Raw genomic sequence first — 576716 nt, 5'->3', positions numbered from 1 at the left:
GCATCAAAATTATTGGACTGTAAACTACAGATGCAGCAGAGATTAGGTTGAACCCCACTGGAGTATTCCTTTTAGAATCATCTGCCTGTAAAGTCGGTACATTTATGAAGCCGCAGAGGGGACCGCCAGAGAAAGATAAAAGATTCCAACACCGTCTTTCATGGCGTAGAAGTAGAAACAGCATTGCAGAGGCTGGTATGCTGAGGTTATACTGCTGCAATGCTGTAATACATTACATTATTTCACAATAACAAAATTATTTTTAACAATATGATTTCCCAGAATTACTTCAATAAATTATACTAATGTTATTTTACTAATAACATTGTTCAGACATTGGGACTAAACTACATGTTTATTAAAACCCACACATACAAACATAGATGTAATAATAAAACCAATGTTTAAACAAAGTTGACATACTGGCTCATTCATGATAATGTAGTGTTGCCAACTCCTCAGTAAGGAAAGTAGCTATTGGCTGTCCTAAAACTAATTGACGTCATCTCCTAATTTGCATAATGCGTGTTTTTGAAGCTTAACGTTTTTAAAGGATTAACGTTGTGGGAGAGAAAAAATAGTAAAAAACACCCTAAATATGTTAGAAATGTTACAAATAAACTCTAACAAATGAACAACTTCTGTTGCTTTTTTAAATAGGAAGTCACTTCATTTTTAAGTAAATTACATAAATCAGTTTTTTGCCTTGGTGTTAAATGTTATTATAAGAGCAGCAGTTAGCCGGAACTTTTATTCTACGTTTTTTTTTACGAAAAAAAACAGATTAACACACTTCCTCTCTTGTGTTTCCAGCCATGTGCTCTTTTAAGCATATGGCCTTGTTTTGCTATTGTCCTGTCTCTGCCTGTATCTTGTTTGTAACCACGCCCCCTCGTTACTGGCCCCAGGTGTTCCTCACCGTTCTCGTGTACTTAAGCCCCTTTGTTTCTGTGTTTTGTGTGGAGTATTTTGTGTTCCTTACGTGCTGTGGATTGTTTAGTATACTTTGTGTTCCCTTGGTGAGGTTTATGTCGTTTTTGTGGTCAATCTGGTCTCAGTTCTTTTGTTTCTTGTTTTCACACCTAAAAGTCTGGACCGTGGTCCGAACCAAGGTTCATGTGTTTGCTACATTGTATATATTTGATTCGCTTATTTTTGTTTTCACACTGCAGTTTAAGGAGCGCACCAAAGACCTTTGTGTGATATTCCTACATCCTTTCATCATCACTTACGTATCGATGCGTTTTCCTTAACTTGACGCTGATTGGTTTTAGAAGGACATGCGTCTGACGTTGGTGTGTTGATAATTCAGCGGGTGGTTTATTCGGTGGGAAGCCTTTCCAGGATAAGGATAAAATGAATGAACAGATTCATTTCGTCTCCATAGTTGTGCTGCTGCTATTGTGGTTTTTAAACCAGCAGCAGCAACTTCAGGCACAGTATGCTAGGTTAGTTCAAATTCACCAAACGAATGTGCTTGTCCTGAAGCAACTGTATCCACGGCTCATTTTTCCTGCTTTTCTGGTTATTTTTCTTTATCTGCTGCCGTTGTTGAGTAATGCCTGCTCAGCTTCCTGTAATTGGTCCGAAAGTTTGAACCATCCAGAAAAGCGCTTTCACACTGCAGGAGAACCGGACCATGGTTCAGAAGATACGGACCGAGACCACCTCTCTTGGTCGGACCAAAATCTGGCCCTTTGGTCCAGACCGTGGTTTGTGGTCCCTTTCACACCTGCTACTTCGGTTGGACCAAACGAGGCAAGGTGTAAAAGCACCCTTAGTTTTGTTATACTATTCTATTTTTGTTATCTTTAGTCCTGCCAGTTTAGTTTGATTAGCAAAATACATTTGATTAGAGATACAGAGAGAGAGAGAGAGAGACCAATGACGGAGTGAGAGAAAGAGCTGCAATTAAATGGCTAGTGATGGCACAGAGACAAACACCGATTCTCCTTATGAAATTTTTCATCACCTGGTAAGAAACCCACAATTGCAGTGTCATGAGCAAATGTCTACACTGAGCAGTTTCAAAGAATGTATAGTGATTTCTAGCTTGTAGTGTGAAAAAAAGTATTTATTTGAATATCTCACGAAAAAAGTAAAATGAACTGAACTTTGAACTAGTTCAGAATTAAAATTGTGAACTTTGAACGTGAACTGTTCATTTTGAGCATGTATGAACTGAACTTGAACTAGTTCAGAAAAGCTGTGAACTGGCACAACACTGTCCACTGCAATCACTGAATTGATTAGAGCACGCAAATCGTCACAATTGTGCCTCACTTCACCACGCCAAACCACGTAAACCTACAGGCACAGCGGCCAGAAACTTAAGTTCACAGGAAAGAGGAGGGGTTAACCAGGGCAAAGCGAAGTTAAAACAAAAAAAAAGTTAATTGAGGGGCTAAAGTAACGCGCAGTAAGGGAGGTGTCGGAAATGGTAACGGTGTTATAGTTACAGTCAGAGTAATTAGTTAGATTTCTGTTATAATTAGTAATTAGTTAGTTATGATCCCTCAGTCAGTATATTCCTATTTGAAGTTCATCCTAATTTGCCCACCTCCAATCCCCTAGTCCCATTTTCACACCCCAGGTAACCATATGGTTATGGTTACCTGGGGTGTGAAAATGGGACTAGGGGATTGGAGGTGGGCAAATTAGGATGAACTTCAAATAGGAATATACTGACTGAGGGATCATATTAGATTAAATAGTCTGCATTACTCATATCAGATCATATTGTGAAGCAAAATAACCTGATAAATAACTCATCGCTTATGAATAGTTGTATCCGTAGCATGTTTATTGTGTATCAGCTTATTACATCTAATAAACTGTCTAATAAGCTTAATTTATTGTGTGGTGACAGCTAGTTTTTTATAGCCCAGACCTTTCCGCAATAATGGGACTGTGAGCGTGTTTACGTGCGTTTAAGTGTTCTAAATAATGGCTAATATTAGTTCCCTCCACTCGCTGAAGTATTGTTTAATCATGCTGCAAATTGCCAGGGAAGCTGGCGAGGATTATGCTGTGTACTGGCTGGCATATTAAAACAGAAGTGGAAATGAAATTGAGGTGTCGTGCTGTTCCCCAAGATGTCATTCTGGCCTCTCTCATCCTGCACACAGCAGAACTGCTGAGTGAGGGTTATAAGTGAGCGGCATCCTTGCGATTAACAACCTCTATATAGACCGTTCTCTCTGTGGTGCGTGCTTTTGTGTGTTTGTGTGTGTGTGTGTGTGTGTGTGTGTTTGAGAGAAGCTCCAGAGAAAGAGAAAAAGATTGCAAAAAGTTTTTTTTTTTTTATTGTGTAGCAGAAACAGTAGCAGAGGCTTAAGCTATAGTATGGCTATGGTCAGGGCTGGACTGGGACAAAAAATCGGCCCTGACATTTTTGGTTTAGACCGGCCCCTCATAATTAGCGCAGCACAACCGACTTGTAATTTATGTGCAGTATGTGGGGTTACAGAGAAGCATAATGTATCATCAACATATTAAATATAGGAAGTTTAGTGTATATTGTTAACTCCACCATTTTTGTCTGCTCTGTGTAGTTCAAATGATTTTATATCCTTTTTATTAAAATCATCTCTAATATGTATTTTCTGAATTTCTCTAATATAAAAGCTCAATTCTAATTCTTCAGGTTAAAGGTGCTTCCTCCTTTAAACAGCTATAACATGTATTTGTATCAGGGTACAAACAGGGCTGCTTTATGAATTCATGCAACGCAACTATGTCTTAAAAGCACTTTTTTTTTACACGTACTTACCTTTTTTTTAGTTATGCTTAAATTGCAAAGCTTTTACTTATTAATTATCAGTTTTAAAATCTGTTATTTCACTTGTTTGAGTGTTTTTTTAACCACAGCATTAAGGCTACAAATTCAAACTACTATGCAGCCTTTCAACGAATCTTTAACCTAATTATCTAAAATACTGATGGTATAGCCTAAAATAGATACTTTCTGCTCATCCAACGCTTCTCAGTCTTGACTGAGAATAAGGGGAGTGGCTGCCAGATTTTGGGACGTATGCAATTACCAATTTATAAAACCTTCATCACCTCAAAGTCCCTGTGTTATTCTTACGTGGGCCAGTGTCTTAGAAAAGAAAGGAAGAAAAAAAAATCCAACAGCATCGGCACCTGAGGACTGTATGCCCACCGCGCAAATGCCTGGTATGCCAGATTACCAGTCCAGCCTTGGCTATGCTTTAATACTGTACAGTATCTTACTGTAGGTAGTTAGAATGTCCCGATCCAATCAGGTGGGTTTGGATCGGGACAGATCTAGGCCTGTTTGGTTGGATTGAGTATCGGCTATTTTAATCCCAATTCAGTTCAGAGTCTTTAAATATTTTAACCATATCGTCCATCTAGTGGCCTCAAAGCACCATTACTGCCCAGCCTGAAGCACCGAGGAGAGTTCTCAGAAGGTAAATCAAAGACATTTTCAGATTTTGCTTTTTTTGTTTTCCTGTTGCTTTTTTCCATTGTCGATGACAGTAGAAAGAAGAGTCTATGAGGCCTTCAGTACAGGAAGATACAGCTTTATTCAGAAGTTTGATCAAAGCTCAGACACTGACGATCCGACAAGGTTTCAACCAAGTCCCAACTGCATGGCCTGACACCATGGCACCAGCCCAGGTCTGGTTGCATCTGGACCCATGCAGATCCTGCAGTAAGTGGATGGCAGGGGTGGCGGATGATGGGGAAGGAAGGAAGGAGATGAAAATGCCAGAAAGTGGCTTTAAAAGCAAATGGAATCTAATGATTGATTGAGAGATTAAATAACATAGCCTGGAGTCTCCTGGTAGAACTTTCTCAAGCTTTTACTGACAGGACAACCGCACACCTATCTTTGTTATAACCAGTGTTAAAGTTAGTAAATAAGTAATAATAGTACTTGCAAAGCAAAGCAGAATAAATCCTATTTTTCTTTCCTCTATTTTTCTTCTTCTTCCAGAATTAATAACTAACAAATAAATAAAAAATACTTTTATACTAGTGTATGAATTTTGTTTAAACACTGTTTGTTAGGCCTTTTCAGTGGCATGGCATTTCTACATGTCATGCATTTTAAGATATTAACAAAAAATGTTCCATAGACTTAAACTGGGCCACTGTACTAGTCTCAGTATTGGGTTTAAACTGGGTTTAAGTGGCCTAAACTGATTCTTCACAGCCACTGTTCTAATGTTCAGTCTCCCTTTTACAAATTCAAATTTAAGTAGATAGAATGTTTTTTTTTCTTGCTGTCCAAATGTAGACTCCTCCAGAGTTTTGGTGCTGCAACAGTAAAGCGAATGGAGGGAACAAATGGTGCCACAGAACTAAATGGTGGCTAAAGCTAGTTTCTTCTATACCAATACTATAGAAACCCAAATAACAGTGCATTCACCTCACTACAAAATATTTATTTAAGATAAAACAATCCTTTATTCATGCTTTAGTGAAGAAATTGAGGTGTTGTTTTATTTTTTTTGCCCAATATGTCATTCTGGCCTCTCTCTTCCTGCACACAGCAGGACTGCTGAGTGAGGGTTATAAGTAAGTGGCATCCTTGCGATTAACAGCCTCTATATAGACCGTTGCGTTCTCTGTGGTGCGTGCTCGTGGGTGTGTGTGTGTGTGTGTGTGAGTGTTTGGCAGCTCTCCTGGCTACCAGAGCGTTCTGTTATTTATAAGTTTTGTAAGAACAGATGTGGCTTTGAGGCTCAGCTCTGTGGAGGTAAATCAGTTTTACAGCAGCAGCAGCAGCAACAGCAGCAGCCGCGCACACTCCAGCACCTCTCAGCTCATTTACTGAAGAGATTATGTCGCGCAAAATCAGACGACGCTGTCAGTTTGCAAATGGAGAAGTTTGGATTTAACGAGCGGAGTAACTGAAAGCGCTGGCTGATACTGCAGTCTAATCTCTGTTAGCTTTCTGTGCGATGCAGATTTAAAGTTTTCGTTTTGTGCCTAATTCCTTTTCTCACAGTCTTTAAAGGTGTCCTTTATGATGTGTGAAACAATAAAAGATGTTTTCAGAAGTTCACGATTGAAAAATTTTAATGAATACCACACATTTCAGAATTCCTGGAAAGTCATTGCAGGAAATGTTTTTTACATTTACTTTGATGAACTTTTAATTTATTGTAGTTCAACCTAAGATATTTCATCATGTTTTGTCTGGACAGGTTAATTTCATTTGAAAATATACAGTAATTTCTGCATTTCTGGCCTGCAGCACATTTAACCCTTGTGTGGTGTTCATATTTTTGTTACTCGTTTACTTTGTTACTTGTATTTAATTCAGCAATTTTACATTAAAATGCTTTACACATGCTTACTTCACCTAAATTGCAAGCAATATAAACAGCTTACATGGTTAATATTTGCCCTTTACCTTTCTTATGTTACATTTCTTTCAAAAAGTGCTACACTTTTTTTTTATTAGTTTTTTAATAAAATGTAAAAGAAAATGAATTTAACTCAAGATGTGAGTAAAAAATTTGTTTAGTTTCAAATTTACAAATGAATGGGGGATGGGGGGGTTTGTACAGTGTGTTTATCGAAAATGTGTTTTGATATATGTTTTTCACAAAAAATGAGCCAATGCCAATGAGTTTGAGTTAGAAAAAATATTTTTTTTGTATCATTTGATGAAAAATGAAAACGGGTCCCACAGACCCGAACACCACACAAGGGTTAAAATAAAGTTTTGAATTAAAACGAAGCGCTAATAATTAGGTTAATATACATACAAAAAAAATGATATAGTAATGAATTTCAAAGATTTGTCAATATCAATAGGTGATTGCGATCAAGACTTGGTACAAAACCAGTGCCTCAAAAATATTAAGGCTTTGATGAGCCAAGATGGACATCTTCAGTTTGTTACAAATGTTTGAGAAAATTGTTAAAATGTTTACAAGTAATATTCCTTAAAGATACAGAAAATACACTGAGAGCTTAGAGTGCAACATACAGTATGCTGCCTTCCAGACAATAACTTATCCAGGGATGTCCATGTATTGTTCAAGAAGACAATGCTAAACCACATGTTGCACACATTGCTAAGGTGTTTCACATAAAAGATGAGGCATTATTTTTACCATTTTAAGAACATATTTTAACACAGAGTATTGTGTTTTGTGTAGTTTTGGTGTTTTAAAGGAAAGAAGCTCTATGCAAATGTTTGGCACCCCGAGAGATTTAAGCTCTCACACAACCTTAAGTCTCTGTCCTTAATTAGCTTAGTAGTCTATGGCTTGTTCATCATCATTGTCCAGAAAGGCCAAGTGATGCAAATTTCAAAGGTTTCTCAAGCCTTGTCACTACGCTAAGCAAGCATGGACTTCCAATTAGCTGCTAGCACTCTGACAATTAAAATAATTAAAGCCCACAAAGGAGGAGAAGGTGTTTTGAGATAGCTGTTTCCTTATTTCCCAGTGCAATTAAGAAATGACAGTTAACAGGAACAACGGAAGTCCTTTTAAGTGATAAGGTTAAAAATGTGTTGCAGCCAGTGGCACAAAGAGCATTTTATTAGTAGATAGATTTAGTTAAATACAGAAGATTTTGACAGCAAATATCACACTGTGCACAATAAACAACCCAAGAGGCACAAGCTAAACAATTTGTTGTTTCCTTAGAGCTCTCAGTTTACACATCAATAAAAAAATACTCACAGAAAATATCTGGATACAAAAAAAAAAACAAATAACTTTTTTGTTTGGCCAAATAAGTGAAAAGACAGAATAATGACTCATTTGTTTTAAGTAATTTAGCAGTGTTTAAGATAACTAGGATTAAATTCAACAGTGGCGACAGGCACATTTTTACACACACATAAATACTATATTTTGCCTCCTATAAGGCGCACTTAAAATTAAAATGATTTTTTTTTGTTCTCAAAAATCATCAGTCTGCCTTATAATCTGGTGTGGCATATGTAAAAATTCTACCAGTCAGGTTGTAAGGAGCAGTAAAGCCACTCTGCTGAAGTACAGCATTATACAGGAGTTTCAGTGAAGTATCTCCAGCATTGATACTTAACCCCTTCGGACCCAACGTCCATTGAAATGGACATGACATATTTCTGTCTCTAAACCAATAAATACCCTGCAACTGAATGATGTCAATAATGCTGGTTACTGATTGGATCCTGCTTATCCAATCACAATCATGTCATGACTTTGAGCATGCTCAGGGACAGTGACAAACATCGGACAAGACAAGCATGGCGGAGCAGCTGCAGAGAGGGAGGAGTAAGTATTCATTTTCAATCAAAAATATAAATTTATCTGCATGGTGGCCAAACAAAAATGCTGTCAGCATAATTTTAACTGTTGCAAGTGATAATATTTGAAGTTATTTTGCACATATAGCATATCACTGATTTACAGGATTTTTTCAAAATCCGATGTCCACTGCAATGGACATCAGGAGTTGGGCGAGTTTAGCTAACACTCACATGTTTAGTATCAGTATATAAAGAAACACAATACATGTAAGCTTTGCATAAGTAAGGTATGGTGCCACAGTTTATTTATTCATGATTATACATTTGTAAAAATATATTTTTTTGTACAAAATGTTCTTGTAGAGTATCAAGTTGAAGACTTTCTCGAACGGCTTGTAAATGGAGAGTTATCTGAGCTTGACTCTTTGAATTCAGGAGATGAGGGGGATGGGACCAGGATTGAGATAGGTGGTAAGTTGCAATTAAGAGTGTTTTAATTCTTTGTATATGGTTTTTAATATTTTGTATGTAAGAGCTAAGTGGAATGCATAGCAGTTCAAGAGTGAGAATACATAAAATTAGTAATGAGTTTTTTATTACATTTAGAGAGAGACAGTGGAGATGTTACATGCATGCCAGAAGAACTTCGATGTGTCAGATGAGATTGAGATAGAGGAGACAGAGAGTGCAGGGACAGATGAGAAAAGCAGGGCAGAGGAGGACAGAGGAGGACAGGGGATGACAGTAACCAGGAAGGAAGAAATCAAGTGGCGTCACAGGCCGTTCACTACACTCATTGACACTTCCTTTGAGAATCCTCCAATTCATGAGGATCATCCCATGAGACCCTATGAATACTTCAAACGGTATATACCAGATGAGATCTTCAGTTTGATGGCTGACAACACAAATGTTTATGCCTTGCAAAGTGCTACACAATGTTTCAAACCAACAAGTTCAGGAGAGATCAAAACCCTAATCGGCCTCCACCTTGCCATGGGAGTGATGAAAATGCCAAGAGTCTCCATGTACTGGGAAGCTGGAATGGACATTGGTATTTTTCAAAACACCATGCCCCGTGACAGATTCTTCCAGCTCCGGTCACATTTGCATTTGGTCAACAATTTGGAGAAGCCAGCTGAGAACACTGATGTGTTTTTCAAGGTACGTCCTCTCTATGATGTCATACGCAGTAGATGCTTAGAGCTTCCACTAGAGGAGAACCTTTGTGTTGATGAACAAATGGTGCCATTTCGTGGAACTCTGTCTGTCAAGCAATTCATCAAAGGCAAGCCACATCCATGGGGAGTGAAAATATACTTCATGTGTGGGAAAAGTGGCATGGCCTATGACTTCCTGCTGCACCAAGGCACTACAATGGAGCTATCCCAACAGCACAGGAAGCAGCTGGGACTTGGGGCTGGAGTGGTGTACCATCTTAGCCAGCGAATCACTGAGGCCAACCACAAGCTGTATTTCGACAATTATTTCACATCGTACAATCTTCTGGAGCTGCTGGCTGAGAGGAAAATTCATGCTGCTGGGACAGCAAGAGTCTCTCGCTTTGCAAGGCCTCCTCTACAGTCTGACAAAGAGATGGCCAAAAAGCCTCGAGGAAGCTGTGATGAAGTTGTAAGCCGTGATGGTAAGGTGGCACTCGTCAAATGGTATGACAACAGACCAGTTCTCATGGCCTCCAACTTCATTGGTGTTGGCAGAATGGATGAAGTGCAGCGGTGGGACAAAAAGAAGGCTCAATTTGTGATGGTGTCCCGTCCAGCGGTGGTTAAGCTGTACAATGAAGCAATGGGTGGCGTTGACCTGCTTGATCAACTTGTCAGTCTGTATCGCACAGACATTCGTTAAAAAAAGTGGACCCTGAGAATGATAACGCATGCCTTTGACATTGCTGTGGTCAACAGTTGGTTGGAGAACAGACTGGAGGCCAAGAGGGCCAACATCCAGACCAAAGACATCCTGGATCTCCTCCATTTCAAGATGAATGTGGCCCAGTGTCTGGTGAGAGTCCATAAAACAGTTGCAGCAAAACGTGGAAGACCCAGTATGTCTCCAGAACCACAGCATGTGCCCGAGAGACCAATTCGCAGACCATTTCAGGACGAAAGGCCTTTACCTGAAGTGCAGTATGACATGGTTGACCACATGCCAAATTATGATGAAAAAAAGGAGGCTACCAGATGCAAGATGCCAAACTGTACTGGAAAAACACATGTCTTTTGTGACAAATGCAAAATCCACTTGTGCTTTGTGACACAACGAAACTGCTTCAAGGCTGCTCATTGAAAATAAGAAAACATCCACAAGCTGATGTCTTCTCAAATTCAGGTTCCATTCCAAGTTAACATGTTATAAGTTCATTATCCTAAAATTAAAAGTATGGTTATGTGTTGGAAGTTCTGTGATAGTTAACTTAAGGCTAAACTGATTTCAGGTAATGATATGTACAATCATACATCTTGTGGTTATGTGCATGTTCAGATTGCGTTTTTTCCCTCTCTTCTTGCAGTTTCTGGGATTTCCTGGTGATGACCTCACTTCTGTTCCCTACCTATGCTGTGATATCCTTATCAAGTTCATGTGCATGTTCAGAACTGTACACAGACTCAAGCACCTGCAAACATCCTGTTCCAGATGTTTAGTTCATACCTGATTGAATACTTTGTGTAAAAACTCAGCCTTATCTTTCTTAAGATTGTATGACATTTTACGCCCATTGTGTCATGGCGTCCATTTGAATGGACATGAAAAAATACTATTAAAAACATGAGTTAGCAAAAATGTGTTTTTTCCACTTTGTTTATATGTTAGAGAGGAGTCACTATCAGTTAAAAAAAAATTTTTTGGCTCAGCAGAACAAATGCGGGTCTGAAGGGGTTAAGACTGGAGCAGCATTAGCATTAGCCGCTAAGCGTTAGCTCTTTTGCTGTTCAGAGGTGAGTATTATTGGACTGTAGTCTGCGTGTTACCATGTTAAAACAAGCTACATGTGATGAACCACTAGCTAATATTGCCCCGGTTTATGGGAACACTCAGGGTTCCTCAGTGTAGCGCTGTTGGGCGGCATTAGCCGTTAACCGCGGTTAGCACTAGTGGAAATCTGAAAATCTAAGCTTAAGTGAATAAATGGAAGAGCTTTACTCACACAAATAAACAGTTTTCAGGAGAAAAATCTGTGTAGGTTAAGATCCAAATACTCGTTTGGCTTATTTATTTATTTTTTTTAAGAATTACAGTTTGGTTCACTTAACTTTACTTACTTAATGCCTTACTAGGTCACCTAGGGAACTTTAAGAACTTTACCAGCCTTAAGCTAGATACAACATTGCACTACTGTTATACGGGTTCTATTTATATTGTCACTTGATCTTAATCACCATTAATATTGCACTATTATCTTCTGTCTCACAAATGTCTATTGTGTTTTTGTTGTATTGTACATATAGTGTCTCCCACTCATTTAGATTTAGATTATATATTTATCTCTTTTTATTTCTATTTATATATCTATTTCACCCCCACCACTACTGCACCTTTTCACCAATTCATTTTATATTATTATATAATAAATTATATAAAGCAAATAAAGCATCCAGGACCACTTGGTATTAGTTTTGTCTCCTCAAAAATGAGCTGTTTTCCAGCTAAACACATTGTAAAAGTTTAGACCAATGGTGGTATCTGAGCTCTCTTAGGCTTAGCATTTGTTTGTTTACTAAAATATTTTCTCTGTGTAAATTTTAAGTTAACTAGCTATAGCTACATAATCTGAGGTAAGTAGTGTCTAAAATTGTGCTGCTGAAGTACATTTATGATTCGAATAGAGCTGCTTACGTTTCTGACTAAAATTATTACTAAAACCGCCCTGCTAAGGTAGCTAGCTTGTTGGCTAAATGTTTTAGTAGAGTTACACTGCTAAGGTAAATGTATTGTGCTTTGTTGAAACTTTTCATTTTACGTATTAAAGGTTTTAAATGTTTGGTATTTTGAATTATGTAGTTATGTAATTGCATCTTGTATAAAACGTAGGACAACCATACATTTAGACAAAAACATTTGTTACTGTGTATTTGACCATTGGCTAAATGGCTAATTTTCTTTGGTTTTAGTTTTAACCAAAAAAATATATATATTTTTGGTGCATCTATTTTACCATGGTGATGATTAATGGTGGTCAAGTTCTATAAAACAGACACTTATAAACCCATAATTCCTGGTTTTTGCTTTTTTAGGAGTATTTTGTCCTCTTCAATAACACATTATAGAGAATTGTCTTATTATATATCGAATATCACAGAATCACAGTATGGTGATATAATCAGTATTGTGGGCAATATATCGTAATAATATTGTATTGTGTTATGCCCTTTAATTCTTACTCCTATTACATAGGTGAGTTTTACATTTTGAACTCAATTACTGACAAAGTAACTTTTTAATTCTATATTTTTTTTTAGATGCACCTGTACTACATTAACAGTTATCTCATTAGTGCATATTTGACAGGTTAGTACACACAATGCTATCATACTAACTTTTTTTATGAACAGGAAGTGATTTGTGGAGCATTTCATTTGGTCTATTTGGCAAGAAATTTGACACAATGTTAAGAACCACAGTCAGATTCTTATTTTGATAAAAAGAACAAAACAATAGCAAAAACTTTTTCTTGCGTGACAAGGTTGATGTGTGTTATTATTCAGTGAAATCATTTTTAATTGTTTCGCCTTTTAAAACAGTTCTCAATGACTCCATGAATTGGCAAGATAATTGCTAGATTACCCGATTGCTAATATAATTGATAGTGACAGTCCTGCTGAAGTACACACATTCTCACAGACACACACTCCCTCCGCACATCTTCATTTTCCGTCATCATCATTACCACTCGTTAGCTCCTCCACGTCTGTACACGTGCCAAGCTCAAGCCCTCGGGGAAGAGGCTGGTGTCTGTGAAAGTGAATTTGGTTTTCACATGAAACGTTTTAGTCGTAATTAGCGCCTCAGCCACTTCAGGTGCTAATTTCACGCCTCTGCAGGTTTGCATATCCGAGACCCCGGTCGTAGTAATTATAAAATTTCCTTAATAAATGTCACAACAGTGGGCATTCAGCACCAGGCACTGTTAGAACAATTATCTTAGAACTTTTTCACCAAACACCAGATCAGATAAAATGGCTTAGGTACAGTCATTGATTTTTAATCTTTTTTTTTTTTTTTTTCAAATTTGCTGCATTCTGTTATTTCAGAAGTTAAATAAAGTGTGGATGAAAAGTGTTCTAACAATGCATTTAGCAACAGTTATGTTAACAGTTAGTTATGTCATATTGAATGCTGTCAAAAAGAAAACTTAACATTTCTTATAAGGTAAGTAAATTTTTTCTCTCAGGCTATTTTACAAAGCTTCTTTGTCTGATATTGTTTAATTCTCTTCTTGTTTTGTAATGAAGCTCTTTGATTAACCACATTTTTATTGTGTTCATAATACACACATTGACAACAAAGAGCTGTGATAACAATAACAATGACTAAACGCCAAGTTTAGGAAAAAAACAAATTATATGTAACTTTATTCTGTTTCACATCGATATTTGGATATCCAAGAGCGATCACACAACATACTTTTGTCTGTGTCATGCACTCCTAATTCTTAAAAGTAATTCCTTCACTTTCTTTTTTTTCCACCTTCTTCACTTCTTCTAGATTATTATAACTGTAGTTTTCACAGGCCTTCTGAGCAAAATGTTAAAAAAAAAAAGTTGCACTCAGATTTCACAACCAATTTTGTCACTAGATTTAGATTTCGCCTTTTCAGACCCCTGTAACAATTTATTTCCAAAAAAGTGTTAAGCAATAAATGTAGCACAGTTTTATACAAACCTACAGCTGTGTCCCACAGAGGAGAATATCCCAAATTGCCTGGAAGCAAGAGACACAGCTCTTTCTCTCTTTCTCTTCTGTTTCAGGTTTGTCAGCACTTAGACGGCCTGAGCAGCTCAAAAAATATTATTATTATTATATTATTAATATTAATTTGCCTCTGAACAGCAAAAGGGCTAGCTCTGTGGTTAGCGACTAATGCTAATGCTGCTCCAGCAGTGCTAGCTGGGGTTAGCGGCAGGGTACAGGCTGATAATACCTCTGAACGGCCAAAGAGCTAGCACTTGGCGCAATTAGCTTCAGCATAGTGGTTTTACCTCTCCTTATAACCTGACTGATAAAATTCATACATCTTTTTTGGGGAAAATTAAAGGATGTTAAGTGCTCTTTTTGCTCTTTTCAAGTGCACTGAACACTCAAATTTGGAAAGACTTACATTTACCATAGAAGATAATATCTTTCAAAATACCTGCTCAATGCTTAATATAACAATCACACCCCCTGTCTGTTGTCTTGACTTATTATATGTTGCTTGTCTGTTTTGTAACTACTTCTTTCTCTCTATACTGTTACGAATTTGTAAATCTGTATATGTGCATATATAAAAACAAATTGAAAAATGTTTTTTTTGTGTGCAAAAAAAATTTTTTTTAAAGGGTAATCATTAATCAGATTACTTTTTCAAAGTAACTGTGCCATAAATTCACACGATATGCGTTCTTAGGAACTCTGAATCGCACAAGCATACTAAGTGGACAAAATGCGTACACATTGGCAGGTCTGAAATGATTTTTGGACTTTGTGAATGATTCAGAATCGTCCACGACTGAATCGATAAAGTTCCGCACCTCTATTGCTTTAGTTACTAAAATGTAATTTAAATGAATAATGAATAAAAGCATAAACACTCTCTGGCCTATTTTATTGTTGAGAGTTTAATGTTAATGTGGCCCTTTATGTGCATGAAATTGACACCCCTGGTATATAGAAGAACATGGAAGACTTCTTGGAAAATTTTAAAGAACCTTCCATTAGGATATGTTATGGATGCAACCATGGTTCTCCTATGGCATTGCTACCAGGACCTCCATTGACACCTGAGAGGTAAGATTTTAGCACATTACACAAACTGAGTCGTGTAGCCACTGCTCATCTCCAGGTGTGCTGAGCAGCTCGACACTGTTGTGTATGTGCCAGATGAAAAGACTTGGTGACAGGCCTGCGTTGGAGGAGTACTTGTGTCAGCTTTTGTGGAACTGTCATAGCACACTGTCATATTGTCTCTATAGCAGTGTCAATTGGCTAAGGCTATGCTGGAACAAGAGAGAGCAGAACAGAACAGAACTGCCAGAACAGAAGAGAAAAGATACAGAAAAAAGAAAAAAAAGGGCTTAATCGTGTCTCAGAGATCTTTTAAAATATGCTGATTCTGACCACAGGCCTTATTATTAGGAACACGGGTTTAACTGGAGTATATTTGAGCTGGAAAATTAGCATAATTGAAATGTTAATGTGAATGGAAGCATAACTAATATTACACTTTAGGGCTGTATCTTCAAGCCTGTTCCACCTTCCTTTATCTTAAAATAATTGTTCTTTTGCACCACTGTCTGTCTCCAGGGATGAGGGAGGCTTTTTCAGTCAGTTTTATTATCCCCACCTCTTGAGGCAGAGTGAGGTTTTATTGGCTGGTGGATGAGTGTGTAGATATATGATGGAGTGTATGTTGTACAAGATTAGACTGTTTTTTAGCAGCATGGTCTCAAGAGCAATTAGTACATATGTGACTAAAATACTTTTATTAATATTTTGGATTTCATACAATTTCTATTAAATATAGTTTAACTATCACTCATATACACCACTTACTGATGCAAACCAAAGGCAAGCAAAGATTTTATTTCAACAGAAATTGTTACAAATCAACCAGTTTAATTTTATTACCTGAAACAAATCTGCTAAACTTTAATCTAAACCTGAACTTCATTTACACTTCAACCTAAACATGAAATAAATCAAGCCCTTAACCTAAACTTAACCAACTACTCCTGAACCTTAACCCAAATTTAACCAAATACACTTCAGCCTAAACTCAAACTTAACCAAATACACCTTAACCTCAACTTAACTTTAGCCTGAACTTACGGTAAGCCTATCCTTCACTTCATTCTAGTGCTGGGCGGTATGACTAAAAATGCATATCACAGTATTTTGCAAGATTCTGATGGTTTCACTGTACATCACAGTATTTTTATTTTTTTACTTATATTGTTTGCATGACTGGGCTTAAATAAGAGTACATAAAATATAAAACACTTTAAATGAAGGCTTTGATTTCTATTGGGTTTACTTTGTCCTGCAAAATTACACAACATATGAAGGAATCAGATGTTATTAGCAGAAAAAACGTAAACTAGAATGTAAACAATAGATTAAAAAGAGCCAACAGCTTTAACACTACTTCCTTTTCAAAACTAGCTACATATTTTATTTCTATAAGCACTATAAATTGACCTAAAATACTCAATGTTTATGCAAAAGAGATATTTTCCCAAATTATATTGCACAAGTAAGAAGAAGTTTAATATCAAATTACAGTATATTATTACTGAAGCCATTAGAGGCATTACAGTATTTAGGCAGCTGTTTATCAGTTTATCAAAATACTCTTGGTTCTCCAATTAACAAATACATTTAGTTCAGTGTGCATTAATATTATCCTTCAGGCTACACTATTAATATTGTGGCGTGGAAGAGGAAGGAGGACTTGTGAGACTCATTGCAAGTACTCAACAGCTCTTTATTAACAGGCTTGCCACTCACTTATAGCCTTTAACAAGGCTAGGAGAGCGAAACCCAACTGCCACCACAGCACAGACAGCCCTGAGGCCACCAACCCAGCTATCCAACACAAAGATGGTAGGTCCCCTTAACCCACCCAAAACATACCCCCATAATGCCCCGCTGGCCCCGGATTACCATACCCCGCCCCCACAGGCACACTAAAAGCTGGCACACACACACACACACACACAGACGCCACATAGCCCCCCCCTTAAGGGTCAGCCGTCCCGGCGACCCCACAAACCCAACAAGAACCCCATGAACAACAAAACTTTTTTCGGGATCAGGTCCGATAGGCCCCGCCCCGCCGCCCACCGTGTCCAACAGTTTAGGACGGTAAGGGGCCAACCGATCGCGGTGCACAATCATTCTGCGTCTGCCCCACCGGATCCTGTACACCACCTCCCCAAGCCTGGACAGCACCAAGCACGGACCCACCCATGCCGACTGAAGCTTCACAGTCCCTTTTTACGCTGAGGGTTGTACAGCCAAACCCTCGCCCCCACAGATAAAGGCTCCCCAAAGCGTTTCTGCTTCCGTCCGGCAGCAGACTGGTTCGAGCGCGCGAGCCCATGCGCTAAATCCAGTGAGGACAGAAGATGTGAAACGAAAGTGGGCGCGTCCGTAGCGTGCTCGCCCCCATCAGGAGGCACCCCGAAAGCCAGAGCCACCGGCGTCCTCAGCTCGCGACCAAACATAAGCAGGGCCGGCGTGAATCCTGTCGTCTCCTGCACGGCCGAGCGGCAGGCCAGCAGCACGACCAGTAGATGTTTGTCCCAGTCCCGCTGGCCTTTGCTCGACACCATGGCCAACTGCGCTGCCAGCGTGCGGTTAAACCGCTCCACCAGCCCGTCACTCTGCGGATGAAGGGGCATCGTCCTGGTCTTATGTATGCCCAAGATACGGCAGACCTCCGCCATGACCTCCGACTCGAAGTTCCTCCCCTGGTCGCTATGCAGCTCCTCCGGAACCCCGAATCTGCAGAAGAACTCCCGCACCAGGACATCCGCAGTAGTGACCGCCCCTTGGTCCGGCACCGCGTAGGCCTCCGGCCACTTCGTAAAATAGTCCATCGCCACTAAGACATAGCGGTTCCCAGAGTCCGTCACCGGGAAGGGGCCCAACACATCCACGGCCACCCGCTCCATCGGGCCGCCGCACTGATAGGGGTGAAGTGGGGCGCGGGGCGCCCTCGCGGGGCCTTTCTTGCCGGCGCACACGTCACAGCAGTGCACGAAGAGCTCCACATCAGCCCTGCACCCAGGCCAATAGAAGCGTTGTCTCAGGCGCTTCAGGGTTTTGGTAACACCAAAGTGCCCAGCCCCAGGCGACCCATGGACTCCCCGTAGGACCGAATCCCTAAGCGCCCGCGGTATCACCACCTGAAACACGCGCCGCCCATTCGCCGGATCCTCCCAGGTATGGCACAGCACGCCATCAGATAAACTAAAGCTAGCCCAGTTGGAGCGCAGCACTTTAGCGACCGGACCCAACGGCACCACCTCCTCCCACGACGGCGCGACATTCGCCTTGAGCGCGTGTACTGCCCACATTAAGTCGCGATCCGCCCGTTGCACATCTCGGATCTGTTCTACGGACACCTGGGCCACCGCTACACTGCCGGCCACATCCGCTGAGACTGCAGCGCAACGAGCTGTCTCAGCAGATTTCTCCTCCGCACGAGCGCAATGCGTACAGTCAATGGCTGCACACGGCCGGCGAGACAAAGCGTCCGCGTTACCATGGCTACGGCCCGGTCGGTGCACAACCTCGAAGCTAAACTCCTGGAGTCTAGATATCCAGCGCGCAATCTGGCCCTCGGGCTCGCGGAAACGCATGAGCCACTGTAGCGAGGCGTGGTCGGTGCGCAGCAGAAATGGGACCCCATACACATACGGTCGGAAATGCTTAAGGCTCTCGACCACCGCGAGTAGCTCCCGGCGCGTTACGCAATAGTTACGCTCCGCCTTGTCCAGGCGGCGGCTATAGTACGCTATCACGCGCTCTGAGCCATCCTGAACCTGTGACAGGACCGCTCCGAGGCCACGGTCGCTCGCATCAGTATCCACAATGAAACTCTCCGACATATTCGGATCGTTGATGTGCCCAACCCAGAATTCCTGCTGAAAGGGGCCCTTGCCAACATCAATTGTCAGCTCCGTTAATCCCAGGAGAGCGATAGGATCTCCGGTGACCGAAGAGAGAGTGATGCGCCGGCTGTAGTCCATCACAAACTCGCCTGCCACATCCCTCGCGAGCTCAGGCTTTATCAGCGAGACTGACGAGCCCGTGTCCACCAGCGCGTCCACCGTCACTCCATTCAGCGTGCACTTCAGAAAATAGCCGCCGGGCCCGACAGCTCCGTGATCAGGTTCCGAGGGTAAGCCTAGAATCCCTGGGGCCACCGTAACCCTCACTTGGTGGTCCCGGCTCCGTTTCCCGGCTGGCCGCACTGCGCTCGTTTGTGGCCACGCCCCCCGCAATGCCAGCACTCCAGTTGCGCATCAGGCCGGCTCCGCCTCCATCTCGGTGGATCATGGGCTCCGGGCGACGCCCCCCACGGTTCCGGATGGCTGGACAGGATGAGTTCGGACCGCTCAGCCACCTCCACCGCGGCCTCCAGGGTCTGTGGGTCGGCCAGTCTCACATGTTTGCGCAGCTCGTCTGGCTCTAGAGCGCGCAGGAAATTATCCAGCGCGAGGCTTCTCTGAGCCGCTCGCGGAAATGCCGGATAAGCTTGGCGGGTTAGCAGAGCCATCTCAGATGCCAGCACGCCCAAAGTCTCTCCCCGCTGCCGGCGCCGGTCCGCCACTAGCATTTTGGCGGCCGCCTCGGAAGGTTGACGGCTGAAATGGGTTCTCAGCGCCCGCGTCAAGTCAGACAGCTCGCAGCGGCACTCCGCGGGGAGCTCGATCAGCACCCTCAGTGCGTCTCCCTGCAGCGCCAGACAGAGGTTGGCCGCCGTCTCAGCATCCGTCCAGCCCGCACGGCCCGCCACGATCTCCAGCTGGGCTTCGAAGGCCGTCCAGTCAGCGCTGCCGTCATAGAATGACAGGCGGGGATGAGCCGTCAAGCTCGCCGTCAGCGCGCCGTCCACTCTGGGAGCCGGCGCCGCCGTCCTCGCGCCATCCGTTCCGCGGGCTCGACCTTCGGACAGCCTGCTGGCGCCGTCCGGTCTGGGTCCACTCCGCTGGTGAGTCTTGCCCCTCGTCCGCTGTTCCGCCGTTATCCTCTCCAGCCGTTCGATTTCCCCTGCCAGCAGCTCCAAATCATCCAGCAGGGCCACTTCTGACACCAAATGTGGCGTGGAAGAGGAAGGAGGACTCGTGAGACTCATTGCAAGTACTCAACAGCTCTTTATTAACAGGCTTGCCACTCACTTATAGCCTTTAACAAGGCTAGGAGAGCGAAACCCAACTGCCACCACAGCGCAAACAGCCCTGAGGCCACCAACCCAGCTATCCAACACAAAGATGGTAGGTCCCCTTAACCCACCCAAAACATACCCCCATAATGCCCCGCTGGCCCCGGATTACCATACCCCGCCCCCACAGGCACACTAAAAGCTGGCACACACACACACACACACAGACGCCACAATATGTTTAAACAGGGCTATAGTTACTCATATTGTAAGAAGCAGCAGCAGCAGCTCCACATGTGCTGTTCTCATGTTTCTCCAGGCCGGACAGCATGAGGCTCCATCAAGTTGAGTGTTAGCTTCTTATGCTAACTGGCTAGCTTTAGCTTGCAAGCTCTGCTACTGTGCTTTTCTGGCGATGCTGTTCTACACAGCGCTTTGCAGCTTCTCTAGTGGTATGACGAGATGTGAAAAATGCATACCGGTTCATACAGCACTACTTTATCCTAAACTCATTAACCTATCCTTCCCCTCATCCTAAACCTAAACTACACCTCAACTTAAACCTAAGCCTAACCGAATACACCTTAACCTCAACTTAAACATAACCCACTACACCCCAATCTAAAACTAAACCTAACCTACACTTCACCTACACCTCAACCTAAACCTAATATTCACTTCAACCTAAACCTAACCTACAGCTCAGCCTAAACCTAAACTTAACCTACAGCTCAGCCTAAACCTAAACTTAACCTACAGCTCAGCCTAAACCTAAACTTAACTGAATACACTGTAACCATAACCTAAATATAACCTACTAAAACTCAACCCGAACCACATTTTAAACTTCACCTATACCTCAACCTAAACCTAAACTTCCCTTCCCTTAATTTTAACCATAGTAGAGTGTAAAATTATTATTGTTTCTGCATGCATTTTACTTATTCATTTCTTTTTTAGAAGCTTCATAACTGATTAAAGCAGCATTGATGTAAATGTATCGTCTCTTTTTTCTCAATTCTTCTTTGAGTACATGGTAGACAGGTGTATTTGGCAAAAGCTTGCAACCATATGTATAAAAAATATTTGTGCGCAAGATATTTAAGAGAATAATTAATGTCCAGCATTGGGCCCAGCATTAACAATGGCATTACATGTTATAGCAACCACATTATACCACAGTGCAGTTGTTGTACCACTGACTGTTGGATTTATTCCCCTTGCTATTGAGCCCTAGTTTCAGCAGATACATTGAGATGATAAGTCTACAGGACACTAAAGACACAGGTCAGTGATTCTGTAGAGCAACATCTTATCCGGAGATGCCATGTATGGCACAGTGTTTGAGTGACAGAATGCACATTGCACGTCTAATTATTTTGTTGTTCTGTCCCAGTGGTGTGTTGCATTCAGCACTGCAAAGAGAAATATCCCCCAAAAGACAAGGAATATTTTTGGGATATCTTTTCTGGGACTGTGAGAGATGTTTTTGACATCATTAGTCATGCCTCCTGACATCAGACATGCTGTGTGACTGTTGATATGTCAAAAGATTTTTTTTCCCATTCAGTTTTACAGTTATTTTTAGAGTTACAATAAAAAAAACACACTGTATGAATAAAAGCCAATTTTAATTGGGTGTAAATCCAAAAAGATCTTTCATCTTACTGTCATGTGCCAGCTGCTGTTTTATGTGGAAATATCTTACCATGTTTATGCTGTCAAGTATCATACTAAATTAATGTGGTATATTAATAGCCTAAATAAAAGAAAGGGGTATCAACAGCCCAAGGGCCCTATTTTAGCAACCTATAGGTAAAATATTAACCGCTCGCTTGATTTAGGGCGTGTCAGTGTGTCTGACTTGTCAACTGCTTTATCCGTTAAGGGTCGCGGGGGAGGGGGCTGGAGCCTATCCCAGCCGGCATCGGGCGGAAGGCAGGATACACCCTGGACAGGCCGCCAGTCCATTGCTATTATAATGATGGGAGAAGTACACCTTGCCTGGCTCAAAACATACAAAAGACATGTACGTAACTTGTGCATAACTTGAAATAAACCAATCAGCGTGTCACATACCTCACATTCCGTTAAAGAGACAGATATGCTCTGACTTTGGCGCATTGCTATTTTAGGGGCGCAGCTACCTGGACATGTCCAACGCTTCTTAGCAGAGGAAATTTACCTGTTCATTCACGCTTATTCATTCTTTTTATTGTTGGTTTAATTTTTTGCATAGCTTCTAAGAAACACATGCTTTGGGTTTCTGCACTGCTGCGTGTTCATATGTGTGTAATAAGCAGGGGTGTAGCAATACATCAGAAATTTACCTGAACACACTAATTTCCAGACCACCACACCCATCGCTGTAGATATATTGAGAAGCACTTTCGCTATTTAAATGACGCAGGCACAAATCGTGAAAATGGGGTGTTGACAGGGTGTAACATAGCAATGAGCATCACAACTCCTCTTGCATAGGGTGTAACTTTAGGATAAATTTTAACTAGTCCAAAAAATGATTGAAAATTAGTGGTTAGTGGGTAGTGATTGTAAAACTCAGTAGCTAAAGTAGTAGGTAGAAAAGATCTATGATTGAGGCCTTATTAACATACATTTTTGAGTTTTTTTCAGGTTTTCAAGTATTGATCTTTATGCTTAAACATGTTATCCATTTAAGATTTTAGTAGTACTAAAAACATTGCATAGTGCAGCTATGATTGTGTGATTAAAAAAAAAAGGATATCACATGGGCAGCAGTAGTGTTAATAATGTACAGCATATTAAGCCATAGATTACCCTGTCTGACTGTTGGCCGTACTGTCATTGTTCCACAAAATGGGATAGAAAATGAACACAGAGGGAGACCATTAATATCTATTTTTATTAAATATATTTTCCTTTCTTGAGATGCAAGGGTTTTAAGACAGGTTTTTGTCGACATTTTATGTTAAAGATGTTTAAAGACACAGAGACCTGCAATTTTCCATTCACTTCTGTGAAATGTTTACTCCAATGGGCGTCTTCAAGCAATGGCCATCTTCAAGCAAGCTCTATAGGTATATGGATGAGCATTGTCCTGTTAAAATAATTCATTGGAAAACTGCTCAAATATTTGGCATCACATGTGCTTTAGACATGTGTTGCATACTTCGGTAACACTTTATAATGACTTTCATTAATATATTTTTAACTAATGATCAGTAGATCAAAGCAGTAGTTCATCAGAATTTGAATATTAACAAATGCTCACACATGACTCTTATTTATCTGCATGGATATTCATATTAAATATGTTAGCAAATCATTAGCTCATCTGAATTTGAACATTAATAAATCACTAGTTAATACAAATTTTAAACAAGGCAAATGTTTATCAATTGCAGTACATGTTGCCAATGTGTTCTTTAGTGCTTACAAATGTGATAGCATTTTTTTAATTACTAAAAATGTGAAAAATAACAGTTATTAATTATTAGTTAATGGTATATTAATAAACGTTATTATAAAGTGTTACCCACACTTCTTTACATGTATATGTAACTCAAAAATAAAAATCCCCACATAAGTTAAATAATTAACAGAGTTTCTTGTTCCTGGTAATGTTGATCTTAATTCAGAATAGCATTGCTGTCTCACACTTCCTTTTTGGTGCAACAGTTTTTGTAGATGATGAGGTTTTTTTTAATATTTTACTGGACTGTAATTTCTGCCTGTAAAATAATCTTGTGCCCATGATGGTGCTGTGCATTTTCCGCAGATGAATAGAACAAGGGCTAAGCTAAGACCTTTGATTATAAACCTGACCTACATACAGAGAGAGAGAAAGAAAGCGAGAGAGAGAGAGAGAGAGAGAGAGAACGTTTAGTTGAGTCGAGTCAGAGGCATTAATGGAGGATGCTGTAGGATTGGCTCCTGGCTGCTGTTTTCATAAGCCCTCTGCTCGATGGGATTTCCGACTGATTCTCAGCATGGATTTATTTCGGAGAGTTGAGCAGGAGCAGCTAATTTCCCTCCTGTTCTCCCTCGGTGTTCCTCTCGCCCCAATACACCCAAATACATCTCATCTGACTAGAGGCACACACAGCCGACACACAGCACCGGTTGTTGTGCGCCTCTGCCCCGCTACGAGCTCAGAGTACGTGCCTAAAGGTAGCTGACGAAGACTTTTTTCCAGTTTATAGTGACGCTCTTTGTTGTGTTTATAGAGCTGTACATTACCCCAACTTAAGTTGAGTTTCTTTCTGCAGAGGGAGACAGGAAGTTGCCGCATAGATTTATACATGCAGCTTCTTTATATTATCAGCTCTCGAGTTGGTCTTGCTTGTGTTGTATATTAGGAATTTTCAGTGCCTTGAAAAAGTAATCATACCCCTTGGAACTTTTTCACATATCTTTCACGTTACACTCACAAACTTAAAAAGATGTATGTAGGACAAGTATCGTAGTCGGGGTGCTAATGCCGCAGTAGCAATGTCAGAGAGGATTGGAAATAATATAGGACAAGACCCGTAGCCAGTGTGCTAATACCACAGTAGCAATGTTGGATGTGCACATTGGCCGACCTGCTAACTCTGTGGTAGAGATGTTGGAGGCTGGTAGTGATGTAAGACAGGGCCTGTAGCCAGTGTGCTAATTCCACAGTAGCAATGTTGGATGAGCATAGCGAACAGCATTAGCACTGCAAAGATTAGTTGATATAATCGACAATGACTGTTATTTAAATGTGTCGACTGCAAATTTCTTTGTCGATTACACAAAGTGCTGATGACAGAAGCTCAGTGGGAGACACTAAACTTATTCTGTGGCTCCAAAAGTGCTCAAACCGAACAGATTACATACTTAATTACTAAATATTAGTACTTTCCATGTTTAAACCACATCTAGACTTTTAAATGCCTTTTAAATTTCATGTTCAGCTGTTTCAATCATTTTTAGAGATGGAGGACATGGCAGAAAAATCGTTGACTAATCGACTAATCTAAAATATAATCATCAGATTAGTTGACTACCAAAATAATCATTAGTTGCAGCCCTAGACAGCATGCTAACTCTGTGGTAGCAATTCGGACAAGGCTGGTAGTAATGTAGGATGAGGCCCGTAGCCAGTGTGCTAATGCTGGGGTAACAATGTTGGAAGAGTCTGGTGGCTAGTATGCTAATGCCTCTTCGGTATCAATGTTGGACAAAGGCTTTGAGTATTGTTGGATGAGGCCTGTAGCTGTAATGTTAATGCAGCAGTAGTAATGTTGAATAACGATGGTAGCTTGCATGCTAACGCTGTGGTACAGATGTTAGACTGAAAGGAATAAATCTGTCGGCAACCATTGATGAGACACTGTGCACAATTTGGTCCTGATTTAGCAACACAACTATGGGAAAAGAAACTGTTACATGGCCTTATGGGTCCACGCTGGTGCCCTTAGTAACCATTTGGGCTATAATTCTCTCTCTCTTCAGAGTTGTTATCTGAAGTCTAAATAAAGCTCCTGAGTGATGACATGATCAGGACTCCGGTTACATCATCAATCCTTGCAAGAGCTGCTTTTTCACTCACTGTAACTCATACTCTCAGCCTGTACAGTTATTATACAGTGCAATTAGGCTCAACAAGTTAAACATGGCAGTTAGTGGCTGTTACTGCTGTGCATTATGGGTGAGAACAGCTCAGTTTGTTCCGCTGTGTGGGAGAATACAGAGTTTAGGCTCCCCGCAGGCCCATTACTGTAAAAAGTTCTCAGACATAAATCATGATTCTGACAGCCTTCTGTTGTTAAATTCCCATTTACTTCATAAGCGGAAAAAACAAAACATACCAGAGGAAATATAGGAACAAAATTCATATTAACCACTGCAAACTTTAGCCGTATTACTGCCCCCACAGGATATATGATTCAGCGGTAGCCATAGCAACTATAGCAACACCACCGCACGTACTGGGGGGGGGGGGGTTATGCAAGTGAGAGTTATCTCTTATCATTTGTTTTTATGAACATTTGTATTAATTGTTTACGCATTCTGTGTTGTTTTTCTAAAATTGTGAGCCATGTTGAACCTCTGATTGGTTTAGGAGAACATTTGCATCTAGAGAGTTTACAAAAAGTATTTACTCACTTGCACGTTTCCGCTTTTATTGGCTTTAGAAATGGAATCATGCTCAATACAATTCGTTTTTTTTAAATAAATAAAAACAAATTACCCAAATTATTGGCCTGTTCAATTTAGACCTTTTGCCACAATATACCACTAAAGTCGTGCGTCATTCTCTGTTGAAACATGCCACTGTAATTGTAACAGGCTTGTATGGCCTAGACACTTCGGTTTTACTCCACTCCTCTTTGCAAAACTGTTTAAATTCTGTCAGGTTTCACCAGTGGACTCAGAGACATGAACAGCCCACAAATTCTCCGTCTGTCCAGAACTTTAATTGTATCCTTTGGCATTCATATTACTCTTTACCTTCCCATGTCCTCCAGGACATGCTGCTGCCGAGAAGCATCCCTACATCATGATACTGCCACCACCATGCTTTACAGTGGGTGGGAATGGTATGTTAGTAGTAATGTGCAGTGTTCTGTGTCCACCAAACATAGCATCCAATCTGATGTCAAAAAAGCTTAATTTTGGTTTCATCAGACCAAAGAAACCTCTTCCTCTTCCTCTTGGCACTGGAGTCTACCACATGCCTTTGGTTGATCTGCAGTGGAGATTTAGTTCTCTTAGGTTCTCCCACTTGAACATCAAGCACTGACTGGTGTCTATATGTATGTGTCTATACTCCATATAATAAATGTTGTTCTGAAGATCATTGAGGATTTATCTGAGATTAACAGTATAGGTCTTCCTTGGCCTAAATGTCATTTTTTGAAGAATAAGCTCACTGGTGTGTCCTTTTTTTTAATAATATTCCACAATGTGAATCTTGGTAATCCCAAGATTTCACTAATGTCTCTACTTGTCTTGACTTGAATTGGCACAGCTCTTGTCTCACAGAAGGTGTTTAAATGCTTAGAAGAAGTCTAAGTATTTTGAACCCTCACAAATGAAGCAATGGAATACACACCTGAATAATAATCATACATCTATGAATATCCCAGATGTTCCAAACATTATGATGCTGGATTGATGAAACATTTTAAAGTCTAGAACATACAGTATAGACACACATTATGAAGGGCACAGTATACTTAAAGTGGTAGTCTGTATTATTTTGTCTCTAAACTGAAAACAGAAGCATTTCTGAGTGGAAAATGGACAAACATTTGTGCTTAATAGTTCCAGTGTGCTGAAACGACATCCTGGCCTGGTTCTTCTGGCCACGTCAGGCATCTTTATGTACTTACATCACACGTACAGCCTCTAAAAGAGGATCCGGCTCAGTTTTACTTAACATCAGCGGCTGGTAGAGCAATGGAGACTTCAGAAGGGGAAGCTCAGAGCTCAGTAGCTTATTTACTCATACTCATTCACTAGTTCATGCATCTACTGTTTAAGTATATTTTGCACTGCTGAATTTAAATCTCTATAAAACTGTTTATTTGCACTTTCTGTATGGCTGACATCAGTTATCCTCACTTTATGCACATCAGCTGGTATTCACTGTCTATTGTTCAACTGCACTACCTCCATTCTACATTACACACACACTAAAGACTGTATTTTTACATTGTACATTCTATTTTTTATTTTATTGTATTTATATGTATCTTTATCTTTATATTTTATATATTTTATTTAGTAACTTTGTGTATTCAATTTGTAACTTTGTGTATTATACCTGCTGCTGGATGTCTGGAATTTCCCCTCAGGGATCAATAAAGTATCTATCTATCTCTCTATCTAAAAAAAAGAAACAAAGGAGTTTCTGACCTAGCACTCTCTCTCTCTCTCTCTCTCTCTAAATGAACATAACCTGGATTCGGATTCATCTGCTCTGAAAGGAGACCGCATCATACCCGCCCAGTTTAAAATGATTCTTCCGCATGCTTTGTGCAATTACCCATTCTCACCAGAGAGGGCCCTAAATCTCGAAACTTATAGACATCAGTTTTAAATTGACAGCAAATGATTGCATTCTGTGGAACACATAGACCACATTTATACCAGCACGACCAGAATGCTTGCAGGGTGTTCTGTAGAAGCATTACACCAATTCCCAGGATTCCTATAGGCGCCCATTTGTTTTTGCTGAATGTTTGTTATCCACAATCTATATTGCTAAATAAAATACATTAACTGTGGTCAGGAAACTGTTTCAGTCAATGCACTGTTAATTGTGTGAATCTGATACACATTGATACTCTCACACATGCACACACAAACACACACACACACACATACACACACACACACACACACACACAGCTTGAGTAGAGCCATAACACGCTTCTTGGTACAGCGTAACCAGCAGTGGGCTAAAGACGTTCACACTATCTACAGCACCCAGACAAACACATACAACACACACATCCTCTCCCCTAAAGACTCCCTTTGAACTGCCAACCTTGGCAGCTTTTATCCTTGTCCTAAATATTCACTGTCTTGAGGAGAAACTGAGAGAGAGAGAGAGAGAAAGAGGGAGAACAGGACGAGTAAGAGAGAGCTTCAGCCATCTACAGATGAATGGGACTGGTTTTTCTTTTTGGCAGATGTGCGTTTGACCTATTTTCTTTATCCAGAGTCAGTGAAGTGTGAGTTGTATGTTGTGGATGACAGACGAGAGGAGCGAATAGAACACTGAGAGACGGCGGTGTAACAGCGGAGTCAGTCCCTGTCACAGCAGGACTCTTAGTTATGAGTGAATGAATAAATGGTGAATGAATTCTTTGTATGCAGCCTGTGGGCTGTGAATCACTGACTTCACACTTTTTGATTTGATTCTGATACTTTAAGAAATGATTTGCTGTGAAATATACTAAAATTTCATCATGATTTAAATGGATTTTTGTGGTAAGATTCCAATTTCACTTTGAAAGTAGAAAAGTGCTTTTTATTGTTGCTGTAGTGTTCCTAAGGGTGTGTTTTAATTGATTGCTAAGTGGTTCCTATAGTTCCTCAGCTGGTTTTGTTTTATTTTTTATTTTTTTCAAACTGATATAGTCATGCATTGGCCACTGGGCAATGAGCTAAAATATTAGTTAGGATTTACTGAAAAAAAAACATTCTTGGTCTAATGTAAAAACCTTGTATCTCCATTTTTTACACTTTTTGACATAATGTTCATCTGGCTGTCGTCCTTTACAATGTTCCTACTTATTATGATAAATTGACCAATAGAAATGCTCCAAAATGATTTGAAATTAGATATGTTTTAGAAAGATTCCTTGCTGTTGCTACTCATTCAAATATATAAACTAACAAATAACTTTTAAATGAAGATACTTGTGCTTATATTTATAGATCCACTATTTGAATATATATACAGGTGCATCTCAAACAATTAGAATATCATTGAAAAGTTACTTTATTTCAGTAATTCAGTTCATAGTGTGAAACTCATATATTATACAGATGTATTACAGACAGAGTGATCTATCGATCTATCTTTTGTTGTTGATGGTTATGGTTTACAGCCAATGAAAATCCAAAAATTTTAATATTGAGTAAAACCAATTGGTACTTTTGGCAGTGTGGGCAGTGTGTCAAGACCTGCTGGAAAATTAAATCCACATTTCCATAAAAGTGCTGTAAGATTTTCCAGGAAAACACTGCATTGACTTTGGACTTGATAGAACACAGTGGATCAACACCAGCAGATGACATGTCTCTCCAAACCATCACTGACCATCAGTAAAATTTGCATTTCATTTGTAAATCAAGGGACCAGAGTCTGGAGGTAGAGTGGAGAGACACAGTCCAAGCTGCTTGAGGTCTAGTGTGAAGTTTCCACAATCAGTGATATTTAAAATAATCGTATTTTTTATTTCAATTTTCTTTTTTTTTCTTTTTTATCAATTTATCTCAATCCAAGATTTCCCTGCTGAAACAGTAGTGGCTGTGGAGCAGTAAGTAATTAGCTGATGCAGCCTTTGTATTTTCGAGATGTTTACAAACTGCAGATGAATTATAATTATCACCAAGGTTACTGGGCATGCAGAAATCCCACGGTGCAGCAAAAAAAAACCACACTTTTACCTCTGTAAACAGAATGATTCGCTAATTAATGAGGAAACTCATGCACACTTACACACACACTCACCTCTAAAACACTCTGCGTGTTGCGTTGTGTTAGCTGTCACTGGAATTGACACAACATGCCTTAACATACTTTATTTAGTGTACAAACAGCATGCACCAATTAAGCATAATATTATGACCACATCCTTGTTTCTACACCTATTATCCATCGTCAGTTCCAATGAGCATATAGCAGCACTTCTTGGTTCTATAATTACCGTATTTGTCGCACTATAAAGCAGATTATAAAGGGCATTATCAATAAACGTCTACTTTCTGGTTTATTTTTATATGTAAGGCGCACCGAATAAGGCGCATTTTATGTGACACTAGTAACTAGTAGTAGGTACACGGGTGTTGCCATGCCTACTAAATTTAGCAGAAAAATAAGTTAAGTAAACAAAACTGTAATTCTTAAAAAATTTTAAAAAATTTAAACGAGTCAGACGAGTTAAACGAGTGCTGGATGTTAATCTACACAAATTGCCCTCCTAAAAACTGTTAATATGGGGGAGAAAAGCCCTTCCGTTTATTTACAGTAAGCTTAGTTATACAGATTTCCACTAAAGCTAGAGCATTAGCATTAGCATTAGCGACATCACCCTTTGGAGTGATGAAAGAAAGTGGTGAAAGAGCGCCATCTACCCACCCAGAAAGAGCAAAACCAATTGTGCTCTCTCAGGGCTCCGGCAGCTGATGGCAAGCTACATGAACGGGATTCAAACCAGCGATCTCCCGATCATAGTGGCAGTGCCTTAGTCCACTAAACCTAAAATATTCTATTTTAAAAGCATCAACTACTCTAAGATATTATAATACAGTAAAACAAAAGTCTAGACTAAATCTACACAATTATTACTGTGTCCCTCCCAAAAAAAACCTGAAATATCAGCATTAAAATGAATTATGATTAATCAAAGAATTGTTGTTGTGTGACATTTTTAATGTGTTTATTAAAATTTTAATGGAAATTATTTATATGACTATTTAGTACTTGTTCATAATAATTAAAAAGTAATAAAAAACTGAATGTCATGATAGAGCAGATCTCAGACACATGCAGATCCAAATCAAAATATATACTTTATTGATTCAAATATTAGACAAATGATAGTCAGACAGAGCAAGGTTAACACCGGTAAACAGCAGCAACAAGGAGATAACATACCAGGAATGATAAACAGTCCCGGGTCAAACATGGCAAGGCAGTATCAGAGGGCAGGTAAAATCAATGGCGGTAAAATAAGAGAGATGGGCACTCTGAGCGGTCCAGCGGGCTAAGCGCTGCCACTGTGGTCAGGAGATTGCCGGTTCAAATCCTGTTCATTCAGCTTGCCATCGGCTACCGGAGCCCTGAGGAAGCAACAATTGGCCTTGCTCTCTCGGTGGGTGGGTAGATGGCGCTCTCTCTCCCCACATCACTCCAAAGGGTGATGTCGATCAGCACAAGGCATCTGTGAGCTGATGTATGTATCAGATACGAGTCGCTGCGCTTTCCTCCGAGCGCGCTGTGATGCTACTCGGCAAAGTTTGAAAAGAGGCAGTGGCTGACTTCGCATGTATCGGAGGAGGCATGTGCTAGTCTTCACCCTCCTGGTGTTGGGGTCCTAATGAGTGGGTTGGGTAATTGGCCGTGTAAATTGGGGAGAAAATAGGAGAGAAATTAGTTAACACAGGCAACGGAAAAACATAGAGGATAAATCCCTCAATACTTAATAGCAAAGAATAAGATGGATTGAGTCCCTTTTTAGAATTTAGGTGATTGACTTGGATGTGTTCTTTCGTTTATTTCCTTCTTCGCCAAAATATCAGATTGGGGCTCGGTATCGACAGGTACTCAAAATCAAATGACTCGGATTCGGGTGCCAAAAAAAATTGCCTAAAATATTAGATAATGGCTAGACATTAAGGCAGTGGTCTCAATGTTATGCTTATCTCTCTGCATACTGTAACTATGTATACTTTGTTGACAGATGCTTATCCATCACAGCAAGGTTATGTCAGAAGTAAGCTTGTAAGCTTGTGTTCCACAGCAATCAGACATTGATTGTTAGCGCTCAGTATCATACCCCGCCACCCCATCATCACGACACACACAAAGACCCTCATTAGTGAATATCCAGCCTGGAGCTCACACACTGTGCACGGCCCATCATTTGTGATTGCCCTTTTCACCAACTCGCATTTGCATCTGTGCGGGAACTGTACAGGTCAAATCAAGCGCTAATGACAACATCGGAAAATATTTCTACCCGGGTCTCTTGGCTTTGATGCTGCGCTGAATCTGAATAAGTTGGCAGCTTGCATCATGTTAAATGTGCACTATACTATAAACAGTGGTGTAAAACATATTTGCCTCCCTACAGATTTGTTTTGTTTTTGCTTTTTTGTCATACTGATACACATTTTTTCAATTTTCACACAAACTTTAATATCAGACAAAGATAACCTGAGTAAATATAAAAAAACACTTTTTAATGGTTTTTTAAAAAATAAAGAAACAAAAATGATCCAAACTAATCTAGCCCTGTGTGAAAAAGTGTTTGTCCCCTAAAACTAATAACTCTCAAGCTTTATTTTGTTCCATATTTCTTTGAAGAATTGTTTTAATTCAGACACATTTGAGGGTTTTCAAGCATGAACTGCCTGTTTAAGATCATGCTACAGCATCTTAATCAGGCTTTGACAAGGCCCCTCCAAAACCACTATTTAGTTTTGTTTAAGCCATTCAGAGGTGGACTTGATTGTGTGCTTTGGGTCATTGTCCTGCTGCAGAACCCAATTACGCCTGAGCTTGAGGTCATGAACAGATGGTCAGACATTCTCGAATTCCAGGTTTCATCTATTATAGAAAGTTGTCCAGGCCCTGAAGCAGCAAAGCAGCCCTAGGCCAACACACTACCACCACCATGTTTTACGTTCACTATAATGCGCTTTTTCTGAAGTTAAAGATGTAAAAGTTCCACAATTGTCACGTCAGTCTAAAGAATGTTTACCCAAAGTCCTTGAGATCATCAAAAAGATTTTGCTTTGATAAATGTGAGATGGGCCATTGTGTTCTTTTTGTTAAGTAGTGTTTTTTTTGCCTTGAAGCTGTCCTATGTATATATATTTTTTCTTTACAGTTTTTTTCTTATTATTGGATCATTAATACTGACCTTAACTGAAGCAAGTTAGACCTGCAGTTCTTTAAATGTTGTTCTGGGTTCTTTTGTGACCTCCTGGATGAGTTGTCCATGCCCTTTTGGAATAATATTGGTTGTTGAATAATGTCTCTCACTGTGGTCTGCTGCAGTCCTGAAGCTTTAGAAATTAATTTGTAACCTTTTCCAGACTGATAGATGATCAATGACTTTGTTTTATCATTTGCTTTTGAATTTCTTCAGATTAGGGTATAATGTGTTGCTTTTTGAGATCTTTTAGCTGCTTCATGTTGTCAGACAGGTTTTTATTTAAGTGATTTCTTGATTCTACAGGTCTGGTAGTAATCAGTCTGGTAGTTTACAGTTTATTTAAGGGGCAGCAAACACTTTTTGTACAGGGCTAGATTGGTTTAAAGAAGCACTAGGTAGGATTTTCTTTATATTTGATCTTTTTAAAGAAGTAAAATTACAGCTTGAAACTCAATGCAGCACTGCACTGAGGAGTAATAGGAGGAACTGCAGTGCTCTCGTGTCTGTGCCGGAGCTCCTCTGAGCTCAAACCAGACTCTGTAAGTTTTCAGAGGCGGCCGCGACCAACGCTTGCGAGAACTGCGACCTGCTTTCCGAACATTAGTTCTAACAGTTCTACAAGGACTACTGATTCATTCTTTACAAACTAACATACATACACTCTGGCAGAAGCTGGAAAGAGACCGAATATGTCTGTGAAATCCAGAAAACCAGAAAGAGAAACTTCTGCCTGAAACATTTATTACACTCTACAACTGTAGGGGGAGCCCGCAAGCACAAAATCTCAATCCTACCTAATGGAGCTTTAAATAGTTTTTTTCTCTTAATAAAATAAATCATCGTTTAAAAAGTGTTTTATTTTTAATATATTTACTCAGGTTATACTTATACTGATACTGATATTAAAGTTGATTTGATAATTTGATAAGTATGGCAAATACTTTTTCATGTCACTGTATACAAGTGTTACATTTCTGTGGACCCCCTTTCAATTATATCTATCAATACATTTAGCTACAAATCAAATGCCATTTAAGGCCGAATATTTTTGGTTGCCAAATATTCAACCATAAGTTAAACTATGCTACTAAGTTAAACTATCAGCAAGCCAGCTATTTTCTCCCCTCTATGTCAGCTCGTGACTCCCCCAGTGTGTGACGGGTGACTTTCTACTGCTCCCCTTATTACTTCGTGGCCGGATCAGCTATTGTGAGCTTGATTTTGACAAGCACATATAGAGGAGGTGGAAAACATCGTGACAGTCATCAAATTGGACACCATTCCCCTCGGCATCACCTCCTCCAGGGGTTCTGGATCTAACTCAAAGACAAACCTTATTTAGAGAAATAGCACCCCCCCCCCCCCCCCACCACTAGTGACAGTCTGATAGAACATACGAAGCAGTTTTTGACGCTCACATTGAAGCACCTGCGCATCCTCAGAAAGCAGAGTCAGCAGCATCACAGCGCCATACAGAGCAATAAAAATGCACTCTTCATATACATGACATATTAGAAATACAGTTTTTAGACGCCAACCTATCAAAAATCCAGTTAAAGCAATAGCCCTTAGTGAGTTTTCCTCCTGAGTCAACACAAATACTAAGCAGATGCCTCAATTATGATTTATACTTCCGTCCGCATTAGTGAAAATGCAACTCATGGAGCCCATTTATAAACTTGTGTTCCTCACCCAGCGCTGACCCTTCCTGGATTTAGTGTTGTTGCCTGTTATTGTCCATGACAAGTAATTATATGAAGTAACACTCCGCTCATCACTGCTGGAGATGCTGACAGTTCACCACTTAAATTGCAGGTGGGCTTTTCCCCACATCACTCAACAAAACTGCCAAATTGGCACCAGGATATAACTGGAATCTGTCAGCTGGACCTGCCATCTAGTTTGTTGGTTCTTGCACCTTATTTACACATGACATACATTACATTTGTACATACAAATGAACATATAGTACCAGCCAAAGTTTGGACGCACCTTAAATCCAGTGTTTTTTCATTATTTTAAAATTATATGCATTGTAGATTAATACTAACTCGTCCAAACTATGAATAAAACCATATGTAATTATTTAAAAAACAACAAAAAATATTTTAAACAAACCAGAATATGTTTTTCTATATTTTAGATTCTTCTTGCGTAGAGGTCAGCTTTACACATCTTTTCTCAGATTATCTCAGTCAGATTTATGAGGTAGAGTCACCTGGAATGATCTGCTTTTAGTTAACTTGTCAAGAGTTAATTACTTGAATTTTTTACAAGAGTTAATTACTTGTTTAAGAGCATCAGTTGTAAAGTTGTAACGTATACTGTGAATACCCATATTCTATATCATGGCAAGAACCTTCTCAACTAACTAAAAATATATATTTTAAGTTATGAAGGTCAGTCAACCCTTAAGAGCAGTTGCAAAGACCATCATTATTCATTATGCTGATGAAACTGGCACGCATCAGGTCAGCCCCGAGAAAATCGATCGGAGTAACCAGCCTCAGAAGCCACAAGGTAACAGCACCTCACATAGAGCAATATATATATATATATATTTATTTTGGGTTGTGTAACAGTTTTAATTCACTACATGATTCCTTATGGAAAAAATATATAAAAAAGAAACACTGAATAAGGACGAATTTGTTTTGTTTTGACCTGACCTGTAAAAAGACCTTAATGCAGGATAAGATATATGTGAAATGCATTTACTGTGTCTGTTGTGACTAAAATATCACAAATATTTCTGTAATTAGCCTCATCGTAGCTAAGTGTCTCACAAGGCCACTGCTTAAAAAGCTTGCCTTTACTGACTGCAGCTATGAGTTAGTTTATAGTATCTGTGATTTTATATTTTCTGTAATTGCAAGTTTATAATGACTTTGTTTAAAAACTGTGTATTTATTTAAATTTAGTTTTATTAATTTAGGATATTGAAACCTGTAATATTCTAATTACAATATCTGAATATATTAATTCTCTGCTCTTAAAAATGGTAATGTGTGATTGGCATAGCGTGGTCTAAAAATGAATATAATATAGTTTATCATACTTATTTTTGCCAGTTTCTTTGATTCTACCTAATTAAACCTCTGGAATATAATCAAGAGGAAGATGGATGATCACAAACCATCAAACCAAGCTGAACTGCTTGCATTGTTGCCCCAGGAGTGGCATCAAAAAGTTATCCAAAAGCAGTGTGTAAGACTGGTGGAGAACATGATGCCAAGTTGCATGAAAACTGTGATTAAAAACCAGGATTATTCCACCAAATATTGATTTTATTATTTGAGGTCTGAAAGCTCTGCATCTTTTTTGTAATTTCAGCCATTTCACATTTTCTGCAAATAAATGCTCTAAATGACAATATTTTTATTTGGAATTTGGGAGAAATGTTGTTTGTAGAATAAAACAACAATGTTCATTTTACACTTCTTATTTTTTATAACCTGTCAGAGCTGTATATTTTGCATTAGTGGGCTTGTGATTCGTGTAGGTTAAGCTGCCTAATTAAATCAGTTTAGCAGTTTACACTTTTGTATCACTCTAAAATAATAAATAAATAAACAAATAAATAGTTAATAAATGATAACAGTAAGCTTAGAATGTATACTGGAAGCAAGTAAATTATAATTATCAATAAAACAAACTTTGAAATTCTGAGTCTGCACATGCACAGTGTTAAGATCCCTCGCTGCAATATGGCTTATATGAATGAGTAATTTTTCTGCATAAATTGCATAAATGATTCAGTCTTTTTACGCATTCTCGTTGCATCCCACATTTCTAATGTGTTTTATGACCTCTTGGCTCCACAGCTTGTGGAGAAATGACACTAAAGAGAGTTCCTGCGTTAGTTAAAACATCCCCGTCACGTGTGTGTCAATGTGTGACACTTTCCCTTTTACTGCTAAACTCAGTCACGGCATTCCTGGACTGGAAAAAATATATTTCCACACGGTGCAAAACGCTCCCCCCCAACTGCTGCGCTACTGTCAGGACTATGCTAATGAGGTGCAGAAATGCAGTGTGGAAGTCCTTGGAGAGTGCGGCGAGAGGGACGGCAGAACACGGAGCGCAGAACGCGGAACAGCTTGGCTCTGACAGAACAGAGCCGAGCTGCTCTTTTTTTCCTGTCATGAACATCCAGACTGCTCGCCCGAGAGAGGGAGAAGTAGAGAGAGAGAGAGAGAGACACGGGGAGAGACAGTGATAGATAGTGAGTTTGGGTTGGGGGGGAGAGGGGGGTCACCTTCATTCCTACTCTTATCTGCTTGTACTACAGTGCTCTGTGTAATCCTTACTGTTTTCCTACAGTGAGATTGCGACCTCTGAAGCCTTAAAGAAGAACTCGGGTGTAAAATGGACTTTTGTTGTAGTAAAACATGATAAAAAGTAATTACATTTGATGAATAGCACACCTCCACTCTCCCACAGCATTCCGAGATCCAGAAATCTTAACAGTTTGTCCAAACACCCTTCAGATTGGGTGACACAGGGCACAATTTCCCTCAATAAATCACTTTTTCCACTGTTATACAGCTCAAAGTAGCTCCACACCTCTTTTCTAGAATCCGTAGAGCCCTGACATTTAAAAAAATGCATAAATAACTTAAAAAGTGCATAAGAAGCTTATTAAAAACCACTGTTTACATCCTATAATGCTAGCTTTAGCTCAGAGCGCCACCATCACTGAACTGAAAATAACAGCTATGTGGTCTATGTTTATATATGTCTATGTTTTACTACACCAAAAGTCCATTTTACACTGGAGTTCACCTTTAAAACACCCCCCCCCCCCACACACACACACTCATTCCTAATTGACACACACACCAAATCCTTCATTAAAAGCACAGTACTAAAGGCTCTTCACACAAATTATGTTTTTCAGGCAAAAAAAAAATAATGTGGTTATTTACATCGTGGAACCTTTGCACCAAGTTTAATGTATTGCCAAATCAGATAAATGACCAAAAAAACTCATTTGGGGCACCGAGTGGTCCTGTGTGCCAAGATGTGCCATTTATGGGAACAGCAATGCTATAGATAAGATAGCAATACACCTCACTTCAAGACCACCACGCCCATCAGCGTAGATATATTTACAAGCACCGTTGCTATTTTTATGGTGCATGGTGTTAAAATAGACTGTTGGTGGGGTGTGAGATAGCAATGAGAATCACAATAAACCTTGTGCAGGGTGTAATATAGGGCCCATGACCTTCAATCGCTCATACAACACTGTATCAAGAATCATCATTCAACTATAGCTAATAAAAGAACCACATGACCAACGGATTACTTTTGTCAAACACTACAATACAGAGTTACAGTCACATTTTCTACTTAAATCTTTACTGTGGCAAACAGAAGCCTCATGTTAACCATCTCCAGAACTGCCTGGAAGCCAGGGTGCGTCATGTATGAGTAAAAATGCCCTCACTTTCAAGACTCCACTAATAAAAATGTAAGCTCTGCTGATTATGCCGTGATAATTGTGCCCATGTTGAAAGTAATAATGTTCCAAAATGACTTCTCTGACCCCTCGTGGCTGTAAACAGAGTGATTCAGCTCTCGCACCCTGCCAAGGTGTTGTCTGCCGTCAGGCGATGAAAAGACTAATTAGCTTGTTTATTGCTCCGGTGTGTGTCTTCCCTTCAATACTATTGACTGTCGCACTGTAAACATAGCACAATGGATAGACCTAATACAGCAAACACCATCAGGAGCTTTGCTGGCTTCACAGTTCCACGTGAGATATCACCAGCTTTCCTCTTCCTATAAACCCCCCCACACCACCACCACCACCAGCATTCTATTATTGATGATATTCATTATGCGAAAAGGCTCTCTACGGTGATGTGACCTACTGGCTTCCTCTAAAACGCGCCGGAGAGATAGTGATCAACATCCTTCACTTATACACTGCACTCCACTGATACACTCTCCCTGTGCAAAGCGTGGGTTTGTGTTCTTTTGCACAAGTTCAGGTTTTCTGTGTGGGAAGCAGCACTGAAGCTGTCAAACACGACTCTCTGATCTGGCTGATAACCTCACAGCGAATCTGATAATCGAGGGTGTTTTTTTTAACTGATGATTTTAGTTATTTTAGTTATTTTTTTGAATGAGAGACTGTATATCTGACATGTTAAATGTTTATATAACAGCGAAACACTTCATAATCTCATTAGTTATTATACACATACACTAACCGGCCACTTTATTAGGTACACCCATCCAACTGCTCGTTAACGCAAATGTTGAATCAGCCAATCATCAGACATTGGGGCGGTAGGGTAAGAATTTGGCGTCAACAACATGAAAGCATGGATCCATCCTGCCTTGTGTCAATGGTTCAGGCTGGTGGTGGTGGTGCAATGGTGTGAGGGGTATTTTCCTGCCACACTTTGGACCCATTAGTACCAATTGAGCACTAGTGTTGGGAATTCTGGCTCTTTCTAGGGGGCAGGTTCTTCTGGCTCAGCTCACTAAGGGCGCTTTTCCACCGGCAAGGTGTCGGTGCCGGTGCCAGGTTCCTGAACAGTTCTTTGCGTTTCCACCGCTAAATCACAGGTGCTCGGCCAGAAAAGCCGGTTCCGTTCTGGCCCCACAATTTTGCTGGTCTGGAACCAACGAACATGTGACGCGAGCGGCCAAAGGGCGGGACATTGAAGCGTCTCCAAGGCAAAATTGTTTACAAACCTCACCTCCATTCACAGCTAAGAGCAGCAGAAGCAACTAAATGAATGAAAATGAATCAACAGTGGTCCACCGAGGACAGCAGCACAAGTTTTAAAAGGAGTTCGGGTTCTGCCATGTTGTTTTCAAATCGCCCCCCGATTTCTCATGACGCCCACATTCACATACGTAGTGAGTGACTCCTTAGAAACAGTGGAAACACGGACCGGTTTACTAAAAGGTTCGCAGGAACCAGCACCAGCACTTTTTTGGTGGAAAAGCTCAATAGCTCAATATAGACACACAATTTACGTGCAGCAAAAAAAAAAGAATCAGCTCACTCTCAGGAGCTGGTTCCCGTTGTTCGTTTCAAAGTTCACGGCTGACCTATCACTATTGAGCATCGTGTCAACGCCACAGCCTACCTGAGGATTGTTGCCAACCATGTCTGTCCCTTTATGACCACAGTGGACCATCTTCTGATGGCTACTTCCAGCAGGATAATGTGCCATGTCAAAAAACGCTTATCATCTCAGACTAGTTTCTTGAACACGACAATGAGTTCACTGTATTGGAATGGAGGCCTGGAATAAAGGAATGGATGTATGGATGTCAATAAAATTATTAAATAAAAGTAAGCAGACAAAACATGAAATATGTTGGGTTCCAATTCTCTGCAATAGAATACATTTTAGTAAACGTTTTTTTTATTGGAGGTTATAAATGCAAATACGAAAAAATCTATTTTTTTTTTATTGTTTTGTTGCAAGAGCAAAAATAAGGTATTCATTGCCCAACATGCAATATTTCCATATTGTTGCACCATTATTTTACGTGATTTTACCAGTTGTTTAGATAGTTGTACATTATGTCCACTAAAATATTGTGGGGCTCCAAGTGGAGTAAGGCACCATCACTATAATCTGAGGAAGTGGTTTGATTCACCACTTGAATCAAAAACACAGTATCGATTGTTAATCCTGGATCATGCTGCTTGCCATCAGCAGCCGGAGTCAGAGAGAGCACAATTGACCATGCTCTATCTGGATGGGTATAAGGTAATACTGTAGGTCTTTCCCCCTATTACTCCTAGGGTCAGGCTGGTCAGCACAGGTGTCTGATAGCTGATGTATCAGATCTGGGTTACTGCACTTTCCTCTAAGTGCACTCTGAGTGCTACCCATTGATGCTATATCAGCGACAGTTTCTTATTTTACATGTATCAGAAAAGGAAGGCATGTTCTGTTTTCAACTCTTTGTTGCAGAGTTCGTACGATGATAAAAAACCTGGAAAAGTAATTGAATTTGAAAATAGCAGTTTCCAGGCCTGGACAAGTTTTGGAAAAAAATAAATACCCAGAGGGTTTTGGAAAGTCATGGAAATTTGCAACATTTATTTAATTTATTTATTTATTCCATTTATTGAATGAGAAAAGCTAATTTGAGCTAACAAATTCATCAGCTCAGAGTTGGTTCAGTAATATAACACTAGCCCTACACAATGGAGCTCTTAGGATCTGACACACATTTTATTATTATCATTGAAGGTTGTGTCAAGGTTGATTTTTTTTATATATATATATGTATATATATATAATTATAGTTTTAGTTGATTTTTGGTTTTATTGTCCAGGTCTGCACTGATGTTGTAAAGATCGTATGTATGGTAATTAAAATTTGCCTTGAAGACATGGAAAAGTCATGAAAATGGACTTGGAAATCTATTTGTTAAAAGGTGTATGAACCCTGTAGTTAGCATTGGGAGCATTACTAGTGATAGTGAATTGTGTACTTGGCCTTTCAAAATGGGGAAAAAATTGGGTACAATTACAAAAAAATTACAAAGGAAAGACACAAAACATTGCGGTACATATCAATAGAATTTCATCCTAATTCAACATGTTTTTTTGTCTTTTTTGTTTTTTTAACAGCTTCAATCTTCCCTTATCTCAGCCAGTCTCCATAGCTACCATGGCCGTGGTGGTGGGGGGCGTGTGGAGTGAGTGAGCAGGGCTGTAGTTTTGGAGGTCAGAGGTGAGTTTTTTTCTGTGTGTGTGTGTGTGTGTGTGTGTGTGTGTGTGTGTGTGTGTGTGTATTAAGCTAAAGGCAGAGAACCTAGTGCTGGTCTAATACACTGATGCTGAGCGAGGTTCAGTATTTTCACTGCTGCAGGTGGCAGAGACTGGATGACTCAAACTATTCGAGAAGAAAAGTTCACATCTGAGTCCTCTCGCTGGGATACACACACGCACACACACACACACACACACACACACTCCTCCCTCCAGTCAGGTCTGTGGGAGTAGGTTAAGGACATTAGTGTTTGGAACTGCTGTGAGTGAAATGCAGCCCCGCATTAGCATGAACATTAGCATTAGTGCTCTTATGTAATTATGTATTATGATGCAGAGCAGCTAAATTTACACGCTTTGCTTAACTTGATGCACAGTAGCGGAACATTAAGATCCAGTGAATATACAATACATTCATAGACTCAATCTGTGTCTCAATCTCTCTCTCTCTTTCTCTCTTTTTGTGTCTCAATGTCTCTTTCTCTCTTTTTCGTGGGTGCTCTGTTGAATATGAAATAAAAAAAAAAGACTGTTAAAAAAAAAAAAAGCATTTCCCGAGGCCGTGTGTGTTTCTCTAAATCATGTTCACGTCCCTGTTCTGCTGCGCATTCTGGAACGCCGAACCTCGCATTAGCATTCCTGCGAGGACGTGAAGGGACAGGACTAAACTGGATTTAGCTGTGCATTACTGGGCTATTGTGGCAGCGTTTGTGAGCGCTTTATGTTGTTTTGTGAGAGCTGCCCCATGTCTCTGATGTCGTGCCGCTTTCTGTCAGCCAGAGTGAGCTGATCTGCTCTGTGCTCTCTTGCTCTCTCTCTTGCTTACTCTCTTGCGCTCTTTCGCTTGTGGCAAACAAGCGAGCAACAACTCGCTTCAACCTGTCTCCTGGGTTTATATGTATGGACTGAGCCAGTCCTTATCACACATTACTTTATAATAGTGGCAGTTAGAGACTTAGTGGCAGTTAATGATAAAAAAAAAAAAACATGTATCAGCTTAATTACTGCCACTTAATGAATGAATTATTTATAAAGTGCTGTATTTTTGTTTTGTTTAGTTTTTTAATAATATGCAGTTTTAACTGTGTAGCAGTTGAGAGTGCTATATCTCACAAAAGATCATTCTGTCTCTCACGTCCTCAGAGAGTTCTTTGCCATGAAGTGCCATGCTGAATATCCAGTGTCCAGTATGAGAGAATTGTATACAAAAAAACACCAAATTGGACAACCATGCTTCCCATTGTCACTTAGGGGTGTACTCACTTTTTGTTGGCTGTGACCTGAAATTTACCCTGTTCCCCTGACTACATCTTTAGTGTTGTCCCATGAAAAGATATAATGAAATATTTACAAAAATGTGAGGGGTGTATTCCATTTTTTTGAGACACTGTTCATTTCAATTGGGGTATAAAAAAAAGATTAAAATGGTAAAGTATTATGATATTTTGTTTTGCAATATTGTATTGATTTTCAAAAACAAAACACAGTATCAACTGTTAATTGATTATTAATTTACATGTAAATACATTGGTTCGTGTTCAGAGATGTCAAATAACTAAATACAAATACTTAATTACTATACTTAAATAGTATAGTATATTTTCCATTACCATTATCTGAACATTTTACTCCTTACATTTTAAAAATAGCCTCATTACTCCTGTTTCATTTCAGCTAGATTTCATTCCAGCTTTGCGTCCTTCCAAAAAAAAAAAACCCTTTCTAGAGAAACCTCCCTATGAATTTGAATGTGGTTGGATGAGAAGTATGAACATATACCATTCCTACAACCTATTGGTTTTTACACGATCCTGTTGCCCTGTTGTTTTGACTACTTGTAATTGACTCTTGCTATTATTTCCAGGATTTTCAGTTTAATTTGGTTCTGATAAAAAGTTAACTGTTTGAGAAGCATCTGGAAGCAATTAAAAAACTTCTTTTTTTTTTTTTTGCTATAATGGACCACGCATGTGTGATGCAGAGAGAGTGTGAACTTAGGTTAATGTTGCTTGGGACACAGTTCAGTACGGCTTGAGATAAGGTAAGGTAAGTGATGAAGATGACGGTGGTGATGGGGTGAAGGTGGTTGTGAGGTCGATAGTCGCAAGGTGAGGAGTGACAGGGAGGTATATACAGGGGTAACTGAAACACCCGTCATTTTAGTATGGGAGGTTTCATGGCTAAATTGGACCAGCCTGGTGGCCAATCTTCATTAATTGCACATTGCAGCAGTAAGAGCAGAGTGTGAAGGTTCAATTAGCAGGGTAAGAGCACAGTTTTACTCAAAATATTGCAATGCACACAACATTATGGGTGACATACCAGAGTTCAAAAGAGGACAAATTGTTGGTGCACGTCTTGCTGACGCATCTGTGACCAAGACAGCAAGTCTTTGTGATTAAGTATCAAGAGACACGGTATCCAGGGTAATGTCAGCAAACCACCAAGAAGGACAAACCACATCCAACAGGATTAACTGTGGATGCTGTAAGAGGAAGTTGGCTGAAAGGAATGTTCGTGTGCTAACCCGGATTGTATCCAAAAAAACATAAAACCACGGCTGCTCAAATCACGGCAGAATTTAATGTGCACCTCAACTCTCCTGTTTCCACCAGAACTGTCCGTCGGGACAATGAATTATTGCGGTCAGTTTCATTGTCCAACCCCTGTATAGGATGAGGAGCTCAGGTAATTGAGGCGGTTTGTTCATTCTTAACAACACTTCATTCCAACTTTGTCCAAAATCCCTCAAGATCATTTTTAATGTGAACTCAGTATCAGAAAACAAATCAATAAATTGTGGTCTGAGGGTATTGATGAACCACTACATAGTTCTATTACATAGAGGACAGTAATGTTTGCATCTCGTCAGGCTGAGTTAAACTTTTAAAATGGCTAAGAAGGTGGATAAACACACTCCTCCATGCAGAATAAGTCCAGATGCCTCAGGATTTGATACTCGCTTGTGGGCTGTCCTCTTCAGCTCAGCAGATTTTCGCTGGTGTATAGGTCAGGGATTTGCCTTTTTCAGAAGCTGGAGTTTGTGTCTGTGAGCCGTTTATGTGTGGATATGCAAGAATGCATTAGTTTATTGTCCTACTGGAAGATCCAATGACCCAGTTTTAGCTTCCCTGTAGAGAAAAGTGGGATTTTGCTCTAAAAGAATCAGGAAACTTGAAAGTCCATTTTGCTGCGAAAATAAGGGCATCGGACAGTATGAGTTAACATAACAATATCATATCACAGCATGTTTTTTGTATGTTTTACTGCCTGGAAGGTTAACCAGCTGTTATTCTTTTTTGTAAAAAGCTATTTTGCTTATAAATATATATATACATGTGCATATGTTTTATCAAGTCTAAAGGCAGTGCAGTTTTTTCCTGGAAAATCTTAAAGCACTTCATGCTTCCCTCTGCTGACAACTTTTTATTGGAGATGTGGATTTCATTTTCCAGCAGGACTTGGCATACTGCCAAAACATCTACATCAGCAGCATTAAATAAGCAAAAATATGCTGTGGCTGGCTTCACGCGTCTCCAAAAAGAGGCATGTGTTGGTCTTCATAAGGGTACTCCAATTAAGTATGTGGGCAAATTTCCATCCAAATTGGGAAGAAAATGGGATACAGTTTCTATTAAAACAACAATGACAAAAGTATATTATTTTCAGTTGTAATGTAAGAGAATTTTTTTCCAGCCCTAATTTTCAATTAAACATAAAAAAAAAATGTGTTCATAAATTATAAATACTGTTTTATTTGAAATATATAATGCGCTATGTGGATATAGAATTCATATTTTTGTGACTTGTACAGTAGACAAATTAGGGAGTAGTGTGTAATATGGAACTAAATATATTTGTTTTCTTTTTTCTTCACAGTGTATAGATGTTTCTCAATCTGAGGCACTATCACACCACATACAGGACTATAGCATGGTCAACTGCCTTTTCCAAAATCAGCGTCTTTTTTTTTTTAAACAGAAAGAGCGAAATATCATAAATAAAGGAAACACACATTCTTATACATAGGCATGCATAGGATATACAGTATGTACCAGGGTTTAGATTCACCAGTTTAAGCTTTGGTATGTCGAGTGTAATTGCCTGTTTTTTCATGACAGTATATGTTCACAATTCTGCAAATCCAGAATTTCAGCCCATGCATTTACAGAAAGCAATTAATAAACGAGATTTCTCCGCTTTTTACTGTCATTTTTCTATCTGAACCTGCTGACATTCTCATCAGATTACCAGTCATTACTTTTTCGCAGAAGTCTGAGTACTTTATGGTAATTGCATTCTTCCATAATTTCCATTCATCTGTCTAATATCACACACATTTTCTCCTGGTCTTCTCCTCACGTCTCTTCACATTTAACCACTTTCATTCCCTTGCACTGTGCCTCTTTCCTCATTCATCACACCTGCCAAAGGTTACAAGAGCCTTTCTTAGCTTGTTCTCTCTCTCTTTTTTTCTCTCTCTTTTTCTCGTTCTCCTTCACTTTCTTCCTCTTCTTATCAGTTATCCTTATCCTTACTTTATGCACATCAACTGGTGTTCGCTGTCTATTGTGTTCAACTGCACTACCTCCATTTTACATCACACACACACACACTAAAGACTGTACTTTTATAATTTCATTTTATTTTTTATTTTTTATTTTGTTGTATTTATATGTATCATTTATATTTTTTTTTATCTTTTTGTAACTTTGTGTACTATACACACCTGCTGCTGGATGTCAAGAATTTCCCCTCGGGGATCAATAAAGTATCTATCTATCTATCTATCTATCTATCTATCTATCTTTTCAGAGCTTAATGTTTTTTTTACATTTTCCATTCAATCAATCACAGATTAAATTCAATCAATCAATCAACCTATATTTTCAGTGGGTTATACATTGTGGGTAACCCTTACTTTCAGTGAAGCTGAGAATTTACAGTTTTTTAACTGAAAAATAATTTTTTATTAAAATTAAAATCAATTATTTAATCAAGTGAGTTGAATGAGGAACTTAATAAAAAAGAATAAAAATTAAATGGTAAAAGCATTAGAAAAACAAGCAAACAATATAAGATTTAATTAAGAAGAAATAACATAATTCTGATAAAAAATAAGTGCACAGACTAAAATGTTAAGTAATAAAATATAGAGATAAATATTAAGAATAACAAAATATATAAGTATAAAATAAATAAAATAAAAAGGTAAAAGGCCAAATGTAAAACAAGGAAAACAATAAATAAAAGGACAAAATGAATAAAACAAACAAAATAAATAAATAAAAAGGCTAAAAGGTCTAACTGAAAATTAGATAAATAAAAAGACAAAATAAATAAAATTAATAAAAGGTAAAAAATGTGGTTTTGCATTGTCTTGATGAAAAATGCATGGACCACCCTGGAAGAACATGCTGTCTTGAAAACATCAATGCGCTTATACTGACATAATCCTATCCCACAATTCTTAAAGAAAAAAAAAACACCAAAAAAACTGATGTGTCTGAGCACTGTACATGTCTACACTCTGTGACAGTCCAAGCCAGATGCTTCACACCACAGTATCATTTTCAGTCAAGCTAGAATCCATTGTTAAAAGTTAGTTTAGGACTGTTAGGAGAGTTTACTAATTATATAGTGTAGTATTAATTATGTTAGAAACATGAGTACATGCTGGGTTAGGAGGTCAGAATGAATATATGGTGGGTTAGGAGGTCAGAAGTTAATGAGGAGGATAATGAAACTGCAGTATGTTCATTTGAAAGAGCTTCCATAGGAGCTTGAGGAAAGCAGGTTATAATTACAGCATAAAGGAGCTGCAAATACAGTTAAACTATACAGCGGGTCAAAGAATCCAATCAGATGCAGAGTTATAGAATAGATTTTAGTTTAGTTGACTTATTAAATAATACAGTAAGTACAGATTCAAGTCAGAAAAAAAAAACGTTAGTACAGTGTGGAAACTACACAAGGAGCCCTGCTCTTTGCTATCTTGCACCTCACCAACAGTCACAACTTGCGCCCGCGCCATTAAAATAGCATCTACACTGATGGGTGTGGTGGTCTGGAAGTGAGGAGTGTTTCAGGTAAATAGTTTGGAGGTGGAAAACACAGGTGCGCCACTGACTGAAATGAACCTAGTCAATCATCAGAGTCAATTCCTATAGGTGCTCCATGCACTGCAGAGCGCATACCTGACTTTTAACTCAACAAATAAACAGAATAAAGGATTAAAAAAACATTGCTATTCCTTTAAATTACATTCAAGCATATCTTCACTGCATTAACACCCAGGTCAGTTTCCTCTGCTCAAAGGCACAAAGCGCCGCTCTGTTAAGATACCAACGTGCCAAAGCCAGAGCACAACTGGCTCTTTAAAAAAAATGGCAAGTGATACACTGTTTGGTTTGGATTGGTTTATTTCCCGTTACGCTCAAAATACACCCATGATTAATTAAGAGAATTAGTACATGCCTTTTGCAGGTTTCAAGCTGTGCAAGGCGTATCTTTTGCGACCTCACGATTCCAAAGACACATCGATACACCCTAAATTCAGCTGTGTGATTCACAATTGACCTGTGTGCTATAGATCTCTTAAATAAGGCCCTATGTCTCATGCTTTAGGTCACATGTGTCAGGCCCGTCCAACCAAGCCAAACCTAGGCACACTCTGTCCAAATAGGTACTTCCCCTAATCAGAGCACACACACACACACACACACACACACACACACACACACACACACACACACACACACACACAGCCACCCAGCCCTGATCAGGGATCATCTTTTTCCTAAGTTCTGCTTAGCATGTTTCTGTTTGCGTTTTGTAGTCTAGTGCTCCCTTTGTTTTCCCCCATTCACAGTGCTACTTCCTGGTCCTATTGTTTTGGCAGTTTCTCTTATTCTTTGTTTTCTGAGTCCCTCTTTATTTTGGCCTAGTCCAATTTATTTTGCCAGTTTTTGTAGTTGTTTACAGTTTTGCCCAACTATAGTGTGTTGCTGTATTCCCTAGTTTTTGCATTGCATTTTGCATTTAGCATTAGTTTTTTTTTTCTAGTTTTGTTTGTTTATTTCAATATATATTACTGCATGCCAGCAGTGTCAGGCATGACAAAATGAGATTGTATTTTTTATATGTAACATACAGCATGTGTCTTATGGTATGCAAGCACCTTCAAAGGCAAATTTAAGAATATATGCAAATATTTGGACCAAGCGTATTAAGCACTGAAATTCCTTCTGATACTTTGAATGGTTTAATATTGATATGATATTATCAGATGGAGAAATATGCAAATATGCAAAACCCCTCCAAGCTTTCTTTAAAGAACATTGTTTTTAAACATCATTTTCTTAAGCACCTGTTATGCACCTGAAATCACTATGTAGTGATTAGTCATTTTTAACTCATTACTAGTCCAAAATTGCTCCATTCCAATTGTTTTGAAATGTATTGCAGGTCTGAAATGCAGGAATGAATTGTATATTAGCAAATTAAATTGAATTAAAATTTACCAGAGTTTTTACTAGGCTGCAGTGAAATAAAAGTCAAAGTGAATGTCATTTTCTTTTCTTTTTTCTTCTATTTCTTCTGCTTTGGGTTTCTTACAAAACTATCAAGGGCTGTCAAGAGAAACCCTAAAAAAAAAGCAAAACCATCAAACTTCATGATGCAAAGATTTTTATACAGTATATTAAAGATTGCCTCAAGTTATGTATGTATGTTTTTATTGATGATGTAACTAAAGAAAGACATGTTGCAGTGACTATAGAACTGAACTAAGAAACACATTGCATATTCGTGGTCTTGAATGTTCCCTAGCAAGTGATGGCATTTAAGCTTGTTTTGCAGGCAGACAGTAAGCACTAAACACAGTGGCAAAGCGAATAAGCATTTCAAGGGGAAAAAAGTAGAAAGTCTTGGATTTCCTTAGTCAGTTTTGAAATATATGTCCAATTAAATGTGCATTTCATATGCAGGAAACACAGACCACGGCTCGACACAAACAAGAACTGAAAGGCTAGACAGAGCTAAAAGCATCGTGGGTAACGATTGATGTTAGTGGCTCGCAGGCTCAGTAGGCTGCAGTAGATGTGCATAGGCAGTGGATTTGCCTTAATCATTAAAAACTGCCATTATTCCAAAGCATTACAAAACACATGAATAGAAATGGCACAAATAATAAAAAAAATATACATTTATTTAATTATTTTTAACTGGTGGATATGCACTGAGTTTTTCCACCACTGAATTATTTAAATATAAACAAGAAAAAGCCATTACAAAACTATAATTTAACACTTTTTACAGAAAAAAAAAGTCTAATTTATATCCCATTTTCTCCTCAATTTACAAGGCCAACTACTCAACCCACTCATTAGGACTCCTTTAGTGATGCCCCAACACCAGGAGAGTGCAGACTAGCACATGCCTCCTCCGATACATGTGAAGTCAGCCACCGCCTCTTTCGAACTGTGCGCTCGGTTCTGATACATTAGCTCACAGACATTTTGTGCTGATGAACATCACCCTTTGGAGTGATGGAGTGGGGAGAGAGCAATATCTACCCACCCAAAGAAAGCAAGATCGGTTGTGCTCTCTCGGGGCTCCGGCAGCTGATAGCAAGCTACATGACCAGGATTCGAACCAGCGATCTCCCGATCATAGTGGCAGCGCTTAGCCAGCTGAATCCATTCAAAGCAACTAGTCACTATTTGGAAAATAATGTGCTTAAGGAGTCTAAAAAAAAAAAAACATAATCAGTAGCTAAGTTGGTAACACTAAGGATTGAAGTTGGCTAGCTCGGCTAATGTCAGTATTCTAACTCGTGTGCAACAGGCATGTGAGTAGATATGGTAAAAATGAACTTAAACCTGCAGTTTTAACAGTTTAAACTCTGGTGATATTCTCTAGAGCAGTGATCTAATGCTTAGACGAAACAATATCAACACAAATAAATAAATACGTTATTGTTCAGTATAAATGATCTTGTCTTTACACTTTTTTCTACATTAAAATTGTTATTTCTTTTAACATTTTTATTTTGGTTCCCAAATATTGTCAGACGTAACAGCTAGAAGGTGTCTCACAGCTCCCATGTCCAAAACACATTATTAGGTACCAACAAATTACAGTAAAATGCATGTGTAAACCACACTGTGTTGGCCCTTTTTTGAACTTAAGTAGAAGGTATAAAGGTGTGTTTGTGTGTGTGTGTGTGTGTGTGTGTGTGTGTGTGTGTGTGTGTGTGTGTGTGTGTGTGTGTGTGTGTATCCTTTATTGTGCCCTGATCGCTTTGCCTGCTTGTACTCAAGAAAAAATCAAATGAGGGGCGGTGGGCAGCTACCACACACATTAATACAGCACTGGCATATCGTCCCTGTCCAATGAAAAACAAGTATCTCCATTTTTGTCGATTTTTAGTTTTCTACATAATTTGAACAGACAAACTGTACCTTACACTGTGCCAAAATTTCTTGATGAAGTGACCAATAGAAATGCTCCAAAATGACCTGAAATAAACTCTTTTTACCTTGACTTCCATTGAAAGTTTAGAAGGTTTTTTCTCTCTCCTTTAAAGTTGCTGTTTTGTTCATTGGACAGTGATGATATACAATAATGCAATAATGCAACACCTATACTAACACCTGCATACAAACCTACATACACTTCATGCCCTATCTTACACCCTGCGCAAGGTGCATCGTAATGCTCATTGCTATCTTACAGCTCAAAAACTGTCTATTTTCACACCTTTCATCTGTGTTGTTTAAATAGCTACGGAGGTTCTAAATATATCTACGCTGATGGGTGTGGTGGTCTTGAAGTAAGGTGTGTTCTGGTAAATTTCTGCCGTATTGCTATCTTGGCAAGAAAAAAACACAGGTGCATCACTGACTGAATACAACCTAGGCAGACGTCAACAGTCAGATGTTCATTGCTATCTTGGTAGTGAATCGTTAACAACAATGCTTGCCTAACACACGTACACCACCCCAGCTTGTTATGCTCACATCGAGACACAGCAGTGCACAAACCCATAGCGCTTGCCTGTTGGCAGCTATGTAAACTTTTATATCAACAGTAAACAGAATAAACGTGCATGAACGAGCAGGTCAGTTTCCTCTGCTGAGAAGTGCTGAACACCTCCAGATAGTTGCACCCCTGAAATAGCAATGCGCCAAAGTTAGAGCGCACCTGGCTCTTAAAGATCACGTTAGGCCCAAAACTAACCCATGATTAATTAAGAGAATTAGTAAATCCCTTATGCATGTTTTGAGACCCTCAATGCATACTTTTCCTGTCGTTACGATAGCAAAGACACACTGACAGACCTTAAATCAAGCTGTGCAGTGCACAGTAGACAGCTCGTCTAAAGAACGCTAAGATAGGGCCCTTCAGGTGGATCTGCTTACAGACAGCTACACTGAGCACCTCTCCTCGAACAGTTAATACTGCAACTTTATGCTGTGTGATCTTTTGCCTGACTAAATGTTTACTCTGTTTTATAGAACAGCTGTCTTCAGGCTCTTTGTTTTGATGCAGAGGCATGCATAGCAGGAATTTAAACAAGTATTGATCAGACCTGCGAATCAAGCCCTGAACGCTACCTGAATTCATATTTTATATTCAGTGAACCTTTTTTGTTTGTGTTTTTTTTTGTTTGTCTGGCAGATTGTACTCTGCTATTACAAAATGCATTCAGAAAGTAAGGGGGAAAAGGAAAACAAGCAAAACAAATGCTAAAATTATGTGACTAAGTGCAACAACACAAACTGTAGAACTGAGGAAAATGAATCCATAAAAGAACTTAGACAAAGACTTGGACTTGCTCAAGGTATGAATAGTTATAACAAGCCTGGGGAAATGGTTTCCAACCACAGACTGTATAAAACAGAGGACAATAGGCTTTGTTTGCACTAACTGCAAAGTTTTGAAGCCAAAAGTTGGATGAAATTGAAGATACCATCTTAAAATCCCCGCAACTCCCTACTCTATACTTCCTATACACCATATTTATTTCCTATACTTACTCATACTCCCAATATTACTATAGAGTACCCCTATTCCATATAGTACTCTATGCTTCCTATACTTACTGTATTACATATACGCCCTATACTCCATACCTTTCACTATACTACCTCATAATCACTCCCTACACTCCCCATCCAATTTTATACTCTCTATTTTACCCTACACTTTATTTCCATACTACCCTATACTTACTGCTCTATACTCCCAAATAACTACCTCATTTTCCCTGTTGTATCCTCTTCTCCATATACTCTATATACTATTTCACATTTACTACCCTATACTCTCTAAACTTCTCTATAATACCCTACACTTCCTATATACCATTCCTTTACTGCTCTACTACCTTATACTCCCTTTAATACTATATAATACCCTCTACTCCATATACTACTCTATAATCTCTAAACTTCTCTATACTACCTTATATTTCTATACTACCTATTCTACCCTGCACTTCTTATACTACCTTATACTCCCTTTAATACCATATAGTACCATCTACTCCCTATACTACCCTATAATCTCCAAACTTCTCTATACTACCCTATACTCCCTATTTTATCCTACACTCTATCCTATACTACCTCATGCCATATAATACCCTCTACTCCCTATACCACCCTCTACTCTCTAAACTTCTCTATACTACCTTATACTTCCAATGCTCACTAATCTATTTATACTCCCTATAGTACCATATAGTACACTCTACTCCCTATACTACCATGTACACTTTAAACTTCTTTGTATTACCCTATACTTCCTATACTCCCTATTCTACCCTGTACTCCTTATAACACCCTAACTACCTCATACTTCCTATGATACCATATAGTACATATATGCTCTGAACTTCTCTATACTATCCTATGCTCCATAATTACCCTGTGCTCCGCTATACTACCTCATACTTCTAATAATACCATATAGTAGCATCTACTCTCTATATTATCCTCTACTCCCTATACTACCCTATACTTCCTATAATATCCTCTACTCCCTATACTTACTGCACTATACTCCCAATAGTACCCAAGACTACCATATGCTCCCTATACTACCATATAATATATAATGTCATTACTAACCTATACTATTTAAACTTCCCTCTACTTTCTTTACTCCCTATTGTACCCTTTACTCCCTACACTTCCTCATTCTCTCTATATTACCCTATACTTACTGCCCTTTACTCCCAATACTATCTAATACTATCTCATACTCCCTATTTAACCTACAGTAACTCACATTCCCTATAACGTATACTCTTTACTTTACACTCTCTATACTACTCTCAGTCGTCATGGGTGGTTGCTGACTGGAAACAACTAAATTGAATTGTTGATGACTCATGGCTCATAATTCCTGGCATCTCTAAACTGCGAACAACATAGCGATTAACAATTTAGAATGGCTGCAAAATACTTCTTCTGTTTTTTATTTTATTTTAATTTATTTTACAGACCAGCAACAACAGCTGTCAGGTATGCAGCAGGGAAGCATGGTGGCGGATGCAAATGCAAGTAATTTATTAAACTGACCGTTTATAAAACATACAGTCAAGCAAAATGTGAACGACATGGAAACACAGAAGTACATGGAGAAAGAAAACAAAGAAACACTAGCAACCTGACAGACGTGAACACGTACAAGGGCCGACAATCACACACTGAAACAAAGGGGCTATATAAACACACACGGAAGTGGAAAAAGAAACATCTGGGACAGGTAACGAGAGGGGCAGAACTACAGACGAAATGGGTGGACATGGAAGTTCAACACAGTGAAAACTTGAGAAGACAGAAAAGCAACGTGACAACTTCTAAAAGCAAGGGCTGACTTAATTTTCTCCAAAGAAAGTTACATGGTCAATGGTCCACGATCCAAGGGTTTTAAGAAATGTTTTCTAAAGTCGTGCTAAACATCAAAGGCAACGGCTTAGCGCTATGCCAGGGAAGCTTGTGCCAAGTTCTGGTTCGGTGATCTGAGCATAAAATCACTAAATATAAAGCTCTGCCTACATCAGTAACAGTGACTGATTCATATCTTTGCATAACCAGTACAGATAACACTGCAAACACACACACACACACACACAGTACTATCAGCTGTCTCTGGCTAATGATGGAAAGCAGTGGCGTGCAGTGAATATAGTGGGTACCCCTTCTGCAAACCACCCCGCACGCCCCAAGCGGCACATAGATATGAATTACAATAACTACATATTCTCTGTCTTGACTGAGTTATTTGAACTTAATACACATAAACAGCCCACAAATACAGCTACAAACTACAAAGAATACAATAGACCCAAAAATAAAGGCTTAATTTTCTTACAAGCCCAACCGTTCAACAAAGATCCCTCATTTGTATGACGACAGTCTGCCAGAGCAGCTAAAACATTAAGTACACAAAAAAAACCTCACCAGTCAGGCGCCCTATTAATGTGAATTAGTTTTACATTGAAGAACAGCCTTTAAAAAAGGCTTTTTAATATGATATGTCACAATATTTGTCTCATGATAGTTAGTTAACTATTGAACTAATTCAGCATGTGCTCTGTTTTACAACTAATCAACGTGTACCCCTTCAGCACGGCGCTCAGAAGGGGTTAGGCAGCCATAGCCCCGCCCCCGGAGGGAAAATCATGAATCTGATTGGTTAGACTGTCCTATGACTTTGCTAACAGACTCATTACTACACCCTTCTCAAAATCAGGAGAAGGGTCCAGGCAGACACACGTGGGCAGAAGCCATTTTAAAAAGATTTGATTGGTTAAAACAGCTGTCAGTCAGATAAGAGTCCTGTAGCAACTAAAAAACACAGACTAATGCTTTGAGTTAGTTGCTGTTTTTTATTTGAGTTAATTTATAAAATAAGTCCATACACTCACAATAGCTATAATATATATTTCCTGAGTAAAAATTATGTACATTTTTACATGCACTTATTGTCACCCCTTCTCTGAAGGGTTACAAGGGCCTGACTGCACACCACTGGTAGAAAGCGTGTGAAGATAGCATAATTCATATTTACCAACAACTAAATACTGGATTTTGAAAGAGATTCTAGTTCTGATGCAAGAGCTTGAAATCGTAAAACTTTCTCTGTCTCTTTCTCTCTCTTTTGCACTCACACACACTCACTCACATACTTTGTCCAACGCAGCAGACAGTCAAACACCCTTTCAAGAAGATCAAACATGTAGAAGCTGTTAATTAGAAAGCCCTAATTGTTGTCTTTCCTCGTCTGAGATTAAAGCTATTCAGCATGTGTTCACATGAGAGACAACACCCTGCGCAGATACTGAGCCCCCATACTGTCCATCAAACTCTGCTACGCTGCTAATCAATAAACACACACACGCTCTCGCACCATGGGCCATCCTGTCTTCAGCTTACAGCAGACTGGCTCACAACACCCCTTCCATTATTGTGTGTTCAGTGGGACACTGGAACTGGAACATCTTCAGCAAGCTCTCAATATGTGCGACATTGTGCTAAGCTAATAATATGCAAAATAACATTAGCTTCCAGAAGATTACAATATTAGAAAGATATAAAGAATACGTTTATTTAAAAAAATCTTAAGGATTGAAGGCATTAAAAGATAATAAGGGGCTCTGAGTCGTTCAGCAGTCTAAAGAGCTGCCACTATGATCAGGAGATCTCAGGTTCGAATCCTGTTCATGTAACTTGCCATCAGCTACCAGAGCTCCGTGAGAGCACAATCAGCCTTGCTCTCTCTCTGGGTGGGTAGATGGTGTTCTCTCTCCACATCTCTCCAAAAGGGTGATGTCGATCAACACAAGCTACCTGTGAGCTGATGTATCAGAACCGAGTTGCTGCGCTTTTTTTATTCCGAGTGCGCTGTGATGCTACTCTGCAATGCTGCATCAGCAGCAGTTCAAAAAGAGGCCGTGGCTGACTTCACATATGTCAGAGGAGGCATGTGCTGGTCTTCACCCTCCTGGTGTTGGCCTTGTAAATTGGGGAGAAAATGGGAAAAAAATTTAATCAAATGATATATAAAAAAGGAATCTATATGACTGTTGGCTGCCACCTCTAGCCTGAATACACAGATGCAGTTGCAGCTGGGTCTGTAGATCCTGCACACTGGTAGACTTCTGAAGCTGGAGTCTGAGCTGGCCTCATAAATGCTTAATCAATGCAATAAATAATCTGTCCAGTGTGCAAGCCAAGAATGTGTTTCAATCTAGTAGTGCTGGGCGCTATATACTGGTTCATCCATTTTGCATTTTTCAGCCACTGGGGAGCACTGTATAGAACAGCATCGCCAAAGAACCAGACTGGCAGAGCTCGCAGTTAGCATAACTCGCTAACACACTGAAGTAATGGTAGCTCAGCTCTGTGGAGTCAAATTCTCATCTCGTTTTGTCCTAACTGGAGAGAAATGAGAATGGCACTTTATCTATGGAGCTCCTGCTGCTGTTTCTTGCAATTTGAGTGTTTTTATCCACGTAAAAAATAAATTATAAAATAGAAAAAAAAAATGTTACAAAATAAAATATGCAACAAAATAAGTAATGTAGCAACAGTAACAGTACTGTGCAAATGTTTAAGGCACCTGTGGGATATTCAGTAAAGAGAGTGTTTTATCTGTGAAGTAAATGTTTATTAGCCTAGTAAAACAATAGAATCACAATAAATACAAACAGCAATTTTACAAAAAGCAGAGCTTTAACAGAACTGTTTTCCTTAAAGCATCTCCTAATCTCTCCTCATCTGAGTTTAATAGAGTTATTTTTAGTTCTTGTCATATCTTCTAACACCTGGTTTGGTAAATTGGTAAATTTGGTAAATCAGGTGAGCTGCTGACGGAACTGAACATAATATACACATGCTGGCTGAGAGCATCCAGGAGAAATCTGGAACTACACTTTGTTCTTCAGCTTGTGTTATATCACAGGATATAACATACTTAGTTAAAAAGATAATTCCTTGTTACGTTTTACTGTATGAATGTTTATTTGCATCTGTTCAAATCATATGTGGTGCTTTTTTCAGGCAAAAACACTCATATTGCCGAGATATTGGCGATATTATTGAATAAACTACATGTGTTCTGCTCCTCTGAGTGTGATTCGGTACTGAAATGTTTTGATGGATGGTATGTGTGCATGCTGGGTCAGCAAGGAGCATGAGAATGACGGCAAATATTCTTTTTTAGGATCAGCGGTTTATTCATTTGCATGGGAAACAGGCAGTTTCTCTTCATATTTTGTTTGTGTGAGTCTGTCTCCTCTCGTGTAATTAGTGTGATTTGATAGGGGAATGTTTTCAGCATCTGCAGGCTGGGCTGAGAATTACTGCTCATCTCACAGGAGTCAAATCCAGTTTATTCTCTCACAGAGGGAATCGTCTGCACATGATTTTATGACAATATGGCAACAATATAATAACGCATTTTTAATGTAGCCCAATATTTTTAATGTTTCCAGTTACAATACAATTTGCTCTAAATGTGCTCTAAATCTGTTCTGGACTGCCAGAGTAATTTTCATTCGAATACAGCACTGGAAAAAATTAAGAGACCACTTCAGTTTCTGAATCAGTGTCTCTGATGTTGCTATTTATAGGTTTATGTTTGATTAAAATGAACATTGTTGTTTTATTCTATAAACTACAGACAACATTTCTCAGAAAACCAATTGAAAATATTGTCATTTAGAGAATTTACTTGCAGAAAATGAGAAATGGCTGAAATAACAAAACAAAAAAGAGGCAGAGCTTTCAGACCTTAAATAATGCAAAGAAAACAAGTTAATATTAATAAGAGCATCTTGGCATGTTCTCCTCCACCAGTCTAACACACTGCTTTTGGATAACTTTATGCCACTCCTGGTGCAAAAATTCAAGCAGTTCAGTTTGGTTTGATGGCTTGTGGTCATCCATCTTCCTCTTGATTATTTTCCAGAGATTTTCAATTTGGTAAAATAATATTTTTTATTGAGAAATTTACAAAGTGTAATCAATAATTTAGCTTTTAATTTAGGTGTGTTAAATATAGTAAATGTTAGAAGCTGGTTTCTAATGGGAACATGGCATACTACCTTGAACCTTATATTTTATTACTGAAATAAGCTGAGTATTGCGTAAGAATAACATTGCACAAACTTTACTCCATCTAAAAATGAACATATTAAATCCAAAACACATTAAAACTTTATTTATTTATTGTTCTGTTTATTTAGTTCCTCATTTTAGTTTAACCTGAGTAAAAAGTCTGAAAGATTTAGTCAAATGAGGCTGAAATTGAAATGCAATCGCTAATGAAAAATAAAGGAAAATTATTTAAAGTTTAAATCACCAAAAAAATATACAGGTGTTGGACAATGAAACTGAAACACCTGGTTTTAAATCACAATAAATTATTGTATTGACGGACAGTTCTGGTGGAAACAGGAGAGTTGAGGTGCACATTGAATTGTGCCGTGATTTGGGCAGCCGTGGTTTTATGTTTTTCGGATACAATCCGGATTAGCACCCGAACATCCCTTTCAGACAGCTTCCTCTTACAGCGTCCACAGTTAATCCTGTTGGATGTGGTTGGTTCTTCTTGGTGGTATGCTGACATTACCCTGGATACCGTGGCTCTTGATACATCACAAAGACTTCCTGTCTTGATCACAGATGCGCCAGAAGGATGTGGACCAACAATTTGTCCTCTTTTAAACTCTGGTATGTCACCCATAATGTTGTGTGCATTGCAATATTTTGAGCAAAACTGTGCTCTTACTCTGCTAACTGAACCTTCACACTCTGCTCTTACTGGTGCAATGTGCAATTAATGAAGATTGGCCACAAGGCTGCTCCAATTTAGCCATGAAACCTCCCACACTAAAATGACAGGTGTTTCAGTTTCATTGTCCAACCCCTGTACATATCCACAAAATGCATCATGACCTAGTTTATGTTGTCTATCACTTACCGCACCTCAATCACTATTCCTAACTATCTATTTCTGTCTGTCTTCCCTTCCTTTGATGTTCAGGAGATGACAGGACAGGAAAAGTTTAAATCGAGGGAAGATACTCTCTCCTGTATCCAGAGGCTCATTGCAAAAGCAGGCGTGACAAGACAAAAGTGAGGGATCCTGAGGGAGTCGAGCACCACCATGGCCACTGTGGGCAGTTCTGGCATCAATACCGAAGCTCACAGACTGGGGTGGAATCTCAGTCCTGCAGCCATTTAAACTCCTCCCCTGGCCCCACTCCCCACCCATCCTCTGCAGGTTAAACTCCGCATATTCAGAGCCACACCAAGCAGGTGCTCTTCCCTGCACACAGAGCACCACAGCACCCCCTACAGCACAGGGCAGAACTGTGCAAACCTACGCAGAGCAGGACACGCCTCTTCCAGACACAGCTCCCAGCCCTGTTCTCTCTCAACAGCTGTCTCCTCTGTTCCAGTTCCTCCACGTTCCCATGGAAACGGATGATGTGTTAGCAGAAGGGGGGCTTGGAGACCTCTGGATGCTCCCTGCTTGCCTGCGTCCCACTTCATTCTTCATCCCTTACCTGAAAAAAACAAGAAAAAACACTACAGGAATAATATAAAGCGCTATTAAACACACAGTGGAAGAGTCTTAGCAACCATTTATCAATTACCACAGCAACTGCCTGTGACACCATAGTAGCCACATAGCAACCACTTTGCAATAACAACCACCTAGAATATCACAGCAAAAGCTTGAAATCACTTTGTGAACCTGGACTACCAAAACTACCACTTGCAGTAGCAACACCAAAGCAATACATTACAACCACCTAGGATACCATATAAAAGCACTTAGCAACACCATAACAACCACCTGGGATACCATAAAAAAGCACTTAGCAACACCATAACCACCACCTGGGATACCATAAAAAAGCACTTACCCAGTTGCCCACCAACGCCAAAAGAAGTAATACTGTTCCATGCCAGCAGGGTAGCAATACCATAACAACCACCTGGGATATCATAGCAACCAGCTTGCAATTACTTAGCAACACTGAAACAACCACGTAGAAACTACCTGGCACTAATTTTGCCACAGCTAACTAACACCCACAGCAACCACCTAGGGTACAATATCAAGCACTTAGCAATGTCATATCAACCATCTGGTATATCACAGTAACTAGCTAACAAATACTTAGCAATACCAAAACAACCAATTAGAAACTACCTAGAACTGATTTTGCTACGCCTTACTAATACCACAGCAACCACCTAAGGTACCAAGCACTTGGCAAAACCATATTAACCACCTGGGATATTAAAGCAACCATCTATGAAACACTTAAAAACACCAAAGGAACAACTTAGAAACCATCTACCACAACTGACTTTGCCACCTCTCAGCAACCATATCATAACAAACACCTAGCAATGCCATAAGAACCGCCTGGGATATCATAGCAACCAGCTATCAAACACTTAGCAACACCAAGCAAAGCATTTAGAAACCATCTAGAACTGACTTTGCCACCTCTCAGCAACACCACAACAACCACATGGCAAGTACTTAGCAATGTCATAACAACCACCTGGAATATCACAGCAAAAGCTATAATTACTCTACCATTTCCAGGAGCAACACCAAAGCGACCTAGCACTGATTTTTTTCAGCACCATAGCAACATAACATCCACCTAGGATACCAGAAAAAAAGCATTTATCAACATCATAGCAACCAGCTTGCAACTACTTAGCAATATCGAAACAACCAATTAGAAACTGCAACCACCTAGGATACCATAGCAACCAGCTATTAAACACTTAGCAACACCAAAGCAACCACTTAGAAACCATCTAGAACTGAGTTTGCCCCTTTCAGCAACACCACAGCAGCCACGTGGGATACCAAAACAAACACTTAGCAATGCCATAACAACCACCTGAAATATCTCAGCAAACACTAGAAATCAATTTGAGAGCCTAGACTACCATAGCCATCACAAGCAGCCAAAAAAACACTGATTTTCCACCACCATAGCAACCACCTGGGATATCATAGCAACCAGCTTGCAACTACTTAGCAACACCAAAACAACCACTTAGAAACTGCTTAGAACTGATTTTGCCACAACTTAGTTGCACCACAGCAACCACCTAAGGTACCATATCAACCACCAGAGATATCATGGCAACCAGTTATTAAACACTTAGCAACACCAAAGCAACCACTTAGAAACCATCTACAACTGACTTTTCTACCCTTTTCACAGCAACCATGTGGGATACCATGGCAAGTACTTTGCAATGTCATATCAACCACGTGGAACATCACAGCAAAAGCTAGACATCACTTTGTGAACCTGGACTACCATAACCACCTCTTACAGTAGCAAAAGCACCAAAAGCAACCTAGCACTGATTTTCCAACACCATAGCAACATAGCAACCAGCTTGCAACTACTTAGCAACATCAAAATAATTTACAACTAATTTTGCCTCGAATAACTAACACCACAGCAACCACATAAGGTACCATTACAAGCATTTATCAATGCCATATCAATTACCTGGGGTAACAACTAGCTTTCAAATACTTAGCAACACCAAAGCAACCACTTAGAAACCATCTACATGTGGTATATCATAACAAACACTTAGCTTTGCCATAACAACCACATGGAATATCACAGCAAAAGCTAGAAATCACTTTGTGAACCTGGACTACCATAACCACCACTTACAGTAGTAACACCAAAAGCAACCAAAAGCAACCTAGCACTGACTTTCCAACTTCCACACTATAACAGCATCTGAGACATCGTAGCACCCAGCTTGCAACTGCTTAGCAACACCAAAATTATTTACAACTGATTTTACCACGACACCACAGAAACCACCTTGGGTACCATTACAAGCACTAATCAATGCCATATCAATCACCTGGGATATCAGCAAAAGCTAGAATTACTCTACCATTTCCAGGAGCAACACCAAAGCAACCTAGCACTGATTTTTCGACACCATAGCAACATAACAACCACCTAGGATACCAGAAAAAAAACATTTATCAACAACTAATTAGAAACTACAGCAACCACCTAGGATACCATAGCAACCAGCTATTAAATACTTAGCAACACCACAGCAACCATGTGGAATATCATAAACACTTAGCAATGCCATAACAACCACCTGAAATATCAGATCTAAAGCTAGACATCACTTCGCTAACCTTAGTAACACCACAGCAACCATCTACGGTATCATATCAAGCACTCAGCAATAACATAGCAAGCATGTGTGACACCATAAAGGCCACCTTTTAGCAATTCCACAGAAATCCCCTGGGATACCATAGCAACCACCATGAGAGATATTAAATGCCACCAAAGCGAGTCAGCTTATCAGAGTTCTGTTGAGTTGTGTGTGTGTGTGTGACTGGAGCTGTATAATGTGAGTGATGATGACAGTGATGTGAAGTGTAATATAAGTGCTGTTGGTTATTGCTTTCTGAAGGTGTGTATGATATATGATATGTTTTCTGAATTGTATGATACTGCTTTTTGATTGGCATGAGGCCATTTGAAGAGCGGAGTCACATCCCTTATCCTGCACCGCTTTACCAGGAAAGTGACTCTGCTTCCCTCTGAGAACAGCACAAAGATGATATCTGCTGTAAGCTTTAAAAAAATGGCAGCTCTTTAAAGCCTGAGAAACTGACACTCGTCCGTGCCGTCAGCCCAGAATAAATAAATATGTGCTCAGACACTGAGGACTAAGGGGCAGACACTGAGACAAGACCCCTCTCATACAACTGTCACAGCGATGAGGGGTAAACACACACACTGTGATTTAGTAGAGTTCTCCATTTCCAACAGCCTCTCAGAAATCCCTTCAGAATCCGATTACTGGGACTTCCGGTTCGACCATGAAGAAGACGGACGTGAGTTCGGGGCTCTCCTGATAATTTTATTTTAAACAGCTATTCCATCGAATCTAACTTTTACTTGGAATTTAAAAATTTAGTTGCAATCAGTCAGTGAACCTCCTGGACTGTAATGAGTGGCTCGAAGCAAAAACAAACGGGCGTTCAGCCTGCAACGCGGTCCAACACCAGCCTCGCAAGCAAACTAGCCACAATGGCGGCTACCTCAGCACACGACACGAAGAGCCAGCACACAGAGAAAGACCCCGCTGAAACTCTCACCATGAGCCAGCTAGTTTCTGAACTGGCTAAACAACGACATGGACTTCTGGAAGACATGACTGTCCTCATCCATGACTCAGTGAAACCACTGCAAGCGTCAGTAGATGCATTACGGGAGACAGTCAACACCTTCCAGAGCCGACTGACTACAGCGGAGTCCATTGCGGGCGAAAACTTTGAACGGCTCACCGTCGCAGAAACTACCATCAAATCTCTCCAGGCTCAAAACGCATCCCTACTTGACCGGCTAGACGACCTTGAAAACAGATCTCGCAGAGCAAATCTACGGATTATCAACGTACCTGAAGGGAGTGAAGTTGGTCAGAATCCAGTAACTTTCATATCCAATATGCTCGTGGAGGTTATGGGCGCAAACGTGTTTGATAAACCGCCGGAGCTGGAGCGAGCGCATCGCTCTCTTGGCCCAAAGCCAACACACGGGAAACCACCGAGACCATTTATCGTGTGTTTTCACCGATTTCAAGAACGGGAGCGAGTCCTCCGTTGGGCTAGGCAACACGAGCTGACCTATAAAGGATCCGCGTTAAGGATTTACCCTGATTTGAGTGCCGCGCTGGTTCGGAAACGCGCTGCTTTTAAAGAAGTCAAGCAGGCGCTATATGAGAAAAACATCCGATTTCGCCTATTACATCCTGCTCGCCTTCAGGTCCTGTTCGGAGGTGAAACTCTGCTTTTTGAAACACCAGAAGAAGCCAGCACTTTCTACCACCAGCGTGTGATCGGACAGGATTGAAGCCACCGCCCGCACTATAGACTGCCTTTTCCAGCCTTGAGTCTGTAAGTTTTCATTTACGCGACTTTACGCACGATGGATACTCCGGCTTATAACGTCTGGACATGCCGTGGGCACGTTACCATTATGTTTACTTAATATTGACTGAGTTAATACCTTAGGCCCACTTTTTGTTTATGGATGGAGTTTTGTTATTCAGTAAGACTTTTTACAAAGTACAGACAATACGGCTGATGCTTTTGTGTTTCGCAGTTTCTTTGAATAATAATTGTGTTATAGCTGTTAAATGATAACGTACCTGAGACTTTCTCAGGAGTCCCCTATTATTAGAGTTAATAACTCAAGGAGTAGCCAGTTGGAAGTTGGGTAACTTATTGAGGAATTGCTGTTGGGCTCAGTTCACAAGCCCAACCTTTCAGTTGTTCAGGGGTTTTTCCTTTTTCTTTTTACATTTTATGTTTACTGCCTTGTGGTCCACTGTTTTTCTTTATTTTAAGAGGGAGATACTTGCTATGGATGAAAGTTTACACTGTTACATAGAAATAACTAAGTTAAATACCTTTACATATTATCCACGTTTCACGTGGATATCTAGTAGTAGCATTTACAATAATGGGTGACAATTTAGCTATGGACAAGGGCTCTCCAGTTCGCTTTGTCAGTTGGAATGTTAAAGGTCTTGGGGGTCCAATTAAAAGGGCAAAAATATTCTCACACCTTAAAAAATTAAAAACTGAGCTAATTTTCTTACAGGAAACACATCTACGAGTAATCGATCATAACAAGCTTAAAAAACCATGGGTAGGACAAGCCTTCCATTCCTGTTTTAATAGTAGAGCAAGAGGTACGGCAATATTAATTCATAAAAATATTCAGTTTTCTCCCTCTAAAGTTACCTCTGACCCCCAGGGAAGATTTGTTATTGTATCTGGATTTCTTTTCCAAACTCCTGTAGCCCTTGTTAACATCTACGCTCCTAACTGGGATGATGTGGATTTTATCAGCAAGATTATTTCTTTATTACCCAATTTAAACACTCATCGTTTGATTCTTGGCGGGGATTTGAACTGTGTGATTGATCCAATATTGGACAGATCAAATTCTAAAGTGTCCTACAGTTCTAGAATGGCTCAATCCCTGGCAGCGTTTATGAAGCAGTCTGGTTGTATAGATCCATGGAGGTTTTTTAACCCTCATAATAAGGAATTCTCCTATTTCTCGCATGTACACCATTCATATTCAAGAATTGACTACTTTTTTATTGATAAACTTTTTCTCCCCATGGTCAAGAATACAGAATATTCAGCTATAGTAGAATCAGACCATGCACCTGTTATATTGGATATGGCCTTCGCACAACATCAAACAAATCATCTGACATGGAGATTTGACACAGCTCTGCTTGCAGATGAATATTTCTGCACGTTGATATCTAGTAAAATTGACGATTTTCTGGTAACCAACAAATCGGACTCTGTGTCACCCTCTACATTATGGGAGACACCTAAGGCAGTAATTAGAGGGGAAATTATATCCTACAGTATTTCACTCAACAGAGCAAGAAGCTTTAGGCAGAAAGAACTCATTGAAGCAATAAGGCAATTGGACCTTCAATATTCTGTATCCCCTTCACCAGCACTTTACAAGGAAAGGTTGAGTCTTCAAACACAATACAACTTAATATCCACGGAAAAGACAGAACAAAACTTACTTCGGTTACGCGGTTACATGTATGAACATGGGGAAAAGTCTGGTAGACTGTTAGCTCAACAGTTAAAATGTAAATCTGCTTCCCGCATTATTCCACAGATTCGTAGCACCTCTGGGGATCTTACGGTAGATCCGTGTGAAATTAATTCCACTTTTCATAAATATTATTCAAACCTGTACTCTTCTGAATTCCCTTTGGACGAATCAAAAATGCTTACGTTTTTAAGCAATATAAATGTCCCTAAAATGAACTCAGAAGTAAAGGAAACCCTGGATAGGCCTTTGGAGCTTGAAGAAATTTTGGCATCCATAACAGCAATGCAAAGTGGCAAGTCACCGGGCCCGGATGGCTTCCCAGTCGAATTTTTTAAAAAATTCTCAGCTAAATTAGCCCCCCTTCTTTTAGAAATGTTTGAGCACTCTCAAAGCAAAGGATTCTTACCTCAAACCCTCACTGAAGCATCGATTACGCTCATTTTAAAACCAGATAAAGACCCGTTGGAGTGTAGCTCATATAGACCAATATCACTTTTAAATACAGATGTCAAAATATTTGCAAAGACTATAGCATCTAGGATGGATACCATAATGTCTGAATTGATTTCACCAGACCAGACTGGGTTCATGAGAAACCGACACTCTTTTACTAATATTCGTAGGCTGTTGGGAATTATTCATTCCCCTGCGTCCTCAGATATTCCCGAAATAATTGTGTCTTTAGACGCAGAAAAGGCCTTTGACAGAGTAGAGTGGAATTATTTGTTCACAGTTTTGGAAAGATTTAACTTCGGGCCAAACATTCTTTCATGGATCCGTCTATTATACACAGCACCAAAGGCATCAGTAATCACAAATAAATCACGCTCACAAGTCTTCCCTCTCAGGAGAGGCACTAGGCAAGGATGCCCTCTTAGCCCACTCCTTTTTGCTCTGGCTATTGAGCCCCTGTCTATTATGCTCAAAGCTTCCCAATCTATCCATGGAATTTGTAGAAGGGGCATGGAACATAAAGTAAGCCTTTATGCTGATGATCTCTTATTATTTATTTCAGACCCCGTTACTGTTATTCCCAATCTAGTCCAAGTATTAAATACATATGGAAGTTTTTCAGGATATAAACTAAATTTCTCGAAGAGTACATGCTTTCCTATAAATGGTCTAGCTTTACTAATACCAAGCTCAGACCTGCCCTTTTGCATAAACAAATCAGGTTTCAGATATCTGGGGACTAACATTACACGTACTATGGCCAGCCTTTATGCACATAATTTCCTACCTTTGCTTAATAAGCTCAAACTTGATTTTCAGAAATGGAATATTTTAGGATTAACTCTTGCAGGTAGAATCAATTGTGTCAAAATGAACGTACTGCCCAGGTTTTTATACCTGTTTCAGAGCCTCCCAATCTTTCTCTCAAAATCATTTTTTCAAAAAATAGACAAAATGATTACATCATTTTTATGGTGTGATAAGGTCCCTAGAGTACGAAAAGAGCTTCTTCAAAGACCAAGGCCTCAGGGTGGATTAGCACTCCCCAATTTTATGTTCTATTATTGGGCAGCAAACTTACAAAAAATAATACTCTGGATGCAGTCTCCACAGGCACAATGGTGTAAAATGGAATCCCGCTCTTGCTCGTCAACATCTCTTGCTGCGCTAGTTACTGCCAAGCTACCTCTTCCGATTGTACAGTACACAACTTGTCCAGTTGTTAAATCTACCCTTAAAATTTGGGCGCAATTTCGTCGAAATTTTAAACTATTACACTTATCGTTACAAGCTCCTATATGCAATAATCATCAATTCCCTCCAGCTAAATTTGACTCTACGTTTGCAAAATGGCAGGAGCGCGGTTTAACCAAATTCAGTGACTTGTTTATAGAGGACATATTTGCTAGTTTTACAGATGTCTCCACAAAATATAAGCTCTACAACACTAGTTTATTTCGCTATTTCCAATTAAGACATTTCATTCAAAAGGAATGTCCAACTTTTCCATATCTACCTCCAAGTTCTCGACTAGACACAATTTTAGAAATCTTCTCAGAATCTAGGGGCCTGATCTCACGTGTATATAATACCATTTTGTCTTTTGAAAATTCAACACAGAGGAGAGTACGCTCGGAGTGGGAGAAGGAGATTGGAATGGAAATATCCGATACAACCTGGGATGCTGCACTAGGTAGAGTCAATGGAACATCATCCTGTGCTCGTCTCAGTTTAATTCAGTTCAAAGTGCTGCACCGAGTGCATTATAGTAAAGTTAAATTGGCTAAAATTTATCCCAACACCTGTGATACATGTGACCGCTGTCATGCTGACAAGGCTGATTTGACACACATGTTCTGGGCTTGTCCCAGATTGTCAGAGTTCTGGACAGCTATTTTTAATTTTTTATCAGAAGCACTTGACGTTGATGTACAACCCAGTTTGGAAACAACTATTTTTGGGGTTCTAGAAAACGCTGGCCCAGTTAATAACAAAAAGAAAGAAGTCATTGCTTTTGCTACTCTCTTAGCAAGGAGGAAAATTCTGCAAGATTGGAAATCGGCCTACCCACCCAAATTTAGACACTGGCTAAGTGACCTTTTACTATTTCTTAAATTAGAAAAGATCAAGCATTCACTTAGAGGATCAACTAAAAACTTTTACAGAATTTGGAACCCAGTATTATCTCATTTTGAAAATATGCAAAATATCACCTTAGACTGAGTAAACTTACAACATTATTTTTATTGCACACCCTAGTGTGTGGAATTGCTAACCAAATCTCTACATGACCTCCCCTGTTTTTTTTTTTTTTTTTTTTTTTTTTTTTAATGGAACCATAAGGCAGCTTAAGTTGGGTATAGGGGATGGGTGGTGGGGTTGATAGTGTGGGGTATTCTCTGGGTTTTTTTTTTTTTTTTTTTCTTCTTCTCCTGGGAGGGGGGTGGGAATAATAATGTAAAAAATGTCATTTGATGCTTGTCTTTCGAATGCCTGTTCAGTTCAATAAAAATAATAATAATAAAAAAAAAAAAAGAATCCGATTACTGCAGCTATATGATTATTCAAGTAGTCATGTAAATAGCACACTCTGATTTCATATACTTATATGCCTTATTTCTGTGTTTCAGGCCTGAAACACATTCCAACAAAGGTTGGGATGGTAAAGCATTTACTTTATTCATTTTATAACGTTGCCATTCCTTGTTTCTACATTAAAAATATATAAAATTAAGAGACAACTTCAGTTTCTGAATCAGTTTCTCTGATTTTGCTTTTTGTAGGTATATGTTTGAGTAAAATTAAGACTATTGTTTCATTCTATAAACTACAGACAACATTTCTCCCAAATTCCATTTAAAAATATTGTAATTTAGAACATTTATTTGTAGAAAATGAGAAATGGCTGAAATAACATTAAAGATGTAAAGCTTTCAGATCTCAAATAATGCAAAGAAAACAAGTTCATATTCATAAAGTTTTAAGAGTTCAGAAATCAATATTTGGTGGAATAACCCTGGTTTTTAATCACAGTTTTCATGCATCTTGGCATGTTCTCCTCCACCAGTCTTACACACTGCTTTTGGATAACTTTATGCTATTCCTGGTGCAAAGATTTATGTAACCATTTGTCCCACCCATTCCACTGCTAGTCAGCTGTTCATCCCCCTATCACTAGTGATGTCACAACACAGGGAATATGAAGACTAGCGCGTGCATCCTCCAATACATGTGAAGTCAGCCACCGCCTCTTTTTGAACTGCTGCTAATGCATCATTGCCGAGTAGCAGCGACTCAGTTCTGATACATCAGCTCACAGACGCCTTCTGCTGGAGTGATGTCACCCAGAGAGAGCAAGGCCAATTGTCCTCTCGCAGGGCTTCGACAGCTGATGGGAAGCTGCATGATCAGTATTCAAACCAGCGAACACATATTTTGTTTATGGAAAAAATTCTCCACATATATGCCTGGCCTCACCGTCATCAGTGTCCTGTCCTGTTTGAAACCCAGCCTCCTTGTTATCTTTCCCAGGTGTTCCTTGTCTGTGTCTGTATATATATATATATATATATATATATATATATATATATATATATATATATATATATATATATATATATATATCCTATGTTTTCCTTTGTTCTCTGTCATGCTTTTGACACTGTCATTTTTTGACCGCCTCGTTGTTTTATCCACATTCCTGTCATGTTTGTGCCTTCAAAGTTTCTGGTTTGTTTTCTCGGTTTTGTTTGTTTCTTTATTTGACTTCTTGTTTGTTAGACCTTGTTAGTCTTTTAATTAGTGTTGTAATGATCTATAGCACACAGATCAACTGCGCATCATGCATCTTGATTTAGGGCGTGCCGGTGTATCTTTGGTATTGCAAAAGACTTACTAATTCTCTTAATTAATCAAGGGTTTTGTGTATTTTGGATGTAACATGAAGTACACCACTAATCAATATGCCAGTTGTCTTTCCCTTTAAGAGCCAGTTACACTCTTACTTTGGCATGTTGATATTTTAACAGTGCAGTGCAACTTTTAGGTGCGTGTGTGTGTGTGTTACGACCAGAGGTATACACCATGCACTGCATGGTTAATATAGGAGTGTACAACTGACTGTTGACTGTTTTCAGGGTTTTAATCAATCAGCGGCACACCTGTATTTCCCGCTGCCAAGAAAGAAACATGCCAGAAATTTACCTGAACAAATGCAACACTTTCATACCACCGCTCCTATTGCTGTAGATATATTGCTAAACTCTGATGCTATTTTAACGGCATGGGTGCAAAATGGAAAAATAGACTGTTGACAGGGTGTTAGATAGCAATAAGTAATGAGTACGATAGGGCCTATAGTATATTTTTTAGTCTTAGTGTTGTTTTTTTCATAGTCTTAGATTTTCAAAAAATAAAACGTTACAATTAGCAGCACACTTTACTTTGCTAATTGTTTAATTTTGGCATTGACAGTTGCTTTCTACACACATGCATGAAAGCAAATGTAAAGTAATAAAATCAAAATATGAAGAGATTTATCTAGGGAAAAAAAATTCTGTGTATTATGAATATAATGAATAGTCAATTACAAGAATGAATCTTTCCTTTCAAATTAAAAGTGAAAAGTTTCAAAATTGCCTTTTGAAAGGACCAAAAGGCGAGGTGTTCTTTTGAATACTGACTTATGATCCATGTACGGTTTCAGGAAAATTATCCTTTTTATTATTTCAACAAACTGCTCCTGGCCTTGCTTCCGTCCTCACTCTGATTGTCAGGCTTTACTTTAAAAGTCCTCAAAACTCAGTCCACGGGGCCGCATGGGGCTTTGAAATCGATTAAAAACAATGTTTGCACAGAGCGACTGTCAGACGCTGAAGGACACGATGGGACTTTTCTTTAGAGGCCGCTTTCACACGCTGAGGCAGAAGCTAAATGGGAAAAACGACACATGCTGGGAGTTGTCTGTCAGAGACGGCATTTGTGTGTGTGTCTAACTGTGTTCTGGCGGTAAATGCCTCTGTGTCCGCTAGTTTTAAAACCCTTTGTACCCAAGGCTGATGCCTGAGTGTGTTTATGTTTCTTTTCTTTCCGGTTTCCGGTGCTAAAAGCTGTGGGAATGTGATCTTGTGTAAAAAGTGAGTGATTCTGATCTCTCTGAAAAATGTCTGTATCTGTGACATATAGTCTATTAAATGATTTTCCACTGTTTAGACCTCAAGGAACAGAACAGTTACGAACCGGATGTGAACAAATCACATTTGCGACTGAAGCAAATTGCCTAAGTTACTAGAAATGGATCACATGCTGAGATATTAAGAGGCGGATTGTGTGGGTGTTTTCTTTTTTGGAGAGAGTTAGAGAGAGAGAAAGACTATCAACTCTCTACCTGCCAAAGCGTGGACTTGTGCGTCCTCACAAACACTAACAAACAGGCCTACTAGACTCAACACACCCAGATAGATTAAGGGCCCTATTTCAGTGATCTATAGGTGAGTCTTTAACTGAACACAGCTTGGTTTAGGACGTCAGTGTGTGTTTGGTATTGTGAAGACGCAAAAAAAGGCCTGTACTAATTCTCTTAATTAATCAAAAATTAGAAATAAACCAATCAGCCTGTCCTTTCCTTTTAAAAGCCAGGTGTGCTCTGACTTTTGCGAATTGCTATTGCGTTTGCACACTGCAGCTTATCTGTGTGTGTGTGTAATGAGCGGGGGTGGACAGCTGTGTAGCTAAGATAGAAGTGGACGTCTGACTGTTGAATGTTGTCAAGGTTCAAATCAGTCAGTGCCGCACCTGTGTTTTACGCCGCCAAGATATAAAAACGCCTGAAATTTACCTGAACACACCTCATTTCCAGACCACCACAGCCACCAGCATAGATATATTCCTAAACTCTGGCGCTATTTCAACAGCGTGGGTGCAAGGTGTGAAAATAGACTGTTGATGGGGTGTAAGGTAGCAATGAGCATGAAAAGTAAAAAAAATATTTAGTGGTCAAATCTGATTCCTTCACCTTCCTGTAATTTCCTCCTACAAATGACTATAACACCATCACAAAACCCATATATTAAGACCTGATGTCCACTACAATGGACATATGATAAAAATTAATTGAATGTTGGTAATTTTTTTTCACTGTAATAATTATTTTAACCAAAATACCTAAATTATAAAAAAATATATAAACCCAAATATTATACATATATTTTAAGACACACTTAAAGCTAAGACACTGTCAAGCTCACTTTTGATAATATAAATCTTACATTCCTCCAATCTGGCATCATAAAGAACCAAGAATTATGCACCTAACTTTTGTGTTTGGTGTGTCTCTAAGTCAGAATTTAAAGTGATTTAAACTGGATTGACACTAAGATTCAGATCAGATTTCTGGTACAACAGAACTGACACAGCATCATAATTGTGTACAAGAAAGAACTGCATTTTTGAAGCTCCATCAGCCTCTAGGCATCTTAATTCAAGTTGTTTACACTGGAAGAAGAACATTCTGCTAAACTGACATTTGTCTGGTGACTTATAGCAAACTATTACCACATAATTACACAGGATCTCTCTCTCTCTAAGAAACAAAAAGCTGCTCAAAGGCGTTTAGAAAGCATAATGACTTGGACTTCAGCACGCTGTCTATTAGCAGCTCTCTCTAACTGTGCTAATTGTTTAATCCTGGCATTGACAGTTGCTTTCTACACCCAACTGATCGTCAGCAAAATTGGCTGCATATGTTCCATCCATCTGCACAGAATACTAGTGTAAACTCTGCTTCACACCTCAGTGTGAACGCAGCCTCTCTCTCTGAGCCAACTGCAGGACACACACACACACATGCTGACAGAGATATCACTTCACACAGCTCTCTCGCCGTCACTTGCGTACTTGCTTGCAATCTGCTGCCTGTACATGATGTACAAGTTGTAAGAGACTCTGATTCAAGAGATTTACAAGGATCTACAAATGGACGATAGACTAAATTAAGGCAGTTAAGGGCACTTTTTTGCACGTTAACTGGTTCGTGATGAACACAAATACAATGAATGACTGCATTTCTAAAGCTCCGTCAGCCTCTATGCATCCTAATTATCATTTATACTGGAAGAAGAACAACTGCTTAATTTGATATCTGTCCTGTTGGTTCAGAGGCTCACACTGGTGGCTTGTAGCAAACTATTACCATATAATTACACAGGGTCTCTCTCTCTCTAAGAAACAACCAAGATTCTTGGTTCTTGATGAACTCTGGAGTGGTTTGTTTATGATAAGAACAAGATTTGACCTTAAGGGACATTTTAATGCATTTAGGGGCTGTTTCGAGGCAAAATGGACCACATCCACCACATATTCATATTTTGCCGGCTGCGGGAATTACAAACCTGGCTGGCTGGCTACTGACAGCAACTAGTGGCAGGGGCAGGTTTATTTTTTTCTGTCATTTCCTGCACTGACAAAAAAAAAAACCTAAAAGAGGTATTTATTTAAAGGGACGCTCACACAGTTTTTCTTTGCGTTCAAATTCATAACCAATCATTGTTCTATGCAATTGATTGGTTTGCCTACCTTGTTAAAACACAACTATCAGGCATATTCCTCAAGTTTATGTGGAAACACTAAGTTAACTTAAGCTCTTTCCTGATGGGATTAGTTTCTCATAGGGTCCTAGGGTAATTTTCTGTATTAAGGGGGGGTCCTTTGTGATTTTATTCCCATCCAGAACGACCATGTATGTGTTTTTTCAGACGTCCTCTGAGAAAATTACAGGATGAATTACTTTTTTTTGCTAAACTCTGTGGTCCTCCGGTAATTTTAGTCCCGTCCGGACGCACATCTCTGAGTTTCGTCACCTCACATTTAATGAAATAGCTATTTGTCCACTGCCACGCAGCGTAATTACACTTTGGGCGCACATTTCCACAAATATCCACGTAAACAGCTACTGAACACAATGTCGTGACCAAGAAATCTAAAAAACTCACTGGTCCTGCTGTTTTTTTCAACTGCAGTCCGGATGTATGAATTTTATCACTGAGTAAAAGTGTAAAATATTTTTCACAGACGTCCCCCTCAGAAACTATTCCCGTACTGATAGGGCTTTAGAGTAGAGAACAATACTGTGGTGGTAAAGCCTGGAGGAGGGGTGGTCTGTTTTTAATTAGAGGTTTATATTGTGCTGTTGAGGTTATGTGTGTGTTTATGCATTCTAGTTTGATTATTTTTTTTGTGGTGGTTCTACTGTGGAAAAACATATTTAACAACTGCAAACTTACCAAGATATGGCTGTCCACCCAAACTGACAGGTCGAGCAAGGAGAGCACTGATCAATGAAGCAGCCAACAGGCCCATGGTCACTCTGGAGGAGCTGCAGAAATCCACAGCTCAAGTAGGAGAATGTATTAAATTGTGCACTCCACAAATCTGGCCTTTATGGAAAAGTGGCAAGAAAAAAACATTGTTGAAAGAAAGATGTAAGAAGTGCTGTTTGCATTTGCCACAAGCCAACATGTGTAAGAAGGTATGAAGTATGAATTCATTTAGAAGCAACAGTACTAATGACTAGTGTTAATAACAAAACAGCAAACAGAACTTCAAACATTTACATCCTGATCAAAAATGTGTTACATACTAAAGTCGATTATTTCTAATCCAAATGCCACACTGACAAAATCAGTGTTTAAAGGCAAACTTTCAAATTAGACACAATTCAGTTACCATAAACTGCTAAGACATGCAGCCCAACCATCTGCTAAGCTGCTTAGCTATACTTAGCAGATACCTGAGCTATTTCTCCACATGCTGAATGCAGCAAGGTGGAACATGCCACAAATATCAATACAGTACCGCTCACACCTGCAGCAGTCAGGGTTCTGTCAGGCAGGGCTGAGAGGGCTCTTAATTGCTGTACTGGAAGAAGGAAGTCGAAGCAGGAACCATATTGAACAAAATCCCAAGAGAAGGATTAGAAGCCCAAAAATAACAGCTCCAGCCGTGTGGTCTCTTTTCCTTCTCTGGCTTGTACGCGGTGAAATGTGACAAACACCTCAGCTATAGATAAGAACGTCTCATGCTCTTAGCTCTTGTTGTTCGCTGGTAGAACTGAACTCACAGGAGCTTCTGCTGTGGCCTGCTGAGAGAGAACAGCAGCAGGGAGCGGAGTTCTGGACTGTCTCTCAGACGCCCAAGAGAGTACAGTGCAGAGTCGATCACGTACCTCACTCCTAGAGAGGAGTCTACACTGTGCAGACTAACAAACACTGCACAGTCTACTGAAGCTTAAATCAAGATACTGTATAGCAGGGGTGTCAAACTCACTGGAAATGAGGCTGGACTAGTGCTGGCCGGTATGCAGGAGGGGAATTAAGAACCTGTATGCAATTTTCACATACCACCATACCACTAGAGGTGCTGCAGAGCGCTGTGTAAAACAGCACCGCAAAAAAAGCACAGTAGCAGAGATCACTAGTTCATGCTAGCCAGTTAGCATAACAAGCTAATGCACTGTAGTTCAGTTCTGTGGAGTCTCACGCTGCCTGGAGAAACAGGCTGCTGCTCCTTGCAATATGAGTAACTATAGCCCCCAATAATATTATATTTTAAACTGTGTCTCACTTGTTCATTAGATCTTTTGAGAAATATCTCTTTGAATATTTACATTTTGAGTATTTTAGGTCCATTTATAGTGTTTATGGAACTATTTGAAATATTTCGTTTTTAAAAGGAAACAGTGTTAAAGTTGTTGGTGTATCTATTTTTAAGGTCTATTGTTTAAATTCTTCAACTGTTTTTCTGCTAACAATTAAAAAAAATTCATTCATACGTTGTGTAATTTTGAGGGAAAAAGTGAACCCATCATTAATCAAAGCCTTAATCTAAAGCCTTAATGTTTGATATTAGAAGTATTCCTAACAGTCAGTAAAAGTAAGTCACAACCTATGCTAAAGCCCAGTCCTGCAAAAACTATTAATAATATTAATAATAAAAATAATAAAAATAATAACGATAATAATGCATTTTGTGTCATACCCGATTTTTTGGACCGATTTTTTAATGGAACAGTAACTGACGATTGACAACTTTCTCTAACTAAAAAAAATGAATGAATGTTATGTGTTTGTTTTAGCCCTGCTGCATACACACAGTAGTCTAAGGATAAAAGCTATCTAAAAACAGCAGGTCCTATTTTATTGATCTAGCAGAAAAATGCTGCGAATAACATTTGGTAAACTCCGAACAAGTGCATTAATATTAGTTTGTACGTCATAATAAAAACTATTACCGAATTAATAAGCTACAGCATTTTTCTCTTTTTTTCTACAAATAAGAGCATAATAGAAACAATTGAGAAACACTGGTGTAGATGTAACCGGTGGTTAGAGATGACAGACTCTGCGTCGTGTCTTTACTGGATTTTATTCTGATAAACAGATAAACAGAAACAGGCTTTAGCTCTGGCTAGATTGGCACCTCTTTTCTCCTCTCCGCTCCTCTCTCTCCATTACACATCATATACAAAAAGGGAATATTTGCAGAGATTTACAGGATTACAAGATAATAAACTTAATAACAGAGTCAAAGATATTTAGCTTAGCATTTAATAGGTTAGACCATGCTCAAACTAGCATAATTAGCTTAGCCATTTAGCCACTTAGCCTAAGCGCTCTACAAAACTTTTTAACACATAAAATAAAACTCCTCATACCTGATAAACAGATAAACAGAAACAGGCTTTAGCTCTGGCTAGATTGGCACCTCTTTTCTCCTCTCCACTCCTCTCTTAAGTATAAAAGCATATAAAAACAGGGAATAATTAGCTAGTTAGCCTGCATGCTAGCATAGACCATGTGCTGTAGCATTAGCAGTGCACAAACATGCATCTAAAAGTTTTAATATTGATTACTAGCAAGATATTTTAATGTACAATAGTTGTTAATAAACTTGGGGACATATATAGAGCAATTTGGAGTTTTACGATTATATTAAAATATAGGATTATTTTGGATTAAAATTAAAGCAGTTTCTGACACCTACCTCTCCATTACACATCATGTACAAAAAGGGAAGAGGCAGGGTGAGGAGAGGAAATATAAGAGGGGGAAAGGGGAGGAGCCATTCCAACCTAGCCACTCTATATCAGTACAGGCAAAATATAAGGAGAAGAATTTTGGGAAATTCTAACAATAAAACACTTGTATATTTGAACTCTGTTACATAGACATACAAAACAGTTCCAAGTCCTTTGTAAAGATTACTTGTGTCTTTAGTTTTATATTTGGCTTTCCATTGGCAAATCATCCAAAAATGATGGAATATTATATCCTATTCTGTCCTTAATTCAGTTGAGTATATGGCTTAAAAAAAACAAGTAATCCAAAAGTAATGCAAAGTAATTAGATTATGATACTTTTCTAATAATAATTCTTCAGATGACCGTATTTTAGGGTCTATAAGGCACAACGTATTTTAAGGCGCACTATCAATGAACATCTATTTTCTGGTCTATTTTCATACATACATTCTTCCCTGCTCATCTGTTACCTTTTAGGTCATTATAGTTTTCATGATTCATCAGGTTTTATATGGAACATGTGAGATATTCTCTCCTCTAAACCGGACTGAATGGTTTGTTTCAGTTTGCTGGTGCTGTGAAACAGAGGCTAGAATGACAGTAATGATTCCGTAGGGCTTCATCCCCCGGCTACATGTGTGCTGACTGCAGGTCAGAGCTGATCATTAGCAGTTTGTTGGCTTAAAGTATCTGTATTACATCTGTTATCCTGATAATCAGTGGGGGATTAGGAAAGTGCCATTGAAGCTGCTCTCAGAGAAATTGGCTAATATCTCATGTTAATAGGTATCTCCAGGTGGTCGTGATCCTCACAAAAACCCACTGAGACGACACAGTGCACTTGTGTACAAGAGCTTTCCCTGTGTATCGACAGGTGCAGGCAGTATATATTTTTTTTGTGTGTGTGTTTTAAATGGTTTTGTGTGTTGTTTGGGTACAACGTTGAGAGTTTTACCTTATTCAACCCCTAATCAAAAGATAAAAAGGCTTCTTTCATTACCTTTGACTTTTATTTGATTACATACAGTATATTTTATGTTTTGTATGAACAACTTCAATTCAGGCAAATTGTTTTGTAATAAATATGTATCTACAGCTCTGGAAAAAATGAAAAGACCACTTCAGTTTCTGAATCAGTTTCTCTGATCTTGCTATTTATAGGTTTATGTTTGAGTAAAATGAACATTGTTGTTTTATTCTATAAACTACGGACATCGTTTTCATTTAGATCATGAGCTTTCAGATCTCAAATAATGCAAAGAAAACAAGTTCATCTTTATGAAGGTTTAAGAGTTTGGAAATTAATATTTGCTGGAATAACCCTGTTTTTTCATGCATCTTGGCATGTTCTCCTTCACCAGTCTTACACACTGCTTTTGGATAACATTATGCCACTCCTGGTGCAAAAATTCAAGCAGCTTGTGATCATCCATCTTCACCAGCTTGATAATATTCCGAAGGTTTTCAATTTGGTTTGGTTCAACACAGAATGCAATTTTTATTTGCCCAATACAAGACAATTCCATATTCTATGGAATGGTAAAGAATTTACTCTTTTTGTATTTTTGACTTTACTTCTCTCTCCCCTAAAAAGAGGTTCTGCATTCAGTATATTAAGTGATGAAGTGTTTTGGGTTTTATTTTGTACCATTCTAATCTAAGAACTTCATTACTGAGTCATCTGAGTCACAATTATCGTGTCAACATTCTCCAACATGTTCTATTTGGGGAAAGGTCAGGACTGAAGACACGCCAGGCCAGTACCTGTACCCTCATCTTCTGCAGCCATGACTTTATAATGACTAATGTGTGCAGCATGCGGTTTTGCATTGTCTGTTTTTAAAAAAATGCAGGGATGTTCCTGTAAACAATGTTGTTTTGAAGGCAGCGTACAGTATGCTGCTCTTAGATCTTAATGTCTTTCCTGTATTAATGCTGCATCACTGCGGTGTACTGACGTCCCTCCCCCTTGGGTGCTTTACTCACGCAAATAAACTAGAGCAATATAGGCTATGCTACCAGTAGAAATGCCTCCCAAAATCTGCACACTGTATTATTTAACTGTAACACTAAAGCATTACTAAGCAGCAGGTTATAAATGTATATAACTGATGGGAATCACAGCAGCACTGTAACAGATCATGAGGGGAAAATGCTCTTTTCGCTTCAAGCTTCTTAAACTTGCAGCCCAAGTAATTCATATACTTTTCCCTTGTAATATTACGACTTTACTCTTGTGACTTTTCTTTGTAGGCTACTGTATTTTTTTTAAAACAGCCATGTCCCAGCACTGTTCTTGGTATGTAACATTATTTGTGTACATAGCCTATTTAATAAAAAGTGTGGCTTATAGTCAGGTGCAGCCTGTATATGTAATTTTTTTTTTTTTAATTAGTGGATGCGGCTTATATTCAGGTGCACTCAATAGCCCGGAAATTACGATAATTACTAATGTGTACAGCATGTGGTTTTGCGTTGTCTTGTAAAAAAAAAATGCATTAATGCAGAAAAGCATCACAAAAGTGTACTGAAACACCCACATACCATGACAGAACCTGGCTTTTTAAACTTGTTACTGATAACAGTCAGCATGGTTTCTTTTAGAACCAGAACTAGTAGTCTCAGAGTACTTGTCTCTACTGCACTGAACAGCATTCTTCAGTCCTGTCCACGTTCTGAAGCTGCTCTTAGAGAGAAGTGTAAAACTGTCTCCCAGAGGTGATTCTCCCGTGATGTACTGCTGGAAGTACATGCGGGAAGGGAGAGCAGCAGCTAGTGAGGCACTTTTAATTGCTGTTATGGATATCACACAGCAGAGCGCTCATTATCTGAGGCTTTGCTCATCCTGGGGCAGTGAAACCTGCTGCTGCTCAGCGTTCTGCTTTACTCAGAAACGCACTCACACGCTCACATGGGTTAATCAGTGTCACACTGCAGGAAATCAATGGTTAAAACCCTGAACTTGGAGGAAGCATCCCTGACATGGACTCATATGGTGGAGCAGAACTTATTTAAAATATGTTCTTCTCGACAGAAGCAGTGAAGCTTTAAGTTTGGCCGCTTTCACCAATAAAACCACAAAAAAGCTCATTTAGTTGTGAGAGCAGAGAGGTCTGGGTATTAAATTCCATAAATAAATAAATGTGAACCCTGACTCTGTCAGCCTGCTTGCTCCGGACTCTGAACTTGTCACTAAAGACTCCATATCCCAGCATGCACCCACACCGGACTTCCCTCACTCCACTGATCAGGAGACTCTCGCTACTGATTGCTTCCACCTGTTCTCCCCTGTATATATTCCCCTCAGTTTGCCTTGCCCTTTGCCCTCTATGATGCATTTTATTTGTATTTGCCTTTTTGTATCTCCAACTATCGTATTTTGCTTCGCTCAGTTTATTAATTACCTAGTTACCAACCTATTTTTAGATTTTTGACTCCTCTCGTGCCTTCCTTTGTCTTGCAGGATCTATTTTCTCTCGTATGTTGTTTATATTTGCTGAGCTTGCCTGCCCCTCACTATTCTTGTAAGTCTAGTCCCTATGGCAAAAACCTAACCTATGACCCAATCAAGAACATTTAAGCAAAAAATAAAGACCAAACATCTAACCGATTGTTGTGGCTGTTTATGATCCAATCAGCAATATTTAACCAAAACATGAAGACCAAAAACCAAAGAGAGAGGTTGTTGTGACCATTTATGAACTAATGAGCAACATTTGACCCAAACATCAAGGCCAAAAATCTAACAGATTGGTAGCATTGGCCGTTTATGAGCCAATCAGCAACATTTAACCCAAACATGAAGATCCAACACCTAACAGATAGGTTGCTGTAGCTGTTTATGATCCTATAAATAACATTTAACCCAAACATGAAGACCAAAAACCAAAGAGATAGGTTGTTGTGACCGTTTATGATCTGATGAGCAACATTTGACACAAACATGAAGACCAAACACCTAACAGGCTTTGCTTTGGCCATTTATGAGCCAATCAGCAACAGTTAACCCAAACATGAAGCCCTAACACCTAACAGATAGTTTGCTGTGAATATTTATGATCCAATAAACAACATTTACAAGTACACTAATTATTATTTTCAGGATATGGATAAGGCCAATTTTTAAATAATTAAACGATACAAAGCTGATCATTCACCCAAACACAAACCCGTAATGCACATTCAACAATAAAAAACACTTCTGGTACAATCAAAACACCCGTAATAATTGGCTAATTGCAACAAGCGAATTTGCATACTATTCCATCCCACACTGCAATCAGAGTTTAGTCTGGCTAACAGAAGCACATTTGTGCCAAGTTGTAATGCATGTGTTTAAACCTCTCTCCACTTCATAATAATTGGTTTGTAGAACATTAATTATGAGTTCGGCGAGCTGCTTTGCCAGGTGTTGCCAGGTGTTGCTAAATTCTAGCTCTCTGTCAATCTGACTACTAATCCCCGCAGCAGAATGAGTGTAAAATATTATCCTCAGATTCCTTTTATTTCTATTTATGAAAAACAGGTTAATCTACTGTTTGTAGTAAATAAATGAATTCCCAGTCCAAGCATTTGTGCTCATACTGTTGCGTGGCACACCTGCACACCAAGGGTTGGATTTTAGCACATCAATTCTTTTTCTTCTGGATAGTTTGGAGATTGAGAAGAATTCAGAAGAACTCAGCCTGCAATTGGTCAGAAAATCAGAACCATCTAGAAAAGTGCTTTCACACTGCAAACAAACCAGAACATGGTTCAGTAGATCCAGACTGAGACCACCTCTTTTGGTTGGACCAAACTTTGATCCCTTTAAGATTAGTCTGCAGACCAGGGTTGCCAGGTCCAACCAAAATATCCAGACCAAAGTTAGCCTAAAACCTGCCCTTCAGTAGCTTAAACTAGCCCAAAATATATCTGTCTCACATTTGAAGTAAATGGCAAGACAAATATGAGTGTACGACTTAGTATTTTTTTTTTTATTATCAGTATTGCTATTTATCTTAAAGTCAATAATAATATTGTAACTCTCTCTCCTGCTCTCCTTTTCACTCTGTCCTCCCTTCTGCCGTTATGTGCTCCTGGTTCTTCCAAGGAAGACTGGTTTTAGTATCGACTTGTACACATTTGCCCGCCATATTGCCATAACATCCAAAGCAACACCCACTTTTTTTTTGTTTTTTTTGGTGGCTGTGATAATCTTTAAAAGTAGTCCAAAACAGGACAACCTGCCACCCCTGAATTTTCTCCCAATTAAATCACTCCCAATTTGGTGGAAAAAAAACAACGAACCTGGCAACTCTGCTGCAGACTTAACATAGCCTTAGATGGGCTTTTCAGGAAGATAACTGCTGCAATTAGCTGGAATTCATGTGATCTCGGTGTGTTTTTGCTCGCCATTAGCAGCCAGAGTCCGAGCGAGCACAATTGGCCTTGCTCTCTCTGGTGGACAGAGGTTAGATGGCGCTCTCTCACCATATCACTCCTAATGTAATGTGCAATGTTGGTCAGCACAGGTTGAACTGTTGGCTGAACTAACTAAGCTGGAAATCCGGCGCTTTCCTCTGAGTGCGTTGGTTACTGTTGTAATTATATTGGCAGCTATTCAGAAAGAAGAGATGGCTGATTTTAATATGATTCTTATTATTTTCTTGGGTAAAAATAGAGATATTGTGTAATTCAGATGCCTTTTATAACTGGATGTGTGACATTAAGGGGAAAAAACATTTTTCTGTGTGTTTCTGATTTGTCAGACAGTTGTCAGACAGTAGACAATTGGCCTTAGATGGGCTTTCCAGGAACGTAACTGCTGCAATAGGCTGGAAGTCATGTGATTACTGTGTGTTTAAAGCTTGTACTTCTGGGGAGTGATGTGAACAGTGTTTGCAAAAGGATTGAGGGTCAGGTGTGTGTTTGTGTGTGTGTGTGTGTGCATGCTGTTATGAAGCAGGTGTGGTTGGTCTCTATTCTGTTAGCCTCCAGGTCAGGTTATTGCTGTGTGCTGTTAGCCTGCATGTCAGGTGATCACTTTGTTGTGTTGTCCTGCAACCCAGACAAACTTTCTGAACGAGTGATTTACAGAAGCTGTGGCCCTCTGCTCTGTTTCTGCATGTCTGATCTCTGTTTTAGGGGGCTGTTCCTCAGAACTCGGCTTCTCCTAGACGGGGAATCATGGGAACATCTTTCTTGCATTAAAAATACATGTCTGACTGGGAAGAAGGAGGTGCCAAAAAAAGAAATCCAGAAGCTTTCCTCTCACACTGAAAGAGTAGAGAGTAGTATTGGTTGCAGCAGCTGCTTTGCCTGTAAAAGATTTGTGTGTAAGTGTGTGTCTTGTGTCTGCATCGTTTAAATTGTTGTGAATACATTTAAACCGATGGGCATGGTGGTCTGGAAGTGAGGTGTGTTCAGGTAAATTTTTGGCGCATTGCTATCTTGGCAACAGAAAACACAGATGCGCCACTAACTGATTAGAACCATTACTAAAGCCAATCGCCAGCCGCTCATTCCTATCTTCTAAATGCAGGCACGCTGCTTGTACATCCCCGCTTGTTTCACACACACGTAAGGACACACAGCAGTGCACAAACCCAACTTTTACATAAACAATTAACACTATACTAAATAAAATGACATTGCTGTTCCCGTAAATGCTGCGCCATTAAAATAGAAATGCGCTAAAGTCAGAGTGCACAATGGCAAGTGATGCGCAAAATACGTGTACAAATTCTCTTATTTAATCATTGGTGTGTTTTGGGCGTAATATGCAATAAACCAATCAGCATGTCATTTGCCTTTACTTTAAGAGCCAGGAGTGCTCTGACTTTGGCACATTTCTATTTTAATGGTGCAGCACATCTGCACATCTCTGCAGCCTCGCGTATAGATTTCTAGAAGTTATTTACCATCATTGTCCTTCTAGTCACATTAGTCCAAATCTTTATCAGTTCTATTACCTCGCTTTTTAATTTTTTTTTCATTGCTGTCCATTTTCCCTTTACCTAACATACAAACTTGCCTTCTGCTCAGGTTTTTTTTTTCTTCTGTTTGATGTAAAAAAGAAAAAAGCAAATCTGACATATCCAATTCCATCTATATGCTTCTATATGCAGTATTAATATTTGATTAATGACAAAGTGACTGTCTGAAAAAAACAGATCATAACTCATGTGACGTTTACTTCAAGAAGAAGTAAAAAAGAGCTGAGAGAAGAGGTGAAAATGGACGACAGCAGTGAGTAAGGTTTTCAGTGGTGGGATAATGATTCATACTTCATACTTTCTTTTTCATTTTGCTCTCATTTTCACTCTCATTTTGTTGCATAAAAATAGAGGTATGGATTAAGAGTGGGCAATATGGCCCTAAAATAATATCACAAAATTTTGGTATTTCTGCGATAACAATACTCTTGGCGATATGATAAACACTTTTAAAAAACTATTTCAAAAATACACTATACACTGCAAGAAAAAAAAATGTAATAAATTGTATTATTACATACAATATAATACTGCACACCCCTAAGAGAGATATTAAAAAAAATAATAAATTTATCAGGTTTGTAACAGAAGTCAATGATACAGAATGTCATAATGCTAATAGTAATGCACTCCAAATATCTCCATATATCCAGGATTAAAGTAAAATAAATGATACTGGACAGATATAATCTCTCTCTAGTAGATATATAATGGGAAATGGGAAGGGTGATACGACACAATATTTTAGGGTATAATATTGTTCATGTTATTTCAAATTTTTGACGATATTATCGTGTACAATATGATATGGAACATCCCTAGTATGGATTTTTTTTTTATTTTGAGGCTTTTTGTATCTGTGTGTATGGCTTTTTTTTTCAGTTGGATTCTTTAGCACACCATAAGAGTCTGATTTGAATTCAAACAATTAGTACACTTTTGTTTTGCAAACTTTGACAAACCGAGTTGCCTTTTATATGCAAAGAGAAGTAAAAAAAAAAAAAAAGCTAGAAGAAGATATGAAAATGCATGACAGCGGTGAGTAAGGATTTCAGTGGTGGTAAAACGATATAACAGGTCACAGACCTGACTTTCATTCTCATTTTGTTCTAAATTTAGTGTAATTTAGAGTCTTTTTGTTTCTGGCTGTGTGACAATAAGGGCCAACTATTTTTTTCATTCTGCTACTTTATGACCGATTTTTTTTTAGCCCACTCTGAACAATCAGTACGCTTATTTTGCAAGCTGTGACAAACTGGGTTGCCTTTATAGCACTGTAGAAAATGAGTGAAGAGTGAATGGGACTGATTTAAAGTGAGCAAAGCCAATAACTTTCAAATTTGATTTCTTTGTATCCAATGAAATCAAATCAGTTCAATTCAATATAAGATCGGGGAAGTGGAAGACAATGAAGGCCTTTCCTATCAAAACATGTCCTGTCTTGTAACAAATATGTTATTATAGCAGAGCGGCAACTCTAATTGACGCACAACAATGGTACTCAGTGCATGGACAAGGTCTGCTGATTGGGGATTGTATTTTTAGGCCTTTGAGAGGCCGGTACTGCAGTGTGCTTCAGAGAGACAGTATTGCATAAAGTCCTTCAGGCACAAGACAGAGCTGAGAGAGAGCCTGAAAAAAGCTGCAGCCCTGAGTTGAAGTGGGCTGTATGGGATGTGTATACGTGTGTGTGTGTGTGTGTTATTTATTAATTTATTTCAGAAAGCGCTTGCAAACATAAGCCAGAATATATATGTATGCTTATATCCAGCATCATATGGTTCATAAGAGGAAATAATGATTCATATGTTTTGTGAGGGAGAATATGTTATGCTGTTATGCAAAAGCCTCTCTTAATTGCATAATGCAAGTGATAGACTGTTGCAGCAGATTACCGCGTGCTAATGGACAGATTTTAGCACTGCTAGGTGTTAATGACGATGCATCAGTGTTGCGTTTTTTAACAACCGTTAGCCTCAGATACGGCCATTTTCGTGCCTAATTATATAGACATTACATGCTTATATAACCCGTGCTCTGATTACGTTGCTGTTCTGCACCAGCTTATATAAACCCGTTGTTTTGACCTACTGTTCTCAGGTTTTTCATTGTGGTTACTGTACTGTGTGATGTAAGGCCCAATTGGCTTTAATCAGCAGGAAATAATGAGTGTGGGGCAGTAGTTCAGAGGGTCAGGAACTCATAACAAGAACAGATGATTATAAACATCTATGCGCTGTGTTTGTTAAATGCTGTTATTAATGTTTGTGAAAAGGGCAAGTGAAGTAATATGTTATTTGTAGTGTGAAATTATTTTAGACTGTTCTTTTTGAATAAAGCTTTAAATTTTTCTATATTTCTCTATAAATATGATCTAAAACATTGTCAGTTTTTATACTCAAGTCCTAAAAGTAGATAAAGAGAACTTAAGCCCTATCTGTTTCTCAGAGGGACATATATACATTAAAAAAAATATTTCACACTTCTACTCTTGATGAGATAAAACTCTTGCATCCGGACTGCAATCGAAAAAAAAAAAAAAAAAAACAGGAGGACAAGTTAATTTTTTGGCTCTCTCAGTCACATGCCATCGCGTTCAGTAGCTCCTCCATTTCCACTCGCTGTTGTGTTTTTGCGTGGATCTCCGTGAGAACGTTCAGCGAAGAACAGTAGGTAATTCAGCCTGTAATTTTCTCAGAGGACGTCTGAGAAAAACAAATACATGGTCGTTCCGGACAGGAATAAAATCACAGAGGACCCCCCGTAAAATAGAGAAAATTACCCCCGGACCCCCTGAGAAGCTAATCCTGCCCGGATTAGGCTTATGTCAACCTCAAGGGTTAGCAGTTAGTTGGAAGTTGGAAGAAGAAATCATTCAGGTCTTTTATTTAATCAATGGGATGAGAATCAGGTGTGAGATGGCACCTGTTTTATCTAAATGACAGGGACATATCAATGTCTCCTCTTTAAAACACATGTTTGTAAAAGTCTATCATGCTGAAAAAAGATTACAAAACCATCTTTAAAAAGTTTGTACTCCACCAGTCCACAGTCAGACAGATTGTGTACAAATGGAGGGAATTCAAGACCATTGTTACCCTCCCCGGAAGTGGTCAACCAACAATTAACACTCAAAAAGCAAGGAGAGTAATAGTTGGTGAACTTACTGAGAACCTTCCTGGGTAACTTCTAAGCAACTGATGGCATCTGTCCCATTACCTAATGTTAATGTGCATGAATTTACCATCGGGAGAACGCTAAACAACAATGGTGTGCATGTTCATAAAGTTGCAAGGAGACAACTGTCCACTGCTCTCCAAAAAGTACATCGCTCCTCATCTGCAGTTTGCTGAAGATCGTGTGGACAAGTCAGAAAGCTATTGATTTAAATCAAAAAAGCATTATGTTTGAAGATAGGAAAACTTTGCATTCCAGCATAACAACCATATCCCATTTGAAACATGGTAGTGGTAGTATCATGGTTTTGGCCTGCTATGCTGCATCTGGAACAGGGCCAGTACAACTTGCCTTCATTGATGGAACAATGAATTCTGAACTGAATAAAATAAGATAATTCTAAAGGACAATATCAGAACATCTCTCCATGAACTCAATATCATGAGATGGTGGGTCATGTAGCAAGACAATGACCATAGGTACACAAGTCGTTCTACCAAAGAATAAAGTTAAGGGTTTGGAATGGCCAAGTTAAAGTTTGTCTATCAATTTATCTATAAGTTGGCTAGTTGACTTGCTAATTAATTAGCTCTCCAGAGGACTCCTCTCTCTCTCTCGTTCTCTCCCAGCAAAAACTCATACATTCCAACCCTTGAATATCAGTCACAGAAAAGAGGCCACCATATTTCACGTATATACATTTAATACCCCGCTATGTTCTCACTACCCAGACAGAATGTTTATCTCTGCACTTCACTTTCCCTTCTTTTTCTTCACCACTGTCAGCACCGATCCTTGGACATGTACATTTATAAGCTAACATACAAGTGCTGTAGTGCCAAACACAAGAACACACAACTGCACACACAAAACCTGGCCAAAAACTGCTATAAACAAATACATTTAGCATCCCAACATGTTATAGCTGGATCTGTATTAATATAACATGCCTTTTGTACAGCATAATTGTTCATATTTCATATAAACACTGTGTAACAATACATCATTGGACAGTGCTGCACTGGTGCATTCCTGCTACACTCAATAGCTTTACATACAAATGCTTAAACTGCCTGGGCTTTAACTTTCACACTGAGTCTATGCCCAGCACATATTTACAAACACAACTCCTAACATGTTTCTGCAGTAGCTATAGCTCCCCGTTATCTAATGAATTTGCTATTACTGAGTCTTGCTTCCTACCAACATTTTTTTGCTCTTAATGTGAGGGAGTTTTTTCCTAGAGCAGAAGTTGGTGGCTGGGCAGAAGCCTATACATGAGCAAATACCTGTGAATAGGCAGAAATATGTGCCTGGGCAGAAGCCTCCTGCTGGATAAAAGCTTGTGAACGGTCAGAATCCTGTGAGTGGGCAGAAGCCTGTGAGTGGGCAAAAGCCTGTAAGTGGGCAAAAGCCTGTGAGTAGGCAGAAGCCTGTGAATGGGCAGAAGCCTTTGAATGGGCAGAAGCCTGTAAGTGGGCAGAATCCTGTGAATGGGCAGGATCCTGTGAATGGGCAGAAGCCTTTAAGTGGGCAAGAGCCTGTAAGTGGGCAGGAGCCTGTAAGTGGGCAGGAGCCTGTGAATGGGCAGGAGCCTGTTAACGGGCAGAAGCCTGTGAATGAGCAAAAGCTGTCTGTGAACGGGCAGAAGCCTGTGAATGGGCAAATGTCCTGTGAATGGGCAGAAGCCTGTGAATGGGCAAGAGTCTGAGAATGGGCAGGAGTCTGGGAATGGGCAGAAGCCTGTGAGTAGGCAGAAGCCTGTGAACGGGCTGAAGTCTGACAATGGGCAGAAGCCTGTGAATGGGCAGATGTCCTGTGAATGGGCAAAAGCCTGGGAATGGGCAGAAGCCTGTGAATGGGCAAGAGCCTGAGAATGAGCAGGAGTCTGGGAATGGGCAGAAGCCTGTGAGTGGGCAGAAGCCTGTGAATGGGCAGAAGCTTGTGAGTGGACAGAAGCCTGGGAATGGGCAGAAGCATGTAAATGGGAAAAAACCTGTAAATGGGCAGAAGCCTGTGAGTGGGCAGAAGCCTTTGAATGGGCAGAAGCCTGTAAGTGGGCAGGAGCCTGTGAATGGGCAGGAGCCTGTGAATGGGCAGAAGCCTGTAAGTGGGCAGGAGCCTGTGAATGGGCAGGAGCCTGTAAGTGGCCAGAAGCCTGTTAACGGGCAGAAGCCTGTGAATGAGCAAAAGCTGTCTGTGAATGTGCAGAAGCCTGTGAATGGGCAGGAGACTGTGAATGGACAGATGCCTGTGAATGGGCAAATGTCCTGTGAATGGGCAGAAGCCTGTGAATGGGCAAGAGTCTGAGAATGGGCAGGAGTCTGGGAATGGGCAGAAGCCTGTGAATGGGCTGAAGTCTGACAATGGGCAGAAGCCTGTGAATGGGCAGATGTCCTGTGAATCGGCAAAAGCCTGGGAATGGGCAGAAGCCTGTGAATGGGCAAGAGCCTGAGAATGAGCAGGAGTCTGGGAATGGGCAGAAGCCTGTGAGTGGGCAGAATCCTGTGAGTGGGCAGAAGCTTGTGAGTGGACAGAAGCCTGGGAATGGGCAGAAGCCTGTGAATGGGCAAGAGCCTGAGAATGAGCAGGAGTCTGGGAATGGGCAAAAACCTGTAAATGGGCAGAAGCCTGTGAGTGGGCAGAAGCCTGTGAATGGGCAGAGGCCTGTGAGTAGGCAGAAGCCTGGAAATGGGCAGAGGTCTAAAAATAGGCAGAAGCCTGTGAATGGGCAGAGGCCTCTAAACGGGCAGAAGCCTGTGAACAGACAGAAGCCTGGGAATGGGCAGGAGCCTGGCAATGGGCAGAAGCACGTGAATGGACAGAAGCCTGAAAGTGGGCAGGAGCCTGTGAGTGGGCAGGAGCCTGTGAGTGGGCAGGAGCCTGAGAATGGGCAGGAGCCTGTGAGTGGGCAGAAGCCTGTGAGTGGCGAGGAGCCTGTGAGTGGGCAGAAGCCTCTGAATGGGCAGGAGCCTGTGAGTGGGCAGAAGCCTGAGAATGGGCAGAAGTCTGTGAATGGGCAGAAGCCTGTAAGTTGGCAGGAGCCTGTGAATGGACAGAAGCCTGTGAAAGGGCAGAAGCCTGTGAATGAGCAAAAGCCGCCTGTAAATGGGCAGGAGCCTGTGAGTGGGCAGAAGCATGTGAATGGGCAGAAGCCTGTGAATGGGCAAGAGCCTGTGAGTGGGCAAGAGCCTGTGAGTGGGCAGAAGCCTAAGAATGGGCAGAAGTCTGTGAATGGGCAGAATCCTGTAAATGGGCAGAAGCATGTGAATGAGCAGAAGCCTGTGAATGGGCAGAAGCCTGTGAAAGGGCAGAAGCCTGTGAGTGGGCAGAAGCTTGTGAGTGGACAGAAGCCTGGGAATGGGCAGAAGCATGTAAATGGGCAAAAACCTGTAAATGGGCAGAAGCCTGTGAGTGGGCAGAAGCCTGTAAGTGGGCAGAGGCCTGTGAATGGGCAGAGGCCTGTGAGTAGGCAGAAGCCTGTGAATGGGCAGAAGCCTGAGAATAGGCAGATGCCTGTGAATGGGCAGAAGCCTGTGAAAGGGCAGAAGCCTGTGAGTGGGCAGAGGCCTGTGAATGGGCAGAGGCCTGTGAGTAGGCAGAAGCCTGTGAATGGGCAGAAGCCTGAGAATAGGCAGAAGCCTGTGAAAGGGCAGAAGCCTGTGAAAGGGCAGAAGCCTGTGAGTGGGCAGAAAACTGTGTGTGGGCAGATACATTAAAATGAAAAGAAACCTGTGCCTGAACAGATACATATGAGTTGGCAGAAGCCCATGCCTGGGCAGATACCTGTATCTAAATATATCCCTACCTGTATCTAAATATATCCAATCATGTGATAGAAAAAGGTGTATTTTTTAAATTAATGTTTACTTTATTGTATGTAGTTACTCATAGTAACCCATATAAGACCTGGAGGTATATATGTGTGTGTGTGTGTGTGTGTGTGTGTGTGTGTGTGCTTTTACAACTTTTACAAAGTTGCTGATGATGCAAGTCCTATGGTGCTGACAGTAGTAAAACATTCATTAATGTCTGTAAATATTCTTCCTTCACTTCTTCCTGTGCTTCCTTTTTGGCAGATAACTTTAAAGCTGCGAAAGTACAGCACATAAGCCTCATGGGAGATGTAGGCATTAAGGAGTTTGACAGTGAGGTGTATATAAATGCTGTGATGACCAGTGTGTGCTTTCAGCTCTCTCATCTGCTGGGGAACCCTGAATTATTAATTAATAGCTCTAAATATTCATGAGTTCTACCTGGGAATTCTCTTGATTAATAATGCAGGGTTCATTTGCATAGCAGCACCTTCCTCTGTCTGCTATTCATAAACTCAAAGCGTTTTGACACGTAGCTGAGCTGAGGAAATGAAGACGGACATTTTATTTGCAGTAGGGCCCTATTTATGAAGAACAGACGCACAGAAAAAAAGAAGAATGAGGGAAGAAAAAAAATGTTTATCTTGCAATAAATATGGCTTTTGCCTGGAAAGCATTATGCACTACAGCATTACACTGCATAATCTCTAAATTAAGCCATTACTACTAACACTATATATAGAGTTCATTACATATTCATGTGAACATGGCAATCATAGATTGAAACTGCCTTCTCTCTGTATATATAGACAATGTTACATTAATCACAGTTTGCACTTGTTTTCAAAAGTACCATATAAATAAATTTGATAATACAAAAAAACACTAAGTCACTAAGTCTTACATTAAAACATACGAACAATGTTTGTTTTTTCAGTTAATCAAAGGAGCAAATTCACTTGAAATCTGCAAGTTGAATAAAATCTGTTCTTTCATTTTTGGTGGTTACTGAAATCAGCAAAGGGTTAGGTTATAAAAAAAATAACATTTTAACAGGTGTATTAAACCTAACTAAACCAAAGCAAAAGAGTTAAACATAACTAACATAACATGGTAATATGGCAAAATTGGTATTATATTTATTTAAATTATTTAGTAAATATAGGCTTAATCGCAGAAACAATTTATTTATTTTTTTATTTTTTTTAAACTGGGCCAGCATAATCTTGTGGTAGCACCAGGCCAACACACAGTGAACCTCAGCAACACAGAGTCAAGCTAACTTGCTCTTACAGTCTACAACACTGAGGCCTGGCTGTCACACAAGACCACAAAGGATCCAAAAGCAGGTTTACTTTACAAAAATACAAAGTGCAGGCAAACAAAGCAAGCAAGGAATATAAAAAAAATCAAAGCAGAATTCAGCAAACCAGACAAAAGCAAAGACAAGAGTCAATAAACAATTTTAATTACAGGAAAAACAAACAAAACAGAGCTAATGTAATATACAGAGCTAATTACTTAAGCAGGAAACACGATTTATTTCAATCCAGTTTTGCATTAATTTTTCACCAAGATCTTGCTGCATTGGTGATGGTAGAGTCTGACCTCTGCACAAAGTCTTCTCCATCCAGCACATCCCAAAGATTCTCAATGAGGTTAAGGTCTGAACTCTGTGGTGAACTCTAAATCCATGTGTGAAAATGATGATCTCATGCTCCCTGAACCACTCTTTCACAATTCCAGCCCCATGAATCCTGACATTGTCATCTTGGAATATGACCGTGTCATCAGGGAAGAAAAAAATCCATTGATAGAATAACCTGGTTATTGGTTATGGTTCAGTATATTCAGGTAGTCAGCTGACCTCATTCTTTCAGCACATACTGTTGCTGAACCTAGACCTGCAGACCAACTGCAGCATCAACCCCACATCATTTACTTAATTAAATCCAGGTGATGACTTTTTTCTTGGCCAGGCATGTATGGCCAGGTGTATGAATTACATAAAATATTTAACCAGAGAACATAAAGCAAAAGTAAAATCGGATTACATATTAATCATGCTAAATATACTTATTTATTTAATCAAAAATAACACAATATGCTACAGGACAAAGCTCCTCCATATTCTTTCAGAGAGATGCGCCATATTATACAAAAGCTTATAGTTTTCATGGTATTTTGGGTGATGGGGAAAGGCATTAAACCTAATGACACAGGCGGCGTAATACATTTTCTCACAGTGGGAAATCCGACAGTTCTCTCATTTTCATAGTACTTTTAGGCTTTATTTGCCTGAAATTGTTTTCTAAACTCTCTCTAGTCTTTTTTCAATCTCTAATGCTCTCTCTCTCTGTGCCCTAAGTGAAAAGCCAGAGTCAAAACATTAGGACTGTTCTCATCAGGCTTGTTTCTGCACTCTCAGTTTTGTTTGTCTGCCTCTTGAGACGCTTCTAGCCATGACTTTATCAAATCTCTCTGTTTTTCTAATCGACATAATCTCTCCGTCTCTCTCTCTCTCTCTCTCTCTCTACCTGTTCTGTCTGTTTTGGGGGGGGGGGGGGGGGTGAATAATGACGCTTCAGCAAACACACTCAGTTCTGGAGCATAGAGAGCATGAGACACTTAAACACCGCTGAGAGCATTACATAAGCTCACAAATGGATGGAAATTTAAAAGAGGGTGGCGAGAGCGCGAAAGCTGTCGCACTTGATCTAGATGCAAGAGAGAAGTTTCTCTGGGCATTTTCCTGAAGCAAAAGTTCTACCAGAAGACTGTAATGCTACAGCATGTCACCTTCACCTTGACCAATCGTCAGCTTCTCTAGGCTACCTGATTTTTAAAGACCTCTATTTAAACACCTGCCTTGCTTCTTTTCAGATACTGATGTCTCACTTGATGATCGTTCCCTCCATCCTTCCTCTCCACCACTGCCAGGTTGGTCTTATCTGGTTTTTGGGGGGTTACAGTGGCTTGCAAAAGGTTGAAAAGATTTCTGCAGCTCCTCCAGAGTGACCATGGGCCTCTTGGCTGCTTCTCTGACCTGTGGTCTACTTGCTTCATCTGTCAGTTTGAGTGGACAGCCATGTCTTGGAAGGTTTGTAGAATTTTTCTGTTTTTGAATTATGGATTGAACAGTGCTATTTGGGATGCTCAAAGCACTGTTTAATCCAGGTTAGAGTATAACCTGAACCTGCTTTAAAATTCTACACAGCTTTACTGCTGACCTGACTGGTGAGTTCATTGTTCTTCAGGATGCTGTTTGTTCACAAGTTTGTTCACTATAACAAACCACTGAGTCCTTCATAATGAGACTAAATTACACACAGCTGAACTCGTAATTAACTTATTAAATGACTTTCAAAGGCAGTTAAATGTTCTAAATGATTTTATTAAAGGGTTATAGAGTAGAATACTTTTGCACGTGACATTTTTATTTGATTAAAAACTAAGTCTCTAATTCTACACACTTAAACACACACTGTCTGTAAAACTTCAAGCAGAGAAGCAGCCAGGAGGCCCATGATCACTATGGAGGGGCTGAAGAAATCCACATCTTAGGTGGGAGAATCTGTCTACACCCTCCTTGTGCACCTCATGAATCTGGCCTATAATCTGGCAAAAAGCAAATCATTGCTGAAAGAATTTTTTTTTTTTTTCAACAGCGACAGGCTTTCCAAATCTTTATTTGATTAACATTTTGAAAGCAATGTATCAGGTCTAAATAAGGATTCTAAAAATATACCAAAATATTTTAAAGATAAATGTACTGTTAGTACAAAAAGATGTCAAGCTGAAGTAATTTTGGGTAACGCAACAAGACAATAACCCAAAACATACAGGTAAAATCAACTTAAAAACAACTTAGATAGAAAGAAAACTTTGGGGGGGGAAAAAAAAAAACAGGAACCAAAACTTGTTTGCAGCTTCAATACATGTCGGATAGTGAATGTAGTCCCTAATAAAGAACACATACAATACAACCACTACACTGTATAATTTAGTGGTTTCCTGCTCTAACACACCACCTTCAATTCAGTAATTGCTTGTTAAATAGCTGATTTACCGGATCAGATTTTTATTTAATTAACTTTTTTAATGTATTGTTTTCATTCCACTTCACAATTATGTGCTACTTTGTGTTGATCTATCAATTTTAAAATCTTAATAAAATTATGTACACTAAATACACAATAGGTTTGTGGTTGTAATGTGACAAAATGTGGAAAGGTTCTTTGGAAAAGGGTTTTTGAATACTTTTGCAAGCCACTGTAGCTTTGCCCCTGCCTCCTAGGCATAGTAAGATCTATAAGGGTGCATACAATAGGGCATGGGTCTGCAACTAAGTTTGGCTGTGGGCCAGATATTTTCAAGGTCATTTCGTGGAGGGCCACGAAAAAAAAAATCCATTTTGAAAAATGAAGTGCAATGGGATGGAGTGCTAGAGACTAGTTGCTCTCCAGCCCAGAGGGTTGTTGACCCCAATTGCAGAACAGGTGATCTCAAAGCAGGTAAACCCAAGAAGAAAGGAAAAAATAAATAAATAAACAATGCTTCTCACGTGGGATTAAATCTGTGTCATCAGGGTCACGGCCCAATACACTACCGCTGCCCCAGCAAGTGAATTGGGACACGACCGAGAAAAAAGCTTATAAGGAGAGAGGGAGCCCAAAAACGGGTGGAAAAACGAGTATGGGCGGAAACTAAAGTCAAGCTGAGTTGGACAGAGAGACAGGGGAGGATAGTAAACAAAAGCTCGCCAGAGAAGCATTTTATTTATTTTTATATTTTTATTATCATTCCTTATAGTTCAAACAACCTAATAGGCCAGATGTTTCATTTATTTCTTTCTTTCTTCACAACTGGCCGGCTGGCCACCTATTGCCAACCACTGTAAAGGGGCCTACACCATGTTTCCTATCAAATTGTTAAGATTTTGTTCTAAGATCATTTGTCTTTTTTGTATTCTCAATTCTGGAGTCTTCTGGTGGAAAGAGAGTTCTATGAGAAGTGGTTATTGTAGTCCTTTCCTCAATTAGCTGCTTGTAAAGAGACTGTCTGAATTTATGCCTATGAATATGGAAGAGTGCAGTGTGTGTGTGTGTATGAGAGATCCAGTGTTCATTAGACTTCCCACCATGGGACATTCTATCCCTCACATACGGCTTCTTGGTGGAACTAATTGGTTGACAAAAAGTTCAGAAACTTAGCCTGACATTAGCATCTCCAAGTCCAGAGTTTCTGTTCCTGGCAGTGAAACTCTACCCCGGGTTGACTGGAGCTATTCCCTCCAGAGAGAGAGAGAAGAGAGAGATTACAGGAGGAAGAGAAAAGAGGAAGAGAGAGAGAGAGAGAGGAAGAAAGAAAGAGAGTTGGCTTAATCAGCAGGGTGTGCAGTCAGACTGCTGTGTGATGAGGAGATGGGGAGGAGCTCATGCTAAATGAGTTGTAAGAATAAAGGGAAAAGAGAAGTGGGTAAGGAACTTCTCTTGCTCTCGTTTTCTCCCATCATGCTTCACTTTATGCCTTCACATTTTTGCAAATCATGAACTGCTGCCAAATGAGTTTTATGTTTTTTTTTTTTTCCATCTTCTTGTTTCAGTTAGTATAAAATATAGTATTTTTGTGGTAAGACTTAGAAAAGATTTAGAAAACTTACGCAGAAAAAGATAAATAGATGTCACATTCTCAATGTATCGCTCTTAAAATGTCAATTTCCTAAAACTGCCTACTATTTTCCTATTGTGTTCTTTTTTCTATAACAAGCAAAAATGAATAAATAGGTTTTCAACGTAATATGTATAATAAAAATACTAATAGTAGTTCTTTTAAACTACATTTGAAATAGTAAGTGAACCTGTCAGTCCTGACACTTGTCAGCCCACCTGCTACAGACTCTTTTCACTTGTCACCAAGCATACACCAACACCACTGATCACGTTACACTATGGCATTCCCACTCTCCGAGCTACTGATTGTTCTCACCTGTTCTCCCCCATTTATATACCCCTCAGTTTGTCTTGCTCCTCACTGAGTATTGAATCTAGATTTCCTAGCTCTTCTACTACACGCATTTGCCTTATTTGTTACCGACCCCTTTTTTGTATCTTTGTTTTTTCCATTGATTATTTGTTGCCGACCTTTTTTTATTTTTGAATCCTCTTTTGCTTTCTCCCTTATCAATGTATTTACTCTACTCTTTGGTATGTTGTTTATATCAACTGCCATTGTGTTACTGACCGTGCCAGTCCCTCAGAACTCTTGTGGGCTTAGTCCCCATGTCTTTCATTAGTTTGGCCTGTGTGACAAAACTCTTTGGAATTACCTGAATTCCTATGCTCTTAAAAATCACTGAACTTTACAAGAGTGAATTACTTGAATTTCTTGTACCCTTATTGTGTTTGAGAGCACAATCACAGCATTCAGAAGACCCAAAAGTGTTATAGAGATGCCTAAAGCAACACAGTTTGGGGCTCTTTGCAGCCTCAAGGCCTGGATAATTTTAAAGGAATATCAAAACATTTTAAAGGAGAATGTACTATAAGTGATAGTGAAGAGATAGGAGTTGGGAAACACAACAAGACAATGACCCAAAACATACAAGTAAATCAAAGTAAAAACAACAACAACTTAAAACTCAAAAATCTGAAGAGTAACTGTTTATTACACTTTGAGTGTATTGACAAATATCTTTCAGTTATGATTACTTATCTTAGTATCTATAATTACATAATCATTGTGTGAAACCTTGTATTTTATATGCATTAACCAATACTCACCTTACATTTGATCATTTTTACTCACAGTGTATTTTACACGCATTTATATAGAAGATTAACCAATAATCACAATATATCCTTTACATATATAGTAAAACATTGTTTGATCAGGCATGTGACTAACACAGACTTTATTATGACAAATTAACCCACACGATACATAAGGCATTTACTAACACATAGGGTCTATTGTATGGCGGTCTAACTACGCGCCACTAACACATTAACATATAACACGAGATCTATTGTGAGACTTGTGTAGCTCATGCTTGAAGCATTTCGTTTACTGCATGTCTCTGACTAACGACCATCAATCATCAGCTAGTGCACTCTGGATGAACTAAATTGATACAAAGGAGGCTTCGGGACGAACAGTGCGGCCTTTCTCTCTGTGCGTGCAAAGTCCTTCACCTACCAAAGCGGGAGGACGCGCGCACATGAGGGGGGGGGGGGGGGGGGGGGGGGGGGGGCACTGTCTAATTACTGGAACAATATCACACTGTCTGACTGGACCCAGTCAATTCTTGAAACAATACCACACTGTCCGGCTGGATACAGTCAAGGCCAAACACTAGTGGTCCGGTCAGACCTGTGAAACTTGAGCACTAAAACGTGAAAATATGCATACTAACATGAGATGATTTTAGCAACGCCTCATCAGCAGGTTTCACGTCATTTGGGGTATAAACATGGAGTCAGATCAGAGGGGGGTCAGAACTTACTGGGACGGCTGTTAGATGGTCTTTCATGTGTGGGTTCTCCTGAATATTCAGTACTTTGTAATAAATACTTGGTTTGCTTTCAACTTCACTCCACCTGTCTGCGACTCTCTATCAAACGAACACGCAGGGGAGTTGTACCCTGGACGAGAGGTGGGTGTTGACCCACCTTTCATTTTCTTTTCTACAACAAACCTGAAAGCAAAACTTATTTGCTGCTACAGTATATATCTGATTATGAATGGAGTACCAAATAAAGGACACAAGCAATATGCAAACAAAACATTTATTGTATTATTAATGTATTGATTTAGGTCGTATTTGTCTTGTGTAATTGTGACTTTAGTTTGTGCTTCGCAGCTCTGGTCCTGGAGGACCACTACACTGCATAATTTAGTGGTTTCCTGCTCGAACACACCACCTTCAATTCAGTAATTGCTTGTTAAATAGCTGATTTACTGGATCAGGATGGTGGGAGCCATTTAAACACTAAATGTGGAGGTCAGGGGGTCTTAGATAATGATCAAACCACAATGTATTAGTAATCAATGCACACATACAGGTAATTCAATAGGGTTCATTTACTTTAAATGAGAGGGAAAAAAACACTGAAACATTCAAATGGTTCTGTAAGAAATCGTTCTACATACACACACAAAAAAAATGTTGTACACTGAAAGACGTTTTGGATTGCAATTCTTTTCAGATGGAAAATAAAAGTCACCAGGAACAAGAAATGTCAATATGTACCGAGTTACACATTTATCTTGTATATAGTTGTAGAGGTTCTTAATGGCGTTCTCTACATCTCCATCCAGTGTTGCATTAAATGTGCATTTCACCTGCTTTACACACTACTTATGTATGTGTAACTTAATGAATATTGTCTTTACGCAGAACATTTAAAGCATCACCTTTGGAATCTGTACTTCTTTTCTTGTTTACCTTCTGCTTCTTGTTCTACCACTATTGTTTTTTTTCTCATTCTTTTCAAATGTTTCTTGTTCTTCATTCCCTCCCCCACTTCTTTCTGTGATGTGGTGGAACTGGGGAACAGGAGTCTCTTTCACATCAAAGCAAACCTTTTAATTAATCCAATTCAGAAAGGCATCATGCTGACTGGATGTAAGTCTGAGAGAGAGAGAGAGAGAGAGAGAGAGAGAGAGAGAGAGAGAGAGACAGAGAGAGAGAGAGAGAGAGAGAGAGGTAAAGACAGGGCACAAACTGTGAAAGCAGCTATTTGTGTTAGTTGACTTGATACTACAAAGCCTGAATGGATCATAATGGTGAAGCTATTGGTATCATATTCGTTAATGGTGGATCATTCTGGCCTAAACATTTGTTTATCAGGATGGGCATGGAAATGCCCGCTCTACAGATTAATCAGACAATGACGTTAAATGCTGGGTTTAATAATAAAAAGCAAAAAAAAACATTTGAAAAAAAAAGTTTGAAAACAGACCTAAGAAACTAAAAGGCAAAACCAAATAGGGCAATAAACAGATACTAACAGATTGAAAAAACAGACAAGAGATAACATTCAGTATTCAACGAGCATGGTTGGCAATACTTCGCAAATAAACAAAAGAGGTAATCAGTCACCGTTAAAGTAAATTCATAATGAGTTATAGGAAATTAATAATAAACAGATCATAACTTTGAGTGTGGGAACAGTGGTTGGCAAAGTGTTAAGTTTAGATTTAGTAGATTAAGGAGTAGATTAAGCTTCGGTTTAGTTTTAGGTGTAGATTAAGCTTAGGTTTAGTTTAAGGTGTAAATTCAGGTAATAATATTAAACTATCTGTTTTATTTTGTAGCATTCTCTGGTCAAATATACTTCTAATCTATTTTTAGTACACACTGTTCTCATTAAAAAAAAAAATTTAGTATACAGCTCTGGAAAATAAATAAGAGACCAAATCAGTTTCTGAATCAGGTCCTCTGATTTTGCTATTTATAGGTATATATTTGAGTAAAATAAACATTGTTGTTTTTTCCTATAAACTTCGGAAAACGTTTCCAAATTCCGAAAATATTGTAATTTAGCGCATTATTTTGCAAAAAATGAGAAATGGCTGAAATAACAAAAAAAAGCAGAGTTTCAGACCTCAAATAATGCAAAGAAAACAAGTTCCTATTCATAAAGTTTTCAAAGTTCAGAAATCAGTATTTAGTGGAATAACCTTGTTTTTTAATTACAGTTTTTTATGCATCTTGGCATGTTCTCCTGCACCAGTCTTACACACTGTTTTTGTATAACTTTATGCAGGAATGGCAAAAATTAAGGCAGTTCAGCTGGGTTTGATGGCTTGTGATCATCCATCTTCCTCTTGATTATATTCTAGAGGTTTTCAATTTGGTAAAATCAAAGAAACGCATCCTTTTTAAGTGGTCTCTTTTCTCCAGAGCTGTATATTCAAGTTCCTCTTGAGACCAGGCTGATAATAGATGCTTCTACAGTATGTTTATTTACTCTAGTGGACAAGGAAGACTTTACATTGCTCTACATGTCAAACTAATACAATTTCTTAAGGCAAGGGTAATTTCACCTGAGAGTCATTCAGTGTATATATTGACAGTGAGATATTTAGAATGAGGTGAAACACTGCAAATGCACCACCTCAACCTTCTGAATTCCCACTTGATGCAAGAGAAATGAGTTTTGTCTTGAGCTTCAAAAACCTTCAAAGGATCCTAAACATAATTTTCACTCTGGTCCCCGGTGAAGAGCACGAGAGGTCACAGAGTGGAAACTGCAGTTGTTTGACATTTTTTCATCCCTGTTCAGTCACACTTTTGTTTATAAGGCTAATATTATGCACTCAGTTGACCAGCTAAACCAAATCGGCGACACTAGGTAAGAGGATGGGGACTGGTTATTTTAATTTTGTTTGGATTTCTTTACTATTTTAACTTGTTATATTAGTTCATTTTGTTTGTATTTTTGCACTGCCTCAAATCCAGGCAGGCCAGGTAATTTTTGCTTTGTTTAGGTTTTTTTTACTGACCTTTTTATTCAAAAACTCTTGCAGTTTTGTCTTTCTGGCGATCCTACATTCTACTGTGTTTTGTTTCTAATTGCTTTGACCTTACAAGTTTTTTGGAATTTGCTGCAAGCCTGAAATGAATAAATATTTTTTTCTACATTGTAAATGAATACTGAGGTCATTCAGACTATGAACAGACACATAAGGACTCGTGTAGTTACCTAAAAGTTAAAAAAAAAAAAAAATACTCTGAAGCATTTAGGTGCTCTTATCTGAGGTTAAGCTGTTAACTTTCAGTTTCTGAAGCAGGTAACTCTGATGATCCTCTGATGCAACAGAGGTAACTCTTGGTCTTCTTTTCCTGGGGTGGTCCTGATGAGTGCCAGTTTCATCTGATAGTTTTTTATGGTCTCTGCAACTGCACTTGAGGATACTTTTACTGTATTTTCGCTGACCATCATTTCTTAAAATATTTTTTAGAACATTACTTAAATAGAGCTATTCACTGTTTACCAACTCTACCTCTTCACAACTTTACAGCTGATGCTCTCAAACACAATAAGAAGACAAGAAATTCAATTAACTCTTGTGAAGTTCAGCACAGCTGCTAACTGAAAGCTGATCATTTCCGGTGACTTTACCTTACCTGCCTACCTTGAAGAATCTAAAATTTTAAACATATTTATCACTTTTATGTTTACTTAATAATTCCATACGTTTTTCTTCACAGTTTGGATGACTTTAGTATTGATCTCCAATGCTGATATGTCCAAACGTTTGACTGGTACTGTATATTAATAAAAGAAATGAAATGAAGTTGACCAGATAACATATTTAACTTGTTGAGTTTATACTAGGGCTGTACAATATATCGTTTAAGCATCGTCATCGCGATGTGAGCATGCGCAATAGTCATAATGAGGCAATTAAATCAAACATATCATGTTGCAATGTTTTGATTCTTAACACAAGAAGTAGATACACAGCGATGTCTCTGTATCTGTGTGAGTGATAGGCTGCTGCTGCCCGAGAAGTGCGAGGGGGGGCAGGAGTAAACACGAGGTAACCACATGGCCTTTGTCCACATGGTTGGGCACGTGCTTGTAAACGCATGTGTTAAAAAGCTGTGCACCTCAGTCCAACACAGTTGTGTGCCGGTATTTCTAGTTACAGTTGAATTCACACTTTTAATCCCAGAAAAACTCTTATTTAGCTTATAAAAAGCCCTGTAAATGCCTGATTAAAGGAACCATTACTGTTGTTTTGCTGTATTTCTCGGGATTGAGTGCTCAGTGCTGACTCAGCTCTTGATTGGTTTGGACGCAAGACAGTGCAGTTTTTTCTGATTTGGGGTTATAAGAATTTTTTGATGCTTTTGAAAGTGTTTGCTTTATTTTCAGCTGTACATGCTCTCACAAATCACGCTAAAACATGGTTTGTGCTTGGTTATTTGCATGTCAGTCAAATGGCTTTTCCTGTTAGAGTAGGTGGTTCTTGTCCATGTTAAGTGACAAATGCACCAGGCATTCTGACAGCCAGCAGACATCTGGATTGTGAAACCAGGTGCAACACCTAGAGCCTTCAGGCTGCAGGAGAAACAACAATGCCTGAAAGGGTATGAGCTGTGCCACAAAGTGCCACAGGTCCTACCTGGTCATTACTGACTGTAACTGATGTGCTTCTCTGAGTGATCCTTCAAGCCTTGGGTAGAATACATGAGTTTCAGGCCTTTTTCAAACCTGTAGTTTGTTTCTTTGGTCTGAATCAGTACAGGGGTTATATAGAATATAGTACAGGGGTTGAACAATGAAACTAAAACACCTGTAATTTTAGTGTGGGCGGTTTCATGGCTAAATTGGAGCAGCCTGGTGGCCAATCTTCATTAATTGCACATTGCACCAGTAAGAGCAGAGTGTGAAGGTTCCATTAGCAGGGTAAGAGCACAGTTTTGCTCAAAATATTGCAATGCACACAACATTATGTGTGACATACCAGAGTTCAAAAGAGGACAAAATGTTGGTGCACGTCTTGCTGGAGCATTTGTGATCAAGACAGCAAGTCTTTGTGATGCATCAAGAGCCACAGTATCCAGGATAATGTCAGCATACCACCAAGAAGGACAAACCACATCCAACAGGATTAACTGTGGACGCTGTAAGAGGAAGCTGTCTGAAAGGGATGTTCGGGTGCGAACCCAGATTGTATCCAAAAAACATAAAACCACTTTATTCATATTAACCAATTATTGTGGTCTAAAACCAGGTGTTTCAGTTTCATTGTCCACCCCCTGTATGTGCCTACTGGTTTGAACTGGGTTTAAAGGATCAAAATTCTGATATGTGTATGGACAAACACTTGTCGAAACTTGGGTTTTAACACAATACTAAATAAACCACTTGAATACCAATCTTTACATGTAAACTAGTAATAATATTGTTTTTGAGAATCAATAGACAATCACATATTGTTTGTTTCTTTAACTGTCGACTGAAAATGATTCGAGCCAAATAGCGCAAATTCAGCAGAAAATCGGGGGGAAAAAATCATGTAGTTTAACGATGGATTCATGAGCACCCATATGGTCTTTACTTTGGGTCAATTTTACCTTGTTTTTAAACTGTAGCTTAAACCAGATTTGATTTCTCTCTCTCTCTCTCTCTCTCTCTCTCTCTCTCTCTAATAAAGCTCTGTAATCATCCTGGGCACTTGCACATAACTAATGAGATCTCAGCACCTCGCACCCTCCAGCCAAGCATACACACACCTATGCTGATCTGAAAGGCATGGAGACATGTTCGCCCAGGAGGGTCTGTCTCACCTCATTACCTGCTCTCTCAAATCTCTCTGGAAGTGTGTGCTCTGCGATCGCATCTACAGTTTTTTCTTTTGTACGATGAAAGACCTCCAAGACCAGTCTTTCCTCTTTTCTCCCTCTTCCTGTATGTGTATGTGTGTGTGTGTGTGTGTCTACTGCCTGTCATGAGCTCAGAGTGGAGGTGTGTGTATATGTGTGTGTGTGTGTATAGTCTTTGTACTGTTTCCAGGCTTTTGGTCCTTCCTGCTTTAACCACTCACCATCCTACGTTTTTCCATGTCCTCTTTTTTCCTCTTCTCTCTAATCACTCCATCATTCTCTCTATCTCTGTTTATGTGTGTGTGTCAGAGCTGCTAGGGTGGGAGTGTTTTTGTTCTTGGACTTTAAAAGAAAGACAGGAACCGTAGGAGTGTGTATACGTACGCTTGTTCCTGGTTTTGAAAAATTGCACACTATCCAGTACAAAAGCATTGTGGTCCATACTGTTAAAATACTATACACTACCTCTCAGCCCTCGGTAAGTCTTCATTCACAAAAATATATATATATATATATATATATATATATATATATATATATATATATATATATATATATATATATATATATATATATATATATATATATATATATATTACAACCCAATGTTACAACCCAAGTTGGCTCGTTTTAAAAATGGTTGCAACAAAGGGAACAGAAGGGAAGTGAGGAGACCAGACCAGAATTAGATGTTTCACAATCAGTGATTTATTTTAAAACGGCCAAACATCAACTTTAAACAATACCAAGGCCTAAGAGTCTTAAGGCCTAAGAGGAGCCAACGGTGACGGTGCCAAAGGAAAGAAAGAAACAAAACATAAACTTAATCTAAACTATTTATCCTAAACAAAAGAACAAAATAAAAACTACTACTTAAACTAACAACATAAGTACAAAAGAAGCACCCGCCTGCTAACCTAATGTATCTATACACAAAGACAGCTACATGATGGAAATGTATAAGGCGCCTTAACCTTACCTGTTGGACTCCTCAAATTGGTATAAGTTTGTATGGCACAAACAGGACTGAAAGATATTCCCTAAGGAATGACTACAAGAGCAAACACTCAGAATAAAGCACATGGCAGTGATGGTGGTAGTGAAGGTAGTAGTGAAGGTAGCAGGGGAACTAGAAGCACACACAGTAGGCCCCACTTCCTGTGTGAGCTCTAGCCGCCATCTTGGTGGTGACTGCAGGTTTTTATAGCCCATGGCTCCTCCCATGAAGGTCAGGTGGACTGCAACCTGCAGAGAAACATGAAAAAACACACACACAGAGAGGGAGAGCACACAGAACATATCCAGCACCCTAGGGCTAGACTTGCACGTAACACCCCCCCACAAAAGATAGAACTTCCCAAAATAAGTTCTAAAAGAAAATCATGCACCATCAAGTACAGTCTGCACGAGATAGGGCGTCAGCAACAATGTTCTCAGAGCCCTTCTTATGGATGATGTCCACATTAAATTCCTGCATACATAAAGCCCAACGCATCAACCGCTGATTGGAATTACACATGCGTGACAGGAACACTAAGGGGTTATGGTCAGTGTATACCTTTACAGGTGACATACATGAACCAACGTACACCTCAAAATGTTGGAGTGCCCATAACAAAGCTAGTGCTTCTTTCTCAATAGTTGAATACTTCAACTGGTAGGAATTAAACTTACGTGAGAAGTAGCACAGAGGGTGAACAACTCCCACATAATCTGGCTGTAACAGTACAGCTCCTGCACCTACAGCACTAGCATCGACCTCCAAGCTGAATGGCTTCTTAAAATCTGGAGCAGCTAGAACAGGAGAAGAACACAACAAAGCCTTCACATGCTCAAATGCAGCTTGACATTCAGCAGACCATTTAAAAGATTGCTTGGGACTCAATAGGGTAGTAAGGGGCTCAACAACAGAAGAAAAATTCTTACAGAAACACCTATAGTATCCAGCCATTCCCAAAAATCGACGAAGAGCACGGCGTGATAAAGGTACAGGGAATTCTGCAATGGCTTGAACCTTGGCGTGAACTGGACGAACTTGCCCCTGGCCTACTTGTTTCCCCAAGTATGTAACTGTAGCGTGTGCAAACTCACATTTAGCAAGATTCAGAGTTAAAGAGGCAGTAGACAGACGTTGAAAAACTGTATCCAACAGCTCAACATGACTTTCCCAATTGACGGAATGCAAAATCAAATCATCCAAATAAGCTGTACAGTGTGGAACATCTGAAAAAACAATGCTTACCAGTCTTTGAAATGTTGCTGGTGCATTTTTTAAGCCAAACGGCATTACAGTATACTGCATTAACGCATCTGGAGTAACAAAAGCAGAGATCTCAGAAGCTCTTGTAGTCAAAGGCACTTGCCAGTAACCTTTCAAAAGGTCAAGCTTACTTACATACTTTGCTGATCCAAGACTGTCAATGCAGTCATCAATTCTGGGCAGTGGGAAAGAATCAGAGACAGAAACTGCATTTACACGCCGGTAATCTGTACAAAAACGAGATGTTCCGTCAGGTTTAGGTACAAGCACGCATGGTGAACTCCATGGGCTACAGCTGGGTTTAGCTAAACCATGCTTCAACAAATAGCTTACTCGCTGTTTCATTATGTCTCTTTTAAAGACATTAACTCTATAAGGATGTTGTTTTATAGGATTACTAGTGACTTCAATGTCATGGTGAACAACAGAAGTCTGAGTGGGGACATCTCCAAAAATACTAGGGTAACTTCTAATCAAGTGGTCTATATCAGCTTGCTGTTTCTCTGTCAAATGTGCAGTAAGAGATGATAAATTACACAACATTTCAGAGTTCGACAAACGAGCACCAACAGAACCAACCTGAGGGGGAACAAGACCATCTGTGTCCTGTACACAACTTTCCTGAGAAGTTACCTTAGATACAGCAACAGGCACTGCAGTCTCACAAAGCGAAGACACTTTAACTTGGTCCTTACTCATGACCTCCGGAACCTCTCTGTCCACATAGGACTTTAACATGTTGATATGACAGACTCGTGATTTACGATTCCGATCTGGAGTTTTTACCACATAATCAGTCTCACTTAGCTTCTGCTGAATTACATATGGGCCAGAAAATTTAGCAGACAGTGAAGACCCAAGCAATGGCAACAAAACAAGGACTTTATCCCCTGGTTGAAACTGGCGTGGGACAGTTTTCCTATCATAATGCTGTTTCATCTATTAATGTTTAAAATTTCAACCCACAGAAGATATACTGACAATTCTGATGTGAAGAAATAAACAAAAAAAACCGTAACCAACAGGTAACACGTGGCTGGCAACATAGTAACCAGTACACAACGGAATGGTTGGCAATACTTCGCAAAATGTACAGGCAAACAAGCAGGTATATATACAAAGTTTAGATGACTAGAAGATGTGTGAGCAAATTAACACTTAGGTGATAAAGATTTGTGGGAACTGTTCATGATTGGCTGAAGACAGGCACATATTCCATGATTTAAGGGTGACTCATGGGAAATGTAGTCTAATATTAGAGTTTGCAGAGGCAGTAGGGATGACAGAGTGTGACAGCTAACTGTTGATGAACGCTGATGTCTCAGGAGACTTGTGATCTAAAGTTTTAAAGATCATTCAGAAAACAACTTTGTTAGATGTTCCTTACTTAGGAAAAAAAGGAAACAGTTACAAAAATGAGACACTCAATGTCTTTATTTTCTTGATTTAACCTCTTTCAACACTCAATAATCTGTCCTCTATTTGTACTATCCATCTGTCATGCTGCTAGTCAATAACTACCTCGTTTACCTTCAACTGTTCCAAGATGAATTATTTGTTAAACAACCCGATCTCCAAACCATCACTGAAAACTGTGGAAACTTCACACTAGACCTCAAGCAGCTTGGACTGTGTGTCTCTCCACTCTTCCTCCAGACTCTGCTTCCTTGATTTCCAAATGAAATGTAAAATTTACTTATGGTATATCAGTGATGGTTTGGAGAGACATGTCATCTGCTGGTGTTGATCTACTGTGTTTTATTATCAAGTCTAAAGTCAGTGCAGTGTTTTCCCACAAAATCTTACAGCACTTCTTGCTTCCCTTTGCTGGCAACTTATATATATATGCGTATTTCATTTTCTAGCAGGACTTGGCACACTGCCAAAAGTACCAATTGGTCTTATATATATAGTTTAAAAATTTTCTGAGACACTGACTTTTGGATTTTCATTGGCTGTAAGCCAGAATTACTAACAATTAGATGTGTGTGTAATACATCTACTGTATATAATATATGAGTTTTACATTTTTCAAACGAATTACTGAAATAATGTTAACTTCACTATGATATTCAATTATTATTTTTAGAGATGCACTAGTAGTGCCTTGGTGCAGACCATTTCTTGGGACATTCATTATCAAATTGTCTTGATTTAGAGGGCTCACAATCATAATTCACTGGAAGAAAGGGCACCCACTATGGTATTTCTTTTCCATTTAAAGGTAAGGCAGTAAAACAGTAGTCTTGTCTTTGCCACTCTAAAGGGCACTTTAGTGACATTTTTTTTTTCAATCATGGAGGCAAAATAAATTACATTAATTTTTTATTATTATACGTTTTGTGTGCCTTATTAGCTGATAACTGAGTGTTGTGTGTGTGTCAGTGATGCAGCAGGTAGACTGCAGTTATTTGTATGTCATATCCAGATGGTAGGGGTGTGTTGGTAGCAGCTCCCCCACATTAGCGATGCGTTTTGGAAATGTATTTAACCTGCAGCCTGAGAGCGATCTGGCCAGCATCTCTCTGACCTGCTGTTATTGTTATAGCCCAGATGCTGCCCTCTGGCACTCATAACTTTTCTTTATAATGAGAGCGAGCCCTTGCCTCTGTGTGTGTGTGTGTGTGTGTGTGTGTGTGTGTGTGTGTGTGTGTGTGTGTGTGTGTGTGTGTGTGTGTGTGTGTGTGAGAGAGAGTTTCTCTTGCTCTCTCTCTCAGCATGGGAGTGATTGTTCTCCATCCTTCACTCTACTGCTTGTGGAAGCTTGAAAGAAATACATTCACTCTCATTTACATTCCTCACTTTTTTGTGTGGGCGAATGGATGTATGTGTATTTTGTGTATGCTTGTGTGTGTGAGTGTGTGGAGGGGGCTGTTTAGTAAAGGGAAGGGTGATGTGTTACTGACCACTATATGGTATATATTTATTCAGTATAAATATGAAATGGTATATAATTTCACAGGCATGTTCAGTATCTTCAGAGATACAGGCCTTGGGCTGCAGCCATATTTCACTGAGATGCTGCATCAAGAAGCAAGAAAGTTTGTGTCTGAATTGTTTTGCATTCGCTTAAAAATTGCCCCCTAAAAACAACGATTTGTTTTGTGCGCTGCAAATAATTCACAGCAGCAAGTGGTGCACAATGATACGGATGATAAACACTAAATGAAATATTGATGCAGCTATAAGTGCATTAGTAAACATTACTGTATTGTATTGCTGTGTGATACAGGCTATTTGTTCACTCCGTTAATAATGCCTAACCTTCCTCCTAATGATCCCAATGATACATTAGTGCTGCTATTCTCAACTATTCTTCCTCCTCCCCATGTGTGTGTGTGTGTGTGTGTGTGTGTGTGTGTAAAAGGAGATGGACGGGAAAAAATAGGCCCTGATCTGAGATAAAAACCAGTGTAATTGATAGCATTCAACCTCCATTCGTCCTTAACCAGACAATCACTACATCCACACTGTCTGAACCTGCACTCTTCTTTTATTCTCCCATCTTCTCTACTCATCTCATCTCATTTCTATTACTCATCATCTGTTTACTTCTCTTTCTCTCTTCACTTCTCTCTCCTACTCTTCTCTTTTCTCTTGTCTCTTTTGTTCTCCTCGGTTCTTTTATCTTTTCATGATTTTACTATGTTCTTCTCTTTTCTTGTCCCCCTCATCTCACTTTTTTCTTATTCTCTCTTCTCTTTGCATTTTTTTCTTCTTCTCTTCATCTGTTCTATTCCTGTTCTTTTCTCCTCTATTTTTGTCTAATCTTTTCTTTTCTGTCTTGTTTTCTGTTCTCTTCTTCTTTGTATTTTTCCCTCTTTTCTTCTTCTCCTCTTCTTAAATATGGCCACCTGCACTCTTCTTTTCTCATCTTTTTCTCTTTATTCTCCCATCTTCTCTTTTCTCTCTGTCGTATTCTGTTCTCTTTCTGTCCCATGCTGTGTCTTTTCTACTGTTCACTACGTTTTTATATTTTTCCCTCTTTTCTTCTATCCTCTTCTCCTCAGCCTTAAATATGCCACCTGCACTCTTCTCTGTTCCTCAACTCTTGTCTTCTTTTCTTTTATTCCCCCATCTTCTCTCTCTTTTTTCTCCACTCTTTTGTTCTCCTCTGTTTTGTTATCTTTTAATTTCATATTTCAATGTTCATATGTTTTCCTAATCTCCTAGAATAAAGGTCATAGGCCAGATGCAATTAACACACACACTATATGCTGCAGTTGCCAGTATTTTATAACAGTTTGATATGGATTTACTGTGATTTAAATGATCATTTAATTACTATAAAATCAAAAGATTACTACTGTAAAATGTTAAGTATGCAGTAACATTTGACTATGTATTCACGGAATTAAATGATTAAACAACTTTAGTGTTTTTCCTGTAAATACATAATTATCTTTAAAAAAAAAAAATTTACCTTCACATTCACATTCACTTACTGCAGTATTTCTTCATTTACATGTAAACAACACACAGGAGGAATGTTCCAAACCACTGCAGATCTTTAAACATGCCCCTTTGTGGAGCTAATCACTTGACACTATGTAATATATTCAGACCTTGATGAATTCTGTTAATTTAACCTGGTAAAAACACAGCTGGCAGTAATTTATTTTAAATCTTACCTTCTACATTAAATGTAATATATTTTGCAGTAATTAAGTGTTTAATAAAATCAACAATTGTAAATATGGTAAACCAGAGCTGCTAGTAGTTTCCTGGGAATGATTGTTTTAGTGTACTGCTATAGCAGCTATTTAGTTTATAAATTTATTCTGTTGCAGTTTAAATCCACATTATATCAATGAATGATTTAAATGCAGGTACATACTGTACAGACATTAAAGGCTTAAGGCTTTTATGAAAAAAACAAACGTCCGTCATTTTAAATAGGAAGGGAATTAGGAGAAGATGAAGATAAATGTTTTTATATTGATCTGCTGTAACAGTGCTTTTGCTGAATGAGGAGTGAGCAGATCAGCGTCTGTATTCATAAACACAGGAGGAGAAGAAGAAGAAGAAGAAGAAGAAGAAAGAAATGGAGGACAGTTGTAGGTTTTAATCATGTTTTCTCATGTGCTTCTGGTTGTAAGGGCTGTAATGAAAACAAATCCATCCCTGTCAGACATGCGAAGAGAATTTCTTTTAAAAATCAGATTTACTGATTTATGTACAAACTACAAAGCATTAAACTAAATGCCTTAGCATACTGTTTGTGAAGAAGGATTTCACTTGGCTTTAACAAACACTTGATGTAATTGCAGAAAAAGCACTCAGTCGTAGACATCACGCAGTAACTTTGTTCGTCATTTGCACACAACGCCTGTCTGTGATTGGTCGGAGCGTAAGTGACAGCAGAAAGCATGCCAGCTTGTAAAATTGGTAAGTCACGTTTGGCTTTATGCAACAATGAAGAAATTTGTGTTAGCAGGGTCAGACTAGAGGCTGGTTTGGGCCGAGGTTTCCCACTAATATTCTCAGACATTGTTGGGTCGCGCTCAAGAAACTGATGTGTGACATAGGCCTACGTTTTTGATATATTTTTTTTATATATATAAGTAGCAAATCAAACGAAGTAGTAAAAAAGTTAAAATGATATAAAATTGCATTACACTTGACATGCAGCACTGTGACTAGACTACTAATAAAGTATCACATTGTTTGTGTTTTAAACTTTTGGCGTTCCATTGTTAATCAACAGGTTTCTTAATTAAAAGGCATATGATTCTTCCATGCTGCACTGTTCTGAATAGATGTTGCTCATTCAATAGTTTGCGACTGTAGTTAAAATAGTCACTTTTAACGCTCTACTTACTGAACAATGGTGCTGGGCGATATGGGAAAAAATCATATCACAAAATGATTTTTTTTTTATATCATGATAAAGATGTTTCACGATATACCACATTTAAAGTAGTAGCTTAAAGACAGAATATAAAGCTTTACCAGCGCTATGAGACGCAACCCATAGAATGAAGAAGCAGCGTCAGCGTGACGTTTCTAGTGAAATAATTAAAATGTAAAAATACATAACAGAGCGCCGTGTACCACATAAAATCGATCCTCACCAAAAATAGAAAACCATGATAGAAACCGATATTTATCGTCATATCGCACAGCACTACTAAACAATATGTTGGGTTTGAATCTGGCTCATAATAAAAGTTTGAATTTTTTGGTTCATCAAACCCCAGTGGTTTATTTTCAGCATTTCCCTAACTGTATTTATTTACCTTTCTTTCAGAAATGTGTTAAATTTTGCATGCAATTTAACACATTTCTGAAAGAAAGGTAAAAATTATACCAAAGCATAAATGTATTGTTTCTTACTCGTAGCTCACTGAAAAGGATAAAGTAGAATTATGTTGAGTGCAGATTTGAAACTACAGCAATAGATAGATCATCGCTTTGCCTTGTTTGTCATCTGAATTATATTGGAAGCAACAGATACTGACTATAGACAAAATTCAGAACTGGTTTGTCTAATTCTGTTAAAAATATAATTACGTAATTACATTTGAATACAAAACAAAAAGTAATAACTTTTGACTTCTTAAGGGTCAGTATTCTATCTTCATAAGAAAGCGTCATCTCACTAATGGATCTTATATCATGTCTCTTTGGACAGTTTCTAAAGGAGCTCCCACTCCCCCACACCCACTCTCTGCCTCTATTCAAACTCTGAGCTCACATGTAATCAGTCAGCTGGTGCGCAGTCATGGCCCTATAGAAACCTGAGATACCTTAACACCTCTGTTTCTGTAATGCATTCACCTGGAGTTGAAAACATGTGAACACTGAATTGTGCATGGTGGCCATGTTCTGTTTCAAAGACAAATTTAATTAAAAAGACCTTTTAAAATGATGTTAATTACCTTGATATTTTACCATGAAAAAAGGACAGCTTACACTTTACTTCAGCTAAGTATGGAGACTTTATGAAAAGTATTAAGTGAAATTAATCATTAATTGTAGAACATGCAAAAAAACATGAAAATAAAACGGTGTAAAATTTGTTAGGTCCCTGATATCAAAGGTTACACTTTCTTAAAAAGGGACAGATTTTGTTTTTTACTAAATGTTTAAAACTGCTATACTAAATAAAACTTTAATATTTATTTAGAGATTTAGCATTAATATGTTCTTGAAATGAACAAAATATGTGTTTTGTCATAACGTCAAGTTAACATCGAGTTCTCTCAAAAATACCGCCCACCATTACTACAGATGACAGATTTCCATCTTATAGTAAACAACTCTATTCTAGCTATACTGCAGATTATTAATTAAATAAATGAAATAGAATTGAACAAAATAAGTCTACACACTATTCCCACCTGATTTGGCAATATGGCCGCCTCTCTGGAGGGGTTGCTGGGTGGCGGAAAAGTGATAAGCGGTAGAAAATTCCCCTTTCTTTCTTCCTTGAGCTACGTTGCCTCGGTACAGCACAGTTTTACCTTAGAAATGCAAATAAACTAAACTTGGTGTGGCTTCAGACAATCAAGAAAGACACGTTAAGATAATGGATCAGGGAATCATGGTGCTGCACTACACTTCAACACTTTCTACCTACCAAGCCACCAAACAACCAACACCCACAAAGAGGTAGCACCCGCATTCTCCACCAATGTGACTCGCCCCTGGGAAGAGGTATCTAACCTAGTTGCAATCCACCACACCCGAAATAAACTCAAATAAGCATGATCACTCTTTAGCGCCTTTAAAGTGACCCAATCCCAATTGCTCCATCCTCTCTAATTCTGTGAAGTCCTCTTGTCCTCTTCCAGAGTACGGGCTGAGGCGGCCTTTAAATGTGTCCAGCTGGGCTAATTAATATACTTCCCTCAGCTGGGCCGCACTTAGCAAGGCGATATCTCCGGGTAGGGTGGGCCGCGGTTCTCCCACCTCACTGCATGACATAATACAGAGAAATAAAGGATGATTCCAGAGGAATGTTCTAGACTAAATATGAGAGCAGAGTCACATTCAGGCATATTCACTCCTCTTCTTCTCCTCATGGTATAGGTTGAGAAATTTAAATTTCTCACAAATTTACTATGGAAGTCATTATTGACTATTTAAAGAGGGATTGAGCATATGTTTGCTCCCCCTCCATCCACAAAAAGTGGGGGTCCACTACTCCTCTGGATCTACTGCTCAAGCGCTTATGCACGCACTGCTTCCTTCACAATGCATACTTTCCCAACTGTACTCTTCTCCCACCACCACTACCCACACCCACCCCTCCCCCCAGCTTTCTCAGCTCTTCTGCACTGGGTTCTGCTGCTCTAGCTCTCGCTCTCTCTCTCTCACTGCCCAGACCATCTGTCTCATTCACTCACTCCCACTTCTGAAATGTACAGTATCATAAAACATCTGCGTTTACTTTCACTGTCAAATAAAACTTTACCCACCCAGAAATACGTCAGTGCTGTTTTTGCCGAAACTTTCACTTTTGGTTAAAAATGAAAATGTGACAAGACAACTTTTTGTAGAGGTTACCAGAGATTTTCTACAAGAATCCAATAATATTCCAGCAAGAGTGGAGTGTTAACAGCAGTGGTGTCAAGTAAAAACACACACATACTTTGTTACCTTGCTTAAGTAGACATTTTGGTTGTCTATACTTTACTGGAGTAATTATTTTTCACACAACTTTTTACTTATACTCCTTACATAAGGAGTATACATCACGCATTCCTTGTTTTCATCATTTAAAAAAATCCTACCCAGATAAATCACTCCATCTGGATAGAGTAAATTTGATTATGGTTTCATGAGAAGTATAAACATATACCATTCCAACACCCTATTGGTTTATGCACAATCCGTCACGCCTGCACTCCAGCAAAGAACATAGCACACTTATGCAGCCTAGTATGAAGGTGATCCGTGCAGTGACTTAAGACTCAAGCAATATATCTCTTTAATATAGGCTACTTTAATATATTTGCATTGTACATGCAGCTGAAACAGGCAGCCTAGTGAATCCTAAATTAAAAAACATTAACATTTTTACATAATATTATAATAACATGTTCTCCCCTTATATCGCTTATACTTTTACACCTAAGTTGTCTTTTAAAACTAGCACTTTTACACTTTTATTTGAGTAAAAAGTTTGAGTTGATACTTCAACTTCTACAGAAGTGTTTAACCCTAGTATCTATACTTCTACCTTTCTTATTCTTTGTAAAATAAAATAGGTCTCTCTGAGTTGTATATGCATGCCTCATATGAAACTGTTCTTTAACCTCCACTGTCTGCAGAAAATATTCTGAAATTTTTTCATGGCCTCGCCCACTATGGCTCGGGACCGCCCACAGGCAGGGCTGAATCTCGTCAGCTTAAGAGCTTACAGCTCTGTTTATACCAGCTAGTTAGCGCTAGCTATCTTGTGTAAGTAACTATAGGTTTAAATTGGATCTCCGGTGGATTCTGTGTTTTAATGAGACTAGGGAAGCACGGTTTGACAAGGTAGCGCAACCTGACAGAACACCGGTCGAAGTGGGCACCGTTTCCGTCGGATTTTATGATAAAGAGCGGACTCTGGGGCTTCGATGTGGTGAAACGGCACAAGCACTGAATTACCGAGATTAGTAGCCTTAGTTTAGCTAAAAGAAACATTATAAATGCAGCAGGGGGGTGATTAGAGAGTCACTCAGCCACGAGGCAAGCAGCCCCGTGGCTGAAAGAAATATTATCAAATGTTATTCAGAGACCAGTAATTCAGTGAAATAAAGCAGGGCTGTACAGAAAAACCGGAGCACTTTTTTCCAGAAGAAAACGGCTCAAATGACTTTCATTTATACTAGAGACCACAACTAGATATTTTAAAAGGAATAAAAAAAAAAAACGATAGAATGAGACCTTTTTTGCCTCCTGGTCCCATCACTGACATTTATATGTGGGGCCAACATGAGCACTTCCTAATTTCCAATAGTTGGTCTGCCCATACAAGCCCAACATGGGCAAGTTATCAGGTTTAATCATTGCTGTTAATATTTGCTCTTTTTGTTTTTGTGAGTTTTTTTTTTAATGATCGTGTTCAATGGGTGAAAATTGCTAAATTCTGAGAGCAAATTCAAACAAGAGAGGCTGTACACTGATACAATCTGACAGACAAAAGCTTGGCATGAACGTTACACTTTTGATAGCTTATGAAACGCTGCACCGCTGCGTCATTATGAATCAGAGTGTGATGGTGTTGGCATGAGAATAACAGCAACTAATGACCCCATAATACCTGTGGGAAAGCAACTAAGGATCATGCACGTACGTACGCACACACACACACACACGCAGATGTGCACAGACAGGCAGACACACACACTCCCTGAAAACCCTTTTAGCTCATTTTAAAAAGAGCGTCCTCACATGCCCCCAGAAGTCCGAGATCTTTAGCAGACAATTCTTGGAGACAGAGGAGAATTAGTGGTGGGCTTGTACCATTTAGCTAATTGACCGAAATTTAGCGATGTTCTTCTCTGATATGTGGGCTGTCTGAGGGCTCTGTTTGATATTCTCTGGGGGGCTGTAGAGGGGAGCTATACACACTCTTTAGACACAATTTCTGAACACTTTACAAATTCCACTCCTACATACAGTGAATTCAGTCCCTGTTCTCTTTAGTGCCTCTGAAGAATAGTTTCAGAATATGTATGTGTGTGTGTGTGTGTGTTTGTGTGTGACAATGCTTTAGGCTTACACAGGAGATGGTGGCTGCTGAGAGTTGTTTTGGCTATGTGTGAATTGAGGTTGGGGTTTATGGAAAGCACATCACTAATCTAATGCTCAGTGCATTCAGCTGCATTGCCTTTAGCCACAGGGTCTTTTTTGAGTCTCCATTCTGTATTACTTCCTGCAGGATAGATTAAACCCCCAAAATAGACTAGATAAAAAATCTCCTGTGAAGTTGTACCAGTGATTGGGAAGCTTTCTTGTCATAAAAAGCAGGTACAATCATGTATTTTCGGTATTATCTTCTGTATAGAGCTACAACAGCAGACATTACCATGATGGACTCTATGAGAGCTAGTATAGCAAGTATAGTTTCAATAGATCTATTCATGCACCACACTTAAATGCTATTCTTAAAAGAAATAAAACATTCAGTGTGAAATGGACTTGGGTTGTAGTGAAATTGAATAGCCCACCTTCGTTCACCACCAGCATTCTGAAATACGACGCTTTGAGCCGAAGTTCTCAACAGGCCTACAATACTACATACAGTATAGGGGCATAGCATTACTCATGCAAAACAAACAAAAAAAACACTATTTTACACCATTTACAAACTCAAAGTACATTAACTCTTCATTGGTAGAACTCTGAGGAGTTACAGGTAGTTAATTAAAATAAACAGGTAATAAACAGGTAGTTTATTAAAAACACTGTTTATACACACAATACCATCATGTATCATCATTCTCTGGGTGCCAGCATAATGAAATTCATAGCTCAAGTTACTGTGTGTAAAACAGTGTTTTTTTAATAAACTATCTGTACACTTTCGAAGTTCTCAGTGCTTCGTTTTTGATGTCAGGACCCTCTGAATTATCCCAATGAAGCGTGGAGCTACTTTGAGCTTTTAAATTGTGTAAAATACTGATTTCTTTGCATGATCAATGCTATGCCTATAACTAGCATTGGAAGCCGGTTGCTGTATTTCAGAATGCTGTGGGTGATTGGTGATGTGTCGTTGGAAAAGTTTGTACGCTTTATCCTGTTTCACTACATCCCAAGTCCATTTTTAATAGCAAAGCAGCACAAGTAACGTAAAATAATCCAATTAGTGTGCCACTTGTCATTCCCTTTAGGAAGTAGGTGCACTCTGAGTTTGTATTTTAACAGTGTGGTGCTTTGTGCATCTCAGCAGAGGGTACTGACCTGCGCATTCACGCTGTAAAGGTACGGCAGCAGCACCTTTAAGGTAGCACAGGTGTTATTTTATTATTTATTCAGTTTACTGTTGAGATAAAAGTTGGGTTTACACTTTGACAATTGACTGTTGTCTAGGTTCATTTCAGTCAGTGGAGCACCTGTGTTTTCCACTGCCAAAATACCAAGATGCCGGCACTATTTTAACGGCGTGGGTGCTAGGTGTTAAAAAAAATCAAATAAAATGTAGTGTAAAGGGGTGTAACGTAGCAAAGAGCATTGTGATGTGCCTTTAACTGGGTGTACAATAGGGCCCTAGGGTGTTTAAAAAGCTCCAGCAGCACTGCTGTGTCTGATGCACTTAATCAGCATAAAACACACTACTAACACCCTACCACCATGAGAATGATCCACCACCCAAATAATACCTAACATGCTCTGCTCTGGTCCTGACCATTGAAAATAATAAAATATGCAGAGAAACAGATCTAGCTTCATAACATCACTGCTTAAGACCCACTATATACAAATTGTACACATTGAGTACACCTATGACACTCTACACAATGTTTGGAACAATTTATAGATTTTATTATTTTATTTTGCCTATTGTATACCAAGTTGCTCTTGATATAGTTATGATCATAATAATATGACCTAAAGCCAGAGCACATTCCTCACTGACACTGGGGAAACAGGAAAGCATTTTTTCATCAAGTTTCATCATGTGAGGTCTTTGTGTGGGTGTGTATGTGTGTGCTTATGATTGATGCATCTCGGTCTGAAAAGTTGTCTTCTCTGAAATGTTGAAATTCTGGGGTGGCATATGGGGAAAGCTTGAAATTTGATATGAAATATATATCAATATTTCAGACAGGAGATTTGATTACAGTAATGTCTGTTCGCCTGTTATATCCTCTGTGCCCATTGGTTGAGTGTAATCTTATCTATCTATCAGCGAAGGGTTTCCCTGTTAGTCGCACAGGGTAATAATTCTACACAAAACCACACAAACACTGCTAGTGTGTTTCAGACTATCAGAGTCCCGCATTACTGTGGGATTTCAGCCTGGGGCTGATTCACACCTCCACCTCCATTCCACCAAATCTGAAATGGCTGAGCCCTTCCTACAGTCCATACCACACACATGGATGGTGCCTCTTACAATTCACTATTAGACTGATTGGACTAAAAGAGATGCACTGTGTATGTTAAAGAATCTAATGTGTATTTTTTATTTATTCATAGGCTGCTTCTATTAGATATTAAAGAATCTAATGTGTATTTTTTATTTATTCATAGGCTGCTTCTACACTAACCTTCATTTTTATTGCTAATGTTAATTTGATTCAGATGGACAGAGAAACGTACATTACTACTTGTCATTATGCCAATATAGTGTATAGAACATTAATGAATGCTATTGGGTTAATACTCTGGTGCAAAGACATTAACCAAAAACAACAGAGCAAGGCAATAGACAAAACACTAACTGCAGGTCAATAGGAATACTAAAGTTGCTTAAAGTTGGACACATCTTCTCATTAATTTTTTTTCTACATTGTAAATTAATACTTAAGTTATCCAGGCTGCAAGGGAACACAAACAATCACGTATGTAGCGCTTATAAATCAGGTTTTAGTGACTTTACCATGATTTTACGTGATGGAATTACCTATAAGAGCGCTCCGTGTTCACTAGGTTTATGTTAATGGACAAATAATATATATATAAACTAATTTTATAATTAGTGAAAGAAATATGTCTATTTTATAGATTTCAAATGTACAACAGCAGTGCCTCCAATTATTACTAGGGCTGTGTTTTCACTAGCCCCCTCTCTCTAAATAAAACACAAAGAAAATAAACACTTTAGAGACAGTATATGATGCAATTGGCTTGAATTTTAATACACTCCAGACTAAAGGATATGAATAATAATTAAAGTATGGATTTTACATATATTATATTTACGTGTAGATTTCAGGAGGAGATAATATATTTAATACATTATTTATTCACAACAAAAACGCAGGTCAGTAGGTATGCTAAAGCATAAACTGAATGAGTGTTATTTGCTTGTTGTAACTCTTCCAAATAAACTTTTATCTTTCAACTCTCATTAAATCACATAAAATCTCTCTAATACCAGATATTTAACTGTTCAAAACATATACTGGTCAATCTCAGGCAGCTTTACTTAATTTTTTTAACTTTACTTAAGTGTCTCTCATTTGACTTTTAAAAGCACGTTTAAAAGCAAATCCACTAATATGCCATATATAATAAGTCTAACTCTCCAAATACAATGTACCCAAATGCTTACAAACTTAATACTTCAACCCTTAACTGTGTAGTGGGCGCTTTCTCTCTCTCTCACACACACACACACACACACACACACACACACACACACACACACACACACACACACACACTCTCTCTCTCCCTCTCTCTCTCAAGCCGTGTGCTGTCGAAATTTGTTACCCATGGATATGTGATACTTTATGGCACTGCGCATGCGCCCACTAACTTTTTTTTTTTATATGTATTCATATTTTTCATGATAATTCCTTAGGTTAAGTTATTAGGTGCATTAAACAACATGCTTGCATGTTAAAAAAGCACTATAAATAGCTGTTAAAAATAATATTAAACTATAAAACTTAAAAAAAAAACTATAGGTTCGATATAAAAAATATAGCTAAACTAGGCTTCTGCTGAGAGTATTTTCTAATAAGGTTTCTAAAATGGTGTTTTGTTTTTTTTTTTGTTAGTTTTTTGTTTACTTTTTAACAAGTAAATACTAACTAGGGTAGCACTGTTTGACAACTTAGCACATATCGACAGAACACTTGCAATTAACTAGTTAAAGTCAGTTACTCGTTGCAGGCCTGAGCTGGTTGCTGGTGTGCGCGGTGGCCCAGAAAATAAAATATACTAGCACCTTCACCTTTTTAAACCAAGACAAAGTTTTTAATAAAATGCCAGCTTACTTTGTGGCTGAAGTTCACTCTGCTGAAAGCTCTGTCTCTGTCAGTGTCTCTCTCCCTCGCTCTCTCTCTCTGCAGCAGCGGCGGCGGCAGCAGCAGCGCGGGCGGGGCTGCTGGGGCGACGGGGGTTAGCTTGGGGTGGCTAGGCTAACAGTACAGTCTCTCACGGTGCTGGTGGAAGTTCCAAGAAAGTTCGGCTGACCGGACTGGCTAACCGGTTGTTCTGAGTGTCTGATGAACAGGTGAGGTCTTGAGCTTGGGTTGGATACGATAAAGCTTGGTTTTGCTAACCAAACATGTCCAGTTTTAGCTAATTAACGTTAGCTAATAGTTAGCCATCCCCACAACGCTCAGTGCTATCCTCGGTTAGGTTAAGGTGTTCAGGTACCTCAACGAGGTTAAAACTTTTCCCTTCAGTAAAACACAAGTGATAACAGAACATATACCGCTATACCGAGCTGATAACACAACCGCAGGACTGTATTTTCTCTCAGTTTACCACAGAGAGAACTCAGCTAATGCTACAACTTTCTCCTCAACTCTCTTTTCCCGCCCTTTCTATGTCAGACCCGCCCACTTCTCCCAGCAGACACACACAGCAGAGAGCTATAGACCACTGAAGTCGTGCGTCATTCTGTAGTCCTCGGACGGCTTTTTTATTTATTAAAACAAAACAAACAAACAAACAAAAAAGGTCTCTCCATACCAGCCCATTAAAAAAGAACTAGTGGGTTCAGCCTTCATTAACAAGTGACATGTATGCATTTAACTGTTGCAGTAAAACAATATATTAATCCTATAGTTGTATATATGTTTTATTTGTGAAGCCCATCTTAAAAAACTATGAATCACACTTCATGAATTGAATCATCATTTTACAGGAGCGCAGAAAAAGAAAAATACAGCCAGTTTTTAAAAACACTGTCTCTAGAAATCTATCATTTTTGGACAGCAAAATTCAACCTGTTTTAAATGTTTCCACTTAAAGTTAAAGATTTCCATCATAATGTGGATGTACCTGGTTTCCTAATTAAGTAGTTAAGGAAAGTAGCACCAAACAACCAGCCACCCAGTGCTAGTGCTAGTTGTGCTAGTCTTCACCCTCTTTGTGTTGGGGACATCACTAGTGATGGAGAGTTCACATGAGCAGAGGCTGGGTAATTGGCCTTCTGAATTGGGTGAAAAAAACAGGGTAAAAATAAATTAATTAAACAAAATAAAAAGGTGAAGCTGAAAAGATGGTTTCTACAGCACCATAACAGTCCTATGAACTTCACAAACGCCAAAATGAAAAAACCTTTCAGGTTTTACTACGTATCTTTCAGCTCCCAATGTAAATATACAGGTGCTGGTCAACGAATTAGAATAATTTGAAATAGTGCAATCATGAAATTCTTTGAATGCATTTTTTGTGCAGAAAGCAAATCAGGTGTTCACCGCACCTGTCCTACTCGTTAGACTAATCACAGAACTCGTTACCTGGAAAACAATTTGCTCAGCTGAGCTTTCCAAAAGGCCCATTTAGGCCAATTAACTGTGACACTGTTGTTTTATTGAATTAGAATAATGGAGAAACCGTTTCATTGAATTAGAATAATTTTTATTATAATTACAATCATCACTTTCTCAGTGTTTTGTGGCTGCCCCCTTGGCTTGTATGACTGCCTGAAGTCTCCGCGGCATCGATTTGACCAGCTTGTCGCAAGTTTCCGCACTCACAGCTTCCCAGGCAGTGGCGATGTTCTGCTTCAGTTGGTCCAGCGTAGTAGGCTTTCTGTCGCAAATTTTCCGCTTGACGATGGCCCAAAGGTTTTCAATGACATTGAGGTCAGGCGAGTTGGCCGGCCATGCCAAAACTTCAAGCTGTTTTTAGTGAACCAATCTTTGGTCGACTTTGCCGCATGAGCCGGTGCAAGATCCTGTTGAAATATGAAGTCTTCTTCGCCGAACTGTTCCTCAACAGTCGGAATCAGGAACGTTTCCAGAACATCCTGATATACGGCAGCATTGACAGTCTTCTTGAGGAAGCAGAGTTTCCCTACACCTCGAGCGGACATGCATCCCCAGACCATAACGCTCTGGGGAAACTTGACGGATCTTTTCACGCACTCGTGGTTGTAGGTTTCGCCACCACGACGCCAGACACGAGGACCTTGGTCACCGAAGGAGATGCAGAAGCGTGATTCGTCACTGAAGACCACTTTCTGCCAGTCTTCAGCAGTCCACTCGCCGTGTTCTTCAGCCGTTTCTCCATTTGTTTCTTGTTCAGCATCGGTTTTACTGCTGGAACGCGAGATTTGAAGCCGAGTTCGCGCAGAAGACAGTAAGTGGTTGATCTGGAGACGTCAGCGCCGGTCTGCTTGTTCCACAAGTCGGTGAGCTCTGAAGTGGACTTGAACCGGTTGCTGACTGCGATCTTTCTCAGCTGCTTGTTGTCGCGAGAAGTTTTTCGGACGCCGGAACAGTTGGTGCGCTTGCTGCAGTTTTTCTTGAGAGCTTTGCAGACGGAAGACTGGCTGATGCCGAGCTGCTCAGCAATTTTAGTTTGGGTCAAGCCTTTTTGGCGAAGGGCTTGAATTTGAGCCACTATTCCGGTTGAGAGGTCGTGCTGCTTACCCATGATTGATTTTACAACTTTATACTGCACAGTGAACACTCTTCACAGAAAACAAAAATTCGAGCATTTATTCTAATTCAATGAAACGGTTTCTCCATTATTCTAATTCAATAAAACAACAGTCACAGTTAAATGGCCTAAATGGGCCTTTTGGAAAGCTCAGCTGAGCAATTTTTTTTCTAGGTAACGAGTTCTGTGATTAGTCTAACGAGTAGGACAGGTGCGGTGAACACCTGATTTGCTTTCTGCACAAAAAATGCATTCAAAGAATTTCATGATTGCACTATTTCAAATTATTCTAATTCGTTGACCAGCACCTGTAGACAAAATAAAATGAAATAAAAAATAAAATTGTACAGAGACTGAACAGACCTTTATTTATTAGGAATAATTACATTAACTACTTAAAGAAATTCATTATTATTATGGAAATTGTTACTATAAATATTGCTAATTATTTAGCAGGGTTACATGTAGTAACTTAAAAGTGTTAAACAAACCAATACTTGAATACTTGTAGTTTCTGAGGCTGGTAACACTGATGAACTTATCCTGTACAATAGAGGTAACTTATGATCTTCCTTTCTTGGTGCGGTCATGATGAGAGCCAGTTTCATCATGACGTTTTTGATGGTGTTTTGGCCTGCACTTAAGGAGACTTTCAAAATTCTTGAGCTTTTTTAGGATTGACTGACCTTAATTTCTCAAAGAATTTTTTTATCTTTTCTTAGTTGAGTAGTTCTTGCTATAATTATGCAATAATACACAAGAGGAAGTACTTTAGCGTGCCAATATTACATTATAGCACAAACTTTGAGTGTATTATTGTGATTATATTACAGTTCCATTATCACTGTTTATTAAAATATTTTGAGTTAAAGAGGACAGAAAAAGTACAATGTTTGGCTATAAACACCCCGCGAGTTAAAATAGTTCTGTGACGTCTCTGTATGTAGCTGTAGTTTTTGGCTTGTCACCTCTGCATCATTGCTAGGTTACCTGTGTGTGGCGGAGTTATACACAGAGAGCTCTGGTTACAGTGCATTACCGGCTGAAAACAGAATATTTTGGTTTGTTTAACACTTTTTTGCTTATTAAATAAATAATTTCATGTATTGTTTTGCCTTATAGTTTGGATGACTTTGGTATTAATATATAATGCAGAAAACCACTGAATTTAAGGTATACAAAGTTAGTATTTCAGGCAATACAATACAGAAAACTTACTGTTCAAACCAGAAGCTTTATGTTAACCATGTTCAGCAGTGACCTTGACATCTCTGAGTTTGAATGCACTAGGATGTGCTTTAGACAAATCAGTATTCAAGATCTTTTTTTTTTTGTTGAGAAAATGGAGGCTTTGTGCTTTAAACTAACGGGCAAAAAAGGACCATCTGTTCAGCAAAAAGTATAAAAGTCTAAGTCATCTCAAAGTATGTTTGCAGGAAGAGTGACAAAGATAACACTTGAAATACTTTGCATTGCTTAGTGTGGTAATGCTTTATCATCCCAACAACTTTTTCGGAATATTTTGCAGGTCTAAAATGATAAATAGATGTTTTTGCAAGGTGCAATTTCTGATGGTTCATGCTTTAAGGAGTTAAAGAAAGACTGCTTCATTGCCAGCCAGAAGCAAAGTGTTTGTTTGTTTGTTTGTTTAGGCAAAAATTATCCTAATGAGTTAATGCTTGACTAGGATGGAGTGAAACATGTTAAAATAATTAAGATCTTTGTAGAATATTTTGAGGAAAGTGTTTAATAAGCAACGTAGCACCTCCTACACTTATTATGAAGTGCTAGAGCAGATATAATTGTCGCTCATGCTTGTATTTCATTGGTGTTCTATTAATAAACCCATCTGTTTTTCCTAAAAACACAAAATGCGCATTCTAAGAATCATGCTGAATGGTTGTGAATAATTTAAAATGAGTTAAACTGTTAAATGCTAATTAAATTGAACGCTGTTAACTGCTGAACAATTTGTGGTTCAGTGCCTAAAGTCGATGTTTGTGTCTCACAACAAATTTCATTATATAAAGCTGAGCCCAGAGCGCATAATAAAGTATGCACATGATTGACAATGATGTAGCGCACATTCTCTATCCCTCATGCACTAATTGGACAGAAATCTTAGTTTTACAGTGTATGACAGATGGTGTGTGTGTGTGGTTGAGAGAGTGCTGCTTTAAAAGTTGTCAAAGTTTTACAGAGAGAGTGTGTGCAAGTGTGTAGATTTAGAGACTTTACTATATGTTTTTGTGTGTATCTATGTGTTTTATTGATATTTTAAATGATAGACCAACATAAAGTAGCACATAATTGTGAAGTGGAACAAAAATAAAACATGTTTTTTTTAATATTTAATCAAATAAAAATCTGAAAAGTGTAACGTGAAAAGGTATTAAGTCCCCTTTACTACAAAATCCCTAAATAAAAACCAGTGCAATTAGTTGCTTTCAGAAGTCACTTAATTAGTTAAAAGAGTCCAGGTGTGTGTAATTTAGTCTCAGTATAAATATAAACACCTGTTCTGTGAAGGCTTTAGTGGTTTGTTAGAGAACACTAGTGAACAAACAGCATCATTAAGAAACTCACCAGACAGCTCAGATATAAAGTTGTGCAGAAGTTTAAAGCAAGGTTAGGTTATAAAAACATATCTGAAGATTTAAGGATCCCAAGGGGCACTATTCAATCCATCATCCAGAAATAGAAAAAGTATTCTACAACTGCAAACCTACCAAGACATGACTTTCCACTCAAACTGACAGATCGAGCAAGGAGAGCAGAACTGGTCAGGGAAGCAACCAGGAGGCCGATGGTCACTCTAGAGGAGCTGCAGAAATTCACAGCTCAGATGGGAGATCTGTCCACAGGACAACTATAACAAATTTGGCCTTTATGGAAATTTGTTCAAAAAAAGACATAAGAAGTGCCATTTAAAGTTTGCCTCAAGCCATGTTGAGGACACAGCAAACATGGTGGAAGAAGTTGTTTTGGTCAGATGAGACCCAAGTTAAACAGTTTGGCCTAAACTCAAAGCGCTATGTGTGGCAAAAAGTAACAGTGCTCATTACCCTGAACACACATTCCTCACTGTGAAACATGGTGGTGGCAGCATCATGCTGTAGAGATGCTTTTCAGCAGGGACAGGGAAGCCGATTAGAGTTGATGGGAAGATGGATGGACCTAAATACAGGACAATCCTTATAGAAAACCTGTTGAAAGCTGTAAAAGATCTGAGACTGGAAATGAGCTTCACCTTCCAGCAAGACAATGACCCTAAACGTGATCCCAGCCAGAGCTACAGTGTAATGGTTTACATACGAAAATATTCATGTATTGGATTGTCCCAGTCAAAGTCCTGAGTCCTGATCTAAATCTCATTTAGCTTCTGTGCAAAGACATGAAGATTGCTGTTCACAGACGCTCTTCATCCAACCTGGCTGAGCTTGAGCTATAGTCTCTAGATTCGCAAAGCTGGTAGAGATATACCTCAAAAGACTTGCAGCTGTAATTGTTATAGAGGGGCTGAATAATTTGCAGGTAACGCTTTTTAGATTTTGATTTAGATTTTAAAATGTTGAAATCCATGTATCATTTTTATTTCAATTCAGAAAAATTATTATGCAATACTTTGTGTTGGTGTATCACTTAAAATCTCAATAAAATATATATAATGTTTTTGGTTGTACGGTGACAAAAAAGTAAGAAAAAGTTCAAGGGGTATGAATACTTTTGCAAGCCACTGTAGATGGTGTGTTGAGACTTTACGTAAGTGTGTGTGTGTGTATATCAGAAGGTGTGTCTACAAAGACAGGATGTGTGTGTGTGTGTTCGTGACCTTTCCCGGTGGACAGGCTCTCCTGAATGTCATTGATTTCACTGGCATAATAATCTCAGCGCTTTGAGCAGCTGTCAGAGTCAAAGAGGCTGACGAACCGGAGCTTTCTGTACTGGAGAGAGGGAGGCGAAGTGAGCGATGGGTAGAAAAAAAGAATGGAGAGAGTGTGCTCGAATGGTAATGGACGGAGAGGAAATGGAGGGATCTTGGCAGACTGGAGAAAGGAAGAGGGGGACTGGTGGAAGAGAGAAAGGGAAGGGAAGTGACATTTAGCCGCCGGGAGAGGAGACATGGGTCTGCTGGCATTTCCTCTGATGGGGCATTCTTGCGCTTAGACAGTTGGACTGGCTCGTGTCATCCTGCAGTTGATGACAGCGCGGTGTCTGCAGCCGCAACCTGTGATCCTTTACATGACGCCAACATTACAGCCGGATTAGGCTGCCCTTTAGAAAGCCTAACCATAAAGAGCCACCAGCTCTCAACAGCTAGAATGAGCGGAACTGTTCGTAAGTTCATAAGAAAGGTTACGATATTGCATATGTCACAGAAAATATGCACCGTCAGTGAACTCTAAGCATAATAACTTTCTATCGTCTTTCGTCTGCGTCTTTCTACAAAGCAAATCCCATTTCCACAATGTATCAAAGATGTTCAGCCTTCAAAAATGACCTAATTTCACAGTTCAGGCATACAATTCTTATTAGTACAGTACCAGTCATACGTTTGGACTCCAGTCATAAAGACTATAAAGCAGGGGTCGGCAATTAAGTTTGGCCGCAGGCCAGATATTTTAATAATATCTGATAAGTCATTACGTGGCGGGCAACAAGCGGGGGCAGGGGGGTTGTTGGGGCGATGTGTAAAATATAGTGTAATAGAATGGAGTGCTACAGACTAGTAGCTCTCCAGCCCAGAGGGTTGTTCAACCCAACTGCAGAACAGTTGACCTCAAAGCAGGTAATCCCAAGAAGAAAGGAAAAAATAAATAAATAAACTGCTCCTCACACAGGTTCGGACCCAGGTTGTCAGGGTCGCGGTCCAATACACTACCGCTGGCCATCCTAGTGAATTGGGACGCAACCAGGAAAAAATGCACTTATAAGGAGATAGGGAGCCCGAGAACGAGTGACAAAACTAAAGTCATGTTAAGCGTGACAGGGAGAAAGGGGAGGCTTGTAAACAAAAGCTGGTCAGAGACGCATTTTATTTTATTTTATTTTATTTTTTTCATTATCGTTCATTGTAGTTCAAACAACCTCATGGGCCAGATATTTCATGCTTGCGTGCCACATCTAGACTGCAGGCCGCCTAATGCCGACCCCTGCTATAAAGGAACACATAAGGAATTCTGAAGTAAATTTAAGAGTTAAACACACACTTTAGGTGGCTTTTATCTGAGGTGCTGTTAGCTTGTGGTTTCTGAGGCTGGAAACTCTGATGAACTTATCCTGTGCAACAGAGGTAACTCTTGATCTTCCTTTCTTGGGGTGGTCCAGATAAGAGCCAGTTTCGGTATTGAGAATTTTATGTTATTTGTAAATGGTTAAATGCATGTGTTCACTTTGGTTGTGGCAGTTCCTCAGGTGGAGCATTAATATCATTTACCTTCCTGGTGTTGGGGTAGAGGGAGGATAAGAGCCATGCAAGTGGAGCTGCAAGTGGAGAACCACTGTTTGTGGTCGCCAATTTCATGCTCTTTCCCTGTTCTAAAGTCGTTAAACAGGGTTATGACTCCAGAAGATCCAAAGACTTGTTTAGCAATAGTCTCTTATAAGCAGACACAGGACTTAAATAGTCCTTTTGCCGGTTTGAGCATTTTAATTTAACTGTGTTTAAAAGTGTTTAAGTGATAGACTTCATTAAGTGAAGGAACCCAAAGGGAGCAGAGGGTTCCTCTCCCAAAGCCCCCCAGAACCCGGAGCTAATATTAATGATGCAGTTTGTATTTAGAAACTTTTCTGTAGCTTAAAGCTATGTATTTGAACTGGGACTCCCAGTGCTGTTATCCAGTCCCCGTTTCTTCACCCCATGGGAGACATTAGCGTGTCCCCGAGACGAGAGAAAAGACTCCTCAACCCAGCCCAGCATTAGGGCCGAGCCGCTCTGCGCTGAGCCCCAATCTCATTACTGACAGACACTGCGCTCTCTGAGACAGGGTAAGTCGTCCTCATCTGTGGAACAGGTATTGATCTCCGTGCTATTGCCCCGTCCCCACTCTCTGACACTAATCTTATTTGCGTCTCATGAAGTCTTGTTTGCTTCTCCAGTGAGGAGACATTGGGATTCCATTTGGAGCTAACGTGGAAATGAATGGGAAGTACAGTATAATTCCAGTGTAATCCTAACAATCCCTGTTCTAAGCCATTTTACCTTGGGTGCAGATTTTATTGCTCTGTAAAGGGCAGTGTGCACTGAACACACAGATACAGATAAACACAACTATTCAGTTGGTGTGTGGTTCCTGTATTTGTGGTAATTGTAATAAGGAGAATGTACCCAATGTGCGAATTCTGTAATTTAGAATAAACTCCCTGTGAGTTTACTCAGGTCATTTTGAGTGCAAATGTGTGACCATTAAATAAATGTTAGGGCAAATTTTATGTAAAAAAAAAAAAAAAAAAAAAACAGTATTCTGGGAGTCCTTTGTATGCATGTGTTCAGAGTTCACACTGCTCCCTTTAAAGAGCAAAACCAATTGTCACACAAAAAAAGAACAACATCTTCCATATTGGCTCCTGAAATAATGTATTTGCTTAAAGGGTGCCCACCCCCTCAACCTCACTCACCATCAGTGTGTAGTCTTACTAACCAAGGCTTCATTCTCTTGCATATGTAGTGTCACACATAAGGCAAGGAAATGTGGGCCTGCCTCCACAACCTTAGACAGTACATAGCAGGATTTGCCAGCAGACTTCGTCTGACAGAGGAACGACTGTTCGTGGCAAGTCAACAAATGAGGGAGATTTAAGTACTTTCAAATAATGAGTTTTGTGCTTCTATCGCAGTTAATTTGTGGTACAAATTCAGCATAAAATGCTGTGGACAGCAGTAATTGACAGAGCACTTAAATGGCTCGTTCTGAAAGAGAGTTAAACTGGTAAGATTAGAGCTGGTGAGATCTCTTCATGTGAGAGTGATTTTATGCATAGATGTTCATGGATGTGTCTTGTACAGTATAGGCCATACACCTATTCTAACTTGTTAAAAAATAGGTATAATTTTCCATTTTAAATGATTAGTTTCCTGGTTTAAAAGGTTCCTGTTCCATTAAGACAAACCTCTTGTATATACATCATAAAGCCAAAAGTATTAAGACGTACTTCATATTCTTTGTTTCTTCTGCAATCAAGAGTATTAAAAAGAGTTTATCTTGGTTTTATTGGAGTAACTCAGGCTCAGACCTTGTACTTTGTGCAAAGTCCATGAAATCTCTCAAATGTCTTTTGATAAAACTAGGAACATTTTCTAGTGTAGCAGAGGCTGCAGTTTCACGGCCCTGGTCGGCACACATGAGTATGATTGCATGGACGCACAGAAAAAGAGTGAAGGACCAAAAGCAATCTAACACCTGATAAACTCTACTGTCCCTGCTGAAGCTATTTTCCTGTCTCTAACTGCAGTAATTGTGTGGCTGTCTATATGCTCCATCTGTCCATCAACTGACTGGCAGAATGGTTTGTGGTGGCTATGGTTGAGTCCCTGCGGCTGTCCTCCTGTACATCCTTTCTATCTGTCTTTATTTCTTTCTGCTTCTGCAGTTCCAATCCAAATCTCAACCTAAAGGGAACAATATCTGAGTCATATCTGGCATTAAGTAGTGGCTCACATAATATATATGTATTTTTTTTCAGTTATCATTCTTATTAATATTGTTTATGTATGTATTTACTGTAGTTGTCCAAAGAAAAGTCTGTATTTCCATTTTTGACAAGCAGCTGCCCTTCACATTGTGTCAAACTTTTAAAAATAAATGGACCAATAGAAATGCTCCTGAATTACTTGGAATAAAATACCTGTAAAAAAAAAAAGGTAAACAATGATTTTGCTGTTTACTGTAAAGTTGCTATTTTGAAAGTATGTTTTTCTTTGGACAGTAATGAAGTAATGATATAAAGAAGTCTATTTTTTTGAGAAAATGAGAAAAATACAAATGTTTCCAAAAAATCCGACATAGCCCTTTATGAACCAAATCCTGTATGTGCCAAATTCTTTAATAAAACAGACTTTGATAAAAAAAAGAAAGAAAAAAAAACACTGAATAAGAACCAAAACAGAAGTATTCTAAGGCATTTAAAAATAAATATAAACATTTAAAGTGACAGTCTGTAAGTTTAGGTGATTCAGGGATTTAGAAACCCCTCTGGTGGGACTGTGTAATTGCACAAAGTATGTAGAAGCATAGTTTTATACATGTTAACATAAAATAAATTGTCTTATTTAGAAAACACATACAGTATACTGTAGATTTAAATCATTAACTTAACATCTTCAGACCTTTGTTAGACTTATTGGCTACATTCACATTACCAGGCTGAAGTAACTTCAATCTAATTTTTTTGCTCAATGTGGCTCAGATATTATATTTTTTTAATGGCTGTGTGAACGTGCCAAATCCCGTTTTTTTTTTCATATAAGATTTAAGTCACTTTCTTTTGTGGTCCTAAATCTGATATGTACTCGATTCATGAACATGCGACATTAATGTGAACAGTCAAATTAGAATTCATGCTTTGTCTTTTTGATTTTGAGGCGTTTTAGGGACAGATTCGTTCACATTACGTACAGATACAGCTCACTTACATTTGTGAATGTGAACCATCAAGATCCGATCCAAATCCGATCTGTGCAAAAAATCGTATTTGAGCAATGTGGCTTGTAATGTGAACTATGTTAGAGCTATAAGCTGCAATGTGGGCCAATACTTAGCCCTTTAAAATGAGTTCAGTCTGATCATCTACAGCCTAAGTCAAGAAAAGTTGCACCTATAAACAGGAATTTAAAGTTGTGGACACTGAAGTCAGTTTGTATTTAGCATCTGTCACTCAAACGCTTCGCAACTTGTCATATTCTGTTTCACACTTGTGTCTGAGCTTCAGAAGATGACTGCTTCATATCTTCGGTTCTGTTCTTCTGTTTTTAGAGCGCTGTATTCAGAATGTTAATGGAGTCAGAATGCTGGGGAGTGAAGGTACCAGCATGAGTGATGGCCATATCACACCAAATGACTCTGATATAATGTGATTAGGATATGACAATCTACCAGCCTCATTCTTTCCACCTGGTAAACTGTATTATATAGTATATTGTAAAATTATATTGTAAAAAAAAATCATATATTGTGTAAAAACGAGGGGGTGTTTAACAGCTTACAGCTTGTAAGTAGTAATGGAGACAAACTAGACTAACAAACTAGAAATAGATTTAAAAATGTCGACTGTAGTAAAGCAGTGCTGGAACAGATTATGTTACTGCACTCTCTACTGAAGCACACAGCACATTCACACTTTCATTATAATAACTAGAAAAAGAAATTACAGATGATGCGAGAGAGTGGTGACCTTCAAAAAGACTCTTGAAAACTGCAGAAAACTGGTACAAAAATATGTCTGGCTGACCCACATGGCAACAGCACCTTTAGCTCATCTTAACATTGGACTAAGTCTCAGTTTCAGCAGTGAAGAGAAGAATTAGAGGTCTGACCGGGCCACATGCATCTGTACTTGGTAGTCAACTGTACCTCCAGTTAATCAGACTAACATCTGGTTAGTGTGTTGGAGGGAATATGCTAATTGTATAGCTATTATTACTCATAAGATGAATACATTTACACTGCTGTAACATGTGGCTCAAATGTATTTGGGTGTGTTTACACTTGCATAATTATCTGGCTTGGGCTTATCCATATATATAATTCTGATACTCAAGACAGATGACGTTGCCAGAAATGTCAGTAATGCGTTACACAAGTCACTGTGCGTTTCTTTTTTGTCATTTTCCTTAGTAAAAAGATATTGTAGCATCTAGCTGAACACATTGAAAGGATGGACGAGAAAGACGTTTATAGTTGTCACTTTATTGCTGGAACCAAAATAACAGGCTAGCGAGCTTACAAGCTAACAGGCTAAAACTAGCATTTGGGCTATACAGTTTGTGTACATTTTAACAGTTTGATTTTTTACTTTTAAAATCAAGTAATCCATAAAGTAACTAAGTTAGTTTTTAAAGGAGTAATCAGTACCGAATTCAGATTACTTTTTCAAAATAACTGTGCCATCCCTGGACATGACCAGGTGTAAACAGGGCCTCAAATGGCCTGAAATAATATAATGTGTGGTTGGATTTTTTTTTTATTTATTTATAATGTGTATCTTGATTGTATTCACATTTGTGTTTTCATATGGATTGGTTTTATCCAGATACTATCCTGATACTTAAGATGAAAGGTGAAATTACCAGGTGTAAACAGGATTTCAAACCTCTTCCTAATTAATCAGATTTTTATTTGTTTTTAATACAGGTGTATTTACACTGGCACAGATGAAGTGACCAGGTATCAGACAAACTCCTATTTGGAAGTCATATGAAAAGTGATGGGATTTCTGACTGTTTTTTAAATGCAACTTGTGTGTGTTTACACTTGCATATTTACTTAGTTTAGTTTTATCCCAATATAATCCTGATACTCAAGACATATGACATGACCCGGTGTAAACAAGATCTCAGACCACCTCCTAAAGTGATATGAAGATTTATCAGAATTTATGTGTTTTTATTAGAGTCCTAGGTGTGTTTACACTTGCTTTTTTATGTATCTTAGTCTTGGTCCAAATAAATAAAACCCCGATACTTACATGGCGTGACGAGGTGTACGCGCTGTCTCTGATGAGCTGGCTAAAATGAGTAAGGCTCTTGGGTCTGATTGAAATGAAATGATTCAATCTGACCGTGACTGCCAGCAGCATCGGAGTGTATGTTCTGGACTACTAAACAGAACCTGAGATCTTTCTTCACCAGTTTCAACCAACAGCACATTTAGCCAGCATAAGCCTGGATGCCACACACAATCACACACACGCACTCGCTCATGCCTGGGGCGACGGGAAGTCGAGCCTTGATATTCTGATGTAACACTTACCCTGGTCTTCTGCTACAGGTGCTTTCTCTCTTTCTCTCTCTTTCTCTCTCTCTCTTTCTCTATCTGTCTCTCCATGCCGTGACTGACACACTCATGACTGCTCCCCTGAGAGGCGTATGCTGGATAATATCGGCATTCCCTGAAGGCAAGTTTCGTCCAATTAGATAATCTCTGCTGCAGGAAATCTAATCACACCTAACAACATCATAGAAATAGAGAAAGGGAAAGACAGAGAGAGAGGGAGAAAGAGAGAGAGAGAGATGAACACTGACACTGGCTCTGCTTTTATCTACACAGGCAAAGTGCAGCTATAGCTCACAGACTGCGCTGTAACTGATATCACAATCAGCTGGCCGATCATGTGACCGCATGTGAATGTCTTTGTACACATGTAGCATATAGGCTAATATGAAAACAGTATACCGATTTGTGTAAGTCAACTACTGAAGTGATCCAGACTATGAAGGAACACATAAGAAATCATGTAGTAACTTAAAAATGTTAAACAAACCAAAATAATAAATACTCTGTGAAGAATTTAGGGGATATCTGGGGATAAGCTGTTAACTTGTGGTTTCTGAGGCTGGAAACTCTGATGAACTTATCCTGTGCAACAGAGGTAACTCCTGGTCTTCCTTTCTTGGGGCATTCCTGAAGAAAGCCAGTTTCATCATAACTTTTAGATGGTCTTTTTTGGAGACTGCATTTGAGCATACTACAGTTCTTTTAAACTTATTAATTTGTGTAGGATTGACTGATCTTCATTTTTACTGACACATTTTAAAGTTTGAAGATCTAGGAATTATTTTTTTTTTTGCATTAATTAGTGTAATCAACATATAGTATGAACATGGTTCATCTCAGATATTTGCAACCATCCCATCGAAAAACAAAAACTAAATTGCAATGCTATGTTTAAATGATATATAAAATGATTGTGTTTTATATGTGTTTTATATGGTCTTTTAAAAGTAAAAAAAAAAAAAAGGTTGAATGTGTTTTTTTTAATGAAAAACAAGTGAATTATCCTTATTGACCCATTAACTTTTTAATATTAGAGGTAAGGAACACCTTTGTTCTATATATTGATAGAATAATTAGCAATGAGTTAGTAATTAAATATTCGCACTGCTTGTTCCTGACAAATTAACATAACAGAAGGGTTAACACATTTTGTTTAGTAAATAACTGTTTTTCCTTCATCGTTTGGATGACTTATTAAGTATTAATCTACATTTAAAAAAATGTTTAAGTAAGGAAAAAACACTGAATTTAAGGTGTGTTGGTTTACAGTGAATAGCTATATTTGAGTAGTGTTCAAATCCACCCTATGGCTAGACCTACTCAAATAAGTAAAGAAATAAAAGTTTAAGAAATGAGGGTCAGTCAATTTAAAAAATGTAAAGAACTTTAAAAGTAATCTTAAGTGCAGTCACAAAAGACCACCAAAAACTTTATGATGAAACCGTCTCTAATCAGGCCCGCCAGAGGGAAAGGAAAATAAAGAGTTACCTCTGTTGCACTGGATAAGTTCATCAGACTTACCAGCCTTAGCTAATTAACCAGTATCACCCAGCTTAACCATGCTGGTTATAACCAGCATTACCTAGCTTGTTGACCAGCATGACTAGCAAGACCAAGCTGGTTGGTTAACTAGCATGAAAATGCATTACCAAACTTGTCGCCAAGCATGATCAAAAAAAAAAAAAAAAAAAAGCACCATAAACTATGCAGGCTAGGAACTGGTCAAGAACCTGCTAGCTTACCAGTATAGGGTATATTTCATCTTTTCATCTGGATGACCACCTTTTTATACCCCTATTTATGGACCATTTATCAGGAAATATCTTAGAGCATCTAAATCCAGCTACCAGCAAAAGCTTGTCTTGAACAGTTTTTTTTTTTATTATTATTATTATTTTATTCAGGTAGGGATATCTTACAGTATTTTACATTGATACAAATGATCTGTCATCTTTTTATGTATTAACACTCAAAAAATACACTATAAAAAGTGTTTTCTCAGCTCACACACACACACACACAATCTGGCAGCAAACAGCGTGACTGTGCGTTTTTTTAATGTGTGTGTGTCTGTTTGACATTTCCTGTCAGTGTGTGTATGTGTGTGTGAGGCGGGGGGTGTGGTGGTTGGGGAAGGGGGCTGGAAGCTTATTAGTAGGCAGACGGTTTTTTCTCTCTCTCTCTCTCTCTCTCTCTCTCTCTGAGCTGAGGAAGCAGGAAACAAGTGAACTTCAAAAATCCTCGTAAACAAACTCATACCTATTACAGCATGTGAAGCGTTTAGCTGCAGTTAAAGCAGAGCTAGCTGGACTGCCTGAGTGACTCATCCTCTCTACATATGAAAATATCTCTCTCATCACAGCCCGTCCCCTCTGATCCCGCACTTCACTGTCATGCCATCCTCCTTTATCACTGTTTTTTGGCTGCTCTCTGCATATCTGGTTGTGGTTCCTGTGCAGTTCTATTGGAGGACGGGGCATAAAAATGCATCACGTTTGATGCAAGCGAGAAATATCACTCCAGCAATCCCTCAAGTTTGTAAAAGTCACAAGATCAGAAGTCATCTTAATATCTGCAGCAGTTGGCAAACAGGATCGTCTTGTGCTTGAAGGAGGCGTATGCCCTCCCCTGCTCGGAATGCTGGGTAAACATTACTGAAAATCCCTACTACCAGCTGCTCCTACGACAAATAAACAAGGAGACACGAGAGAAAGGCCAGAAAACAGCTTTAGAAACAAAGCTCCATTAAGAGACTGCCATATGCTGCATCCATGACTGCATCGGAACGGTTACTTTAGTTTAAAGTCTTTAACAAGTAGGAAAATCCAGTTGGACAACTTTCCAGCTTGTAATTTTTTCAGCAGAGTGGCAAAGTGCAAAGCAACGCTGTGCTTGAATGCAACCTGGGTTGCATGGGTTGCAAGATGCAAGGTTTCTCATAATGGAATCCCATTTACTGTAGCTGTTGTGTTTTTTGATGTGGTTCATGAAGGAGGTAAATAAAACACGTTCAATACGAAAAGGGTTGTTTACTGGTTGGTATGCATGAATATTCTGAATCATGTCACTTTTGGCAGATGTTTTTAAACATTTATGTGACTATGCCATAAATAGACATTTACCATTTTTTGATTCACATCCCTGCACATATGTGTATATATATACAGCTCTGGAAAAAAAAGAGACCACTTCAGTTTCTAAATCAGTTTCTCTGATTTTGCTATTTATAGGTATAAAATATTTTTTTTTTTTTGTCATTTAGAGCATTTATTTGCAGAAAATGAGAAATAACAAAAAGATAATGGAATAACAAAAAAAAACAAGACCTCAAATCATGCAAAGAAAACACGTTCATATTCATAAAGTTTTAGGAGTTCAGAAATCAATATTTGGTGGAATAACCCTGTTTTTTAATATTTGGTGGAAAAACCCTTTTTTTTTCTCCTCCACCAGTCCTACACACTGCTTTTGCATAACTTTATGCCACTCCTGGTTCAAACATTTAAGCAGTTCAGCTTGGTTTGTTGGCTAGTGATCATTCGTCTTCCTCCTGATTATATTCCAGAGGTTTTCAATTGGGTAAAATCAAAGAAACTCATCCTTTTTTTTCAAGTGGTCTTTTTTTCTGTATATGGTAAGGTGTTCTTCATCTGTGATCACAATAATCTATAATGCTGTTTTGTGCAATATTTGTTAATGTTTCACTTTCTCTGCACTCCAAAATCCAATCAGAATTAATTCCATCTCTTTATCTTTCTGAGAGTTAATGACTGCCCACCTGTCCGGCCTGACACTGATGGATGTTCAGTCGACCAGCTCCCCTGTCCGGCCAGAACTGATAGAAGTTTCACCGTCTGGCTCTCCTGTCACCCACCTCAGACCATCTGCCCACCCTCCAGCTTATGCAATTGGCTTTGGTTAGTTTTCCAGTTCTTCTCAAGTATATTGAAGTTTACATGAACTCCATTGAGGCCATTAATGCTGTTACTATCATTATTATTATTACTATAAACAATTGTAACTATACTAACTAACTTTCTTTTTGACCAGAAGATGGATTCCCCCTTTTTCTTTGCCACTGTCACTGTCAACTTGTGCTCTGGGGGTTATAAATGTTACATCTTTCTATTGTTTAATGTGTCAATTAATAAAAAAAAGCATATTAATTACAACAATAATATTCGATTAAACACCATTAATTGCAAGTTAAAATGTTCGTACTTTGTATTTTCTGGAATGAGAAAAAACTAATTAATGTGTAGTGGGGCACACATTGCAACAGGCTAGAGTAAACAAGGAGGGAGGGAGGAGAGTCGGAGATTAGTTATTGGATTTATTCCATATTTTAAAATAAATAAAATGTATTCTGCCTCTTGAACTCAACAGTTCAAGTGACACCATGTTTACACCACTGAGAAAACCACTAATACATCCCTAGGCTCTGTAAAAACAATGAGTTATTTCTTATTAAAAAAACTTATTACTAAGTTTTTCCCATTTTCTCCCTAATTTACATGGCCAATTACCCAACCCACTCATTAGGACTCCGCTATCACTAGTGATGATGCCCCAACACCAGGAGGGTGAAGACTAGCACATGCCTAGTCAAGAGGAAAGCGCAGCGACTTGTCTCCGATACATCAGCTCACAGACGCAGCCTTGTGCTGATCGACATCACCCTTTGGAGTGATGTGAGAAGAGAGTGCGCCATCTACCCACCCAGAGAGAACAAGGACAATTGTGCTCTCTCTTAGGGTTCCGGTAGCCGAATGCAAGCTGCATGAACAGGATTCGAACCAGCGACTGATCATCCTGATCATAGTGGCAGCGCCTTAGTCCGCTGGAGCACTCGGAGCCCCCCCAAAAGAAGTGTTTTTAAAAAATGTAAGCAATAATGCGTTAACACCATAGTTTGTCTTGCCAAATTTCTGTGAAGCTGTTTTGCCCCTTAGTGATAAAAAGCACCATATAAAAAAAATGTAATTTTTTTTGTCCTTAAAAACTTGAGGTTGATTAAACACACTGATGTGGGGTTTCTAAGTTACTGGCTGAAATGAATGCAACACTAATCTCTAGTATTACTGGACTTGTTGTCCTTCTTTTTTCCTCTCTCTCTCTCTCTCTCTCTCTCACTTCTTGCTCTCCCTCTCTGGGAGTGAATAATATAATCAGTGTTGATTATGTACTTCCTGTTAGGCTGGTGATACTGTGTTGTTGGAAATAATTGTGGCGTGCTGGAATTGGCGAATGCTGTGTGTCTGTGTCTTAGCGTGTGTGTGTGTGTGTGTCAGTAATGCGCTCTTCGGGCTGTATGCTCAGCTCTCAGTGGACATGAGTCATTATTGCTGATATGATTCAGAACACACATCTGGGGGGAGTTGTGATGGGAGCACATCTATTTACGGTAGAAGCTGCGGACTCCAAACCTCCACACCTTCACCTTCTGTTTGTAGGAGGGACAAACAGTAAAACCAGTATCTGCTCTACTGAGTCAGTGCTTAGTGTTTAGCACAATTGCTTATCAATATTCTAGAAATATTTTGATATATGATACCTTGTTCTGTTCAACCCTATGGACCATGTAGGGGAGAGTGGGGTGAGTTGTGCCAGTTTTTACTTAAAGTGACTTTAAAGCGAGACCATGACAGTTATGCTTCCACTAAAAAATTTACATATATTTCAGAATGTGGTGCATCCATGGAAACAGTCACTTTGGATCTGAAATATAGTATTTAAGAAATACAGATTTTTGAAAAAAGGCACAAATTGCCCCAGGGCGGGGTAAGTTGTGCCTTTGGAGAAAATACATTGGGGTAAATTGTGCCATTGATTACTGAAGTAAAACAGTATATATTGATCTCAGAAAATGTAATGCTTTATAAAAGCTAAACACATTCAATACGAAATTGCTAATTTAAGGTTTATTTAAATATATCTCTTAATTCCTTCCTGATACACCTTAATTCCTTTGGACACACCCTCTCATTCACTATTTTTTCTTTATTTATTTATTTAATTAAATTTCCACATTGTAGATTAATGTTAAAGAGATGAAAACAATTAAGAGACACATATGGAATTCCGTAGTAAACAGTAACAAGTGTTAGTCCTCCAAAAGGTCACACACATGAGCACACCAAAGGTACATTTTCTTAAACAAGGCCTAGAAAACCAATCATGTCCTAGCAAAGATTAAAAGTTTATTAACATAATTAGCATATCTCTTAATTCCTTCCTGTCGAATGGACTTCCCCTTCTCTACCTCTTTCACTGACCTGCATGTCTTCCTCTTATAACTTCATGGCATGATGGACTATTTCTGTTTTTGGTCTAAAATTAAGAATGTCACATAGTTTTAGTGATAAAGAATAGAATACAGTGTACAATTACAAAAAATATGTTTAAAATATTCATAAGTAGGGGTGAGTTGTGGCACAAATCACCCAAACCCCACCATTTTGGAAAAAATGCATCATCCAGTAGTTTTGGGCTAACATCATGCTAGCTGTATAGACTCATATTGTAGCTTACCAAAACACTAAAACATGTGTGAAATGTTGTTAAACTCGTCTATAACTGTTCAGACACAACAATCAAAACTCCTTGATCATAGAAATTTTACTTTGAAAAAGGCAAAAAAATGTTTTTTGAATCTAAATGTGCTTACCTCTTATGCAATGAGGCTCTATTTTTTGCAGCAGTAAAATGTTGGGGGAAAACAACTTCCCCACTGGCACAAACCACCCACTTTCCCTTACACTATGTGATATACTGTTACACCTTAGTTCATGTTTTTTGTGTTTCATCTTTTCTTAATCCTTTTTGTCTCTGTCTTGTGTTCTTGCTTGTCTTCCTTAGTTTGCTTTTTTTTCTAGACTACAAAGCATGTGGATCTGTTTTGTTTCTGTCTTGTCTTACAGTGAGAGCTATTATTCACAAAAGGATAAAACATGGAACACTGGTGAACCTTTCCAGGAGTGGCCGGCCGACCGAAATGATTCCAAAAGGGCATGGACAACTCATCCAGGAGGTCACAAAAGAACCCAGAACCACCTTTAAAAAATTGCAGGTCTCACTTGCCTTAGTTTAGTCGTTAATGATTTAATAATAATAAAGAGACTAGTTAAAAACTGTATCCATGGGAGAGTTTCAAGGCAAAAAACACTGCTGACCGAAAATAACACAGCAGCCCATCTCAGATTTACCAAAAAACATCTTAATGATCTCCAGAACTTTGGGTAAAGGTTCTTTGGACTGTCGTGACAAAAGTGGAAACTTTTGAAAGGTGTGTGTGTCTGGTTAAAAACTAAGATATTATTTCATTAAAGAAATTATTACACTAAACATAAAACATGGTGGTGGTAGTGGGATGATCTGGGGCTCCATTGATGCTTCAGGGTCTGGACAACTCGCTGTAATAGATGGAACCAGGAATTCTCCTGTTTACCAGACAATCCTGAAGGAGAATCTTCAAAGAATGAATGGGGGAATACTCAGTGTTGGGAAGGTTACTTTTAAAATGTAATCCCTTACAGATTACTGATTACATCACTCAAAATGTAATTTGTAACGTTATCAGTTACATTACTTCAAGTGAGTAACATAATCTGTTTACTTTGGATTACTTACAATATTGTCGTTTTTTTAAGCCTGAATGAATGTAGCAACCACATATTGCATATTATTGTTTTATTTTTCTTTCCAGTTAACAAATAGATAAACAAATAAAACAGCCTTTTCAATCACTCTATAAAAATACTTATGAAACCATTTCATCAAACAATTTTATGAAACACTTCTATAAATTGATGATAAAACCATTAAAAACCATTAAAAACCAAACATTGTAACAACAACTGTAAGCTATCTATTTGCAGGTTTGCCACTTTCTGCAGGTGGATTTTTTGCCAGGATTATCTAGGGGTGTAAATCACAAGATTCATTACGATACGATTCGATTATTTTAGCCAGCGATACGATAATGTACGATACCACAAATTATGTCACGATATGATACGATTCGGTTCAATACGATTTAATGTGATTACAATCTGTTCCTTTTCTAAAAACTCAATAATGCAAACAAAATATAATTTGAATGTTTTATTATTAAATGTCAAAAGCAGTAAACAGTAAACAATAATTCACTTCAACACTTTAATTTCCATTATTTAGGTTCCATTTGAGAACATCAAATGCAGAAAAAAAAGCGCTAACAATGTGTGTATGGATGCTGGTGATGAATAGTCAATCATTCTCTACATTTTCTGATTCAGTAGGGTCTTGACAAACAAATTACAAAATTTGTAATTTATATCACAAAGCATTGAAGAGTTACACTGCATTATATTAGGTGTCCACCAGGCGTCTCCAAAGTGTTCAAAATCTCTCCAAAGCGCACCTAATCTAATACAAAGATACACAAGTAAATCTGTTATTATACAACAACAGTTTGTAATATTTTTGTTTGTTTGTGATAAAATAAATTAATGTAAGTCTATTTCAGAGTAATATTAATATTTTTTTGATGAAATGACACATAAAATCACACGTATGCGCGCTGTGGGAGCACCTTTGTTCAGCAGAATGATTTTGGTGACAGCGGTTAGGCATGCCCCACCCCCAGCCATTAGGAAACCAATCAGGTACCAGTGTTTTCGTCTAAGGGTGGACTATTGGTTGAAATAGGTGTCAATCACTTTTGTGACCCTGGAGAAAGGCTATGACCTGATTTGATTGGATTGATCCAGCGCTCACGTTATTGGTTCAAAAGACGATCACTCAAGAAAAATAGTGGTTTGTGGACCAATAAAATCCACAGAATCTAGAAGAGGACAGCCTTAGCTTTGTATTCACGTACAACTTTACGTGAAAACATAAAATTCTTTGGTCGCTAGGAGGCTGAGAATATTACGTTCCGGTTGCGCTGAAACTAAACGCATGTTTGTGAGGATGAGTGAGCAGGTGAATAAAGGACTTTATGGATATTTTATCTGCGGTTCAGTGCTGTATTGTGGATGCTGTGATAGTAAGTGAATTTTCTATAATAAAATCTGATGTTATTTTACATACTAATAATATTTTATAAGGCTATTTTGTTGGGGAGGCGTGTTTCCCATGTAAACAATGTGAAAAAACAGGCTGTTTTCAGTTGGAGATTTCTGGCGACTGGTTTCATGTAGATGGTTGTAAATTTGCATGCAGGTAGTTAAAGTAGTACTTATGAATATGAGTCGGTTAGTTTAGAATATTTGACGCTTTTAAGCATTTTACTTTACATAGTCAGAACGGGCCCGCCGACGGGCCGCCGACAGGCCCGCTAGGGGGCGCTTCTGCAGTAAAAACATTCTGAGCAGGAGGTTGTGAATCATAGAATATTCTGATGTCGTGATTTATGTGAATGTGATTGCGTTTTGTCAGTGTTTGATTGGAAGAGCAAAAATAGGAAAGTACTTTAGCAGAGTAACGGTAATCTGATTACCACTCACTGAAGCAGTAACTGTAACGGATTACAGTCACTCATAATTTGTAATCTGATTACGTAAGGCCGTTACATGTAATCCGTTACTTCCCAACACTGGGAATACTGTATGCTAAAGGGAATCGTTTCTGTGTTAAAATGTAACCAACTGCTAGCCCAGGCCTGATTAAGTTTATGTTCAATTAAGAAATGTACACTGCTGGTCAAAAGTTTTAGAACACCCCTACTGTGTAGTAGTTCCAGACAAGCTGCTTATTTATTTTCTCATCCTAACAATGAGTTTATTACTGCATTTCACCTGTCAAAACCTATATTTCTTCTTTTTACTGTTTAATGCAGTTCTATAAATATATATGTAGAAAGTAATTCCCTCAGTTTCAATAAATTGTTCTGTTAGTTTAATAAATAATTCCCTCAGTTTTAGTAAATTGTTCTGTTAGTTTAATAAGTAATTCCCTCACTTCTTATACGTATTTTTCTATAAATAAGGGAATTCTGTAAGGATTTCTTTCTGATTAATAATATAGTGCAGCAGCTGCTGGTGTATTTTACCTCACACCTGGTATCTAATCAGCTAGCTTAGTTCTGTTCCCACGCAGAAACTTACCATTTACAGTACATTCACACTGCAGCAACACAAAGCATTTTTCGCTCCTCCTCCCTTTGTTTTTCTATGAAGAATGGTGGCAGCGTCACACAGAGACCTCTTGAAAGGGGGGCACAAGTGCTACATTTACAAAATACCTTTTTTTACTTTTTAATTCATTTATTTTCCTTAAAGACCCTGGCATGATTTTACTAACAAGATTTGTACATTGGATTTTTTCTACATGCCTCATCACTCCAGTTTAGACCTGATTTTAGGAGTGCTGGAGGAGGAGAAGGTTAACCTTGTCTGCCTCTCAGTTTGCCAGAGAACTTTTGACATGTTTGATACAGCAGCAGGAAACATGAGCGAGAAAATAAATCACTGTTAGCAGCCATGACATATGTCAACAAAGGGCCAGCAGTAACTGTGCGAGGCTGTGCTACAAAATGTGTGGCACTCCAATTCTTCAGTGTGATGGTCACCAACACACAGGCCTCTGTTTAGCACTGTGATTTATGTGTTGTTTGCTTAGAACATTGAATCAGTGGATTTAAGAGATACAAGTTCTGTTTTAGACAATTTGCATCAATTAAAGAGCAGAATAACATTTAAACAGAAATTCAGTGCTTGATGTTCGAATGTCTTGCTCAAATGAAAGCTTCCAAAAAAGGTCTAACGGGAGACTCTAATGCTAAACCATCTTTGATAAATTTGTGGTTGAGGTTAGATTTAAGCCCTATCCGGATGGGATTTGTTTCTCAGGGGGTCATGAGGTAATTTTCTCTTTTTCTGGGGGGTCCTCTGTGAATTTATACACCCGTCCGGAATGACCATGTAAGTGTTTTTCTCAGACGTCCTATGTGAAAATTACAGGCTGAATTAACTACTGAATTAACTACGTTTTTTGTTGAACTCCGTGGTCCTTTTAGTGGTAATTTTAGTTCCGTCCAGACGCAAATATCTGACTTTAGTCACCTCGCGTTTATTAAAATAGCTATTCGTCCAATATTCATGTTAACACAACAGCGTGTAAAAATGGAGGAGCTACTGAACACGATGTCATGTGACCGAGAAAGCAAAAAAAAAAAACTCACTGGTCCTCCTTTTTTTTCAATTGCAGTCCGGTTGCAAGAGTTTTATCACTGAGTAGACATGTGGAATATTTTTCACATACATCCCTCTGAGAAACGAATCCCTTCCGGATAGGGCTTTAAACTTAGGGTTAGATGTTTGTTTAGGTTCTATAGGGAATTATTTACATTCAACTTAATTTAAAGTTGCATTTAATAGATATATAACAGTTAAATGCTTGGTGAGCATCTGAGAAGCATCTGTAATGCTATCAGTTTCAAATCTATCAAGGTCTTCCAAAAAATTGTAAATATAAGATAAAAATTCCTAAGTTCAGAAGGAAACTCTGCTCAGAATTCAGCATGGACCATCATACAGAAACGGAAAATGGAAAGAATGCTAAATTGCCGCTGCTGTGCTCACATCACTCTCAAGTCTCTTTATACTTCGTTTTTTTTTTTTAAGTAGAAAGGGCACTACTTAGGGAAACTACTGTCACTCTGAATGAGTTGTTCTCATTGATCAGAAATCTCCAAAAGCATTCCACAAAGCACGGTTGAAATAAATGTGCCCTCAACTGCAAAAACAGCTCACAACAATCCTCCTCAGAGACGCTGTGTGAGAAATGTGCCAGGAAGTCTTGTGATGTTTAAAAGACTAAAGCAAAACGCCGTCGTTCTTCAGCGAAAATCAGAGCCTGAGCAGTTTTAATAGGGGAGGAACGGGCAAGCAGTGCTTCTGCTTGACATGTAAAGTTCATGGAGGGAGTATTTTTAGAAAGACGAGAGCTGTCAGGGTCGCTGAAGGCTGTACTGATCAAGGGTATGGAGATTTTATAGTGAATTTTTATTAAAGTCAATTTTTTTATGTGGCAGACTGAAAAATGAATTATGCAATTATTCTCTTACCAAAAATATACAATACAAACTTTGACATCTTTGTTTTAGTAGCCTGATCTGATATTTATTTAAATTTATATTCCAAAATGTCAATCATGGGTCAGGAACTTATAAAAGCTTCCCTCTGCTGACGACTTTTATGAAGATGCGGATTTCATTTTCCAGCAGGACTTGGCACATTGCCCACACTGCCAATTGGTCCTATATAATATTTAACACTGATTTTTGGATTTTTTTTATTGGCTGTAAGTCATAATCATCAACAAAAAAAATAATAAACGCTAAAAAATTAGATCACTCTTTGTGATCTAATACATATTATATAGTTTCAAATTTTGAACTGAATTACTGACAAAGTAACTTTTCATTTATATTCCATTTTTTTTGAGGTGCACTAATATATGGTTCTTTGCTTGCTGAAATTATTATTTTTTATATATATATATTTTTTATGTTACAGAGAGAAGTGTTGTTTTGCTAAGTATATAACAAGCAATGTATAACATAACGTAAAATATAGAACAAGTTTTTTAATAAATAACAAGAAACTGCCAAGTGTAAATATGTGCATGTGGTTAAAATCTTTTCAGGATAAAATCTAGATACGAGTCACATGAAGTGATGAGGTGTAAACATGTGAATAAAGGCCTGTTGTGTAGAATACAGTTTTTAAACACAATCATATGTACAGTACGTAGATTTTTAAAAAGCTGAGATGTAAAATTGGAGGTGGGATGCTGGAGAATGATCAGGGTTGATGAGGTAAGAGGCAGTTTAAGTACTTGAGGCAAAGTAATTGTAAGGAATGAAGTAGCTACTCATGTTTGCTGATGTTGGAGGGGAAAGGGTCTGATGTCTAAAGCCTTCAAGATGTTACCTTCAAGATCCTCCCCTGTGTTTGAGTTATACGATCCAAAATAACAAAGATGAAAGAATACAGGCACTGTATTAAAAGAATATAGTGCACACAAATTAAAATATGTCATGTGTTTTCCTCTAGCTGTAAAGGAGTATACACAAGTTTGGTCACCCTGGTAAAATATTTGGTATGATTTAAGTATGGTTCTTCAAGGATTTATTAAAGACAATGATTCTATACAGAAACATCGACACTCAAACATTTACAGCCCAAATTAAAAGCCCAAACATCACAGTCCACATAAAACTGCACCTGGATTCTTATTAGAGTTTTCGATTATTCGATTTTCAAACTTTTAGCTAAAAAAAAAAAAGCTGAACTGATTTTACACCCTGCGCAAGAGGCGTCGCAATGCTTATTGCTATCTTACACCCTGTCCACAGTCTACAGTGTAAAAAAAAATAAATTTAGTAATATATCTACACCTACTTCTGGAAGTTTTTGTTTCAGGTAAATATCTAGCATGTATTTATCTTGGTGGTGGGAAATACAGGTGCACCACTTACTGATAAAAACCCTGACAGTCAGCCGCCCAATCCTATCTTAAGCCCTATCCGGATGGGATTAGATTCTCAGAGGGACGTCTTTGAAAAATATTTCACACTTCCACTCAATTAAAAAAAGACAAATCCACATTGGCTTTCCAGTCACATGACATTGCGTTCAGTAGCTCCTCCATTTCCACTCGCTGTTGTGTTTACGTGGATCTCTGTGGAAACGCATACATAAAGTGTAATTATGGGGTGTGGAAGTGGACAAAGAGCTATTTTATTGAACGCGAGGAGACGAAACTCAGAATTCAGCGAAAACCATAGATAATTCAGCCTGTAATTTTCTCAGAGGACGTCTGAGAAAAACACATACATTTTCGTTCTGGACGGGAATAAAATCACAGAGGACCTCCATAAAAGAAAAAATGCCCCCAATTTCCTGTCTGGATAGGTGCCTTTTGCACGCAAGGTGTATTTTTTTTTGCACCCTAGATGCCCTAAATCAAGATTCGTAATTGACCGGTGCACTATACAGTATATGTCACCACAGTGTCACACCAGCAGCATTTAATGTGGAATTGTATATTAGCCTCATTTAAGGTGGAATAGTACATTTCACCATTCTAACCTAAAATAATAATGTGAGTGATTTAAGAAAGCTAGATAACTGGGCAGATGATACCTTAATGAAGACAGCAGCCACGTGACCAATGATATGAGCGAGGCAGGCAGACGATTGATGAGAAATGTTCATGATCCATTTTAGGGGTGTTTGAAATCATTCCCTCAGACATGCATACTTTGACATTTATTTATTTTTTACATTTTTACAATTATATAACATTAAAAGTTGTTTTGACAATTTTTCTACAACTGGCATTATTTCCACCAAATTTCCATATAAGAGGTAAAAAAACATGTGCCAGCTGAGAAGAACCTCACAGAAGCCATTCACAAAGAAAAATGAGTGAAAATCCATGAAACAAGAACTGAACCTCTTCACTTCTTTTTTTCACATGCAGCTTCTGCCTGGCTTCTGAAACAACTTCCATATGCCATTGACCTCCTGCTGTGGTGAGAAGCTTCTTGTCATCACATCTTTTTTGAATGTCTGTCATGATTTTCAATGAGCTCTATGACTGCTGCAGCAGTAGTAGTAGTAGTAGTAGTAGTAGTAATAGTAGTGGCAATATTAACACATTGGTTAGCACATGGTTACTAATTTTCTCTTTTATGGAGGGGGGGGGGGTCCTCTGTGATTTTATTCAGAACGACTATGTACGTGTTTTTCTCAGACATCCTCTGAGAACATCCTTTTGCTGAACTCTGTTGTCCTCCAGTAATTTTAGTCCCCTCCGGACTCACATCTCTGAGTTTTGTCTCCTTGTGTTTAATAAAATAGCTATTTGTCCACTGCCATGCAACGTAGTTACACTTTGCGCGTAAGTTTCCACTGAGATCCACATAAACACAACAGCGAGTGGAAATAGAGGAGCTACTGAACGCGATGTCACATGACCGAGAAAGCCAAAAAACTCACTGATCCTCGTGTCTTTTCAATTGCAGTCCGAATAGAAGTAGAAGAATAGAGAGAAGAAGAAGAATAGAGTTTTATCTCTGAGTAGAAGTGTGAAATATTTTTTACTGCAGACGTCCTTCTGAGAAACTAATCCTGTCCGGATTAACACATTAAGAGGACAAGAAAATCAAGTAATTAACTCTTGACAAGTTCAACACAAGATATGTAAAGCTGTCATCTAAGCAAGAGGTTCCTGCTTTGAAGAATCTAAAATATGAAAGACATTCTAGTTTGTTTAGCACTTTTTGCTTACTAAATGGTTCCATATGTTTTCTTAATAGTTTAGATGACTTTAGTATTAATCCACAATGCAGAATATTTAATGGTTTATTTAAGGTGTATCATAACTTTTGACTGGTACTGTATACATCCCTTTTTTTCCTTTGCCATGTTTTTTTTTCAATATAAATATCATCGCTGTCCAGTGAAAAACACTAATCTCCAAAACAGCAACTTCACAGGAGAAAGAAAAAAACTTGTTTTTAAGTTTTAATGGAAATCAATGTAAAAAGAGTTTATTTCAGGTCATTTTGAAGAGTTTCTTTTGGTCCAATCATCAATAAATTTTGGCACAATGTGAGGGACAGTTTGTCTGTTCAAATTATGTAGTAAACTAAAAATCGACAAAAAATGGAGATAAGTGTTTTTCATAGGACAGCGACGATATATTTTACAAATATATTTTGTTAAAAGAAGACAAAAGTTAATAACATTCCAGCTTTTAAAACACACATGATTACAAAACAACCAATGAGAACACTCCAAATACTAAAGGTCACATGATCAGCCAATGAGAGGCTGGCAGCTCAATTCCACAGAGGAACCATTTCCACCCAAAACTTCTTAAAAGTCCTTCTGAAATTCATAAACATAGTTAATCATCCATTTTAGGGAAAAATACTTTTGCTTAAGAACACACACACACAGGAAAAAACAACCAAACACATTTCCCCAAATTACCTAAAGAAACTCTTTTATTGTAAAATCCTCATTCATACCTTCAGGAAATAGACTTTTAAGATAAAAAATCCAAAAGGCTTCCCTCTTTTTTCTTTTTTGCTCTGTATTACCTCCTCTTTTTAGTCTTTTTAAATCTGAATGATCTATCTTCATAGCAGCTTTTTTCTATTGCTTTGGATTTAAAATCTTTACATTTACTACATTTATAATGAAATATTTTTGATAAAAACTTTGAAACCAGACTCTTTGTTCTTTATAATTATACAAGTTATATATTCTCTTTACTCTCAACTGAAAGGAAGGGCCGCTCACTGCTCTCCTGTAGAGAGAGAGGAAGAGAGAGATGGAAAGAACGCCTGAGAGAGAAGTAGCTGTACAGAGCCTGTGCTTCACAGTTTTCTTTTTAAATTCTTTCATATAAACCCACCAAAGTTCTATTCATCTCTCAGGAGGGTGCGAACTCGAGGTGGAGAGAGAGGTGGAGGAGGGAATTGAATCAGAAAGCTTTGCGCTCTGGAGCTTTCCTCTCCGCTGGCCTGCTCGCAGCTGGTGGGAGGGCTCGGGCTCTCTGATATTTTATAAATCAATGGGAAGGTGTGTGTTCTTCTTCAGAGAGAGGTCGGAGAACGTGTTTGTGTCAGGTTAAGGTGTGCTTCCTCTGAGCTGTGGGGAAGATGTCTCCGGGGAACTGGATGTAGAGAGACTGTAGGAGAGAGCATGGGAGAGAGAGAGAGAGAGAGAGAAAGAAATAGAATTATAGAGACTGTGAAAGAAGAACACTTTAAAATACAATTGAACTAAGGGTTATTCAACTTATTTGTTGATTATTTTTTCCAATTAGTTGATTAGTCAGTGATTATTGCTGTTATGTCATAAATCTCTCCTTTCTGTGAATGTAATTTAAGTTTCTTGCCCACAAGAAGTTTATGGGCCCTATCATACACCCTGAACTGGGCGCGTTGCGATGCTCTTTGCTATCTTACACCCCATCAACGCCTTGCGCTCGCACTGTAAAAATAGCATCAGATTTTAGGAATATATCTACACTGACAAGTGTGGTGGACTTGAAGTGAGGAGTGTTCAGGTAAATTTCTGGCGCCAGAAAACACAGGTGTTTAGAGTGGTCCAGCGAGCTAGGCGCTGCCACCACCGATTCGAATCCTGTTCAGGTAGCTTGCCTTCAGCCACCAGAGCCCTGAGAGAGCACAATTTGCCATACTCTCTCTGGGTGGGTAGATGGCGCTCTCTCCCCACATCACTCCAAAGGGTGATGTCGCTCAGCACAAGGCATCTGTGAGCTGATGTTTCAGAACCGAGTCCGAGGTGCAGCGCTTTCCTCAGAGCGCACTATGAAGCTTTATGATTGATTTCACATGTGTCGGAGGAAGCATGTGTTAGTCTTCACCCTCTGGTGTGTTGGGGCATTACTAGTGATGGGGGAGTCCTAATGAGTTCGTTGGGTAATTGGCCGTGTGAATTGGAAAGAAAATGGGGGAAAAAAAAAAAAAGAAAACAGGTGCGCCACTGACAGAAATGAACCTAGGCAACAGTCAATCGTCCAAATCCATTCCTATAGGTGCGCTCAGCATGTGCACACCCACACAAGCACAAATGCTTTTTGATTAGCCCACACACAATAACTGAATATATCAAATTCTTTTGCAAAACCAAATAAGTTTGACCTTTCATTACTCCTAAATGCTAACTAACATGATAATTGTAATAGTATAAATGCCTTTGTCAAGAAATTAAGTGATGTTTGATTTGATTTGGTTTTAATAGGGCTCCAAATTCTGGTTGATCCAAAACAAATAGCCATTTTTCCTGTTTGACCTCCAATTCCTACCAAATGCTATAGTAATATTACTTAAAACATGCTTGATTAATACTATGTATAGGGTTTTTTGAGACATTACTGGTGTCATTTGATGAAAGCACATTGATTTAGTCTTTAATAAGACTTTTTTGATGCCCTACTCACAATGCCTTATCCACATGGGCGGAGCACTACTGTAAACAAGCTCTGTAAAATTTAGAGCCTTGCAGGCGGCAATACGGGAACACACATGTAGAATTATTTTGTAAAAGAAATGTAATGGACAAACCAGAATATGTTTTATACTTTAGATTCTTCAGAGTAGCACATCCCTGCAGGCACGTAACACTATTAGACGTTATCCTGACGTAAAATATTTGTCATTTGACTCCATGACCAACATTCAACCTGAAATGAACGTCTATTGGATGTTGATGGCCAGCTGGGATTTATCTTTGAGGACAGATCTGCACACTCTTGGTATTTTCATCTCAGTGTCTCATTATGAGGGAGAATCACCTGGAATAGATTAGAAGCTCCAGCTCATCCCAAATCACCTCAAATCACACATTTCAGTTGATCAGGTTTAGATCAGGGGATTGTGGGTTTTTACTATGTACTACATCATTTCATATATGTAGAAAATAAATTAGATAATGAAATAAATAAAAGCATTGAATGAGAAGGTGTGTCCAAACTTTGACTGGTACTGTATTATAATATTTATCACAGATTTTATGTATGGTCTTATTGTCAGCATTTCAGAACATGTATTAAATACCTGAACATTTATTTTGTGGCTTCATTTTTAAACCTCGTTTCTTTGTTTATTCTACATTATTAATGCTGTATAAACTTAAGAAAACTGTAGGAATTTGTAACAGTGAAGATAATGTTTTAGTCATGACTCGGAGCGTTTGTTAGGTTCTCTCCTTCAGCTCACGCACAGCAGGGCAGAGGGGGTGCGGTTTGTGGCAGAAGGCCGTGGGGATGGGCACAGGGGGTTACAGCACACGACGGCGTGTGAATCCCAAACACTTTCTGGCTTTCTCAGGGGAGTCGCGCTCTCTCCTCTGCTTTGCTTGGCTGAACACACAGGCCGAGTGGAATGTAAGATGATTCAATCTGAAGCCGGGTTAATGGCCTTCACACTTCTGATCCAGACTGCTAATCATTCCCCATTTTCCTCACACAGATAGGGCACTCATTCTCACTCCTCATAAACTCATGTTTAACAAGGACTGGGCTCATAACCGGATTACTGCAGTTATCTGATTATTCAAGTAGTCATGTAAACAGGATACTCCAGTTTCTTTTTTTTTAGATCAGCTTGAGAAATCTGAAAAAAAGAGCTAGATTAGATTAGTAACAGTATTTCTCAGTCTTTGTATACTCTAAACTGGAGTCGTTACACTTTAGCTCATGCATGTTGTCTTGTTTTCTTTCTTTCTTTGTCCTTTCAGTTCCTGTTCCTTTACCCAGGCTGTTCTGTTGTATTTTTCATGTGCTCTTCTGTCACAATCTATTTGCATACTGGGTGTGTCCAACAGTCATACCTGTCAAGTTTTAGATTTAAAAATAAGGGATATTTTCCTCCGTCCGCTTAAAGTCGTCCCACCAGCCCAAGGAAGGTTCAGTATCTCTTACATTTTAAGGCAGGTTTACAAAAAATCTAAAATAACCACATGTGAACCACTTACACATTACAATTAGATTATCAGAATCTGAAATGTTGTGGACATTCCTACATATGTCATTCTTTTAATACAGCCAAATTAAAAACCCTTTTCTAGATATTTAAAAAAAACTTAAGATTTCATGTCTTTTTTGCCTTTAAATGCACTCTTTTATATTATATATATTTTTTATTTAGATTTAAAATAGATTTAAAATTGAACAAAGGGTGCACAAATTCTGCAAAATGACTGTAGGTGACCTAAAAATAGTATTATGAGCTTTTACTAAAAGGCAATGGACCACACATTTTCCATCAGTAAAATTACTGATCAGTTCAAGCTATCAGAAAAATCTCATCACAGTTTACATGATTAGCCTACCGTTACCTTTCTTTTAGAAAAATCGCTGTATATCCAGATCTGTTTTACCATCAGCAGCTCCGACTAGCTGCCTGAACTCACAGCGACGGGGGGCTTCCCCACGCTGACCCTCCTTTGCAAGCTGATTGGCTGTTTCTCCTGAAAGGCGGGACTTTCTCCTTGAACCGGCTCCACGATTGGTTAAGAGACACAGAGCGGTCAGTGCCCTGTCTCCTCAATAATATATATTTTTTAATCTTAATATAATACGGGAAATTTACGGGAAAATACTAATACGGGAGGACGGCGGGAAAGAGGAGTAAAATACGGTAGTTTCCCGGCCAAAACGGGAGACTTGACAGGTATGCCAACAGTTTCTGACTAACACTCACCATCAGTGTGTAGTGATTCCCCCTGGGCTACCTTAGAAATAAATCAACTTCCCCTTTAGGTGTAATAACTTGATGTTTTAATTTATGTTAACTTAAGTTTTTATTCCCCATTACTTATAAAAATTGAGCAAACCGGCTGCCATTAGAGAAGTTAAGTAAAATCAACTTATACGGTCTTACAGTATAACAAAAATAAAATTCAATCAACTTCTCCTTTAGTTGTAATAACTTGATGTTCTAAGTTATGCTAACTTAAGTTTTCATTCCCCATTACTTAACTTTTTTAGGTTTCCTAAAAATGTTTAAGTAAATTCAACTTATGTGACTCAAATCTGATTTTTTGCACAATGTGACTCAGATCTGACTTTTTCATGGCTGTGTAAATGAGACAAATCTGATTTTTCCAAATCAAATATGAAGCACTTTCATATGTGGTCTTAAATCGGATACGTCTCCGATCATGGACATGCGACATGAATGTGAACCGTCAAATCGGATTTCATTCATCTTTTTAGCTTTTAAGCATTAGCGCTACGTGCTTCTCTTTTGTACCCACAACACATCTCTTGGTGCAGCTGTGCAGCTATAGCTGCAAAAAAAACAGCAAAAGCAAACCACCTGGCCTTTTTTCACCTCATCGACCTGAGCATGAACTTCAGACCAGCTGTTTACTCTGCACTCCAGCAAAAGATGCTCCACATAAGCTTCTAACGCATCCATTTCCCTTTATAAAGCTACAAGTCTCTCGTCTTTCTAATATGAGTTTTTTTGTTGTTGGTGAAGAAGCCGACATTTATACATGTATCATTGTGTGCATGTGAGGCATTTCAGGGACAGATTTGTTCACATTACATACAAATACAGGTCACTTACATTTGTGAATGTGAACCGACAACAGAGGTGGAAAAAGTACTGAAATTGTAATTAAGTAAAATTACCTTTACTTTGCTAAAATTCTACTCAAGTAAAAGTAAAAGTATCCATCTAAAAATCTACTCGAGTAAAAGTAAAAAAGTACTCAATTTAAAATGTACTTTGAGTAAAAGTTACATAGTTACTTTTAATTATTTGATGTAAAAAAGTACAACAATCATAAATTAAATAATTATTAAATTAAATAATTTGTACCTCTCAGGCAGTATTTGTTCAGACCACCGCATGAAACATTTTCATGAACAAGTAGCATAGGTTTCTATGATCCATTTTTTTCTTTACTGTTAAAAAGTTAAGTTATGGTCATATAGGTGACTATAAACCGCATTTTTATAGTTTTACAGGTCATTATTATTTTTTAACTTGCCATTACTATGCTTTAACTGCTTTATTTACATGTTTTTTTACACATCCAAGCAGATTATTTTTTACACATCCAAACTTAATTATGAATTATTATGAAAAACATGAAAACATACAAAAAACTATTGGTCGGAGCATGCGCAGTGCCGTAAAGAAGGTGCTTCACACAGCGTCTCTCCCGCTAACCGTAATAAACACTACATGGAGAAGTTCAGCTGTGCTGCCATGGAGAACAAAACTCAATTTTTTTTTTATTCAGACAATTACTTTTACTTGAGTAAAATTACCTATTTTAAAAACTACTTTAAAAATTACAAATTACTCATAAAATCTACTCAATTACAGTAATGTGAGTAAATGTAATTAATTACTTTCCACCTCTGACCGCCAAGATAGCCAAATCTGATCTGAGCAAAAAATTGGATTTGAGCAATGTGGCTTGTAATGTGAAAGTAACCTACAGCATGTAAGCAAGTCTGGATTCACCTCTGTTCTTGGAATCTGTAGTCAATCATGATCACTAACAGGATATTAAGAGGCCTCGAGAAGCTAGAAGTCGTTTTGGAACATCAACAATTAATTAATTGTCTAATTAAGTGTATTTTAAAATAATATACAAGGTAAACATGACCCTGTGGTATTTTCTTATTTTCTGACAATCCTAAGTATTGCATAATAATCCTGTTCATAATGAGGGAGAGCAAACTTCCAATCTATATGTACGAATACTTTTAGAATTTCTTTTTTTTACGCTCTCACTCTCTCTTTCTCTGTTTTTTTCAATCTTTCTCTCTCTCTCTCTTTTTCAGCTGACAGTAGATGTGGATGAGTGATGTGGTAAATTGCAGGGCTCTGTGTGTAGATCATGTTTTGTCACTACTCAGCTCTTAATGTCCTCTGAGTTAATGCTGTTTGCTGTGATTATGTTGAAATCTGGTCCCCCTGTGGATTGCTAATGCCACCAAACACACATTATCTTAATAATGTACCGAATTAGCGAGGCCACTTACTGCCTCGTGTTTTTATCAGCTCTAATTGCACCCTGTACCTGTTCAGCTAATGGAAACAGATTGAGCGCTTGGCTGGAAAAGAGTGAACTTCTGCGTGCTGTGCTCTCACTGTCAGTCATAACTTGTGAACGGTGTAAAACTACCTAATATGGGCCAGTCATGTAAAGAAAATTCACAATAATGCATATTCAGTTCCTATAGTGCCAAAAATAATATAGGCATGTTATTTGCATGGCCAAAATGTATTCAGTAAGTGAACTAGTAGTTTATCTAGTAGTTTTAACTAGTGTTTTAGGGTCACTAATATTTTATTTTATCATATTTATCATTCGTTATCTGTTTTCTTCATTCATTTAACAATTTACCGCCTTTCTATTTTAAAACAATATTTAACTTATTATTATTTTTTTTTTTTTACATTTTTAAAGAGTCATATACAGGGGTTGGACAATGAAACTGAAACACCTGGTTTTAGACCACAATCGTTTATTGTCCCGACGGACAGTTCTGGTGGAAACAGGAGGCTTGAGGTGCACATTGAATTCTGCCGTGATTTGATCAGCCGTGGTTTTATGTTTTTTGGATACAATCCGGGTTAGCACCCGAACATCCCTTTCAGACAGCTTCCTCTTACAGCATCCACAGTTAATCCTGTTGGATGTGTTTGGTCCTTCTTTGTGGTATGCTGACGTTACCCTGAATACCGTGGCTCTTGATACTTGATCACAAAGACTTGCTGTCTTGGTCACAGATGCGCCAGCAAGACGTGCACCAACAATTTGTCCTCTTTTGAACTCTGGTATGTCCCTCATAATGTTGTGTGCATTGCAATATTTTGAGCAAAACTGTGCTCTTACCCTGCTAATTGAACCTACACACTCTGCTCTTACTGGTGCAATGTGCAATTAATAAAAAGTGGCCACCAGGCTGCTCCAATTTAGCCATGAAACCTCCCACACTAAAATGACAGGTGTTTCAGTTTCATTGTCCAACCCCTGTATATATAAACAGGTCAGCCATAATATTAACACTACCTTCTTTCCTAATTCCTTCCTTCCACTGAACATAAAGGAGCTGTCTATAATATTTCTATAATTAAAGACTGTATTCCTGTATATTTTTTATGCATGCTTTATTCCTATCCTCCTTTCAATCAGTCAACCAATCAATCAATCAACCTTTATTAATAATAATAAATAATAAACATTAGGGTAACCCTAATTTTTAATGCAGCCGAGCATTTATACAATTAAAGGGACTAAAGAATAAGTTTAAATTATAAAAACAAGCAAACAATATAAGATTTAATTAAGACGAAATAAAATAATTAAGAATAAAAGAAAATGCAGATAGGTTAAAATGTAACAAAATAAAACAGATAAAGAGATAAATAAGTAGAAAAATAAAATATAAACACAATTAAAGACATAAAGGAATAAAATGAGACCACAATTATAAAAAAGTAAATGATTGAACTAAAATAAATTATAAGAATAAGTTAAATAATAATAAGAAATAAATGAAATAAAAAGGTAATAGGCATTTTATTCTGCTTCTCAGTGGTCAAGACCCCACAAGACCACCATAGAGCATTATAGAGTTGTTATTTGGGTGTATTTAATTGAGTGTTTAAAAACTCCAGCAGCACGGCTGTATCTGATTGACACAGACCATCACAACACCCCACCATCGTGCCCAAGTAATTACTGCATTGTGGTGGTCCTGTGGGGTCCTGGTTAAAGGAGGATGATAATAAAGTATGCAGAGAAACAGATACAGGACTAGAGTCTGTAATTAAATCTTACACTACAAAGTGTCCTAAATGCTCAGTGTATCAGACAGAAGATGGACAGTGAGCGGCTTGCCCGTGTACTTGTATATTATTTCCATGCTCAGACCGTATGCAGTGGAGAGAGCAGGGTATGTATTTAAACTTTAACAATGCTTACATGCTTATTACATACTAAAAAATGGAAATAACATGATATCACAAGGCCTTTGAAGTAGTACTTCAGTCAGCAAGTCTAATTGGGAACAAGAAAGATAAGTCGTAGAATATTTAGAAGGTTTACTTCTAATGTCTTTTCATCTTTTTTTTCCTCCACTCTTTAAATCTGAAGCATCACAGTAGTTGCGTCTCTCAGAAGTTGCTTCTTTTTTTACTTTAATGCTGACGGTAACCGATTGACTCTCTCTCTCTCAAAGTTGCAACAATAAGCCATTGGTTGTCCTCAATGAAAGCATCAGTCTGATTATGTAATGCTGTTTCAGAGACAAGCACAGTAATTAGTGTGGTAAATCTGCCACGATTGTTCACATGATCTTCAAGTGTTTATCTGCAAATTGCACATTCACAAACTATACATGTTGACAACATGATGACTGATGACATGAACATATTTATCATTTGCACTTGCAGTTTTAAGTAAAATCAGAGACTGTAAAAAAAATGGACTCTGTGTTTCCGTTCCCATTCATTTAATGAAAATGAAGCCAAAATCTTCCGCCATGTTGGCGATCCTGAAACCAGAGTCTGCGCAGTAGAGACCAGAGGAGGGACAAAGACTGTGGAGAGACAGTCTATTCATTTAAATAACCCCGCCCCTGAGGGCTGCCTCCACAGAGCTCACACAGTCTATGGTCCCGCCCATACAGTCACTTTTCTTTTTGAATAGAGCTGAATAACGTTTTAAAAAGCCAATTCTGTGGGGATATAAAAATGTAATAATATAAGCAGAGGTTACACTAGCTGTTGCATTTAAATAATGGAGGTAGAATTACAGTATATTGTGAAAAGAAATGTGATTGAAAGTTGTTTGTTTTGCCATTGAAACCTATGGGGATGGGTGGGGATACACAGTCTTGACAAGTTTAGCACAGCTGTTAACTGAAAGCTAAACATTCCAGGTGACTCTACCTCATAAAACTGAGTGGGAAAATCCAGGCAAAACCGTCATCTAACCCAGAGTTGTCTACTTTACTCTTGGATCCTCATTTCCGTAAAGTTTTCCTTTTAAAATGACCAATTGAAGATGTGGAAACACAAGTCAACCTGCTGGTTGATTTGTCCAGTTAGAGTAATTGGTAACACTTTACATTAAGTGTTGACTCACTAACACGAATTAGTTACTTATTAGTTAATGCATTAGTTACCATGAATAAGACATGAGGTAATGCATTAATAATGCTTAGATAATGTTGATTAAACACAGAAAACGTAATTAATTAATGTTACTTTCACATTACCAGTGATTCATTTGTTAAGAGGAACAATAAATTATATACTTTTTTATCATATACTTTACTAATGCATTAGTTAATCTTATTGTCATTTGCATATGTACAGCAGTCATATATATGGTAATTGTTAAATAATTCTTATGTAAATATTAGTCTGGATGGTGCTTATGCTTCATTTCATCATATATAAATATATATATATATATGTGTGTGTGAGTGTTTGCTGAAATTGTCTTTGGAATTTAACTTACTTAATGTAGAAAATTTTGCAATACAAAAACCTTATTTTCCACAGATCATAACGCATCCATTCATTCTTTATATGTGTCAAAACTATCGTAGCACTGAATGGCATCACACGGTGGCAGATTCTCAGCACACAAACACAAAAATAGCCTTGGCATAAATCATGGTGTCAGAAAATGTGAAAAATGCATGTTGTGTTGTTTGGTGATTAAATATCTCTTTTATTTGGGCCAAGCGTCTGCAGTGTCGGTTTGCTGTGAAACGCTGATGTCTCGAGGCCGCTGGTGGAAGTTTTCAGTCACTGTCAACTCGACTGCATTGATGATAAAAGTCTTCATCGCTATGGTGATGTAGAACACAGTTGCATCTGTCACTGCATTGTCTCTTCCTCTTGCACGGCACGTGACCTAATTGCATCTCTTGCTGGGTCAGTTAAAAAGCGAGTGCTGTATTGACAGCGTGTGTCATCACTTGCAGATAAAAACATTGCTTCTCTATTGCTGTCATTTTTCACTTTTTGATATAATGTGAATCTGGAAGGTTTTTTCTTTTTCTTTATCAACGACTCCTAGATCTGATCTGACAATAGCCTCAACTGCTGTTGTGATGATCTGAAAGCCATGGCTTTGCACAGTTGGTCAACCCTAGTAGCAATAAAAGGGACATTAACTGCTTAATAACGTGCAAGAGACATGTGTTGCATCTCCGGGCTTTGACCTCCCCAGTCACAATCTGAAGGATTAAAATATGCAAGAAATGCATGATGAAATCATGTCAACCTAAAACAGAATCTCAATGGAATTGAGTTACAGTGTGCTGTGAAATCCATGCTACACACCAAGCACAGTATGTAAGAAACCTCATACTTTTTACTCTAATTTCCCACTTAGCAGTTGTGCTTAAGGAGGAAGTCTCTACATTTTCTACATGTTGGCAGTTGAAAATCTGCCAATTTGATCATTTTGGATCAGAACCTGAAACAATATACAGAAGGATTAGCAAGCAGACTTTGTCTGAGGGTGGAATCTGTACCTACGCTCTGCGACAAATCAGCAGATGAGTTTTGTGCTTCTAACACATTTAATTATGAACTAGCTTGTTCTTGTTTTGCCGTTTAGTACAAGCTAACACTATATATAACATGTGGTAAACACTCAATATAAACATTGCCTAGCCAACAACAGCTTATTTGTATAAAAGTGCCACAACATTTAAAATGTTTAAATGTTTTCAGGGGACAGTTGACAATGTAGCAGACAGGAAGTGATGTAAGAACTGTATTTTTCTTCTGGCCCTGCTAACAATGCTGCACAGGGAATATATATGATATCTTATTTGTTTTATATCTTTTTTTTTAAACAAATAAACTAAACCCCACCTACTAGATCAGCTGAAGATCTGCCATTTTGGTAATTTTGGGTCAGAACCTCAAACAGTATATTGTAGGATTTGCCAGCAGACTTTGTCTGAGGGAGGAATCTGTACCTACTGTCCGTGGCAAGTCAGCACATGAGTTTTGTGCTTCTGACACATTTAATTATGAACTAGCTTGTTTGTGTTTTGCCATTTAGTACAAATTGAAAACCTCTGGAATATAAGCAAGAGGAAGATGCATGATCACAAGCCATCAAACCAAGCTGAATCGCTTGAATCTTTGCTCCAGGAGTAACATAAAGTTATCCAAAAGCAGTGTGCAAGACTGGTGGAGGAGAACAAGCAATTTTTGACAGCTGCACTGCATATTAAAAGTAGCATAAACATGTTCTACACATATAATTCTAAGAGAAAGCAAACCCAGCCAAATTTCATGTACACACAGTGTGACTGCTCATGTTGCCTGTCCGTTCATGTTGGTTGCTATGAGAACGGCTGCAGAGATTCACCACCTTTACCCTCAGCCTCACCCTCAGCCTACCTCAATTCACCTCAGCTCTGCTCGCACACATCCTGCTCTGAACAGCACATGTTTATTTGTTTATCGGCTTTTGCTATTGCTTTTATTCTTGTGTTCATTCCATTCCTGTTTCACCCTTTGATGTTTTTGGGGGTGTGAAGATCTGGGAGCCATTGCTTTGCTACAAGGTGGTCAACCCATTAACTGCTTAACGATATGCATGTGATGTGTGTTGCCTCCACCTGGCATTTTTCAGCAGGATAACGCTCGCCCACACACAGCATGAGCTTTCCAGGAAGAGCTCCATCTACCCTTTATGTAGCTTGCCATCAGCTGCCAGAGCCCAGAGAGAGCACAATTGGCTTTACTCTCTCTAGGCTCTGGCAGCTGATGACAAGCTACATGAACGGGATTCGAACCAGCGATCTCCCGATCATAGTGGCATTTACAGAACCATAGAACCATCAGGTTCTTAAAGGGTTGTCCCAATTTTTAGTTAGAGAGGTTCTATCACTTCCCCCAGTAACCCAGTTCCAAGGGTAGGGGTATGCAAATGAGAAGTGGGACTGGACCTTCATCCTTCTTTCTTACTGTCAGTTTCTCTCTCTGCATTTCTTTATGTATTGTACCCTGTAGTGTAGCTCAGGTCACTTGGTATGCAGTTTCTTTTTTCTTGCCTTTATAAGCTGCTCTATTTTCTTATTGGTCCGCTCTGCCACAGCTGTCACTCTGAAGCACACCCGCAGCTCTGTGCCTGTGCTAAACCTCACTGACAGGTCTGACTGTGGCGCTTTTTGTTTGGTGTGAAGCAATGTTGCAGAGATGGTGAGCACTGTCCACCCTGTTGGTTGCTGAAACCTGTCATACAGTTCTGGAAAAAAATCAGTTTCTAAATCAATTTCTCTGATTTTGCTATTTATAGGTATATGTTTGAGTAAAATTAACATTGTTGTTTTATTCTATAAACTACAGAAAACAATTCTCCCAAGTTCCAAATAAAAATATTGTCATTTAGAGTATTTATTTGCAGAAAATGAGAAATGGCTGAAATAACAAAAAAGATGGAGAGCTTTCAGACCTCAAATAATGCAAAGAAAACAAGTTTATATTCATAAAGTTGTAAGAGTTAAGAAATCAATATTTGGTGGAATAACCCTGGTTTTTAATCACAGTTTTCATGCATCTTGGCGTGTTCTCCTCCACCAGTCTTACACACTGATTTTGGATACAGAATGATGTCCTCTCCGCTGGTGCTGAAACCTGTGCTGAGCTTATACTGAGATCTAAGCTTATATACTGAGCGCCGCCAACTCTATTAGTGCCATAACCTCTGCTATGCTTATACTAAGCAATGAGCTTATATACAGAGCGCTGTCCACTCCACTGGTTCTAAAACCTGTGCTGATCTCACTCAGTGAGTGCTGAGCTTATATACATGGAGTGCTGTCCACTGTCCTGGTGCTGTAACCTGTGCTAAGCTGTGAGCTGAGCTTATATACTGAGTGCTGTCAACTCTATTGGTGCCATAGCCTGTGCTGAGCTTATATACAGGAAGCGCTGTCCAATATGCTGGTGCTGAAACCTGTGCTGAGTTTATAGTGGGAGCTGAGCATATATGGGGAGCGCTGTCCACTGTGCTGGTCCTGAAACCTGTGTCAAGCTTATGTACAGGGAGTTCTCTCCACTCTGCTGTCCATTTAACTGATGCTGAAACCTGTGCCGAGCTTATAGTGAGAGCTGAGCTTACATAGAGGAAGCGCTGTTTATTTCACTGATGCTGAAACCTGTGTCAAGCTTATGTACAGGGAGTTCTCTCCACTCTGCTGGTGCTGAAACCTGTGCTCAGCTTATAGTGAGCCCTAAGCTCATATACAGAGAGCTTTACATAACCTGTGCTGAGCTCATAGTAAGAGCTGAGCTTATATGCAGAGCGCCGTTCACTCTGCTGGTGCTGAAACCTGTGCCGAGCTTATATAGAGGAAGTGCTGTCCATTCCACTGATGCTGAAACCTGTGCCGAGCTTACAGTGAGAGCTGAGCTTACATAGAGGAAGCGCTGTTCATTTCACTAATGCTGAAACCTGTGTCAAGCTTATGTACAGGGAGTTCTCTCCACTCTGCTGGTGCTGAAACCTGTGCTCAGCTTATAGTGAGCCCTAAGCTCATATACAGAGAGCTTTACATAACCTGTGCTGAGCTCATAGTAAGAGCTGAGCTTATATGCAGAGCGCCGTCCACTCTGCTGGTGCTGAAACCTGTGCCGAGCTTATATAGAGGAAGTGCTGTCCATTCCACTGATGCTGAAACCTGTGCCGAGCTTATAGTGAGAGCTGAGCTTAAATACAGGGGTGCTGTCCACTCTGTTGGTGCTGACACCTATGCCGATCTACAGGGAGTTCTCTCCACTGTGCTTTTGCTGTAAGTTGTGGTGAGCCTGAGGATCGAACCAACAACCTTATCATTGATAGCCTGGTAGGCTTTTAACCATGGGGGCACTGGAGGCACACAATGAGCTAAGCTAATTACTTGCATAAATAACTCTATCAACACCATACGAATATACATATAGTACCAGATTACTGTATTGTAAATTAATAATAAAAAGAGTAATAAAAACACCAGAATATGTTTAATATTTTAGATTCTTCAAAGTAGCACCTCTTACTTTGAAAAATCCAGACCAGATGTTCATCTGTCAGCTTTATAAGGTAATGTCACCTGGAATGGCTTTCAGTTAATTTCTTGGAATTTCTTACCCTCTTAATGTGTTTGAGAGCATCAGTTGTGTTGTGAAGAGCTGGAGCCCTATTTAAATAATGCTCTAATCCATATGATCAGAAATGACTTTAAGAATTGAAGGTCAGTTAAAAGTATCCTCAAGTGCAGTTCCAAAGATAATAAAAAAAAAACGTGATGACGAAACTGGCTCTCATCAGGATCGCCCCAGGAAAGGAAGACCAAACGTTACCTCTGTTGTACAGGATAAGTTCATCAGAGTTACCAGCCTTAGAAACCATAAATTAACAACAGATTTACCCCAGATAAGAGACACCTAAATGCTTCAGAGTATTTGTTTTTTTTTTTTTTTAAACACTTTTAAGTTACTACATGATGACTTCAGTATTCATTTACAATATAGAGAAAAAAATGCCAAGAAAAAGTCTCGCGAGCTAAGTAAGATTCTAGGGCGCCAAAGGTAAGCGCACTCAACTAGCGCTTCTACCACAAGCGCGGCCGCAAGCCGAGGCGCGCGCGCGGACTCACGGGTTTCTCCTGTCTCCTCCGACAGCGATTGGGCGCGAGCGCGGTGACGTCATTGCCACTCCCGCCGCTGGAAAGCCGCGGGTCGCGCAGATGCGCTTCACATCTGGAGCACTCGGCAGGTCCGCGCGCTGCAGGCTCGCTCGCTCGCTCGCTCACGCCGGAATGGCCACCACCACCGCGCTGAGGCTCCTGAGGCTCGAGCGCGCCTCTCGCATCACGTGGACCCCGAGGAGCGGCGGAGGAGAGCGCGCGGAACAGTGAAGGACTGAAAACGCTGGGATTCTGTTTCCCTCTATTTTGTTTATTCATTTACTGCGCTCTTTTCTTTCCGTCTGTCTCTCTCTCTCGCCGCGCGCGCTCGCAAAACACAAAACCATGCAACTAATGAATGTAACCAACGGCAGCGGAGCGGACAGTCTCGCGCCCTGGAACTTTACCGGTGAGTTACGACGTCTGTGTCTGTGCGTAACCACGGAGAGAAAAAGAGTGAGAGGGAGAGTGATAGAAAGCAAAAACGAAACAGAGAAAGAGTGAAATAGAGAAAGAGAGAAAGAGAAATAAAAAGAATGAAAGGGAGAGTGAGAGAGAAATAAAGAAAGAGAGAAATAGAAAGAGTGAATTGGAGACTGTTAGAGAGCAAAAAAGAAAAAGAGAAAGAGAGAGAGAAAGAGTGACAGGCAGAGAGATAGAGAGGGAAAAACAAAGAGAGAGGGGGGAAAATAGAAAGAGAGTGAAAAAAAGAGAAAAATAAAGAAAAGGGGAGCGAAAAATAGAGAGAGAGAGAGAAAAAAAAGAGAAAGAGAGGGAGAAACAGAAAAAGATAAAGAGACAGAGGTATGGTTAGTATATATAGAAAAGCCCACCTGTCTTAGATTGTATCTGAACTGGCTTTAATATGCGATTCTGCAGCAGAGATTCTATATCCAATCAATGCTTAAAAAAATGCTTAATAAAGGTTTTTAAAGCTTCATAAAGCGTAATAACCTCTCTGCTCCTGCTCTGCTCTTATCTGATAGAACTGAGCGTCTCCTTTAAAATCCAAGAAAGCAGACCCTTCTAACCCAGATCCCACCAGCTGCTGTTATTGATGAGCAATTCTGAGTAGAGAAGTTCCACTTCTGCTATTAACTGAACATGAACACAAACTGTCCCTTCAGCTTTGTGTTCAGATATAGTGAGTAAATTCAAAGGAAGAGGTTTTCACTATCAGTTAATAGTGCTCATATTACACGTATATTAATCTGAGAATATATGGCATCATTGGGGGGGTGAGGGGTTTAAAGTAGGGTGTGTGGTGAAAAAGAGAGAGAGAGCAGTGGAGATGGAGGTGTTGTTTAGTTGTATGAGATACCTTTATATGTGTACAATATATACTGTATATATTTAATATATCATAATGGAATCAGACTATAAACAGCTGGGGAAAACAGTTACTTTGTGAGTAAGACAGATTTTGTTGAGAAAATCAATTTAATTGTTATGTGTGTGTGTGTGTGTGTGTGTGTGTGTGTATGTATGTATGTATGTATGTATGTATGTGTGTGTGTGTGTGTGTGTGTGTGTGTGTGTGTGTGTGTGTGTATGTATGTATGTATGTATGTATGTATGTATGTGTTTGTGTGTGTGTGTGTGTGTCTGTGTGTGTGTCTGTGTGTGTGTCTGTGTGTGTGTGTGTGTGTGTGTGTGTGTGTGTGTGTGTGTGTGTGTGTGTGTGTGCTACATGCTGCATTCTTGAGTATTTCCCAATGCTGATCAACCAATCAGATCTTTCTCCCTGTTTTAAACTAAGCCTAGAAAACTGGCATGTTGGCTCAAATGCATGAAGGCTTGAGTTGTACAATGTTAAAATCATAACATTCGATTTCTTGTGGTTTGTCCAGCAATTAAAAACTGTATTAAACATTAATATCTCAGAATAACAACATTGTTATCTATTTAAATTCCCCAATGTACAAACTATGTAAATGTAAATGCACCCTCAAAGGTACAACTTGTTCTTTGGGTTTCAGCTGTTTGCATGGTGCCAATTTTTGCATTATTTCCTTAGAAACTTAGTGGTTCTCAAACTATGTGATCATGGGGTAGCACTACTCCACAGCTTTCACAGAGTTTATAATAGTTACTAATTAATATACTAAAATAATTACATAAATTAAATCCTGATTAAACTCACAAACTAACTAACTAATGAATCATTGCAAACACCTGCAGGGCAGTGGTACTCTTTTTTTTTTTTCTTTGCTCTCACTTCTGATATCACAATTATCACATTTTTATGCCTTTAAAATAAAAAAAACATATACAGAACAAGGAACTATTAGCACAGAGGATGCCTTAAACTATTGTGCAATAAAAATGAAGTAAACCCGATATGAAAGGAATAAAATATATGTTTTTTGGGTAGTAGTTTAGTTTAGTCTGGTTTGTGTTTCAGTGAAACCTGGTCTTTCTTTCATTCTTCATGTGAATTGTCCATTTTGACCATAGTTTTGCAAATTTTAGCAACTGCAGCCTAATATCATAGTCCAGGATTAAGAACACCACTGCCTTAGACCCTGTATTTAAGCTTCATTATGCTTTAATAAATGCATAAGTTACATTATATACATCAGTTTCACTGGCCCCAAAATGGCCCTGAGGGACTGGCCCTGAGGGACCCCACAAAAAATAAATAAATCAATAAAAAATATAGACGAACCTAATAGTCATAAAATAATGAATAATAGTATTTTTTGATGGGAGAGTTTGGTTCCGTCTGGTTTCTGAAAGTGATGGGTTTCAAATCTCGACAGATATTGACAAGCGGTGAAAAGTGTTTACCTTCTTCTTTTTTCTTTTTTTTTTTTTTACAAAAAAATGCAAAAATAATTAGATATAAATAATGACCTTTTCTCATTACTCATCTTTTATCTCATCTCATCTGTTATGCCTTTGTTGATTATAGAGGATATTTTTATATTTATATTTTATAAAAATGCATGAAATTAGAACAGAAAAATATGATTTATTCCCCGTGTTAGTCCAGCTTCATTTTTCTGACTTACTAAAATCAGGACTTCAGTACGTTCTCCAGCTGGCTCTTACTGTTCATGTCAATTTTAATCTCAAATATGAGCTCTTTTCACACTGACCTCACTCCCACACACCCACCCAGTCCCTCTCTCCTCCTGCTGCTCAGCAGTGTGTGTGTGTGTGTGTGTGTGTGTGTGTGTGTGTGTGTTTCTCAGTATCTCTCACAGAAGTATATCATTTATCAGAGGGGAACTGTGGGATGGAATTAGTGCAGGATAAGGACGGCAACATACTGTATCTCTTTTTCATGTTTCAATACTGATATCGATATTAATACTGCATTTTGAATATTTGCCAATGCAAATATGATCAACCAATCAGATCCTTTTCCCTCCTTTCCCCTGTTATTTTACAAACAGTTCACAGGGAAAATACTGTAAAACACAGTTGGAAGAAAAAGTACTGTATGTGAACCCTGTAGAACTACTTGGATTTTTGCATAAATTGGTCATTAAATGTGTTCTGATCTTCATCTAAGTCACAACAATAGACAAACACAGTCTGCTTAAACTAATACTAAGATACCACCAATATATATATATATATTTTTGCATGGTTTTATTGAACACAACATGGTAACATTCACAGTGCAGGGTGTTATTAAGTATTATTTTTAAGTCTTAGCAGACTGTGTTTGTCTTTTGTTGTGACTTGATGAATCAGACTGTATCAGTATCAGACTGATACTATTACTGAGTATTGAATCTGCACACCCCTTGCTGGGATTCAGTGCTGCAGCCCAACTAAGCAAATCTCAGTTTTACTCACTCAATCTCACCCTGCATCTCTTTTCTCATCTCATCCCTCTCTCTCTCTGTTTTACTCCCTCAATCTCACCCTGCATCTCTTTTCTCATCTCATCCCTCTCTCTCTCTGTTTTACTCACTCAATCTCACCCTGCATCTCTTTTCTCATCTCATCCCTCTCTCGTTCTCTCTCTCTCAGTTTTACTCACTCAATCTCACCCTGCATCTCTTTTCTCATCTCATCCCTCTCTCGCTCTCTCTCTCTCTCAGTTTTACTCACTTGATCTCACCCTGCATCTCTTTTCTCATCTCATCCCTCTCTCTCTCTCAGTTTTACTCACTTGATCTCACCCTGCATCTCTTTTCTCATCTCATCCCTCTCTCTCTCTCAGTTTTACTCACTTAATCTCACCCTGCATCTCTTTTTCTCATCTTCCCTCTCTCTCTCATCTCCTCTCTCTCTCTCAGTTTTACTCATTTAATCTCACCCTGAATCTCTTTTTCTCATCTCCTCGCTCTCTCTCTCTCTCATTCTCTCTCTCTCTCTCTCTCTCTCTCGTTCTTTCTCTCTCTCTCTCGTTCTTTCTCTCTCTCTCTCTGTCTATCTCTCTCTCTCTCTCTCTCTCTCTCTTTCTCTCGCAGTTCAGGAGAATGAGGCTTTATAGTGGGATGATTGCTGTGAGTAAGTGTGTGTGTGTGTGTGTGTGTGTGTGTGCAGCAGTGGGGTGTGTTCTCATTACCATGCAAAGCTTTAGTGTCTCCCCCTCCTCTGTTTAAACCCTCACACACCACACTAGAAGACTGCATCTTGCTCGAGGAACACACACACACACACACACCAGAGCATTTACTGTCAGGCCTAATCTTCAGACTCTTCAGAGAGAGTGATATGAAGGGGGACGGCAGTGTCCAGCAGATGGAGATTTAGCTCCAGCAGAACTGAACTGAACTGAACTGACCTGAACTCAACTCAACTCAACTCAACTTCTCCTTTTATCTCATCTTCTCTCTTTGTAACTTCTAACATGTCAGCCATGAACATGTACAGTGTATTAACCTGCCATATATACACAACACCTATACTGTACAGTACAGCCGCTGATCAGTTAACAACATTACAGTGCTGTAGAATTAATTAACCTGCTGCTATACAAACACAAGTGGTTTACAAGACAGAGAAAACTGCAGAAAACTGCAGAAACATAAGCAAAAACAACCGAAAAATACAACAAAAGAAGAAAGAAAGAACTGACAAAACCAGAACATATATAACAGGAGAGAAAACCAGGTAGACGGACAGGAATGGCAAGAGAAAAAACAGACAGAAAGTGAAAAGAATGACAAAAAAGATAGAAAACAAAGAAAATGAGAGAGATAAAACAAGATACTAAGAGAGAATAAATGAAAGCAATAAGGAAAAGAATGAATGAAAAGGAGAAACAGAAGAGAAAAAGAAAACTGGAATAAGATTGAGAAAGAGTGAGAGTGAGAGAAGGTATGTGAGAGGGAGAGAAAGAGAGAGGGTGAGAGAGAGAGAGAGAGTGAGGGAGAGAGAGAGAGCAAGAAGGAGACAAAGCAAAGACAAGAAGAGAAAACAGAGAGATGGTAGGGGGAAAAAGAGTGAGAGAAAAGAGTGTAAGAAAGAGAGTGTAAGTGTGAGAGACAAAAGAGAGATAATAAGGTGGAAGCAGACAAAACAGGGAGAAAGCAAGAAAACTAAGAGAGAGACAAAAGGAGAAACAGAGAGAAAGACGATAAGTTAAAACGATAAAGATGTGTCACACTGATGTTTTAAATCCGCCGCTTTGCTTTCTTCTGCTGTGCAACATCTCACAGCCCTCACTTCACTTCTCACATCTGTGTTAACTGGAGAAATTCAGCAGATTAATTACTCTCTGCTTCTTACTTTGTGTAATGCACTCTTTCATTATTCCCCCTCCTGATTATCTGTCCTTCTCTCTCTCTCTCTCTCTGTTTCTCTCTCTCTCTCTCTCTCTCTCTCCCTCCCTCCCGCTCTTTCTCTCTCTCTCTCTCTCTCTCTCTCTCTCTCTCTCTCTCTCTCTCTCTCTCTCTCTCTCTCTGTGTCTAATTGTTAACCCAGTTTTACAGAAGAAAGTGTGTCGGCCTGCTGCCGCTTCACCCTGCCAGCATGAGCCTCAGAGACGGACACACACACACACACACGCACACACACACACGCACAATTAGGTACATGCACATGCATGTGCACACGTACACACACGGTAAAAACAGTGTGCTGCAGGGCACAATCGGCACGCTTTGAGACGCTTTTTTTCCAGAGAACTTTAATTGCGTTGAATGAAATTCCCGCAAAAGCCGAGAAGGCAGGAGTGTTTAGGAGCTTAAAGAGGAGTGCTGAGCCCTCCTCCCTTACTCCTTTATCCTTTAGCTCCGTCCCTACCCATCTCACAGCTCATTACAGACACTGATTGAGAAGCTTTCATGGCCTGCAATCTTCTGACCATCTTCTTACCATCTTCTCACTATCTTCTGATTATCTAGCTGTAAAAAGAAGACAAAATCAGGGAATTGTGATGTTACACTTTTCCGCAGCTTTAAAGATGATGATTTTGATGATATGAGGTAACTCTTATTTGATGCACAGATGCTTATATAACATGACGGGTTATTAAAACCTTATATTTACATGCTTTGACCAAGAACCTATTCTTAAAATTGCTTATAACGACTTATTCCAATAAAATCCACTTTTTTTGTTATTTGTGAAATACTATAAGTCTCTCTGAGTTCTGTTCTTCAGCCTGCCTTGTCTGTAGTAGCTAAAAAAAAGCTTCAGAAATATGAGTTGATCAGAGAGATATTAGGTTTTACATCAACCAATAAGTTCATGGCCTCGCCCACCTCGGATCAGGACCGCCCACAGACACAGAGCTGAACTCGGGCTACAGCATTAGGAGCTATAGCAAAAGTGGAGCTTACAGCTTCTGTTTACAGAGCTATTTACAGTTAGCTGTCTTGTGTAAGTAACTCTAGGTTTAAATCGGATCTCTGGTTGATTATGCGTTTTAAAGAGACCTTAAATATACACTAGGGAAGCACGGTTTGACTAGACAGCACAACTCGACAGAATACCGGTCAAAGCAGGCGCCGTTCGCATCGGATTTTATGATATAGAGCAGACTCTGGGGTTTTGATGTGGTGAAACTGCCCAAACACCAAATCACTAAGTCTGAAGTAAGAGTTTAGTAGCATTAGCTTAGCTGAAACAAACGTTATCAATGGCCTGGGGAGGTGGGGGGTGGGGAACCCATATTCTAAGCACTTTTTTCATATGGCATTCACAACTTTTTCACAAATTTTAAAATGAATTTAAAAACGATGGAATGAGACCTTTAAAACCTGATATGCAATAATGTCTCATATGGCAAATATGTAAATGATTACAGGTGTGGTCTAATTAGACATTAGATTTTGCCACAAGAGGGTGTAATCACAAAAGTGCTTCACTCATTGTCCTATGAAAATGCTTCCCAGGCTCTCAGAGCTACTTTTTGGGTAGTGTACCTCTTGATGAAAGATTGTTTAGACATGCTAGACATGCTTCTACGATACATTTAAAGACATTTGACCCAGTTATCAGACTTTGATAGGAGGCACATCATTGGACCGAGGAAAACAGGATGGTAATTTTTATGACATGCCTTCCATCTAGCCCATCCTACAGCCTGGTACTATCATGTTTGTTGTAGTGGTGTTTTAAATGAGAAAATTGGATGCTATGGATTGGAAGCATACTATGTTACTGTTTAACAAAGGAATCCAGGTTCTATATGGGGTCTGATGATGGTCAGGTTTGGTAATGGAGAATTTATAGTGAGCTCTTCAATTTTGTCTTTGCTTTGTAGCGACACACTACCTCAACTGTGGAGCCATTACATATGACAGTAGTGATATACTGTGTACAATTTGAGGGATACTAACACAGAATTATGATGTTTTTCCTGGACTTTACCAAATTAAAAACCTCTGGAATATAATCAAGAGGAAGATGGATGATCACAAGCCATCAAACCAAGCTGAACTGCTTGAATTTTTGCACCAGGAGTAAAGGCATAAAGTTATCCAAAAGCATTGTGTAAGACTGGTGGAGGAGAACATGCCAAGATCCATGAAATCTGTGTTTAAAAACCAGGGTTATTCCACCAAATATTGATTTCTGAATCTTAAAACTGTATGAATGTGAACTTGTTTTCTTTGCATTATTTGAGGTCAGAAAGCTCTGCATCTTTTTCGTTATTTTCTGCAACTAAATGCTCTAAATGACTATTTTTATTTGGAATTTGGGAGAAATGTTGTCCGTAGTTTATAGAATAACACAATAATAATGTTCACTCTCATGGCCTTTCTGGTTGTCAGGTTTTTAACAAGGTTGTCAAAGCACCATTCAAGCTGTATATGGTTTGAGCTGTTCCTGATTGGCTTTTCTGTTTTCTTATTTCTATATTAATTTTGTTCCCCTATGAAATGTAATGTAGTAGCCTTCTTTAGATGAATTACCTCAAATAAGTAATAAAGAGATGACTCACTAGAGACAGAGAGCAGAGAACTGCAGGCGTAGCTTCATATCTAATGTGGGAACATATGGGATAGACTTGGGCAAACTGGAGTGTAAACTGGAATTACGCACTGAAGATTGTTCTGGCAGTAAGTAGTTCCAGGGATCACAGCCAAAAGCACATGATCTAACAGTTTGGCTCCAGGCCTGTCCAGAGCTTATTACTGATCATTACAGTGTTAAAGGGTTAGTTCTTGATCTCATGAGGCATGTGAAAAGTCCAGAACACACTGAGTAAATGAGAGAGGGAGGTATCTGTTTGGAGTGTGAATTGGCATATTAATAACTGTCCTTCAGCTGCTAGAGGGCTTTCTTAGCTTTACCTAAATCAATAAATATGAAGCTGATTGATATTTGAAATAATGCTGCTTTTCAGATCTGTTGTGTATCAAATAGCAGATTCAGTGAGCTGTCACTGTAAAAAAGATGATTTGAGACAGAGAGAGAGAGTATGGAGAAGTGGGTAAGGAAAGAGAGTGAGAGAGGTAGAGAAAGAGCAAGAGGGAGAGAGTGAGTAAGATATGAGTAAGAGAGATATAAACGGTAAAAAAGAGTGTGTGAATGAGTACGAGAGTGAGAGAGATGAACAGAGATATAGTAAAAGAGAGTGAGATAGAGAGAGTATGTGAGAGAGAGAGAGAGAGGGAGAGAGAGAGAGTTTGAGAAAGAGTGAATAAGAGTGAGAGAGGGAGTAAGTGAGAGAGAAAGAGACAGGCAGAGATAGAGAGAGAATGAGCAAGAGATTAAGAGAGAGAGAGAGAGTGAGAGAGAGCAAGAGAGAGGCAGAGAGAGTGAGAGAAAGACTGAGAGTGTGGAAGAAAGTGAGCGAGTGTGTGCTCGTGTAAGAAAAAGGGAGGAATTGAGAGTGAGTGAGTGAGTGTGTGATTGTGAGAGAGAGCGTGAGCGAATGTGTATTTGTGAGAGAGAGAGACAGTGAAAGAGGGATTGTGAGAGTGAGAAAGTGAGTGAGTGCGTGATTGTGTGAGAGAGAGAGAGAGTGAGAGAGAGTAAGGGGAAAGTGGGTAAGGAAAGAGGGAGAGAGAGGTAGAGAAAGAGCAAGAGGGAGAGAGTGAGTAAGATAATGAGTAAGAGAGATATAAACGGTAAGAAAGAGTGTGTGAATGAGTACGAGAGTGAGAGAGATGAACAGAGATATAGTAAAAGAGAGTGAGACAGAGAGAGTGTGTGAGAGAGATTGGGAGAGAGTTTGAGAAAGAGTGAATAAGAGTGAGAGAGGGAGTAAGTGAGAGAAAGAGACAGGAAGAGATAGAGAGAGAGTGAGCAAGATATTGAGAGAGAGCAAGAGAGAGGCAGAGAGAGTGTGTGTGTGTGGGAGAGAGTGAGTAAGAAAGCGAGAGATTGACAAAGAGTGAGTGTGTGTGTGTGTGAGAGAGAGGGAGAGAACATAAGAGAGGCAGTGAGAGTGAGAGAAAGACTGAGAGTGTGGAAGAAAGTGAGCGAGTGTGTGCTTGTGTAAGAGAGAGAGAAGGAGAGATTGTGAGAGTGTGAAAGACAGAGTGAGCGAGTGTGTGATTGTGAGAGAGAGCATGAGCGAGTGTGTATTTGTGAGAGAGAGACAGTGAGAGATAGATTGTAAAAGTGAGAGAGAGTGAGCGAGTGTGTGATTGTGAGAGAGAACGTGAGCGAGTATGTATTTGTGTGAAAAAGAGACAATGAGAGAGAGATTGTAAGAGTGAGAGAGAGTGAGCTAGTGTGTGATTGTGTGAGAGAGGGTGAGCGAGTGTGTGATTGTGAGAGAGAGAGATTGTAAGAGTGAGAGAGAGTGAGCGAGTGTGTGATTGTGAGAGAGAGCGTGAGCGAGTGTGTATTTGTGTGAGAGAGATTGTAAGAGTGAGAGAGAGTGAGCGAGTGTGTGATTGTGAGAGAGAGCGTGAGCGAGTGTGTATTTGTGTGAGAGAGACAGTGAGAGAGAGATTGTGAGAGTGTGAAAGAGAGAGTGAGCGAGTGTGTGATTGGGAGAGAGAGCGTGAGCGAGTGTGTATTTTTTGTGAGAGAGAGACAGTGAGAGAGAGATTGTGAGAGTGTGAAAGAGAGAGTGAAAGAGAGTGAACAAGTGTATGTGAGAGAGAGGGAGAGATTGTGAGAGTGTGAGAGAGTGAGCAGGTGTGTGTTTGTGAGAGAGAGAGACAGTGAGAGAGATTGTGAGAGTGTGAAAGAGTGAGCGAGTGTGTGTTTGTGAGAGAGAGGGGAAGAGATTGTGAGAGTGTGAAAGAGAGAGTGAAAAAGGGTGAACAAGTGTGTGTGAGAGAGAGGGAGAGATTGTGAATGTGTGAAAGAAAGAGTGAGTCAGTGTGTGTGTGAGAAAGAGAGAGAGATTGTGAGAGTGTTAAAGAGAGAGTGAGAGAGAGCATGAGAGGGAGATATTGTGAGAATGTGAAAGAGAAAGAGAGAGTGAACAAGTGTATGTTTGTGTGTGAGAGAGAGAGAGAGAGAGAGAGAGAAACTTTATACAGTTACTATCAAAGCCATGTTTTTTAAAGATTTGATTATTAGTATTACCGTATTTTTCGGACTATAAGGCGCACTTAAAAACTTTTAATTTTCACAAAAATTGACAGTGTGTCTTATAATACGGTGCGCCTTTTGTATGGATTTTACTCGTCAGGTTGTAAGGAGCAGTAAACACACACTCCGTGCAGCGTTATAGAGAGTTTCAGTGCTATACAGAGTCCAGAGCCGTGCAGCTCCGAGGCTGGAGCAGCAAATAGCATTAGCTAGCTTATTCACTGTTCAGAGATCAGTATTATCTAAATTTTACCCATCAGGTGTAAGGAGCAGTAAACACACACTCCGTGCAGAGCAGCAATAGCATTAGCTAGATGCTAACCGCTTAGCTAGCTAGCTTTTTCACTGTTCAGAGATCAGTATTTTCTAAATTTAGCACTTTTAATACTGCTGGAGCAGTATTATTAGAGTTAGATGCTAATCGCTAAGCGTTCACCGTTCAGAGGTGAGTTATCGGCCTGTAAGTCTGTGCTGCTTTGCCTGGCTAGCATTAGCTAGATGCTAAGCGCTAACTCTCTCAGAGGTGAGTTTTATCAGCCTGTAATCTGCTTGTTTACAGTGTTAAAACAAGCTACGGGGGACGAATCGCTAGCTAATATCTCACTGTCTTACCAGAACACGCAGGATTACTCAGTGTAACGCTGTCGTTTAAGTTTGGGTTAACTTTACTAGTTTAGGTGACTAGCTAGCGTGCTAGCGGATAGCTATGCTAACGCTGGTGCAGCAAGCCTTAGTGGACATCTGGAAATCTAAGCTTACTGTAAATAAACTGAAGCACGTTACTCACCCAAATAAACAGTTTTCAGGAGAGGAATCTGTGTAGATTAATATCCAGCACTCGTTTGACTTTGAAAGAGCTAGATTTATATATACTGAGACGCTCCACCGGCAAGCGACCACCCCCGGTGGGGGAAGGGAAACATGGCGCCACCCCTGTTCACTTTGATATAGGCACCCTTTCTAGTCTCACTTAACGCGCCTTATAATGCGATGCGCCCTATGTATGGAAAAATAGCAGAAAATAGGCGTTCTTTGATAGTGCGTCTTATAATACGGTGCGCCTTATAGTCCGAAAAATACGGTACTCTGTTGTTTATTCAGTTGAGTTGTTTTCAGTGATTCATCTAGCTGAGTAAATAAATAAACAAACTATATTTAATCATAGGTAGTGTTCCTACATACATGAACTTTTTATTAACCACACAACACATTCAATTTGGTTAATCTAACGTATAGTCATGATCACCTACTAAATTAATACAAAATAACGTCTGTAAATTAGACTCTCTGAACAGTAGAAAAAGCTATTATTTGCATTTATCTGACTAAACTTATATTTTCTGTACCAACTCATAAAATGATCGGGGTGAGTTTGGGGAGAGATCAATTTGGCACCATAAGTAGAAGGCTCTCTGAAGCTGTTATCACCCTGAAGTGACTGAATCAGACATTGTCTCTAGTGTAGCTTGCGAGAAACAGTGGCAGGGCCTGAGCGTAATGATGAGAAATACTGGTGTCAGATGTTTTGTTTGATTCCCAGTTTAATTTTAATATGACTCCCCCCCCCCCCTCTCATCGTGAGAATTAAACAGATTTACCTGATGCCTGAAAGACAGTGAACAGCTGACGTGCATGGATACTACTAGACATAATTGTTCCATTCTAGATATATGATGCACAGAGTTAGCATAGGTTAGCATTATTCCTACCCTCATAACAAGTCATTGTCTGGGGACCTTGGTAAATTATTAGTTTGCTTGCCTTGTTGCAACTGGCCTGACAATAGTTATATATCTTGTACTATTTGTACTTGGCCTTGGCCAGTGTTCTTGTCGGGAGTTAAACTGGACCGTAGTAGCTTTGGCTCATCTCAGTGGCAGACAGCGCAAACAGAGTTCAGCTCCGATGTTGTAATTAGTCTGGAAACGTAAATAAATGTGTTACTTTTACTGTTGAAACATCGGTACACTTACTGGACAGACTGGGTGCTCAGAGGAAAAGTCCACTTTGCTTCTGGTAAACTCAATGAGGGAAGTCTGAGACGTTTGGACTGGGAGAATAGGGGCGGCTAACAAATGAGTGAGCAAGTGTGGCTACTGGCAGAATGTGTGGCAACTGGCAGAGTGAGAGAGTAAGGAAGAGTATGAGAGAGTGAGAAAAAGAGTATATGTGAGAGGGAGTGAAAGAGAGAGAGGCTGAGGCAGAGCGAGAGAGAGCAAGAGGGACAGTGAAAGTGATAGGGTGAGGCAGTTAGATAAAGTGAAATAGAGAGAGTGAAAAAGAGTGAGAGACAAAGTGTGAGAGAGAGAGGGTGAGAGGGACTGATAGATAAAAAAGAGGAAGAGAGAGAGACTGAAATAAAGTCAGAGAGAAAGTGAGAGTAAAAGTGAGATAGAGGGTGAGACAGTGAGAGAAAGTGAAATTGAGAGTGAGCAAGATAGAGAGAGTACAAGTGAAAGGGTGAGACCGTGCAAGAGATTGAAATACAGAGAGAGTGGGAGAGGGAGTGAGACAGGGAGAGTAAGAGAGAAAAAGAGAGAGGAAGAGAGACAGTGAGGGAGAGAGAGTTAAAGTGAGAAGGTAGGAGAGTAAGAGAGAATGAAACAGAAAGAGGGGAGAGGGAGGGAGTGAAAGAGAGAGAAAGAAAGAGAGAGTGGGAAAGAGAGGAAGAGAAAGTAAGTAAGTGCATTAAAGAGAGAGAGAGAGATAGTGTGTGAGAGAAAGTGAGATAAAGGGAGTGAGTGTGAGAGAGAGACAGGGAGTGAGAGAGATAGAAAGAGAGAGCATTCATCTTTACTTATATTAACTAACTTTCTTCCATGCCAAAAAGTCCAGTAGGAACAGTAGGTTTTGTCTTCAGTTCTTTTCTTTTGTTGCTTGTTGTTATTTTTCACTTGTGAAGCTAAAAAAGAAAAGTTTGGTGTGATAGATGATGTAAAATTCTATAGCCATGGGATAAACGGCATGTGTTTAAGGCTTTTACCCTTGTTTTGTCAGTGTGTGTGTGTGTGTGTGTGTGTGTGTGTTTAAAGCACAGAGCAATGTGACGGCTGGTAACGGCTGGTTTGTGCTGGCTCCTCCGTTTGGAGAGAGCGGTAATTAAAACTTTACTTGAAACGTGCGGCTCTATAGTGTCAGGCTGTGGTAATAAGGGGAGATATTACAGTATAGTTAAAGCTGTGTTTGTCGACAGAGAGAGAGTGAGACAGCGCAAGAGAGAGAGATAGAGAGAGATAGAGGGAGAGAGAGAGAGAGAGCAAGCGCACAAGGGAGCCAGTAATGAGGACAGAGAATCAAAGGAGGAGTCGGTAAACTAGTGGGGATATGATGGTTCTTATCAACCTACACGCACACACACACATATCTATATAGCGTACTCTGTGGACGTTTTTGTGTGTGTGTGTGTGTGTGTGTGTGTGTGTGTTGCGGCCGGCTTGTTAACGGTGTACGGTTCGAGCCGGCCACAGAAGAACGCTGACTCTGACTCTGGAGATGGCGGCGAGAGAAGCTTTGTTCAGAAAAGGATTCAAACAAAACCAACATGGCGGCTTCTCTGCTGCGAGCTTATCATATGGCGGAGGCGCACTCTGCGCAACGCTGTTTCTTCAGCTGCTAATTAATTCTGCCTGGTTGCCTGTATGCAGTATGAATGCACTTGCAGTGGAATGTGCGCTCGCTGGCAGATGTTGGAGATGCCAGCTGGTAACTGGAGGGTATGAGGCGGGTCCCAGCAGGCCTGTTATAGAGAAGGAGGAAGAAATGCTGAAGGTGTTGATGGTATACTGTCCTTGCGTAGCAGGGTGACATGATTTAACACTTCTTAATCGTTATTGCGATATAAACTGTGAACAGATGAGTTAACAAACAAATCAGTTTGGTCAAATGAATGTGAGGCAGTTTTTACCCATGTTATATCATATCACATATCTCCAAAACAGTACCTTTTTAACTTTCAATGGATGTGATGTCACAACGCAGCTTTACAGAAATGTGGTGGCAGGACAGAGACTCAGACAAAACACTGGACATACAACACAGAACTCAAGGAAAAACTCCCTCAGAGCTTGAAAAGGAAGAATCCTTGGGAAGAACCATGGCTCACATGTACTATCAAGGCTAAGACATAGGGGGGTCCCATACTTCTTTGGTCAGACAATTTACAAAAACAAAGGTTAAAAAGTCATTAAACCAAGCAGTTTTACATTGCACACTTTCTAATTAGAGTTCAAGTGGACTTCTTGTAATCGCTAGTCAAGAATGAGCAACTAGTCTGAGGCAGGTGGCAAAAACTGGGTTTTGAGGAGTTGACTTCCAAACTTGACTTCCAAAGACTTCCATCAGTCTGGCCGGACAGATAACAAGTCAATAACTCTGAGAAAAGCAGAAAGATGAAATTAGTTTTGACTGGATTAATAGAAAACAGATAATATGTAACATTTTACTGTGGCTAATGACTCTGACTGATCTGGATCTGGATATAACAGCCTAACTAAAGTGAAAGGAGCCAGCAGGTAACATAGACACGAAGCCACCCAAAAAGACTGGCATCCACCCACTCAATCATCCACAAACCTAACATTTTGTGAGCTGTGGGTTGTAGTGGACAACAGCACCTACATCTCAGCTCTCAATCTTGCCCTGCCTCTAAACCCATACATCACCCATACATGCCTCTCCCAAACTACCCCTCCCACCCATTTTTTTTTAGCTTTTTTTTTTTCTTTCAAATTTGAGCAAAATCAGGCGGGTTAGTGCCAATTGTAAAAGTACTAGTACTTTTGCCCAAACCTTATAAATAAATGTAAATGACTGACTTCTGTTCTGATTGGCAGAATATTTTATTTTCTGTCACATCTGAGCACGAAAGCTGAGCAGCTCTGCTGTGTGAGGGAGCTGATGGATCTCAGTGGGATGGGTATGGACAGTGCAGATAGTGAGGAAGAAAATATACATACGGCTACAACCGGGGTAAAGCTGCTTTGAAGCCGTTTTTTTTGTTTGTTTTTTTGACACTGCCTTTTTTTTTTTTAGAAGCGTACCGTACAGCTGAAATTGAATTGAATCCATGAATGTGTGTGTATGTATGTGTGTATGTATGTGTGTTCAGTGGGGGGAATGATTTATGGAGAGTTATGGTATGGTATGAGCATATATCTCCCCTGCAGCTACTATAATCCTAACTCATAGATCACTAAATGCATTTTTTGATCCCAAATATGCTTAGTTTGTTTTTTGTGCATTGAGCTTTGCATTCATGTGTGATTGGCAGTTTTTGTATGTAAGTGTTTCACACCAGCTTGTGTGTTTGGTGTTGGAAACCAGCTGCCGTTCGCTGCGTCCCGACACTCCTTGAAAAGAAAGCGGCGTCGGAAATCGCTGACAGCTTATATAACAGGCTGAGCCTGGCAGCACCGCGAGACTCTCTGGAAGCTTCCCATCTCTCCGTGGGGAAGAGGAGATACTCCATCACAGCACAGACATCAAGAAAACCTCGCTTTGCCAGCGCACAGCGGCCGCGTGCCACACGATTCCCAACAATAGTCTCCGAGTGGTTGTTCTGAGGATTACGGGCACTGTTAGACATTGTCTAGGTGTACACCTGAATACAGTCTCTGCAGAAAACACCTTCAGTTCCACAAAGACGTCTGCTGACAGGGAAATGCTACCTTCGGAATTCAATAGAGGAACAAAGGAAGCCTCTTCTTCCAGTCAGATACTGTTTTGAAGACTGTCAGCAGAATATCTTGCCTATACAACTGTCCAGAGTGCTTCTCTCAAGATAGAATAAAGATAAAATAGAACTGAACAGAATAGAGTTCCTACATTGTAAAGGAGTAATAAAGTCATCCAGACTATAAAGGAACACATAAGGAGTCATGCAGTAACTTAAAAGTGTTAAACAAACCAAAATACAGTATTTTCTGCATTATAAAGCCCACTTAAAAGCCTTTAATTTTTCCAAAAATCGTTAGTGCGTCTTATAAACCACCAGTCAGGTTGTAAGGAGTTTCAGTTTAGTTCTCCAGCACCGGGACTGGAGCAGTATTAGCATTAGTCACTAACCATAAGCATAAACACTAGCTCTACACTATCAGACACTATCAAACACTATCAGACTGTAGTCTGCGCATTTACCGTGTTAAATCAAGCTACGTGGGACAAAATGCTAGCTAATATCGCCCTGGCTACTTAGTGTTCCACTCAGTGTTCCTCAGTGTAGCGCTATTGGGCGGCATTTACTAGCTCTAGCTGCTGCACCCAGCCCTAGTGGAAAGCTGGAAATCTAAGCTTACGGTAAATAAACGTAAGCTCTTTCGTCCGTTTTCAGGAGAGAAATCTGTGTAGATTAACAGCCAGTGCACATTTGACTTTAAAAGAAAATAATTGACTTTAAAAGTCCCCCTGTTCCTAACTAGTGAGACAAAGAGTGCCTTATTTATGAAAATACACATTTATTGATAGTGCGCCTTATAGTGCGAAAAATTCGAAACTCTATGAAGCAATCAGATAGGGTGCTGTTAACTTATTGTTTCTGAGCCTGGTAACTCCTGGAATTTTTCCTGAAGTTGGTCTTCCTGATGAGAGCCAGTTCCATCATAACGTTTTTTATGGCCTTTGTGACTGCACCTAAGGATATTTACCTACAAATTTATTAAAATGTTTCGGATGGACTGGCCTTCATGTCTTTATGTAGTATGTTTTCTTTACTTAGTCGAGTAGTTCTTGCCATAATATAGATTAGAACATAGCTATTCACTGTATACCAACTCTACCTCTACCTAACACATTAAGAGAGCAAGAGATTCAATTAAGTATCTCTTACCAAGTTCAGCACAAAAAACAAAACAAGAAATAAACTGAGACTGAGCACATAAAACAAGCATACTTTCCAACGTGAAAATGTACAAGAACCAACAAAGAAACACAGAAAAAAAGGCTATATTTATATGGAAGTAAACAGGAAACACATGGGCACAGGTAATGAGGGGGCGGAGTTACAAATAAGAACAAGTGGAAGCACTGAAGACCTGGACAGAGACAAGGAGAACACAGAGCCACATGCAAGAAAGCACAGAGATAGATCAGGAAATTATTATTAGTTTTATGAATTAAAAAAAGAAGAAGAAATAGTTAAACACACTTGATATGTTTACTTTAGTATAAATACAGTATTCAGTTTCTTTATTTAACCCAAATAATAAAATCCTGTGGGAATTACAGTGTTTAAAACTGACAGATGGTCGTTTTAAAGCATCTTTAATGATGCCACGTCTAATTAACGTTATTTAGATGCTGTAAAGTGATGCTTTAGGGGATTTTTTTTTAGAAAAAAAGGGTATTAAACCAGGTAACGACTTAAATCAGGTGAATATGAGCACAAATATCACTTTTCTGTTGTGCATTATGTTTCTGTATACTTGTGTAGATGATTCCTTATCTCTGGTAGGTCTTGGCTGAACAGTAAAGCCTCTATTTCATTGAGTTTCACCTCATGAACGTTTTCCGTCAACCCTAAATTGGTCTGCTCTCGCTAAAGTCCTTGATACTCAGGCATTATCAGACAAGGCCAGTGTGAATATTTACTCTGAACGGTGAGAGCCTGAATAAATGTCTTTGGGAACGCTGAGGGTTGGGGGGGATTAGTGAGACCTCCTTTCACAACAGAATAAAAGGCTAACCAAGGCCAGGGAGTGGAAATAAGGTTCCTGCATATTATTAGTAGTACAAACCCAATCCCAAAAAAGTTGAGACGCTGTGAAAAATGTAAATAAATGTAAATTATAACAGAATGCAATGACTGGCAAATCTCATAGAGCCATATTTTATTCATAAAACACATACTAGATCTTAAAACTTCCATCCAAGCAAATAAAAGAATCTAAGTTTATATAGTTAATATAAATCAATCAATTTTGCTTAGAAAATATTTTAAATAGTAAAGTTCAAATTAACTTTATAAGAGCAGTTTTTAAGAGTTTTTAAAGTTTTCTTTCTTGGGGCTCCGAGTGGTTCAGCAGTCTAAAGCGCTGCCACTATGATCACTGAGATCGCTGGTTCGAATCCCAGTCATGCAGCTTGCCTTCAGCTGCCAGAGAACTGAGAGAGCACAATTGTTCTTGCTGTCAAAATAGCAATGAACATCTGACTGTTCACTGTAGTCAGGGTTTAAATCAGTCAATGGCGCACCTGTGTTTTTCTTTGCCAAGATAGCAATACACCAGAAATTTACCTGAACACTTCCAGAACACCACACCCATCAGTGTAGATGTATTCACATGCACTATTGCTATTTAAACAAAAAAAAAACGCAGGTTGAAGGGGTAAAAATAGACTGCTGATGGGGGTTTCAATTCATGTTAGTTAGTCAACACTTAATTTAAAGTGTTGCCAACAGATTTTACGTGTCATGATGCAACACGTTTTCGCTAGCATGAGGACTCCTCTCCTGTGAAAAAGCCATACTTTTGTATTGGATGCAGTATGTGGATTAGCATTTTCTTGCTGAAATATGCTAAGTCTTTCCTGAATGAAATGTGGTCCGGATAGGAACATATGTTGGCCTAAATCCTTTATTATATACTCTACTGTTTAGCATTGGTAGTGCCTTACCAGAGGTGTAAGCTGCCCACACCATAGACATTAATGCAGCCCCATACCCTGAGAGATGCAGGCATTCAAAATGTGTTTTAATAAAAAGCTGGATGGTTTCTCTCCTCCTGAGTCTGCAAGACATAACTTCTGTAGTGTACAAAGAGAATTTCAGTTCAGTTTTTGATTCATCTGACCACATAATGGTTTACCATTTTGCCCCAGTACATTTTAAATGAGTTTTGGCCCAGAGAAGAAAGTTTGATTTAATTTGATTTATCTTTAAATAACAAGGGCAATACACATTAATCAACTTCATTATTTTATAATATAAATGTGCCAGATTTATCCTAATAGCTCATTTTTATCTGCAGTCCCTAGGCAGGTTGATGTCAGAAAGGCATTGCTGACTGAGGGCCCGATGCAATATTGACTGTCAGCCTTGTTATACTCTGCTGACAACTTTTATGGAGATGTAGATTTCATTTTCCAGCAGGACTTGGCACACTGCCAAAATTACCAATTGGTCTTATATTAAAATTTTCTGAGACACTGACTTTTGGGTTTTCATTGGCTGTAAGCTTATTTTTTTTATTTATAATTTTATTTCTATTTTTTTCCATTTTCTCCCCAATTTACACGGTCAATTACCCAACCCACTCACTAGGACCCCAACACACCAGGAGGGTGAAGACTAGCACATGCCCCCTCCGATAAAGCTTCTGTTCGAGCTGCTGCTGATGCAGCATTGCCGAACAGCCAGCGCGCTTGGAGGAAAGCGCACAGATGCCCTGTGCTGCAGACACCACCATAGTGGTGATGTGATGTGGGGAGAGTGCTCCATCTTCCCAACCGGAGGGAGCAAGGCCAATTGTGCTCTCTCTGAAGCTTGATGGCAAAGCTGCATGAGCCGGGGTTTGAACCTGCGACCTCCCGCTCATAGTGGCACCCCCTGGCTGTAAGTCATAATCATCAACAATAAAATAAATAAACGCTTAAAATAGAGTTTCACATTTTAAACTGTATTACTAAAATAAACTTTTTAAAATTATATTCTAATTTTTAAAATTACTGGTATATTTTGAATTTTTTTGTCCCATCTCTTTCCCTCTCTTTCTCTCTCTCTCACTCTCTCTCACACAAACAAACACACAAACAGCTGATGCTACATTTCCTCTTTTTTAAAGCTGTTGAAGGTGTGGAATATGGAGCTACACCTGCATTTATCTTCTCCATTAAAGCTAACTCATCACACTACACTAATCTATTCTATTCTAGATTAAAAAGCATGAAAACTACTTAAAGATATTATAATACAGTAAAAAAAGGATCTGGTCTGCCAGGTGTAAATATCAGAATACACCATTATTTTTGCTCCGCCTTCCAAAAATACAGTTTTTGAGGATTTGGCACCAATAATACAGATCTAAGTGTTTCTAACACTGATTCTTTTATTCACATTTAAATACCTATAATAAAAAACTTAGTCTTCAGGACGGAAAAGTGTGATTAATTGTGATTAATCACAGAATTCTATTGTGATTAATTTTAAATGAAAATCGCCCAGCCCTTCTAAGCTCTCTCTTTCTCTCAGTTCTCTTTCTCCGAATTTCTCTCGCCCTCTATTTCAGCTCTAGTCGGTCTGCATAACTTAATATAAAAGACAAGATGAGGCTTTTTATCATGTAAGAGAGAGAGAGAGAGAGAGCGGCGGATGAGATAGGCTTTATTGAGCCGCCCGCAATCAGTCCTAAAGTCCGACAGTCTGGCCGCAGACCCACTGGACTTCCCCCAGGCCTCCAATCAACAAAAAACACCAGCGTCACTAATGCTGCATGCACTTTATATTTCATCAGCCCTCCAGTACTGTCTCCACTTTCTTTCATCATCTGTTCCCAGAATAATAGACATCTGAGGAGGGAATTAGGAGCCATTCTATAGTGGGGACACAATTCACTTACTTGTCATTAATTCTCTGTAAAAGAGAGTTATTAGCAGAGACAGTCCAGTCCAGAGACTTCAGTGTATCAATCCACTGTGATTTTCTTATATAATCCTGAGCTAAACTTTATCATAAAGTTCTCTTTCTGCATTAAAAAAAGATACACAGCTGTGCAGAACCCTTCAGCATCCACCATCTGGCTTCTTCCACATCTTTGCTTGTGTATCAGTGAGGTGTAGATAGATAGCTCAGTTGGCACTGGGCTGAGCTGAAGTTGAGGCAGGTCTGGAATGAACACAAACACAAAAGCAATTTTAGATTCCAGTGTAAACATGAGAATTCAGATTGAATATTGGACATCTTGGAACGAAATGAACTCATGATTGGTAGCCACAACAGCTCGCCTATGATTTAAGGTACATGCACACATAGATCTATTTAGGCATACAAAGATATGCCATATATAATTGGACATGGTTTTAGTAGTGTGGGGGTGCGGTGCCTCCTGTAGTGAATGTGAATGTGATTTCTGCTGAGAGACTTGCTTGTCTGTTCACATAGAGACAGTTATATCCAGATGTCGCCAATCCTGATCATTATCTTACACTGCGCTGTCTACTGTGGGTTATAATGCCAATAAAAACTCCAATAATATAAATATTAACTGCTGATTAAGATTTTCCTGAAAAACTACCAATGAAAACCCAAAAATCAGTGTCTCAGAAAATTACTTCTTTTGTCAGTGTGGGCAGTGTGCCAAATCCTGCTGGACAATGAAATCCGCATCTCCATAAAAGTTGTCAGTAGCAGAGGGAAGCATGAAGTGCTGTAAGATGTTTGGGGAAAACACGGCACTGACTTTAGACTTGATATAACACAGTGGATCAACACCAGCAGATAACATGACTCTCCAAACCATCACTGATTGTGGAAACCTCAAGCAGCCTGGACTGTGTGTCTCTCCACTCTTCCTCCAGACTCTGCTCCCTTGATTAACAAATGAAATGTAAAATTTACTGATGATCAGCGATGGTTTGGAGAGACATGGCATCTGCTGCTGTTGATCCACTGTGTTTTATTATCAAGTCTAAAGTCAGTGCAGTGTTTTCCCACAAAATCTTACAGCACTTCATGCTTCCCTGTGATTATAACATTTATGAAGATGAGGATTTCATTTTCTAGCAGGACTTGGCACACTGCCCACCCTGCCTAGTGAGAAACTGTTTTTTTGGGTTTAATTGACAGTAAACCATAATCATCAACAATAAAAGAAACAAACACTTAAAATAGATCACTCTGTGTGTAATACATCTATATAACATATGTGTTTCACATTTTTAACAAAATTGCTGAAATAAAGGAACTTTTAAATGATATTCTAGCAAGGAGGTTTTGATAAGTTTCAAATGAATGGCTGATCAAAGTATGAATAAAATAAAAAACTTTTGCACATGTGCCACAATTCTTCCGTTTCTAACCAATAGATTTAGCTGAACTCCAGGCTATGTTCAGGGACTGACTTACACTCTCTTTAATAACCTTTCATTTTTTGAACCCAAGTAGTTATTTCTTATTCTGTATCTTTATTTATCGTGCTGCACTGTGATCTCTATTGTCATTAAATAGTGATTTAATAAAAAAAAAATCCTGAAAACTGCAATTATATTGATCATGATTCCAGTTAAAAAAGCAAGTAAATGGAAAAACATACAGAGTGGTGAATAGGCTCTGTGCATTGTATATATATATCACTTTTATTAGAAAAGCTCTGACACTAATTTAATAGCATGGAGTGCATTAGCAAGATTTAGATTCGCCATTTACTGACTTGCATGACATTTCTTCACACATTGAACTGGAGAACTGAGACATTAGCCTGTAATGAGTTCTACTTCTGTGTGGAGTAATGTGTCCTTCACACAATTTACAATGCTATTATAATGAAAAAAAAAATACAAATATTTCCTAGAAAACATAAATAAATGGACTGATGAATGGAGGGAGATCCAGCAGCAGACCACAGTAGCAGCTTAGATCAAATCCCCACAAACCTCCCCAACATGGCGAATACACAGAAGCTTTAATGGAGGAAATAAATGCAAGTATCAGATATTCCAAGTTGCAAAAAATATTTTCATGGACCCCCCACCCCCAATTCCCTGCCCAAAAAAATAAATAAATAAAAAATAATAACGCAGACCTTTTTTTTTTTGTTTCCCCAGACATGGATATACTTTAGAGTAGTCAGAGGTGAAATGAGTTTTGAAAGGAGCCATGATGCTCCTAAACGCATCCCATCCAGGAGGAAAAAAAAAATAACACTGCCCGCCCACACTAAAAACTGATTGGCTGACTCACAGACTCTTTGCAGAGAACAGGCTAGTCAGAAAACTCTGTTTTGCATGCACTTTATGAGACTGGTACAACCTGACTATGCACACCTGCAGCCGAACACTCCCACTTCAGCCCTGCACACAACCTCCATCCACAGCTTCCTGAACCATAAATCAATGATTTTACTGTGTATTCACAAAGTGTGTCATATGCTAATGCGTGCATATTTGAATAGAGAGGAAAAAAACGCAGGAAGAGGTGTGCAGGTTAGAAGATAGGCTTTAAATTATATAATGTGACAGAAGCGCCGCTGCTTATCACCCTCACTCTCAGCCAGCAGTCACTGTCAGAGCCGGGGCAGAGTTTGGAAAGTCTTTGATGTTTATGCTGTTTGAATTATACTAAAAACTTTGTATTTCTCATATTTATTTTATTTACGGTTTATCAAAAACACTTCTAATTCCACTTCTTTTTTCTGAAGTTATAAAATGTTGAAAAGAAGCGGTGGAAAAAATATTGCATTTGACAGACAATTAGCAGGTGGTAAATGTTTACAATAGAACTCTTATGGGTGTCAGTCTGTACACTGCAAAAAATATTTATTGGCTCAACTTAAGTTGCAAATACATATTTTTTTTTACAAGTTTATTTAACTTACCTGAGTCAAAGCTAGATGATAACTTGAGTCAGTGCAGTTTATTCAACTTAAATGAGTTTTGTTCACACAGCAACAGTTAATTAACTTAACTGCTTTTTATGTATTTATTTAACATATAAAAAAAACTGCCAATACTAAACACTAACACTAAGTCAACAAACTGTAACAACAAGAACAAAAGTAACTTGCTCTTACAGCCTACAACATTGACACCTCACAATTAACACACGTATTATTATGTTAATGCTTGCCAAGAATAAGGTAGCTTTGGGCAACAGAAAACACAAAGATGGTAAGTAAAGGCAGAGGCCACACCCAATATGCAAATATATGGTGCTAGGAGCTTATGGGAAAGCTGTATGAACCAGCACTGTAGAAACAGCACTGACATATGTAGAGTTGGTTAAAATCACATTTTGTTCGTTGTCTCAACAAGCATTTTTAAGTTTTCAGGTTGAAGTTCTATGAACTCATTTTATTGAGTTGTACTGACTGGTAATTTTACTCAACTTGATAATATTAGTTCTCCTGACTAAAACTCAAAATCATTTTTATGTTCGTCTAATGAATAATTATGATTTCTGGTTTAAACCTGTTTTTTTTCTCAGTTTGCCTAAAAGCAAATCCATTCCCTATTAAAACAACTTAAAATAAATAATTTAAGTTTTTCTGTTAGTAAGTCACACTTTTCCCATTCGGCCCCTGTCACCACTATTACACGTAAAGGCTGTGGCCTCCCTCACCATCACTGTGAAGTTATTCTCCTCAGGGTATACTCTCTTAGATACTGAGGGAAGTTTTATATAATGGTTAAATGTTTGCATTCAGTGTTGTCGGCTGTAAGAGCATAGTTGTTTAACTGCACAGTTTTATTGCTTTTACTTAAGAAATGAAAGTCTGATTAGAGACTTTGCGAGTCTGCCTAGCTTTAACTGTTACTTAATATTAGAAAATTATATGTTTTGAATTATCCTTACATAACATTTTATTCTTGTGACTAAATATATAATATAAGTAATGTTTTTTGGCTGAAAAGAAAATTACTGAAAGTTTATAAAATTAACTAACAGAATTTATATTATTTAATTAGTTTATTCAAAGGTAAAATTCTACATTGCTGTAACAGAAAAGAATCCGTTATTTCAGAAAAAAAAGGTTGGAAAAAAAGTGTGAAAAGGGATATTTATTATAAACCATCTTTTTTCTTTGTTTTAAAAAAACTTTTTGGTACTTCGGTTAAATAATATATTAATTGATTTTAAATCAAAATGTTGGATTCTAACTAAATCATAAATATAAGTTGAAAATTTAGGTGTAACAAATTAGAGCAATTTTTTTAGGTTGGTCCAAAGTATCTTTTTTTCAGTGTAGCAACTATAGCAATAGCCAGCCTCTCACTTTCTTCTGGGGGTGTGTCCCTAATATTTGCCATAAAGGAAGACTTGTGAGCCTATGGGCGCTGGCCGAGGGTCCTGAACTAGCAGGCATGTTTTTTTTTTATATACAGACCCCATAGGCAGCCGAGAGAACCTATGATTTATCTTAAACAGTTTTAAACACATTGATTAACTAAATAAAACGTGCATAGTGTGCATTAAAGAAATGCCTGGAAAATAGAGGAAATACTATTTTCTATAATCCTAAAACTGTTGCATGTAGAGATCTGTATGGGTTTCATGTCGTGTTTAAATATTTAATAAGTGTTAATATTATGAGCTACAAGTCCCACAAATAAATATAGGCCTCAGATCTCGAGTTTATTTCTATCCCAGCCACATGTAATGTTGGCACTGGTTTCATGTTATCTATGCATGTATAAAAATCTATACAAGGATTCATAGACAGCTAATGGTGGGTCAAAGCTTGTATTTCAGTATGTTTTACGCTCTGCCAGTAACTGTGTGTGTGTGTGTGTGTGAGTGTTTAGATTGGGTGTCATGCATCAGGCAGTGAAATAGGGGCATCTTTCATTAATTGGATATATAGACTCTCGCTCACTTACTGAAGCACATTTCCTCCTGTCGGCAGCTAACGACTAACTGTCCCGATAAAATCAGAACTGGAGGAGGGGCAGGGCTCAGGCCATCGATTAAACTGAAGCAGAAAGATCTACAGCGTGTGCTGAAAAAGAACATTGCACACATACTGTATGCAACACAGCAACAATTGAGATGCATCTAATGAGATGCACTTAAAGCACGGATTGATGTTGATGGATTGGATTAAATGGGTCTGAACATTTGTTATAAATTAACCATTTTAGTCTGGAGAAATGATATAATCAAGTCGAGTGAACTTACCGGCCAGGACAACTCAATAAAATGAGTTCAGAGAACTTCAACCTGAAAACTTAAAAATGCTTATTGAGCCAATGAAAACATGTGATTTCAACCAACTTTTAGTACACCACACGTGTCAATGCTATTTCCATAGTAGGGTTCATACCTTTTTTTTTGTTTTTGCATATTGGGTGTGGCCTCTTCCTTACTTACCATCTTTGTGTTGTCTGTTGCCCAAAGCTACATTATCCTGGTTGTGCATTAGTTATTGCGTGTGTTGATTGCCAGATCTCAGTGTTGTAGGCTGTAAGAGTAAGTCATCGTTATTCTGTGTCTTTAGTGCTCACAGTATGTTTGCTTGGAGCTACAGAGTTCACTCTTGTGCTAGCAGTGCTAGCCAGGATTAGCAGCAGGCAACAGACTTATAGTACTCCCCTCTGAACAGGGAAATAGCAAGTGTGGTTAGCTGGTAATGCTTTGCTACTCCAGCTGTGCTAGCTGGGGTTATTAGCAGGCTACAGGTTGATAATACTCTTCTGTAAACAGGGAAATAGAGTTTAGCGGCTAATGCTAATGCTACTCCAGTGCTGGAGAACTAAACTAAAACTCCTGTATAACGCTGTTCTTCAGCGGAGTGGCTTTACCACTCCTTACACTGACAATTTTTGGTAAAAATTAAAGGATTTTAAGTGCACCTTATAGTGTGAAAAATACTGTATGTAGAGACACAAATACAGTACGACAGTCTGTAATTATAAAAGTAAAATGTGTTCCTATGTGATCAGTACAGCTGAAAGATTGTGGTCATAATGTTATGCTTGATTGGTGTGTAAAGAGATATAACAAATCTGATTTTCTTTCTGAGCTACAGTTCCGATTGCGAGAAAAAAGGAGAAGAGAGCGTCAGAGATTTTAGCTCAACCTATCTTTTACATTATCTATCCATAATCCATCCTATATAATATATACCGATACCATCAGTTCCTTTAACACACAGGTGTAATATACCTTACTGGAAAATGATAATAACTCTTGTTAATTGCATATTCATATCTTATTTCATTGTGCCTTTAGTGATGGACAGTTAATTACAGGGTGTGCCCATATGAAAACGGTTATTAACAGCAACTGTTCATGAAGCTTATAAAATTCTCCTCTTACCTTCAATCAATCACCTAATAATGGAGATTTTCACTGCATGGTACCTACACTATAGAATAGGGTTGGGAATCACAGGGCATCTCACCATACGATATTATCACAATACATTGCCCCGATACAGATCATATCATGATACTGTGATTCTGTGAAACTTGCAATGCTCTATATATCACGCTCATACTTAACAGCATCTGTGTTACTGAAGAAGATTTTTGTTAGTTTAAATTATTAAGAACCACAGGTTTACACTATTCATTTCATTGGTGCCAACACTGTGAGAGAGTGAAAATCACATTCTATGATTTTTAAATAATTAATTTGTATTTTATTGCATGGAATAAGTATCATAAAATGTGATTTTCTGGATTTGTTTTATACCCTTTATCTAACACCCTGCATAAGGCAGGTTGCAATGCTCATTGCTACCTTGCACCCCACCAACAGTCTATTTTCATGACGTGGACATGTGTTGTTAAATAGCGAGAGTTTAGTAATACAGTATATCTACACCAATTGGTGTGGTGCTCTGGAAATTAGATCCAGTTCAAGTATATTTCTGGTGTATTGCTATCTTGGCAGCAGAAAACACAGGTTTGCCACTTACTGATTTAAAAAAAAAAAAAAAACCCTGAAAACAGTCACCCGTCAGATGTCCATTCCTAACTGATTGGTTTATTGATTGCCCAAAACACATCCATGATTAATTAAGATAATTAGTAAACCTCACCTATAGATTGCTTAAAAAGGGCCTTCTCTCTATTACAGTTGAAGTGTACATGCAATAAAATTGATAGACATTGCCTTTCTTTGTACACTGTAAACCCAAAATTCCCATTTGATTGTGATAACTTATTGTTTATTTTATTCACACAAAGTATCTCTTTTTATCATTGTTGGTTCATACACCTTTCTCATAAGCCTCCTGGCACCAGATATTTGCATATTGGGAGTGGCCTCTCCCTTTACTTAACATCTTTGTGTTGTCTGTTGCCAACCTTGTCCTGGGCATGTATTGCTGTGGTATGTGTTGAACAATTGTTGACCCTCAGTAGTCCAGTTTGTTAGTGTAAATTCTCTTTATTCTGTGCTCTTAGTGTTGTGCTGTCACTTTTGTAAATTATTTTTATACAATATATAATGTTTGCACAAAACAACTGAGTTAGTTAAACTGTTGTGCAAAGAAACTTAGTATAGATGGTTAAACCTGGCTGATTTTAGTGATCATTTAGATTTGTTAAGTTGAATAAACTTAAAATTGTATATATATATATATATTTTTTTTTTTACATCTCAACTGAGTCAAAAAATGATGATTTGACTGAGTTAAGTTGAGCCAATAAATATATATATATATATATATATATATATATATATATATATATATATATATATATATATATATATATATTTCAGTGTACAGTATGAACTTTCAGACCTGCTGACTGTTCTACTGAAATAACAGCACTTTTACCTGAGTGTGGGTGTTGGTCACTTGACCCACTTCAGTGTCTTTTTTTTTCACTTTTAGAATCCCACTTCTTCACATACTCCTACCTCCATGCTCAGTGAACACACCTGCTCTTGCTCTCCTGATCACACTTGGCCAACTCTTATGGGTAGCATGTATTTTAGGTCACCTTAAGCATTTGTGCCGATTGTCTGTTCGTGAAGGTTAAAGCTGAATATCAGTGAAATATTATCACATACTATTATTTGTGATGCAGATGTATATCATAGGAAACCGTATACTTGGGATTGTGGTTGTAGCTGTTGTCTAAAATGAAAAAAAATGCAGATAGTGTATTAAAAAACATTTTTTACATTTATTCTGCCTTCTTAAAGCACATTTTGACATTATTACACATTGTGCCAGTTGTCATTCCCTTTAAGAGTCAGGTGTGCTCTGTACCGCTGTGAAGGTATACCAGCAGCTCAGTTAAGAAAACAGCAATGTTATTTTATTCTTTATTCTGTTTATTGTCGATGTAAAAGCTGCATTTGTGCACTGCAGCTCATTTATTTGTGTGTGTAGCGAGCGGGGCTGTACGCATGCTAATCTCGCAATTGTCAGGGTTTTAATCAGTCAGCCTGTGTTTCCCTCCACCAGATATTTACCTGAACACACCTCACTTTCAAACCACCACACCCATCAGTGTAGCTTTATTCCTAAACTCTGATGCATGGTTTCATACATGCATACACCCACAATGTGTTTGAAATCAAATAAATTAAGTCTATTTCATGTAATATTTCCAAATGTTACTGAACTATTTGAGTTAGGTGAATTCAAACAGAGATCTTTGAAAACTTAGTTTTGTCTCTATTGCCATTGAAAGCTTCTTTTCTATTGGCTTTTGGCACCATCTGTTTAGCATACTGGGTGTGTCCCCCACTTACCATGAGTGTGTAGTCATTATAAACTATATTTACAAGATTCTCCCGGGCATGCATACAGTATATTCAGTGTAATGTTTAACATTATAGGCAAGAAGTATAAAACAAATGTTTTACCACCTTTTTGGGGGAGTTTAGGTCTTAATTAGGGGGTGAAGCACCAACCCTGGAAGTAAACAATGTACAGGGCAGTTAGCGGTTGTTTTTATTCCGGCTTAAATACTGTGTATACCCTACAAGCTAGCTCGCGCGCGAGAGAGAGAGAGAGAGAGTTAAGGGCGGGTTTTAGACTGACTTTGGCTGTAGAGCATGCTGGGTGCTCCTTTGTGAGCTCTTACACTCCCCATTACTCCTATGAAGTCAAAGACAATTGTATCATTTTTATGAAGTGTGATGGTATGTTATTACTTTTGCATTTGCAATTAAAATTTACAATTTAAAAAACACCAATTTACAGTTTTTCCTTTGGCAGATTATTTTCAACATATTTAAATAGTTTTGCAAACAGACTGAGTTACAATTTTCATTAGAGTTTTAATGTTTAGAGTGTAATAATGTTTTTGGCATTGAGCTACACACGCAATAAATGCGTATAATTCAAGGATATATGATATAAATGAGTTGAGACCCCAGTTGAGTGTTGTTATTAGAAAAAGATAAATGTCTTTTATTATAATGTTGTTGTTTTTTTTTTTTCCATTTTCTTACAATAATAGGCTACAAGTCAATAATCCGAGAGAGAGAGAGAGAGAGAGACTACTACTGACTGCAGCCTGCGGGAAGGCGGAGTTAGACGTCCAGCGTGTCCAACTCCGCCCTCTTTGTCAGTGTCATGTCGTCCAGTTCCGCCTACTTTGTCAGCATCGTGTCTTAGCTCCGCCTCTGAATGGAAGTAAACCTTGTACAGGGCAGTTAGCGGTTATATTTTTATTCAGATTTATTCGGATGTGTAACCAATATAAAAACATTGTGCATTTTTCTATCGATAAATAATACATTAATCTGGCATTTTGGCAAAGTGGGCAGGGCTGGACGACATGATGCTGACAAAGTGGGCGGGGCTGGACGCGCTGGACGTCCAACTCCGCCTTCCCGTAGGCTGCAGTCAGTACCCTCTCAGAGAGTCAATAATCAGAATGAATAAGCTATACAAGGTTTGGGAATTAAAGTCTATAAACTATTTATCAAAACAAATGCAACAACAATGAGACAGCAAGAGAAATCTCATCATTAAAAAAGTTACATTAAAGGTTAAAAATAATGCACATTTGCACATTTAGCTGTCTGTATCTATTATCTATGGTCATTGTGTTCAGGTGAAGGTGGAGTCCCTCCTCCAGGATCCAGAGATGAGTGGGTTCAAAGCTCCCACTCCCCCGCAGAACACAAATGTCACCGCAGCCTCAAAGAGTTTGAGCAGCATCTCTCTGCATTATCCCACACCAGCCAGACTTTTGAAGTGGGGAAAACCCCTCGAACTACAATCAGTGAGCTCAGAAACAGAGTGCCCGCTATATCTGAAGGCCGGACTGCTCTGGTAATGATGGATAATGCTGTTTTTGCTTGGAGGCCGAATAGAAGCAGGTAGAGCTCATAGCAGTGTCAGGCTGATGGACAGTAATAACGGCAGGTGGGTGAGCGGAGCGGCTCAGAGGTCATTGAGCTATTTTGGTGCACATGCAGGAGGCCTATAGAGGGCACATCTATACAACACAGCAGACGAGAGAGAGGATTAACTTGATACCATGTGCAGCCGAATGGAAAAAACAATATGTAATATGTATCTATATATTATGTAGACTGTGTAACCACTAGGTAATCACATTACTGCAATAAAACCGCACTGTATTACTGAAATTGTATCTTATATCTGATCTTTGTGCACAAAATAGGCTACATTTAGGTATATGGATTTGAACCCAATGTCACTGTGGTCTAATGCTACGTGACCAGTTGCACGTTTCTTCTTTAATGCTGTTCTTTCACAGTGCTGGATCTCTCAAAAAGGGTAATGCAGCAGGCTGGAGAGCCAGTGGGCTTAAGCACAGAGAAAAAGATATAAAGATATATCAATCATTTTCGACCAAAGCCAATCACACAACCAATTTTTGATGCCAGACATTTTTTATTAAGCCAATCAGCAGTCAGTCATCAGTTAGTTGTCTATTATTGTTAACTGTAGCCAATAAATTTTGCAATGGATTGTTAGAGGTGGCACTAAGAGTTTTGCTGAGGTTCCACTCTCACACATACAGACACAGACTTGGGCGTAAGTGCAGAATCTGTCATTGCTTTTGGCTTATAAGAGCTCAAGTTGAAGAGGTAAGGTGATAGAGATGCCACAATCTTGCATTGTGATTGGCGCTAGTTGCCTCTGTGCATCATTTTATGGTGGGCGTCTGGACCTCCCCTCTGTTGTGCAACCAGCCGTGAACCTCCATGCCTCCATGAATTGGAGAGGCAGCAGGTGCTCGACAAAGTAAAGACAGAGCATGCAAGGCTTGATTTAGCTTTAGTCTTGGCTTTCTTAGACCAGGTTCACACTACACAACTTCTTGAGTCTTCATTTGTTGTGCTGTTCACACTACATGACTGATTGTGCTGTAATCGTGAGTCTTTCAGTTATTGAGACTTTTACATTACATGACTGATCAGCGACACGGGGTCACAAATTACACCTTTTTTTTTCACTGTGGGAAATCGCAGACTCACCTGGCTGCTGTCCAGACACACATTTTATCATGAGAACACATCAGAACTAAACACACAAGAACTAGCGATGCCATGCCAGAGAATCTCTATTCAACATAGATGGGTTCATATGAAACAACTAAGCACTTTAACCTGAAAACTTAAAATGCTTGTTGAGCCAATAAAAAAACCTGATATTTTTAAACACTGATGAAAGTGCATTGGCACGTGTCGTATAGTAAAAGTTTGAGATCACATTTTTTCATTGGCTCAATAAGCATTTTTACGTTTTCAGGTTGACGTTCTCTGAACACATTTTATTGAGTTAAACTGGTCGGTAAGTTCACTCAACTTAATAATATTATTTCTTCTGACTAAAATACAAAATTACTTTTTAGTGTTTACCTGTATCTCCAGGATTAGCTCACCAACCAATCAGCTAACAGTAGCAGTAATGCTAGTGCTTTACAATGTAAAATCTGTTTTTTTGTAAAATACATTATTCTACTTTCTAAAATTAAAGAAAAGTAGTTCATTACTATTTTTAATCTAAAGTTTTTAGCTTTTAGCTCCATTTACCCCATTCAAAGAGCATTTACTCACGGGCTCCCTCTAGAGTTTAACAGTCATTTATTGATGTAACAGGGGAAACAATAAGTGGTCAGAGTCTCCATAAACGGCTATGGTAATGCAGGCGGTGTGTTTAGGACTTGTGGTTCTCTTTCTTCATAATTCCATTGACTGTATGTAGCCGCTGCTCCTGACTCCCAGTCGCCGACTGAGTCAGATATCAAGCATGCCAAATATTTACCAGGCGTCTGCGACTGGTCTGTAATCAACCGGAGACAGCTTGGCGAGCGTCTTTCAGTAGTTCACACTATGTTATTGTGCAAGTTCAGAGAGATCCCTGATTGGCCTCTATTGCCTAAAACTATCGGTGACTGAAAAACTGGGCAAAAATCGTGAAGTGTGAAACTAGCATTAAGCTTTGTGCATTAGAGCATTTTTGCCTCTCAGTGCTTGGGTCCAGGGTTCCAATCACTATCTGGGTGGAGTTCACTTGCTCTCCTTGTATCTGCATTAAAAACATGGTGGTCAGGTAAATTGGATACTCTAAATTGCTCTAGAGTATATGTGTGTAAGCATGTATCCGTGTAAATTTGTGCATCACTGTATATGAGTGTAATCCTGGCACTATGTGTGATTCCTGCAGCTGTACATCTCAGCCAGTTTGTAATTGGCTGTGAATGTATGCCTGTGAAAGCTCATACTGTGCATTTATTTTTTCTTCTTATTGACACACAGGTTTCTCCTGAGAATACAAAGGAGCCAAAGCATACTCAGGTGCTGCTTACCCAAGGGTTAGGTTAGTGTACTGTATGTATGTGAGAACCTTTCTGCTCTATAATTAAGGGCAGTAATGGGACTTTATTTCCTTTGCTTTGCTGCAGTAAATGCAGTTAGTCTTCTGGAAAGGCTTTACACTAGAGGTTAGAACACAGCTGTGAGGATTTAATTGCTACGAGGCCCAGTCTGCATGCATTTTTGCCTGTAACTTTTTTAGGCAATCAAAAATGCATAAATTCCGTTATCATTTTTCAAACATATACTTCTAGGGACATGTGGATGTGTGTAAATGTGTGTGTCAGAGAGAGGAAGAGCAGAAATGGCCCAAGTTCTATATTTGTCACTTCCAATGTCACCCCATCCTCACTGACTGAAACGAAGATGAGCTATTGCATCTAAACCACAAAAGAGCTGTCCAATCAGTGCAGCTTTTCTTCTATCATCTGTCCACTTCATTCTCAGTGCTGTAGATTTGTGTAGGGCCCTCTATTTTCTAAGATGGTTTGCACATCACTATTGTACTCATGTTGTAGTTAAAGTAATGGCAACACTACTAGAGAGTGTCCCAATGGTGCCCTACAGTATTTAGTAGAGCAACAGAAAAACAGGTAAAAAAAAACATTGTATGAGTGCTTGGGGTGCTCATCTACTTAAAAAAATGCCACTTTTGTCACTTACTAACACACAATTAAATGTATTTTGTTGAGATTTTAAGTGATAGACCAACACAAAATAGCACATAATTGTGAAGTGGAAGTTCAATCCATCATCACAAAATGAAAAGAAATCATCAGAAAATCATTCTACTTCTGCAAACCTACCAAGACATCCCAACTGACAAACTGAGCATGATGAGCACTGGTCAGAGAAGCAGGCAAGAGGCCCATGTCACTCTGGAAGAGCTGGAAAAATCCACATTTTGTCCACAGGACAACTAGAAGTCGTGCAGTCCACAACTCTTTTTGAAAGCGTTATGGAATAGTGACAAAAGAACACTGTAGCACTGCAGTTTTTATAATTCCCAGGTGGCTACTGTGTTGTAGCTGGTGCATGTGCTTGTGCTTGGTGTGGCTTGGGTATATTTATCATTGTGACATAAACATTGTGCAAAACCTTTGCACACCATTCATTCCTATAGGGAGAATCAATCAGCAATAAATTGTTGATAATAAATGTATTGTACCTGGAAAGTGAAAATCAAATCAGAAAAACAATCAGCACTTGGAATGGTACTAATATCTGAAAACTGCAGAATTGGAAATATAGCCGCAAATGACCATCATATAATAAACTGTTTAATGGTATAGATAAAAAATATATAATTCAAACCTCCCACCAAATGTTAAAAGTCAGAATGCAGGAGAACAGGTGGAGCCCAAAGCCCAGTTTGAATACAAACTGCAGCACTTTAGTTGAAAGAATTCCTACATATAGACTCGGATCGATCTAAAAAAAGCCCTGGAGTGATCTGAGTGTTCCTCGCTGTGCCCTTCTAGCTGCTCCCTTCAGCAATATCAGACAAATATTCCTGATTCATATTTAATGAGGTTCAGCGCCTATCGGCACACTCTGCTGCAAATCCGCCGCTGAGTAATGGCTGATAGAGAGCTGATAGATCGGGGAAGAAGAGCTGGCCGCTGCTCGGCACCTGAGAACAGGCTGTGAGAAGAGAATGGGCCCTAATTTACAGTCTTTTAAGAACGGGAGGAGCAGGAGGAACAAGAGTGGAAGCATTATGTTCACTCAGAGTCTGTAAAAACGGTTTTAGGCAGAATAGATTTGGAGTACGCCTGAGATATGGCTGTCCACCTAAACTGACAGATCGAGAGCAAGGAGGAGACTTGTCAGAGAAGCAGCCAAGAGGCCCATGGGCACTCTGGAGGAGCTGCAGAAATCCACAGACCTATACCCAGAAGGATGGAGCTAAATACAGGACAATCTTGGAAGAAACCTGTTGTAGGCTGCACCTTTCAGCAAACCAATGACCCTAAACATACAGACAGACAGAGCTACAATGAAATGGTTTAGATCAAAGAATATTCATAAGGCTGTGAGAAGAGAATAGGCCCTAATAATTTACAAAAGCCCATGTCTTTTAAGAACTGGAGGAGCAAAAGGAATGAGAGTGGCAAATGTCAAATCCATCATCCAAGAATGGAACAAAGTATTCCACAACTGCAAACCTACTAAGACATGTCCGTCCACCGAGAGAAGCAGAAAAGTGGCGTATGGTCACTATGGAGGAGCAGCAGAAATCCACAGACCTATATCCAGTGGATTAAGTTATTTAATAAAGATAATTTACTAGAGCCTATGTCTTTTAATAACTGGAGGAGCAGGAGGAATGAGAATGGAAGCAGTGAGTTCGTTTAGAGTCTGGGAAATCGTTTAAAACAGAATAGGTTTGGAATAGGAGACTGAGTCCTACTGAAGGCGCGTTTCCACAGACATGGTGCCGGTCTAGCCCCAAAATCTTGCTGGTCTGGAACCAGCGAACCTGTGACGCGAGCGGCCAAAGGGCGGGCCGTTGAAGCGTCTCCGGGACAAAGTTGTTTATAAAACTCACCTCCATTCACAGCTAAGAGCAGCAGAAGCAGCTAAATGAATGAAAATGAATCAACAGTGGTCCACGGAGGATAGCAACAAAAGTTTCAAGAGGAGTTCGGGTTCTGCCATGTTGTTTTCAAATCGCCACCCCGAATTCTGTTTATGCCCACATTTACATACGTAGTGAGTGAAGCAGTGGAAACACGGGCCAGTTCTTAAAAGGTTTGCAGAAACGGACTCCGGCACCAGCACTTTGTTGGTGGAAAAGAGGTATGAGGGATTTGAGAACTGATTCTGATGTGTGCTAATGGTCTGCGAGGTGGTTTAACCAAGGATGGGGATAAGGAGGAGGAGGTGGAGGAGGAGGAGTAGGTGGAGAAGGAGGAGGCTTACAGGCTCAGTATATTTAGGGTTTTGCTAATCATTCCTCAATTAGCTTTGGCTTACATGCAGACCTCCATGGGCTCCTGGTACATACAGGGTTTTGTGTATTAAAAGATACATGGATGACACGATCTGCCATTTTCTTTCTTTTTAGTCACTGAAAGGACGTCTCGTCATTTTCCTCACGTGCCACCAGAGGGCAACATTCAAAAGAAATCCAGCCAGCGCTCTCCGCTGAGCAGAGTTTGGGAGGGATACAAATGTGCTTTAAAATCCGCAAAAGGCCGCTTTCCTTTGTGTTTGCTCTGCTGTGATCCCTGCAGTGTGTTTCATGTGGTTCCAGCATGTCGACTTTCTGGCTTTTAGAGAGTCAAACACTGTCACACACACACACACACTTTGCCGGTTGTCAGCCCATCACACGGTTTGGCCAGTGCACAGTTATAGCCTGCTGTCTTCAAATCCAGACCGTGACTCTGATTTTTGGTCCCAGAGTTCATTGAAATCACTGCTAAGTGAAGATACTGATTGTTAGGAATTGTTGGCCAAAGAATAATTAGAGCAATTTAATTAGTGTTACTAATAATTACATACAAACAATACCAATTTTGTTTTGTTCTACCTTGTTTAACATATAATGTTAAATACTACAAAACAATGCAGTATCTATGCCTGAAATAATATTGTAATACGATTTCAAGCCCCCCTAAAGTGGATCATACCATTCCATTATAATAATCATTCCTCTTGTTTACCTGCTGCTGCCTCATTATTATCAGGTGGTTTGCGTCTAAGTTAAGGTGCGCGAGCTGCTCAAACTACAGCATTGCGTGTAAGTAGCTTACTGTCTACTTAACTTTCTTAAATATGTACTTTAAACACGCTTTTCCTTACATAAATAACTCCCACCTTAAATGCTGCTAATTTACCATTCCGCCTTAAATGCTGCTGCGGCGACACAGGCTTTTTAAGGTGGAACAGAACATTCAAATTGGAATCCACGTTCTGTTTTATGTGGACTGTTTGTGATTTCTGCACAACCCTGAGCAGAAATTTGTAAAACTATTAAAACATTTTATCATCTATTAACTACAGTCTAAAAAGGGAACTGTGTTTTAATGCAGGGAAACTGTTAAGATGGAATTGAAATGTGTTTTAAGGTAGAAGGGAAATGTAAACAAGAACTAAATGCTTCGTATGCTGCACTAGACCTGTCAGGAATTAGTTACTCAGATGAGCAGTTTTATTGTGTATTACAATTTTTTAAGGTAAGACTTATTTTCTTTTATGTTTTTATTAGGCTACTTAGAAAATTAACAATAGCCATAAAAAAGCAAAAGCTAAGCTATATAAATGCATTCCTACATCCATGTCACTTTAACATTTAATATTGTAGTTCCAGTGTCAAAATTGGTGAATAAGATGGGGGAAAATCCTTATTTATCTACAGGGATTTTCAGTTACATTGTTATTTTTAATTTTTTAATTTTTAATTTTTAACATAAAATTGAATGGTTAGAAAGCTGATAAGAAAGATAGCATTGTCTATAGCATTGTGTGCGTTTTTGCAGGATTAACTGTGGATTTTGCTGTAAAATTTATTATTTATGATTTGTAAAGGTTATTGTGTGGTATGTGCTACGTTAGCTACATGTGCTGTAGACATTATCATTGTATAATTTACACTCTGTTGAACAGCGACAGTATGTTCCCAGCATATTGAGTTGAGAAAAAATATTTTAGTAACACTTTTTTTGAGTGTTTCTTTCCAATAAAATAAACATTCATAAGACTTATCAGTGATGTAGCAGCATCTTCTGAACATTTAGGACGTCTTCTGAATTCAATTGTTTTTTACTTTATTTGGATTGTCCGTTTTAATGTCTGTAGAAACCTGAGAAATTACTGATCATCTAACTGATCTAATACAGACCATTTTAAACACACCCAATAAAATGTGGCTACTGACACAAATCTGTAACTGGATCTTGGCTGGACTATGGATGAGGTTACAGGGACAGGTTTAGGTCTCAGATTTAGATTAAGGTTTAGAGCAAGGTTTTGCATTGAGATTAAAATTAGAATGAGAGCCAGAGCGATGCATAGGATAGATTAGGGTTAGGTTTTGGACTGAGCTTTAGGTAAGGGTTAGGTTTTGGACTGGGCTTAAGGTTACAGTTAGGTTTTGGACTAAGCTTAATGTTTGGGTTAGGTTTTAGACTGAACTTAAGGTTACAGTTGGGATACAGGTTTTGGATTGAGCTTTCTGCAGTCATGTCTTCATAATGTGTGCAGCATATGGTTTCGCATTGTCTTTATGAAACATGACACAAATTATCACCATGGCAGACCCTGCCTTTTATAATTGTTGCTGATAGCAGTCAGGATAATCCATGTCTCTGTTTGGCAGCCAAAAAAGTTCTGCAATACTGATGTATCTGACCACAGTACATACACATGTAGACTTCTGAGAGAAGTCAATGTCTCATCTAGACTTGTTTAACATAAGTCTTCTTTTTAGCACAGCGAATATTTAAGTGGTATTTGTGATTGTAACGCATTATTATTTTATTAGAGTGTTTGATGAAGATTTGCCAAAGTAATCTCATGACATGCAGTTGTTGATGCAGTGTTCATCTTCACTGTTCATCCTTGAATCGTTAAATTATATTATGCACTGGAGAGGGGGAAATATGCAAATCCATTTAAATCTTTCTCTCTTTATTGCTCCTGAAAGACTCATGGATACTGCTTTAGTACCAAATAATGATTACAATTACCTCATTACTAGCACTAAAAAGTTTGGACAAACCTTCTCATTCAGTGTTTTTTTTCCCTACATTCTAAATTAATACTGAAGTCATCCAGACTCAAGCATTTAGGTGTTCCTATATGGTGCTGTTACCATGCAGTTACTGAGGCTGGTAACTCTTTGACAAGTTCAGCACAGCTGTTAACTGAATGCCAAGATGTGCAAATCGGCTATTTTAGTTTGTTTAACATATATGTTTTAATAGTTTACTAAATAATTCCATAGTTTGGATGACTGATACTGTATATTAATATATAAAATAAAGTTGACCAGACAAAATATTAAATATCTTTAGTTTTTGGATTTATACTGCCTGCAATTAAATAAAAGTCACGGTAAATGAAAGAAAAAATACTGCATTTTTTGTTTGTTTTTACCTTGCCCCACTTTCTCTGATTTGGGGTTGCACGTAGCACCAATTCCACTATTCCACAGTACTATATATATAAAGCACTTTTTTGCTTAGAGCATACTGTAAATAAAAGCATGTAGGTCAAAATTAGCTTTAAATGATTTATCCCTTTTTACAGAGAGCCTGGTTTCATTTTATGGCCCAGATATGCTTTATGAATGCATCAGTGGCAGCTTTATTTTACCCACGTCTGAGTAAATCATGACGAAACTGGTAGAAATGCAGCTCACGCTCGTGTGTGAAACTCTCAATATTTTACAGAGGAAGATCTGAAGGCAGACACCAGTGAGTGAAAAGATGACTTAAATATTCAGTTTCAGTTTTATTCACGTAGCTTAACTCAAGGCCAGGCAGTGCTGTGTACTGGTGTCGCTGGCTCTGTTTGTTTAGCCCTGGCTGGCGTGTTCAGTAATTAATGCATCCTGAGAGACTGCTGCAGTATTCCGGTGTTTAATTGTTCCAGAGTAACTTAAATAATTAGCAGACTCCTGGGGTCACTTCTTTTTAACGAGAGCTTGCTGTGATTGGATAATCTCTAAAGGGAAGAGGCGTCTAGCCCGAGCACAGGAGCAGATATTTCTGCATTAATCTGGAGGTTAGGCCTATTAATCCGCTCTTCACCAGAGACTATTAAACCTGACACATGTCCCCTCGTGTTAGCCCCCGGAATCTAATCCATGGAGGCATTGCTCTGTTCTGCTGCGATTTCCAACTTCAGATCATGAGCTAATGTTGCTTTGGCACTCTTTCTACAAATCCAGTACCACCTGACTGCACCAATAACACGTACAGCAGCAGCTCTGCGCAACAAGCAGAACACTGGTACAAAATGTACCTATGGCTAAATACTGAGTATTCTGACCTGAAAGAAGTTTAAAAGTAATATACTCTGAGTACATTTAGAACACATCATGATAAGATCAGCTGTAATAATTTATAATAAGGCACACTTAAAATTTTACTTTAATTTTCCCAAAAAATCGTCAGTGTGCCTTATAATTTGGTGCACCTTATGTATGAATTCTACCAGTCAGGTTGTAAGAAGCAGTAAAGCCACTCCGCTGAGGTACATAGTTATACAGGAGTTTCAGTTTAGTTCTCCAGCACTGAGGCTGGAGCAGTATTAGCATTAGCCGCTAACAGAGCTAATCACTAGCTCTTTCGCCGTTCAGAGGTGAGTATATCGGACTGTAGCCTGGCATTTACTGTGCTAAAACAAGCTATGTGGGACGAACCGCTAGCTAATATCACCCTGGCTAGCTAATATCACACTCAGGGTTTTTTTAAATGGCACCTTTTGCACATCTTTATGAGGTAGTGATCTGGAATGGCTTTCAGTTAACAGCTGTGCTGAACTTGTCAAGAGTTAATTAATTGAATTTCTTGTCCTCTTACTTTACAACTGAGAGCATCTGTTGTAAATTAGTGAAGAGGTAGAGTTGGTATACAGTAAATAGCTTTATTTGAGTAATGTTCTAATTCATATTATGGCAAGAACTACTCAACTCAGTACAGAAAACAAACACTTTGTAACACTATGACCTTCATTTGTACAGAGATGAAGGTCAGAAAATTTTAAAGTGTCCTCAAGTGCAGTCGCAGAAACCATCGGAAATTTTATAATAAAACTGGCTCTCATCAGGAACACCCCAGGAAAGAATGAGCACTTTTTTTTGCACAGGATAAGTTTATTAGAGTTACCAGCCTCAGAAACCACAAGTTAACAGTATTTTGGTTTGTTGAACACTTATAAGTTACTACATGATTCCTTATATGTTCCTTTATAGTCCAGTATTACTTTACAATTTAAATTGAATGAGAATGTGTGCCCAAACATTTGATTGGTACTGCATTTTGGTTAGTTAAATGTTACATAACCATAACTGATAACATTTTATTTTAAATCATCTTGGGGTATTTCTATTGGCCGATTCACGAAATTGTATCATTGAACTCAATGTGTAGAGCAACTGCCAAATTTACATTACATCAGTAAATCATGGCAAAAAAATGGCAAAATGGAGACACAGAAAAAGTTTACTTTGTCAAACAGCTACATACACAGTGATATACAGCATGCTGGTCATATAACGATATTCATATCTTTCTTCAGTAGCTTAATCTTGACTTTATGTTTTTATCTCTTTATCTCTTCTGCAGCTTCACTGAGTAACGTGTCCAGTGATGGGAACATCAGCTGTGAAGGAGGCAGCGGCAATGGCTCGTGTCCGGTTGCCGAAGACCCCGGGAGTCCATACAAGACGGTGGAGATGGTCTTCATCGCCTTGGTCACCGGATCCCTCAGCTTTGTCACGGTGGTGGGTAACATCCTGGTCATGCTCTCAATCAAAGTAAACCGGCACCTGCAGACAGTCAACAACTACTTTCTGTTCAGCCTGGCATGTGCAGACCTCATCATCGGCGTGTTCTCCATGAACTTGTACACTGTGTACATTATAAAGGGCTACTGGCCACTAGGACCTGTGGTGTGCGACCTTTGGTTGGCCCTGGACTATGTGGTCAGTAATGCCTCTGTGATGAACCTGCTGATCATCAGCTTTGACCGGTACTTTTGCGTGACCAAACCACTGAGTTACCCTACAAGACGCACAACCAAGATGGCCGGCCTGATGATCGCCTCGGCCTGGATTCTCTCCTTCATCCTGTGGGCTCCCGCCATCCTGTTCTGGCAGTTCATTGTGGGGGAACGCACCGTGGAACCAGGCGAGTGCTACATCCAGTTCCTCTCCAACCCGGCGGTCACTTTTGGCACAGCGATCGCTGCCTTCTATCTTCCTGTGGTCATCATGACAGTGCTGTACATCCACATCTCTCTGGCCAGCCGCAGCCGTGTGTCCAAGCAGAAACCTGAGGCCAAGAAGGAAAAGAAAGGCTTGAAATCCGCCGGGCTGCTGAAGAGCCACATCCTGAAGCAGAACAACAACAATCAGTCACCTCCCAAACCCAGCATAGACACTTGCAGCACGGCTGAAACCATGAAGAACGGAAAGTTGGATGAGTCCATGGTGTCCACCAAAGCTGACTCCAGCATTCAACCCGAGGAGAAGGAGAGCTCCAACGACTCCAGTACAGCAAGTATCGCGCCAAAAGAGCCCAAAGAGAGAGACAACAGCGAGGCTACGTCAGAGAAAGGCCTGACCCCAGCTCCAGCACCTGTGGCCAAACTCAACCCAAGTTCCAAATGGTCCAAGATCAAGATTGTCACCAAGCAAGCGGGAGACGAGTGCATCACGGCCATCGAGATTGTCCCACCAGCGAGTGGCAGCGAGGGTCGCTCCATCCCTATAAACCGTCCACGAACGGTGGCGCGCAAATTCGCCAGCATCGCTCGCAGCCAGGTGAAGAGAAAAAGGCAGATGGCGGCGCGAGAGAAGAAAGTGACCAAGACCATCTTCGCCATCCTCTTGGCCTTCATCATCACGTGGACGCCATACAACGTGATGGTCTTGATCAGCACATTCTGCCATTCCTGTGTGCCGGACACAGTGTGGGCCATCGGCTACTGGCTCTGTTACGTCAACAGCACCATCAACCCAGCCTGCTACGCGCTCTGCAACGCCACCTTCAAAAAGACCTTTAAGAACCTTCTCATGTGCCAGTACAAGAACATTGGCACCAGGTGAGCTGGAGCAGATCCACAGCCAGAGGCCCGAAGGACGACTGGGCTGTCCCAGATCCCTACGTGGATTCCAGACCGATGTCTTGCACTGGAATGTATCATTGCAGTACCTTGTGAGGCTTCATAACCCAGTGATGCTCAGTGCACTGTGCAGTATCGTTACCAAAACTGTAAGATAACATTACAAAGAAGGAAGGCTGATGCACTGATTCCGCAGTCTGCGGAAGTCTCCTCAGAGTACACTGTACGGTAAACTGAACATCAGATCGTGGATCCGTCTGCAAACTTCTGCTCTTCTGCTGCTGATAAACAGACCTGTGTTTGATATGTTCTGCTTATATGCACTGCCAAACCAATCAGCAGATCTTACGATTAGCATTAGTTGAGCGACGGGAGCCAATAAAAGCTCATTATCTTCATTGGTGCAGAAAGATAATCCAAACACAAAGCACAATGAAGGAAGGCCAAGTTGTTGTTGTTGTTGTTTTCAAACTGGCACAGCAAATAGAACAATGATTATGGTATTGCTTGTATTATTTTCCCTGTATTCCACCTTAACAAGCATCTCAGTTCAGCATAACAAGCATTTATTCTTTCACCAGTGGCACAAAAACATTGCCATTAAATTGTGTACATGAATCTCAATGACAGTCACCAAGCTTTAATGACTAACGACTAACTCGGATGTACACTCATTGACAACAACAGAAAAATAATGCACCAAAAGGTATTTATTATTGGGGAAAACTTAACAAGGGTTAGGCAAGGTTGGGATATAATGGTTGGGAAAGATGTCACATAGGTTCTGTATGGAATCCTGCAGTGGAGGACGCTTGTAGATTCTTCTCTACGAGTCAAGGTGGTTTTGCAATCTGGCCGAGACATTCCTGGAAAACCTTTGCTGAAAAATGGCAATGAAAAATTGGAAAACCATTGCAGATGCCCATGTGGCCACAGAATGTCATTGTGGTTAGAGTTGTTTAGTGATCCCTCATATAGTCATAACTAACATGATGGGCTGGATTAAACTGCTCATCACAAGGCCTCCATACTTAAACCCAAACAGAACCTGGATTTTCCATGTTGTAACAATGATACAATAGTAGAGTTACACTCCGTAGCAGTCCTTGTTTCTCAATCATGACAATGGCTAGCTGAGGCAAATGGTCAGTAATCTCTCACCAGGAGGTACACTACCCAAAAGTTGCCAAAAAGGGTAGTGTGGAAAGATCTTTCACACTCTTGTGTTGCAAGACCAAGTGTTTAATTAGATTTATTAATAAACCCATCAGTTTGGCAGCAATCTAGGATGCGTTGTTTTTTGCGGGGTCAATGAGTGTATTCTGTGCTTTATATTGCCACAATTATAAACATTCTCTGAAGTCAAGATTGAATATAGAGCAAATACCCACACAAATCTTGAGGTATAAAGGTCATACATTTTATGATTATCCTTAAATCAAGCAACTATTTTGGGCTGAGTTGCAATCAGATGCCTCTTTGTTTGACGCCTGTATGGTTTATGATGTTTACATTGAGGGTCACTGATAAGATGGGGACAGTACCCTGATTAAACTGCTTTTACCATTAACGCTTCTCACCCAAGAAAGATCCAGAAAGAGTCCACCTCTGAATGGGCTCTATAGTAAACTTTTGTAGATTTCTGACAAATTCCTGACAGATTTTAGCTTCTCATTAGTTCTCGAAATGTAAATAGTATATAAACCTGCGAAGTATATGCTCATGAAAAGTCCACTTTCCTTCCTGCACTTCATACGTGGATGTTTGTACTTTTCTTGTACTTAAATGGTGATTTACATGTGATTTTACAAACTAAGTATGGAACATATTGCTGTCTGTAAGCAAATGTATTTAACACAGATTTTAATTTGTGATGAAGTTAAGAGACTTGGGGGAAATATCGGAGGCGTTGTACATTTGTTAAGATTGTTTACGGCTCATTACGAGACACAGCGGGCACGTTGGCTTGTTTGTGATGTTGGAAAAATGGAAAAGGTTTGTCTTTGCTTTGCCCTTCGATTGAAGACTACTGTATCTTTCGCACTATAAGGCGCACTGGATTATAAGGCACACTATCAATGAACGTCTGTTTTCTGCTCTATTTTTATACATAAGGATGCATACAGGATTATAAGGCGCATTTTAAGCGACACTAGTAAGTCAAGTCAAGTGAAGTAGTGATATTGTCAATACTGCATATGTACAGAACATACAGCGAAATTAAAATTACGTTACTTTCCTTCCCAAAAATTACAGAAACTACAAAAAAATAGATGTATAATATAAAAGAATGGGAGACACTATATGTACAATACAGCAAGGACACACATAAGACACAAATAGTAAGGAACAGGAGTGTCGCCATGTTTTCCTTCTAATTCAACAGGTCTTGCGGTTGGGTGGTGGTGGTGGGGGATGAGTAAGCCTAAATAAAGTTAAGATAAGCTAAGTAAAAAAGTGAAAAGAGCACTGGATATTAATCTACACAGATTTCTCTCCTGAAAACTGTTTATTTGGGTGAGTAAAGTGCTTCTGTTTATTTACAGTGAACTTAGATTCCCGATTAGATTTCTCCAGTCATTTCTCCACTAAGTCTGGAGAATTAGCCTTAGTGGCTAACCACTAACAGTTAGCAGCTAATGCCACCCCACAGCTCTACACTGAGGAACTCTGAGTGTTCTGGTAAGCCAGGGCGATATAGGATAGCGGTTTGTCCCACGTAGCTTGTTTTAACACAGTAAACACACAGACTACAGTTCAATAATACTCACCTCTGAACGACGAAAGAGCAACTCTTAGCCCAGTTAGTGGCTAATGCTAATGCTGCTTCAGCAGTGCTAGCCAGGGTTATAAGCAGGCTACAGGCCGATAATACTCACCTCTGAATGGCAAATAAGGGCTAGCTCTTAGCGTGGTTAGAGGTTAATGCTAATCCTAATGCTACTCCAGTCTCGGTGCTGGAGAACTAAACTGGAACTCCTGTATAACTCTTTACTTTAGTGGAGTGTCTTTACTGCTCCTTATAACCTGACTGATAAAATTCACACAAAGTGCACTGGATTATAAGACACACTAATATTTTTTTGGAAAATGAAAGGATTTTAGGTGCACCATATAGTGCAGAAAATACAGTATTTGTGTTTTTTTTTTCCCTTTTCACTTAATGCTTAATGTAATCATATCGCATTTTTGATTTCACCATTAAACCAAAGAATCTATGGCCTGGCACCATTGTACTGTACATAAATATATAAGAATATAAGGTACTCCTCTGACAGGATTTGTGCCAGATTTTGTTTGTTGTCCATTAAAATCATGCATGTTATTTGGTTAATCTTTATTTATTCATTTATTTCTGTTTATTTTCTTTGGCTTGCAAAAGTATACATACCCCTTAAATGTTTTCACATTTTGTCACTTTACAACCACAAGCTTAAATGTATTTTTTTTTTTGAGATTTTAAATGATAGACCAACACAAAGTAGCGCATAAATGTGAAGTGGAATGGAAATAATACATGGTTTTCAAAATTTTAATCAAATGAAAATCTAAAAAAAAGTCTGTGGTGCAAAAGTATTCAGCCCTCCTATATCATTAGTTGTGTTCTACTATAATGTAGAGTCACCTTTTGCCCTTCTTTGTAAAACAGCTCAAGCTAAGCCAAGTTGGATGGAGATCATCTGTTAACAGCAATTTTCATGTCCTGCCTCAGAAGCTCAGTGGTATTTAGGTCAGAACTTTGTTTGGTTCATTCTAACACATGAATATTCTTCGATCTAAATCATTCCACTGTAGCTCTGGCTGTATGTTTAGGGTCATTGTCTTGCTGGAAGGTGAATCTCCATCGCAGTCTCAAGTCTTTTGCAGCCTCCATCAGGTTTTTGTCCAGGTTTCTTCCACTTATTTCACTAGTAGAATGGGTTAAGAGTAAAGGAGGATGATACCTGGTTTTTGCACGTCACACTTTTTTTTTTTTTATTTGATAAAAAGTTTGAAAAACAGGTATCATTTACATTCCACTTCACAATTATGTGCTACTTTGTGTTGGTTTATCACGTAACATTTCAATAAAATACATTTACATTTGTGGTTGTAAGGTGTGAAAATGTGACAAAAAACCTTTGTGACAAAATGTGAAAATGTTAAAGGGGTATGAATATTTTTTTGCAAGACACAGGTAGGCTATACTAGTGGAACTCAGCTTTCACACAATGCAGCAGCAGTACAGAAAGAATGTCGAAAAACAGGGGGAAAAAATATTTGTTTTCCATTTGTCCAACCTCATGCAGGCCAGGGTCGCCTGCTGTATAATACTTTATATTTAGCAAAAGCTCTATGATAAATCACGCCTGAAAAAAGTGAAGAGAAGGTTTGATTAAACATGGTCTCTGCTTTAGTGCTGCGTGTTCTGAATGTAAAAGATAAGCTCAGAAGCTCGTCAGTAAGTGGGGACTTTTCTGCAGGTTAAACATGGTGGGGAATGGAATTCATACTTGGTCATTTTGGACTATTAACATAAACAGCCCCCAAATCAGTCTGAAACGGTGTACAGATGACTGTATGTGTTCTTTTTTTCTAATGTACAAAACCTAATAAAGATCTTGTACTTACAGAGCAGCCATGGAGAGCAGGTCTCAGTACTGTGATTCACATGTAATGCTTTTCCACCGATGTGGAACCAGCACTGTACAAATGTTGAACCGCTCACCACATTTCCACCGGAAAAAGTAGGTTCCGGAACCAGGAACATTCGCGTGCAGTGGGAACCGAAGATTACTAGGTTCTTCAGTGCGAACTGTGTTCACCGGTTCAGTTTATAGAATAAAGCAACAATGTTCATTTTACTAAAACATATACCTATAAATAGCAAAATCAAGTGCTCTCTTATTTTTTTGTATACATATGCATATATTATCTACAGCTTTGGAGATAAAATATATATACAATTTATAGCATGTATTTGCAGAAAATAAGAAATGAATGAAATAACAAAAATTATGCAGAGCTTCCAGAAATAAGAGACCACTAAAAATTATGAGTTTCTTTGATTTTATCAAACTGAAAACCTCTGGAATATAATCAAAAGCAAGGTGTATGATCACAAGCCATCAAACCAAACTGAACTGCTTGATTGTTTTGCACCAGGAGTGGCGTAAAGTTATCCAAAAGCAGTGTGTAAGACTGGTGGAGGAGAATATGCCAACAGGCATGAAAACTGTGATTAAAAACCAGGTTTATTCCACCAAATATTGATTTCTGAACTCTTAAAACTTTATGAATATGAACTTGTTTTCTTTGCATTATTTGAGGTCTGAAAGCTCTGCATCTTCTTCTCATTTTCTGCTAATAAATTCTCTAAATGACAATATTTTTATTTGGAATTTGGTAGAAATGTCTGTAGTTTATAGAGTAAAACAACAATGTTCATTTTACTCAAACATATATCTGTAAATAGCAAAATTACAAATAAAACTCACAGAAATTACTTTTCAAAATATTTTATTTCAAATGTTTTTTCCATGACTTACATTTAATCCTACAAAAAGAGCAGTAAGACTTTCTCTTCTTTTTTTGTTTTGTTTTTCAAAACCGAGATTACTCATAAACTCCACTATTCAGATAATCCTCTACTGCAACATCACACAATCTTATTACAAAAGTGGATTTATACGATAAACATTAAAGTACACAGGTTGGTGTGTGTGTGTGTGTGTGTTTGTGAGAGTGTAAGCGTTTTTTTTTTATGTGTCAGATGAGAAACGGTGAGGTTTTGACAGAGAGCAGGACAGTATAATCTCTCCTTCGTCTACAAAGAGCCAAAGGGGCCGGGGGTCAGCGACATCTTCCTTCCTCCAAACATCAGCCTTTCACTCCCTCTTCTTCTGGAAGTTCTATTTTACGACAGGGTGTCGGTCGCATCACAGCGTGACGCGCTCCCGTGCTCTAGAACAACAAACACAGGAGCTGCAGCTTTACAGAATGGAGAAGAAAGCCGTGTCTGACGCACTTCACATTTCCTGTCACTGAGTGTGACAGTGGAGTTATAAAGAGGGAGAAATGAAAAGCTGGAGTTTGGAAGGCTGGTGTTCATCTGATGGTGGAGGGTGGCTCCTCACGTCTTTCTTGGATCTCTCCTTTCTAATTTCCTTTTCCCTTTCCTTTCTTCCCTGGAGAGAGAGAGAGAGAGAGAGAGAGAGAGAGAGAGAAACAACAAAACACACAGGATCAATGTTTCATTCAGATCAATGGTGAAGCTTCAGTGATAACCAAAGCATGCTGTTATCCACCACTGGCTACTGCATAATAGTAGGGTTCTCTAGAGCAGTGTTTCTCACCCAGGGTGCCGCGGCACCCTGGGGTGCCGTCAAAATATTGCGCCTCACGTGCATATTTCCTTTCCAGAGTCAGCTCGTGTCGGGGTGTGTCCCAAATCACAGGCAGCACTAATCGCGCTAATTGTGACGCGCTATTTTATTTCATATTCCGCCAGCAACACCCCCCGTTCTCACCTGAAGTACTGCGCCAGCACCCCCCCCCACCCCCCCCGTTCTCACCTGAAGTACTGCAACAGCACCCACCCCCCCCCCTCTCACCTGAAGTACTGCGCCAGCACCCCAACCCCCCCCCCGTAAACTGGGGTGCCTTGACATCTCGCATATATTTAAAGGGTGACGTGATAGAAAAAAGGTTGAGAAACACTGTGTCATGGTGGTCTTGGCCTAAAGGTTCTAACAATCAGTGTATGAACAGTATCTTGCAAAAAATATCCCTGGAACTTGTAGTTTGTCTTGTATTTTATATAAGACCATATAAAACCAGCACATAATTGTGATGAACGAAAAACGATACATGTTTTTCGAAATTCTTTCAACAATGGTTTTCTTCTTGCCACTCTTCCATAAACTCCACATTTGAAGAGTGTATGAATTCTAGTTGTCCTGTGGACGTGGACAGATTTCTGCAGCTCCTCCAGAGTGATCATGGGCCTCTTGGCTGCTTCTCTGACCAGAGCTCTGCTTGCTCGATCTGTCAGTTTGGGTGAACAGCCATGTCTTTGTTGGTCTGCAGTTGTGGAATCCTTTTTCTATTTTTTAATGATGGATATAAGAGTGTTCCTTAAGATGCTCAAAGCTTGTAATATGTTTTTTTTTTAAACCTAACCCTGCTGCTTTAAGTTTCTCCAGAACTTTATCTCTGACCTGTCTGGTGAGTCTTTGAGTCTTTGGTCTTCATGATGCTGTTTGTTCACAATTTTGAAAACCATGTATCATGTCCGTTGCACTTCACAATTATGTGCTAGTTTGTGTTGGTCTATGACTTAAAAGCTCAATAAAAAAAAGTTTGTGGTTGTAAAGTAACAAAATGTGGGTAAGGTGAAAAAGTTAAAGGGGGTTGAAAACAATTCATAATTTTTTCCAATATCAGGAGTCTGGAATATCAGGATTATATCTGGATGAAGCGAGCCACATTAAAATGCAAGTGTAAACCCCCAATACTAATTTAAATCATCTGATCACTTTAGGAGGTGGACTGAGATGCATTTGAGCCACATGTTATTGCAGTGTAAATTCATCCATCTCTCAAGACACACTCTTTGCATATTTCATCCCATAAAGCAATTAGATTTCAATCTAGAACTAAAAACACATCTATCTACCATGTGTAAACACATGGTCTAAATCTAATCAGAATAGATTCTACATATTAATATAAAGTGCCCAGGTGTAAACAGGGTCAGTAAGTTTTGTGATGGTCAAATATACAGAGTCATTTTAGCAGAAGAAGATCTTCTTGATGTCCCCAATTTCAGTTATCTGTATGAACTCATCATCTAAACCGCTTTCATACTGTCCAACAATCCAAACACTCATTTCAGTGGCTCAAGCGGAACTATTGAACAGTGCTCTGGAATTTATTCTCACAACGCTACAGTATAATTTGTAACCACACCATTTGGCACCCTGATTTAAATCAGCTGGAAGGAAGTGGAGGCTATCATTATGTCACAGCTTGAATTATCATGTTGGAGAGGAGTGAATAGCAAAAAAAATAAAGTGCCCTGCTCCAGCCTTGAACCCTGTTGCTGAAAAACAGCTGCATACAATTACACAGAACATGATATAAGTGCTTAAAACTGTAAGCTGTTGATTTCAATTTGCATCTTAAGATGTAAACAGGCAAATGTATTACAACTTTAAACCAGGAAAATGTTGGGACAGTATGGAAGATGCTAAAGAAAACGCCTATCACCGTATATATATATATATATATATATATATATATATATATATATATATATATATATATATATATATATATATATATACATACACACACACACACACACACACACAGTACAGGCGTTTTCTTTATTTTCATGACTATTTACATTGTAGATTCTCACTGAAGGCATCAGAACTATGAATGAACACATGTGGAGTTTTATGTACTTAACAAAAAATGAGCTGTCCTCCACAGTCACCGAACCTGAACCCAATCCAGATGGTTTGGGGTGAGCTGGAGCACAGAGTGAAGAAGGCAAAGGAGCAACAAGTGCTAATAAACACCTCTGGGAACTCCTTCCTTCAAGACTGTTAGAAAACCATTTCAGGTGGCCACTTCTTGAAGCTCATTAAGAAAATTATGCCAAAAGTCTGCAAAGCAGTAATCAGAGCAAAGGGTGGCTATTTTGAAGAAACTAGAATATAAAGCATGTTTTTAGTATTTTCACCATTTTTTTAAGTACATAAAACTCCACTTTTTCATTCATAGTTTTGATGCCTTCAGTGAGAATCTCCAATGTAAATAGTCATGAAAATAAAGAAAACACATTGAAAAAGAGAAGGTGTGTCCAAACTTTCACCTGTTGACATTATTGTTTGAAAATTAAAAATTTCTACTTTTTTTTTACAGTATGAAATAATTTGGGTTCTTACTGTCTGCAATGAAACAAATGAAAGTCAAACTAAACAAAAAAAAGCATTTTTTTGCATTTTTTCATTCATGCTGTTGTGAACAGATTGAATAAAACTCTTCAGATACTGATATACTGAGATAGATACACCGCCACCAAACAAGTTCGTTGGGTTCCTTCAGTTCCATCTTTTACAGCTCAGTGTTCAATATAAGCCTGTTTTCTTTTCAGGTACAAAATACAAAAAGATCTCTCTTAATATTCTGAACAAATAGATGTTCTGGAGCAAAATCAGCCTTTTTTATCCAGGCCTCTTGGAGCCTTCCGCTCTCCACTCCGGCTCTTCTGGCTCATCTTCGATTCAGCATCCTACTCAAACACCCACTGAGCGCCTTGTGATCCCACAAAGACAAAAGCTTACATTACTCATGCATAAAAATCTCCACCACAGCCCAAACTAACACACACGAACACACACACACAGTGCAAAAAAAGACATCTGGGTGTTGTGTGCTTTTTGGGAGAGGGCTTAATGTTACTTGGATCTTTGTATTTTACATTTATTTCCCATTAGATATTTAGATATTCAACCTAATGTGGCAATGTGGGCACTTCGAAAGCCTATAGAAAAGGCTATTCAGAGAAATACAAAGCAAGTGTTATGTGAAACATTAGGACACCCCATTAAAACCTTTATCTTTATTTAACTTTAACATATTTAAACATATCGACATTTGATTTACATTCCAGTAAATTTACCAACTAATGAGTTAAAAAAAATAATAATTGAGAGTTTTGGAATGGGCAAGGTAAAGCCTGGATTTTAATTCTGTTTAAGATGCTGTAGGGTGAAAGAATTCTGCATGGAGGAATGGGAAAACCTTTCTTCCACTTAATGTCTGAGACTGTTAACAGCAGAGACTGTAAAAAAGATGGACGCCGTGTCGCCATTCCCATCCATTCTATGAAAATGAAGCCAAAATCTTGCGCCATGTTGGCGATCCTGACACCCGATTCTGCGCAGTAGAGACCAGAGGAGGGAGAAATACTGTGGAGAGACAGCTACTCATTTAAATAAACCCGCCCCCGCGGGCTGCCTCCACAGAGCTATACACAGTAGGTCACAGTATGGGTCCCACCTATACAGACATTGGTCACACCCCGGCTAGGTGTAACCCAGACCTTTCACAATAACCACACCTTTTTGAATAGAGCTGAATAACGTTTTAAAAAACGAATTCTGTGGGGATATAAAATTTAATCATATAAGCAGAGGTTACACTAGCTGTTGCATTTAAATAATGGAGGTTAAAATTCAGTATATTGGAAAAAAAACGTAATTGAAAGTTGTCTGTTTTGCCATTGAAACCTATGGGGATGGGTGGGGTTACACAGCTTTCTGAAACCGAACAGCAGGGGGCGCCCGACCTGTGGTGGCTTCACTTTTGAGAGACGATGCTCTGTCCAGCTGTACACCGTCTATTGTTAACAGTTATAGGAAACTTCTACCCAATCTATTCTACCAAATATTAGGACATCAAATGTCCAAAAATGTTTAAAAAGGTTTTATGTTTTCAGTTTTCCAGGTACACACAGATTCTCTACAACAGGCTGCGTTTTCAAGGTCAGCCTCAATCAGAGCTTTCTGTACTGTATATGCTGAGACCTATATCCTAAATCTTATGTAAGAGGATTTTTACCTTTGGTCTTGGGTTTGCTCTTTGAGCAGGGTTTAGACACCGTGATGCTGGGCTGGCAGTCGACGTTGTACAGAGCCTTCTGCAGTGTACCGGTGCGACTCTTACTGCCCGTAGCTACGTCACATTCGCCCCAGTTACTAAACTTATACTTGCAGTCAGCTGCACACAAAAACACACACAGACAACCCAGATTTAGAACTGCTGTTTCTACATATGAAACAAAAAAGAGAAAACAACACTACATGCCTCCATTCACAATACTGTGATTTGTTTTTTTCACATTTGCAGTGGTATTTTCAGAACTACAAGCACTATCTGTCAAAACAGTGTATTAAAGTGAATAAGACTTAATATTTAGTTAAAAATCCTGTCATATATTTAAGCACTGCAATAATTAACAATATACCTATAAATGTATTTTGTGTGTTACAATAAAAAAGTATCACAATATGATAAAATAATCCTACCTACATGCTATAGGTCAGTGGTTTTAATCATGAGTGGTACATTGCTTTAAAAGTTTGAGAACCATTGATATAGATTTATAGAACAAAACCAACAGTATAGGAGGACATAGACATACAGCTCTGGACAAACAAAAAAAGACAAAAAGACCACCTAAAAATGATAAGTTTCTTTGATTTTACTAAATTGAAAAGCCCTGGAATATAATTAAGAGGAAGATGGATGATCACAAGCCATCAAACCAAACTGAACTGCTTAAATTTTTGCACCAGGAGTAAAGGCATAAAGTTATCCAAAAGCAGTGTGTAGGACTGGTGGAGGAGAACATGCCAAGATGCATAAAAAGTCTGTGATAAAAAAAACAGGGTTATTCCACAAAATATTGCTTTCTGTACTCTTAAAACTTGTTTTCTTTGCATTATTTGAAGTTTGAAAGCTCTGCATCTTTTTTGTTATTTTAGCCATTTCTCATTTTCTGCAAATAAATGCTCTAAATGACAATATTTTTATTTGGAATTTGGGAGAAATGTTTTCTATAGTTTATAGAATAAAACAACAATGTTAATTTTGCTTAAACATAAATCTATAAATAGCAAAATCAGATAAACTGATTCAGAAACTGAAGTGGTCTCTTAATTTTTTTCCAGAGTTGTATATTAAGATGTATATAGATTTTTTTTTAGCTTTAATTAAATCTCTCACCACCAAACTCTTTCTTCCAGTTGCAGGGCACTTTGCACTTCATCTTCTTGGTCTGATCATTGCAGGTTCCTTCCCTCATGCCAGCACCGCAGTCTCCATTATTGGGTACGCAACCACCAAAGCGGGATTCTGCACAGTCTGACGCCCCCTTCGGCCCTTTACCTCTGTCTAGAAGAACACAGGAATCAATTTATATTAGAACAAAAATAATACAGGACAATTTCTCATCATGTCACATCAAAACAATCCACCAAAATGATTTAGGATCTGTTCACCTTAACCAGATGAAATGAATCAGATCTGTTTGTGAAGTCAAACCAGTGCTGGATGTTAATCTACTCAGATTTTTCTCATTAAAACTGTTTATTTGGGTGAGTAAAGCACTTTCGTTTATATACAGTTAGCTTAGAATTCCAGTATTTTGCACAAGGGTGAGCAAGCGCTTAGCCAGCCCCAGTTAGCAGCGCTAGGCAGCCCCGGATAGCAGTGCTAACTAATCCCGGTTAGCAGCGCTAACTAGCCCCGGTTAGCAACGCTAGCCAGCCCCAGTTAGCAGCGCTAGCCAGCCCCATTTGGCAGCACTAGCCAGCACCGGTTAGCAGCGGTAGCCAGTCACTAACTGCAGCGCTAACCAGCTGCAATTGATGCTAGTAAATGCCACCTGATTGCGCTACACTGAGGAACTCTGAGTGTTCTGGTAAGGGCACTATTAGCTATCATGTAGCTAATCATGTATAAACACAGTAAATATGCAGGCGACAGTCCAATATACTCACCTCTGAATAGTGAAAATGCTAGTGCTGTGGTTAGCGGCTAATGCTAATACGGAAAATCAAACTGAAACTGATTTATAACACGGAGTGGCTTTACTACGATTTTTTGGAAAAAATAAAATAAAGGATTGTAAGTGTGAAAAAAAGGTATTTTTATACACACAAGTGACTAAAAAATATATATAGGAATTAGTAACGATGTAACAGAGCAGCACTTAACAATACAGAATGCGTGGTAAAACAACAGAAGCATGTGAAGCATCAATATAAAGAATAAGAATATAATATAAATAATATTTCTGGATTAATAGATGGCTTAATGTAATGTAAAGATAGCTTTAATGTACAGTAGGCAGCAACTGCAATGTTATATACTCTTAAGAACTGTCCGAGAATGACTAAGCTATGCTAAGCACTTTGACACTAAATCACTTCACCGGTTGATTATGGTGTATGAATTTAAGAGATGCCTTTACCTTTCTTGTTCTTTCCAGCTTCTGAAGTGACGATCATTAAGGCCACCAGCAGCAGGAAAAGGGTGGAAAACAAACCACGCATCCTGCAAAAACACACACAAGCACATACAAAAGCTATTATTAAATTTACCTTCTTAACTGCCATTTTACATTTTACATTTAACAGTCATAAGCTCGTGAGGGTAATAGGAGATTAAACCTGTAGTCTCTCACTCCAAAGCCTGATTATCTTTTTCACGCATTATGGACTTATTCCACTTAAGAAGAAGAAGAAAAAAAAAATGTACTCACGTACGGATTTAAATTTGTGTCCGTCAGTCTTTGAGACAAATCCTCTAAACACAATTGTGATTTTTTTTTTTTTTTTTTTTTTTTTTTTTTTTAGCTTATCCTTGCCTCAGCCTATCCTTCATGTCCCAGTCCCCAGCTACTGGTCTGCTTGAATTTGGCCAAGCGTTCACAAGACGTGCCAACCAACCAACCACACTGTGTGACAGTGTGTGTGTGTGTTTGGGAGGGGAGTCAGTAACATGCCCTCAAAAAAAAAAACTAAACCCCATAGCGAGCAAAATGGAGGAGCTGGAAAGGGAATATGTTTATTTAATGGTGCATCTTTTTTCTCTGTTAACACACTCTGCATTTGGTGTAATAGGGCAGAACAAAATATTATGCGAGATCACCAGACACATAAATGAGAAGGACAGTCATTGGCTGAAATACTGTACAAATGAGAGTTCTTTTAATGCTCAACATGGCATCTGTTTACAGATAAAGGTTTGTGATGCTCATTGCAGTCTTACACCCTGCAAACTGTCTATTTTCACATCTACACCTGCATTGTTTAAATAGCAAAGACACTTGTGAATATATCTACAAGTGAGGGGTGTTCAGGAAAATTTCTAATGCATTGCTATCTTGACGGTTGAAAACACATGTGCACTACTGACTGATTAGAACCCTGACAGCAGTCAACAGTCAGTCGCTCATTGCTATCTTGAAAACAGAGGTGCGCCACACACGCTCAGCTCACATACATCCACAGACATGCAGCAGTGCACAAACCTAACTTTTACATCAACCATTAACAGAATATAAAATAAAAAAAAGTAACATTGCTCTTTCCATAAATAAGAATCTTGCACACCTTTGCAGGTCAGTTTCTTCTGCACACCTGTCACTTACAGAGAATGGCAACTGAAACGCTGATTTGGTTTATTTCATGTTACGCTCTAAACACAACCATGTTTAATTAAGAGAATTAGTACATGCTTTTTGCAGATTTTGAGCCATGCAAGGTGTACTTTTCCTGTCGTTATGCAAGCAAAGACATACTCACACACCCTAAATCAATGTGGGAGACTGCGGTTCAATTCCCGGCCTGGGTGACTGAATGCTGAGCTACACCAATAAGAGACCTTGGGCAAGACTCTTTTTTTTATGTTTAATAATTTTATTTCTAATTTTTCCCATTTTCTCCCCAATTTACACGGCCAATTACCCAACCCATTCATTAGGACCCCCCCTATCACTAGTGATACCTCAACACACCAGGAGCGTGAAGACTAACACATGCTTCCTCCGATACATGTGAAGTCAGCCACCGCTTCTTTTCGAGCTGCTGCCGATGCAGCATTGCCGAGCAGCCAGCGCGCTGGGCAAGACTCTTAACACTACATTGGCCCACCTCTAATACAAATAACCTTGTAAATCGCTCTGGATAAGAGTCTCAGCTAAATCCTATTAGGTATTGCTTCAAGTACCCCTGTATAATTACCAAGAAGCTTAATTTCAATTCAAGAATAAAATATAAAAGTTATTTCGACTAGGGGTGCGATATAAAGTATTGTACGTAATATTACCAAACTTTTTGAATATTGTGAACAATATTATACCCTAAAATATAGTGCCATATCACCCACCTTTAATTTTTTAGCTTTTACCTTTTTAGCAAAAGAAAAAAAAATCACACTGTTCTTATTTCCCATTATACTTTATATCTACTAGAGACAGATTATATCTGTCTAGTATAATTGATTATACTTCAATCCTGGATATATGGAGATATTCGGAGTGCATTTTTTTTGTATCGTGCAGTAGTGTATTCTTAATTTTTTTTTTTTATTCAGTGTTTTATCATATCGCCAAGAGTAATATTATCGTGAAAATACCTTAAAATATCATGATATTTTTTTTAGATACATATCGCCCACCCCTAGTTTCCACATTATTGTTCCTCCATACTCTATAAACACTGCTGTTTTACTTTGGGACTCTGGAGTCTGGATGTGTGTTGTGTTCTGATGGAGCCCGGGTGAGGGGTGGATGTCATTAGCGCTGGAAAAACAACAAGCTCAACAGATAAATGTTCCACACTGGCAGCTAATGCTTAATGTGAGCGCACAGCAGTCGCCTGTTGGTTTCGCATTCCAGCAGTGTCTGGCTATGTTTAGTAAGTGTAAGTGAGAAAAACGAGCCTTTATAAGCCCAGAACAAGGAACACGGCCACTTTCATTCCGCTGAAATCATTAGCGCCAACGATTGTTACTGTCCAAATGACTTTTCCATTCAATCACTGTGTCGATATTACTGACATATCCTGGAAAAGACTGTTTCTCAATTTTAATTTAATTCTATACTGTTTATTCTCTAATCTTTACATTGCTCTGTATGGTATTGTGATTAAAGCAGTTATAAACACTCTCTGTCTCTCTCTGTTTAGCTGTTTAGGAGAGAATTATTCTCGCCTTCATACACACTCGGAAGCAGGCCAGATTACTCTCGCAGAATCAATACAGTATTTGACTTTGAGTCCAAGGGTGCAGTTATTTTTTCCGATGCTGTCATGACATTGGACGTATTGATTCATGGGTGCATGATGTAACCGATAAAAATGGACTACAGTACAGTTTTTTCCTCAGGATTTTATAGGAATCCAGTATTTTCTCAGGTCAAACGCTGGTTAATGTTGTTTCTTTTTACATATGAAATATTTCACGTTTTACTCCACTACCCCAGAAAAAAAGAAAAGAGTAAGACAGTCCATCTTCAGCTTATTAGGAAGCTTATTAGATTGTTGCACTGAAGCAGAATAATGAGTTTAACAATGTATTACAGCACAATTGTCCTTTACTGCTGACACAAATGGAGGACCATGCTGTGATGATTTAAGCCATTTTAAGTAATTTTACTCTTTATTACGTGCATTGAACCAGATCTTGACACATGATTGCAGCAGCTAGAAGAATAACTCTTTCTTCTAGCCAATACTAATTTGATTAGTGGTGCAAAATATACCCCACTACCAGTACTGGAATCGTTAATCAGAGATGTTAAACACATCACTGAGGGTTTGTCAGTCAAATATATATATTTTTAAGTTAATTGATTGTACAAACAAGCAATTTAATCAGGTTTACTCAACTATTTCTTTAATATACTCTTTACATGCATCATGTTATTGAAGTCTAGTCTATCCTTGTATCTCAAGCTATGTCACATTTGCAGGATTTGAGTTTTTTGGCCTCCCAATATAACAACTCACTAGGATGAGATTTTTGGCTATGTTCCACAGGTGTGCCATTTCGTATTGTACGCAATATCATCAAAAATTCTGACATTAAAATAAAAACTCCATATCATACTGTGTGTTCTTAAAAACAGTCTATTTTGTATTTGTGTTGCTAGCCTATTTTTACTGTATTTATTAACATTTTGGTTTTATGTTGTTTGCAGTTTATATGCTCACTAAACATGCTGCAATTTAGTTTTGTGCTAGATTGGGTTGTTAAATTTTGTATACACTATTATAATGTATACAAAGTCTTGGTAAGTTACTGGTTATGAAATAGACAAACATTTATAGATGTTTTGTTTCTAGTGAATGTTTGAAAGTCCTACATTTACACAAAATATTTTTTTATATTTATTTTGTTGCAGTAATATATTGTTAAAATAATAATAATAATAATAATAATAATAATAATACTTTATTTTTATATAGCGCTTTTCTAAAACCCAAAGACGCTTACAATTATTGGTACAAACATACAGATATACAATACACAGACAATACAGGTACAACATTTACAGTGGAGCTCCAACTCAGCAGTACTATAGTATGTGAGATCAAACATAATGTTAAGCAGAAGAGAGACCATAAGCAAGAGAGAATAGATGAGTTTTAAGATTTGATTTAAATATGGGAAGAGTGGGAGATAGCTTAACTGCAGTTGGAAGAGAATTCCATAGTCGGGGAGCGATCCTGGAGAAAGCCCGATCACCTACGACGATTGGATGACGGGACATTTAGAAGCCCAGCAGTAGAGGATCTGAGAGAGCGGGAAGGTTTGTAGGGATGAAGAAGGTCAGAGAGATAGGGAGGTGCCAGGTTATTTAAGGCTTTATAGGTAAGTAGGAGAATCTTAAAGTGAATCCGGTGTTTAACAGGAAGCCAGTGAAGATCTTGAAGAACAGGTGTGATGTGATCGTGAGTGCGAGTGTAGGTGAGCAACCGAGCAGCAGAGTTTTGAATCATTTGGAGTTTGTGTACAGAAGAAGAGGTAATGCCAGCCAATAGGGCGTTGCAGTAGTCTACCCTGCTGGAGATGAATGCGTGAATGAGGAGCTCAGCAGCTGATTGAGAGAGGGACCGTCTAATCTTAGCTATGTTACGCAGATGGAAGAAGGCTGTTTTTACAACAGTGCTTACATGTGCTGTGAATGAAAGAGTGGAGTCGAGGACGACACCCAAATTTCGAACCAGTGCAGATGGTGAGAGCTGTATGTCACCAATTTTGAGGGAGAGAGGGGGAGTGTGGTTAAGGACCGACTTAGTGCCAATCAGTATGAGTTCAGTCTTATTGTCATTTAGCATGAGGAAGTTTTGCTTCATCCAGCTTTTGATCTCAGTTAGACAGCTTTCTATATGTGCAGTGGGTGGATTATTGATTGAACTGGTATTGATGTAAATTTGGGTATCGTCCGCATAGCAGTGGAAATTAATGTTGAAGTGACGCAATATACGTCCAAGGGGAAGTATATATATGATGAAGAGAAGAGGTCCAAGGACTGATCCTTGAGGAACCCCTTGTGTAATCACAGAGGTAGAGGAGGAATAGCCACAGAGTGTGATGTACTGTTTTCTGTTAGTTAGGTAGGATGAAAACTAATCCAGCGCAGTGCCAACAATGCCAAGTTCATGCAGCCGTGACAAGAGGATGGAATGGTTGATTGTGTCAAATGCTGCACTTAGGTCCAAGAGCAAAAGGATGCTGAGAGACCCAGCATCAGCAGCTACCAACAGATCATTCAAGACCTTCACTAAAGCTGTTTCAGTACTGTGAAATGGTCGGAACCCAGATTGAAAAGGTTCAAAGAGACTGTTGGTTTCGAGATACTCTTTCAGTTGGCTGGCTACAGTTCTCTCAAGAATCTTAGACAGAAAGGGGAGATTGGAGATAGGACGGAAATTGTTAAGGTCCGAAGGTTCAAGACCAGGTTTTTTAAGTATGGGTTTAACTGCAGCAATTTTGTAAACAGATGGGACCTGTCCAAGGAGGAGTGACTGATTAATAAGAAGGGTGAGATGGGGAAGAAGTGAGGGTAGGCAGGCTTTAGATAGGTTGGTAGGAAGTGGATCAAAGGCACATGTTGTAGTCTTGGAGGACCTAACAATGTTAGAAATGTAAGATGAGTCGACACAGTTAAAAGCACTTAGGGAGGAAAAAGATAGGCTGGACAGAGAGGGGCGGGTGGTATAAGAGTGATGGGAAAAGGGTTCAGAGGAATCTGAGATCAGAGATCTGTGTATATTTGCTATTTTTATATTTGAATTAAATGAGTGTAAAAAAGCATTGCAGAGTGTTGTAGAGGGAACAAGGGTGTTGTCGGGGGCTTTAAAGAGTTTTGTAATTGTTGAAAAGAGGTACCGCTGATTAGTACTATGCTGATTGTTTATGAGATTGGAGAAATAGCTTGTTTTAGCATCCTGAAGAGCATCTCTATAGGCAGACAAATGCTGCTTATATGCATCTGCATGAACAGTAAGTCTGGACTTTTTATAGAGCCGCTCAAGCTGGCGTCCAGCCTGCTTCATGGTACGAAGATCAGCAGTGTACCAGGGGGAGGACGTAGCGAAGGTCACTGTTTTTGTTTTCAGAGGGGCTAATGTTTCCAGTGATTCAGAGAGAGCAGTGTTTAGCATTATTGCATGTGCTTCAGGAGATGAGGGAGCCAAGGTAACAGGAAAGATAAGAGAAAGAGATTGGTTAAGAAGAAGAGGATCAATAGATTGAGTCTTGCGGAAAGAAATATGTTTTGTGGTAGAGCGGTGGGAAAAGGCCATCGGAGCTGTAAACAGGATAAGTTTATGATCAGAAAGTGGAAACAGTAAAGAATGAAGGTTGAGAATAGGCAGGGAATTTGAACAGACTAAGTCAAGGGTGTGGCCTTTATCATGTGTGGGAAAATGTACATGTTGAGTAAAATGGAAGCACTCAAGAACAGACAGAAACTCAGCAGCAGTTTTGCAGTCATGAGTGTTGACGTGAATATTAAAGTCACCGACCAGCAACAAGTGGTGGGAGACTGTACAGGCCAATGTAAGCAGCTCAGACAACTCAAGCAGAAATGTTGGATTAGGCTTAGGTGGACGATAGAGTAAGATCACAGTGGTTGAGCCTGATAGTTTAACAGCAAGATATTCGAAAGAGGTAGGAGACATAATGCTCACTTCAAAAATGTTAATTTTGTTATTAAAGATAACCGCTAGACCACCTCCCCTGCCCGAGGAACGGGGTTTAGATATGTACTTGAAGTTAGATGGGGTAGCCTGATTCAAAGCATAGAAGTCACCGACTTGCTGCCAGGTTTCTGTTATGAAAAGGATGTCAATAGAGTGGTCTAGAATGAACTCACTGAGTACTGCTGCTTTGTTAGATATTGAACGAACATTAAGTAATGCGAGAACATTCACAGAGTTAGCAGGAGGAAAAGAAAGCAAATTATTGTGATTAGCAAAACGAGACTCAGTTGATTGTATGGGGCGGAGTGTAGTCCAAAATGAATTGGCAAAAAAAAAATCTGTTTTGTCATATTGTCAAAAAATATTAATATCGCAAAACAACCATGAAATATTGTGTTAGAGTCATATCGCCAAGCCTTAATACCCACATTACCAGAATGAAAAGATGTTTTGCCTTTTTAGGACTGTGTGCACATCAAATCTGATCTATCTGATCACTATTTTGTTTGTTGTTGTGTTTTCTGTACATGATCAATTACGCAGAAAGGCCCCTATCTTAGCAATCTAATTATTTTAATTAATCATGGTTATGTTTTATTACATATAACATGACTGTAGTCCGAGTTTTTCATTAAAACGAAGCAGGCGGAAGGCATTAAAAAAATTTTGTGGGGTGTAAGATAGCAATGCCACTTTCACTGTTAGCTCTGACAACTTTTTTTCTTTCACAATAAACAGAATTTTGATACATGGAAGCCAATTTTTTGTGGGGAATCTGGTGGGGAATTCATCAACAACAGATGCAACATTTTTAAATGTATCTATATTTCAGGCACAGGTTTGTTACATTACATACAGATACACAGATGTCACTTACATTTAGAAATAGAAACTGTCAAGAAGGCCAAATCCAATCTAAGCAAATAACCAAGCCTGATAAATGAGGCTTGTAATATGAATGTAGGTTATGAGAACCCATTTTTTTCCTGGACAAATTGGGTTTTGACTTGGAGACCAGCTGTTTGAACACAGGAGTAATTTTTGATGCCTGTTAGAAAGTGTGCTGCAGCTTCGGGCTGCCTGTTGGTTTGTTTTGCCTGTTACAATCGCTTCTTGAGGTGTTAGCAACTTCTGCTGGGCTGTATTTTTGGCCGCAAGCATATTAGAATTATTCTTGCGTCATCATGTTGACAGAGAGATTTTCAGAAACACTGCTGGATAGTTTGGGTCATGTTTGTGGACAAGTAAAACTATTTATAAAAAAATACACTCCAATGTGGGAATTTTGAACATCAGGGCCTTATGAAAATGCAGACATCATCATGGAGGCATGTTTTTATCTGCATCTCAAACACCTACTTCAGAACATGCAATAGGGTAAAGAGAAGGGGAAAGAACTTTGGGCTGGAGTTTAGGTGGCTTTTTTTTTTGTTGTATAAAGTCGGTCCCCAAAAAGTTCAAAGTAAAACAGCAACTATTCCATATAGTGCTGGGCGATATACCAGTTCATACAGTATCGTGGAGGGGAAATTAAAACCGGCATGCATTTCTCACATACCGCCATACCGCTAGAGGCGCTGCGGAGCGCTGTGTAGAACAGCATTGCCAAAGAATCAGGTGCAGCTCGCTAGCCAGTTAGCATAACAAGTTAACACACTAAAATCTCGCTCTGTCCTGACTGGAGAAAAATGAGAACAGCATTTTATCTGAGGAGCTCTTTCTGCTGTTCCTCACTGTCACAGGTAAAAAAATGCCAGGTGAAAAAAACATTAAATTAACCAGCGTTTAACATTTTGCATGTGCTAGTTAACTTCTCGCGAACGCAAATGTGAAACTCGCGAGCAAAAAAGGGAATTGTGTGCACGCTGAACAAAATATTGATTTCGAGCTTCATTTTTCTCCCTATCGGGTGTTTTGTTTTCCTCTCAAATTCACAGTTGTCTTCGTGCACAATGCGAATTACCAGAGGCAAACAGTGATTGGATCTTAGCATAGCTAGTTAGCTAACTCTCTTGCTGTCCTTCTTTTTCCGCCCTCCATTTTATGAGAGGGTGAAAAATGAAGCTCGAGATTGATATTTTAGTCAGCACGCACATGATTCCCTATTTTTGCTCGTGAGTTTCACGTTTGTGCTTGCAAAAAGTAAATTCGCACATGTAAAATGTTAAAACATGCTGGTTAATTTTTTTCACCTGGTATTTTTGCGCCCCTGACTTTTGACATTAATGTGACGCCATACAGTATTTTTATCTGAGTAAAATAGAAAAACAACAGTAAACAGCTATTATTCACTCAGAAAAGAGACAAATAGAATTGCACAATCGTTCCACAGCTCAGAGAAAAGAGCAGGAACTATAGCCCTTTTAAATACCTTAAAGGATCATTTTAATGCAAAATGATTTGAATGTATTTGTTAACTGGAGAAAGAAAGGAATTGTGGCTATTTATAGTACTGTAATGCCTCTAATGGCTTCAATAATAACATTTTGTAAATTGCTATTAAATTTGTATCTGACCTGTGCAACAGAGCTTTTGAGAAATACATTTTAAATAAAAAAAACTTAAACATTAAGTATTTTAGGTAAATTTATAGTGTTTATGGAACAATTTAAAGTATTTAGTTATGTAAAGGAAGCCGGTTTAGATTTTTTACATTCTTCAGCTGTTAGAATACACAGACAATGGCAATAGCACATACAGAGCAATATCATCTATTTACAGCATGAGTTTATGATTGCTTAAGAATTCCTCAGGAAGTGTGTTAGCTGAGTGGCTGTTTGGTAACTTTTGGAAAGTCTTGCCAAGTTGCATGAATGTGGTATTCTTAAAGAGAAGAGTGTTTTCTAAGAACACACACTCACTGTGTCTTCAATCAGATTAAAGCACAGCCGTATAGCGCTGTTGTTCATAACTGCATGGTTCTGGCAGGGTATGCACTCTTTAGAGGTGGCTACCATTTCCATGGTGATGGCCAGGCCGTGAGATGGGAGATGGTAGGAGTGTATTGTTGGAGCAGAAAAGACTCACCGCGGGACACCAGTGCTCCGGAACAGGGCAGGGGAACCACACACATACACAAACACACACACACAAAACCACACACACATACCATACAACACTGCGGTCAAACCGCAGAACTAAGTTAGTAAGACTAATTTTTTTATATGTGATTTTTACAGGATGTTTTTTTTACATCAGAAAGTTACTGGATTTAAAATGAAACAAGTTTTTTTTTTTTTTACACCAGCAAATACAGTCCAAAAATCTGAAGCAAGTGTTACATTTTGTGCATTTGGTCTATGTGGGCTTTGTCTCAATATACTCTACACTGATTGGTTTGTAGAATGTTGATAATTCTAAGAGATATTTTTCCAGATGTTTTGCTGAATTCTGCCTCCCTTTAAGAGCAAGTACATCGTGCAGCAGGATAAGTGCAACATATTGTTTTTTTCTGTTTATAAATAAGGGTAAATCTACAGTTACAGTAGATACCAAAAGCTCAAACCATCCATTTCAAAAGGCAAACAAACTGGGCCATGGTTTAGTTGATCTGAACTGAGACCTTGTTTGGTTGGACCACTTTTTGGTCAGTTGGCCTGGACCATGCTCCACAGAACTGTTTATGCCAGCTGTTTTGGTTCAGATTAAACTGAAAACCTGTTTTTACACTGAAAATAATGAACTGGACCATGGTTTAGTTGATCCAAGCCTACATCACCTTTTTTTTGGTTGGTTGGCCTGGACCAGGCTTTACAGAACTGTTTACACCAGCTACACCAGTGTTTTCACATTGAAAATGATTAACTGGACTATGGGTTAGTGGATCCAAGCCAAGACCACCTTTTTTTTTGACCACATTTTGGTCGTTTGGCCTGGACCATGGTTTATGGAACACTTCAAACCAGCTGTTTTAGTTCAGATCAAACTGAAAAAGTGTTTTAACATTAAAAATTATTAACTGGACCAGGACCATGGTTAAGTGGCTCCAAGCCAAGATCATCTTTGCCTCAGTCCCTTTTTATCCAAGCCTTTTGTATCCCTTGCTATTTTAGTTTGGACCAAACTGAACTGAAATGTCCAGAGATTCAGACCAAACAAAAGTTAGATGTAAAAGCACACATAGTCCTCTTTTTTTTAAAGTTCTCCATATGGGCTGTTTAAGCAACTGGGAGGGATATGAAAGACTTGCCAAAGTCATCATAAATGGAGCTAAACTGAGCATATCCCCTTATCCCATCCCTCTTGCTCTCTCTCTCTCCCTCTCTACGCATCACTCACTTAACAAATTCCATTTACAGCCGAGCCTGCCTTGTCCTCTAACTCACTTCCACTGCCTGGCAATGGACTTTCCTTGCCGCCGGGCACAAACGACCCTAAAGGTCATTGGTGGTGCAGGCCGGTCGCTGTTCTGTATTTGAGCGTCGGTCAGCAGGAGGCTATCTCTCTCTCTCTCTCTCTCTCTCTTTCTTTCTGCCCTTTAAATTCCTATTCAAAGTCCAATTCCCACAGAAAGCTCCAGCGTTTTCACCTGAGCCTCTCATCTCTGCGGCGCCAAAAACCTTTATAGCTGGCCCTAACTAGCAGCAATAAACCCCCTCTCTGCCAGTCAGGACAAATGCCGAGCCCTCCTTTAGAGCAGTCCATAAATATATTCTATTGACCCACTAAATCCAGCTCTTCCCTCTGAAACACTAATTAAGTGTCAGTGGCTTGCTGGAGCATGACTAAACCATCCCCCTTTCTCGGGCCCAAAAACTTCAATGCCCACCCAGCCTAACCACCCCACCCTATCCCACCCCCCACCTTAAAATTCATCCTCTTCTCTTTTGCTCTTTTAATCTTCTTCACCCTCTAAAAACCTCATCTTTACCCTCTTTTTCTAAAATCACTTCCACTGACCCCCCCCCCCTTATCCAAACCCCCAACATACACACACACACATTCTCTCTCTCTCTCTCTGTCACTTTTTCTGTGTTGCTGCTAAGAAATGCAAACCACCGTTTTTCCAAAGAAGAATACATTCTGAATTCCAGCCCAGCGGGACATGTGTGTGTGTGTGTGAGTGTGTATGAGAGAGAGAGAGTAAGAGAGTGAGTGTGTGTTTGTGTGTGTGTGTGTGTGTGTGTATGAGAGAGAGAGTAAGAGAGTGAGTGTGTGTGTGTGTGTGTGTGTGTGAGTGTGTATGAGAGAGAGAGAGTAAGAGAGTGAGTGTGTGTGTCTCCGGGCTGCACTCTGTATGTGACAGCAAAAGCTCAATGAGGCTGTTCTGACCCACTAAGTTCCACACACACACACACACACACACACACACACACAGAGGAGGCACACACAGACACACACACACTCACTTACACGCTCCAGGGTAGCTATTATCACGCACACAGAGGAATGCAGGACGGCTGAACACACACACACACACACACACACACACAGACGCACACACACATTTACTTCTCTCCACTTGTCTCCCATTTTCCTGTTTTCTTTTCACTCCATCACTCCATCAGGGCCCATCAAGTGTTTTGTGTGTGTGTAGCACTTGCTGTATGACCGGCTGGAATTAAAACTCATTTACATAGAAGAAGAAATAACACAAAGCGCTGACCCAGTTCGCTGGTTCTGGGGCATATGGCACAGTTTGCACGCTCGTCAAGTCGGCTTTGCCTCTAAAGCGCTTCATTCAGGCCCGTAAAAACCCATCTCCCTGCCAATAGATCTCAGATTCCATTACAAGTGTTCTGTCGGGGCACAAGGCTCTGCTTAAGTCAAACTCTTTCATGAATTAGTAAGAGGCAAATCTGCACACTAAGAGCAGCATTACAGCTAGACGGAGGTTTGCTCAGGCTCAAAGGAGAAGTTCCTCACCACAACACTGGCTTTTACTTATAAAAAAAAAGTAGGGGGGTTGGGGCGATACTAAAATTCCGAAAACAGTATCACAATATTTTCTATCAATATTTATTTGAGATGCATATACTTTTAATAATACCAAAAAAAAGTATAAGCAAATTTCCCCAACAGAGCACATCTTTCAGAAGCACTGACTTCTACCTATAAAAAAATGGAGAGTTGGGTAATACTGAGAAAATATCACAATATTTTCCATCAATATTAAATTGAGATGCATATACCTTTGATAATACCTAAAAAAACTATAAGCAAATTTCCCCAACAGAGCACATCCTTCAGAAACACTGGCTTTTATATGTAAAAAAGTGGGGGTTGGGCAATACTGAGAAAATTTACGATATCGCATTATTTTACAATAGTGTTTAATTGAGGTGTAATGTGTGTAACAATATGTGAACTCTGCGCTTTCCTCCAAGCATGCTGTGATGCTACTTGGCAATTGTGAATACTGAAGACTGGAAGTGTGACAAAACTAGATCTTTGGTTCTGCAAAACAAAGTGTTCTTTCAGATCTGATTTTTAGCTTAAGTATGCAATTAGCAGGCAATCCAACAATAATTTTGCTGATCCTGAGGGCAGGTCAGATTATATGATCTCTATTATATAGATGGAGGTCCTTCATGGCAATACAGACCCACTTACAACTGCAGAACCGATGATGCTTTACTACGTCTGCCCCAGTATCAGCCCCAAAAACACGACCCATAAATAAATAAATATTACTGAACTTTATTAAAGTGTTTATACTAAGGATTAGCGCTGAATGGCTTACGTCTTAATACAGAACAAACACAAGAGATTATTTTATTGTTTATAAAAGAATAGTAAGAAGAGTATAAGTGCATACTGGAGGGTTTTGGAGAATAGAAGCCCTAATATTTGCAAGTTGAAGTTTGCTTTAATATGTTTTCTTCACTTATGCTAATATTCTGCGTTAAAATGTCTTGCACACCTGACAAAACTTGTTTTGACTGGACAGTTGCTTTGTTCTGCTACATTTAATATGATTTGAACTGGAATTTTACGCAGAATTGAAAATGTGGTTTAGACGGAAAGCGGTTTTCCTGAAAGGATGCTTAATATTTATGAGTTCTGAACTGTCTTTTCAAAGCAGCCTGAAGCTCCCAAAGGATTGGTCTAGTGCAGATGGAATAAACATCACTTTGCCCTTAACTGCAATGCCAGTGTTGTTTCACCACTATTATAAGGAAGCACCAATACAGGAATTTAAGGTTGATGCTTAACATAAAACAGTATTTTAAGTATATATCTGTACTAAAGCTGACACGTTAAAATGTAGTAAATCAGTAAAACAGTTAGCACAAAACATACAATAAATATTGCTAAGAAAAAATACAAGATCTGCAGATATCTGCATATACTATTGCTTTTACCTAAAAAAATAAGTATTTTTCTTATTCTATTTATTCTTTATTCTATTGTCTTATTAATTTTAGGTTAAATCGGTGTTCTTCATTAACATTAAACCAAAAGACCTTTGCATCTGTTTACAGGTACAGCACTACTTTAATGAGTTTAAGAGCTGAGAGACAGGCGTGCAGACAGGGTGGAGCAGAGGGACAGACAAGGTGAAAGACGGGTCTGGGCAACCAGAGACAGGCAGGAAACCTTAAACCAGCTGTTACAGCAATCTCATCACTCACTTTTCCCATCACTCACTTTTCTCTTCTCCTGCCTGTGATTAACAGTCATAAATCCCAGCAGGTTGTGCTGACTCTGCACGCAAGCATGCAGACACACTCGTACCTGCACACAGGAGAGCCTCAACAAGTTCTGCACTGAAAGAAATGTACGGAATTCTCATTAGTCAGATGTGCATTTTTGATCAATTCCACATGAATAAAACAGATTTAATTCATTGTGCTGTAATTATACAAATATCTTATTTAGTTCAGTTTTAGTTTCTGGCAGAAAGTTTTATTAATTTTGCCACTTTTTCATCATTGCATTAATAAAATAGCCTGTCTGTATGCAAAAGTAAATCAGTGTGATTGCTGCACATCTGATGCATGTCTAAAATCAGGAATACTCTACAGCTGCGTTTCGGCAAGAACTTGACGATACAATATGTATCACATTACAGGGGTTGCCATTCAATATATCACAATATACTAAGATACTGAATGAACTGTCGCAATATATTGCTATTGTTTACTTTTAAGAAAACTCAATCATATTTATAAAATCTGAATAAAAGAAAAGTGTACTTTTCTGCAATGATGTATTCAATCAGATCAGTGGGATCTAAAAAACTGTAAAACACCGCTACCTAGTGGTCAGAGTTTAAGCACAACACTAAATGAATCACTGTCTGATACAAATCTTTACATGCAAACTAATAAATAATTATAAAAATATGTGTTTTTGGAAATTAATACAGAAATATTGCAATATTTCAATATATCAACATTTTCTTACAGCCCTATGTTTCACAAATGTTACAAATCAGGTAGGGATGCACCAAACAAAAATATGCAACACAAAGAAAAAAAATGCAAAACAAAGTTTTCCCAGGTCATTCATTTTTGTTATTTTTTAATTATTTCACAAAGGAAAGAAATTTTACTTATTTGGCCATACTCAAGCTGTTTATACAAGCTGCTATACTTCTGGTTGCCAAGTATTTGGTTCATCCATAACTTGAAGGTAGACAAAATGTTACAAAGCAGTATTCTTCTCTTTGTCTTCTTCACACACAAACATACACATACACACACATACACTATACAAGCAATGCCACATGAAGCTGCAGCCCTCCACTTCTTAGAAAAGCCCAAAGACCCTTAAATACACACACACACACACACACACACACACACACACACGGGCAAACAAAGATCCCTCTATTCCTCTGCAGCTCTCCTCCTTCTTCAGAGAAAACAAGCATAAGTGCTCTAAAACCATCAGAGCAGAATCACTGTCACCCCACCACTAAAGCATCTATACCCTGTGGGTTTAAACCTCTGTATAAGGAACAGCAAATCATCACTACCAATTACCAATCAGGTTCTGTCTGTTTAAAAGAAGTGAAAACCACAGGTATCACTTTATCCCTTTAAACGGCATAGGGACAGTGTAATGAATGTTAAAGAATGTACTAAGTGCTGTATGAGGTTGTAATGAGGGAGGTACAGTCTGTATAAACACGGAAAAGTACTTTGCGGTTCTTGTAGAAGCTTTAGAATAAGCCTAGGCCTTCATTAGGAGCTGGAATGCACTCTCGCATATCTAGTCATCAGCTCAGTGATTCCACACTGTCTGGGGAGGTGTACACTGACTGTACTAAAGAGAACTACTACGGAAAGATGTTACAATTGCCAAGTAGCATCACAGCATGCTTGGAGGAAAGCGCAGAGACTCATTCCGATACATCAGCTCACAGATGCCTTGTGCTGATCGACATCACCCTAGTAGTGATGAGGGAAAAAAGCGCCATCTACCCACCCAGAGAGAGTAAGGCCAGTTGTGCTGTTTTAGGGCTCCGGCAGCTGATGGAAAGCTACATGACCGGCAAGAAAACTTTAAACGTTCAAAAAACTGGACTGAAAACCAGAGTGTGTGGAGCTGTATCTAATGCTGTTGGGGTGAGTGTGTTTGCAATCCACATATAATCCAAAATCAGTAATTAGGTGAAGTCTCTAGTTCTTCTGAATGCACACAAATTCGTATAGCAATGGTACAACAACCTTAAAAGTACAGGTCAATCCTAGGGGTGTGCAAGAATATTATATCTGGTTTATAAATTCACGACCCATACAACAGATTACGGACAGAAAGTTTGATGAACAGGTGTTCCAAAACATGTGGCCATTTCATCATTCCAAATAAAGGAATGCAGGCTCTGAGTGTTCCAGTGGATCTTGGCACTGCCATTTGAATCCTGGGTCATGCTGCTTGGCATCAGCAGCCGGAGTCTGAGAGAGAGCACAATTTGCCTTGCTTTGCTTCCTATAGGAAGGTAGCTGGCACTCTTTCCCTCATCACTCTTTATGTACTGTTGGTCAGCACAGGAGTCTGTTAGCTGATGTATTAAACCTGAGGTGAAGCGCTTTCCTCAGAGCAAGGGAGAGTCGAAAAAAGGGGTGGTGGCTGATTTCAAATGTACCAGAGGAGGCATGTGCTACTCTTCACACTCCTAGTGTTGGAAGCATTGCTAGTGAAGTAGAGAGAAGTAAGAAGTGGGTGAGGTAACTAGCCTTCCAAATTAGGGAGAAAATGGAGAAAAACTGAGAAAGATAAATTCCAAAAAATAAGAGAGGCCAGATAAAAGCCCACATCTCACAAAGTGTGTGGGTATTTAGCCCTGCTCTATTCTTACAGTGTGTGAAAACATTTAGCCTACATGGTCAATAAGAACCCCTCAAACGAACACACACACACACACTCATGCACACAAACAAGTGGCTGAACAAAAGGGCCCCAAACGCTGAGATGTCTAGCTGGTGCAGTGTACCATGAATTGTAATCCCCTGAATAAGAGCGCACCTTCTGCACTCCTTCACTTCTGAGGTGAGAAAACGGCCTGTTTAGCATCAAAAGAGTGAGAAGGAGAAACTGACCAGGGGAAAAGGACACTCAAACACCGCTCAGGTGGAAAGGTCTGAGGCCGAACAAAAGGGAGGTTTCTCTCCCTCCTTCCCTCTTTCTCTCTCTACTCCCTGACCCTTTGACTCAGCTTGCCTTAATCAGCCCATTCAAGTCAAGAGGGAGGGAATGCAGCCGAGTGCATTAATTACACAAAACCCTCTTTCTGCACTCACACACACACATAATACTCTCACACGCATACTCTCACTTACACACTCTCTCCCACACAAACTCACTAAGACAGGGTTACTGCTCTGTGTATCATTGTTTGGGAAGTAGCCTGCTGTTTTATAGCTGTAGTCCTGGTTTATGAAGAGGAGAGCAGAAGAAAAGAAGCAGTAAAGAGGAACTTCAGGGCTCCCTTAGTCCAGAAACTACAATAAATCTGTCAAATACATGCATTTTATACTTTTTACTAGAATAAATGGAGGCAAATTAACGTTGTATGTGGCTTCATTTGGCCACTTTTTAAAAAAGTGAATTTAAGAAGTAAAGTAAAAAAGTCCGTCCCTGGGTTTTGTTCCAACAACTGTTGGAACAACACACAGAGATGGATTTTGGATTTCTGGACCCAGACTTTCTATCACTAGTTAATGGCAACTAATAAATATACTTCATTTCCCAGCTGATACTTCAAAATTGATGTTATGGTTGAATCAACATTGGATTTGGTGTTGATTTTGAAAAGTAAATCAACGTTAATATGGCAACGTTGTTTCAACATTGTACGTTCAACCTTTAATAAACCATAGTTCACATTCGGAATGATCAAAACTGTATGGAAGAGGAAAAAAAAACTGTATGTCATGATGTAAACAAATTCTCTCTCCTAATATACACCTCTAAATGTAGGTATTGTACAACTACAAACAAAAAGCTTTAATTACTACAAATAGCTAAAACTTAAAATTCCTATTGTTAACAGAGTGTTAACAATAAACTTGCATCACTGTAGTAAATCTGAGTATAAAGATGGTTACCAATCTGATTCAACATCTGATCTCAAAAACACAACAGTAAAACAACTAGAACATGAACATTCCCCCAAGTATGTGGAAGAATTTGCGGCAAAACCACATTTTCATCCCTCCATTCAATCGTTTTTTTGTATGGTAATGTAATGTAAAATGCTTATTCAAAAAGCAGAAGGTTGAGGACATTATGTTGATTCAGCATTAAGACCTCAACGTTTTAACCATATTTCAACTACATTTCAACGTTGGAGGTCGGTTGTGTGCCAGCTGGGTTCATTTAGAGCAGATTTTAAATCTCATATAGCCAGAATAACACCAAAAACAACAAGATTCAAACAGCCAACACATTAACGAAATAATTAGTATCACACAGTGATATATAAAGCCATTGGGAAAACCACAATTTCCCCCCATATGAAAATCAGCAGTGACTATACTGGACAACTCTAAGAACTGACAAAAAAATGTTATTTGGCTTTTATAAGGCTCCAACTAGCAGAATTTTTCACATACATCAAATGTCTTTACTACAACATACTGTAACATTCACACAACAATTAAGCAAACAAACAAAAACACTGACAAGCTAACTAGCTACATTTTGACTTTTAGCTAAAGTTAGCTAAAGTACTTTTCAGACGTAAAAGATTAAAATCATTTAATAATAATAAAGCTGGCTAGTTACATTCTTTCTGCTACCTTTAGGTTATCAGCTCTTATCATTTATCTGCTAGCTAAGCTAAGGTAATATGTAGCTAGCTAAGGTAGGAGATTTTAGATTCAGACTTTTTATAAAAGTGTTTATTTAAAAAAAGAGGTAAAAATGAACTCAAAACACATGTAAAAATGTTTTTGTTTACCTTTTAAAGCCACATAAATTAATATTTTGGCATTTTCTTATATTTCCTCTGTATAAAAAAACAGCACTGACTATGTTTTACAACTTTGAGAACTGACAGAAACTGTTATTGGCTTTTATATTCTTTAGGCAGTAAAATCGGTCACATGCATTTAAAAATAGCACATATTTGCATTAAATGTCTTTACTTTATCATACTGTGATATTTAGACCACAGACAAGCCAACACACACCATGACTGACAAGTTAACTCACATTCCTGCAGAAAGGTAACTAGTTTTATCTACATTTTATCTATTTATTGTCACAAATATGTAGTTAGTTTAGCTAAACTTGAGGACTTTTAGCTACAGACTTCTGCCTTGAGGCTGAAACATTCAAAAGTCCATAAAAAACCCACAAAAATATAAAATGAACTCAGGTAAAAGGTTAAAAAAGGTAAAAATGCCATAATGCTACTTTCCTTTCTGCTAGCTTTAGGTTAACATATCAGTTCTTATCATTTATCTGCTCTGCTATATATACAACATACTTCTGCCTTCTGTCTTTTTTAAGCACTCAAATGTGTTTAAAAAGTTTTTTAAGTGAAACAATGAGGGTAAAACCAACTCAAAACACATGTAGCTAAATTTTCTTTCAGTTCATTAGTTTGCACAAACGTTTTTATACTAATAATGTGCCATTTTCTTACAGATAAACTTCATCCAGAACACTCAGATTTAGCTGACTAGTTAATTTAAATAACACTGTTCTAGTCGGTTATTAGAAAAATAACGCAAAAAATAAAAATCCCAGTTTCTCAACTGCTTTTCCTTTTTTTTTTTTTTTTACTTTCTTTGTAACAAAGTCACAACTTTTCCTTTGTCTTGAACTTACTCGCTCACTCTTGTTCCAAGTCCACACAGAGAAACAGTGCTCAGTATCTGTCCAGCATCCGCTCCGGCTCTTCGTTTCTCCAGAAGTTTAACCAGTTTGCTCTCGACCCCTTACCGCCCCGCTTTAAACCACAGCCGATCTGACGCCCCGCGTCACGTGACCGCCCGCTGCCTCTCGTGTGGTCGGGAAAGTTTTGGGGCTGAAACGCGAAGCGGACGCTGGGTGGGATGAGTTTAGGCTGTTTGAGTTGATTGAGTTTAAAGTGGAGCTCCTAACATCTGAATAAAACTTGTTGTCAACTGTTCACAACGTTTTTGGAGGTAATGTTAGGCTGGCCACCACACAAACACACTCCCACACAGTCTCTCTCTCTCTCTCTCTCTCTCTCTCTCTCTCTCTCTCTCTCTCTCTCTCTCTCTCTTTCTGTGTGTGTGTAGGGGTCAGTATGTCCATGTTGCTGCCTGTGTGTGTGTGTGTGTGTATGAGTGGATAATAACCAGCCTACAGCTCCATCACTCTAAGAGGCCTTGATTCTCTAATGCTTGCTGTCTAAACTCACTGCAAGAAAGTGTCTGTGTTCTTGAAGGTAGAAAAACATAGCTAATTAAAGTGGCAGTTTAAGATTTTTAAAAAAGTATTATTCATGGTGGGGAGGGGACGAAATAGCTTAATAACTCCATCAGATCCCTTTTATGAACATCCCTTACAATCTAAAAACAGGTCTGGTCTGGTAGGTCTTTTTTCTGGCCATGACAGCTTATCTATTTATCTGCAACCATGGAGCTGTTTAATCTTAGATAGAGATAGATAAATAGATACTTTGTTGATCCCAGAAGGAAATTCTGAAAAAAAAAAAATCACCAGACTTATCGACTTGACATTCCCCATAACCACCAATGGTACTGAGGGTTTGTCCCTCAACCGCTTCTCTGACTTCTTAGCCTTTAGCTTAGCTTTTAGCTTAGCTTCAGCTCTGCAGCCTCAGTACTTTCACCTCAGCTTCCCCGGTATTGTGTGGACAATGCCCCTATGTCCCATGGAATAAATAAGGATAGAAAAACTCAGAAAAGCACACAAAGAGACGGAGCTACTGGAGCTACTATTAACCTGCTAATTTACATATAGCTACTTTAAACAACACAGAATTAAGGGAACAGTTACTAGTGCATTGAAAGGTTACTTTATGGAGATGCAGATTTCATTGTCCAGCAGGACTTGGCATACTGCCCACACTGCCAAAAGTACCAATTGGTCTTATATAATATTCTAATTTTATGAGACAGTGTCAACTATAAACAAATAAAAATACAAATAAAATACACAGAAATAGCTTAAAATAGATCACTCTGTGTAATACATCTATATATGAGTTTCAAATTTTGAACTGAATTACTGGAATAAAGTAACTTTTTAATGATATTATAATTTTTCTGCTCCGCCGCAGATTCTACGCCCATGCAGGTTGCCAGATTGACACGCAGTGGCAAATGATGACAAGTTTTACTCTGTTGTTATGAGTTACTACAGAAAATATAACCCTTAATGGTCCTTTAAATCTATAATACTGTCAACTATTTTTTTTGACTGAATTTTTTTTTTTTCCAATACAATATTTGGTTCCTATCCCCACCTGCACTGAGAGAATTACCCCAGCTAACAGAGAAAGTTATAAAAACATGTATCATTGTTTTAAAAGGTTCCTAAAAAAGGTATAGACTGTAACATTACAAAAATAATGTTGAAAGAAGGTTCGGAAACAGTGTGACATAATAATGTTTTGCAACACTTGACAGATTGAACATTTTAAGAAGCATACATTGTAACATTCAAAGAGATTCATAACCAACATTTTTTTTGCCTCTTTCTCCTCAGGTTTGCTCACTGGTGGCTCAGACCCGGATCTGTGCAAACCTCCTTTGTAGCAACACCCGTTATATAAGTAAACATGATTTGACCTGACCTCCAATGTCAGCAACTGACACTGAAAAGGGATGAGAGCTCCCAAACAATGTAAAAAAAGTGAAAGGTAATAAAACTTTCGGCCCAGGTGACATAAATATATGTGCTTTCTGGTGAATGGGTGTCTGAGGTGTCTACTGTGGGCAGCTGGGCGCTGAAGATTAGAACCAAGCTGACGTTTGTTTAGATTTAGGTGTACATGTTCCAGAAAGGAAAGTTTCTGTATATATTTATAGCCCTATCTTGTAAAGCGCTTAGTGTATACAGGATATTAGAACATAGGGAAGATGTACCGTTATGACTGGATATAATGTTAATGGACTGTCCTGTCCTTGCTTGTTCATGTAGATATCTAGCCTCTTACTATCTGTGTGTTTATTAAATCTGAGTGACAGGTTTACTAATGTGAAAAGCAGTTTATTCTGTTGAACATGTGGTTCTCTGACTGGACTGTCTGGAAAACAGGGCTGAAATCGTGTTGTGGTTCTTGGTTCTCAATTGCTAACTCCACCCCATCAGGTGAACTCCAGTTACCCAATAGAAGCTCTGGCTGGAGTAATTGGTGGGAGGAGCCAACCTTTTAAAAGCAAGATCCAAGATAACTGGTAGTCTTTGGTGTGCTGTGAGTTGTTTGGTGGTTAAACTGTCCTTTTAAGGAATCCTTAGTTTGAATGTTTTTACTTGCATGTTAACTGTCTTTGGTTTAAATTAATTTGTAACTGTTATTAGTGTTTTGTTTCAGGTATTTTGTGTGTTTTATACCTCAGATTTGTAAGAGGTGTTTTTGCTACTAGTGGCGTTTAGCAGGTAAGGAATGTATACCAACATTCCACTGTATTGGCACTTTTTTTTTTTTTGGTTAGGGAAGCTTAGAATAATGTTTTAGTTTAACTTATTTTGTAACTAGCTGTATTGAGAATTAGAGTAGGGAAGTGTGGTTTTGCTCTATTCTTACTTTTGGTGCTGCATAGGTTGGCTATTATAAAAAAAATGCAGTTCTAAAATGTATGTAACTATGAAAATGTGTTCTAATGGCTCTCTGTTGGAAATAAAGCTCTTGCCACTTCCTCCTGTTTTTCCCTGAGTTTAATGGTTTTCAATGAAACTACTTAATATTTATTCCCACAAACCTCTAGAGTGAAGTTGGGATTGTAAAACCTTTCCCACTTTGTCTTGTTGCCATGCATGTTTCTTGCATGTTCACTAACTTTGGTTTGGGTTAATTTATAATTGTGTTCGGAATGTGCTTTTTCAGGTATTTTACATGTTTTATACCTTAAATTTGTAAGATGTTTTTGCCACTAGAGGCTTTTAGCAGGTAAGGAACATGGACCTCTACATTTTATACTGTATGGGACTCTACTGTTAATTTCTATAGGTTAGATGGCTAGATAAATAAATTTGTGAACTGTGTGCTGCATGTGGTTTTGGAGAAGTTTTAAAGAGAACTTTGCTCATTAAAATAAGATTATTTTACCTCAAATGGTCATTTGTGAACTTTGCTTAATTGAAACAGGAAGTACAGCTCAATATTGTATATTTTCTCTCTCTCACACACACACACACACACACACACACACACTTTGAATATAATTTGAGTAAAGATAAGACTTGAGCCCAGCAACCTTTGCTCATTATTTTACCTACAATTATAACCTGGCTTCTTAAACTCCGAATATTGTGTGTATTTCCCCCACATTTCTCAAGAGACTGAAGAAAACCTCTGGAAGGAATCCTGTATGAAATTCTAAAGAAGGATTACAGGGGTATGAGTACAATGACTGTCTTAAGTGTGTGAGGTGTCTGTGTAGTTTGAGTTGGTTTTATAGACGCAGTGCTGCAGTTAATTGTTTACAGATTTAAAGCAGGCATTAACCATCACTACAGTACCTCCGTATACTGGTGGCTAACTATGCTATAGTTTTAACTAGCTAGCTATGAAAAGGTAAATAGTGAGCTAGCTAAAATTGTAGGTTGTTACAATGTCAAATGGCTCATTTGTCCTAGCTAACTAAGTTCGCTGGCTATTTGCCTGATTGCTAAATTCAGCAGCTGGCTGTTAGCTAGATGGAGCACGGAGGCTAATTGTTCTGCCTACTGGATAGCCAGGCTGGCTGGGTCAGTAATGCAGCTAGCCTGATGCTAGCTAGTGTAACGATAATGTTGCTAGCTGGATACTCTAAGCCCGGCCAGCATAGTCACACATTCTGCTAGCGTGTCGCTAATTCTGCTTTGTGCACTTGAAGTGATGGAATCGCCTCAGTCTTCCACAGCAGGTATTAGTGTTTTTTAGCAGGTGGGTCTCAGCACTGCAGTGACACTGCCATGGTTTCTCATTCTTTAAAATAGCTAAAGTTGATTTGAAATGATTATGTTGTGTTCTTAAACGTACATGATGAACTACAACCTGCTGTTAAACTCGTTTTATGTCGGTAGTAATCATTTGTAGTAGTGTCATAAATTCTTACTCTTATTCATCTTACAATGGAAACAGCTTAATTTCACTTATTGTGAAATTGCGTCAGTATTATAAGTAAAGCCATGCAGTGAAACTCAGATTTGTGTAATTGTATTATTTTTTGTAAAAAAAAAAAAAAACTAAATCTGATATGTAAGTTTAAGTTAAAAATGTAGTGCAACATATTTGCAACCTTATTATTAAGTAATCATTTTAAAATTGTAGTAAAAATTGACAAAAAAAAAAGGTTTGGTGGTTATAGTGCAAAAGCAGTGCACTATATTTACTATAAGTAAAACTTGAACATCATTTTCAAAGTGTGTGTTGCTCTAAGATCTGTGAGAAGTTTGTGCTGCTTCTAGATGTGGTTAACATGAGATTTTAAGATTTAGATGGTGTTTGTGATGTAGGTAACTCATTAGTATAGTACTTGACAAAGGTTTGCTGCCAATGTTGTTCTATTAATTATTGTTTTATGACTGTTCTTGATGCAGTGTGCAATCTCCTCCTATTGACTGATTTTGTTTTTGACCATTTGTTTTAAGATGTTTCAATAATTCTCATGCCTTTGCTGACATACTAGAGATCCTCTTCCCACCTTTTCTTCCCAAAGCCTACTGTTGGCATATTGGATTTGTGCCAAATCTTAAATTTTTCATTTTAAAACTACCTAATTTCAGCCATCCCAATTTTTTTGGAATGTGTTGCAGACCTGACATGCTTAAATGGCTGTATATTAATAAATTAAATGAGTTGACCATATAAAACAGAATATCTAGGGTTCATACTGTTGAAAGTAAGAAACACTGCATCTCTTTTTTCTGTCCTAACTGTTTCTGATTTGGGGTTGCAAAAGAGGAACTGTTCAGGAAAATGTCACAGTGTCACATTCCACAGAGAGATTGAGCATCGTTTAGGGGAGAAATGCACTTAACTCCACTGAAAGAAAACAAAAAGCACAACAAGCCAAACTATTGGTGTTTTCTTCAATCTGAAGTGCCATTGTGTGGAATCATTTATCACTCTGGAGAACAAGCATTCATTGTTGCAGAAGGTGAAGCAACAAAGGCTCTGCATTGGTGTGACAAACCCCCCTTCAATCCCCTTCAACCCCCCCCAGAAAGGCCGAATGGGCTGCGGGAAGAAAAAGGGGTACGAAGGAATGGAGGGGGAGTGAGGGTTGGAGGCAGAAAGAAAAGGGGGTTTAGAGGTTGTGAGGTTAATATGTGCTCTTTCTAGCCTGCTGGAGAGGAAAGACCTCCTCCATGTTCTCCACAGTCCTACCTCTGTTCCACATCACAGCACCGGATGGGACCATTCCAACCCCCTACACACATTGTACACACACAGAATCACACACACACGGCTGGGTTTTCTAGGAGTCATGAGAAAGCAGACTAAATAGGTGAAAGGTGAGTGTCTGTGAGTGTGTGCAGCTATAAAAAATAAGTGCTTCTGCATTAAAGTGTGAGTAAAGGAGGCTTTAAAATCTAACTGTTATACACAGTCTTTAATAAGTATCTTATTCTACCTGCACTGTTCTGTGCACATAAACCCTAAACCACCTTTTTCCATTACTAGCTGAAATGTGCTCCTTTAAATTAATGAAACATGCCAGTCCTGCTTAAATTTTTTATAAACATTTCCTAACCTTTAAGTTGCTGTAGGCGTGGAGGATGATTCCATGTACTTTGGTACGCAGACACATCACAATATGCCCCCTGCTGACATCCAATCATCTGAGTCTCAGAGGCATGCTGCTGCTGCTGCAACTCAGCCAATCAGCTCTCCCTCCTGCCCCACCTCTAAACCCATACATCACCCAGCGCCCCTCCCAAAATATCCCTCTCTTTTTTTTTTGCTATTTTCATTTGAGCTTAGAATGGGGTTTAGCGCCCCTTTAAGTGACAGTATAAGATTTGAAGATTTAGAGACCTCTGTGGCGAAAATGTGTAATTGCATGAACCATGTGGAAGAGTACTTTAGAAACACACTGGTGCAGGGTCTTTTCAGAGCAAATCAATCTGGCAATTTCAGCCAGGACTAAAAATCAATCTGTGGATTGTAGCAACCTCTCTATTTAATTATCTTATTTTAATTCTGTTTCTTTGGTTGGTATCTCCATGTTCGCAGTGGGTCTTGTATCAATGCCATTAGCAGCACTGGGGTTGCACTGAGGTAAACCAGACAAAAACCTCAATGAAAAACCCACCAGACCAGTCTGTTTCTAGTAAGAATATACTGCATTTGGCTTGGAATGCTCACGAAGCACATCGATGCAGTTTATTAGAAGATTTGGTCCTCTTCTCATCAGAGGTGGCAGGCACAGGTTCACACAGGCTCACAATATGATATTGATATCACAATATTGTGAATCTGTGATACTTAAAATACAGCTCTGGAACAAATTAAGAATCAATTTCTTTGATTTTGCTATTTATAGGTGAATGTTTGTAAAATGAACATTGTTGTTTTATTCTAGAAACTACAGACAACATTTCTCCCAAATTCCAAATAAAAATATTATGATTTATAGCATTTTTTTGCAGAAAATTAGAGATGGCTGAAATAAAAAAAAATATGCAGAGCTTTTAGACCTCATTTCATATTCATAAAGTTTTAAGAGTTCAGAAATCTGTATTTGGTGGAAAAATTCTGTTTTTTAATCACATTTTTCATGCATCTTGGCATGTTCTCCACCACCAGTCTTACACACTGGTTTTGGATAACTTTATGCCACTCCTGGTGCAAAAATTCAAGCAGTTCAGCTTGGTTTGATGGCTTGTGATCATTAATCTACCTCTTGATTATATTCCAGACGTTTTCAATGTGGTAAAATCAAAGAAACTCAACATTTTTAAGTGGTCTCTTTTTTCCCATCCAGAGCTGTATATCTGGCTTTTCCAGATGTTGTCTGGAGTTCTTCATGTTTGTAATTTTGTGATGATGCTTCCAGGCAGATGTGTTTGTGTAAGCAGTGCTGCACAACAGCCAAACCTTTCAGGCAACATACTTGCAGCTGTGTGTGAGAATTTTCTAGATGTCCCAGATGTTGCAGTGACATCAATAATTCCCATTAACTGCCATTTCCCACTGACATTTCACCCAGTGGAAATTACAAGCTTTAATATCCGTAATTGAAGGTGGGAAGGTTGCAGCCATCAATCATATTGTGTATGTAATGTGGGACAAAATGGGGTTTTATGGACATACAACCGTTTTTGTTAGGGCTGCACAATACCGGATAAAAAAATGCACAGTAAAAAGATTGCATGTATTATTTCCCACAATATGCAATATAATATTAAAAATACAGATTTGTTCAATGTCAGTGTCAATGATACAGTCCCAGTCAAACGTTTGGACACATATGCACATATATTTGGTGTTTTTTCAGTATTTAAAAATGGTTCTGCATGTAGAATAATAGTAAAATCATCCAAACTATGAAGAAAAACAATAAAAAATAATGTGGAATTATTCAGAACAAACAAAAAAGTGTTAAACAAACCAGAATCAGATTTAAAGATTAGATTCTTCCACCTTTGTATTTAATTTTACAGTCAATTTACATCCAGTGGATTTTCCATCCATGGATATCATGCATGAAAAATAGCATTGTTTAGACTGGTTTCATTGTATTCAATAAAATAATACAAAACAAAAGCAGTTAGTTGGCTTCTATTGTTCTACAGTAACAGTGTTTGATTAAGCTGTTGTTCTGTTCAGTTCACTGTGAAAAAAAAAACACATCAGACTTCAGTATTTATGATAATTGCCTGTTTTATTCTGATGCAGCACAAAGAGACGAGGATAAAACACTGGGGTATTACATTAACAGTTTCCTATTGTCCTGTACTTTAGCATATTGTGCAGTAATGTGTGTTATTTGTGATGCACCACTATTGCACTGCTTAATGCTATGATGATCAATTTAAACTGAATTAACCCTTAAAGACCTGAATAAAAAAATAAATAAAAGGATGCTGTTTTATGTCTGTAATGCACAGAAAAAAGACTCTACTAATATTCTACTATAAAATCTATAAAGCAATTGAAAAAATAAAAATAATACAAATATATAATAGCTTTTTTTTTCATTGCATTGGAAGCCTGTGTGTAGTATTTTATATTTTATGTTAACATTTTTATTTCATAAGCCATTTCTGGTAACTCTTTCATTAATATATATAATATATTTTAACTAATGATTCACAAATGTAAATACAGCATTAGTTCATCGGAATTTAAATTTTAAAAAATGTTTAAACGCGATAATCAGTCATCAGTTTGTATATTCATATTTAGTCATTTTAGCAAAACATTAGCTTATCAGAATTTCAACATTAATACATCACTAGTAATAATCATTTTAAACCTGCAGTTAATTGCGGCACATGTTGCCAATGTGTTTAGTAGTATTCACGCATATGCTAGCAACTTTTTTATTTCTTAAAATGTAAAAAAATAATAGTTATTAATCTTTAGTAAATCATATATTAATGTAAGTAATTATAAACTGTTACCCCATTTTTAACAGTAAAAAATAATACATGATTAAAACACGCTCTAGATCACATTTAATTAGTATAAATTAGCTGTTTCTCCAGTGTTTTTGCAGTGGATGGGATAAAGCTACTGTTTCATTGGTTTATAAATATGTTCATTGGCTGGTTCATGGTCTATTTTGATGGAAAACAGCTCTCAAATTGTGTAATGTGCAACAAAACTAAAGAAAAAATAAAGAAAATACATGATGTTCATTGCAATGGATGCAGGGCGTGAAAAGGTTATATTGAAATACTGAAGTCTGTCAGCACATACACACTTGTTGTTTATTTATATATTTACTCAGGAGCTCGATAAAGAGTTCAGGCCTAAGGCATGGTGAGTGTGTGTGTGTGTGTGTGTGAGTGTGTGTATGTGTGAGTGTGTGACACATTCATTAACAGTCAAGCTGCCTGCTTTGTCTATTTATAGGTGATCTATTAGAGCCTGAAGGCATGTAGGCCATGAGCAAATGAAGTCAGAGAGCCGATAGCTCTATCTACACACAGTGTAAAGGCTACAGGAGTGTTTGGTTTGCTTTAAGGGTGTGTATGTGTGTGTGTGTGTGAGCTGCTTTAGACTGCACTGAGGCAGTTAATAGGTCATGACAGCTATTAATTACCTCTCCTGGCTGTAATAGCATTGTTGACCCTATAGGTAACCTGTGTCTCACAGTAATGTGTGATATGAAGAAAGGGATGCTAGCCTGTTCTCAAATGATAATGGGTAATGGAATCGTCATGGAAACCCAATTTATTACTGTATTTTTTGCACTATAAGGCGCACTATCAATAAACGTCTATTTTCTGCTTTCTTTTCATACATAAGGAGCACTGGATTATAAGGCACATTATGTGACACTAGTAAGGAACATGGGTGTCGCCATGTTTTCCTTCTAATTCAGCAGGTCTCACCGCTGGGTGGCGAAAGCTGTAAAGCTAAGCTAAGTTAAAGAAGATCTCTGGTGTAAAATGGACTTTTGTTGTAGTAAAACATGATAGAAAGTACTTACCTTTGATAAATAGCACACCTCCGTTCTCCCACAGTGTTCCGAGATCCAGAAATTTTAACAGTTTGTCCAAACACCCTTCAGACTGGGTGACACGGGGCATAATTTGCCCCAATAAATCATTTTTTCCAGCTTAAAGTAGCTCCACACCTCCTTGCTAGAATCCAGAGAGCCCTGGTATTTAAAACGAGGCATTAATAACTTAAAAAGTGAACAAGAAGCTTATTAAAAACCTCTGTTTACATCCCATAATGCTAACCTCAGCTCAGAGCGTTTACTAGGCTAGTAAAGTTCACACTACACTGAGTAACCCTGAGTGTTACGGTGAACCAGGGTCATCTAACTAGCGGTTCGTCCCACGTAGCTTGTTTTAACACGGTAAACACACTGACTTAGGCCCAATATATACTTACCTCTGAATGGTGAAAGAGGTAAGAGAAAGAGGAGTCACGCCCATTATGCAAATAATGAGTTTATTGAGTTTACTTTGAGACTGAAAATCAACTCTCAGTTGCTTTAACTCTACAGTTTTTGCCGTGTAAGTTGTTCAAAAACTCCAGCAGCACTGCTGTATTTGATCCTCTAACACACACCACCACCATGTCAGTGTCAGTGCAGTGCTGAGGATGACCAACCACCCAAATAAATAAAAAAATAAATAAGAAACCTGCTCTGTGTTGGTCTCTCCTGTAGCATCCTGACCACTGAAGAACTGGGTGAAAGGAGGATAATAAAGTATGCAGAGAAACAGATACAGGATTACAGTCTGTACAGCCAAATCTTTCAACCTCTGAAAGTTAGAAAGCCGATAATTAAAGCAGAAGTAAAGCACATAAGTTGTCAGAAGCCACATTTTAGAGAAGCAGCAGTTTGAATAAAATAAAGTCAATGGAAACTTTTATCCCATATCGCTGCAAAAAAGTGCCTGAGACCAGAATGAGGCAAAATTCCTCCGTTTATTCTTAACTTACTGAATTACTTCTGCACATCCCCAAGCAATCTCCTCAATTATGGGCACAAAGCTTGAAAAGGGGCCACGGAATGGAAGTGCGGAGATAAAATGAAAAATGCTTGAGAAATTCCGGCGGTGCCGCCAGAGCTCCACTGACTGAAGAGAGCGAGAGTATTTGTGAAGGCTGAATGGTGGCAAACAGCATTCAAATAACCGGTAAGAGTCCCAGAGACGCCACTGCTCGAACACCTGGAGCGAGAGCCTGGTATTTGTGTTTCTCCAGAGGTACGGCTCTGAGCTAAAAGGGGGTAAAAAAAAAAGAGGAGGGCAAAAAAAGGCACAGGCAAACTGCATGCTGACGCATTATGAAGTTAGATTTACAGCATTAGCACAGCTTAGCTATTGCACCGCAGGCCACCGTGAATCCAGTTTATTAGAATGCATTCTGAGGAACAATCTCTTCAATTATTAGTTCAATTATTATTCTTTATTATGTTTGCAAGCAGATGAGAACAGATTCAGTCCTATTACACTGTAACTGCGTAACATGTATTTATCATAAAAAAAGTTTGATAGATTCTATCTACCTTTGCCTGTTAACCCAAACAAGCAGTTTTTTTTACATATACACACACACACACACACACAGGCAGTGAAAATAATTTTCCATTTTTTTTGGTGATGAAAATTTTTTCAGGTCCGAAAAATTTTGGAGACAAAGTTTTTTCAGGTTCCTAATTTTTTTGGTGACGAAAATTTTTGGAGACGAATTTTTTTTGGGTGCCGAATGTTTTTGGTGACGAAAATTTTTCCGGTCCGAAAATTTTTGGAGACAAATTTTTTTCGGGTGCCAAATTTTTGGTGACGACGTTTTTCAGGTTTAAATTCTTTTTGGTGACGAAAATTTTTTCAGGTACCAACATTTTTGGAAACGAAGTTTTTTCGGGTCCCAAATTTTTTTGGTGAAGAAAATTTTTGGGGTTTAAAATTTTTTTGGTGACGAAAATTTTTCAGGTGCTGAATTTTTTTGGTGACTAAATTTTTTCCGGTCTGAACATTTTTGGAGACAAATTTTTTTCGGGTGCCGAATTTTTGGTGACGACATTTTTTCGGGTCCGAAAAATTTTGGAGATGAATTTTTTTCGGGTGCTGAATTTTTGGTGACAACGTTTTTCAGGTTCCAAATTTTTTTGGTGACAAAATTTTTGGAGACTAATATTTTCGGGTCCCAAATATTTTTGGTGACGAAAATTTTTCAGGTACCAAAATGTTTGCTGCCGAAAATGTTTCGGCTGCCAAATTTCTTTTGTGACGAAAATTTTTTCGGGTTTGAAAATTTTTGATGAAGTTTTTTCAGGTTTTAACATTTTTTGGTGACGAAACTAAAGGTGCCGAATGTTTTTGGTGATGAAATTTTTTCCGGTCCGAAAATTTTTGGAAACAAATTTTTTTCGGGTGCCAAATTTTTGGTGATGAGGTTTTTTCGGGTCCCAAATTTTTTTGGTGACGAAAATTTTTCCGGTCTGAAAATTTTGGGAGATAAATTTTTTTCGGGTACCAACATTTTTGGAGACGAAGTTTTTTCGGGTACCAAAGTTTTTTGTGACGAACATTTTTCGGAAACAGTTTCTGGAACTGGAAACAGTTGAAAGATCATTAAGGAGCGCAAATAAAAAAAATCATAGTTTTTTTTAATGAATCATTATATCTCTGTTTTTGATTGGGACTTGAATAAGAGAAGAAGACAGCAGCTCTCCACAGGTGAGAAATTAGTGTAGATAATATTAAAGGAAAATACAACATTTCCACATTCCTTACTGGAGATTCAGTATACAGTAGATATTTAGCATTAAAAATAGAGAAATAGGATGTTAGTGTTATAGTAATCTCTAATATAAATGTCTAAAATAAGTTCTATATTAAAGATAATGAATGATTGATGCAGTTTTATTATCCAGTCACACTGAATATGAGTAAATATACAGTGCCCTCCAAAATAACTGGAACAGTGAGGCTAATTATAATCCATAATTTCTGCTGTAGACTGAAAACTTTTGGGTTTGATATTAAAATTTGACTATGAAAAGAAAAATCAACATTTTCGCTTTTATTTCCATTTCCATCGCCTCTGGAAGCTGTTGCTGATTTTCCTTGGTCTACCTGTTCATCACCTGTTGCTTAGTACACCAGTGACGACTTTCTTCTTCAGGATGTTCCAAATGGCTGTTCTGGTTATAAATATATATTTGGTGGAATAACCCTAGTTTTTAATCAGAGTTTTTATCATGCATCTTGGCATGTTCTCCTCCACCAGTCTTACACACTGCTTTTGGATAACTTTATGCTGCTCCTGGTGCAAGATTTGTTTGTTTGATGGCTTTTGATCATCCAGTCACACTGACCATCTTTCTCTTGATTATATTCCAGACATTTTCAATTTGGTAAAATCAAAGAAACTCATCATTTTTAAGTGGTCTCTTATTTTTTTTCCAGAGCTGTATGAATGCATCATTGTTCTACTGACTGGCATGATACACTACATAGGGAGTATTGTGTAATTTATGATTAAACCTCTGTATTTAATTTCTTGTTCATGGTGTGTTGATATCTCTGTGTAGAGGTATTATCACTTCTTACAGGACAAGATTTTTTTCCCAGTGTGTGGACAGAAATACAACATTTTTTAAAAGTATGTGTGGACATAGATTCCTTCCCTTTTTTTTTAGGTCTGATGTGAAAGAAACAACCTGGTCTGTGGAATCTGCACCCAAATTTTAACAAAGTTAAACAAAAAAAGTTTATCATTTACAAATAGATTACCTAAAAATAAAATTTAACCTTTACCTCACACCCTGTATATGGATTTTCCACATTTATTGTCAAGATTTGTATTTTGCATACCGGAAAATATGCAATATTAATTTTAAACCTTGTGTTAAAGTAACTTCTGCTTGTCTATGCTTTTTAAATATATATATAGATTCAGTACATAGTGCTTGGCTTCGCTTTGGAAAGCTCAAATAGTTCCCAAATTCTTTTAGTGATGTTATGAACTATCTATGCTTTAGATTTTTTGGAAGGAACCTGTCTGAAGCCTCTTCTCCCAAATGTAATGTCCTGTAAAAACAAAAACTGGTTAGAAACTGGTTTCTACCACAAAGTAGAAGCCAAAGCCCAAAAGTCCTCCCTGCTCTTGACCAATTATCATTATATACCGTACTTTACGAATTAAAAGGATCACCAGATTATAAGACACACTATCAACAAACATCTATTTTCTGGTCTATTTTCAGGATTTTAAATGCACCGTATACTGCAAAAAAAAATCTATATACAGCTCTGGAAAAAAATAAGAGACCACTTAAAAATGAGTTTCTTTGATTTTACCATATTAAAAACCTCTGGAATATAATCAAGAGGAAGATGGATGATCACAAGCCATCAAACCAAACTGAACTGCTTGAATTTGTGCACCAGGAGTAAAGCAGCATAAAGTTATCAAAAAGCAGTGTGTAAGACTGGTGGAGGAAAACATGCCAATATACATGAAGACTGTGATTAAAAAACAGGATTATTCCACCAAATATTGATTTCTGAACTCTTAAAACTTTATGAATATGAACTTGTTTTCTTTGCTATATTTGAGGTCTAAAAGCTCTGCATCTTTTTTGTTATTTCTACAAATAAATGCTTTAAGTGACAATATGTTTTGGGGAATTTGGGAGAAATGTTGTCTGTAGTTTATAGAATAAAGCAACAATGTTAATTTTACTCAAACATAAACCTATAAATAGCAAAATCAGATAAACTGATTCAGAAACTGAAGTGGTCTCTTATTTTTTTCCAGAGCTGTATAAGATGAAGGCATGGTCCAAACTAACAAAAGGCCATTTAAAGGGCAAAGATTTTAATCTTGTGTAATTCTTTGACATGTAGACCTGGTGTAGAAAGTCTTCAGATTTTATATCAATTAAATGATAAAACCCCTTTAGTGTATCTGTTGAAAAAGTGAAATATATACTATTTTTCTCTATTTCTCTATTTTTTCTATTGTTGAGTTCATGAAAATGTTTGCAAACATTCAAAATGTCTAAAAACGAGCAACAAGAAAATGTGTTTGTTTATGGATGAAGAAAACCAGAGAGTCCCACAGGACTTAAAATGGCATATCAAATTCAGAAAGGCAGCCATAATACAGTATGTATGTATAAGTATGTAAAAATATGTATAAGTAATAAAATCAGTGACTAGGACCACAAAAAAATGCACTCTGTGACAAAATCTTAACAAAATCTATTTGTTGCAAATTAAATATTTTTTTAATACTTAATTATGCCTAGTTTCAAAGCCAATGTAATTTAAACAGATGACTATTATGGAAAATAAATAGTATCCTTAGAATAATCGGTGCATTAAGACAATCCATAAATCCATAAATCAGAATGATATACACTCTTCAGAGTAAGTTTGTTTCTTTAAAATACAGAGAAATCTTCCACGACAACTCGAGAGCAGAATCATGTAGAACAACAAAACCGAACAAAAGCAATCCTGTATTATGGAAGAAAAAAAAAAATTGTACAGTCATTTATAATACAGTAAGACACATACACAATTTGGATGTTGTAGCTACAAATTATATAAACATCTATTTACTTTTAAAAAAGTCATAAGAAATAAGCTGTAACTGTAGAACGCCAATTAAAAATCGAGGGATTAAAAAAAAACGTTGAAGAGTGGAATAAAGAAGGCAATGATAGCTACAGTGCAAATGTTTCTCAAACGGAAACCTACTAAGATACGTTTACAGTACCAAAAGTTCTTATTAAAAGCGAACGTCTGCCCAACGGAGAACGAAACGATGAAAGAAGCAAAGCCCTCCTAAAAATAAAAATAGCTACCACAGTCCAATATTCCTTAAAGAACCTCCAATGGCTTCAGTGCAGGGAAAGCGCTGAGACAGCGCCCCATGTCTACTAAAACTAAAGCTTTAGCTTTTATAACACTCACACACAAAATATCATCATCATCATCATCATCATCATCATCATCATCATCAGTTCAGGTAAACAAATCAATCAGTCCATCCAGAATCTGCAAAATGTCCTTAAGGTCCTGTGGAGTCAATAGTGGCATCTTCTACCACCAGTAATAATAATAATAATATTAATAAGAATAATAACCAATATGACTGGTTGCATCATGTTTTTTTTTTAACACTAGACTTAAAAAAAAATACAATAAAATGAAATAAAAGGAATGAAATTCCGAGCTGTGTGATCATCAGTGCTGTAGAGGTTCCTCATGCTTATGTCACAAACTCTTTCAGAAGTTTTTTCTCTTTCAGTCGCCTCCAGGCACCATTCAGCAAACTCCACGTTGAAATCTGAAGTGCTTCTGCATAAAAGACAGCACTGAGAGTGTTACTAATGAACACTTTAACAAAGAGAAGCCCCGCCCACTTCCTTTCATACCTTCGGACACACCCACACACTCACTAGTGAACACACAAAACGATGGCAGTTGGCCGGGCAATGGACATACATTGGGTCAAGCCAGTTGGCGAGGCCTTAATCCAGGATCTTAAAAGCCCACATATCTCTTCATTATGTGTGTACACGTGTGTGAGTGTGTACATGTGTGTGTGTGTATGTGTGTGTGTACACGTGTGTGAGTGTGTACATGTGTGTGTGTATGTGTGTGTGTACACGTGTGTGAGTGTGTATATGTGTGTGTGTGTGTGTGTTTGTGTGTGTGTTGTCCACTCTCATGTCTCCACCAACTGGAGCTCTGTGTTGCTATGTGGTGGTTCATTTGTATTTGTATTGTAGTTGCTAGTTAGTTAGTTTGGCACAAGCAGTTCAGGGTTCCAGACGCAGTGAGGTCAAAGGTGAGAGGTAAAAGAAGATCAGACATCAGACAGCGGTCTCCTGGTCCTCGCGCTGGATCATCTGGTAATGTTGACGGTTCTCCAGATACGCTGCCAGTTCAGAGTCCTTAGCTTTCTCCGCACGGTGCTTCGGAGTGTCGCCCTGAAAAAAAGAAATAAAAAAAAACACACACATATAAAGTGAAGTGAATCATTGGAAATTGGAATGTTCTACAAGGGTTGGACACTGAAACTAAAACTCCTGGTTTTAGACCACAATCATTTATTGTCTCGATGGACAGTTCTGGTGGAAACAGGAGAGTTGAGGTGCACATTGAATTCTGCCGTGATTTGGGCAACCGTGGTTTTATGTTTTTTTGGATACAATCCAGGTTAGCACCTGAAAATCTCTTTCAGACAGCTTCCTCTTACAGCGTCCACAGTTAATCCTGTTGGATGTGGTTGGTCCTTCTTGGTGGTATGCTGACATTACCCTGGATACCGTGGCTCTTGATACTTGATCACAAAGACTTGCTGTTTTGGTCACAGATGCTCCAGCAAGACGTGCACCGACAATTTGTCCTCTTTTGAACTTTGGTATGTCACCCATAATGTTGTGTGCATTGCAATATTTTGAGCAAAACTGTGCTCTTACTCTGCTAACTGAACCTTCACACTCTGCTCTTACTGGTGCAATGTGCAATTAATGAACATTGGCCACCAGGCTGCTCCAATTTAGCCATGAAACCTCCCACACTAAAAGCATGGTGAAGGCAGCATCGCTGTTTGGGGCTTCTTTGCTGAATCATGGCCTGCTCGTCTTGTAGAGTTTAGTTTCCTCGGAGGGGTCAGGACGGGCTCAAGAAAATGGTCTGTGATGTAGGCGTCTGTTTTTTAATGCTATTTTTATTTTATATGAAGCTATGGTGTGATAATCACAATATAGCAAAAAAATAAATAGAATCAAACTGTGTTTAAAAAAAAAATTGGCACAAGTTGTTGTGAATGTTTGAGCTCCTCCACTTGTCTGCATAACACACTTGCAGACTTGCAGCGCTGTGTGTAGCTGTTCTTAATAAACATTTTTCTTAAAGCTGATGTCTGTAAGTTTCGGGATTTGGGGGATCTGTCTCTGGCCCCCTCTGGTGAGAATGGGTAATTGCACCGAGCATGTGGAAGCATCATTTTAAACTGGGCGGGTGTGATGCAGTCTCCTTTCAGAGCGGATAAATACGATTCCAGGTTATGTTCAGTCAGAGAGAGAGAGAGAGTTCACTTCTTCTTTTCTTTTTTTACTGAGTTAATGAGCTACTGAGCTCTAAGTTTCCCCTTCTGAAGTATCCAATGCTCCACCAACCAGCTTCACTCGCGTTCAGTAAAACTGAGACGGATCCTCTTTTAGAGGCTGTACGTGTGACTTATGTACGTAAAGACACGTGACGTGGCAGAAGAACTGCCGCAAAAAGCGACCGGACACCCTAGTTTTTAGAATGAATATATTAGGCTTAGCAGGGATGGTCATTCCAGCACACTGGTACCATTTAACACAACATTTTATCCCTTCTCTGCTCAGAAATGCTTCTGCTTTCAGTTTATAAACAAGATAATAAAGACTGCTACTTTAAACAATAGGTCTATGCTTCTTCTGTGTTGCAATGTTAATTAACATAATTCTGGACAGATTTCGCTCATTCAAACAGCCCAATTTTTTTTTTAAAAGCTCAGTTGTAATGGGGGTTTAAATCAGGCTATAAGTTCAGTTGTTATACTGGTTGTCCAAATTTATGACATACTGTAGATGCATGCAGTTTTCCTTTTTTAAATGGAAAAACTGGAAAATACTATAAATTCTGTAAAGCACATGTGTCAAACACAAGGCCCGCGGGCCAGATGTGGCCCGCCACGTCCTTTTATGTGGCCCGCGAGAGCTTGTAAAATCTTAGTGTCTATAATAAATAGGTCAGAAGCGTGCTTTGACCAAAAACTACATTTCCTACAATGCTTGTCGATTGTGTTACCCGCGAAGTTACGGCTTACTGCCACTACACGGCAGTGTAGTCATTAATGTGGAAACCCTGCCGGAGGGAAGGTGTAACTTCGCGGGTGGAATTGAGACATACAAATGTTTATCCCATAATGTCCAGAAAAAGAGAAGTTGATGCAGACGGACGGCTGCGAAAGACCGGTATGCCTTTTGTGTTACGAGGAGTGTTTCTGACCAAAATAAACGCTTTTTAGGAGAGAGATAAGTTATGTGTAAATATTTATAAGACCTGGCACGTTTTAATGACGTTAATAAACATCACTGTGACAGCGCTAGTCACAGTTTCACCTCAGCAAAGGACGAGCACGTGAATCACTTATCTAACCAGCCTGTACTGATTTCTGCCCCCAATAACCCTTTCAATAACCTCTAATAGACTTTAATAGTCTTCAGTAGCCTTCAACAGTCTAACCTTGCAGCCGTGGTGTGTTCACTAAACTCCGTAGTTATAAACATCCTGAGGTTAGCAGCGCGCTAACTGACCTGTTTATAATGTAATCCCAGCAGTGCCTCCGTGATGGCTGCTCTAAACTGCTGCTGTTAGCTGCTTGGGCTGAAAGATGAACTGTAGAGAGCTGTATTATCCGGTTAGTGGGGTTAAAACCTTTATTTCCTACACAGATGAACTTAAACATTTTAAAACCGCTCCAGACTGGCTCAGCTGAGCCCTGTAGCCCGCGGCTGGGCTGTAGCTCTGACTGCAGGCTTGTGCTGCTGCAGCTCCGACTAGTGGTTGGATGAAGAACTGCTAAATCTGAGGAAATGCTAAATCTGTCACATGTTCTTAACAGCTCACAATTTTTTATTTTATATTTATTAAGGCTTATTTCAATATCAAACGTTTTGATCAAAGTTAATATAACTTGTATTTAATGTCATTATATTCACTTGTATAGTTTGGTTCTTGATTGATGGAGTTTTTGGATTTCATAACATGACAAATGAAAAGGATTTATGTTAATAGAGCAACAAGCAAACATTTTTCCCATGCAACTGTAATATTTGATTGAATAAATAATATATTGAGAGTTATTTAACATTAAGGAGTAATTACATTCATTTTATATTACATCTGGTTACATTTTATTACATTTCTAAGTTACATCTGGCCCTCAGAGGACAGCCAATATGCCAATGTGGCCCTTGGCTAAAATGAGTTTGACACCCCTGCTGTAAAGTCTCAGTACTGGTTTATATCTTAGAATGAGATATAATCAGTCGAACTTTGCACTAAATGCACTTTGTCCTGTGAGATGTTTATCACTGAGACATTTTCTTCTTATTCAATTCCCAAATCCAAAAGAGTTTTTTTCTAAACTAGTCTTAGGATTATAATGTAACATTATTGACTGCAATGAAATTGAGCTGTCAAAAACTCACTTGTACAAAACACACACAGCCTTAAGCTTTCCTGCTGATCAGAATCTATATTTTCTCTGAAGGACTTCTTGATGAGAAACATGCTGTCTGGTGAATTATTTTGAGACTTCTTGAAAACGTGTGATTCACCACACTGTCTGGCACGACATCTATTGCTCTATTGCTTATCCAGTCGCGCAGCTCCCCCTCCCCTCCCCTCCACACCGCATTTAATTGGTCCCTGCAGCTAGTGAGACATTGTTTAGTAATGAGACTCTTGAACTGAAGCCTCATCCAGCAGTCCAGAGTCTGGAAGCCTTTATAGTTCTACTTCCACAAATTCGTAACTCCATGCCCAAACAAGTGATGATTACAAACAGCTGTATGATTGTACTATATGAGCTATTTCAATGTGATATTCAACTCAATCAAAGCAGATTCATGAAATGAGTTGCATATGATGGATGCAATGGACGGATATGAGCACACTTTTTTTATTGCTCCATTTGTAAAACTAGTGTCAATAGTAGATACAGATACAGTAGATTGGTGTAAACCACTGGCTGCTGCACAGGTTATTAATCCTGCTTTATCTCATTGGGAAGAATTAATACACAAGCTAAGATACCCACCCAAGATGGCGGCGCGTTAACACGCAGCGGCCGCTCCGGGTCCGTTAAATGGTGCTTTTGTGTTACTATTTGTCGTTTTTTCCATTTATTTCCTGCAAATATGTGCATCGGTACACCCGTGCACGTTCTACCACCGCCAGACCCTGCTACAGTGGAGAAATCAGCCAGAAAACACGCTACCGGACAAGGTTCTGCAGACGCTACTTGAGCTTAGCCTGCTAAGAGACCCAGGCCGCCAGCCCGCGGTGTTTCCTGACGCCGGAGCCCAGCGGAAGTGCCATCGCAAGCGGTGCGAGCGTAAGCGGAAGCGCGGAAAGAGAGCCGGGATCCGCGCGAGGCTAAAGGCTAGTCCTAGCCGGCCGGCTATACCATCGCTCTTTCTGGCAAACGTCTGTTCCCTTGACAATAAACTGGACTACATCCGACTCCAGCGAACTACCCAGCGTGAGTTCAGAGTCTGCTGTGTTTTGGTTTTTGTGGAATCGTGGCTGAACGACAACATTCCGGACAGCGCCATTCAGCTAGCCGGGCTAACCGCGTTCAGAGCGGATAGGAGCGCGGCTCTATCCGGGAAGACCCGCGGTGGAGGCGTGTGTGTTTACATCAACACGGAATGGTGTAACAACGCTGTGACTGTCGCCAAACACTGCTCTCCGCTGGTGGAGTTCCTGATAATCAAGTGCAGACCTTTTTATTTAGTACGGGAGTTCTCCGCCGTGCTAATAGCTGCTGTCTACATCCCAACCAGCGCTAGCATTGGTGCTAATGCTAAAGAGGCTCTGTGTGAACTCTATCGGACTATCAGCGATCTGCAGAACAAACACCCAGACAGACTGTTTATTATCGCCGGAGATTTCAACCACGCAAATCTCAAGTCAGTGCTCCCTAAATTCCATCAACATGTGGACTTTGCAACGAGAGGAGCGAGCGCGCTGGATCTTGTTTACACAAACATCCCCAGCGCGTACCGGGCGGAGCCCCGCCCCCACCTCGCTTTCTCGGACCACATGTGTGTTTGGCTGACTCCAACATACACACCACTCATCAGACGCTCCAGACCAGTTCAGAAGCAGGTGAAAACCTGGCCGGCAGGCTCCATCTCTGCCCTTCAGGACTGTTTTGAGTGCACTGCATGGGACATGTTTAGGGAGGCTGCTACTGAAGGCGATTCTGTTGATTTGGAGGAGTATGCAGCATCAGTCACTGGCTACATCAGCAAGTGTATTGATGATGTCACTGTCTCCAAGACCATCACCACACACCCAAACCAGAAGCCTTGGATGACTGCTGAGGTACGTGCGCTGCTGAGGACCCGTGACTCCGCCTTCAGAGTGGGTGACAAGGTGGCCCTGAGGAAAGCGAGAGACGACCTGTCACGAGCCATCAGAGAGGCAAAGCGCGCACACGCCCAGAGAATCCACAGCCACTTCAAGGACACGGGTGACGCGCGGCGCATGTGGCAGGGCATCCAGGCAATCACCAACTACAGAACAATGCCACCGTCCTGTGAACGTGATGCCTCCCTCCCTGATGCCCTGAACAACTTTTATGCACGGTTTGAGGCACAAAACAACACGATGGTGAGAAAGACCATGCCCAAGCCGGACGAGCAGGTGTTGTGCCTGACTGCAGTGGACGTGAGGAACACTCTGCGCAGAGTCAACCCACGAAAAGCTGAAGGACCAGACAACATCCCCGGCAGAGTACTCAGGGAGTGCGCAGACCAGCTGACAGATGTTCTCACGGACATCTTCAACATCTCCCTGTGCAGCGCCACTGTCCCAACGTGCCTCAAGTCCACCACCATTGTCCCCGTGCCGAAGAAGTCCACAGTGTCCTGCCTCAATGACTACCGTCCCGTTGCGCTTACACCCATCATCATGAAGTGCTTCGAAAGGCTAGTCATGAGGAATATCAAGACACAACTGCCCTCTTCACTGGACCCCCTGCAGTTTGCGTATCGTCCCAATCGCTCCACGGACGATGCCATCACCACTACTCTTCATCTCTCCCTCACCCACCTGGAGAAGAAGGACACTTCCGTCAGAATGCTGTTCATAGACTTCAGTTCAGCATTCAACACCATCATCCCACAGAACCTCATCAGGAAGCTAAGCTCGCTCGGCCTCAACACCCCCCTCTGCAACTGGATCCTGGACTTTCTGACGGGGAGACCCCAGTCAGTCCGGTTCGGGGGCAGCACCTCCAGCTCCATCACACTGAACACTGGGGCCCCCCAGGGCAGTGTCCTGAGTCCTCTGCTGTTCACCCTGCTGACTCATGACTGTGCTGCAAAACACAGTTCTAACAGCTTTATCAAGTTCGCCGATGATACAACCGTGCTGGGTCTCATCACCAAAGGCGACGAGTCAGCATACAGAGAGGAGGTGCAGGGGCTGACAGACTAGTGTACAGTCAACAACCTTCACCTGAATGTGGACAAGACAAAGGAAATGGTTGTTGACTTCAGGAGAGCACAACACACCCACTCTCCACTCAACATCGACGGGTCCTCTGTGGAGATTGTTAAGAGCACCAAGTTCCTTGGTGTCCACTTAGCAGATAACCTCACCTGGACCCTGAACACCAGCTCTACAGCCAAGAAAGCCCAGCAGCGTCTCTACTTCCTCCGGAAGCTGAGAAAGGCCCGTCTCCCTCCACCCATCCTCACACTCTTCTATAGAGGGACCATTGAGAGCATCCTGAGCAGCTGCATCACTGCCTGGTTTGGGACCTGCACCGTCTCTGACCGCAAGACCCTGCAGCGTATTGTGAGGACAGCTGAGAGGATCATCGGCGTCTCTCTCCCCTCCATCACGGACATTTACACCACCCGCAGCATCCGCAAAGCAACCAGCATTGTGAATGACCCCACCCATCCCTCACACGAACTGTTCTCCCTCCTGCCTTCGGGAAGAAGGTACCGCAGCATCCGGTCCAGCACGACCAGATTCTGCAACAGCTTCTACCCCCAAGCCATCAGACTCCTCAACTGCAGAGACTGAACTGATGGTTTTCTGTACATGCACACACACTCTTACCCCACTTACCCCAGAAAATGGAAGCACCAAAACCCTACTACCTCACTGGACTTTTTCTTTTTTGCACACTGCATAATTTGCACACTGTCTTGTTATTTATTATTCTTTGTCTGTATTGTGTTGTATTGTCTGTTTGTACTTTTGTACTGTTGCACTTATTGTTCTGTCTACACTGTGTTTATGTGCACCATGGTCCCTGGAGGAACCTTGTTTCGTTTCACTGTGTACTCTGTATATAGCTGAAATGACAATTAAAAACCACTTTGACTTTGACTTTGACATGGTAGCACTAATAATATACACATTAAAGGAGAACTCCATTGTGAAATGGATTTGAGGTGTATTGAAACATGATAACAAGTACAAATGTTTGTAGAATAGCCAATACAATACAATACAATGCTAGTGATAGGGGCATAGAGTTACCCATGCAAATATCCTTTAATAATCACAATTGTACAGCACGCTCAAAGTAACTCCATACTTTATTGGTGAGACCCCGATGACCCTGACATTTAAAACAAGGCACTGAGAACTTTTAAAGCACACCAGCATTAAATTAAGTCATGATAATTTGACTGACAAGCATGAACAAATAGGTTGGATAACAGGGAAACAGATTGCAAAATGAATTTCAGAGAAATGCATAAATATTATAGAGATATTTTCAGCAATAGATGGAAAAATGCATTTCCACTTTGAGTTTGTAAACGGTATAAAAATAGTGATTTCTTTGCATTAGTAACTCTATGCCCCTATCACTAGCATTAAAAGCCGGTTGGAAGCATTAGCTAAAAGCGCTGTATTCTGAAATGCTGGGAGTGAATGAAAGTGGGCTATTTGACAATACTTTGTGCTCATTATCATTTTACAATGGAGTTCTCCTTTAAATGTAAAAAAAATGCTGAAATATGAAACATTGCATGAATTGCCCAAACCTGGAGCCACAGAAAAAATATGTTTTTAAGCGAATCAAGATGTTCCCAAGCAGGTATATAAGATGTGATCTGCGGCAAGAAAAAAACAAACAAAAACATTACCATAGGAGCACAGTGTTCTGTATACCTATTTTATTATTGCTACTATGTTATTTCTTTATGGTGTCTTCTTTTCATTGAGGTAAAGGGGGTTGATAATCTGTACAGCTTTGTATAAAGGAGTTTCAGCGAAGTTTCTTCAGCACCAAGGCAGGAGCAATATTAGCATTAGCTGCTAAATGGAACGCTAGCTCTTTCGCCGTTCAAAGGTGAGTTTTTATCGGACTGTGGTCTGCAAGTTTACCATGTTAAAACAAGCTTTATGGGACGAACTGCTTGTGTAAGAATCTAACTAAATTAAACTAATAGCAGGTTTCTGTGAAGCATGGTGAAGGGTGCATCGCTGTTTGGGGCTGCTTTGCTGCTTTAGGATGTATTTTTAGCATGTATTGTGATCACTAAGAGAACAATGAATTTGGAGGTGTATAAGTTTAAGAATGTATAAGCACCAGGAGGGGCATTGGTAATGTGACAAGACAATGACCCAAACTACACAAGTCAACAAGTAAATGATTAATGAATAAGATTTCAAGGCAAAACACATGGTGTGTGGACATATGTCGAATGACAATGACATCAGATAAATTTAATATTTTAAATTTGATCTGTAGGTATTTTACTTTAGTTTCAAATGCTGAAAAATAGAGCAACTGTCTGCAATATTGAACTCCTACATTAACTGGCTAGGGGTGAATGAGGTCTGGGGCAGGGTTATAAACCACACTGCTCTAGAGGACTGGTTTTGAGCTGAATAGCTCAGACATAGATGTCCCCTGGACCTCTCTGCATTATTGTCTATGAAGGCAGGGCAGTGCCAGAGCCCGTGAATGGCTCTTAGTGCTAACATAGGCAGGCCTATGGGGAGGCAGAACGCTCTGGACTCTTCTGCTCAGAGCATAAACCTGCCTCACTGTCCGCACGGCACTTTCTTTGTTGGATGCTACAAATGAGGTTGGCTTTGTGTGTGAAAAAGAGTGGCTAACACAGAATTACATGCAGTTCTGCTTATCGGGTTTTCAGGTAAAACGCCTGCTCTGAAATAACAAGGATGTGAGCCAGACAAAGGAAAGTGTTCACAATGAGGAAAAGAAAAAACACACATAGAGGAGCTCCCGTTCTATTCCATTCCATTACATAAAAAAAAAGAAGACATTACAGCAAGTTCAGACGGAACACAGCTTTGCCTATTGTAGCTTTTAAAATAAAGAGAAACTGAAAAAGAAGCTGAGATTGCAGACATACCAACCAGCAGAACAGAAAGAACGCTACGCCTGAAAAAACATGTGGAATGTTGGTTCATTGTTTCCCAAACCCAAGAAGATAACCCAAGACAAAAAAGGAGGGAAGGAGAGCGCTAGCTATTTCCCCGTTCAGAGGTGAGTATTATCGGCCTTTAGCCTGCTGCTAACCCTGGCTAGCACTGCTGGAGCAGCATTACAATTAGCCACTAACTGAGCTAGCTATTTTGTCATTCAGAGGGTAGTATATTGGACTGTAGACAGTGTGTTTACCATGTTAAAACAAGCTACGTGGGACGAACCGCTAGCTTATATCGCCCTGTCTTAACAGACCACTCAGGTTTCCTCAGTGTAGTGCTGTCAGGTGGCATTAGCCGCTAACTGCTAGTGGTTAGCGGCTAATGCCAATGCTCCAGCCTTAGTGCTGTAGAAATGCGGGAATCTAAGCTTACTGTAAACAATCGGAAAGAGTTTTCTGGAGAAAAATCTGTGAAGAGTAACATCCAGCGCTCGATTGACTTTAAAAGAAAGTCTTTTATTACAGTTTTGTTTACTTAGCTTAGCTTTACTTAACTTAGTTAGCTACCCCCCCACCATTACCACCACATTCATTCATTGGTCCCAAACCCAAGAAGGTATCCCAAGACAGAGAAAAGAGAGAGAGAGAGAGAGAGAGAGAGAGAGAAAAAGAAGAAAGAGCAAGAGTGAGCCAGCAGCACCAGGAAGGAAGTAAGGAAGAGTAATGATTTGGTTTTAATGATTTAATGCACTAATAAGTACTTGTGCTCTGGCGTTTATGGTGCTTAAAGCCACTGGTGCTTAAAGGTACTGCGCTATGAAGTCAGGTCGAAGTCAGCTGCTCCACCTGAAGGAAAGCGAGGTTTGCCAGGCCAGACGATGGAAACCGATCCCATCTGTCATGAGCAAATGCTGACTCAGGTCTCAGGAGCTGACTCAAAGAGCCAAACGAAGAGTCAGAGCGGCCACCAGCTGAAGCCTGGAAGGCACATCAGTGCCCTCCCTGTCAGACAGACCTACAAGCGGCACCAAAATTACAGACCTCGCACAGGAGTTGATTTTTTTTTTCCACCAGCCGTTGTGCCAAAGCAATGACGCACGTAGGAAAGTTTAAGAGGATGATTAGAAAATCACTTCCATCCTCAGTTACAGAGCATTACATTTTGATTAGGTTCTCAGGTTAAATACTGTATAGCTGAGGATAAGTAGAGCACTGCAATTGACTGCAATTGGCTGCAATTGACACTGCGTTGACTGTGTGTCTGTTTTGTATTTGTTATAAAACAAAACAAAAAATTTAATGAAATTAATCAGAAGTTAATAGAGCACTATAATAATCAATTTCTTTGGGAATGCCAAGGGTTGATAAAACTAAAGGCAGATTAAAAGGAAAATATTGATGATTCCGGAAGTTTATAAGATGTGTTGCTGCAATTAAACCTTCACTTTTATAAATATTCACTTGAGCTTCCTCTATGGCGCCACATCAATGTCAAAAGTCAGGGTGCAAAAATAACAGGCGAAAAAAATTAACCAGTGTGTTTTAAAATTTTGTGTGTGTGAATTAACTTTCACAAATGTGAAACATGCAAGCAAAAAAAGGGAATCGTGTGCGCGCTGAACAGAATATCGCTCTCAAGCTTTATTTTTCTCCTCTCACATGTTTTTTTTCCCTCTTGAATTCACAGTTCTTTTTGTGCGCCATGCAAATTACATGTGGCTGCAGTTTGGGCTCGAGTGAGTTTTTTGCTGGCTATGCTAACATCCAAACAACCCGCTCTCCGGCTCTCCGGATCTGTCTGCCCGGGTTCAGTGCCTGGAGCGACTGGCTCTACGGAGATCTAACTCTCCCTCCTTCTTTTTCCAAGAGCTGAAGGTAGGCGGTCCTTCACAAACCTTGGAGATATCAGCCAATAGCGTTCGCTGAGGCAGGCGACCCTGACCCTGCCCCCAAACTGTCAAAACCAACTCTTTCAAAACTCAAGCGTAAAACAACTTACTCGAGCCCAAACTGCTGCCGCAGGAAATTTGCATGTCGCGTGAGGGGAGCTGTGAATTTGAGAGGAAAAAATTATTTCCTTTTCACATTTGTGCTCACGAGAAGTTAATTTACACACATAAAACTGTTTTTACACACATAAAAGTTTTTTTCACCTGTTATTTTGGCGCCCCCGACTTTTGACATCGATTTGACGCCATATTCCCCACATTTAACATAAAATATTATGTAGCCCTGCTAAATTTCCCTGTTTTATAGAAAAAAGTTAATTTTTTGAGCACAAGTTCATTTGTGCTCAAAAATTTTAATTCACTAACTAAACGACTAATATCTGTTGCCAAATCTTTTTTTAGTTGGAGCACGGTGATTGGTTGAAAAGCCAGAGTAGTGGGCAGGGCTAGGAGCTGTGTAGAGAGCAGAGCGAGAGAGACTGAGAGATTGAGCACTAGATTTGTGCCCAACACATGTCCAAAATGTGGCCAACAGACAGTTAAACCAGCTATGTGACCATTTAAAGTATCTTTTATATATATAAATATAAATATATATATAGGCTTTGTCAACGTAATAAAACTTTTTATTCTGTTGTTGGAAGCTAGCCACAATGATGTGTATTCGGTTGATAGCTAACTCAGGGCTAAAGTATGATTAAAGTTTGCTGCTTAGTTAGGCTGAATTGTGTAAATACACAGACATAATGTTTTGGGAGAGCCATTGAGCTGCATAGAGCTAGAGCTGCTGACAAGGGAGCTGTGTCTGACTCTGAAATATTGTCATTAAAATGTTATGACCACAGACAATCGATTTACATGTGTGAAGTGATGTATGGATTAGAAGTGAAAGGGCTTTCTAATAAAAGACAAAGAAATGTTTGGTATTTTGTGCAATTTATTAACGTCTTTAGTCCTAATGGCTGATTGGTAGAGATGGCTTAACCAGGTGCCCTGTCCACTGTGGGCGATAATGCCTTCTATAATGTACTTCCGGTACAAACATGACAAAAAAAAAAAAAAAAACACAGCAGAAATGCAATGCCCCATCACTCTGACTCCTGATATCACACCTCGCTCAAATCATCCGTGATCATTCACAGGGCCTTGCCATGAGCATGCTGGCCAGTATTCAGTCTCACCAGAAGACAGTGAGTAACACACTGTTATCCCAAGACCTTTGGCATGTCATAGCCTTACCCACCCATACAGGAATTAGTCATTAGTAACATACTGATCTCTCTGCATACCTGTAAGTCTGTCTTCATAAGAGATGCTCCCGCCTCTACCAAGTAGTGACAGATCGTCCTCTGACACATCGAGGCCGCCTTGTGCAATACTGTCTCGCCACTGCGAAAGAGGGAGTGACGGAGAGAGATAGATAAAAGAGAAAAGTGAGCTCTGTGCTTAGAACAGAATAATGACTAGAGAAAATATGGATGCTGTGGTTCTATTTCTTTCTGTTCTGTAGAAATAAGGAAATGAGGACAAAACTGTTTTATTTCCAGCATGTCTCAGACTGCCTTCATTGAGTTTACAGTGCAGCATGAGGAACCATTTTCACTGGATGCTCAGTTTATTCTACACAAGTTTGTCAATGACTTCATTCTTTAGTGTAACTCTACTTACTGTATTTTTTGCACTAAAAGGTCCACTTAAAACTCTTTAATTTTCCAAAAAATCATCAGTGCGCCTTTTGTATGATTTTTTTAGTCAGGTTGTAAGGAGCAGTAAAGCCACTTCACTAAACGACAGCGTTATACAGGAGTTTCAGTTTAGTGCTCCAGCACCAAGACTGGACTAGCATTAGCATTAGTCACTAACCGTGCTATGCGCTAGCTATTTCCACGTTCAGAGGTGAGTATTATCAGCCTGTAGCCTGCTGCTAACCTCGGCTAGCATTGCTGGAGCAGCATTAGCATTACCCGCTTACTGCACTAAACGCTAACTCTTTAGCAGTTCAGAGATAAGTATTATCAGCCTGTAGCCTGCTGCTAACCCCGGCTAGCATTGCTGGAGCAGCATTAGCATTACCTAACCATTATCTAAACGCTAACCATGCTATCTCTTTTGTTGTTCAGAGGGTAGTATATTGGACTGTACCATGTTAAAACAAGCTACGTGGGATGAACCGCTAGCTAATAGTGCCCTGGTTTACCAGAACACTCAGGGTTTCTCAGTGTAGTGCTGTCAGGCAGCATTAGCTGCTAACTGTTAGCGGTTAATGCTAATGCTCCAGCCTTAGTGCTGGAGAAACTTGGGAGTCTAAGCTTATTGTAAATAAACGAAAACAGTTTTCAGGAGAGAAATCTGTGTAGATTAACATCCTGCACTTGTTTGACTTAAAAACATCCTTATAGTGTCTCTTAAAATGTGCCTTATAATCCCATGCGCCTTATGTATGAAAATAGACCACAAAATAGACGTTTATTGATAGTGCACCATACAATACGGAACAGTTAAGTAGGTTACCATTAATAAAATTGATTTTTGAGTGAAATTTATAAAAATGGGCCAACAGTAGCACAGAGAAAACTTTTGAAATTTGTTTTTGAGGTTGTTCTCTCTATGTTAATTCTACAGTCACTGCTTAAAAATGACCTGTAACTCAATAGTAGTATTATGGACTATACATAAACTACACCCCAGTAATGCTTACACTAGCAAAAGTGACAGGACATATAAAAAGGTCAGATAAGAGATGGATTATATACTGTAGCAGAAATTACAGGGAAAATGACTTTGTGGTTCTTACTTTTCTTTCTCCGTCACATCCAATATATCGGTGGGTGCTGTTGGAACAGAAGAATACACAGAGAAAAACAAAAGCTGTTAACAAGTCTTGGGTGTTCTGAGGTTTAGGTTGGCGTTTTTTTATGTAGCTGATGTTTATTTACTGTACTGTATCCAGTTTGTTAGCATGAGGTTTTTAAGCTTGTTTTAAACAAGTTACAAAACACAGGGATTGTTTATGAACTGCTGGAGTCACACTGCCAACATCTGAATTGCTATGATTTATTGTAGGTGTAGATAAACAAACCTGTATTTTGAGCCATGTGCTATAGTTTATTTATTATAGATCTTTCAGTTTCACGTGTTAGTGATTTTCTTTTTTCTATCATTTCTGTTTATACAGCTCTGGAAAAAAAATAAGAGACTTCAAGACACTTTGGTTTCTGAATCAGTTTCTCTGATTTTGCTATTTATAGGTATATGTTTGAGTATATAAAAAATATTGTAATTTAGAGCATTTATTTGCAGAAAATGTCATATTCATATTCATAAAGTTTTAAGAGTTTAGAAATCAATATTTAGTGGAATAACCCTGGTTTTTATTCTTAGTTTTCATGCATCGTGGCATGTTCTCCTCCACCAGTCTTACACACTGCTTTTGGATAATTTTATGACACTCCTGGTGCAAAAATTCAAGCAGTTCAGCTTGGTTTGATGGCTTGTGATCATCCTCTTGATTATATTCCAGAGGTTTTTAATTTGGTAAAATCAAAGAAACTCATCATTTTTATGTGGTCTCTTATTTTTCCCAGAGCTGTATATACTATATAATCTGAGAACTGAACCAAAGTGGCTTAATGTAGCTGTTTTGAGTTTGCTCTCTAAATAAGAAGGATTTGTAAAAGTGAGCAATGCCTTGCCAAAAATAAAAGCTTTCAGTGGATCTACGATCAAAAAGGAGTTTATTCACATACAGTTAGATCCATAAGCATTTGGACAGTGACACAATGAAACAAATGAGATGTAACTGAAGAGTAGACTTTCAGGTTTAATTCAAGCGGCTGAACAAAAATATCCAATGAAGCGTTTAGGAATTACAATATTTATATATGCAAACATATCGCCTCTGATTGGCTTACAGCACTGCAAAGCAGTTAGAAACGTTTTAAAATAGAGAAATTTTTACACTAATAACAGTTTCTGCAATGTCATTATGTTACTTTGCAACATGTGTAATGCCATGCTAAGTGCAGTTGAGCCAATGATCTAGTCTTAGAGTCTCTGTAAAACGAGAAATCCACCGGAGATCCTATGTAAACCTATAGTTACTTACACACGGAGGTGGGTAGTCCAGGTCCAGAAAGTAAAAATCCATCCCAGTGTTTTGTTGGCTGAGCCGCAGCAGAGCCACTCGGGCAGTTGGAACAAAACCCTGGGGTGGACTTTTACCTTTAACTAGTGTAAAATGAACTTAAGACAAAACTAAAGGCAGAAAGACACACAAACCAGCAACAACTAAAGACTGAAGCTGTAATAAAGCATCATAAAGAAGGAAACCCAGTGTTTGGTGATGTTAGTGGGTTCCAGACTTCAGGTACTTATTGCCTGCAAAGAATTCTTAATAAAGTATTAAAATTAACATTTTATTCATGGTAAAGTTAATTTGTTCAATAACTTTTTAACCTCAGTAATGCTCAAAACACTTTGTAGCATATTTGTTTTTTTAACCCTTGAATTAAACTTGAGCCTAGACTTTAATTTAAGGCATCTCATTTGTTTCATTTCAAATCCAGTGTGGCAACATGCAGAGCCCAAATCACAAAGATCGTGTCACTGTCCAAATATTTATGGGCCTAACTGGAAAGCTGGAAAGGGTCACAAAGTCATTTTAAACAACTATTGATTCGCTTATTGAGGGTTCGCTTACTTTTTCCATGAACACTTTAAGTGCTGAATAAGCAAATGAGCTGAGAACTGAACCAGCATGACTCTAGAAGATCGTGGTCGCTGTGAAAGTGTGATCTCACTCTATGAATCAGTAAATCTGTCTAAGCTGAAATGGGCTACAGAGTGCTGAACTGAGACTGTTAGTATGCATACGGGACCAACTCACCATTATCTATGACGTATCTGACGATTTCTTTACTGGCTACGTCCACAGCATGGTGTAGTAGAGTGCGGCCTGCTGAATCCTGAACAAACAGGTCTGCTCCCTGCTTATGTAGGTCCATCAACTACAGAGACAAAAAACAAAAAAAATAGTTAAAAACACATACAGACCACAGATCAGATTTATTGTATTGTATTGAGTTTGTATTTGTAAATGATTTATACACTACTTATAAGCCTTTTTTCTTTGTGAGTGTTATTGGTGCTTAATTAGGGGTCTATCTTGGTCTATTAGTGACTTATTAACCCCTTATTAACTCAATAAACTCCAGCACAGCCATAACCTTACCAAACTCACATAGATCAAACTGCTGCCAATTATAATAACACTAATAACATGTAGAATTATCTAATAGTCAATGCTTAATAATCTTCTTAACAGGGTACTAACATAACTGCTTATTAGGCACCATAAGAACTAATACAGACATTATTAATCATTTCCACATAATAGACCCCTAATTAAGCACCAATAACACACAACAATAGCAGAATAAAGCCTAACAAATAGTGAATAAATCATTTACAGTGTCTAGTTAAGACTTAATTAAGCAAATAATAAGACATTACTAAGTGCCTAATTTGTGTTCCTTAAAATAAAGTAAAATAAAAATATTATTATTTAGAGCATTTATTTGCAGAAAATGAGAAATGACTGAAATAACAAAAAAAGATGCAGAGCTTTCAGACCTCAAATAATGCAAAGAAAACAAGTTCATATTCATAGTGAAGTTTTAAGAGTTCAGAAATCAGTATTTGGCGGAATCACCCTGGTTTTTAATTACTGTTTTCATGCATCTTGGCATGTTCTCCTCCACCAGTCTTACACACTGCTTTTGGATAACTTTATGCCTCTACTCCTGGTGCAAAAAAAATTCAAGCAGTTCAGCTTGGTTTGATGGCTTGTGATCATCCATCTTCCTCATTTTCCTGATTATATTCTAGAGGTTTTCAATTTGGTAAAATCAAATAAATTCATAACTTTTTAAGTGGTCTCTTATTTTTTTTTTTCAAAGCCTATTAATCTGAATCATGTCGTACAGTTAGGTAAATTTATGTAACTATAGGAGATGTGCTCCAGGACTCTTTTTTTGTATTTTGTAGTGTGTTTGCCCAGCCAGGGATTTAGACCTTAGTCTAAATGCTATGGGGGAGATGATATTTTTACCTATAGGGGTTGGATAACGAAATAATAACCACAATAATTTATTGTCCCAACGGACAGTTCTGGTGGAAACAGGAGAGTTGAGATGCACATTGAATTCTGCCGTGATTTGGGCAGTCGTGGTTTTATGTTTTTAATACAATATGGGTTAGCACCTGAACATCCTTTCAGACAGCTTCCTCTTGCATCCACAGTTAATCCTGTTGGATGTGGTTGGTCCTTCTTGGTGGATACCGTGGCTCTTGATACATCACAAAGACTTGCTGTTTTGGTCACAGATGCACTAGCAAGACGTGCTCCAACAATTTGTCCTCTTTTAAACTCTGGTATGTCACCCATAATGTTGTGTACATTGCAATATTTTGAGCAAAACTGTGCTCTTACCCTGCTAATTGAACCTTCACACTCTTACTGCTCTTACTGGTGCAATGTGCAATTAATGAAGATTGGCCACCAGGCTGCTCCAATTTAGCCATGAAACCTCCCACACTAAAATTACAGGTGTTTCAGTTTCATTGTCCAACCCCTGTACTACTCTACACCAGCCTACATCACACGCTTTTAATGTATAATGTATTTAAAGAACTGTCTCTATCCATGTTATGCACTCTTGTATATGATAATAATAGTAATCCCTGCTTATGTAGCCTATTTACTTCATACAAATCCTGCCTTCATGGCACTTTAATGCTTCTTTACGATGCTTCCTCCTACATACATCCCTCTATACATCCTATAAACACATGAACGTATGCTGTGCAGCACAGAAGCTTATGACCTGGCTCTGCTCGGCTGATTCCTGGGTAGCTGGCGCCGCCATCGCAGACGCCAGATTAAAAGGCAGAGTACTGACTGGACTGTGCGTCTGTGAGTGTGTGTGTGTGTGTGTTTGCTGCTTAAAGGCTGATGTGGACAGTGCGGCGCGTGTGTTTGGAAGCAGAGAGCGCTGGATGATGAATGCTGGGAGAGAACTGAAGAGACTGGCCTAATCCTCAGTGATGGAGGACTATTTGTATTCCTTAGTGCGCTGATTACAGACACAGGCGGTGCGCCATCAGCCTGTGTGTTCGGGTTTGAGGTGCACAGCGCACACATGCTGGTGCTGGTCCTTTATTACAGATAACAGCAGCAGTGATTTATGAGCTATTATTATGAGTCATTATTATTAGTTATGAGGTATTATCAGAATCGCTCTTTTCATCTGGAGAAAGTCTGGATTTGAGCAGCGTTTCATTTGAGCTTGGATGTCGGAATTTCCCAGTTCCAAGTATGTAAAATGAGCTGGAACGCTTCTACAGGTTGGATATCATACTAGGAAAGTTAGGAGAGTTCAGAATCCAAGATGGCTGCATTATACAGTAGTAAATGTAGTAGCAATATTATCCTACAGTATAATACAGTTTAGTATGACTTCTTTATCTTGGTGTCTCATTAAATCAGCTGAACTCCCTAAAACAGTGCAAACAGATCTAGCTTATGCTGCATTCGTTTGGTCTCTTGCATATCGAAATTTCCAAAGCAGCATGAACTGACTAATTGTCACGTAAAACCTGTAAATCCTTCCCAAAGTCACTGATCATTTAAATGTCAAATAAGAATGTGCTTTGGTGCATTATTCTAATCGGAACACTATTTTTAAATATCTATAAATATTTATATAAGAAAGTAAGAAGTAGACTCATGTTTCTAAAGAAGAGATATTAGTCTTAATTATAAGCCAATTTTAATGTTTAACGAAAAAAAAAATACAAGCTCATTTTAAATGCATATACACCAGTATATAAAAGAGACCACTTAATAATTATGTTTTTACTTGAATTTACCAAGTTTGAAATCTCTGGAATATTTTCAAGAGGAAGATGGATGATCACAAACCATCAAACCAAGCAGAACTGCTTGATTTTTTTGCACCAGGAGTAAAGGCATAAAGTTATCCAAAAGCAGTGTGTAAAACTGGTGGAGTAGAACATGCCAAGATGCATAAAAAACTGTGATTAAAAACCAGGATTATTTCACCAAATATTAATTTCTGAAGTCTTAAAACTTTATGAATATGAACTTGTTTTCTTTGCATTATTTGAGATCTGAAAGTTCTGCATCTTGTTTGTTATTTCAGCCACTTCTCATTTTCTGGAAAATAAATGTTATAAATGACAATATTTTTATTTGGAATTTGGGAGAACTGTTGTCTGTAGTTTATAGAATAAAACAAGGATGTTCATTTTTTTATTCTTGAAATTATTATTCTACAAATCCATATAAAGGTCCAGAATTATACTGTATGTCATATGCACAATTCAGATCATTAACCATATGCTGCATATTTTTTCTTTTTTAATAAGCACAAAGGTTTTCTGAATGCCAGATCAGAAATCATATATTAGTGCATCTTAACAAAAAAACAAAATCTATTATTGAAAAGTTACTTTATTTCAGTGATTCAGTTCAATATGTCAAACTCATATGTTACATAGAAAAATAATTTTTATATAAATTATAATTACATAAGATCAATTGCTTTTAAGTACTGATGGCAGTGTGGGCAGTGTTCCTAATCCTGCTGGAAAATAAAATCCACATCTCCATAAAAGCATGAAGTGCTGTAAGATATTTTTTTTTTTGGGGGGGGGGGATACTGCACTGACTTGATATAACACAGTGGACCAACACCAGCAGATGACATGTCAATTATATACACAGTTTTTTCTTTTTATATATTATATTTTACTTAAGATGCAGCAGCAGTTAGCAGTTATTTTCTACATTGTGGATTAATATTATAGGCATGAAAACAATTAAGGGACACGCGTAAAATGACATAGTAAACAAATATAAAAATAGCTCTAGGAAAAACTCTAATTTACACAGCTTAGTCATAACAGCTACCTCTACATCTGCATCATTCATTTGAAGATGAGTGGAGAGTCAGTCCAGTGTACCGGCTCTTCAGAGGCAGTTTATCTATAGCAACAAGTGAGGCATCTTGATTAGCGTTTAAAGCCCTCTCTTCACGCTCGCCACTCTGCAGCATGGCATTGTGGGTAGATGAAAAGCACTCGAGTGGGTCATTATGAGCGAGTGGATCTCATTGTGTGGAAAGCCTCCTTTATTCCCTTGGAAACCAAGAGCCAGTGTAAGGTCAAGGGTGCGGGCAAGACGCTTCTTATTTATTTGTGCGTTTTTTTTATGAATCCGCCTCCACGCCAGGAGAAACTTGACATTTCATGACAAGGTCAGCTCGAGCCCGACGAGAAGAGGATATCACTCCGCAGAGGAAGGCATTACACCTCTGGGCGGAGAACTTTTTTCACAGTAAAAGTTGCACGGCACTTCGTGCTCTCATCTTTACTCAGCTCTTTAGAACTCAGACTTCACTTCCCGAGCTCTCCACTCTTCCATCACCTGCAGGTCTCTGATGGCTCAGCCTCTCGGGGCTCAATTCACAGGTGAAATGATGAAGAGGAACTTCATTATCAATGAGAAAAAACGCTTTCATATCACAGCGGGTTTCGGCACGAGTAAAACCATTATAACACAGGTTAGGCCTACAACTATTATGGGGATTGTGGAAGAGACGAGTCCACTCAATTATAAATGAGACAAGGATAAAATGGGCTGAGATGACTCAGAGAAAAAGAGATTTCAAGAAGGAATTGCAGTGTTTTAAAGGAATAGCTCAGGGAAAAATCTAATTCACACAGTTTTTTTATTTTTATTCGAGATATAGTACCAGTCACAAGTTTGGACACACCTTCTCGTTCAATGTTTTTCTTTATTTGTTTATTAACTATGTAGTAGATTATTATTAAAGACATTAAAATAATTAAGGGTCACACGGAATTACATAGTATTGTATTTTTCACACTATAAGGCGCACCGGATTATAAGGCACACTATAAATAAACATCTATTTTCAGGTCTATTTTCATACATAAGGCGCACTGGATTATGAGGTGCATTATAAGACACTAGTAGGGAACAGGGTGTCACCATGCTTTTCTTCTAATTTACTTTAAAGTTTAGCTAAGTTAAGTAAACAAAACTGTAACTTTTTTAAATGAGCGCTAGAAGTTAATCTATACAGATTTCTCTCCTGAAAACTGTTTATTTGAGTGAGTCGGGCTAGTGCTTAGCCCGGTTAGTGGCTAATGCTGCTCCAGCAGTGCCAGCCGAGGTTAGCAGCAAGCTATATTCCGATATACTAACCTCTTAACAGTGAAAGAGCACAGTTAGCGCAGTCAGCGGAGTTAGCGGGTAATGCTAATACTGCTGGAGAAAAAAAAATATATACATATATATACAGTATATATATGTATATATTTTTTTCCCTCATTTTCTCCTAATTTGGCTAGGCCAATTGTTCCACCCATTCAGCTGCTACTCAGCTGTACATCCCCCATCACTGGTGATGCCACAACACCAGAAGTGTAAAGACTAGCACATGCTTCATCCTATACATGTGAAGCCAATCACCACCTGCTGATGTTACATTGCTGAATAGAATCACAGCGCACCCTGAGGAAAGCGCAGCGATACATCAGCTCACAGACGCCTTGTGCTGATCGACGTCACCCTTTGGAGTGATGAGGGGAAATAGAGCACCATCTACCCACTCAGAGAGAGCAAGGCCAATTGTGCTTTCTTGGGGCTCTGGCAGCTGATGGCAAGCTGCATGACCGGGATTCGAACCAGCAATCTCCCGATCATAGTGGCAGCGCTTTAGACTGCTGAAGGACTCAAAAAGACCATTTTAGGGCCTTATTAAGAGGAAAGTATAAAGAAGAAGCAAAAAATCATTATACAAAGAATGCCATGCCATCTGGGAAACTGGGCATCTGGGCAGTATGGCTAAGTGTGGGTGCCAGTCATGCTGCTTCTTTGCTTGTCTGATATATAACTGCCAACGTTAACAGCAGGATGAACTGTACAGAAGCGTCTTAACTGCTCATATCCATCCAAATGCCTCAGAATATACCCGAATGTGCTGCAGCATGTAGCAAAACGATGAGTTAAAATGCATACAGTATAATGCTGAAGCAACTATAAAGTCCTTTAGCGGTAAAAAAAAATTACGATGTTCTTCACTGCAAAAAGTCATATTTACCATATTTTTCGCACTATAAGGCACATCTAAAATCCTTTAACTTTCCCCAATAATTAACAGTGCGCCTTATAATCCAGTGCACATTATGTATGAATTTTATCAGTCAGGTTGTAAAAAGCAGTAAAGTCACTCCACTGAAGTACAGCATTATACAGAAGTTTCAGTTTAGTTTTCCAGCACAGGGGCTGGCAAAGCATTAGCCGCTAGCTAGCTCTAGCTCTACCACTCTCTACCACTATCTCTTTATCTGTTCAGAGGTCAATATTATTGGTCTGTAGCTTGCTGCTAACTCCGGGTAGCACTGAGACTGGAGCAGCATTAGCATTAGCAACTAATCGCGCTAAGCTCTTGCTCTGTAGCAGAGCAAGTTCATAATGAAGTATTATCGGCCTGTAGCCTGCTGCTAACTCTGGCTAGCACTGAGGTTGGAGCAGCATTAGCATTTGTCGCTAACCACACTAGCTCTTTCACCAATCAGAGGGGACTATATTAGACTGCAGCCTCTGCCTTTACAGTGATAAAACAAGCTACGTGGGACGAACCGCTAGATAAAATCGCCCTTGGCCTACCAGAACACTTAGGGTTCCTCAGTGTAGAGCAGGCAGCATTAGCTGCTAACGGCTAACAGTTTTTCCTTAGCTTAGCTTTTCTTAACTTAGTTAGCTACCTTCCTTCCACCACCCAGTGGGGAGAGCTGCTGAATTAGAAGGAAAATATGACGAAACCGCTGTTCCTTACTAGTGTCACTTAACATGCGCCTTATTTAAATAAAAAAAGTATTAAAATAGACCAGAAAATAAATGTTCTTTGATAGTGTGCATTATAATCCAGTGCGCTTTATAGTGCAAAAAATATAGCAGGCCTAAAATACAGGAATGGTTGTATATTAACAAACGAAAGTAAGCTGACCAGATAAAACATTAAATATCTTGATATATATACTTTTTTCTCTTATGCAGTTGTATGATTTTATCCTGCAAGTCATGGGCTTGAAAGCAATTTCTGAGGTTCGTATTACCTTCTGTTGGTCCTTGTTCTTCACACACTCGATTAGCACATCTGCAGTTACTGCAAAAAAAAAAAAAAAAAAACACCAGACAGGTGAGAAAGACTCTTCTTATTTTGTATTTCTGCCCTTATTTACCCTACGTTTAGGAATGCTAACCATTTCATTGATGCTAATTGATGTCATTTATTCCCAACATTAACCTGGAATTTACTGTTAGAATGACTGTAAGTGATGTAAGCCCTGAATATGATGAATAGAACGTTCATCCTGTTAAAGCTAGCCGTGAAGCTCAGCACCACTTTTCTTTTTTTCTGGGAGGTAAAAATTCCCCAAAAAGAGAGTCCATTGAGTCTTGAATAATGAGATAATATGTTCTGACATGAGTAATTTCTTAACTTTGTGTTACCTCATGTGACATCTCAATTATTCAAATCCTGACTTGCATGTGTGTGAGCGCATGCAGAAATGCGATAAATGCGTTTGTCAAATATTCAGTTATTCAGTTAAAAAAAAATAAAAAAAATTTGCAAGCAGACTTGCATTTTTTAAAGTTTTGGAAGCAGAAGGGCTTGGAAAACAAAGTGTTTGTGTGTATCTGTGTGTGTGTGGGGGGGGGCTAAGATTTTAATTAGCGGTCGTAATCACATTAGGGCACGCTGCCTATGTGGCTTCTGTCTCAGTGAGCTAAATCTGGGTTCAAAGCTTCAGGATGGCCTTTGTAGATTACCCTTCTTAATCCAGCAATCTCTGTGTTTGCTTGGTAAACTGGGATGAAAACAAAAAAAAAAAACAAGGAAAATCCCGCGTTGGATATCGGGGCTAACAGCTAGCTAGCTGCACGGCTTAGACCGAGTCTGTGCGTGAAGATACGCGAGCTCCAATCCTGCCTTCTACACTCTGCGTCCGCACTCTGAGTTTCTTGGTTCAGAAGAGAATGCACAGTGCCAGGTTCTGCAAATGTATTCCTTTTCTGCTTCTGCCAGGAAGTGTTTGGGAGCGCTAGCATGGAATGCTAATGCGAATCAATGAGTGATGATAACCTCGATGTGCCTGGCTGAGCCTCGGGGACGCGAGAGTTCTTTCCTTCTCCTCTCTCTACTCTTTCTCTCCTCTCTTTCCCCCAGCGGCAAAACAGCCGAGAAACACAGCAAGGCTTTGGCACCTGACTTTCTGTCAGAGGCTTGTTAAAGAGAGGGCGAGCGAGCGTTTGACACTTAACACCCACCTCACTCTTTACCGGCTTTGGAAATCGATTGGCCCGAGCCGAGCCTCTCCACACTGCCGCTTTTATACTGTCTGTGCTGCATTTCACACTCCGAGAAAGAGACTAAGAGAAGACCTGACATACACTGACTTGACATCACACACCAACTAAAACACTAAAGCACTATCAGAGCATGTAGCGCTCTGCTGTTCAGTGACTTGACTTTTCTATAAACAACTTGTTGGTTGGTTGGTCGGTTGGTTTGTTGTGTTAGTGTGTGTTGTGGAGTGTTTACCTGGGCTGCTGCCGCTGCTGCTGCTGCCGCTCAGAGCGTTCTTTTCCAGCCTGTAGAAGACACATACAAAAAGGGAAACGTCAAAAAAAAAAAAAGTTTTACACTTAAACACCTTTACATGGAAAATGATATAGCCAATTCTAAATGGTTGTTCTACTTAAAGGGACATTTACCTTCCAGTGGTTTGCATGGCCCTTTCAAATTTTTACTAATGCTTCAACAAGTGAGTAACAACAAATCGGTCAAAAATGTATCCAAAAACAAATCCAACCACTGTTTCCAATTGGAGCCAGTACAACTTAAGGTTCAAACCAAAGTCTGTTCAAATTTAAGCTGAAATCCAAGCCATATACAAACCTAAACTGACCTAAGATACAAAGCAGAACTTTTCCACATTCAACCCTACATACAAACTAAATTTAGACTAGATTAATACATTTAAAACAGGTTCAAAAACAGGTTCGAACTCAATTCTGTCTAAATTTAAATTTAGATCCAAACCAGTCTGTCCAAATTCAATCCACCAGATCCAAACCAAAGTCTGTGCAAATTCAACCCCAGATCCAAACCAGATTCTGTCTAAATTTAAATACTAAAAATCTGTTCAAATTCAAACTGAATCCAAATTGAATCCAATCCAGTTTGTGTAAATTTCACCCTCAGATCCAAACTAAAGTCTGTCCAAATTCAACCCAAATCCAAACCAATGTCTGTTTAAATTAAACTCCAGATCCAAACCAGAATCTATCCAAATTCAACCTCAGTCCAAACCAAACTCTGTCCAAATTCATACCTTAGATTCAAACAAGAGTTAGTCTAAATTCAATCCCTAGATCGAAATCAGAATCTTTCCAAAATCAACGTCAGATACAACCAGTATGTAAAAATTCAATCTACTGATCCAAACCTATCCAAAAATGTATTCCTTAGATACAAACCAGCCTATCCAAATTCAAACCTTAGACACAAACCAGTCTGTCCAATTTCAATCCTAGATCCAGCCAGGAGCATATCCAAATAGGTGTTTGATTTGTCGGTTAAATTCAATGAAGAGCATATCCGAGGTCAACACAGAGTCCAAATAACGAGTAGTTCTGAAGGATTTTAGAAAGAGGACATATTAGTAGAAACACAACAGAGACTGGTAGATTAATGAGCGTCTCTATCCTGAAGTTTCTGCCTTTGCCCTTAGACCCAAACAACAGTAACTCCTCCACCCTAACATAACTCCCTCAGCAGGCCATCCCTCTAATACACACACACACACCCACACACACACACACACCTTTAGCAGAACATTTATCCGCTCATTCCCTCACTGGGGGGTTGCTGTCTGGTCTGCTCTCCATCTGTGCTAGATATGGTGCTATCTGAGTCATGCGTGCACAAACACATGTACAAACACACACACAAACACAGCTGGAGCACAGCAGGTTCAGTCGGACGAACAGGTCATCTGCGTCTGATGATTATTTCACTATGAGAGATGAGACAATTAGTCCGCTGCTTCCTTCGTGCTACAGTGAGCATGTTGCAGATTCTGACCCTGATCTCTTTATAGCCACATCAGTGGATGGATGAGTTTTTGTTGTTGTTTGTCCCAAATTTGCCAACATTAAAAAGCAATTACTTTTGGCTTTTTTTTTTACAGTATCTTTTACAGTACAAAACAAAAACTCACACGCTGTGTTCCACACTGCCTGTCTACAAGTTTTGGGGCAGCATGTTTATCATATTGAGTTTTATTATTGATTGGCCTGTCACCATAACAACATTTATAGGACAATATATATAGTCCCAGAAATTATTGCTATAAACAATAATTTTGTCATTTTAAAGCGCCACTATAGAAAATGCTTTCTCCTGCTTCTGGGCTCCCAATAGAGCTTTAAGACAATGTGCCACACTAATAACATACTAGCATAATAACACTATTACAGCATTTTACAGTGAAACTAAATTTTTATCATTAGGAACAGACATTGGGCCAATATATTCCAATATAAAAATATTATATCCTAAATAAATAAAACAAATAAACTTCAACCCATCTAGGACACTGTAAGTTCTGAGAAAAAACGACACTAAATATTAAAAAGACCGTTATTTTTGAGAAATCCTTAAGTCCTATTAGCCTCGAATACATTCACAAGCTAACATCTCCACACACTGTGTGTGTGTGTGCATGTGCATGTGCATGTGTGTGGAGGCTCTGCGTGCACTACACTGATTTCCTAACCGATAGATGCCGCTGTCTGGCAGATTCGTCAAGACCCGGAAAGAGAGCAGCACAGCGCGACTCACTGAAATCTAGCTGCGTTTCATTCTCAAGTTAACAAACTCACAAGGAAACCCAATGGCTATTATCGACGTCGGCAAACAAAAATATTGTACGGTAAGTCGATAACGTAATTATCGCAACAGGCCTAATTATTGCTGTCAAATTTAATAAATGACAAACATAATAAATTTGATTTATTTTAAGCAGGCTACAATCTGATATACTCGTCTCTGAACGGCAAAATAACCAGTGTGGTTATTGCTAATGCTGCTCCAGCAGTGCTAGCCGGGATTAGCAGCAAGCTACAGGCCGATAATGCTCACCTCTGAATGGCGAAAGACCTAGCGCTGCACTTAGTGGCTAATGCTAATACTGCTCCAGTCTCTGTGCTGGAGAACTAACCTGAAACTCCTGCTCCTTAATACCTGACTGGTGAAATTCATACATAAGGCGCACTGCCGATCTTTGGGGAAAATAAAGGATTTTAAATGCGCCGTATAGTTCGACAAAGACATAGTTAAAACACATTTGTGAACACTGAGCTATTTTGACCAAAAGTGTTTGTTTATTCGATCAGAGGGACGATTTTAATCATTAAAAACACCAATATAAAGCACTCACTGGGAACATCTAAGTGATTGCACACACAAATATATACACACTAAAACAAATATAATGAAGTAAAAAAACAGTGCTGCTGAGGCCAGTGCTCTGATGATTAATAACAAGCCATTTATTCTGCAGCTCCAACAGACATGCTGCAGTTTTGTTTCTTTCATTTATTGCTATTCATCATCTAGATATTTCTCTGCCTGCGTTTGATCAGACAGCAGCATCTGCTGAAATAAACAAACAAAACACTTGAAACAACAGGAGTAAATCAGCAAAAATAAGAACGAAAAACACTAAGAAGAACTATAGCTCCCAGTAAGAAAGAAAAGAGAAATTCTCGCTGGTAATGAAGGATGTGTTTGTTAGGCTTCCCGCGTCAATGTGTTAATTGCGATTAAGGGGAGAAATGGCCGCCTTTGACAGTCATCTCCCTCTCTTCAACGAGGGTCTCCACCCTTCCACTCCGCACGCACACACACTGTCTCTTCTGAACATGCCGCGCTCGTCTTGATGAAAATTTGATCAAAGCAGCAGCATGCCTTGTCAAAAGCATCAATTTGAAAGGCACAGTGACAGTGATGCCAGTAATCTGCTCCCCACTGAGAGAAAGGAGTGAAGGAGAGAGAGAGAGAGAGAGAGAGAGAGGGGACACGGAGAGATTCAGGTATTTCTAAAAAACAAAAATACCCCGAGGAGAGCAGGAGAGATTGGCATTAGCAGTGATGAAGCTTTGAAACATAAATCTCCTGCTTCTCAGAACGCAGTGTTTTCCAGACCTGCTTATGAAAAACCCAAAGCACATTTTACTGCCTTTCCTCATCCATCACAGGCTTCATCACCCACCCAGAGAGAGCAAAGTCAGTAGTACTCTCTCGGACTCCGGCTGCTGATGGCGAGCATTGTGTTTGAACCAGTGAAATTCGAATCAATGATCTTTGGATCATAATAAGATCACTATAGTTTGTTTGACCAGCTCAGCGCCAAGATGTTGCAATACACACAATTCACATGCATTTCTGGACAAGCTGAGAGATATAGAACCATTGTGTCTCAATTTTATGTAAATATGTTACACAACATATGTAAATTATGTCCACTCATCAAGGAGAAATTAAGACAGACAAAGACTTGTGGTTCTTGTTTAGCTGATGACTACCACTGCCACAAGACTACCAGAAGTGTCTGACTACATCCTTATGCACAGTATATTATCATAGGAATTATTATCAAATTGTCTATAAATAAGACAAGCAGCAAAATCTGAAATTCGAACCAGTGACTTTATCCAATCAGACCTAGGTTTCAAACACAAAACAAAATTAACCACTGTCTATCATCAGTCATTCACTAACAAGCTAGTTCATGCTTTCACCTCCCTTATCTGCTGATTTGCCACGAACAGTAGGTAAAGATCCCTCCCTCCGACAAAGTCTGCTGGCTAATCCTGCTGTGTACTGTCTGAGGATCTTAACCAAAATGAACCGAGATGGCATTTTTGCATCTGATCTAGTGGGTGGGACTCTGGGGGGGTGTTGACAGGTGAGGGGTAGTGCCAGGATGATTCTACGTGATGTCATATTCGAGCCATAAAAAGCATATAATTCTTGACTCCAAACACACCTTTCAGCTGACTCAAAGAAACAGATGGATGGATGGGAGCAGTTGAGACCCAAGTGTAAGTAGAAAAGCACGCAAAATGTGAGTTTTGTATAATATGTCCCCTTTAAAGCTGCTTTATATGAGAATTAGTATTCTTGAGAGTGACTCTTGAGAGCCACTACTAAAGGACAGGCTTTTCACACGCATTTCTGGACAAGCTGAGAAATACAGAACAATTATTACTCAATCATTCCACACATATAAAAAACGATAGTCCGCTCCTGTTTCCCATCTCTTAGACAAGTCAAGCCTGCTGCTCATTTCTGAGAGACTCCTGAACTCTATTCTACCTACTTCTCAGGGGTCACCTAGGGCAGGGGAGTCGCTCTGGAGTGCAGACATGAAGGGTCAGATTGGGGTCAAGTCAAAAATAATAAACCTTAAAGCTTACACACCACCTGCCTTTAATATTTTTACCTCACTCGCTCGCTCGCTCGCTCACTCACTCACTCACAGCAATCCATCATTTTAGAGACATTTTAGAGCGAGAGAGAGAGAGAGAGACAGAAAGAGATTGAGAGAGAAGAAATGAGGAGAAAAACAGCACTTATGACTCCCTACTACTAATGGCTTGTCCCAAAGTGTGGTGTGTGTGTGTCCGTATGTTCGTGTGTGTGTGTGTGTACACTAGAAACCGCACACCACAGAGCAGGAATCTGGTGTGTGTGTCCCATAATTAGGAACAGCTCTCAGGCTCCAGACTCATAAATCTGGACTGACCCCGCCACGTCTCCGTACGTGCACACACAAAGCACACACACATATGTACACACACACACACACAAACACACACATACACACACACACACTCTCTCTCTCTACATGTTCTTCTGCCCTGAGGCTTGTTCACTGCTACAAGTCTGAACACAAAAGGAGGCTGCCGTACTCTATTCTCAATTCCAGTCTGGAAAATCTTTACACATCAATAAAATGACTGATGTTAAAAGAAGCACATACTGTAATTAAATCAGATTTAAGCATTAATTATATAACTGTTTAGATTTTCTGCCAAACTCTTTCTACCTCTCTCTTTTTCCTTTTGAGAATTCTCTCCATCTCTCCTTCCCTCTCATCCTCTGTAACCCTCGTTCCTCTCTTTCTTGTCCTCAGTCTCAGTATCTGGCACTAATTCATCTCCACTTCAGACTAAATGAACATAATCAGCATTTGAACACAGCCGAGCTCCATTCCTGTCTGATTGCATACCTGGCTAGAGCTGCAATTACTGACCTTCCCTCGACATACACACTCCAGCAAGACCCTCCGCGGCTTTACACACACACACATACACACACACACACGAACGCACACTTACTCACGGTTGTGGGTTTTGCGATAGCTATGATCACTGACAATTTTCTAAACTTTCAAAACGACTTGCAAATGGGACATTTGGCCAATTATTCCAAAAAAGCAACTTCTCATTAGCTGGAGAACAGCGTGTGGCCTGCGCCACACTATCATCAGATAATACCAGGCTGACAGAGAAGAGCTAAAATCAAATCGCAGCGCTGACAAAAAATAAAAATTAAATAAATAAAAAACTCCCGCTGAGTTAAATAGATAAATCCAAGCTAATTCGACGCCATGCCCTGTAAAACTGTGCTCAATTTAAACATCAGGACATCAGGCCATATTCTGCCCCGTATTCTATTAACAGCAATAGCTGAATAAAAGCCATGAATGTTAACAAAACGAATTAGCCAATAATTAGCCTCAAATTAGCATTATGTTAATTGTCTCATGCTAATTGGCCTGTGCATGCTCCACCTGCAGGTGCATTCTTAAGTTGGAACTGATGGCAGAAGGCTGAGACAATACAAACGCAAATTTAAAACACCCAATTTAACCTAGCAACCATTTGGCAGCACCTCAGCAGCCACCTGACACTATTGCAACTGGATTGCCTGGGATACCACAATAATCAACTTCCTAAAAACTACCTAGCAAACAAACACTAAGCAACATAACGGCAACTGCTTGAAACACCATAGCAATCATCTTTATCTTGCTACACTGTAACACCGATCAAGTGTCCAAATAGAACATCACAGCAACCACCTGGAATACCACAGAAATGGCATGTTTACTATGTAAAACTTCATAAAACTGTGCACTTTCACATGAGGCTTGTGGCCTTATACATCTATAGTAATGTCAATAGTTAAATAAAATCTAATCATTTTAACGATAAATTAAACAGTCCCTAAATAGCATAATTATAGTTTGCAGTGTTTGTAATGTAAAAACGCTATTTTCAATTGTTTGTCTTTTGGATCAATTACATGAAGAAGACAAGTGTCATCAATTAAACTATAGAAGAAGAAAAAAGACTGGTGTTGTGCCAAAATCAGACACCACTTCACATGCACATGTGTGATGCAGTAAAATTTAATCCTATATCTACTGTAACTTTAGATTGATCCTTTTTAAGAATATGAAAGAAATGAATCTGTGACGCATTTGACGGGAGTCGGATTCTGGCAGGGAGACAGAATTCTGCACAACATCAGGAAAAGCAGCAGTCCAGAACATGGCCTTCTACAAAATAACCAATCAATGTCAAGTACTGGGAGGCACATCCTGCGTAATTGATGATGGCAGAATGTTGCTAGGATCGTTAACACACTCTCTAAACTGCAGTGTAAACCCAAAACAAACCAAAACAAATGTATAAACTGTTAACATTCACATGAACTTTCTGTCTAGACTTTCAGGCATGAAAAAACAGCCTAGGTAGGTAGGAAGACCACCCCCTCCATCTCTCAGCACAATGTTAGCCAATGCATTTGTTAGCTTACATAACAGAACTGGCATTTAGCATTTCACATTCTCCACCAAGCATGTTCAGATGTTCAGTGACATTTTAATGACAATGCATTAGCTGCAGTGCACAAATACGAGCTGGTGCTTCACACATGTCTCATTTGGGAGCATTTGTTAGCCTTAACCCTCTATACTGTTTAATTATTAAAATTGGAAAATACAGGAAAAAAAATTTGACAGATCGGGCTCATCAATATATCTGGAAGTCCAAGAGAGCGCAGTTGGCTTCCTACATTCCCTCTGGATGGAAAGGATGGGCATCCCTCTCATCCCATCACTCTCACAGAGCAGTGATGGCCAACGTGGGGCATCTGTTAGCTGATGTAACAGAACTGGCAGTTAGCATTCTGCTCAAGCATGCTCAGCTGTCCGATGATGTTATGTTTGATGCAGCAGTGGCTGACTTCATATCAAAGAATGTCAAAAAAAGCATTTGCTAGACTTCACTTTCTTAACTTCTTAGCAGCACTGTGGGTCTAGCTAGTTGGGGGGAGGGAGGGTTGGGACGGTAAAGCATTTCCTATTTTGTAATGTAGCCTTTGCTTCTCTAAAAACACTGAGAATATGTTTTGGTAATGAAGATACCAAGTAATTAGGTGTTTCAAGTGTTATTTTTGTCCTATTCTTAAAGCCAACACATCTTCAGATGGGTAACAGTCCTCACTTCCAAATTCACAGCATGTTGTTTTGCATTGTCTTGTTGAAAATGCATGGGCACCCCCAAACAAGATGTGGTTTTTAAGGTTACTGTTTGGGATGTAGCCTCTGAATCTTCCCACCAACATTCCACTCAGTACCGTCTCCACACTCCATGTTGCCAGGTATAGAACACAGCAGCAGAAAAACAGTGTGCTGCAGCTATGACAATGGGCAATCAAGCTAATTTTCTGTTAAACAGGTAATCACTGATCTTCAGTAAGGTTGCTTATCACTAGCATAGCAGAAACACAGGGCATTTTGGAAACTGAAATGTACAGGTGCTGGTCAACGAATTAGAATAATTTGAAATAGTGCAATCATGAAATTCTTTGAATGCATTTTTTGTGCAGAAAGCAAATCAGGTGTTCACCGCACCTGTCCTACTCGTTAGACTAATCACAGAACTCGTTACCTGGAAAAAAATTTGCTCAGCTGAGCTTTCCAAAAGGCCCATTTAGGCCATTTAACTGTGACACTGTTGTTTTATTGAATTAGAATAATGGAGAAACGTTTCATTGAATTAGAATAATTTTTATTATAATTACAATCATCACTTTCTCAGTATTTTGTGGCTGCCCCCTTGGCTTGTATGACTGCCTGAAGTCTCCGCGGCATCGATTTGACCAGCTTGTCGCAAGTTTCCGCACTCACAGCTTCCCAGGCAGTGGCGATGTTCTGCTTCAGTTGGTCCAGCGTAGCAGGCTTTCTGTCGCAAATTTTCCGCTTGACGATGGCCCAAAGGTTTTCAATGACATTGAGGTCAGGCGAGTTGGCCGGCCATGCCAAAACTTCAAGCTGTTTTTTAGTGAACCAATCTTCGGTCAACTTTGCCGCATGAGCCGGTGCAAGATCCTGTTGAAATATGAAGTCTTCTTCGCCGAACTGTTCCTCAACAGTCGGAATCAGGAACGTTTCCAGAACATCTTGATATACGGCAGCATTGACAGTCTTCTTGAGGAAGCAGAGTTTCCCTACACCTCGAGTGGACATGCATCCCCAGACCATAACGCTCTGGGGAAACTTGACGGATCTTTTCACGCACTCGTGGTTGTAGGTTTCGCCACCACGACGCCAGACACGAGGACCTTGGTCACCGAAGGAGATGCAGAAGCGTGATTCGTCACTGAAGACCACTTTCTGCCAGTCTTCAGCAGTCCACTCGCCGTGTTCTTTGGCCCACTTCAGCCGTTTCTCCATTTGTTTCTTGTTCAGCATCGGTTTTACTGCTGGAACGTGAGATTTGAAGCCGAGTTCGCGCAGACGACGGTAAGTGGTTGATCTGGAGACGTCAGCGCCGGTCTGCTTGTTCCACAAGTCGGTGAGCTCGGAAGTAGACTTGAACCGGTTGCTGACTGCGATCTTTCTCAGCTGCTTGTTGTCGCGAGCAGAAGTTTTTCGGACGCCGGAACAGTTGGTGCGCTTGCTGCAGTTTTTCTTGAGAGCTTTGCAGACGGAAGACTGGCTGATGCCGAGCTGCTCAGCAATTTTAGTTTGGGTCAAGCCTTGTTGGCGAAGGGCTTGAATTTGAGCCACTATTCCGGTTGAGAGGTCGCGCTGCTTACCCATGATTGATTTTACAACTTAGAAATTCTACTCAACCCTGACTTTATACTGCACAGTGAACACTCTTCACAGAAAACAAAAATTCGAGCATTTATTCTAATTCAATGAAACGGTTTCTCCATTATTCTAATTCAATAAAACAACAGTGTCACAGTTAAATGGCCTAAATGGGCCTTTTGGAAAGCTCAGCTGAGCAAATTTTTTTCCAGGTAACGAGTTCTGTGATTAATCTAACGAGTAGGACAGGTGCGGTGAACACCTGATTTGCTTTCTGCACAAAAAATGCATTCAAAGAATTTCATGATTGCACTATTTCAAATTATTCTAATTCGTTGACCAGCACCTGTATATATTTACTAATTAGCTACAGAGTAAGACTTGTAGTTGCTGGACACTGTGTGTCAATTTGGCTAACCATGTGAGATTGGTGTCTGGGGTAGAAAACTCTCTCCATTGTCTTCTGTAGCCATTTCACAAACTCGCTTGCATTTATTACTCATTGTTTCTCCTTTAAAGGCAGCATAAGTTGCTCTAGGAACTCAATGTACATTTCTGCATTAATGCTGCAATACAGACGAGCACTGATACAACCCGTACCATTACAGACCCGGGATTTTGAAGGTGTTGCTGATAACAGTCTGGATGGTCTTTTTCATCCTTGATTTGATGCTCTTGGCATTAATTTCTTCAAACTCAAAAACTTTTTTTTCTATGAAGCCTTAATTAGCGCTTTTTCACCGGTGTGGAACCAGCATCAATTAGTTCTAATTTTTGAACCTTTCACTGTGTTTCCATCAACAAAAGTACGTTCCGGAACCAGGAACTAGGGCTGAACAATATTGTAAACATTTTAAGTCACAAATGTTCTTTTTTCGACGATGTCTCACGTCCAGACCGATCAAGAGCTGAGTCAGCGCAGAGCACTTAAAACCCGAGGAAAACAGCAAAACAACAGTAATCAGCCCTTTAGTCAGACATTTAAATGGCTTTTTAAAAGGTAAATAAGAGCGTTTTTTCTGAGATTAAAACATGTGCGTTTACAAGCACGTGCCCAACCATGTGGATGGAGGCCATGTGGTTACCTCATGTTTACTCCTCGTGTTTACCTTGTGGCTGATTTTAATACTGTAATGCCTCTAATGGCTTCAGGAATAACATGTAGCTTTTAAGAAATATCTCTTTGAACACTTAAACATTGAGTATTATATGTCAATTTATAGTGTTTATGGAACTTTATAATATTTAGTTTTGTAAAGGAAGCCGTGTTAAAGTTGTTGGCTTATCTATTTTTAAAGTCTATTGTTTATATTCTTCAGCTGTTTTCTGAAAATAAAGTCTGAATTCTTCATATATTGTGTAATTTTGTAGGATAAAGTAAAGCCAATAGTAATCAAAGTCTTCATTTAAAGCCTTGGTGTTTTATATTATATGTGCTCCGAACAGAACAGTAACTCACAAACCTATATTAAAGCCCAGTCATGCAAAAAAAAATATATAAAATATATAATACAAATACTGGGATATACCATGAAACGGTCAGAATCTTGAAAAATACCGTGATATGCATTTATGGCCATACCGCCCAGCACTAGTTCTTATAAGCCCAAAAGGAACTAGTTTAAAAACCTGAGTTCTTTAGGTGAAAAAGCGCTCAATGAAGCTCCTACTATAAAAAATCTTAATAAGGAACTGCCTTTGGTTTTTGGAGTTCCTTCTATGAAGCCTCCCATTCTCTCAACTTTCTCTGTAACAAACCACAGTATCTGGCCGCCACCATCCCTGGACATCATCGTATATAAGTATTCAAGTCAAGCACCCTACCAGCGCACTTTTCCAACGTTTCCACAAACATCCCTCCACAGCTGAGCCACACATCACAAACACATTATGCTATTGATTACTGACTGGAGGTTGCAATGTTTCTCTTTAATTAGCAGTCAAATGTACGAGGAGAACAGACACATAGATCACGTGCAGACCACAGCCGGACGCAAATGATTTTCAATCACCACTGACAGTGTAATTTACCCCTGAACTAAACTTCAACTACAGCTGGGAAAATGTCCTCACTGTATCTAGTAGAGACAGTTTCAACTGTGATAAAGAGTGCTGGATAGCAGCAAATGAAAGAAGGGAAGAGACAGCAGCACTGGACTCTATCTGAGCCTTAAATCTGCACAGAATAAGCCCTTTATCTGGGACACTGAGGGACAGTTCAAGTCAAAATGAATGGCTAACAATAAATGGAAGTTAGCAGGGCATGAAGCTCGGAGCTTAGGTGGAAAAGCCTTTAGATTTTTAACAAAAACTGAATAAAACCAAAGTAAAAGGCAAAAAAAACCTTCTTAACATTAATTTAACAGCAATTTAATGATGTTAACCCTTTAATCTCAACAAAATCATCTGTGGTTACTGGCTGGAAAAAATAAGAGAACACTTTCTCTGATTTGACCAAATTGAATCTGGAATATAATCAAGAGGAAGATGAATGATCACAAGACATCAAACCAAGCTGAACTGCTTGAATTTTTACACCAAGAGTGGCATAAAGTTTTCCAAAAGCAGTGTGTAAGACTGGTGGAGGAGAACATGCCAAGATACATGAAAACTGTGACTTAAAAACAGGGTTATTCCACCAAATATTGATTACTGAACTCTTAAAACTTGAATATGAATATGAACTTGTTTTCTTTGCATTATTTGAGGTCTGAAAGCTCTGCATCTTTTTTTTTGTTTTTTTTCAGCCATTTCTTATTTTTTTGCAAATAAATGCTCTAAATGACAATATTTTTATTTGGAATTTGGGAAAAATGTTGTCCGTAGTTTCTAGAATGAAACGACAATGTTCATTTTACTCAAACATACAGTACACCTAATCATTTAGAAACAACAGTACTAATGAACAGAGTTCAGAAATCAATATTTGGTTGGAAAAAAAAAAATATTTTTGATCACCAGTCATACACCACTCAAAAATCATCAAAATCAACTGGTTGTTTAATGGCCTGTTACCATCCATCTTCTGGTTGATTATATTACATTCCAGATGTTGTCAATGGGGTTCAGGTCTGGGGATTGGGTCACCCAAAAGCAGTGTGAAAGACTGGTGGAGAGCATGAAAGCTGTGATTAACAATTAGGGTTATTCCACCAAATGTTATATTATATTTATGAACTGTAAAAACATTAGTACTATTGTTTCTAAATGATTATGAACATGTTTCTTTGCAATATTTGATATTTTTTATTTTATTTTGACCATTTCTCATTTTCTGGAATTTTATCAAACTACTTAAAGTGATACTCAAATACATATACAGCATTAACAGTTGGAAAATTGATGAAGATTTTAATGACATTAAAAGGTTTAGAAGCAGAAATAAATGCAATTTTGCAGCAGAGAGCTTCTGAGACGTAATGGGATTTTCGAAAATGTACCAGAGAATATAATAAACATAACATTTATATTTTTATAAATGTGTCGTCATGCACTTTTCAAACCAAATCAACCACAAACCACTCTTCCATAAAAAACATTCAGTCTCTCCAAAGCTACCATATTTGCATGCTTCAGAAACCCAACTCCTGTTTTCATCCAACTGTCTCGACTCCGTACCCCAGAGAATATTCCGTAATATACACCAAAGCAGATATTGCTCAATTACTTCTCTCTCTCTCTCTCTTTCTGTGTCTCTCCATCTCACTCGTCCTCTTCCTCCCTGCTCTCATATCCATATTGTGAGGCGACGATAAGTTGTTTTGGGTCTCTCTGCGCCTCCGCCCCTCTCGATGGGGCTGGGCCCAATAAGCTGATTAGCGTTTAATAATCCCATTAAAAACAAAGGCGCATACGTTGCTATGAAACTCCCCATTTTTATACAACAGAGAGCCGGGCCCAAAACCCCAGCCAATTACTCCTCCATTCATAAGCACAATCAAGCAGAGGAGGACCAGAGAGAGGAAATCAATTTTACAGAGAACAGGATGAACACTTCCACATACCGGAGAGTTACAGTCACACTGATCCTGTAGCTTTAGAGCATTAATGTTTTCTGTGTATCTATGCACGCAGCAGCTTACCGTACCCCACACTGTATGAATATTAATGTTATATCAATATGCAATATCAGGAAGTAATTAGTTGTTCAAATTAACTATTTTAACTAACTGAACTAAAATGTTGATGAATAGTACAACGTATATTTTTACTACTAATACTTATTATTTGTTTAACCATATTTTATAACTTGTTAGCATGTATGAAAATTATATATAATGTTTGTACAAAATTTAGTTCTGACCACAAAATCTGATTGGTTGAGAAGTGTTCTAACCGTGCTTATATTTGTGATAACAGCACGGCCTTCTCACACTAAACTTGTATCACTCCGCAGACGCGTTGCAGAGTAACGGCATATATACACAGGACCTTTTTGAATCATTGCCTCCACCAGCAGCAGCAGTAGCATTAGCTTAGCACAGGTTCGCTCCCAGCCAGGGCTAACTTTTTGAAACTTTTCTTCAGAACTGCTTAGATGACAGTTTTGCAGATCTTTTTTTTTTAGCTTTAAAAATTACAATTTTCCAAAATTAACAATAGATAAAATATAAGATGAGGTGAGATGCTAGCTAGATGTCTTTCTGGGCTGGATTACTTGCCAAGTTGATGACAGACTGAAGTCACTGTATGAGCTGAACCTTCACACTGCCCTCTGGCACTTTTTGGCTCCGTTTTGCATCTTGGTATCGAGTAAAGTGAGGGCACTGCTACAATAAATGACTAAATACTGTAAATTAGTTGTTGTTCTGTATTAATATTTCACTGGGGAAAAACAAAATACCAAAAGAACATTTAAAAAAAGCTTTGTTCTGCCATTTTTGGTTACAAGCTGGTGAGTTAACCGATGTAAGTTCTGTAGATCTGTAGTTAATATAAACATCAATATAGTTCCGATTAGATTATTGGCTTCCTGTATGTGTTTAAACTAAATATTAGAAATCAGGAATTAGAAAACACTTCACAAAACAGTGTTTCACATACAAAGTTTTGGAGAATCAAACTAAATATGATATCAGACACATTTCCAATACATTCACCCTTTCCTCCCACATTTCTCTATGACCTGACCTCTAATGATTATGTATGAAGGGCAGAAGAGAGTGGGAGGCATGACTAAAATTTAACATCACAATCAGTGTAAAAACAACACATAATAGCTGCAGGGCTTAAACGACTCTCTGTATCTTCTAGGCTGTTGCTATGTAGTTTCCATAGTATTTCAAGTGGTTTCTATGACGCTCTCTCTAAAAATAGCAAATAGCATCCCAGAGCTATAAATAATGCAATTAAATCAGTCTAAATCTGTTAAATCAGTGAGATTGCATAAAGAGCTTGATTATTATATCTTATAAAGTAAAGATGTTTTACTTTATTAACTTACTGTCTGTGGGGTTGGACAATGAAACTGAAACACCTGGCTTTAGACCACAATAATTTACTGTCCCGATGGACAGTTCTGGTGGAAACAGGAGAGTTGAGGTGCACATTGAATTCTGCCGTGATTTGATCAGCCGTGGTTTTATGATTTTTAGATACAATCCGGGTTAGCACCCGAACATCCCTTTCAGACAGCTTCCTCTTACAGCATCCACAGTTAATCCTGTTGGATGTGGTTGGTCCTTCTTGGTGGTATGCTGACATTACCCTGGAGACCGTGGCTCTTGATACATCACAAAGACTTGCTGTCTTTGTCACAGATGCGCCAGCAAGACGTGCATCAACAATTTGTTCTTTTTTTAACTCTGGTATGTTACCTTTAATGTTGTGTGCATTGCAATGTTTTGAGCAAAACTGTGCTCTTACTCTGCTAACTGAACCTTCACACTCTGCTCTTACTGGTACAATGTGCAATTAATAAAGATTGGCCACCAGGCTGCTCAAAATTAGCTATGAAACCAGTGTGAAACCTATGTGAATGTCATATAGAGCATTACCACCTACTATGAACAGCACAGTGTGGTGGTACCAATCCATGTCCAATATGCAATATCCACAGGCTAGTGCAGTGTTCTTTAGCTTCTTTGGGACATGGCAAAAGTCATGGGACACATTACTAGATCCTATTCTGTTCATTTTGGCAAGACTGTGTGTTTTACTGCTTTGTAACAGGACAGTTACTTTAATACATTCATTATGTTTATAATAGGAGGTGTTTTTATTAAATATAAATCACAATATTTAGTTGCAACAGACCAAATTCACGATTAAACAATGATGACACATTAAAGAAAGCTGTGAAACTGTGAGACTTATTCTATAAATGAATCATCAGCACCAACAGCGTATGTACACTACTATAAATGTCATGTATTAGACTCCTGTATCAGAAATCTGGCACAGATTGTTTAGTACATCTGGCTCTCAGTACAGATTTGAAGCAGCAGCATTCAGCAGGCTATAAATGCGATCTCTCGGCTCATTTTATGCATCCAGTTTGGCAATCTAGTGTAGAATCCGCCGCTGCAATCAGCTCCAGCACACTGTGGACTTCCACTGGGGAGAGAACCGTCCCTGGAGTCCGTACAGCAGCGGCTGCAGCGTAGAGCGGGATGGCATGTGAACCTCGACACTCTCCTCATCACTCTCATCTTTAATGGCCTGCACTGGGCTGTGTGTGAGTGTGTGTGTGCGCGTGTGTGTTTGTGTGTGTGTGTATATGTGTGTGTGTGTGCGCCCGTGTGTGTGTTGTTCTCTCGGAGTTTGTGCCAGGAGAAACAGCTGGACTCTAATGAGAGACAGAACATTCCAGCAAAAAATAATAACCGCAAAAATGTCCCCCTGCTGTCTGTGTGCTGGCAGTGAAAGTTCACTTCACTTCAGAAAACGAACAGCGCTCGCCGGCCACAGTGACCTCCGGTCAGTAACAACCCACCCAGGGAATAAAGCTAAGCTCATTTGTGAGCTAAGTTTAAAGTTTAAACACTAATATCCACAATCTACACCGTGCACAGAGCAGAAACAGAAACAGAGCAACGTTACCAAAGAGAGAAAACTACAACATAGCATGTGAAAAAATGAGAGAACAAAAGAGAGAGGGAGAAAGAAAGAAAGAAAGAGTAGAGTTTGAGAAAGAAGACTGAGAAGAGAAGAAAAAGAGAAGAGAAGATCCTACAAAATAGCATGTGAGAAAATGAGAGAACAAAGAGACTGAGATTAAAAGAGAGAAAGAGAGAGAGAGATAAAGAAAGAAAGAGTAGAGTTTGAGAAATAAGACTGAAAGGAGAAGATACTGCTAGACAGCATGTGAGAGAGAGAAAAAAAGGAGAGAGAATGAGAGAATGAGAGAGAGAGAGAGAGAGAGAGAGAGAACACAAGAAAAGAGTTCAACAAATAATGAGAGGATAAGAGGCTATAAGACAACATGTGAGAGAGAAAAAACAGAAAAAGAAAGAGACGGAGAAAATGAAAAAGATAAAGCAAGAAAAAGTTGACAACAATGAGAGAAAAAAAGAAAGGAGAATTAAAGAGAGAGAAAGAGAGAGAGAGAAACAAGACTAAGATGACCCTACAAGATAGCATGTTAGAAAATAGCAGAACAAAAATTATAATAAAAAAAATATATATAAGAAACAAATGAGATTGAGGTTGAGAAAGAAAGTTAAAGCAAGAGAGAGAGAAGTGTGTGAGACATAAGACTGAGGAAACCTGACAAGTGAGAAAAAGAGACAACAGACCAAACAGAAAAAGAAAGGAGAGAGTGATGGAGGGATGAGTGATGGAGGTAAGAGTATCTGTATCTGAGAAATGAGTGGAACTGAATTCTCACCTGACTTGAGCGGGTTTGAAATCGGCTGCTGTTGTGTTTGAGCGATGAACACCCCCCGTCCTTTAAAACAACAAAACCAAAACAACAATAAACCAAAAAAACTAATCAAAAGAACGACAAACTGAATCATAAATCATAACAAACTTAAAATATAATCCTCAGTTATCCCCCCTGTGCTACTGAGATTACACTGCTCCATTCACTACAGCTGGAGAACACTGGAGACTGATCCTGAAACAGCAGTGAGTTCAGCCAGAGGTGAGATCTCTCAGAAAGGACTAATAGTAGTATTATAGGTAATAATGTATGTATAGTTACAGTGCTAAACAGTCTGTAAAAGTACACAGTACAGTTTAACACACACACACACACACCAGACGAGCACTGATTCTGTGTATATATGATATGATGTAATCAGCAGGCCTCAGTGCTGGATGAGATATGATGTGTGGGATAATAAGCTGGACGAATCTGATAAGAGCCATAATCAACACTAACCAGGCCTGCCTCAGTCTGACAACATAATACAAGCTAATTAGCACCATGCAACTACAATATACAAACTGTACTACTACTAGTACTATTATTAATAATTTAATAATGTAAGGTTTAAATACAGCTCTGGAAAAAATTAAGAGACCAGTTCAAAATAATCTTTTTTTTGTTTTGCTATTTATAGGTATATGTTTGAGTAAAATGAACTTTGGACAACACTTCTCCCAAACTCTAAATAAAAATGTTTACCTCTTTACTGTAATCAAGAGGAAAGAGGAAAACAAAGCAAAGCAGAAGTGCAAAGATGGGCACCCAAAAGCAGTGTGTACGACTGGTGGTGGAGAGCATGCCAAGACACATAAAAGTTGTGATTATTCCACCAAATATTGTTTTCTGAACTCTTCCTGAGTTACAACATCAGTACTGCTGTTTCTAAATGAATATAAACACATTTTTTGCCAATAAATGCTTTAAATGACAATATTTTGTATTTGGAGAAACGTTGTCCATAGTTCACAGAATAAAACCACACTGTTCATTTTACTCAGACATATATATTCTATAAATAGTAAAATCAGAGACACTGATCATTTTGAAGTGGTTTCTTTTTTTTTCCAGAGCTGTATATTGTATTTCTAAAAAAACCCAAAACATTTATTTTATTAGATTTTTTATGTTGATAAAGTGCTTAAAAACACAATGCCATAACATAATTGCAATATAATTAAGTGAAATATAAAGGGAAATAAACACAATAGATTAGATAATTAATAAGAGAAAAATAAAACAAACATAAATTAGGTGTAAAAATGAATAAAATAACATGGAATTCCATTATTTGGCCTAAAATAGGTTTTAAACTAAATTACTTTTATTTTTTTTAGCAGAGAGAGAGAAGCACAACTCTAAGAGGGACCCTACAAGGATAGCATGTGAGAAAATGAGAGAACAAACTGAGACTTTGAAAGACTAAGAGAGAGAGTTAAAGCAAGAAAGAGCAGAGTTTGAGAAATGAGAGAGAAGAGATTATAAGACAAAAAGTGAGAGAAACAAAAATAAGAGAGACAATAAGAAAGAGAGAAAGAGAGAGAGGGAGAGAGAGAGATAAACAAATGACACTAAGGAAAAACAAACTAGACAATAATAAGAGAAAACACACAAGATTGAGAGAGTTAATTTGTTTTTGTTTTTTTTTTACAAACTAGCACTTAAAACTATAAAAAAAAACCTACTCAATAAATGACTTTACTCAGGTAGCAAAACTATGATGTAAAAATAGATTTGATGTAATATAAAACGTTTATGGAAAAATATGTAAAGATTAATTGTGTGGTTCAATGTATTAAGATGGATGATAAACTGCACCGTAGGTGGTTGGTAAGGTGGGTAGCAACAGATGTAGCAAGTGATGGCTAAATTGTAAACATCTGGAATATAATCAAGAACAGCTTGAATTTCTGCACCAGGAGTGGCATAAAGTTATACAAAAGCAGTGTGTAAGACTGGTGGAGGAGAACATGCAAAGATGCCTGAAAACTGTGATTAAAAACAGTTATTCCACCAAATATATAAATATATATATGAAAAAAGTTCCATTATTTCCATTATATTCCATTAAGTTTCAGTGTTAAGGAGGAATAAATGATGAAAATAATATGAAATATCATCTTTCTGTGAGAATACTGCACTGATTGAACTCATCCAAGGTCTACGTACAAGATCACTTTTCTGGAGTGTAAAGCGGGAATGTGGGAATGGTGTCGTTATCTCAAAAACTGTAGGAGTAGTGCCTCCCAAAAAACTTGAGATGGTGCAGAACACAGTAATAAATCTATTTTATGATAATAGCTTTAAGTGCTCGTAGGTCTCTCACAGAGCTCCAGAATTCAGCTTCAGTAACTGAAAGCTGACTGATAATCTGATTCTGTACTGTACGTGCTGTAGACAGAGATTAGCTGTAGTATCATCCCTCATTCTGATGTGTGGGAGGATTCTACTATCTAAGCTAGACGGCAGCAGCTAATCGAGCTCTCTGGCGCAGCGAGAGCTCTCACAATAAGCGAATACGTGTCGAGCGGAGAAGTGTGCGTGGCCTTTCGGGGGCCGGACATGTGCTCGGTTACTTTTCCCCCCGTTTTCCATTTTCCCCTTTGTGTCCCGCAGGACGTCCGCCTCGCTCCGTGAGTCCCTGTATTGTATTTAGGGAGCAGGAAGCGGTGAATTGTCTGAGGCAGCCGCTTCCTCATCACTCTGCCTGCCACACTCGCCACCTCAATATCAAAGACCCTCCTAACATCTTTATATTTCATGCCTGATTCCATTTTGAGGCTGAAATTTCCTCCCCGCCGCTCCGATCCAGCGGGGAAATGAATTATCTGTTACTATCAGTGAGCCGATAACTTCTGTAGACTTCCGCCAGATTGAATTCTTCCTGTATCTCTTAAAGACGACGGTTACCGGGAAATGGAGGAGTAAGCAGAAGATACTGATATGAAGACAAACAGGCTGGAAAAATGACATTTCAATATTAAGTTCTGCATGAACGGATTCACTCATCATAATAAAGATTCTACAATACTGTGGGTTCTCTGAGAGATGCCAGAGAACATAAGAAAAATATGTTCTCTTGAAGGTTCTCTTAAAAATATATATCACCATGGCTATCCATATGAAAAGTATAAAGTCAGCTCCTGTTGTGTACATAATTACGCCCAATTAATTAGTTTAAAAAATCCTGGCTGCAGTATTTGGATACTGATCTCTATTTTAAAGCATATGATAAATCATACATAACTCATTTTTAGAGTAAAAATTGAGTGACATCAATTACGATATGATTATTTACAAAATATTTAAAAATCTTGTCGTCTTTTTTTTTGGGAACTATTGTGTCTCGTCTCGTAAGACGAGTTTCCAACCACACCACTATTTGTACCTTAAATGTAATTAAAATGACATTATTATTTTCAGGAGATCCTAGGATGCATGAATATGTCATGCAGAGTAAATACAGCCTCATTAATAGTTCAAATAAATAACATCCAAATAAAATAACGTCCAAATGTCCAAAAAAACCCTGTATGTTCTTTATTATTTGCTAATACCGTATTTTTATGTGCTATAAGAGACACTGAAAATCCTCTAATCTTCTCAAAAATCATCAGTGCGCCTTATGTATGAATTCTACCAGTCAGGTTGTAAGGAGCAGTAAAGGAACTCTGCTGAAGTACAGCGTTATACAGGAGTTTCAGTGAGGTTTCTCCAGCAAAATTAGTATTAGCATTAGCCACTAACCTCGTTAAGCGCTAGCTCTTTTGCTGTTCAGAGGTGAGTATTATCAGACTGTAGTTTGCATGTTTACCATGTTAGAACAAGCTATGTGGGACGAACCGCTAGCTAATATCCCCCTGGCTTACAGGAACACTCAGAGTTCCTCAGTGTAGCGCTGTCGGACAGCACTAGCGCTTAGCTGCTAATGCTAACGCTGCTGCACCAGACTTAGGCTGGCGGAAATCTGTAAATCTAATCTTACTGTAAACAAACGGAAGCGCTTTACTCACCCAAATAAACAGCTTTCAGGAGAGGAATCTGTGTAGATTAACATCCAGTGCTTGTTTGACTTTTAAAAGTTTTACTTAGCTTAGCTTTACAGGACTGCTAAAGTAAAAGGAAAACGAGGCAAAATTCCTTAATACATAGTGTCGCTTAATGCACCTTATAATCCAGTGTATGTATGTATGTTTTTATATGATCTGGCTTGAGGAGAGAAATAACGTATAAGCCACAATGGAGATGGCTAACGGTTATCTGGTGATGCTAACTGTTATTTTACCAAGCTGAATTAATAGCTGATTTTTGATAACAGAATGATGTCACTGTACTAGTCCAATAGGGTAAAAGTTCTGCTTTTTGATATATATGTATCATAACTATACACTATACTAGCATGGAGCAGAGGGCTCAGTGATACAAAAATACTGACAATGTGTCAAAAATAACTACAAAATATTTATTGCTAAATAAATAAATAATAAATCAATTATAAATAATAATAAATATTGCTGAAAAAAATATTGTCCTGCCCTTTTTAGACCTAAGCATACATCTATTTCACAATCATTATTCTTCTTCATTAAATCAAATGTTGGTTCCTCTACAGCATCTCTCAAAGAACCCTTTGTAGCAGCAGCCTCATTTTAAAGAATGTAGGTGTGTTAAACTCTGTCAATTTGGTAACTTTTGTAACTGAGTTTTACCATGCAAGACTCGTGCAAGAATCTCAGAGAGATTGTGCAACAGCTCCTGAGTTTTATATAAGAGCAGCCCCACATACATGCACACGTGCACACACACACACACATGCGCACACACACACACACACACACAGAAAGCATGGAGGATGAATTTACACATGGTAAATGAAACTGAATGCATTTCAAACACCGCCACTGCCTGAAAAAGCCTGCTAGCCACAAGCATAGAACACACACACACAAAAGTACAGCATCCTATCTATAAAAACATCGTCATTCACTAACCTAGGAGAGATCTTTATACTGTACACTATTTTTTAACAGTGTATGCAGGCTTGTGCTGCCTCGTATTTTGTTTAAAAGAGTGTGTGTTGTGTAAATATCTGCACCAAATACATATTAGATTAAAGAGTGTAAAGAGGCTGTGTGAAATGTGGCCATATTTATTTTTGATCACACAAAGCACAAAACTAATATTAGAGCAATAACAAATATAAATAAGACAGTAGTATATCTAAAAAAATATATATATCTTTAAAAAATTACTTTATTTTAGTTATTCAGTTCAAAATGTGAAACTCATATACATTATTATATAGATGTATTACACACAGAGTGATCTATTTTAAGCGTTTTTTTGTTGTTGTTGATGATTCTGGCTTATAGTTAATAAAAACAAAAAAAAATCAGTATCTCAGAAAATGTAAATATTATATAAGAACAAATTGATACTTTCCGCAGTGTGCCAAGTCCTGCTAGAAAATGAAATCCTCATCTCCATAAAAGTTATCAGCAGAGGGAAGCATGAGTGCTATAAGATTTTGTGGAAAAACACTGCACTGACTTTAGACTTGATATAAAACACCAGCAGATGACATGTCTCTCCAAACCATCACTGACCATCAATAAATTTAGCATTTTATTTGGAAATCAAGATGATAGAATGATGATCTCACAGGATAATTTCTCACAGGGGTTATCCCATGATGTATGGAAGGTTAGTGCAAAAAAAAAAAAACCTAAAATTATCTATAAAGCATAAAAAATAATAACAAAATGTCTACATTTTAGGTTTTTACAGCTTGTTGAGACAGAGTCTATATTTTTTGCCCTCAGAATATTTAATATGGACAAAAGTATTGGGACAGATGCGTATTCCTTGTTTATACCAAAATGAAGGGGATTAAAAAGGGAATTTATTCAATTTTTTTAGAGTAACTGTCTCTATTCTTACAAGAAGTTTTTTTAATATATTCTATCTTATGTATGAAATAGACACTGGGCCCTATTTAGTGGTCAATTGCAGATTGGTGTGCCGGTGTGTCTTTGGTATCATTAAGACTAAAAAAAAATAGCTTTGAGCAGCTCAAAACATGCAAATGGCATGTACTAATTCTCTTAAGTAATCATGAGTGTCTGTTGGGCGCAACATGAAATAAACCAATCAGTGTGCCAGATATCATTCCCTTTAAGAGCCAGGTGAGCTCTGACTTTGGTACGTTCGTTTCTTAACAGTGTGGCGCTTTGTGGGTCTCAGCAGAGGATATTGACCTTAGTGTTTATGCTGGTGCACTAGCAGCTCATTTAAGGGAACAGCAATGTTATTTTATTCTTTATTCTGGCGCATCTATATGAAGGGGCTTTGATGATTGACTGTTGTCTGGGTTCATTTCAGTCAGTGGCGTGGCGCACCTGTGCTTTTTTTCCGCTGCTAAAATACTGCAGCAACACACCAGAAGTTTACCTGAACACACCTCACTTCCAGATCACCACACTCACCAGTGTAGATTTATTCCTAAACTCTGTCGCTATTTTAACAGCGCAGGCACAAGGCCTGAAATCTATTCTGTTGATGGGGTTTAAGATAGCAAACAAACCATCACGATGCTCCGTGATTAGGATGTACGATAGGGCCTACTGTATCAGACATGCTCTGAGTGTGAGTGTGTGTGTCTAACCTGCAGAGTGCTGGTTTGGTGGTTCTGAGTGAGTCGCTGTGGGTCAGGGCTTCGGTAATTGAACTATCGCTGGACACACGTTTCCTCTGACCGGCCTGCAGATCCCCAATCCTACAGAGAGACAGAGAGAGAGAGAGAGAGAGAGAGAGAAAACACAGTGCTTTACTGCTGCTGTAAAACATGCTAACAAAGAGCTTTTCCACTTTCACGTAACTTTCCAGGCCTGACTTCTGAGCTTCTCTGCGCGGTTTGAAGTCGCTCGTCTGGCAGAAACGTCCCCAAAACGGTGAGGTTTGTTTCCGCTCTTTAGCTGACTGGTGAATTTGATACCGTTTAATGACCTGTCTCTGACAGAGGACCGACTGTTGATTCTGTCTCTCGTTTCTATCTTTTCTCTCGCTCGAGCGCTGGGATGCGGATGAAAGTGGGGGCGCATGCAAAATGCATTAGCTTTTGTTTCTCAGAGTCAGACCCTTGAATAAAGAAGTTCAGCTGCTGTGCTATTTTTTGATGCATTTCACACACATACATGCTCACACACACACACAAACTCATACATGGAACATGCAGAAGAACAGAGACTGTGCAGCAGCATCCAATGAACTGCCTGCACCCTGATTTGAATAAAATGTGCTCTGGTGGGATCTTTCCAGAGGATATGAGAAACACAGAGACAGAACGGGTTTAGAGAAACTTTCTCTCTTCAGTCCACTGAAGTCTGAGATTATTTGAAGGTTAAACTGTCAGGCAAGGGAAGTTTTTCTTTTCTCTTTTTCTTCTGCATAGTAAAGAGAAACATTCAAAGCTGTAAAAAGAAATGAAACACAGAAACAGAACAAATACAGGAAATAAAAGCATGATTAAAAATGATAGACTTTTGAATATATAAAAAAAACTCAAATAGGTGCCACTGCAGGATGAAAGTGCAGTAGATCTATATTAAAGAACAAATGATCAAATGTCAAAGAATGTTTCAACCCTGATTCAAAATATCCTCGTGTTAGAGGACACTCTTTGTTTGTTGAAGCTCAGGGTTAAATACAAAAACTAAACTAAATCTGTCCGAATCTGTCTGTATTTTTACATGTTCTTGCCTTCTGTCTGTTCTCTATGTCCATTTTGTCCATATGTGTGCATGTTTTCTTGAATCTTAAAGATAGGGACAGAGCCTTCTGTCTGTACTCTGATTATATTTTGCCTGAATTTGCATGTTATCCTAAACCTTACAGATACGGAAAGATGCTTCTGTCCATACTCTGCTTTCATTTTGTCCGTATTTGTGCATGATTTCCTAAACTTTATGGATACGGATAGGGACTTCTGTCCGTAATCTGCTTTAAATTTGTCTGTATTTGTGCATGTTCTCCTAAACCTTATAGATATGGATAGAGCCTTCCGTCTGTATTCTGCTTTTATTTTGTCTGTATCTCTGCATCTCGTATAGATATAAAAAGATGCTTCTGTCCATTCTCAGCTTTCATTTTGTCTGTATTTGCTCGTGTTACCTTATTAATATGGAAAAACACTTATGTCCATACCCTGTTTTCATTTTGTCTGTATTTGCTCATGTTATCTTACCAATATGGATAGAGATTTCTGTCCATACCCTGCTTTCATTTTGTCTGTATTTGTGCAAGTCCACCTAAACCTTCCAGATATGGATAGAGACTTCTGTCCGTACTCTGCTTTCATTTTGCCCGAATTGGTACATTATATCCCAAACCATATGGATACGGAAAGATGCTTTTGTCAATTCTCTGCTTTCATTTTGTCCGTATTTGCACGTTACCTTGTAGAAAAAGACAGAAGTTTCTGTCCGTACCCTGTTTATATTCTGCACAAATCTGTACACTATCCCAAATCTTAGGCTTGCAGATATTAGCTTCTGTCCATACTCTGCTTTCATTTTGCACATATTTGCACATTATCCAAAACCTTAAAGATACGGATAGAGGCTTCTGTATATTCTTTGCTTTCATTTTGTCCGTGTTTGCGCATGTTAACTTGTGGATTTGGAGGCTTCTCTTTATATTCTGCTTTCATTCTGCTTAAATTTGTACATTTTTCTAAAGTTTATGGATACAGATATAAGCTTCTCTCTGTACTCTGCTTTCATTTCGTCCGAATTCGCACAATTTTTTCTAAACCTTATGAATAGGCTTCTGTCCATACTCTACTTTTATCTTGTCTGTATTTGTGTATGTTTCCTTTAAAGCTTTTTGACACTGATGGAACCTTCTGCCTGTACATTTTGCCCAAATTTGTGCATGTTCTCTTAACAATTACGAATTCCGGATAGACTGTGTAGTGTGTTCTGTCTGTACTCTGCTTTTATTTTGCCCAAATTTGTGCATTTTCTCTTAAATCTTACAGATACGGACAGAGCCTTCTTTCCATACTCTGATATATTTTGTCTGTATTTTTGCATGTTCTCTTAAAGTTTACAGATATGGATGGAGTCTCCTGTCTGTACTCTGCTATTATTTTTTCAGTATTTTTGCATGTTCTCTTTAAGGTTACGGATAGATATGGATGGAACAGAACTTTATTATTGTAAATTGTGGGGGCAGCCCAGTCCAATTTCTAGCAAAAATTAGAACTGTGTCACATTAAAGTCAAAAATTGTATTTGAGTCACTTCAGGCTGTTAATGTGAACGCAGCTCTTTTGCATACAATAACACAATTTTTCCCCAAAAAAAGGAAACACAGTGTACCCTAAAAGTACACCCTGGCTAAGCTTCAGCTATTTAAGAGTGTGGACAAATCCTAAACCAACAACCGCTGGTTAAATGTTCAGTATTTTACTAAGCAAGTATTACTCAGCTGAACAGTTGTGTAACTCCAGCATCCTCAATATCACAGACTTCTGCCCACAGGCTAAACTCACCTCCCTTCATTTGCTCTTTTTTATATGCAACTCTGAGTGGAGCTAAAAAAGTCTGTTGACTCACTGAGGAATCGTTTCATCCCCCAGAGTGATCAGGAGTGCAGCGATCCGAAAAATAGACTCTCGTGTGTGTTTGTGTGCAGACAAGGATGCGAGCAACAAATACAGAACACAAACAAAATGGTGTCTAAAAAAGGTAAAATGCTGGGAAAAAAGGTCAGGACAGAGGATAAAAGCTCTGTGAGTTTCTCCGAGATATTTGATGCCTGGCCAAGAAATACAGAAAGTTAATATTCGCTTTAATGAATCCACCGTTTAAGAAAACTAAACGGAAACCTTAAACTATGAGAATGTATCCATCTTTATGAATGTATTTATAATGCATTGTACTGTCAAGCGGCATTTACTAGTGGTTAACCGCTAATGCTACTGCTGCTGCACCCAGCCTTAGTGGAAATCTGGAAATCTAAGATTACTCTAAATGAACGGAAGTGAACGGAAATTAAAACGTTTTTTTTTTAACATCCAGCGCTCATTTGACTTTAAAAGAAAACATTTATTTCTTTTTTTAAGAATAACAGTTTTGTTAGGTTAGCTTAACTTTACTCAACTTAGTAGTGCTCTATAGGACCCTGCGGCGTCAACTAAGCTTTTTTCCTTAATGCCATTTTTCCCCCCTAACATTACTTTTACTTTTATACTTTAGGTAGTTTTGCGACTTTAAGTACTTTTACACTTTTTCTTTACACTTTATATTTATATAAATATTTATTTACATTTAAACCCCAGTATCTTTACTTCTACCTGTGTAACCAATGTAAATACTTTTCATACTTTGATTATATATATATATAATAATAAATGCATCCCTAAGAAGCTTTACCAATGGGCTCTGAGATGTTCATTGGGCTAAGCGCTGCCATGAGATTGCAGATTCAAATCCTGTTCATGCAGCTTGCCATCAGCTGCCAGGGCCCTGAGCAGGCACAATTGGTTTGGCTCTCTGTGGGTGGGTAGATAACATAGATAATACCCTCTCCCCACATCACTCCAAAGGGTGATGTCGCTCAGCACAAGGCGCCTGTAAGCTGATGTATCAGAACCTAGTTGCTGTGCTTTCCTCCGAGAGGCAATGCTGCATCACCAGCAGTTTGAAAAGAGGTGGTCGGAGGAGGCATATGCTAGTTTTTGCTCTCCTGGTGTGTTGGGGCATCACTACTAATAGGGGGAGTCCTAATGAGTGGGTTGGGTAATTGGCCTTGCAAATGGGGGGGGGGGGGGGGGGGGATGGGATAAAAATGTGAAATATAATAAAGAAGAAGAAGCTCTACCAACGTTTCAACTCATATCGCCTCATAATATTTCATAAATGCGCTGCGAGACTAAACCCACAAAACAACCATTATTTCAGAATGAAAACGGACAGCAAGGCAACAGCACAGCACGCCGTGCAATAACAACCATATCTGACATTACTTCAATAATTCAGGATGTGCTGTTAGATGCTGAGAAGATCAAGACTGCACAGTCACAAACAGTTCTCAAAGCTTGTAAGATAAGAGAAACATTTGTTTTTCATCTTTAGGCACCTAGCAAGCACAATCAATTTTCTGTTTTCGGACTGTACAAAGACACAGACTGACAAATCAACTCTTACCATGTGACCGTCTAGTTCCTCTCATATGTCCAGTCGGAGGTAAGGAGCGTTGGGTCAATTGATTACAAACTGGCAACACAATCGGATTTTCCAATCAGCGACCATTATATAACAAAAGAGTTTGGCTGAGCACGCGGCTGTGGTGCTGCTAGCCAGTGTTAGCAGTGCATTTCAGACTTGCCAATGAAATGAACTGAGCACGTTTAGCATACATCAATGCATCAATGTGTTATTACATCATCTGCTTCCATAGTCAACAGCGTTGCGACACGGTAGCAGGCGAGCGGTCACATCTAATTCAGCATGAGATTTCCATTCAGAACCTTTCCGATCAATGTGTTTTTTAGCTTTGTCCTGAATGTGTTCCATGAAACCAGCCGTCAACCAAAAAACAACAAACTAACCCAAAGTTTGCGACAAAAATCAAAAATACAAAAGAGCAAAAATAAACGATAATAATATCGTCTAATTAGACGATAGGGGTCCTATCTTACACCCTGTGCAATGCATGTGGTGATGCTCATTGCTATCTTACACATTGCGAGCAGTCTATCTTCATGCCCTGTGCCTGTGTCTACACTGATGGGTGTGGTGGTCTGAAAGTGAAGAGTGTTCAGATAAATTTCTGCTGTACTGCTATCTCTGCAATTAAAAAACACAGGTGCGCCACTCACTTATTTGAACCCTAAATACAGTCAACAGTCAGACATTCATTGCTATCTTGGCAACGGAGGAGCTTAGCATGCATACACCCCAGCCCGTTACACACATATACATGGACACGATGCTGTACACAGCCCCAACTTTTACATCAACAATAAACACTGATCATTAGGAATTCCTACTTAAATATGTCTTTATTTGAGAAAATATTAACAGGTAATATTACTTTGAATTTAATCATGTTTTGAAAAAAAAAAAGTTTCAATCCGTTTCAATGTGAGGAAGTTTTTTGTAATATGTTTTTATTGAGAGGGAAATGTATGTCTTATTTCTTTGTATTATTTCTATGCACTTTTGATTTCTTTTCTTATTTTTTTCCCAAGTTTGTGGTTTTCCTGCAAAAAATTCAAATAACGAGGGTTGTGTTTTCTGGCCTACTTTTATATTTATTGTGGCTGTAAAAAAGCCTCAATTGCAAATCATCATAAAAATTTAAATTGACTGTGTCATGAACATTTGTGGCCATATTGAGCTGGTTTAAGCTTCTGACAGGTGGATTTTAGACAGACTTCGGGCAGGATTTTTTTCAATGTTTTTTCAATGTCTCCAAAGACAACAGAAGGTGGAATTAAATAAAAAAAACTCTAGAATATAATCAAGAGGAAGATGGATGATCACAAGGCATCAAACCAAGCTGAACTGCTTCAGTGGCATAAAGTTATCCAAAAGCAGTGTGTAAGACTGGTGGAGGAGAACATGCCAAGATGCATAAAAACTGTGATTAAAAACCAGGGTTATTCCTCCAAATATTGATTTCTGAACTCTTTATTGATTTCTGAACTCTTTATGAAACTTTATGAATATGAACTTGTTTTCATTGCATTGTTTGAGGTCTGAAAGCTCTGCAACTTTTTTTTTTTTTTTTCAGTCATTTCTCATTTTCTGCAAATGAATACTCTAAATGACAGTATTTTTATCCGGAATTTGGGAGAAATGCTGTCCGTAGTTTATAGAATAAAACAACAATGTTCATTTTACTCAAGCATAAACCTATAAATAGCAAAATCAGAGAAACTGATTCAGAAACTGAAGTGGTCTCTTATATTTTTTCCAGAGCTGTAAAGGATATGTCTCCTGCATGTGCTTTATCTGAACGTGTCTCTGGACAGTTTTCACCAAGCATCAAGAGTCTGAGTGATCTATAAATTATCTGTAAGGCTCTCCAGTAGCAGCTGCAGTGTTTCTTGGCCCTGCTATTAAAAATCTGGAAGGTTTACAGCAGCAGCAGAGAGGCAGAGAGGAAACAGTGCAGTTGTAAGTGATATTCAGCATCTATATGAGATGATGTAACGTACAGCACACTCTGAAACGCCTCCAGCGGTAAGTCCTGGTTTATAGCAGACACAGCGTCTGCGGTTTTTGGAGAAGTTAGCGTCTCTCCGTGGAGCACCTCACCAGTGTAATATGCCCCGACTCTGCAGACACACTGTGCTCCAGCCTTTAAAAGCTTGACTGCTGCACAGTGATAGAGACTGTGTACTTTGATCTTAGACCAGGCTTAATGAGAGGAGCACTCACACACGTGCAGAGACGCAGGCACACTTCTTGTATGTAACTGTAATCTGATCTACACTCTAATCTGATCCACACTGATTTGTGATTCTTTACTCTACTATTAAACTCTATAAACATGAAGGCAGTAAAGCCAGTAAAAAAGAGCATTCCTCATTCACTCATACTGCTTGGCATCAGCGGGCAGAGTCAGAGAAAGAGACAGAATTGGCCTTGTTCTTTCTGGGTGGGTTGATCACATTAGTCATTTTATTTTCCTAACCTCAAAAACTCAGGAAAAAACAGTGTTTTTAGTACTCAAGAGGATGTCCGTTGACTTAACCGTAAGATAAATTATGTGTATACCTCTCTCTCTCTCCCAGGGGAAAAACTGAATGTCCCCACAGTTTTTTTTTTTATCTCTTCCTGACAAAAATATATATACGCAAATATTTGGGTCCGACAAAGACAGTAAAACCAAACACACACACACATATACGCACATATACACACGCATATACGCATAGGCACCCACTGGGTGTTTGTTCTATAGAGTTCTGTGCGGGTTTTTATTAGGTATTCTATTTCAAGCCTTAGCAGGACCAAGCACAGCTACCCTACTTTTAATGCTGCTCTGCCTTTAAAGCTTCAAACACACACACATATACGCATACACACACACTCGCGCACACACACACACACACACTTACAACACATAGAGTCTAGGTCTGTCTGAAAGAGAAATGAACAGATAAGAGAGAGAGAGAGAGAGAGAAAGAGAGAAAAAAACAGTATGATCCATCCATGTCCAGAGAGAGTTGATCTCTCTGTCTGTCTCGCTCTCACTTTGTCTCTCTTTCTTGCTTTCTCTGCCTGTCTGTCTCTCTCTTCCTGTCTTTCTCTCCCTATCTGTCTATCTCTATGTATCTACCTATGTCTGTTTCTCTCTCCCTTTTGTTCGTCTGTCTCACTCTGTTGTCTAGCTCACTTTGCCTCTCTTTCCCTGTCTGTGTGTCTGTCTCTTTCACTCGCTCCCTGTCTGTCTTTCTGTCCCTGTCTGCATGTCTCTCTCTCTCTCTTTCCCCATCTGACTCTCTCACTCTCTCCCTGTCTGTCTTTCTTTTTCTGTCTGTCTTTCTATCCCTGTCTGTGTGTCACTCTCTCTTTCTCTCCCCATCTTTCTGTCTGTCTCTCTCACTCTATCCCTGTCTGTCTTTCTATGTCTGTCTGTCTTTCTATCCCTGTTTGTCTGTCACTCTCTCTCTCCCTGTCTGTCTTTCTGTTTCTGTCTGTCTGTCACTCTTTCCTCCCCTCTCTCCCCATCTGTCTGTCTGTCTCTCTCTCTCTCTCTGTCTGTCTGTCTCTCTCTACCCATTTCTCTGTCTAACTCACTCTGCCTCTCTCTCCCTGTCTGTCTGTCTCAATCTCTCCCTGTCTGTCTTTCTATCCCTGTCTGTCTGTCTCTCACTCTCTCCCAGTCTGTCTTCCAATCCAGGTCTGTTGGTCTGTCTCTCTGTCTGTACTTCCTTCTGTTTTGTCTGTCTGTTGCTCTTTCAGTCTCTGGATCTCTCATATTTTTGGTCTCTCTGTCTGTGTGTGTGTGTGTCGTCCTTCCAGTCTCTCTTTTTCTGTCTTTTTCTTTCTCTCTTCTTTTTCTCTAACTCTTTTTCTCTCTCACCTTTTCTCTTTCTCTGTCTTTCTCTCCCTCTCCCCCTGTCTGACTCTCATTTTTCTGTCTCTCTTTCTACTTGACTCTCTCTCTTTCACTCAGTCTTTCTCTATCTCTCTTTCTGTCTCTGTTTGTTACTCAAACACCTTCAGCATTGTTTTACTCTTTCTCTATTTTTTATGATTTCCGTCTCTCACACAGGCTGACATCAACCAGCACAAACTAACACACACACACACACACACACAAACCAAAACAAACCCTCTCACACACACACACCCACACACAGAGCACACGCTCCCATGCACCCCTCCTCATTGGGAGGAGAGTAACACAAGTCATGGAGTTGTATGGATTTTTGCAGGCATCTATAAATAGAGGTGCGGATCAAGCGCAGAGCTGCGGGGAACATTCTATTTTTCTACATCCCGCTCTCTCTCTTCCTCTCTCTCTCTCTTTCACACACAGAAAGCCTCGCACGCAAACACACACCTCACACATGTACACGCTGAATTCAGTGGAAGATAGAGGAAGATGGATAGAGAATGCGTCTCTATACGCTGTGTGTGTGTGTGTGTGTGTGTGTGTGTGTGAATGTGTGAATCTCTATTCTATAACGTGGGGGAGCTGCATGTTCCCAGCCTGTACAAGTGAGATTAGAGAAGTTCTCCAGTGTTTTCATACCTAATCTCTCTACATTTACATACTCTCTGTATGTAGAAACATATAAAAGAGCAAAAAACCCATTCACTCTAAACACATTATAAAAGAAGCTCACTACTGCACACAGACTATGATTAAATGACAGAAAACCTTTTCACACTAGATTTGAATTTGAAGCTTTTTTGAAGCATTAAAGTGCTGCATCCTCAAACACAGAGCATAGAGAGTGTTTTATATGTTGGAAGTTTTCTGTTATATCATTTTTTTAAAAAAGACTGCAACAAAGGAATATTTTGATACATTTTCGGCTGATGAAAAAAAAAAATAACACTCTAATCTCCAAAGCAGCAGCAATATAATAACACAACAACAAGTTTGCCATTTATTTTTGAAGCAGCAAAAAAAAGAAAAGGGGAGACAAATGTGACAAAGTAATCCTAACATTCATTTTAAAATTGTTTTGTGTTTCTGCTTTATTTGGATTAGTGACTTTTTGAAACATTTTGAAACAATCTACTTATTCATTTTTATTAACTTTTATTTAGATATGATTTGTTATTTTGTATAAGCAACTTACTTTTAAAGCAGTTTGTTTGTTCTTATAAGGGACCTTTGATACAATCTGTTAGCTTGTTTGTAATAAGGACTTTTATTTTGTCTATTTGTGTTTTTTGTATTAGTGCTTTATGTTGACAGGATCTATTTGTATTTTTATTAGTGACTTTTATTTGACACTGTTTGTGTTAGTGGCATATTTTAACAGTCTGTCTTTTATTTTTTAATGGTATGTTTGTTTGCATTACTGACTTTTATTATCAGTTGATTCATTTGCATTAGTGACTTTAATTTTTAAATGTTCAGTTTGTATTAGTGTCTTATTTTGAAACAGTCTGTTAGTTTGTATTTTAAATAGTCTGTTCATATGTATTAGTAACTTTAATTTTTAAATGGTATGTTTATTTTTATTAGTGACTTTTATTTTTAAATGGTCTGTTTGTGTGTATTAGTGATTTTTATTTTAAAATAGTATGTTTGTATTAGGGACTTTAATTTTCAAACAATTGGTTTTTTCATATCAGTGACTTTTATTTTGAAACAGTCTGTTCGTTTGTATTAGTGAATTTTATTTTTTAACTAACTGCCTGTCTGTTTGTTTTAATGACTTTTTTTTATCGGCCTGTTCCTTCGTTTTATTGACCTTCATTTTTAAACGGTCTGTTTATTTAAATTAGTGACTTTTATTTTTACACTGTCTGTTTGTTTGTATAAAAGACTTTTATTTTTACACTGTCTGTTTGCTTGTATTAATGACTTATTTTGATAGGGTCTGTTAGCTTGTTTGCATTAATAATTAGTTTTTGTTTGTTTGTATTAGTGACTTTTATTTTGAATTGATGAGTTTTAGTTTGACACAGTCTGATTGTACTAGCTGCCCAGTCTGCTTTTACTGCAGCTTTGTGTCCAGACTGAGAGAATTATTACTTTAAAAGAAACAGCTGCATTAAAACTGTATTAAGAAATTTACCTGTAAATGTTTTAAGTTGGAAATGAATCCTTAGTGTGAGAAACAACCAAGGTTTAAAGAAAACATATATGGTGGATAAGAGCTGAAAGGCTGGGAAACCACAGCAAGTTCTTTACTGGGACTTTCTATAGAAACATTTTTCTTTTATTTGTCTAGCAGCATCTTATCTGTTCGTGTCCACAAGAAGAGGTTAATTAAAGATGGCAAAATCAGACACAGAGCAGAGAAAAGGCAAGAGCTATGGATTTTCTTTTCATTTACAGAGAACATTCATTCAAATAGTCTTTTCATAATTAAATTCTAAAGCAATGTAACCTATTTAATGCCTATATATAGTTATATTAACTGTAACTATAAAACACTACATAGTTCTATCTGAACAGTGAGGCTAATCCACAGATGAATCAAAGCGTAATATATAAAGGAGCTCCTTAATGCTCCAGACAATACAGTATAATATTAATCTACTTTACTCCATCGCTTTTATTTCCACGGCTGTAACGTTAGTGGTAATTACGTGACTATAAAGGTGGCCTTTGCTCTAAAGGGGCCTGCCCCCCAGCTCATTAATCAAAGCATCATTACAGCCATAATTAACAGCATACGTCCTGAAAGCCTTAAAAAATAGGGCGCTTGCGCCCGTGTGCTAATGTGCGATATCTGACCTGGGAGCTGGAGAGGAGGGTGGAGAAGAGGAGGATGATGGGAAGGCAAATTTGCGCTGCGCTGAAGAGTTCTCTCCTGATGAGTCTACCAGGTCAGGCATGCCCGGAGATGTGCTCACTGTTTCCGTGACTACCAGCTCCGGGTCCAGGATAAACAACTCGTCCTGAGAGATCTCCGTCACATAGTGTAGATGCTCCTAATACACACACACACACATATACACACACAATGATCACTGAACAGTGGTATAAAAATATTTACAAGAACATAACACTCTTTTTTACCATCTTACATATTTTAACCATATCTTAAAGCAATAGTACATATAAATCTCCATTAGGTGCTCATGGGCTCCCCTACAGTCAGGTAGTGTAACTGACACTATGAGCAATCACTAAAGGAGACGCTTTACACATGCATTTCTGGACAAGCTGTGCAGCACTGTGCAGGTTTACCTCAGCAAACACATGCGTAGGACTTGGTGTAAAGAATGCCACATCACATTACCGTATTTTTCACACTATAATGCGCACTTAAAATCCTTTCATTTTCCCAAAAATCGTTTGTCCACCTTATAACCTGGAGCACCTTATATCAGGTTGTAAAGAACAGTAAAGCCACTCCGTTATAGATAAGTTTCAGTTCATTCTCCAGCCGTATTAGCATTAGCCACTAACCACACTAAGCGCTAGCTCTTTCGCCGTTCAGAGGTGAGTATTATCGGCCTGTAGCCTCCTGCTAACCCCGGCTAGCACTGCTGTAGCAGCATTAGCATAAGCCGCTAACCCTGCTAAGCGCTAGCTCTTTAGCTGTTCAGAGGTGAGTATTATCGGCCTGCAGCCTCCTGCTAACCCCGGCTAGCACTGCTGGAGCAGTATTAGCATTTGCTGCTAACCGCACTAGCTCTTTAGCCGTTCAAAGGCGAGTATATCGGACTGTAGCCTGCACATTTGAACAAGCGTATTATATGTATTATAGCAAATATCACCCTGGCTCAGTGTAGCGCTAGCTAGCACTAGCAGTTAGCTACTAATGATAATATTGCTGCACCCAGCTTTAGCGGAAGTCTGGAAATCTATGCTTAATGTAAATAAACTGAAGAGCTTTATTTACTCAAATCATAGACTGTATATAGCTGGACAGAGCATCGTTTCTCAAAAGTGAAGCCACCACAGGTCGGGCGCCCCCTGCTGTTCGGCTGCAGAAAGCTGTGTAACTCCACCCATCCCCATAGGTTTCAATGGCAAAACAGACAACTTTCAATCACGTTTTTTTCTAATATACTGTAATTCTACCTCCATTATTTAAATGCAACAGCTAGTGTAACCTCTGCTTATATTGTCAAATTTTTATATCCCCACAGAATTCGGTTTTTAAAACTTTATTCGGCTCTATTCAAAAAAGGTGTGGTTATGGTAAAAGGGCTGCTTATGGGCGGGACCAATAACAGACCGTCAGCTCCGCTCCACCCCGCGAGGCAGCCCTCAGGGGCGGGGTTATTTAAATGAGTAGGCGGTCTCTCCACAGCCTTTCTCCCTCCTCTGGCCTCTACTGCTCAGACTCTGGTCTCTGACTCGCCAAAATGGCGGAAGATTTTTGTAGATTAAAATCCAGGGCTCGTTTGAATTAAAAATAATTTTTTTGTTTGTTTTTTAAGAATTACAGTTTTGATTACTTAGCTTAGGTTTACAGGTCTCGTCGAATTAGAAGGTAAATATGGCGACACCCCTGTTCCTTACTAGTGTCACATAATGCACCTTATAATCCACTGCTCCTTATGTGTGAAAATAGATTTATAGTGTTAAAAATATGGTAATTAGGCTTAAATTCATTAAAACAAACAAACAAAAAATTACCTAGGAGCTAAAGTAGCTTAGATTAGAGCACAGGGTCCGAGAACAGGGTCAATGCTCAGGGTCAGCCATGCTACAGCACCCCAGAGCAGAAAGGGTTAATCACCTTGCTCAAGGGCACAATATTGGCAGCCCAGCAGACCCTCTTATCGAACCCACAACCTCGTGATCAATAACCCTCTAACGCTCTAATTACACTCTAATCAGTAAGCCAATTTGTTTAGTCTCTTTTTTTGTAACAGAAGCTCATTTTAGAAGATTACTCTGATATTACACTGTGTTTTCAAGAGCATAAACAAACAAATTGCTCACAAAAAAATACATATATTTTTTATCTGTCAGAGAGACGAAAGCATACATCGACTCAGTGGATTGTCCAGCTGAATGTCTGCCATTAGAATAATTAGTCATTGGGGGGTACAAGTATATAAGTGCCATTAGTCAGACTCACCTGGGCTCGATCAATCCTGTAAAATCGATCTGCAGTTGTCGCTACAAAAAAAGAAAAAAAAAAACAAGCACAAATGAGAGGTTTTGTCATGGTTTCAATGTCATAGTACTTGAAAAGACTAATAGCATGGATAAGCAGTAGCTGTGCAGCGAAGAGAATGGATTAGATCTAGAAGAAACATCAAGAACGTCATTACAAACATTTCTGTAGTCTGAAGTAGTTCAATGGTTGTCATGAAAATTAGAGAAGCAGTTTTGTGACCGCATGGTTACTGGTTCAATCCCTTAAACTTACAATATGTGACTGGAGTACCCTTAAGCAAGTGGTTGGACAGAGAAGAAAATGGTTTTAAACTATATTAACCATCATTTAAAAAGGTAAGAGAAGGTTTAAGATTAGAAAAGCTGCCTTGTGACCAGATGGTTGCTGGTTCAATTCCCTGAACTGACAGTACATGACTGGAGTACCTATAAGCAAGTGGATGGACAGAGAAAAAAATGGTTTTTAAGCTATAAAAACCATCATTTAAGAAGGTTAGAGAAGAAGCCTTGTGACCGGATGGTAGCTGGTTCAATCTCTTGAACTGAAAGTATACGACTGGAGTGTCATTGAGAAATTGTTTGTACAGTGAGGGGAATGGTTTTGATCAATAAGAACCACCATTTAAGAAGTTTAGAAAAGATTGAAGGTTAAAGAAGCAGCCTTGTGACCAGATGGTCGCCGGTTCAATCCCCTAAACTGACAGTATATGACTGGAGTACCATTGAGCAAGTGGTTGTACAGTGATGGGAATGGTTTCAATCTACAAATAGCTTCGTAACAGAAAGTTAGAGCATGTTAAACGTTAGAGAAGCAGCCTTGTGACCAGATGGTTGCTGGTTCAATCCCCCTGAACTGAAAAGACATGACAGGAATGCCCTTGCGCAAGTGGTTGGACAGAGAAGGGAATAAATTCAATCTATATAAACCATCATTTAAGAAGGTAAGAGAAGGTTTAGGATTAGAAAAGCAGCCTTGTGACCAGATGGTGGCCGGTTCAATCCCCTGAACTGACAATATATGACTGGAGTACCCTTGAGCAAGTGGATAGACAGAGCTATATTAATCATCATTTAAGAAGGTTAAAGAATGTTAAAGGTTAGAGAAGTAGCCTTGTGATCAGATGGTGGCCGGTTCAATGCCCTGAACTGACAATATATGACTGCAGTACCCTTGAGTTAGTGTTTATTCAGTGACAGGAATGGTTTTGATATAAAAAAACATAATTTAAGTAGGTCAGAGAAGAAATCTTGGGACCAGATGGTTGCTGGTTCAATCACCTGAACAGACAATACATGAGTACCCATGAGCAAGTGTTTGTAGAGTGATGGAATTGGGTTAAAGCTATAAGAACCATCATTTAAGAAGGTTAGAGAAGCAGCCTTGTGACAAGATGGTCGCTGCTTCAATCCCCTGAACTGACACTATTTGACTGGAGTGCCATTGAGCAAGTGGTTGTACAGTTATGGGAATGGTTTTGATCTAGAAGAAGCTTTGTTCAAAAAGATTAGAGTAGGTTGAAGCAGCCTTGTGACAAGATGGTCGCTGGTTCAATACCTTGAACTGACAGTATTTGACTGGAGTGCCATTAAATAAGTGTTTGTACAGTGACAGGAATGGTTTCGTTGTAGAAGAAGCTTCATTAAAGAAAGTTGAAGCTTAGAGAAGCAACCTTGTGAACAGATGGTCGCTGGTTCAATTTCCTGAACTAAAAGGACAGGACAGGAATGCCTTAGAGCAAGTGGTTTGACAGAGAAGCGAATAGGTTCAATCTATATTAACCATAATTTAAGAAGGTTAGAGAACGTTTAAGATTAGAGAAGCAGCCTTGTGACCAGATGGTCACTGGTTCAATCCCCTGAACTGACAGTATTTGACTGGATTGCCATTGAGTAAGTGATTGTCCAGTGACAGGGATGGTTTCGTTGTAGAAGAAGCTTCATTAAAGAAAATTGAAGCTTAGAAAAGCAGCCTTGTGACCAGATGGTTGCTGGTTCAATCCCCTGAACTGACAGTATGAGTCCAATAATCCTGTTAACTGCACAAATGGGTTAAATGCAGAAGAAAACAATGTGTATGCAGCACAAATAGCGACTATGTTTGTTTTTCTTCTTCTTTTAAACTGTGTAGCCTGAAAACCTATCTAACAAAACTAGCTGGGGTGAACGAGGGAGAGTTCCATTATTCAAAACTGGAAACTGGGGGGGAGAAAAAAAGCATTTACTAATTTCCCTAGAAAAACATATTTTAATTAAAACAATAATTTCAGCAGAGTTAGAGGTCAGCTCAGACTGACCCACCAGTGAACAAAGGCGCATTTTAAATGAAAGAAAAATAAAGCTTATATAACTTTCCCTACTCCCCCCCAAGCAAATACATGATACAGAGATACATTCGCTTCTGTTTTGTTTAATAAAACAGTAGCATCTGTGTCTTTTATGATGCATCAAGCCACGGTCCCCAGGGTAGTGTCAGCATACCACCAAGAAGGACAAACCACATCCAACAGGATTAACTGTGGACGCAAGAGGAAGCTGTCTGAAAGGGATGTTCGGGTGCTAACCCGGATTGTATCCAAAAAACATAAAACCACGGCTGCTCAAATCACGGCAGAATTCAATGTGCACCTCAACTCTCCTGTTTCCACCAGAACTGTCCGTCAGGACAATAAATGATTGTGGTCTAAAAACAGGTGTCTCAGTTTTACTGTCCAACTCCTGTATATATGTTATAGAAGCTGCCACACTCGCCATTTGTGGATAGAACCAATAGTCCATGATTCATGGTCTAAGTGCTGGATCCCTAGTGATGCTAAAGCTACCACAGTGTTCCACAGTGGCTGGAAGTCCAAGAGAGCCTAAGTGGCCCTTCTCCTTCTCCATGGGTGGGTGGAATGGCTCTCTCTCTCCCCATTACTCATCACTCATCAGTGTGATGGTAGCTGACATGGGCATCTGTCACATGATGGTACAGAATTGGCAAATTACTGTTCTGTGTTTTTTCAAAGGCTGACTTATGCAAAATAATAATCAGATTAATAAAACCTAGGCTGTTGTTTTATTATTAACATTAACTCCTTTCGATAAGCTCCTCTGTATTGCCATACAGCTGTACCGCTGCCACAATCATCCCCGCATCCCCTTCCCCTTCATTCTGCTGTATCACACAAATCAAAGCAACCATTTTGTCTCCAAAAGTGGAGCTAGGATCAACCCTAAGCCAACAGGAGGAGCAGACAGCAGAGGGAAGACGAGGAAACGAGAGGAGAGATGTACTACTTTCTTTCAGACCTCCTCTCAGCAATGCATGACGTGCTCTTGTATCTCTCGCTCTCTCTGATCTGAGACAGGGACGCCATCCAATTCTCCACCAAATGGCTGCCAAGAGTGAACAGCAGCTTTGACAGACAGCTGTGCCTTGATTCAGTTTCACAGCAAAACAATGAACAAACAGGAAAATGACTTGCAGTAAACACAGTAAACATACAAGCAGGATCTGGCTATAGTTTTAGACTGTAAACAGGATGGATTATTGATTTCACGCTTCAGCATGATATGAAAAGATGTCTGTTATCACATCAATATATGGAGGAATGCACACAGATCAGCCATAGCATTAACACCACCTCGTTTCCAACAAGTCGCATACCTTGTTATACCCCCCCCTCCCGACAAGACCACCACAGATTAGGCATCATTTGTGTGAAATAACCAGCAACCATCGCATTGTGGGCAGCGTCCTGTGGGCAGCCCCATCTGCGCACCACCTTGTGGGCAGCACCTGGTGCCCACTGAGGAAGTACTAGCAACAGATGAGCTTTACATCTACATGGTGGAGCAGTTAAGTAGGAGTGTCTTATAGAGTGGCCAGTGAGTGAACACAGTGTTTAAAAACTCCAGCAGCACTGCTGTGTCTGATTCACTCATCCACCAGCACAACACACACTAATACACCTCCACCATGTCTGAAACATTTTTTATATGGCACATGGGGGGGGGGGGGGGGGGGGGTTGTTCACATGGAAAGCGGAAAACACAGATGCGCCACTGACTGATTAAAACCCTGACAACAGTCAGCCATCAGACGTCCAGACGCAGAAGCGCTGCGCCGAAAAATTACTAGTCCGCCAAAGTCAGAGCACACCTGGGGGAAAGGGAATGGCAAGTGACATGCTGATTGGGTTATTTCATGTTACACCTAAAACAAAACCCATGATTAATTAAGAAAATTAGTACATGCCTTTCGTGCATTTTGAGTTGGGCAAGGTGTGTTTTTTTCTTTCGTTATGATAGTATCCAGTCTATAGATTTCTAAAATAGAGCACTTAATTTTACCTACAAAAGTGACTTAATTCAAAAGTAACTATTCTTACTTATAGTAAACAAGACAACCCTTATTGCTAATATTTCATTTATTTAACATGGCATAGGGTTTATTTTAAGGGCATATAAAAATAAAGTGCAAAAGCTGGACAATGTGAGATGGCAATGGGGCTGACGGTACCTCCTCCAGTTACCTCGAATCACATGCAGTGAGTTGTTGTAGGCAAACCTGAAAACCTGGAGTGGACTTTTAGTGGTATTTCTTTTCTCCTAATAGAAACCGCTCTGGGTAAGCCAATATTTTAAGTGAAATGTGGGGGATTCTAACTAATTATTATGATATATAAAAACCACCTGCTCATTGAAGAACATGGTAAAACGAGGTATGCAAAAGTAGCAAAGTATGCAAAAAATCATTGGGTACTGTTAGTAGAGCTGATTTGATTGGACAATGAGTGTAGAAACAAAGATGGGTTGATAATGTTAAGACACTGTTTGGTGTATACTTTAGACAGAGTTTGCCATTTTTGCTGTGTAGCATTGTGTAGCATTTTAGCATTTCTGGCTAAAATTAATAGAATTTTAGCGCAGAAAAAAAATGAAAACCTTGCAGGTTCCCTAACAAAGGATCAAAGAGCTAATTCAAGAATTACTGTCACCTTGCGTCTTCCCATATAACTGCTCTTCTCCCTCATGAAGGAACTAAAGGGAATACCACTAATCCCTTATCTGATTTGTAAAACAGCTTTGGTACTTAGAATGAAATTAAATTATACTTTTCATTCTGTTTCCAGTCTACCTCAGTTCATTTCAGTTCAGCTCTTTTTTTTTAAGAGTAATCAATTAAAAAGAGCCCTCCAGGACACTTCCTGCTTGAAAACAGAACAGAACACAACCTTTCGCTCTCATTCATAAAGAGAACAAAAAGAAAAACAGTTCAAAAGGACACGATTCTGAGACGAGACGTTTGTGCTGAGATTTTGAAAGAGTAGAGTCCTTGGAGAACTCCAAAGGTTTTCTTTTATTTTCCAATGTGGCTCAATTTTTCTTTCTTCTTTTTAAATAAGTCAATAAGTAACCTTGAACGCTGAGGGCTAGGGGGTTAGTGCTACGTGCTTAAGGTTGCCGATTAAAATGCTGATGTCTGTTGGACGTTTAAAGCATAGGGTAGCTTTGTGCCAGCAGTTGACTCTGCAGAGCAGAAAAGTCATTGTTTTCAACTTAGTGTGACAACTAGTTCTAATTAAAAATTAAAATAAAAAAAGTAAACTACTTTCTAAACTTTCTTGCAGCATCAAAAATACTGCTAAAATCATGTGTTAAAAACGCACCAAGATCTGTAAACACAGTGGATGAAAGAAGGACGTTTGTCTGAACTTGGTAAAATTATTAATTTGATCACTGGTTCAAATCCTGGTCATGCAGCTTGCCATAAGCTGCCGGAGCTCCGAGAAAGCACAATTGGCCTTGCTCTCTCTGGTTGGGTAGATGGCGCTCTCTCCCCACATTGCTCCAAAGGGTGATGTCGCTCGGCGTCTGTGAGCTGATGTATCAGAACCGAGTCGCTGCGCTTTCCTCTGAGTGTGCTGTGATGCTACTCAGAGATGTTACATCAGCAGTAGTTTGAAAAGAGGCAGTGATTCACTTTGCATGTATATGACTGTTGAGTTCAGAATGTGTTGGTTGTGCTAGGATTGCTATTACATAAAATATAAAAAAAAAAAGTTACCTGTTAACACTGACATATTTTCCAATGCAGAGTAAAGCCTTGAAGTGCACCCTATGTGTTTTTAAGGAAAAAAGGATTAAAGAAAATATGAGACTATTTTCAGAAATATTTACATTTTACTTATTTTTTAACTGTAAAATTATTATTATTATGATATTGGATATTTAAATATAAATTGAAGAATCGATGTTAGATTCGCAAAATTAAATGACATTTATTAGTATCCATCACTTTCAAAAGAATAGTATTAATCGCAACATATTCTGTGATTAATCGTGATTATTCTTTTTTTTTCTTCTTAAGACTTAAGATTTAAATAGTGGATATTTACATATAGTATGTAAATAAAAGAAGCACTATTAGATTAGCAAAATAAAACTACATTTATACACTATTAGTGGTGTCAAACACTAAAACAAAATATTGATTACAATATTAGTCAGTGATTAATCACAATTAAAATCATGAGTTTTTTTTTTAATTGCAAGAAAACACAGGTGCACCACTGACTGAAATGAACTTGACACCCGTCAATCGTCAAAGTCTGTTCTTCATTAAACATACACACATACGGATGCACTGCAGAGCACAAACCGCACTTTTAATGTTTTTCAACAATGAACAGGATAAAGAATAAAATAACATTGCTGTTCCTTTAAATGAGCTGCTGGTGTACCTTTACAGGTCAGTATTCTCTGCTGAGACGCACAAAGCGCCTCGCTGTTAAGATATGAATGTGCCAAAGTCAGAGCTCACCTGGCTCTTAAAGGGAATGACGACTGGCATACTGATTGGTTTATTTCATGTTACGCCCAAAACACACCAACGATTAATTAGGAGAATTAGTTCATACCTTTTGCACGTTTCAAGCTGAGCAAGGCGTATTTTTTTGTGGCCTCATGATACCAGAGACACTCCAAAACTTCCTAAATCCAGCTGTGCAATGCGCAATTGACCGGTGTGCTATAGATCGCTAAAAAGGGCCCCTGGTCTTAGACATTAAAGCAAAACCTATTTATTTATTTATTTTTTGTAGTAGTAGTAGTAGTAGTAGTAGTAGGTGCCGGGCAGCACTAGCCATAATGGTTTTAAAGATCAGAGAAGTGCTGACTGTGTTGGTTCTTTATCTGGAAAGCAGGTTATGCCAAATGGCTGTCTATAAAGGTTCTGGAGAACAAAGTAACACGTAACGAAGAACAACAAAGACAAAGCTGGTGTTGGACTTAATGGTTGTGTAGAGATAAAGGAGGTGTGCTCTAATGGCTCAGGAAATCAAGATAGTGCCGGCTTTAATGTTTCTGGACAGACAGCTGGTTTCAGGTCTAATGGAGCAGGAGGACAGGGTGATATACTGTATGCTTTAATGATTCAGGAGAGCAGGCTGGAGTTGGCCTTAGGGGTTCTGGTTGGTTTACCTTTGGCCTGGTTCATCTGAGGCCTGTTTCCATGCTATTAGAGAATCCTGTTTCACACTGGAGGCTCAGCAGCTGAAGTGTGTAAGGGATGTGTGTGTGTGCGTGTGTTTTCAGGGCTTTCGCTCCTCGAGAAACGAGCAAAACCCGAGCTGGTCTGGAGGTGAGAGTTGGCAGGATGAGTCCATCATGTCAGACATCCAATTAATCTACACAAACTGCGTCTCTCTCTCTCTCTCTCTCTCTCTCTCTCTCTCTTTCTCTTTCTCACACACTCTCTCACTATTGCTCCCTCATCCTATCTCTTCATCTATCACCCCCTCCTCCGTTTTGTGACAGTAATGCCGGCTTGGTAATGGCCTGTTCATTAGAGCTGAAATGTCAACGCAGATCCTCTTTCCTCAGTCAGAACCTTTCTTAACCTTTATTTAATCACCTTTCATGCCTGGGGTAAGAGGGTAGAAGCGATGGGGGTCGTGTTCTAGCACCCCTGGAGAAGCTGTGGATTGTAACATTTACATAATACTTTCTCCGTCTCTCTCTCGTTATCCCCGTGCTAGAACACTGATCTCACAGATACCTCAGTTTACCTCCAACCTTTCCAAATTAATTGCCCATTTTCCCATTCACCTCGATGCCTGAGCTGAACATACACCAATATATATAAAAAATCAAACAAAAAAAAACAAACAAAAAAAACAACACCAGGCCATGTGCCACACAAGTGACTTTTACATAGATTATCACCTTCCTATTCAGTATTTTTTTATGTTTTTTCCTATATTGCAAATTAATCCAGACCACACTTGGTCTTCAGTCTTCCTTTCCTGTTGCTTTTCTGATGAGAGCCAATTCCATCCTAAAGTTTCTGATGATCTTTTCGACAAAAGCACTTGAGGATACTTTCACTTTTCACTTTATTGAAATGTTTTGGATTGACTGACCTTCATTATTCATTATTAAGTATTTTTTTCTTTACTTAGCTGAGTAGATCTTGATATCTTGTTAATATGGATAAGAATGTTACTCAAATAGAGCTATTCACTGTATACCAAACTCTACCTCTTCACAACTTTACAACTGATGCTCTCAAACACATTAAGAGACAAGAAATCCAATGAATTACTGTATTTTTCGCACTATAAGGCACACAGGATTATAAGGTACACTATCAATGAACGTCTCTTTTCTGGTCTATTTTCTATAATGTGCACCAGATTATCAGGCGCATCATGTGACACTAGTAAGGAACAGGAGTGTCACCATGTTTTCCTTCTAATTTAGCTGAGTGGCGAGACCTGTAAAGCTAAGCTAAGTTAAGAAAACAAAACTCTAATTCCTTAAAAAATTTAAAAATAAAAAATGTGCAGGCTACAGTCCGATAATACTCACCTCACCGGTGAGAGAGCTAATACTTAATGTCTAATGTTAACACTGCTCTAGTCTAGTCTATGTTTTTCTTCATAGTTTGGATGAGTTTGGTATTAATCTACAATCCAAAAAATTACTAAATAATGTGTCCACACTTTTGAATGGTACTGTAAAATAGTTGTGTTTAAAAATTCTTAACACATTGTCCAATAACAACAGGTAAAGACTAAAGACAGGGCAGGTCAGTTCGTTCTCTGTTTCTTTTGTATGCCTTAGTAATGTGTGCAGCATATGGTTTTGCATTGTCTTATTGAAAAAAGCATTGAAATCCCTGGAAATATTATCATCTTCCATGCAGCAAATATTATTTATAGTACTCAAAAGTGCTAGAACATTAATTTCACAGCTACCTTTCCATATTAATCACTTTTCACCTTCATCTCACTAAACCTGTTCCTGAGCTGAACCTACACCGTTATGAAGGGAAAAAAAAAAAACTTGGTTGGCCATGTTCTGTACAAGTGATTCTTACATAAAATCACACAAACTTTATGTAAGAAAGAAACAAAAGCAAAACACAAAAACATTTCCATCACAAACCTGGTCTGAACAGAAAACCTGAAAAAACACAAAAGAGCAGCATTACTCACAGTCCAAGAAGCACCACTTTGGTGACAACCTCTGAGATGACAGCATTTTTGACTTGGACTCGTCACCTGCCTGCAAAAGAGGACAACAAAGAAGGAGGTTAGAGAAACAAAAAAAAAAAAAGAAGTGAGTGAGAGTAGTTATTAATGTACATATAGGCTAAGCAGCAGACTGTAAGACAATATGTACAACCTGTAATGTGTTTATGCTACTTAATTTAACATTTAGCTAATTTAGCTAACTCCAACCCCGAATCAGAAAAGGTATGGAGAGTATGGAAAATGTGAATAAAAACACAGTGGTTCTCTTATTAATTGGGGCCAGTTTAAGACTGTAGGCAGAAAAGTGCAGCATTTGGTTTTGCATCGTCTTTTTGAAAAATGCATGGACGTATATGAAAAACGCTGTTTTTTTTTTAAAGACTTTGCTCTAACATTTATGCACATTTCTACATTTCTACATTAATGCTGCAACCCAGAGGTGTACAAACACAAACCCCATACTATTATATGGACCCTGCTTTTTGGATATTTTGCTGATAACAGTCTGGATGGTCCCTTTTAACTTGACTTTTACTGTATTTTTCAAACTGGATATTCCATTAAAACTATACTGTAAATGACTGTTTAAACATTTAACACAATAAAGAAATTTTACAGTCATGCACATGCAGCTGAAAAGTCAAGATGATGAATCAACACTTCACCAATACGTTGACAGAACTCGTCACCACACACAGGCATGCAAAAAGCCTCACTTAAATCCACACGAGTTAACATCTGACCCACAGACAACATTAAACATGTTCGAGGAGCCTTTAGGAACAAGTAGGAATAATTGGAGAGGATGTAAAGTACTGCAGTAGTTAGTTTTGATAAAGGGATGTTTGTGGGTGTCTTAGCTTAACATTTTGCCCAGCCTATTTAATTTATTATGTTTAAGTTTTATTTTCCCCAAATCAGTCTCCTCCAAAAGGACTGAAGGCAAGTCCAGTATTATTTTTTTGTACATATAGTAAAAGTTTTTGGAATTGGAAATAAAAGCTGACTATAAGAAGATTAAAGGTCTTATAAAACTTATATAACTTATAAAACTTCCTGATATTGGCAATCTTTTACAACAATTTAGACAATCTTACACAGCAACAGATGCAAATGAATCGATTTAAGCTAAACATTTACAGCTCATATTAAAATATTTACAACTTGAATATTTGGTCTGAAACACATTATCCCCCCTGTGAAGCATGGTGGAGGGAGCATCATTTCAGTTAATTAACTGGTATCTTGGTGGCTTCTTCTCAATTTTTTTTTTTATATACATTCCCTGCACAATTTGTCTCTTCTGTTTTGGTATTCCTATGCTGACTATGGTTAATGACGTGCATATATAAAAATAATATTAACACAATTAACAATGCTATTTTAACAATGTGTGCACAAGGCGTGAAAATAGACTGTTGACGGGGTTTAAGATAGCAACAAACATCGCAATGCGCCTTTGCAGGGTGTACAATAGGACCCTTTGTTTGAAGGGGATGTGCTGCTACTGATAAGAGTGGAATTTCTATGTGAACTGGTTTCGTTAGACTTTTAAATTCATTCTGCTGTTTATCGTTTGATTTCAAACCCAAATATTTCTACTGTACTCTAAAAGCAATTCCAATAGTTTTGGAGAAGACTGTGTTTGCTGGGACTGGTTGGGCTTGGGTTTCTCAGGCTTCTTCTCATCAGCCTCTGTCTCCAGGAGATTTATTCAGCCCCTGGTTTCTTCAGATTCAGATCTTTTTTGGGGGTTTTCAGCTTCAAAACTGTGCCCTGGGTCAAACAATGTTCTGAGACTTTATTCAGCTTAAAAAAAAAACAAGAGGCCAGAATAAAGCTGGAGTTTGTGTGTGTTTGTGTGCAGTAGCAGAGCACGATTCTACGGACACTCAGAAGTGGTTAAGGGGGAGTCGGAGAGGGGGATGAACACGAGGGCAGAGAGGACACAACTCTTCAATCCAAAAAGGAAGCCAATTTTTTTCTGAAAGACAAACATCTGTTTTCCACTTCAGTCTCTCACTCAGGGGAACGGAAAACATCCTCCAAAAATCCAAGAGAGTTCTAGTCCGGAGCCGAGGTCTGCGTCAACAAGCTCCTTTTTGTTCGATAACTGCTAACAGACTGCGTGTGTAAGTGTGTGTGTGTGTGTGTGTGTGTGTGTGTGTGTGCACTCCATTTATGAACAATAGTGTGCATTGTATTTTCCAGGCTTGTTCCTGATTGCTCCGTGTCTGTCTCACCTCCTCGCCGTCTCACCCACCTGGAGCATAAGCCGCTGCAGAGACGGGTGACATGATACAAAGTCCTGCAGGAAACCCCAGCATTTAAAAAATATGTAATAATAATTCCTACAACACACACTTACTTATACACACACCCTAAGCATACATGACCGTTCAGAAGATTGGAATCTCTGACAAAATAATTAACTAAAATGAATTTGGACTGAGACTAGGATGCTGGATGATCATCACTACCACATCTTATAGCCAAAAACTCAAATCATCCCAAAAGCATGGGTGGGGGTGACTTACATTCACTCACTTGCTCCTGTTTAGCAGGTTCCCTATACAGGGCTAGAATAGTAACGTTAGCTGAGGGCTGATTTTCTATATGTAAATTTGTGTGAATTTTCACACTACTGTGAGTTTTTGTTATATCAGTATGGCTTTAATCTGATGTAGTGCAGTCAAAATACTGTGCGTCACGTTAAACCAGGGATGGGCAACTGGCGGCCCGGGGGCCGCACACGGCCCTCGACATCACTCAGTGCGGCCCGCAAATAGATCAAAAATAATTTCATAATTTCATAATTAAAAAAAAAACAAAAACAAAAAACCGCTAGAGGGCGCTGCCAAACAACCACGAAAACTGACATTGACATCCAGTCCATTGTGAGCCAGCAGGCCAAACCACAGCTCTCTCATTAGCTTCAATAAATGTTGGGCCTCTGTGGTCTAGTTTTCTGCTATTATTGAATGAGCTATTTGCAATCAGTTTTTAAATCTTTTTTGTTCTTTGTTATAAATGAGTTCAAATGCCTTTTGCACTTTTATAAGCAAATGTTTTGTCCTTGTTGCTTATGAAGGACTTGTTATAATGAACTTATTTTACACAGAGGAACTACTGTATTTGCAATCAGTTTTTTAAGCAAACTTTTTGTTCTTTGATATGAAGGACTTCCTTTTTGCACTTTTTTTAAGCAAACGGTTTGTCTTTTGCCGTATTAAAATGCATTAATATGCAGAAAATAGTTGTTGATAAATGTTGGTGCTGTAAACATACAGATATAAATTCATATAAAATTTGTTCTTATTGAAAATCATTTGTAGCGTTTTTCATATTCAATTATTTGAAGTGCGAGGTCATGTGGCCCCCCAATGGTCATGCTGAAAAAAATGTGGCCCTCATCATGGAAGTTGCCCATCCCTGCGTTAAACAGTGTCCACAGTCTGTACGCTGATGTGCTTAGCTTGCATCTGCTTAGTATCTGTTTACCTAAAATTAAATATTTAAAAAAAATCTTAACATGGCATATTCCAAACTTTTGAGCATGCATGTTCTTTTATTATAAAAAATGTCCCACATGATGGCTGGAAATGTCTAAACCACTCATACTCCACTGAGCATAAAATATTTTTGTGATCATGTATTTATTTATTTTCCATTATTCAAAGCACAGAATATTTTTAAGTATTTATTGTATTGTTTATTTCAGCATGTCTATGTGTGTGTGTTTGAGTGGGTATGCAAAATGAATTATCAGATAAATACCCAGCTGCACTGCAGAGATCTCTAATCGCAACACATTTCACGCCCTATTTACCGCCTGGGGTCCTTCATTAACCACTGCAGGGTGAATGAGTGTGTGTGTGTGTGTGTGACCTCACTCCACCCCCTCTGTTAAAAACCAAAAATAATCTACAAAAAAAACAAAAGACAAGCACTCATTAGCATATACTGTGTTTCTCCTGCTTGAGGCCGTGATTGGTGGGTAAGTGTAATCATTATGTACAGCAATATAAAAGTCTAAACATAATCACCACATTCTCCAGAAACTTTAGACATCATCATCATTATCAGCATCACTTTTCACACACACAGACACACACACACTTTTCAACACTGTTCTCCCTTACTTTTTTTTTAACTTTCTTCTTACAATTTCCTCCCATCAGCTTCCTTGTAATATATCCCTGATATAAGTCCCAGATTCTGCACTCAGGCAACATCACCAACATATGCACTTATATAGTGCACGAGTCCTCATAGATATTTGTTGGAGTGGAACAATTAATGCTGCTTTGTAAAGTAAATACAGAATCACAGTTCAGAAAAAAAACACACTCTCTGACTGGTCACAGCTGTTAAAAAAGGGAATTGTGGTTAAAAGGGCTGCAAACAATCTGTGCCCAAACACGCTTACATCGTCACTAACTGCTCAGTGGGCTTGCCGGTGTTGTGTCAAATTCAGCATCCCCGCCATGAAAAGCACCTTCTCTCGACAGCACATAGACACTGTCTTCTTGATAAAAGCAGAGATAATCTGCTTTGATTTACTTAAAAATACACACCAAAAGGCGCACAGTTCCGAATGATTGCACTAGTTAAACGTGCCGTGCTTTGGGGGGTTACCGTGCCAGGAACGGCATAGATTGCTTAGTGTGAGTATACCCTAAATTGCACCATCACATAATCTCTCTTTTACCACGTTTACTTTCTTATTCATCACTTTCTCTACTCATTTTTTGTCCCTTAAATAAAAGACTTCCCTCAACAAACTTCAAGTCTTCCTTTCTTCCTCAGTCTTTTTATTGTTTCAGATCTTTTACTTTTTCCTTTCCTTTTGCTTTTTTTAATTTTCCTGTAATAACTTCACTCCCTTTTTCTCTTTTCTGTTCCTCCTCTCCTCATTTTTTCACCTCATCTTTTCCTCACTTTTTCCAACTCTCACTCTCTCTTTTCTCTCTAAAAACCTCTTTTCTTTCACTCCCTGCTCTTGCTTAATATTAACTTTCTCCACATAACTCTCTCCTTTTTTAGCCCCCCCTTTACTTTTCCCCTCCTTCCATCGTTTTGTCTCTCTCTCACCCACTCACACTCTCTCTCTCACATTCTCTCTCGTTCTCTCTCACTCGTTCTACCTCTTGCAGTCTCTCGATGTGTATTCGGCAGGTTTCCAGGTCACTGTCTCCGGGGACGACGATAAGCCCCAACGGGATTGCTGAGAGATTGGGAAGGAGGGGGGAATGGAAGAGAGGGGAGGAGAAAGAGAGAGAGAAAGACAGAGAAAAGAAAAAAAAAGAAAAAAAGAATCATTCCATCATTCGCTTGATAAAGCCGGGCTGCGCTGTTTTCCAACACCTGACCCACATTTCTGCTAACAGCCTTTACAGACGAGTGCAGGGAAAACCTCGCACATTAAAAAGGCAGCGACGCCAAGCAAGCAGAGCATAACACACCTGATTTAGAGCCGCCGTGTTCAGCAGGTTTAAATTCCATTAAAAGTTCATCACAAATCTGCTGAGAACATTAAAGAGGCCACACGCAGCATTAAAGAAATAATGAGGCGCTCTCTTCCGCAGCCTGCCATCACTGTTGATAATACCAAGCTCCACTTCCTTTCAGCTAAAAGGCTTGAACTCTTCAGATCACACCTCTCCTTTTGCTCCGAGGGCTCCTGGCTCTTGCAGCTGAAACAGCACCATGTATGGTAATCTAATGAGAGTTATACTTTAATGCAGAATAAATGTAGCAAGATAAGTTATTAAAAAAAAATCGTTCCCTGCTGAAAAAAAAAACAGCATGGCCAGCTCAAACTGGTTTATCTGGTTAAGATAATTAAGTTTCGCTCTTGACCAGTATAGGGTTTGATCATCGTGACAGCTGGTTGACCCTCATGCTCAGGCTGATCAACCAGCACGATCAAGCTGGTTCACTATCACAACTAGCAGGACCAATCAGCTTAGTCACAATAATGACATGTTCAAGTTGACAAGTGAACTAGTTTGTGATCAGGCTCATCAGCAAGACAAGTTGATTAACCAATGACCAAGTTTACTGGCCAGCATGACCAATATACTGTAGTTGATGACCAAGATGGTTGACCAGCATGACCATTTTTGTTGACCAGCATGGCCAAGTTTTTTGACCAGCATGACCAATTTGGTTGATAGCCAAGATGGTTGACCAGCATTACCAAATTTGTTGACTAGCATGACCAAATTTGTTGACCAGCATGACCACATTTGTTGACCAGCATGACCAAATTTGTTGACCAGCATGACCAAATTTGTTGACCAGCATGACAGAGTTTGTTGACCAGCATGACCATTTTTGTTGACCAGCATGACCAACATGACCCACCTGGTTGACCAACATTACCAAATAGGTTGGCAAATGATCAAGTTTACTGACCAGCATGACCAAACTAGTCAAACAACATGACCAGTGGAACATATGATACGCTAGTCCAGAGCTAGTTAGCCAAAGAGTTCACCATCATAGATGTCTATGTTTTCCCCTGGAAGGCCAGCTTATCACCTTGGCCATCAAACACCAGCTAAAACCAAATACCAGCTGAAAACCAAGCCAGCCTTGAGCTGTTTTTTTCAGCAGGGTTCTAATCAACAAATAATGTGTAGAGAGTGAGAGAAAGTGGACATTATGCTGCTCCTGATTTGGAACCAAAGCCCTGACCCATTTGGAAACTGATCAGCTAGTGTTGGTTTGAAGGGAGATTTTTAATGGAAAAGACGAGCAGAGGCCTGGAGTAAACTGGCTTTTATGCAGACCAGACGACACAGACAATGCCAGTCTCCTGTTGGTCTGAGCCAGAGAGGATAAAAAAACATGGACAGTAACTTGACATGAACTTATCCTGTGCAATAGAGGTAACTCTTGCTCTTTCATCATAACATTTTGATGGTCACTTGCGGATACTTTCAGAGTTCTTGAAATGTTTTGGATTACCTGACCTTAACTTTTTCTCAGTATTTTTTTCTTTACTTAGTTGAGTAGTTCTTCACATAATATAGATTAAAACATTAATGGATCATATATTTTGGTTCATCTATCACTTTACCTGGCCAATTATCCCACCCATTTAGCTGCTAGTCAGCTGTATATCCACTATCACTAGTGATGCCCCAACACTAGGAGGGTGAAGACTAGCACATGCCTCTTCCGACACACTGAAGTCAATCACCACCTTTTTTTGAACTGCTGCTGATGCAGCATTGCCGAGTAGCATCACGTCGCACTCAGAGGAAACTGTAGCGACTCGGTTCCGATACATCAGCTCACAGATGCCTTGTGCTAACCGACATCACCCTTTTGAGTGATGAGGGGAGAGTGTGCCATCTACCCACCCAGAGAGATCAAGGCCAGTTGTGCTCTCTCAGGGCTCCGACTGCTGATGGCAAGCTGCAAGACCTTACTCTGCTTACTGACCTTACTACCACCCGGGGCCCTCAGCTATCACTTTTTTTTGTTTACTAAATAATTCCATATGTTTTTTTTCATAGTCTGGATGAAAGAGGCCTCAATTTAGCCACATCTTGAGTGAGTGACTTGAGCGTGCCATCAGAGTAATATTTGTGAAGTGAGAGGACTGCCTCTAGAGAACTACAGAACGAAAAAGAAAGAGAGAGAGAGAGGGAGAGAGAGAAAGCGAGAGAGAGAGAAAGAGAAAAAGAGATGGCTCTTTATTGAGGAATGTTGGGTTGCTTAGCAACATCAGACCCCTCGTTCTCTAATTCAATTCAGGCTTGTTTTTTTTGCACTCACTCACTCACTACTCTCTCACTCCCTCTCTCCCTCTCTCTCTCTTTTTCTCTCTCCTCTTGTTGCCAGTGTTGTCTAAGCCCTTTATAGGTGTGAAGAGTGTGTGACAGCAAAAGAGAGGACAGCCAGAGGTGCACGTTTTATGTTCACAGCTGAAAGAAAGCCGAACTGCACGGGAACTGTTGCTGTGACATCTGTTTCGACCTGGAAGTGAAACGTGAACAGATGCACTGCTGGATGGAAGTTGCCTTTTAAAAACATGAAGAAAGTTCTAGAAAAATAGACTTTCTATTTTGATACAAAACAAAAAAAGAAAATACAAGAGAAAAAATGTGCATGTGAGCATGAGATGAGATAATAATTGACAAGGTTTTCATGTGCTGACATCTAGTGTTGAAAACAGAAAAAGCTTGTTTTGATTAAAGCAAAAAAAAAACATGCATTTCTATGGATTTTCTCTGCCCTGCTCAGCTCAAGGCTCTACAATGACCCGATGAGTTGAATCGAGTGTGCTAAAAAAGCATTAAATAGGGTGGCCAGGGACTGGGAAATACTGCTACAGGGCCTTAACTAAAGTTTGTGTGTGTACATATATGTGAAAGTGTGTGTGTGTATGTGCACACTCACAGGCTTCTTTGAGTTTCTCTTTGTGATAATGCAGAGCTTCATAGTCGTGCATGCTGATGCGGTTCACCCGGATCCGTAACCTCTCTGGGAACGGCTGTTGACTGTGAGTGAGAGAAAAAGAGAGAGAGAGAGAAGGAAAGGGTGGTCAAAAACATAAACAACATAAACACACTTATTTATTCACATATACAGTGTCCTATTATGAGGATAAAACATATTCTGTATATCTGTGTATTGTAAGAGATGTAATAAAATATCAACATATCAAAGTAGTGCCGCATTACTAGGTTTTGCAATACTGTTGCAAATGCTTCTCAAAAACACACACACAGTATTGTGGATTACCATATTTTTTGCACTAGAAGATGCACTTAAAATACTTTAATTGTGCCTTATGTATGAATTTTACCAGTCATGTTGTAAAGGAACAGTAAAACCACTCCACTGAAGTACAGCATTATAAAGGAGTTTTAATAAGGTTGGAGCAGTATTAGCATTAGCCGCTAACCGTGCTAAGCTGTAGCTAATATCTTTTACTGTTCAGAAGAGAGTATATCAGACTGTAGTCCGTGTGTTTGCCGTGGTAAAACCAGCTACATGGGATGAACCGCAAGCTAATATCGCCCTGGCTTAGCAAAATACTCCTCAGGGTTCCTCAGTGAAGCTAAAGCTAATGCTCCAGCCTTAGTGCTGGAGAAATTTGCTTACTGCAAGCAAGTAGAATCTAAGCTTACTGTAAGTAAACAGAAGTGCTTTACTCACCTAAACTAACAGTTTTCAGGAGAGAAATCTGTGTAGATTAACATTCAGCACTTCTTTGACTTTAAAAGACGGTTTTGTTTACTTAGCTTAGCATTACTTAACTTAGTTAACTACCCCCCCCCCCCCCCCCATGCTTACTTGCTTAGTGGTTGCTAGGGTGTTTTAGGTGGTTGCTAGCCAGCTGCTTTAGTATCCCAGGGGGTCCTATGTTGTTGCAACTAGGTACTGCGTTATTAGGTTGTGGGTAAGTGGTTGGTGGTTTGCTATGGTATCCATGTTGATTGCTGTGGCATCCTCAGTGATTGCTATGGGATCCCAAGTGGTTGCTGTGGCGTTACTACATCATTCCAAATGGTTGCAATTGTGTTGTAACATAGACTCTGGATGGGTGCTACAGTCAGTGTGGCAAGGTGATTGTTATTATATTTGCCTAGTGTTGCCATGCAGCTGATATAGTATCACTGTTGGCTGATATGGTTGCCCAGGTGTTGCCTAGCAGCTGCAGTGCTAGCCTATATTAGTGAATGGGTGTTTTAACATTTTGGACATTTTTTACTAAAATAAAATAAATTGCATCAGCAACAGCAGCAAAAAGTATAAAACATTAACCAGAAGAAGAACTGTTGCTTTGCAAGTTGAAGCCAAATAATAAAACAATATATTTTTTTATTTAATAAATTAAGGAAATGAGAAAACACAAACTGTTCCCTGAGGGACTGCTGACTAAAACAAAAATATAGAAGAGGATAACATCAGCAAAGTTAAATCCAGACACACACACACACACACATATGGTGTACACACATCTCCAAGAAAATCAGCAGAATGAGACCCAGACACACACACACACACACACACACACACACACACACACACACACACACACACACACACACACACACACACACACACACACACACAGACTGCTGACTGATGTAAACATAGAGAAAACAGTGACCTGAGCAAAGTGACATCTAGACACACACAGACAGATACACACACACACACACACACATAGAGAGACAGACAGTGTAATTAAAATGATGCTGAGCCTCAGGCTGTATCAGTCTATTCCCCGATAGTTCCGCTTGTTTAAATGTGTCCAGTCCCTGATAAGCAGATGGTTAGTACAGCAGTGAGATGGAGCTCGCTATGCCTGCTTGATCTTTTTAGCCAGCTGATTAGCCTCTACCTCTAACAGTTCCTCCTTAAACGGGGAAATTTACGAGGGGTCGTGAAGCTGTGAGTCGTAACTAAACTCATCAGAGAGGCAGTCGCCTGCGAAATGAACAAAAGCGCAGAGAAAAGGAGAGTAATAATAATCTTATTAAGTGGGCTTGTCTGTATTTATTGGGCTTGTCTGCGTTTAGCACACATTTATTAGCTGGGCTGAGTGAAAGAAATGGGTCTAAAGTGGCCTTGAAAACACAAACATGCAAACAGCAACAACGGAGGGAGGAAGGGAGTGAGTGAGTGAGAAAGAGAGAGAGAGAGGTTGCCTAAAGTTCTGTCTGAATCCCTGTCACGCCGCGTGTGTGTTATGTTGTTTGTCTCCTGTCAGCCCCAGCTAACAAAATACACTCCACTGTATGTGTGAGTGTGTGTGAGTGTGTGAGAGTGTGTTTTGGCCTTGTCACGCTCTGACATCTGCAGGCCCTTCAATCACACTATGAAAGCATGACCTTGTGTCCAGTCACGGATTTATAAAAAAAAAAAACTGGAAAAATAAAGTAAATGTGCGATGTGTGTGTGAGTGTGTAAGTGTGTGTGTGAAAACGCAGATGGCAAAAAAAAAGGCTTCAATTAAAGTTCTATTAAAATCCTTTACTTTTTTCCCAAAGATCGGCAGTGCTCCTTATAATATGGTGCACCTTATGTATTAATTTTATCAGTCAGGTTGTAAAAAGCAGTAAAGACACTCACAGGAGTTTTAGTGTAGTTTAGTTTTTCCAGCACAGGACTGGTGTAGTATTAGCATTAGCTGCTAACTGCAGCACTAGCTCTGTCATTGTTCAGAGGTGAGTATATCTGCCTGTAGTCAGCATTTTTACAGTGTTAAATCTAGTTATTTGAGATGAACTGCTAAATGATATCGCTGTGCGTTACCAGAACACTCAGGGTTCCTCAGTTTAGCACATTTACTAGCGCTAAGTGCTGCTAACCAAGGCTAGCGCTGCTGCTAACCGCATTAAAATATCGGAAATGTAAGCTTTCTTTAAATAAACAGAAGAGCTTTACTCACCAAAATAAACAGTTTTCAGGAGAGAAATGTGTAGATTAACATCCAGTGCTCGTTTTACACCCTTGTTTATTACTATTTCCCTTAAAATGTGCCTTATAATCCAGTGCGCCATATGTATGAAAATAGACCAGAAAATTGATAGTGTGCCTTATAATCCGGTGCACTTTATAGTACGAAAAATACAATATCCAGTAGTGAAATATAAAAAAAATTGTTTGTAGAATTTGTCTAATTTATAGTGTGCAAAAGCAGACCTGACCATTAGAAGTGTAACGATACACTCTGTTCAAGGTTCAATTCGATTTACAATAGTATGTCCACAATTCAGTTTTCTCGCAATATTTAAACAGATGTGAAATATGAAAAAAAAAAAAAAAAAATTCTAAAGTGTAAACAATGTAAACAATAGGGGTATAATGATGCATTCTGCTCAGGATTTGATTTGATTCACGATTCTGGATTGACAATTCACAATTAGATTTTTTAAAATATTTCTTAACTGTATAAACAATGCCAAATGCACCTGGTTTAAGTTTAAACTAACTCCTGTGCTGATTAATTTCTTAATAAATTACTCTTTTTTTTTAGGAAATATAAAATATCATTGTATAAGCTGAAGAGTGGTAATGAAGTACATGTAAATACTGTACTTAAATCGATATTACTCGTAACTTTACTGAAGTATTTACTGACGTTTGGTGAATTTAATTTATTTTAAAATACCAAATTTTTTTACTTTATCCAAATTTATACAAATTCTATTGCTCCTTTTGGCATCACCAGCTTCCACAAGCCAAGAGCCACAGCAGATCCATAACAAACCCTTAGAGGTGCAACAAAAATGACGAAGGACAGCTAACTCTGGCTGTTGACTGGCCAAAAAAAAAAGAGTTGCGCGTGATTGGCTACAGTCTAAAATGATTGACACTGAATCTCTTCCACCCTTTGCTTATGCCCACTGGTTCTCCGGGCTGCCCTCTTGTGTTCAAACAATGCAAAATAGGAAACATAAAAAGTGATGTTGGATAAAGCTATTAAAATCACATTGACCATGTGAAAACTAATATTTTATGGCCATAATCACTAAGATTGAGTGCTCTCATTGGTCCAAGCGAAATAAAGCACCGTCAGTATGTGTAACGGCCAGTATTTTAGTTATGTGTACACTGTCCCTTTAAGAGACCCTCGCGCCAGGCGCGCGGGCACATGGGTAGCTACGCTGATAATGTTAGACGCAGAGAGTTGTTGTGCTGTACCACTAGACCCACTGGACCTAAGCTCCTTTATTTTGTTTATTTTATTTTTGTAGTAACGCCTAATAAGTGCTTTTGGTGTCTACTTAGTTCATGTATGAACTAATAAACGAGTGGAGTACCGCCAGAGTGAGTCAGAGTCTCTCATCTGATCCAGAGTGCTTCGTGTTTCACCCGTCCAAAGGCTCCCTATCTGGGCTGGAACGTTACATATGATCTGAACTTGGTTCAAATCCAAGTTCTAAAAACACACCATGACTCTTCGTTCTCTTCTTTTCTCTTCCAGAAAACTGCTACTGACATACTGCCTTCTCCACTCTTCCCATAAATTAACCTTTTGTACCCTGCTTTTTCCAGACCAGCAAGATAAGTAGCATCAGGAAAGAGCTAAGAATGGCTGGAAAAAGATAGAGCAAATCACAGGATCACTAGATTCTGATCTCTGCTCCTTCAATCTCTCAATACGAATACATTTATCTGATCCTTGCTTTCAAGATCTTCATCATTCTCTTTCCCCTCCTCAACACTAGCCCTCTTACCTCAGAGGATTCAGTCACATTATATAAGAGGGAGGTTAACAGGATCCACCAGTCATTCTCTGTTCCTGCTGTTCTGCCTCTCTGCTGCCCCAACCCCACTCTCCACTCCCCCGCTGCCTGATTCCATGCTGTCCTCCTCTCTGGCTCCTTGCATTGATTCATCCACAGCAGGATGTTATTGCATGGTTGTGCTTGTGATTGCTTATCCAGCATCCTGAAGACTAGAAGAGGTTGGGTTCCCTTACAAAAGAACACTTAAGTCTTTATTCTACATTTGTCGATGATGTAGATCATCAGTTCAAACCATGATCCAAGTCATTTTTACCAAAGCCTGAAAGAAGATTTAGATACATATTGTAACTTTACTCCAAGAAAGAAGCCAATGGACAGCAGTAGGAAAATTCCCAAAAGCCGTCTGGAGAAAGGATTTATGGCCATATAAGTCAGCGAAGGGGTTTCTTGGATAGTATCGTATTTTTCGCACTATAACATGAACTTAAAATACTTTAATGTTCCCAAAAATCTACAGTTTATTTCTTCAGCAGTATTAGCATTGCCTGCTAAGCGCTAGCCATTCAGCCATTCAAAGCTAAGTATTATTGGCCTGTGGTCTGCTTCTAACCCCAGCTAGCACTGCTGGAGCATGAGCATCATTAGCATTACCCGCTAAGCGCTAGCCATTTGGCCATTTAAAAATGAGTATTATCGGACTGTAGTCTGCACGTTTACTGTGTTAACACAAGTTATGTGGGATGAACTGCTAGCTAATATCTCCCATTAGTAAATAAACAGAAATTGTAAATACACAGAAGCACTTTACTCACCCAAATGAACAGTTTTCAGGAGAGATATCCAGCACTTGTTTGACTTGTCTGGCAATGTTTTTTTAAGAATTACAGTTTTGTTTACTTTACAGGCCTCACTCCAACTCACTTCACTCTAATTTACGTCACCTTGCCATGAGCACATTGGCCATTGTTCAACCTCACTGTTGGCACTTTTCCATCGATGTGGAACCAGCATTGTTGTGGTTTGCGAACCTAATTTTGAACCATTCGCCGCGCTTCCTATAACAAAAGTAGGTTCCAGAACCAGAAAAGCTTGTTTGCAACGGGAATCGAAGAATACCAGATTCTTCTACGATGTGACTTTTTGATGGTTCCACTAAAACTGGTAAAAAACTAGACGGTTGATTCGCTAAAAAAGCACCATGGTCCTTATAAGCCCGAACGGAACTGATTTAAGAACCAGAGTTATTTTGGTGGTAAAGCGCTATGTATGTGTGTGAGTTACAGTGTCTACAGTGTCAGTATGTTACTCACTCGTTAAGCAGAGGTATAGAGGTCCGTCTCTTGGTCTTCTGCACCATGTTGGCCTGGTTACGCAGTGAAATGTGGATGGTAGAAGGAGCCAGTTTGCATGGTTCTCCATCCACCTGCATGGGGATCGACTTATAGGTTGTGAGCGTGACCTCACGACACTGATTCAACCTTTCCCCGTGCCCTCCGACCTGCAGCGTAGCCTAAAACAACAAAAACAACAAAAGTACTGTGAAACAGCGACACCATTCAAATGATTCACTCTATTATACTAAATTACATTAGGTTTTAATTTGTGTTTTTTTTATTATTATTTATAGTGGTGTTAATTAATTAATAAAAAAAAAATATTAGAATAATCACAACAATATTCTGGGATTAACTGCGATTAATCGCACTTGTTCTTCTTAAGACTTGTTCTTCGCAAGTTTTTATAGTGGATATTTAAATGTGAATAAAAGAATGAATGTAAGAAATGTAAAATGCTATAATATATTTTTATTTGTAGTGTTTATTTAAATACTAGCATATACTTGTATGTTGAGATAAAGCCGGCGTGGGGCGCTGCAATAAAGAACGCAGATAAATTGAATTTTTTTTTTACTTGTTTGTAAACATCTTAGCTTGGTTGTAAGTACTTATGAATTAGAAATTATTTTGCTGAGTATAAAGATATCAGAAAGTGTTTGGTATTGCACACATGCTCACAATGGGGGGATGACCATTTAAATGGCCTGGGGGAAATATGTTACGGCCGGAATTCTGTAATGTTAAGAGCCTCTTGTGCTAAGTACGCGGCACCAGAAAGTGTGTTGTGCTGTAACGCTACTATGGAGACCACTGGACCGAGGTCCTTTCTTTTATTTATTTTATTTCTGTAAGTAACGCCATAAATAAAAATATATCTTTATGGCAGATTACGGCAGAAGGTGGGGTCAATCTTGGTGGTATAATTAACATAAATAAAGCTTTACTGATTAAAATTTTAACCTAAAAGTTTAAAGTGTAACATATGGTGAGTACCAGTGATGTCATGGTGAAGCCGATGACCTCAATGCAGCCGTCATCATGACGCTGAGGCTCAAAGTCATGATGCTCACTAGGGTTCCCCCATGGCATTGTGCCAGCACAGTACCTATACACACACACAAACACACACACACGTGTACATTACAAAACACAACTTATTATAAGTTATATATACAAAATGATTAAACATTTACTTACAAACTCAAAAACGCAGAAAGTATTTGTTAAACACTTTATTAAAAAGGCAGGAAAAATGACTGAGAGTAGGGCTACATTATATACACACGATATACCCAACATTTCATGATATTAATAATGTTCTCAATGTTTCCAATACTGGAGTATAATAAATAATCTTGCTAAATACTAGGGCATCTCAACACATTAAAATATGTTTAAAAAAGTTCAGTAATTCAGTTTAAAATGTGAAACGTAAGCGTTTATTTCTTTGAAAAAACAAAAATCAGTGTCTCAGAAACTTTTTTCATGATTATGGCTTACAGCCAATGAAAACACAAAAATCAATGTTTCATAAAATTTGAATATTGGTATTTTTGGCAGTGTGCCAAGTCCTGCTGGAAAATGAAATCCGCATCTCCATAAAAGTTGTCAGCAGAGGGAAGCATGAAGTGCCGTAAGATTTTCTGGGAAAACACTGCACTGACTTTAGAATTTGATTTGACAAATCACAAGACATTGCACATCCTGTGATGTAACTGCTGTAGCAATGCTGCCACTACATACTGTGCAGTCCTAATTTAAAACTGCAAGCTAGGAAAGAAGGAATAAAAGTGGGACAGATTAAAAACTTATGATACCTGGGAATATTGAGGAAGACCAGACACTGCAGCTTTAGTTCTTGAACCTTGGAGGTCAAATCTGCTCCATCACACTGACAGAATAAATGAAACAGGTCAGGTAAGAAAACGCACAATGTAATGATCAGGCTGCCAATCAGAACTGTGAACTAGACAGAAGAGTGATAAACAGAGACAATATTTTGATTTAAAAAATGCTAGAAAAAACAGCATTAACAACATAATCATGCTTAACCCTGTGTTCAGACTGGCAGGTGACAAGTCACTTGTGTTGCCCCATGTTTGCCTCTTCTGGGTTGTGTTTAAGGCACAGACTGTAAAAGATGGACGCTGTGTCGCTGTTCCCATTCATTCAACGAAAATGAAGCCAAAATCTTCCGCCATGTTGGCGATCCTGACACCCGATTCTGCGCAGTAGAGACCAGAGGAGGGAGAAAGACTGTGGAGAGACAGTCTATTCATTTAAATAACCCCGCCCCTGAGGGCTGCCTCCACAGAGCTCACACAGTCTACGGTCCCACCCATACAGTCACTGGTGTAACCCAGCCCTTTTCCAATAACCACACCTTTTGGAATAGAGCTGAATAACGTTTTAAAAAACGAGTTCTGTGGGGATATAAAAATGTGACAATATAAGCAGAGGTTACACTAGCTGTTGCATTTAAATAATGGAGGTTGACTTTCAGTATATTGGGGAAAAAAACATGATTAAAAGTTGTCTGTTTTGCCATTGAAACCAATGGGGATGGGTGGGGTTACACAGCTTTCTGCAACCGAACAGCAGGGGGCGCCCGACCTGTGGTGTCTTCACTTTGAGAGACGATGCTCTGTTCAGCTATACACAGTCTATGGTTTGAGGCTGTTCGCACTTTAGCGAGTGGCCGTGTATCGGCATGACTGTTTAACATACTAGCAAGCTGTGTATCCTTTTTACAAATAAAGCCAAATCTGATCTGATAAACTTCACTTATTATCCCATGCAACTCATAGCTTTTATATTTCAGGACTTCCCTCTAAAATCCACAAACACTTCGATGCATCATTACACATTCATAAAGTAGGATAGAGTGAAAAGTGCTGAACGCACTCTGTTCTGTTCTGTTCTGTTCACACACACATGCTTTTGTTTGAATCATCATGATGTGGAAAATCATTAAAGGTCACCTTCCGTCGTTTTTTCTTTCATTTTAAAATGTCTAGTTGTGGTCTCTAGTATGAATGAATGACATGTGAGCCGTTTTTGTAAAAAAAAAAGTGCTCAGGTGTCTCTGTATAGCTCTTTTTTAATGGACTGTTTTAGGGGTGTGTCCAAAATGACCGGATTCCAGCTTTGCTCATGAATATTCATACATGCAAACAGCATGCAAATATCTCTCCTCTGATTGGCTAGGAGCACTGCGACGCCCCTCCACCGCTCTGCCGCTCACTGCCTCCCACCTCCTAACTGATGAGCGGTGATGTTGCGTCGCTTCAGCTCCGCCTCTGGGAGTTTCTCGAGGCAAGGTGGGCTGGTCTGTGAGTTTCTGCCTACGTAGGCAGAAAGATAATTCAAAATTAGGGAGGGGGAGGGGGGGAGGGGGGATTTCTTTGCTTAGCTCCTGCAGACAATGGGGGCTGCAAAACAGTTTAATGTGCAGGTGTACACATTCAACTCGGAGAGACCTACTGTATTCCACAAAAAACAAGAAAAATCGGATTTTCGCGGAAGGTGAGCTTTAAGTCAGCATGTCTGTGCATTTTTAAACAGGGTATTTGCCTGCTCTATTTTTGATGAGCAACACTGCATTTGGACTTATTCTAACCATCATAACATCTGCTGTATTATTATTAGTATTATCTGATTCACAGCTTAATACTGGGAGCAGTTTACTGATTTATTTTCAGAGGAAATCCCTGAGCCTGTTGGTGTGTGTGAACATATTACTATCACACCAAACATACCTGTCCGCTCTAATAGCTTCCAAGCTATTTTATTACACTAGACCTACAGAACACACAGCCTGTATATAGAAACAATGAGCTGGGGTAGGAACATTACGCTGAGATAAGCTGGGATATTGGTTCTGCTCGAGGCAATGACTGATATTTTTAATTCAGTTTCTGAGGAATGCTAGCAATGCAACATACAGTGCCTGGCCAGAAAAAAGGTCACACTATCTAATATATAATTAGACCGCCTTTAGCTTGTATAATTTCACAAGATTTATTTCAATCCAGTGTTGCATTAATTTTTCACCAAGATCATGCTGCATTGATGATGGTAGAGTCTGACCGCTGCACAAAGCAGCGCTTCTCCATCCAGCACATCCCAAAGATTCTCAATGAGGTTAAGATCTGGACTGACATTGTCATCTTGGAATATGTCCGTGTCATCAGAGAAGAAAAAAATCCATTGATGGAATAACCTGTTCTATATTCAGTATATTCAGGTAGTCAGCTGACCTCATTCTTTCAGCACATACTGTTGCTAAACCTAAACCTGCAAACCAACTGCAGCATCAACCAACCCCACATCATTTACTTACTTAAATCCAGTATCTACGAAACTCCAGAAAAAAATAAGAGACCACTTCAGTTTCTGTATCAGTTTCTCTGATTTTGCTATTTATAGGTATATGTTTGAGTAAAATGAACATTGTTTTATTCTATAAACTAAAGACAACATTTCTCTCAAACTACAAATTAAAATATTGTCATTTATTTATGAGCATTTATTAGCAGAAAAAGAGAAATAGCTGAAATAACAAAAAAGATGCAGAGCTTTCAGACCTCAACCTCAAATAATGCCATGAAAACAAGTTCATATTCATAAAGTTTTAAGAGTCCAGAAATCAATATTTGGTGGGATAACCCTTTTTTTAATCACATTTTTTATCATGCATCTTGGCATGTTGTCCTCCACCAGTCTTACACACTGCTTTTGGATAACTTTATGTCTTTACTTCTTGTGCAAAAATTAAAGCAGTTCAGCTTGGTTTGATGGCTTGTGATCATCCATCTTCCTCTTGATTATATTCCAGAGGTTTTCAATTTGGTAAAATCAAAGAAACCCATCATTTTTTTCCAGAGCTGAATATAGAGCACTTTTGTAGAGAGAGAGAGAAAGGAAGAGAAAGAGTGTATGTTATTTAGATGTCTCATATTCCACTCACCACCACTTTGATGTGTTTGGCCAAGTCTTTAGAGCTCCCCATCAGGAAATCTGAGAAAGCCGTCTAAAAAATAGCAAAGTGCCATTATGTAATGTAACCATCAAGATCACCACCACCATCATCATCATCATCATCTTCATAATCACTATAATGAGTCATGCTATTTAATAATCAAGCTGCTTTCGCTTAACAGTTGTCATTAGTTTATGCAAATATATGCAGTGCATGTGTGAAAGATCATTTTTTGCTCCTGTTGCTAAGTAGCCATTGATTCACTGATGACATGCTGTCTACAGTCCTCCTCATAAGCCATAAAATAATAATGTGTCTTTCCATCACTGTTCACAGATTAATAACAGCGTTCTCTTCTTCTGGAGTTTAAAATCACGGTTGTTCATTTTACTGAACACACTGATCTTTAATTTTCATGGTTACGCATCAACTATTTTATTATCACATTTATATTCTTCTTGTTATTCCTCAATTTCTTTCATTTTCTTGCTATTATTTTTCTGATTTCTGATTTTTTGTGCTGCACACAGACCCTTTTTGGTGGGGTGCAGAAGTTCTGGCACCCTTCAAATATACAGAAGAAATGACACAAATGCACTGCTAATGCCCAACCATAAAAACAGGGTACCACAGTAATAGTGTACTGCCTGAGACATCAAAGCAACCACCTAAAACCATAGCAACTGCCTAGCAACTACCTAGCAACCATTAGGCAACATTATAGCTATCATCATAGCAATCCAATTGCCAAGGTGTAGCACCCATCTCTTGTCCTCTTAGCAACACCACAGCAACCACCGAGCATACCATAAATGGATACCATTTGATAGTAGGCACTTAGCAACACCATCACAGCCACTCTAACGACCACCTGGAATACCACAGCAACCTAGCAACACTATAGCAACCCCCTAGTAAACCCACGGCAACAGGAGAGAAAGCAAAACCCATAGCAGCCACCAAGCAATCACTTAACATCACTATAACACAATCACTCTGCAACATCCTAGCGACCACCTGGAATACCACAGCAGCCACCTTATTGTAAACACTTACTTGCAAACAAGACTTCAGCAACATAGTACGCATTTGGCAAAAGGATACAAATCACAAAGGATAGCAGAGCAACTTTTTAGCAACTCCCTAGCAGCCACCTTGGTATGCCACAATAACCACCTAGTAAACAGTAAATATTAACACTACAGCAACCACCTAGCAACCATTAGTGATAACATTAGTTCTCTTTAAGGTAACAGTAGCTACCTCGCTGGTAATGTTAGCTAGCGCGCCACTAACCTTAGTTCTCTCGCCAGTAAGGTTTGCTAACTTGACGCTAATGTAAATATGTGCTTTCCCACCGGCATTAAACAGACCGTCTGAAAATGTAATACCTACAGCAATTTTACAGTACATTTAAGACAATGTAAGACCTTAATTTGCCCGATTTTAATTTAAGATTTTTTAAGCCTTTTTAAGGACCAGTGGGAACCCTGTAGAAATATTTATTTTCGTTTCTCTGACAGGCTTTTAATGTTATTGTCAGAAATAATTTGCTGTTTCTGGCATCTGTTAATATTCACGTTTAATAAACAATCCGAACGCCTCATCTGCATCATCATCCCCTGACGATTTTAGAACATTAATTATACTGATTCCTGACAGTCACTGGAGCAGATAAATGATAGTAAATGATTATTGGGCTGAAAAGAAGCTGTTTTTGTTTGTGTGTGAGATTGTTTGTGTGTGTGTTTGCATGTGTGTTGCAGGGGTGTCTTCCTGTCCCACTCACCCCCGCATAGAACATCTTGTTCCTGAAGCGACTGTTGAATTTCTCTGGGTTGGCCTCTGGGGAGGGAGAGAGAAAGGCCAGAGTTTCAATTAGTGCCAGTCAAGCTGACCACACACACACACAAATGAGGGCTGACACATGTACACACACACACACACACACACACACAACCATTGACATAAACACACAAAACAAAATAATCAGATATTCCACACATGATAACATGATAATCATAGGTTCATATAAAAAACACAAACCTCGAGACTCGTGAAACTCCAGAGTTACATGAGCATCAAAGCCCAAGCTGAAATAATTATTAAACACATCCAGAGGAAGCTGTGGAGCAGAAAACAACAAAGTAAAGAGAAATCGAAATTGTAAATATTCTCAAAGTAAGGCATGAATTTGTGTACCATATGAATTTGTGTTCACACTATGAATGAACGTCTATTTTCTGGTCTATTTTCATACATATGGTGCACTGGATTATAAAACGCATTTTAAGAGACACTATAAGCAACTTCTAATTCAGCAGGTCTGGCCGTTGGGTGGTGGTGGATTGTAGCTAACTAAGATAAGCTAAGCTTAGCTAAGTAAATAAAACTGTAATAAAAAAAATATTTTTAAGTCAAACGAGTACTGTACGAGTACACAAATTTCTCTCCTGAAAACTGTTTATTTGGGTAAGAAAATCGCTTCCATTTATTTAAAAGGAGCTTAGATTCACAAATTTCACATTAGCATTAGCATTAACTGCTAACCGCTCCAGCAGTGCTAGCCGGAGGCAGGAGCAAGCTACATGCTGATAATACTCCCCTCTGAACAGGGAAATTATTGAGCTTTGCTTGTTCGTCTGCTGGTATGTTTAGTGTTCAATACATATTTTAAGTTATAATTACATTTGAGATATTTAATGTATATTATGGTTTAAAAAGCAAAATGAATGAAAATCTGCTAAAAACTTTATTTGGCATTGTTTGAAACAAGACTAAATGTTTCATTTTGTTGGGTTTTGGCTATATTTCAGTGCATCACTAATAAAAATAAAAGTGAATGGTGTTGATAGATGTGGGGATGGGATCTACCTTGTCTGTCACTTGTTCATCCTTCTCCTCAGGCCCTGCTTCTGGGTTTGGCTCCAAATGTAAGTTCCAGCGGTCGAGCTGCACAATGTTCCCATCCTCCACATGAGATAGGATCTTAGACACCGGCTCATCTGTGTAACCCTGTTCATGACACACATACATATACACACAATCACAAACAAAAACATTGCATTTTTCTGATATCTAATGAATAGAAATCATCATGCTTTGTGATGCAAAAATTACCAAAAAATTGTGATAATTCAACTGGCTATAGGCCTATTGTTCATATACAGCTCTGGAAAAAAAATTGAGACCACTTTAGCTTCTGAATCAGTTTCTCTGATTTTTGCTACGTAGCTACCAACAACATTTCTCTCAAATTCTAAATAAAAATAATATATATTTTTAAAGCATTTATTTGCAGAAAATGAGGCGAAATGGCTGAAATAACAAAACACCTCAAAATGCAAAGAATAGTTCATATTCATAAAGTTTTAAGAGATCAGAAATCAATATTTGGTGGAATAGCCCTAGTTTTTAATCACAGTTTTCATGCATCTTGGCATGTTCTTCTCCACCAGTCTTACACACTGCTTTTGGATGAATTTATGTCACTCCCAGTGCTCCAATTTAGTATAGCTTGGTTTGATGGCTTGTGATCATCCATCTTCCTTTTTTGATTATATCCATATAGGTTTTAAATTTGGTAAAATCAAACACATTAACTGTAGTAGTATGAATGGGATCCGAGGCTGTGGTTGCTCTGACTCACCCCACCCCAGTTCAGGGTCCTGGCGAGGTCATTTCCTGTCCCCAGAGGAAGAACAGCCACAGCCGGCTGTGGGTTCAGCTGCAGCTGATCCAGAGTCGACAAGATCCAGCCAACCTGCACGTGTTATAGAGAGAGCAGTATTTAGTGTGTATGTATGTATGTGTGTATATATATATATATATATATATATATATATATATATATATATATATATATATAGGTGGAGTTGGTACACAGTAAACAACCCTATTTGAATGATGTTTTAACACATATTATGGCAAGAACCTCTTAACTAAGTAAAGACAAAAATTACTTTAATACAGTAAATGAGAACTTTTAAACTATCGTCATGTGCAGTCACAAAGACCATTAAAAAACATTATGTTGATGAAACTGGCACTCATCAGGACTGCCTCAGGAAAGAAAAAAAAGTGTTACCTCTGTTGTACAGGATATGTTTATCAGAGTTACCAGCTTTAGAAACCACAAATGATCAGCTCAACCCCAGATAAGAGTCACCTAAATGCTTCATCTTTTGTATTTTAGTTGGTTTAACACTTTTAAGTTACTACATGATTCCTTATGTGCTTCTTCGTAGTCTGGATCACTTTATTATTAATTTACATTGTTGGGAAAAAAGACAACAGCTGGCATTGTATTTAGACAGATCCAAAGAACTTGTATTAAGATGAAGATGTATTACCATATATTTCAGCAGTCTGAATATTTGATACACCAGCATGAACCCTCCCAAAATAAAAGCTTTATATAAATACCATTAAAGAGCAAGGGTGCAAATTGCACATTTTTCCCAGAACTCACTTCCTCCAGGACACTGGGGATGTTTTTAAACTCTTTTTTGATTTTTTTTTCTCCACATTTCTGTGTGGTTAGAGGCAGCAGTGCTGAAATCCTCCTGGGTGGATAAATGTCAGCGTGTGAAATATGGGGGTATTCCACGAGCTGTACGCTCATCCAAACTAATGCTCTTAATTACTCAGAGATGACACCGCAATACAGTCAAACCGGGACACACTCAGACACATAAACGTGTGTACAAATGTGTATACACTGATACACACTCTGAACAGTTCAGCAAAACTCTCCTCAGCTTTGACTCAGTAAACCTTCTCTAAGCGTGTGACTCAGCATCCTGCATCATTCTGCATCATCTGAGCATCCTGGCTCATGACATTAAGTTTGGAGAGGGGTAGAACTCAGTTTAAAACAGGGCCTATGAGCCTTAATAACTAACAACTCATACACACTCACGCATGCACAGATACTCACAGTGCCATCACCACCGCAGGCCAGAATCCGCAGGTTGTGAACCTTCCGGTACATTTCCAGCCTGAAACAGACAGATAGACAGACAGACTCACCATCGTAACCATAACCAAAACACACATACTTACAAACTTAGCAAATATGCAGATTTCATGTTTATTCATTTCTATTCTGTGCTACTAAGGAGAGCAGAGAGAGAGTCAGTTAAGCACTCACCCTTCTTTAGGACCCCCCTGGCTCAGGTCGAAGACTTGCCGAGGATTCAAATACCACATAAACGACTGGATGATTTTGGCCCCCTAAAAACAAATTACATAAGTTAACTTGGAAGAAGCTCTCTTTTTAAACACCTTAACATTGTTAAGATGAGTTTTGAGAATGATACTAAATAAGACTACAATCACACAACATGTGCAGGGTTCAAACACTTTTTAACCAATAAATGTTCATGTTTTTCATGGGTTTTTCATGACTTTTCCATGACCTCAAGGCAAATTGTCATGACCATATATATATATATATATATATATATATATATATATATATATATATATATATATATATATATATTTTTTTTTTTTTTTTTTTTTTTTTTAAGCATTTTTTTTTTTTTTAAATAAATTAAAAATTAGAATATTATATACGACCAATTAGTACTTTAGGCAGTCCAGGCCATCCTGCTGAAAAATGAAATCTGCATCTCCATAAAAGTTGTCAGCAGAGAGAAGCAGGAAGTGCTGCACTGACTTTAGACTTGATATAAAACATTGGAGGAACACCAGCAGATGACATGTCTCTCCAAACCATCACTGATCATCAGTAAATTTTACATTTCATTTGGAAATCAAGGGAGCAGAGTCTGGAGGAAGAGTGAGAAGTTTCCATAGCCATGTCATCTGTGTATATCAATTAATGGGTATTTTAATAGCAGACAACTATTTTTGTAGTCCTGCAGTAGGTGAAGAAAAAAGTATGTATTTCCCAAACTATGATTAATTAAAATGTTGTTGTCTTTAAAAGTGTAAAACTGCGTTGTTGTGCTATTCTATTATCATTATATCAGTGGCATTTAAATGGTCTGACAACAATACTGTTTATCACAATTATTTCTGGGACGATTTATCATCTATAAAAAAACGAGGTAGAGTAAATGGAAAACTTGGAATCGCTTATTTTACTGCTGTTTTTATTTAAAATTGTTCATTTGTGCACTCGCATGAGCCGAGTTGTTAGCACGTTTGCCTCCCAGTACTGGGGTCTAGGGTTCAAGTTCCTATCTAGGTGAAGCAAAATGTTCTCCCCATGCCTGCGTGGGTTTCCTCTAGGGACACCAGTCCTTCAGGTGGACGGCTGTTTCCAGTTGAGGGTATGCTGTGTGCTATTGGCTGCCACTTCTCACCGGTGTGTGGATGAGTACTGATCAGAAATAGTTGTAAAGTAAAAATGATTGTAAAGCATCACTGAGTTTCTAGAAAGTCACTATTTAAGTGTAACTTCATTCATTCCTTCATTAACACCCAAATAATACATGCAACATTTCTGCAGCATCTCATACATGATGTGTGTGTATGTGTGTGTGTGTATGACTCAATAGCATTGATTCCTGCATTTAAATTCCATTTGATTCAGTAATCTACACTAATAAATTCCACTTGATTCAGTAATCTACACTAATAAATTCCACTTGATTCAGTGATTCATGCCTACAGCGGTGATTAAGTGGCTGACCTGGTTTCCTCCGCTCTTTGGATTTACAAACACTAGCAGTGGCTTCATCAGCTGTGAGGGAATCGGCCTCACGATGAAGGGCTTCCATCGAGCTTCCTATCAGGAAAAGGGAGTGTATGAGATTTTTAGTTTAGTGTTTATTACAAAAAGCTGTTAATTTGATTGTTGAATAAATACTTGAATAAAAAAAAACTTCAGGAAGAGAAAAGGATCCCCACCTCTGCTCCCTTCTTGCTGGATTTGCGCTTGAATGAGGTCCGTTTCTTCTTTTTGCTTGACTTTAGTGAAGACTGTAGGTTTAGGGAAGACATACAGGTTCATTAGCAGTACACTGGAGCCCTCTGCTGGACACACGCAACATTACAACAAAGTATTTTTCATGTGTTGTTAAGGATGTGAGAAGGGTATAGCTGCAGCCTGGAGCACCTCCAAAGGGGAGGAACTTACATACTTGGAGGATGTGTGCGTCCAACAGCACTACTAAGAATCACTGCAATTATTTCTAGGGCTGCAGCTATCAATTATTTTAATAATTGAGTACTCTACTGAAAAATCGATTCGATTAATCGGATAAAACATATTTGTTTGCTTAAAGAGTAATTAAAAATACACAAGAAAAAAAAAAACAAGACATTTTACTTAATAATGAATGACCAATTGATTTCCTTTTTAACTTATATAGATGAGTTATAAGTTTTCCAACATTTCCAAACTGCAAACACAAAAGAAATAAAGGAATAACAATAATTTAATAATTAGTACTTTAATAAATTAAGTTAAATTATTTTCAACAAGGATTTCTTGAAAGTATCAAAACTATGGGGAATTAATCAATAAAAAAGTCATAAACATTTGCATTATGTTGTGCATCTCAGTTTCTGAACAGCAGAGATGTTGCCAGTTATGGAAGTTATGTATTTGTTTATAAACTCCTCAGCGCTGTGTTCACTTATTTTTATTATATTAAGTCCAGAATTGTCTGTTTTTATAAACAAACCACACACATTACACAGTATTCCTAATAGTCAGCACTCCTCAGCGCTGTCGTTAGGTTATTATGGTACAGAAATATTAATCTCATTGATTTGTTATAAGTTATATTAATCTTCTCTCGGCTCCACCGCTAACGTGTCCTCGGCTGAGACGGTGCAGCAAAAAAAAAGTGCTGTTGTGGGAGACAAGAGTGAATATACGCTGTTCAGCCTAAAATGTTGCATTATTTTTGCCCTTTTTCCTCGTAAGTTGTCGCTCTTTTCCCTCGCCGCTTTAAAATACCCTCTTCTCAGCTAAAACCTCTGCCGCCTCCTTCTTCCTGCTTTGTCACATTAAAAGCGCGAATTACTGAGCGCTGAGTTTTTTAATTAAATAAACGATTACTCGAGGCACAGAATATTATTTGATCATTTTTTTTAATCGAGTAACTCGAATAACTCGAGTAATCGTTTCACCCCTAATTATTTCATTAGTGAAATTACACTGACAGACTGATTTGCAAGCGTGCTGTACTTTTTAAAAACAATAATCAATCTTCTGAGTATTATTATTTTTATGAAATTCCCAGCAGCACTGACTATATCTTAGTGTTTACTCTACTGATGCCAGTATCCTAAAAGCTTTGCGACTTACAGTTGTTAGGGCTGTCCCTAACGATTATTTTTTAAACGATTATTCTAACGATTATTTTTTTCGATTAGTCGACTAATCTATTCATTGAGAAAAATATTTAAATAATTATTTTACGTTTTAAAGCAAACGATAAATTACTATATTTATATATAATAACAACAACAACAACAACACAAGCCTACTAAACCAAACCCCACACTTATAATCACTTACATGTACAGCACGTTGTTTAGATCTATAACGCTAAAAATGGATAAGCTCCCATACACCACAACCGTGTGTTGCACTGTTTTCTGTGACCGCTAGATTTTGTGACCACTGGCAAGTAGTTCTCAGCAGACCGGTGCACTGGCCATTCGAAACGTGTTCGTTTCTAATGTTTACCCCGACTGGCCAAAACGGTTCAGTTTAGGGCTGAGGGTAAGGTGTAGGTATAGAAAGCTTCCGTTTTGCCAATGAACGCTCATAACCGTGAGCACTGGTCACAAAATTCCGACGGTGACAGAAAACGGTGTGACACCGCAGCACCGACGGCGCTAGCTAAAATAACTTAAGGCAGCTAGCTTAGCTAAACACCTGAACCTATGAATAATGCTACTGTTTCTGGAAACTGCGAAATGCCATGCACAAATATAAACCAAAAATGTATAATTTCTGCCTGTGGCAGGTTTAAAACCTTTGGTAGACAGCCTTAAGTCTTTTTAAGGACACCCGCGGAGACCCTGATGTAAACAGTAACTTACTGTGTGACCCTGTTGACATAGTGCTCCTGGATGTTTGCGCTTCAAGTGCTCCTTTTGCACATATGGCAGAGGACCACATTGTTGCCCTTTTGCGTGAAATGCTCCCAAACTTTAGATGCCCGCTGGCGTTTTTTTGTAGCTGGAGATTGCTCTCCGGAGTCCAAGCTCTCTAGAGCTTAGATTCTCTGCCCGAACCCGACATGACCCGAGGCCCGCCCGTAAATCCGACCCGGGCTCCAGAAAATAGTCCGAGATGTAGGCGTCTGTTTTTTAATTATATTTTTATTTAAAAAAAAAAAAAACGAAAACTGAAAGTGAAACTAAACTAATTTATTTATAAGCGCTGTTTTCACTACCGCAGTTCTACAGCGGGGGTGTTGTGCCGATTCTGTCCGCGAAGCGGGAGTCAGATTCAGCAGAGAGTCGGATTCGGCACAAACGCGGCGGCACCTCGCGGTCCGCGGTGTCAGTTGTAAGCGCTGGCGCTAGCCGCAAAATACGGCAGAAAACACTGAGGGAGCTGCAGAATTATGAATGGGACTAGAATATGAGCACGAGGAGATCAAAGAGAACCTTCACCTGTGAGTAGTTCTCACCAGAACACGCAAATCTCTCTCTCTCTCTCTCTCTCTCTCTCTCTCTCTCTCTCTGTCTCTCTCTCTCTCTCTCTCTCTCTCTCTCTCTGTGTCTCTCGCACGTGAACTCCTCCGCGTTTGACTTGCAGAACTGTGTTTAGCTGTTCTTAAAAATCATTTTAATTAAATAATAGTTCTATGCTTCTATGTTACCGTGTTAATTAACATAATTCTGATCATATTTCGCTCATTAAAACAGCCCGAAAACAGCCAGTTGGAATTTTTGGGCCCGATCTAACCTCTAATGCTCTCCACAGGCGCCGCCATGTTTACGACGCGCCGACGCACGTTATGCAAATCGATGTATTTTTGTAATCGATGACGTCGATTATGTCGACGCGTCGCCCCAGCCCTAACAGTTGTATTAACTAAATAAGAGAGAAATGTACCATATTTTTCACACTATATGGTACACAATTTTCCCAAAATCCTTTAGTGCGCCTTATAATCCAGTGCACCTTATGTATAAATTCTACCAGTCAGGTTGTAAGAAGCAGTAAAACCACTCTGCTGAAGTACAGCGTTATACAGGAGTTTCAGTTTAGTTCTCCAGCACAGAGCCTGGAGCAGTATTAGCATTAGCTGCTAACTATGCTAAGCACTAACTCTTTTGCCATTCAGAGGTAAGATAAGTATTATCAGCCTGTAGCTTGCTGCTAACACAAGCTAGCATTACTGGAGCAGTATTAGCATTAGCTGCTAACCGTGTTAAGTGCCAGCTCTTTCGCTGTTCAGAGGTGAGTATATCAGACTGTAGTCTGCGTGTTTACCATGTTAAATTATGCTAATGCTGATGCTGCTGCACTTAGCTTTAGAGGAAATCTAATAATCTAAGTTTACTGTGACTAATTAGATTTTTTTTTTTAGAAATACTGTTTTGTTTACTTAGCTTAGCTTTACTTAACTTATGTATGAATACAGACCAGAAAATAGACGTTTTAATAGCGCCTATTGTGTGAAAAATACGGTACATTGCGATATTTTGTTGTTCTGTGATATTCTCATTTTAAAATACAGGAAATTTTGCCAAACATATATATAATCATTAATCTGGTAGATGATGTCTTCATGTAAAATGAGAACAGTATGATTTCTTTGACTGCTGCTATAAAAAGCTTAAAAAAAAATAAAGTTGATATGGCATGAAAAATGTCATTTCTAGCAAAGTGGCTGTTGATGCTATAACCATATATAGCATTCTAAATAATGCACTCAGCTACTGTACTTTCAGTTTTACCAATTGCTGACACAAATGTGCAAATGCACGCATACAGCTTGTCTAGCCCTGTAGAAAAGTACTCTCTTGAGGAGACAGACATGAATCTACTGGAACCATTGAGCATTAAGCTATGTTCTCAGTTATTATAAATGGATTGATGGTCAGGTACGGTGGTGATCAATTAACATCCTGACCTTATTAACACTTTTCTCACTGATTGCAATCAAGTTCTCACAGCAATGCTCACAGCAAAATCTAGTAAAATCTTTGGACAGTACAAACATTTATTCCAACAAAAGCCAGAGAAATTCTTCTTTTATTTTAAGAAGGTAATGATGATTATCAGAAGAATTTAATGTATTAAATGTAGGATTGTGTCTGCGTTTTATACTGTGATATATCTTTATCAGTACATTTTCCAGTCATTTTCCATTAATACAATAATGTGCAAAAACGGGTCACAAGGATGTAAACCTGTTTAAAAATTATTTTGTACTGAGCAGCAAATTTGTTTTTATCTGTAAAATCGAAGAAGATGAAAAACTAGAACAATGCAATTCCTGTAGGGTGTAGAGTTTGGTGACTGCTGAGTGAAAATGAAACTCTATGGCTTGGGCATGTGTGAATATATGTCTATGGATTAGAACTTGGGACCTGTTTCAAAGCAATACATTCAGTTCACTCATCATTATTTTGTAAGTGTGTGTGCGTGCACGTGTACCTGAGGTCGGCGAACACGTATAATCCACGTAGGAGGTACTATAACTGCTGCATGAGCTCCTAATGAACAAGCCTCTTCTATTTGCTGTAGCATGAAGCATGTCACCTTATTGTGATACTGCAGGAAGAGAAACACAGCAAATACATTAAACACGATTATGTAATACTATACATTAGGATACATGCATGTACATACAGGAGACAAAAAGAAATGAAAAAAAAGCACACCCTGGAATGCTGCCAAACACTGCATGCAGCATAAAAATGCTCTCCCTGAAAGTTCATTGACTGAGAGAAGCAGCCCACTATTTAGGTAATACCTCAGCCAGCCACAATTTTCTTTGTTTGCATTGGTTTCATGAACAAGAAGCCTGGATTGCTACATAATTTAACTGTATCCTCTCTAGCAATAAGACATACAGCTCTGGAAAATACAATTCAGTTTCTGAATCAGTTTCTCTAATTTTGCTATTTATAGGTATATGTTTGAGTAAAATGAACATTATTGTTTTATTTTATAAACTACAAACATGATTTCTCCCAAATTTCAAATAATAATAAATGACAATAATAAATATTGTAATCTAGAGCATTTATTTGTAGAAATCTTTCATGCATCTTGGCATGTTCTCCTCCACCAGTCTTACACACTGCTTTTGGATAACTTTATGCCGCTCACTCCTGGTGCAAAAATTCAAGCAGTTCAGTTTGGTTTGATGGCTTATTATCATCCATCTTCCTCTTGATTATATTTCATCGGTTTTCAATGTGGTAAAATCAAAGAAACTCATCATTTTTAAGTGGTCTCTTATTTTGTTTCTAGAGCTGTATATTACTGTATATACAGAAAACTGGTTCACATACTTTTTCTTGCCCTGTAAAAAGTTTCCGGTTCAACAATTTCCTGATGTTTTACACATACAGATACACATACACACACAGGTACATGGGAAAACACTTACTGCTTGCTTGCACCAAGAGCAGCTAATGGCCACAATCTCTTTACTGTGAAAGGCAAACTTCTGCTGAAATCCCTGGAAATACACAGAAAAAAGAAGCAGACAGCAATTACGCACACACACGAAGACACACACAGCTTGTCATCATTTATCCAGTCATTAAAATGTGCAAACAACTACAAAAAACTGTGACATTTCCATAGGTTGTTGACAAGTTATCAAAAGACACTAATTACAGCATCTGCATCATGTCAAGCATTTCTAATAGGCTTTCCCATCTGGCCTACCCAGGGCTGTAGACACACACATACCTTCCCACACTGTTTACACTTCCCCTCCTGCCGCCGTCGATGGACCCAGTGATGTCGCACTATGGTAGGCTACCATGGAAACAGAACAAGCCCAATTTGATCTCATTAATCTCATCACCATGAGGCCACAGACACAAAAGTGATTAAAAGCTCTAGTAATCAGAATGAAATGAGAGACTTTTTACTGTAAAGTCATTCTGCAGCAAATCAGCTACAAGAAAAATAACATTTTGCTCAAGATGTCAAGGTGACTTTTAAGTGATTCCAAGGTGTACGCTTCAGAACTAATGGCACCCATAGAAAAGATTTGTATCCTTAGCAGTGGTTTCTAGAGTGGTCTACATTTCTTAAGCATTTGACTGTAATTATTTCTTTAATAATTTCTTCTTTTTCGTCCACCTCCAATTAATTTAGCTACAGTGGCATAAAGTGTTTTTCTTTTATTGTTGATAATTATGGCTTACAGCCAATGAAAACCCAAAAATATCAGTGTCTCAGAAAGTTAGAATATAATATAAGACCAACTGGAACTTTTCGCAGTGTGGGCAGTGTGCCAAGTCCTGCTAGAAAATGAAATCCGCATCTCTCGTGCTGTAAGATTTTGTGGGAAAACACTGCACTGACTTTAGACTTGATAATAAAACACAGTGGATCAACACCAGCAGATGACATGACTCTCCAAACCATGACTGACCATCAGTAAATTTTACATTTCATTTGTAAATCAAGGGAGCAGAGTGGAGAGACACACAGTTTAAGCTGATTGAGGTCTAGTGTGAAGTTTCCACCAATCAGTGATGGTTTGGAGAGTCATGTCACCTGCTAGTGTTCATGCTTCCCTCTGCTGACAAATTCTATGGAGATGGAGATTTCATTTTCCAGCAGGACTTGGCACACTGCCCTCACTGCCAAAAGTACCAATTGGTCTTATATAATATTCACATTTTCTGAGAAAATTTTCTGTAAGCCATAATCATCAAGAATAAAATATGTAAATGCTTAAAATAGATCACTCTGTGTAATCCATCTATATAATATATATAAGAGTTTTACAATTTAAACTAAATTACTAAAATATAGTAACTTTTTATGATATTGTAATTTGGGATTTGGGATGCACTAGTATATGGTTCTTTTCAGTAGAGAATGAAAAATAACACATTAAGTCTCTGATTTCACCGCACAGCTTAACAAACACAATCCCAAACAAACATAAGAGATAAACTGTATATGTACACCCAGGACACAGAAATGAAGATGAAAGAGTGATAAAAGACAGGAGGAGAATAGATAATGACATCAGGGATCGTTGTAATTTCAACAGCAATAAAACTGTGCCTATAGTTAGGAGTGAGCTAGAGATATCAGTACCATCAGCCCTTATGAACTAGAAGAAGCTAGAAATGGTGTACAATAATAAAATGACTTGTGTGTGTAAGTCTATCTACATTGATAGATTGACGGTGAAATTATTGTACGTGTGTGTGCTTTGGGCTTCAATATGCAGAATAAATATCCCTGCAGTGAAGAGAAAACTTTGATGTTGTGAGAAAATCTATTCAAACCCCACGAGGAAGGAAATTTTTATAAACAAAATGCAGCTTAAAAAATAAACTGAAAATCAAAAAGAAGCAAGATTTCCTCAGGGGAACTGAGGGAAGGGCTGAGGTTAAGAGAACTGAGGTTGAGATTAAGGTTAAAATTAATCAGAGCAGTATTTAGGCAAAACTAACACAAATTTTGCATGCAGCTACATGTTTATTTCTTTCTACAGACCAGTGAAGTCATGTCGTCGTTGTAGCGCTCGAGTCACAGTTTTTTTTTTTTTTTTGGTGGGGTGGATTTCACAGTTGGTCGTGCATGTGTCTTAAAGGAGAACTCGTGTCTTAAAGGTGTAAAATGGACTTTTGGTGTAGTAAAACATGATTAAAAGTATTAACCTTTGATGAGATCCAGAAATTTTAACAGTTTGTCCAAAAACCCTTCAGACTGGGTGACACGGGGCATAATTTGCACCGATATATCGATTTTTCCACCGTTATCCAGACTCAAAATAGCTCCACACCTCCTTGCTAGCATGCGGAGAGCCCTGACATTTAAAACGAGCCATTTATAACTTAAAAAGTGCACAAGAAGTTTATAAAAAAAAAAGTTTACATAACGCGAGCTTCAGCTCCAAGTGCCGCCATCACTGAACTAAAAATAAAAGGCATCTTGTTATTTCACAGCTTCTTGTGCACTTTTTAAGTTATTAGTGCCTCGTTTTAAATATCAGGGCTCTTGGTATTCTAGCAAGGAGGTGTCAAGCTACTTTGCGCTGGATAACAGTGGAAAAAGCGATTTATGCCCCGTGTCATCCAGTCTGAAGGGTGTTTGGACAAACTGTTCAAATGTCTGGATCTCGGAATGCTGTGGGAGAACGGAGGTGTGCTATTCATCAAAAGTAAGTACTTTTTATCAAGTTTTACTACACTAAAAGTCCATTTTACACCCGAGTTCTCCTTTAACTCAGGTTCAACTACTACTAAATGTCTTGGTCTTTTCTCAGACTCAATGTGTTCCAGTCTTGGTGTTTTATATAAAGCAATAAACGCAACAAAAAAAAAACTAACATTTTTTTTGGCTTACTGAGCTTAAGGTCAGTAAGCAAAAACAGGGGAAAAAAGAAGTGCATGTGAATAATACCTGTATGAGAGGTGTATGCGCAGTGCGGTTAGCTGCACCGCGCCTGATTCGCTCCAGAGCAGCCTGACCTTTAATGGCTCTGCGTCGCCAGGCGGGCTAGCCCACGCAAGGCATGATGCAAAAACATGAGGTCAACAGGAGGAAGGATGGAGGAAAACAGGAGAGGAATGGCACAGGAAGGAAGGACATTTTTAACAAGTGAAGAAAGAAGGCAGAAATATGTCAGAAGCCGAGAGCTCCACTTTAACAGCGATTGCGTAAAGCATAACTAAATAAAGTTGTATTAATGAGAAAATAATTTAGAAAATTGAGAATTACTGCTGTTTTATGTTGGGAACTGAGTGTAAGACCCTACCTAAGACCCTATTTACACCTTGTCACTCTGTTTTAGTGACCTTTTTTACAGTGTGTCTTTGCTGTCGTAATGTTGGGGAAAAGTACAGCCTGCGAGGCTCAAAATGTGCAAAAGACATGAACTAATTTTTGTAACTAATCATGGGTGTGTTTTGGGCGTAACGTGCAATAAACAAATCAGCATTGATTCACTTGCCTCACATTCCCTTTAAGAGCCAGGTGCGCTCTGATTTTGGCAGATTGCTATTTCTATGGTGCAGCACTTCTGTACTTCTTAGCAAACAAAACTGAACTGCACATTCACACCTTTATTGCTATTCTGAGACTGATTCTAGCCTGAGTTAATAATTCACTGCCATGATAGCAATTCAGTAAGTGGCACACCTGTGTTTTCTATTGCCAAGATAGCAATACACCAGAAATTGACCTAAACACACCTAATTTCGAGACCACCACACCCATGAGCATAGATACTGTATATTCACAAGCACTGCACACAGTGATCAGATGTAAACAGGGTCTAACAGTTAGTATAAGGGTGGAAATTCAGTTTTTGAGTATATAGAGTTATAGAGTTACAGGGTTAAGATGTTACTGGCTGTTTTAATGGAGCCCTGAGCACAGGAATGGCACACAATCGAAGAGAACAAGGAAAACATGCAGAAAACAATGGGAAAACAATAACTAGGAGATGAGAAACAAGTGGCTACAACTCAAACTCCAGCTCAAAACCTCACCTCCCGTATGTTCCGAGAGCCAGATTCCCTGAATGATGGTTTACACCTGAAATTGATCTGAAAGAGGATATAGTGCATCATTATATAAAAACTGACTTTTGATTCTGTATAGGAATGAAGATGACGAGAGATTTTGAATGCCAAAAAAAAAGCCCTGCAGAATACCTGACCAAGAGACCAAGAATCAGACAAATAATAAAAGAAATGTGGCTGTAAAATTTGAATAAAACATATATATATATATATTTTTTTTTTAAATAAAGAGTCTTAGAGAGAGCATTTAGTTCATTAGTACCTTACACTTACTGAAATTTCCAGGTTACAGACTACTACTTTTTTCACATGTGTTAAACACTGTGACTTATATAACGGTGCAGCTAATGTCTGTATTTTTTATTGGCTAACACGCTTCAAAAGTGCAAAAAAAGTGCAAATAAACTGTTTTTAGGAGAGATAAGTGTATAGATTATTCCTGGGCTGCTCGATATCAGCATGAATCGTGCACTTAAAGTGGGGATTTAAAGTATATTTGATCTATATTTAATATGGTTTATATAACATAGAGACAGTCAACCTGCATCAGTAAAATATTTATTTCCTTTTTCATGACTGGAAATGTTTGTATTTACAACTCTGTAAACTAATGCACGCTCTCCAGCCATGGCAACTCACGCCAGGGGTGCAAAAGTCGAAGCGCAATATAGGCTAGACTGTCAGTAGCGATGCCAAAATAAGCAGCGTTTGTGTTTTTTTTAATTTAAGTAACTGATGCTAATCACAGCAGCCCTGTAACAGATCATGAATGGAAAATGTTCTTTTTCCTCCAGGTTTCTTAAACTGGTAGCCCAAGTAATTCATCTACTTTTCCCTTTTAATATTACAACATTCCACATATTCTAGTAATATTACGACTTTACTCTACTGACTTTTTCTTTGTAGGCTACTGTACTTTTTTAAAGCAGTCATGTTGCAGCACTGTTCGCAGTTCGTAACATTATTTGTCTACATAGCCTATTTAATTAAAAGTGCTGCTTATAGTCAGGTGCGGTCTGTATATGTACAGTTTTTATTGGGTGCAGCTTACATTCAGGTGCCCTCAATAGCCCAGAAATTACGGTACAGCTTTTGATTGTAAATTGATCAGTGTTATCATTTAATGAAGAACAATCATCAAAAAAAAACAATTCATGAGTAGCATTTAAAAACTATTTTCACACAATTTCACCCATTAAAGTTTGTTAGTAAGCACGGCTTATTTTTCAAAACCCCATTTTAATCACCTCATCTGATAAAAAACATCAGAAATATAAACACATAAAAGCATAACCACCAGTATGACCTGAAAACAGCCGCCTATAAACATGATTCACATGCCAGCAGCCACCCAACCAAATGTGCAGTGAGAGGAGGAGCAGAGCTGGCCATCTTATTCAGACACGCCCACTTTTGAAATTTTGTATTTTTCTGCATTTTGTTAAATTTTTTATTCATCGCGTATCAAATAGTTTGTGGATAAATTATATTTAAGGTAAATGAGAGTTGATGTTGGCTTAATTGCATCAAGAGCGATAGAAGATGTTCAGTAAAAACATAACGGTGCCCAGTCACCAAAGACCCACCACGCTACAATCCATAGTGCAATTTTCCCACCTGCAGTGCCTGTAGTCATGCCACGGGAACATATGTGTGTGTGCGCGTATAAGTGTGACTAATCCTTTTAACCCCAGCTTAATCTGAGAGAGAAGAAGGCTCAGAGCGTAAGAGCGATCAAAAAAAGATGGGTATAGAGATCAGATAGATGATCAGATGAAAGTGAAAGTGGACGAGAGACAGGGGAGCGTGTATAGAGGTCTCACTCTGAAAGATGGATCTTTGTGTGGCAGCTCATCAAGCCACTCTCTTCGATGCTGAGGTTTCCTGTGAGATAGCTGTGATGATGGCAGGGACATGATTGGTTGACAAAGCAGTGATGGGCACACCCCCCTGTTAAGAAGTGTTGCTTAAAAAAAAAAAAAAAAAGAAAAGGCAGAGTCTTTACTCACCTTCTCCAGCTGTTCTATACAAATCGTGTGGACTACAATCTTGCAAGCAGCACATTTCTTCCGGGCAACAGATTTTTGCTGCAGGAGAGAGAGAGAGAGAGAGAGAGAGAGAGAGAGAGAGAGAGAGAGAGAGAGAGTGAGAGAGAGGGACAGACAGAGAGAGAGAGCAAGAGAGCGAGAAAGTGATAGAAAGACAGAGCGAGAGACAGACAGAGAGAGACAGAGACAGCGAGAGAAAGACAGAGACAGAGAGACAGCGATAAAAAACGAGAGTGTGTGTGTGAGAGAGAGAGAGAGAGAGAGAGAGACAGACAGAAAGAGACAGAAAGACAGAGACAGTGAGAGAAAGACAGACAGAGCAAGACAGTGAGAGAGATATATGGGGAGACAGAGAGGGACAGAGAGAGAGAGCAAGAGAGCGAGAAAGTGATAGAAAGACAGAGCGAGAGACAGACAGAGAAAAAAAGAGAAAGAGAGACAGAGATGCAGCGATAGAGACAGAAAGAGAAAGACAAAAAAAAACAGACACAGAGAAAGAAAGAAAGAAAGAAAGAAAGAAAGAAAGAAAGAAAGAAAGAAAGAAAGAAAGAAAGAAAGAAAGAAAGAGAGATGAATATTTGAAATTAACTTGTGCTTTAGGTCAGATTAAAAACACAGACCGGGATGTTAAATCACTTCACTTTAATCACTTGCTCTTGGAGTTCTAACAGTAAATTGGTTATATATGAGGTCTGATCCTGTATAAGTGGAATGAAAGGGTGCACAAAGTCTCTTTGCAAATAATGCTGAACATCTTTGGTCTGTCTAAGAGATCCAACAGAAAGAGCCAACAGACTGCAGGTTACATTTATTTTTTACACTCTACTCGCATAAATTACACCAAATAAAGACATCAATTATAAAAATATCACACTTGGTATCACTTTATTAACCTTTTTCCAAACTAGCTGGTTTCTCGTCTGAAAGATATAAGCTGTACAGGGCTAGATAAGTAAGCTTAGGCTTGGCTTACTTAGCCAGAGCTAGCATTTGTTTATTTACCAAAAGACTGACTGCATTTCTCTGCATTAATGACTGGAATAGCACTGCTGAAATAATTCCATGGTAAGAATTGCACTGCTGAGTTACATTAATGACTGGAATAGCACAGCTAAAGTAAATCCATGGTTTAAATTGCACTACTGAGGTAAATATAGTGCCAAATGTTTATTTTTTTTTTCAGTTTTAGCCAATAGATTTTGATGCATCTGTATATGGGAAAGGCCTTTTAGGGTTAAAACTGAATATTTGTATTTGTAATTCAGTGTTTTATAATCCAGACTCTTGATATGTGATAAATCTGCATAGCAGGTCAAAGGTGAATTATTTAGCTGTTTCTCTTTACTTTGCATTTTTAAACTGAACCTCCAGAGGGCAGCAAATCTAGAGATGCAGCCTCAACATAAAAAACACCTCTGCAGTTTATATTATTATAAATTTAAAATATTTTTACTGTACTGCTTTTTTCTGCCTGATTTTTACTGCTCTTTTGCAGCACATTGGGGCTCAACATTAAACATGTATATGAATATGAACAGAGCCTTAATATTTGTACACATTCTCTGAAATCATCATTAAAGATACGGATAAACAAAGCAGTACCAGTGGAAATTGTGAGATTAGTGTAGCCAACAGACTAAGTAAAACATGATCATGACCATACAGACACCACCATACAGACACCAGATACCAACACAAACATATATTGAACTACTAGTGCATAAAAAAAAAGAATATAAAAAAATCAGTTCAAAATGTGAAACTCATATGTTATATATAGATGTATTACACATAGTGTGATATATTTTAAATGTTTATTTCTTTTATTGTTAATGATTATGGCTTACAGCCAATAAAAACCCAAAAATCAGTGTTTTTTTTTTTTTTTTAGAAAATTTGAATATTATATAAGATCAATTGGTACACCAGAAGTGGACATGTCTCTCCACACCATCACTGACCATCAATAAATTTTGCATTTCATTTGGAAATCAAGGGATCAGAGTCTGGAGGAAGAGAGGAAAGACACACAGTCCAAGCTGCTTGAGGTCTAGTGTGAAATTTCCACAATCAGTGATGGTTTGGAGAGACATGTCTGTCATCTGCTGGTGTTGGTCCACTGTGTTATATCAAGTCCAAAATCAGTGCAGTGTTTTCCTGGAAATTCTTACTGCACTTTATGCTTCCCTCTGCCGACAACTTTTGTAGAGATGCGGATTTCATTTTTCAGCAGGACTTGGCACACTGCCCACACTGGCAAAAGTACCAAGTGGTCTTATATAACATTCTAATTTTCTGAGAAACTGATTTTTGGGTTTTCATTGGCTGTAAGCCATAATCATAAACAATAAAAAAATAACGCTTAAAATAGATAATTTTGTTTAATACATCTATATAATATATGAGTTTCACATTTTGAATATATATATGTCTTATTCATGTTAAAAGGCTTTTCTTTCAAGAACAGTATTAGCGTTAGCAAAACTGATTGATCTTCATATTTTGTATGATAAGTTAATAAAGTGATTACTGTGACAGGCATAATGGACATGATAAAGAAGATGCTCTGGCAGTCAAAAAACAAAAAAACTATGGAAGAACATTTTTCACACTGTTCACAGCTTTTAAATCAAAGAACGTAGACCAGTATAGAGAACTTGACAATGTGTTGTAGGTTTATCAAACACTAGAGAGTGCTCCAGAGTCTGCCCAAAATGAACAGCAGTTCATAGTTAATAAAAAGTTTGAGAGTTTTTGTACTGAAAACAAAATCTTTTTTTTTTTTTTTACTACAGACATAATTTCTGCAGCTTTTACAAGCCTTTTAAACTCAGCACTCTGGCTGTAACTCCAGCATCAATTCACCGACCAGTCAATCAATCAGTTCAGAGTAGCATTAACTAGCATCTCTGTTGTTTAAAAATCATTTCATATATACAGGTAAAATATAAATATAAAGTTTTCTTAAATTCTTTTAGCAACATTCTTTATTCTACTTTACAAAATAAAAAAAAAACATAAAAACATACTGGACAAGTAGTTCTAGAGACAATTCTTAATTTGAGTTTTTTAGACATTTAGCTCTATTTACAACTCATTCACTGAGAACTCACTTGTTCCTTCTAGCAGTTTTTATTCGGTTTCTAATATAATGTGGGACATTGTAAAGGGATGGGCCCTCCATACACCTAGAATTGAATGATTTCTGCTTTACATACATAACAAAATAAAGGATGTATAGAAGTATGCGGGCAGTGACTGTTTAAAAGCTTAAAACTACTGTATTTAGTTTTAAGAGTATAAAACGAGTTTATATGACTTTACTTCTACTCATTCATATATTTCTCTTGTCTCTCTCTCTCTATCAATATAAATTTTTTTCTGTTCTTTTTTTATCTGTTTTTTTTTTTTTTTTTTCGTGGCAGCTGATCTGCTCTTGTGAGGAAACAGTTAATGGCTGGATGGAGTGGAATTAGCTTATATACACACACATACACAAACACACACAAACCAGTGACTTTGCGAAGCAGTGCTGTTCTCCAACGTAACAGAAGTCCCCGGAGACATTGGTCTCGAACCAGATGTGCTCTCCATAGACTGCCGACTCCTGCATACATGAACACACGCAAAACATACACAATTAATATGCTTCACTAAAAAAATGCATCAAAACGAATTAACATATTATTTATATATTAATACTAATACTAATTATTTACATAAACAACTGATTGTTTAAGTTTAAAGATTAGTAAAGTGAAAAGAAGCTAAAAAATAATATGCAATACAAGGGAAAAAAAAAAAACACCAATTCAAAAAGTCAAGATCACAAATCAAAAAACATGTGAACCATCAATATTTTATTAATGATGTTTTGAAAAAAAAATCTAAGATGGGGTTGATTTAGGGCTAGAGGCAGCATGGACTTCCCTTTGCTTGGTTTTGTGCACAGATGGGCATCTGAGATGGACAATATTTTTTTTTTTAGAAGATGGGCTTCAGAATAAAAGACAAACACGGACATTTAGGGTGTTTTCAACTGTATTTGGTTTCTATGGTCCGGATCATGATGAGTACCTCATAAGTTTATTTACTCAGAGCGTTTTCTCACTCTGTTTAATTTGGTTTCACACAGGCATAGACCTAAATGCACCAAAATGCGCGCCAATTAACCACACGAGCATGTTGTCACCTCTGATTGGTCAGAGCTGTCTGGTGCATGAGAAAGAAAGTAAATATAGTGAGAAGATTCTGTGTTCCTGCACGTATATCTGTGCAGTTTAAAGCTGCTTTAGCACTGAATGTGCAGCACACATGTACACGTAGTACATCGCGAGCAGTGAACGCAGCACAGACAGCGCATGTAAACAGCATGGAGCAGAGAGAGCATTTGTTCATAGTCGTGGTAATTAGCGTAATTTGGCTAATATATCAGATTAAACTGCACCTTATCAGCAGTTTAGCTCCAATTAAAGGAGTATATTTAATAGCTGGGTTTGCTCTAGACCGCATCATGTTCTCACCACAAGTGAATCGCTCTAGAGTTTGTTTGTTTGTTTAAGGGCGTTTTCACACCAGCACTGTTTGGTCCAGTTAAAATGATCTCTGGTACGTTTGTAACTTTAGTGTGGTTTGATTGAGCAGTTGTGAAAACAGTAATCGCACTCGGGTGCGGATCAAACAAACCGGACCGAGACCACCTAGAGGAGGTGGTCTCGGTCCGGTCCCAAACGAACTCTGGAGTGGTTCGTTTGGTGAGAACGTGATCCGGTCTCGATCCGACCCAGCTACTAAATATAGTCCATTTATTTGAGATAAACTGCTGATAAGGTGGAGTTTAATCTGATATATTAGCCAGATAACGCTAATTACCACCGCCAAAAAAAAAAAAAAAAAAAATGCTGTGTCCATGCACGCGCAGTCTATGCTCCGTTCACTGCTCACAGCCGCATGACTCGGTTTACTATGTGTACATCTGCGCTACACGTAGAAACACTGTGTTTGAAAGCGCAGTGTTTCAGCGTTCAGTGTTAAAAGCACAGATATTTGCACTGGAACACAGAATCTTCTCACTATATTTACTTTTTTCGTATATGTATATTTACTTCCATGGCAGACAGCTCTGACCAATCAGAGGACACAGCCTGCTCGTGTGGTTTATTGGTGTGCATTTTGGTGCGTTTAGGTTTATGCCTGTGTGAAACCAGACCGAACAGAGCGAGAAAACGCTCCAAGTAAATGAACTCATCAACTGATCCAGACCAGAGAAACGAACTACAGGTGTGAAAACGCCCTAACAACATCGATCCAGTTGTTTTGATCCGCACCTGAGTGCGATAACTGTTTTTTTTGTTTGTTTTTTTTTAACACCTGCTCAATTGATCTGCACTAAGGGTAAAAACCAATTCAAATAGTGCTGGTGTGAAAACGCCCTCAGACTGTCATTAGCATCAAGTCCAAAAGCCTGTTTTTTGTCATGCTATGTGGATATCAGTACACTATTGTGTTGCAGCATTAATGGGGAAAAAAAATGAAAAAAGAGATGCCCATGTTGCATTTTTTTTTTAACAAGACAATGAAAAACCACATGCTGCACACATTAAAAGGTATGGGTACTGGACTGGCCTCCCTGCAGTCCTGACCGGTCCCTAATCATAAATGTGTAGAGAATTTCTTCTGATTTGAGGATGCAGATTCCAAACATGCCCTTTAGTATTATACAGAATATACACTCTAAAAAAACAGAGGTACGATATAAGTACTTTTTTTGTACTCAAAGGTATACTCTTCATTATTGTACCCTCAAAGGTACAATATTGGTCTTTACAGGGTCTGATTTGATTCCCTCTGAAGTACAATTTCTAACAGCAATAAGTACAGATTTGTACCATTTAAGCAGCCAAAAGGTTCATTCAGTATTTTGTATCCCTGTACTAATAAACAATATTTATTTTATTTATGCATTTTTATTTGAAAGCCAGACAATTTTGAATCATCAACTTCTTGTTTATAATATTTATAATCTTTACTGGCTCAAAAAACATGGGTACAAAAAAGACTTTCACTAAAAGTTACTTTTTTGTACCTCAATATAAGATACAACCCCAGCGACAAGCTCTGTACTCCTGTACTTACTTTTCTTAGTGTGTACTGTATATATGAAATGTATTTTGTAGTAATATATGCACACAACAGGATACATTTCGAGGAATCAAGTGTGTGAAATCACACTGAGTGGAGTAATCAAGACTTTTCTATATATATAACGGCACTATTACAGGGTCTCAATAAAACACCATGTTCCGTAAATGCAGGTTATTCCTCTCATTTGCACTTAAACGCAGAATATGCTGCAGTAATGTGTGTGTGTGTTACAGATAAGTGGTCTGATTGCATCATTTTGTGGGTGTACATGAGCGTGGCTGGATTGTGTTATATTTACTTACGCTCCAGTCCACAGAACTGCGGATCTCTCGGTCCGAATCACACTTAGCCAGCACTGAACTGCTGGGTTGAGCCGACAGATGCTGCAGCCCAGATTTAGCTATGGCCTTCCTGCACACACACAAACACGGAAAGAAGAAACAATATCTTAATAACTAATGAAGATATTTGTCGTGCTTACACTGTGAAAATAAATGCTCAATATTCACTCTTTAAATACTAGTGCATCGCAGATCAATTAGAATATCAATGAAAAGGTACTTTATTTCGGTAATTCAGTTCAAAATATGTGAAACGCATATATTATATAAATGTATTACACACAAAATAATCTATTTTAAGCGTTTATTTATTTTATTGTTGATGATTCTGGCTTACAGCCAATGAAAACCCCAAAATCCGTGTCTCAGAAAATCTGAATATTATATAAGACCAATTGGTACTTTTTGGCAGTGTGGGCAGTGTGCCAATTCCTGCTGGACAATGAAATCTACATCTCAACCAGCAGATGACATTTCTCTCTAAACCATTACTGATTGTGAAGACTTCTAGACACTATACCTCAAGCAGCTTGGTCTGTGTGTCTCTCCACTCTTCCTCCAGAATTTACTGATGGTATATCAGGGATGGTTTGGAGATCCATGTCATCTGCTGGTGTTGATCCACTTTATATCAAGTCTAAAGTAGTTTTGTTTTCCCACAAAATCTTACAGCACTTCATTCTTCCCTCTGCTGACAACTTTTATGGAGTTGCAGATTTCATTTTCCAGCAGGACTTGAGATTTAATGACTGATTGAAGCTCTTTTTCACATTGCTTCCTCTTACTGGCTGATGCACTGTGATGTATACTGCACTTTTATAGAGTATTTTTTTCACAAGAAGTCACTGTATTAATATGTATAAATAATGTATTAATAATCTTAAGAATCATAATGTATTCAGGATTGGATAAAAATAGCTGATATTGGGCAGATATGTCATGGAAAAATAAAAAATAACATTGCGCCTTTTCCGTTTGTATCAAACACAAAAAGTACTAATTGCATGTAGTTTGCATTAGGTCGCTTTACATGCACTTTGGGGACAAAAGTATTGAAACGCCTTCTACTAGATGTACTGACAAGTACTGGATGGAGCACCGTCATTCCCCAGAACTCTCATACACACACATACACACACAAACACACACACAAAATATTCCATAGATACAACTTAGAAAAAATGCCTGAAAACTTCGAGTGACAAAAGACTCCATTTGCTCACCCCCTCCCCCAACACACCCATACACACACTCACACACAACTTGGACACACACACACACAAACGATACTGAAGGCATGAATTACATACGAGAGAAACCCACTCCATGTATCAGTCTGGGGGTCGTAGTACGTCCCCTGCAGCGCACCTGCTAGTCCAGCATCTGACCACCAGGGAGAGAGTTTTCTGTAATTAGTCCCTGACCCTCTCCGAGAGGCCACGGAGGTCCGCCTCCCTGCCCAAACCCCACCCACAGCCACATTAGCCGTCCTCCACACCTGACTGTTCCTCCGGTATCGACCGTACAGGCCGTAATAGGCTGGACTGTGGTAGACAGCGTCAGCAGGTAGTAGGTGGGAGGAGTTTCGGCGCAGGCAGCGCGGTGCACGGATGATTGGGCGGGGCTGTAGGCTATTGTCCCTGCCTGCCATTCCTTGAACCAACCAGGATGGGCATTCTTCTGACTCTCCTTTATGGTCTGCCCGAAGCTGATCAGGATCCTCCCAGCTGGCGTCGCTCTGCAGATCGTCGTTGTCTGAGGAAGAGCACGTCGACTGTCCTCCCTCGCTTCCTTCATCCGTCGTCCTCTCTTCGCTCATCTGGACCACACTGGCCAGTAGGAGCGATGGCCCCAGAAGCTGGGCATGGATGCTGCGATGTTTGGCGGCACGGCGCCGGCGGAGGGAAAATCTGGGAGTCAAGCAAGCTGTCGTTCCACTGGAACGCCGGCGGGCGAAACCCCGATCCCTGACCAAGTCCCTCATTGGGGGGCCTCCAACTGCCAGACCTCCAACTGCCTGTAGAGACCCCTGCAGCTGGACACTGGATCTGCGCCTCTGAGCCAGGCCAGCAGAGGGCAGTCCGACGCTGGAACGCCTACGTGCTTTGCTGGCCGGTATGGCCACGCTTGAACGCCGCCGGCCGCCTGGCTCCCGGACCTTCCGGCGGAAATGGCGTCGGAAAAACGTGTCCATTGTTTGACCGACGGGAAAAACGTTATGTGCCACGAGCGGCCCCTCCCACCGAGGGCTCTGTGGGTGCAAGAGTGAATCTGTCAGCACACAACATGCAGCAAACACACTCTCTCTCTCTCTCACACACACACACACTTAAAGTAATGCGCTGTAACAGTAGCCAAATGCAGTGCTGCTCCTTAATCCCACTTCAATACTGGTGAGCCTGCCTGAGACAAGTCAAGTGTCGCACACAAGATATCATCCATTCAGAGCCAATCAAAAAGGCTCCTATTCATTTAAAGACAAAACACACACCCATGTTCTTGCCTTTCCTGCCACCACTCCTTCAAATCTCACTCATCCTACACACAATCCCAGTGCTCAGTGCTGCACAGTTAGATTTTATCGACTCAAGATTATTGCTATGTATGGTCAAGGTAGGTGCAGTAATGTTCACCAATGCACAAGAAACATCAACAGCCAGAGTGAAGACCTGAAGTACTGAAAGGCCATCAGGTTCAACAGTTTCATACCTTTCTAGGAATCCCAAAAAGCAAAGCAAGGCAAGTTTATTTGTATAGTATCTTTCATACACAGAGGCAATTCAAAGTGTATTACAGAAAGAAAAAGAAAAAAAATGAATGTCACACTAAATATAGTAGTGCATATAGTGCGCATGCAGCAATAGCTCTACTTAGACCACTTCACATCATAATTAAATAAGTGCCATGGAGATATTCAAGGAGAAAGATGTGTAGGACAAACTGGCTCTGTCTGGAGGTTTTCCCTTACAACAAACATCACAAACAGCAGCGGCAAAGGCGCACATGCAAATATGTACCGAGTGCCTGAATCTTAAAGCAGAATTTGATCGCCCTCGATTTTAAGGTCACTATTCACTATTTTAAGGGAACTCCCACGATGCACTTGTAATAAAACATTAAATCTCGCTTCATGAGCTGAATGTGGACTACAATAAATTGCGAGTCTCATTATTAAGCAAGAGACAGTGGATTGATCTGAAGCCAACGGCTACAGTCACTGAAGTCAGTGAAATTTTTTTTTCATGCAGATTGTTAATGAGTGACTTCTAAATAAAAAAAAAAAAACTTATTTCATATTATTTCATGAACAGAGCCATTCTTTTACTAACTTTAAATGAGACATGTTATACTTTTTTTTCATGTTAGAATAGGGCTATGGGCTATACTGTACAAAACATGTTCATGAAGTTCTTTGCACAAAATTACTCTCATATAAAGAGATCTCACCAGCTCTATTCTTGCCGGTTTCAGTCCCTTTTAGAACGAGCCGTTTAAGGGTTCTGTCACTTTTATACTGTATATATAAACTGTTGCTGCTATGCTATGTTTATACCACATGTTAGTTTTAGCTTGTGCTAAAATGGCAAAAACGAACAAGCTTGTTTATGCTTAACTGTGATAGAAGCACAAAACTCATTATTTAAAAGCACTTATATCTCCCTCGTTGGCCGACTTGCCACAGATTCCTCCATCAAACAAAGTCTGCTGTCTTATCCTGCTGTGTAATGTCTGAGGTTCTCAACCAAAATGATCTAGTAAGTGGGGATTCTCTTTGGTGGGGGTTGATGGGTGAGGGGTGATGCCAGGGTGGTTCTCTGTATGTTTTCTTTTTGTGATGTCAATAAACAGCTAATAGAAGAATTTATGATTCCTGACACAGAGCTCTTTCAACTGATTCACAGAAAACAGATGAATTGGGGTACAAATAAGGGTATAGTTGTAAATCATGATAAATTAAGAGCCTAACTCAGTGTAAGCTTGAATCACTGAAGGTTTTGCTGCTTGCCCTTGGCATGGCTGCACTCATTTTTATCTAAATAAGAAGTAGTCTGGTGTGTGTATTCACTGTGAATGTCTGCCTCACTCTACCTCCAGCCTCGCTAAGTCAAGTGAGCAATAAGCAATAAAAATACTATTTATCTTACAGCTGTAGTGTCTGATGCTTTTTAGTAAATTAAAAGGTTTCTCCCTACATAACACAAAAATAATGAGAGTGTAGAGATCTTGAAGTGCTAGCCGGTGTTAGAAGCAGGCTACAGGCTGCTACTTAACTCTGAATGGGGAAATAGCTAGCGTGGGTAGAGGGTAATGCTAATGCTGCTCTAGCAGTGCTAGCCAAGGTTAGGAGCAGGCTACAGGCTGATAACACTAAACTCTGATTGGGGAATTAGCGAGCGCAGTTAGCAGGTAATGCGAACGCTGCTCCAGCAGTGCTAGCCGAGGTTAGGAGCAGGCTACATGCTGATAATACTAAACTCTGAATGGGGAAATAGCTAGCGTGAATAGTGGGTAATGCTAATGCTGCTCCAGCAGTGCTAGCCAGGGTTAGGAGCAGGCTACAAGCAGATTATACTAAACTCTGAATGGGGAATTAGCGAGCGCAGTAATCAGGCAATGCGAATACTGCTCCAGCAGTGCTAGCCGAGGTTAGAAATGGAGTAAAAAGCGCAGTCTGGTGTAGCTTCAGTTCCTGTTTGCTCTCGTAGTGTGCCCGCTCTTATTTAGGAAATCAGCTCCACCAGACTGTCTAAAGCGTGAGTAACGTCCCTGAGGTGTGTAGACAGAGAATGTGTGAATGAGGGGGTTTGCCACGCCCCGCTCAAGTGAGAATCGCTCAGCCTTGTCCGAAAAAGCGCACTGAAAAGCGCGTTTGCTGTTGCTCTTACAGCGTAGCTGCAGTTAAAATGGAGTAAAAAGCGCAGTCTGGTGTAGCTTCAGTTCCTGATTGCTCTCGTAGTGTGCCCGCTGCCCCACGTCCAGTGCTGCTCTTTAACCCCACCATTATGCTGTCACTTGGGTGAAGCTATACGAGATCCAAAACTACAATAGACAATCTCCCCCCAATCTGTGGCCGATTCCTAATTTAGCTCATCAATGGAGAAACTTGATCAAAATATCTGACGCAGTCATCTAAATCCCTGACCCTGAGTTTCAGAGTCTGACTGAACCATAATCAGGTGAAACGTAAACCTCAAGGCAGGGCTGAGCAGGACCGAAACCTGACCCGGCATCTCCACAGGACCACAATGCAGCTGTAATCCACCTGTCTGCGAGCAGGTAAGCTTACCTGGACAAAGCGCAGCTGATTTCTGGCTAGTTTTGGTGAGGAAAGAGCTGCCTAGCCCCAAAGCTCATGCTGCCTGCAAGCTATTTATAGCAACAGTAGATATCTAGGGGCAACAGCAGCGGCAGTGCGACAGTGTCACGTCAAAAACGGGGCATGCTGAGCAAAGGCCCTGCAACCACAGAACAGCCGTGTGGTTAAACAGCATTACACCACTACTGTTGGTTTTAGTCCTATTTGTTTTTTTTAGTGTTTTCTCTACTTTAACAAATATAATTCAAATAAAACCATAATACATGAATTAAAGTACATTACCAATGAAGTCTAAACAAATTAACTAGATAAACACTATGCCGTATTTTAATATTATAAAATACGGCATAGTGGTATAAGGCACACTATCATTAAACATGTATTTTCTAGACTTTTATTTTGATACATAAGGCGCACTGGATTTTGAGGCACATTTTCAGAGACACTATAAGGAAATTCTAATTCAGCAGGTCTCACCACTTGGTGGTTGTGGGGGAGGGTAGCTATGTTAAGTAAAGCTATGCTAAGTATAAAACAAAACTATAGTAAAAAAGACTTTCTTTTAAAGTCAAACGAGTGCTGAGTGTTAATCTACACAGATTTCTCTAGTTCTCCGGACTACAATACCCAGAATGCACCACACACTGACATGACTCCCGTTCACGATTACATGATACTGCACACGGCACTACCCGGAAGCTAATCACCTGAATATTTATTTCACCTGTTACACGCACTGTATATTATATGTTTATTACCATCACTTCACTTTCCCCCCACTGAGTACTGACACATTTTTTTTTTGCCCAACCCTCCATTAATAAAAGTTCCTAAACTGCATCTGCTACAGAGAGTGCATGGAGAATTTTTATTGTACAATTTTAGCCATGTTTGTAGAAAACAATTGACAAAATAACACATGAAAAACTTTCCAAATCATGTGGTATCCTGAAAGTATCCTCAAAATATATTTTACAATCTGCGAGAATGAATGGCAACCTAACTGACATGCAGGAAAGGATATACAATACATTAAAAAATGAAGTTAACAAAAGTGCACAAAATTCAAAATATTAGTTTTTTTTTTATAAGTTTACAGTATACTCTTTGTACTGAAATAAGAGTCACAGTAAATACACTAAGACACTTCCACACTCACTCAGTTTGAGTATGAAGGAGTTAAATCAGATGTGTTTGATCAGCGACAACAACAAAATGCACAAACCAAACCCCATTTACATTGGGGTTGTGGTGGAAGGTTGATGATTGGGGTGGAGGAGGGGGGGGGGGGGGGGTAAGCATGTAAGCGAGTGAGAAAGAGACGGCAGATAAATCTTTCGTTTAGACCACAGCTACAGCTTCACACTGCATCCGTGATCAGCAGTTTACTCTCACTATTAAAAGGTCATTAAACCCACAGGCTCAAAAAAACACACACACACACACACACACACAAACAACACACACACACAGCATATATAAGATAAGATGATCAGATCAGATCATCCTGTGGTTTCAGAATCTGAGATATTTTCAGAGTGATCAACAGAACTCAGAGTCCAGCCTGTGTGTGTGTGTGTGTGAGTGTGTGTGTGTGTGTGTGTACGAGTTTGCGTGTGGCTAGATGCATTATGTTTAGCACTGGTATGTTGCATCATCAGATAATTCAATAGACGATTAAAAAGACAACAATATAAAAATAAATAAAGGTTGTTTGAAATGAATAATTGCAGTATTATTATCACTGGATTACAAGCTATTTTAATGCGCTTATAAAATAGTAGAGTGGTAAGTTTATTAACCCTTATTAACCCTTATTAACCCTGTCCACAGAAAAAGTGTGAAACTACCTGCTTTACTCAAACTAAAGCTAGGTATGGTGTGCGCACTACTTTATATAATTTTCATTTTACTTGCACATTTTTACTAAGTAGTTATTTTGCAAAAAACATTTTGATTTATTTAGACTAAATAGTTTACATTTTTGTATATAGTTTTCTTTTTGTATATAGTTTTATGTATGTCCTGATTAAAATACTGAAAGGCATAGGCTGCTCTCAGGTTTTTAGTATCTACATGTATCCTAGAGGTGTGATTATCAAAAAAATTAATAAGCCATGTAATGAACTATAATCAATATTCTTATGCTTTCAACTCATATACACTCTAGTCTAACCATTTTTGAAAAGATATCTTAGGTGTGAATATATTTAAAGTCTATACATTCAAAAATAAGTAAAAAAGAAAAAAGAAAAAAAAGAACTGGCGCTTGGTAAAATTTTGACCAAAACATAATCAGTTCCAGAAAAATATAACAATTCTGCTTCCTTTTACATTTTAACTGATTATATTTTTGAGCAGCTGTACGTCTTCTGGAGTAAAAGAGATCATGGCACATGGCTGTCTGATATAATTACTGTGTTATAAGACCTCAAAGAGGAACTGACAAAAACTGAGAAAGAAACACACCAAACAGGCTAGGGTTCAAAGGGTTAAACACAGAGAGACAAAATATCAAGAGAAATCCCCCCCCCAAAAATCTTGGTGACTGTGCTCCCAGCTTCCTTGAGATCATTAACAAGCTTGTCCCTTCTTCCTCAGTATCATTCTTACCCCAAGAGGTAAAATATTGCATATTTTCATCTTCCATTTTCTCGTAAACAGTGTTATTGCAGCGCATTCCTGCCTTGTGCAGATCTACAGCCTTGTCTCTGATGTTTTCTGACAGCTCTTTGTTTTTTTTTCCCATGGTGGTCAAAAGCTTTGAATGGAAGAAACTGATTCTGTTACAGTTTTTCATCTTTTATACACTGTTGTATTAAGAGATCCTTATCTTGCAGACTACGCCAAATTGTAAAATTGAATTCAGGGATTTAACTGATCCTGCCGACTACGCCAAATTGTTGTATTGTCTCTTGATGCTGACCTTTGTATTCACTGACCACTTTAAAGAACTCCAAATGTCTGGTTGAAAAGATAGAGGTCAGCATCAAGAAAAAAATACAACAACACATAGCAAGGTAGTACTTTCTTAGGGTGCTTTCACACCTGCCTCATTTGGTCCGGACTTTCAGACTTTTTAGTTTGGTCCGAACCAAAGTAGCAGGTGTGAAAGGGGCCGCGAACCACGGTCCGGACCAAAGGGCCAGATTTTGGTCCGACCAAGAGAGGTGGTCTCGGTCCGGATCTTCCTAACCATGGTCCGGTTCACCTGCAGTGTGAAAGCGCTTTTCTGGATGGTTCGAACTTTCAGACCTATAACAGGAAGCTGAGCAGGCGTTCCTTAACAACGGCAGCAGAAGAAGAAAAATAACCGTTTTTTCCTCCTTATCTGTCGGCCGCGATACAGTTGCTTCAGGGCGAGCACGTTCGTTTGGTGAAGTTGAACTAACCTAGGGTACTGTGCCTGAAGTTGCTGCTGCTGGTATAAAAACACAATAGCAGCACAACTATGGATACGAAATGAATCTGGCTTTCCACCGAATGAACCACCCCCTGAATTGTCAACACGCCAATGTCAGACGCATGTCCTTCTAAAAAACAATCAGCGTCAAGTTAAGCAAAACTCATCGATACGTAAGTGATGATGAAAGGATGTAGGAGTATCACACAAAGGTCTTTGGTGCGCTCTCTAAACTGCAGTGTGAAAACAAAAATAAGCGGACCAAATATATACAATGTAGCTAACACATGAATCTTGATTCAGACCACGGTCTGGATTTTTTAGGTGTGAAAACACCCGTAAAGAGAAAAGTTATTATCTGTGTGCTTCATACAAATACGCAATCTATGAGGGTCAGGATTCTTGCTGGATGAAATCATGGGATCAAATACTTATTTTACTTAATCAAATCCAAACTAATTTATAACCAACACTGAATATATTTTTCTATTTTTGTTTTTGTTGATACACTGTCTCTCTCTATTAATATAAATCTACCAGAAAACGATGGACTTTTCATGTCTTTGTAAGAGTGTAAACTGACAAAATCAGCAATGGATAAAATAATTATTTTCCCCATTGTATATATGAAATAGATATGCTCTAAATTAATGTGCCTTAAGTGGTTGTGAAATATAGAAATCTGTCTAGAAGGTGCAGACACTGGTGAATTAGTATTTGGACTGCAAATACAAACACCATGAAAACAAAAGAATACTCCAACACAACTATGAGAAAAGGTGTAAAATCTTGAAAAAATAATAACAATGTTTTGTTGACTGTGCTCCCAGCTCCCTTGAGATCATTAACAATCTCCTCTCATTTAGCCTTTCCTCAAATATCATCCTTTCTCTTTTTCTCGCCAAGCTTCTTGCAGATGGTCTTGTAGCCCACTGTATCAGCCTTAATCAGGTCTACAGTCATCTCCCTGACATTTTTTTGACAGCTCTTTTGTCTTGCCTATGGTGGGTAATAGGTGTGAATGGAATAGACTGATTCAGTGACAGGTTTTCATCTTTTATAAATTTAAAGATGTGAGATTTGGTCACTTTTAGGTTAAATATATTTTCCATTAAAAGCAGATAATGAACCACAATTAAAAATAATTAATACGTTGTTAATGTTTATATTATCAGCTGCTTCATCAGCTGCTTTATCATGATCAGACACTAACCCCTCCTCAGACATCATAATGAGGCGACACACTCTTCACACTGAAGATGTCACGCTTCCCCTCAACACCCACAAATATCTCATTCAGTCGATCTGAACCTTACTCTAACACACACACTTCACATCAGAATAAGTTCATTAATTTGTAAAGGAGTATTTGATGCTTGTAATTAGACATGCTATCAAGACGATATTCAAGCGAAAGGACAGCAGTTTCACCTTTAGCAGCTAACTAGCAGCTGACAGAGAAAGAGAGAAATAGAGAGATAGAGAGAGAGAGAGAGAGAGAGTGAGAGAGAGAAACTGAGGACATAATCATAGAAAATCTTAAACACAGATAGGTCATCTTTTAGTCATTTCAAAGTTGAAAGAGCTGGTAGACAGTGAGGATGTTCTGCAAACCTCTGCCTTAATAATGTCAACATTTCAGCCAGAGCCGCACTGAGACAGCAACATAGTATGTGGGGTAAAAGCAAATGTGTGTGTGAGTGAGAGAGTTTGTGTGTCTGTGTGTGTGTTGGACCAAGGTTACTAAAATAAGGGAAGCCCATATTTCATGTCCCAGTCATCTCCTGTCATTTCCCCCTCTCCCTTCCCAACAAAACACAGAACACAGAGAACGAGAGAGAGAGACAGAGAGAGAGAGAGAGAGAGAGAGAGAGACACACAGACAGAGAGAGAGAGAAAAAGAGAGAGAGACAGAGAGAAAGAGACACACACAGACAGAGAGAGACACACAAAGAGAAAGAGAGAGAGAAAGAGAGAGAGGGTGAGACAGAGAAATTGAGACACTCACACACAGACAGAGAAAGAGAGAAAGAAAGAAAGAGAGAAAGAGAGTAATAGAAAGACTTTTTTGACTTTTAACGACACTTTATTATAACCAAATTGTGTTATAAAATCTTAAAAGTCAGTTTTAGGCCATCTCGGCCGTTAAAATAATCATTTTAAAAACAGAGGATCACAACAGCATATGGGTAAATAAATAAATATATATATATATAAATAAATAAATAACCGTAAATCATTCCTCGCAGTTTAAAACTGAGGTGCAAAGCAGAGCTCATCATCTAAAACTGAGCACACAGCCTCACCACAACACCACACTGCCGTAAAAGTTATAAGATCCGACATACATTTGTAATAATTAAAATAAATTAAAACCCTGGATCTGACAAGTCTAGAGAGGATTGTTACTGCGTCGGTGTCAGCTGCTTGAGCCACTTTGTTCCTGCGACTAATGTAGATCGCCAACTTAGCCTGACCAAGGATAAAATTGATCAGCTGACACCTGAATCTCTCTCTCCGCACATATTTAAAACCCAGGATAAAAATCTGAGGTGTAAAAACCACATTAAGAGCCATAAAAACAGAGTGTAAAACCTTAAAAAGGGGACGTAGCCTAAAACAGTGCATAAAAGCGTGAAACACCGTTTCCCTCTGAGAACAGGATAGAAAGAGAAAGACAGAGAGAGAGAGAAAGAGAAAGACACAGAAAGAGAGAGTCCGAACTGAACTGAGAGACACAGAGAAAAGCGAGACATACACAGATAGAGAGAGAGAGAAAACGAGTATGAGAGAGAGAGAAAAAGAGAGAGAGACAGAGAAAGAGAGAGGGGGGTGTTATTTTTCTTTTCAGTTTTGTGTGTACAGATATAAGTATGTAAATAATGTATATTTAAATATTTTTATTACTGATATTTTTACTCACTACTTTTTATCACAAAAAGAGAGAGAGAAATCCAAGTAAACGAGGGATGGAGCGAGATATACAGACAAAAAAATTAGTTAGCGTTAGAAACAGAAAGACAGAAGTAAAAAGGGGCGAGAGAGAAGTTATTTAAAGAAAAAAAAGAAAGAAAAACAGAGAAAGAGACATACAGATAAAGAGAAAAAAGAAACAGAGGCAGGCAAAGAAGGAGAGAAATGAAGAGAGAAAAGAGGAGAGGTTAAGAGAGACAGACAAATAGAGAAAGATAGAGAGAGAAGCAAGTGAAAGAGAGAAAGAAAGCGAGAGAGAGAGAAAGAGACAGAGAAAGGCAGTCAAAGAAAGAGATAGAGAATGCAAGAGAGAAAAGTGGAGAGGGAGAGTAAGAGAAAAACAGATAAACAGAGAGAGAGAAAGAGACAGATAGCAACAGAAATAGAGAGAGAGGGAAAGAGAGAGAGAGGGAGGGAGGGAGGGAGTGACTGAGGACGAGAAGCAGGCGTGGGGAGAGAAGGAATAGAGGGAGGGAGATCAGATCCTAATCTCAGCTGTGTTTTGGATTTTCTCCTAAAGCCCAAACATCAGAAACACAGACAGCCTCCTCCATCACCACTGCAGTATCATCTTCCACAACACACACTACAGACATTACCATTCACACAGTCCTACTGACGCTCGCCCAGACCCTCAGACTATACACACAGCCCACCGACACACTGATTCAGTATCTCAGCCTCTCAGTATCTCAGTATCTCCCTCCACTACTGAACCCTTACAGTATAACCTGTTTAACCCTTAGAACCCTACGGACGTTTTTACGTTTACGTTTTTAGCTTAATTACTCAGGAATCCCTTCACACATAAACATAATCCATATATGGTTAGAAAGGGCGAAACTTATTCTTTTCAAAAATAGCAATGACATGCCAGTGCAGTAAAGCCAAATCTACAAGAAACCCATTGAGGAAAAAACACAAAAAAAGTGAGATCTTCTTCCCCAACCAATATTATTTACCTTTCGTGCTTCAAACATATTTATATGATGTTTCAAACCAAATAATATCAGTAAATAAAGACTCAAAAGTGTCCACAGAAAAAGTGTGAAACAACCTGCTTTACTCAAACTAAAGCTAGGTATGGTGTGCGCACTACTTTATATAGTTTTTATTTTATTTGCACATTTTTACTAAATATTAATTTACTAAGTAGTACTAAGTAGGCACTAAACATTTCTATTTAAAAAGTTTACATTTTTTGTATATAGCTTTCTTTGTGTGTCCTGATCAAAATACTGAAAGTCATAGGCTGCTCTGAGTGTCAGGTTTTTAATAATCTACATGTATCCTAGAGGTGTGATTATCAAGAAAAATAAGTCCGCCTGATGCTCTCCATGTATTTTGTCAAAGTAATAAACCATGTAATCATCAATATTCTTATGCTTTAAACTTATACAGTATACACTCTAGTCTAACCATTTCTGAATATATATCTTAGGTTTGAATATATTTAAAGTTTATACATTCAAAAATAAGTAAAAAAAAAAAAAAACAGGCGCTTGGTAAAATTTTGACCAAAACAAAACAAATTCTGCTTCCTTTTACATTTTAAATGATTATATTTTTGATATTTTTGATCAGATTTTTTCTCTGATATAATTACTGTGTTATAAGTCCTGAAAGAGGAACTGACAAAAAAGAAGAAAAAACACACCAAAACAGCCTAGGGTTCAAAGGGTTAATATCATCTTATGAAGCATAACGACAGCAATGCAACTGCGAATGTACAGAGTCACAATCCCCAGAGATACACACACATGTCCCAGTGCAACCCTTACTTTCCCACCCAGTTCATTTTGGGAAACAGGTCAGGGATCAGCTCATACAGAGAGAGAGAGAGAGAGAGAGAAATAGAGGGAGAGATTACACTAACACAAAGTTTAAAGACTGGAGAACCTTGTGTTTATTTCTGTTATCTGACAGTTACTGAGCTCGTATCAAAACAGAGGCTGAGAGCTCTCTGAACCCCGGGCTCCTCGCGGAGGAGTTTAAGAACAGCTTTGTGCTCTTTGAGCTTTTTCATTAAGCTTCAAGGATCCCTGTGTTACAAAAGCAGACTGACATTAATACCTAATGGAGCAGTAATCACCGCTTCTAAAACGGCCGCATCAGAAAAGAAGGTGCGGAAAGCAACAGGGAAAATGAGTCACTAAGCTAAAGAGCATGAGCTGCATTTAAACACATACATTACCACACACACAGTCAGGCACAGTAGGCTCAATCAGGCTGGTACACCACAGGAGAATCTGAACTGGACTTTAGAAAGCTTATCACTTTTCCACGTTTCTTTGATTTTACCAAATTGAAAACTTCTGGAATATAACCAAGAGGAAGATGGATGATCACAAGCCATCAAACCGAGCTGAACTGCTTGAAATTTTGCACCAGGAGTGGCGTAAATTTATCCAAAAGCAGTGTGTAAGACTGGTGGAGGAGAACATGATGACAAGATGCATGAAAACTGTAATTAAAAACCAGGGTTACTGCACCAAATATTGATTTCTGAACTCCTAAAACTTTAGGAATATAAACTTGTTTTCTTTGCATTATTTGGTTATTATTAACTTGGTTCTAGATTCCAATACTCTGTCAACTGCAGTTTATTATCGATCATGCACCAGACTCCAGGGAGCTTCAGGTTTTTTAATCAAATTAGATTGTTTTTGCAACAAAATGTTACTATTTTTTTATATGTATTTATTCAAATGTTTTCCCCCTATAATCCTTTTTGGTTTAGCTATTTCTATTTACCAGTCAAAAATTTGGACATGCATTCTCATTTAATGTTATTTGAATGTCATTTTCTCTAATCTCAGTCATGTAGCTTGCCATCAGCTGCCGGAGCCCTGAGAGAGCACAATTGAATAGTTTCTCTGATTTATAGGTATATGTTTCAGTAAAATTAACATTGTTGTTTTATTCTATAAACTACGGAGAACATTTCTTCCAACTTCCAATTAAAAATATTGTAATTTAGAGCATTTATTTGCAGAAAATGAGAAATGGCTGACATAACAAAAAGAATTGCAAAGAAAACAAGTTCATATTCATAAAGTTTTAAGAGTTCAGTAATCAATATTTGGTGGAATAACCCTGGTTTTTAATCACAGTTTTCATGCATCTTGGCATGTTCTCCTCCACCAGTCTTACACACTGCTTTTGGATAACTTTATGCCACTCCTGGTGCAAAGATTTGAGCAGTTCAGTGTGGTTTGATGGCTTGTGACCATCCATCTTCCTCTTGATTATATTCTCAATCAATGTTATTTTCTCCTCTGTAGATTCATATTACATACTGTACATGTAAACCATTAAACCATTAAACCATTTTGGTAAGTTAGTAAAGCAAAAACAGGAAATAGGCAATCTCTCAAACTACAGATAAAAAATGAGCATTTGATCATGCTCCCAGTGTAGCGGGGTACCACTCGCAGGCAAGGCAGAAGGTTATGGAAATGCAATTTCAGAGAAATCAGGTGAAATGTGCCTTCAGCTATTTGTTGTGAGTCAAGCTAAGACTTCTTTTTTTTTTTTTTTTATTCATCAACCAAAAACATTCACACTGGCCTCTCAGCGGGTGGCTGACACACATTTCCTTCTACTTCTGAAAGAAAAAAAAAATCCCTCGCATTCAGACACAGCAATGATTAGCAGTGTAACAGAACGCTCGCTTGTTTGTGTGTTTGTTGTTGTAGACAGGGCGTGTGATGCTGATTTGCATTGGAGAGGACTGGAACAGTGCGGTATTGTAGGCCTGATGATTGGATTGAGTGTGTGTGTGTGTGTGTGTGTGTGTGTGTGTTGTGATATTTGGATGTGCATTTGTGTGTGTGCATGTGTGTGCATGCGCATGTTGGTCTGATTAGAGGAGCCAGTGTGGGTGATGCAGAAGTGAGAAGTCATGTAAATTTACATGATATTCTCAGAAAGAGTATGAGGAACTTATATGCATACTTATAGCCTAATGTAAACTGGTGCAACATAACACCTCTGTATCTGTTAATCGCTTAAAACGCGCTGACATTTTATACCAGAAGTTGGCGTGTCGCTGCTGAAGATACTTCCTTTTTTATTATCCTCTGGCAAAGATCTGAATAAACAGAACAGAGAAGCAACCATGCTGGCAACAGACTGTGTGGTAATTTGATAGCCAATTTGAAAACTGATTACGACACTGTAGTCAATAAATCTGTGAAGTAATATGTGATGAGTCTTCTTGATTATAATTAAATTATGGTTTATTTGGGCAAAGGCCAAGCCACACCAGGCACAAAGATAATCCCCTTTAACTTACTTAGAAATACAAAAGTCATGGTTACCTCGCTTGCTTAGAGTTGTGGCCAATGAGTCACAGACTCTCAGCAAATATCTATAGCATGTTTAATATCTGTCCCAGTCGGCGACCGAGAGTTGAGAGTAGTGGCTACCTGCAGCCAATGGGATCACTTAGAGAGAGAGAACCACAGGTCCAAAACTTAAAGAGAGTCTGACCCCTTTCTTTTTTCATTTCCCCTGTTATACACTATATAAAATGACTGTTAAATATGTTTATAGCACTAAAACATTTACTATTGTTCTTTGTTGAGGAATTTAGTATATTTTTCATCGTGAAAATGATCAAATCAGGGCACAGAGCAGTCCAGCAGGCTAAGCACTGCCACTATGATCGGGAGATCGCTGGTTCGAATCCCGGTCATGCAGCTTGCCTTCAGCCGCCAGAGCCCTGAGAGAGCACAATTGGTTTTGCTCTCTCTGAGTAGCTAAAAGGAGCTCTCGCCCCTCATCACTCCAAAGGGTGATGTCGATCAGCACAAGGCGTCTGTGAGCTGATGTATTGGCAAAATTATTGAGTACAACACAATACGGTACAGCCCTATTTCAGTCTTGCAAAAACACACACAACCCCAGGTTAATGACAAATCTGTTCTTCTAAAGAAAGATTTGATAGTATGGATTGTGCCTTAAATGATGCAAACAACTTTCAGAAGACCTCCAGCCTGCACTGTTTACTCAATTTGCTCTATAAAAGACTGTCTGTCTGTTACAACATTAGTGGCTGACAAAATCCAGTGGTGCAATCCAGATCATTTAAAAGGTCATCTATCTAACTAACACTGATATAAGATAAATGCATTATATTATATGTATTTTAACATGCATACAGCTCAGGAAAAAAATACGAGACCACTTCAGTTTCTGAATCAGTTTCTCTGATTTGGCTATTTATAGGTATATGTTTGAGTAAAATGAACATTGTTGTTTTATTCTATAAACTACAGACAACTTTTTTCCAAATTCCAGGATCGGAACTAACTGTGGTATACTATGCAATATATTCTAAACATCTACCTTGTACTTCTATTCACTATATTAGGCTCACCCATTCTTCTCCATTCATCACTGGTTCGATCAACACATGCTTTTCACAACAGGGCTAAAAAATGTAGAATTATGCTTTTTGCAGTACAAACCAAACCATGATTTTGTGTACTGTTGCACTTACCCAGATGACGTAAAAGCTTATCTTTTGTTTTTGTACATTTTCTGTTGTCAGAAAACAAAACTACTATATGTTGTGATATTTCTGTTCTGCATACTCTGCAATGTCTTCAAGTTCTGTGTTTCTTTTTGTTTGTCACAGTTCCTGAAGCTGTGTGCTGGCAGTGTGGTAAGCAGAAAAGCGAGCCTTGATCACTGATCGCATTTCAGACTCCTATCATGAAAACAGATCAATAGTTTTTCTCTCAAAGTCAAAACTGTCATCTGCAGCATCTCAGTCCTGAGTTCCTCCACAGTCTGAGAGAGAAAACTAGAAAGCTTTATAAGCAAAAATGCTGTCAATGAAGTAAAGTTTCACACAGTATTTTTTTTTTGTCCTACATATAAAAAATCGTATATGGATACAAATATTAATAAACAGATCAATGACGACGTAAAAATATGTTGGCAACTGAAAATATATTACGTCTTTAAAAAGATAGTAAGTCTGTAAGTTTAGGTGCTTTGGGGATTTAGAGACCTCTCTGGTGAGAATGTGTAATTGCAAAGAGCTTGTGGAAGAGTACTTTTAATGCAGAAGCATTTTAGTAGTTAATAGATTTGTTCATTTTGTACATTTATGAAAGGTAACAATTTACAATAAGGGTCACATATAACAGTATTTACAACAGCAATAAACATTGTTAAATAGTTAAGTAATATCTAACTAACTACTTATTCATTCTTATTCATTATTAATAATTAAGAATGTTGTAAATAATAAGGAATTGAGATAGTAGTTTAATTAATGTACCCTTATTATAAAGTGTTACCTTAATGAAATACTGTCAGAATGTAGAGACCTATTATATACAACAATTGTACCAGATTATTATTCTATGTTTAGAATATTAGATGTTGCAGGGATGATCATGTCAGGGCACTAAAAGTATCAGGCTTTAAATGTAATATTTCTCATTATTGTCTTCTTGTAATAATAATTAAAGAACTTAAAAAAAAAGAAAAAGGTTTTATAACTCGACTTTGGCACATTTATGTAGAGAATTTGTGTGAAACAAGAAAATAATCATTTTGTTACTTTAAAAAAGTAAAAAGTCTCTCTGGGTGGGTAGATGGCACTCTCTTTCCAATCATCACTCCTAGGGTGATGTCGATCAGCACAAGGCGTCTGTGAGCTGATGTATCTGAACCGAGTCGCTGCGCTTTCCTCCGAGTGCGCTGTGATGCTACTCGGCAATGCTGCATCAGCAGCAGTTCAAAAAGAGGTGGTTGCTGACTTCACATGCATTTACTCATTTTTTTTACATAGCACATGCTTGTTTACACAAGGTGCATTAACACTGCTTGTTTCCATGGGGCTAAAATTCTTGGACAATGGCTTTTTCAAATGTACAGTCTGTTCAGATGGTTGCCTGTTCTAACAAGTCTAAGCCCTGTAGCTGCCTCTGTCTCTGTTACAAGCTGTTCCAACACATTCCAACTCCCAGAATCCCAGAATCTGTCCATCACCACCACACCCAGTAATCCAGCAGCCGGCTACACGACCCCGTACAGAACACAGATACTCACTCACAGATAACCAACCCAACACGTGAACTGGGCTTTCTCTAACACAACTAAAGTCACAGCTAACTGTAGAATCCTAAAAAACACAGACTACAGTATTTTTCACACTATAACGTACACTGGATTATAAGAAACACTATCAATAAAGATCTATTTTCATACATAAGGGCGCACCGGATTATAAGGCACTTTAAGCAACACTAGTAAGGAACAGGGATGTCAACATGTTTCGATTCTAATTTAGCAGCTCTCGCCACTGGGTGGTGGTGGTGGGTAACTAAGTTAAGCTAAGCTAAGCTAAGCTAAGCTAAGATAAGATAAGCTAAGTAAACAAAACTGTAATTCTAAAAATATATATTTTCTTTCTCCCCTGAAAACTGTTTATTTGGAAGATTAAAGCACTTCCATTTATTTACAGTAAGCTTAGATTTCCAGATTTCCACTAAGGCTGGGTGTAGCAGCATTAGCATTAGCGGCTAACTGTTAGCGCTAGTAAATGCCGCCCAACAGCACTAGAATGAGGAACCCTGAGTGTTCCGGTAAGCCAGGGTGATATTAGCGAGCGGATCGTCCCACGTAGCTTGTTTTAACACGGTAAATGCGCAGGCTACAGTCTGATATACACACCTCTGAACAATTAGATAGCTAGCACTTAGTGTGGTTAGCGGCTAATGCTAATACTGCTCCAGCAGTGCTTGCCGGGATTAGCAGCAGGCTACAGTCCAATATACTTGCCTCGGAACGGCAAAGAAACTAAGCATTTAATTCTACCTAACTGATAGAATTCATACATAAGAGACACCAGATGGAAAAATTGAAGGTTTTTAAGCGTATAGTGCAAAGAATATGGCACACAAATGCATGTGTATTATTTTGCTTAAGTCAACATAAAAAGCAGTGATTGTAAGTTTGTTGTACTGTATGTATTAAATGAAATTCAGAAGTATTTCTTAATTCCTTTACCTTAAAGAAAATCTATATGTCAGCATGCTTTACTAAATCCTGACCATCTACAAACACACACACACACACACAGCTTATCTTGAAACACTTGAGTTGTGTCATAGAGTGTAAAGAAAAGTCAGCTATTTAGAATGTAAGGATCACACACACACACACACACACACACACACACACACACACACACACACACACACACACACACAGTGTCTGCTGTTGCCATGATGACAGCTGGTTAACCCCTGAGATTATCGGAGCATGCCCAAAAGCAGAACAAAGTCATCAGTCTCCTCTCAAGTGTGTGACACGGACGTGCAGCAAGAAGCAATAATCTGTCAGATCCACTATAAGCAAATAAACGAGAAGAGAGAGAAAGAGAGATCCAGAAAAAATAAGAAAGATTGAGAGAAAGTGGAAAGTGATGTGTGAAACAAAAAAGCCGTAAAATAGTAATTGATGTATTTAAACTCTTCATATAAACATGTATCATACTCAGTGCTACACTCACATTACAAGCCTCATAAATCAATTATTGTCGGTTCACACTCATAAATGTAAGTGACCTGTATCTGTGGGTACTGTGAACACAACGAATGCACATGCACAAATTAGTGAGTTTATGCGCATCTCTCCTGAGAGATGTTAAACATTTTTTTCCTGTCTGATCAGATCTGGGCATTTAAAAAGAATATTCTACTATTCATTTACGTTTTTCTGAGCATTTAAAAATGAATGAAAGAGAAGCAGCATATGATTAATAATCTGAATTAAGAAATACACAGATTAACAGATCTAGATCTGAAAAACAGATAAAGGCACTGTATGTTTAAGGAATAGCACTAATATCTGTTTCTGCAGATGACCTCTTTATATTGTTCATTACTCATCATTTTTTATTCAATCAATTAATCAATCAATTAACCTTTATTTTAACTCGGAAGTACATGAGGGCAACCCTCATTTTCAGTGTAGCCAAGCATTTACAAATGCAGGGATTGACATGACAAAGAAAATAATAACTACATTTAACCATATAACAGTAAATAAAATATAAAAAATATATAAAAATGAATTTAGAATAAGAATATTAATTACTAATAATAAAAAACTCGGTTTAATTAAGAAATTAAGATTAATATGTAAAAAGCTAAAACTAACTAACTAACACTGAAATGTATTAATTTGAAAAAAAAATAATAATATAGTAATAATTTAAGAAAACTAATTAAAATAATTAAAATTAAAATTAAAATATCATCCTCATGGATGTTTTTTGTATCTGTTTCTATATAAATAATAATAATAATAATAATGTACTGCTTGACTGACGGATCTCCTACAGCTGATTTCACTCGTCGACTTTCAGGGGCAGCCCTAAATTTGACTATGATCTCTTTTACAATAGGCTAAACAGTCATTCAGTGGGAGGACCCAATGATGTACGGATCTGCTGATTGGCTGGCTGAAGTGCTAACACTTTAGCAGCACTGTTGGAAGAGTATAGCAGTGATAAGGGACTTGGCCTGTAGCGATATGTGACGAGGCCTGGAGTCAAAGTGTTAACACTGTAGTAGCAATGCTGGTCACTTTCTGACATCAAACGTACAGTTCTTTATTTCATATTTAATTAATGTGATCCGTTTTGCAAACATACTGACTTTTGACATAATCAACTGTCTCAATTTTTATGAGACGCTGTGCTGTTCCTGGTCCTGAAAAAGAATCAGGCTATGAAAAAAATCAGATCTGAGCCACATTACGACAAAATAAATTAGATTTTAGTCATTTTAGCCTGATAATGTGAACACAGGACACATATGTACACACACACACACACACACAAACAGCAGCTACGATTTAAACTTCTGTCACTGACCTCAGAACAGTGGCCTTGTGTGTGTGTGTGTGTGTGTGTGCACGCAATATACAGTCGTCCCTAGAGGGTCATTCCTAAAGTCCTTGGGAAAGGGAAAGCAAAGGAAGAAGTGTCTACATGCAGACACACACACACACACATGAAGTTATGCAGCAATATGTTCTTCCTGTCTTCTTCTCACATTCTTAGAAGTTTTCTCTGACCATTATGCCATCATACAAACAGCTTTACTGATCAACTGCTCTTCAGCACAGTCCACAGAATGTGTGTGAGTGTGTGTGTGTGTGTGTTTGAATGTGTGTGTGTTTTAATTAGGCACATGGCACAAAGTTTGGCCCACACTGTGATTCTCCACATGCCTCTGTGCTAAAATGTGAAGGGCAGAATGCTCGCATGTGTGTGAGTGTGTGTGTGTGTGTGTGTGTGTGTGTGTGTGTGGCAAAAAAAAGAATCTGTGATGTTGAAACTGTGTCAGACAGAAGACAGACTGAGAGAAAGAAAGAGGAGGAGGATAAGAATGTAATTAAGAAAATTAATTTCAGTCAACATAACATAATTCTGGTATTAAAAAACACTGGGGGCGGCACAGTGGTGCAGTGGGTAGCACTTCCGCCTCACAGCAAGACGGCCTGGGTTCGATTCCCGGCTGGGGCAACCCGGGTCTTTCTGTGTGGAGTTTGCACGTTCTCCCTGTGTCTGCGTGGGTTTCCTCCGGGTTCCTCCGGTTTCCTCCCACAGTCCAAAGACGGCACGTTCAGGCGAATTGGACTTGATTGAAATTGCCCCTTAGGTGTGAGTGTGTGAGTGAATGTGTCTGTTTGTCTGTCTGTGTCCGTCTGCCCTGCGATGGATTGGCGGCCTCTCCAGGGTGTATCCTGCCTTCCGCCCGATGCCTGCTGGGATAGGCTCCAGCCCCCCCCGCGACCCTTCACGGATTAAGCGGTTGACAATGAGATGAGATGAGAAAAACACTGGTGATGCCACAACACCAGGAGGGTGAAGACTAGCACATGCCTCCTCAGATACATGTGAAGTCAGCAACAACCTTTTTTCGAAATGATGCTGACGCAGCATTAACGAGTAACGGCACAGCTCACTGATACATCAGGTTCTGATACATCATCTCACAGACGCCTTGTGCTGATCAACATCACCCTAAGAGTGATGAGGGAAAAGAGCACCATCTACCCACCCAGAGAGATCAAGGCCAACTGTGCGCTCTCAGCTGATGGCAAGCTACATAATGGGGATTCGAACCATCTCCTGATCATCGTGACAGCGCTTTAGAACTCAGGACAACTCGGCGCTACCCTGGTTAGACACAGTTGTCACTAGTAGTGATACGAGGGACACCGATAGCTCAACCATTTGTGCAGGACATCATTTGGTGACCGCATGCTGTTCCTCTTGATAGGGAGGATAATGCTCCTCCACACACAGCAAGGGTTTCCCAGGAATGTCTCCTCTAGATTGCAACATTTCCTCGGTCTTCCCGCTCACCAGATATATTGCAAAAAGAGTGTAGAGCAGGATCTTCAGGGCAGGCTGCAATATAGGTGAATGATGCCATAGTGAACCTGTATGCATCTTGTCTGTAACCATATCTCATCTTATATCCAGGCTACAATATCAACAAGGAACTAAAGCATCATTTAAATTATATATTATTAATGTATATTAATATTGAACTATCGCCCTGTTTTTTTATACAGAGTCAATCTAAAGCACTTGGTTGGTCCACTACAAATGACATATTGAGACACTGTAAAAGACAGCTGGCATTTTCATATTATGTGAAAGTTAAAAATGAGCCGTCTCCCAATTGAGCTGCAATGATTACCTGATTAAACCTAATTACTCAATTAACTTAATGAGCCTACTCTGTGAACCAGCAGTGATTAGCTGGTCATTTGTATGATGATGAGGATGATTATCCTTATTTTAAATTCTCTCTCTGGTCTCTCTTGCATTAAGAACTTGCTTGATGGACACACATTTACAGGCATGTTTTTTTATTATTATTATTTATTATATTATATTATTATTTTTTAATTTCATGAATACATTTAAACCCTAATAATCTTGTGAGTTGCCAGAGGGTTTGATTCTGTTTTACTGCATACGTAACTGATGTTGAATACACTAGATGTCCAAATGTTAATGGATGTATTTACTGTATTTTTAACACTATAAGGTGCTCTTAAAATCCTTTAATTTCCCCAAAAATTGCCATTGCACCTTATAATTTGGTGCACCTTATGTATGAATTCTACCAGTCAGGTTATAAGGAGCAGTAAAGCCACTGTGCTGAAGTACAGCTTTATACAGGAGTTTCAGTTTAGTTCTCCAGCAGCATTAGCATTAGCTGCTAACCTTGCTACTGGTTTAGCGCTAAAGCTAATGCTCCAGCTTTAGAGGAAATGTGTAAATCTAAGCTTATTGTAAATAAACTGAAGCAGTTTACTCATCCAAATAAACAGTTTTCAGGAGAGAAATCTGTGTAGATTTACAACCAGCGCTCATTTGATTTGTCTGACTTGTCTGAAATGTTATTTATTTATTATTTTTGTTTAATTATAGTTTTGTTTACTTAACTTAGCTTAGCTTTACAGGTCTCGCCACCCACATTGCGACACTGGTAATCCAACATTCAATCTCTTGACCTTTTTAAATCACTATCCTCTCTTAATTAGTGATATTATTAATAGTTACAGAAGGATTTCTGAAAGTCTGTACAAAGTGCAGCAGAATGAATGGAAGTCTATGTGTGGAGAGAAAGAAAGAAAGAGGAGAGAGAGAGCGAGCAGTCATTCATTTCTGTCAGGGTAAATATTTACACCAGGGTGATGTCAGAGCTGCTGGATATTAAATAAGCATGACACTTCAGCCTTGCAATTCCAACTCAATACACACACACACGCACACACACACACACAACCACAAGATACACAAATCCAAAATGAACATCTCCGACCAAGTTCTAAAACTTGCATCAAGTTCAGAGTCAGGGGAATCTGTATCCACAAGTTACTATGGGTGTCACGATTTCAATATTTCATCGAAATCGATCAAAATTATGTCATGGTCTCGAGCCTCGAAGTCAAGCCCTTTCTCCAGAGAATGTGGACATTCTCATCTTCTTAAAGAAAAACTTGAAAATATAAAAATAACAGTTGTTTTGTCTAGCCTCAAATATGTTAATAGTTTTGGTACCTTAAGGAGGATCTTTCTCTCAGATAAAGTTAATAATGTATCTTTGTTAAAGAAAAAAACTTGTCATTCTCAGGGACTGAAAAAGTCTTAAAGTCTTATTTTTCATGTTAACTGTTATAGTAGGTTAGGAGTTCAGTTTGTCTAGGCTCTAATTGTTCTATTATTTTGTACATGACTGTTCCTGTATTTTTGTATTATTTATTTTATGTTGCACATTGCTGTTTTAATAGTGCGCACTGCTGCTACCAAAAAAAGCCACTAGATGGCATTACATATATATCTTAATTATTTTTTTTTAATTTGACCATTAGTGCCTAATGTGGTGTATTACAGATCACTTGTATGACTTTGCATCACTTATATCAAGCTCACCTTTTGAAATAAGATATTGTAAATTTGATAAATCAAACTAATGACTGACCATAGACTAATCTAAAACTGGCATAGGCCTCTCTGCTGTAAAAAAAAAAAGAAAATCGAGAATCGAATCGAATCGTGACCCTTAAATCGGAAATAAAATCGAATCAAGGATTTAGAGAATCGTGACACCCCTACAAGTTACACAGTGACTTCACACCAACAGAGAGAGAGAGAGAGAAGTGGTGTGTGCAGTGTCTTCTCCACCTGCCCACATGGCCATGCCTTACAGCATGACGTCAAACCGAGAGAACATTCCTTCCCCTGCTAACCAGCTAAAGCAGCTCTGACTGGACCGCTCAACGCTCACACTGCGGTTCCATCAGCACTTCATCATGCTGACGTTCCAGTAGGCCCTGAAGGTGACATCCACAGCGCAAGTCAAAAGTCAGCTATAGTAAGCTGATTCTGTGTAAATCAGTTTTATTAAACAATAAGCCTAATACTGCATTCACATCTGCTCACTTAATGTGACTATAATCTGGATTATTGCATTAATTTACACGTAGTTGTCAAGTGTGTCTCCAGTTAGACTGATAATATTTTACGGCTGATATACTGTCACATTACTAATTGGCAAAAACAGAAAGTCAACAAAATTAAAAACTTTTCCAAAGACAGAATACCAAACATTTATTTGCTGTACCTCAGCTGTGCTATTTTTTTATTTTATAAAGAATTTACTTTAGTGGTACTCCTTTAATCACAAATTTAACAACATTCAACATTGCTTTTTAAATCATATTTAATGATTTTTAATCAACAGTGCTTTTTAAATAATTTATTTACTTCAGCAGTGCTCCTTTAATCATGAATTTACTTCAGTGGTGCTCCTTTAATCACAAATTTACCTCAACATTGCCCTTTTAATCATGAATTTACCTCACCAGTGCTCTTTTAATAATTTATTTACTTCAGCAGTGTTCCTTTAATCATGAATTTACTTAGGTGACGCTATTTTATCATGAATTTAATTTCATTATTTTAAATTAATTGATTTTGTATATGTACATGTTTGTGAGTAGTGAATGTGTACTGTATTGGTGTGTGATTGTTGTAATTATTGTGAATTCAATAAATTGTAATTCACAAAAAAAAATAATAATAATTCAATCAATGAAACTATTGGCTCAGTCAGTTTAATGGGTTCTTTGACTTAGCATATATTTCAGATTTGTATGTTTTAAACATGTATAAGTTACGTTTACACTGGCTTGGTGTTTTTCAAATATGATTCTAATACTTATAATGTAATTAAAATAATTACATTATAAACTTATTGTACAATATATGGAAATTATCTCAGCAATTTTTGCACCCCTTGACGTTTCCCAATATGTTTAATTTCATGAGAATGAAATTTAGCAGAATTTGAGTCACGCTGGCTAACAGCAGTTAAAAATAAACTGCAAACTGACAGGCAGTTTTTAATTATGGATTTCCTTCAGCAGTGCTCTTAAAATCATCAACTTCAGTGGTGCTATTTCAATCATGAATTCACTTTAAGAATATTCAGATATTTAAATTGGACCACTATTCCTAAAAAAAGTATAAATAAGATGTAAGAAATGATTGGCTCAGTCAGGTTAATGGGTTCTTTGGCTAAGCAAATATTTTGGATTTGTATCTGTAATTCTGATTTGTATGTGTCTCTCGGTTAGGTTCACATTTACTTAGGATAAAAAAAGAGGATGAAGTGAAAGTATATATGACTTATTGTACAATATATGGAAATTTGTATTTCCCAGTATGGCCAAAATAACAGCAGTTAAAAATATACTGCAAACTTTTGACAGGCAGTATGAATTGTCTAAAATATTAAATATTACTAATGATGCATTACTATGATATTATGTCGTCAAGATATCACTGGCATACAATGGTCTTAAAATGACAATAATATTTTTAACATAATATTGCAATTAATTCTGCGGTAAAAATCAACCATATAAAACAGTTATCAAGCCTACACCAGGTGTAAACAGGGTCTAATATTTCCTGGTTGTTTGACTTGAATTGTTGTTTTATTTTATAAACTACGGACAACATTTCTCCCAAATTCCAAATAAAAATATTGTCATTTAGAGCATTTACTTGCAGAAATTGAGAAACGGCTGGAATAACAAAAAAGATGCAGAGCTTTCAGACCTCAAATAATGCAAAGAAAACAATGTCATATTTATACATAAGTATAGAAGTTTTAAGAGTTTAGAAATCAATATTTGGTGGAATTACCCTAGTTTTTAAGTTTAATGACAGTTTTCATGCATCTTGTCATGTTCTCCTCCACCAGTCTTACACACTGCTTTTGGATAACTTTATGTCACAGCAGTTCAGCTTGAATGGTTTGATGGCTTGTGATCATCCATCTTCCTCTTGATTATATTCCAGAGGTTTTCAATTTGGTAAAATCAAAGAAACTCATATTTTTTTATATATATATATAATTAAGTGGTCTCTTATTTTTTTCCAAAGCTGTATATGGTACACAGCAATACAAAAAAATGTAACACTGACTCCCAGTACACTTATAATGTAATAGTAGTAGGGGCTTACAGCAGTTTATGCTCTGTTTTGTCCGGCTTGGATTTGTTTGTGTATTTGAGTTTGACTCTGTGTTAAATCAGGTGCTGCAGGTTCACACTGGCTTGGTTTAAGCTGGAGCTGTTTAAACTGTTGCTGCACTTCAGTTCACCACAACTGAGGCATGCCTTCCCTCCCTGCGCTTCATTATGAAGTCTTTCCACTGCCTGTTCCTACAAGAGCGTACTATGTAGAGCTCTGCCTCAAGTGCTTTTCTATGTGTGTGTGTGTGTGTGTGTGTGTGGGTATATATATATGTGTGTGGTGCTCCAACAATGAGGGTTAATAATTAGCCTTTCTTAACACTTGTCCTTTTCGAGGTCGAGTGAGTGGGAGATGTGTGTGTGCGTGCGTGTGTGTGTGTGTGTAGTGATAAACTACTATATTAGTTTAGTGAGTGCAACAGTTGCCTTACAATCAATCACAACCATCTACAGTCATGACATAACAACAGTGTATAGTCAGTCCCCCTTAAATATGAGAGTGAAGTGTGATTTAAACAAACACATACACACACACACACACACACAGTCAGAAGCTCTTTATAACTTCTGTAAGTGGTCGTCAGTTTCATCATGACGTCTAAACCAGTAAACAAACTCTACAGCAGCTCAGCTCAGCCTGCCTCACAACTCAACACCAGCCAACTCCTCTCTGACTTTAGATACAGCACTACATTCAGCTACAGCCAGACATCTCACACACACAAATCATAACATACACACAATAACACACATTAGAACACAATGTCATGCCACAGTGTTTAACAGTAGGCAAAAAAAAGGCAAATACAACCTGACTCCCGGACGACAGAGCTCATCGGAAACAACCTTATCCCTCGCTTCCCAGAATAACTTCTAGTCCATACGCACCAGAGGATGAGAGAGAGCGAGAGAGAACGAGGGAAAGACACCGGCAACAATGAGGAAGAGAGAGTGAGAGAGAGAGAGAGAGAGAGAGGGAGAGAGAGAGGGGGAGAGGGGCACGGACGAGTGACACAGAGCAGGCAGGCAGTCTGCACACACAGACACACTGAGACTTGTGTCTCACAAGTGGGAGTGTCAAGGGGAGGGCGAGAGAGCAAGAGAGAGAGAGAATGAGGACGAGGGAGAGAAAGATATAACAATATATACAAATCTCATATATAAAGAGGCAATTAATGTAGGTGGAGATATAAAAATCACACATATTAATACACAGATGTGTAAAAGCAATAGCCTTAATGTTTGGTACACCCTAACAAACCTAATAACTCTTCTCTAAGGTTCTATCACAGAGAGGGAGAAACCAAAACCGAGAGAGAGAGAAAGAAAAAGAGGCAATATGTGGGAGAGAGTGATACAGATTACAGTAAGACAAAGAGAGATAGAAGAGATGAGACAGTTTGAAGTTGAGAAAGAAATTGAGCGAGGGAGCATAAAAAGATGAAGAAATCAAGATACAGTGAAAGCAAGAGATAGAATTAGTAAAAACAGAACAAGAGAGCATGGCAGTGAGACAAAAATGAAAGAGTGAGAAAATAAGAGCATGAGAAAAAAGCATAGGAGAGCAAGAGACTGAGACAGAATTAGAGCATGAGACAAAATAATAGAGTGAGAGAGTGAGACAGAATTAGAGCATGAGACAGAATAAGAGAACATGTGAAAGAGTAAAAGAGTGAGACAAAATGAGAGGACTGGAGAATAATAGAGTATGGGAGGGAGCAAGAGAGAGAAACAAAATGAGAGGATGAGACAGATTTAGAGAGCATGGGAAAGAGCAAGAGAGTGAGACAAAATGAGAGAATGAGACAGAATGAAAAAGTATGGGAGAGAGCAAGAGAATACGAGAAAATGAGAACATGAGACAGAATTAGAGAGCAAGAGAATGAGACAAGATAAGAGCACGAGACAGAATGAAAAATCATGGGAGATAGTAAGAGAGTGAGACAAAATGAGAGCATGAGACCAAATTAGTGAGTGAGAAACCATGAGCAAGACCAAGAGATACAATGAGAGAGAACAAGGGAAAAAAGTAGAATGAGTGAGAAAAAATGAGAGAGCAATAGAGAGTATGACAGAGTGAGACTAAGAAAGAGTAAAAGAATAAGAGACAAAGTGAGCAAAAGAGTGAGACAGAATGAGTGAGAAACAGAATGAGAGAGCATGCGAGAGAACAAGGGAGAAAGGCAGAAACAGGGAGAGCAATAAAGAGTGAGACAGAATAAGACTAAGAGAAAGAGTAAGAGAATAAAAGACAGAGAGAAACCATAATAGAGAAAAAGAGTGAGAGAAAATGAGAAAAAAAATTGAGAAAAAAGAGAGAAAAAGGGGGAAAGACAGAATGAGCCAGAAATAGGGGAAGCAACACAGAGTGAGCAAGCATGAGATCCATAGAACATAGAAGTAAAATAAAATGAAAATTAATAAAGGAAAATTTGAGAAGATTCTTTCTTCACATGGGAGAAAACACACACACACACACACACACACACACACACACACATACACATACACACAAACACACACACACACACACACACACACACACACACACACACACACACACACACACACACACACACACACACACACACACAGGGAAAGGCATAGAGTTGACCAGTTAAGCTTCATTTCCTCTTTGCGTCAGGAATGACCGAAAGAGTACAAACAAAAAATCATGGTCACACATGCTTACACACACACACACACACACACACACACACACACACCCCACTCAGCCCTCTGAAACAGGAAAACACAGGGAGAGGTCCTGCTGTTCCAACAACATCAACACTGCAAACCTCTCCTCTCAGCAGCTTATCATCTCCTGATCGGTCTCCTCAGTGCGGTGAGGAGAAGAGCGAGTGTGAAAATGCATTTTTGTACAGAAACACACACTCTGAACACACCACTGTGCACTGACTGCCACTCACATACATACACAACCAGCCCAGAGCAAGGTTACATTGCCACAAGCACACACACACACACACACACACACACATATATATATATATATATATGTACCCTAACTTCCCCGTAGAGGACATCCACCACAAACACCCTACAACCACCACCCAAATGAGTGTTTTGGTACAGTATGTATGTGGGTGTGTGCAAGTCGTCATTACCAGTGAGATCAAACAGTAGAAGGGGAACTCTCAAAGTGAAAGCACACACACACTCCAAAAAATGGAACCATCCTCTAAGTTATGATACACGTAATACATCTTCAAAGTCCAAAAATGGTCTTTAATTAGATGTCACCTGAAAATAATAAATTACATTGGTTACTGTATGTTCAGATACACCACGTCCAAGTATCTGTGGACACCCGTTCTTATCAATGCAACTTAGATGCTACTTGCAACACTCAAGTGTGCACATGCTGGTTGAGCTGGTTGCTATGGTATCCTGGGTGGTTGCTAGGTTTGGTAATGGACGCTAGATGGGTGCTACACTGCAACAAGTTTATTGCAATACAGGCATTTGCCTTAATGCTGCTTATTGGTTGCTAGGATGATTCCAAGTGGTTGCTGTGGTGTCCAATATTATCTATGGTTGGGTGTTACAAGTGTATTTGTATTGTTGTGACATTTAAAGCCCATGGAAATGTTCATGCTTGGCAGAAACTGTTTCTCCTCTACCAGTCAGGAGCAGTAAAGCCACTCTGCTAAAGTAGAGGTTTATACAGGAGTTTCAGTGAAGTTTCTCCAGCACCAAGACCGGAGCAGTACTAGCATTAGCCGCTAACCACAGTGCTAGCTCTTTTGCCGCTCAGAGGTGAGTGTATTGGACTGTAGCCTGCACTTTTACCATGTTAAAACAACAAGCTACATGGGACGAACCACTAGCTGATAGCGGCTTGGGTTGCCAGAACACTCAGGATTCCTGAGTGTAATGCTGGAAATATCTAGTAAATCTAAGCTTACTGTAAGTAAACGGAAGCACCTTACCCAAATAAACAGTTTTTTTCCAGAGCCCTGAGAGAGCACAATTGGCCTTGCTCTCTTTGGGGGGTAGATGGCACTCTGTCCCCTCATCACTCCAAAGGGTGATGTCGATCAGCACGAGGCGTCTGTGAGCTGATATATCGGAACCGAGTCGCTGCGCTTTCCTCCGATAGAATTGTGATGCTACTCGGCAACTAGGCTGACTTCATATATGTTGGAGGAGGCATGTGCTAGTAGTCTTCACCCTCCTGGCGTGTTGGGGCATCATTAGTGTTTGGGGGAGTCCTAATGAGTGGGTTGGGTAATTGGCTGTGTAAATTGGGGAGAAAATGGATAAAAATTATAAAAAAAATAAATAAAAAAAAAACAGAAAAGAAAACAAGGCACCTGGTGCAGATTGGATTAAAGTACTGGTACTAAATAAAAAGGGTCTTGTGTTGTTTTAATGACAAAATATTGAGATACTTTTCTAATATAAGTATATCCTGAATGTACATCAGGATACAAAAACAGGGGAAAAGGGTCTCATAGAACCGATCAGCAAAACAATGTTAAACCACATACTGCATCACAATGTCATTTTTTTTATCATTTTTTTTTTCACTCGATAAAATATTGAAAAAAAAAAAACAATACAGAAGTAAACACTGAGAAGCTCTTTTCACACTTGTCTCTTCAGCAGGCCTCATTACAGTAAGTTAACTTGTCCATCGGATGAAGGAGTGTGTGTTAGTGGGGGAGTGTATGACACAGGCTGACAAAACAGAATGCGCTGTGTTTGCAGGAAAGCGAAGATAATGAATAAGCCATTTACCGAAAAACAGAAAGCCACTGCCTGCGCGCTATTCCGCATGTGCCACTCGCATAAACACACACACACACACTGTACACTTCCTTCCCCTGCACCTGAACCCACATACGCTCAGTAATACACACCCCCACCATCTTTTCAGTTTCTCTGTCACTCACTCACACTTACCCACTCGCTCACACACACACTCACACACCACAAACTGTTCTTTGCAGATGTTTAATCAAAGAAGCACCGCATGAGTGCTTTCCCAAGCCATAAAAGGTAAAGATGGCGTAGCCGCGCGAGCTAATGCGAGCGGCTTTAGGTGAACGAGCGAGAGCGTGATGTCAGCAGACGACGGGCTGGCAGGCAGGCCAGGCCACATTTGCATCTGCACTTCATCAACACGCAATATTCGCTAAATAGAGACTTTTATATTTAGAATTCTGTTTCTACGCAAGAGAAAAAGGGGAAGAGAGAGAGAGATACATCCATAGAAACTGAGAGAAAGAGAGAGAGAGAGAGAGAGAGAGAGAGAGAGAGAGAGAGAGAGAGACACACACATGAAGTATAATTCATTTTTTTATGCACGACTCTTTCTTGTGCAATATTGCCAGAGCAAAGGAAGGTGAGTCACCAGGTAAACAGAACACGCTGTGTGTATCTGTGCGTGAGTTACGCGAGTGTGTGTGTGTGTGTGTGTATGTGCGTAAGTGTGTGTGTTACAGGGCCTTACAGTTAATGTATAAAGACACTTTGAGTGTGACCCCCTGCAGAACACAAAGCAACACAGGTCCACATTTCAGATCCCACCAAACTGTCTCCCACGGCAACCACCGCCTCCGCCGATTGGCTGTCAGCTCTCATCACCGACTGTCAGACAGCACGGCCTGCCTCTCGGGCCTGCTGTCCATCAAATCCACTGATACTGCTTTTGTGAGTCCCATCACTGAAATGCTACAGAGACAGACACCAAACACACAGCACAGAAAATCACCTACAGGTGCACACACTTACACCATCACACGGACATCAAACACATACTGTACTATACTATACAGTACCTACTGTAATATTATATATAATACAATATTGTCAGACATTACAGCAAACTCGCTAAAACAACTCTGTCTGTGTCTGTCATCTACCTCTCATCTGTAATTGGTGGATTTGTGCATCTGTCTGTGTTGTGTCTGCTTTCAAACTCAGAAAGCTTACATCTATACACTAAGGTAAGAGTAATAGATACTGTATATCTGGGTGCATTTTTATGTAGGGATGCACAATAATATAAATTGCTTTTAGAGTCATCGGCATTGGCTGATATAGTCAATATTCTAAACCGATACTTGCTGATGTATTTATTGTGTGCCTGAAAAGGACCAAGTGACACTGGCCACACCACTAAAATATTTTTCATGAAATTGGCTGTGCTCTATTAAAATTAACTGATTTACCGTATTGTATTTTACAAACTATAAGATGCACCAGATTATAGGGCGCATTATCAATTAAAGTCTACTTTCTGGTCTATTTTCATACATAAGGTGAACAAGATTATAAGATTAATAGGCACATTAAGCGACAGTAGTAAGGATGCCTACATCGAAGTGAGCAAGGGTTTCGCCATGTTTCCCTTATAATGAGGACACGCCCAAGTAAATAAAACTGTAATTCTTAGAAGGAAAAAATATTTTAAAGTCGAGCCCTGGATGTTATTCTAGAAAAATTAAAGGATTTTAAGTGTGCCTTATAGTCTGAAAAATACGGCAAGCTATTTTTTAAATTTATTTTTATTATTATTTTTAAGTTATAAAGTTATTCCCAGGTGACTAGACTCACAGTAAGTTATAAATGTGTACAGTACCAGTCACAGTTCATTCATACTATATTGTAAATTAATATTAAAGTCATCCAGACTATGAAAAAACACATAAAGAATCAATTATGCAGGAACACATAAGGAATCATGTGTAAACTTAAAAGTGTTAATCAAACCAAAATACTCTGTGGTGCTGTGAGCTTGTGGTTTCTGAGACTGGTAACTTTCCCGGGGCGGTCCTGATAAGGACCAGTTTCATCATAATGTTTTAAAGGGTCTTTGCAACTGCATTTGTGAATACTTTGAAGTTTTTTGCCATTTTCCAATATGTATTAAATGTATTAAACCTTCATAGTTTGGATGACTTTAGTTTTAATCTACAATGAATAACATTAAAAAATTCTAAATCTAAGATGTGTCCCAATTTTTGACTGGTACTGTATTTTAGAATTGACATCAGCAGATATGTACATGTGCAACATTGGATATCAGCATCAGCCAAAAAAAATCCCACATTGGTTTGATGTTTGATGGTATGTTAGCAACATTAGGCTAACATCTCTTATTCTGAATCTAAAGAATCAAATTTCCAACACCAGTCTTGTCTTGGCTAATCAAAGCCTGCATCAGCGGTGAATGATAAATTGTGTTCATTCGATTCGATTTGCACTGAACTTTCCCTTTATTACCTCTTACTGACAAACAACCAACAATTTGCGAGTGTTTAGCATTTAGACTGTGTGAATGCTGATGATTCATACAGAGCATTTACAGGAAATTGCAAGACTGCTCAATGGGCTCCCAGCATACTCAGCAGACATTACTGTGATTGGTTAGAGGGCTGTTGTAATTAGCGCCGCTGGATATTGATACACCAGGCATGTTTCTAACTGGAACCCAATGCTTAATAATTAGCATAATACAAGGATTAGTAGTGCATTAGTGTGCGGAGATAGAAACTCACACAGGAACACAAACATGACAACAGCTAAACGGAATACGGCAGCGCATGAAATAAAACAGTCTGGTGTAAATAAAATAACTCCCTAGTAAAGCTCAGTGTAATCTGTCTGCAATAAGTGATGCCCCAAATCATAGCCCGGCTCCTTCAAGCATTTCCATCTGTGATTAATGATGTGTAATATTCATAAGACGTGCAGCGTTAATTGCAAGTGGGTGATTCAGTGCTAATAGAGGAAGGTGTTGTTGTGCAGGATGTGCTCCACTTCACATATCTGAGTCAATCCATCAGCAGCAAAACACCTTAACCTCTCAGCTTTCACTTTACAGGAAGACATGACCTGCTCTCCTGCTCTCCACTTCCTGTCTTGATGTGCGGCTGATGTGTTGTTTTCAATGTGCACCATGTTTCATTTTATTTCAACGTGTTTATGCTGGACTAAAAGTCTCTTCAAAAATGTTTTTTTTTTTGTAAAATTAACAAATGAGCCAATATCTTGCCAATTAGGCCTGTCATAATAATTAGTTACATCATCAACATACATTACAACATACTGTACTGTATTTTTTGCACTATAAGGCACACCTGAAATCGGGTCGGGTTGTAAGGAGCAGTAAAGCCACTCCACTGATGTACAGCATTATACAGAATTTCAGTGAAGTTTCTTCAGCACTGAGGCTGGAGCGGTATTAGCATTAGCCGCTAACCGCAGCACTAACTCTTTCTCTGTTTTGAGGTGAGTATTATCGGACTGTAGTCTGTGTATTTACTGTGTTATAAAAAGGCTACACAGGACAAACCCATAGCTGATAGCTTACTGGAACACTTAAGGTTCCTCAGTGTGCTGCTAAACCCGGCTAGCGCTTCTGCTAACCACAGCTAGCCCTGCTGCTAACTGCACTTTTGAAATATTTACTGAAAGTAAATGGAAGCGCTTTACTCACCCAAATAAACAGTTTTCAGAAGAGAAATGTGTGTAGATTAACATACAGTACTTGATTGACTTCAATTTTTTTTTTTTTTTTTAGAATTACAGTGAATTTTTTAAAGTTCTTATTATAAGAAACAGGTTTGTTGTCATGTTTCCCTTATAATTCAGCAGGTCATGCTGCGGGGGGGTGTCTAAGTAAACAAAATTGTAATTCTGCTGAACACTGTTTATTTGGGTGAGTAAAGTGCTTCTGTTTATTTACAGTAAGCTTAGAATTCCAGTATTTTAGCGCGGTTAGCAGCAGTGCTTTCCACGGTTAGCTGCAGCGCTAACGCTAGTAAACGCCGTTCGACAGCGCTACACTGAGGAACCCTGAGTTATCTGGTAAGCCAGAGCGCTAGCAGCTAGCGGTACGTCCCACATAGCTTGTTTTAACACACGCAGACTACAGTCCGATATACTCACCTTTAAACAGTAAAACACCTAGCACTGCGGTTAGCGGCTAATGCTAATACAGCTCCAGCTTCTATGTTGGAGAAACTTCACTGAAACTCCTGTATAACACTGTACTTCAGCGGAGTGGCTTTACTGCTCCTTAATACCTGACAGGTAGAATTTATACCTAAGAAGCTCTGGATTACACTGTCGATTTTTGGTGAAACTAAAGGAATTTAAGTGCGCCTTATAGTGCAAAAAAATAGTCATTTTGCAATCCCCTATCCTACCTATTTATTTGTGCTTGTTTTATTAAACTAACTGTGCACTTTCTCAGTTCTCAGTGCCTAGTTACCAATGAAGTGTGGAGCGACTTTGAGCTTGTTAATGGTGTAAAATAGCATTTTTTGTTTTCACAAGCAATGCTATGCCAATATTTTTAGCTTTGTAAGCCTGTTGGGAGCTGAATTTGGAATTTTTCACACTAAAAGTGTCTTTTAAAGATTAGGAAATTCTAAAAATGTTAAGCAGGACTGGTATGTTTTTATTATTTCAAAGGAACATATTTCAAATATTAATGAATTTTTTTTTTTAAAGGAATATAGTGTGAAAAGATTTGATTTAAGTCATTATCAAACATTTCTATTGGTCCATTCATAATTAAATGTGGTCAAAGTGTTTAGAACAACTCCAAGATTCAAATTATGCCACAAAAATATATATATAAAAAAAACAGACACAAGGTTTTTGTATCTATTGTTACAGTGAAAATATGTAAATAAAATCAAAAGTGTTTATTTTTGGCATAGACAAGGGAGACACCTGGTGGCAGTCCGACTAAACTACAGAAGCAACAAGCAAGAACAACAAGATGAGAGCTCAAGTGTCCCTGTACTATTAAGGCAGTGTTTGTACACAGTTTATCCCACTGAAAGGACTATCATACAAAGATCACAAAACAAAATAGATTATTATACAGAGCATGAAAAAGGAGCACGCCCTCACAGAGATTGAAATTGGATACAGAGACATTAAAGCTGGTAATCAGATGCAGAGTTCAGTACTGATACACAGATGCAGAGACATGAGAGGTGACAATCAGATGCACAGAGATCAAACATGATAAACAGATTCAGGAAGATTAGAGCTAATTTACAGTGATTAGCACTGCAGGGCCAGATCCGATCTTGTAATGAGAGTGCATATGCAGGGGCAACCTGGAGGGAAAATAGGCTGTGTGTGGGAGCACAGACTACAGTGCAGACTTATTAGATACGGACAAAAACTGTTTAAAGCATGTTTAAACTCAAATCTTAGAAATGTCTAAACCGGGGGTGTCCAAACTTTTTTTTGTTGGGGGCCAGAAGGAGAAATATGTTTGAAGTCACGGGGCACAGACTCTGTAATAAAACAAATAATGAAATATACCACTTTAAATAATACATTTTCCTGATTGTTTTCATTTACACACCATTTTGCTTGACTTACTATCGTTATCTATCTTTGACAGTGTTGCGTAAACAGTGTTGCGTAAACAAATTGATGTTTCATTTCATGATGTCTCTTAATATTAAACACCTTAATTATGGCAACTCTTTTGCCCTTTTTCTGCGCTACAACTGAACACTCTCGTCACTTTTAGACTCTTTGGCCCATTTTTCTGCGCTACAACTGCGCACCCTCTCCGCTTTTAGACTCTTTGGCCCGTTTTTCTGCATTACATCTGCGCACTCTCTCCGCTTTTAGACTCTTTGGCCCGTTTCTGACACCTAGCGTTCAAACTTTGAATGTCACATTATAAAAACCTGCTTAACAGCGGGCTAGGGCTGGGGCGACGCGTCGACATAATCGACGTCATCGATTACAAAAATACATCGATTTGCATAACGTGCGTCGGCGCGTCGTAAACATGGCGGCGCCTGTGGAGAGCATTAGAGGTTAGATCGGGCCCAAAAATTCCAACTGGCTGTTTTCGGGCTGTTTTAATGAGCGAAATATGATCAGAATTATGTTAATTAACACGGTAACATAGAAGCATAGAACTATTATTTAATTAAAATGATTTTTAAGAACAGCTAAACACAGTTCTGCAAGTCAAACGCGGAGGAGTTCACGTGCGAGAGACACAGAGAGAGAGAGAGAGAGAGAGAGAGAGAGAGAGACAGAGAGAGAGAGAGAGAGAGAGAGAGAGAGAGAGAGAGAGAGAGATTTGCGTGTTCTGGTGAGAACTACTCACAGGTGAAGGTTCTCTTTGATCTCCTCGTGCTCATATTCTAGTCCCATTCATAATTCTGCAGCTCCCTCAGTGTTTTCTGCCGTATTTTGCGGCTAGCGCGAGCGCTTACAACTGACACCGCGGACCGCGAGGTGCCGCCGCGTTTGTGCCGAATCCGACTCTCTGCTGAATCTGACTCCCGCTTCGCGGACAGAATCGGCACAACACCCCCGCTGTAGAACTGCGGTAGTGAAAACAGCGCTTATAAATAAATTAGTTTAGTTTCACTTTCAGTTTTCGTTTTTTTTTTTTTTAAATAAAAATATAATTAAAAAACAGACGCCTACATCTCGGACTATTTTCTGGAGCCCGGGTCGGATTTACGGGCGGGCCTCGGGTCATGTCGGGTTCGGGCAGAGAATCTAAGCTCTAGAGAGCTTGGACTCCGGAGAGCAATCTCCAGCTACAAAAAAACGCCAGCGGGCATCTAAAGTTTGGGAGCATTTCACGCAAAAGGGCAACAATGTGGTCCTCTGCCATATGTGCAAAAGGAGCACTTGAAGCGCAAACATCCAGGAGCACTATGTCAACAGGGTCACACAGTAAGTTACTGTTTACATCAGGGTCTCCGCGGGTGTCCTTAAAAAGACTTAAGGCTGTCTACCAAAGGTTTTAAACCTGCCACAGGCAGAAATTATACATTTTTGGTTTATATTTGTGCATGGCATTTCGCAGTTTCCAGAAACAGTAGCATTATTCATAGGTTCAGGTGTTTAGCTAAGCTAGCTGCCTTAAGTTATTTTAGCTAGCGCCGTCGGTGCTGCGGTGTCACACCGTTTTCTGTCACCGTCGGAATTTTGTGACCAGTGCTCACGGTTATGAGCGTTCATTGGCAAAACGGAAGCTTTCTATACCTACACCTTACCCTCAGCCCTAAACTGAACCGTTTTGGCCAGTCGGGGTAAACATTAGAAACGAACACGTTTCGAATGGCCAGTGCACCGGTCTGCTGAGAACTACTTGCCAGTGGTCACAAAATCTAGCGGTCACAGAAAACAGTGCAACACACGGTTGTGGTGTATGGGAGCTTATCCATTTTTAGCGTTATAGATCTAAACAACGTGCTGTACATGTAAGTGATTATAAGTGTGGGGTTTGGTTTAGTAGGCTTGTGTTGTTGTTGTTGTTGTTATTATATATAAATATAGTAATTTATCGTTTGCTTTAAAACGTAAAATAATTATTTAAATATGTTTCTCAATGAATAGATTAGTCGACTAATCGAAAAAAATAATCGTTAGAATAATCGTTTAAAAAATAATCGTTAGGGACAGCCCTACAGCGGGCCAACTTTCATTCTATTTCTAAAATACCTCGCGAGAAATCCAACTTAATAAACTTATAGAGAGATCAAGCCTAATGAACAAACAGACATAATGAACAGATACTGAAATATCAGACCTAGTGAATAGATGCCCAGAAAACAAGCCTAATGAAAAGATAAAGACAAATTAGGACTGATTTTGAACATCATAAACAATGTTGTACCCTGACATTTAATGCTATATCATCCACCCCTTATTATTTCATCAGGGTACTACATTTTTGCTGTTTTTAGTTCACAATGTTCTCATTTCCCATTATATATCTGCTAGAGACGGATTATATCGGGCCAGTATCATTTATTTTACTTTAATTCTGGAAATATAGAGCAATATGGATTGCATTATTAGTATCATGACATTCTGGATCATTGACATCTGTTACAAATCTGATAAAATTCTTGTATTTTTTATATCTCAGTTATCTGATTTGATAAAGTGATAAAGGAATATTAGGCCAGATAAACAGACGCACAGATATGAATGAATAAATGAATAAATAAATGAATATATAGAGATGTATCGGTTCATTAGGCCTGATCTCTGTGCATCTGTTCACTAGTACTGATGAAATTATTGATATAATATAATACTTGGCGATACTTTTATAACTATATTATTTAATAAAATATAATATCGTTATAAAAGTATCGCCAAAAGTATCGTCATCGTGAAAATAACAGGAAATATTGTGATAATATTTTAGGGCCATATTGCCCACCCCTAGATCTGATTATTAGATACAGTGAGATTAGGTCTGATCAACAGATGCACAGAGATCAGAGCTAATGAAAAGATACAAACTGATCAGATCTGATAAATATACACAGAGAGAATGAAATCTGATAAATGTAATGTTAATGAGCTGAGCAGTGTAGTTTAGTGTGATTGTGTTTTAGGAAGTAAAGTTCACTGTAAGGCATTTTTAGAACTGTGGCAGGGTGATTAATGCGTGTACCAGACGAAGAGGAAACTGAACAAAAGCAGAACACTGACCTGTACAATCCCTCAGAAATATATAGAAATAAATATATATATTTCTTCCTTTCTCTGAATCCACACACAGTTTCCAGTGAACGTTCTCAGCGTGTTACACTCACACTCTACATGCACAGCCATGTACCAATCAACTGTGTCATGTCAGAATGAGTCTCTCTATTTATTTAGCATGTTATTTATTCCACAGCTGCTGCTAAAATTAGATCTGACAGGCCTCAGAGTTCAGACTGTTGACTTACTGAATGACACTGTGGAAATACACACATGCTGTCTCGCTCACTCAAACATGCACACACACACACACACACACACACACACACACACACACACACACACAGCCTAACACTCATATTTACTGTACCTGTTAGTCTCATATAAATTTTAAATAAGAAGGGAGGTCTTGATTAGGTTATTTTTAGTAAGAGTTTATAGAACGAGACAATCTGAACTGATGTATTTAGTGTAATAATTACTTATTGTAAATGATGATGTTTTATAGTGTTTAATATCATATAATCTGACCACCTTCTCATTATTCTGCTTCTGTCTCCTGTGTGTGAGTGTGTACTAGCATATTAGCATTAGCGTTAGCCTCCACTCAGTTCTAAAAGCACTATTAAGTGGCAGATAAAAACAGAGCATTTTTCTGATAGATTTATATAGTCTACGTCAGATGGACACACCTTAAATGTACCTAAAGGTGATTTTTCATGATTTCAAAACATTCTAGAGCAGGGGTGTCCAAACTTTTTTTGTTGGGGGCCAGAAGGAGAAATATATTTGTCACGGGCCACAGACTCTGTAATAAAACAAATAATGAAATATACCACTTGTCTCTAAATATTAAACTCCTTAATTACGGCAACTTTTAGACTCTTTTGCCCTTTTTCTGCGCTGCAACTGAGCACTCTCGCCCCTTTTAGACTCTTTGGACTGTTTTTCTGCGCTACAACTGCGCACCTTCTCCTATTTTAGACTATTTGGCCTGTTTGTTTGCGCTACAACTGCACACTCTCTCCACTTTTAGACTCTTTGGCCCATTTTTTCTGTGCTACAACTGCACACTCCCTCCTCTTTTAGACTCTTTGGCCTGTTTCTGACACCTAGCGACACTTTCATTCTATTTCTAAAATACCTCGCGGGCCGCTTTAAAAAAGGAAACAGTCCGTAAATGGCCCCAGGGCCGTAGTTTGGACACTCCGGTTCTAGAGTGTAGATTAATACTAAAATCGTCCAAATCATGGATAAAAAAATATATAAATAAAAAAAATAAATAAATACATTAGATGACAGCTTTGCACATCTTGGCTAGATTTTCTCAGTCAAGAGTCAACATGTCACGAGTGTATTACTTGAATTTCTTGTCCTCTTAGTGTGTTTGAGAGCATCAGTTGTAAAGTTGTGAAGAGGTAGAGATGGTGAATACACTGAAAAGCCCTATTTGAGTAATATTCTAATCCATATTATGGCAAGACCTACTCAACTAATTAAAGAAAAAACTACTTTAAGAAATAAAGGTCAGTCACTTAACAACATCAAAAACATTATGATGGAACTGGCTCTCATCAGGGCCACTTCAGGAAAGGAAGCTGCCGAAGCCCTAAGAGAGTAGTCTTCTCCCTCCTGGTGTTTCGGGGCATTACTAGTGATAGAAGAAGTCCTAATGAGTGGGTTGGGTAATTGGCCAAGTAAATTTGGGAGAAAATGGGATAAAACATTTGAAATAATGTTTGAAATAATAATTTAATAAATAAAAAACTTCTAAATTAACCCCCACAATTTAAACTAGTCAAAGAAGTTGTAGAAGTGAAAATGTTTTTTGCATTCTACAATAAAAATGATCCAAAGCTTGCGCCAGTGTAAACCGCATTCATTTCACAATAAACAACCAAAAAGCTAAAACTAGAATCACGTCATTCATCACTGAGTGGTAAGGAGTTTCAGTTTTAAATAGAACTAAAACAAATGTGAGACATTTCACACTTGCCTTCTGTTTGTATGAAGTGCATATTAAAGATGCTGGATCTATTCATTCTGCCTGCACATACATTTACCTTCCACTAGAGTGAGCCAGAGTGTAGCGGGTCACAGATCAGGCTTCTAACTCTAGTAAAACACATGTACTGAGAGCGGTGTTTACCCAACACTCTGTTCTGCTCCCCTTCTCAGGTAACTGCTGCTGCTTGGAACTGAGCGCTTTTAGGTAATACAGGCTTTACAGCACCTGTAAATAGGTCACTTTTTCCCTGGGGAAGCATCTTATAAGACACACACTCTTACATACATACACTGATCCACTGGTCAGCCATAACATTAGAACCACTGACAGATAAGTCAATAACATTGGTTGGTACATTACACTAGGGGTGGGCGATATGGCCCAAAATATATTATTGCGATATTTTATGGTATTTTCGCGATACTCTTGGCAATATGACAAAACACTGAATTTAAAGAATAAAAAATATTTAAAGAATACACAACTGCAACAAAATGAGAATTAAATTGAATAATTGCATATAATATCATATTGCACACCCCAAACTGAGATGAATACATGAATTTTACTAGATATGTAACAGAAGTCAATGATCCAGAATGCCATGATACTAATGATACTAATAATGAAATCCAAATATCTCCATATATCCAGTATTAAAGTAAAATGAATCATACGGGACAGATATAATCAGTATAATGGGAAATGAGAACAGTGTGATTTTTTTGTGCTAAAAACAGCAAAAAGGTAGTACCCTGATAATTAGGGGTGGGTGATATGGCACAATATTTCAGGGTATAACATTGTTCAAAATATAGAAAAATGTTGGCAATATTATTGTGTATGTTACTTTATGGCACACCCCTACATGCCTCTATTACAGCAGAGGCATCAGTACAGCAATGAGCAATTTGTACAGCAGATTTTTTTGAAGCAGAAAAAAATGACAATAATTTGATATCAATACACACTAATCAAGTATATAGGACACTTTGTAGTTCTATAATTACAGACAGTAGTCCTGTATATCAGTTTGCTTTGCTGGTATGAGAGAGAAGCACGTAGCGCATGTGTAAAAGCAAAAAGACGCATGAATTCTGATTTGACCCTTCACATTCATGTCGCATGTCCATGGATCAGATATGTATCCCATTTTGGACCACATATAAAAGGGACTCATATTTGATTTGAAAAAAAAAGGATTTAGCACATTCAAACAGCCATGAAAAAAATCAGTTCTGAGCCACATTACGCAAAAAAATCCGATTTGAGTCACTTCAGCCTAGTAATGTGAACGTAGCCTAATTGGCATAGTGGTGATGAGGTGTTAGTAGTGTGTGTTGTGCTGCTGGTACGAGCGGATCAGACACAGCATTGCTGCTGGAGTTTTTAAACACTGTCTCAGTCCAGCAGACACTGAGGTGTTTAAAAACTCCAGCAGCACTGCTGTGTCTGATCTGGTAAATGAATTGTTTAGAAGTGTATAGGTCCCAACACTCATTGTGGGTGTTCTGTTGTTTTTTTTTTTGTTCATAGAAATATCAGAATTTTATAGTAAGATATCATTCAGCTTTATAAGCAAGCATAACAATATTGGTGGAGTCAGAGACAGTGTCACTGAGTGTTCTGGACAAACAAGTCCAATCCATAGAGGCTTCAACTTAGATAATAATACATAATGTATCAGATATTATCAGATGTACCCATTTTGATAGAACTAAAAAAAGTATGTCTGTGACACACACACACACACACACACACATATCTAAGGGTAAAATCTTACATTACTGTGGGCAAGGACATGCTTTTCCATCTCACTGCTCTAACACTATCTCTCACACACACACACACACACACAAAGACCCAGAGGAGAGCTAAAACTGAGTCCCACGGCTGAAGGATAGTGCTAATTAAACCTAAATAATGACCAGTGAGTGTGTGTGTGTGTGGTGGCCTGGAGAGAAGCTGCAAGATGTTCAATCATGTGCTACAATGCAAGAACCACCGTGTCCAAGAAGCACCAGGAACAAGTGTGTGTATCTGCAAGTGTGTGTTTTCTGCACATGTGCGCCTTAAGGAAAACATCAAAGACTCTCTCTAGAAGTATCCAACAAGTTTATCTGGAGTAGGACACACACACACAAATCCGAATCCAACCTTGATCTGACCAAGCGATCAAACACACTCCCACACTCCTCATGTTCTGGCTATACAGCTGTTCAGGTGCAGTTTAACCTGATTTATTGTGCAGAAAATGACTACAGTTAGGAACAATAGCCATGTATGTCTTTGCTTCACGTTAAACTGCATTGAAATAGAGATAGCAAACCAAGCCAAGTGACCAGAAAAATCTACAGTAACTACAAGTGTGAAAACACCCTAAAACACAGAAGAACCACATGTTATAGCAGTGTAAATGTATCCATCTCAAACTCCAAGACCCATTTAGCAACCAAATTATCAATAATGAAAAAAAATAAAAATAAAATGCTTCTCTGGTGAGCTTTTTTTTTTTTCTTCTTGGGTTTACCCACTTTAAGATCAACTGTTCTGCAACTGGGTTCAACAACCCTCTGGGCTGGAGAGCTACTAGTCTGTAACACTCCATTCCATTACACTTCATTTTCCAAAACATATATTTTTTTGTGGCCCCTTCACGTAGTGACTTGGAAAATATCTGTCCCACAGCCAGACTTAATTGCCAACCCCTGGTCTACAGATTTTAGTATTGTGCAAGTGTTTACTGAATTATCATTTTAAAAACACATTAGTACTGTGCTGTCGAAGCATGACTCAGGTTATGCAGTGTTATACAGTTCTCTCTTACATAGTGTAGTTAGCAGCAAAGCAAACCAGAAACAGCAACAAAAGAAATGCTATTCTTCATATTATACAGGACCATGTGTAATCTGCTTTATTTTCTCCTCAAATTCTGTGTTGCTTTTCTTCTTTTTCACTGTTTCTTTTTCTTTCCCCCAATTTGTAAGGATTTGTAGCATATACCAAAAAATCAATGTTTGTGATTTTGTCCATGTTCTACACATTGCTGAAATCCTAGACCCTACACAAATTATTTGAAGCAGCTTTATTGTGAGGTAGAATTTAAAAACACATTAATACCGTGCTGTCGGAGCAGAAACAGAACAGCAAATCCCAAACCTGTTCCACAAATGGGTGCTAAGAGTGTTAACACACAGCAAGCACAAAACACCAAATCTCCCAATGTTCCAAACACATAAAGAGAGGTGCTATGAAAGCTCAGAAACAAGCCTGCCCTCTGTCCTGTATCTCCGAGGCACATCACACATGGTCCATTTCTCCGCTATTTATAACACTATTAGCCTTAGAAAATGGCATCTCTCTTATCGAGAGAGGGAGAGAGAGAGAGAGAGAGAGAGAGAGAGAGAGAGAGAGAGAGAGAGAGAGAGAGAGAGAATAAAGAGAATAGAGGGAAAGAGAGAGACAGATAGTTTTGTAACAGACAAATACTATTGATCATAGCTGGTTATCAAATCCTGACCCCACACACACACACACACACACTATGATGTATTACTTGTCTGATAAAAATACATATACAGAATATAAAACATAAAATGTATTAAAATAAGAGACCACTTAAACATTATGAGTTTCTTTGATTTTACCAAATTGAAAACCTCTGGAATATAATCAACATCAAACCAAGCAGAACTGCTTGAATTTGTGCAGCATAAAGTTATCCAAAAGCAGTGTGTAAGGCTGGTGGAGGAGAACATGCCAAGATGCATGAAAACTGTGATTAAAAAGAGTTATTCCACCAAATATTGATTTCTAAACTCTTAAAACTTTATGAATATGAACTTGCTTTCTTTGCTGTATTTAAGGTCTGCACTTTGTTTCTCATTTTCTGTAAATAATATATATATATATATATATATATATATATATATATATATATATATATATATATATTATTGATTGACTGTTCTCAGTCCTGTCCATTGATGAGTTTAAAAACTCCAGCTGCACCTCTGTGTCTGATCCAGCACAACACACATACGTGTACACACACACAGCTTGAACACACAGAGAAGCGTGTCAGTTATCAGAGAGAGAGAGAGAGATACGCAGATTTGTTTTTCCGGTGGAGCTCCTGGTTTCCTCTTTCATGCCTAAAACACCTTCCAAAACTAGAAATAGAAACCCAGTATCTCTGTAGAGTCACGCTCTACACCAACACAAACACACACACACACACACACACACACACACAAACACACACACACACACACAAACACACACACACACACACACACACACACACACAAACACACACACACACACACACACACACACACACACACAGAAAGGGGGAGGCCTGTTTCTAACCCAAGACTGACCCTGCAGAAGCTGCCTATTTTTGGTATTCCTCCCCACAGATTTGCCTCCCTCTTTCTTTTTCTGATTCACTCGTTCTTTTCCTGTCTCCCCTCAGGCCGGCACGGAGATTCCAGAGAGGCACAAGCGTGCCCTCCGAGGGATTAAAGGAGACGACACAAAAAGATGGATCCACAGATGGAGCCGAGGACAGCGAGAGAGAGATTTTTATTTTATCATTACAGAAATAAGATGTTTATTGTCTGTATGCATATGTGTATATGAGCATTTCTTGATGGGTCTGTGTGTATAAACAATTGAAATTAAGCAGCCAATAAACACCATATTATAAGGCGCACTATTAATGAACATCTGTTTTCTGGTCTTTTTTTTCATATATAAGGCGCACTGGATTATAAGGCGCATTTTAAATGACAGTAGTAAGGAACAAGGGTTCCGCCATGTTTCCCTTCCAATTACTGCTACTGTAAGCTGATTGGTTGGCGAGCTGATCCTGGAGATACAGGTAGAGCATGTCTAAATGGAGTATAACTGGAGTTCAGAATGATAAAAAATGATGTCTGCAGTACTGAAACATTTGATATAGTTCTGTGTTGAGAATATAAGTAGTATAAAACTGATCAGATATTTATAAACTCTGACTTTGCTCACAGTGACCCTGTGTCGCTGATCAGTCTTGTAGTGTGAAAATCTTAAGAACTGAAGGACTCGTGATTACAGCACGAAAAAAATAAGACCACTTAAAAATAATGACTACCTTTGATTTGACCAAACTGAAAACCTCTGGAATATAATCAAGAGAAAGAAGGATGATCACAAGCCATCAAACCAAGCTGAACTGCTTGAATTTTTGCACCAGGAGTGGCATAAAGTTATCCAAAAGCAGTGTGTAAGACTGTTGGAGGAGAACATGCCAAGATGCATGAAAACTAATAAAAAAACAGGGTTATTCCTCTAAATATATACCTATAAATAGAAAAATCAGAGAAACTGATTCAGAAAATGAAGTGCACTCTTAATTTTTCCAGAGCTGTAGTGTGAACAGCACAGCGACCGGCAACTCTAAACATCTACCCATTACTTAGGCTCTTGTAGCTGTTTGCAGTTTATGTTTATTACATTGTTTTAATGTTACATTATTTATTTTGTTACATTACTATTATTTTATACAAAATCAGACTCTGACTTTGGTAACTGGGTACTGTTGTTTGTTGCAGTAGTATATTAGCATAAATTACCACAATATTTTAAGTGCTTAAAAATCAAAAATCAATCTGGATACAATCTGGATATGCCAAAATTTGGATTCAGACTGTCAGTGAAGATCAAGACTGACCTCACTCTCTGTAGATGGGAAGAATACCCCACCTTTACCCGCCATCACTTAACAAAATGCTAGCCAACACAGAATTACCAGCTGACACTCTACTTCAAACAAGAGAAAACAAGAGGTTACACACACACACACACACACACACATATATTCAGATACATGCATTGGGAAGAAATGCGCAATACATCCTGATCGAGCTTCAGCCGACACCCACACCACTTTCCTAAGAATGAGCAATCATCCATTTAGAAATATGAAGCGACTGATGGGAAGATATTGATTAGTTGGGAGGTTTAAATGAACAAGAACACACAAGTCATTTTCCATTGATTGGCCAGGCTTAGCTCGCAATCACTTCAATACAACACTTTCACAATGCCTTGTTAAAGACAACAGCTTCAGACAATCAGAGAATCACAGCCATTCATCTGAGTAAGAGTGTGATGTGGCCGTGCAGCTAAATAACAGATCAATCACACCGGTCGATACTGAGAGCTACACAGCCACACTGACAGCGTGCTTTTATCCCTTCTGCTGGAGGAAGAAATGCTCAGGCAGGATTTCATGGCTGTTGTTTTTAATAACAGCAGATATAGAAGTCTGTTTGTGTGTAAATGTCAGTCTTTAAAGGACCGTTAAGGATTATATTTTCTGTAGTAAATTATAACATGATCAAGACGAAGAGATGTATCATCAGATATTAAGGAAACATGAGGAGTTAAAGCACTGGCAGCTGGTAACAGCAGACCTTTATCCAGTATATTAGTATCTGAACTGTGTTACGTTATGGTAATCTGTGTGTTTTGTGGCCTCCAAAACAGCTCACCATCATTCCCCCACACCTATTTCCACACCCAGGGTTGTCAGGTATAGGCAACAGTACACAAACAACAAGCTGCAGCCATGGAAACGGGTGAGCTGGCTGTTTTTTTTGGCTAAACAGGTAATCACTAAGCTTCAGTAAGGTTGCTTACCATAGCTAATAGTAAGAGTAATAGTAATTTACCAATTAACCAAAAAAATATTTCACACTTCTACTCAGTGATAAAACTCTTGCATCTGGACTGTAATTGAAAAAATATAGCTCCACTCGCTGTTGTGTTTACATGAATCTACGTGGAAATGTGCGCCCAAAGTCTAGTTACGGTGCGTGGCAGTGGACAAATAGCTATTTTATTAAATGCATAAAAAGCATTCATATTTCTTCTCTTAAATAAGTATATTAGTTAAATGAATTAAAACAATTAAATGTCATTATCGCAAATCGCAAATACCCTGAAATATCGTAATATTATTTTAGGGCCATATCGCCCACCACTAATCCAACGATAGCTGGGTTTGAGTATGGAAGCCTCATATTGAGATCTTAATTCTGATTTGCTGTGGAGCGACACACTGCCCTAACTTTAGGTGTTTATAACTGATGTCGCCTTGCTATGAGCATGCTGACCAGTGACTATCCCATGACTTTTGGCATATCAGTGTACATCACTCACAATGTAGGTGTAGTTAGTCCTATCTATAGTGATAATTAGTTTTTACCATTTCTAGAGAAGATAAAATGCAAATGCAGGTCACTACCCAAAAAGGAGGGAAATCAAGGAATGAGGGAGAGAAAGGGAGGAGAAGGTGAGGAAGGAATGAAGGTATGAAGGAATGAAGAGGTTGTTTGATTAAACGTCTCCACTGGCTGTTATAAACACAGTACCTTACACCTGCAGACACCGAGAGAGTCAGCATGCACGGGCATCGGTTTCAGAATAACAAGAATGAAATAGAAAAAAAGAGAGAAAGATAGACTTTCTTGTCAGCATGCTTTAATTTGAAACAAGACACTTAAAAAAATGCTATACTGTTAATTTTATTAAGATTAACCCCCATCTTTCTTGAACGTATTGTAAATTCATGGTAAATACTATCATAACTTTTCTTTAAAAGGGAAATATAACAAACTGAAATATAACACAAGGTGTTCATTTTCTGCAGGGGAAAATATTTAGCAATATTTCTCACACAACAGATAGCAATACCTCAGCCATTGTGGCAGAACCCAATCAAAGTCAGAGCTTACATATGCACTGTCTCTGACTCATTCTCACACATCCTCAAAATAAACGCTTTTTATGGGGAAAAACAGAGTGAAGTCTTAACCATTAACCAGATAACTCTCTCAAGAGTTCATCATTTATCTCAGTACACTGATTAGAGGGTTCATACACTTTATCTATGAATTTCCATTCTTTTTTCATGACTTTTCCATTGCCTTCATGGAAAATTTTCATGACCATACAATTGAAAACATCATTGCAAACATGGACAATAAAACCAAAAATCCACTAAAACTATTATCAAAATTTATTATAGTAGACCTAAAATAGCTCTGACACACAATCTTCATTAATAAAATATATGTCAAATCTTAAGAGCTCCATTGTGTAGGGTTAAATTACTGAATTAACTCTGAGCTGAAGTATTTGTTAGCTCAAAATAGATTTTCTCCGTAGAGAAAAGGAAACAAAGATTTGTAGACCAAATTTCCTAACTTTTTAGGACTTTTCCTAAACGTTCTGGGTATTTTAATTTTTCTTAAACTTATCCAGGCCTGGAAATTGTTATTTTCAAATTCCATGATTTGTCCACGTTTTTCGTGATCGTATGAACCCTGTGATTATCAGAACACAATTTCTCTATCAGAAATTTTACATTTCAAAGCAAACAATGAAAATGATATAAATTTAAATTTGCAGTAGGTAGGCTAATGAGGGGGTTTTCTTCTATATATTTTAGATTCTGTATATGTATCCATTGTTTTGGCAACAACTGAAAAAGACTGGGGTTCTTGCTACTGCTGGATGCAGTATGTTTTGTTTTGGCAAAAAAGTGTGTTTACAGATGTCCAATTAATTATTGATGAAATGAACACAGAGAGAGGGAGTAGATGTAAGAGAGAGAGAGAGAGAGAGAGAGACAGAGAGGGCACATTTTCAATTTTTTTTAACTACATGTATATAGGCTAATATGTGTATTCTGAACACATGGCTTGGCTTGGCTGTGGAAAAAACTGTGTGGTGACAGACATCCTAATTAAATATTAATGATATTAATCACAGTGAGAAGGAGAGAGAGAGAGAGAGAGAGAGAGAGAGAGAGAGAGTAGAGCTCTGGCCTCAAAGGAAAATATCATTGAGTGTGTTTACATGCACTTCATAATCCAATTACTCAGATTACTTCATGCTTATAATTGTTTTTAAAACGCAGTGAACATCCATTAGCTAGAAGATGAATATTATTTCAATTGCTCAGTTTCAGAGTTCAAACTTTTTTTTTCTTCATCCCACAGGTGCTGTGTTAAACACTGCTCACTTATTTCTGAGCACCAGGTTCTGTTTTCACTCTCTCGCAGACTGAGAAATCGTAGAATACTCCGTTTAAGAGTATACATGCACTGAGAATTAGGATTACTAAGCTAAAATACATCTCTCAGTATCAGATTTCTTAGGGCGTTTTCACATCAAAATTAGTTGATGAGCGTTTTCTCCATTGGTTTGGTTTGGTTTGTTTTCACACAGGCACAAACCTAAATGCACTAAAATGTCCCCCAACAAACCACACAAGCACACTGTCTTCTCTGATTGGTCAGAGCTGTCTGGTGCAGGAACTAAAAAGTAAATACAGCACAAAGTTTTTGTGTTCCAAAATGGCTCATCGTCATCCCCCAGTCCTATTTCCACTCCCAGGGTTGTCAGGTATAGGCAACAGTACACAACCAACGTGTTGCAGCCATGGAAACAGGAAAGCTGGCTGTTTTTCTGCTGAACAGGTTGCTTACCATAGCTAGTAGTACATATTGTTGTGCAGTGTGAAGCTGCTATAACACTTAACACTGCTGTGCTTTTAAACACAGTGTTTTCAATGCATAGTGTGACGTCCACGCAGTTGTGTTGGTGGTGAACAAAGTTGCGTGAGCGTGAGTAGCAAGCGCTGCACATACAGCGTTCAGTGCAAAAACTTAAAAAGCTTAGCTTGGAGCAGGTAATTAATTAGGTTCAAGCTGATATCTGTAAGTTTTGGGATTTTGGGGATTGAGGGCCCTCTCTGGTGAAAATGGGTCATTGCACCGATTATGCGGAAGAATATTTTTAAACTGGGCGGATGTAATATGGCCTTCTTTCAGATTGGATGAATCTGATTCCAGGTTATGTTCAGTCAGAGAGAGAGAGAGAGAGAGAGAGAGAGAGAATGCGCTCAGTCAGAAACGTCATTTTAACTATAAACTTAGTATTTTTTACTTTGAGTGAATGAGCTACTGAGCTCTGAGTTTCCCCTTCTGAAGTCTCTTTTGCCCCACCAGCCACTCACGTTTAGTAAAACTGAGCCAGATCCTCTTTTAGAGGCTGTTTGCGTAACGTAAGTATGTAAAGACGTGTGATGTGGCCAGAAGAGCTTCAGCAAAAAGTAAATAGACACCCCAGTTTTTAGAAAAAAATATATATTATTATGCTTAATTCAAGCACACTGGTACCATTAAACACAATATTTTGTCGCTTCTCCACTTAGAAATGCTTCTAATTTCAGTTTAGAAACAGAATAATACAGACACCACTTTATAATACCACTTTAAACTGCATCTAAACAGGTATTTAGCTCAAGCAACAGCAGTATATATGACAGACGCCTCAAATCTCCCGGATGTTGCGGGAGTCTACCGCATATCAATAATGGCTCCCTGATGCCCGCAAGTCAGATAAAGTCCAAGTCTGAGTCCAGGTCTAGGGGTACCTAGTTAAAATACATTTTTTTGGCAACTTAAGATGTCTGATATGATAGTCGGGTCGGATAGAGGTTGGATCACGTTCTCACCACAAAGGAACCACTTTTTTTTAAACACTTATAAACCATTTTGTTTAAAACCAGACCTAGAGACTACCTCTTCTCATGGGTTTCAGTGTGGTTGTTTTGGTCAGAATTGTGTGTGAATTAAAGAGAGAGAGAGATAGACAGACAGAGAGAAAAAGTGTGGCTTTCTGACCTCAAATGAACAAATCAATGATTCGCCATCAGATACAGGTCAAAGTTCAGTGCCGTGTCAGTACACACACCTACACAGACACTTCTTACTCTGAGTTAAAGTGAGAAAACACACTGACACACAAACATACACTCCACATGTGCTTCTGTTCTCTGATTCTGCTGTCGAGGCACAGAAATGTCATGTGTGTGTGTGTGTGTGTGTGTGTGTGTAAAGCTTGAGTGACGACATACTAGTGACGTCTCGCTCCTGTGCCTCTCTGACAGTACAGGACATGTCCCTGATTTCTACCGACACACATACACACACACAGATGTGCATGCATTAGTGACGCAGGCTCACACGACCCACTAGAACGTGTGGTTATTAATAGACAAGAAAAAAAAAAAACTACCCTGCCTTCAAGACACACACCCACACACACTCCCTTTCTCTGTCCTTGTCTGTCTGTCTGTTCATTCATCTGTCTGTCCAGGGGGATAGCTAGCCTTTTTGTTTTAGAGGGGACTCAAGCACCCCTAAAATGAGTAGCACCCCTATAGAGAAAACATGAAGTTGTGTTTTTGATGTTTTTAAAGGGGATATATTATACCTTTTTTTTGTTCATGAAATCACACTCACATAAAGAGATCTCACCAGCTCAATTCTTGCCAGTTTTTAAAACTTTGATAATGAGCCATTTAAGGGTTCGGTCACTTTCTTTTATGCTAATAAGCTGTGTTAGCAAAATGGCAAAAAACAAACAAGCTGGTGCATGATTAAATACGGTAGAGGCACAACACTTATTTGAAAATAATTTGAAAGTACAGACAGTACCTACAGAACCCTCCCGCAAACAAAGTCTGCTGGCTAATCCTGCTGTGTGCTGTCCGAGATTCTCAACCAGCAGACTGAAATGGCAGCTCTGGTGGGGGTTGACGGGTGAGGGGTGGTGCCAGGATAGCCCTATGCAGGTTTCCTCATCAAGACATCCAAGCAGTTCATAGAGGCATAGGATTCCTGATTCCTGACACCAAACTCTTTCAGCTGACTCACAAAAAAATGAATTGATGGATTATATATATATATATATATATATATATATATATATATATATATATATATATATATATATATATATATATATATATATATATTATTTTTTTTGCGAGTTTGGAGTGTGTACAGTCAAGGCCCCAGCAGAAATACAAAAGCATGCAAAAAAAATTATTTGGTATAATATATCCTCTTTAAACAGAAGTCTCTGATGAGCAAAAAATGTTAAAATCTTAGAAAGTAGAAAATTAAACAGGTTAAGAACAAAATTACAGCAGTCTCTAGTCAACGTGCAAATGATGGGAACCACTTTCTCTCCTCTCTGCTGTGTGTTGGGTGCATGCACACACGCATAATTACACGGCACTATTTATGGTGTGGTTGTCTGTTGTCTGTCTGTTGACTTTTTTAATTTAGTAAGCTAATGCTGCCACTGTTTGAACGTTGCTTTGTGTGTATATTGAAACAGTGAGGTGCTGGACTAGTACTATCTGTATGTGTATCAGATAGATTTTGTTACATAATAATAGAAGATATAAGACTCCTAATATTTTAAAAAACACAAAAAAAACACAAGAGTAGAATGAGCAGATACCCAGCACCCCCTTCTCCAGCACATCTGTCTTTCTGTTGTTGCTGATCCTAGGCTGAGATCTGTGAGTTTCAGTATCTTTTTAAAAGTTCAGACCAGTTTTACACTGTTTTGCTAAATAAAAAAATAAAGCTGAAGGCCTCTAGACTCTAATTCCTCAAATCAGATCAGCTGCAAATTAACACACACACACACACACACACACACACAAACACATACACACAGAATCAGAATGTCAAAATTTGCTCCCCTGTTCAAAATGCCCACAATTAGCTCTTAGCTAACATATCTGAGAGAATTAGAGCTCTGTGAGAATTAGCAGTTTGGGTAAAGCAGTGTGGCTGGCTTATTTGGACAGAAAAATGCAGACAGATGGAGGCACAGCCTGAGGAAGTTCTGTTGGGGTTCTAGATGGACAGACGTGCAGAGAAACTAGGACACTGTATAGCTGTCTCTGACATAACCATTTATATTCAACATTTTTCCACCTCCGTATTTGAAAACATTTGATTTTTAACAGAAGTTGAGTTAATTATGTGTATGAATCACATACTTTACTTAAATATTATTTTTTAATAACCCTCTAGGCTCAGCGGGTTAGGCTCCGGGGTAACTGTTTGCACCAATGACGTTTCAAGTGAAGCCACCTGACTGATTTTCCATCTTGGCAAGAATTATGTGTTCTCAGAGATTGGTAGACGGACACGTCAGAATATGTGAATCAGTATTTCAATGTCACTTACTGCGCTCCCTGGTGACAGCCAACCACCTTGTGCTTCATCCCTATCTGACCCATACAATCCTAGAAAGAAGGAGGGGATATCTGTGCTACGTTAGCTAGCTAGCCTGGCTTAAATTAGCTTCCTAGCCAGTTATCTTCCTGGTTAGTCTTTCAGATTAATTTTTTTTATTACTCAGCTAGCATGATCCATCTACATCTCAGTGCCAAGACCACCAGCATGCATGTTTACAATGCGCACTTTGCTGAGGGAAGCTTCTGCAGCTTTTTTTAAAGATTAAAATGGGTGATCTTTCTGTACCTTCACCTGTGGAGCACCTGACATTTCTGGCTAAGGTAATGTCAAGCTATCTCTTACTTTAACTATATAGCATTTTGTGCTCTATAGTTAAACAATGTTTGAAGATGAAGAAAGCACTTTAAGGACAATTTAATGGCATATTTGGATTGATGGCATTAAGCCAGATAAACACATATCATGTACAGGGATTTGTTGTTGTGCTCTTGGTCATATTAAAAGACACTTGTATGAAGTTCTTTGCACGTATTTTTTCCATTAAGTTTAATTTTAGCACAAAAAAAGTCCAATGTGGTTACTCCAAGCCAGTGTGCAGTGTGTCCGGCATCATTAAACACTTACTAAAGCACTTGTGTGTCTTTCTCTCTGTCTCTCTCTCTCTCTCTCTCTCTCTCTCTCTCTGTCTCTGTCTCTCTCTCTCTCTCTCTCTCTCTCTCTCTCACACACAAGTCCCAGAAGAAAGGTGGTAAACAGAGCTTCTTTTTCTTTCTCTGCATCTTCATCTCTGTCTATCACACAAATCCCAGTTCTCACACCTGTTCAAATTCCCATCACTGAGGACGGTAATTTCTGTCATCTGCTTCCAGCATTCAAGTGTGTAGATTACTTAGAATAAAGTCAAATAAAGAGAAAGAGAGAGAAAGAGAGAGAGAGAGACCTTATCTCTACAATATTTGCTTCCACTATTGAGCATTTCCACATAATTTCTGTGGTTTTTAAGTCATTTCATGTTAATATCCATTTAGCCAATACTGAACACACCACAAATATATTAAGATGCAACACATGAACATTAAAAATCTGTGCGCACACACAAGGGCGTACATTCTGCAAGCTCCATGTCCTGAAGGGGACATAGCCTCCAAAAGTGAGCAGATGGACGCTACAGTGCAGCACATGCACACACCCAAACACGCAAGCACACACACCAACACACGAGCAAAGGCTCTCTTAAGTGGGAATAGGTGCCGTTGAGTGCCTCTCAGACTGGTTATTATGAGCTGGGCCAGAACACCTGAATCATTTACAAGCCCTAGCTCACTTATTTCTAATGCAACAAGCATATTATTCCCATTTAGAGACTTGAGTCTAAGTGCGGGGGAAATTTTTGATTCTTAGATGTATCTGGATTCAGATGTGGACGATTCTGAATCGATTCACAAATTACAAAAATCCATTTTGTAGGTGATGACAGGTCGCAAAAGGTGGAACTAGAGAAATAGAGCGCCCCAGACACACAATAGAGACATAAGATGAGCAACAAAACCGACCGGCTACAAATTGTGCTCTCCTATAGGAAATAAAATATAGGAAATGGTTGCCTGCCACTAGGGCTGTAACTAATAGGGGTGTCACGATCTCGATATTTTATCGAAATCGAATCGAAATGAGGTCACGATCTCGAGTATCGAAGTCAAAAAGAGGATCGACGATCCCTCCCGCGCGCGCTACGCAAATAGCGCAGCGCGCTACGCAAATGGCGCGGCACCAACACAGCGCATCCTATTCATTTAAATAGAGATAGCCACTGCATGAGCGCAGTCGGCGGGAGTGTGATCACTGTTTTTATCTGTCCAACGGGGGGGGGGGGGGGCGGGGGTTGGGCGCGCAGGTTTTGTATCTGTATCTAACGGAGGGGTGGGTGCGCGCAGGTGAGAGCGTGTGAACTCGCTGAAATGCGTGTGTCAGTGTGACTTGAGAACACTGACTATAGATCACAGTGAGGTGGATTAAAAATCTTAAACTTATAATTGACTACACCTGTTGCTTTCCATTGAATTAAAAAAACATCTTTCTCTCAGATAAAGTAAACACAAGCGTGTTTCTGACTAAAATAAAAGCTTTTCAGGAGAGATATAAGTTATGTGTAAATATTTATAAGACAATACCCACATCACTTATCTAACCAGCCTGTACTGATTTCTGCCCCCCAATAATGCTTTCAATAACCTCTTGTAACCCCTGGGAGCCAGGGGTTACACTCTAATAGCCTTTAATAGTCTTCAGTAGCCTTTAAAAGACTTACCTGGCGGCCGTGGTGTGTCCACTAAACTCCGTAGTTATAAACATCCTGAGGTTAGCAGCGCGCTAACTGACCTGTTTATAATGTAATCCGAGCAGTGCCTCCGTGTCGGCTGTTCTAACCTGCTGCTGTTAGCTGCTTGGGCTGAAAGATGAACTGTAGTGAGCTGTATTATCCGGTTAGTGGGGTTAAAACCTTTATTTGTTTACAGAAACAGTAAAAACGGACTGGCTGAGCTCTGTAGCCCGTGGCTGGGCTGTACTGAAGTAGTGACTGAGTGAAGAGAGCGGGGCTTGTGCTGCTGCTGCAGCTCCGACTAGTGGTTGGATGAAGAACTGCAGCTTCATGTAAGTGAGCAGTTTCACCAGCCATCCACACACAGCTCTGATAAACTGCTTGTTTTAATAGTGCACACTGTTGCTACCAAAAAAAGTCACTAGATGGCATTACCATATATATCTTAATAAATAATAATAATAATATTTATAATATTTATAATAATAATAATAATAATAATAATAAATATATTATTTAAATTTTATGAGGCATAAAATAATAACAAGAAAAAAAAACAAGAAAATCGAGAATCGAATCGAATCGTGACCCTCAAATCGAAAATGAAATCGAATCGAGGATTTAGAGAATCGTGACACCCCTAGTAACTAATGATTATTTTGGTAGTCAACTAATCTGCTGATTATTTTTTCGATTAGTCGATTAGTCAACAATTATTCTGCCGTGTCCTCCACCTCTAAAAATGATAGAAACAGCTGAACATGAGATTTAAAAGGCATTTAAATGTCTAGATGTTTTTTTAAATGTGGAAAGTACAGATATTTAGAGAGTAAATATGTAATCTGTTGGGTTTGGGCACTTTTGGAGACACAGACTAAGTTGAGTGTAAACTGTGTGAGTGAGCCATTATCCATTTCCCATCTTTAATATGTTATACGAGTTCAAGCCTTGCTTTCTTTACGCAAAACCCAAAAGACTGATCCTGTAAATGTTAAAGCAGCTCTTTTCAGGCTGTTGTCAGGGCTTCCCACAGGGTAAATGGTAAATGGTGAAGAGGTCTTCATATCCAGGAACAGAGCCTCAGGCTTGTGCTAATGCACTGGACATCCTCAGCGAGATGCAGCGAAGAAAACGTCCTACCAAAAAATCGATTCCTGTTTTCTTAACAAGGTGATAACATGGAACATTTCTGGAAGGCTCTCTATCCTCACGGCTCCGTGAAGACAGGGCCTACAGGCAAGTAAAAGTGCACATAAATCGCAGGAGTAGGGATGCACTGATTATTTGGCAACCGAAAATATAAGTGAATTAGTGAATGAAAAGACTGATAACTTGTACAGAACAATAACTGGCAACACTGACAACAGGACGCTCGACAACTGTTCAATTAAATGTCCATTAAATGCAACTGAATTCTTAGTTGAAAGAAATGAATCTTCTTCTTAAGCGACGTTCATGCAGGACAAGCTTTACACATGCTTTTCTGGACAAGCTGAGAGATACAGAACAGTCACTGAAAGCGTAAAAAACAAAAAAACATAAGGACTGTAATACATAGGTCTGTTTTGATATCTAATTTTATTTTTTGATAAACAATGGCTGCCCACCACCGCTCCAGGCACCACTTACTTTATCACTGTGTGTGTGTGTGTGTGTGTGTGTTTTCTGAGTGTACACACTGGTGTGTACAGTATGTGTGTGTGAACACTGCACGGATGGGTTAAAAGCGGAGGCTAAATTATTTGTTGGTATGGTATGGTTGGTCTTCTTCTTCTGCTTAAGCCACCTTCACGCAGAACAAGCTTTACACGTGCATTCCTGGACAAGCTCAGAGATACAGAACAGTCACTGAAAGCAAAAAATTAAACAAAAAAACATATGGACTAATACATAGGTCTTTTTTTAAATCTATTTTTATTTCTTGATAAACAGTGGCTCCAGGCACTGCTATCTGTATCACTGTGTGCTTCCTGAGTGTATTACTGGTGTATAAAGTGTGTGTGTGTGTGTGTGAACACTGCACAGACAGGTTAAAAGTGGAGGCTTAATTATTTATTAAGTACGGTATGGTCACGTTCATGCAGAACAAGCTTTGCACATGCATTTCTGGACAAGCTGAGAGAGCCACAGAACAGTCACTGAAAGTCAACAAAGCTTTTTTTGTTATACATTTTGACCATTGTATGACACTGATATATTGATAAGACCACAATATGGTCTCTATTATGCAATTAATTGTAATATAATTGATAATAAATCAAATTAATGTTTTTTTATAGTAAAGATGTATGCTGTGCAATCATTCTGGCTCAGAAATAAAACCGTTAAATAATGTACAGCCTCAATATTGACATCACTTCCATATGTATTGTTGGTGTAAAATAAAAAAAAATTGCAATATGAATTGTGTATTGTAAATACATCTTCAGATATGACCAAATATGACTATACTCCCTTATATCCTACCTCTTATTCCAATAAAACAAAATCAAACAAAAGGCAAGGTGTGCAGGATATAAATAGTATATAAAGAAGGAAACTCAAGCCAAATTTTGTTTTCAGTATGAAGAATCATACAGCTATCAGCAGAGGGTGCAGTACAGATTTTTTTTTTTTTTTTTTGCACACAAGGAACCTCCTAAAGCTGATCTCAGATCAATATAGTCAGTCAACATGAAACAGAGCTTTACATCAATCCCGTGCAGGCTGATCTCAGAACTGCAGCAAAGAGCAGCGTCCACACTCGCTCAGTAAATCCCGGCTTAGGTTCCTCAGCTAATTGGATGGAGTAAATCTGATTCTTGCATAACCAGCTGCTGTTACACACCAAAAACACACACATACACACACACACACACTCGTGAGTCACAACCCGTCACAAGTTCCACTCATCCTACTCCTCAGTCACAAGTCCGAGTGTCTGTGCGCGTCCATGTGCCTGAATATGTTAAGGAAGCGAATGACCCAGATAGCGGCTGTCAGTCAGTTTGACTAAATGTATTTATGCCAAGATCAGCAGTACTGTGTTGCCACGGCAACGGACTGGAGCGATGCCTTTTTTTAGCGCAGCCCAATACAACTCGATACGCCGTCCCAGCACAAACTGCAGATCATGATGAGACACCTGAGCTCTGGAAAAAGGAAAATAATAAAAAAAAATAATAAAAAATCAATATAGTCAGAAATATTTAATCGAAAATCTAACTGTAAAAACTGCCCTTTACACCAAGTGTAGTCAGTCATTTAAGATATGGCTGGTGTCCAAAATGGTGTTCAAGAAATACCAAGTCTAAACAACCAACCAAAACACCAAAATAACTGAGCAACAGCAATAGCAATAATGTGACTTATTTTCAATCAGATTTTAAGATTAGTACTATATTTTTATTATGTGACACTAGTAAGGAACATGGGTGATGCCATGTTTTCCTTCTAATTCAGCAGGTCTCGCTGCCGGGTCCTGGTGGGGGGATTTAAATAAAAACTAAGCTAAAACTGTCAACATTTTTACTTTAAAAGTCAAATGAGCGCTGAAGTTTAATCTACAGAGATTTCTACCCTGAAAACTGTTTATTTGAGTCAGTAAAGCACTTCCGTTTATTTACAGTAAGCTTAGATTTCCAAATTTCTACTAAGGCTGGGTGCAGCAGCATTAGCATTAATATTAGCATTAGCGGCTAACCGCTGGCACTAGCCGCCTGAGAGCGCTACACTGTCAACGTGTTCTGTGGGTGTTCTGGTAACCCATGGCGATTTTAGAAATGGATTTCATTTTCCAGCAGGACTTAGTGGCACACTGCCCACACTGCCAAAAGTACCAACTGAGATGCACAAGTACATGTAAAATTGGTGTCAGATAGTGGTTCACTGTCAAGAGACAAAATAGACTGTTCTGACTGCATAATGTGTAAACATTTCTTTTAACCAGATTTTATACATGACTATTTTAAATTTCCTAAAATTTGATTAAAAAGATTTGATTAAAATCACTTAATATGACCTTGCTTACAGAATCACAATACTGAAATGTACTGAATTTTATCCACTGTATTGTGATACGTATCATCACCAAGCTCCGACCAATACAAAGCCATAATCTAACAAAACAAAAAAATATATATGATATATATTCACAACTACTAGAAAGCCTTGGTTTTGAATCTATGACTCTTATTCAAACTGTGTATTTGGGTCAAGGTCTCGACTCTTTGTCTTCCTTCCCGACTACAATACTAGTTAAACCACTTAAACATAAACATTTATTTTTTTTATTACTTTTCTTTTTCCCTCTATTATACTTCCCTTTAAAAACCCATAGAAATGCTACAAACCGACACACAGATGGTCTGAGAAGGTATGTATCACCTCAGAAAGTCCCTTTAGAGATTCTCTCGCTCGCTATATGGACAGTGTTCCATACATACAGGTCTAGTGTCAGTTATGTATTGTACAAAATAACTGAAGACGACTGACTCACCACTCAACAAACAGGCAGGCGGACCTGTGGGTGTCTGCAGTTAGTCAGACACTCCGCGCTGAAGCCTTGAAACTGAAAAGGTTCTCTTCAGTACTAAAGAAACATGGTGGAGGTTGTCCTTCTTTAACTGACTTTTTTTTTAACAAACTCCCAAGCAGTTTAACCCTTAAAACCCAACGGACGGATTTTCCGTCCAAAATCGCACCTTGTGTTCTCAGCTTAATTACTCAGGAATTCATTCATACATAAACATAATCCATATATGGTTAGAAAGGGCGGAACTTACTCTTTCTAAAAATAGTGATGACATCCCAGTGCAGTAAAGCTAAGTCTACAAGAAATTCATTGAGAAAAACACTTAAAAACGTGAGATCTCCTTCCCCAACCAATATTACTTACCATTAGAGCTTCAAACTTATTTATAAGTTGATTTATGATATTTCAAACCAAATAATATCAGTAAATTATTTAAAAGTGTCCACAGAAAAAGTGTGAAACTACCTGCTTTACTCAAACTAAAGCTAGGTTTGTGTGCACAATACTTTATATTGTTTTTATTTTACTTGTATATTTTTACTAATACGTAGTTATTTTGCACTAAACATTTTTATTTATTTAGACAGAAATTTAAAAGTTTACATTTTTGTATATAGTTTTCTTTGTGTGTCCTGATCAAAATACTGAAAGGCATAGGCTGCTCTGAGTGTCAGGTTTTTAGTAATCTACATGTAGTAACCTACATGCAGGTGTGATTATCAAGAAAAATAAATCCGCCGAATGCTGTTTTTTCCATGTATGTTTTCACAGTAATAATTAATAAGCCATGCAATGAACTATTATCAATATTCGTATGCTTTCAACTCATAAACACTCTAGTCTAACCATTTTTGAAAATATATCTTAGGTGTGAATATATTTAGAAGGATATACATTCAAAAAAACAGGTGCTTGGTAAAATTTTGACCAAAACATGATCAGTTCCAGGAAAATCTAACAATTCTGCTTCCTTTTACATTTTAAATGACTATATTTTTGAGTATTTCTTCTGGAGTAAAAGATCTCATGGCATGTGTCTGTCTGATATAACTACTGTGTTATAAGACCTCAAAGAAGAACTGACAAAAACGAAGAAAAAAACACACCAAAACAGCCTATGGTTCTAAGGGTTAATACCAACGATGGCAGAGTTTACTGCCTGCTATGGACTTTAGCTCCCTGAGAGGCCTCCGCCATCTGTAGCGTGGCGTCGACAAAGCGTGCCATTGGCAGTGGATGGCATACTTCTTGTTGATAGGCAAATCATGAGAGTCTGCTCATGAGTTACACAGACATATTGAGCGGTTCCACAAGACAGATGCTCAGAGCCTAGGTCATTAAACACATTTCACAGTGTCTCCATATCAACTCCCAAAGCTATATAGCCAACAAAAACAAAACTACTCAAATATTTATACTATTCTTATCAGTTCAGTAATCTTGACTGAAATTCCTATTTGTTTATGTAAATATTAGGGGTGTCACAATTCCCATATTTTATCGAAATCGATAGAAATTATGTCATGGTCTCGAGCCTCGAAGTCAAAAAGATGATCGACAATCCCCACAAGCACGCGCGCAAGCGCAGCACCCTGTAGCCGACGCCGCGGACATTGTGACTGCTCAAACAGCAGCCCTTTCTCCAGAGAATGTGGACATTCTCATCTTAAAGAAAAACTTGAAAATATAAAAATAACAGTTGTTTTGTCTAGCCTCAAATATGTTAATAGTTATGGTACCTTCAGGAGCATCTTTCTCTCAGATAAAGTTAATAACATATCTTTCTTAAAGAAAAAAACTTGTCATTCTCAGGGACAGAGTCGTTATAGTAGGATAGAGTTCAGTTTGTTAAGGCTCTAATTGTTCTATTATTTTTTACATGACTGTTCCTGTATTTTTTTTATTATTTATTTTGTTATGTTGCACATTGCTGTTTTAATAGTGCACACTGCTGCTACCAAAAAAAAGCCACTAGATGGCATTACATATATATCTTAATTTAAATTATTTAAATTTGACCATTAGTGCCTAATGTGGTGTATTACAGATCACTTGTATCACTTTGCATCACTTATATCAAGCCCATCTTTTGAAATAAGATAATGTAAATTTGATGAATCAAACCAATGACTGACCATAGACTAATCTAAAACTGCCTCTCTGTCCGAAAAAAAAAAGAAAATCAAGAAAATTAAAATAGAATCGAGGATTTAAAGAATCGTGACACCCCTAGTAAAAATCCACTATAACTGTAGCCAATTATGCAGATTTGTAATGGAATCAAGCCAACTGCCTAGGGGCTGCCCCTTGGACCGCCAGTGTTACCACACCCTAGTTTCAATTTCTTTTTCTCTACAAACAAAATTTTAGCCTGCTTGCCATTGCAATCCAAAGTAAGGACCCTCTTAAGTTGGTCCTAACCTTCAAATACTTCTGAATATTTGGATTACCAAGCAATATCCTTCTGGGAAACGTCTTCCAGACAGATGAGACCATAGAGAAGATAGAGCTTTTTGTTAAAGAACATCACTCTACTGTTTACCAGAAATGGAATGAGGCCAACAAAGAAAAGAACACAGTACCTACAACCAAATATTTTATAGAGGTTCAAAGATGTTTTTAGGTTGTTTTGTTGCCACTGGCACTGGGTGACTTGACCATGTGCAAGAAATCATGAAATCTGCAGATTACCAAAGGATTACCAAACTCGGAATGGGCTAGTTTCAGAATGCTGGCTTTGAGTCGCAGGTCATGGGTCTTCCAGCAAGACAATGACCCCAAACACACTTCAAAAAGCACCCAAAGATGCATGAAAACTAAGCGCTGGAAAGTTCTGAACTCCCACTGTAGAGTTGCAGGAAAAATAAGAAAAAAAATAACACCTTCAACACTTTATTGCTTGGTATTATTTGTGCCAGAATGTCTTTTAAGTTTTGGTATGGCAAGTATTGATGGCAACATGACCTCAAATGACAAATTAAAAAATGAAATCTGCAATACTGCAAAAAAATAAAAATGCAATAAAATAGTCGTCAAAGCAAAACTAAGAAACACTCTCAGGGTTTTTTTTTGTTTGTTTTGCATTTTCCGTACTGATTTTGGTTTATAATTGATGACTGAAACTGAAGGATGGCTAAAAGTGAAAGAGCAACATTTGCTTATGTTCATGAACATCCGCTCATGGTGGGAACTACTGTTTTTGTACAGTACTGGGAACTAACTTTATTCAACAGCGTACAACAACAAAAAACTACACAGATTTAAAAAAATAGACAAAATCTACTAGAATAGTGGAAATCAGTTGTTGTTGGAACTGGCAGGTCTAGAAGAGAGAAACGAGGATGTGGATGGATTATCATACTATTTTCCTGCGTCACATTCAATATAACAGTCACAGTCAATATAAACAAATACAATTCTATGTATAGAATACTGTACACAAACTTATTCATAAACAAAAACAATAAACTCAGGTAGCAGCACAAACTAATTCTGGACATTGCTTCCTGCTACACAGAGTAAATGCTTTGTTTGCAGAAGCTGGAAAACATAAGCAAATGCAGTGATGCAGCAGTTAGAGAAAACAAACTCAGAGCAGAGGCTGAAACACTACACTCACATTCGCCTCAACACCAAGAAATTCACAGGAAAGGGAAGAGAGAGGAGTTTATCTGTGTGCACCAGAGAGACGGAGAGAGAGAGAATTATTAAACATAAACAGTATAAAAAAAACACATGATTCCACATTCCATATACAGAACTGATAAAACTATTCACTGTCTCTGTTTTTTCCCTTTTATTGCCTTTAGAAATGAAATTATGGCCAATATAATAACATAATTGCCCTTTTGGGAAAAATTTATTAGGGATGCACTGATATGGGAGATTCTGGGCCAATGCCAATATACAATATTACTAATGTATAAATCTGCCGATATACAAAATTGTAACTTACAGAGAGATTAGACAAAATTAAAGTTTTTTTTTGAGAACTTTTGGTAAAACCTTTATTTAAACATTAGATCTATTATAATGAATTTAAACAATGGTTAAAGTCAACAGATTTTAGGGTAGCACAGTCTGGTTTGCTCTGTGCTTTTCATACACATAAATTCCTCAGCAAGTATTGGATTGAAATATTGTCCAAATCTAAGCATCAGCCCTGGTGCACAATGATTCTATTAAAAAAAAAGCTTTTAAATCGACAACAGCCCAAAATCGAGCTTTTAATCAGGGATGGTCAAAAAATAAGCTTTTAAATCAGGAACAGCCAAAAACCGAGCTTTTAATCAGGAACAGCCAAAAACCGAGCTTTTAATCAGGAACAGCCAAAAACCGAGCTTTTAATCAGGGATGGTCAAAAAATAAGCTTTTAAATCAGGAACAGCCAAAAACCGAGCTTTTAATCAGGAACAGCCAAAAACCGAGCTTTTGATCAGGAACGGCACAAAACAGAGTTTTTAAATCAGGAACGGCCCAAGATCGAGCTTTTAATCTGGAGCAGCTCAAAACCGAGCCTTTAATCGGGAACAGCCCAAAACCGAGCTTTTAAACAGGAATGGCTCAAAACCAAGCTTTTAATTAGGAACAGCCCAAAATCAAGCTTGTAATCAGGAACAGCTCAAAATCAAGCTTTTATTCAGGAATGGTCCAAAATCAGGCTTTTAATCAGAAACGGCACAAAACCAAGCTTTTAATTGGGAACAGCTCAAAACTTAAATTTTAATCAGGAACAGCCTAAAATTGAGCTTTTAATCAGGGACAGCCCAAAATTGAGCTTTTAATCAGGGAACTCCCAAAATTGAGCTTTTAATAAAAACGGCCCAAAATCAAGCTTTTTTTTATCAGGAACGGCCCAAAATCAAGCTTTTTATCAGGACAAAAAGAGCGAGAGATTTTAATAAGGAATGGCCAAAAATTAAGCTTTTAATCAGGACGAGCCCAAAACAAACTATTAATTAGGAAAAGCCCAAAACAGAGCTTTTAATCAGGAAAAAAGAGAGAGAAATTTTAATCAAGCCAAAAAACTCAAATCAAGACTCAAAACCAAGCTTTTAATCAGGAACAGCCCAAAACAAACTATTAATCAGGAACAGCTGAAATTGGGCTTTTATTCAGGAAAGGCTCTTGAAATCTGCTGGGATATTTCATATATACAGTCATTATGACTGTATAAAATGTGGATATAACTACTAAATGTTACTTCAGTATAAAGGACATGGCAGGTTAAACATTAGGATGTTCTGTTCTTGGATGTCCTGTAACTGGTCCTGTTCTATAGTAACACAGGGATGGGACTGGTATCGAACGATACTCAGCATTAAGGTACTTACTTCAGGCATGCCATTCATCCTCCTGCAGCTTTTATAACAGTGTACAACCACACCACAGAGCCTGTCAACAGAGAAACTGATCTCCTAATCTCAACCCTGACACACACACACACACACACACACACCTCTACACACAGACTGGCAACTTAATAATTAAATTTGAGTGACACGTCCTCTTCCTCTTAGCCAGACCCAAGCTGTTTCCAGATCAGCTTCATCATGCATCCATTAATGAGATTAACACCCAACACTGACACTCTCACACACACACACACACACAGAAAAACAAACCATTCCTGTAGAGCAAATGCTGAGTCCAGTGTCTCCCTCAGACACACACACACACACACACACACACACACCCAGGCACACACACACACTCACTGTCCTCATACTTCTATGCTGTGCTTGGTAAGCTCCCAGTCTCTGAAGACAGTGCCAGCACACAGCAGGAAGTGGATTCTTGGCCCACAGGAAGGTGATGAACCCTACTGGGTACTGAGCTTTGAGGCTCCAATAAGCACCTACTGATACCAATCAACTTCAGTTCAGCTCTGACTGCACAGTGTAGGCTAACACTCTGCTCAATTTAACTCCACAGATATTAGCTGTTTTGTTTAGCTCTCATACAGACTGAGCTCAAAATAATAAGTGATGTAAAAGTCATAACAACTAATCCGTTACAAGGTATCTACAGGTAGGTAGAAATTAAATGCAAAACATTTTAAGACTTAACCCAAAAGAACCTATGGTGTTGTGTGTGTCACAGACTGTTAAAAAGCTGTGGAAAGTTCATTAAATCATATTTGTTTTATAATTTAGATTTTAGATTTTAGGCTTAATGAGGTAGAGTTTCTGGAATAGATAACGATACTCTTGGCGATATGACAAAAAAAAAAAAAAATACACTACTGCAACAAAACAAAACTTACATTGTATTACTGTATACGATATGATACAGCACACCCCTAACTGAGATATAAAAAATACAAGAATTTTAGCAGCTTTCTAACAGAAGTCAATGATCCAGAATGTCATGATACTAATCATGCACTCCAAATATGTCCATATATCCAGGATTAAAGTAAAATAAATGATACTGGACAAATATAATCTGTCTCTAGTAGATATATAATTGTAAACGAGAAATGTGTGAATTTTTCTGTTGCTTAAACAGTAAAAAAGTAAGACCCTGCTGTGATCATTAGGGGTGGGTGATAGGGCACGGTATTTCAGGGTATAATATCGTTCACGATATTCAAAAATGTTGGCGATATTATTGCGTACGATATGATATGGCACACCCCTAATCAATATCATGATTAATCAAACAAACATTTTAGATCAATTACCATTTTTTTTGCTCTATCAATAAATGTCTATTTTCTGGTCTATTTTCATACATAAAGTGCACTGGATTATAAGGCGCTTTATGCGATACTAGTAAGGAACAGCGCCATGTTTTCCTTCTAATTCAGTAAAGATAAGTAAAGTGAACAAAACTGTAATTCTTAAAAAAAAACTGTTTTTAGGTCAATAAAGAACTTCCGTTTATTATCAGTGAACTTAGATTCTGAGATTTCCACTAAGGCTGGGTACAGCAGCATTAGCATTAGCAGCTAACTGCAAGTGCTAGTCACGGTTAGCAGCTAATGCCGCCCTAAAGTGCTACACTGAGGAACCCTGAGTGTTCATATAAGCGAGGGTGATATTAGTTAGTGGTTCGTCCCACATACTTTGTTTTAACACTGTAAACATGCAGAATACAATCCGATAATGCTTGACTCTATATGACCAAATAATTACCGCTTAGCGCAGTTAGTAGGCAATGTTAATGCTGCTCCAGCAGTGCTAGCTGGGGTTAGCAGCAGGCTACAGTCTGATATACTCTTCTCTGAATGGAAAAAAAAATATCTAGCGCTTAGCACAGTTAGTAGCTAATGCTAATATCGTGCAAGCCTCAGTGCTGGAGAACTAAACTGAAACTCATTTATAATGAGTGGTAACATTCATACATAAGACGCAATGGACCATACAGATTGTTATCAGCAACAAGTACAAAATCCAAGGTATATCAAGTCACATGGGGGTGTAAACCAAAGTAGACAAATTTTCCTGGGAAGTTCATGCTGCATTTTTCAACAAGCCAGTGCAAACCCACATGCTGCACACATTACAAAGACATGGCTGCAGAAGAAGAGGATATGGGTCAGCTTTATCACATGTTCTTTCTTCACTGAGCATATCTGGTATTACTGGAGAACCTATTCATTTTTATTTTTCCACTGAGCTTCCCCTGTAACACGTACACCATTCCCCTGCACCGTCCCTCAGCAGTGAGGAAGCATCACACACACAGGTGTGTGTGGTGCTGGAGTGGACACAAGGCACACACACACACACAAACACACACACAGACACACACACACACACCTTTAGGCACCTGAAACATGAGGAGGAACAAGAGAACAGAGCTGTGTCTGCTCGGAGTCAGTAAACAGACTACAAATACTAACACACAGACACTGGCACAGGCACAGTAACACACACACAAACACACACACAGACCAATTGCTGCTCATCTTTTTATCTGTCATGTTCTATTCTGGAGTAGAAGACGACATGGAAAACAGAGACAGAATAATTCAATTTAAGGACAAATGAGGGTACGCCAGACAGACAAAGCCAGACAGACTCATAGATATGATAGACAAAGAGATGAAAAGAACAGATAAAATATATAAAAAAGAAACAGAAGAAAAAAGAAGATAAATATAATTCATACAGAGAAAGAGATACAGATAAACTTCCCCGACTGTGTTTAGAGAAGCAAAATATTATCATCAATATACAGCTCTGGAAAAAAATAGGGGATTACTTAAAAATTATACATTTCTTTGATTTTACCAAATTAAAAAAACCTCTGGAATATAATCAAGAGGAAGATGGATGGTCACAAGCCATCAAACCAAGCTGACCTGCTTGAATTTTTGTTATCCAAAAGCAGTGTGTAAGACTGGTGGAGAAGAACATGCCAAGATGCATGAAAACTGTGATTAAAAACCAGGGTTATTCCACCAAATACTGATTCCTGAACTCACAAATCCTGCCCTTACACAAAAAGATTCAATCAGCTTAGTATAAAACAATAAGGTGAGGATTGATAATATTGTAGTGGAAGTGGGGAACCCCCCTAATTGATGTGGAGATCTGTGCAAGAGCAGCAGCTAAAATAAGCAGAACAAACACTATTCATATTTTTTGTTATTATCAGATTTTATTATTTAAAATATGTTTATGAAATTTGACCAGTTTCAAGTATTGTGATCTTTACCCCTTTATAAAGAGGAGCCCTGTCTTGTGTAAAAAAAAAAAAAAAAAAAAAGAAAGAAAAATGGCTATATTATCGTCATTTTTCACAGAAGGGCAGGATTTTATCTGTACACCGCTGTTTCCACATTCAGATTTCAACCAATGAACAGTCTCCTCATTAGAAAACATCTCTGCTGGTACGTACCAGTACCACTTCAAGCACTGGATACAATGCAGTACAATGTAATGACAGACAATGATAGAAGTTCTTCGTTTAAGGTGTTTCTATATGCCTCCATCCCACACACACATTCACAACAATCTTTAAATCTACAGCATTTCCTCACTCGATCTAAGTCACTTCAGAGAAGAAAAAAACAGGATGTGAAGGTTTTCTGCAAATCATAATCAGAATCCACACAAACTTTACCAAAGTTTAACTGTGTTTATTTAGGGAAAATCCTAAAGCATTAATGATTCACCTGCCAACAAATCATCACCTTTAAACACACACAGGAGATCTAATAGGTTCATGCGGTTTCCTTTTTCTACACTAAAGCCTGAAGTCTACAGTTACACCTTGCTTGACATTTACTCCTTTTGTTTATTGTGAGCATTGTGTTCAGGACCTGGGCGTATCAGCTGTTAGCCGTGTTATCCACATGATGAATGTACTGTGCAGATGTACTGCAATAGAGTACATTTAACGCAACATATTTTTCGCACTTAAAATCCTTTAATTTTCCCAAAAATTAATAGTGCCTTATAATCCAGTGTGTCTTATAGTGTGAAAATTACAGTAAACTTATGGGTATCTACCATTCCATCCATATATCCATCCATCCACTCATCTGTGTTTACCATTTTATCTACCTTTCCATCTATTTATCGAGCCGTGCAATATGACAACATTTTCCTGCACTAGGATATATATATGTCAAATGTCAACTGTATATTCCATTAAAGAGAAGGTAAAATTTAATGATGTGCAGCAAGATTTAAATAAAAATCCCTGTGCCACTGCTGATGTTAATGAAAATATATTATGATGCAAAACAAACATTTACCTCACATCCATCAATCAAACAGCCTGTTGTTTACATATGTTTAATCCCTCTGTTCCTCTACCTGTCCTTCCATCCAAGTCTCCCCCTCACACAAAACTTTAGAGACACAGACAGATCTCAACATGCACAACAAGTGTTTTTGTACCAGTCAAAATGATGACTTGCAAAATGTCAGCCAGATAGAAAATGACCACAAATCTTAATAAATCAACATGCAAAACTAGTGTATAAGTACCAAACACAAGGCTTTGAGATTAAATGGTGACTTGCAAAATTTCAGTGAGATAAAATGTTACCACAATATTAACACACCGACATACACACGTCTTGAGCATTTACCAGAGGTGGGGCAAGTCGAATCAAAATGATGACTTGCAAAATTGCTAAATTTCAGACAAACTGAAAAGGCTGCTCAAGCTAAAGTGAAGACATACCTCAAACCTTAAGCAAACCTCTTGTTTACACCATTATATGTGTCACTTTGCCAGCTTTGCCATTTTTTACACTTATGAACAGTGTTGAAAACAACAGAGCTCCCACACAGCAAAAAGAAAAAAGTGCAAAATCAAATGTAGATACTAGCCAGAGACCATCAGGAGAAAAAACAGCAATCTTATGTGCAGTTTACAGCAGCATCAGGTTTGATACAGCCTCAAATTGTAGAAAAAAAAACCTTAACGCATGAAATGTGATTTTTAAATGAAAGGAGCAAAACCTGTGTCTCATGTAGTTCAGATGGAAGGTATGAATGTATGTCTGATAGCAAAACAAGTAATGTACCTAATGTTACAGTACTACACAAAACAACTGGGTTTAAACACCATATTTACTGAGTTTACTGTTTAGCACTTAAAATTTTGTTTTGAGGTTGAGATTTTCTATAATGATGTAAATTGTAAAAATTATAATAACTTTTTTAAAATACAATGCATTCAGCTAAAAAGCTAAATGATAAAAAAGGACTCAGGATTCATACCCCAGAGGCTTTGAACTCATCTCGGACTCACAACTACAGACTTAAAGGTGGAACGCCTCAAGACTCAATGCTTACACCCCAACCTCAACACTTGAGTCCTACACCCCAGAAATTCTTGACAGGACTAAAAACTCACACCCAAATATTTAGGAACGTCGCCCAAAGACTCAAGGCTTGACATGGACTCAAACCCAGAGACTCAAGACTCGACTACGGCTTGCACCCACTCACTCGATAGCCCGAGTTCATACCCCTGAGTGTTTAAACTTGCCAAAAGCAACCCAGAAAAAGACCCTGAACTTGGTTATGGCACTCAAAGAAAACATTCTGTAACTTGTAACCTCACTCATCTGTCATCTCTCCATCCATCCATCCTCCTATCTTACACTTTGGCTAAACTCATCTTGTAACCCTGGACTTGGTCACACTCACCTCCTCCCAAACAGCCGCAGGCCGGTGAAGCTCTTGTTGCCATGGCGGCGCCCCCCAGAGGGTCTTCCCCCCTCTGCCGGCGCTGTGCAGGGCAGGTCGGAGTTGGAGGACGACTCCGAGGTGGAGGTCAGAGAGGTGGTGACCTCCGACCCTGGCTCCGGCTGCTCATTGGCCGCTTCAGCCATGGCTTAGGCTGCGATGTCCAATCGCGCTCTGCAGTCCACAGGGGTCCTCATGGCACTAATAATGAAGCCAACTGGAGAGAAAAAGTGCGTCCAGCTGCAGAGCGGCACCATGCCGTACCCCTGCGCAGAAAGCAGGAGTGGTGGGAAGGAAGGAAGTGATGGAGAGATGAAGGAAGAAAAGCAATGCTGCACCTCTTTGAGCTCCAGCCTCAGTTTTCCACTCCGCAGACAGAAAAGTTAATCCTATAAGCAGATCCAAGCGTTCCGGCTACACTCCTCCATTCCTTTCCTTACTTTACTTCTCTTCTGTCCTTCTCTCTCTCTCTCTGCCTTCAAGTCTCTCTCTCTTTCTTTAACTCTTTCTGCCTAGAACTTGTTGCAGTGTTACAGGGCTTACTGAAACGAACGTTCACAAACCTAAACTCTCTCCCTCCCTCCCATTCCCTCTCTTTCTCCTCTTTCTCTTTCTCTCACTCTATCTTCTACACCTACTCAACTGGTGTGACTTTCTACTGAAGCGTATCTCCACTGTGCTGCCTCCACACACACATATAGACAAACACACTCTCTCTCTCTCTCTCTTTCTCTCTCTCTCTCTCTCTCTCTCTCTCTCCCACTCACACTCTCTCTCCCTCTCTCTCTAGCAGCCGGCTCTGCTCAGAGACACTGCACCAGACCAGGAAGTGTCAAACTCAGAAGAGAGACACACACTCAGGACCCCAAACATAGCTGCCCATACACATGCCTGACTGATATTTTTTTTTCTTAGTGCTCAATGCAATCTCTTCTCAGGTTTAGCATTAAGTTCATTATCCTATATAAACCCTATTACCCCTATGAGCAACATATAACATACAACTCTTCTACTTCTCAACTGGATACATTTTACAGATATGTAAACATTGCACAAAAAGTAAGAAAATTAGAAATTTACTTTGCTGTAACAATGATTCTTGGCAATAAATCCTGGAAAGCCTGTTATTTTCTCTCTCCAAGACTGTAAAATCAGGTCTTAAAGACTTGAGATTTAAATTCCAGAGTTTCTTGAGATACTTAACTTGACTCAGACTCAGACCTAAAGACCCCTGGATTGTCCCAAGACACTTAAGACTTACATGGGGGTCAATGCTTACAGACTGTGGACTGAACTTAGATCAAGACTTGAGCCTCACACCCCAGAGATTTGTGACAGAACTCAAAACTGGAACCAAATATTTAGGAACGTCACCCATAGACGTAAGACTCAACTGGGACATCTACCAACTCAATTGGGATTTATGACTTACAACCAGAAAATCGGGGCGAACACTCAGAGACCCCAGACTCTGTAATAACACTTGTTTCTTATGTATCTTCAGTTTATACCGTTGGAAAGCCTGTTCATTTATTTTTTTAATTCAACTCAACTCAGACTCACAACACTTTCTCTAAAACTCTAAAATCACTTGAGATTCAAACTCCAGAGATACTTGACTTGACTCTGACTCATAGCTAAAGACTCCTGAATCGTACCCAAGAAACTTGACTCACGTATCAGAGATACTTAAACTTAAACCACCCACCCTTAAACCCAGACCACCCAGAGATGTAAAACTCAACACATTTTCACACAACAAAGACTTAAAACTTGACCAAGACTTACACAGACTGGTTCAAGATTCATACCCCAGAGACTCTGTACTTGACTCAGATCAAGACTTAACTCTCACACCCCAAAGATTTTTGACAGGACTCAAAACTTGCACCCAAATATTTAGAAACGTCATCCAGACATTTAAAACTCAACCTCTGGAATCTACTAACTAAATCAAGATTAATGCCTTACAACCAGAAATCGGGGCTAACACTCAGAGACCCTAGACTCTGTAATAACACTTGTTTCTTAGCTATCTTCAGTTGATACCATTGGAAAGCCTGTTATTTTCCTTTTTTAAAGGAGTCACATTTGTAAGGAACATGCATTTGTGGAATGAGCAGCAAAGCTGAGTATGTTGGTTGCACCCATAAAAAATTTGCCAATTTTTCTCTTCCAATGCCAAGCAGCTTATTCAGTCTTATTCTACTTGGCGGCCTGTCTCTGTAACTTGGCCTTCAATTTGGAGATGGTACTAGGTAGGTCTCACTTCAAATAATCCCACAACTTGGTTTTGCAGAACACCAGCTTGGGCCCTATCTAGATCAGGCAAAAAAATACAGTGTGTATACAAGAGTACAGTCTTTGTACATTCTGTCTGTGTGCTTGCTTTTCTGCAAATTCAGGACAGAATTAGAAGCGAGTGTGTGTAGCAGTGTGTTCTCCGTATCTGTATGTATAACAGGTTTTAGCTTCTCCTCCTACGCAAGTTACAGAAATATGGATGCTAACCCACACCGTACTTCAGCGTGCTGCTTGAACACAATATATGCACTATAGCATGGGCTATTTTGTATATATGCGATGTTTAAAAAAATTATAAAATAACAGCATTCAAAAATGTTATAAAATATAAAATCTGTTAAAGAGGAACTGATCACTAAAAGACACAATGAGTAAGACAAAATGGCAACATTACATTTATTTTTGTACAGTTTCAGAGGGAAGAAAATTGCTCAATTTGTGGAGATTTAAGGTCTTAGATAATGTATAAACAAATATGCATTCTAAAGATTTTTACAATGACTGTATAATGCCATGTCTCACTATTTTATTATGTAGAATATTTTTAAACCACACTGCCCACTGGTGTTTATTGGCTTATATTAAATTGTGCATACTTATATATATATATTTCTTTCTTTTTTTCCCCATGAATATATTTTGAAAATCTTTATATCTTAAATTCATGTGTTATCAATTTAATTCTAACAAAAAAATTATCTGTATGGAGCAAAAACCTTTTTCTTATTCAAAATTTTATGTGGCCAGCAGTAAGACCAGTAGGGGGCTCTTTTTGGGGCGCTTTTGTTCATAATGAGCAAAAAAGTAAAAGTCTCCCAAAGGGTGTAAAATGGACTTGGGGTGTAGTAAAACATGATAACATTTGTTAAATAGGCCCCTCCATTCACCCACAGCATTGGGGCATAGCATTTAAAAAGCTGCACACTTCAATGGTAGGATTTGGAGGGTCCAAAACAATTTTTATTAATCTACACAAATTTCTCGCATGAAATGTTTTTTTTTTTTTTTGGGTAAGTAAAGCGCTTCCATTTATTCACAGTAAGCTTAGAATACCAGTATTTTGGTCCAAGGGTGTGTGCTAGCCGCATTTAGCAGTGCTAGCCAGCCGTAGTGAGCAGCACTAGCCAGACACAGTTAGCTTAAATGCCGCCCGATGGTGGTAGACTGGGGAACCCTGAGTGTTCTGGTAAGCCAGGGCACTATCAGCTAGCGGTTCGTCCCCCGTAGCTTGTTACAACACTCTTAATGCTCAGGCTACAGTCCAATATACGCACCTCTGAACAGAAAAAGAGCTGGCGCTGCAGTTAGCGGCTAATGCTAATACTGCTCCAGCCTCGGTGCTGGACAAACTTCACTAAAATTCATGTATAACACTGTACTTCAGAGGAGTGGCTTTACTGCTTCTTAAAACCTGACTGGTAGAATTCATACATAAGAGGCTTTGGATTATAAAGTGCACTGACAATTTTTGATAAAACTAAAGGATTTTAAGTGTGTCTTATGGTGCAACAAATATGGCAAATATTCATAGAATCAGATGTAGATATTTATATACTCTATTGTGTTTTTTACAGTGTGTGCTTTGCAGCTTCTGTTGTTATTGCAGTAATGTGTATCGTACTGGGTTTTATGTATATATAAGACTATAAATATATAAACATAGCAAGTACAGCTCACACTGTAATGGAGCCTTTCTCCTCGCCCCTGCACACGCTCACTATTGACTTCCTGCACAGGAAGGAAGTGATGTCAGCACCATTGGAGTTATACACAATTACGGTTTGACCGCAAACCGCACACTGTTTCCAGCTATTCTTCTGCCAGTGTTCTGTGTGAGGATGGGCAGCTGTTGTTCACCTGCTGTTGACCGATAGAGAGAAGCAGGACTTTGTCCTCACACTGGGACACCATGGAGACATATAGCGCATTAAACACAGATATATTTTCTACATTTCAGTAATGCTGTGTAACTAGGAAGTTAATTACAATTATACAAGCCAGCCACAATATAAATACAGTGCTGAACATGGTCACTTTATAGGAGAAACTAAAATAATCATAAAACAAAATACTGTATATTCATTCATGTGGACAAACATCATTAAATATGTACAGTAAAATATGTACAGTATCAGTCAAATATTTGGACACACCCCTTCTCATTCAATGTATATTCTTTATTTTTATTATTTTTTTACATTGTAAATTTAATATTGAAGACTACATTAAAGCTGTAATGGAATACCTGTGAAATTATTCTGTAAACAAAAAGTGTTAAACAAACCAAAATGTTATATTTAGATTATTGTTCTATGCTGAACAATATTTGCTGCTTTTTGAAGGACAAACACTTATTGTGTTTACTACGTAATCCCTATGTGTCCTTTAACTGTTTTCATGCATTTAATATTAATCTACAATGTAGAAAAAAAATTATATTCAGAAAGAGATGGTGGCTGACTTGTCTTGTGCCAGTCTTCACCCTCCTTGTGTTGGGGATATAAACTGAGTAGCAGCTGAATGGGTGGGATAATTGGCCTAGCTTGACTGGATTAAAAAAATAAACAAGTATTTAACAGACAAATCTCATTCAAATTCAAACCATGGTGCACTTTAATGACCAAGTTTTGTCTGCTTTGCATGTGTGTGTTTGTAGAAACACACTAATTTTGCTATATATTAACCTCCTAACAGGCCAGGGTTTTTGTCAATTGTCTGCTGGACACTACACGACTAAATCTTGAGGATTTCTATCTAAGCGTTACAATAAGAGCTTTCATGTTTTCATGCTTGAAGTTTAATCACATAAAAAAGGTACCATGGATGACTATAAAAAAAGCAGAACAATTGGAATTGGAAAATCAGGTAATCCTTAACAGGTAGTGTCCTAACAAAAAAAAAAATGCTGCTGGGATCTTGGTCTTTGGTCCACCCATTCCTGGGACATGTGAGAGCCTGATTTAAACACACAAACTCTAAAATCAGGTAAATTACACCCATAAAATATGTTACCCTCTATCACTAATGTCGGATAAAAATTACCCGAATGCATGCCTCTTGAAAAAAACATAGATAGGGAATCAAGCATAACATTAATGACATTAATGAGCACCCTGAAGCTACTCAAAGTCCCATGCAAACAACTGCGTTAGCGTCCTAAAGTTAAAGCCCTCAATTTTCAGAATGTAAATAATTTATTTTACTGCAGGAAAAAAATGGTTTGTATTACCTACACCTGTAGCTCATATACAGGACAAGGCATTTTAAGGGTTTAACACACTACAGGCTGTATTAACTGCCTCAGGTGTTGCTATACAGCACTAAATAGCACAACTGTCTTTTCAGATTAATTTAAAAGATTTTTTAAATTTATGTTTATTTTTCCCCATAGTTCTACTAAACTGTTGCTGTACAGTACATTTACACATGCAGTACACATCAGAACAGCTCAGTACGAAAAGTGAAACTGAGCACTGCAGAAGTCACAAGAACATCACACCCCAATGATGCTGAGACTTACTGGAAGACTGTAAATGTGCTAAAACACATATCCCCATACAAAGGTCATCCACAGAATCCTATGAACAGGAGCTCCCTCTTGTGTTCATTTACAGGCCAACAAACAACACAGTTACAAGTTTACAGGCTGCCTAAGTAGATAAATACATTATCAAATTATTGCACAATACAGCTCTGGAAAAAAATAGGAGACCAGTTCAGTTTCTGAATCAGTTTCTCCGATTTTGCTATTTATAGGTATGAGTAAAAATGTTTGAGTAAAATGCAATAAATACAATAAACTACAGACAACATTTCTCCCAGAACATTTCTACAGAAAATAAGAAATGTCTGAAATAACAAAAAAGATGCAGAGCTTTCAGACCACAAATAATACAAAGGAAGCAAGTTCATATTAATAAAGTTTTAACCAATATTGTTTGGAATAACTCTGGTTTTTAAATCACAGTTCTCATGCATCTTGGCATGTTCTCCTCCACCAGTCTTACACGTTGCTTTTGGATAACATTATGCCACTCCTGGTGCAAACATTCAAGCAGTTCAGCTTGGTTTAATGGCTTCCATCTTCCTCTTGATTATATTCCAGAGGTAAAAAAAATAATAAAAATCGCAGTCTCTTATTTTTTTCCAGAGCTGTATTTGAACATTATTTTGTGTTCCTCCATACACACAGGACTGTGGACAAACTTTTGATATGCAATACAACTGCCAAAAATAATCATAATTGAGCATAAATACATACATATATCATAATCCTAACGTCAATTGTTTGTTATATTTTTTTGAAGGGATAATTGCTTAATTATACTGCTGTACTATGATCAATATCATTTTATCAGTGGTACAATCCGGATTTTAAAAAAAATGGTATTTAAGGAGAAATGCAGTGTGAAATAAGACTAGGGTTGTAGTGAAACATGATAAAGAGTATGATTTTTTTTTTCAAGTAGCCCACCTCTATTCGCCCTCAGCATTCTGAAATATAGCACTTTTAGCCAAAGCTCTCAATTTGCGTACAATGCTAGTGAAAGGGGCATATTTCTCAATGTACTTTGTGTTTATTAATAAACTTCCTGTGCATTTTCTCACTTTTTTAAGTTCTCAAAGCCTTATTTTGCATGGGAAATGATATGCCCCTATCACTAGCATTGTAAGCCTGTTGGGAGTTGCGTCTAAAAGCTCTGTTTTTTGGAAAGCTAGGGGTGAATGGAGGTGGCTATTTAACAAAAGTTCGTACTCGTTATCATGTGTCACTATACGACAAGTCCATTTCACACTAGATTTCTCCTTTAAAATGAAAATATCATCATTTACAGCAGTAATTTTTTGTTCGTAAACAAAAAAGCACTTGTCATTGTATTATTTGTTGCACTCTGTATAGCAAATAAGGTCAGAGAAACTGAGATGGGTGATCTGGGATAAGGTGCACAACAGTGTGAAGTAAAGGCAGCAACTATTGTTAAGAAGTTTGAATGTGCTCAGAAGAAACAGACAAACGCACTGCTCTTTAAGTGTGGGAAAAGTCCTATCAGTAAAGAAACTGATGCAATCTGCCACTTTTGCAGAAGTCGAGCTAAATGAAGTGCACGTTAAAATGAACTCACACAGCCACCAACACCTACAAACACCCACAAACATGCACCAACTTCTCCTTTCTGTTGATTTTTGGTAGTGCAGCAGACAGTAGTATTAGCACAGTATTTGTGTGTATATCTATGTGTAGGCAGTTACTGTAGTTACTGTAATGCCCATTCAGAATGTCATACAGAGTGCATCCCTGGTTTTTAATCACAGTTTCCATGCATCTTGGCATGTTCTCCTCCACCAGTCTTACACACTGCTTTTGGATAACTTTATGCCAGCTCTGGTGCAATAATTTAAGCAGTTCAGCTTGGTTTGATTGCTTGTGATCATCCATCTTCCTTTTAAATATATTCCAGAGGTTTTCAATCTGGTAAAATCAAAGAAACTTATCATTTTTAAGTGGTCTTTTAGTTTTTTTTAAAGCTGTATGTGTCTGATCAAGTTGAAGGCAAATGAAGTGTTTTCTTTGCAACACAGCACACACACACAAACACACACCGCAGAGCTCACAGATTCGCACAATCATAGTGATATCTGGTGGTCACTTATAGTTTCCATGTGTAGGAGGTTCAGTATACTTGCCAGCGCTTCTGACATACAGAAAGTGAAGTCTATAAGCATGTAAAATCATAGTGCCATTTATATATTTATCCAATCTTCTCACATTAAATCGGAATTTTTCTAAACAGTTTTGCACACCATCAGAGCAACACACAGCCACACAGAGCTTTAGTGAACTTTGCTTTGTTTCCTTTTCAGGCCTCAAAAGGAGAACAGATAAGTTCCCCTTGATCTTCCATGATCTCCCCATAACCCATGCTCTGTATTCTAATCTATAAACACACACAGAACACCAACCAGAGGCACAACTTTCATACACACCCAAAAAAAAAACCCACAAAAAAATACACAATAAAGTGGCATGTCCTACCTGGTTATGGCCTGTGGAGGGGGTGTGGGGGGCACCACCCATTTCCCTCTGGAGCCCCGCATTTTATCCCACACCTCCGCCTGCTCATGTGCAGCACACACACAGCTGCATCACCGCACACACAGACAGACGACTGTACGACTCTCAGGACACTCTTAATCTCTGAACCACCCCCTCACACACACACACACGCAAACTTCCTGTTTCAAAACTTCCGACAGACAGAAAATGAGACAGAGAGAGAGAGAGAGAGACAGGATCAGAGACAGACAGAAAGAGAGAGGGGGGGACAGGGACTGGGTACTCATTTAAGTTCTCAAATACAAATCCAGGCAGGCCAGAGCCCCTGTGAAGATGCTATTTTTAGACTATCCAGACAAATAAGACATAATGAAATAACTAGACATAAAGACATAATGAATAACTAAATGAATGACGGAGTGAATAAAGAATAACAGTAAATGACTGAGTGAGAGAGTTTGTGATAGAGTGAGCAATGAATGAGTGAATGACTAAGTGAATAATGAATAGTGAATGATGAGTGAGTGAGTAAATGACAAATGACTGAGTGACTGACTGAGTGATAAATTAATTACTGAGTGATTGAGTAAATGACTGAATTACAGAATGAGTGATTGAGTGAATGACTGAATTACTGAGTGAATGACTGAATTACTGAGTGAATGACTGAAGGACTGAATTACTGAGAGAATGACTGAATTACTGAGTGAATGACTGAATTACTGAGTGAATGACTGAATTACTGAGTGAATGACTGAAGGACTGAATTACTGAGTGAATGACTAAATTACTGAGTGAATGACTAAATTACTGAGTGAATGACTAAATTACTGAGTGAATGACTGAATTACTGAGTGAATGACTGAATTACTGAGTGAATGACTGAATTACTGAGTGAATGACTGAATTACTGAGTGAATGACTGAATTACTGAGTGAATGACTGAATTACTGATTGAATGACTGAAGGACTGAATTACTGAGAGAATGATGAAGTAACAGAATGAGTGAATGAATGAGTGAATGATTGGGTGAGTAATAAATGAGTAATAAATGAAAGATAAATGAGAGATAAATGAAAGTCTGAGTGATTGAATGACTGAATAACTGTGTGAATGACTAAAGTACTGAGTGAAGTATGAATGACTAAGTGGTTGACTGAGAAAATGAGTGATCAAGTAAGGGTGTGAGTGAGTGAGTGAGTGAGTGAGTGAGTGGCTATGTGGACGGATTAAATAAGTTAAGACAAAGTGACTAAGTGAGAGAGTAAATGAGTGGAAGAGTAAGAGAGTAAGTGAGAGTGAGAGAGTAAATGACAGAGTGAGTGATGAATGAATGAATGTGTATATGTGTGTAATTTAATATAGATAGATAGATAGATAGATAGATAGATAGATAGATAGATAGATAGATAGATAGATAGATAGATAGATAGATAGATAGATAGATAGATTTATTAACGGGAGCATAACTCAGCATTTTTAAACTAAACACTTTGATGCTGTACAATTGAAATGTGTACAATCTGTCAAAACGAAAATGCAGGGACATTTTCTTGAAATGATTAAACAGGTTACATGAGGGTAAGATTTTAAGAGAGAGATAACTTCCTCTCCCCTGTAGATGGCACCAAAAAGCCATTTACTATTACTGCCAAAGTCTACTGCATATTTCTAAAGGTGCTGGAAACACCATAAAGCCATAAAACACCATAATTGATGACGTTTTTAAAAGAACTAGGATGAATTAAAAGTTTTTTTTAACTTTCTTGCCCTAAAATGAAATAAAAAAGCCAAACAAATTATCTATTTCTGTAATAGTGAAGATGTTGATTTTGTGGTCTCACAGCTGCAGTTCAGCTAAAGCTTTCTTGTTTTTTTTTTTACCCCTTCAAGCAAGAAAATCAACCATGTATAGCTAAACTCTGCCATCTGACTTTATGTTCCAATCATCCTTAATTCACTCTACTTAATAGCACTTAAAAAAAAAAGAAAAACAAGACAAATATTCTAAAAAAAAAAGAAAAAAAAGGATAATTTCTTCACAGTTTTTTATCCTATTATCCTTTTTCCATATTCTTCCAGGTCCAGTGTAACTATTAAATGTAACAATAGTCTCTTCCCACATCATCCTTGTAATCCAGCTTGCACTGATTTATATTCTATATATTCTTATATATAAGTGCTAAATTTGAGTAGCAAATTATTCAAAAGCAGTGTGTAAGATTGGTGAAGGAGAACATGCCAAGATGCATGAAAACTGTGATTAGAAAAACAGGGTTGTTCCACAAAATATTGATTTCTGAACGCTTAAAACTTTGTGAATATGAACTTGTTTGCTTTGCATTATTTGAGGTCTGAAAGCTCTGCATCTTTTTTGTTATTTCAGCCATTTTTGTGCAAATAAATGCTCTAAATGACAATATTGTCTGTAGTTTATAGAATAAAACAACAATGTTCATTTTACTCAACATACACCTATAAATAGCAAAATCAGAAAAACTGATTCTTTTTTTTCCAGAGCTGTATTTTAAATAAAATTGAGGCTTTATCAAATAAATGAAACAGTGCCACCTACTGCTGGAGATTGGAAGAGGGTTCAACAGAATCTAAAGAGTTGACCTGAAACAATTCACTAAAAAATAAATAGATTTGGGTATCTAATTATCTAAATTACAAAATAACAGAACATTAATATACCTTAAAATGTAAGACATAGTCCAACTTAAGGAAGTTAACACAAGCTCTCATCAGAAAAAAAGAAGAAGAAAAAGAACTGGTGCTCCAATCAGACTCCTCTTAATGTGTACATGTCACACAGCATTATGAGCCAATCAAATTAAGCTGGCGACTGCTATATCTACTGTAACTCTAGATTAAACCTTATTTATAAACAGAAATAAAAGGGCATCTGAGGATAATCTGTTTGACTCACTCTGCTGCGTGATGCACATGCACTTGTGGGAGGAGGATTTTGGCAGAGAGTCAGAACTCAGCACAACAGTCGGTTAGACAACTCCATTAACTGACAACATGCTGACATCAAACACATGTTCTTCTACAAAACTGATCATTTCTAATATAGGGGGACGCAGCCAGGCCCATTTCAACGGGGCAAGCAAACCAAGCTATTGCCTGGGGCCCTCCAGACAACGACAGGTTAGGAATTAAAATCAGCAACAAAGTGTGTTAGCCCCCATTAAACTCTATAATGGTCCATGAGCATTACACTGTTATCAAAATCACCCTCAAGGGGGCCCTCCCACTGGTTGCAGACAGCAGACAGATACTCTTGGGAAGCCAGCCAGGTCTGAGATTCTGGCAAATATGAAACTTCAGCATCATTAAGCAAATTTATCAATCAGGAAGGCAGAAGCGAAAGGAAGAGAAACAAACGGAAAAAGAAGACAGAGATAAGTGTTTTTTTTGTATTTGTTTTTCTATAAAACCTCTGGATTTGACGGTACACGGCGGAGAGCTTTTGTTTGTATAAAAGGGAGTCAGATTCTAGCAGGAAGGCAGAATTTGGCACAGCAATTGGAAAAATTACTGCAGGTGTAAGGAGTAGGGGTGGGAGATATGGCCCTAAGATAATATTACGATATTTCATGGTATTTTCGCGATAACGATACTCTTGGCGATATAAATTAACTTTTTTTTTTCAAGAATACACTACTGCAACAAAATGAAAGTTTTATTTTATTGTTGCATACAATTTATGTCACACCCCTACCTGAGATATTAAAAAATACAAGAATTTGATTAGATTTGTAACAGAAGTCAATGATCCAGAATGTCATGATACTAATAATGCACTCCAAATATCTCCATATATCCAGGATTAAAATTAAATAAACGATACTGGACAGATATAATTTGTCTCTAGTAGATATATAATGAGAACAGTGTGAATTGTTCTTTTGCTAAAAACAGTAAAAAAGTAAAACCCTGATGTGATAATTGGGGGTGGGTGATATGGCGCGATATTTTTAGGATATAAATATCATTCACTGTGTTCAAAAAATGTTGCCGATAATATCGCGCACAATACGATATGGCACACCCCTAATAGGGAGGCACATCCATGACTAAACTGAAGTGTGAAACCAAAACTAACCAGATCACGTGTGTACAATATTCTACAACTTTCACATGAACACTGGTTTGGACTTTGGTCCAGGCTTTCAGGTGTGAAAACACCCAGCAGCCATTTAACCCCTTAAACCCTGCATATGAGCACACACTCCACAAAGCACAATTCTGGCACAAAATGTAATCACGTGAGACCATGTGGGCATCTCTGCATTTGACAGAACCCAGCATGGTGCCTTGGTCTGTATAAAGAGACACTGAACCAGTGTGAAGTGTGTGAAGGATTTGTTGTTTTCCGTCTGATGGCTCATCAAGCTTGTTTACTCCCTGATCAGGCTGATATCAGCACTGAGGCTAAATTGCCTCTGTTGTCTGGTCGTCTGAATGAGTCTGGCTGTCTTTCTCAGTAGGACAGAGTGTCTCTCTCTCTCTCTGAATGAGTTCCCCGGCCGTTTGAGCCTATAAACTCTATCACGAGGGACAGAGGCCAGGGTTACTCTGGCGTTCGTCTCCATAGTGACCACTTATCAGCCCCCGGCACGGATCAACTGGCTCAAGAGGAGCAGGCATGCTATTGGCCGGTTCAAGCTTGTTTGCAGCATTGTCATGACGACGTAGCGCGAGGAGTGAGGAGTGGCCGGCCTGAAGATCTGAGGGTGAAGAGCAGGAAGAACACAGACTCCAACTGTGCAGAGCTGGAGAGGAGGAACGAGAGGAATTGACGGGACACACCGAAGCTCAAGGGCCAGTGGTTTAAGTGTAATACAGGACATTGCTTAAATGAGAAACAGATTGTGTGTGTGCATGTGTGTGTGTGAGCGTGTATAAGGCTGAAGTGTGTGAGAGACAAGTGATTTTAGCTAGTGACTGTTGATCAGAATGGCTTTGAACAAGAACTTTGTTATGGTCCCATTAAGGGAGTACATGAAGTTGGTGACTGTCTGCACACACAGAAGCTCTATGGCTTGGACATGTTGGAAATTAATAGAGTGAATGGGGGGGAACAAGGGATGGTAAAACAACAAACAGACTTTTGCAAATTACTGCAACCTCCATTTCAACTTCTTCACTTTTTCACTAGATTGTTTGAATATTATACATGCTTTTTAAAATATAAAGAATCAATTAATACAATTGGGAATAAAAAAACTCAGATTGAATCGGTGTAGAAAAAAAAGAACAAATACAGATTGTTCATGATAAAGACAAGTGTGAGAGAATAGGGATTTTAGATCAGAGGAACAAAAATATGCATATAGAAATATGCCCAAAAGTTACTAAAAACAAAAACATACTACAAATTTCCATTGCATTAAAATTGAGTTGAGTTAATATTTTAAATGTAAAAATCATATAAACTAATAAAACAGTCACAAAGTGAGAGAAGTCATAATCATTAATGACTAAGTGGGAGTAAAGAGGGATAAAAAACATCAGTCAGGTGATGAGCGTGATCAGCATGGCTGTCTATAAGAGCTCAGTTACACTGCCTGAGGAAGTATATGAAGTTTGGTGGCTCTAAGGACACATAAACTCTATGACTTGATTTAGTGTGAAAATAATTAGAAGTAAATGGAAGGATTAAGAGAAAAAAAAGAAATAAATATATATTTTATATACTGTATTTATTGCACTATAAGGCACAATATCAACAAATGTCTATTTTCTGGTCTATTTTCATACATAAATTACACTGGATTATAAGGCGCATTACGTGACACTAGTAAGAAACAATGGTGTCGCCATGTTTTCCTTCTAATTCAGCAACCAACAGCGAGACCTGTTAAGATAAGCTAAGTAAACATAACTGTAATTGTTAAAATATATATATATTTTAAAGTCAAACGAGCTCTGGATAATAATCTACACTGATTTCTCTCCTAAAAACTGTTTATTTGGGTGAGTAAAGCGCCTTCGTTTATTTACAGTAAGCTCAGATTTCCAGATTTCCACTATAGCTGGGTGCAGCAATGTTATCATTAGCAGCTAACTGCTAAATGCAGCACAACAAGTGCTACACTGAGGAACCCTGAGTGTTCCGGTAAGCCTGGGGCGATATTAGGTAGTGGTTGTTCCCATGTAGCTTGTTTTAGCACAGTAAACAGAGCTAGCAGTGCTTAGTGTGGATAGTGGCTAATGTTTATGCTGCTCCAGCAGTGCTAGCTGGGGTTATAACTTAAGGTGCACCTGATTATAAGGTGTACTAACGATTTTTGAGGGAAATCAAAGCGAAAAATACAGTAATACGAAAGAGTAAATGTGCATTAGGATTCACTGTAAACCACTCTATATATAACCACACACTTCCCCTTATCTGGACTCTCACTTCAGCTCCTCCTATATCTTTTCTCTCTCCTTGACCTGCTGAACTTCACATCAACAGCATGCACTAGAGTCTCTGCTGTGCATCAGGAACACTCATGTCTTCTCCACTGGTAGACCTTAATGAATATGACTATTAATGACTTGTGAAGGATCACATGCTAATGCTTCACCACTAGTGCTGCTCTGAGAGTCCTGAGAGCCGACCACTTCACTAACACTTCACAATTCCTTTTAGACACCCTGAATGCAAACAAATGAAATCGGTCTGCAAATACACCTCTGCTAGAAACCTCCTGTCTAAGGGTGCGTTCACACCTGTCTTGTTTGTTCTGGATCTTCTGACTTTTCAGCTTCACCTAAAACCAAAGTAGCATGTGCAAAAGGTTCCACAAAACCAATTACAGACAGTTGAGGCAGACTACCGTCACTCATTAAACATCAGAAAAAGGAAAAGATCCAGTTAAATCTTCCTAAAGCATCTCAGTGTGCTTGTTTTGGTCTTTTGAGGCTTCAGATGGAGATGGCTGATGAGCTGATGAGTTCAGCATCTGCAAAAGCATCTCTTGGGCGAGCTGACCTAAACCCTCCAGCCTAATCTACTGTTATTAAAGCAAACCACACAGCTGAGACCTTCTTTATCCATTAGACACACACTCGGTCTCTCTCACTCTCCATGCACACACACATTTTTTTTAATAGATGCTCATATACAGTCGTGTGTGAAGATCTGGAAACATCTGAACGTCCGTAGCCAATCCAGTGTTATGCCCCACTTTGGAGGAAGAATTTTTAACCCCTCATAAACACTCAAAAACACTGAGGAATAAGCATAACCTTGTAGAAATACCAAGCAAAAAACTAAATTAAGTAAAGCTGTAAACAGAACTAATTCCTAAAAAAAAACAATTTTTTTTTCAAAGTCAAGCCAGTGCAAAAAAAAAAACAGTTTTTTTTTGAGTAAAGTGCTTCTGTTTATTTACAGTAAGCTTAGATTCCCAAATTTCTCCAGTACTAAGGCTGAAGCATTAGCATTAGCCCCAAACCTGTAGCCGGACAGCACTTTTTTGAGGAACCCTGAGTGAGGGTTCCAGTTCCAGTGAGCTAGGACAATATTAGCTAGTGGTTCATATAGCTAGTAGCTTGTTTTAACCAAGTAAATATGCAGATTACAGCCCAATATACTCATCACTTAAAGGCTAAAGAGCTAGGCAGTTAGAGGCTTATGCTAATACTGCTTCATCAGTGTTAGCTGGGGTTAGCAGCAGGCTGCACACCGATATACTCACCTCTGAAAAGCTAAAGAGCTAGTGCTTAGCGCGGTTAGCAGCAAATGCTAATACTGCTTCAGCCTCAGAGCTAAAGAGAAGCTAAATACTGTACAAAAATAAAGAAACAATTTATTTAATTTGCAAACACTGCAGGTTGATTCTGTTTTAAAAAAAAAAGAACAAATGCAGATTTTTGATTATCGAGATGAACACGTCAATTTGGGAGAGATCACAACACAAAAAATGTTTCTAGAGGGATCTTAAATACCTCCTTACTCCCAAAATAGTAAAATACATACAATAAGTCCTAAAGCTATATCTACACACAAGCACTAGATTTCAGATATCCACATACAGTATGAATAATACTGTAAATACTGCTCTATTACAATTATATAATATTCAGTTTAGATTTACAATACAACATTTTGTGACTTGCACAGTACACTACATAGGAAGTGAGTAGTGTATAATTTAAGCATTGACCTATTTTTTTTTGTCTAACATACGGTGGTGTGAAAAGTTTGGACACCCCAGATCAGTTTTTTAAAATAATTTTTCTTCATCAATTTCAGTTAAATATATCATATAGTAGATGAGCACAGTGATTTTTGAGAAGTGAAATTAAGTTTATAGGATTTATAGAAAGTGTGCAATAATTCTTAAAAAAAATTAGGCAGGTGCATAAAGTTGGGCACCCTTGTAATTTTATTGATTTGAATAACTTCAGCAGTAATTATTAAAACACAAAATTGGTTTGGTAAGCTCACTGACACTTGACCTACATATTCAGATGAATGTAATTATGAGAAAGGGTTCAGGTGGCGATCTGCAAGTTTGTCTCCTCTTTGTATCTTTACTAACATAAATTTGGGTCGCCCAAATTTATGTACCTGCCTACTGTAGTTTAAAGAATTATTATTACACTTTCTGTAAATCCTATAAACCTCATTTTACTTCTCAAATATTACTGTGTTCATCTGCTTTATGATACATTTAACTAAAATTGCTGATCCAAACAACCAATGATTTAAAAAGTCATGACAATAAAAATCATGACAATTATCAGGGGTGCCCAATTTTTTCATACCACTGTAACTCTAACAGCAACAGCTCCAGATGGGTAATACCCATAATACCCCTAAGAGCTCCCATATTTCAGCATCCCAGAAGTTTGATGAGCCAAATATAACTGACCCAGTGCAGAACTGTGGCAGATGAGATGACCCGACCCAGTCCTATTGCTGCCTTTGTGGAAATCATGTTTCCACTGTGAAATGCAATAAAACAGATAAAACCAAAGTAATTCTTTATTACAGCTAAGAACTTTTAACTTTGAAAATACACCAATAGAAATGCCTTTAAAATTATTTCTAACTTAAGATTTTTACAATACTTTCACCAGATATGTGATGTTAGTCACAGCACACAAAGTTAAAGGTTGTTGTACATTTTTTCCTGTTTTAAGTGTTTACTTTAAATTTCATGTGACCCAATTCATTCTAATAGTGTGACGGTCTGTACAGTACTTGGCATTCCAGTTTTTGTAAGCAGCTCTATATAAATAAAGGTTGTTATTGTTTTGGAAAAACAGTGGCTCTATTAGAACATACACTGACTTGTGTGTTCAGTGCTGTGCCTCCATGAGTCTCTAAAGGCTGGTTTATATTTCTGCATTAAGTCAACATGCTGTCTGTAGCGTAGCCTTATGCTGCTGTGCACATTTATACTTCAACATTTGTGTGTCATTTTGCATCTTAAACCAAGAAGAAGGTGGGAATCTATGGTTGGTAACAAGAGCCTCAGTGGACCAATAACAGGTGCCTTGTCCACGTCGCACAATGCCTGTCTGGACTGGCTGTAGAAACTTCTGACTGGGATCCCACCATCCTGTTTTCAGTGTGTAATGTTGTCATATGACTATTAAATGAAATGTGCAGTGTCTCTATATGAGGCTAAAGGGTCACTGTTTGAAAAAATTAAGTATCATGATGTACAGAAACAGAAATGTAATGTCCGCATTTAAGGGTGCAGGGTCTCAAGAGGTTAAAATGTTCTTTAATTCTTAATAAATTTGTTCTGTTGAGAAGTGAAAAGACTGTTGCATGTGTGTGGCCTACAAGCTACTGAGAAGGACTCTTCATAGGATAGCCCTACAGGTGCCGAGTGGTCCAGCGGTCTAGAGCGCTGCCACTATGAGCCATAAAATTGGCCCTGCTCCTTCCGGGTGGGTAAATGGCACTCTCTCCACAGGGCGTCTGTGAGCTGATGTACCGGAACCGAATGAAGCAGTGGCTGGCTTCACGTGTATCGGAGAAAGCATGTGTTAGTCTTCACTCTCCTGGTGTGTTGGGACATTACTAGTGATAGGGGGAGTCCTAATAAATGGGTTAGGTAATTGGCTGTGTAAATTGGGGAGAAAAAAATAAAATAAATAAAAATAGGATCGCCCTACTGTGGATCTGTCTTATGCCTAGCTCAGACTACACAACATTTTGGACATCTTTGTTTTGTGTCTTACTCAGGGAACTGGCAACACTACCTGTTAGTCACCGACCAATCATCATCCATGTCCTGGCATAGGTTTGCTAGGTCGCCTCCAGTTTCAGTGCATGTAAACTGGATATTTCATGGATGAAGTAAGTCCAGCAAACCGTAGGAGCACTGTACCTCTTTCTTTTTACAAGAAAGAGAACGCTCTGTGTTGATATTGGTCAGTGCCAGGGAGCATATCACGGAGCATGTCAAACTAGGCGATAAAGTACAAAAAAATCTAACATGCTAGGCTTTTCGTTGGATAGTCGCACAGCATTGCTCACATCAGATTACTGCTTATTGACTATGGATTATTTTCACACCTGTAGTTAGTTTTCTATGGTCCGAATCAGTTGAGTTTGTTTACTTGGAGCATGCACAAATATACCACGCTAGTGCACTCTCTCCTCTGATTGTCCTCTGAGCTGCCTGGCGCGGGAGCAAGTAAGTAAATATAGTGAGATGAGTAGCGAATGCAGCACAGACTGCGCGTGTAAACAGCATGGAGCAGCAGAGACAGCATTTGTTCATAGCTGTGGTAATTAGTATTACCTGGCTAATATATCAGATTACCCTGCACCTTATCAGCAGAATAGCTCAAATAAAAGAAGTATATTTAGTAGCTGAGTTGAATCGAGACCGAATCATGTTCTCAACACAAGCGACACGCTCTAGAAGTCGCTTGAGACCGGACTGAGCCCACCTCCTCTAGCTGGTCTCGGTCTGGTTGTTTTGATGCGTCCCCGAGTGTGATTACTGTTTTCACACCTGCCCTATTGAACCGCACTAAGGGTACAAACCAACTAAAAAGTCTGTTTTAACCAGACCAAATAGTGCTGGTGTGATAAAAACACCCTATGAAATTCGGATCCAAAATCAGGCTAAATTTGCGTAGTCAGATCCAGGCATTACCTCAACTGAGGCCTAAGCTTATTTGTTTCACGAATTAGGTGCCACATTACTAGACCACAATAACAAATGAAACAAAAGGATCATCCTTTCAGAATGAGAGAGTGCAATCTAGTAAAGCTAATCATAAAGGCCCTCAGATATGGATGTGTGCGTGCTAACTGATCATTTAGCTGAATTAGCAAACGCCCACTAGCTGTTATTCAGCAACAGCTATCCACTTCCACACACACACACACACACACACACACAAAATTACCATCCTCCCCACCCGGCACTGTCCATTTGTCTGCTAAAAAATTTCAGCAGCTCAGCTGTAGACAGTACATGCTGAGTGATTGTACAGTTCGTTTCAAAATGATGCGTCACTTTTAATATTCTGCTTTCAAGAACAGTTAACATTAATACACACGGACAAATTCAACTGAATACATCAGTTGCAAGGCCATTACCCACTCCAGACTTCAGTTAGTGTGTGTGTGTGTGTGTGTGTGTGTTCATGCATGTGTGAGTGGTGAGTATGTGTGTGTGTCCGTCTACATGATAGGGAGGTTCATCCATGCAATTTCCCCCTCATCAGCCACTGGAAAAGATAAGTAGTTTTCTACAGCCCTGTACTTATTTTACCCACAATCCCTCCAATTACAGCATCATTCTACAACTCTTACAAGAAAATTCTCTCTCCTTCACTCACTCACTCTCTCCCCATCACTTCAACACCATGCCCCCCCAAACCATCCACTCTTTCTCATTAAATTTGGTCTCTTCATCTTTTCTGGCCCACGAGAGTAGCCATCCTGTCGTCATGGCGACCCCCCTCAGATCTTCCCTGCTTTTAATAAAACACTTTTTTTCTCATCACTCGCTAAAGCACACACGCACATACACACACAAACACACAATACAAACACATCCAGCTACTGCACACAAAGAAACGTATTACTTTCCATTTCACAGCTCAGAGTTCTGCTCACCAACCAACCCCTTCTTCAGCAGGGAGATGACAAAATGAGTTCATGACTAGTGGAAAGAAGAACAGAGCGATCACACACATCTTCTTACACCTCCTGTATTCGACATGACACACCATTACTCAACACAACACTTTCATAACTCATGTCCACACTAGAGGTGCACGAATTAGTCGACTAGTCAATTATTTTTTTACAATTTACAATATCTCTTTTTATGCGCTGTACAAAAAACATGTTCATGTTTCAAGTACTTTTCACATAATCACTCTCACATACGGAAGTCTCACCAGCTCTATTCTTGCCTAAGATCAAGCTTAACTGCATTAGAAGCAAAAAAAAATTCAATCTCTCTGATCCGCTGACTTGTCACAGACAGAAGGTACAGATCCCTCCCTCAGACAAAGTCTGCTGGCTAGTCCTGCTGTGTACTGTCAGAGCTTCTCAACCAAAATGACCAAAATGCAGTTTCTTCAACTGATCTAGTGGGTGAGGGTTTGGTTGGGGTTGAGGGGGTAAGGGGTGGTGGTGATGGGTGGTTCTATGCAGGTTTCCTTATTGTGATATCACAATAAGATAGCCATCCAAACAGCTCATACAAGCATTTATGATTCCTGAAACTCTTTCAACAGATTCACAGAAAACTAATGGATGGATTTATTTTGAGCTTGAAGTGTTTATAGGGGCAGCTGAGGCCTAAGTTGAAATACAAAAGCATGCAAAAAGTGAGTTTTTCATAATTTGTACCTTTTAATGTGAAAAGTACTCGTATTTAGTGAGTAAATATGTGATCAATTGTGTTTAGGAGCTTTTGTGGACTGCCTTTCAGACCCCAGTACTTTGTGTAGTGTGCAGTGTTGGGAGTAACGGCGTTAAAACTAACGCCGTTACTAACGCCGTTACTTTTTTTCAGTAACGAGTAATCTAACTAATTACTCTGACTGTAACTATAACGCCGTTACCATTTCCGACACCCCGTTACTGCACGTTACTTTAGCCGCTCTATGAACTTTTTTTTTTTTTTTTTTTAAACTTCGCTTTGCCCTGGTTGACCCCTCCTCTTTCCGGTGAACTTGAGCTTCTGGCCGCTGTGCCTGTAGGTTTACGTGGTTTGGCGTGGTGAAGTGAGGCACAATTGTGACGATTTGCGTGCTCTAATCAATTCAGTGATTGCCGTGGACAGGCCAAGTTCCGAATTAAGGACGTTAAGCTCTTTTTAGCTGCTCCGTTTTTGTGGTGCTGCTGCTTTCTCTTTTAGAGCTTAGATTCTCTGCCTGAACCCGACCTGACCTGAGGACCGACCCGAAATCGGGCTCCTATTTTTATTTTATATAAAGCTCTGGTGGGATAATCACAATGTTGCTAAGTAACCAATTATTATTGTTCCCTAAAGCGAACGAAATAGCGAAAACTGAAAGTGAAAAAACATTTGTGTTAACTGAATCGGTAATTAAAAGGAAAAAACATAACTATCTCGAACTGTGTTTATAAAATTAACTAAAACGAACTGAAACTACTGATAGAACACCCTCATTTTCGTGTTTAATTTATTTATAAGCGCTGTTGTACAGCGGAGTTGTACAGCGGGAGGTGTTGTGCCGAGCGCGCGGCACCTCGTGGTCCGTTAGTTCTTGTGTAAAGCGCTCGCGCTATAGCCGCAAAATACGACAGAAAACACTGAGAATGTATGGGATTACAATATGAGCGCGAGGCAGATGAAAGAGAAACAGGAGATACAGTATGTGAGAACCTTTACCTGTGAGTAGCTCATACCAGAAATCTCTCTCTCTCTCTCTCACGTTTCTTAGATTGATCTGTCTTATGGGATGTGTGAAAACTAATAAAAACTAGCAAGCCCACCCTAAAACTTACTGAACAGAAAACATAAAAACAAAATAAAATTAAACTATAATAAAAAGGGAAAAAGGGTAATCACGTAGCTCTGGGCGCACGTGAACGCCTCCGCGTTTGAGCATTGTGTGTAGCTGTTTTTAAAAATCATTTAAATTAAATAATAGTTCTTTGCTTTTATGTTACAGTGTTAATTAACATAATTCTGATTATATTTCGCTCATTCAATCAGCCCGAAAACAGACAGTTTATGGGGCGAATCGGGCTCATAATGACAGTTCATGGTTCGGGTTGAGTCGGGCTTGGGCAGAACGTGCACGGGCTCGGGCTGGGTTGGGTCAGATTTTTTGGGCCCGATCTAAGCTCTATTCTCTTTTGGCGAAGCTGTTATATTAATACTATTTTAACGGTCATTAGATTGTTGTTTTTGTCCATTTTTTTGTTTTGTTTATATATACATGTTTTCTTTGAGTGTGGCTTGGTTTGTTTAATTTCATCCCCAGACGCGTTTTTTCCGTTTTTTTTTCAGTATTACAAGTTTTAGTAATTTTCTTTGGTTGTGTGGAGAATTTCGTTTTATTTTTTTGAAATTCGTTAGATTATATTTTTGTCAACATTTTGGGTTTATTTTTGTTTGTTATTTTTCTAATAATAATAGTAAATGCATAATTGATTTCCTTTTTTTTGACGGGCGAATAAAATAATAAATAATATAATAAAAAGTAACGCGATAGTTACTTTTACTGGTAACTAATTACTTTTACAGTTTAGTAACTCCGTTAGTAACTCAGTTACTTTTTTGGAGAAGTAACTAGTAACTATAACTAATTACTTTTTCAAAGTAACGTGCCCAACACTGGTAGTGTGTAACTACAAACTAACAATTTTGGAGTCTAACTAACTTAAATTTGGAGCTTATTATCTCCTCTAATTTTTGCAGCCTTAATCGATATTGATGTGAAACGGGATTAATTATGATCTAATTAGATCTTAATTAAGACCTAAATTAGTTTACACTCCTCCAAGGTTTTCGGCTTGTTGTGTTCACTGTAGACCTCTACCTCTCTACCTCGCTCTGCCTCCAGCTTTGTTATGTCACTCTCTGTTGTTACACAAAAGTAATGCATTTTGAGTTGCTGTTATTAAAGATGTTATCACAGCTATGTGATAAAAACTCAATAAAATATTTATCAATAAAAACTCATATCAGGCAATCTCTAGTTTGAATCCTGCTTATGTAGCTTGCCATCGGCTACCGAAGCCCTGAGAGAGCACAATTGGCCTTGCTCTCTTTGGGAGGGTAGATGGAACTCTTTCCTCAAATCACTCCAAAGGGTGATGTCGATCTGGCATGTATGAGCTGATGTATCAGAACCGAGTCGCTGCGCTTTCCTCTAAATGTGCGCTGTAATGCTACATCAACAGCAGTTCACTTTGTATAAGTCGGAGGAGGCATGTGCTGGTCTTCACCATCCTGGAGTTGGGGCATTACTAGTGATAGGGGGAGTCCTAATGAGTGGGTTTAGTTATTGTCTGTGCAAACTGGAAAAAAATATATATATATTATATATATATATAAAATAATCATGCACCCACAAATACACACTCAAATCAAATATCCTCTTCGATTATCACAGAAAAAATGCTACTCTTTTATTGCCACCCACCATGCTGTCCACTTTAGGGTGGAGTAGTAGAGTAGTAAAGGAGTGTCCCATCCATCTAGCACCTGCAATCGCCTTGCCATGAGAACGTCAAACAGTGTTCAGCCTCATTTACAAGATAACACCTCACAATTTTGCAGGTGTTGGAGCTGCCCAGTGATCTTACCCTGAGGGTAAAGGTGCATACTGCTGTCCCATGACATTTGGCATGTCTTTTTGCATGCTACAACAGCACAATAGCACAGGCCCTGTCCTATTACTCGCACTCCATGTCAGCACATGCCTGCTTAAGGTGTTCAAAGGCTGCAGGGTGTCCCAGTTCTAAACATTCCCCAAACTAAGGGGGTTACTGGTCTCTCTAACTGGCACCTGATAGGTTAATCTTAGCCCGAGTCTGCATCAGAAAACACAAAAACACTTGTGTGCACAGTAGCTCAGTAGCTATTTCCTTGAACCAGTAGCATAAAGCATAATCAGCATTTCCCAGAGGTCTACAGCAGTTCACAGCAGTTTACAGCAGTTGGCAGCTTCCCTGTGCATTTTCTCTGGAGTTTCTGCAGATCCTGAAGTTCTGTGTTGTTCCTGATTGCAGAAACTTGCAGCGAGTTTCAGAAGCTCATGTCCGGACACGCCTCAGCTGCGAGTGAGTAAAGACGGGTCAATGACAAAGCTGAATCTTATGCATGCACGCAGCCCTGACAGAAACTCATCTCACTCCCACATACGGCAATGATTCTTCTCATCGATCTTTAAAATCCTCCGGCCCACTGTTCGGCTTTATGACCTGACCTTTTGCACTCCTCATCATGGAGACGCCGGTTCATTTCTCCGGATGAGCAGATTAAAACCCTCCTCCCACAGCAAGCTCTTTGCTGAGCAGCAGATCGGGGAAACCTGACTCATTCTCCAGCTTTAATGACACGAGCTTCTCCTGGGCACGACTTCCTAGAAAATATGGCTGAGCTGAATTTATTACAAGCATATAAAACTCTGTGCCCGAGACAAATCTATAGCAAACACATCCCATATACTCAAGGAAAATGCTCTTGTCTGCTTTACTCATTCAATGGGTGGAAGACTAGAAGATTTGTTCACAAAACTTTAGAAAGTAATCTGCTTACTGATTAAATTCACCAAACTGTTTAAAATGTTTTGTTTTTTTTGGCTTTTTTAAAATGTATTTTCTTTTTCATTTTTTTCCCAATTTAGCTAGTCAGCTGTATATGGTGATGCCACAACAAGAGGATTGTTAGGACTAGCACATGCCTCCTCCGATACATGTGAAGTCAGCCACCGCCTCTTTTGGAACTGCTGCTGATGCAGCATTACCGAGTAGCATCACAGTGCATTTGGAGGAAAGCGCAGCGACTTGGTTCCGATACATCAGCTCACAGATGCCTTGTGCTGATTGACATCACCCTAGGGGATGATGAGGGGAAAATCTACCCACCATGAAACAGCAAGGCCAGAGCTCCGGCAGCTGATGGCAAGCTACATGAACGGGACTCCAACCAGCAATCTACCCAACATAGTGTGAGTGCTTTAGACTGCTGGACCCACCAAACCAAACTGTATTTATCGCTGATAAGTGCAGCTGGCAGGTAAGAATGGATCAATAATGCAGGCACTACTTTTAACGTTATATAATATTCAACAGACAGAATTCACTGCTAAATAAACTATAAATAATGCTTTTAGTTCACTCTGGAAAGACTTCGAGATACGATCAATAACCTTTTCCTCCACACGAAGTGGAGTTTGTCTCAATATCACAGCGCCTCTTTAAATATTCAATTACGTCCCTCGTAATCAAATTTGTCCAACAGCAGAAAAAAGTGTCTGTGGAGTTGCAGACTAGCCCACGTAATGATGGCAGGTCTTTCCGTTGTCATCTGGAGAAGGAAATCTGATAAAGATCTTAGCAGCGAAGTGAGTCTGGTCTTCCAGAAACGCATCATGATCTCCTTCATCCTAATCAGTCGTGGTGGACTACAAAGCCCATAATTTATAATGCATGCAGGCCTGGTGGCTCTAATGTCATTAGGCTGCTTCAATGAGCCACGTGCGACTTCATAAAGGACCAGCTGGTTCGGTGCCATCTGCAGACAAACAAATAGGATCAGCAACCCACAACTGCCCACACATAACCAAACATGTCATGCAGCCTGTATGCACATTATACAGAACACCAAATATAGAGATATATATTCTATATTCGACATGGTCCCCTATTCATTTTCAATGGGTAGAAGTGAAAAAATGTGCAAGGGATTGTGGGATAGCAGACAGAGTGAACCTGACTTCAAATTCTAAAAGAATTTGGAAAGTGAGAGAATAGCAGTTTTACAGCATGAAAGTACTTCTTAACAATTGGAACTGCCTGATGCAACTGTCTCAACACAGGCCTAAATCATAGCAATATGATAACTCTTATGTAAGAATTTTACCAGTCAGGTTGTAAGGAGCAGTAAAGCCACTCTGCTGAAGTACAGAGTTATACAGGAGTTTCAGTTTCATTCTCCAGCACTGAGACTTTAGCAGTATTAGCATTAGCTGCTAACTACACTAAGTGTTTGCTCTCTCGCTGTTCAGGTGAGTATTATCAGAATGTAGCATGATGCTACGCCGGCTAGCACTGCTAGAGCAGCATTAGCATTAGCTAATGGATGAATAATGCAATGATTTGGTTGCATTTAGTGACCAGCACTTTAGTAAGGTGAGGATAAGGCCTGTCACGATAAAATGTTATCGTGGACGATATATTGTTGCAGAAATTATTGTGATGAATGAAATCATTGTCATTTCAAGATTAAATGTTAATTAAATTTCAAGATTAAATGTTACTGATATAATGATGAAAGAAAAGCATAACAAAGCACTTGTATCCTTTTAAAGACAACTACATTTTAATTAATCATAGTTTGAAAAAGATATACTTTTTTCTTCACCTGCTGCAGTCCAGTTACAGTTATTGAGGCATTGGTCTGGTATTGCATGACTGGCTAAAATACTGTTCACTGTTATATAAGTGAACAAACATTCAAATAACCACTATAGACAGATAGATATCACAATTATCAAATATTTTTGAGGTATCGTGACAGGCCTAGGCCTAAATGGAACAGTACTTGGGCTGCGACTGATGACATTTCCCGAGTCCACAAAAATACAAGTACAGACAAGAAAGCAGATTGAGAAAAGGCCCCAGTCAGGATGTTCGACGGTTACCATCTCGACTTATCATCATCTCCCCAGCCTAATGCTGAAATGGACGGTTTTATACCTCTATATTAGCCCATGCGTTGCATTGGGAACTGTGCCAAAACGTTTATGCTCAACCACGGCCGTTTCAAGGCATTTGAGGGCCCAGAGTAAAATAGAACCCATCCAGCAGCCTATGCCCTGCTGACCTGGAAAAAACTACAGGGCACATTTTTTTAAAGTATATTGGATGTACAGAGTGAAATATTTTCATTAGGAGGGCCCCATATTGCAAACTGTCCAGCGAAAAGTTAAGAGTTAGCATTACCATATTTTTCAGCTGCTTTCACAACTACCTACTTGTAGCTTAAAGCTCCACTAGGTAGGATTGAGATTTTACTTCTTTAAAAAGATAAAAAAAAATCAAGGAAATCCTACCTAGTGGTGCTTTAACATAGCAGATTTAAGCATTCTACTGTTTCACCCTCATGCTTTAAAGTCAGTGAACAGCTGGTGTGCATAGATAGCCTTCTACTAGACATGAATGTTCCAGACTGGTTATATGATGCACTGAATTATCATAGGCTTATACCTACGCTCATAACCAGTCGTTGTTAGGGGGCCCCAGGCTAACTCAGGGCCATAGGCACTTCAGCAATTCATTGGTTTGCTTGCCTTGTTGCAACAGGCCTGTCTTTATCCTATTTTACTTGCAATACTGTACAAGCTGTCTCTGTGCATTTGAACAACTGTGTCAAGAATGGGTGCAATTTCCTGTAGCTAAACACAAACATTGACATAAAACAACATTCACACTAAAAAAAAAACAAGTGTGTGTGTGTAAGCTTGGGTGATGGAGATGGTATATTAATCCTGTTCTGGATTAGATAGCTGAGCACTGAGCTCTTCCTCTGTCTGACCTATCACAGACCTCTCTCTGCATCACACACATGCTCAGATTATCCCCCCGGCCTGCTGCTGTTGAGTGGTGTGAGAGAGCTGCTTGAGACAAGGTGTGGGACAATGTGCTTCACCCAGATGTCGTTCCAGATGTTGCCATAGAGCCTGCATGATACCCTGCAAACAGTTTCAGGCAAAACGAAATCCCTTTTAAAGAGTTTTCACGTGTCGGCAGATTCCTTTCTGGAACTGCAGTACAGAAGTATAGGTAATAGGTAGGATATGTTTCATTCGCGTCTGTGATAAACTGCAATATCATGTATTTGGGAGAAATACTCAACTCAACTTTGGTCTGATATTGGGTTGTATAAGATAAACACATATTAAAAGTAATTTATATAAAAACACAAATGTATTTTCTATAAAAATACAAAGATCAGAGCAGATCAACACCTGTCACATTAAGGTACTTGAAAGCAGATAAACTGGATCTGGATATGGATATTGAGTGTCTGGACACTGAATATTTGGCAACCAAAAATATTAGTGAAAAATCATATTTCGTCATGTTTTGTATCATCGTTTTCTCGAATGGCAGAACCGAAGATATTTTAGGTGTAAGTGGCAGACTCCCACTCAAACCCACCCCCCGCCCCCTTAGCATGGCTGTGGAGTGTGGAAAAGTCCACAGGGAGAATTAAAAGCATTCAGCATCACTCGTAATGTTTTCTTCAAAACTGGCTGTTTTCCAGCTGGAAGATACAAGCTGTCCAGAGTTAGCATAGTAATGTAAGCTAAGCTAATTCTTTTTTATCCTTACTGCATTTCTCTATGTAAGTTTTACATGTGACTTGAATAGACCTGCAGAGGTACATTTAGAATTAGAATAGCAGTTCTGAGGTACATTTAGGAGTGGAAATTCACTGCTGAAGTAAATTTGTGACTACAATTGCACTGCTAAGATTAATGTATTGTGCTTTGTTGGTTCGTCTGCTGGGATATTAAAAGATTTAAGTGTCTAATAAACATGTTTAAATTTTAGTTATGTTAATTGCTTTTCTTTAAAGGTAAAGACAAATACAATTAGGCCAATTGGTTAATTCAGTGGTGAAAAAAGAGACGTAAAAAATTGGTCAGTATTTGTTTTTTAAACAAATGTTTCATTTGGCTACAATAGACTTAGCCAAAATGTTTTATTTAATTCTACAAAAATTCATATTACAAAACAATAATGATCAGTAGAGTCTCCCGAGTGGTCCAGCAGACTAAGGCGCTGGCACTATGATCAAGAGATCGCCAATTCTAATCCTGGTTATGCAGCTTGCCATCGGCTACCGGAGCCCTGAGAGTGCACAATTAGCCTTGCTTTCTCTAGGTGGGTAGATGGCACTCTTTCCCCACATCACTCCAAAGGGTGATGTCGATCAGCACAAGGCGTCTGTGAGCTGATGTATCAGAACCTAGTTGCTGCGCTTTCCCCCAAGCACACTGTGATGCTACTCGGAAATGCTGCATCAGCAGCAGTTTGAAAAGAGGCAGTGGTTGACTTCACATGTATCAGAGGAGGCATGTGCTAGTCTTCACCCTTCACCCTGGTGTTGGGGCTCTCTCGTGATAGGGGGAGTCCTAATGAGTGGATTGGGTAATTCGTCGTGTAAATTGGGGAGAAAATGTGAAAAAAAAAATTCTACATTCTAAATAGATTAATAACAGCAGGCCATGCTAATCCCTGTGCAAAGCATATAGAGAGATTTGTGTTGTGAGATATCTGTGTGTATATGTTTGTGTGAGACTGGAGAGCTACTGCTGTGTAGAACAGAGATACCAGATGACTCAGTACAGTCATTTCCTGAACATGAGGGAAAATGCTATTTGACTGTGTGTGTGTATGTGTGTGTGTACATGTGTGTGTGTACGTGTGTGTCATCACCAGCATCCAGAGAAATACTACACAAGCTCCAATGTGCTGATAATCGCGTCCTTGAATGCACTGAGACAGTCTGTACAAAGGCAAGCATCCCAAGGTGACTTCATCCTGGTTATTCATGTGATTTAGATGCTCCATTTGCTCTGCCAGGGGTTTTATGAGAAATATCTCTGGGCCAAGTGCATACTGTGCAAAACAGAGGCCTGTAGGGAAGCATTTTAAAGCAGTCACTAAATGATCACATTTGAAGGGCTGTCCATCTCCATGTTTCATAATATCATATACTTAAACTGTAATTTCTGAAACACTAAGAGATACTAAGGCAGAGCTGAAATCCGATATGTATTTAATAAGTGACAGTGCAACTCAGACTCTAAACAGAATGCCTATACATTCAGCACCTGCTCTCAGGCTGCACTCCAACTCTGACAAATCGAACTGCCTTGCCATGAGCACGTTGACCAGTGTTCAGCCTTATTCACAACATAAAACCTCACCACTTATAAAGGTGTGGTCAATTCCAAGCAGTCCCCTGAGGTAATAACTGCTTGGTACTGCATGACTATTGGCAATGCCATTGTATTATTTAAGAATTTAAAGGTTCAAAAGATTTTTTGCTGTATTTCCATGAAAAATGCAAATACTAAGTAAACGTAAAAATACAATACTGTCAGTAAAGACAGCCCTGTCAACAAGACAGGCAAACCAATCAATTACCAACAAGAAACTGTAAAATGTCTTCATGTAAATTAGAGCAAAATTTTAGCTCTGTAAAATCAGTATCGTGACTATTTGTTCCAGACAGTTTGAGACCTGTGTCAAACAACAGAAGCCCCGTCATATTCAAATGAATGTTCTACATCAGAACAAACAAAAGAAGAACACCCACTTGCATCACCAGACATCAGACAGCTCCACAGCAAGGGTGTCAAGAATTGCGCTTCTCTGACACTTTCAATGGCAGTGCCAGGCCCATTTCCATAAGCATGAGCGTGTAAGTGTGTGTCTGTGTGTGTGTGTGTGTGTGTGTCTGGACAAAACTGCCATTGTGGGTGGTTGGTGTGCCTGTACCTTTCTAAGGCATAGTGTGTGCTTATCTCTGTCCTTGACAATGACTCACAAAGCTGTGAACAATGTATCGTTCAGACAGTGCAGACTCCTAGCACACTCAAAAAACATGTATACCTTCAGGAGAATTAGTATACAGACCACTTAAAAAGGATGAGTTTCTTTGGTTTTACCAAATTCAAGAGGAAGATGGATGATAACAAGCCATCAAACCAAGCTGAACTGCTTGACTTGTTGCACCAGGAGTGGCATAAAGATATCCAAAAGCAGTGTGTAAGACTGGTGGAGGAGAACATGCCAAGATGCCAAGAATAAAACCAGGGTTATTCCACCAAGTATTGATTTCTGAACTCTTAAAACTTTATGAACATGAACTTGTTTTCTTTGCATTATTTGAGGTCTGATAGCTCAGCTTCTTTTTTGTTGTTTCATGCATTTCTCATTTTCTGCAAATAAATGCTCTAAATGACAATACTTTTATGTGGAATTTGGAGGAAATGTAGTTTATAGAATAAAACAAAAATGTTAATTTTTCTCAAATATATACCTATAAATAGCAAAATCAGATAAACTGATTCAGAACTGAAGTGGTCTCCTATTTTTTTCAGAGCCATTTCTGGACTCTGACTCTTTTTAGCCTGTTGAAAAAAGTTGAAACATCCAGATCATAGATGTATCAGATTTATTCTTACTGACTGATGAATCTGGAGAGATTAGAAGTGATATAACAATGCGTAAATGACCGCAATCACTGCCATACATCCTTGACTTCCATTTATGCTGTATGTCACTAATGGCTGAAAATGCATCTGGGTAATTAGACTGAAAGAACGGCAGGGTTCAGCTTTCTGCTCTAATCTCTGCTAAAGTGATGGTTAGGTCTTCAGTTTATCTAATATAGTCAGACAGTTTGTTTTGACTGTTGCTAGCTCTCAAAGAACTGCCTTAAGCATGTTCATAATGTTTCATGTACTTTAAATTCATGTACTTTAGGTTACACCCAGAAAGACACACAGCTTGTCTAATTCCAGTGGAATATATAACATTGCCTATTGAATTTGACTCTCTATTGAGCAGATAAACATGAACCTATTGGCACCATGATAAATCCCCACAGTAACTGAGCTGTGGAGCAGTGGAGCTGTGTTCTCTGAGATGAGTTCTGGGATGAGAAATGGGGAGTTGGGGATGAGGTAAGCCAACATTCTGATCTCACTAAAGCTCTTTTTGCTGAATGCAGTCAATTCTTCCAGCAATGCTCCAAAATAATCCAGCAAAAAAAAGCATCTGTGTCTCTAAATATAGTTATATATTATATATATATATATATATATATATAATTTATTATATTATATATAATATAATATATTTATTATTATTATTTTTATATATTATTATTATTATATTTTATATTTTGCCCAGTCCTGCCGGCAAGTGGTTCAGCAATCTGAAGCGCTGCCACAATGATCAGGAGATCGCTGATTTGAATCCCGGTTGTGCAGCTTGCCATCAGCTGCCGGAGCCCTGAGAGGGCACACTTGGCCTTGCTTTCTCTGGGTGGGTAGATAGCTCTCTTTCCCCTCATCACTCCTATGGTGATGTCAATCAGCACCAGGCATCTGTAAGCTGATGTATCGGAACCGAGTCGCTGCACTTTTTTCCGAGCGCATTGTGGTGCTACTTGCAACACTGCATCAGCAGCAGTTTGAAAAGATGCGGTGGCTGAATTCACATGTATCGGAGGAGGCATGTGCTAATCTTTACCCTCCTGTAATGTGAAATCACTATTGATGTGGGACATATACAGCAGCTGTATGGTGGGACAACTGGCCTAGCTAAATTAGGAGGAAAAAAAAGGGAAAAAATTTGAAATAAATAAAAAAAAAATTGCTCACTCCTAAAAAAAAGAAAAAAAAAGAAAAGAAATGAAATTTAAAGGAAAAATAAATTGCGCATTACTTTAAATGGTACTGTTTGTTTGCAATTAAAAAAAGGTTAAACAAGGACTAAAAATCTACATCGTAATTTGAATCCCTCGTATATATATATATATATATATATATCCCTCGTATATCTCAATATTTTATAGGTGCAGGTGCATGGTGTGAAAATACACTGCTCACAGGGTGTAAGATAGCAATAAGTGGCCTTACAGTCAACAACAGGTGAAACAACAGGGATGCACATGTTTTTGCCAATGCCAACGCCAATATACACACATTTTACCTAAAGACTACACACCCCAGTACAACTTTTAAACTTTAAAACTAATAAAAATAAGTAATATTGTACTGTCGTTGGCAGAGAGTGGTTAATTTTTTGTTACTGTACTTGAACTGTTTTCAGATTCCACTGTTCTAATTGAATAAAAAGTATATTTTCATCTTATTGCTAACAGTATCGCAATAGAGCACAATATATTGAGTCATAACTCCTGTATAATGATGTGGTCAAGTTCTTCCTAATACACAGATCTAATCTGTACTGGAAATGTGCAAAACTGATCAGTACAGCCATAGTTCATTGTATAAAGTTAAAAAGTCAATAGCACAAAGTAAAGACCATTCACAGTCTTATTACACCCATTTACAAGAACCGGCCAGTATAAAGGTATGTTTTTTCTCACAGACTTCGTCCTCCTCTCATTTCTCTGTATTGATTAACACTGCTGGTTAATAATTTGGCTTGACCAAAGGTCACCAGCCAGAGGAGCAGAGAGAGGGCACCATGTAGGAAACCTCACAGTCTGTGAAACAAAGTGAAAATTGGAGCAATTTACACCTGTATAGGTGTGTGTTTATGTATTAACACCATTGTGCATTGGGTGCATGTGTTATTCACACACACATCCTAATCATTCTGAAGTTATTTGCTTCATTTCTCAGAAGAGCAGAGGGTGCACACTTCACCCAGTAGGAATGATCTCTGGAAGGCTGCCACAGATATTAAACCTTATGTCTTGGTGACTAATGGATTAATTTATTTTGCCATGGTCATGAAACAACGTTCGAAACACTTACATCACCCCCAGGAGATTGCTAAAATTTAGGATCCATCCTACATCAGCAGTACATCACTCTGTAATGCAATTTTACTGTGTGTGTGTGTGTGTGTGTGTGTGTAGGGAGGTAGTTGGCACATTGCTGTATACTTTTAATGACTAAGAGATTTTACATAAAAACAGTGTTGGCAAACTACTGTACACTTACAAAAAGCCATTAAAACAGAAGCATGGCAATCAGGGCTGCACAATATATATAGTTTCAGCATTAAAATCGCAATTTGCATAATGTGCAATAGTCACAATTAGACAGTGAAATCTTTTAAGACATAATTTCCCAGATTAACAATTTTATATATAGTGAATACCATTTTTTTACTCTATTTATACTGATACACAGATTGAATTTTTAATATTATGATTTGTTGCATGGTTAAAGGTGAAACTTCCTGTATTTGTTAATATTGCAATATACAGCTCTGGAAAAAAATAAGAGACCACTTCAGTTTCTGAAACAGCTTCTCTTATTTTGCTATTTATAGGTATATGTTTGAGTAAAATGAACATTGTTGTTTTATTCTGTTTTATTCTATAACTACTAACAACATTTCTCCCAAATTTCAAATAACACTAATTTAGAGCATTTATTTGCAAAAAATGAGAAATGGCTGATATAAATAAAAAAGATGCAGAGCTTTCAGACCTCATATTGCAAAGAAAACCCGTTCATTTTCATAAAAGTTTAAGAGTTCAGAAATCAATATTTGGTGGTATATCAATGGTTTTTAATCACAGTTTTCATGCATCTTGGCATGTTCTTCTCCACCAGTCTTACACACTGCTTTTGGATAACGTTATGCCACTCCTGGTGCAAAAATTAAAGCAGTTCAGTTTGGTTTGATGGCTTGTGATCATCCATCTACCTCTTGATTATATTCCAGAGGTTTTCAGTTTGGTAAAATCAAAGAAACTCCTCATGTTTTATTTTTATCTAGAGATGTATATTACACAACAAAAAAAATTCACAATGTAAATCTTTTCCAATATTGTGCAACCCTAATGGGCTTGGATCACAAAGTGCTGCCCTTAGATGATGGCTTGGAAACGACCACACCAGTATATTTTGTGAGGTGTTATCCTGTGAGAAAATGTAATTAATGTAATTCATTTAAAATTATCAATGTCAATGAGTTAAAAACTATTTGGAACTCACCCAATAGATGGGTCATTCCATTTCCACAAAAAAACAAAAACTAAAAAAAACATTTAACATTCCTAAAATTCACAGTTTCATGTGCATAAAGAAATATGGCATAAATGCTTTACCATTCACAGTGCTGTCTACTGAGGGTAGTAATGCCTTTTAATGACAAATTTTGTGATCATGACTGCAGGGTTTCCTGCAGCACATTATAGTTAGTGCGACTACCTTAACAACAAATGCCAATCGCCTTGATAAGCAATTCAATGTTGCAGAATTTACATCCACATTTAATGCAGGAGACCCCACGAGCATATCTTGCAGGTCAGTGCAGCCTTCTGTAGCCTTCATGTCACATGACTACTCATCCCATGTCCCATGACAGCTGAAACGTCAGCGTGTGTGTACGTACTACAGACCGAGACTAATGTTACTGAGATCAGTAAAATGAATAAAGGCTTTGTATCTAAAGCTTTGCTGACCTGTATCCTAGCTGGCAATACAGTAACTCAAGCCTTACTCACACTGCTGATTAAGGGCATTTAAGACACATTGTTTTTTTCCAGAGATGAGAGTGCCTGCACTGAGAGTTAGGTACAATTGGTCAAGTGTGAAAGCTGTTTTTGAGGATTGGAACCATGCAGAGAACCAATATCTGGTCCTCCTTAAGTCAATTGGCAATAAATATGGTGACTGTGCAGGACAGGGAAGTGTTGGTGTAGACATATTTGGGAAGTGGGGCTCCAGCAGGCTAAGCGCTGCCACTACGATCGGGAAATGCCGGTTTGAATCCTGTTTATGTAGCTTGCCATCAGCTACCGGAGCCCTGAGAGAGCACAATTGGTAGATTTGGTAGAAAAATCCATCTTAATCTGGTTACCAGTCTAACCTGCACATATTTTTTAACCATTCTGCTCAGTCTGAGGACTGAGCTCATACCGTAAAAACTTCCAGCACTGTTCCAGCACTTTTTACTTTCCCTGGTGGGTAAAAGCATATATTTAGCTAGAAATAAAAACTACCATTTCTAAAAACTGCACCATCTGCACCATCAATCGCTGATGAAGATCCATAATTAATTCTGGAAAACAATAATTTCTCCAAAGTTTCTTCTATGACTCGTTTAGTACGTTATTTCTCAATTTTAAGTTATAAACTTTGTCTGTCAATGTGTGAGTTTCTCCACGACTGTGTGTAGATACAAGGTGAGCTTGTGAACAATGTTTTGAATCAATGATTTACTCAACAAGTTGACATCAACCCAAAGCTTCTGAACACCCAACACCATTTTGTCATCGGTTTGGGGGAATAATCAATTATAATCGAAAAATCTGATTTTTTTTGTGAAATAATTGAAGATAATTTTTAGGCGATAATTGCCCAGAATTAAGTAAATCTCAAAGGAATGTCTAGCAGTCAATAATCTCTCACCAAGAGGTACACTACCCAAAAGAAGACTCAGAGAGCCTTTTATAGGGCAGAAGGGAAAGGTCTTGTAGCAAGACCCAGTGTAATCAGACCACGCCTTTAATAATTCACAATACATATCTAACTGAGATATAACTGCATGTAGAATTTTGCAAATAATTATTTTTTGTCAATTAATAAATTTGATGCATTTTGTCCAGATATTGAAACTCTAGTCTTGACAAGTTTAGAGAGATCTGTTTCTGCATTTCTGCAGCTTTACTGCCCTTAAATGAAGCCATTAAGACAGACTTCAATGACAAGCAAATTGCTCTGCAAGCAGGAGGTACACGATTTCAAAGAGCTGCAATTAATATTTAAACAGTAACCTGCACATCTGAGTGTGTGTGTGTGTGTACACATGTCACAAACAATTCCTGTTTCTAACTAATAGCTTAACAGGTGAAATATATCCAAACATCTTTGTTCAAGGCGAGCCCAGGCTGGGAACATCACATCCACCGTGTCCTTGGGGAATGTTTGCATGTGTTGTCGTTATTCAGCAATTGTGTTTTATTTCAGATGGGGCGAGTTTACGCCATGAATAATTAAGGAAGGACATCACTGCCATGAATTAGCATAAGATGAAGTGAAAGAGCCGGAGGGGGAAGTAATACAGACTGAATACTGATTTAGCCTCCATCGCTCTCTGCACTGGATCACTGTAACGTGCAACAGGCCTCTCTGATACGTCTGCCATCAGCAGCAGCATCATGCAGGCCCTGGGGACAAGCTGGGTCTTCGAAAATAACACTGTCATTTCCCTAATAATAAAACGGTTACGCTGTGGTTGGCTTCACAGTACAGAGCCTTTGTAGTACGTGTGCCTGATTCAGTGATGATGTTAAAGGTCTCATTCCATTGTTTTTTCTATAATTTTTTTTAACTGTCTAGTTGTGGTCTCTAGTATGAATGAATGTCCTGTCAGCTGCTTTTTGTGAAAAAAGTGCTCTGGTAATCCAGTATAACGCTGCTTTAGTCTGGTGGAGGACTGGGCAGGGATTTCAATAGGAATTTCGGCTCTTGCTAAGTGCAGTTCAGCCACTGACCTAGTCTTAGAGTCTCTGTAAGACGCGAAATCCACCGGAGATCCTATTTAAATCTATAGTTACTTACACAGAGGTGGGTAGTCCAGGTCCAGAAAGTAAAAATCCACCCCAGGGTTTTGTTGACTGTGCTGCAGCGAGCCATCCAAGCAGCTGGAACAAAACCCCAGGGTGGATTTTTACTTTCTGGACCTGGACTACCCACCTCTGCTCACACAAGATAGCTAGCTAGCTAAGTAATTTGCACACATAACACAAGAACGAACTGCCATGCTGTTCCTAAAGCTGTTAGCTCCTATCTGACGAGAGGTGTTGCTGCCCAGCAGCCTGCCTGTCATCAGCTCTGCCTGTGGGTGGTCATGAGCCAAGGTGGGCTAGGCCATGAATACTAATTCACGAGTTGACGTAGACACGGGTGCTTTTCCTGATCGACTTATTAAAGCGCTGAAAAGAAAAGACATAACTAATAATATATGACCCAGGCTATTTTCTTGGATCAGCTTTGTAATCCTAATGCAGTTCTGAGCCCTCAGAAGCACTATTACTATACAGTATTGACCAGCTGACAGTAAATAAAAGAGTTTTGTTAGAGTCTGCAGTGTGGAACTATACTTCAGTGGAGCATGAAAACAAAACATGATATCTGCAACTATAAAGCTGTCATGGAAATGCTTTGTTTTACCAATGGGGCACCACATTCCTTTCTCTGTTTTTAAACCACCACTAAACAGTATGCTCAGACCCAGAGTAGGCTAATACTATGACTAATACACACACATAAGCACACACACACAGAAACCGAAATCAAAGCACATTCACCTCACTATATAACAGTTTATTCACATCAACAGTCAGTGAAAAACAACAGATTGTGACGCATACAATGCACTGCACTGTTCTAAAGGTTCCAAATGGTCAAGCAAGTCAGTCAGACTGGATTAGAAGATATTAAACAAAGTATAAAACAATTATTAAAAAACAGTCAGTCCAGAACATCTCATTACGGGGCATTCATTCCTGGCCCTAGAGATTTTTACCTGGTAAATTAATCTCACACACCTGATCCAGGTAATTAAGGCCTTCAGGGACATGTGAACATTCTAGACTCAGGTGGTAAACATTCTCTCCAGGACCAGGAATGAGCACCTCTGCCTCATTATATAAACTGTTACTAAAAATAATGTCATTTTACATAATTATTAATCAAAAGCAAATCGCACCTATATTTTTTGGCTGCATTACTTATAAAAACACAAAGATTGGATTGTTATCAGCTGATGTTCTGCAATAAAAGACTTTCAGATCAGAAAGGGATGGACAGACAGCAGTTGTACAACAACGTGAGTTAATTTAAACGATCTCACTATTAGGGGAATACAACTCAATGAAAATAAGCAAGCTAACAAATAACTTGAGTTATAAAGTTATAGTCCATTGCCCCAGACATGAATTAAGACTGTTCCTAGACTACATTCCAGTGCCAATGATGAACCCCCATCGTAAATTCTTTTTAGCCTAGGATTAGCTCTAATCCCCGTCTGGGAAACTAGCCCTACACTTCCATCACAACCTTTATTGTTGCACAATATCTATTTATACTTATATTTTTATCATTACTTCTATTACAAAACTATGATCGAAATTTAAATCAGGAAGCTGAATCCTGTTTCCAGTCCTGGGTTCTTGCAGGAAGTTCAGAAACAGTTAAAGTAACTGAGTCACCCCTCTTAATGGTTACATTGCAGGTCAAGTCCAGGTCTGAAAGCTGTTTTGAAGACATTTGGTAACTTGAATTTGAGTAATGTCAACTTAAACAGAGAAACTTCAATTTACTTTTATAATTTTCTTAAGTACATATAACACTTAACCGAGCAACTGTTTGTACTCAGTTATGGGTGTTTGAGTTCATGTAAATCAGAAGGTTTTAAAGTCCTGTAGAACTGTTGATTATATTTTGTAGCTTGCACCCACACAAAAAATCTCTCCACTGCTAAGACTGCAGACTGCAACTACTAAATGGTCATAATTGTGGATGCAACAATATCGTTTTTTTTTTTTCCAACAGAGTACAAGTACATGTATTTATGTACTTGCCAATACTAATACCTACTTAGAATTAAGCAATAAGAAGCATTATGTATAAGTGTAGTTCCGAGTGGTCCAGCGGGCTAAGTGCTGCCACTATGATCAGGAGATCGCTGGTTTGAATCCTGTTCATGTAGCTTGCCATCGGCTACTGGAGTCCTGAGCGAGCACAATTGGCCTTGCTCTCTCTGAGTGGGTAGATGCCGTTGTCTCCCCACATCAGAACATGCTTGACACTGATGAGCTGATGTATCAGATATGAGTGCACTGGGTACTCGGCAATACTACATCAGCAGCAGTTCGAAAAGAGACGGTGACTGACTTGTGCGTGTATCGGAGGAGGCATGTGTTAGGCTTCATCTTTCTGGTGTTGGGGCATCACTAGTGATAGGGGGAGTCCGAATGAGTTGGGTAATTGGTCTTGTAAATTGGGGAAAAAATGGGGAGAAAATTTTCAATTTTCAAGAATTAGAAAAAGAAGTGCAATACAACAAGCTATTTGTCCATTTTTAGTTTTTTTTTGTTGTAAGAGATAAAAAAAATAAGTCAGTTAGACTTTCTTTACTGCTTTTCTACTGACTTTATGTTAGACGTATGAACTCTTTGACATCAAGGTGGACAAAAGTTCACTCTGTTTTTTTTTTCTAGCAGGTCCTGTGGAGGTGAACGCAGGATCGAAGCGAGGGATGAAAAAACGACAAACAGATGAGTGCAGGTTAGCATGGCTGTGGATTAGAGCTTAAAGGAGTACATGCAGTTCAGTGGCTGTCAAGTAAATGAAACTCTAAACCACTTTCATAGACAATTATCACCACAGAAAGTGTTATAACATGCTACATATGCGAATAAATAATGTGACCATTGCACAGTCTGAAGAAGTATTCTTCTGCTCAACACAGCTCACTACAACAGGCTCCCATTCAAACATTACAAAATACTTTACTGAATAAAAAACAGCCATCTTTCTGTAATAGAGACCAGTATAAGAGTTTAAAACTTTCACCATCATAAAAATGGTCAGACACCGTGGCTTCATCAAGTATGCTCCACACACAAAAACCCACTACGTAAAGAGCAAACACATTAAATGTAATTTTTAACTCTGCTCAGGTTGTATATCATTCACGCTGAGTGGCTTGGTGGCGACTGGTGTGTTTTTACCTACTGTGGTCTGCTAATTGACTCCCACTATTAGGTAATTAGCAGAATGGACTCAAAGCCATTAGTGCGCTCAAGCGGGTGCTAGAGCTTATGGGAACGGCTCGGATGCCGGATTTGTGGAGCATTCTTGTTATCAGCAAGTAAGTGACCCCTGTTCATTGTCACTGTAAACCCTGCATTGATTTTTCCCAGAAACCATTCTCCTTCAATCTGTCTCTGTCCATTTTTACTTCATCCCTTACTCTCTTTGGGGCTGCAGAGTGTGGACTGTTAGGCCGATAATTTCCACCATATATTTTTACTAGCTCTGAGTGCACTCTTGGTTGGTAGTGTGAAGACTGCATTCAATGTTAAAAAAGATAAACACAGACAAGAGAGTTGTTTCAGGAGAAAAACAAGCCATTACGAAGAAAAGAGGAAAAATCTGGCACAGCTTATGCAACTGTCTGGAACCACTAAAAGCTTATTTATTTGTAATTTATGGATAAAAATGAATACTTCTGTTTTAAATGTTGTAACTGAAGCGCTAAGATCAACTGTATTGCTATGTATTATTATAATGATCAGTTTTTATAGTAAAGAGCTCTGATTTTGTTGTGATTTTGTCGCTCTGCCTCCATTTACCTCGCTCTGCCTCCCATTACCTTGCTATTTTGCTGGAATGCAGAGTCAGGTAGAGGGAGACAGAGGTAGGTAGAGAGATGTAGTGGGAGGCAGAGCAAGGAAGAGTGAGGAACTGGGAGGTTGAGCAAGCTAGAGGGAGGCAGAGTGAGGTATAGTGAAGTAGTGAGGCAGAGCAAAGTAAAGTGAGGTAAAGTGTGGTAGAGAGAGGCAGAGCGAAATAGAGGGCGGCATAGTAAGGTAAAGTGAAGTAGAGAGGCCAAGTGAGGTAAAGTGAGGTAAAGTGAGGTAAAGCAAGGTAGAAGGTGGCAAAGGTAGAGGAGGTGCAAGGTAGAGGAAAGCAGAATGAGGTAAATGGAAGCAGTAAGGCAGAGTGAGGTAAAGTGAGGTAAAGCAAAGTAGAGGGAGGCAGAGTGAAGTAAAATGAAGTAGTGAGGCAGAGTGAGATAAAGTGAAGTAAAGCAAGGTAGAGGGGTCAGAGCATGGTAGAGTGAGGCAGAGTGAGGTAAAGTAAAGTAGAGAGAGGCAGTGTGAGGTAGAGAAAGGCAGAGGAGGTAAAGTGAAGTAGTGAGGCAGAGTGAGGTGAAGCGAGGAAGAAGGAGGCAGAGCAAGGTAGAGGCAGGCAGAGTGAGGTAAAGTGAAATAGTGATCCAGAGCGAGGTAAATAGGCTAGAGGGAAGCAGAGTGAAGTAGAGGGAGGGAGACTAAGGTAAAGTGAAGTAATAGGGCAGAGCGAGGTAAAATAAGGTAGAGTGAGGTAGAGGGAGACAGAGCGAAGTAGAGGGAGGCAGAGCAAAGCAGAGGGCGGCAGAGCATGGTAGAGTGAGGTAGAGGGAGGCAGAGTGAGGTAAAGTGAAGTAGAGGGAGGCAGTGCAATGTAGAGTAAGGCAGAGAAGGTAAAGTGAAGTAGTGAAGCAGAGCAAGATAAAATGTGGTAGAGTGGAGGTAGCTTAAGGTAGAGTATGGCAGAGGGAGGAAGAGTAAGGCTGAGCACAGTGAACTGACACACAAAGCTACTTCCTAACCTGAAAAAATGAATGACAATCAGTAAAGCATGGTGGAGGTAGTATCATGAGTTAGGTTTGCACGGCTGCTTCTATTACAGGCACACTAATCTTTATTGATGATGTAACTCATGATGCAGCAGAATAAATTTGGAGGTCTACAGAACATCCTGTTCACCACTACAGAGACATGCATCAAATCTACTGTATCTGCCAGTATCCCAAAAGTATTGGGACAAGAACTAGTATTAATAGAAGCTTGTCGGTTTGCATGGACAATTCTAGCCAGACACCACCGGTCACAATCATTATCACCCACTGTGCTCTCCTCTGTGAGGGGTATTGTTTGCTTTCTATTACATATTTGCTATACACATGTGACACTGTAGATCGAGGAACATTAAATAGATGCTCGGCAAGATAACACCTCACAAGTCATCCCCTGTGACAAAAATTGATGACTGATAATTGATCATTTATATACTACTGTTCTATCACTTTTGCTATGTCAGAGTATATTCAAAATGCCACCAATCAGCCAAAATAAAAAGATCAAATCCACTTAAATTTGAACTTATTTCTGTAGATTTATAAACACAGCAAAGTGAAAGATTCTGTTCTTCCATACAACAATAAATAAACATATTTCTGTGCCATATTTCATCTTGTATCCTTACTATAAAAATGGCAGTATAGCTTATTTTTTTTAGATGCAGTTAAAATGTGGCTTCTATTTATTTGTAACAGCACTCATTGTGCTGTGAGAAAGGCATAGCACTTTTTACAACTGATGTCACAAAGCAGCTTTAATGAAATATAATCGCAAAACAGAGATTCTGGCAAAACTAAGACAATCCTAATCATTAATCATAATAGTTAGAAGCAAGTTTAAAATTTTGATCTTTCCTTTTCACAGAAAGGTCTTTTTCACTCACAGACAAACAACAGATGACAAAAAAAGTTTTTGAATAATTGTTAGAAGCACTGCACTCATTCTTTCTCTCTCCCCCTCAGACTCTCACTCTCACTCAGCTGTAGCAGCAGTGAGTGAATCAGCAGGAAGTTTGACACCAGCACAGAGCATTGTGCCCTCCTGAATGCCCACCTGCTGCTGCGTGCTGATTGGGCACCGAGCAGCAGGCTAGCGCTTTCGCTGGCACTGAGTGTCAATCTTAAGCTTTGCTTATTTGCACATGATCACCCACTGTTTCTCTCATCCTCTTACATAAGACCTACTCATAGCATGGCATGGTGTACTCACACACATGCACACACACAGATACGCCGTGCCATCAGTGCACACTGCTTAGAATAAAAAGCTCTAATCGTCATTACATAATGCACACGGGCCCATCACCCAAAAGACAGGAAGAGAGAGAAGGAAAGGGATTGAGACTGACTGACAGACAGACAGAGAAACAAACAGACTGACAGGGAATGAGGGGGGAAATACTGCATGCTCTGGAATAATAATCCTTAAACTCGAGGGAAAAAGGAAACATCATAATAACATAACATATCCTTGTTTAAACCCGAGAGAATCCACTGCTGTTTAGAAAAAAACATGGAGAGCTTGATGTGCATCAAATCATCATCTGAAATAGCGGTCTCTACTGACGTAAAAAAAAAACCCTATAGGAGCTTGCTGCTGAGTACCTGCAAGACCATGTTTCCTGCTATGAGCTGTCATGATTAATTAGGTCACAGGGTGCTGGTTTCTTAGTACTTCCCAGAATTCTAAAGGTCTCACGATAATTTTCGGGGCATGCATACAGTCGCAGTCTAAAAGTCTAACTAGTCTAAAAACTCTTTTTTTGTAGATTCAGAGGTAGATGGACAAAGGAAAAGTGGTAAACTGAGATGCTGGTGCAGTTATCCCAACGTTTGCAGGCCATCACTTCAAAGATTTGTCAACCGTGGAACAGATTTCAGTAGTTCTGGGCGGTATACTGGTTCACTCGGTATACCGGAGGGGAATTTGGTGCTGGTATGCATTTTTTTACATACCGCCACACCACTAGAGGTGCTGAGGAGCTCTGAGTAGAAGTGTAGAGTACTGCAAAGAAGCTAACGGCAGCTCTGTGGAGTCTCACGCTGTCCTGCCTGGAGAAACATGAGAGCAGAACTCCTGGAGCTTCTGCTGCTGCTCCTTGCAATAGGGGTAACTATAGCCCTTTTAAATATATGAAAACTGTAGCTTCAAATATTTGTTAACTGGAGACCCCAATAAATAGTGTTAAACTGCTTAAATACCATAATGCCTCTAATGGCTTCAGTAATAACATTGCAAATTGATATTTAAATTTAAAATCTTTAAATATTCAGTGTTGTAAAGGAAGACATGTTAAAGTAGTTTTTTTGTTGTTGTCTTTTTAATGTCTATTGTTTAATCGTTTACATTCTTCAGCTGTTTTTTTGATAATGAATTCTGATTTCTTAATATACTGTGTAATTGGGTGGGACAAAGTAAACCCAATAGTAATCAAAGCCTTAATGTTTTATATTAAATCTGCTCCAACAGTACAGTGAGTCACAACCCTATATTAAAGCCCAGTCATGCAAAAATATATATATAAATAAATAATCACTTAAAAAATACTGTGATATACCGTGAAACAGTCAGAATCTTGCAAAATACTGTGATGTGCATTTTTGGTCATATCGCCCAGCACTAGATTCCAGTGTTTCTAGGTGCCATCACGTCTGTGTTACCTTCTGGCTCTCTCTGTTTAGTTAGGCTGATATATAGTCTGATCTTCAGGAGTCACTGGCCGCACTCTAATGATCTGTTCACATCCTCTGTGCTCCATAAATCTAATCAGAACTAATTCCATCTCTGTTCCTTGTTCAGAATTAATGACTGCCCACCCATCCAGCCAGACACTGATGGAAGACTGACTGTTAGGTTCTTCTGCTACTCACTTCAGATATGCTGCTCTCCCACCCGGCTGCTGATACCTGCCTCAGGAAATTTACATGGACCACTTAGTGGTCTAGTAATCTGATTGCCACCATTAATCAGCTTCATTACTTCATCACATCTCTTACCATCACAACTATGACAGTATATCAGTTTTTGTTATACAGAATGTTTTATTTAATTTGATTAGTATATTGATTATATACTATTTGTGATGCTAGGTAGGGGAAGTTTGCTTAAAAGGGATAGAGAAAGAGAAAGCTAGACCAAGAGAGAGAGACTGCAAAAGATGAAAAATTACCTAATGAAACCCACAGAGTGAATGAGCTTTTTAAGAAGAAACTACATCCTATTCCTTCAGCAGAGGGACTTTGTTTGATGTGGGTTTGATGTGCCGCTGCTGTGTGGTGGTAGTCAGAATAGTTTGGTGGGAGAAGACGGGGTTAGAAGGAATAACGGAGAGTGGACGCCGAGTCACACTCACTACATAATGCTGCAGCCAATCATTAGAAAGATCAAAGTACGAAGCCAACACTTTAATAAATGTAACATACATTTTAATCCATGCACACACAGACACAACTCACATAGATATGATACTATCTTTATAGATGTTTTCATTAAACTACCACATAAAGCACTACCCAATTTTTTCATACTTTTGGAACATACAGCTCTAAAAAAAAAAACAATAAGAGACCACTTAAAAAATATATGCATTTCTTTAATTTTACCAAATTTAAAAGGCCTCTGGAATATAATCAAGAAGAAGATGGCTGATCACAAGCCATCAAATCAAGCTGAACTGCTTGAAATTTTGCACCAGGAGTGGCATAAAGTTATCCAAAAGCAGTATGTAAGACTGATGGAGGAGAACATGCCAAGATGCACTTATTCCTAACAACTGTGATTAAAACCAGGGTTATTCCACCAAATATTGAGAAGCTCTGCGTCTTTTTGTTTTTTTAGCAAGTTCTCATTTTCTGCATACAAATGCTCTAAATGACAATATTTTATTTGGAATTTGGGAGAAATGTTGTCAGTAGTTTATAGAACAAAACAACAATGTCATTTTACTCAAACATTTACCTATAAATAGAAAAACCAGAGAAACTGATTCAGAAACTGAAGTGGTCTCTTAATTATTTCCAGAGCTGTATGTTGTTTTGTGACAATCAATACTTACTGATGGTGCTGGATATCACAATGTTCACTAATTGTCTCCATCATAAAAAACATTTTTAAAAATCTGAAGCAGCAGTACCAGCAGGAATATAGCTATGCAGAGGAAACCATACATTGTGCTGTGTTGATATGTGGGATAAGTTCAGTTTTCAAAACATATTGTAATGTTGTTGCCTTTTACAAAAGCAAGGCAAGCTTTATATAATATTTAAAAATGGGGCAAAATAAACTAAAATCTTTGACAAAATGTGTGTGATTTTTATTTTGTTTGATTTCTGTCAAAAATCTTCATTCTGGTGCAACCATACTTACTGGACAAACTGGATATCCAGTGGAATAAATCATTTTAATACAGTATGAGACACTCTTGATCTGTGATAAAGAGGGTGGGTACACCAAACAAGTGGGTTTTTTGCTTTAATTAACCAGATAGGTCATTAAGAGAATGTTATTATTTAGAATTACAGCTTGGAAAGCAGCATAAGTCACTTGAGCTTGAGATAGAGATAAGGAAATATGACAATACTGTATTTTAACATCGTAAAATTGTGTTTTTTAAGCATACCAAGGATATTATCTGAGCCTAAAACACTGAGCAAAGTGTACATTTAATTACAGAGAGCACAATTAGTCCAGTTCATCTGGATAAAATGCAGTATATTTGGAACAAAAAAATTACTGAATTCAGTATGCTCAAGTATTTAAATAGTGTTTTTATAGATCAGTCAATACTGATGCATTTTGACTGCAATGGCGTGTACTGTGATAGATATTGATAAACACTGATCGGAAAATATAATTAAATATTGCAATACATATTTTTACCATGTCACCCAGCTCTATTAAAATATGCTTTGTATCCTGCCTCTGGTCTTTACTTAGCATTTTTTTGTTTTAAATTTGACACGATTGCAAATTATTCTGGCTCCATTTCTAAATAAAGTCAGAGAATGGAACCATAGCATCTGCGTCTTCTACTGTCATTTGTATAACCCTGAGAACTCCATAATCAATCATCACAGCTTTTACACCTGAAAAAGATGCAGAATAAGGGATGACAGAGCCTTTCCCCTCGTTTTCAGCACAGTTCAACCAGGTGTGCCTCTACTGCATCAGCACATTCATACTTTCCTGTGCAAATCCATGCCAGTAATACATTCTCAGCACAGTACTAGAGATCACTGCCATAAAAAGCCTCAATCTTAACTGCAACTGCAAATGTCATAAATCACAAATCTCATACTTCCCCACCAGGTACACGCTGACAAACTGAGAAAATCGGGTCACGACACAGACTCAGACACCTTTATCCAACCTGACACAATGTTGAACCAGTGCTCCCCAATGGCTCTATTAACAAACCCAGCACAGACTGAGCAAACACAGCACCAGCATCTGAAAGGATCACAGCTGGAGTGGGACTGAATGGAATGTACAGGGAGTTTAAACTCTTGAAAAAGTTGTGTATGCCTGGTCTCAAGCTGCTGTTGACCTTTAGGGTTCTTAGTGTGCTCTGTTGAGTCCTTCTAGAGGTCCATCCTTAGCTCTCCCCTTTACAGCTAGAGTAAGACCCTATATAATTATCTCCTATAACTCTGGCAACAACTCACAGAAAGAAAGTGAGACACTAAACATTCTAGATTACTTACTCATCATCAATAGTGTTGACAATCTCCATTTAAAATGTTGTGTTGTCCAGGATTAGGCTTAATCCCTGTCTGGGGCTGAACTGCTTATGACATGCATGTGATCCCTGTCAATACACTTTTATTTAAGATAAAATAAGACCCTATATAACTAAAGAAATAAAGAAACTGAGTCTGAACATCCTAGAGCACTAACTCAGCTTTACAGAAACTCTAAGGGTCAGTCTAAGCCTAGTCTTGAACCTTATTTAGCCTACCTTTCAGTGGAAAATCTCCCTTCAAAATGCTGTGTAGTCCAGGACTAGCCTTGATCCTTTTCTATGGAAACTGTTCATAAGTGTTTGGATCTGCATTCATGCAACCTGCAATGAATCTCTATTAATCCAATATCTTACATGCAAATAACACAGATAAAGAAACTGGGAATCTGAATATCCTAGTGCTCTAACTCAGCTTTAACACCTGGACAGAGATGAAGCCTAGTCTTAGACCATATTTATTTACATTTCTGTGGAAAATCTCCAATGAAGATGCTGTGCAATCTAGGACTAGACTGGAGCCCTGTCTAGTCCTAGTCCTAAACTGCTTATAAGTGTGGATCTGAAGAACTTACTGCATGCATGCTCCCAACAACGAGACCCTATAATGCCTTAACAGTAACTAAGGGTCACTCTTAGCATAGTCTTAGAACCTATTTAGTCTACCTTTCAGTGGAAAATCTAAATTCAAAATGCTGTGTAGTCCATGACTATGCTTGATCCTTGTCTAGGGAAACTGATTTCATAACTCATTCATAAGTGTTTGGATCTGCATTCATGCAACCTGCAATGAATCTCTCTATTAATCCAATAACTTGCATTTAAATAACAGAGAGAAAGAAACTGAGAGTCTGAATATCCTAGTGTTCTAACTCAGCTTTAATACCTGGACAGAGATGAAGCCTAGTCTTAGACCATATTTATTTACATTTCTGTGGAAAATCTCCAATGAAGATGCTGTGCAGTCTAGGACTAGACTTGAGCCATGTCGGGCTTAAAAGAACTGCTTACAAATGTAGGTCTGAAGCCTAGCCTAGTTTTCAGTGGAAAATCTCAATGAACATCGCTGTATAGTGCAGGACTAGGCTTAATCCCAGTTTGGGAATCTGCACCTAACTCAGCATTACAGCTAGTCGAAGGGTCAGCCTTAGACCATATTTCCCTTTTAATAGAAAATATGCACTTAAAATGATGTGTAGTACAGGACTAGGCTTAATCTGGGAAACTGCCCCCAAGTGTTTGGGATGAACCACTTATGCTGTGTATGTAGCCTGTTGAGTCCCTTTTATTTTTGATACAATGAGGCCATATAAAACTCTAAAGCCATATAAAATCTTGGCATTCAAAAAACACAGAAAGAAACTGCGAGCCTTGCAGTAACTCTAAGGGGTCAGTCTAAGCCTAGTCTTAGACAATATTTAGCCTAGCCTAGTATATTGCAGGACTAGGCTTAGTCCCAGTCTGGACAATTGCCACAAAGGGATTGGGGCTGAAGCACTCACTGCGTACATGAGTGTGAGTGAGTGGGCTGGTGTTGGTACTGTATGTGTATATACTAGTGCATCTCAAAAAAATGAGAATATCATTAAAACATTGCTTTATTTCAGTAATTCTGTTCAAAATGTGAAACTCATATTATATAGATGTATCAAACACAGAGTGATCTATTTCATGTCTTTATTTCTTTTATTGTTGACGATTATGCCCAACAATCAGTGTCTCAAGAAAAATTTTATATTACATAAGGCCAATTGGTATTTCTGCCAGTGCGGGCAGTGTGCCAAGTCCTGCTGGAAAATGGAATCTGCATCTTTGTAAAAGTTGTCAGCAGGGGGAAGCATGAAGTGCATGAACACTGCACACTGACTTTGGACTTAATACAACACAGTGGACCAACACCAGCAGATGACAGGGCTCTCCAAACCATCACACTATACCTCAAGCACAGCAGCTTGGACTGTGTGTCTCGCCGCGTGTCACTCGTCTTCCTGACTCTGGTCCCTTGATTTCCAAATGAAATGCAACATTTACTGATGGTCAGTGATGGTTTGGAGAGACATGTCATCTGCTGGTGTTGGTCCACTGTGTTACATGAAGTCCAAAGTCAATGCAGTGTTTTCCCGGAAAATCTTACAGCAGAATTTATGAAGATGTGGATTTTATTTTCCAGCAGGACTTAACACACTGTCCACACTGCCAAAAGTACTATTTGGTCTTATACAATATTCTAATTTTCTGAGACACTGATTTTTGGGTTTTCATTGGCATTTTGAAGTGAATTACTAAAATAAAGTAACTTTTCAATGATATTTTAATTTAGTTTGAGATGCACTAGTATGTACAGCAGCACGCGGTTACCTGTAGGACACCTGTTTCCGGATGGTGAGGTGCAGGAACTCGCTCTCCAGCTGGCTCACCGCTGACAGACCTTCCTCCCCGCTCCTGGGGGTCGAGCCCGGCGGAGCATCAGCCGCAAAAACGTCCTCCTCCTCGGCCACGTCCTCCAGAGTGATGGCTAGAGTCGGGGGGACGGGGTTTGCCCCGGTTCCCCCGCAGTCTGCCCCGGCTCCCTCTGCCATCTCAACTCTCACAGCGGCGGAAAACAGCGACACGGCGCTAAAGACGCTAAACACCCAAATTCCACTGATAAACTCACACAATTCTCTCTTGTTTGCACAGTTTAAGTGGCTAAACTCACACAGCTTTGACTTTCTCTCACAGTTTTCACTGCTAGACTCGTGAATTGAGCATTTACGGGCTCTAAAGAGTTCTCTGCTGTCAGTAAAGCTCACCGCAGGCTGAGTAGCTGCTGTCTGTTTGGTCGCGAGACAGCCCCGAAGCTCACAGCTGCTCCAAAAGGCCCCGCCCTCTCCAGCTAAACAAAAAACTCAGCCAATCACGAGCGAGAGCGCGAATGAGCCCGCCCCCGTCCTGCCCCTACTCTTCGTCCGCCTCCCCACATAATATACAAACATAAACACTGTACACATAAGCTCTGGAAACAAAAATAAGAGACCACTTCAGTTGATGAATCAGTTTCTCTAATTTTGCTATTTAAGGGTATATGTTTGAGTAAAATTAACATTATGATTTTATTCTATAAACTACAGACAACAGTTTTTCCCAAATTCCAAATAAAAATGTTGTTATTTAGAGCATTTATTAGCAGAAAATGAGAAATGGCTGAAATAACAAAAAAGTTAGATGCAAAGCTTTCAGACCTCAAAAAATGCAAAGAAAACAAGTTCATATTAAACAAGTTCAGAAATCAATGTTTGGTGGATCACCCTAGTTTTTACGTTTTTAATCACAGTTTTCATGCATCTTGGCATGTTCTCCTCCACCAGTATTACTCACTGCTTTTGGATAACTTTAAATTCAAGCAGTTCAGCTTGGTTTGATAGCTTGTGATCATCCATCTTCCTCTTGATTTCTTGCAGATGTTTTCAATTTGGTAAAATAAAAAAAACTCATAATTTTTAATTGGTCTCTTATTTTTTCCAGAGCTGTATAATACACACACAAGCAGGCAGGTATTGGAGCAGGTTGCAAACCTGATAATCATTACATATATACATATATATGTTGTATAAGAGACCCCACAAACTTTACCTTGCTTCAAGCTAAACAAAGTAAAAACTATAAAAAAATAAACAGTACATTTATTAGTTTACCTTCTCTTTTTAAACAGTTGACTGATTTGCTGATCAAATACAGAAATGACGCTGAAGTGGAAATGAAGGTCCAAACCGTAATCTGAAAATTCTATTTAAAAAACTATTTAAAAGGAATGCTGTGCCATGTGCCTTGAGAGAGAGAGAGAGAGAGAGAGAGAGAGAGATAGTACAACTTAGAAACAGGTTTGGCAAGTTGATATTTGGGTAGATTAGCTGAAGTTCACTGTTGTTCATGAACATTGAAATATGAGGCCCTTTGCTCTGCAAGAGTTTTGTCTGCAGTGCTTGATGAAGTGTGTTTTAAAGTTGTAGTTTTAAATAATAATGCATAGTATCCTTAAGATATATTACAACCATTCTAAGTGTGTGTTCATCTATGGATTTCTTAGTGTCTTTGGCTTTGTTTACATTAAAAGCCACATTGCTCAAATCTGAATTTTAAAGTAAGTGACCTGTATCTGTGTGTAATGTGAACACATCGGTCCACTGCACACTGATACGTGTTTAAACATCATCAACAGCAGAAAAAATCAGATTTGAGTCACTTTGGCCTAGTAATGTGAATGCAGCCTTTGTTATGTTTTTTGACTGTGTTAATGGGGAATTCCACCTATCTAGATTCCTCTTTGAAGAGCCATCTGGTTTGCCCATGTTCTTGTTTGGAGATCAAGAGCTTTCTCCCTGCCAGCATTTTTGATCAGTGGTGGACTCATAACATTGTGACCAGTGTGAGAAAGACCTGGGTAAGAAAGAACTTTAGTTGATTTTAGCTTAGAAGTTATCTTGGGTTCCTTTGTGATCTCGGGGACTATTACAGGCTTTGCGCTTGGTGGGATCTTTGATGGTCATCCACTCATGGGGAAGCAAACAATTATCTAACAGTCCACTAAACACAGGGGCGGATTTTACCACCACGCAAACCACGCAATTGCTTGGGGACCTGGGATCAGGGGGCCCCCTGCTGGCCAAAAGGTGGGCAAAAGAAAAGCGAAAAACAAAAAAATGAAACGCATTATTATTTTTTTGTTTGACACCAAATTTGTTTGACATGCAAATTAAGCTAAGAGAGGGTCTTATCCCAGCGATGCCCAAACAAGAAAGAAAATTAAGGAAAGGAAGTCCAGCACAGAAAGCTTGACAAAGCTCACCATTCTTTTCACAGAAGCAATAAATTAAACATCTTGGAACGAGCCGATCCCCAGGGCTGTTTGCCCAGTGTCAGCGCTGTGAAACGAGCCAATCTCCGGGGCTGTTTGCCCAGCGTCAGCGCTGTGGTGGAACAAGGCGATCGCCGTGGACATTTCCAGTAAAAAAAAAAATTAAATGTTATTTGCCTTGTGTTCTTTTGTATTATAGTTTCATTATTGACCCAATCAAGTTGGTTACTTTACAGATAGGTAAGACATTTAGAATCATAAAACTTCTGCTTTAATTTAATCTCCTTCTGCTACTACCAAACACAATTCTGTTTGTGTTCACATAAACATAATACCATCTTTTGCAGTGTGACAAAAAGCAAATCAATAATTTTGAGTATATGTATGTATAAATGCTCTCCACTCACCCCCAAATTTGACATATTACAGTAACTGCTAAATCAAATGAATAGGGTAAACATGCAGTGAAGAACATTGGTATTTAAATTGTGTGAAACTGACACCAATAAATCCAGAATTCCTGCTATTTACTTACTTAGAATGATTATGTTTCGCAGTAGCATAGTCGCTGTGAAGTGTGGAGAATAGTTTTGCGATACATTGATTATGGCTGAATTGCAGTTTTGATATCACCGTTATCATTAATTTACCACAAAAATTGGCCTTGAAAGTGCTTGAAAAGTGCTTGAATTTGTAAAAGGTGTATGAAATCTTAATATTGCATTTTGCTGTACAAAAGAATCCATTTGATCAGGGCCCCCGGAAAAAAACATTGCTTAGGGCCCCAGAACTTCCAAATCCGCCCAAACTACACATCTAGTATTTTTACGCCAGTCATGTTGTCAATTCTGCTAGCCTCTCCCATAGTTAATATGTTGTTTTTCTTTACAATTAATACAGGGGTGTCCAAACTACGGCCCGCGGGCCATTTGCGGCCCATTTTCTTTTTTGGAGTGTTTCGCAAGTATTTTAGAAATAAAATGAAATGAGATTTGAAGTTTGGATGCTAGGTGTCAGAAAACGGGCCAGAGTCTAAAAGTGGCAAGAGTTGTAGCGTGGAAAATGGGCCATTATGAAACAAAACATCAATTTGAAAAATCTTAGCTTACACAACACTGTCAAAGATAGATATATAGTTACTCAAGTAAAATGGTGTGTAAATGATAGTAATCAAGAAAATATATTATTATAGTTAAACAGCTATAGTTAAACAGCTAATACAGATTATTTGATATCATGAACATGCTGTTATGTCAAGATAATAAACTTTTTATGCACAAGTGAACCTGTTTTACTAAATTAATACATTATATAGTGTTGATACTGGTCAAATTAGACTGAATTTATTATTCTGCTTAATCTCTGAAAGCATGTATGGGTTTCTGGTGGGCGCCTAGTACAATACATAAAGCCTGGAACTGCAGATGTGTTCAGTCCACTGTGGGGCAGAGAGAGAAAAAGATAAAATGAGGATTGATCAGATCTGTGCCGGAGGGATTCTGATTCAGAAAGTATGAACTGCGAACACACTCACATACACACAACAGCACTGTCTTTCAAAACTCAACTAGCGTATGCATGCACACACAAACATAAACAGACCCAATTGTTCACAACAAACATGCAGAAAGTGAAGAAGCACTGCTCTTCCAACATATGTTTCTGAATTTTGTGTGTTCTGCTTATGGTGGATTCATGAACATTAACATAACTCAGGGTGAGAAAAGCCTTCAGTTGCTTAGAAGTTACCTTGGGCTCCTTTCTGATCAAAGTAGTTTCTATCCCAAGTGATTATTTGCAACAGTTTTACTGTTTCATCATCAACAATTCCTTTTTACTATCAGTTTAAAAATATTGCTGATGCTTATTGATGCTTATTGGCATAGCATGGCATGGTGTGTTTTTGTCAGTCAAACATGCAGACAGTAGTGCCCTAAGTAAGACTCATTCTGCCCAGTATAGCCCTGTGTACTTGCCTGGGCAGGGCATGGAAACACAATCTCCCACAGGCAGGAGGACATCAGAGTCCGCTAATGTAACTCTAAAATCACTGCCATTCAACAAGAGTACAGCCAGTTGCCCTCTGGTGGACCAAACTGAAATGTCTTAGCAATAAATCCCAAGTGTGCCTTTACAGGAACAACAGACAAAATCTAATGATAAACATGATTTAGGTGTATCACCAGCTACCCAGATCACTCAAGATCCAAGGTTTGGTATCTGAAGTATGCTTCTTTATTTTAGAGCAGCAGCTACCAAGCTAACCCTGCTAAAAACAATGAAAACTCTGATATGCTTTATAAAATCTGACCACAACTGTCTCTTAAGCTATGTAACGTGTAGAAAAAATATATAATTATATTAATAGTAATTTAGAACACTGTATTATTTAGTTTAGAAGCACAAATGCCAACTTACTCAGCATTTCCAATTTTAAAAGCAAGGTATTGTGCATGCTGTATAATGCTGTTTTTATTATTATTACTTTTAATTATGTTAAGGTTTGTAATTTATTTATTTTAAAGAAAATGCAATCACATGTCTTGTTTTTTCACTTTTATAGCCTAGTCTTTAGTGCTCTTAATGAGCAGAAAATGAACAGTGTTCTTTATAAGCAGAACACTGTGTCCAATATAAACATTATGAGTAAGTGTGTTTGGAAACAAATTAAATTAGTAATGTACCCCTCATTGCAATAATTAAGCTGTGCAGAAATGGTTTCCTGCTCCAAAAATGATTTGAATATTTTTCCTGTATTTATATTTTTTGAAAAGGGACAGCTTGACCTAAAACATAACAGGGAGGATTAAGTGTTCTTGAGTGGTCTTCCAACCAATTTATATTCTGCCAGTGATTAAACATTAATCTCTAATATGAATGAGCTCCGGTATCCCTGGAAACACCTCCGAAATAAATAAAGTGTCTGTATGTATCAGCAGGCCTGCAGACAGAAACCTAGATGAAAACCAAACCAAATATGACAAGTTAATTAAAGTGTAAATGAAAGTGAGGCAGGCTTCACTGTTTAACCCAGAGGGACTGTACACTGACCCTCACTACAGGAAACACTAGTGTAAGACAGACATGTCCTTTAGTCAACTATGTGTTTAAACATACTGTACATGTATTTATGTATTCACTATGTAGTGCAATTTTGTAGCAGTGCCTAAAAAACCTAGAGGCATTCATGAAGATACAGGCTAAAGGTCTACCTGCCGGGGATTACTGCCTGATGCACCTCCACCAGCGCATTTGTGCATGTCTGCTCCTCTGGGGTCCACCATTCATGGAGGTTTCCCTCCTTTTACCTTAGTGCATCTCCTGGTGGTGGAGTGGCCCCCAACTCCCATGCTTCCTCCTTAACATCAGCCAGTTCTTTGATGGCTTCCCAACATCCTGCTCCTTTGTATCCCATGTTGCGAAGCCCCTGCATCACACTTTAACCGGGTACGTGATGGCTTTCCAGCCAACCTCCCTGCAGTCTTCAGCCACGTCTGCATACTTGGCACACTTCTGCTCATTGGCAGCCTCCATACCATCCTTCCATGGGACAGTAAGCTCCACCAACAGAATGTTCTGGCGTGGCTCTGAGCATATTCTCTCCTCAGGGAATTAGAGCTGCCTCCCCAGGTCGACCTTGATGGTCCATGCACACCCAGGTGAGAAAACTCTCGATGTTGCTATTTTGCTCTCTAGCCCCTGCAAACAGGATGGGATGTCTCGCTGGAGCAGAAGGTCTGCAACCTCTGCCAACTTCCTCAACACCAAGTTGTTTCATCCAAACAATAAAGAAAAACGTATAAAAATTATTTAAATGTTAAATGTTTAAAAGTGTTAAACAAACCAGAATATGTTTTATATTTTAGATTCTTTAAAGTAGGCACTTTAATGACAGCTTAGCATTTTCTCAGTCACCTTTATCAGGTAGATTCACCTGAAATAGCTTTCAGTTAACAGTTGTGCTGAACTTGTTAAGAGTTCATTGAATTGAGTTAATTTAATTTCTTGGCCTGTTAATGTGTTTGAGAGCATCAGTTGTAAAGTAGTGAAGAGTTGGTATACAGTGAATAGCTCTATTTGAGTAATGTTCTAATTCATATAATGGCAAGAACTACTCAACTGTGATCAGGAGATCACTGGTTCAAATCCCAGTCATGCAGCTGTGAGCTGATGTATCAGAACCGAGTCGCTGCGCTTTCCTCCGAGCGCACTGTGATGCTGCTTAGCAATGCTGCATCAGCAATGCAGCTGTGATAGGGGATAGGAGTCCTTATGATATGGGGCTGGGTAATTGGCCGTGTAAATTGGGGAGAAAATGGGAAAAAAAATTAGAGAGAAAATAAAAAAAATAAATAATTTAAGGAATTTAAAAGGATCCTCAAGGGCAGTCACAGACAACATCAAAAACATTATGATGAAACTGGCTTTCATCAGCACCGGCCCGGTAAAGGAAGAGAAAAAGTTACCGCTAAGTTCATCAGAATCACCAGTCTCAGAAAATTCATTTTGGTTTGTTTAACACCTTTAAGTTACAACATGATTCCTTATGTGTTCCTTCATAGACTGGATGCCTTCAGTATTAATTTACATGAACAAATAAAAAATAAAATATAAACATTGAATGAGAAGGTCTAAACATTTGACTGGTTCTGTAAATGTGTCATTAAACAGAATGTGGGGGTTAAAGCTTTTATAATCAAACTATTAAACATCATGACCTGATTTGACTAAGTGTAACACATTTTCGAACCAGCATTTTTAACCTTAACCTTTTGACTTTAGTTTTTCTCCACATTAACTTGATTACAGCAGCAGCAGCCGTTTATTATACCGGTTATGATTGTTGTCCCACATAAGATATGAGCAAATATTACTCAGCGTATAGCTCAACAGCAGCTCTATACAGATCCGTGTATATATGAGGAAGTGTGAGTGTTGAGAGTGGGAGGAAGAGAGGCAGCTGTAGTCTACCACCCCCCTCCTCCTCCTCCCCCTTCAGCAGGTTATATTTGTCTGTGTTCTGAGAGTGTGGAGGCTGTGTGTATCGATGCTGTTCTCTTTCTCTTGCACTGCTCTGCTGCGTCGATTAATCATCAACTAGCACCAGGGACAGAGAGAAAAATTTCCCAACATGCTGAGCATGATCCTACAGATAAAGAAGTTTATATAAAAAACTATTATTTATTTATTCAAATCAGCAATGTCTTAAACCTTGTTTTTGCAGTATGTCTGCAAAGGTTAAAACACTGCCTGCATCTAAACTGGTAGTCATATATTGAAAACAGCACAATGAAACCTCAAAAATATTCTTGCTTGAATCTTCTTAACCTTCTAAAAGGTCTTCTAACATTTACATCGTAATATAAGAATTTCTGTCACAACCTCGTCAGGTTTTTGCATCTCTCTGGTCTGTCCCTGTGTTCATTTATCTTCCTCTGCATGTGCCCTGTGCTTATCCTGTGTCTCCACCCCTGTTGCTCACCTGTTCGTATGTAGCTCCACCCCTTGTTACCCGGTCCCAGATGTTTCTTGTTTCCTGTCCCCTTCTGTGTGTATATACAGTCCTCCATGTTCCTGTGTTCAATATATATTTGAAATTGCGTCCGCTCTCCACGTCTCTTTCCTGCTCCAAACTGACAGCTCCCTTCTAGTAACATAATTGATTCCTTATTTTTTTTTTTCTTTTGGCAATAGAAATGTATAAAATCAATATAAATTTCCCTCCAAAAGAATTGAAACTGTGGGGACTATCCCGTTATTTCTGCTGTTGACAAAATATGTATTTACATCTGGATATGATTCAGTTTAGAAGAGTCATTTTTTGTGAGCAAAAGTATCGAAACAGATACTCAAAATAGATTAAAGTGTAAAAAGACTTAAAATTTTGTTGCAATAACTGATGTGTTGACCCACTGATCAATGACCCACTGACATCACTTAACTTTTGAATTCATCTTATTTTTCTTGCTGCACGATGAAGGATCTCCCAATCAGTTTGGTTTCATCTTACTTTAATTCTACACACCAAATATTTCTGTAGACTTCTGAATTCATTGTACATCAATGGAGATTGATGAGCCTGTCCCAGAAGAACCCATGAAGCCCAAATCATGACACTACCTCCACCGTGTTTCACAGATGAGCTTGTATTTTTAGGATCATGAGCAGATCCTTTCTATGGTAAAGGACAATTTTACCAATTGTTAAGTTTTGTCTCTGTACTTCTTGGCTAATTCTGTCTTGGTGTTCCTATTCTTTTTGCTTATTATTGGTTTGCATCTTTTGGTGAGATATCTGTTCTTTTGTTCATGAAGTCTTTTGTGAACAGTAGATTGTGATACCTACACTCCCGCTCTCTGGAGGTTGTTGTAGATGTCACTAACAGTTGTTTTAGATTCTTTTTTGCAGCACTTACAATGTTTCTATCATTGAATGTTGCTGCCGTTGTTTTCCTTGGTCTACTTGTTCGACATCTGTTATTTAGTACACCAGTGATGACTTTCTTCTTTGAGACTTTCCAAACAAACTGGCCATGGCCAATATTCTTCTCTCAGCTTCACAATTCTTTGTATTTCACCCACGGACAGCTCTCTGGTTTTCATGTTGGTTACTCCTCCAACCATAAGTGCGCAGTCTGCACAAATAAAACCCAAATCTTACACTTAATGTAGATTTTGAATAATTAATGTATCAGGACACACCTGGACAACAAAACACTTTTCCAATACTTTTGCTAAAATGAAAAATGGGTGGGTTCGGACAAATGTTGATATCTTCTGAATTGTGTATCAGATCCAGCTGTAAATACCTGGAACTAATATAATCAATATAAGCTTTTTCATGCTGTTTTAAATCCAAATGTTTTCAATCTACAGCAGAAACAAAGCAATTGGCCTCAATGTTCCAATACTTTTGAAGGGAATTGTACTTGTTATGATCCATTTAAGCTCCATTCAGGAAGGCTATACACTCTTATATGTCATGGGACAGTCGTATGAAAATTGATCATGAAGTGTTACCTCGGGAGACAGCTTGAGAACGCCCACACCTTAGCATACTGTAAATTATGAGGTGTTAACTTGTCAGTGAGGTTGCACACAAGCCAGCAAAAGCCTGAGAGAGGGTGCCAGATACTGTACATGGAACATCGATTCCATTTCTGAATGAGAAGTATTACTACCTGCAGTGGACAGCGCAGTGGAATTGTCCGTGCAAACAGACAAACAACTTTGGTAGCTCTTTCAGTCAGACACCAAACGCTCTGAAATTATATCGGCACTGATGCGGAAAAATCAATTCCTCTGTTTATTGTTAGATGCACTGCCCCTCATGCAGAAACCTCATATGTCCCATGTTCCACAAGAGGCCTACTCTTTGTAATAGTCCTGTGGTGGTGCATGGTGCTCGCTGTATTGTTGTTACAGGATGTGACACAGAGTGTGTAATGATTTTTCTTCAACATGATGCTGATGTTGAAGCTGAGTCCGTCCGCAGTGCTGCCCGCAGGCCCTTATAGAGCTGGAACTGGAGTTACAATCAACAATAGGCTACCACTTTCACAAGGTCGGCGTCAGGTGAAGAGCGGAGCCACTGATAGTGTCTGTGTGTGTGTGAGTGTGTGTGTGTGAGTTTGTAAGTGTGTGTGGTTTTAGTTTGGGTGGGTGGAGGGTGGTGGGTGGTTGGGTACATTCATTTATTACACACACACACACAATGTTCAACTCTGTTTTCTTAATAAGGCTGGCTACTTTGAATATACTAAAACTCTATTTATGAAATCACATAACCAAATGTGATGATTTGGTTACAAAATAATACAAATAATGTACAGAGCAAAAGTTCAAGGTTTTTCTATGCACACAAACATGACTTTTTGTATGTTTGTATGATATTTATTGTACAAAAAGCTCGAAAAAAAGATTAAAAGTAGATGTATGTCTGTTGTTTGGAACAATGCTAACTTGAATTTACGTATTTAGTTCATTTAATTTTTTTTTCATATTGTTTTGTTTTTTGTTTTCTTTCTTTTTTGTATTTCATTTCATTTCTTTCTTTCTTTCTTTATTATTATTATTTGTTTAGTTTTTTTTTGTATATTGTCGCTGTCCAATGAATCTCCAAAATAGCAACTTCACAGGAGAGAGATAAAACCTTCTTAACATTCAATGGAGGTCAATGTAAGAACAGTTTATTTCAGGTCATTTTGGAGAAATTCTATTGGTCCATTCATCAAGAAAGTGTAAAAGACAGTTGATTTGTTGAAAGTATGTAGTAATCTAAAAAATGACAAAATAGAGATATTTGTTTATAAAATAATTATTATCATCATCTGTCCTGATCATCAGAGAATTACTCGTAATATGACTGATACAGACCTCTAATCACTAATATGAGCAATCCTAATCTGCTATAACTCTTGTGTTGCTTTAAAATATCTTAATTATGTATTTATAGATCGATGTGATTTCTTTTTTTTCCCCTTTCTTGTGATTCTTGTTTTACATTGTAAAGTTGTTATCGAAGACTATATTAAAGCTATACAGGAGAACAATCAGACAAAATGTGCTAAATAAACCAGAATATGTTTTATACTTTAGATTCTTGTAAGTAACCACATTTAGCATCTAACCACATTTTTGAGGACAGATCTGCACACTCTTGGTATTTTAATCTCAATGTCTTCATGAGGGAGAGTCACCTGGAATAGTTTTCTCAGTGTCTTGAAGGAGTTCCTGAAGGTGCTGAACAATAGTTGATGATTTTCCTTCACACTGTAAAGCTCCAGCTCATCTCAAATCACCACCTATGAGGTATGAAGGTATGCCAAAACTTTTGACAGGGACTGTGTTATGTATTTACTAAGAGCCTTAAATTAGTTTTTAAGCACCTTAAGATCTAGAACTGAAGCAAAGGTAATGTAAGGCAGCTATTATACTACTTGTTTTTTATAAGTAGTGGTAGTAGTAGTTCAGCAGTATTACAGTGCCCTCTGGTGTTGATACAGCTGTACTGGCTCATTCTACACAAACGTCCACTATTGGAGTGGCAAAATAACGTCTTAAACGTATAAATACGCAAGAAAAGCAGGTATTTATTTATATATTTAAATTACTGACACAAAATGACAGCTCATAAATATTTTGACCTTTTTTGGGCATTTATTCAAAGCTTGTGGGTACCAGATTTAGGTAACACGAATTTAACAATATGGCTGCAAATGATTAAATGTAATTATAATCATAAGCTCATATGGAAACCATCAGCTGAATTATTAAAATTCAGATAAATGAAAAGAAACAGCGGACTTAAATAATACGCTTTACTTTTCAGACCTTCAAAAATAGGTAAACAGTCCAGAAATATCTAGTAAGTGCAGTAATGCCTTCAATGTGGTTTTTATTTATAGTTACAAATTTTTGTAATTTTTTTGTTTATTATTAATTTGTCTTTTTTGTCATAACTCACTTTAACAACTTCCTAAAATGCTTACCTTTTTTAGTTTTTCGAGAACGCCTACAAACAAAAATCACTATTTTAGTTGTTATAACTATTTAAAATTGAGCAAATATTTATTAGTATATCATACAGTCGAGCAGTAGACCCAACCAGAAATTATCCCAATTTTTCACATTTTGAAAATATTAATTGAAAAGACAGATAATACTGAACATTTTAACAGCCACAAACTGTAGAATTTGGCATTAGCTTATGGTGTGATTCCTGCAGACCACAACTTTCTGTATATATATATTTTTAAATATATTTGCCATTTGTTTGTTTTTTTTTTGTTTTTTTTTTTGTCATATACATCCTTTCAAAACCTTCCCAAACAAATATTGCTTAACTATTTTTTTCTAGTTTTTTAGAAAACACTATGTCAGTTGTTAAAAGTTAGAATTGAGCAATGATTTAAGAGGATAGTTTATCATATAGTTTGGGCAATAGACCCAACCAGAACCTATCCCAATTCAACACTGAAAATATTATTTAAAATCAGTAGAATTTAGCATTAGCTTATGGACTTAGCTATTTTACTGATTAAAATGCAGACTAAAAATGCAGACAGATTGGGACAAATGCTAAATCATGGAAGTAAGTTCAGTGCAGGTAGTTCCATTTTGAAAATCTATTAAAATGGCCTAGGTCAGATTTTATTTCGACTTAATAATAAATTTAGCCTCTCTTTTGACATACATGGTTAGCGGCTAATGCTAATACTGCTTCAGCAGTGATAGCCAGGGTTTATCAGCAGACTACAGGCCGATAATACTCACCTTTGAGCGGTGAAGGAGCTAGTGCTTAGCGGGGTTAGCAGCCAATGCTAATACTGCTCCAGTCTCGGTGCTGGAGAACTGAACTGAAACTCCTGTATAGAGCTGAACTTCAGCAGAGTGGCTTTACTGCTCCTTACAACCTGACTGGTAACATTTATACATAAAATGCACAGGATTAAAATCTGCACTGATGATTTTTGTGAAAATGAAAGAAGTTTAAGTGTGCCTTATAGTGCGAACGGTCCAGGTCCACACGTTTGTGTGAAATAATACCAGTGGTGTCTATTCTGCTTTAGGCTGATGGGTAAAGTGCTGTATAGCCAATTCGTAGAAACATTTAATTGGTTAGCGTTCAAACTACATTAAAATTTTGTGAAATTCAATTAATATAAATACAATTATACTCTAATTGGGGTGGCACAATACCAGTTTTTGAAGTCTAATACCAATACTGATACTTTAACGAATGTAAATACTTCTTACACCTTTGCCATTGTCCATTGGCTTGTGTGTAGCTGGGTGTGATACCATTCAAAGTACTATATATATATATATATATATATATATATATATATATATATATATATATATATATATATATATATATATATAAAATATTGGAGCCACCATTTTTTTTTATATAAAAGTGAGAATAACACAAGGAGACAATGGTTTGCTTCTGCAAATTTTTGTATTTTGCTTCATTCTAACTCTACTTGAATAATATAGACAGAAAACAGACAGGCTGGCAGAGGAGTTCCAAGCACAGAGATACATGCAGCAAGATACCAAACAGTGCCAAATGGTCCACAATGAGGTCCACCCCCCAATCCCACCCCTCCAAAAGGCGCATAGTGAATACCAAAATGCATCAGAAATATAAAAATACATACTCCATATTTACAGCTAGCATTGGGCATGAATATCATATATACAAAAGGCCACAGAATTGACAAGGACACAGGCGGCACCAACAGCAATTACATCAAAAGTTTTAAAGCAAATTCTCCAGCTAAACAAATGTAGAACACAGCATTTACTCCATGCCATATCCTACACTCTGCATGAACCTAGTTTTAACACCTACTTAACTCAGCTCAGGTTCTTTTAGAGGCTACATTTAGAACCAAGCCAAGCCCATTCAAACATTTCACCAGGACAGAGCTGAAGAACCAGGCTTAAACCTAGACGGGGTTCTTTTAGGAAGATACAAACAACACATACTGCACACTCCCAGTTTTACAGCTTGAACAAACAGACACAGACCGGATCACAAAACACAGTGTGAACGGTTCAGAAATCCATGGGTTGAAAATTCAGTACAATAAAATGAACTTATGGCCAGTCAAATGATGTGGTTCTATCCCTTTACCAAATAACAAACATTTAAAACTATTAAAGATGGAATTGTGAGTCACACTGTACAAAAATGCATGACAGCTACCATATGTATATTATAGTACAAACTGAATTGGAGACTTGTTACAAACTGTGAATTTTTTCGGGCAATCAGAATACTGAAGTAAAAGGCTTGAAAGATAAAAATAAAATTAATAAATGCAACTTTTACATATGATTTACAACATTGTCAATGTCTTTTTTTTTTTTTTTATCCAAGGCATCCACTTTTAAGATGTTGTCATCTCGGGCAAATAATATGTCTTAATAAAACTAGGCTACTTTAAAAATATTAATCTCCATAATAATAAAAAAAAGAACAATAAAAAAACCAAAAACAACATTGAGAAATTTCTAACTGTGTGTAGGTCTTACAGCTGATTGTCCTGGTTCAAACCCCCCTATTTACAAAACGTTCTTTTCTTTATACAGAATAAAGATAACACAAAAACTGTTTAACAGTTACGAACAACAAGATCATGTAAACTTTACATCATCCTTAACAATTATATACTATTTATATATATATATATAAAGAACAACAGTTTTCACTTTTCTTTTTTTGTGCATAAAATAAATATGCTCTTTTTGGAATGCTGACAATACTATAATATATTATGGATACTTTCAATTCAGTACAAATGCATCTACCTTTTTAAAATAGTACAAAAAACATAAAATAAAATACCTTTATCAGTTCTCAGTAAAAGTAAGCAAAAAAGAAAAAAGGAGTCTATGAGAGGAGTCTAGAAGTTGATAAAAGTAGCAACATTTAAATATGACTACATTGGGCTGAAAAAGAATTTAAAGGCACTTAAATCAATGCGTTTTCCTAGTGCAAAACAAGTGCAGTCCAGCTTTAACTCATTGGATAAACAGTTTGTATGGTATCCTGTTGAAACAAAAAAGAAGAACAAAAAGCTATTAAACTGTGTATTAAACTAAAGCTATAAAAAGAAACTAAGCGTGAGGATAAGACAATGTGAAAATCAGGCACCTGTGATTACACCAGTACTGGAAAACATTTTTTTGAAAAGGTAACAGAGAGAAAGAGAGATTTTTGAAGGAAGAATAGAATACCAGCTCCGGGTGACAGTGGTGTGGTATAAGAGGAAGAAAAAATTACATTAAAAACAAAAGATTCCCCTACCTATCTATATGTGCGGCAAGCTGCAAACTCCCCATATTAAAACAATGACTGACAAATACACTAACTCACAGCCTCATTCATTCACTCATTCGTTTACTGACAGTCATAACATTTTGGTGGATGCTTTCACTCCTCCTCTTCCTCTCTCTCATGCCTTTTCTTTCTGTTCGTCCTCTACAGGAGGGCACGTCTGAGAGTGGTGCTGATGATGATGATGATGGTGATGATGATGTTGATTTGTGGGGTCTATAGGGCGTTGGAGTGGTAACACTAGGGGGCGACCATGGGCATATGGTGAACTCTTGGTCCAGAGTCAGCGGAGGCCTGCGTGTTGCCGGCAGCTCCGCTCAGAGGCGTTAGAAATACTCGGCCCCTCCTTTAGGATCACGCTCTCTAACAGTAAAAAACAGAAAAACAGAACATTAATTCACGGTTTTATTTAGCCATATGAACAGTGCTTCAATACTTTTGAGTTCAGAAGCTATATTGTTTTTTATTTATGATAAAATATGGATTCAATAAGTAACTAACTGTCTCTATCCCTCACTCTCTCTCGCTCACGCACACATGCAAACACACAAACACTGACATGCATCTTGGCATGTTCTCCACCTCTAGTCCTACACACTGCTTTTGGATAACTTTATGCCTTTACTCCTGGTGCAAAAATTCAAGCAGTTCAGCTTGTTTTGATGGCTTGTGATCATCCATCTTGCTCTTGCTCTTGCGTATATATAAATATAAATATACACCTATCGAGGGTGGCAAAAATGATCTGCGTCATGTTAATTTATTGTATGATAAGTCGTTATGATAATTTTCAGTATTAACAGACTTAATCATGATTAATCACAGAATATGGTTGTAATTAATATCATTATTTTGTTAAATACAGACACCATTAATCTAAAAATAATTCCATTTTGTAAATCATTACAAATATCCACTATTAAACACTTAAAAGTGTTTTAAATCCTAAAAGCTTTTTAAATCTTAAAAGTAGAAGGCAATTAATCACAGAATATGGTTGGGATTAACTCAACGATTTTCAGTAGTTTTAACTCACCGTGTGTGGTAGTGTTGCTCTTGGTGGGGGAGGGGGGTCGCGCTGCTGTTGTTGTCTGGCTGGGTTGGGCTCAGGTACCTGCTGAGGTGAGTGGCGTGAGTCTGCTCATGGTGGGTCTCTCTCAGGTCCTGTGTGTATTGGCGCGGCGCCCCCTCCCCTCTCTCCACACTCAGCATGCCCCCGTGGCTGGCCTCCAGCGGGGAACCCTCCTCATAGAAGAGCAGGCTGCGGGAGCGGACTGCACACACACACACACACACACACACAAAGAGAACAGAAACCAGTTAATACTAGCTCTGAACTGAATCATCTTCAGAAACAAATTATATATTTCTTTTCTTTCATTATAAAACACTTGTAACTGTCTGTTAAACAAGTGTTAATGTAGACTCAAGCTCCAGTATATCCAACTGGTCATAATCAAACTCAGCATCATCATGGTGCATGTGTCTCTAGTTCATCTCAGGAGAACCAGAATGCATTAACTTAGGCCTCTATGATCTGCGGTTACTATGGCAACCGAGTCAGCTCAGCCAATGGCAGCCTCTGTGGGGCCCTCCTCAAAATGGAAGAGGCTTTTTAAGAGACAGAGACAATGTTCAGAAGTGTGTATGTGAACGCACACACACACACAAACGTGGGTGAACTAGATAGGTGAGAGTGAAGGCTGTGAAGTGAGGTCTGGAGAGGTGGGAATAATGATTTGATATCACAGCCTGTGTAAGGCATCTAACACCAATCAGAGGGTGAAAAGAGTCCCAGTCTTCCAGGAAATCCCAGGATCTATCAATAGGTCCAGAGAGAGTCTCCCAATGTGAATAAAGCCCCAGACTGGCTGATACCGATTAAGGCTGGTTTTATCCGTGGGATGCATAATTAGCCTGATGCTTCAAGACCATATAAGATGTTTTCGCTTTTTGTTGCAATGCTCCTGACACTAGGAGGTTATGGACAATGAAGCACATGCCTCCTCCGATACATGTCAAATCAGTAACCTTCTCTTTTTGAGCTGCTGCCAATGCATTGCAGTAGGCAGCTTGCATGCTCGGAATACAGCAAAGAATTCCCAGCACTGCCAACTGTGCTCTCTAGTCTCAGAATCTGGCAGCTGATGCCAGCTAAGCAGCATGGCCCAGGATTCCCACTCTCAGGGAATCTCTCATCTTAGTCTGCTGAGCCACTTAAAAACAACATAACAATAAAATTGCATCAAAATTTAATCTACAGGCTAATGCAGTCAATTAGCAGGCTAATTGAAGTTTTAGCAGCCATCAGAAGAAGAAGAAAGTTTAAGATACCAAATATTCTTTAGATAGATAGATAGATAGATAGATAGATAGATAGATAGATAGATAGATAGATAGATAGATAGATAGATAAATACTTTATTGATCCCCGGGGGGAAATTCTTTAGCTGTTCTTTAGCTGTTCGCGCTAGGTGTTACTATACATTTTTAAAAACCCAATTTATTCACCATACACTTTTTTAAAAAGAGAAATCCAGTGCGTAAATTGGGCTTGGGGTGTAGTGAAGCATGATAACACGTATGAGCTTTTGCTGAATAGCCCACCTCCGTTCACCCCTAGCATTCTGAAATACAGCGCTTTTAGCTGGTGCTCCCCCAAAAAATCACTATATTTACAACATTAAGAAGCTCAAAGTAGCTCCTTGCTTCAAAGGTAGAATTCTGAAGGCCCTGATTAAAAAAAAAGTTGACTGAAATAATAAGTAGAATAGTTGGAATTACAGAAACAGTTGGAATTCATGTATTTCCACTGAATCAATTTTGCAATCTGTTCCCCATCCTACCTAATTGTTTGTGCTCATCAGTTGACTTATCGTGACTTTATTTTTTAATACACTTCCTTTGCAATTTTCAGTGCAGCTTGCAGTTTTCAGTGCCTCGGAACTCTACCAATGAATTATTGAGCTACTCTGAGCTTTTTAATGGTGTTATAATGTTTTTTTCCATGTGTAACACTATGCCCCTATCGCTGACATTGTAAGCCGGTTTGAAGCAACAGCTAAATATGCTGTATTTCGGAATGCTGAGGGTGAATGGAGGTGGAATATTTGACAAAAGTTCACACTCACTATCGTGTTTCACTATACCAAGTCCATTTCATACCAGATTTCTCCTTTAATTTCAGACTTTAGAGAGTGAAAAGGCTGGAATAGCTCAGGTAGCACATGAGAGACGTACCCTGGCTGGTGGTGTAGAGGTCAGCCGAGGGAAGCGGGGTGGACTTCACCGTGTGTGAGGGTGGGGATGATGAGGAAGAAGAGTAGAGGGACAGCTCGGGCAGGCAGGGAGCCAGTGAGCCCAAAACCAGCACAAAACACAGCGCCACCACCTGGCCGGAAGGAGGAACCACACACACGGTGAGACCACCATTCCGCCACACGAGCTGATCTAGAGTCAGTTCGACAGTACTTACACTTACAGCATCTTTCTCACTCCCACGTGCTCAAAATGCTGTTTTGAACATGCCATTGATTAACAAGTTTGTTGGCAGTGTGTGGTTCTGATTTAGGCCAAATGTATGATAAAAATATAATGTCAGATAAAGGTCAAAAGGATAATATGAAAAGCCTAAAAAAAATAGGTGACAAAACTACTTGCTGTGTAAACGCTCACTAAGCTTATCATTTAGCTAGGAAAATTTGGGTAGAATAAAGGTGATTAGAAGACAATGACACACTAGATTATGAATTGCTATTTGTTAATTGTTTGTAGGTTTTGTCTGTTGGATCCCAGGAACAAAGGCAGCTATTGCAATAGCAATATTCCCTAATAGCAATAATCCCTAATGGGACGTAAATAAAACAACAATTCAGCATACCCAAATCCAGTAATATATATATATTATATATATTATATTTTTTGCTAAATTTGGGTGTTATTTATATTTTTGACTGTGTCTAAATTTGAAAAATCTGGCTGGATGTAACCTCTGCTAATTAGGGCATATTGAAAACAGCACTGAAATGTATGGCTGGTGTTGGCTGAATGGATAGTCACTGTTTGGTCACACTGTCCAATGTCTGACTCTGGATCAGCCCATACAGGGTCTCCATAGTACATGCAGACACTACAGATGCTAGCATGCTAATTCCAAAGAGCTTCTTTTACATGGTAACTTTGTTTTTTTTTGCAAGGTGTTTTACATCAGTTATTCAGTAATAATTCAGAGAGTAAGAGAATTACAATGTGCAGGTGTTTGTGGGAGACAGTACTTATAAGTCTATAGCCTGTTTGTGTATGAAGGAGAAAGAAAGGCATAGAAAAAAGTCAGATAGGAGTGAGTAAGAGAATGAGTGAGAGAGCATACCATGAGGCAGGTACCGGTCTGTGTTGAAGCCATCTTGCAGGAGCGAGGCACTTTTCCACTAACCAGAGCCTGAAGCTTCTGCAGCTGCTGCAGCAAAGACCTATAGAGGAAAAATAAGCACAATTTTAGGTTTACTTGTACATACAGTACAATATAATGTCTGTATCCACTTCAATTACTGAGCACTATAGACATACAATTTGGAATACCTAAATATTATTATATTAGCAATGACTTAATAAAATAACATTATAAACAACTGCCTAAATATGTGTAGGTCCCACTTGTACCACCAAAATACGGACTAGGGACCCTATTCTTGTGATCTATAGAGAAGCCATTAACCAAGCAAAAACACAGCTTAAAACACGCAAAAAACATGTACTAAATCAAGTCAAGTCAAGAGGCTTTTATTGTCATTACATCTGAGTACAGGTACACAGTGTGATGAAATTACGTTCCTCCGGAACCATGGTGCAACATAGAACAACAAGCAATAGACAACATAAAGTGCAGGAGTGACGACAGTGCAACATAAAATTATAAAATTATAACACTAAATAACAATAAATACAATAAATACAAAGGACGAGACAATTTAAAGACAGGACAGTGCAGTACCGATACGGTATAATAAAGTGTATAGTGGGGATAAGGTGCAGAGATGTGTGACATACTGTAACATATAGAACATATATAATCACAGCAGTTACTGAGGTAGAGTTTATAGTTTTTAAGAGTGCAGCAAATAAAGTCATGTCAGCCTCTGTGTGCTGACTGGGTGTGTGTGTGGGTGAAGTTCAGTTCTTCAAATCTCCTAATTAATCATAAATGTAAAATAAACTTGTCAGCGTATCACTTGCCATTCCCTTTAACTTTTAAATGAGCTCTTTGACATTGGCGAATTGGTATTTTAACGCTGCAGTGCTTCTCAGCAGAGAAAACTGACCTGCTCGTTTCATGCTGTAAAGGTGCATGAGCAGGTCATTTTACAGAAACAGCTATGTTATTGTACTATTCTCTTTATTGTTGATGTAAAAGTTTTGTGCACTGTGGTGTGTCCTTGGCCTGATGGTTGACTCTTGTTTAGGTTGTAATCAGTCAATGGCGCACCTGTGTTTTCCATTGCCAAGATAGTAATATGCCAGAAATGTACCTAAATACACCTCCAGACCGCCACGAGAATGACTATGTATCTACCCAAGATATACTCATAAGCTCCGTTGCTTAGGCATGAAACAAGAGTTTTGGCAAGGTGTAAGTTTGGACCATAGGTGTTAGACCAATAAAGATGGAATTTGATACTGGTGATCATCAACATAAGTAAGTTAATGACGAAGTTTTGAAGGTTCTAAACATCCACCGTGTTGGGAAAAAGCATGCTTTATTTCCTTGCAGTTTCTGAAAAGACTGTGTTACAAGAACTCTCTCTGTGAGCTATTCTCTCTCTTTTGCTATTCTGAAACGTGGAGATCAAATAAGGATAACACCACTGCAGAAGGACTTCATTACATAAACCACACGTCCAACTTGTCTTTGACCTTACCCACTCAGCAGACGCCCACTAACATCCACCCACATGCACTACTATGAAGCTGCAGTCGGCACAACGTTCTCTACTCTCCTCCTTTTATAGGCACAGAATAAAATCTGTGCCAGTTACTTAATCTTTTCTTAAAAAAAAAAACCTTCTAAATACACACAGTGGGACAGCACACTCTACTGGCTCCTCTGCTCCACTACAATTAAAGAAATTCAGCTTGCAGTAAAAGCTCAATGCTCTTGATTCAATTCTAGCAACACATTCTAAAATCAACCCAATTAATAACTGAACCATCCACCCCCACCCCCTTCTGCTCCATTTCTTGCTTTCTTTTTCTTTCTTTCTCTTTAATATATATGTAGATCATATTAAAACACTGAGGCAATAGCCTAAGGTATATATTTCCACATAACATTTTATTATGCCCAAAGGAGAATAGGTTCTCCCCCTTTTAGAGGCCCTGTTTGATAATGTTTTTTTTTTCTTCATTTTTTCATAGTAAAGCAGATTACTCTGCAGCTGCTGCAGATCTCCAGCTGGATTGTTTATTAGGATTTTGTAAAGATATTAAATAATGGAAAGTCTTCTAGATTAACAACAGTTTAATTGCAGTAGTTTTATAATGTATAATATTGATAGTGAAATGGAAAGCAACCTTTGTAATAAAACAAGCTCAGTTCTCCTCCTTCTGTTTATGTATGATGGTTCATTTATTTATTTTTTGTTTATGTCAAAGAGAGATTATAGGACTATTTCTCAGTCTTGGTTTTAAGCCATAAACAGAATGAATCAGTAGTAAGCAGTAACCAGTCATCACCACTAGAGGTCACCCTCTGCTCTGCTGATGCTACACTAAATCATGTACTCAAGACCCCTGAACCATCCATCTATTCATCCCTTCATCCAGATATACAGAATATCTATTACTACCACTATACATTAATCAGATTATACATTCATCCATAGCTTATTTTATTTATTATTTTGTTAAAAGTCACTCATTCTCTTTTCCATATACTAACTTCATTTAATTTTTAATTCCCTGATTCCCATTCTCTCCTGCTCGACATTTTTCTTTTATTCTCACTTATTCCCTTTCTCACTCCCTTACTCCATCCCTTATTCACTTCTTTCCTCGTTTTCTAATTACCTTACTTACTCTTTCACTCATTCCCTCATTCACTTTCTCTGTTACTCATTCGCTAATTCTCTTTCTGTCTTCTATACTTATTCCCTCATTTCCTTAACCGCTCCCTCACTCACTCCTTCACTTTTTCTCTACATACTAATTCCCTAAACCACTCCCTCACTCAATCCCTTACTCACTCTCTCACTCATTCACTATTTTTTTCTGTTCTCTGTACTTATTCACTAATTTCCTTAACTTTCTCAAATTACCTTATTTACATCCTCACTCCTTCACTCATTCCCTTACTGTTTTCTCTATTTATTTCCTAATTCACTTACTCACTCCCTCGCTCATTCCCTCATTCCCTTAATACCATCTCACTCATTCCCTAGTTTCTCTAATAGTTACCCCATCATTCACTTCCTAAACCCCTCACACACTCCTTCACTCCTTCTCTTATGACCTTCCTCACTTATTCCCTCACCCCTCATTCCCCCCACATTCATAACCTAATTTCTTACTTACTCTTTTTGGTAATCCAAACTCCTCACTCCTTTTTTAAAGCCACAAGCTGCTTCACTCATTCTCCTTGTTCACTTCATTATTACCTCATCCTCTCATCCCATTACTCGCTCCGTTACTCACCTCCACATTGCTTTATTTAATCTTGTCTTATTCCCTCATTCTTCACTCCCTTGCGTTTCTCCCTTCTTTACAGGCTAATACACTCCCTCATTCACTCATTACTTATTCACTCTATCTGTATTCATTTAGTCATTCACTCACTTGTTCTCTTGCACCCTTACACACTCATAAATGCCTTTGACTAATATTAAACAGCACCCACGGGCTCCAGATCTGCACAGATCTACACACTTCCAGTCAGGCTGGTGTCCCCATCTGATCCAGGGGCTCCAGTCACATGATCCCAAGTAGAAACACACGAAACAAAAGAAGCCCTACTCATAGGACTACAACATGGGACGAGGGACAGCGCGCTCACACCAGCACACTCCGAGTCCAGAAATAACAACTTTTTTTTTCAGCTCTCACATCTAAAACGCAATTGATGGTCTGTGATCCAACCCACCCACACACTTAAAGATACACACACACTCACAGAACCTCAACCCCCCTCACACCGGGTAGTTCCTTTGAACTTCAGTAGCTGAGTCAGAGGGATCTCTCCGCGTCCAAGACGGCTCCGAGCCAACGCATACACACATGCACTTTGTTCCGTAATGAGGAGTAAGCAGGCTCCGTGCTGTGTGCGGCTGCAGGAGTGTATTGTTTTAATGGCAGGATGGTGCCACAATGCTAACTTCACAACAAGCTCCAGCAGAGAGCAGAAACCTGCCTAACCCACCTAGAAAGACTCCTAACAGCACAGAGGGGCCAGTGTGAACTCACTGTGAGGGCACTCACTATGAGCACTAGCCTTTTGCACTAACATTTTGACATAGAGCATAAGGCACATCATACTAATCTCTTCCAAACAAGGAACAATATATTTACACAGATTTTCCGCACTATAAGGCGCACTATGCGACACTAGTAAGGAGCAGGGTTGTCGCCATGTTTTCCTTCTAATTCAGCAGGTCTCACTGCGGTAACTAAGGTAAGTAAAGCTAAGCTATATAAACAAAAGTAACTGTAATTCTTAAACAAAACTTTCCAAGTCAAATGAGCAGTGAATGTTAATCTACACAAATTTCTCTTCTAAAAATATTTATTTGGGTGAGTAAAGCACTTCTGTTTATTCACAGTAAGCTTAGATTTCCAGATTTCCACTAAAACTGGATGCAGCAGCATTAGTAGTAGCAGCAAACTGCTAACGCTAGCCGTGGTTAGCGCTAGTAAATGCCACCTGACAAAGGTGAGGAGTCCGGTGAGCCAAAGAAACATTAGCTAGCGGATCATCCTTCGTAGCTTGTGTTAACATGCAGACTACAGTCCGATATACTCACCTCTGAACAGCAAAAGAGCTACCACTTAGCGTGGTTAGCGGCTAATGCTAACACTGCTCCAGCCTCGGTGCTGGAGAACTAAACAGAAACTCCTGTATAATGCTGCACTTCTTTGAAGGGATTTTACTGCTCCTAAAAATCTGACTAGTAAAATTCATACATAAAATGCACCGGATTATAAGGCTTACTGGCAATTTCAAGGAAAATTAAAGGACTTTAAGTGTACCTTATAGTGCGAAAAATACGGTATATATACATTGGCCATCAAAAAAACATATTGGAGAGCACAAGTATATAAACAATAATGACAATTAAAACATGGATATACATAAATTAATTAATACAATATATTATTATCAGAATATCTCCGCCATGTAAAAATGCAGATACACACACACACACAGATACAGTTCCTGTCTCACCTGTTTGCACTTTCAAGAGTCTCCACCTTCTTCCACAGTTCATTGTTTTCTGAAGTGTAGTTCTCCACCCTGCACACGTACACACACAAACACACACACACAAAAGCCATTTGTTAAACACAGCTCCAACAAATACACAAATGTTATCCACATCCTTCTGCATCCTTTCAGTACCCACTCTACAGTTTAATTTACACCTCAGTTTGAATAAATTATTCTTTATTCATTTTTTGACATTTAGAATAAAGAGCAGTGCTATCTACACAATATGGACATATTGTACCTATACATTATGCCTACAGGACATTTTATGACATCCCATTTTAAATCCACAGGCATTACTATGGAGTCTGTCCCCCTTTGTAGCTCTAACAGCAGGTGTGGAACTCTCTGGTGTAGTTATTGAGTCCTAAACAATCCTAACTTTCCAATAAAATCACCCACAGCTTATGGTGAAACTACTAGGTGGAGAAAAAAATCACCAAATGACTTGGTGGTGCAGTGGTGCCATCCTTTTACAGTACCACTTTGGACTTTAGTGAGCTTTTCACAACAATCAATTCTTTTACTATTGTTTGTAAAGGCAGACTGCATGGCTGAGTGCTTCATTTTATACATGTTTGTGTGTATGTGTGTGTGTCCTGAGACTCCTGTCTCTCCTTGTTCTCTAAACCCTGAGAGCCTTAAAAACACATGGGATAAAATGACTCACACAAACACACACAAAATACACTGACAGAGACAAAGTACAGAAGTACTGCCACTGGCCTTGACACAGAAACAAACACAAATATATAAACACAGAAAACTGGAAGAGAGAGGAGAGATGTGAAAAGTGTTTAAGTGTGTGAGACAGAGAGAAAGAAAGAGAGAAAGAGAGAGAGAGATGTAATGTGTGTGCCAGGCTGGGAGAATAAGAAAGAATATATGAAGGAGGAGGAGGGAAGCGAGAGAATGATGAGAGGCAAAGAGAGGACAAAGTGAAGGATGAAAGCCGGACAAACATAGAGAACCAGGGAAAGAAGGAGAGAGAAACACAGAAAGAAGCACACAGTGAATCCAGCTCGTACTTTTTCTCCAGACACTCCACATACTCCTTCTTCTTGCGACGGCTCTCTTGTGCGGAGATCTAAAGAGAGAGAGAGAGAGAGAGAGAGAGAATCAGGACAGAATTAACAATAGCAATCAATTCATTTTATTCATCACAGACCTGCTGTCTAATTACTGCTAGACCTCAGTCTAATTGCACATACATATTCTATCGCACGGTTCATGTAATTTGTTCCAGCTACCTTGTTTTTGATCTTTCTGCGCACTCGTTTGAGTGCCTTTTCCTCTGTCTTGGTCAGGGGCAGTTTGTTGGGAACGGGGTAACCCTCGGCCATCAGCGTCCTCTTCTCCTCCTCTGTCAGCATCAGAGGGCCCGATGTTCCCTGCAACTTCTGCACAGCATAAACAACAACAAACCCAATGAGCAAATTGCACACATCAGCAGTTTAACTATTACCAGAATTGTGGCGGCTCAGCACATTGAAGCCTTGAAGATCAAACCATAAAGTAAACCAAAAAAACATTTTTCAGAACCACGTTTGTTCATTTTTGGGTTTGTGGTATTTCTTGGGTTTGTGTTGTTCTTGTTATAATACTGTATGTGCTTTTCATTACTCTGACCTTTACTTTAGCAATGAAATCCAAGCAGTGAAGCCAAAGGCCTTCATCATGCACAGCACAAATACATATAAAGATTCTGTCCTAAAACTATATTACTACATACCGTATTTTTCACACTGTAAGGCGCACCTAAAATTCTTTAATTTCAATGCGCCTCATGCCACTCTGCTAAAGTGCAGCGTTATAATAGAGTTTCAGCTTTGTTCTCAAGCAGAATTAGCATTTAGAGGTGAGTATTATCAGCCTGTAGCCTGCTGTTAACCTCAGCTAGCACTGCTGGAGCTGCATTAGCATTAGCTGCTAACCGTGCTAAGCGCTAGCATTTTGGAAGTTCAGAGGTTTGTTTATTGGACTGTAGCCTGCATGCTGACCATGTTAAAACAAGCTATGTGGGATGAACTGCTATCTGAAAGCACCCTGGCTTATTAGAACAATCAAGGTTCCTCCTCAGTGTAGCGCTGTTGGGTGAAAGTTAGGCCACATTATGCTCCAGCTTAATTAAAATCTGGAAGTCTAAGCTTCCTGTAAATAAATGAAAGTGCTTTACTCACTCAAATGAACAGTTTTCAGGAGAAAAATCTGTGTAGATTAAGATCCAGAGCTTGTTTGACTTGTCTGACTCATCTAAAAAGTTTTTTTTTTTTTTTTAGAATTACAGTTTTGTTTACTTAACTTTTAGATTGAAAGAAAAGCTGGCGACACCAATGTTCTGACTACTATTTAGTAGTGTCACATAAAATGCGCCTTCTAATCCAGTGCACCTTATGTATGAAAATAGACCAGAAAATAGATTTTTATTGATAGTGTGTTATAATTCGGTGCGCCTAGTGTGAAAAATACAGTACTACTATATAACAACTGTACTTTGCTGGTTAAAGCTTGTAGTCAATCTGTTGTCTTTTTAGGCCTTTACCAATTACCAGTGTCTTAGCACAGAGCCAGCTTTGGGTATGGACCAATTTCAACCTAGCGGTCAAACTGACATATAAACACTACAATGCCAGTGATAATACCACCTGACCAGAAGGTCATGTGATAAAAAACTGATGACAAAATGTGCAAGATAACAGATACAGGGTACAGATTGTACAATCTACACTGTGCGCTCACACTGACATGTCAAATGTCATTGGATGGCATTGATTATGAAGTTTTCCTCAGGGGGAGCAGGGGGATAACTGCCCCCCTTTGCCATCAAGATTGAAAAAACTTCACTAAAGTGCCCGGAACACTATAACCTCTGTTATAAGTTGTGAGGTGGTATCTTGTGAAGGGGACTAAACACACCTGCTAACATCTGCAAATAGCACATGATTATGTATTATGTGTTCACCAGAAATATGTCAGAGACAGTGGTTGATAATGATTGTGGAGGACTATTAAGTTAGAAGTGACCAAAAAAACCCCAACAAAAATATATATTTTTTAGAAATTTGATAACCTTTCTATTACCATGGTATAATGTGCAGTTTCAATGTGTTTGGCCATTTTATTTCATAACAAGCATAAAAAACGCTAGTAGTTCATCTCAGTAGCTAGCTAGCTTGCTAGATTTCCTGTTTTACCTTAAATGGTGCAATATATGGCAGACAACTTTGGAAACCTACCCCTTTATAAAGACATACAATGCCCTAAAGTAAACTAGTTTACCAGCAGTTAAGTTGCTGAACTTTAGCGCTCCACTGCTATAACTATATCTGTATCAGGTGCTTGAAGGTTTGTCCCAATTCTAGGGTGAGGATTTTATCTGTTCTAAGGGGAAGAGTTGCACTCAAAAACAAGGGGAAGGGATACAAAAGAGAAATGGAATTGGCCCTTAGTATTGATATATTATCCCCATATTTTGTGTGTAGAGTAGACATATGCAGAGGTGTGATTAGGTGTCTCTGAATGTGTATAGTGTTGTAGCTGCCAACTTACATGGGGAGCAGTCAGAAGTGGAGAGGAGGAGATGGCCACAGAGGAGCGAGCCTGCAGGCGGGCGGGGCTAGAAGGGGGCAACGAATGGGGACTCTGCATCCGGGCAGGGCTGGATGGAGGCAGCGAATGAGGACTCTGTGATCCGTCGCTGTCACTGCCGTGGCTGCTGGGAGGAGTGGGAGGGAGCTGTAGGTGCTCTTCTAAGGAGATAAAAGATAATAAAGAGCTGACTATAAAAGCTGATTACCAGAAGAATTAGGACATGGTGGCCCACAGGGGTTCACATACATAATGAGTACACATTATTAGCATTATTAATATTTTAAAACATATTTACCTAAAATTTTAAAATATTGCTATTGTAATGACTCAGTATATCTTCTGAGCATATTGTGGACATCTTTAGTGTTTATAAAACACTGACTAACTGCACATGTCATTACAAAGAGTAAAATAACACTGTTTAAAGCAGCAGTCTGTAACTTTTTTAATGCACATATGTATATAAAAATAAACAGCTGTGTGTATTATTTTGTTTATATTGTTTATATATCAACACTGTCAAAATGTAGAGAGCATACCTATACATCCCTACACAAACCTAACAAATCACTCTGTTTTTAGAATTACTGTATTTTTTTTGCACTATAAGACGCACCAAATTATAAGGCGCACTATCAATGAACATCTTCTAACATCTTCTAACATGGGTGTTGCCATGTTTTCCTTTTACTCAGCAGGTCTCACCCCTGGGTGGTGGTAGGAAGTAGCTAACTAAGTTAAGTAGAGCTAAGCTAAGAAAAAAAAACTATAATTTAAAAAAAAAAACTTTTTCTTTTAAAGTCCAGCAAATATCATTAATCAGAACCTTTTTTCGTGTTCTCACTTAGGGGCTGAAGCTTTAATCTGGAGGACTTGCAGCACATTTTAAATCAAAATCTCTGTACACTGTAAGTTGTTAACAATCTGTCGCCACTGATGCATCCTGTCTGTCTCTCAAAATGTCACAATAAATACTATGAAAAACAAATGAGATCTTATAAAATCTTATAATAAAAAGCTTAGTGCAAAAAGCAAATGGCACAAACTAATGTATTCAATGTAAAGCTATCTATCTATTTTAAACTCATCATGCATCACAGACAGCACATCATGGAGACGCATATAAAATGTACTGTCATCAAATTTAGAGTGGCAAGAGATTCTTTATGCAGTAAATTAGGGTTTTATTTTTAGACTGTGCTGAAGACATGCTCTTATAATCTTTTGTGTGTGTAACTGTCACCAGATGTGCATGGTCAATAGGAGCCTGACCTGTTAACACGCCACTGGGTAAGTAGAAAAAGCTTAATGAAAAGCACACAGGTGCTTCTGCTAAGCCGCAAGGTACACACACAAGCACACGCACACATGCGCGCGCGCACAATGTGCCATTTATGAATTAAAATTAGACGCCGCTAGCATCAATGAGCCATTCACAAACCAGCCCAAAGGAGAGCGAGATTGGAGAGATCTTGCAGGCAGAACATGCCACATTTAATCTGAACCCCTCACACACCCTAGAAAGAGCGTATTTATAAACGTGGAGTGAAGCAGGCGGGGAAGTGGGGAGGTGTTGGAGAAAAAGAGTGATGCAGAGTGACACAGTGTTAAAGAAAGGCTTCTTGATGGAGTGCTGGAACTCAAACTGAGGGGTTTAGAGTTCCCAGTGACTCAGAAAGAAATCATCAGGCGAAAAAGCGCGTTTTACGCTCAGCGATAAAATACAGATATGGATAGAGCCATTCTTTGACAGCCCATGCATCTTAACACATATGTACCACCTGAAATCATGGGGGCAGTGCCTTCAACATGAGCACTGCCAAAAAAACAAGAGGTGGCCTGTGAGGCCATCTAATTCAATAAGTTCCAACTAAGGTTCCTTTGTTGCTTTCCAGAGTTTCTTTTTCACTTTCCTGTGCATATGGCAGTGGTTATGTTTCATTTGCATTTGTTCATTTGTGCTTTACAGTAATATTGCTCTGTAGCATCCATATCTGTAAGCTTTTAGAGGAGAATGTGCACAAATACATACAAAATGAATGTAGAGTACAGACAGAACAATCAGTCTGTCCGTATCCGTAAGATTTCAGAGAGCATGCAACAATACAGACACAATGAATGCAGACTACAGACAGAACATCCATATCCGTATCCGTATTTATATTTATTGAGCATGATTGAGCCTTTGAGCCTACTAAACAAGCTTCACTTTCTAATCATGAATAATAGAAACAATTAATTACACAAAATGTAGTTTAATGACGATGGGGTGCTTATCTAGCAGATGGCATCCAAGGATGCTGGAAGCTATCCCATGAAAGTTTAACAGCCTAATTTGTCATCTAGTAGCAGTGTATGCATGTGTGTGTGTGTGTGTGTGTGTATACCCACCAGTGGGGACACTAAGGAACTGGCTGGCGTCTCTGGGCTCTGCTTTGATAGTTGGTACAGTGTTATTACTCTGTTCTCTGTCACCCTGGAACAAAAAACATAGAGAGCAAAACAAAACACAAGATTTTAATATTCAATCGATTCACATTAATTCAGAGTTTTAATACTAGGATCAAGAATGAATAATGGACGTCTATTTTCATACATAAGGTGCACCAGATAATAAAGCACATTTTAAGCGACAATAGTAAGGAACAGGGGTGTCACACGGTAATCTACACAGATTTCTCTCCTGTAAACTGTTTATTTAGGTGAGTAAAACGCTTAACGCTAGTAAATGCCGTCCAACAGCGCTACACTGAGGAACCCTGAGTGTTCCGGTAAGCCAGGGCGCTATCAGCTAGCGGTTCATCCGCTATCAGCTAGCGGTTCAACACGCAGGTTACAGTCCGATAATACTCGGCTTTGAATGGAAAAAAGCTAGCGTTGTTACCAGCTAATGCTAATACTGCTCCAGCCTTAGTGCTATAGAAACTTCACTGAAACTCCTTTATAACGCTGCGATTCAGGGGAGTGGCCTTACAACCTGACTGAAATTCATACAAATTCATACATAAGGCGCACCGGATTAAAAGGCGCACTGTCAAATTTTGGGAAAATGAAAGGATTTTAAGTGTGCCTTATAGTGCGAAAAATACGGTATCAGTATATTGATGTGATTATGATATACTGTTTAGCAATACTGTATCAATTCTCAAAAACACAGTATTATTGTTTGATGTATATTTTACATGTATTATGAGACTAGTGGCAGATAGTGGTCACCGACTTTTGTTTTATTCATATTTTATGTATAGGGTGGTTTGTGTTTATACAGTTTTTCTATAATTAGATTTCAAATATTTTGTCTTGATAAAAGTATTTTAATATATCAAATCATTGTGATCATATGTATATCTATACAGCCATAGCTGATATATATCTGGTGTTTAGTAACATCTTTAATATTTCACTTCTCTAGATCTTTATCAGTGACTCTACTTCAAAAGTCTCACCTAAAAGATCTTTCCTTTGTATGATCTGAGTGCCGTTGTTTAATCTTCACTGTAAACTTGCGCTATCTGCATCATAACTCCACTGTCTGTTCCACATTTGAGCCTCGATTCGTTTCAGTGTTTCTTCCTCATACTCTTGTGGAGTTTCTCCTGCCACTGTCGATCTCCGCTTGCTCGTTACACGCCTGGACCTTGAAAACTGTAAAGCTGCTTTGGGACAATGTCTGCTATAAAAAGCGCTACACAAATAAAAGCAGTCCAAATGTAGTAAGCGTTCGGGAAGCCTGGAAAAATGACTTCAGGCAAGATTTTCAAACTCTCCAGTGGGCCACAGAACTGCACGGTGCTTCCTAGCTGTTTTCTGGCTTTAACAGACCTGACTCGAGTCATCAGCTAAGCCTAATTATGCTTCATGAGTCGAATCAGAGGGGTTAGAGCACGGAAACAAACTTTTCCAGAAAGCCCCGGGATAGTTTCCACTATCTGTCATTTAGGAATGGCAGACAGCAGAGTTTTGGTCGTAATCCAATTTATCTTCCTAACCGACTCTATTTGCCTTAATTTGTGGGACAGCTGAATAATTTGACACATTATGTAAAGCAGTAAGCTTTCGGGTGTTCTTCTTTCTGTACACTATATACATACAGATCTGGAAAAAATTAAAAGACTAAATCAGTTTTGTTGATTTTGCTATTTCTAGGTATATATTCAGAGCTGTATATGAGGGTCTGATCCACTCTTACCAGTGCAACACACAATACTAACACTACAGTGATGAGAATGACCCACCACACAAATAATAACTGTGCTCTGTGGTGGTCCAGCAGGATGGTCCTCTTACCATTGAAGAAGTGTCACGTGAAGGGTGAAATATACAAGACAAATGTCTGTAATTATAGAATTACAAAGTCACAGTACACTTAGTTCCAACTTAGTTACAGTTAGAACGCCAATCGTTAAATTAAAACATAAATGTATTAATCACAACAATATTTTGTGAGTAAATCATGAATAACATCATGATTACATTCTTTTAAATGCTGGTATTTAACTGTATTTTTTGTTTTTGGGATGGTTACTAAAATAACGGTATAGTGTGATTCACACCTGGCAGACTAGATCATTTTTTACTGTATTATAATATTTCAGGGTAGTTTTGATGCTTTTTAAACTAGAATATTTTAGTGTGCTGAGTTGCTGAGTTTAACTGAGAGTTTTAATATGCTAGTGTAGCTCCATATTCCACACCTTCAACAGCTTAAAAAGAGGAAACGCTGTGTATCAGCTGTGTATGTTTGTGTGTGCATGAACACAAAAGTGTGTGAGAAAGAGAGAGAGAAAGAGAGCATACATTTCAGTATAAATAAAAGGTAATATATTTTCCGGACAGTAATATGTAATATGTGTTATATTGATAAATAAAACTGCTAACTGCTCTTCTTTTTTAATTTGCTTAAAAAAATAACTAGTTAAACTTTCCAGATTAACTGCACTGACGTTAATGCATTAATGTTGACAGCCCTCATAGCCCTAATATGGTTCTATAGAAAAAGCTTAAAAAACTATTGAAATACCATCAAAAGGTCATAAAGTTGCTCTTTGATTGACATGTGAGCTGAACGCAGACTAGCCACAGAACTTCCGTAGAAGAGAAAAGCTCCTCTTCCGAAGAGCAAAAATTATATAAAGCTGTGCCTAAATTATAGTAATTACTGGATGTCATATTATAATGCTGTGTCATTTGGACTGTGTACTTATACTCTCCCCATAGGATTCTGTCTGTGCCTGTGAGTCTCTCTCTCTCTCTCTCTCTGTCTCTCTCTCTCTCTGGCACACACTCTTTCAGAGCACACAAAATCATGCATTACTTTATCTATAGATTCCACATAAAAATGTGTATATATATATTTTATTATTGGCAAAAATAGTCTAGGTGAAAATTTTGATTTTTTACACTATAAAGCGCATCTAAAATCCTTTACTTTTCCCAAAAATCGACCTTATAATATGAATTTTAGTCAGTCAGATTGTAAGGAGCAGTAAAGCCACTCTGCTGAAGGAGTTTCAGTTAATTCTCCTGCACTGAGACTGGAGCAGTATTAGCATTAGCCTTGAACCAAGCTAAGCGCTAGCTCTTTCGTCGTTCAGAGGTGAGTCCTACTGGCCTGTAGCCTGCTGCTAACCTCGACTAGCACTGCTGGAGCAGCATTTTCATTAGCCACTAACCGCAATAAGAGCTAGCTAGCTCTTTCACTATTCAGGGGGGAGTATTATCAGACTGTAGCCTGCATGTTTACCACGTTAAAACAAGCTATGTGGGACGAACCACTAGCTAATATCGCCCTGGCTTACAGGAATACTGAGTGTAGGTTCCTCAGTGTAGCGCTGTCGGGCGGCATTAGCCGCTAATCGCAGCACTAATGCTGCTGCACCCAGCCTGATTGGAAATCTGTAAATCTAAGCTTACTGTAAATAAGCAGAAGCGCTTTACTCACAGAAATAAACAGTTTTCAGGAGAGAAATCTGTGTAGAATAACATCCAGCGCTCGTTTGACTTTCAAAGAAAATCTTTTTTTTTTTTTTAAGAATTACAGTTTTGTTTACTTGGCTTAGATTTATAAATAAATCTAAGCTAAGTTAAGTAAAACATAAATTAGAAGGAAAACATTGAGACGCCCCTGTTCCTCACTTGTGTCGCACAATGTGCCTGATAATCTGGTGCACCTTATGTATAAAAATAGACTAGAAAATAGATGTTTATGAAAAGTGCGCCTTATAGTGCAAAAAATACGGTATTATACGGTCTATACGGACCGTATACGGTCTATACGGTTCACGACAAATCAAGCACTGTACATTCAATACATTATTTATGTCCTTCCCTGCTCGCTCTAATGACCCACTGCTTTAGTTCCTTACACTTGAATAAAACGTACAACATTAGCCAAAAATGCTAACAGAGCTCGAAACTCTGCTGTAAAGAGGAAGCCAAGAATGTCAGTGCTCTTGTCCTGCGTGTTTGTATATATTGGCAGGCAAATACCAAACACCTGCTAACATACTGCTCCACAGAGACAGCGAGAGAGAGTGCATGTGTGTGTGTGTGAGTGCGCGAGAGAGTGTGAGTGAGTAAAAAAGAGAGAGCAGACTTTTTATAAGGCACAGATGAGGCCGCTGGTCTGGGCGAGTGTGTAATCAGAACAAACAGAGGAGTTTTACACACTGACGGAGGATCACACAGTCGGCCTCAACAGAACCAGACCCAGCACTGGAGCTGAGACTGCAACAGCTGGAGTTCAGGCCTAGGGTTCACTGAGCTGAACTCCTAACAAACACAAACACACACACGCACACACATGCACGAGAGAGAGAGAGAGAGAGAGAGAGAGAGAGAAAGAGAGAAAGAACGAGAACATGTTCCCTGGGCAGAGCTCTAGTGCAAGCTGCCAGCTGACTACGAGAACAGTTCAGGATGTGTGTGTGTCTCTCATTCTCTTCCAAATGCAGCAGCGGTCCCTCTGGTTCTCAGTGTGTGTAAGGTTTGTCAGCTTCCCTGTTCATCCAGTAATCTTGCATTCACTGCACTTTTGGATCAACTACTATATACTGTACATACTTTCTGTGATCTTATATCTGTGTGAGGTCACATTGATTTTTCACATTAAAAAATAAGCAGTAAAGCAGGGGTGCCCATGGGTGCCCACGGATGTTTGGGGGTGGGGGTGAAATAAACAGCTCTGGAAAAAAACTTCTACAGTTTCAAAATCAGTTTCTATGATTTTGCCATTTATAGGTATATGTTTGAGTAAAATGAACGTTGATGTTTTATTCTATAAACTACAGACAACATTTCTCCATTTGCAGAAAATGAGAAATGGCTGAAATAACAAAAAAAATGCAGAGCTTCCAGACCTCAAATAATGCAAAGTAAACAAGCTCATATTAACAAAGTTTTAAGAGTTCAGAAATCAATATTTGGTGGAATAACCCTGGTTTTTAGTTTTCATGCATATTGGAATTGGAATGTTCCCCTCCACCAGTCTTACACACTGCTTTTTTTCCCACTCCTGGTGCAAAAATTCAAGCAGTTCAACTTGGTTTGATGGCTTGTGATCATACATCTTCCTCTTGATTATATTCCAGAGGTTTTTAATTTGGTAAAATCAAAGAAACACACTTTTAAGTGGTCTCTTATTTTTCTCCAGAGCTGTATACAGCAATTTATAACTAATTTTTCCCAACCCAGAGTTTAAAATCCAAGATAACTGCATGACCTGTTAACAGTATTTAGTAGTATTGTAAAGTTTATTAACAATTTTCTATCTGTTTGTGTGTCACTATAATAAATCAGACATACACAGCACTGCTGTTCATGTTGTAACTAGCTGTGGACATGGTGTTTGGATGTGCAAAGTGAAATATGCAAAGGAAATGCATTATTAATTTAACTAGCATTGCTAACCTGGCACATAAAAAATTTTACATTTATATTTTGATAAAATTAATCATAAAACAACTTTAAAATGACTGTCAAACTCTTTAAATAACTGTTTCTTTGGACACGTTCACAGCTCCAACATCCAACTTTAAAAGTAAATGGAAGACAGCATTAGCTCTCTCTCACCTTGTCGTGAGTATTGCGTCTCTGTGGTGGTGGGGCGAGGGTGAGGGGCTGAGCAGCAGTGCTGGAGGTGGCCATTGGGGACGCCGTGGTGATTGATGGTTCAGAAAGCAGGTTGGGTTCTTGCTTCACCAGGATGGCCGTGAGGTCCTGACTGAATGCCCACATGCCCTCTGAACCAGGTGAGAAACAAACAATACACAGTGATGGTTAGAACTGGATAATAAGAATATTCTTGTGGCAGTTTAAGAAAAAATTAAACAGTTTTTGGTTCTTAAAGGGATATAAAATGTACACAGTCAATTTTCTTTGATTTTGTGGTAAAAAAAATACCAAAATATCAGAATAAAATTCGGATTTACCAAGTTTAATGCTGTGCCTGATTAATAGTTTTTTAATGAGTTTCAATGACAGTATCTACCAGTATAGACTGACTGAGCTGGTTTATACGAACCTTAATACTAATGATAATATAATTTTTATTGAGGAGTCTCTTACAGAAAAAACAAATCCATTCATATGTTGCATATAAGAGACTTTTTAAAGTGTTACTAAAAACAAGAGACTATGGCTTTGTTAAAAATGCAAGCGAATCAGATCTGTTTCTCAAATCAGATCTGTTGAGATGACTGTTCACACTGTTATTTGCAAGTTATCAGATCAGATTTGCATCGCTCTTGTTGAGCCCCTACACTTCCATCACTTTGAATTTGATGGTGTTGTGCTGTTAGTGACCCATTAAAAAAATTAGAGACACATTAAAATCTGATTTATGCAACCATTCCAGACTGGCACCCATCTGTTCAAACCTGACTGTAATTCAATTACATTCAATTCAGTTTTTTTTATATAGTGCTTTTTACAACAAATGTAAGGCCAACAGTGGCAAGGTGGTGGGGGCGTCAGAGACTCAGTAAGCAGAACCCATCCACCTTTGGTTGACACGGACAGCACTAACAAATAACAACTGTACAAAGAGATAAATGGGAGCTATAGCTAACGCAGAATCTGAGAATTCTGATTTATGAGTGTGATTAGGTGATGGGCACATGCTTATTGTTAAAATCCAGACACTTTTATATGTACAGCTATGAAGTGTGCCAAGAATGGATCCATGGATCAGCGCAGGGTTCTAGAGCCGGACTGCATCACAGCGCTAATTCTGATCTAATTTCTAAAAATCTGACATCATGTCAGTTTTGGCAATCCAGACTATTAGAAATCAATCTGTAAACAATCCTGATACACATAAAAAATAAGATTTGGACTGGTAGTCTGAACAGTCTGAGCCTAATACTGGAGTAATAGTGAGACCTGACACTACTTCACAATACAATGGTACTTAGACAGGACATTAGTGGCAGGCCTGGCGCATGCCCAGTGCTACTTGTGTTTATGACCTGAAGGTTAGTGCAAAACAGCTCCCCTTTATTCTCCCCAAATGAGTCCCAGGCTGGAGGAGCGTGATCAGAGCGTCCGTTTCCCCTCGTAAGCAGAAAGAAGCAGGCAGGGGGTGTGAGGGAAGCGCTGCCTCTGTGGAGCTCTCAAAGCAGAAAGGCACACGCGCCGAACCAGGGGTGCTCGTTACCTCCGCAGCGTTTGTTTGTACCCTGAATAGCAGGATCGATAAAACATTACGTGGCCTTGTAAAAGCAGGACAGCTGTTTTTGATGTTTCGTCTCTGTAGGGGAAGGCGAGCAGCGGGAGTGTGATTACAGTGGGAGAGGAAAGCTTTCTCTCCGCTTTCACTGGCTCAGAGGAGCGGCCTTACGCTCAGGTTCCTACAGGGAAGCCCAGGGGAGAGTCATTTATACAGCGGATTAATTCCTGTGTGCCTCTCTGAATCAAACCCAGCCCAAAGAAAACAGGCCCTCGAGTGGAGCTGCTACTGTGCATCAGGGGTCAATCCTGGACCCATTTCAGTTCCTCAAAGCTAATAGGCAGGATGAAAGTGACTCAAAGCCCTGCGTGACCTCCCTCAAATCACTCACAATTCAATAGCCCATTTCTAAATCTTCCCTTTTTCCCTTTCTTCAGTACCTGTGCACAAAAATGGAACGAGTCTTTAAAAAAAATACAGCAGTAACAGATTCCTGCTTGCTGTCCTTATATGAACTCCACGACTTCATACCCGCCTTCTCGGGTGCGTCTTTATAACCCTTTATTACAACAATAGCTTTACTAAACCGGCCTATAATTATTTTAATTTAGCATGTAAAATCTCAGACCCTCCTGGATATCCTGAAAAAGGTTTCCCTCCCAATAAAAAAGCCACGCCCCCTCTCCCAAAGGGCTTTACCCCCTAGGGTATGAATGTGCATCAGGTAGGCTTTGAAGTTTAAGCTACATCAGGTCTAATATTGAGCAGAATCCACTCCTGGCAGAGACCTGGGGAGATGCTCATTAGCTGTTTAGAAGCAAGCAAAAAGGGAGCAGTAAAACAGCAAGTGCACCTTTTAACAGCCTGCTACCCCTACATACAGCTTTAAAAGCAGAGGCATGCTGTGCAGTGACTGTATAGACAGATATATAACATGATTATGCCTGCTCTGCTCCCTGCTCTGCTCCCTGCTCTGCTCTCTACTACTCTGGTCTGCTGCTGTGCTGGTTTGCTGCTGTGCTGCTCTGCTGCTGAAAGCTTGCTTTAATCTTCAGCTTCTACACTTTTCTCTGTTTTCTTCTCTTTTACTCTCTTCACACTTACTAATCCACTTTTAGTCTGCTTCCTCTTTGCTCTACACACCTATTAATCCACTCTCAGTCTACTTTTATAGACTTTTTCCTCAGGTTTGCTGGATTAGCTGTTTGCTGCTGCAGTTTGTTTGTGTAAGTTTCTAATTTCAACTGAAACAAGGTGAGTGCTTTTTTTCTCCATGGCTTCTGCTCAGGTTTACACCTGTTTAGAGTGTGGCATGTATAGCTTAGATCCCTTATCCACCGATACTGGTAACAATAGTGGTATTTGTACTAAGTGTGAGATAGTTAGCTCCTTGGTGGATAAGGTGAATAAGTTAGAGCTGCACGTCCGGGGTTTAATAAGGGATAGACAGCAGGATTCACTGTTAGCAGCCCCGGGTGTCTCAGGGAGAGTTAGTACCCCCTCGACTCCGGCCTTAGAGCCCTCACAGCGGGGCGAATGGGTAACGTCTCGGCGGCATAGTCGAAAGGCTAAGGCTAATGCTACCGCAAAGGCCACAGCCAGCCCACCTGAACACCACGCTCCCCCAGTTCACGTGTCAAACAGGTTTGCCCCGCTCAGTGAAGCACCAACTGAGGAGCCTGTTAAAGGTACTCTGGTGATAGGAGACTCTATCGTCCGACACGTGAAATTAGCTACTCCTTTAGGGGCACCAGCGGCAACAGTTACTTGTTTACCGGGAGCCAGAGCACCGGACATTAGTGGCAACCTTAGGTTAGGGAATAGGAGATATTCGAGGGTAGTAATTCATGTAGGGGCCAATGATATTCGTCTGCGGCAGTCTGAAGTAACTAAGGCTAATATTAAAGAGGTGATTAAACAGGCCCAGACGCTGTCCGAGGAGGTAATCTGCTCTGGCCCCATCCCAATGAGGCGTGGTGATGAAGCTTACAGCAGGCTTTCTTCGCTGAACCGCTGGATGTCCAAGTGGTGTGCAGAAAATCATGTGGGCTTTATAGATAACTGGCTACACTTTGAGGGCAAGCCTGGTCTTTTAGGTAGGGATGGTGTCCACCCCACGCGGGAGGGTGCTGCCTTACTTTCATGCAGCATAGCTCATAGTCTTTTAGTTAGTCGGCAGAGTAGTATTAGAAGCTGCTGACAATCCAGAGCCGGGACCAGGCCGCAGACAGAGAGGCTTAACCGACCGTCTGCGAGCTGCAAAGAGACGTTACCTAGATACCAATGTATTCAGACTGTGTCTGTCCCCCGAGTCAAACAAAAACATCAAAAAACTAAAACAGTAAATCTAAATAACTTAACTTATATTAAACAATCATATCCAGACTGTAGTACTAACATTTCAAGCCTAAAGATTGGTTTACTTAATATTAGATCTCTAAATTCAAAAGCAGTTCTGGTGAATGAAATGATAACTGATCAGAAATTCGATGTTCTGTGTCTGACAGAAACCTGGATTAGGCCAAATGAATATGTAGCATTAAATGAAGCCACCCCTGCAGGCTATAATTATATACACAATCCGAGATTGTCCGGTAGAGGAGGTGGGGTCTGCATACTTTTCCAAAGTACCTTAGTTAGCAATCAGAAACACTATGAAAATTTTACTTCTTTTGAGCTTCTTTACACCAGTATAATTAATCCAGTTACAAAAAAGAATGCATTTTCTTTAATTAACATCTACAGACCACCAGGGCCCTATTTAGAATTTTTAAAAGAATTTAGTGATTTTGTCACAGACTTAGCAGTAAGTAATGATAAAGTGATTATAGTTGGAGACTTCAACATTCATTTCGAAAAATTGGATGATCCATTAAAAAAGGCATTCACATCGATTTTAGACTCAGTTGGTATTATTCAAAATATAACAGGACCTACTCATTACTGTAATCATACTCTGGATTTAGTTTTGACCCTGGGTTTGAGCATAGATAACCCGAATATTCGTTCTCAAACCTCCGCAATTTCAGATCATTACCTTATTTCATTTAAATTACATCTTAGTCATAATATACGTACATCCCCTAGCTACTCTGTAAAACGTTCAATTACGCCTTTTACAGCCCAACAATTTACACATAAGCTTCCAGACTTATCAACTCTAATGTACTCTCCTGTAGACCCAGTAGAACTAGACAAACTAACCGAAGGTTTAGAAAATACCTTTCGCTCTACCTTAGATGTTGTAGCACCCCTTAAACACAAAATAGAGAGACAGAAAAAGCTCGCACCGTGGTACAATGATCAAACTCGTACCTTAAAGCAGTTAGTACGAAATTTAGAGCGTAAATATCGATCAACTAAACTGGAAGTGTTTCACTCTGCGTGGAAAGACAGTCTTGTTAAATATAGAAAAGAACTTAATAAAGCCCGCTCAGCATATCTGGCCTCACAGATCGAGATAAATAAAAATAATCCTAGAGTTCTCTTTAGTGTTATTTCCAAATTAACTAAAAACCAGGCAGGTACTGAACCTCAGATTCCAGCCATTTACACCAGCAACGATTTTATGGACTTCTTCAATAGTAAAATTGAAAACATTCGGGATAAAATTAAACAGATAAATATTACATCCTCTCTATCATCTGGTCTGGCTGATCTAGAACAAAACTCTGTTACTGAAGTTAGGTTGGAAGTCTTTAACCCACTTCCACAGCTAGAACTAGAGAAAATTATCTCCTCTTCAAACAGCACAACCTGCACACTTGATGCTGTTCCCACAAAATTATTAAAACAGGTACTGCCAGATATAATTAAACCTCTGTTAATGATAGTAAACTCATCGCTCGCCCTGGGCCATGTACCCAAAGCCTTTAAAACAGCTGTAATTAAACCTCTGATCAAGAAACCAAATCTTGATCCTAGTGTACTGTCTAACTATAGACCTATTTCAAACTTACCCTTTATTTCTAAGATTTTAGAAAAAGCTGTAGCCCAACAACTTTGCTCTTACCTGCAAAGAAACCAGATCTATGAAAAATTTCAATCTGGATTTAGGCCTTATCATAGCACTGAGACAGCTTTAGTTAGAATAACAAACGATCTACTTATAGCCGCCGACCAAGGCTGTGTTTCCTTACTCGTACTTCTCGATCTGAGCGCAGCCTTTGATACAATAGATCATACTATCCTTTTAGAAAGACTAGAGAACATGGTCGGTGTAACCGGAACTGCCTTAGCATGGTTTAAATCGTACTTAACCGATCGCTATCAGTTTGTGAGGATAAATGATATGTCTTCCAGTTATACCAAGGTAAGATATGGAATTCCACAAGGCTCTATATTAGGACCGTTATTATTTACATTATATATGCTCCCACTGGGCAAAGTTATTAGAAAACACAATGTGAATTTTCATTGTTATGCGGATGACACGCAGCTCTTCATATCAGCCAAACCTGATGACAGAGTGAGATTAAAGAAAATCGAGGATTGTGTAGAAGATGTAAAATCATGGATGTCGCACAACTTCCTCCTATTAAATAGTGATAAAACAGAAGTTCTCCTATTAGGCCCCAAAGCTGCTAGAAATAAATTATCAGACTTAATGCTAAATCTGGCTGACTTCTCAGCCACCCCTGGTTCAGCAGCTAAAAACCTTGGAGTTATCATAGATTCAGATCTAGCATTCGATAAACACATATCTAATGTTACTAGAACAGCTTTTCTACACCTCCGTAACATCGCCAAGCTAAGAAATGCCCTATCACTGCATGACGCAGAAAAATTAGTACATGCCTTTATTACCTCAAGGCTAGATTATTGTAATGCGCTACTGTCTGGATGTTCCGGCAGTAACTTAAATAAACTTCAGCTAGTTCAAAATGCTGCAGCCAGGGTCCTTACTAAAACTAGAAAATTTGACCATATTAGTCCAGTACTATCAACACTGCACTGGCTTCCAGTCAAATTCCGCATAGACTATAAAATTCTCCTGTTAACGTATAAAGCCCTACACGGACTCGCTCCTGAGTATTTACAAGACCTCATCTCCTGTTATGAACCACCGCGATTACTCAGATCTCAGGGTGCTGGTTTATTAGTAGTGCCTAAAATTCAGAGGAGCTCTGCAGGAGGAAGAGCTTTCTCTTATAAAGCGCCTCAACTCTGGAATAATCTCCCCGAATATGTTCGGGACTCAGACACAGTCTCAATCTTTAAGTCTAGACTGAAAACTTACTTGTTTAGTTTAGCTTTTGGTAATTAATGTTTTTCCCTTTAGATAAGGCTGCAGATTCAGGGGTTCATGGACAGAGGAAATTGTGGTAAACTGAGATGCTGGTGCTGTTGTTCTCCCACTGCACACGGTCACTCAGGTTTGTGGACGGTGGAGTGGGTGGATGCTGGTGTTTCAGGGTGCCTCCATGTCTATGTTACCTTCTGGCTCTCTGCCTTTAGTTAGGCTGTTTTATTCAGTTCTGCCGGAGTCATTTGCCACACTCTGATAATGTTTTAATATTCTCAGTTTTGCATAAATCCAGTCAAAACTAATTCCATCTCTCTGCCTTCCTCCGAGTTACTGACTGCCCACCTGTCTGACCCGATACCGATGTTGGACCCTCAGGCTCTCGCGTCTCCTGTCCGGCCAGACTGATGGAAGTTTCTGAAGTCAGCTCTTCTCCACCACCACCACAGATCAGCTGCTCATCGACCATCTTACTCTCCACTACAGATTACATCCAAGCCATTAGTGGCGCTATTACACTCCTGAATACATAAAACCTATATGGATGTATAAAAGACTTTTTAAATTTTAATTTAAAAGTCGTTTGACCAGTGGTAGGATGGTCCCCCCTTTAATGTGAGTCTTGGTCCTCCCAAGGTTTCTTCCTCCTCCTGCAGCTCTGAGGGAGTTTTTCCTTGCCTCCGCGCCCACTGGGGGTTCTGTATTCTGTATTTTCTATGTGTAATGTTTTGCCTGATTCTTTGTCCTGTAATCATGTTTCTGTAAAGCTGCTTTGTGCCAACACCTGTTGTAAAAAGCGCTATACAAATAAATTTGATTTGATTTGATTTGATTTAGCCTTAAATATTGTTGGCTATCATTTTGATAGCACTACACTTTTGGTAACAATGCATGTTATACAGACTCAGCAGGCCTGCAGGCAGTTTCTCATACAATTCATACCAATATACCACTAGCATCTGGCTAGAATTGTGCATGCAAAGTGACAAGCGCCTCCATGGGACATAAGCATTGTCACAGTCACACTAAATATTTTTCTACATCCTTTTTTGTTGTTGTGTCCATTTTTATGAAAACAATATGAAACTGGCTGACCCTTATTTTGTCAAAATATTAGATTAAGATGAATGGGTCAGTAGAAATGCTCTGAAATAAACTCATCTGAGCCCTTCTAATGAACAACCATATATTGACCTTTTTTCCCTTTGTTAAATTCACATTAAAAAACACAAACATGCTTAATTTAGACTTGAAAGTCTTTATTCATGAAGGAACTTAAACAAAATAAATTACCCTAGAGAAGAAAGGGAGAAAAGAGGGGAAATCTGTACATGGTTATTCATTGAAAGGGCTCAGAAAGAAAGAGTGTTTTTTCCTTTACCTGCAAAGTTGCCATTTTGGAGATACAAGACTTACTCCGTACTCCTAGTTATCACCTCAGTGTAATACTTTTTTTTTACTGTTTTAGCAAAAGAATTTAACATGGTTCTCATTTCCCATTATATAAATCTAAGACAAGTTATATAGATTATATCTGTCCAGTATCATTAATTCTACTTTAATCCTGGATATATTAAGATATTTGGAGTGCATTATTAGTATCTAGATATTATGAATAAGATCTGATAAAATTCTTGTTTTTTTATATCGTTATAATATTGTTATATATATACAAAATAAATATGGATTTTATACAATTATAGAAATCTACTGTATAAGACTAAATATTAAGTCTACTAATGCAAAGAAGAAAATGTTTTTTTTTCTGCAGTTTATTCCTATTTGGCAATAATCAATGCATGCATTCTACTGTGCTTAAAGCCCCAGCCTGAGCTGAAAGAGTTAACGGTATTGGGCCTCCCTGAAGCTCTGTGGCTTCACTGCAGCCCAGGACAGAAGGGTTACACACACACAACCCAAAATTTAGGATGATGCAACAGTCCAGAGCAGCCAGAACATTTTCCACAGATCTAGCCCCCCTACTTTCACCTCTCGCTTGCTCCAGCTGAAGAAAAAAATCTGGAAAGCAGATATCATCTTTTTATTTTATTGATGGCTGCTTTTTGCATGGCCTTAGAGAGAGAGAGAGAGAAAGAGAGACAGCCAAAAAGAGACAGAGAGAGATAGAGAGAAAGGGTGAGTGAGAGCAAAAGAGAGAGAGAGAGAGAGAGAGAGAGAGAATGTGTGCATTGGCTCTTTGCCTGGAATCCCCGGCTCTGCTTTCCGTGGCAGGCTGAGCTTTTGGCTAAGGCTGCGTCAGGGAACCCTGTGCTGAACGGGAGCTCCAGGAGAAAGGGCAGACGGAGAGAGAGCGAGAGAGTGAGAGAGTGAGAGAGTAAGGGCAGCTTCTGCAATCCAGAAGGATGAGCTGTACTTCTGCTATGTGTTCTATTTTGACAGAGATATAGGTAGTTCGCAAGAAAGCACAAGGATTCAGTAGAAGGAAAGAAAAAGATTGCAGCTGACACTTTTCTGTGTGTGTGTGTGTGTGAGTGAGTGTTTGTGTGTGTGTTTGCCTCTGTAAAGGTTTCACAGAAGCATGCTTAAATCCATCTGTGCTTCTGTATAGCAGTGTGTGTTGTGCTGGTATAAGTGGATTAGACACAGCAGTGCTGCTGGAGTTTTTAAACACCTTAGAGTCACTGCTGGACTGAGAATAGTCCACCAATCAGAAATATGCAGCCAACAGCGTACTGTGGGCAGCGTCTCTAACTTTACAAGGTCTACAAATCTATAAAATAGACTAACTAGGTCAGAGTATCTAATAAAAGAGGACAGTGAGTAGACACAGATGGTCTACAGGCTGTACATATTGTTATATAAAACTAAAAAATGCTTCTATTTAGTCAGTGGAGACTATAACAAATGCACAGTGAGTGGTATAGATAAGAAGGTGGTGTTAATGTAATGTTATAGTTGGTGGATACATATATGTATACGTGTTTGAAAGAGTCACCTACCGTCATCGCCATCTGATTTAATTGGCATGGAGGGGCTCTGAGGGGCAGAGTCTCCGCTAAGGGAGTAGCTGTGTTCCTGCTGGATGTCAGGGTTCGGGGGCTCCAGCTCGAGGTCCAGCAGCGGCGTCCTCTCAGCTAGCATGTGCTCATCGAAGAAGTTGCTGAAGAGTTCATTGGAGAAGTCCTCCATCTGTTCTGAGAAGTGCTGAGTATTTGAAAAAGAGAAAAAGAAGAGCTTAGTAAAAGCAACGACAGCGGAAATGTTGTATTTTATCAATTTCATTATTATCTATTAAAGTTTTTGAAGTTTTCTTTGATTGGTTATGATAACTCCATAGCATTCATCCAATGGGTTCCTAGGGTTAACCCAATCAAATACTTATATTTCATAACTAACTGAGAGGTTTTTCAGCTTATGTTAATGCAGCATTATGTGAAAATAAATTATGTGAACTAAAGGACATGCTTTACACATGCATTTCTGGACAAGCTGAGAGATATAGAACCATCTCGAAAAAAAAGTGAAAGAATCATTTGGACTGAGGTGGTAGAGCAATTTGATTCATGATTTTACACAAATATTATTCAAATCAAGCAGTTACACAGTTCTCACGAGCAACGTTTCGAAGTGCAATTAGCAGCATAGTAAGCCTGGAGTGGCAATTACAGAGAAGCTTTTCTCCCTATTATAAGTGAATGGAGCATCAACATAATTTAGAAGATATGACTTACATTTTAAATGCTACATACAATGGCTTTAAAGATAGTGTCCCAAAAGCTATTGTGAATTTTTAAGAAAAAAAAATATAAATGTAAACAGCAAAAACCTTACATATGGAACTCAGGTGACATTCTAGAGAAATTAATATTTATTCTACTTTCTCACAGCACAAATGTGCTTCAGACTGGCTAACTTGTCCTACTTCTACTTTAACTAATAAGGTAATTATTAGCTAAGCAAATTCAGAGCAGTGTATTTCCTAATTTAAATTCAAACCCTGACTTGGCATCTCAAATGTGTCCTTAAACAATAGTTGTACTATATTTAGTTAGTGTGTGTGTACAGATATCTAAAGTGTGTGCATTTGGATGTGTATGTCAGAGCGAGAAAGACATTTGAGTGAGTGTGCGTGTTTGCTAAGGAGGGGTGTAACAAAGGTGTGTGAGGACCTGACACCTGTTTACATCCTGGTGAACAGGTGTGTGAGTGACGCAGCAGTGGAGTACTGAGCACATGGACTAGCCAGAAGTGACACCTGTGCACATGCGCACACACTACTCACTCTTACACACACAGACGCATACGCCATAGTTACACACTTTCACCAGGATACGACACACACCCTCCATCTGCGTGTTCCCACGGAATCCCTTGACCTCGGTGACACACTGGATAGAGAGATAATGTGGACCTGTGTGGTGTAAAAAAAATCTACCTGTTTTAATGTTTTTTTTATCTTTTTTATCTCAAACATTTTGAAAAATACGTTTTCTTGTAGATAAACGATACAGAGAAATTACCAATGCTGTGATCCTACTGCTTACAATACACACTGACAGGTCAAAAGTCAAGGGACAGCAGCATGTACACTTATTATGATTTGTTACCTTATAAAGCAGTGTAAAAAAAACCCACACCATCTTATGTTGTGAATACGAAACAAGTTCATATTCATAAAGTTTTAAAAGTTCATAAATCAATATTTGGTGGAGAAACCCTGCTTTTTCATCACATTTTTAATGCATTTTGGCATGTTCTCCTCCACCAGTCGTACACACTGCTTTTGGATAACTTTATGCCACTCCTGGTGCGAAAATTCAAGCAGTTGATGGCTTGGTTTGATGGCTTGTGATCATCCATCTTCCTCTTGATTATATTCCAGAGGTTTTCTAAATTTATGAAGTCAAAAAACTCATAATTTTTAAGTGGTCTCATAAAAAAGCATTACCACCCACAGTGGACAGCACAGCGAGTGGTAATGATTATGACTGGCAGCATCTGGCTGGAATTATCTGTGCAAATTGCCAATTATTTCTCTCAAATGCATATATTGCATGTCAGTGCATATATTTACATATTTTTTTCTATATTATATATTGTATATGGCTTATGGCTTATCCAGATATAATTCTGATCATCTCATGATGCACAAAGTGACCAGGTGTAAAAGGGGTCCTTTATTCTTCTTCACAACATCAAAACAAAACCCTTATCTGGAACCATGTCTGCTCAGGGTGCTCAAATAACACAGTAGAATCATTCTGACTGGCAAGATTTGCATTAAAAAGGCTAATATAACAAAACTAATAATTAACAAACAAAATATTCAGCTCTAGTAACGAATAAAAAGCTCTTGGATATAATAAATGAATAATAAGGCTCCCAGGGTAATAGGCTAATCAGTGTAAAATGCAGAACCACTCCAGTGTTATGATTCTGTACTCCCCAGGCAATGGTTTATCAGTTTTTCCAGGAAAACCTGTTAGTCTTACATACAAATAATCAGCAAACCGGCTCTCGTACTCAGTGGCATTTATAGAATGGCACCCTGGGAACACCCTGACCATGGGGTGCTCTTATTGACGCAAGCTCTCCTATCGTCAGAAGCATAGACTAATCACTATGGCTAAGTGCTTAACCATAAACAGTCCCACCCTGCAGCTTTGATGTGCGACAGGAGCTTCCTGTTGCTGGTTTGTGGGGCGGATATGTCCACGGACCTCGGTAATCCACACTGAACTAGAGGAGCGGTTTTAAAGAGTAGAGCTGCAGTTTATAGTACTCATTCATTCCAATGAGCAATGTGGACATTGTTATTAGCTGAGAAGCATAAATCACAGGAATAGAAGCAGGAATCCTTTTTTTGTGGTTTGACAAGACGAAGCCACAGATCAGATGCCTGAAAGGCTGAAATTAAAGTAGGTGGAGTTACATCTACACAGCCACATGATATCACATGTCCAGTTCCTTGGATCTACACTCACTGTGCATTTTATCAGTTCTTCTGTTTTTCAAAGGTCAGGACCCCACAGGACCACTACAGAGCAGCTATTGTTTAGGTGGTGGATCATTCTCAGAGCTGCAGTGACACAGTGTTAGTCTGTGTTGTGCTGGTAAAGTTGGATCAGAAACAGGATTGCAATATGGTCACCTACTCAACGTCCAGTCTATTAGACACTCCACAAAGTATTTGTTACAATTTGTAGATGTGACGTCAGAGATAGAAGCTGATCGGTTGCTTCACAGTTGGTGTTGGTTATTCTCTAGTCCTTGATCATCAGTGGTTATGGTATGCTGTTGGCTGTTTTTTGTTGTTTTTAAGTTATAAAGTTATACCAGGATGTCTAGTCTCTCTGTAAGTTAAAAAGGTGGATATCGACATCAGCATATATACAGCTCTGGAAAAAATAAGAGACTGACTTAAAAATGATGAGTTTCTTTGATTTTACCAAATTAAAATTGCTTAAAGTTATTCAAAAGTGGTGTGTAAGACTAGTGAAGGAGAACATGCCAAGATGCATTAAACTGTGATTAAAAACCAGGGTTAAAACATTAAATAATATGAATTTGGTTTCTTTGCATTATTTGAGGTCTGAAAGCTCTGCATCTTTTTTGTTATTTCAGCCATTTCTCATTATCTGCAAATAAATGCTCTAAATGACAATATTTTTATGTGGAATTTGGGAGAAATGTTGTCCGTAGTTTATAGAATAAAATAACAATGTTCATTTTACTAATGAAATCAGAGAAACTGATCCAGAAACTGAAGTGGTCTCTTAATTATTTTTAAGAGCTGTATATATACACGTTATATTTTTTATATCAGCATCGGTCTAGAATTCCCATATCGGAGCATCTCTATTGAATGGACAGCAAACAGGTTTAAGCCCTCTTCTAGAGTGGCCTGTTGTCCAGCAGCCACAGAAAGACCTCTCTTTCTCTCTGGCCTTTGCAGATGATGCAAGAGCAAAACTGCTGATGCAAGAGCTCTGAAATTCCACATCTGGAGTTCAGAGAGGGAGAAAAAAGAAGGAGAAAAAAGAGGGAGAGAGAGAGAGAGAGAGAGAGAGAAGAGAATTCCAGGCTGCCACAGAAAGCATCGGTTGTCCCAAGGGTGCAAGACGGTGTGTATAACCTCTCCATGGCCTCGGCACCGTCTGGTCTTCCTCTGCTAAGGTCAGGAACCAGAAAGTTGAGAGAGAGAGAGAAAAAAAAGCGAGTCTCTCTTCCCTCTCTGTCCCTCCTCTCAGCAGTCTGACTGGCTCTTTCTCTCTAATCCATCAGAGAAAAAAATCTTTAATGCTTTAATTTCAGTGATTACTGTGTTACTGTAATAATCAGAGAGGCAGCATTTGGCTTTGTTTGATCTGTGTAATATACAGATGTGAGATTGGTGTGACTGGTAACACCTTAGTTAAAAAACACAAAGTAAAGTAAATTTAATTCAGTCGTCGTCTTAAGGGTGTGCTTAATGACATGGTAAGTGTAAATGGAGGCCTGTCTGAGAATGCTTATCATATGGAGACTGTGGTATTTCCAGGTGAGATCTGTTCAAAGGAGACTGAGAGAGAGGCAGTGAATTGCGGTATTACCTGCATTAGATGCTTTGGGAAAATAATGGGTTGTCTGAGAGTGTGTATGTGTGTTCCAGCTGGCTCCGCTCTGAGTATGTTCACAGTGTGTATGTGTATGTGTGTTTGCAGATGGTGCAGCTGGCGGTGTGTGAGACCATCAGCATCTTACACACATTCATACAGACACACCACAAACATTGCCAATGCAAGAAAGGCAAAGCTTAGAAAGCCTGCCGGTCACTCACTGCTGTAGACTTCTGTGCACCAGACTGCATGGGCACAAGCAAGCCTCATGCTGGGTTATTGCCAGTGTTATGCTGTGCCATGACTCTGACCAACTTTAAAAGTGAATTCTAGCTACAAATTATACCACACTGCTTCTAAATTCAGTTACAAAGTGCAAACACACCCTGACCCAAGTCAAGACCCACCTTAACTGTACAATGAATTTCAGCAACCCCTGCTTAATTTGAGAAGTTCAGTGGTAGCAGCAGTTGGTGCTTTCTCACTCATCCCACAGAATTGTTTGCTCATGGCTATAGTTGTGGTTAGGCTTTGTGTAACCTTTGATTTTATCTCAACTGTAATGTGGTGTGGAGAGAGAGAAAAAGAAAAGAAGAAACGGACTCAAAGAAAGCGAAAGAAGTACAGAGACGGAGAGAACTCCTTTCAGAACTTCATTTCAAACAGATCCTCTGAAGCCCTCTCATACATACCAACAAAGGAGATTCATCAGACTGGCTACACTCTAATCCTCGGGCTTAGATACCAGCCAGGTGATTTACAGGATGAAATATTTCTTTTCACTCTCTTTAATAAAGATTTGTCCAAAAATAAAACTACTCTGAAAGAAATACTGTCCCTTACTCACCTTAGAAGCCTCATTATAAGACTCGACTGTCGACGACTGGCAACTGAGGGAAGCTTCTAGTCCTTATTTCATTACACTACTCTATTAACCCATAAGAGCCCAGACCTACTTCTGAATATTGATGACAAATTCAAAATTATATCTGATGAATTCAGTCAGCAGTTTTTTTGTGTTTTTTCTTACTGTTGGCACTGTACAGGTTTAAATAGGTTTATTTATCGTATTAATACTTTCATTTATTAACTTCTGTCTGTGACATGAAACCAAAAAAAATTGTTTGAAAAAATGTAATGGGACAGTAAAGCTTTATTGTATTATATTCTATACTGATGTAACACAAATGACACAACGGTTTCACAACTGGTTTAATTTAACCATTAATAAAAGCATTTGAATAGTTGAATTGTTGAAAAAGACTTGTAGAAGCAAAAAATACACTATAAAAATTAGCTAGTTTTAACAAGGGTTTAACAAAACCTTACAATTACTTATTCAACAGTAAACCTTAAGTGGGTTAGGTTAGCTTTTTTTAATAGGCATGCCTCATCAAAAGCCAGTTTACTTAACATTTTGTTCACTCTACACAACTTCATTTCACATTTTCAATGAACCAGGCGCTTATTAAAAATGATTGTGGACATTTCCCAATATTTCCTTAAGTACTAAACTAAGTATGTTCTTATATTTTTCAATCTGTCCTCACCATGGCCTGTGTTTGTCTGAACTTTACAAAGCTTTTAAATGGCTCTTTTTAAGTTAGATACCAGCCAAGTGATTAACAGAATGAATGAAATCTTTTTAATCAAGATTTAACCAAAAATAAAACTACTCAGACAGACATACTGTCCCTTACTCACCTCAGAAGCCTCATTTATTAGCTAGGATATAGCAACTGTTGACGAAGCTTCTAGACCTTACTTCATTAAAACTATTTAAACTATAAAAAAACTTTTTTTTTCTAAACCATATTGTCATGTTGTTTTCCCTTTAAACATACCAAGTTTTCAGACTTTCCCTACAATTAATGTCATTTAAAGGATTTGTGGTTTTATTTATTTATTTATTTTTATTTTCCTTTTTTAAACTATTTAAAACCCTCTGTGGCTGTGTTTTCTGAGTGGAAATACAAAGCAGCGCATGCGCACAAGCTCCTGTCCTACTTTCCGCCAGAGCAGGCTTTGTTGGGTCACGCCTCCGACATGTGCTGAGGCTCCAGCCAATCACAGCGCGGGATTCAAACCAGACGGCCGTTAGTGTAGTTTTTTGGGTATAGGAGTGCAGGGCTCGCGCGGAGAAGCGAAAATATGGAAAAGATGGATACAGGGTGAGAAAAGAAGCCTGACATGATGAATATACACACACACACTCACACAGAAGAGCTGATAACAGCGGGAAACCCGAGCGGAGGAAGGGGAGGCGGCCAGGAGACGGCTGAGTTAATAAGCAGGGTCTGCAAATGTCCAGCCTCTGCTGGTGCTGGAGGAGGAACAGCTCTGAGTAGTTAAATATCCTCAGACTCACACACTAGTGGAAACACCGAGGAGAACAGGAGGGTAAAACCCTTAATAAGCCAAAGCAGGGTGAAGAAATAAGCCTTAGGGGATGTTTAGCTAGATTAGGTGCCAGGTGTTTAGAGGAGAAATACAGACTGAATCAAAGTTTACATAAAGTAGGCTGTGGCTATTTACTGGTGCCAATCGCATTTTTTGCCCCTAAGTCGAAATTATTTGATTTTGAGTATGATGCCGAAAAGAAAGAAAAAAAACACATCCTAGTTGTCCCTTTTTTTTTATCTACCGTAATTTTCAGACTAAAGCCCTATCCAGACGGCATTAGTTTCTCAGGGGGACGACTGTGAAAATATTTCACACTTCTTCTCAGTGATAAAACTCATTGCATCCGGACTGCAATTGAAAAGGATCAGTGAGTTTTTTTTGGCTTTCTCGACCACGTGACATCGCGATCAGTAGCTCCTCCATTTCCGTTCGCTTTTGTGTTTTTGAGAATCTCCATGGAAAAGCGCACCTAGTAAGGATGCATACTTAAAGTGAACAAGGGTTTTTTTTTTCTTACCGCAATGGGAGGCGCCTAAATTAACAAAACAGTAATTCTTAAAAAATAAAATAAAATCTCTTAATGTCAAATGAGTACTGGTTATTAATCCACACTGATGTATCTTCTGAAAACTGTTTATTTGGGTAAGTAAAGCACTTCTGTTTATTTACAGTAAGCTTAGAATTCCAATATTTTGTACAAGGGTGAGCGCTAGCTGGGGTAAGCAAGTATCCCAGGATGCTATCAGCTAGCGGGTCGTCCTATGTATCTTGTTTTAACGTGCAGACTACAGTCTGATATACTTGCCTTTGAACGGCAAAAAAGCTAAAAAAAAAAAAAAAAAAGTAATGTAAGGAAAATATTTCATTAAAGACATAAGCTTAGTCCATACCCCAAGGTCCTATAGTGCAGTACCCCAAAACCCCCCTTCCCATTTCCCCCCCCCCTAAAAGCCATAATAACTAAAATGTTATATTGTAATATTAAGGTGAAATATATGGGATGCACTGGGCTACCTGTTTGCCTGTATGCTCATTGAAAATGAATGCATTTTAGGGTGTAAGGATGCAATATGTTTATACTTCTCATCCATCCACAATCAAATTCACTCAAATTATCTGAGTTTTTATTATAGGTTTTTTGTTTGGAACAATATGAAGTTGGAATGAAAACAAGCCTAAATGAAACATGATTAACCAGTCTACTTTTAAAATGTAAGTAGTAGAAAGTACAGATAACTGTGTGAAAATGTAAGAAATAGAAGTAAAAAGTCGGCTGAACAAAATTACTTTAAAAAAGTGTATACATAACCACAATTTCTACTTAAGTAAGGTAACAGAGTATTTGTACTTAATTACTTGACACCTCTGAAGGAAAGTAATTTCTATTAGACAAACAGAAGAGGAGAGGAGAGTTTAAAGAAACCGTTAATAAGCTTAAGCTGGGTATGTTTAGATAAGGTGCCAGGTTCTACAGTGTGTGTAGAGAATGAATATGGTGTAAATAATACTGTAAGTTTCTGTTATTAATAAGTTCTGCTATTTAGGCTACTTTTTCCCCACACACAAGCTTATATTCTCATCATCAAAAGGGTTTCCAGTCAGCCAGAGTTTAGCTGGGTGTCTATGACCTAAAATTCAGACACATTCTTTCCTTTGTGGGAATGCTAGCTAGCTAACAGAATGTGTGACTGTCTCTCTCTTTCTCTCTCTCTCTTCTATTCTCTCTATCTCTTCCTCCACAATCTTCATTCCAGACCTGCACATCTGTGCTTTTAAAGGCAGTCCACATTCTGAGAGTCATATTACTGTTGGCACGGCTGCAAGACCAGCTGAGGGAGAGCAGACCAGCTGAGGGAAATCAGTCTCGCTGTCAGGGCTCCAGTTCACCGAGGGCGATACTGATCATTATGGAGGCACGCTCATTAAGATTAATGCCGTATTAGCAATGAGGCAGATACACTCCGAGGGGGAGTCAACAGGTGAGTGCAGGTCTGTGCACTGAATCAGCCTTTCCTACTCAGCGCTAGTTAGTGCTGGCCATTCATTCTGGATAAAATCCTGGCTCTCCCTTCTGAACTGCTGCTGTACCTCCTAGTCTCTCTCCCTCTCACTCACTTACTCACTCACACACTCCCTCTCCTCCTCCTCCTCCTGCTTCTCTTGCTCTGCTGCTGGTTTTCTAATTCCAACTCCAGGTCTTTCTTTAGTTCTGCAGTCAGCCACAGAGCAGGAGAACCACAACCACAGCAGACAGTTAGGCAGCGAAACAGTTAGGCAGACGGTGTCATGGCTTGCTGATGCCCTTCCCCCCAGCAACCACTGAGGCCTACCAGAGTCCTACAGCTTCTTATAGAAAAAAGTGACACAGTGAACCAAATGTGGGCAATATAGTACAAAAAAACAATAGAACACAGTGTTCTAAGGCATGTTAAATTTTTTTATTATTTTATATCAAAAAGATAAACACAAACAAACAATTACATAATCAATAATTAAATAAATCGTTTTTTTAATATGAATAAAAGTAGACAACTCTGCTGCTTGTTAATATGTATTTACTATTTATTGTTGTTAAAGGATGCAGACGAGATTGGAATCGGTCCATTTACACTTCATATAAGCAGTTGAAACAATTTAATTATTTTTATTGTCAGATCTGTGTCTATATAAATCTTTTGTTTGTACATGTTGCTTGTCAGTGTTGTAGATGTGCTAGCAGTACGTACAATGTTATAGATTTTGAACAGCGTGATGTGATGTAATTTACCACAGTCATGATAACATGTTGCTTTAGTCCACCAGATTTCATGGCGGTAAGAAAGAATTCAACGTAATTTCAGACAGACATTAGAACCTCCCACATCTCCTACCAGCTACTGTTTCACTGTTTGAGGTTGGAAGGGAGTGAGGGGGTGATGATGCCTGAAATCTCAATGCCAGATGTTCTCCCCCCTTCACTCTCTCTATCTTTCTGTTGTGGTTGTGAGCAAAATTCTATAGGTTTAAAGCAGAATACAAATTAAAAAAATAGTTTTCTTCTAGCTGTTTGTAAATGGAGCATCACATTAAATTATATACTGTAAGTAATATGAATATTATTAGCATTTACTTTTAAGCAATTCTTGCTGGTATGCATGGGAAACAGGGATTTGTATGTGTATAACCTCGAGGAAAACTGCAGACACGCTTCTGCAAACAATGGCACCTGCCTACTATGTTTACTCACGGGTTGAGAGCCACACAGTGCTTGAAAAGACAGCTGTGAAGAGGGCGAGTTGCTAGGGGTATGCCAAATCCGATCCAATCTGCAAGTTTGGACTTGAAGCAAATCCAGGCATATTTGAACTGATCAGTATCAGATAAATTAAGCATGGTGCACTTAGTGCTGGCCCTTAGTTTATAGGTATAAATAGAAATAACCTGCAGCAGTTAGGCAAGTTAATTTTTTTTAAGTTTGACACATTTAGCAACGACACTGTGCATTTAAAGCTGAGAAACCAAAGGACTGTAAACCAACAAGACCAGAATTACAGCAAAGTGAGAGTCTGGGCAGTATATCATACATATGTATGTGCTACGCAGGCTTCCCTCTGTGTTCCTTTGAGATTTAATTGCAAAAAAAGAGAATGTGCATGGGTCATTTGTGTGGAAATGGTTTGGTTTCTGGAGGGAAGACACTCAGCACTCAGAATGCAGTCTTAATATAGCAATTAAAGAAGCTACATGAGGCTTTATTTTACCATCTGAACCAGCGTGATCCAGTGTAGTTAGCAGTGTCAGTGCAATATCATAAGAGAGCATGAATATTGTCTTATATTTAAAAGTGTCTATATATACATGGAAAAAAAACATAGTTTCACAGTTAGATATCTACTAATAAATAAAAAATTAATAATGTCATATATAACTGCAAAATATCTGCATTCTTGATGTTTACGCTAAATATTTACATGTCAATATTATATTTCAGGTTAAGGTTTTCATCCTATTGTATTGTACATCACTATTTCACTATTAAGTGTATTGAGATGTGTTTTTTAGTCCAGCCATAGTTTGCATGTGCTTCATTCTAAATGAATTATATCAGGATTAGAATTTTAAAAACATTATCTGGACATCCATAGTCAACATAAATTGGGATTCTGATAGACTTGCCAAGATGCTGCTCCAGCTGTGATTTCTGATAGGCTCTCAGAGACGGCAGTGAGGCCATGGAGGAGTCTAACAGGCTCTCCAGTGCAGCACTGTGAGCAGAGGGGAGCTGATTTCAGTCCAACTGACAGAGGAAACTGTCTGTTTCTGTGTTAATTCTGCATATTATGACAGCAAGAGCTCCAGATCACTGAAGTGTCCATAATTGCTTTTACAAAGCGCAGCACAGTGCGATGGCTTCAGCAATTAGAAAAGTAAAAGCTACTTAGTGTATTCCCAGAGCTAAACACGTAATTGAGCAGATGGAATGTTGTTTAACTGAATTAAAAGTTCAACAAATCTTCATTCTCACAGGACCAATACACTGTAATCCTGCACCATCCTACCACTGTGCTCCAGTTGCAACTTTCCCCCAAACTCTCTGGCGGAGAGTCCCTGAATCGAAGGGATGTGGGTCTGTGTGTGCAAGCGTATCTGATTTAAACAGATTGGCCCTGCTAATCCCTGCACTATCAATAAGTCACAGAATTGAACTACCACTACCACTAGAGCTTAGCAGTGATAGGAGTCGATTGTAAGAAGTGGCTTCACACAGCATTATTTTTCATACCATTAATCAGGACAAAGTTTCTTTTAAACTGAAAGTTGTTGAGTTGTTCTCCTGAGATGGGAGAGGATAAAATGTCCTAATTAATGGTATCAGGGCCCGGCACAACCCTCCCTGTAACCTGCAACCAAATGTAATAAATATATTAATTCTAAAAACTGGTAGGTTTATTGGCTTATTAGAATATTTCAAAAATGTACAAGATTTACAAAACTATATGCTCAAAAACACAGAATTTTACACTGCAATTTATTTATTTTAACCTGCATTAAAATGACTGTTCTACATGCTCTGTGCAATTACACAATCTCACCAGAGAGGTCTCTGAACTACAGGGCTATAACAAAAGGCTTCCCTGGGGGAAGGCAGCGGTGTTACCCTCTACAGCGGTAACAGAGGTTAGTTATATTAACATTTCATTTAGTCAGCCGTGACTTTCAAATAAATATAATTCAACAGTATTAATTGTGAGTTTTTACACCAAACAAGATGAATTAGAAAATAACTGATCCTTGACGTTAATTTTTTTAACGCTTTTTATAATGGTCACTTGTTTTAAAAACATGCGAGGGTATAAAACTGCCCATTCTTCATTAAAAGATCCACTTTTCTATTTTTGGAGAACATTTTGCTGTATTCCATTTGACCTAAAATATTTTATTTTCTGAGTTCCAAGTAAGAAATTTCAACTGGAAGGGAACGTCTACACAAGTCCGATTTCCTACTTTGTAAGTCAGTAGAGCCTCACTAATCCAGAATTCACAATCAAAGATGGCGTCACTAGGCCTGTCACAATAATTGCAATATCGATTTATCGTACAATAAATGAACATGATCTCAAGAATTTTTGATAATCGTGATATCGTCTATTGTGTTTATTTGTATATTTGTTCACATATATAACAGTGAACAGTATTTCAGCTCCAGTCTTGCTTCAATAACTGTGACTCCATAATCACAGTGTGGACTAAAGTAGGTGAAGAGTTAAGTATATAATTCCCAAACTAATTATAATAAATGATTATTTAAATTTTTGCTGTCGTTGCTGTCTATTCTCTTATCATTATGTCAGTGGCATTTAATAGTCTTAATATTACAAAAATATTGTGTATCGCAATCATTTCTGGCACAATATGTCGTCCACAAAATATTCTTATCATGACGGGCCTAGGCGTCACCGCACATCCACAGTAGTTAAAGCAGTAGTATCATATATTATATACCTTAGTATTATTAGCACTTCTGTCTACAGGTGTCATTAAATCACTTGTACACACAATTCTGTCCAACTGTCCTATGTGCAAAATACTGCATGTGTTGTAATCAGTTGGTAAAGCTAATAATGCTACCCTGGAAAAGGTTAAACAATCAACCATTTAACAATAATAAATGGTTGTCAAACAAACTGTTGTAAACTCTTTCCAGGTCCGGGTCTGGAAATAACAGTGTCTCGCTCAGCATTTATTACACAATTTTTTAATGACCTCTGCACCACAGTATAGGCATTATGTTTTGGTTGCTATGTGATTGCTAATGTGCTAATGCTTCATTAAACAGATAAAACTGAATAACCTGAATAGATGTCCATTACTACGATGCCTTAAAAATGTGATTCATTGTAAACCAGTGTACCATGATCAGAGGTGGGTTATAACTGGTTTCATTCACCCGGGTGCATTTATTTAAGTATGTAATAGTAATACTGAAATATTAATATTTACATGTACTAAAGTGTGATAGTGAGGTAAGGTGCTTTTTTTAATCAATTTCTGTTAAATAACAACAGCATTCTGTTAGTAACAACAATGGTTTCCCAAAAACAAAACAGTGCTCTACAACTGCTCTAATTCAATGGCTATGCCAGGCATTTTTCCTGTCATGAAGTACCTTTACTTCGTCTATATTTCTAAACTGGAAAATCAGATGCTGCCATGATGCCTTAAGAATGTGCTACACTGATTAACAGTATCTCTAATGCCATCCCTATTTACAGCACACTAACGTGTCTGAGCTAGCCATATCTTTGTGACCTTCAGCTCCTTCAGACAGGGCCTCGGGGGCAGGAGGAGTCAGGACAGAACGCTGATTTCTCCTCTTTAACTCCAAGCAGCTGCAGATATTAGGGAGGAATGAATAAAGAAAGGCTTGGTCCAGGGGGGGTAAATGACTGTATCTGTCCAAACGAGCTAAAGGCATGTGAAGCTTCTTTATCAGCATCCAAATCTACCTGCGAGCATTGCAGCCACCACCACCCCGCACCAACCCTAAAAAAGCCATTAGGAGGATGTGTTACATAACCCAGCACTGAAATAGCAGACTACAAAAGAGGATGACGGAGATTTCAGCCATATCAATTCAGCAATCACTCTGAAGTAGGAGGGGAGGAAAGTCTGGAAAGTTTCTATTCAGAGTTAATTATTTGTGTCAAAGCACTTTGACACAACGCTTCAACTCTCACATCATTTAGCAAAATCTGGATCTGTCTAAAAGAGTAAAAGTAAATTGCGCAGGTGCACACAGCTTTTCTGCAGGTGCAAAAACAGTCACTGGATCATTTTACTGGCCGGGCAATGACTTCAGCATGTGCTTGCTTATAATCGATTTCACAAATGCCTTCAGAACTATGCGAAACATCCACAGATTCAAAAAGCCCAACGGCATGAAGTGAAAGGAATGAAGGGTCAAGCGCAAGTGTAAAGAGTTTTTAAAACTAGAATTAACACACACCCAATCATGACGTAGCCAAACTTGCTGATTTATTTTGAAGGTGTGTGTATAGTACAGCATGTGTGTGTGTGTGTGTGTGTGAGCGGGTGGGTGGTAACTCTTTGCACCTTTATTGTTGTCACTGATGTGGTGGAGCACGAACAGCAGGCCAGGAGGACGGCGGTAGTATGCATATTTAACCTTTCAAGAGTAAAATCCACAGCAACGTCATGGAAGAGTTGTGGAGGGGACAGAACTGACGCCAGCACTGATGTCACATCACTGCTTCTATTAACGGCAGGGCAGACTGCTTGGTGTGCGGCTGTTTATTACAAGCAAATCACAAGCATTCCCTTTCAACTGACAGAGGAAGTCTATAGATTAGCTATTATACTTACCTCAGTGCCTACATAGAGCTAACGGGAGGCATAAATCAATCCTACACAGAGCCAGTGAATAAATAAAGTGGCAATAAATCAGATGTGACAAAAGGTGACTGATTTTTTTTGTCACATAAGTTAAAATTTGTTGGAATAAAACAAACTACAGAGAAAAGGGACATTCTTAATCTAGGGCCCGGTTTCCAGGACTAGGCCTAATCCCTGTCTGAGAAAACTATGTGCGGGCCTATGTGTGTTAAAATATAAATTAATTAATTAATTAATTTAAATCAATCTTGATGTATTGGTCTGTTTTTTATTACTGTTACCTGTTATAACGATATAAAATAAGTAAGCTGTGCACTCATTCTCTGGCCCAAATAATAAGTGTGGTGTCTTTATACAGTGTTTTAGTTTCTTAAATTTACTTACTTAGGCATATTTGATTGCAGACGGTATAAAGCAAAGATATTTCATGTTTTGTCTGCTCAACTTTTAATATTTTATTTCTTAATATACAAAAACATGGTTATAAAGAAAGATGCAATACTCACACTATACCAGAGATATATGACATTCATTATTTTAAAAACATTTTATTTCAGACAATATTTTTTAGGAAGGTGATTTGTATAAAAGCAGTATTCATAAAAGTTATTAAGAAGCAGAAACTGGAACAGGATCTCCAGTTTTTTAACAAATATGTGAGAATAGACGAAAAGGATGTGTAAATTTCTCTCTGTACAGCATATAACATTAAATGATTCAAAGAATCGTTAACTTTTAACCAAGTGGAAACTTGCATTATGGACGAATTAATGGATTTATATTAACAAATGATTAATATCAAAAAGTTGACCAGACAAAAAAAAATAAACAACACAATTTGCGGTTGTGTATTCAGAGTATATTAAAAAAGAAATCCAATTTTATGATACAAATTAATCTACTGCCTGAGTGTTTGCTTTCCCTTTTCTCCTACTGAACTCTATGTGTACCTATGTGTACTTCTCTATAAATGTGGCTTGTTTTTTTTTCCCTTTACTGATGGCTTATCCATGCTGGAGTACCTGAACTGTATCAGACTGATACAGACATTCATGTCAAATCCAGCCTCACAGAGGGAGAATGAATGGATAAACTGGGGCTGTGCTGCAAAATGTGACAGAATTCATTGTGGTAAATTCTGCCTCAGACTAATACTCCCACACCCCCTAAAATCATTTTCTGTGTGTGTGTATTTTGGAAATGATCTAACTATTCTAGAGCTCTCACTTTCTCTCAGAATCAGTCTGAAGTAAAAGAATGCACTCCTCCTTCCTCTCCACACCCCCTTTCTCTGTCCATCCAGACAATCCTCTCTCTGCCTCCATTCCTTTCCCCTCATCCTTATCCGTGTCACTCCCTAAAGCAGCCCTGATACTACAGACTCTCACTATTGATCCAAGCCCAGCATTCTCTATCTAATCCTTTAATGGTTTATCTGACAGATCTGCTAAATCCAGTCATTAAGGAAGTTCTCTGTAACTGACTGATTAGCTCTTTTTGTTCTTGTTTTTTTCTTTTCAGGTAGAGTAACAATTGGTATCTCTTGGCCTGTTATACTTGTGGGTTGAGATTTTTTTGCCCTCAATTAAAAATCCAGGGCAACCCCAGAGCTAAGCCATTTACTTAAAATATAAAAAATAAAGCTGAAATATAAGGTATCTTAAAGCAGTGCCACTGGTTCACATACTAAACCATTTAGTGAATAATTTTATAGAGTTATAGAGTCACAGAGAATGAGAGGAAGGATCTTTATATAGTCTAAAGAAGCTTTTAATTTAAAGTTAATGTTCTATAATAGCTCTGTGTTCATAAATGATGTTATAGAATATGATCATTTATTAAGCAGTTGTATGAAATTGTCTATTTAGTCAACTGAATAGTAACTTTTAATGATTTTAATATGGTTTAGCTTTCTTTTAACTTTTCTTAACTTTTCTTGTCTATAAACTATATTCTACTGTATGTATTGTATTGGCTACATACATTAACTTTGTTCACACCTGGTCACTTAATGTAAATGAGTGTCTGGATTAAATCCTGATCCTGATGTATCCTATTTTGGCCCAATACTGTATGTTTACACTTGATCTCTACTGTTTGGGACAAAACAAACAAATGTAATTGTTGCACAGCAATTATTAGTGGTGTTTAGTTTGTAATTGGAGGAGTTTGGGTTGTCCGATGTGTCTTGGAGAGATTGAGATTCACACTGCTATAACATGTGGCTCCCATTCACCTCAGACCACCTCCTGAAGTGTTTTGGGTGGGTTCACATTTGCATTTATATGGCTTGGCCTTTTTTCCCAGATCCTGATACTTAGAATTCTGATACTTAAGACACATTAAATGACATTAAGTGTAAATGTGGTCTTAGTTAACAAGCTACATTCATTCAGAATTCAGAATCTTAAGAGCTTATTTTTTGCTTTGCTGTCAGTATAAGTGTGTGATCTATTTAAATGTTCATATTTGCCTATTTAAATATTCAAATAAAAGAAATCTAATTCCCAAACTAAAAGTGTGATTCACACAGATATTTCATATTGTCATAACTAGCGTTAAAATTAACACAAAACCAAAAGAACTGTTTGAAGACTACAGATAGCCCATAGTCTTGGGATGCATGTGCCTTTAAAATAATGGCTTAAAACAAGATGTCTTAAAATTGACGAAGTAAAACGGCCGTCATACCACAAGCCCTGCCCTTCAATAACACATAGCAAGGCCTGTCCTAGAACATCAGGAACACGCCTAATGATGCTGCAGTACAGCCCAGGACAGGTGAGACAGGCCCAACCTGTATATGCCATTCATTCTACAGTATTTAGCAGAAGGATTTAAACCTGCTTTTCAAAATATAATCATTATCTAGCATCAGCAGAACAAAAAGAGATGATGTGCTTCATTTAAATGAACTCTATTGTAGCATTAAGGAGTACAACAACTGTTAAATCCACTGTGTGAGTTCACTGTTCTACATCAGTATGGTTGGGGGAGCAAGACCTTTACTTTTACAATATTAAATTAATACACTAACATGGGACTTTTACTATGGGAATACGTATTGTGTCCCATGACTTTTGCCATGAACACTGCTCTGACCTGTGGAATGTGCATGTGGGGCCTTCTGCATTAAATGTGAATGTGATTTCTGCCTTTTTATCTGTTTGTATGGACAATTCTAGCCGGATACTGCCAGTCATGATCATAACCACCCACTACGCTATCCAGTGTGTATGGTAAAGCCAAGGCCTGTCATGATGATCTATTGTATTGTTTTTGAATATATTGTACCAGAAATTAAGGTTATTATTTTAAGACCATTGATATAATACTGATATGATAAAAATACTGTAGAAAATTAAGAAACGGTAAAATATACATAAAATATATATTTAAAAAAGTAAGCACAATGGGTAATATTAGGGTCAGCAAAATAAATTAGCCTTTTCAACAAATAACCATATCTCAAACAGTTACTCAACTAGATATTGTTTTTTTTTCTTTTTACATTAAAAAAACACTACAATTAGACATTCAAGAATGCAATATAATAAGTTAATTGCAAACAAATAAACTGATTTCTGCCCGAAGGGTTTCTGATTTTGCTATTTATAGGTTTATGTTTGAGTAAAATGAATTTCTCCTAAATTCCAAATAAAAAATTTGTAATTTAGAACATTTGTTTGCAGAAAATTAGAAATGGCTGAAATAACAAAAAAGATGCAGAGCTTTCAGACCTCAAATAATGCAAAGAAAACAAGTTCATATTCATAAAGGTTTAGGAGTTCAGAAATCAATATTTGGTAAAATAACCCTGGTTTTAAATCACAGTTTTCATGAATCTTGGCATTTTCTCCTCCACCAGTCTTACAAACTACTTTTGGGTAACTTCCTCTTCATCCATCTTCCTCTTGAATATACTCCAAAGGTTTTCAATTTGGTAAAATCAAAGAAACCTTTTAAGTGGTCTCTTATTTTTTTTTCCAGCGCTGTATATCCTTATTGGTTCCAAGGCCTCCATTATTGAGGCTATGTCTGTGTCAAGAGTTTATTTGCAAAAACAGATAACAGTAATCTTTCAATGATGGCACAGTCTGTTTTTGCAAACTAACTCTTCATAAAGTTGATAATGTAATTATTAAGACAGGACTTTTAAAATCTCCTATGATGTATTACCAGTACACATATGAAACTGTGGAGTGTGAATTCCATGCCATCCATCTGGCACCCACTGTCAGGCCTTGCCATGAGCATGCTGGCAACTTATAACTTAAGATAACAACAAAAACACCTCGTAACTTATACAGGTGTGGTTGTCCCCAAGCCATCTCCCTTAGGTAATATTTTGTAATCACTTTACAAACTGCTACAATCTTGTAACAGTTGGTGTGTCAGAGTATATGAGTGGGGTTATTTTAAAACATGCTGTTTTTTTTACATCCTGCCGTCTCAAACATCTCCATATCAAACTCTCGAGCACTCTATTTAAAAAGTATGGAGAAGACAGAAAGACAGACAGACAGACATCTGTACTCAGGGTACTGGATGTGTGCTATGATTCATTCCCTCCTACCCTCAGTTTATTTGTCTAGTCTGCGAGGGAGCTGCATTATAAACTGAAGGGTAGGAGTGAATGGCAGGAGTAAAGCCCTCCACCTAATAAATAACACATTAGGCCCAAAAGGATAATAAGGCCCGGTAAACTGTAGACAACAGCTCTGCTGAGTTCAACGCAGTCCTGTGGGATCTCATGCACAGTAGGCTATGACTTCCATCCATAAACACAAGCCATGCAATTACTCTAAACTCAGGATCTGCACACACACACAGACACACACAACCACAGTGTGGAGAAATTCCGGGTTATAAATAAATCTTCGAAATGACCCACCTACACTTATACCCCATAATGGCAGAGTAAAACAAATGCAGTCTATTATATGTCCTGGAGGGTGTGGGGTATGTGTGTGGGGTGTGTGACTGTGTGTGTATATGTGTGTTTGTGTGGAATGGGGTTACCGAGAGCCGCTTCCTCCCTGAGGGAACAAAGTCAGTCATTCATTGAACCTGTCAGGGCAAGAATCTCACACACTCGCTTGAATATGGGCTGCTATTCTCTCTCTCTCTTTCTCTCTCTTTCTCTCTTCCTTTCTTCCATTCTCTCTCTATTTATCTCATGTCCCTGTCTCCCTCTCTCTCTCCCTTCCTTTTCCTCTGTATCACAGCACTGCATCTTTAAAGGGCTCCAGTGCTCAGCTGCTGCTAAGCACCAGGCAACTAGAGCGAACCCTAGACACACACACTCACACACATCCAGGTAAACCACTTAGAAAACATCCACAACTTCTACACACTACACAACCTCTCTCTTCCACAGCACTGCAAATCTAGTGCACAAGTGTAGCACACTCATTTCCTCCTTCCCGTTTATTTGGCTTTCAACTAAATTCCACCTGAAACCTGGAAGGATCTAATCAGAGTCTCAGAACCCAACCATCAAATGAAATTGCCTCGCTAAAATAAAGCTCGAGTTAGTAGCCTAAACAAAGCTTGTCTGGTCTCATCTGGCTCAGCTGCCTCAGCAATGTTTCCGTCTGCAGCGCGAGGCTGGAAGACCTTCTGGATGTGTCTCAGGCCTGCATATGAGTTTTAGGTCTTTGCCACAGGAGAGACTGAGTCACGGTGCGAGTGGAGACACGGGGGGGCTCCTAATAGATCCCATGCAGATGGTATGGTGTCACTAAACTTCTCCATTGCTCATACTAACCCAGACTCCCCTGCACTGCTCCAGTTTCTAACATTCCAGACACCACAATAGCATCCAGCCTGGTCAATGATGGAGACCTTCTATACCCTCGAGATATAGAGAGAGATAAAGAAAGAGAAATAGATGATTTTGAAGAAGATGACACTCTTTTTTACTCAGGTTTAAAAAAAAAGTGCTTGTCAATGTATTGCTATGGTATCGGAGTCAATTGCTTAGGTGTAGTATAGTGTAGTATAGGTGGTGTTCAATGTAAAGGTGTTGCTCGCATGTTGCTTAGTAGTTGCTGAGGTGTTGCCATGGTATAGGAGTTAGCTTATCAGGGACTGCTACATTCTTGCTAATGTGGTGTTGTGGTATAGAGGCTGGTTGCTCAGGTGTTTCTAATTGGTTACCAATGTGCTGCTATGGTATAGAGGTGGGTTGCTTAGGAGTTGCTAAGTGGCTGCCAAGATGTTGTTACTGCAGCGGTTGCAATATGATTGCAAATGTGTTGCTAAGTGGTTGCTACGGTGTTGCTATTATATATTTGTTGGTTGGCAGTGGTTAAATACTAGGTGAACACTATGCATTGGTTGTTGTGCTGTAGCTTGAAATATGTGAACTGTAGAGAAGGTCACAAAAGGGGTGTGCATATTGTATTGTACGCAATAATATCACCAACATTTTTGAATTACGTGAACAATATTATACCCTAAAATATCATACTATATCACCCACCCTAATTATCACATCAGGGTACTACTTTTTTGCTGTTTTTAGCCAAAGAAAAATTCACACTGTTCTCATTTCCCATTATATATCTACTAGAGACAGATTCTATCTGTCCAATATCATTTATTTTACTTTAATCCTGGATATATGAAGATATTTGGAGTGCATTATTAGTATCATGACATTCTGGATTATTCTTCTGTTACAAATCTGATAAAATTCTTGTATTTTTTAATATCTCAGTTAGGGGTGTGCCCTATCATATTATATGCAATAGTAAAATTTAATTTTTATTTTGTTGCAGTAGTTTATTCTTGCAATATATATTTTTTAATCAGTGTTTTATCGCCATGAGTATCGTTATCGTTAAAATACCATAATATATAGTGAATGTTTTGGCCACGGCATGTTTGTGCAGATGCATATTTGGGAATTCTATTGCACTCATCCAAAAAACTTTTTGCAAGCACTTCTTTATATGAGATTTTTAAAACTAAAGGAGGACTAACAGCTCAAAAAAAAAAAAAACAGGGGAAATAATACTGAATCTAAAACATAGAAGATGTACCATTTTATCTTTGTTCTTTTTCATTTTAACTTACTTCTTAATACCTTAACATCTTGATTGTATAGTCTTTTCACATACAACAATGCTTTTACTTTGCAAAAGTAAAATAAATGATGAACATGAATGTGAATTCATGCATGAGTGTGATAAAGTCAAGTAAAGTAAAGTTTACTGTCTTTCACTTCTGTGGGGGGAGGGGGTTAGTTCCTGTGTTTATGGTATTGGTAAATAGCCTAAGTGTAGGGGGTTAGTATAGGAGCAGTTACCCAAACCAGGATTAAGCCTAGTCTTGGACTACACCGCAGTTTTAATGATTTTTCACTGAAAGGAAATTATAGGGCTTAATAACTTTATTGCAAATATAGCATATTCACTTAAAGCAATGCTTTCACATTGTAAAAGTAAAATAAATGATGAGCATAAATGGGAACTTATGCATGAGTGTGATATAAAGTCAAGTAAAGTAAAGTTCACTGTCTTTTACTTCTGACCCCCAACGCAGATGAGAGTAGCAACCTGCTGTCTGTCTGATTAAACAGAAAAAGAGAGCCTCATCATCAGCCGGATGCAAGAAGCAGGATGGGGGCGTATGATGTGGGCGTGTCAGAGGCAGACATGCCCAGCCCACGCCCCGCCCCCCTTTGCGCTCTTGCTTGCTTGTGCTCACACAGCTGAGCAAACTTCACAGCTGGAGAAAGTCTTGACTGTGTTTAGATTTCGTTAGCACAAAATTCGCCAGATAAACACAAGAATAAGCGCAAGTGTAAGGAGTGACGCAGGATATGTACACTGTGTGTGTGTGTGTGTGTTTGGGGGGGTTAGTTCCTGTGTTTATGGTATTGGTATTGGTACACAGACTTAATGTAGGGGGTTAGTTATCCAAACCAGGATTAAACCTAGTCTTGGATTACACAGCAGGTTGAATGATTTTTTTAAGATTTTTCACTGAAAGGAAAAAAAACATAGGGCTTTAAACTTTATTGGTAAACTGACTGTCACATAGGGTTTAATATAAATAAATCGAGACTAACGATTAGATGCACGCATACTTAGTTATATACTAAGTATATATAAACACATTGATACTGAAACTATTGCAAAGAAAAACAAACTGTCAGATTTAGCATGTAAATACCGGTTTCTTGTGAAACTGCAACTTTTTATCATGAACATACCGGTTTCACATAGTCACCAGCTGTTTCCCTCAGAGCACAAACACACCATCATAACCATCCAATTCACCATCAGTATATAGTCTGTTATATTAGCCTGCAGAAATGACAGGATAAACAGTGAAAGAAGAATTAATGAAAGTGAATTATCTCCACTCACCACATTGGTAAGGAAATCACTCTCATTCAGGTCCTCCAGGTCCAACAGGTTGGAATTGGGGAAAAGTTTGTCCGAGGCAAAACTGTCCAATATGGTGTCCATATTGGGGGTGAATGGACTCAATCTTCTGGAAAAATGTCAGATATCTCAAGTAGCAGCTCAGACAACAAAATCTAGGAGTGAAATGTGATCTGAAACTACAGCCGCAGCGTTTCTCTCTGTAGCCTCAGCCGCCTCTAAGCTAGTCTGACCTGTGCTGTCGCCTTCATCCGAGAGCCTGTGTGTGTGTGTATGAGTGTGTGTGAGTGTGTGTGTGACCGCAGCTGGCTGCTGGCTGCTTCTCTCACTCTGCAGAAATCGCGTTGACTTGGATTAAAGCTACACGCTCCTCAAGCTGCGTCTTCATTCATCAGCAGCTCGGAGGAGCGAGCGTGCTCTCATGAATATTCAAATACACCCCGCCCGCTAGGGCGCTCTAGCCACGCCCAATTAAAGAGCCATGAACACAAGTCCAGACCTTTATGATAAAAGCATGACATTTGATACAAGTATAGAAACAATTAGATATTGGACTTTTTTTAAATATTTTTTTCTCTAGAAGTCCTCTTAAGTTTATATGAACTCTAACTATGTATTTTCTAACTGTTTCCGTTGCTTCTGTGGTGGATCTATGTGTTTATTAACCTTTTTAGGGATGTCATTGTATATATATATATATATATATATATATATATATATATATATATATATATATATATATATATATATATATATATATATATATTTGCTGCTTCACCCCTGTTTAAACATATATATACATATATGTATAAACAGGGGTGAAGCAGCAAATTCTGGGTCCTGTACACTCTCAATGTCAGTGGGCCCCTATCCATGTCAGTACACAAGGAACGTGAACGAAAAAAAAAAAAATCAGGATTTTCATGGGCCCCTTTCCCTACTCAGGCCCTGGGTAGTCAGTTCCACTTTTCCCCCTTTTTTATTGATTTAATCATTTGAACTCAAAGATTATTATTATTAGTAGTAGTAGTAGTACTATTATTATTATCACTTGTTAATAACAAGGAACACATTTTGATGTACAAATGTTTATTGGTTTTGTTTTTTATAAAGTGTATATGTACACACCTATGCACACAAACACATTGAAATAGTTACTGAGGCCAAAAGATGTATGGTCATATCAGTAAATCACAGGTTAATGCAGTTCATTCATTGTTGCATTACTTCCTTTTGCACTCATTTCTTTTAATAATACAATACTGGGAGGAAAGAATGTTCATGATGTGCTCTGCACTGTTTAGTCGCCTAAAGCTGGTTTCTGGTTTCAGTTGCTTTAGTCTAGTAAACAAAAGTGAGAGGCTAATGTTCTACTGAGTATGAGTATCTGTGGTACTCACAAAGACACATTTTTGGGAAGCATCCCAGCCAATATGTTCATGTGAGGGTCAAATGGGTAAAATGTGGGCTATAGGTGCATTTCAGGTGGGTTTGTACTGTACATATGATGTTACAGGACCTTGATTTAATCCCACATGGGTCCCATCTAGGTCCTGTGTGTATTGTACAGCCCAGATAGGGCTGACGTTTAACTCCTCATGGTCCCATTTAGGGCTGCCACAAACGATTATTTTTATAGTCGACTAATCACCGATTATTTTTTATGATTAGTCGACTAATCGGATCATACGTTAATTGAATATAAAACACAGTTTATCGCAATAGAATGCAGCTGCTATTATACAACCAACATTAGATTTCAGCTATATGCTAACTAAAAATAAAAACAATTAAAATCATAGTTCATTAAACCTTTAATGAAATATGCAGCTTGTTGTAACAGACAATTATTTTACTGTTTAGCATAAAGTGTAAACAACTGTGTAAAATAAGGATAAGGCACTGGCATTTATGAAACATCTCAACCGTGAGGTTGTTTGAACTATTATGAAAAAAAAGTATATTAATAAAAAATGCCTCTCTGTCCAGATATTGTGTACATTACCGTACACAGGGCAGCGGTCTGCACAGATCTGATTGGCAGAGGAGAGCGTTTGGTGATTTTACACCACACATGACTGATCTGTGAGTTTACTGCACCGAAAAGCACTGAAAACAGAAGCCACTGTCAGAATGAAATCCTTCTCTGTAGTTTATCGGTTTGGGATGGCATTTGTGACAACGTCTGGGTCCGGATCCGGATCGCGGTCCGCCTATAAGTGACCTCTGTTTTAAAGCTATCAAGATGAGTAAGTTAAGTACTAAGTTAACGCTCTGTTTACGCTAATTTTAGCAGCTAAATAGCAATTTAGCTTCTTCGTCATTTAATCAGCCACAACATGCCTCCTTTTCAGGTGCTCGTGCATCGCGGTTGTGCTGCCGAGGAAGGCAAGTTCTTCATTGCAGATATTGCATTGCACGCGTTTCACTTTTATTTTCTTGGTGATCCCACACTTTTGAGTTCTGTAGCGGGGTAGCCATGAAACCAGAGCCTGTCTGTATAATGTCCTGAGATGTCGTCCACTACCTACCCCGGTTTCCACTACTGCGCATGTGCGTCCAGGACAGAAAGGCAGTCGCAGCAGTTTGGAGAGAAAAACAAAGAAAAAAAAAAACGACTAATCGACTATTAAATTAGTCGTCGACTATTTTAATAGTCGACATAATCGTGACTAGTCGACTAATCGTGGCAGCCCTAGTCCCATTACTGACATTCATCTGGGTCCCAGTTGGCCTATCAAACTTATTTCTTATGGGATTTATTTATTCTGGGATGATGATTGGCTTTAGCAATTGCGACGGTACCAACCATGCATCAGTTCCAATTCATATCCAGTCATATCCTAGATGGTGTCAACTTGCAGTAAAATTGTAAAATAATTTGGGTAATTACAAATCCTAATTTATACTGCCAGGTGGCATAATAAGTCTTGTAATCCATCCCTGCTTTGTTAC

The 576716-nt window shown here is 38.8% G+C and overlaps 4 protein-coding genes and 2 long non-coding RNA genes across 19 annotated transcripts; 2 read left to right on the top strand and 4 right to left on the bottom strand.

Moving 5' to 3' along the window:
• Positions 1–8606: 8606 nt before the first annotated feature.
• On the top strand, positions 8607–11029 carry LOC111194765 (uncharacterized). Its single transcript, XR_007429213.1, has 2 exons — positions 8607–8701; positions 10758–11029. It is a non-coding gene; the product is annotated as an uncharacterized LOC111194765 (long non-coding RNA).
• Positions 11030–100769: 89740 nt separating this feature from the next.
• Positions 100770–123586, bottom strand: LOC125787261 (uncharacterized). The gene is made up of 2 exons (XR_007429214.1): positions 123149–123586; positions 100770–101293 (listed from the first exon to the last, which is right to left on the bottom strand). It is a non-coding gene; the product is annotated as an uncharacterized LOC125787261 (long non-coding RNA).
• Positions 123587–168062: 44476 nt separating this feature from the next.
• On the top strand, positions 168063–216721 carry chrm4a (cholinergic receptor, muscarinic 4a). The gene is made up of 2 exons (XM_007244922.4): positions 168063–168383; positions 210596–216721. The coding sequence occupies exons 1-2, from the start codon at positions 168320–168322 to the stop codon at positions 212077–212079; spliced, it is 1548 nt and encodes a 515-aa protein (XP_007244984.2). The 5' UTR covers positions 168063–168319; the 3' UTR covers positions 212080–216721.
• An 857-nt stretch (positions 216722–217578) lies between these two features.
• On the bottom strand, positions 217579–245231 carry mdka (midkine a). The gene is made up of 5 exons (XM_007244921.4): positions 245096–245231; positions 225127–225209; positions 223878–224045; positions 222711–222869; positions 217579–218263 (listed from the first exon to the last, which is right to left on the bottom strand). The coding sequence occupies exons 2-5, from the start codon at positions 225206–225208 to the stop codon at positions 218235–218237; spliced, it is 438 nt and encodes a 145-aa protein (XP_007244983.2). The 5' UTR covers position 225209; positions 245096–245231; the 3' UTR covers positions 217579–218234.
• Positions 245232–260313: 15082 nt separating this feature from the next.
• On the bottom strand, positions 260314–504665 carry dgkza (diacylglycerol kinase, zeta a). Of its 13 annotated transcripts, XM_049471199.1 has the most exons (37): positions 407612–407832; positions 380317–381257; positions 378968–379076; positions 376033–376128; positions 372483–372560; positions 372297–372368; positions 370441–370497; positions 369350–369445; positions 366665–366733; positions 366357–366428; positions 365396–365512; positions 360670–360741; positions 360452–360547; positions 358940–359022; positions 358727–358787; positions 357437–357550; positions 356662–356802; positions 355834–355912; positions 355577–355632; positions 353776–353838; positions 350624–350697; positions 349800–349911; positions 348780–348979; positions 342662–342762; positions 339394–339473; positions 336510–336554; positions 334208–334277; positions 324685–324725; positions 322380–322576; positions 311099–311209; positions 304393–304452; positions 286928–286977; positions 285438–285487; positions 278095–278215; positions 276004–276040; positions 274499–274598; positions 260314–262053 (listed from the first exon to the last, which is right to left on the bottom strand). In XM_049471199.1, the coding sequence occupies exons 2-37, from the start codon at positions 381198–381200 to the stop codon at positions 261937–261939; spliced, it is 3981 nt and encodes a 1326-aa protein (XP_049327156.1). In that variant the 5' UTR covers positions 381201–381257; positions 407612–407832; the 3' UTR covers positions 260314–261936. The 13 variants fall into 13 exon arrangements, with proteins under 13 accessions (XP_049327156.1, XP_049327163.1, XP_049327164.1 ...); XM_049471206.1 differs by lacking the exons at positions 380317–381257; positions 407612–407832 and adding an exon at positions 504205–504665; XM_049471207.1 differs by lacking the exons at positions 380317–381257; positions 407612–407832 and adding an exon at positions 453365–454239.
• A 12961-nt stretch (positions 504666–517626) lies between these two features.
• Positions 517627–574139, bottom strand: creb3l1 (cAMP responsive element binding protein 3-like 1). 2 transcript variants are annotated; one of them, XM_007244919.4, is made up of 12 exons: positions 573744–574138; positions 550468–550672; positions 540666–540835; positions 534987–535071; positions 532554–532753; positions 530255–530404; positions 530033–530091; positions 528963–529031; positions 523902–524001; positions 522773–522923; positions 520569–520806; positions 517627–519895 (listed from the first exon to the last, which is right to left on the bottom strand). In XM_007244919.4, the coding sequence occupies exons 1-12, from the start codon at positions 573843–573845 to the stop codon at positions 519859–519861; spliced, it is 1566 nt and encodes a 521-aa protein (XP_007244981.3). In that variant the 5' UTR covers positions 573846–574138; the 3' UTR covers positions 517627–519858. The 2 variants fall into 2 exon arrangements, with proteins under 2 accessions (XP_007244981.3, XP_007244982.3); XM_007244920.3 differs by lacking the exon at positions 517627–519895 and having other exon boundaries at positions 520565–520806; positions 573744–574139.
• Positions 574140–576716: the final 2577 nt, after the last annotated feature.

This window comes from Astyanax mexicanus, chromosome 23 (assembly GCF_023375975.1).
Source record: "Astyanax mexicanus isolate ESR-SI-001 chromosome 23, AstMex3_surface, whole genome shotgun sequence".
NCBI lineage: Eukaryota > Metazoa > Chordata > Actinopteri > Characiformes > Acestrorhamphidae > Astyanax > Astyanax mexicanus.
This window is presented reverse-complemented; position numbering and strand designations above follow the sequence as displayed.

Excerpts from the sequence above, each read along its gene's own strand:
- creb3l1 (XM_007244919.4), bottom strand. The coding sequence starts at position 573,845 with ATGGACACCATATTGGACAGTTTTGCCTCGGACAAACTTTTCCCCAAT. Across the intron at positions 540,836-550,467 it reads TAAATCAGATGGCGATGACG|AGGGCATGTGGGCATTCAGT; the intron begins GTAGGTGACTCT and ends CACCTGGTTCAG. Across the intron at positions 530,405-532,553 it reads CACTTCTGACTGCTCCCCAT|AAGTTGCAGGGAACATCGGG; the intron begins GTAAGTTGGCAG and ends TATGCTGTGCAG.
- mdka (XM_007244921.4), bottom strand. The coding sequence starts at position 225,208 with ATGCGTGGTTTGTTTTCCACCCTTTTCCTGCTGCTGGTGGCCTTAATG. Across the intron at positions 224,046-225,126 it reads AGCTGGAAAGAACAAGAAAG|ACAGAGGTAAAGGGCCGAAG; the intron begins GTAAAGGCATCT and ends GTGTTCTTCTAG. Across the intron at positions 218,264-222,710 it reads GAGCAAACCCAAGACCAAAG|GGAAGAAAGGAAAGGGAAAA; the intron begins GTAAAAATCCTC and ends CTCTCTCTCCAG.
- dgkza (XM_049471199.1), bottom strand. The coding sequence starts at position 381,200 with ATGGACACGTTTTTCCGACGCCATTTCCGCCGGAAGGTCCGGGAGCCA. Across the intron at positions 365,513-366,356 it reads GCTCTTGGTGCAAGCAAGCA|TATCACAATAAGGTGACATG; the intron begins GTAAGTGTTTTC and ends CTCTTCCTGCAG. Across the intron at positions 262,054-274,498 it reads TTATGAAGACAGACTTACAG|GGCGACACTCCGAAGCACCG; the intron begins GTATGCAGAGAG and ends TCTTTTTTTCAG.
- chrm4a (XM_007244922.4), top strand. The coding sequence starts at position 168,320 with ATGCAACTAATGAATGTAACCAACGGCAGCGGAGCGGACAGTCTCGCG. Across the intron at positions 168,384-210,595 it reads CGCGCCCTGGAACTTTACCG|CTTCACTGAGTAACGTGTCC; the intron begins GTGAGTTACGAC and ends TCTCTTCTGCAG.